At 39.5% G+C, this 576,716-nt stretch overlaps 8 protein-coding genes, 1 long non-coding RNA gene, 1 other non-coding gene and 3 pseudogenes across 32 annotated transcripts; 7 read left to right on the top strand and 6 right to left on the bottom strand.

Annotated features, from left to right (window-relative positions):
- The first annotated feature begins 58,068 nt into the window (after positions 1-58,068).
- On the top strand, positions 58,069-59,057 carry LOC101701116 (uncharacterized; annotated as a pseudogene).
- A 125,219-nt stretch (positions 59,058-184,276) lies between these two features.
- LOC147826217 (U6 spliceosomal RNA) lies at positions 184,277-184,379 on the top strand. The gene has a single exon (XR_015439669.1). It is a non-coding gene; the product is annotated as a U6 spliceosomal RNA (small nuclear RNA).
- Positions 184,380-228,012: 43,633 nt separating this feature from the next.
- On the bottom strand, positions 228,013-419,815 carry Rnf144b (ring finger protein 144B). 11 transcript variants are annotated; one of them, XM_021260583.2, is made up of 10 exons: positions 419,689-419,808; positions 416,176-416,252; positions 298,086-298,283; positions 274,501-274,605; positions 268,945-268,977; positions 256,863-256,923; positions 238,400-238,604; positions 236,549-236,693; positions 233,179-233,268; positions 228,013-231,643 (listed from the first exon to the last, which is right to left on the bottom strand). In XM_021260583.2, the coding sequence occupies exons 3-10, from the start codon at positions 298,248-298,250 to the stop codon at positions 231,503-231,505; spliced, it is 945 nt and encodes a 314-aa protein (XP_021116242.1). In that variant the 5' UTR covers positions 298,251-298,283; positions 416,176-416,252; positions 419,689-419,808; the 3' UTR covers positions 228,013-231,502. The 11 variants fall into 11 exon arrangements, with proteins under 11 accessions (XP_021116242.1, XP_021116243.1, XP_021116241.1 ...); XM_021260584.2 differs by lacking the exon at positions 416,176-416,252 and having other exon boundaries at positions 419,689-419,815; XM_021260582.2 differs by lacking the exons at positions 416,176-416,252; positions 419,689-419,808 and adding an exon at positions 313,250-313,949.
- Positions 351,231-351,420, top strand: LOC110349761 (translation machinery-associated protein 7 pseudogene; annotated as a pseudogene).
- Positions 352,433-363,237, bottom strand: LOC147826216 (uncharacterized; annotated as a pseudogene). Its single transcript, XR_015439329.1, has one exon. The product of XR_015439329.1 is annotated as an uncharacterized LOC147826216 (transcript).
- On the bottom strand, positions 367,741-373,638 carry LOC101710923 (uncharacterized). The gene has a single exon (XM_087181797.1). It carries the CDS (start codon positions 369,810-369,812, stop codon positions 368,544-368,546), a length of 1,269 nt encoding a protein of 422 aa, XP_087037923.1. The 5' UTR covers positions 369,813-373,638; the 3' UTR covers positions 367,741-368,543.
- A 9,118-nt stretch (positions 419,816-428,933) lies between the features above and the next one.
- Positions 428,934-457,753, top strand: Dek (DEK proto-oncogene). 2 transcript variants are annotated; one of them, XM_021260469.2, is made up of 11 exons: positions 428,934-432,226; positions 432,549-432,699; positions 436,257-436,358; positions 436,645-436,754; positions 438,131-438,225; positions 438,963-439,083; positions 442,151-442,339; positions 450,752-450,887; positions 451,098-451,246; positions 455,806-455,874; positions 456,213-457,739. In XM_021260469.2, the coding sequence occupies exons 2-11, from the start codon at positions 432,558-432,560 to the stop codon at positions 456,222-456,224; spliced, it is 1,125 nt and encodes a 374-aa protein (XP_021116128.1). In that variant the 5' UTR covers positions 428,934-432,226; positions 432,549-432,557; the 3' UTR covers positions 456,225-457,739.
- Positions 457,754-458,080: 327 nt separating this feature from the next.
- Positions 458,081-521,002, bottom strand: Kdm1b (lysine demethylase 1B). 6 transcript variants are annotated; one of them, XM_087181799.1, is made up of 22 exons: positions 520,859-521,002; positions 516,668-516,766; positions 515,502-515,629; positions 514,088-514,177; positions 512,928-513,027; positions 512,737-512,848; positions 509,494-509,607; positions 498,352-498,390; positions 495,658-495,886; positions 493,636-493,820; positions 489,970-490,146; positions 489,428-489,502; positions 486,034-486,171; positions 484,776-484,947; positions 481,601-481,728; positions 480,390-480,521; positions 473,844-473,918; positions 470,665-470,781; positions 469,803-469,928; positions 464,039-464,161; positions 462,318-462,470; positions 458,081-459,969 (listed from the first exon to the last, which is right to left on the bottom strand). In XM_087181799.1, exons 3-22 carry the CDS (start codon positions 515,593-515,595, stop codon positions 459,886-459,888), a joined length of 2,463 nt encoding a protein of 820 aa, XP_087037925.1. In that variant the 5' UTR covers positions 515,596-515,629; positions 516,668-516,766; positions 520,859-521,002; the 3' UTR covers positions 458,081-459,885. The 6 variants fall into 6 exon arrangements, 4 of the variants coding, with proteins under 4 accessions (XP_087037925.1, XP_087037927.1, XP_087037928.1 ...); XM_087181801.1 differs by lacking the exon at positions 512,928-513,027 and having other exon boundaries at positions 520,859-520,997; XR_015439330.1 differs by lacking the exon at positions 512,928-513,027 and having other exon boundaries at positions 459,941-459,969; positions 462,318-462,889; positions 520,859-520,996.
- Positions 521,003-521,184: 182 nt separating this feature from the next.
- Tpmt (thiopurine S-methyltransferase) lies at positions 521,185-542,010 on the top strand. 5 transcript variants are annotated; one of them, XM_087181809.1, is made up of 10 exons: positions 521,274-521,322; positions 522,692-522,770; positions 524,489-524,672; positions 525,884-525,976; positions 529,196-529,328; positions 534,767-534,819; positions 535,401-535,475; positions 539,176-539,261; positions 540,733-540,777; positions 541,190-542,010. In XM_087181809.1, exons 3-10 carry the CDS (start codon positions 524,533-524,535, stop codon positions 541,297-541,299), a joined length of 735 nt encoding a protein of 244 aa, XP_087037935.1. In that variant the 5' UTR covers positions 521,274-521,322; positions 522,692-522,770; positions 524,489-524,532; the 3' UTR covers positions 541,300-542,010. The 5 variants fall into 5 exon arrangements, with proteins under 5 accessions (XP_021116245.1, XP_087037935.1, XP_087037934.1 ...); XM_021260586.2 differs by lacking the exon at positions 522,692-522,770 and having other exon boundaries at positions 521,185-521,322; XM_087181808.1 differs by lacking the exon at positions 521,274-521,322 and having other exon boundaries at positions 522,770-522,939.
- A 132-nt stretch (positions 542,011-542,142) lies between these two features.
- LOC101709098 (Golgi-associated RAB2 interactor protein 4) lies at positions 542,143-545,424 on the top strand. The gene is made up of 2 exons (XM_087181803.1): positions 542,143-543,228; positions 543,382-545,424. Exon 2 carries the CDS (start codon positions 543,438-543,440, stop codon positions 545,316-545,318), a length of 1,881 nt encoding a protein of 626 aa, XP_087037929.1. The 5' UTR covers positions 542,143-543,228; positions 543,382-543,437; the 3' UTR covers positions 545,319-545,424.
- Positions 545,425-555,056: 9,632 nt separating this feature from the next.
- On the bottom strand, positions 555,057-563,735 carry LOC147826214 (uncharacterized). Its single transcript, XR_015439332.1, has 2 exons — positions 563,092-563,735; positions 555,057-557,944 (listed from the first exon to the last, which is right to left on the bottom strand). It is a non-coding gene; the product is annotated as an uncharacterized LOC147826214 (long non-coding RNA).
- LOC147826215 (uncharacterized) lies at positions 558,419-563,085 on the bottom strand. Its single transcript, XM_087181798.1, has 2 exons — positions 561,819-563,085; positions 558,419-560,318 (listed from the first exon to the last, which is right to left on the bottom strand). Exons 1-2 carry the CDS (start codon positions 562,774-562,776, stop codon positions 558,724-558,726), a joined length of 2,553 nt encoding a protein of 850 aa, XP_087037924.1. The 5' UTR covers positions 562,777-563,085; the 3' UTR covers positions 558,419-558,723.
- A 4,073-nt stretch (positions 563,736-567,808) lies between the features above and the next one.
- Nhlrc1 (NHL repeat containing E3 ubiquitin protein ligase 1) lies at positions 567,809-576,142 on the top strand. Of its 2 annotated transcripts, XM_087181796.1 has the most exons (3): positions 567,809-569,003; positions 569,906-569,955; positions 574,972-576,142. In XM_087181796.1, the coding sequence occupies exons 1-2, from the start codon at positions 567,837-567,839 to the stop codon at positions 569,936-569,938; spliced, it is 1,200 nt and encodes a 399-aa protein (XP_087037922.1). In that variant the 5' UTR covers positions 567,809-567,836; the 3' UTR covers positions 569,939-569,955; positions 574,972-576,142. The 2 variants fall into 2 exon arrangements, with proteins under 2 accessions (XP_087037922.1, XP_004847687.1); XM_004847630.4 differs by lacking the exons at positions 569,906-569,955; positions 574,972-576,142 and having other exon boundaries at positions 567,809-569,904.
- The last annotated feature ends 574 nt before the right edge of the window (positions 576,143-576,716 follow it).

Genomic DNA, 576,716 nt, shown 5'->3' with positions numbered 1-576,716 from the left:
GCCTCAAAAATAAATTCATTCATTCATTCATTTCATTTCATTCCCAGGTGAGCTGCTATCTGTCTTTCTTTTCAAGATTAGGGATTTAGTGGGGGAAAAAATGGGCTTTTGCCAGGCATAGTGGTGCACATCTGTAATCCCTGCACTTGGGAGGCTGAGGCAGGAGGAATGCCACAAGTTCAAAGCCAGCCTGGGCTATGTACTGAGTTCAAGACCAGCCTGGACCACATAGCATGAAATCGTCTCAAAAAAAACAACAACAACAACAAAAAATGGGCTTTGAAGTCAACAACTCTGGTTTCAAACCTAGCTCACCATTAATTATCTGCATAATCTTGAGCAAATTTATTAAATTCTCCAAGCCTCACTTCCTTACCTATAAAATGTGAGCATTAGTTCTTCTTTTTGTGGTTTTTAAGAACTAAAGATTAGAATTTAAAGTGCAAGATACCTCTAAAGGTTATGCATCAACAGACCCTCAGTAGGAAAGCACTATTGTTTTTATTGACAGTTTTGCTTAAATTACTACATTAGCCCCTTCTCTAATCTCCCTACTTTTCGTTCTGCTCCTCCCTGCAAATGCTTGTCAGCACTTTCACACCACTGCCAAGCACTCTGCAAGTTTGGCTTCCCTGTAGCATCATCCCATTTCACTTCCTCCCCTGCCAGGTGATTCAGTGGCTCACTGACACTTTGTCCCAAACATATCCCTACTTGCAGCTTCCTGCATGGAAGGAACTTCCTATTGCTGCTGTGACAAATAACAACAAACTCCGTGACTTAGTGGCTTTAGAACACAAACGTATTACCCCACAGTTCTGGAAGTTAGAAGCCTGATCCAAATGTCAGCAGCGTTGTGTGCCTTCTGGAGACTCCAGAAGAAAATCCATTACCCTGCTTTCTCCTGCTCCTAGAGGCCACTTGTGTCTCTTGGCTCCTGGACCTTAGTACCACCTTCAAACCCAGCAGTGTGGCATTTTCTTATCCCTAATGCCTCTAATCAATCTCTTCCCCCACACACACACTTTAAAGAACAATGTGTTTACACTGGGCCCATCCAGGAAATCCAGGAGACTCTCTTTATGGTGAGCTGAGAGGTAAGCTCAACTCCATCAGAAACCTCGACTCCCGCTGCCATGTGGTACAGCATATTCACAGGGTGTCAAAGAAGAGAACATGGACATCTCAGTGTGAAGGGCATCATCCTGCCCACCACAGGGGCCACATTTTTTTGCTCCTTCATGTGTGCTATTCCTCCAGGCTCTATTCCTCTTCCACTCATCTTCATCATAGTCAACCTCCTTTCTTTTGAGAATTAAACCAATTATCAACTCATTCAATAAGTTTTTGTACAACTGACTCAATTAGCTTTCATATACTCCATAGCCTTATCCAAATTAAAATCCTCTGCTCTATACTTACCTAACACTTTATATATTATGCTATAATATTTCTATTATTAAGTTATATTTATTGATGTATCTATATCAGTCATCTGGTTAAAAAAACTCTAATGGTCAGAACCCAGGTCATTGTTCTAACTATCAGCCCTTAAGAGAGTGTCTAAATTAAAGTGTTTAGCAAGTGTCTGAAGAAAGAACAAATGCACATTTTGGGGGCAGGAAACAAAGTTTGTAGTTGCTGCTGTTCTGTTCTTATGGTTTTATGGGGGGGGTGCATATGTGTGTGTGCTTAAATTTATTTCCTAATTTTTGTGAACACAGAAAAAGTGTTAATCTAAAATATCAGTGGAAGTCCACCTAGGGCACTTTAAAAATTTCTGATGATTTCAACGTAATTCTGGGCTGGGGATTTAGTTTAGTGGTTCTGCCACCTGCCTTGCAAGCCTAAGGTCCTGAGTTCAATCCCAGTACCAAAAAAAAAACAAAAAAATCATAATTCCAAACTCCGACCTGGCATACAGATATTTAAAGCCCTCTGGAGATTCTGATATGTAGCTAAGGCTGAGAATCACTTATTCATACCTAGTACTCAAAGATTTCCTGTGGCAATGCTGAGAGTAATATTCCATTTTATAAGATCAACGATATTTAAATAACATCGATATTAGTTATTGATCTACTATACCATGGCTACTGACCAATGGTTATATTCATCAATACAGTCTTAGAAAAGAAAACACACTCTGAGTTTGAATACATATTTCTCTTTTTATAAATTGATTCCAGTTCTCTAGAAGAGAAGGTAAGTATTATATATTCTTATTAAATGTCTTTGTTCTGTGAATTAGAAATTGTCTCAGCCTCTGAAGAGCAGATTACATTGCTGCATGACTGGCTCATTAAGCACTAGTGCATAGGCCCCACATCCTCTCTGGGGCTCAGCCTGGGAAGTTGCTGTGGTTCACCAGGAAGAGACAAGTTTGTGCTTGTAGAAGCTCTGTGAGGCTAGACCAGGACAATGCCTAATCCATGAGGCCTCCGCAGCTAGTTTTGCCAAGCCATTTGTTTTTTGTTGTTGTTGGGGTTTTTTTTTTGGTTTTTGGTTTTTTTGTAGAACTGTTATCAAAGCTTCAGTATAAGGAAAAAATAAAGATCCAAATGTCTGAATGCACAATACTTTGCTGAAAGGAAGTTGTCGTGCAATCAATGTGATAGTCGTAAATGAACAATTAATATCTCATTTCACTCTAACCCCAAATGTTAGTGTATCAGGCTACATGTACACGGGGGAAGAAAACAGATTTATCAAAGTTTCCAACTGGTTCAACCCTTACAGGAGTAGAACAGATTTAGGAGCATCGTACTTTAGGTCTGGCAACTTGCTAAGATACCACTTCTTTTTTGCTTCCTATATTGAAGAGAAAGCAACTTGAAAATATTGAAAAATATACTGCAAATTATCTTTCTGATTATAGCTAAATAGTGAATTACATTAAATGGACTGCTTTCCAGTGTTAGTTATTTATTCCTGAGTAACAAGTTACCACAAATTTAGAGACTTAGGGAAATACATATTTATTATCTCACAATTGCTGTGGGTCGAGTTAGGAACAGCTTAGCAGGTCCTCTGCACTCAGCCTTACAAGGCTATAATCAAAGCATCAGCTGAGTCTGAGGTCTCTGGAGGTTCATGTGGGAAAGAATCCACTGTCAAATGCAGCCAGTGGGCAGAATTCATTTTCTTACAGTGGTACTGAGGGTTCCTGCCACTCAGCAAGTAGAAGCTGCCCTCAGCTTCTTGCCATGTGAAACTCCCAATGTGCTGATTACTTCTTCAACTCCAGGTAGGCGAGAGTTTCTATAACAATAGTGCTAACAAGACAGTCTTAAGCAGATGGTCCTCATGATGGCTCCACTTAAAATCTTCTGACCTTACGGTGCAAAAGCATTCACTAGAAACGGTGCTTTGAAGTTTGGATTTATTTGGTTTGTGGGAACAGACCCCAGAGCCTTCCAATGAGCTATATCCTCAACCCTTTTGTTACTTTCTATTTTGAGGCTGGGCCTCCGTAAGTCACTGAGTTGCGAAGGCTGAGCTCAAACTTGGCGAGCCTCGTGCCACAGCCTTCCAGCATGTTGAAGTTTCAATTTTGATTTTTTTCTGAGCCAGCAATAAACAGCCCAATCTTCTGTGGTGCAGCTTTCCATTAGCTACACAATCACAAGGGTAAACAACTCCCACTGTACACAGTACTGGATTGCTAAGCTGTGTTCCATGGGTTAGGTGCATCGAACATATTTTCAATTTAAACTTATGATAGGTTTATTGGCGTGCAACCCCATGGTAAGTATCTTCATAATAAAATCACAGAAGTGACATCCATTATCTTCAATATTTTATTGGTCAGAAAAAACTCACAGCTTCCACTACACACAAGGAAGAAGAGAGCCCAAAGACATAAACATCAACAGGGAAAGGCACAAGGAGGCGGCACTGTGAGTCTAGCTCATGTCGTCCTTCTGCCATACCACGGGTTAGGGTAATATGAGATGGAGACTGAGCTCAGCCATTCCACCTGTCCAAGATAACTGGGTCTGAATGGAGCTGCTTAGGCCATGGCTTCCCCAAATTGGAAATATTTACATGACTTTTATGAAAATCAAGGAGATCTAACTAAAGGACATAGAGCCCCTGTAGCCCTTTGCTAAGAAAGGTAAGAAAATAAATTAAAAATGACCTGGATATGCTTAACTATTCTTGCACAGTCACAATCCAAATGAAATATTCTGTTTTTCAAGAGTTCAGTGGAAGCATTGGCATGTGTACAAGATGGCTGATTAATGCAAAAGACCACATGGTTGTGTAAAGTTGTGGCATGATGTAAAGATTCTGTTTCACCTAAGTGACTTCAATGCTGAGACTTTGTAATCTCAGAGTCTGAGAGACTGAAGCAGGAGGATCACTGCAAGTTTGAGGCCAGCCTGGACTATACAGTGAGTTCAAGGCAAGCCTGAACAACAGAGTGAGACCCTGTCTCAAAAAAAATTTTTTTTTTTGGAAATAACAAAACTACCTGGAAAGATTTTAAAGGGAAGGGGGGAGGTTGAGTAGGATTTTGAACAAAGAAAGAATATGGTTGAGCAGAGAGAACATCTATCTTGGGGGTGATTAGACCACAGCCCCAGCAAGTTTGTATGAAAATGATACTGGTCTAATGTCTCATCAGAAGGGATTCTAGTAAAGGGATCACTTGCAGAGGGATGGAAAGGACTAAGGAAACCAGTAAGAAGCCATCCCATACCTAGACTGATTAGGCAGAAGAAATAGCATCAGGACCCTTATCTGGAGTCATGAATATGGAAGAAATGACTGATGCCAATACCAAAACACCAAAGAAGACAGTGAGTCCTCTCTGTCCTTCTACCTTCTGACCTGCCAGCACCTCCCACTGGCCAACCGCCCACCGAAAGCCAGTCCAGACGGAGCAGCCTCCTGGGGAATGGGGCTCAGAGAGGACTGCACAGACCTGGTCTGGGGTGTGTTGGGGAAAGCCAGCACAGCCAGTGGGCTTATCCCTTCTTCTTTACATGCTAAGGACGGTTAGGAGACTTTAAAAGTATACATCAAAAAGGAATTAAGGTTTCCCAACCTGACAAATTAAAGGAAAGTCTAAAAGAGGACCATGCAAAATGGAAAATAGGAAAGCAACATTACTTGGGATTCCAGCTAGTGGCAACTATCATCCATTTTCAAATCAAGGCAGACTTCATTTAAAGGCACAGCTTGCTCTTTCGAATTTCTAATACATCAGTATCAAGATAATTAGACCATCGTTGCTCTAATTCTTAAACCCCTCGTGTGAGCAGATGATGAAGACCCTCTTTTTGACCAAACTTCAGTCACACTTCCCTGAGCCCTCTTCTGAAGAAACTATGACTTTGGCCTATTGAGCTCAGTTTCAGCAAAGATTCCTGCCAAAGTCAGTTTAATGAGAACTGCCCCGTCCTTATCAAGTTCTTCTTAGTAAAGTTCTATCCACAGATCCCTTGCTCTTCTCGTTAGCTACTGAGCCCCTGTCCCGGCTGTATTCATAGTAGACTCCACTCCACACTGAAGTCTCTCTCTCCTACTGCAATAGCTCAGTGAAAATCTATCTTGCCACTTTTAACAACCATTCAGTGAATTTTTTTTTTCCTGCCCTGCACAGATGCTAAGACAAGCTCAGAAAAGTCATCAGAAAGCACAGCCTCCTGCTACTGCAGATGGAACCTGTCCCTGATCCCTCGCAGCCAAGACACAGGCCCTCGGTTTAGGCTTGGCTCAGAACATTCACAATGGTAGAGGAAGGCCCACAGAGTTATCTCAGGTTCATGGGCAGTCGGAGGGAATGTGCTGTGACGATAAGATAGACCAGCCACAGTGATAAGGCATGTCCTGTAGGCACAATGTCCCCAGACTGACCCAGCAGCACCACTACAAATGTCTCTGTGTCCAGGTCTCCAGCCCAATTCTCTAGCTTTCCTGTGGGTTCCATAGGCTGCTTCTACCATCCACATTAGATTTATTTCCATTTAATGTAGACAATATCTCTGTCTATTGTTTTCAACCTAGAAGCCTATTACGCTTTACCATTACCTAGTTTTGATTTTATTTTTAAGATTAATAATTACTATTATTTATTATTATTATTTCATTATCACATGTTTGCGGTGCATGCATTTTATAATCATCTTGGAGAGTTGACACATGTAAATAATACAGCTTCTTTTTTTTAATCCCCTTTCCTCCTCCTCACCCCCCACCCCCAGGTTGGCTGCTTCTGAAGGCTCCGGGGAGAATCTATTCCATGGTTCTCTCCTAGCTTCTAGTGTTTACAGACATCCTTGGCATTTCTTGGCTTCTGAGAGCATCCTTCTGATCTCTGTTTTAAATTCACATAGAATTCTCCCTGGGTGACTGTTCAAATTCCCTCTTCTTGCCAAGAGATGGAGGGAGAGGAGAGGGAGTGGATAAAAAAAGAATTAAGATGTGTTAGGTACATGTACCAACTCCCCACGAGGAATATGATCGTTTTGTACTACAAATATGTACTACTAAAAAATAAAAATAGAAAAAGCAAAACAAAATAAAATTCACTTTTCTTATAAGGACACCAGTTACTGGAGTAGGGCCCACTCTAGTTCACTGTGATGACTTCATCTTAAAGCACTTGTTATCGACATTCTCTTTATACATTTACAGGTTCTTTTCTTGTGTGTGAATTTCCTCAAATAAAGTTCAAATGGGTAGAGAAATTAAAATATTAGTGATCTATATACAGTAAAAAATGAAATAAATTAGCCAACTCCATGGACATTTCCAGTCCTGAGAAACCTCAGAGAAAAACCCATTATATTTTGATGTTAGGCTTTCTCTTTATGAAGAACAGAGTCATTAGAGTTAACCAAATATGTACAACTATGGTGGTGTAATTTTTCAGGCTGGCAGCTTGCACAACCCAGTTGATTTTCCTTATTGGCTATGTCACAGCCCCCACTTTTAGGAGACTGTTTTTTTCTGTAACAAGGGTTTGAAAAGGGACAATTAACTTTCTTTCTGCGATAGATCACTTTATACAGTACATCTGGGCTTTTCGCAGCTTGTCCAACTATTCTATTTATATAAGCAGTCAACTGTTTTGGAGATCTCTTAACGTCCTCCATATTCTTATTAGTGAAATTAGAGGTCCTTTTTCTAGGAGGATCAATGAAATGATCCTCAATATTACTACAAAAGTTCTGGGTTTTAGCATTGTGGTTTTCAGATGCCATAATCCATAAATACCAGTGCCCCATAGAAACTGGGTGCCTCAGCCCAGCCCGGAGGACTAACAAAATCGCACCTGGCAGCCTAGAGTATCCCCACCTTCATGGGTTTAAACATACCTTTTCAGGGGCCACAGTTCAGCCCATATGAGAGAGAAACTACTTATCTTGTACTCTCAGAACAGTCAAAGAGAATGAGTCAGGTGGAAGTTAGCATAAGAAGAGACATTAGGAATATAGGGCAGTGAGGATGCCATGTAAGGGGAGGACAGGTCAGCTCAGGGAATCATGAAAGCCCGCACACCATGCTTTATAAGGCTGTCTTTAATTTCAGATAGACTTAGTTTCCTGAAAGAGGAATATATGTTCCCAAGGGAAGGGTAGGGAACTAATGTTATAGGAAAAGAGAGAAAGAGGTAGAAGAAAGGGGCTGTATGAAGGTAACAAAAGTTAGTTATATTGAAAATTTAGAAGAAAGAGGCCAAAGCTGCAAAGAATTGAATATAAATATCCCAAACAAATATGCTGAACAGTTCACAGATGAGACCAAAATTGTACAGCTTGGTAAAAATGTGAACATAGTTTTAATGCATCACAGAATAAATACATTCTCATGAATTACTCTCATGTTGAGCACACCATTTGCTGGAAAACCAGTCTCAAGATAATTGTACACCAACAGAAGGGGCCAAGGAAAAACCTCAGGCACTTTCTAAAATTGTGGAAATTATAAATGAGTAAAATTTTGTTCTTGAGATTACTTATACTTGAAATGACTGCTTCATTCCATCTCTGGTCTCCATTTCCCCTTGATTTCTCCACAAATCAGTGACAGACGCATTTCTGCTCAGCCAGCATTTTTCTCATAATGTCTGAAAGACTGGCTGGAACTTCAGATACTTCACACTATGCAAAAGAGGACCTTGTTTGCAAGTGTCATTAACCAAGGCAACAACTGCATAAATCATGTGGCACAAAATAGGATGAAAAAGAAAATATTCCAAAAGGTTAAAGATTATCCCCCAAAAGAATAGCCACTCATCTTTGGAATCTTGGGACCAAACATTTAATCACACATTTATTTGAGGTTCTGATATTGCACTCCTAACACCAAGGAAAGACAACATAAACAATGGAGGAATAAAATGAAAGGCAGAGGGGGAAGTGGGCATCTGTTCTGTTCCTGGTGAAAGCAGAAAACAAGGGTCATCACATGGAATTGGAATGTACATTTATTCTGTTCCATTCAGTTCATTTCTTTATTGTTTTTCTTCTCTCCAACTATTCTTCCTATTAAAGTGTTACTCAAATTTTATACTGTCTTCATACATGGTTCTTGAAGGAAATGGACCTAAGAAATGCAAAATTTGAGGCAAGGTATTCCACTGAACAGAAAGGAAACTTATAACAAAGACTCCAGGGAGAGGACAGGGTATTTGAAAATCTGTCTTTAGCTAACTGGCTCATTTTCTCTCTGTGGTGCATGAAGGCACATCTGCCTGTCTATATAGCCCATAGTTATATAAATTCTCATAGTCCAGAATCATGGGCCCCCAACTTTGCCAATGGTAATAGCCATTTTTTATTCCACAAAATCATGGCAAGAAGGCAAAGTGTTGATGTGACGATGAAGTTCTTGGATATAAGTGAGATGTTTATAATCAGAATAAGAGTTTCCCCACCAAGGAACGACCTCCCTACTATGAGGATACCCTAGTGAATGATGGGAAATCAGTGGAGGGATGAAGTTCATGCTCAGGGGAGCCAGGGGTTTCTGTGAAAATGGGCTGGAAAATTGATCAGGAAAGGCACAAAGATCTACACCCAATCTTTTGGCTGGAGCAGATAACACTGCGCAGAGCAGCCCAGAAGGTGGGCCTGGCTGTTTGGGGTAAGAAAAGGGGCAAAGGGGAAGGAAGTGGGAGGGCTAGGGGAAAGGATAGAAGGGAATGGGATTAATATGAGAAAATGGAAAAATAAGATCAAAATCTTTGTAAATAGGGAGGGATGGAGGGGTTGAAGGGAGGGCTGGGCAAGGATGAAAAATAAGAACCAAGAGAGATTATGTAAAGGTGCAAATTTCCAATGATGAATGTCATTATATTGTATACCTAAAATGTACCAATGATTAGAATGAATAATCGATAATGTAAAATAGGAAGAAAAGGTCCAAAGGGGTAGGGGTAGTGGGAGGGGCAGGGGAAAGGAAAGAAGGGAAAGGAAAAATGCTGAGAAATGGAAATAAAGTCTTTGTAAATAGGGAAGGGAGGGCTAGGAATGGGGGAAAAATAAGAACCAAGATGCATTATGTAAAGGTACAATTCCCAATGAGAAATGTAATTGTGTTGTATACCTACAATGTACCAATAAAAGAACTTAACAAAAAAAAAAAATCACTTCTTGTGAAAAAGCAGCTCCCTCTCCCCCACAGCTCTGCCTCCTCCTTCCAGTCTGTTGCTAAGCAGCTTATGCAGATGCTACTCCATTTATGATGGGGTTACTTCCCCCACAAATCCAACGTAAATTGAAAATATCATAGGTTGAAAATGCATTAAATATGCTTGACCTTCCAAAAATCGTAGCTTAGCAGTGCAGCACACTGCGGAGGGATGGCTGTTCTTCCTCATGATCACAGGGCTGACTGGGACTTGTGTCACAGCTGCAGGCCAGCATCATGAGAGAGGAATGGACTACATATCACTAGGCTGGCAAAAGACGAAAAGTTAAAATTTGAAGTGTAGCTTCAAGTAAAGGTGTCACTTTCACACCATCAAAGTCCTAAATCAAACCACAAGTAGGTTAGTGACCACACCTTTTCCGTCTCTATTACTGTAATGAAGGGGCCATGACCTTTTGAAAACCAAATTCAGTAGTCTTCCCTCTGTCCTGTTCTTCATCACCCACTCTACTTTGCCTGACTATCTGATCCTTCTTGAAACTTCTCCTTATGCCTTGCTGAATTTAAATCATCTTCATGGGCTCCTGTATCTCTGATTACTCCCTTTTGCCCTTCCATTTCTTCTTCTTGCCTTGAGGAATCTCCTTCCAGAGTCATTGAATTTTGCATTTCTTTTACTCTCTGTTTTTCACTGAGCAATGCTGTCCACTCCTATGGTTTCCATGATTATCATTCTTAAGGTAGTTCTAACCTGAATTTCTAGCTGACTCCTATTCAATTTTCGCAAAATGCTACAGAAGTACTTCAAGACTCTTAAGTATAAAACTGAATTTAACTCCCCACAACCATTAGTGATTCCTTTTCAATTTTTTTGTTAAAGGAACCACCATGAATCTCTTCTCCTTTCCCTTTAACCAGAACCCAACCAGTCAAGCCTGCAAATTCTTCTCACAGTCTCCTTGTTGTCACTCTGACTGGCATCTCCCTAGTTTGACTGCAACTTGCCTGAGCAGTTGCCTTCATCTCCTAAGACCTCCAGGCCTCCAAAGTATCCCTGTTTTCGTGCACCCATCAGACAGCACCCACCTGCTTACAAGTTTTCAATGTCTCTTCCTTCTGGCTGAGTGCAATAAAAATGTCTGAACCTAGCCTTCAAATTCCCTATGGTTTTATCCCAATCTACCTTTCCAGAAGTATCCTTCATTATGCCTAACAAGACCCTGTGCCTCAGTCTCTTGCTCAACTGCAAGTAATATGCCTCATGCCCCACTCTCCAACCTGAATCTCTGTCTCCTCTGCCTGTTAGCAAGGTCCACACCTTCCTTGAAGATCAACATCTAAGGTCATTTCCATCATGAAGGCTTTCCTTACCCCATGCCAATTAGATTTGAATATTTCTATGTGAATCTCTTTATCATCATTTGAACCATCTTCCAGCCTGTGGAAGAGTTTATTAGCTATTGGCATGCATCTTGTTTTTCCTTCAATCTGCTAGAGTCAAGCAGTCGGGAGGGTAGCAGCCATGTCTTATCTTTGTATCTCCACAACTCACTCTAGTGAGAATTTTTTTGATTGCATTTGTTTTTCTCTTACAGAAGTGAAACTTCAAGCAAAGGAGGGACACAGGCTTTTGTGAATACCTGCCTACAAATGGGATTTAGATTCAAAATTGTTCTCATCTGTATACACAGAAATATAACCAACCTTTATCTTGAAAGATAAACTATTACCCCACTGATCACAAAATGGAAACTACTTACCACTTTTACACTCTCTAAATTGGGATGAAATAAGATAGAAAGCAATGTTTCAATATTTAGATCTTTAATCCACTTCGATCTTAGTTTAGCTCATGGTAATAGATATGGGTCGACTTTTAATCTTTGGCAAGTTGAAATCCAGTTTTTCAAACACCATTTATTAAAGCGGCTATCTTTTCTCCAGTTAGGATGATTGGCTCTTTCATCAAAGATGAGGTGGCTGAGTATGTCTGGAGTTGTTCCTGGATCTTCTAATGTATTCCACTGACCCTCAGGTCTGTTTCTTTGCCAGTACCATGCCTTTTCTATCACAGTAGCTTTGTAGTACAGTTTCAAGTTGGAGAACTTGCTGGAAGATAAGCTAGGTAGAACTCTTGAAGACATTGGCATAGGAAAAGACTTTATAAACAAAACCTCAGTAGCACAGGAACTAGCACAAAGAATCAACAACTGGGATCTCATCTTATTAAAAAGCTTCTGCACTGCAAGAGAAACCACCAACAGAGCTAAGAGACAACCTACAATGTGGGGAAAAGTTTTTAGCAGCAGTACCTCAAAGGACTAGTATCCAGAATATACAAAGAACTTTTAAAAATCAGACCCCCAAATTTAAAGACCCAATTCAAAAATGGGCATCTGAAATGAAGAGCCATTTCTCAGACAAAGAAGTAAAAGCAGCAAATAAATATATGAAAAAATGTTCAACATCACTGGTCATTCGACAGATGCAGACGAAAACAACACTGAGATTCCACCTCACCCTAGAAAGAGTGGCTGCTATCAAGAAATCAACAAATAACAAATGCTGGCAGGGGTGTGGGGAGAAAGGAACCCTTCTCCATTGTTGGTGGGAGTGCAGACTGGTGCAACCACTGTGGAAGTCAGTATGGAGATACCTCCAAGAAATAGGACTAGAGGTCCCATTTGACTCAGCTATTCCTCCGCTGGTTATCTTCCCAAAGAATTAAAAGAATCATACCACAGTGATATATGTGCACCCTTGTTTATTGCAGCACAGTTTGTAATAGTGAAAGCTTGGAAACAGCCCAAGTGCCCATCAACTGGAAACTGGATAAAGAAGATGTGTTTTTTTTATAAAATGGAGTACTACTCAGCCATAAAGAATGAGAAACTAGTGACATTTATAGCTAAATGGATGCATATTGAGGCCATATTCTTAAGTGAAATAAATATGACACACGTGTAAATACCGAATAGTTTCTCTGGTATGAGAAACTGAAAGTGTAAGTAATGATTAGAATGAATAATTGATAATGGAAAATAGGAAGAAAAAGTCCGAAGGGGTAGGGGAAGTGGGAAAGGTAGGGGAAAGGAAAGAAGGGAAAGGAAAAATAATGAGAAAAGGAAAAAATTGAAACAAAGTCTTTGTAAATAAGGAGAGGTGGAGGGGGTGAAGGGAGGACAGGAAATGGGGAAAAAATAAGAACCAAGATACATCAAGTAAAGGTACATGTACCCAGTGATAAATGTAAATGTATTATATACCTAAAATGTACCAATAAAAGAATCTAAGGGGAAAAAAAGATATAAAGCAATGAGATTGCACTTTCTATGACATCATACTGCATATATTTATTTCTGCACTAGAAAATCTTAGTGACTCATTTTTCTCTCCTTAATTTAAACAAAGCCTCTTTTTTGTCTTCTTGAGACAATACACAGAATGTATTTCACATGTAAAATCTTTAAGCCCCTAAAAATATCACCCACCATAGCATAATATTTTTCCCACCTACCAATAGTTTAGGCTCACATCATCAATAGAAAGCTATCATACGCTTTTACCTGGATATCTGAATAGTTCTAAGCAAAGGCATCTATCACACTTGTGCCTTTTTCCACCTAAAAAATTATTAGTGTGAAGAATATGGTTCAAAATCTCAATCAAGACTTCCTAAGACACATTGTTAAAATGGGCAACTTTCTACACTAACATGAATAATCTTTGCAGAAAAGTGGGGCAGGAAGCCTGGGGAGATGAGTGATCCTCTTCCTCCTGACCTAATTGCCTAGCTGCTATCTTATTTTCCATAACATTTTATTTAACTTTTCTCTACTTATAGCACATAAATTAATTTGGCATCCATGCAGAATAATTTTAGCTTCATTTGAATCTAAGTTAATGAGCATGATCACAAAGCCATGTGTACAATTTCAATGAAGATACACTATAATTATTCTATTGTATGGCTTAGCATTTCAGCCATGTATTAATGTGTTTTGAATACGTAATATATGATGCTTCTGTGCTTTTCTGCCATAACACCCCTCTGAAAAATAGTCTCCAGCTTTAAAAAGTGCTAAAGTAAATTATTAAACACAAAAGAAGAAAACAAGGAGAGAGGAACCAAGAATAAAAAGAAATGACAAAAGGAGAGGTACACTCCTATGAACTCATTTCCTCATATAAATTTTATTTCTAAATCACTTCATTAAGTAATGCATTAAGTAGTTCAACAATAGATCATTTTTCTTAGCATTGAAGTGAGAGGTTTCTCAGATAGGGAACTCTGGCCATTTGAGCATATGTAAAGAACAGAGAGGCAAAAATCACAAAAGAATGGAGAAACTTGTGTATACAGTCAATTCTGAGTTTTTCTAGTATCAGCTTGAGATCATCAATTATTTCCGCCCAGGCCATACAATGCATGGAGTCCTGTTCAGGAAACATTACCCTCTTAGGGCAGGCAATTATATGTCTTTAGGGTTAAGCCCAAACAAGATAATGATTTAGAAATAGACACATTCTCTTCTGAGGAGCTTTTAGTAATAAAAGTAATTTTTTTCTTCCTTACCCTTAAGGCTTTCTAACCCTCTCTTTCTCCTCTCATCTATTAAAGGTATAAAGCAGCACTTCCACCTGCTAGCACTCACAGGCCAATAACTTTAATTTTTGGCACTTATTTACAGGCTGAATAGACCCTTCCACACCTGCTTTCCCCCCAATTAGCTGGCTACCTAAAGGCTGCAGATTGGAAGCTGCCAGCTTCCTGAACTAAAAGGAAAATCATTTAGTTGCTGATGTTAGCAAACTAGGAATAGGGGAAGGAAGAAAGAAGAAAAAATATTTTTTCTTTTAGAGAAATGAAAGGAAAACATGAGCACAAAAAGAATAATCATTCATGAAGAGTAAAGTAAGAAAAAATGTAAGGCAACTTGAAGCCAGTAAAACGAACAGCAGCTCTGAAAGTAATCCATAGTCATTGCTATTTAACAGCATCTAAAATCCTTCGTTACCTGAAATGTCACCCTATGTACACTGTCAGAAGTGAGAAGTGTGGTTCCCCCTAGAGCAAAAGAGAATTGGTTGGGTATGAGAAGTGCCCAGGCTCCTTGATGCACTCTGCCCAGCCCACTGGTATTTGGTTAAGTCATGCAATGAAGGAACCTCAGGGTCCTCATGAGTGACGTGGAAATGAATGAGCCAGTGTCTCTATTTCTCTGTAGCTTTACTGCCCTGCTGTCATTTCATTCCCTGTCTACAACACAAACCACCACTAAAACTACCCAGGAGTGGAAAAGAAAAACATAATAATAAGAAAGAGTATTGTAAAACTTAGTCCCTTCCCACATGGCTGGAAGGTTTTAAAAGTTTCAAACCACAATAGGCGGATTTTACAACTCAGAGGAAATTTAAATGATCATCGATTTCAACTTTCTTACATTAAAGAGAAGAAAATGAAGCCCTCAGATGGTTAACTGATTTGTCCCAACTTCACAGAGAACAATCAAGACTAGAAATCAAGCTCATCTCCAACAATAACTCACAGTTTTGTAGTGAAGCAATCTGACCGGGCACATTAGTCCTTTGGTTTGCACCAGAATGAAATAGCACTGATTAGAAAAGACCTGCTGTATGCTCAAGTTCAGGTGCAGTTTTCTTTTTCATTTGTAGAGTTTGCATGATCTTTACATTTGCTGTGGCTGCTCAGTGCACTTGTAAGCTTGGTATAAATAATGATTCCCCAACGGCCCTTCAAGATTAGTATTACACAGCATGTCCATATATTGGACTTACTACTGAATTATACATTAATAATCCCATTATAAATTGAGAATATCATAAGTCAAGTTTAAGTTGGGCAAGGTGGCATATATCCATAATTCCAGCATTCTGGAAGGCTGAAGCAGGAAGATTGCAATTTAAAGCCAAGCCTGGGCAGCATAACAGCTTAGCAAGACCCTGCCTTAACATAAAAAGTTAAAAGCAGTGCTAGGCATATAGGTCAGTGAAAAGTCCCTGTGTTCAATCCCCTAATACCACAAAAAAAGCAATTAATAGTTCTGAGAATCAAAATGGGATTGTATTAAATTAAAAAGCTTCTGCACACCAAAAGAAACAATCAACAGAGTAAAAAGACAGCCTGTAGAATGGAAAAAAGGTTTTCCAGTGATTCTTCAGACAGAGGACTCATACCTAAAATATATAAAGAACTCAAAAAATTTAGACCCTCCACAAATAAAAGACTAAATCAAAAAGTGGGCAAGCAAAATACATAGACACTTCTCAGAAGTACAATTGGCCGATATATACATGAAGACATGCTCAACATCACTGACCATTAGAGAAATGCAAATTAAAACAACAATAACATTCCATTTCACCCCAGAAAGAATGGCTATTATCAAAAAATCAAATAATAACAAATATTACTGAGGCTGACAGGGAAAAGGAACTCTTCTATACTGCTGGTGGAAATATAAACTAGCACAACCTCTATGGAAACCAGCATGGAGATTCCGCAAAAAACTAAAACTAGAAATTCCACTGGGCCCAGATATTCCCCTTCTAGGTAGCTTTCTAAATGAGTTAAAGACATCACATTAGAAATACATGCATACCCATGTTTATAGCAGTACAATTTATAATAAGTAGCTAAATCTTGGAAGTGGCTCACATATCTACTAACAGATAAATGGATGAAGAAAATGTGGTAATTATACACAGTGGAGTACTATTCTGCCATAAAGAAAGACAAGCTTGAGTCATTTGAAGGAAAAATCGATGCATCTTGAAACCATAATATTAAGTGAAATAAATCAGATACACAGCTTAAATATCACACTGTTTCTGTTATATAAGAAACCCAGATTAAAATAAAGAGCAAAACAAAAGATAGATAATAGGAAGTAGGGAGAGAGATTGTTCTCAGAGGGGAAGGGGATCGAGAGATAGAGGGGGAGGGATAGGGGATGAAAAAAAGGAACTGGATGCATTACGTACCTGCACCAACTCCACACAAGGGATGTAAACATTAGGTATGCACACGTATACTAATAAATCCTTTAAAAAGTATTTAATACTCACAGCCTACTAAATGTTATAGCTTAACCTAGCCTAAACACTTCAATTAGCCCATAATTGGACAAAATCACCTAACACAAGGCCTGCTTAACAATAAACTATTAAATATCATGGGTTTTTTACTCAATCCATACTGAAAAGGAAAAACAGAATGGTTATAGAGGCATACTTTTACACCTTCGTAAAGGTGAAACACCGTAAGTGGAGCCACTCTATGTCAGGAGACATTTGATTGCAAGATACTAGACCACAGCACCTCTCTATTTATTCCCATCAGCAGTTTCCATTGCCCTCAAGATAGATTTCAAACTTTTCACCATGCCTAAGATTTCCATGTTCTCACACTCATCTATTCTCCAGCTTTCTCTCATGCTTCTCTTCAACAAATTGTGTCCTTTGATCTTATTGAACCATTTGTAGTCTTGCAAGGACAACATGTTCTGTCTTCTCTGGTCCCCTTCTCACTTTGTTTGCACTCATCTTTTATTCATCTGTTGGGTGGTAGACTTTGCATTTGACCCTCCTATGACCCAGTTAGTTGAATCCTACCTACCTCCACCTACACATTTCATCACTGTATTGTACTAGAATTTCATCCACTTGTCTCTCCCACTGCACATTAAGCTCATCAAGAGAAGGGATTTGCTTTTTCACTAAAATGTCTCATAGTGCTCAGCACTGTGGTTGGTGCCTAAAATATTTGTCAAATAAATCAGTATCAAGAGAGCAAAAATTATGGTTATACTATGGGGAACATCTTTGTTCACGGGTATTTTAAAGAATTGACTACTTGTCTTTACAAACTTACATAACCAAGTTGAAATGACTCCCCTGATCCTCAAGACCCATGCAGCACCTTCACATTCCTGAGTTTTAATAAATGAGCTATGGATAATGGATGCAGTGGTCATAGATGTGATCACTCAATAAGCAAAAATCTCTCTCTCTCTCTGTCTTGCTGTCTGTCTCTCTCTTTCTCTCCCTCCCTGTCTCTTTCCCTCTCTCTGTCTTTCTCTGTCTGTCTTGCTGTCTGTCTTTCTCCTTCTCTCTCTGTCTCTCTATCTTTCTCTCTCTCTCTCTCTCTCTCTCTCTCTCTCTCTCTCTCTCTCTCTGTCTATCTATCTACCTATCTATCTCTCTCTATCTCTCCGAGTCTTACTAAGTTGCCAAGTTAAGTTCTCCAGGCTGGGCTCAAACTTGGAATCCTCCTACTTCAGCCTCCCCGAGTGCTAGAATTACAAGCATGTGTCACCAGGCCCAGTTTGAATTTCAATCTTACAGGTTCAAATAAATTGAAATTCTGTCCAGCTGTCTCTAAGAAAAAGTGATTAGGAGCTGAATTCTGGATTCTGACTACATAAATTGAGTCTGAGCACTGCTCCCTTAATATAACATCCAGCAATTTGATTCACCTTACATTGTGCTTCAATTCCCTTACTGGTAAAGTGAGGTCATATCAATACTACTCCATATGGTTATTGGAGAATTAGTTACTGTATGTAAAAATCTTATAGTAATATCTGTCACATAATAATTGTTCAATACTTGCTTATCACCTTTTGTCATCATGATGACCACAATCATTATCCATAAAACTTTACATATGTGATGTCATTTAATTCTGACAACTCAATGAGAGCGTTGCCTCCATTACAAATTAATACATGACACATGGCAGCATCATTATAGAAGACGCTGCAAAAGTTGTATCTACAATTGTCAAAATTCTATTTCATATCCTTGTCAAGATTCTATTTCATATCCCTTCCACACTCACCTCCGTCCTCTACAAACATCTTCATTCTATTAATTATATGTGATTTTCTTATATATCTACAAACACAAAGCCCTGGAATTAACTTTGGATTCTTTCTTCCCTCCCACCTTTTAGTTTTACTCCCACCTTCTTAACTCAGTTCTTCATCATATTAAAATTAGATGGATACACACTTCCTAGCTTTTATTTTTTAGTTTTTAAAACATGTACTTTTTTGGAGACAGAGATCTTGCCTTAAAGTATGAAATACAAAAATAAAAGCTTAAACTACAAACTTTTCCCAATGTTTTCATGTTCTCCTCAAATACAATCAGGAAAAGAAAAATGAACTGGAAAGAATTGAGATCTAATGACGCACACATTGACCATGTCACATGGAAAAAGCTTTTGAAATAACTCAACTGCTAGAATTAGGAAGATATATTCTACACCAATCCAAAGCCAGACTTTCTTAGGGAGTCACTTATCCTTTTTTTCTTTTTAACAATAGTAGGGAAGAAAGGGCTCACAGGTAATGGGGAAAAAATAAGAACCAAGATACATCATGTACAGGTACAAGCACCCAATGATAAATGTAAATGAATTGTATACCTAAAATGTACCAATAAAAGAATTTAAGCAAAAAACAAAAAAAACAATAGTAGGGAAGTGGAGATGCAAACTTAGTAAAATGCATTTCCTTTCTACAATTCGATTTTCATTGTACTGATAGATTTTATAAGACCCATTATGCTTTGAGATATCAATAAAACTTTTTTCTCTGCAGTCTTAGAAATAAGCAAATGAAGGGAAAGATTGATTGCAATTCTCCCTGGAGATTTTTCAGTCTCTGTTTGGGTAAGACAAACATCCAATTAAATTTTTCTGATTTTTGTGACCTCTCAATTATATTAAAATGAGAAAGGCTGGAGAGCAATCTGGGAATAATTCTGTGTACTCATAACACCAAGGCAGCCCCAAAGATTAAATCATGATTACAGCCTGATTGAATGAATGCCCAACTTAGGAGACTAAATCCTATTTTATCTTCTTGGAAAGTATCTCAGACTCAATGCTTGTCCATACTGTTTCCCTGTATCAGACAATGCATCATACACAAGGTTTCCCAATGGATGCAGGCATCCCACCTGCAGCTTAGGAAGTGCCTCACTTACTTTGTCAATTGTAAAACAACCTTCTGGTTGTGAAAAATGTCGCAGGGACCTGCCTATGTCACACCTACTACCTGAACTCAGAGACTAGTGACTCCATTGGTTAATAATGACATCTGGAATATCTAGAGCTCCACTCTACTCAAAACTGAAAATACTTTTACAGGAACAATTTCATTTATTCTCCAAATTGTTTGGGGTCCAAGAGTAAATTGTAAATTCATTGAAACCATGAGATGAACCAGAACCATTCTTCCCAGATTTGAGATTTAAATAAACAGACGATGAACAATGAAAATGTGAAAGTAAACAAAAGTTGAATGTAGCTTTGTATTGAAGGCCTTTTAAAATGGATATTTTAGTTGAAGATATACATTACTCTTAAAATTATTATGATGGGTATATTAAAATTTTAAGATAATATAAAAAGACAATAACCATAAAATGACTATTTTAATATTTAGACTTTCTGAGGTAAGCCAATATTTAAGAAATAAAGAAAACCGAGTCCCGCGGAACACGCCGAGTCAGCCCGCTGCAGACAGGCAGCCACCTGATTCCACATTACCAAGGTGCAGAGGACACCAGACCACCAGACCAAGGTACTGAGTCCCACTGTTCCCGGCCCAGAGGTAGGGCCTTCTGAGCCATCGTCCCACTGCTCCTGGTCCAGAGGAAGGGGCTTCCCAGTCACCATCCCTACCGCTGCTCCCAGCCCAGAGGAAAGGGCTTTTGGGCCACCTTCTGTCCCCCTGCTCCTGGCCCAGAGGAAGGGGCTTCTGGGCCACCATCCTACTGCTCCTGGTTCAGAGGAAGGGATTTCCCGGCCAACATCCCTCTGGCTGCTCCCAGCCCACAGGAAAGGGCTTTTGGGTCACCATACCTACCGCTGCTCCGGGCCCCTGTCCCACCTCACCCAGCTCAGAGGAGGTAATCTGTGCAGGCGCTAACAGCCCCCTGCCCCAGTCAAAATGAGAAAACACATAAATAAGTCTCAAACCAGACTTCCAGATCACCTACAGCAACCCCAAAGGGAAATGAGATGGAACACTCTCATACTCAACCACCTGGACCCACTGAACTGGCAACAAAAGGGGATCTGGACAAAATGAAATCAGAAAGAATTTCTCAGATAACAGGAGAATTTGGGCCCCTAGTGCAAGACATGATTAATAAATCTAGAGAGGCACTCAGGAACATGATGGAATCCCAACATAAGAAACAAATGGAATCCATAAAACAGATGCAAATAGATTTCCAGGACATGAAAAACGCCATTGAAAGTCTACCCAGCAGAATGAGCCAGTGTGAGGACAGAATTTCAGATATAGAAGATAAGATTGCAGTTAGTGATGAGGAAAAGAAAAATTGCTTCAAAATTATAAGGGAACATGAGAAATCAATCCAGCAGCTGCTAGATTATGCAAAGAAGAATAACATAAGTCTGATTGGAGTCAATGAAGAAACAGGAGAGAGTGCAGATGACATAAAAAATCTCTTCACAGAAATAATGGCAGAAAACTTCCCAAGCAGGGCAAAAGAGCTTGACATACAGATAAGTGAGGCATATAGGACTCCAAATAGCCTTGATCAAAAAAAATCTACACATAGGCATATAATTGTTAAGATTCCAGAAACTCAACAGAAGAACAAAGTTCTCCAAGCAGTGAGAGAAAAGAAACAAATCACATACAAAGGAAAGCCCATCAGAATCACAGCAGACTTCTCAACGCAAACCATCAAGGCAAGAAGAGCCTGGAGTGACATATTCCAAGCCCTAAAAGAAAACAGTCTCCAACCCAGATTGATGTACCCTGCAAAACTATCTTTCAAAATGGATGGAGAAATAAGATACTTTCATGACAAAGAGTACCTTAGGAACTTCGTGAATACCAGACCAGCACTCCAAAGAATTTTACACAATAGCCAAGGAACAGACATTGAGGATCACAACCCCAGGAAGCAAAGCAGAATGAACCCATCTGGCATGACAAGAAATTAAATGTAAAGGGGGAGAACCCAACAAAAAGAAAAAGTCATGGCAATGACAAGTCAATACGTTTCAGTTATAACCAGCAACGTTAATGGTCTCAATTCACCAATCAAAAGAAATAGACTGGCAGAATGGGTCAAGAGGCAAAATCCAACAATATGCTGCATACAAGAAACACAATTAATTCAAAAGGAAACTCATAGGCTGAAAGTTAAAGGGTGGAAAACAATACTGCATGTGACAGGAACCCAAAAAAAAGCAGGAGTAGCTATCCTCTTTGCAGATCAAGTAGATTTCAAACCAACACTGATTAAGAGAGATGAAGAAGGACACTACATCCTTGTAAAGGGAACAATCAAAGAGGAAGAAATGACAATCATAAATATCTATGCACCAAACACTAGTGCACCCAACTATATAAAACAAATGCTATCTGACATGAAAAGTCATATATGCACTACTACAATTGTAGTGGGGGACCTCAACACCCCACTGTCACAAATAGATAGATCAACTAGACTAAAAATAAGTAATGAAATACTAGAACTCAATCGAACTCTTGAACAAATGAACTTAACAGATGTTTACCGAGTCTTCCACCCCACAAAATCAGAATACACATTCTTCTCAGCTTCACATGGGTCATTCTCCAAAATAGACCACATATTCACACACAGAACATGTTTAAGTAAGTGCAAAGGAATTGAAGTTATCCCCTGTATATTATCAGACCACAGTGAGATGAAATTGGAGATCACTAGCAAAAGAATTCTCATGAATTTCATAAGCACATGGAAATTGAACAACACACTTCTGAATAACCAATGGATCACAGAGAAAATTAAAGAAGAAATCAGACAGTTCCTTCAATTAAATGACAATGACAATACAACATACTGGAATCTATGGGACACAATGAAAGCAGTCTTACAAGGGAAATTCATAGCAGTGAATATGCATATTAGGAAAACAGAACAAGCCCAATTAAACAACCTGATGCTGAACCTCAAGCTTCTAGAAAAAGAAGAGCAGGACAACCCCAAAGCTCATACAAGGAAAGAAATTATAAAGATCAGAGGAGAAATCAATGCAATGGAGACTAAGAGAATGATACAAAAGGTCAATGAAGCCAAGAGTTGGTTCTTTGAAAGAATCAACAAAATTGATAAACCGTTAGTCAACCTTATCAGAAAAAGGAAAGAAAAGGCCCAAATTCATGCAATTAGGAATGAAAAGGGTGAAACTACAACAGACCCAGCAGAAATCCAGAGGATCATCAATACCTACTTCCAGAACCTATACGCCAATAAGATGGACAACACAGAAGAAATGGACAGATTCCTAGATACATATGAATTACCGAAGTTAAATGAAGAAGACCTAAAAATTCTGAACAACCCAATATCAACCAATGAAATTGAAAATGTAATTAAAAACTTATGACCTAAGAAAAGCCCGGGCCCTGATGGCTTCACTGCTGAATTCTACAAGACATTTAGAGAGGAACTGCTGCCAATACTGTTTAAACTCTTCAATGAAATTGAAAGGGAAGCAGTACTCCCAAATTCATTCCTGGAAACAAGCATCACCTTGATCCCCAAAGCAGAGAAAGACCCAACTGAAAAAGAGAACTATAGGCCAATCTCACTAATGAACATAGATGCAAAAGTCCTTAATAAGATACTGGCAAACAGAATGCAGAAGATCCTCAAGAAGATCATACACCCTGATCAAGTGGGATTCATCCCAGGGATGCAGGGATGGTTCAATACATGCAAATCAATCAAGGTAATACACTATATCAATAGAGCCAAGGACAAAAACCATATGATTATCTCCATAGACACAGAAAAAGCATTTGACACAATCCAACATGCATTTATGATAAAAACCCTACAAAAAATTGGAATAGATGGTCTCTACCTCAAACTGAGAGAAGCCATCTATGAAAAACCAACAGCCAATATCAAACTAAATGGTCAAAAACTGAAATCCTTCACACTCAAATCAGGAACAAGACAAGGATGTCCACTATCACCACTCTTGTTCAATATAGTTCTGGAAACATTAGCCATAGCAATTAGACAAGAGAAAGAAATAAAAGGAATAAAGATAGGTAATGAAGAAGTCAAATTGTCATTATTTGCAGATGACATGACACTCTATAGAGAAGACCCCAAGAACTCCACCAAAAGTCTTCTGGACTTAATAACCAAATTCAGTAAAGTAGCTGGATACAAGGTAAACACACAAAAATCAATAGCTTTCCTCTACACGAACAATAGACTCACTGAGAGAGAAATAGGGCAAAAAATTCCTTTCACAATAGCATCCAAAAAACTGAAATACCTAGGAATCAACCTAACAGCAACAACAAAAAAATCAGAGACCTCTTTTCTGAAAACTATGGCACTCTGAAAAGAGAGATTGAAGATGATATCAGAAAATGGACATACATCCCCTGCTCCTGGGTAGAAAGGATCAATATAGTGAAAATGGCCATACTTCCAAAACTGCTGTATAGATTCAATGCAATCCCAATTGAGATCCCAGCTGCATACTTCATAGACCTCGAGAAAACAATCCAAAAATTCATTTGGAATAAGAAGAGACCCAGAATAGCAAAAGCAATTCTAGGTAACAGAGACATGGCAGGGGGTATCACAATCCCCAACTTGAAACTATGCTACAAAACTACTGTGATAAAAACAGCATGGTACTGGCAAAGAAACAGACCTGAGGACCAGTGGGATAGATTAGAAGATGCAGAAACAACTCCAGACACACTCAGCCATCTCATCTTTGATAAAGGAGCCAAACACCCTCACTGGAGGAGAGATAGGCTCTTTAATAAATGGTGCTGGAAAAATTGGGTTTTAACTTGCAAAATATTAGAACTAGACCTATATCTCTTGCCATGCACTAAACTAAAATTGAAATGGATTAAAGATCTAAATATTAAAATAGAAACACTGAACCAGCTGGAACAGAAGTTAGGTAGAACTCTTGAAGACATTGGTGTAGGAAAAGATTTTATGAACAAAACCTCAGTTGCCCGTGAACTAGCACAAACAATCAACAAGTGGGATCTCTTCTTATTAAAAAGCTTCTGCACAACAAGAGAAACCACCAGCAGTGTGAAGAGACAACCCACAATGTGAGAAAAAAATCTTCACCTGCTGTTCCTCAGACAAAGGCCTACTATCTCGAATCTATAAAGAACTTAAAAAGATCAGACCTCCCAAATTTAAAGACCCAATCTGAAAATGGGCATCTGAAATGAACAGACATTTCTCAGACAAAGAAGTAGAAATAGCAAATAAATACATGAAAAAATGTTCAACATCACTGGTCATTCGAGAGATGCAAATGAAAACAACACTGAGATTCCACTTCACTCCAGAAAGAATGGCTGCTATCATGAAATCAACCAATAACAAATGCTGGCGGGGCTGTGGGGAAAGAGGAACCCTGCTCCACTGCTGGTGGGAGTGTAGACTGGTGCAACCACTGTGCAAATCAGTATGGAGATACCTCAAAGAACTAGGACTGGAAATCCCATTTGACCCCCTCTATTCCACTGCTGAGGATCTTCCCCAAAGAATTAAAAGAATCATACCACAGTGATATATGTGCACCCATGTTCATAGCAGCACAGTTTGTAATAGCTAAAGCTTGGAAACAGCCCAAATGCCCATCAACTGGAGACTGGATAAAGAAAATGTGGTTTTTTTATAAAATGGAGTACTACTCAGCCATAAAAAATGAGAAATTAGAGACATTTATAGCTAAGTGGATGTACATTGAGGCAATACTCTTAAGTGAAATAAATAGGACATACGTGTAAATACCGAATAGTTTCTCTGGTGTGAGAAACTGAAAGTGTAAATAAGGACTGAATGTATAATAGGTCATGTGAAATAGGAAGAAAAGGGGCAAAGGGGAAGGAAGTGGGAGGGCTAAGGGAAAGGATAGAAGGGAATGGGATTAATATGAGAAAATGGAAAAATAGGAACAAAATCTTTGTAAATAGGGAGGACTGGAGGGGTTGAAGGGAGGGCTGGGCAAAGGTGAAAAACAAGAACCAAGAGAGACTATGTAAAGGTGCAAATTTCCAATGATGAATGTCATTATATTGTATACCTAAAATGTACCAATTATTAGAATGAATAATCGATAATGTAAAATAGGAATAAAAGGTCCAAAGGGGTAGGGGTAGTGGGAGGCACAGGGGAAAGGAAAGAAGGGAAAGGAAAAAATGATGAGAAATGGAAATAAAGTCTTTGTAAATAGGGAAGGATGGAGGGGGTGAAGGGAGGGCTAGGAATGGGGAAAAAATAAGAACCAAGATGCATTATATAAAGGTACAATTCCCAATGAGAAATGTAATTGTGTTGTATACCTACAATGTACCAATAAAAGAATTTAATACAAAAAAAAGAAATAAAGAAAACCTATTAACAGAAGAAATGAGCAACCTAATGCAAAATAGAGTGAAAAAGAATAGAATGGTTAGTTTTCTGGACTTAATGGCAACCTCTTTAAAATATTTCATTCTCATAGAATTTTCTGAAGGGATAAAGACTGGCAGCAAAAATCTCCCAGGATATGCTTTCTTGCCACATGTACCCTTTGAAAACTATGTCATCAACTGACTGTCCTTCGGGGGTCTCTCAGTCTTCTGATGTCCCTTGTTACTATCTACAAGGTCTTGATAGCTTGTCCACCCAGGTTTGATCGTTGGCCCAAACTAAAATAAATGCCTTTCGATGCTTCCTAAAAGGTGATATTTACAAATTCAAACAAATTCCCTTCGTGTTACCAAAGATAAGAATAAGAACAGTAAATAAATAAGCAAGTGTCCTCAAGCCTGGGTCATACACAGGGCTTGTTAAAGCAGGCCATGGCTTGTGCACTTCTTAGACTTTGTCCCTTAACTGAAAGCCTGAATATGTGTTTCATTCTGTAACAGAATGATGGAACTTTCCCATAGCCCCCTATAAGGTCTTATTTCAAACCTAGCCTTATATGATAACAGCATAATTATCCCTTTTCTGCTTTTAAAAAGTGTCTCCACAAGCCAGCTCTGTCCTGAGCCTGAAGGTCCCAGCTGTCGGTTAAGCAGCTTATCTCCTCGTAGTTCTCCCTCTTTCAGGACTATGGGAACTCCATATCTCAATCATTCTGGGTTGTATCTTATGGTTTCTCTGCAATCTGAACACATCGTTGTAAATTGCCCTTCAGTTAAATTCTGCTCCGATTATCCAGTTGCCTTCCAGAACATTAACGGACACAATCTGTATTTGACTGCCACTCTAAGAACAAATCAAGAAGAGTAGAACAAAGCTGCAGATCTAAAGTCAACTAAAGCAAACTACATAAATAGCACAGAGCTATAGATTGAGAAAATAGCATAACCTCTGGAAGTTAGAAGTATTCAACTCATCTTTGAAAGGTGAGCTTATACTGATTGTCTTTGGAGAGAATAGTATTTTTTTAATAAATGAAATGCAAAATAACTATAAATAAATGTCTGTTAAAGTAATTTTAATAGGAACAAATTCCAGGTAGCAAAACATAAGTTTATCCTGTTAATCATTTTTAGAATTCTAGAATATTTTTCTCCATCTAGTAATGTAGTAGTTTAAAATATTTGAAGAAAAAACATAAAAGAAATCTTGAAGTCCCACCCCAACACACACACACACACACACACACACACACTTGCCCATTAGTTTATTTTAGTTTAGTTTTCTCTAGTTTTATTTGGTTTTGTTCAAGCCTTTGTATTTCTAAATATAAAGAGACATTTTTATCACCACTTATTAACTTGGAATGCCAAGACTTAGAGAGATACTACAGCTTACCTTTCTTCAGAAGAGACTACCACCAAAGGTCATTCAAGTCCTCTTTGAGTTTATAACTCTTCACTCAAGTGGACACATGAATATCATGACTCAAGAAGAATATTTAACCAATTCCTGATGGAAGTGTTCCTTTGACCCATGATGCTGATACATTCATTTCACACTAACATTTTAATAGTCTACTTGGTCCTAATCCAAAACATGGCCCTGTTTTACAGCCCTAAATGAATTCCCCTACACTTTCCATTGCTTTGGTGGAATTGGACTAATTACAGTGACTACATTGGAGAGAACAATAGTTTGAGAACATTGCCTGAGGGACACAACAGTTGTTTTATTTCATAATTAGGCATTTCCATCTCAGGGGCATTTTATAGCCATGGTTTGAAATAACAGCCATTATTTGATTACAATTTTCTATTTTTTGCACATAAAAATATTTAGAACATGTTTTTTGCTGAGTTTTATTAGTCATAATACCAGGAAGTGCCTAGTATTATGGATGATGGAATTATCTTTGAGGGCTTCCCTTTAGTGTTATTTCTTTCTCGTAGTCTACATTCTCTCAGTGGTTGGTACTAGAACTAAAATATAAAGTGGAAATTGAATATTCTGTCTGCTTGTATAAGTAACCTATGCACAGGGATAAATTCAGTGAAATCCATCCATATATCTCTCTATTCCTCTTTCCCCTGATTAGAATTAAATTCTCTGTGCCACATGAAAAGCTTCTTATGTGGTGAGTAATGCTATATTAACAAGAACTAGGAATATGGAGTTAATTTAGCAACCACAGATGTAACAATTCAAAACCAACTGATATTAAATAATGCCCTTAATCAGCCAACTGGATTACATTTTTCTCTTAGGGGATCTAATCACAGCAAAGTTGTGGGTATGCACTGGTACACGTGTATGGAGAGGAAGAGAGAATGAATTCATAGAAACAGAAGGGATTTTCTAATGTATTGAGGTGATTCTTGAATACAAAAAAGAAATGACTTTTATAATATCCATCAATTTTATGCTTAAGTGCTTACAGGGATAGGGTATTGGCTACCTTATACAATAACTCACACCAGTAATTTATGAGAACATAACTCTTTAGAGAAAAAATCTTTTATCCATTGGTATTTGTTCTTTCCTTTGGAGGATACATAGAAATATCCCAGTCCTTCTCATATATTAGAATTCTATGTAGTGGGAGACCTCAATACCGCACTGTCACAAATAGATCAACTAGGCAAAAAATAAGTAATGAAATACTAGAACTCAATGGAACTCTTGAACAAATGAATTTAACAGATGTTTACAGAGTGTCCTACCCCACAAAATCAGAATGCATATTCTTTTCAGCTCCACAAAGGTCATTCTCCAAAACAGGCCACATACTCATTCAGAGAATACATTTAAGGAAGTGCAAAGGAATTGAAGTCATCTCCTGTAAATTATCAGACCATAGTGCGATGAAATTGGAGACCCATAGCAAAAGAAACTCAAAAAATTTCAGAAGCACTTGGAAATTGAACAACAAACTTCTGAATAACCAATGGGTCACAGAGAAAATTAAAGAAGAAATCAAACTGTTCCTTCAATTAAATGACAATGACAATGCAACATATCAGAATCTATGGGACACAATGAAAGTCTTATGAGGGAAATTCATAGCAATGAATGTACATATTAGGAAAACAGAGCGAGCTCAATTAAACAACCTGATGCTGAACCTTAGCCTTCTAGAAAAAGAAGAAGAGGACAAACCCAAAGCTCATACAAGGGAGAAAATTATAAAGATCAGAGGAGAAATCAATGCAATGGAGACTAAGAGAATGATACAAAAAATTAATGAAGCCAAGAGCTGGTTCTTCAAAAAAATAAACAAACGTCGCAAACCCTTAGCCAACCTTATCAGAAAAAGGAAAGAAAAGGCCCAAATCCATTCAATTAGAAATGAAAGAGGTGAAATTACAACAGACCAGCAGAAATCCAGAGGATCTTCAATACCTACTTCCAGAACCCATACACCAATAAGATGGAAAACAGAGAAGAAATGGACAGATTTCTAGATACATATGAATGAACAGAGTTGAATGAAAAAGACCTAAAAATATTAAACAACCTAATATCAATCAATGAAATTGAAAACATAATTAAAAACTCACCAACTAAGAAAACCCAGGTCGTGATGGATTCACTGCTGAAATCTATAAGGCATTTAGAGAGGAACTACTGCCACTACTGTTTAAACTCTTCAATGAAATTGAAAGGGAAGCAGTATTCCCAAATTCATTCCTAGAAGCAAGCATCACCTTGATCCTCAAAGCAGAGAAAGACCCAACAGAAAAAGAGAACTATAGGCCAATCTCACTAATGAACATAAAGGCAAAAATCCTTTTTTTTTTTTGTTAAATTCTTTTATTGGTACATTTTAGGTATACAACACAATTACATTTCTCATTAGAAATTGTACCTTTACATAATGCATCTTGATTCTTATTTTTTCCCATTCCTAGCCCTCCCTTCACCCCCTCCACCCTTCCCTATTTACAAAGACTTTATTTCCATTTTTTCCATTTCTCAGCATTTTTTCTTTCCCTTCTTTCCTTTCCCCTGCTCCTCCCACTACCCCTACCCCTTTGGACCTTTTCTTCCTATTTTGCATTATCGATTATTCATTCTAATCATTGGTACATTTTAGGTATACAATATAATGACACTCATCATTGGAAATTTGCACCTTTATATAATCTCTCTTGGTTCTTATTTTTCACCCTTGCCCAGCCCTCCCTTCAACCCCTCCATTCCTCCCTATTTACAAAGATTTTGTTCCTATTTTTCCATTTTCTCATATTAATCCCATTCCTTTCTATCCCTTCCCCTAGCCCTCCCACTTCCTTCCCCTTTGCCACTTTTCTTCCTTTTTCACATTACCTATTATAAATTTTACTCCTTCTTTACACTTTCAGTTTCTCACACCAGAGAAACTATTCAGTATTTATACATGTGTGTCCTATTTACTTCACTTAAGAGTATTGCCACAATGTGCATCCACTTAGCTATAAATGTCTCTAATTTCTCATTTTCGATGGCTAAGTAGTACTCCATTTTACAAAAAAAAACACACTTTCTTTATCCAGTCTCCAGTTGATGGGCATTTGGGCTGTTTCCAAGTTTTAGCTATCACAAACTGTACTGCTATGAACATGGGTGCACATATATCGCTGTGGTATGATTCTCTTAATTCTTTGGGGAAGATCCTCAGCAGTGGAATAGTGGGGTCAAATGGGACTTCGGGTCCTAGTTCTTTGAGGTATCTCCATACTGATTTCCACAGTGCTTGCACCAGTCTACACTCCCACCAGCAGTGGAGCAGGGTTCCTCTTTCCCCCACAGCCCCATCAGCATTTGTTATTGGTTGATTTCAGATAGCAGCCATTCTTTCTGGAGTAAGGCGAAATCTCAGCGTTGTTTTCATTTGCATCTCTCGAATGACTAGTGATGTTGGACATTTTTTCATGTATTTATTTTCTATTTGTACTTCTTTGTCTGAGAAATGTCTGTTCATTTCAGATGCCCATTTTTCGGTTGGGTCTTTAAATTTGGGAGGTCTGATCTTTTTAAGTTCTTTATAGATTTGAGATAGTAGACCTTTGTCTGAGGAAGAGCAGGTGAAGATTTTTTCCCACATTGTGGGTTGTCTCTTCACACTACTGGTGGTTTCTCTTGCTGTGCAGAAGCTTTTTAATAAGAACAGGTCCCACTTGTTCATTGTTTGTGCTAGTTTATGGGCAACTGAGGTTTTGTTCATAAAATCCTTTCCTAAACCGATGTCTTCAAGGGTTCTACCTAACCTCTGTTCCAACTGGTTCAGAGTTTCTATTTTAATATTTAGATCTTTAATCCATTTTGATTTTAAATTAGTGCATGGTGAGAGATATAGGTCTAGTTTTAATCTTTGGCAAGTTGAAACCCAATTTTTCCAGCACCATTTATTAAAGAGGCTATCTTTCCTCCAATAAGGGTGTTTGGCTCCTTTGTCGAAGATGAGATGGCTGAGTGTGTCTGGCATTGTTTCTGCATCTTCTAATCTGTTGCACTGGTACTCAAGCCTGTTCCTTTGACAGTACCATGCTGTTTTTATCACCATAGCTTTGTAGTGTATTTGCAGATTGGAGATTGTGATACCCCCTGCCATGTCTCTGTTACCTAGAATTGCTTTTGCTATTCTGGGTCTCTTCTTGTTCCAAATGAATTTTTGGATTGTTTTCTCAAGGTCCATGAAGTATGCTGCTGGGATTTCAATTGGAATTGCATTAAATCTATATAGTAGTTTTGGAAGTATGGCTATTTTCACTATATTAATCCTTCCTACCCAGGAGCAGAGGATGTCTTTCCTTTTTCTGATATCATCTTCAATCTCTCTTTTCAGAGTGCCATAGTTTCCAGAGAAGAGGTTTTTGATTTCTTTTGTTAGGTTGATTCCTAGGTATTTCAGTCTTTTGGATGCTATCATGAAAGGAATTGTTTGCCCTATTTCTCTCTCAGTGAGTCTGTTTTTAGTGTAGAGGAAAGCTATTGATTTTTGTGTGTTGACCTTGTAACCAGCTACTTGACTGAATTTGGTTATTAAGTCTAGGAAACTTTTGGTGGAGTTCTTGGGGTCTTCTATATAGAGTGTCATGTCATCTGCAAATAATGACAATTTGACTTCTTCATTTCCTGTCTTTATTCCTTTTATTTCTTTCTCTTGTCTAATTGCTATGGCTAATGTTTCCAGAGCTATATTGAACAAGAGTGGTGATAGTGGACATCCTTGTCTTGTTCCTGACTTGAATGTGAAGGATTTCAGTTTTTGACCATTTAGTATGATATTGGCTGTTGGTTTTTCATAGATGGCTTTTATCAGTTTGAGGTAGAGACCATCTATTCCAATTTTTTGTAGGGTTTTTATCATAAATGCATGTTGGATTGTGTCAAATGCTTTTTCTGTGTCTATGGAGATAATCATCTGGGTTTTTTCCTTGGCTCTGTTGATATAGTGTATTACCTTGATTGATTTACATATACTGAAAAATCCCTGCATCCCTGGGATGAATCCCATTTGATCAGGGTGTATGATCTCCTTGAGGATCTTCTGCATTCTGTTTGCCAGTATCTTATTAAGGATTTTTGCATCTATGTTCATTAGTGAGATTGGCCTATAGTTCTCCTTTTCGGTTGGGTCTTTCTCTGCTTTGGGGATCAAGGTGATGCTTGCTTCCAGGAATGAATTTGGGAATATTGCTTCCCTTTCAATTTCATTGAAGAGTTTAAACAGTAGTGGCAGTAGTTCCTCTCTAAATGTCTTGTAGAATTCAGCAGTGAAGCCATCAGGGCCCGGGCTTTTCTTAGTTGATAAGTTTTTAATTACATTTTCAATTTCATTGGTTGATATTGGGTTGTTCAGAAATTTTAGGTTTTCTTCATTCAACTTTGGTAATTCATATGTGTCTAGGAATCTGTCCATTTATTCTGTGTTTTCCATCTTATTGGCATATAGGTTCTGGAAGTAGGTATTGATGATCCTCTGGATTTCTGCTGGGTCTGTTGTAATTTCACCCTTTTCATTCCTAATTGCATGGATTTGGGCCTTTTCTTTCCTTTTTCTAATAAGGTTGGCTAAGGGTTTGTCAATTTTGTTGATTCTTTTGAAGAACCAACTCCTGGCTTCATTGATTTTTTGTATCATTCTCTTAGTCTCCACTGCATTGATTTCTCCTCTGATCTTTATAATTTCCTCCTTTGTACAAGCTTTGGGCTTGTCCTGCTCTTCTTTTTCTAGAAGCTTGAGGTTCAGCATCAGGTTGTTTAATTGGGCTTGTTCTGTTTTCCTAATATGCATATTCACTGCTATGAATTTCCCTCATAAGACTGCTTTCATTGTGTCCCATAGATTCTGATATGTTGTATTGTCATTGTCATTTAATTGAAGGAACTGTCTGATTTCTTCTTTAATTTCCTCTGTGACACATTGGTTATTCAGAAGTGTGTTGTTCAATTTCCACGTGTTTATGAAATTTTTTGAGTTTCTTTTGCTAAGGGTCTCCAATTTCATCACACTATGGTCTGATAATATACAGGGGATAACTTCAATTCCTTTGCACTTACTTAAACATGTTCTATGTGTGAGTATGTGGTCTATTTTGGAGAATGACCCATGTGCAGCTGAGAAGAATTTGCATTCTGATTTTGTGGGGTGGAAGACTCTGTAAACATCTGTTAAGTTCATCTGTTCAAGAGTTTGATTGAGTTCTAGTATTTCATTACTTATTTTTAGTCTAGTTGATCTATCTATTTGTGACAGTGGGGTGTTGAGGTTCCCCACTACAATTGTATTAGTGCCTATATGACTTTTCATGTCCATTAGTATTTGTTTCATATAGTTGGGAGCACTAGTGTTTGGTGCATAGATATTTATGATTGTCATCTCTTCCTCTTGGATTCTTCCCTTTACAAGGATGTAGTATCCTTCTTCATCTCTCTTAATCAGTGTTGGTTTGAAATCTACTTGATCTGCAAAGAGGATAGCTACTCCTGATTTTTTTCAGGTTCCCGTTACATGGAGTATTGTTTTCCACCCTTTAACTTTCAGTCTATGAGTTTCCTTTCGAATTAAGTGTGTTTCTTGTATGCAGCATATTGTTGGATTTTGCTTCTTGACCCATTCTGCCAGTCTATTTCTTTTGATTGGTGAATTGAGACCACTAACATTGATGGTGATAGCTGAAACGTATTGACTTGTCATTGCCATGACTTTTTCTTTTTGTTGGGTTCTCCCCCTTTACATTTAATTTCTTGTCATGCCAGATGGGTTCATTCTCTTTGCTTCCTGGGGTTGCGATCCTCAATGTCTGTTCCTAGGATATTGTGTAAAATTCTTTAGAGTGCTGGTTTGGTATTCACAAAGTTCCTAAGATGCTCTTTGTCATGAAAGTATCTTATTTCTCCATCAATTTTGAAAGATAATTTTGCAGGGTGCATCAATCCGGGTTGGAGGCTATTTTCTTTTAGGGCTTGGTATATGTCACTCCAAGCTCTTCTTGCCTTGATGGTTTGTGTTGAGAAGTCTGCTGTGATTCTGATGGGCTTTCCTGTGTATGTGATTTGTTTCTTTTCTCTAACTACTTGTAGAACTTTGTTCTTCTGCTGAGTTTCTGGAATCTTAACAATTATATGCCTATGTGTAGATGTTTTTTGATCAAGACTATTTGGAGTCCTGTATGCCTCACTTATCTGTATGTCAAGCTCTTTTGCCCTGCTTGGGAAGTTTTCTGCCATTATTTCTGTGAAGAGATTTTTTATGTCATCTGCACTCTCTCCTGTTTCTTCATTGACTCCAATCAGACTTATGTTATTCTTCTTTGCATCATCTAGCAGCTGCTGGATTGGTTTCTCATGTTCCCTTATAATTTTGAAGCAATTTTTCTTTTCCTAGTCATTAATTGCAATCTTATCTTCTATATCTGAAATTCTGTCCTCACATTGGCTCATTCTGCTGGGTAGACTTTCAATGGCGTTTTTCATGTCCTGGAAATCTATTTGCATCTGTTTTATGGATTCCATTTGTTTCCTATGTTGGGATTCCATCATGTTCCTCAGGTCCTCTCTAGATTTATTAATCATGTCTTGCACTAGGGGCACAATTTCTCCTGTTATCTGAGAAATTATTTCTGATTTCATTTTGTCCAGATCCCCTTTTGTTGCCAGTTCAGTGGGTCCAGGTGGTTGAGTATGAGAGTGTTCCATCTCATTTCCCTTTGGAGTTGCTGTAGGCGATCTGGAAGTCTGATTTTGAGACTTATTTACATGTTTTCTCATTTTGACTGGGGGTGCTGCTGTTGGTGCCTGCTCTGATTGCCTCCTGTTAGCTGGGAGAGGTGGGACAGGGGCCGGGAGCAGCGGTAGGGATGGTGGCCCAAAAGCCCTTTCTTCTGGGCTGGGAGAAGCAGGAGGGATGGTGGCTGGGAAGCCCCTTCCTCTGGACCAGAAGCAGTGGGATGGTGGCTCAGAAGCCCTTCCTCTGGGCTGGGGGCAGTGGGAGGGATGGTGGCCCAGAAGCCCCTTCCTCTGGGCCAGGAGCGGTGGGACTCAGTACCATGGCCTGGTGGTCTGGTGTCCTCTGCGTCTTTGTAGTGTGGAACCAGGTGGCTTCCTGTCTTCAGTGGGCTGATTTGGCATGTTCCGTGCAACTTGTGACCTCGGTAGGGTGTGCGCAGACCTGCCTGTCTGTAGCAGGCTGATTCCTAGCTCAAATTCATTTTACTATCTGGATCATGCAGTGCAAAGCTAAAGTTGTTGAGAAAAGAAACTGCTCTTGATTTTGTGGACTGCTAGCAACAAAGTTTGCTACATTTCCCTATCATGGTCATTGGGAAAGTGGCAGCTGCTGGGCAAGCAGGGGACTACGTGCTCACTGGCACCTGGCAGTGTTTCCCACCAGCGGTTCTCACGGGTTAAATTATCCAGCCAAAAATCCTTAATAAGATACTGGCAAATAGAATGCAGAAGATCATCAAGATCATAATACATCCTGACCAAGTGGGATTCATCCCATCGATGGAGGGATGGTTCAACATACACAAATCAATCAATGCAATACATTACATCAATAGAGCCAAGGACAAAAACCATATGATTATCTCCATAGACACAGAGAAAGCATTTGACACAATCCAACATGCATTTATGATAAAAACCCTACAAAAAATTGGAATAGATGGTCTCTACCTCAATCTGATAAAAGCCATGTATGAAAAACAACCAGCCAGTATCATACTAAATGGTCAAAAACTGAAATCCTTCACACTCAAATCAGGAACAAGACAAGGATGTCCACTATCACCACTCTTGTTCAATATAGTTTTGGAAACATTAGCCACAGCAATTAGACAAAAGAAAGGAATAAAAATAGGAAATGAAGAAGTCAAATTGTCATTATTTGCAGATGACATGATACTCTATATAGAAGACACCAAGAACACCACCTAAAGTCTTCTAGACTTAATAACAAAATTCAGTAAAGTAGCTGGATACAAGATCAACAGACAAAAATCAATAGCTTTCCTCTACATGTACAACAGACTCATTGAGACAGAAACAGGGCAAACAATTCCTTTCATGATAGCATCCAAAAGACTGAAATACCTAGGAATCAACCTAATGAAAGAAATCAAAAACCTCTTCTCTGGAAACTACAACACTCTGAAAAGAGAGATTGAAGATATCAGAAAATGGAAAGACATCACTTGCTCCTGGGTAGGAAGGATCAATATAGTGAAAATAGCCATACTTCCAAAACATTTTCTGATCATCCAAAACTGCTATATAGATTCAATGCAATTCCAATTGAAATCCCAGCAGTATACTTCACAGGACTTGAGAAAATAATCCAAAAATTCATTTGGAACAAGAAGAGACCCAGAATAGGAAAAGCAATTCTAGGTAACAGAGACACAGCATGGGATATCACAATCTCCAACCTGAAACTATACTACAAAGCTATGGTGATAAAAACAGCATGGTACTGGCAAAGAAACAGACCTGAGGACCAGTGGAACAGATTAGAAGATGCAGAAACAATGCCAGACACACTCAACCATCTCATCTTCGATAAAGGAGCCAAACACCCTCACTGGAGGAAAGATAGCCTCTTTAATAAATGGTGCTGGAAAAATCGGGTTTCAATTTTCCAAAGATTAAAACTAGACCTACATCTCTCTCCTTGCACTAAACTAAAATTGAAATCGATTAAAGATCTAAATATTAAAACAGAAATGCTGTATCGGCTGGAACAGAGGTTAGGTAGAACTCTTGAAGACATTGGTGTAGGAAAAGATTTTATGAATAAAACCTCAGTTGCCTGTGAGCTACCATAAATGATCAATAACTGGGATCTCTTCTTACTAAAAAGCTTCTGCACAGCAAGAGAAACCACCAGTAGTGAAAAGAGACAACCCACAATGTGGGAAAAAAGTCTTCACCTGCTCTTCCTCAGACAAAGGTCTACTATCTCAAATCTATAAAGAACTTAAAAAGATCAGATCTCCCAAATTTAAAGACCCAATTGAAAAATGGGCATCTGAAATGAACAGACATTTCTCAGACAAAGAAGTAGAAATAGCAAATAAATACATGAAAAAATGTCCAACATCACTAGTCATTCAAGAGATGCAAATGAAAACAACACTGAGATCCCACCTCACTCCAGAAAGAATGGCTGCTATCATGAAATCAACCAATAACAAATGCTGGCGGGGCTGTGGGGAAAGAGGAACCCCCTGCTCCACTGCTGGTGGGAGTGTAGACTGGTGCAAGCACTGTGGAAATCAGTATGGAGATACCTCAAAGAACTAGGACCGGAAGTCCCATTTGACCCAGCTATTCCCCTGCTGGGGATCTTCCCCAAAGAATTAAAAGAATCATACCACAGTGATATATGTGCACCCATGTTCATAGTAGCACAATTTGTAATAGCTAAACCTTGGAAGCAGCCCAATTGCCCATTAACTGGAGACTGGATAAAGAAGATGTGATTTTTTTATAAAATGGAGTACTACTCAGCCATAAAAAATGAGAAATTAGAGACATTTATTGCTAAATGGATCTACCCTGAGGTGATAGTCAAGTGAATTAAATAGCACACACATGTGTAAATATCAAATAGTTTCTCTAGTGTGAGAAACTGAAAGTGTAGATAAGGACTAAAAGGTATAATAGATAATGTGAAATAGGGAGAAAAGGGGCAAAGGGGAAGGGAAAGTGGGAGAGGTAAGGGAAAGGAAAGAAGGGAATGGGATTAATATGAGAAAATGGAAACAAAGTCTGTAAATAGGGAGGAATGGAGGGGTTGAAGGGAGGGCTGGGCAAGGGTGAAAAACAAGAACCAAGAGAGATTATGTAAAGGTGCAAATTTCCAATGATGAATGTCATTATATTGTATACCTAAAATTTACCAATGATTAAAATGAATAATTGATAATGTGAAATAGGAAGAAAAGGTCCAAAGCGGTAGGGGGAAGTGGGAGGGGTAGGGGAAAGGAAAGAAGGGAAAGGCAAAATTATGAGAAATGGAAAGAAAGTCTTTGTAAATAGGGAAGGGTGGAGGGTTGAAGGGAGTGCAGGGAATGGGGAAAAAATAAGAACCAAGATACATCATGTAAAGGTACAAGTCCCCAATGAGAAATGTAAATGTATTGTATACCTAAAATGTACCAATAAAAGAATTTTTTAAAAAAAGAATTCTATACACATTTGAAAAGTTCAAGGGCTGATCAAAAACTACACCAAATGTTTAATTTTTAAAAAAAGCTTAGTACAATATAAGACAATCCCAAGAATGATGATACATTTGCTCAAAGCAAGGAACATTTGGAGGGAAATTAAGGTAATATATCTTTTCATGTGAATTATAGCAATGTGTCCTTTAATGTAAAATTTTTAATTTATTCACCACATTTTATGATAATCCTTCATTCATCAAATGTTTATGGAAATTTCCATCAAATAAAAACATTATGGTGTGTCATCAGCCTTGTTCACTGGATCTTAGACTGTGTTACTTCGGGGTCTTTCCCAAAATTAAGCTGACCATGAAGGTAAACGTTTTTGAGTTGGTTCAGGACATTGAGGCAACCTTGACAATGCAACTAAAGACATTCACAAAGCAGGACTTCCAGAACTGCTTTTCAGACAACAGTAAGAACAACAGGGTCATGTGTTCAAAAGGAGGGGGAGTATTTTGAGGGGGATTAATGGCAGTGTGTCCTTGGTGGCAATAAATTATTTTAATGTATATATTCACCATATTCTTAGAACATACTTCTTCACTGTCAAGTCTACAGTGGTGAAAAATGTCAGATTTTCCATCCAGAACTCATCCATTGCCCTTCTTCTATAACAGTACCAAATTTTCCACTAATACCACCCTTTCTTCACTCTTAATTCATGTAGCTGTTTGTAGGGATTACAGGCTCTTAAAGTTGGAGTAGGCATATGGCCCAGGCCTGCTGAGAAACACAAATTTCCTGTCCCAGTACTTAGTTTTTAACTGGGCATTTGATGAAAGCTAAATCAATGAGACATGTTTCAGGTTATTTCTTTAACTGAAAAACAAAATTTATGTATATTTATGGGGTATAACATGACGTTCTGGTATATGCATACATGGTGAAGTGATTCAATCAAATTAATATATTCATTTCTTCACCTACTGAGGGGGGTTCTGTTGCACGGAATATTGTTTTCCATCCTTTGATTTTTAGTCTATGAGTTTCTTTTTGTGTTAAATGTGTTTCTTTTATACAGCAAACTGTTGGATTTTGTTTCTTGATCCATTCTTCTAGTCTGTGTCTTTTGATTAAGACCATTTACATTGAGAATTATTACTGATAGGTATTGACTTATTCTTATCATTGGCTTGCTTTCCTATTGTTGATTCCCTATCTTTCTCTTCTACTTAACTGCTCACCCTACCTGGTATATTCATTCTATTAGACTTTTTGTCACTTTTAGCTTCATTGTCTCTTTCTAGGATATCCATGAGAATTTTTTGGAGTGATAGTTTGGTGTTCTTTATCATGAAAATATCTCATTTCTCCATCAGTTTTAAAAGATAGTTTTGCAGGATATATCAGCCTTTCTTGGAAATTGTTTTCTTTAAAGACTTGAAACACTTCAGTTCAAGCTCTCTTGGCCTTTAATTTGCATTTCTTTGATGATTTATGATGTTGAGTATTTTTTCATAAACCATAAGCCATTTGTATATTTTCTTTTGAGAAAAGTCTATTCTGGTCATTTCTTCATTTTTTTAATGAAGAAATGCCTATTTGTTTCTTGCTATTGAATTTTTGTTTCCTACCACTTATTTTAGATATTGACCTTTATTAGATGTATATTTTCTCCTATTTTCTATGTCATCTCATAATTCTGTTGTTTCCTTTATTGTTCAGAAGCTTTTTAGTTTGAAACCATTTCATTTGATATTTTTGCTTTTGTTGCCTACGCTCTTGGAGTTATATCCCTCCCCAAAAAAAATCTTTGTCGAATTGGTGTCAAGAGGATTTGTTTCCCCTATGTTTTATTCTAATAGTTTTAAAAAATATTGTGATGGTTAATTTTATTTGTCGGTTTGGTTAGCCTACTGTACCTACTTATTTGGTCAAATGCCACCCTGGGTGCTGTTTTAGATGGTAGTCTTTAAATAGAGTAATTTACCCTTTATAATGGGGGCGGGGGACAGTCATATCCAATCTTTTGAAAGCCATAAGAGAAAAGGATGAATTCCCCATAAGAGGAAGGAATTCTGCCTCCAGACTTAGTTTAGATTCAAGATTGTAACATTATCTCCTGCCAGTATTTCAAGCCTGCCCGATTTCAACTCTCATAATAACCTAAGCCAATTCATATGTGTGTCTGAGTGTGTACATACTGCATATATGTGTGTCTTTTTGGTCCTGTTTTTCTCTAGACAACCCACTGATACAAAAAATTATACTCTTTCCTTGCTTGGAGCTATCAGGCAGTGGAGATACTTAGTTCTTTTACTTGATAAAGATTGTCCAACTTATTTCCTCAATTCATTGTCTTATACTGAACACATTATACTTTACACATATACCCACACCATGATTTTGATGAAATGGGATACTGTTTAAAAAGATTGCTTCATTTAGCATATTCATTAAGGGCCCCAGTTTGGGACTTATACACATTTGACAAGAAGGCTTTGATCTCTTTATCCTAGTAATTAGAAAATGTTCATTAAACTATAGCTTACATTGGAGCCCTGTTGAACACAACTTGAGCTCTCATCAATCAGCATCCTATTATGTGAGCTCTTGAACCAGTTGTTAATCCACCAAACTGGATTATCACCCACCCCATACTTCTCCAATTAAGCAAAAAGGCAAATTACCAGAAAAAAGTACTAGAAAAATAAAACATACAAAAGATTTATATCTTATTTCTATTAAAAGTACATAAAATCTGGTGCTCAAACCATCAAAACTTCTAAAGATAAATTAGTAAAGGTCATGAATAGATAATCTATGAAAGAAGTAATATATCTGGATCACAAATCATGAAATAGTTTGTAACTTCAAAATATTAAAATAAATAAAAGTTAACACAAATAAGCTTTACCTAACAAATTAGACTTTTAAAAAATATAAATGTACAGTGTTAATGCTAAAGTTACTGCCTACATATGCACATATCCACACATTGTATGATAATATGTCTTGATAATATAACCTATTCATACCTTTTGCAAAATATATATCAAGATTTGCAATGTTTTAATTAAATTTTTTGAAATTCAGGGACATGTATAATTACCAAGATTTTTATCACATAGTTATTAATAATTAAAGATATATCTATCACCTCTGTAAGCAAGAAAGGCATACTAAATGATTTTTATAGCTCATCACTATAATACTATGTAGCCATTAAAATGATAGTTACTAAAAATAAGCTATAGAAGATTCATACAATTTTTAGCTTAAAAATAGAAGGTATGTATGTTCTATAGTAACAACTATATAATAAAAAAGTCAACACAGCTGTTCATTGGAAAATAGTTGTAAGAAAATACACTAAAACTAATATAATTATGAGACACTAGGTATTAATTTTCTTGCCTCCTACATTTCTGTTTTCTAAATGTCCTATAAAGACTATGAATAATAGCCATTTACATAGTGTAGGAAAATTATGAAAGTGATTATACTTTCAGATACTCTATTCTAAATAGGACAGAGATAATGAATCACTGTATGATCTATGAGACCTAATAAAAGTCCCCCTCCTGTCTACTCCCTTGTGTCTGTTACAAGTTCTTTACATACACAAAGGCATTGTAACTACTCCTCAAAAGGCTATCACTCAAGATTTTCAGTCGTGAATTAATGACTAAATCACATCTAGCTGATTGCAGAGTTTTCAGCACAGAAGGCATCAGTTTTACTGAGAGAGAGGGTAGAAAAAAAAGAATGCTGTACATAAAGCATTCAACCTCTTCACTTCTGAGATACATCCCCAGGAATGCTTGTGCAGGATTTATGAAAACCCAGTCTATGTCAATACAAGCTTAACGCTTTGCGTTCCTTTTATGAAGGTCACACTCTCAGAAATAATACCATTCTGTCCTCACCGAGTATGAGCAAAGCCATCTCAACTTGAACTTTACACTATATTAGAGGTACCTTTGAGCATTCCTCCAGGTATCCAGGACCAGGTTGGTCCATATTTCAATGTGGTATGAAGTGAGAGTGAAAAGCAATTTTTGTATGGAAAAATGATAAAACCTTGGATTGGATTATAGTCCCAGTGTCTGACATTTATTACTTAATTGCACGAAGAAAGCTAGAAGCCATTTACCACACTTTGAGGAATGAAGGTAGTATTCCAGATGTACTCTGTAGAGTTAGGATAAGGGGCATAAAGGTTAAATACATGTGAAAGGAGAAGGCCAGAGGCAGAGGGAACTTCCCTCATAGTTATCTGAGAGAAGCACAAGCCAATGAATTAAAATGAGGTTGAAGGACCAGAGGGTTCAGTCACATTGAACTAGAAATCAGAGATAAAGTGATTGGAAAGCGGTGTGATCTACAAAATCAAGTGAGGATCCAGGCACAGAGGAGAAAAGGCAAAATCAACCTAGAAAGGAAGTTCATTGGTCCAAGCATATGGAAGGACTTCCTTTTTGTTCATTAAAAGCTCAATACTAGGATTAAGGAGAAATAACTAATACTTGTTATTGACACATGTTAAATAAAACCAATTCATTGTATTTCATCTCCCAGTGATGGAGTGGTAGGTAACTATTGACCTTTTCTTTTAATAAGGGAATTAAAACATAGAATGTAAACTTATGTATCATCTGAACCAATGTAAATAGCTCTAGAAACTTCTCTTCTCCAACACTGCCCATTTTCTTCTCTGGTAGAAACTGATCCCCTAACTCCATTCTGCTTCTAATAGTGGATGATACTGGCTTCTAATTAAGAAGTTAGCTAATGCCAGAACTGATACAACTGTGACTGTGGTTTCAATATAGTTCTGAAGTTTCTCCTAATTCAGAAAATGTTAGATGAATTAGTACCTTTGAACATAATTGACCACCCTTCGCAGGCTGCTATAATAAAATACCAGATCCACTTGTTTTGCTGCAAATAATACATCATTCTTTTTATGGCTGAATATATTCAATCATGTACATATACCATATTTTCTTTACCCATTCGTCTGTTAATGGGCAGCTCGTTGATTTTATATCTTAGCTATTGCGCATAGTACGGCAATAAACATGAGCTTGCTGAATGCCAATTTCATCTCCTTTGGATATATACCCAAAAGTAGGGTATCTAGATTATATGGTAGATCAGATCAATATTCTGTTTTTTTACAGACTCTCTATACTGTTTTCCATAGGAGGAAGTTGGAGAACAGGTAACCAAACAAAATTGGATAGACATAGTAAGTTCTAGTGTTCTATAGCACAATAAGGAAGAATGTTCTTTGCAATAACCGTATAAATAACTAGAAGAAGGAGCTCCAAGTCTCCAAATACAAAGTAATTATAAGAAAATAGAAACATTAACTGCCTTAATTTGATCAGCACAGATTGTCTACATGTATTGAAATTTACACTGTACCCATAAATATGTATAATTATTACATGTTAATAAATGTTTAATATTAAGGAGACTGAAATGTTAAATAGCCTGATTGATCATTACAGACTGTATACATGTACCAAACTATCAAACTATACCCAATAAATTTGTACAATTAAAATAATAATTTTTAAATGTGAAAATATTAACAAAATACCAGAAGCTGACTAGGTTATGAATAACATAGTTTGTGTTTCTCACAATTCTGGAGACTGAGAAGCGCAAGATTAAGGTGCCAGCAGGAGCAGTGTCTGGTAGGTGCTCATTTCTGGGTTCATAATGGCACATTCTCCCTGTGCCCTGTCCTCTCATAGTGGAAGAACTAATGGCTCCTCTGGACCTTTTTTATAAAGACACTAATCACTCACAAGGGTTTTGTCCTCATGGTTTAACTACCTCTCAAAATACCCAGCTCTCAATACCTATCATTATGGTGTTTAGAATTTCAACATATGAATTTTTGGAGACACACAAAACATTCAGACCATAGCACCAGGCATCAAATTTAAAAGCCCAGATACAAGGCCTCCCGCTTCAAATGACTCAACATTGGCTTCTAGGTCTATTTTGAGTGTGATTTTGGTTTTGCCCCAACTATGTAGGGCTCTCATGTTAAGATGGTTTCCTCTCATAGCGTTTTTCAGGGCCTTTCAATGTCTTCAAACATATAGATTTATTAGATTTATTAGAAAGAAATTGAAATGTTAGTCTCACAAATAATGGGGCAACCTGACAACATCTGTGCATAGATGCGATGTGATGAGAAGAACACCACATTGCCAGTATGGAGTTCTCACATTTAAAGAGGAAAAAACAAAAGAGAATACAAGGAAAATACGGAAAAAGAGCTTTTGTAAGCAAGAAGGGGAAGAAGGGTTGAAGGGAGGGGAGGGGAATACGAAAAAAAGAAGAATCAAGATATATTACATACAGTTACAAATTCCCTACAATGAATGTGATCATTATGTGTATCAAAAGAATACCAATAAAGTTAATTTTTAGAAAGACTTATCTTGAGTCTAATCATGGAGAAATACTCACACAAATTCAAATTCAACCACAAAAGTGGACTTGACTTTTCAAAAATGGACATGTAATAAAAGACCCTAAAAACTAGCAGAATTATTCCTAATTAAAGAAAACTAAATGGACATGTCAACTAAATTCAATGTGTGATCCTCACGCATACCACTAGATTGAAAAAATAAAAGTGCCCTGTAAGAAAAATTAAGAAATCTAAATACAGATAGAATATTTTACTTATGAATACTCTATCAATGTTAAATTTCTTGGTTAGGATAATTTATTGTTTTATGGATAAGAATACTTTTGTTCTTAGAAGACACATCTTGAACTACATATACATATATTTACATAGAATATATATGGGGAACCAATTAGGCAAAATATCATTAATTAATGAACAGCATATTAGAACATTGGTGGTCACAGTACCTATCATCCATTCTATTTATCTATAGGTTTTTAATTTTCAAAATTAAAAAAGACCTGCAAAATTAGTACATAATCCTGTGATACAATGGAGGCAGTTTATGAAGTCTAAAAACTGTTTCTTCTATACAAATCTCACGCATATATTTTGGCAACAGATAACGTAAATTCTCGGGACTTTGGTTTCTTCTGAAAAATGAGCTAGGTGGACTGGAAGATTGCCAAGACCTGCAGTATGAGTATGTGCCTGAGAATAAACAGTTACATATCTATACATGTGAATGTATCTTGACACATGCAGATAGCATGATAAAACTGCTGTTTCTCTTCATAAACTCATTCCCTGGTAATTTCCTAATTTATAAATTATTCCTTCACAGTACCTTGGCTAATTGTGTATGTTAAATGATACTAGGCTATTTGGCAATAGAATTATGTCTCTTGTTCCAAGAATCAGATCTCATTACCTTTGTAAAAATATAATTCTACAGAAAATGGCACAAAAGAAAAAAAAGAATCAAAAGATAGAAAATAAAAGAGAGGAAGGAGAGAGGATGGGAAAAAGAAAGAAGGAAGTGACAGAAGAAAAAAAGAGGAAGAAAAGAAAAGGAAGAAAGAGGAAGGGAGAGAGAATTTCAGCTGAGGATGCTTCAAAGAAGTGTATATTTTAACATCAAAGCCAGATTATCATGTAGGAACTGATGTTTGTGCTTACTTAATACTACAAATCTCCCAGTTGAATATCTCCAGTTAGGAGTTGGAATCCAGACCACCATCCACTCCATTAACCCATGAACAAACATACTTAACACATATATGTAAAGCTTTTTGATGTTTTCTAGGAACTAAGCCACAAATGAAAGCAAGAATTAATGGTTCTGAAAAAGTCAGCAGATGAGTTTTTAAAAATTGTCCATAACACTCTCCCATAGCTCCACCTGATAGACTATTAAGAAGCAAACCAATTTGACCAATAACTCTTGGACTTAAAAACAAAAACAAAGAAGCTTCCAAATTAAAAGCTTATACTTGAGATTTCTTTTCATTTAAAATACAAGAAATCAACACAAAAACTCTACTTTAAAAAGCTAAATTTAAAAAATCACTCTAGTAATGTTTATACTTACAATATGCTCTCACACATTCTGGTATTTTTTTAGCCAGGGACATGATTTATGATCTTTCTAATTTTTTAATCTTAAAAAGAAAAGGAAACCTCCATACAAAAATATTTATTATTTACCTTTGATATTTAAAAATATTACAGAATTCTCATAAACTGAATTAATAAACATATTGACCATCATAAAATGACTATATCTGAAAAGGTTTTGAAGTAGGAAAAACTCTGATAAATTATATTAAAGTGTTGTCATTCTTCCATGATTGGGGTGATTCTCTGTTTGCTTTTTATTATTCTTAGTGACTTGTGTAAACATTCCCAGGAATCTACTAAAATCTGGGGATTTTTTTTAATTTTAACATATGACTACTTGATTGACCTGATAAGAAAAACTGTTGTGGCAGAATGAAGTCATTCTATCCTGCTCTCCACCAAGGGGAGTGAAGCCTACCCTCCCTTCTAATTTCACCCACTTTATCCCCCATCTGTTTTCTTCACCTTTACAATCACCAACAAAAGCAAAAATAAAAAGCACAAAGAATATTGTTACCCAGCCACACTGACAGCATGGCCCTGGCAATAGTACAAATGCAGTAGAAATGAGGATTTACTTTTAAATGATGACAGTTCACTTAAAATGGAACTAAGCACACTTCCTAGGAAGAAAAGCATAATATGACAAAATTTTGTTTGAGTTTCTGCTTTTCCCTGTGGGGCAATGTGGACCCAAAATCTTGTCTAAAATAGTCAAAAAGAGTCCATCCAACCAGGTATTCAACATCACTGTTTCCTTTACTTGTTAACCAAAATGACTCCTTTCTGCTTCTCCCTCACTCACTTTTTGCATGTGCTATCTTAACTCATGCCTCCACTTTGGTCAATGTTCTGCGTGGTATAACAAAGGGTAGTTTAAACCACTTTATCTGGGAAACATAGTTTCTTGTTTGAGCTTCAATGAATAAAATCATGATGGTCTCTGGGTAACATTCCCCCAAGAGTAGCAGCAATCTGATAATACACTACCATGAGCCTTCCCCTCATGCATCTGCTTGAACCACACTGTTTTTTGTGATAAACAGGCTGACTGAGATTCACACATATGCATCCATCAGTGCAGGTCTAGAAGTTTGGATCTCAACAAAAGCAGAGGATTGATCCTTGCTTTAGAGATGTAACTAAACCACTAATGTGACTTTTTAAGACCACCAGGCCATTCAGCTCAAGTTCTTCCCTTCTTCTTAAACACATTGCTCCATCTTATGTAAGAGAATACTTGGGTACATCTTGTTTAAGTCATCATTATCCTATTCTGTAGAAAGACGAATTATAGAACATCTAACCCTACCCACCAAGATTCTCTGGTGGACCTTAAACACGAGTAGAACTGAATATTGAAAACAGACATTATGCAAGAAAGAACAAAACTGGTGACCCTGCCTACGGTGTGCAGCCAGTTCCAACAGTGATGGCAAAAAAATAATAATAATAGTAAAGATATGGACCAGGGGCAAGGAAGAAGTTAGAATTCACGAGAGAAATATTTTCTACCAGATGAGAGACATTAGCTTTGACAATCACAATATCCATGAAAACAAAATAGAGCATTTTGGAAAAATAAAGGGCAACTACAATCAATCGCCAAACCAATAGACACAGTTCTGAAAAACTGCCTGAGCATAATTCTTCAGCAAAGCCGAGGGGTAGTTGAAGAAAACCAGAGTAAAGTCCATTCCATTCTCTCAGTTGTAATAATATCATTATACCTCCAGGGTTTTCACATGATACCCTATGTGCTGATTTTTTTTCTTTTATATATCCAGAAACTTGAAAGAAGCTGCACACTTCTAATCAATGTTTTGATAAGCTGTATTAATCAATCTTGTTCAAAGGCTATAGCCAACTCTCATTAGCTGATGTGTTTTCCCTTCAATTTCTGTTCGCTTGTTGGACTGTTTGCCAATTTTCACTAAATTCGGATTAAGGAAAGAGAAATGGGCCTAACTTCTGGAATCAGATGAAAACCTTTTCTCCTTATTCCTGTAGGTATTTCTTTGTGCTACAGTTTTTCTGGCTTAAAATAAGGCCTCAAATGAATATACCTTTCATTATTTTTAAAATAATAACTGACATTGAAGAAGAAAAAGCACCAAGCAGGTGTATTTATTCTTTTACCTTTCCTTTCAACTCAATGGCTATTAAAGGGCAATGATAGCCCCATGGAAACAGTAGTGCTTATAACTGCATCAGAAAATGCATTTAGAAAGCTAAACAAGCTAGCTGCAGCCACATCTTTGTTTGGCAACCTGAGTATTGTGCTCACTTAGACCTTGTTCATAGCAACACACAAAGGACTACTCTGCAGGCAGGGATAATAGCTGATCCCCTAATCTGGCACTAACACTTAGAAAGATTAATTACCCTATTAAAATCTTAGACATTGTGAAGAAAATCTTTGTACAAACCTTTTAACTCACAACAAATTCAGCCTCCTCGGTGCCTTCAGCTTGTTACACAATGAAGGTTCTCACCCTCCCCTCCTTGTGTACCATTGTTCCCGGCATCTTCAGGAATATCCTGATACACTTACACAAAAGTGCACACACATGGGCACACACACACTGAGCAACAGAAAGCTGAAGCTGCTTCCTGATACAAAGGCATAAAGTCAGAGTGTGGCTGGAACAGATAAAGCAAAAACTCCACTCATCTATATATGGCTGCTCCAGAGATTAATCAGCAGGGGAAAACACTCGGTGATTTAGAGGCTGCCGCTCTGTCTGAAACCAGAGATACCTAAGAAGATTCAGGTGGTAATCCTCATGCAAATTATATGCCCAATACAGGAAATGATGAGGAAGGTTAAAGTCTTGATGCTCAGTATCAAAGTTTTCCTCTAGAGGTTAACATGAGTGATTAGGCTTTAGGGATACCTTGATGTTTGTTCATTTCCACACTCACTCTTAACCTATTATGGTTTCCTTTTATGGTTCCCCACATTCCTTTCTTCTCCAGATCTGCTTCCATCTCCAATTTTGATCACATCTTCAAGGAGAACCCATTGGTTTTATCCACTTTGAAGAGAAAGTATAGGATCAAAAGAGTTGCTTCCAGTTCACTTATGGTCCACACAGCAAAAATAGCCTTATCAATTACCTCCATTCCCCTCATCAAGTATGACATTTCGTTGACTGTATCATCATATAACTTTGATCAAATGTTATCTTTTTTTAAATGCTGTAATGCTGTTGATAGCACATTGGTTAAGAGAATGGTCCACAAAGTGAAAATCCCAGCATGAGCACTCACTGGCTGCAGACGCCTGAGATAGTTAAGTTATCCTATTTCCCTTACCTGTCCCACCTGGATAATGGGAATGATACTAATGCCAGATGCAGAAGGATGAAGAGAGTCTAGATGAGGAAAGGGCTGTAAAATGCCTGGCATAGTATCCAACATATAGTCAGTACCTAACACTTAGAACTCAAGAAAATGTCAACCATGAATATGATTGTTATGAGTTAGAGAATGATTTCAGAATAAGAAAACAGGCTGCTGTCTGAGCTAATCACTTGCCTGTTAGGCTAGTGAGTGGGTCAAGTTCCTTCTGAAGGAAAGCTCTTGCAAACTTAATGACAGGATGCTACCACTCAGGTTTGCTCACAAAACTGGCAGGATCTCCAAAACTGCACTTCACTTATTGTTATTCTACCATTTACACCACCCAATAGCTGAATAGTTTCATCTGTTTCTCCTGAAACCGTATTTTGGCTCTAGTTTTGCCTACTGTCTCAAAAAACAAAAGCAAGGCAAGATTTTTCTAAACACACATCATACACAAATTTAAATTTCCAGAAAGCCCCAAGCTACCTCAGCAGTATCAGCCCTTTCAATGAAAGGATTCTTTGCTTTTCCAGGTTAATATTAGGGAGGTTGTTTTATTCACAAAATTGGCAAAGAAAGTATGAACTCATAAACAGTATAAATAATATGAGCAGGAAGGCTTCTTTTGCAATGATATCATATCAAAACCTCAGAACAAAAAAATACTTTCACTCCCAGGTAACAAAGGCTTCCCATTAATTGCATTTACCCAGAGGGGTGAAAGGCATTTGAATCTTGACAGATGTTGAACTATAAGGGAATAATCTCCCAGACATGTCACTGTAGACCCAAGTCCCCCATAAAACCCTCTCTCTGGGTGCAGAGCTGAAATCAGGGCTTTCTGTTGCTCACAGAAAGCAAATTCAGTCTATTTCACCTTTATGTAGGAGTCTTACTCTTAAGACAAGGGCAGAAAATTTCCAAGTGATTAAAATAAGATCCAGTAAGGAAGTAGTTTAGATGTTCAAAATTTTTCCTGCACAACATTGTCAAAGCAATGACTCTATGTCTGAATATTTGTGACCCACTAAATTTTGTAGGTTGAAATCAAATCCTCAATGTGTTTATGTTTTGGTTGAACTTTTACAAGTTCACTAGGTCATAAAAGGCTGTGGTGAATGGGATTAGTGCCATTTACAAAGAGGCCAGGAGAGCTTTTTGTCCCTTCTAATACTACAAAGTGCTGCTTATGAAGCAGAGCATGACACCTCACCAGACACCAAATCTACTGGCATCTCGATTTCAGACATAACAGCTTCTAGGATTGTGAGTAATAAATGCCTGCTGTTTATAACACTCAGTCTTAGGTATTTTGTTATAGAAGACCAAATATGCAGTGACTTTCTCCAATACTGCAATGCTTTGTTTCTCAGGTATTTCTATCCAACAAGAGAGCTAGAAACTGCTAGCTACCAGTTCTGAGAACAGGAATTAGTGTTTCAGAATTGTCTAAAACTAGAGGATAACTGAAATACCTGAAACATGACAGTCAGGAGGAACTCAGCACCAAAGCCCTGAAAATGTACACCATTCTCTGAAAGACAGACACATCACCACCTTTTTTGAAATATATTTTTACAGATAGGCTTGTGTTCCAAACACAAGCCTATCTATTTTAAGTTTAATTGCAAACTTAAAATACAGAGCATGTTTCCACAAAGCCAGTACACCAAGGTGACCAGCTCCTGATCAAAAATGCCAGATTAAAACATCTATAAATGACACAAATAAAAATTAAAACATCTATAAATAACAGAAATGGAAGCCAGAAAAGATTGTTTGGATTTGATTATTCTCCTGAATAGATTTGCATTCAACTCACAGAACAGAACCCAGCCTTGTTCTTGGAAAGCTCTCCATTTTAATACCTCAAAGTCAATCACTAGTACCCTCAAAGGGTAAAATGCCTGTTCCATGCCTACCTGAGACCATATCAATCCTTCCTGAGATGCAAGTTCAGACAATTTCAGGAAGAAAGAATTCTGCACATCCAGATTTCCTCCTTATGACGTCTTCCTTTACCTCTCAAAGCTTCCCTTAGATATAATAATCGCAGTGATATTTTCTTATCCTGACATTTTTTCTGGTAGAAAGCAGTCTCTATCTGAAGTAAATTCCTGCCAGGAAAAGGAGAGTCCATTTTAGCCTTTTGCAAAACAGCTTATGTTCTTTATCAAGGAAATAAGAAGACTCCAAGTATACTTTTATTTAGACCATCAGCCAGTATGTAATGAAGAACTATACTGGACATTGTCCTAATCACAATGTAGCAAATCAAAGAAAATAAAGGTTGTAATTCTTGGATTTTAAAAATATACATTTGAGCCAGGTGTGATGGTGCATCTCTGTAATTCCAGCACTCAGGAGGCTGAAGCAGGAGGATCGCCAAGAGTTCAAGGCCAGCCTGGGCTACATAATGAGTTCAAGGCCAGCCTGCATTACAAAGCAAGACCCTGTCTCAAAAACATACATACATAAATAAATATATATATATTTGATGAAGAGCTATAATTTTTATGGTAGTAAGAAATTTGTTGAGAAACTTCAGTGCACAACTAATAATGTTAGAGAGGATTACGTGCAAACTCTTTCTCTGTGGAATTTTATTATCAATTCATTGATTTTATATTATTTATTAAACATCTATCATATATAAATCACTATATAAACTATCATATATAAACTTTATCACATATATAGATAATATTGCTTATCTTTGATATACGTTCAAGTTAAAACTTAGCTTCTGGGTTGGAATTTAAGACTAATTATGGCTATTGTACTGCCCTTCTCTATGGCCAGGTTACAAAGTAACAACAATAAAATGTGATAGAGGATTCCACCTCTTACGCACTTTTGTGTCATATTTCCCATATAAAGGCTAGATTTGGTCATCTGACCTACTTTGGCCAATGAGATCCCAGCATGGTTCATGACCAGAAGCTTCATAATTTATACATTTATAATATAACTTATACATGGCAACTTACTCTTTCAGAAAAATCCATCCTGAGACTGCAGTGCTATGAAGAAGCCCAGAAAGAAAGACTATGTAGAAACAGAGGCCCAACCACCCAGCCACCCTAGCAGGGTAATGCCTCCAGCTGGTCTTGTATTTATTTAACATTCATGTGAGTGAGCACAGCAGAGCCACTGAGCTTCCCAAAGGGCTGTGGGAAATAATAATTCACAATCATTTCAAGCCATTACACTGTGGGGTGATTTGTTTCACAGCAAGAGATAATAATGGATAGAATGATAAAATGGTGTTGGATGTACTGAAAATGGGGGTTAGAAACCCATATTTCAGAAGGTATGGATTCTAGCCTCCAATGACATGTCAAATTGGAATGTTTAATTACTTTCTCACATACTTTGACAAGATTTCATATCAATATTGAAATGATAGAACCCCAAGAAGAAGATCAAAGTATCTGAATTTGAAGAAAGCTCTCCAAGCTCCTTTGGCCTTCTAGAAAATTCCCAGGGTCAGCTATATTAAATCTACAAAAATGAACCTTGAACACATTCACTCACATCTGAGTTATTAAACCATGAAAGTGTGAAAAGGAACTTGGGAGAGCATACAATGCCACAAGTGGGAAATTAGTTTTATTTTATTTGCCAACACCAATCAACAGGTAATGGCTTCCTGGCCAGCAAGGCTGAGCCAAATTATTAGCCTCTTAATAGATATCATGCCTTCCATGGTCATAGTAAAGTGGATTAGCTTCTGGTTTACATTCACTCACCAACCCAGATCTAATTCTACACTTTCCTTTTAAAGAAAAGAAAATTGAGAGCAACTGATAAAGGAGTGTTCCAAGATTGTGCTCCTAGGAGTGGTAGGACTTTCAATTCTAAATCTAACAGAGTCTACAGAAGATTATCCACTCCCTCAAGGACTCAACTCTTTAGCAGCCATGAGCCCCAACTGTAAGACAAGCAGTGTATTGGACAGTAAGGACAAAGGGATTCCCTTGCACTGGAGGAGTTCACATACCAGAGCAAAAGACAGACACCTAAGAAGATAGGAAATAATGAGCCAAGCCCACAGCTAGGAACATTCACTGACTACAAAGTACTACATAGGGGTACACAAGAGTGTACACAACAGCACCTGTATCTGCACACTGTGAGGGAGGCAGTGGCCATGGCAAGTCAGGGGAGGCATCTCATGTCCCATATTCTGCTTCTCAATCAGACTATATGTTCCTACCCTGGGGCTTTGTCCAATCTGGATGCTAAGCAGGAGGGAAAGAAATATCTAAGAGCCACCTGAGCCCATCTAACCTCTGATTCTTTGAATGAGGTACTTTTAAGAGCACTCTCTTTACATTCACATCTAACTTTGAATCCCAACCCTAACCTAAGTGAGTTATTCAAATTTTCTCAGCCTTGGGTCCTTATTAAATAAGCAAAATGCTAATCTCAAGGGTTGTTTTGAAGATGAAATGAGGTAACAACTTTTTTAAATGATTAGTAGCTGATAAATAGCAGATGCTAAGAAAATGTAAGTTTCCTGAGTTTCTAATTCCTGGTCCTTACTCTTTTTTGGCTATTGGAGCTTCCATAGATCTGTGACAGCAGGGAGCAAGTTGTGGATTTGGCAGAAGCACACCTCCATCCTGCAGGGCCACACAAGCTCAAAGACGCCTGACTCTGTCCTCTTCCCTGAAAGTCTGTGGCACCAGCAAAGCTACCACCTTCATTACTTCCTGGATAGTGATCCCTTGGAGACTCATCATAGCTCATGGGCTCCAGAAGAGTTCACCAGTTGCTTCAACTTGACCCACCACTGTCCTCACTTTCACGTTAACAATGCACTAAGACAATACGATAGTGACAAGAAGTCATCCTGTTAAAGAATTTTCATTTTACCTGTACTCTTCCCACCCCCAAAGTGCAAGCACAAGTACACTTCAAAACTGAAATTACCAGAACACAGCATTTCTTAAGAAATGACAACAAACCTTTGTCATTGTAAGTCTTTTTGTGACACTGAATTTTTTCATTCTAGCTTGGAAAAGGTGAGTCCATGAGTTATAAAACCAGAAATCTGTAGTTAATAACTGACAATTGAGTTCAGATCCTGTGCTAATTCCTTTACATTGGTTATTTTATTTATTCTCATGACAACTTCAAATTTGTTACTATTATTGGGCCCATTTTACCCATGGCAAAAGATAAAGTTGAAGTTCTCCATGTTAATTAACTTTAAGTTGGAACAACTAGAAAAGGTGAAGCTAAGATTTGAACCACGGCATCTTGACTATAGAGTCTAATCACCAGGCTACCCCAGATTCTGATTTCAGTTTTATAACCCTAGATTTTGCAATTAAAAGTTGTCTTTCCAACAAATATTTATGGATCATACACTACATGCCAGTCACTGCCTTAGCACTGACAACAACAGAGAGCACTCCGCTTTTGCAGAGTTTATTTTCCATTTGGATATACAGGGCTATAAAGAAAAATAAAGTAGAGTAAGGAGCTGCAGAGGAAATGCTCTATAGATAAGAAAAGGAGGTGATCATTCAGCCCAATTCTGTTTCGTCAGGTAAGCCATACACTACCATTCCCATCTAGTAGACTAGATCAGAGAGGAGATGAAAAGCTAAGCAACTTGTCCAACATCCCATAGCTGGCAAGAAATAAAGTACAAACTAAAACCAAATCTCCTACTCTCTACTGCTTTTTTAGTATGCCTTATTTAGTTTGTCTAATAATACTTCAACCTGCAATTGCACTTCCATACAAGTGCACTTTTAAGCACAAATAATCCCTATTTCTTCTTGTTGGTCCCAATGAAAAATGAGATCATCTAATAAAATATAGTGCAAAAAAAGACAACTAAAAAAAGAAACCCTTCTTAACTCAGAAATAGGGCTGTCCAAAATAAGGTCTTTCTCCCACCATTACTTTTAAATATTTTAATTAATACTTGATAGTCAAAATGTCTTCCCTTGTCATATTCATGGATTTGGCTTTTACAGTGAGAAATATCCTGGATCCAACACTTCAATTACTAGGGGAAAATAAAGAGCCCAAAAATCACTATTAATAGCATTGACAATCTCTAATCCTGCTCTTCTACTTATTTGAGTAATAAGCAAATGAAATGTTGGTGATGAATTGATTGCTCTGTCCTATGACATAGACTATGGGCACTCTAATAGACTGAATTGCAATTATGTGCCTTTTGAATTGACAAATATTAATCAGTTTAAATTCTCTGAAGACTTTTTTGGAAAACATCACCCAGTGGGGAGAAATAAACTTCATTCTTGCGACTGATTAAGTTGTCTTTATGGTTGTTTTCTTCCCATGCCTATTTTTTTTAATATTGACAGAACATATAATTGAAATTTGCAAATCTCAACTACTTACAACAAGCAGGAAAAGATTAAACATATTTATATCTTATGGGAGTTCAAACTTTAGACTAAGTTTTTCTGGACTGGGCATTTGGTTAACTAAAAATCAATTAATCTGAAAATATTAGCTTTTAAATATGTGCCTGTAAAAGTGAAAATATTGGTACCACCGCTCCCAGTGCAGAGGAAGTGAGCAGTGCAGGCACCAACAGCACACACACTCCTTGCCCCCCACCCCTGGAGAGATGAGAAGACACATAAACCATACTTCCTGATCACCTACAGCAACCCCAAAGGGAAAAGAGATGGAACACTCTAATACTCAACCACCTGGACCCACTGAACTGGCAACAAAAGAGGATCTGGAAAAAATGAAATCAGAAAGAATTTCTCAGATAACAGCAGAGATTGTGCTCATAATGCAAGATACGATTAATAAATCTAGAGGGGAGCTGAGGAACATGATGGAATCCCAACATAGGAAACAAATGGAATCCATAACACAGATGCAAACAGATTTCCAGGAGATTAAAAATTCCAATGAAAGTCTACACAGGAGAAAGAGTCAATGTGAGGACAGAATTTCAGATATAGAAGATAAGATTGCAATTAATGACCAGGAAAAGAAAAATTGCTTCAAAATTATAAGGGAACATGAGAAATCAATCCAGCAGCTGCTAGACAATACAAACAAGAATAACATAAGACTGATTGGAGTCGATGAAGAAACAGGAGAGAGTGCAGATGACATTAAAAAACTCTTCACAGAAATAATGGCAGAAAACTTCCCAAGCAGGGGAAAAGAACTTGACATTCAGATAAGGGAGGCATACAGGACTCCAGCTAGCCTTAATCAAAAAAAAATCTACATATAGGCATATAATTGTTAAGATTCCAGAAACTCAACAGAAGAACAAAGTTCTACAAGCAGTTAGAGAAAAGAAACAAATCACATACAAAGGAAAGCCCGTCAGAATCACAGCAGACTTCTTAACACAAACCATCAAGGCAAGAAGAGCTTGGAATGACATATTCCAAGCCCTAAAAGAAAACAGCCTCCAACCCAGATTGATGTACCCTGCAAAACTACCTTTCAAAATTGATGGAGAAATAAGATACTTTCAGAGGCTAGTGGGGGGGGGGGCATCAGCTGTGGCAGGAAGATGTAAGTTGGGGGCTGAATCCAACCACATCCCAGTTTTGGGGCTGTCTTTCAACCCCGGGGAGGTACCTCGTGAACCCTGCTGGCTTAGCAATCCCGTGGTGTGGCAGTGGCCTGGCAACGTGGTGGAGAGCTGAGTTCAAGGAAAGATTGTGGCCCTGGGCTGGCTGAGTAGGAGGCGTGGAGGCCGTAGCCTGGAAGTGGTCGGGGCCTTTGCGGATGGAAGAGCAGCCCAGTCAGGCCACCAGGAATTGGGGGCCGCTGAAAGTGCAGCTTCAGCCTTCGGGACTCCACGCTGGGCAGAGACTCATGCCAGGCCCTGACTGGGAGCAGCTGCTCTTTGGTGTAAATTGCAATCGATTAGGGCTTGTTTCTCAAACTCAAGTTAGAAGTGAGATTTCAGATAAGTGAGGCCTCCATTGCTGCTTTGAACACCTCAGAAGGGGAGAATGGATTTATCAGGAGTGAAAAAGAAGAGCTTGCTAGGAGTCAAAGAAAATAATAAAAAGTACAGCACTAGGGCTCCTTCTACCAAATGCAAGGACTGCTCTGATGAGAAGTCTAAGGATCGCTCTAAAGACAAGGGGGCCACCAAGGAATCTAATAAGAAGGACCGCAGCAGGGATAAGACCCAGAAGAGGCGCAGCGCTTCCAATGGAAGCAGCAGCACCAGGTCTCGGTCCAGCTCAACTTCCAGTTCAGGCTGTGGCACCAGCTCAGGCTCAAGCAGTGGCTCCAGTTTTTCTTCAGCATCCAGCCATTCTGGAAGCTCCAGTACATCCCGCAGCTCCAGTTCCAGCAGCTCCTCTGGCTCTCCAAGCCCTTCACAGCACATACAGGACAACAGGCGGCGCTCCAACTCCAAATCCAAATCCAAACCACCTAAAAGAGATGAAAAGGAGAGGAAGAGGTGAAGCCCTTCCCCTAAACCCACCAAAGTGCACATTGGGAGGCTTACCAGGAGCGTGACTAAGGATCACATCATGGAGATATTTTCCACCTATGGGAAGATTAAAATGATTGACATGCCTGTAGAAAGGATGAATCCTCATCTATCCAAAGGCTATGCATATGTGGAGTTTGAGAGTCCAGATGAAGCTGAAAAAGGGCTGAAGCACATGGATGGAGGACAAATAGATGGTGAGAAGATAACTGCTACTGCTGTGCGGGCCCCCTGGCCTAGGCCACCACCCAGATGATTCAGCCTTCCCAGGAGAATGCTACCACCACCTCCCATGTGGCACAGGTCACGCCCACGGCTGAGGAGAAGGTCACGCTCCCCAAGATGCAGGTCCCCTGTACACAGGCAGCCTCGTTCTCCTGGCCGCCGCCACCATAGGAGCCGCTCTAGCTCCAATTCTTCCTGATAAGCAAGACTGCCAAAGCTCACTCTTGTAACTTAAGTCCCATTCAGCTCAGTTTTGTCACTTCTGTACCATAGAGAGGAGCAGTAGAAGAGGATCCCTCACTCAGGCAGACTTCAAAGGCAGCAATGGAGACACTTGTTCTTCAAGCAGGTTCTGGCTACAGAAGTGCTCTTAATTCAGGGCTGTGCCCATAAAGGCACCCTGCAGTTTTCTATCTAGGAAGCTCACCATTCACATCTCATGAGTCTGTTCAGTAGCAGAGCCTGTAGGAAAAAGCAAGCCTCCAGGTGGCAGGATGCCCCAGCCATTCCAGATGACTTGGGGGCAGTCTGGCAATCTGATCATATCTTGGGAACCAATCTGCCATTCTCATTAGACCTGGCCCTTTGATCCCTGCTTGAGTCCTCTTCCAGCCTCTAGGATCAAACACCTAGAAAGACTCCCCCGTGCCCTGTGTTAGTTATCATAATGGTTCTGTCTTTCTATGTTCTCACCTATACACACACTCCATTTGTCTTCTTGACTCTCAAATGTTCATGAGCAATTTGAGAACCAAATTTGCAGGTCGCCATTGAGATCTCCATTTCACCTGCCATTCATGGTGGTCTTGCAGGTTACTTTGGCAACATGTACATTGCTTTTTTGGCTTTTATTGTACAGGTAATGCTATAAAATTTGAGTTTTGTAACTTTGTAGAATTGTAGATAAGGTTGTGTTTGTACTTTGTTGTGTAAAGAAATTGTATTAATAAACCTAGGATTAGAATGCAAAAAATAAATAAATAAATAAGATATTTTCATGATGAAGAGCACCTTAGGAACTTCATGAATACCTACCCAGCACTCCAAAAAATTTTAGACAATATCCTAGGAAAAGACAAGGAGAATCACAACCCCAGGAAGCACAGTAGAATGAATCCATTGGGCATGACAAGAAATTAAATGTAAAGGGGGAGAATCCAACAAAAAGAAAAAGTCAATACATATCATATCAATCAATGTTAATGGTCTCAACTCACCAATCAAAAGAAATAGACTGGTAGAATGGATCAAGAACCAAGATCCAACAATATGCTGCATACAAGAAACACACTTAATTCAAAATGAAACTCATACACTGAAAGTTAAAGGGTGGAAAACCATACTCCATGCAACAGGAACCCGAAAAAAACCAGGAGTAGCTAACTTCTTTGCAGATCAAGTGGATTTCAAACCAACACTGATTAAGAGAGGCAAAGAATGACACTACATCTTTGTAAAGGGAACAATCCAAGAGGAAGAGATGACAATCATTAATATATATATACACCAAACACTACTGCACCCAACTATATAAAATAAATACTAACGGACATGAAAAGTCATATATGCACTAATACAATAGTAGTGGGAGACCTCAACACCCCACTGTCACAAATAGATACATCAGCTAGACAAAAAATAAGTAATGAAATACTAGAACTCAATTGATCTCTTGAATGAATGAACTTAACAGATGTTTACAGAGTGTTCCACCCCACAAAATCAGAATACACATTCTTTCCAGCCACACAGGGGTCGTTCTCCAAAATAGACCTCATACTCACTCATAGAACATACTTAGGTAAGTACAAAGGAATTGAAGTTATCCCCTGTATATTATCAGACCACAGTGCAATGAAATTGGAGATCAATAGCAAAAGAAACTGCAAAACTTTCATAAACACATGGAAATTGAACAACACACTTCTGAATAACCAAAGAGTCACAGACAAAATTACAGAAGAAATCAGTTCCTTAAATTAAATGACAATAACAATACAACATATTGGAATCCATGGGACACAAAGAAAGCAGTCTTATGAGGGAAATTCATAGCAGGGAATACCCACAGGAAAACAGAGCAAACTCTATTACACAACATGATGCTAAACCTCAAGCTTCTAGAAAAAGAAGAGCAGGATAAAACCAAAGCTCACAGAAGGGAGGAAATTATAAAGATCAGACAAGAAATAAGTGCAATGGGGACTAAGAAAACAATACAAAAAATCAATGAAGCCAAGAGATGGCTCTTCAAAAGAATAAACAAAATTGACAAACCCTTAGCCAACCTTATCAGGAAAAGAAAAAAAAAGGCCGAAATCCTTTCAATTAGGAATGAAGAGGGTGAAATTGCAATGGACCCAGCAGAAATCCAAAGGATCATCAATACCTACTTCCAGAACCTATATGCCAATAAGAGGGAAAACACAGAAGAAATGGGCAAATTCCTAGATATGCATGAATTACAAAAGTTGAACGAAGAAGACCTGAAAATTTTAAACAACCTAGTATCAATCAATGAAATTGAAAATGTAATTAAAAACTTATCAACTAAGAAAAGCCCAGGCCCTGATGGCTTCACTGCTGAATTCTACAAGACATTTAGAGACGCACTACTGCCACTACTGTTTAAACTCTTCAATGAAATTGAATGGGAAGCAATACTCCCAAATTCATTCCTGGAAACAAGCATCACCTTTATCCTCAAAGCAGAGAAAGGCCCAACAGAAAGAGAACTAGAGGCCAATCTCACTAATGAACATAGATGCAAAAATCCTTAATAAGATACTGGCAAACAGAATGCAGAAGATCATCAAGAAGATCAGACACCCTGATCAAGTGGGATTCATCCCAGGGATGCAGGGATGGTTCAATATACACAAATCAATCAATGTAATACACTGTATCAATAGAGCCAAGGACAAAAACCATATAATTATCTCCATAGATGCAGAAAAAGCATTTGACAAAATCCAAAATGCATTTATGATAAAAATCCTACAAAAAATTGGAATAGATGGTCTCTACCTCAAACTGATAGAAGCCATCTATGAAAAACCAACAGCCAATATCATACTAAATGGTCAAAAACTGAAATCCTTCACACTCAAATCAGGAACAAGACAAGGATGTCCACTATCACCACTCTTGTTCAATATATTTCTGGAAATATTAGCCATGGCAATTAGACAAGAGAAAGAAATAAAAGGAATAAAGATAGGAAAGGAAGAAGTCAAATTGTCATTATTTGCAGATGACATGACACTCTATATAGAAGACCCCAAGAACTCCACGAAAAGTCTTCTAGACTTAATAACCAAATTCAGTCAAGTAGCTGGTTGCAAGGTCAACAGACAAAACTCAATAGCTTTCCTCTACAACAATGACAGACTCACTGAGAGAGAAATAGGGCAAATAATTCCTTTCACAATAGCATCCAAAAAACTGAAATACCTAGGAATCAACCTAATGAAAGAAATCAAAGACCTCTTCTCTGAAAACTATGGCACTCTGAAAAGAGAGATTGAAGATGATATCAGAAAATGGACAGACATCCGCTGCTCCTGGGTAGGAAGGATTAATATAGTGAAAATGACCATACTTCCAAAATTGTTATTTAGATTCAATGCAATTCCAATTGAGATCCCAGAAGCATACTTCATGGACCTTGAGAAAACAATCCAAAACTTCATTTGGAACAAGAAGATTCCCAGAATAGCAAAAGCAATTCTAGGTAACAGAGACATGGCAGGGGGTATCACAACCTTCACCTTGAAACTATATTGCAAGGCTACTGTGATAAAAACAGTATGGTACTGGCAAAGAAACAGAACTGAGGACTAGTGGAACAGATTAGAAGATGCAGAAACAATCCCAGACACACTTAAACACCTCATCTTTGATAAAGGGGCCAAATGCCCTCACTGGAGGAAAGATAGCCTGTTTAGTAAATGGTGCTGGAAAAACTGGGTTTCAACTTGCCCAGGATTAAAACTAGACCTATATCTCTCACCATGCACTAAACTAAAATCAAAATGGATTAAAGATCTAAATATTAAAATAGAAACTCTGAATCAGCTGGAACAGAGGTTAGGTAGAACTCTTGAAGACATTGGTGTAGGAAAAGATTTTATGAACAAAACCTCAGCTGTCCATGAACTAGCAGGAACAATCAACAAATGGGATCTCTTCTTATTAAAAAGCTTCTGCACAGCAAGAGAAACCACCAGCAGTGTGAAGAGACAACCCACAATGTGGGAAAAAATCTTCACCTGCTCTTCCTCAGACAAAGGTCTACTCTCTAGAATCTATAAAGAACTTAAAAAATTCAGACCTCCCAAACTTAAAGACCCAATCCAAAAATGGGATCTGAAATGAACAGACATTTCTCACACAAAGAAGTAGATACAGCAAATAAACATATGAAAAAATGTTCAACATCATTGGTCATTCATGAGATGCAAATGAAAACAACGCTGAGATTCCACTTCACTCCAGAAAGAATGGCTGCTATCATGAAGTTAACCAATAACAAATGCTGGCAGGGCTGTGGGAAAAGAGGAACACTGCTGCCTTGCTGGTGGGAGTGTAGACTGGTGCAACCAGTGTGCAAATCAGAATGGAGATAGCTCAAAGAACTAGGACTTGAAGTCCCATTTGACCCAGCTATTCCCCTGCTGGGTATCTTCCCAAAAGAATTAAAAGAATCATACCACAGTGATATATGTGCACCAATGTTCATAGCAGCACAATTTGTAATAGCTAAAACTTGGAAACAGCCCAAATGCCCATCAACTGGAGACTGAATAAAGAAAAGGTGTTTTTTTATAAAATGGAGTACTACTCAGCCATAAAAAATGAGAAATTAGAGATTTATAGCTAAATGGATGCACATTGAGGTGATACCCTTAAGTGAAATAAATAGGACACACTTATGTAAATACCGAATAGTTTCTCTAGTGTAAGAAACTTAAAGTGTAAATAAGGACTAAAAGGTATAATAGATAATGTGAAATAGGAAGAATAGAGGCAAATGGGAAGGGGAATTGGGAGAGGTAGGGGAAAGAAAGAAGGAAATGGAATTAATATGAGAAAATGAAAAAGTGGAAGCAAAGTCTTTGTAAATAGGGAGTGATGGAGGGGTTGAAGGGAGGGCAGGGTGAAGGGGAAAAATGGTGTAAAGGTGCAAATTTCCAATGATGCATGTCATTATATTGTATACCTAAAATATATCAATAAAATAATATTTTTTTTAAAGTGCAGCTATTACCTGGCTGACATCTCCTTAGAGATCCTGATCAGATTGATTCAAGCCCCATTCTAACTGCAGTGAGTTGCCCACACATTTCTCAGGGTTATGGGAACTCTTGGGAAGCTTGTTTTATCTTGATGCCCTTGGCTCCAATTCTCTACTGAAACCCCAATGTCTGTCTTCTTTCCTCCTGTGGTCGTTCCACTCTCTCCTTCTTATGCCAACCTTTTCATAGAACACGGCCCCTATTGTCGGTTTCCCAAAGGACTGCTAACATATGGTATGTGGTAAACTGTCTACTGAAAATTCTAGGTAATCTTGGTGGAGAAGGTGGGATGGTTATGTACAATGTATCACAGAACAGTTTAAGAAATTGCTGTTCCTTGTCTTTTTTTCCCAGTACCGAGGATTGAACCCAGTGCCTTCACACTGAGCTACATGCCCAGCCCATTTTTAATTGTTTTTAATTTTGAGACTGGATCTCACTACCTCTGCATTCCAAACTGCTGGGATTGTGAAAGTCCTGCAACTGTTATCACCATCTCTCTACCGCTACGAATTTTACCTGCCTTCTATTGACTCCTGCCATTGCCAAACACATACACACACACACACACACACACACACACACAAACACACAACCTCCTTCTTTCTACTCAATGTACCCCTTCTCCAGCAGGACATTTTATAGGGGCTGCAGGTCTCCTCTTTATTCAATACATCCCTATACTTTAGATGTCCCATTCAATTCTTATTCAGGGTTGAGTGTGACTCTCCTCACTCAGATCACCTAGAGTAGGAGAGCTTGCTTTCTTGGTCAAAATGGCCAACCCAGACATTAAGCCAAACAGTGGATAGATTCTGTGGTCCATTTAAAAACCAAAACTTTTTTCTCTTCTATACATATGACCCCACTGATATTACCTATCTTCTCAAAGGTTGAAGAAAAAAATCATCACTTGCCTTTCACCTGAAGTTGAAGTCATGATGGCTCTCCCTTTGTATCCCCAGCAAATTTCCAAAGCTAATGGCTCCACTTTGCCAGGTGTGATACTTATGTCTCAGTAAGGAAATGCTACCAACTTGAATTTAAGAAAGGCTTATAAGCCTCATTTGTTAAGCTTCGTTGCCCGGCAGGTCTTCAATTTGTAGCAAATTATGTGCTTCCAAAAGGCACTGAAAGTCAGAATATTATAAGACAGATCTTATTTTTCTTTAGAAAGTATTTTATAATAGTGGGGTGTTCCTGATTGAGAGCCTGACTCACAAATTTTTTTTAAATAAAAGGAAGTCATACCAAATCTAACAACTTTCATTTCATGGCTGAGGTAAACTTTTCAATTTTTTTTACATCTCTGATGGGAAAAACAGATCATTTTAGAATTTTTGTAATAAAAAGTTTATTAGAATTAAATGCCTCTCTCAAAATAATTTAAATCCTTAGCCTGACATAATGAGTAATCTATACAGACAACCATCAACATGGGCTTGAGTTAAGCCAGATTTAAATCTGCATCTCCTTTAACACCACTGCTCCTTTGCTGGACTCACAAAGGCTATTGGGCATAGTCAGTTAACTTTTTGATCATGTGTGGTTGAGATATTTATATGCAATTCTATATACATATAAAATAACCATGCATGACTAATTTTGTTATTAAATGTTTTTCTAAAAATAAAAATTATGTTGACTATAGAAAGTGTCAGAAAAGAAAAATCACCTGAGATTTCACTACCAATAGAAAACCACTGCTTACTATTTGGCAACTTCTTCATAAAGTTTTTTTCTCTGCATATTTTTTCAGACATAGTTTTGCATTATTTTTGTACTTAATATATATTGATCATTTCCCATCATTTAGTTAGCAACGCCCGTATACTAATCTTTGTGTATGTACACTAGTTTACATAACATCACCTATTGTTCAGCACTTAGATTTTACAAATACCAACTTACTCTCATATCAAATCAACTTTTTGATCAACTCTGGTAGAAACATGCATATACATATGGAAAATATGCATAGAAAGATAACTAAAGTATAAAAGGACAACATAGGAAGTAATCACATAGTTTTGCATATATAGTCATGCATCAATAAATGACAGGAAAAGTTTAGCAGATGTCACAGGGCGTACTTACATGGACACTGATGGGTCAGTCATCATTCTTGATGCCATCAAGAAACATAGTAAACACAAGATGTACGAAGCTGCTGCCAGCCAAGCAAAGCAGATTGTTCTACAGCCAACCTATTTTTTTCCATCAGAAAGACATTCTAAAACAATGCTAAAAAACATAGCATAGCACAATAAGTAAACCAGTAACTGTCATTTATTATCATGACCAAGTTTTATGCACTGTACCTAATTGTAAGTCCTGTACTTTTATATATGACTGCCAGGTTTGTTGACCCCAGGATCAGCACAAATCCATCAGTAGTGGGTGTCCAAACACATCAGTACAATGGGATGACATCTATGACACCACTACGTCTTAGGAATTTTTCAGCTCCATTATAATCTTGTGGGACCCCTGTAATATATGCGGTCCATCGTATACTGAAACACTATCATGTGGCACATGCCTAGCTTACATAGCCTACATGGAAAACAAGAGTTCTGAAGTTTCAAGTAACTCAGCATCCTATATGTGAAGATGGGGAACAAGGAGACTTCTGCCTCTATCCTCCATCCCATCCCTACTACCCAATACTGGAATCATACAGGGTGGGGACAGAGGACTCTAAGACCAAGAGGAAGAAAGATAGCATACTTTCTAATGGTGTATGCCAACAGCAGATTGTCCAGCCTGTGTGGCTTCCACTCTGTCTACTAAAAGTGCCATAAATAATTGTACATGTGAACACAGAGCCATGGAGTCATGGTGCATCGGATTCAGCTGCAAGCTACATATATGTGAATGGTGTCATTTACTCCACAATCTCTGTCTCCCAAATATGTGATCCTAATAATCTTTTTCAGAACTATACTCATCAAAATGCCAAGACCCATTGCTTTTTTGTTTCCCAGATGTTTTTGGTTTGTTTATTTGGATTATCATGCAGGAGAAAAGCCAAGTTCCATGCACTCGAGCATGTTCCAGTTAAACAGTGCTCTACTCATCCAGCACAACATGACTCCAATGTTTGTGTGATTTTTTTAAAGCTGGCACATATATGAAATATTATGATGGTGATGGTGTCTTACAGTGGTCATTCTGCTGCTTTCTAAACTCCAGTCTGCTGCTTTCTAAACTCTGTGCAAATCTCAAACTCTCTTACAGACACTGGGAATGTTAATGAACATGGCCTACAACACTTCCAGAACTGTGGAAAGAAACTCAAGTCCTGTTTTATTCCAGATACTCTCCAAAGGTTTAACTAGAAGTTTATGATGAAAGGGGAATCTCGTGACAACATTTGAGAAATCTACATTTCAAGGGAGATGGCTATTAGAATTATTTTGGCCTCATAAACCAAGCTAAATCGGTTTGGAAAGACTAAGTAAAAGAGACTAGAGCACAAAAATTTGTTCCCAAAAAGTATAAAGTTGTCAACAAACCCAATTCTGTTCCACATAAAGTGGAATAAAAACCATTAACTAAGACTCCACAGGTTTCTTCCCCTGGAGCCCACTCTGAGTATCGACCCTGTGAGCCAGCTTTCCCAAAAAATCTCAACATGTTGTAAACCATTGCCTATCTTCCTCTGGCTGGCCAGAGGACCCAGGCACAGACCTGAGGGCTGGGGCAGTACATCTATGGAGATGAGGCAGAAGGGCTGATCCCTGTTGGTGGCAGCTGTTTCAACCTCAGCAGGCAGCTGGCAAGAGCCCCCTGTGTGAAGCCAGGGCAGAGAAGACTGATTCCTGCATCCTCTGCAGCGTCTCCCAGTTCCATTTCACGTCTCCTTCCGGCCCACGCTGCTCCTGCCACCCTGATTATGGAGGCAGCAGTTTGTATAGTAATTAACATCCTCCTGGGCCAACCAATCTCAGTGAGCACAGATGCCAGCTGCTCCATCGCCAGAACATCTCCTTGGCATGCCATCTCCTAGGCGTTCTTCCTCTCTCCAGGACTCTCTCCTGTCCTCCTGGCAGCTGGCGTCACTCACACCAGGTGAGACCAAGTAGAGGACTTCTGCTCTGTCCAGGTCCAAGGTTATTTCTTTTCTTGGCTCAGTGGGAGCAGTCCCAGTTCAAGGCCAAGTGGAAAAGCAGTGAGTAACCAGCCATCCTCAGTAACCCTTCTGTTAAAGATGAGTTTCAAAGATTGTCACAGCGGGCTTTGCTTCAATTTTCTATTTCCTGCCTTTTTTGATAATGTCATAGGTTTCTCTGGGCCACTGGACACTGTAAAGGTTTACATTTCTCCCAACAATCATGACTCTGGTCTTTTCAATACAGTAGTTTCTCCATTCAGGGTCCAGACTCTCGATAACCTCCCTGATGGGAGTAGGGCAGGCATCTTGAGTGGGAACCCCTGGGGGTACCCAGGTTCCCCTTCCCTTCAGACCTTACAATCATCACTCTTCTATTCCTAGAGCCTTGGAAGAACAGTAAGCAAGAGATGCCCATATTGCTCCTAAATCTGTTTCCTGCTGAAAATGAGGTAGCTCACCTAGCACGTGAGAAATTCTTCTTCTTGATCCCCTGATCCCAGAAACTAGAATAGACATGCATTGATCAGCTCTGACTTTCCTAAGGGAAACCAGGACAAAGCCTGGCAGCCATCTGCCCTGCCCAGGACCCAGGAAGGCTGTTGTCTTACTCCTCCCACGTCCATCCTCTCTTCTGCCCTGAGTCACACTGGCCTGAATGCCACATTTTCTACATTACCAGAGACAATGGATATTTTTAAACCCCATTCCCCTCCCTGTGACTCAAAAGAATGACCTTGTAGGAAAGTGGTTCCCCACCCTGGAATGCTTTCCAACTCCCTCAGGCCAACCCGCCCAACTCAGTGACTGCCTCACTCCAGCCAGAAAGCTAGACTGATGGAAGCGACAATCTAGCATCACTGGTGACTCTGGGTCAGCACCAGACTGGGCACAGTGGGAGGGGGTTCTAGAAGATTTTCATTTTTTGGTTTTTTGCTTGTTTGTTTATGAAGATCAAATTTTATTTTTTAACTTCTCATTAGTTCAGGTTTAAAATACACAATGAATACATTCATTGTGGGGAGTTAGAAAATATATAAATCCCATTTTAGTCCTTCCCCTTCCCTGTTCCTCCCCGCCCCCCTTTCTCCATCCCTGGAAGATATTCAAAGGTCTCCCAGCTCCTCCCTTGGATGGTCTTTAAGTCCCTGAGGGTCCACTTTAATCCTGGCTTGATACAGCAAAGGGGACCCAGAAGCCAGGAAACCACAAAGGGCCTGAAGGAAGAGCCTTCATTGTATTGCAGAAATGGTCCTCCTAATAGCCTTCTGCCTGCAGGTTCTGCAGCCCCAGCCTAACTAGGGCACATACCACCAGCCCTCTCCAGTAGCCCCTCGGCATCACACATCGGAGCCAACCAGAAATCATCCTGGCTCTGAGTCTGGGCAAACGGATGAGTAGCAAATTGGCCAAACTGGTGGGAAAGCCCAAGGAGTTACCAAGCCCAGGAAAGAGAAAGATGGCTGGTGACCTCGTGACCAATCAGCCTACGTGAGGGCAGCCTTGAGACCTGTCTGTGGGACCAGGAGAGTGAAGACATGGCTCAGATCTATGCAAGAGCCATGCTAGGGGAACCCAGCCCCGCCTAGGGTGATGAGAACGTCACATCTACAGAGGCTGAGCAAAGGAAAGTGACAGTGTGAGCCACAGAAGGCACTGTCACTGCAAGGAGAGGACACTTGTATCATATATTAAGACATTGGGAAAATGTTGGCCTCTATAGCTTCTTGTGAAATACATGAATCATTCTATTCAAGCATGAAAACCTAGAATATCTAAAAATATTGAAACAAAAGTACAGACTCAGGGACTTGGATGTAGTTCAGTGGTACAATGCTTTCCTATAATGTCCCAAGTTTGATTCCCAGCACACACACACACACACCAAAAACAAAAACATAAAATAAAACTAAAAGTGTGAAGTCTCAGGCTAAAGATAAGTCTGTCTTGAATAGTGTTGAACCCTAAGTAGGAGTATGCTGCCATGATAACTTCAGTGTTCAGACCTAAATTAATACTTATGCAGACCACTTGAGACTTTGCTACTATTTTTTTGTTATGGTTTTTACTCCTAAAAATTTTGGAGTGATTTTGGGGTGACCCTCACGGCAACCACCAGCATCACCTCCAACACCCAGGTCTTTCCACAAGACACATCTGACCTATCCTGCTGTCCAGATGGAGACTGAATGATCAGTTTATTAACAGTGGTACCCACAGGTTCCAAAAAGGTTCCAGTCTTACTCAGTCTCGCCAACTATCCCCGTCTTATTGAGGTCATCCTGGAAAAAAAGAAGCAGCAGCTGACGTTGGTGTGAGCTCAGACTTCCACTGGGCAGGTGGATAAGAACTGGATGTGTGATCCCCACCCCACTTCTACCCCTCACCCCTTTGCTCCCTCTCTTCCCAGCTGTTCCTTCTCCCGCATTCTGTTAACAGATGATCGTTTTGATGAAAGCAAGCCTACTCAAAGCTTCAAAAATCTTGCAAGGAACTGGTATTGTGATGCCATCTTTCAAACTTTGCCATGCTAATAATCCCTTTAGACTCTTAAAGAGCTTATTGGGACCAGCATTGGAATTAACTGAATTTGTAGCTTCACCAAACAGGGACAGCAGCTCTATTACTAGTATTAAGATTTCTATGGTAGGTTTTGATAATTTTATACTCTTTATGTTAAAGAGGAAGTATTAAATTGAACACACCACAGCCTTAACTCTGTATGCCCTCTTATCCAGTTCTTCCTGTGACTCAAAGGCAAGATATAAACCATCTGTTTACTTAATGTCTACGTATTTGTTATTGATGGCTCTACATTAGTAATAACAAAGTTTTCTCATTCCACAGTTGTTGTGTTGTTGTTGTTGTTGTTTTGGCATCTTTGGTTCCTATTACTATTTTTCTTTTTATAGGGGACATTTTTTGAGTTCTACTTCTTTTCCCTTTAGGAATATTTTCCAGATTCTGAGTATTTATATGGTTTGGCTTCAGAACGGGAGGGACAGCTTGCTGGCATTTATACTGTAAGATGTAACAGGACAGACTCAGAGCCACAAGGCCTGAGCCCTGTCCCAGCATTCATACTCCTCCACATCATCTTTTCCCTTCATTACAAAACTTTTTTAAAGTAAGAAAAAGAAAAGATGGGTGATTTGTAACATCTCTAAACCATTTCTAAGTCTCTGTCTTTTCCAATTGTACGGTGCTATTTTTAAAAGCCTATAAATATCCCTCTCAGTAACAAATCACAAATAGTTCTATTTTCCAATTCACTGTACTCCTTGTTATTGCTCTAGAGTCTAGGAGGATGAGAACAACTTTTTCCCACAAGAAGATATTGTCTGACATAGAGTATTTTGGTAAAGTTTTTCCCCTTAGAACTTCAGTGTGTGTGTGTGTGTGTGTGTGTGTGTGTGTGTGTGTGTGTGTGTGTATGCATTCATGAGCATTTGGGCTGTGGGATATATATGATGAGGGAGATGGTTATAGTGAGGAAGGAAGAAGTCGTATTTTAGACCTACTGTGTAGCTACTACTGTTCTAGAGTTTCAACAGTTTAAAATACATTGAGAAAATGAGGAAATATGATTATACACTTTGAGCAACATCAAAACTAGGCTCCATTCTTTTTTGTTCCAGTACTGGGGGTTGAATCCAGGAACTCCGCACTGAGCTACATCCTCAGCCAACACTCCACCCTTTTTTTTACTGTTTCATTTTGATACAGTGTCTTGCTAGGTCTCTAAGCCAGGCTCAAACTTGCAATCCTCCTGCCTCAGCTTTGCAGAGTATTGGGATTACAGGTATGCACCACCACGCCCCGCCATGCCCCATTCTGTATGGGTGCTCCCAAATGGTAAATGTTTAACGTGTATAACCCACCCAGTCTTAGCAAGCCTGGACTTGGGAGTGTGCATCTGCTGGCTTTGGCTTGGGCATCTGCTCCTCCATGAGAGGAGGTATTATAGCTAAGCCTGGGTTCTTTATGTGTTTTAAGTCCATACTCCATGTAAGAGAGACAGTAGAATGTTAGAGTCGGAAGAATTATCAAAGTTCTTCTAGTCTAACCTCTATTCCACGCGAAATCTTTGCAAAGATTCAGTGACTCAACCCAAAAGAGATCATCTTGTAATGAAAGATGCAGGCACTCAGCACAAAACTGGGCAAGTTAGAGGATATTATTTCCTGGCTCAATCATTCAACTGAATCGACACTTCCTCAATGAGGTTTGTAAAAATGGGAAAATAATGCCTACACCATAACCCCATCAAACTTAAAGAAGGGGGCTGATATGCACAGATGAAACACACACCTCGACATTTCCACTCCCCAGGAGCGCGTACCACGTAGGCGTTTATTGAGAAGACCACGGTGTGGCAGGCAGCTGGCTGGCTGGTGGCTCCATGGATGGAGACTCGATCCTGGCTAATTCCACGTAGTTGCCCGCCCTCTAGCGATAAAAGTGGAGATGGCAGGTCTCTAAGTCCCTCTCAGAGTTGGGCTGAAAGAAGGGTTACCCCACCCCCAAAGTTCTGCCTGTCTCTTTGAAACCTCAGTGCTAAGTTGTAGAACAAGTTGTCTTATAAAGACTCCTTAATTAGAACATCTTGCTTGTTTATAATGATCATGGCACTTACAAAAGACCATATGTCTTTGAGACGCTGCTTGGCGAGGCTTCTCCAATGTTTACCAAATCTATTTTGTATCCCATGCTAATAATAGTCCAGTGGGTCCCCTGGCAGAGCGATGGGGACTGAGGACTTCTTGTTTCTTCTATTACTCAGAATCCCGCCTTCAGAATGTGAAAAGCCTCTTAGTTCCTGTGAAAGGAATAAAACAGAGCTCAAAGTTTCCCAAATGCTGTTATTTTGAGAAACATTTATTTCAAAGGCTAAATTGTAATCTTTTGACAAATCAACATTGAGCCCTGCTCTGAACTTTTTGTTACACACAGACTTAACTATCCTTTTTAAAAAAAACAAAACAAAAAAAAAGCTCGCAAACGTTTGCCAAGCCATTTACTATACTATCTATAATATAATTATGCCCCATAGCATTGTAGCTATTTAGATCAGGAAGGAAGAGTAGAGGTGAACTCGAATTGTAGAGGATGAAATTGATGGGCAGGTGGAAGTAACTGGCCCAAGGTCACAAGGATTTTCCCTACTGTACCACCCTTTCTATACTGCATGATTAAAATCAGATGGAGATGGGCCAGGGATTTAGCTCAGTGATTTCGTCACCTGCTGCGCAAGCGCAAGGACCTGAGTTTGATCCCCAGTACCAAAAAAAAAAAATCAGATGGAGAGTGAATGGTATACCTACACTATCTACCACTAATACAAACTAAAGAAATATCAAGCAGTCATTTTGTTTTACTTCATTAACATGGCAGAGCAAACATGCTCGGGTAACCCCTTAGCTTTTTAGGTCTGATTTCAGTCATCCCTGTGGTCCAAGAACTATCAGTCATTTTTGTGGCAATTTATAAAGGTCTTCAGATTAACTGGTTAGGTTTGGTATTATGTATAATCTAAAAACTGTTTAATGTAAGTGAATAAGCATAAATATGTGAAGTTGGAAATCAACTGGATATTTTCATGAATGCAGAGTACAGGCTTAATAGTAAAAGTCTCTTTCTTTTGTTGAGTTGTCACAGGGAGGAAAACACCTTAAGGATTTGTCTTTTCTTAACAATGATGTCAGTAGTTCCAAGTGGCATAATTCTTCATTGCAACATGTTTTATACAGTGGGAATGACTATTACCAGATTCTCACTACTTGGGAAATGGTGGTGATATAGCAGCTATTTATAAAGAGTTTCACAGTAGCTCATGGCAATGGGGAGTGACCTGTTCCCAAGACAGGAAATGTAAACCACCCAAATCACAAGTATAAGGAAGCACCAGCATGTTTGTAGGAGCATGCCTGTACTTAGGGGAGAACATAAGTCAAACTAGTGTATTGCCTAGTATACATTGGCAGCTTAACATGTGTCCACCAGTAATCTAAATGCCTTCTCCCTGTTACTTCACTGATTCCACATAATAAGCTTGTGGTATAATTACCATAGATATCCCCACTGAACACAAATACAGCTCCACTTTCATCAAAGTATCTCCAAGTTTTCTAAACACATTATCGCATTAATCATAACAATGTTCCTGTGGGATTATCCAATGCTTTATTTTGTGTTTTCTCTGTTAATACTATGTTATACTATTTTTGACCCTGGGACTACATTCTTAATTTTTAATATCTGTCATTCTTGCTGCCTTGAATTCCTTGGGGGCAGGATCTATGCTTTAATTCTCTGAATTTTCTCATTATAAATAACTTAATTATGTACAGTGGGTTGTTTCTCTGAATTTGTTTCTTTATATCTAAATTTACTACTGACATTTTATTGATCAATAGGAAGGGTTTGTGCCATAAAGAGCCCTTATTTCCCAAAGAGGAAAGCTGAATTTCATTGAAAGTTTAAAAAACAACAATTAAATTTATCTCTGCAGATGTGGAACTGTTTTTTTCAGCTATAAAAGTATTTTGGAATCAGTGAATACTAAGGGAAAGACGTTAAAGAAAGTTTGCTGGTATGATTATGTACTCTTTAGAAACCAAAAAAAAAGTCATAGTACATGTGCCAATGCCAGAAATTTAACAAGAGTGAAGAGTGGTAAGTCAGCTCCTAAGAGGCAGAACTGCAACTCTAGGAAATCTGAATTGAAGCCAAGCTTACAGGGTTGATCTATCTCTTAGGTTTTGAAGAACACCAAGAGACATCCATTCCTTGGATGTAAAATACTTTACATAAAATAATTAGCCTCACACACTACAAGGCTGGTTTTTAATCAGCTTCCCAAAAGTTCAACTTAAGTCCCCGCCATGTACCTACAATCATGTTTCCTTACACTTGTGATTTGGGTGGTTTAGATTTCCTGGCTTGGGAGCAGGGGCAGATTATTTTTCATTATACAGTTGGCAGTACCTATGTACTTTCAAACTTAAGATGAAAAGTGGAAAAAATTACTACACATAATTCTATTCTAATGTGTATTTGTGTCTTCAAGTCAATAAGCCCATTTGAGTATCTCTTCCAGGAGAGTTCTTGTTTGGAAACCAACATTAAGAAAGCAAAGTCCTGCCTCTTAACTGCTTACAGCTTACATCTACTCAGAAATAAACAATCTGGGCACGTACCAGGATAGCAGGCTGCAGAATGTAGTGGTGGCTAAAGGAGAGTCATAGAATAGCTATGGGAGTACAAAGGAGAGAGCTAGTATATCTCCAGCTACAAGAATTCAGATGGACTTCATGGAAAGGGTAAAATAATATGGATTATTGAAGAATGTTTAGAAACTTAAATACATGGATCTAGAAGACTTTCTAGGGAGACTTGACCATGTGAACAAAAGTGCACAAAGGTCAAACATGGGGCATAGACAGGGGAAAATGGGATCCTCAAAAGGAAGGAATAGGAGATAAGACTGAAATAGCATTTTAGATTCACATGAATTATTTGAACTACTTTTATAAGTGTTCTGTAGCCATAACTTAAAACTAAAAGCAGAGTCACAAAAATGCTCCATCCAGGAGGGAGCCCGTACTGTACGTGCAAGAAAAGTTTAAATGATTCCTGGAGCAAGAGGCAGAACAAAGAAAAGGAACCTTTCCAACAAGTGAAAATGCAAGTTCTGGGGATGTGAAGACAAACAAGGTAATTAGGACAAATGCTGCCTAACAGCATGCCTCTGTCTCTTGAGAGGCAGCAGCTACTAATTCCAAACTGAACGCTGAAGAACTGGATGTGGGCATTGCACATGGGGCACTTTGACTCTGGCATTGTCTGTAAATGACTACAACTTTATTGGTCCTTAGGGCATGAGGTCAAGACCCAACTTTTTTATTTAGCTCTCTACAATTATAATGAGCATGCTATGCAGTAATGGTATAGATTAAAATTTCAAGTGAACACATCCAGTGGTTAGCAAGATAATGAGAGCACCTTCTACTAATCTAACAATGCAACATAACACTGGAATGAGGGGTTTATTCTTCCTCCTCTCAAAAAATAAATTAAGTTTGGTTTTCATTTGATTTTTAGATGACTTAGTCTAGAGAACAACAAAAGCCTAGTTGCTAATTGCAATGGGCAAACACAATAAGACAAATGGAAAATTGTGAGGATTCTTGCTTAATGTTTTAGTTCTAATGTTCTTTTTTTCCTGAAGAACATTATTTTTTCAACCTCAAGGATATAAAACATGTCATATAAAGAAAAAATACAGTGAATCCTTGAATTATGACTAGGCTGACATAAGAACAACTTGAGTTATGACCGCAAGTTTAGTTTTAACTTATGGATAAAGTCTTGAGTTGCAATCAAAATGTCGGCCGCCTGTGCTTCCAGATGGTCTCAGATACAGATTTAACCCTTAAAGAGCTCTGGGAGGAACATTACAGCATCCTTTCCTGTGTGGAATTAATTGAGAAATCCTGGGCCAATGTCTCTAAGGACACTGAGATCCGTCTATATGCAGGAGAGAGACTTTGAAGGCTGTGTAGAGGAGCCTGAGCCTTCAACTGACCAACTTGAGTTACAACCAGCCCAGGCAAACGAGTTGAGTTCTTAAGTCAAGGCTCCACTCTAAAAGCATCATCAAAAAATATGAATAAGACTTTGGGGCAAGTGCGGCACTTTTATGGCTCCAGCCATGGTCACTACTTAAAGTTGATATATTGATTCAGTTCTCTTGTGTTCTGGAAGATTCTCTCTGCGTTTCAGAAAGACAGACTGCATCAATTTGAGATCACTCCCTCCCCATGCTAATTTGTCATCCTTCTAAAGTCCTTCCCATCACAGAAGCACTCTAACTTGGCCTACACATACCATTCTCAGCTGCTACCTTTGTTTTTATTTTGCATTTTCACATCAATATTCATTTATAAAGCTCACAGCCATTGCATATCCACTGTACTAGTTCATTATTTTTCTGTTAGTCTCACAACCCAAAAGTCTGCAACTATTCCTATTGACATATGTTATGGCTTGTACCTAGATGTCCCACTAAAGCCTCATGTGGTCATAGGTGGGGCCTTTCAGAGGTGGCAGGCCCTGAGGTGTGTGATGCTGGGATCAAGGATGTGATGCTGGGATTGATTTGTGGTACAATGCTAGGATTAAGGCTGGCCCACCCTGGATCTGAGTGCTACTCACACTAAGGGTGGGTGGTCTGGATAGGACACAAGGGACAGAAAGAGGGTTGTTACTTGTTGGTTGCTGCTTGCTGCCTTCTGCCTGTCATGAACTATTTATCCCATGCAGTGCCCCTCTGCCATACTACACTGCCTTGGAGCCAGCCAACTATGAAATGAAGCCTCTATAAACTATAAAACAAATAAACCTTTCCTCCTTTAACTTTGGGTGTTGAGTATTTTGTCTTGACAATGAGAAAAGTAACTAAGACAATATAATTCACAATTTCATTTAAAAGTCACCCAGGAAAATGACACCATGTTTCACATTTTGCTGGAAATTGTACCTAACTGGAGAAAGACTGAAGAGAAAATGAGAAGGGGGGGACCCAAATAATAAAGATAAAGGGGGCTGTGCTTCCATTTCAAACACAAGCATATTAGCATTTAACTGAATTTTGCAAACACATTCACTTCTACCCCTCTCCAGCTTCAAGCAAACAATTTTTGAAAACGTCCATTATAGTACTCATTATTACTTTATATTTAGGTAATCATTATAGTATCAAGGATAATACTGAGTTAGCCTGAATTGTCTGCCACCAAGACAAGCAACAAAACACTGCTTTTTTATGTCTACACAGCATGATATAAAATAAAGATCTGGCAGAGAGGTGCTTTATTTGTGGATCAATGGAGAGGACAACATCAAAGTATCAAGATAAGCTGATTCTCAGCACAGATACAATAAACTAGTGATTCTGTCTTTTGCCTTTACAGTGTCAGAGCTGATATTCATCCCACTCATGTTTGATAGTACATACATACTCAGTTGGTATTGAATCTGCCCTTACAGTCTGATCTCATCACTGTGCTGGAAAAAAAATAATCAATTCCATTTTTATATTTGCTTCCAAAAGACAAAATCAAGAATTTGGTATAAACAAGAAAAAATAGGCAGGTTTCACATGGATTAAAAGGAGTGAAATTATAAACAGCTAAATTTTTAAACCTGTCATTAGAAACTGTTTATAAACACTTATTGAGTCCCTGCCATATATAACACTGGGGTCAAAAATCACATCTTCCTACTTGCTCAGCACAAATATATCAATAGCCAATTGTGTCCTGGACTCCATGCTGTGCAAGGTGCTGGGAGATAGGATATGATCTTTGCCTGTTAAAGGATGTCAAGTTGATTGGAGACTAGGATTCAAAAAACACAAAAAACACATAAAAAGTGCTATAGGGATCCTGGATGAGTATGCCAAGGCCGAAAAAGCTGAGAACAATTTCGTGCAGAGCAAGAGACTGGAGCTCAGTAGATGAGCAAAAGGAATTCATTCTATTTTGCCCCCTCCACTTGTTCCCCAGTCACCTGGAAATGACATATGCTCTCCCTGGAACTTTGTCTCACCATGTAATGACTTTCAAGGATCTTCTCTCCTTATGCTGAAACTCTCTGGCAGGAGTACCAGTCCCAACCAGAACCATGCTGAAGGAAGAGCAAGTTAGAAACTACTGAGTCCAAATTGGATGAGAAAGGCTCTGGGGAACTATCATCTGCTTAGCCAGCTGAACCCATGAGTGCTCTGATAAAAATGAAAGCAAATTTGGTAAAATGGCAAATATAAATAGTTGCTAAACCTCGATTCTGAAGGCTGAAATAGACATTTGCTATGGTTTGCTTGTATCCCCCAAAAGCTTATGTTGGAAGATTAATTCTCAGTGTCATATGCTAATGATAATTGGAGATGCAGCCCTGAGAAGATTCCAGGACTAGATGACAACATACGTCTGGGGCCCTGTAAAGGCATCACTGGCTTTGTAAGAAGAGGAAGAGAGACTTGAGCTAGCAGCTTGCTGTCTCACCATGTGATGCCCTCTTCCAGGTTATGATGCAGCAAGACCCACACCAGCTGCAAAGCAGATGCCAGCACCGAGCTCTGGGCCTTCCCAGTCTCCAGAGCATCTGTCAAGTCAACCTCTATTCTTTATAAATTTCTCAGTTTATGGCTTTTGGTTACAGCTACATGAAATGAACTAAGGTAGCAATTTGGGATTGCAACAAAATTTAAAATACAAATTGTGAAACATCAGGATAAGGGTGAAAAGTCCCAAAGCATGCTTTTCAACCATAGCAAAGCAAAAATAAATATTGTAAGTATGAAAGAGACCAAAAAAATAGACATAGACTGAGTAAATGATAAGATAATATAGACATGAAAATTTTTAAGAGGAAAGAGTAAAATTTGTGAGTCAATCTAAACTCTGACTCACATTGATCTTGATGAGAGAAAATGATGAGAAAACGATGAACATTTACCTACTCAGAGTCTAAGAAGTAACACTGCGGACCACCAAGAGGTAGAAAAAGGGAAGGGCCCAAATCCACATGAAAAATTTTAATTCAGAGCAGAATTCAAATCAAAAATTAAAGGGAGTGGCAAAATTCAGCTGTTCCTGTTGACCCAACTATACATTTTTAAAGTGTTAAAAATAGCACAGTAAAATTTTACCATCACAAAAATAATTATTTTAGATGAGGACAAGTTCATAGCCTTCTTATCCCGGATTTGCAAGTTCTGTGCTCATTCCCAAATAAATTTGTTATATTTAGGGAAGACAAAGGCAAATGATAACTGTATTCAAAATTTTTAAAAATTCAAACAAAAATGGAAAAATAGAATTCTTCCATTTAAAACTAACTGAAATAAAACAAAATAAGGTCGTTGAGAAGTAGAGCACTTTTGAAAATCCTTAGCAGTGGCAAAGACTATACAGATGGAAGACTCCTGGAAGGCAGTAATTTCTGATGGTTGTAAAAAGTGCAGGAACTTCAAGGTATATAGAGGCTTCTGTAATATATTCTCAGCCTTTTAACTTGTAACTCCAATTCATACAGAAAGATAGTTTCTTCATTTTGTAATTCTCTGTTTTTTCCCCTCCTCTCCCCTCTCCTTGTTGATCCTCATCATCCATCTCCTCCTCCTCCTCCCCTTGCCCTCTGATATACCCAAGTTCTGAGGTCCACACTCTTTCTGACCCATTCCTTTGAGCAAATTTAGTTGATCTTGCCCACTCCTGTTTCTATGCCAAATTTGTTCTGATAGTCACATTATATTTCAATTAGCCATGATATTCCTGAGATTTAATTGATGGGTTCCTTAATAAACCCCTAGATTCAGAGAGTATTGTACATGGGACAGGTATGCTTTGATAAGGTGAAAGAAAAAATAAGAAGGGGAATGTGCAGCGTTGCCAATGTATAGTATCAGCCCCTGCTGTTCTCAGCCCCATTCAGCTGAAGTTGCCAAAATCTGATAGCCCTGGCTTTGCCCCTGTGCAGGTCATAAGCAAGCTCTGAAAATGAGAGGAAGCCTGTTAGTTGGGACACACTGGCCAGCAGTGTAACCACTGGAAACAGTGAACCTGCTGAAGAGCATGTGCCTAAACAAGTGTCCGACCCAAGATTTGGCCGAAGATTGGAAAACAGTGATGCTTGTCTTTTAAAAATGTCATATTCTGAACCTAAGAACAGTGGCACAAAAACTTTCCAAGGCACAAACAGATCCTTGCTGTCACAGTGGCTCAAACCCTTGCCACATTAGGCTTTGATCTTTCTCCCTCACTCCCAGGGATCTTCATAGAATCTTTCCTGGGCTCCATGCTCATACCTCTCCCTGCAAGCCTCAGTTCTTCATAACCCCTCAGCTACACAGGCCCAGCTAGGTATCTGCCTCCTTTTCTTCTGCCTCTGGCATGATACTGCTGAGCTCAGGCACAGAACCTACTCTACAGGCATGTTGTTCTGTGACACAGGCACATGGACAGTGACCACACCATTTTATTTTCACTGCTATGAGCCCACTTGGCTCCTAGCATATCCAGCTTTTGAGCAGTGATTTGGTTGTGTTGGTTTCCTTTGGGATTTGTCTCCTGACTTATCAGGCATGCCCACAGAGTTCACATGGAGAGAATGTGCTCCTGTTTGTCTGGTATTGGAGATACCAAACATGTCCTTTCAGACTCAGATACCAAGTTCTTGCCCCAAGGAGAACTTACCCTTATGTGGACATACACTCGTTATCCTCTCCCTTAAACACATCTCTCTTGTGTGCTTTACAAAGCCTCAAATCCCTCGACCTACACTCTACACTCCTCCCTACACTCTACACTCCTCAATGAAAAGTGAGAGAAAGAATTCAGGTACTCACAGGAATGGAAACACACTGCCTGCAATTCAGACCAAGTCTGAGATTAGATCCTCTAGAAGCAGTGGTCAGGAAAGGAAGGTGAGATGATGAAAGCCCCACATGCCTAAAGGATGGGTGGGTAACTGGCATGGAATTTCAGGAACTACTGCACGCAATCACAGATGTTACAAAACAACAAGACACAGGGACACAAGCTCCAGACAGCCTGGGTTCTTGTCTCAACTCTGAAATGCTGTGTGACTTCAGCTGTGAGCCTGTTTCCCTATCTGTGAAATGAAGGCTTAGACAATGTTCTGGCTTGTGTCTAGATGTCACCTCAAACTTCATTCGGTCATAGATAGGGCTTTTCAGAGGTGGCTGGATCTAGTGTGTGATGCTGGGATTAAATGTGTGATGCAGGGATCAAGAGTATGATTACTAAATTAGTCCACTGATTGGTTTGGCAGAGTTCTGAGTGTGGATAATGGGAAGGCCTACCCTGGGTATGAGTGCTACCCGCCCTAAGGGTGTGTAGCCTGAATGGAATATAAGGGACAGAAAGAGGGCTGCTTTCATTGCTTGCTGCTTTACTACATTGCTGCTTGCTGCCTTCTGCCTGCCATGAACTGTTTCTCCTCTGGGATGCTTCCCTGCCATGCCACCCTGTCTTGGAGTCAGCCGACTATGAACTAAGACCTCTACAAACTGTGAGCTATAACAAACCTTTCCTTCTTTAACTTTGAGTGTCAGGTATTTTGTCTCAGCACAAGAAAAGTAAAATCTCTAAGGTCTTATTCTGTTACAAAAAGTCTGCAGTCCTGCTGATGTTTGAAGCAAAGAGATAGAATAATTGCACAGAGCCTCCACAGTCATTCTGGAAGTGGCAGGAATCATTTAGACATAAAAATAGTTGTGTGAGTCACTTTCCTGTCACTGGGAAAAAATATCCAACACTTGCACCTTAAGGAGGAGAGGCTTATTTTGACACGTGGTTCCAGTACGTTCAGTCCATGTTCAGTTGGCTCCCAAGCAAAAACAGCATGGAGGAAGGGCTTGACAGAGAAAAGCTACTTAGCCCATAGGTCCCAGAAAGTAGAAAGAGAGGGGAGGATCCAGAGACAAGAACACACCCTTTTAGGTCAAGACTCCAGTGACCAATCCTCCACTCAGCCCCCAACCCTAACAGCACATTCAGCTCTGAACTCATTAATGAATAAATCCACTAATGAATACAGCAATCCCTATGATTCAATTACCTTCCAAAAGCCCAAGCTCTGAACACCTGAGACTTGGCGTGGGGGGGGGGGGTTAGATCTAATTATAATAGCCATGTATCTTGTTTATGATTTATTTATAAATATACTCAATTTATTTTAATTCATACATTTTTATAAATTTATTAAAATATACTCTATAACTATTTTCTGGAAGACTTGAGACTCGTCTTCAAATATCTCACATGGGTGCTCACTTCTTCAAGTAGAATTATCCCAGATAAACCCATAAGGTAGAGCTGAAACCAAGGGGTAGAAGAGAGATTCAAGTTTAGAGGAAATACTGTATTCTTTGGGGGAATGGTCCAAGTCTAGAATCAACTGATTAATGAAGTAAAAGAATTGTTTGCCTGTATTTATGAGAAATATTTAATCATGGGTTAGGCAAGAAAATCACACTGATTTAGTTATGGTGGGTGGTAGGGATAGAGATGGAAGTGTAAACTACATCTGTGAGTTATGAGAATCTAGGATTTCATGAATATTCTGTTCCTATTAATGCACTGCTTTCTCCCAAAGAGATCTCTGAAAGTGAGAGTGTTTGACTCTGTATTATTTGACAGTCACTTTTGCATTTACTCTCTTGGATAAAGGATCCTTCCCAGTGCTTCTCATTGCTGCCTGCCTTGGCCAACAGCCTGTCCAACAGAGGGGCTTTTTAGTGCTCAGATCAAAGCCTCCAAAGTGCCCATTGTTCATTAGTGAAATGTGACTTGCACCTGCTCCACTGAGGTGTACTGCTTTCACTGTGTCCCTCTCCATTTCAGCAGGCTGAAGCAAGATCACAGGGACAGTCACTCTGGTGATGAAGGAAGCCACACTCTGCCAGTCAAAAGCTGGACCAGCTGTGCTGGTCCTGTGTGAACCAGGTGGCTACTGCTTCCCCAGGAGCCTTCTGCCAAGCCTTGGCAGCAGGCAGACCAGCAGCTGCTCCTCCTGCTTCAGTCTTCAGAACTTTGAAGAGGGAGACATGAGAGCTACAATTACAGAAAGTTGACCGAGGGCATGAAAAAGCAGGAAACATGGTCAACATGAGAACAAAGATTGCTTCTGTATCATAAATAGCATCAGCCTCAAGACAGGAGAAACTCAAAACAGAGTTTACAACAAGCAAATAAATTGTTTATTAAGCATATATCGACATTGTTATTATTGAAGATCCAGTCTCATAGATTTTAAATCCATGCCAGCATTGATCCAGATAACCCCATCATGATGAAAACAAACAGCTTCAACTTAGACAACCAGGCAGTGCCATCTGCCAGGCAAGATGTTGACTTCCATGACTTCTCATGAATTAATTTGGACAGCAGCTTCAGGGAATAAGATTAACATTGGTTCCTGTGAGCTTACTTCCTTTCAGGTTCACTCTACGTGATGACTCAAGAAGTGTTATTAGGCTACAACTGAATTGTATAGAATTGGATCTTGAACTGTATGTTGTGTCTGCTTTTTGCAGAACATATTTAAACACCACTAGGCCACTCAGCCAATTATCTGTGACCCTTAAGCCCCACCATCTCCTCCTTAGATCCAAATGATGCCACTCAACTAGGTGGACCAGGAATGAGCAACCAATTTGCCAAGGGACTTACTTCCTCCCCCAAAGGCTCTTCCTTGTTTATGGCCCTTGGGCATGTGGCAAAATGCTACTTCATAAGCAGTAACTCCCAGGCCAGAGGAGAGGGGGGAGTGCAAATGGCACTGCTGTGCTGTGACTCATCTGACTTCACTGACTTCATTCACTTCTGTGTTTTCAGCCACTTGGACAGCTGTGTTGGCCATGTGAAGTCAGAGATGTTTTTGTTCCAAAGACAGGAAGACAGGATGGAGGGGGTTGGAGGCGCTGCAGTAGAAGGAGACAGATAAAACTGTGTATATGTGTGTAGAGCCATAATTGCTGTATGACTTCAGCTTCTCAGCCCAGCTAGCAGTCACCACATTAGTCACCAGTCTTCCAAAGATGAGACAGGCCTGGGTGGATTCAATGATTGTGGCTCGGGCCTGGGAAGTGTTTCTCATTCTGCTGCACAAAGGTGAGGGGTAAACGTTTGCAGCTAAAGAATGTGGTCTTAGGTAGAAACTGGGGAAACTATTACAAAAATAAGTAAGACAAGGACCTTGCCCTCAAAAGTCCACAGAGCCATCTCTGAGAAGCCAGAGATATAGGCAGCACTCTGGGATCATAGAGGGAGGAGGGATCACTAATCAGAATCACTAGAGGCAAAACAGTGTAAGTGAACTACAGCCAACACATCTTTCCTAAAGTCCACCAGGCCCTGAGTTCCACCTTATCCTCTTCCTTGTCACCAATCCACGCTCATTCTCTCATTTCCACAATAGAGAATCTAAACATCTGACACTCACTCAAAACTTCAACTAAGCCTTAGCTGTCTAATACTGGCTCAGAAAAGTATGGCTAGCAAAGTAGTCTAAGCCCACTGCCTGCTTAAGTAAAGTGTTACTGGAACATAATTGTGGCTGTTTTCAACCTCAAATGAGAGTAGAGCAGTGGCCCTTAAGAAAAATAATTTTCAAACTCCTGCTCCAATGCATAATAGAGAACAATGCCTCTTACTTATGTGAAGAACTTCCTCACTGTGTTGACCCAACACCTATTAAACTGTCTACCTATTCCTGTTCCCATCCAGGCTTGTCCAGACTCAATGGATGAAAGTGCCTCCTCGCTCATCCCAGACCAACCCATCCACTGTGATCCCTAATCCCAACCCTGTCTTCCCTTTCTGCTATTTTCTCTTGTGTCTTTAAACTAAAATCAGAGACTTGTCTTCAGCCTATGCTTTCCTATTATGCCTATGTCAGAGCCACCTTTCTCTAATTATATCAGTATCTCTATGTTGTCCCTTTCTACAATTTCTGACATGTATTTCTAATGGATTATCAATTTCTGTACCTAGATGGTCTGTGAGAAGCACAAAAGAATGGCATCCACAACAAAATTCAACATCTTTCTCAAGAAAACTTTTTCCCCTTTGGACATCTCTGTTTCTGTTGCTGACACCACAAATCACCTAGAAATCCAGAAGTCAGTTTTTTCCTCACACTATGCATGTAACACGAGTCTTGTTGAAGGCTCACCATCCCATTTCCTGCCCTAAATGGGCTCCCTCATCTCTCACGTGAACAAATGCAGTGCCTCTTAACCAGGGGATGTTCTCACCCTCTGTCTCCTTCTCCTCTGGTCCAACTTCCACACTCTTGCTTGAAAGGCCCATCTGTGTATTGGTGACTATTCTTCATTCCTGTTTTAAATCCTTTACTCTATTTAAATAAATATATGTAATTATTCACTTAAAATTTTACTGCTAGCATCACTTGGGCAGCACATTTGTTTGTGTACTGACTGCCTGAGTATCCCTGGGGCAGGTGTCATTCCAACCACTTGATTCTTGTATTGAACAAATTTGATAAAATTGTCATTTTCATATTTTCTTTTCTATTATCTTACAAAAATTAATGAAAAAATTTTGGTCATCCTGTATTTACATAATTGGACTGGTAATATAAAGTAAGTTTTGATCTAACCATTTTTTTGATAAGCAAAGAAGTAGGAGTTTATTACCCCAGGGACCACTGTAAAGAAATCCTAAACAGTCTTTCAAATTGAAACAAAGGGATGCTGGACCACAGCACTAAAGTTGTATGAAGATAAAATCATAATTTGTGATATGAAAAACAGAAAGATTTCTAGCTGGAGAAGAGTTTACTTTTTATTTAGATAAAATAGAATTTTATAATTCTAAGATATTTTATATCAGCTGCATAGTAACCACAAAGAAAATAGCTACACAAGATACACATAAACAAATGGGAAAATAATCAAAGTCTGTCACTAAACAATATAGAAGAAACATAAAAGAAAACAGCAACAGAAAAACTAAGTAAACAAAATTCCTGTCTAACTGCCTACAAGATATCTAACTTAACTCTCTGCAATATTCCCCCCTGTGAAGAAGTACCCCTAACTGCTGTGAGGGGGCAAAGGGCAAAGGCCGTTCTGGCTGCTTCCAGCTGAAGAGGGTCATAGTTGTGATCAGCAGTTAGTTACTCTACAGAGAGTCTATCTAAAGGCCTTTGATAGGTGCCAGGCATTGTCATCTTGGGAGCCATATAGCCTTGAGTCTGGAGGAGACAAAGCCAAAGAAACAGTTAATACGTGGGCCAAATTATAAGATCAGTAGAATTGCTATGAATATAGCAAACAAGGGTTTCCACCAGGAGGCACTAGTAATAGCCTCCCAAAAAGAGGATAAGGAGAAGGTCCAGGGGACTTCAGAATCCAACATAGAAGTTGTATTGTATAGTTTAGCAGTTATGAGCTATTTACAAGGTTGTTCTGATGAATCCCAGTAAAAGAAGTCTAGCACATTTGTCAGTGGTTCCATTTGTATGACTGCTTGGAATTTGGCAGCCTCTAGGCAAGAATAAACAAAACTTTTAAGAAATTAGAGCATGTATAATCTAAGCATGAGCACACTAGAATAGAAGGGCAGGTTGGGGAGAAATTTGTACTTAGAAACTGAAATAGTGATTGTAACCTGCTGACTCAGATTCTTTCATTCATAAAGTTTATGTATAAGTCTGATACTTTGTTATAAATCTCTCTAGTTTTAGCTGTAAGAAGATAAGAGACAATTTGAAGAACAAATCTTGCTTAAGAAATTTAAAACTCTAGCTGAGCTCTTATAGATTTTACCATAGTTTTTTCCTGATGATCCATAACTGTGGTTGGCTACTGATGTAGCTAGAAATTGCCAGAAGGGGTCAGTGACTGGAGCCCCTTTTTAAATCTAGCTTTATTACTATGGCATTATTTTATACCTCTTTTGGTTATTCTTTTCTGCTGGGTGTTTAAGACCAAGTTAAGTGAGACCTGTGTCAATCAGTATGAACCTCTTGCTGTCTATCAAGGTCAGTTAAGTCACCTCAGGCTTTACTTTGGAACCATGCATAGAGCCTTTCAGTTCCTCTGTCAGTGTCAGCCGTCAGGATGGGTCACGGCCTTGCTTGACCATGTTGCTTTCTATGAAAGAGTGGGAGATTTTCCCCTCTTTGTGACCCTCCTTTGGCACATGGTACATTTGTCCTCTGGTGCCCAGCAATCTCCCTGCTCAGGAGGTTGAGTGACTTGCCAAAGATGTAGGATCCTGTAGGAAAGATTCCTTCATGTCCTGGATTCTTTGTTGACCTTGAGGGTCCAGGGCCAAAATATTGGCTGTCCTCATAGCCCAGTTACCTTTCTAGTTTTGATCTCCAAACTTTAGTTGTTGGACACCCAGAAGAGAAGATCAGTGACATAAGTATTTTAGTAGGAGCAGTGAGCTTAACTATTATAATTTTATCTGGACATTAAGCATTTTTAAAATATATTTTATCAACCATGGTCATTTTAGTAGTTGAATTGAATCCCTGCAGAATGTTAATAGACAACAGTTATACATTATATAGAAAAACTTAAGATCAAGAACATGACAATCATGATGACATCTTTGTAACACCTATATGTCCATCTTAGTATGGAATAGTCTTTTAGTTAAACACCTCCATCTGATCCCAAGACATTAAATGACATAAAGAAAATTCTCATTTGTTATCCTTTAGTAGGATACCATCTAAAGAGAATGTACATATTGGCCTATAAGTGCACCTTAGGAGTTCACAATGTTTAGCCTCTAATTTTAGTGTCTGACATTGTTTCAACTGTTTGGCAACTGAACATGCCTAAGTGTAGTGACACATATACACCCAAAAGGCATGAATGATATTTAGTACACCATGAAATAGCAATGAATATCAGTTACATGAAACCCCTTGTCATTTAATTTTGTTTTATACCAGTAACATTTTAAATAAAACCTTGTTTTCCCACAGAAAACTTAGACCATGACCAATGTATGCATGTCACAATATGTTTAGCAATGTATTTCCCACAAGGCTATGGAAATCATTGGGGTCCCCTTTGTGAACAAAGGCTGGAATAAATTATTTTCCAGGCAGGTGATCCTTTATTTACCAAGGGGAGTCCTGTCCCCTAGTTTTCCTAAGCCCAAGAGTCTGCTAAGGATATTTTATTGAGTTAAAGGGATCAACCCACTAGTTGATCTGTATGTTATATGTATAAAAATTATACATACAATAAAAGTTATATATACATATGCATGCAACAACAGAACACTCAAATATATGAAACAAACACTGACAGAACTAAAGAAAGAAACTAAGCAATGTAATAAGAATAGGATACTTTAAAACTCTACTTAAAATAGTTGGTAAAAAAACAGACAAAAGATCAACAAGAAAATACAGACTCTGAAAAATCTTCACCAAATGGACTTCACAGCCACACACAGGCCACTCCAGCCCACAAAAGTGTAAGAACACTCCTCTAAGTACTCATGGGACACCCTCCAGAAGAGATACCAGGCTATGAAACAAGTATCTGAGATAACGGAGAGAACTGAACTTACACCAGAATATCTTTCTCTTCTCATTTTTAGTGTATGTTTGTGATGCATCATAATTGTAATCATCTTGGTGAATTTGAACGTATACATATCACATCTAGGTCATTTTTGCTGCCCCTTTTCCTCCGCACCCTCCTTTCCTCAGAGCCCCTCCCTATCTCCAAAAAGCCTACCCTTGTTTCCTACCATCTCTCTATTCTTTTGCCCTTTAAATTATGTATATTTTGGGTTTGTCAACCTTCTTTGTCTGATTTATTTCACTTATAATTATGGTCTCATAATCCATCCATTTGTCTACAAATGACACAAATTTATCTTTGTTTATAGCCAAGTAGTACTCCACTCTGTGTATACATAGCACATTTTATCCATTCACCTAGTGATCCAACAATTCTTAACCAATAATTCTCCATGGCATATCTCTTAGCTCTCACCCCAAATTTACTTTCTATGTATTTGTCCTGCCCTACGTCTAGGACACAACCTGGTCTTACCACAGTCCCTTTTTTAATTCACCTGTTCACAAATACAAACTACAAACAAATACACCACTAAGTTCAGAGCTTGCACTCTGGATCCTAGCTCCACCCCACTTTGTTCCCACATGACTTTGCTCCCATTTCATCTTCTCCTGGATCTGCATTCTTCCCTGGGAATGACCTGACTTTAAGGACTGACTTTTAGGACAGACTGACCTTTAAGGACCTGACTTTTCAGGACTTCAAGTCTGGTATTTAGCGTTGATTTTTACAGTGAATCTAAACTTTCTTCTAATAGTCTTTGACTTAGTTTGAGCCTCCATTTCTTTGTTTGCTGTAGGCATGAATATCCTGTACTAATTTAAGAAATCAAATAATAACAAATGCTGGAGAGGCTGCAGGAAATAAAGCAACCCTTCTACTTTGTTGGTGGGAATATAAGTAGGTACAACCACTATGGAGATCAGCATGGGAATTCCTCAAAAAACTAAAACTGGAAATTCCATTTGGCCCAGCCATTTCCCTTCTACATATCTTCCCAAAGAGTTAAAAATCATCATATTACACTGACATATGCATACCTGTGTTTACAGCAGCACAATTCATAACAGCTAAATCTTGGAAACAGCTTATATACCCATTAAGCAGATGAATGAGAAAAATGTGTTATTTATATATAATGGAGTACTACACTGCCATAGAGAAGGATAAACCTGAGGCATTTGTAGGTAAATGGAAGCACGTCAAGATCATAATGTTAAATGAAATAAACCAGACATACACATTTAAATACCACATAGTTTCTTGCATGACAAACCCAAAATACAAATAAAGAGCAAAAAAAAAAGTAAGAGGAAGTAGACAGATCTCTTTAAAATGGGAAGGAGAGCAAGAGATGGGGGAAGCAGGCGGGAAAGGAAGGAAAAAGGGATTCAAAAGGAGAGAGAATTGAAGAAAAACAGAGAGAGCTTTTACAAATGGGAAGAAGAATGAGAGGTGAAGGGAACAGAGAGGGATGGGAGGAGAAGGGGACAAAAAAAATTAGGCTGTGTTATGTACGTGTACACAAACTCCCTACAAAAAAATCTAATCATTATGTACTGTAAACATATACTACTAAAAAGTTTAAATAAATAAAATTAAAAATAAATTCTTAGAATCAATTCTAAGTCATGACTCAACCTATACCCATAGAGACCACCCTAACACCAAGGAATGAGGTATTAAAACACTTCTGGTTTTAAAATAATACATGCTCCCTCTGTGTCAAATTACCTGTTGTTTCCCTTAATTCCACCATGGTGTTTCATATCCAGGCTCTGTCTGGAATGCATTTAACTCACCTGGATAAACACTAGATCTTCCACATTCACCTCTGTTCTCCCTTCCACTACATAACAGCTTAGTAGAAAATGCAGGAGCCATCCTGCACATAGGAAAAGTGGAAGGCACCACAGGAAAACTTTAAGACATCTAGACCTTGAGGCTAGAGAAAGAGAAAGAGAACAAACAGAAAACCTTGTAGCTGGAGTGTTCACATGCTTTAAACTTTAAAAACTGAAATAAAATACTGGAAGGACTTTGGCCAAATAGAATTTAGTTATAACGAAAGGTAAAGAATTCAGTATGATGAAATTAACATTTTCCCTGACAATGGGGTCCAAACCTTATAGTAATTGCATTGCAATGAGAAAAAAATCAACTATAAATGAATACATAATAACTGGAGGCAGCATATTTTCTGATTAGCTCTACCATAGGGGAAGATCTGGAAAGAAATTTGTGAGGTGTGAATAACACAAATCATGCAGAAATAAGTGAAAAGAATAAGATGTATGTAAAAGAGTTCATTCCAGATTGTGTATTCAAGAGAGCTTTCACATACAGCTGCACGTCACTGCTCTAGCTGACTTTTTTCTGAGCAGTGCTAAGGAGAAATAAAACCATGAAGCTGAGTATTCTCAGGGTCTTGTCTGGTCTCTTCAGTCCCTGTGACTTGGAAGAAAAACCCAGGTACCAAGAAGCTGCTCTGAGAACAAGTGGATCCTCCATCTTTGGTTTCTTGTCCACAGTAATCTAGGCAAACTACTACTCAATGTGGTCCTCTTTCCCCACTGCATCTATTCAAAGATGAATCCAGGGATGGAGGAGAAGAATGAGAAGAGATGGGTTAGAACCAGGCAATCATATTTTCCCTAAACATTCCCCACTTAGAATGACTCCGTGGCCTCTTCTCAAGGCTGCAAAACAGCTCCATTAGCAGTATCTGTTCATGTGCATGCACGCATTTCCTCTGAGTACTACACTGTATTGTGGCAATTTAGGTTGACATAGGGTAGAATAAGGTCCAGTAACAAACTGAATTCCCAGCAGTGTAACATAGCAATCATTCAAAATCTGATGCAAGTCAGTAGGACTTTCCTCCTCTAGCAATCATGGGCCAGGTTCCTCCACCTTGTGACACTGCCAATTCAACACACGGTTTCCTGAGTCATGACAGCCTGGGAATAGAACCAAGTGTAGGGGCAGTTGCGACCCTTAGGTAGGGTTAGATTAGGGAACCAGGCCCCTGTAAGAGGTAGAAAAGAGGGGGCCTCTGCATCTTAGCAATCAGCCGAGCTGACAGCCAGTAGTTTTGAGACCTACTTCTGTGTAGCTACACTGAGCTGACAGCCTGTGGTTTTGATAACCTCTTCCATGTAGCTACACTGTCCCACATAAGCCACCCTCTAAGTAGGTTACTTCTACCCTCAAAATTCCCCCGTTAGCCAAGCAAAGCTAGACCCCTAGAAAGAAGTTCAATAACCCATTAAGTAGTGATGCTCAGGGGTAGGAAGGTGAAGGCAGGGTCCTTACCCCATAAAACAGGACTGTAGCCCTGGATTCAGTGGTGTCCCAGCTCTGGGCCCCACCACTTCCTCTTGCAATACCTACAGTAAAATTACTTTCCCTTTGCACTGGTATTCTCTGATGACTCTTCCTCTTTCTATGTCAGGGGGTGGGGCAGATAGGGTGAGTCTGGGGACTCCGAGAGCCACCAGATGTAACACAAAGAAGTAGCATACTGGCTTTTAAATGCCTCAGCCTATGGTTCACATTCACACCATTTACCCTCACATGTCAGAGCTGGAACTAGTTACATGGCTTTTCTCCTGCAAAGGGCTGAAAGGCATAAGCTTTCAGTATGTTGGGAAGGAGAAGCAGAATGTGATATGGGTAAGCATAGGAAGTCCTCATTGTGCCAATCACGTTGTCATCATTCCTCTAATACCAAAAGAAAGGTAACAATGTACTAAGTACTGCATAAAGGTTTACTGAACCTTGTTGACTCTGCCTGGTGAACATAAAGCAAGTCTTCAGAGAAAATTAGATCAAGAAGTGGAGAAAAGTTTGTTTCAGAGTCTTGAACCCAAGGCAAGAAGACTGCAAGTTTGAGCCCAGTCTGGGCAATGTAGCAACATCGTGAGATCCTGTCTCAAAATAAAAGATGAAAGAGGACTTGGAATGCGGTTCATGCAAGGGCCCTGAATTCCATCCCTATTACTGAAAGGTATCTGAAATAAGAGGAAAAACCAGGAGAAAGCTGTGTTACATCATCCAAATGAAAGAAATGAGAATAATCAATAGTATCACATGCCACAGAGGGGACAAGAAGATGACTAAAAACAGGCCATTAGGTTTGACAACTGGATTATTAATGGCTTTTCTCTGGTGCAGGCCAAATCTCATTATAGTGAGTTTTTAAGAAGGTTCTAAATCATTTCAGTGAGTTCAAGTTTCATAGTATATTGCTCAAAACAGATGGCAACTTGTGGATGTTTGAATACTCTGATTTTTTTTTAACCCTACTAAAATTTCTTGCCATGAAGTATTAATAAGAAGAAGAACTATTATTCATCATACACCTGTTATGTGCTCAGCACTCTGCTGAGAACTTTATTCGCATTATTGGAAATATTTAATAACCAATCATAATGGTATTGTTATAATCTGGTCTCACAATTAGTACATAGTGCATTGAGGAATGGGAAGTTGTTATGTTTTATTCTGAAGTGTGTGCCCATTCAACTACATTACAGTTTTATTTTCTAAAATATCCAGTGGTTATTGCTGTAATAATTTGATCTAGGCCACTGCTTAAAGAGTGAGATAAAATGGATGAGGTGGTACATACCTGTAATCCCAGAACTCTAGGAGGATGAGGCAGGAGGATCACGAGTTCATGCCCAGATTGGGAAATTTAGCAACTTGGCCCAGTGTTCAATCCCTAGTAGTAAACGCATGCGCGCGCGCGCACACACACACACACACACACACACAAAGATAATCTGTCAAGACAGAAGAATCATCTCGTGTGAAATTAGATATTAAACTATCCTTTTCTCTGTAGCTTTAGAGTCATTCCACACCAAGACAGAGCTACTTTTAGATATTCTGAACAATCACTCTCCAACTGTCCTCACTGTGGAGATCAACTATACAGTGTACCCAGTATCCAAACTTTCTTCAGTTCTTTACTGTTTTTCTTCCTTTCCACCATCCTGGCCTGACTTTTACATCTGAAAGCAATAATTTAGTAGCCGTAAGTTATCTCTGCCAGTGCAGGTGTTTACTCCTTCACACAAAATTATGAACAAAGTGCCATATTTGGACAGTTCTAAGTAAATTAACAATAGAATGTACTGTTTAAATTTTGTAAGAAAAACAATGACTGATGCATTTGGTTTGATTGCAGTTGAAATGAGAGAATATCTTTTTAAAATTCTCTTTAGATCACTAGGAAATTGGTAAGAAAGACTCAGAAATGCTATTTTTGCCATACCATTAGGCAAACAATTTGACCATAGTTTATTTGTGGCTCCCAGAAAATAATACTTATTTTCACCCCTGGTTAGTATTTATAGTCCTAAATTGTTTAAGGGTCCTGAAGTTACTAGCCAAGTGACCTTTTTTCAAATTCAACCTTAATGAATCCTTAACTGGTATTGAGTTCTTAGCTGATTGGTCCATCTAAAGTATGACTTACACACACAGTGTTCCATACATTTTTTTTTATATGTAGCTTTTCATTTTATTGAAAAAATTCACTAGACTTTCTGGATGAGAGATACTGAAACATGTATTACACCTTGAGCTATTGTCAGAAACATATGCAATTTAACATTATAAATTTGATTGTGATTGTGATTTTCATTCTAAATGTAACCAGGAATTTCAAGTTTATATATGTTGTTTTCTCAGAGCCCTAAAATTAAATGCTTATTAAAAGGAAGATATGTGTCATGTGATTCTACAGAGATGGGGGTTAAATAATAGATATTAAGTACCATGGAATATTATAGGTATGTTTAATTTAGTTACTTATGAAATCTTTCTTGAATGAACACTTGAGATACACAAAGGACTAGACTGGGTGCTCTATTAAAGATACCTCTAGCCCTCAGTGCATCATAACATAGCAGAAAAATAAAACTAAGTGAATGAATTTGCATTAATAATGCAAAGAAATACATCCACAGGTGCGAAATAACATAAAAGTCTGTTATAAACTTCTGGATACTATTTGACATCAAATTTACAAAAGAAATCCAAGAACCCCATACGAGATTATTTGCTTTAACTAATAGACTCATTTCAATGGAAACTTCTTCTGTTGTGATTCTGCTGCTTATCTCCCCTTCTATCCCACACGTTTTTGTTAGGCTACTGACCCCCAACCAGCCTTACCCCACTATTTCCCATGAATAGACTCAACTTTTACTTCACAGAGAAAATAGAAATTTTGTGTCTAATCAGTTTTTCCTTCTTCCTTTTTTTCCAGTGAAAGGACCATCTTATCTTCAATTAAGTTCAACCCCTGAAGATATATTCTGGATCCATCCTATCTACCCTACTACTACTTTCAAACCTTGCTTCTTCAGTTATCCCATCCCTTGCTTTGGACTTAAATCTGCAGTTTCACATATTTAATGTTCATTGCTAATCCTTTCATGAAAGCTCCCCAGCTAGTGTTTGGTTGGTAGGAGTGCATCATCTCATCTCACACAATCTTCTTGGGTTGATTTGTATCTTTGTAAGTGTCTGGTGTCTGCCCAACTTCATTCCCATCATGAGTACTTGACATTCTTACCTGCTCACTCAATATGTTCTTTTGTCTAATTTCAGGATATGTCTTGATGTTAACTTTTCTAGATCAATTTTCCCTGGTACATGGCATGTCTTTTAAAAAGTAAATGCATGCTTTACTTTCTTGTTTTTAGAAATTTGAATTGTATTCTTAAATATGTGTTCTTTTCTCTTGAATTTCTTTTTGCAAGACTCCATTTGTGTGTGTCTGATCTGTGATGCCTGTGTTTCATTTCTATATGTTGTCTCTAATCCTGTTTCTCTGTATTTCTTATTTATAACATGCACTTTTCTCATGTCTAGCTCCTTTGTGTCTGATTCTGCTTTCAGTGGTAACTTCTCTTCCTTGGGCTCCATCTAATTTGGTCTTTGCTTTGGAAATAATTTTGACTTTTTCTTTTATTTCTTTCATAATCTCTGCCAAATCCCATTTTACCTCCTTTAATATGTTTGTTACCTTCTGTTGTTCAGTGCTGAGTCCCTGCAGTTCTGCTTTGTGTACGTTCATCATTATCCCACTCAGTTTTTCTATTATTATTTGTAGAAGATTTAGCTTTAATTTTTATCTGATCCTTGGTAAGAATTTTCCTGTGCATTTTATTCATGTATAGGAAAAATTTCCTACTCTTTCCAGTTTAATAGATTTCTGTGCAGATGTTGTGCCAACTCATTATTAGTTACTCTGTTTTTAAGTCAAAACAAAACTTTTGTTTTAAAAACTCTGGTTACCAGATGTATAAATGCACATTTAGAATATCTCATAACATTTTCCTCTTGGGTTCCTTTTGTTCTGTTTTCTACATCAAGTTCCTAATTGAGGAACCTGTTATGGCTTTTGTTTACATGTCCCACCAAAGTCTCATGTAGTCATAGCTGGGGCTTTTTCAGAGGTGGCTGGATCTAGAGTGTGTGATGCTGGAATTGATTCATGGTGTAGTGCTAGCTGCAAGCGTGCTAGAATTAAGGGTGTGAGTGCTTCCCGCCCTAAGTAGTCTGGATAAGACAAAAGGGGCAGAAAGACATTGTTAAGGTCCCTTGTTGCTTTGCTATCCTCTGCCCACCATGCACTGTTCTCAACTGTGATGCCATCCTGCCTAGGACCCAGCCGATTAAGGAATGAAACCTCTACAAACTGTGAGCTAAATAAACCTTTCCTCCTTTAACTTTGTGTTTTGAGTATTTTGTCTCAGTGACAAAAGAAAAGTAACTAAGACACTAGATGTGCCCCCAAAGTCTCATGCACTCTCATAGGTGTTGATTTGGGGAATGACTGGATCATGGGCATGTAATACTGGATCATGGATGTGTGATACTGGATTGGTCCATTGATTGGTTTAGTATAGTTCTGGGTGTGTGTGATAAATTTATTGAAGAAGGAAGCCCCAACCTGGGTGCCACAAAGGCTTGCACCTTTCAAGAAATAAAAAGAGAAAGAAGAAGGAACTCAGGCCGCTTCCTGCCTGCCATGCCATGAACTGTTTCTCCTCTCTCATGCTCTCCTGCCATGTCACCCCTCCTTGCAGCTAGCTGATTCTGGACTGAAACCTCTACAAATGGTGAGCCAAAATAAACCTTTTCTCTTTTAACTTGTGGGTATCGAGTATTTTATCCAAGACAGAGCCAAACTTTTGTGTAATTGAATTTCTTGACCAGATGAACTCTGAATTAAAGATTGTGGTTCTCGGAATAAGTTGACATTGTAAGCAATACCCCATTCAGAATGATGAATCAACTAGATACATTTCAAGCTATGTGTGCTACACAATACAAAAGCACATTAAAATACATATAAACAAAGGAGCACATTGTAAGTTTCAAGTATATATAAAACATATCTAAATGTACAAAATAATAGTATACACAATACAGAAAATCCTGATAACTAAGAAATCAGAACAAGAATTAAATAACAACATACATAAAGTATAGGTAGAATACAGAACTAGGTTTTGAGTAAACTCTATCCACTTTAAATAAAAACAATTGCTTTTCCTTGATTATGACCAAATTCATGCAGGCAAGTATTTAAAAAATAGACAGAATAAATGCTCTTATGTGCAAACTGTTGTAGCAGATGCTGTTACATGAGTTATTTTATTTCCTCCCCTCAATTCTTCAAGGTAAATATAATGAGATCAAGTGCCAGAAAAGTTTAATATCAAGATCATTCATCTGACAAATGCCAGAGCTAGGATGTAAACCTGGGCATCTCTGGAACCAACACCCATACTCTTCTGGCTACAGCACTGTGCTTCTTTTCAATCAAAGAATGGAATTGCTGCAGGTTCCATGCATGGAAGCAAAATCTTGAGGGAGAGAATAACTTAAAACACGGAGAGTGAGGCGAGCAGTCCTTGGGTTCTAACCAGCTGTGGCAAAAGCTTAAATGTGAACAGTACAACTGCAGCAGGGACACGGAGGGAGCAAGAAAGTCAGCAACCATATTTATTAACATTTCTAATGCAATTGCTTCAACAAGCTAGAGAGACATTTAAGACTTGAACAACTCGGTGCATCTGGTTTCATCCCCCGACAGTAGCCCATTTTGATGCAGTGGGAATTAAATTCACAAATGTAAGAAACTATAATAGTTTATCAAATTTCTTCCTGCTGCTATGAAAAATAATGTTGTGATAGGGAATGAGATTAAATCTTTCAAAAATCAAATTTAGGTTAAAAACAAGACAGAGAGTGGCAGGCTAACTGGCCTGCCACAGGGAACAGAAATATCAGGTCTAATTCTTGGGAAATGGTTTACAGAAAGAAAATCTGATTCTTCATGTTGCTGAAAAGTTATTAAAATTAGAGAAGTTCCAAACATTTGAAAAGTGGTAACCTATAGCCCTTCCCACATCACAGGTATAATGCACTCAAAAACTCACAGGCTCAGCATGGGATCAATGGAATTATCTTTATCTCCAGAAAACCCACACGGAGACCTCCAATGGTAGCAAAGCCCTGCACATGTTTAATTTTAGTTTCTGCAAAGTTCCCCCCCCCCCGCAAGTGGGAAGAAAGTGTAACTTACAAGCATTTGGTGTAAAGAAGGAAATTGTGCCATTAAGGAAGCTAAGTGTTTTGAGGGCCATATAGAGATTTGACCAAAATATATTTCCCTGCCCTGCCCTAAATCTACATTTCATTGATTTCCAACTATTCTAATGAGTTTTCCAATAGGAACTCAAGCACTATCCCTTTATATCCAGACACTGGCACATTTGGGCTCCATTAATCCTTCTCTAACTACTCTAGCCCATATCGACCTCCATTTTCTATGAAAAATTATTCCTGTGGGTGATATAATTTGATTCTTGCTTTTTGTGATTATTCATGCAAATAAACTGTAGCTCCAACCAATTAAGTTTTTTTAAATATTGAAGTCAACTTCTGTGACGAGCTAAAGCAGATATATATGTATTATCAATTCATTGTTCACAAGGGAAGGAAATTTTTAATGGAAAGCTTGAAAGAAAAGAGGATGAAATGCAAAGTATGGCCCACACAGGAGAAGGGAAAGGCTTCATGAAGCATCACAGCTCTGGACTTCAGGGAGCCAGAGGTTTACAAAAGGATACCAATGACCTGTGAGAAGTGAGGGCAGAAGCCACTAGAGGAAGGCATGAGAAATGTCAACTATTGTGAACACTGAACTCAAAGGCATCTTCTTCTATACAACATATTGCTTTGGGAGGTACCTGTGTGGACATAAGAGGAAAAAGCATATTCCCCTGTCCTGAAGGGTCAACCACAGGAACCAACGTGGTGACAACTGCTACAGAAAACTGAATCTTTTTCCCAGGAAGGAGTAAGAGAATACATCAAAGAAAAACACATTATATCCAAGAAAATAGAAATGAAGCCCTGGTTAAATATCTAGACCACAGAATTCAATGAATTATCTTTTCTCCATTCAATGTACTATATCTTCAACTTACTCTTCATTATCTGTAGTTACTAGGTTTAAGGAAGAAAATGAGCATTTACAACTGGTGTGAGATTTTCTATGATTGATATCTGTATCATTCCATTTTTATGCTTTCAAGTTCAAAACATTCATAATATTTTTGTTAAATGAGCAAAAATGCTAAAGAACAGACAAGTCAGAACATATGGAAAACAATTTTTATCCTTAAAAAGCTTAATCATCACAAGGACAAATTCTGAAGATGGATGCACTGTGAAATAGTCAGATGAAAGCAGACTTTAATTTTCCTCTTTACTGATTTTATTCTCTTATCCACCTCTCAGCTTTCAGGGTGGGCAGTGAATTCAAGACAAGGCTTTTAAAATCAAAATCACCCTGATTTCTGTTTGACAGCTTTACATCCAATACTAAGAACCTGAGGTGGTAGAAAAGACAGTGGGAAGGACTCACCCAAGTTAAGTAACAAGAAAGCTCTTTCTCTTTTATTCAGTTTCATCAACATCTTGAGATGTTGCTCTAATTTTTTTAAATTATATGTTTAACTGATTACAATGAAGCTGAGTAGAGGAAAAGAAAGAGCCCTGTGGTAGACTCTACTCAGAAAAATGAGAGTGTTCCTCTATAGTCTGCAAAGTAGTTTTTGTTTAATGTTCTCCTATTTGTTCAACCAACATAAAATTTATTGTCTATGTGGCAGAGATAAAGTAGTTTAGCTACATAGTGATAATTAAGACACTAACTTTGAACCTGAAGGAATTTATAATTTGTTAAAGGAGAGATTATATTCATAATATAATGGAAGGTGGTAAATACAGGAAGAACAAGACTATAGATGCAGTTTGAAAAAGTCTAATCCAAGACTCTAGAATCAAATTTCAACATTTGTTTCACTACATGGAGTGCATTCGTTGAATTCTTTGTCAACCAGTATCCAGTTTTTCTACTCAACCCAAATTCTGCTATCATTTTTTTTTCTGTACTTGGGGTTGAATTCAGGTCCTTAGACTGAGCTATATCCTCAAACCATTTTTAATTTTATTTCTTTTTAGACAGTCTTACCAAGTTGCTGCATTTGGGCTGGGCTTAAATTTGTAATCCTCTTGTCTCAGCCTCCCAGAATGCTTGGATTACAGGCTTATGCCACCACACCAGGCTTTCTTCCATCATCATGAGTGACTTTTCATTTTCATCAACAATCTAACTCCATAATTTCAGAAGCTTCTTAACTCTATTTTGACTACTTCTTCAGTCTCAGTCCATTTGCGCTGCTATCGTAAAACAGCATAAGCAAGTAGTTTATAATCAAGAGAAATGTATTTCTTCTTTTTGTAGGTAAAACTTTTATAGACCAAAGTGTGATATAAGTAGACTAATTTTCTAGAACTACTGAAAATTATCACCTCCATAAAACAAGACCATTGGAAAATCTGTCAAAATCAACTTTTTCAGAACCTTAGAAATTAACCAAAGGCTTTCAACAATGATTTCAGAAAAACAGGGAATGTTTATTTATTCAAGAAAATTTGTGTTATTATCTGTTTCTTTTTGTAAGAATCTTTTGGGTGTATGTCCTGTGCTGAGTAACTACTTTGAACAATACACAGTGAAATAACTATTATTCTTTTGCTATTAGGCTATTAAAATTTGTTTTAATTTTTCATAAAATAAAAAGAAGAAAACTAGAAAGCTTTGTAGCATTTTTAACCTGCTGTATTCCCACATGACCATAACAGCTTTGAAGAGAGTAAAAAGTTAGAGAAGCATGGACTAGATCATATAATAAAGATGGAAAACAGGCAAAGTAACACTGTAAACTCTTTATAGATACATAATAAATATGTGTAAAATATTCACAAGAATCAAAACTCCAAATTTAGGATAGTTGTTACCTCTGTGGATAATAGGGAAAAACTGGCACCAGATTAATTACAGGGGCTGTGACTCTACCTTTAAGGTTTTCTTTTCAAGGGTGCAGGTGTACATCCCATACCCAGCTCACCCTTTGTCTCTCTACATCATAGTTTTCCTCATGTCCAAAAAGGTCAGTCCCCGACTGACTCCCATGACTCCCTAGAGTTGGTAGTACTCATGAGATGCTCACCAAGGTCCACAGGTGCCCAAATACAGGGGGCAAATGAAAGCCCAACCACAGCACGGCAACGTAAAGGAGAAGCCCATCTGATGGAACCCAGTAAGAGTCGCTGTTTAGAATAAGAAGCAGGGATGCTTCTGGGTCCCGACACTGCTTCCAACTCAAGTCCAGTGATGATGCCACCTTGAGAAAAGTGTAAATTCCCCTGAAGGAAGAAGCCAAGTGCAGCAGCAACTGCCAGCAAGTGCCCAGCCTAGCAATCACTGCCCAGTGTCCACCTGTCCTAACTCTCTTTCCTAGAGCCCAGGGAGCGAGGTAAAACAACTGTCCATTAATATTAATATATCCTACAGAGTTATTATTCAAAATTGATGGAGAAATAGAAACCTTCCTTGACAAAAAGAATCTCAAGAAACTCATGACCACCAAACCAACACTGCAGAAAATACTGGAAGGAATTTTAAACAAAGTGAGGCCAACATCACCGAAGAAAAAAAAACATCTAACTGAGAGTTAAACCAAAGGAAAATAGAAAGGAATCAGCACTTAAAATATAATACCATGACAGGAGGCAGTCCTGATAATGTTCAGTGTAAATGATCTTAACTCCTCAATCAAAAGGCATATGCCAATGTCTTCAAGAGTTCTACCTAACCTCTGTTCCAGCCGATTCAGTGTTTCTGTTTTAATATTTAGATCTTTAATCCATTTTTATTTTAGTTTAGTGCATGGTGAGAGACATAGGCATAGTTTTAATCTTTGGAAAGTTGAAACCCAGTTTTTCCAGCACCGTTTATTAAAGAGGCTATCTTTCCTCCAGTGAGGGTATTTTCTCTGGTATGAGAAACTGAAAGTGTAAATAAGAATCAAAAGGCATAATAGATATTGTGAAACAGGGAGAAAAGGTCCAAAGGGGAAGGGGAAGTGGGAGGGACTGAGGAAAGGAAAGAAGGGAATGGAATTAATATGATAAAATGGAAACAAAGTCTTTGAAAATAGGGAGGGGTGGAGGGGTTGAAAGGAGGGCAGGGTAATGGGGAAAAAATAAGAACCAAGATAGATTATGTAAAGGTACAAATTTCCAATGATGAATGTCATTATCTTGTATACCTAAAATGTACCAATAAGCCTAATTATTTTAATTTTTTTTTCTTTCTTAAATTCTTTTCTTGGTACATTTTAGGTATCCAATACATTTAGATTTATCTTTGGGTGCTTGTACCTGTACAAGACATATCTTGGTTCTAATTTTTTCCGCATTACCTGTGCGCCCTTCACCCCTAAACCCTTCCCTATTTACATACTTCATTTCCATTTTTTTACTTTTCTCATAATTTTTCCTTTCCACCTTTCCATTCTTTCCTTTCCCCTTCCCCTCCCACCACCCCTACCCCTTGGACCTTTTCCTATTTCAAAGTATCAATTATTAGTTATTAATTCTTTTAGTCCTGATTTACACTATCAGTTTCTCACACTAGAGAAAATATTCAGTATTTACTCATGTGTGTCTTATTTATTTCACTGAAGAGTATGGCCTCAATATGCATCCATTTAGCTATGAATGACTCTAGTTTCTCGTTCTTTATGGCTGAGTAGTACTCCATTTTATTTTTTAAAAACCCACATCTTCTTTATCCAGTTTCCAGTTGATGAGCAGCACTTGGCCTGTTTCCAAGCTTTAGCTATTACAAACTGTGCTGCAATAAACATATCTCTGTGGTATGATTCTTTTAATTCTTTTCAGAAAATACCCAGCAGGGAAATAGCTGGGTCAAATGGGACCTCCAGCCCTAGTTCTTTGAGGTATCTCCACACTGATTTCCATAGTGATTTTTCACCCATCTACACTCCCACCAACAATGGAGAAGGGTTCCCTTCTCTCCACACTCCTGCCAGCATTTGTTATTGGTTGATTTCTTGAAAGCAGCCATTCTTTCTGGGGTAAGGTGGAATCTCAGTGTTGTTTTCATCTGCATCTCTCGAATGACCAGTGATGTTGAACTTTTTTTCATATGTTTATTTGCTACTTTCACTTCCTTGTCTGAGAAATGTCTGTTCATTTCAGATGCCCATTTTTGAATTGGGTCTTTGAATTTGGGGGGCTCTGATTTTTTTCAGTTCCTTATATATTCTAGATAGTAGCCCTTTGTCTGAGTTACAGCTGCTAAAAATTTTTTCCCACATTGTAGGTTGTCTGTTAGCTCTGTTGGTGATTTATGTTGCAGTGCAGAAGCTTTTCAATAAGATGAAATCCCAGTTGTTGATTCTTTCTGCTAGTTCCCATGCTACTGAAGATTTGTTCATAAAGTCTTTTCTTAAGCCAATATCTTCAAGAGTTCTACGTAACTTATCTTCCAGCAAGTTTAGTGTTTCGGTCTCAATATTTAGATCTTTAATCCACTTAGATCTTAGTTTAGTGCAGGGTGATAGATATGAGTCTAGTTTTAATCTCTGACAGGTTGAAATCCAGTTTTTCCAACACCATTTATTAAATAGGCTATATTTCCTCCAATGAGGGTGGTTGGCTCCTTTGTCAAAGATGAGGTGGCTGAGTATGTCTGAAGCTGTTTTTGCATCTTCTAATCTGTTCCACTGATCCACAGGTCTGTTTCTTTGCCAGTACCATGCTGTTTTTATCACAATAGCTTTGTAGTAGAGTTTCAAGTTGGAGATTGTGATACCCCATGCTATGTCTCTGTTACCTAGAATTACTTTTAATATCCTGGATCTCTTCTTGTTCCAAATGAATTTTTGGATTGTTTTCTCAAGGTCCATGAAGTATGCTCCTGGGATCTCAATTGGAATTGCATTAAATCTATATATCAGTTTTGGAAGTATGGCCATTTTCACTATATTAATCCTTCCTACCTAGGAGCAAGGGATGTCTGTCCATTTTCTGATATCATCTTCAATCTCTCTTTTCAGAGTGCTATAGTTTTCAGAGAAGAGGTCTTTGATTTCTTTCATTACATTGATTCCTAGGTATTTCAGTTTTTTGGATGCTATTATGAAAGGAATTATTTGCCCTATTTCTCTCTCAGTGAGTCTGTCATTGGTGTAGAGGAAAGCTATTGATTTTTGTGTGTTGACCTTGTAACCAGCTACTTGACTGAATTTGGTTATTAAGTCTAGAAGACTTTTCTTGGAGTTCTTGGGTCTTCTATATAGAGTATCATGTCATCTGCAAATAATGATAATTTGACTTCTTCATTTCCTATCTTTATTCCCTTTATTTCTTTCTCTTGTCTAATTACCATGGCTGTTTCCAGAAATATATTGAACAAGAGTGATGATAGTGGGCATCCTTGTCTTGTTCCTGATTTTAGTGTGAAGGATTTCAGTTTTTGATCATTTAGTATGATATTGGCTGTTGGTTTTTCATAGATGGCTTCTATCAGTTTGAGGTAGAGACCATCTATTCCAATTTTTTGTAGGGTTTTTATCATAAATACATTGTTGGATTTTGTCAAATGCTTTTTCTGTGTCTATGGAGATAGTCATATGGTTTTTGTCCTTGGCTCTATTGATATAGTGTATTACATTAATTCATTTTCGCATATTGAACCATCCCTGCATCCCTGGGATGAATCCCACTTGATCAGGGTGTATGATCTTCTTGATGATCTTCTGCATTCTGTTTGCCATTATCTTATTAGGGATTTTTGCATCTATGTTCATTAGTGAGATTGGCCTATAGTTCTCCTTTTCAGTTGGGTCTTTCTCTGTTTTGGGGATCAAGGTGATGCTTGCTTCCAGGAATGAATTTGGGAGTATTGCTTCCCTTTCAATTTCATTGAAGAGTTTAAACAGTAGTGGCAGTAGTTCCTCTCTAAATGTCTTGTAGAATTCAGCAGTGAAGCCATCAGGACTTGGGCTTTACTTAGTTGATAAGTTTTTAATTACATTTTCAATTTCATTGGTTGATATTGGGTTGTTCAGAATTTTTAGGTCTTCTTCGTTCAACTTTGGTAATTCATATGTATCTAGGAATCTGTCCATTTCTTCTGTGCTGTCCATCTTATTGGCGTATAGGTTCTGGAAGTAGGTATTGATGATCCTCTGGATTTCTACTGGGTCTGTTGTAATTTCACCCTTTTCCTTCCTAATTGCATGGATTTGGGCCTTTTCTTTCCTTTTTCTGACAAGGTTGGCTAAGGGTTTGTCAATTTTGTTGTTTCTTTTGAAGCAACACAATTATATTTCTCACTGGGAACTGTACCTTTACATAATGCATCTTGGTTCTTATTTTTTCCCCCATTCCTAGCCCTCCCTTCACGCCCTCCACCCTTCCCTATTTACAAAGACTTTATTTCCATTGTTTCCATTTCTCATCATTTTTCCTTTCCGTTCTTTCCTTTCCCCTGCCCTCCCACTACCCCTACCCCTTTGGACCTTTTCTTCCTATTTTACATTATTGATTATTCATTCTAATCATTGGTACATTTTAGGCATACAATATAATGACATTCATCATTGGAAATTTGCACCTTTACATATTCTCTCTTGTCGAAGAACCAACTCTTGGCTTCATTGATTTTTTGTATCATTCTCTTAGTCTCCATTGCATTGATTTCTCCTCTGATCTTTATAATTTCCTCCCTTGTATGAGCTCTGGGGTTGTCCTGTTCTTCTTTTTCTAGAAGGTTGAGGTTCAGCATCAGGTTGTTTAATTGGACTCGTTCTGTTTTCCTAATATGTGTATTCACTGCTATGAATTTCCCTCGTAAGACTGCTTTCATTGTGTCCCATAGATTCTGATGTGTTGTATTGTCATTGTCATTTAATTGAAGGAACTGTCTGATTTCTTCTTTAATTTCCTCTGTGACCCATTGGTTATTCAGAAGTGTATTGTTCAATTTCCACCTGTTTATTAAATTTTTTGAGTTTCTTTTGCTAGTGATCTCCAATTTCATCTCACTATGGTCTGATAATATACAGGGGATAACTTCAATTCCTTTGCTCTTACTTAAACGTGTTCTATGTGTGAGTATGTGGTCTATTTTTGAGAATGACCCATGTGCAGCTGAGAAGAATGTGTATTCTGATTTTGTGGGGTGGAAGACTCTGTAAACATCTGTTAAGTTCATTTTGTTCAAGAGTTCAATTGAGTTCTAGTATTTCCTTACTTATTTTTTGTCTAGTTGATCTATCTATTTGTGACAGTGGGGTGTTGAGGTCCCCCACTACAATTGTATTAGTGCCTATATGACTTTTCATGTCCATTAGTATTTGTTTTATATAGTTGGGCACACTAGTGTTTGGTGCATAGATATTTATGACCATCATCTCTTCCTCTTGGATTGTTCCCTTTACAAAGATGTAGTGACTTTCTTCATCTCTCTTAATCAGTGTTGGTTTGAAATCTACTTGACCTGCAAAGAGGATAGCTACTCCTGCTTTTGGGGGGATTCCTGTCACATGGAGTATGGTTTTCCACCCTTTAACTTTCAGTCTATGAGTTTCCTTTTGATTTAAGTGTCTTTCTTGTATGCAGCATATTGTTGAATTTTGCTTCTTGACCCATGCTGCCAGTCTATTTCTTTTGATTGGTGAATTGAGACCATTAACGTTGATGGTTATAACTGAAACATATTGACTTGTCATTGCCATGACTTTTTCTTCTTGTTGAGTTCTCCCCCTTTACATTTAATTTTTTTTCATGCCAGATGGGTTCATTCTGCTTTGCCTCCTGGGGTTGTGATCCTGAATGTCTGTTCCTAAGATATTGTGTAAAATTTTTTGGAGCGCTGGTTTGGTATTCACGAAGTTCCTACGGTGCTCTTTGTCATGAAAGTATCTTATTTCTCCATCCATTTTGAAAGATAGTTTTGCAGGGTACATCAACCTGGGTTGGAGGCTGTTTTCTTTTAGGACTTGGAATATGTCACTCCAAATTCTTCTTGCCTTGATGGTTTGTGTTGAGAAGTCTGCTGTAATTCTGATGGGCTTTCCTTTGTATGTGATTGTTTCTTTTCTCTAACTGCTTGTAGAACTTTGTTCTTCTGTTGAGTTTCTGGAATGTTAACAATTATATGCCTATGTGTAGATTTTTTTTGATCAAGACTAGTTGGAGTTCTATATGCCTCACTTATCTGTATGTCAAGCTCTTTTCCCCTGCTTGGGAAGTTTTCTGCCATTACTTCTGTGAAGAGTTTTTTAATGTCATCTGCACTCTCTCCTGTTTCTTCATTGACTCCAATCAGACTTATATTATTCTTCTTTGCATCGTCTAGCAGCTGCTGGATTGATTTCTCATGTTCCCTTATAATTTTGAAGCAATTTTTCTTTTCCTGGTCACTAATTGCAATCTTATCTTCTATATCTGAAATTCTGTCCTCACACTGGCTCATTCTTCTGTGTAGACTTTCAATGGAGTTTTTCATCTCCTGGAAATCTATTTGCATCTGTTTTATGGGTTCCTTTTGTTTCCTATGTTGGGATTCCATCATGTTCCTGAGCTCCTCTCTAGATTCATTAATCATGTCTTGCACTAGGAGCACAGTTTCTCCTGTTATCTGAGAAATTCTTTCTGATTTCCTTTTTTCCAGATCCCCTTTTGTTGCCAGTTCAGTGGGTCCAGGTGGTTGAGTATCAGAGTGTTCCATCTCATTTCCCTTTGGAGTTGCTGTAGGTGATCTGGAAGTCTGGTTTTGAGACTTATTTACATGTTTTCTCATTTTGACTAGGGGGGCAGGGTGAGTGCTGTTGGTGTCCACGTGGCTCACCTCCTCTGAGCTGGGAGAGGTGGGCCAGGGGCCGAGAGTGGCGGTAGGGTTGGTGGCCCAAAAGCCCCTTCATTTGGGCCAGGAGCAGCAGGATGTTTGGTGGCCCAGAAGCCCCTTCTTCTGGACCAGGAGCAGTGGGACGGCAGCTCAGAAACCCCTATCTCTGTGCCGGGAGTGGTGGGAGAGATGGCAGCCCAAAAGCCCTTTCCTCTGGGCTGGGAGTGGTGGGACGTTTGGCAGCCCAGAAGCCCCTTCCTCTGGACCAGGAGCAGTTGGATGGTGGCTCAGAAGCCCCTACATCTGGCCAAGAATTCTTTAAATGTTGAGAACTTGATTAACTCCAGTACAGTGGTCTGGTGGTCCAGTGTCCTCTACATCTTTGTAGTGTGGAACCAGGTGGCTGTACAGAGAAGAGGCCAAAGGAGCGGGGGGGGGGGGGTTCCAGTGGATTACTGCTGGGGCAAGGGCTGATTCAGTGCTTTCAGCACGACTGGCGACCTCAGGACAGCGTCTGCAGACCTACCTGTCTGCAGCAGGCTGATTCGGTATTTTCAGAGTGACTCAACCTATAGAATTTTTTTAAAAAATAATTTTTGCCAACTAATTTTCTAATAGAGGACTAGTATCTAGAATACATAAAAAGCTAAAAAAAAAAAATTAAACCTCAGAAAACAAAAACCTAATCAAAAATGGGAAATTGAAATGAATAGACACTTCTTAAAAGAAGTGGCCAATATGTACATAAAAGATGTTTAGTATTTTTGGCCATTAGGAAAATGAAACTCAAAACAGTGAGATTCCATTTTACCCCAGTCATGATGGCTATCATCAAGTACTCCAAACACAAGTACTGTTGAGGATGTGAGAAGAAAGGAACCCTTCTGCATTGCTGATGAGAATGGAAACTAGTACAACAACTATAAAAATCAGTATAAAGATTCCTCAAAGAACTAAAAATAGAACTTCCTTTTGATCCTCTTGGGTATCTTCCTGAAAGAGTTAAAATCATCATACTACAATAATACATACATGCATGCCCATGTTTATAGCAGTACAATTCACAATAGCTAAATTAGGGAAATAGTCTAGATGTCCATCAACAGATGAATGGGTAAAGAAAAAAACATATATATTAGTCAACCATACAGGTGGGTAAATTTGAGTGTTTGTAGGAAGATGGATAGATCTTGAGACTATAACACTAAATGGCATAAATCAGATACAGAAGGCTGAATATTGCATGATTTCTTTTATATGAGAAAATAATATAAAATATTATTTATATTTTAAATTAAAATATAAATAATTTAAAGAATAAAATTTTAAAAGATGTAGGAAACAAGGAGGTAGCCTTTGTGGAGATGAGGAAGGGAATGTAGAGAAGAGCACCTGGGGAAGGAAATCTCTGGAAGGGGGAAGAAGGAAAGGGGATCAAAAATTATCAACATATAAAATACATGAGTACTCATTTACCAAAACAAATATAATTATTAGGTCTCGCAAACATTGTTAGTCACTAGGACCCAATATCAGACACCCACTACTTAAGGAAGAGCTTGATTTTGGCTCACAGTTCCAAAATTTCAGTCCACATTCAGCAGGCTCAAACACAGGAATGGCATGGCAGAAGGGCCTGGGAAGAGGGAAGCTACTCAGGTTTGTGGCCTGGAAGCAAAGGGAAAAGGGGAGGGAGACATACCCTTCCAGCTCATGTCCCCAGCAGTCTACCGCTAACTCACCTCCTAAAGGCAAATCAGCTTTCATGCTCCACAATTCAATTACCTTCCAAAAGCCCTGCCCCTGAGCACATGAAGTTCTTGGGGAACATCTAGATAGAAACCATAATGAGCATGTACTCATAAAAAAAATTTTTAAAGATTTTCACTGCCAGGTGTGGTGGTGCATACTTGTAATCCCAGCCCTTGGGAGCCTGAGACAGGAGGATTGCTGCAAGTTCGAGGCCAGCCTGAACTACATAGCAAGACCTTGTCTCAAAAAAACAAACAAAAAAATGATTTTCACTTGGAAGGGGAAGAGAAAATAAGACAGATCTCAAGCACAGAAGCAAAACTGTACTGTATGACTGAGTGATAAATATGTAATCTTTTTTCATATTGGTGTCTACATTTGTATGTGCAAAATGTTCTATAATAAAATGAAAGATGTGCATATATGTGTGTATATATACATACATATGAGATCCGTGATATATACATGACTTTAACATATATGTATATATATAACTTCAACATACACATAAGTGGATCCTCGAGTTACAACTGGCCTGAAACACGAACAACTTGGATTACGACTGGAATTTTAGTTCTAACTTATAACCAAAGTCTTGAGATACAACTCGAATGCCTGCCACTTGTACTTCCAGATGGTCTCAGATACAGATTTAACCCTTAAAGAGTTCTGGAAGGAAGATTACAGCATCCTTTCCTGTGTGGGATTGAGAAATCCCAGGCCAATGTCTCTCTTAGGACACTGAGATCTGCCTGATACAGGAGAGAGACTTTGAAGGCTGTGTAGGGGAGCCTAAGCCTTCAATTAACCAACTTAAGTTACAACCACCCCTCATGAGCAAATTGAGTTTGTAAGTCAAGGGTACATACGCACACACATACACACGTCAAAATAGGCCTGACTATACTTTGGATATATCATTTTGACTTTTAATTTCTTCTCAGCTCCTCCAAGTGTCAAGAGCAGAGAAATTAGAGCTGAAAGTGGTCACTGATGTATTACTATGGCAACGGTTCTTGGATCTATCTTGTGTCTTTGCATAGCTTATTCTTGCGTCTCACTCAGATCCAAGCTTGTGTGCTGTCTCCTCTGCATCCCTTCCTAGCCCCTGTACTCTGCTTTGTATTTATCCATGGTATTGATCACAATACCTACATCATACAAGCATCTGTTTGCTTGTAGTCACAAAAATGTAATCTCTATTGCAGTGGAGATGTCATTTTGTTCACTGCAGTCTCCCAAATGCCTAGAAGGTTGTCTTGCCCAATACATGCTCAATAAATAACTCTTGATTTAGTAAGTAAGTGAATATTTGGGCCTCCTGATTTTTTAAGCTTTCCTTTTTAAAAACTGCATATTTCTTGACAAATAATAATTGTATATATTTATGGAGTACAAGGTAATGCTTTGATAAATGTTTACAATGTGGAATGATGAAATCAAGATAAAGAAAAATAGAACTACCTATGTATAAGACCAGAAACTTTGAAACTGCTAGAAGAAAACAGAGGAAACATTGGAAGCCAAAGACTGTCCAGTGGAAGCCCAGGCCTGCTTGACCTAATTCCAGTTGTGTTTTGGCCCTGGTGCCCACTCTCAATGGTCAAATTCCAGACTGAGAGAATCTGAGTGGCCTCATCTGGTTCGCATGCCCCTCACCCCAAGTAGGCCAAATAGGCTTTGATTACAGACAGGGTGGTGAAAATGTAAGTCATACTGCACTGTCCAGCAACAAGACAGAAGAAAGAAAAGGAAAATGGGAAGGAGAGAGAGGAGGACAGATAAGAAGTGAAAGAAAAATTAGAGTAGAGAAAAGAAGGGAAGGAAAGAAGGAGGGAGAAAGGAATTCTTGAAAAGTGCTGAGTTCTCCATCTGTCCCTTTAGTAGGCTAGCAAAAATAATAGCCATTCATAATACTATACAACAACTTCCTCTGCTTTTTTATAACATATTTAGAAAGAAGAGATTCCATTAGACTCAGAATCTTAAATAAATTTCCCAGGGTAAGTTGTCACTGCTTTTATTGAAGTATTCTCAGGAGAGCCAGCCCATGAAACAGGCTGACCATATCTGAATGCTGAATGGGTCAAGCATTTGAAGCTGACATTTTAGAAGGTCTGATACTTCAAAGCCTAAATCAAAAGTCTGGAGTTCCAAGTTTTCAAATTTATAGACTTCTAAAGATGGAAAAATCCTACAAAGATATTGATCCTTGGAAGTGACTTACCTCTCCAAGTCTTAATTTCCTGTCTCATAAAATGGGTTTAATGGTACTGTATATATTACTTTGTGGTTATTGTGAAGATTAAAATAAGGTTAAAATTTAAAATAAGGTTAAGCACCTTAGAGTGAAACTCTGTATTTCCCAATCTCTTTTCCCTTAGAGCCAGTGGGAAGCACTATGAAAACTTTCTCTGACTGGTTATATAGATAAATGTGTGTGTGTTCCAACATGAATATCTATATATCCATGCATATGGGTACAAAAATATATACTTATACATATATATTATGATATATTTATATATATTATGCACAATCAAATTCCACACAGCACACTGCATTTTATGATACTGATCCTATAAGGCTATAAAGGAGCTGAAAAATTCCTATCACATCATGACATCGTAGATATCACAATATCATAGTGCAATGCATTGCTCGTGTTTGGTAATAAATAGGTGTAAACTTATTCTGTTTCCAGTTACATAAAAGTATAGCACTTGCAATTATATACATTACTTAATGAAAATAAATGACTGTTACTGGTTTACACATTTACTATACTATACTTTTACCATTATTTTAGAGTGTATTCATACTTGTTTTGTTTTTTTTTTTAAAAAGTGAGTCTGCAGCAACTTCATACATCTCGTGCTTCCCGCTCACTGACCTCCTCTAAGGTTTGTGTAAGTGTGCTCTGTGATGTTCACACAACAATGAAACCATCAAATGCATTGCTCAAACATATCACTATTGTTTAATGACACTGACTATATTTAATATATAAAAGTCAGTCAAAAGAACTTATATATAACAAGTTTATATATGTGTGTACGTATATAGATATGTATATATAATAAGCCTTAAGACTTCAACTGTTTCAAGAAAATCTCACTCTCTTAGTTACAAATGGAAAATTAACCCTTTTCCTGAAGTTGCAGAGTAATGAATGCTAGTGAAAAGGTATTTCACTTTTCCTGACAACCTCAACATATCTTGAAGAGAAGCAGGTCTTCTTTGTATTAAAACAACCAGATGTCCCAATTTGACTGGAACTGAGGAGGTCTTGGGATGCAGGACTATTAGTGCAAAAAACAGAAAAATCCTGAATAAATTGGGGCAAGTTGATCACCCTCCATCTATCCCCTAAATCCCTTGAAAAAAGGTGAATCAAGGAAAGCATGTTGTTAACAAGGCCCTAACTCTAGACCTTGTCTGTTTTAGATAAAATGAGGTTAAACTTCTGAGGCATCTTTAGGCTAAATATCTCCAAAATTGTGTACTCCATTGCTTTTCGGAAATAGGTTGATAATTCAATTCATAAATGCAATTTGATCCAACATACATATTGAGCATCTCTTATGAGTAAAACAATATGTCTGTCATTGAGGATAACAAGTGTCTTTAGATACGGTAAAATATTCTAGCACTTCATCATAGTCTAGGAAACATCATCTGAGTTAGAATTGTGCAATAATATAGTATTACATATCTATATTTCTATATTAAATAACTAGACCATATTATACTCTAATACAACACAAACAGTGATAAATATTGTCATCACATTCTCTCAATCAAAAAATCAGTATACAAGCCTGAAGAATTTTGTTTTTCCTATTTATTTGCTTATGTATCAAACAATTTTTATATAATACTCTAACAAATTATCATTACAAAAGTATTGTAATAAAATTGTAATAGTTGTAAAAAAAAATCCAGAATCAATAGGGAGTTAATAATAAAGGCCAAAATTATAGTATTAAGAAGGCCGACAGGGTGTACTTACACAGCCTGCCGGAATCCCAACAGAATGGTATTCCTCAGGGAGAACTGGCAAGCTCCGTTTTACAGATAATAAAAGTAAAGCTCAGAACATTTCAGAGAGGGCAAACATCACAATTCAACTTAACTCTGATTCCTAAGCCCATGCTGTTTCTGGTAAACCATGTTACTGCCCAAGAAGATAAGGTGACCCACTAAGGTATCACTACAGACCCAACAGCAGGGCCATCAGGTACTCAGGTGTGACTGATTCAGTCAGTGCTTGGAAAGAGCAAGAAGAAGTCAATGAGTGCTATGTACCTAACCTCAGCATGCAGCTGAGTTCACAGGAAATGCTCAATATAGGCACGTGGAATGATGGAATGAATCACATCTGCAGTTTTATGGAAAAGGTGAGCTGCCAAATGCCATCAAACACCTCTAGAAAAGGGTCTGAGAAACTGTGAAATTTCCTCATCCAGCATCTCAGACTGTTAATTTTGTGTTAAAGAGGTAAAGAGAAAAGAGGGAGGTAAAAAGGAAAACAAGAAAGACAGGGAAAAAGAAGTAGGAAAAAAAAGGACAGGAAGTAGGAGGAGAAAGAAAGACCTAACAATCTCCCCAAATCTATTCTAGATAGTTCCATGAAAGCTACCTTGTGAGCTCTGATTTTTTTCTTCTGATGGCTCACAGTATTTGAAGTTAACCTTTCAAGAAACTTGATGTTTCAAAGACAAATATGAAAGTTCAGGATGCCAAATTTTAAAGTGTTATGGACATCTGCTTATTTGTATGATATAAATACTCAGGAAAATACTCCAAAGATATTGATCCTAGAGTATATCTGATTTGGATAAAGTCATAGAACGAAAATACATTTCCTCAAGTTCTCCTTATTAGAGCTGAAATCTGTATTCCACAGATGTAACTTCTCTTTTTCTAATATTATATAGATGATTATTTTCAACTGAAGTTAGAAAATAGAATTGATCAGATTCTTATAGCAAAATACCAAGAAGGTTTCGTTATGTACAAAGCGGCCCTCTTTCCTTTCCAAGGCACACCATCCTGTTAGATTCTAAATGAGGCAGCACTCCAGCAGGATTGGCACCAACCCTACACCCCTGGAGGAGTCCAGTTATTAAATTATTTTTTAAAGGTTCATCTTCCCCAAGTCTTTGGAGGCAGTACAGCTGGGAGTCATTAGCTGTAATCAGGGGGCAGCCGACAAACGGAGGAAGCTGTGGGTGAATGCTCAGTCTTTCAGTAGCAGCCATCTGGGCAGAGGGAATTTGGTTTTCAACTCCAGTGGGTGGGGGGAGTTATTGGGATCTTGTTATATTTGGACTTGACTTCAGACCCTAAACAAAAGCTCTCTTTTTTTTCTGAGGTTTGCCTTCTGGAAATGGTAGTAAAAGAGATAGCAAGAATAAACTAGTGGACATTTCAAGGGAGGTTATGGTCAGAAGAGACAGGCAGCTGGAATAGAAAAGGCAGACACTAGCTGGTTGGGGGCTTTCCTATTTCTGGCTTAAAGTTTTTGAAAAGTGGGAGCTCATCCCTCTGCAAGACATCTCTATTTCTTTATCCTTCCTCTGCCTTTCCCAAAGATAAGCACATCTCTGCCATTCCAGAAAAGAGAACCATGCTTGCCTTTCATGTTTTTATAGAAAATGACCATGTTAGACATGTAAAATAGAGAAAGCACTCCATTTTTAATTTTATCCTTTCTCTTTCTTCTCTGAGGATATTGATAATATGATTTAATAAATCACATTGAGTCCAGAAACTTGAATTCTATCATGCTTTTGCTACATTCTGACTGTGTGGCCTCAGGAAACTCAGTCAATTTGAGACCTGAGCTCTCTCATCTGTAAAATAAGAACAGTGACAGGTAGCTTGTAACATTGCTAGAATTTGTGACGATGTGAGTTAGGCACCTTTGGAACACAGCAGGCATCTAATAATTGATAACTATTTTTATAAGTGCTACTTATATGAAACTGTTAATAAATGTAGAAAAACTTACCAACTCACTTCACAGACTATTTGAGCAGGAAACTCATGGTGACTTAAACATAAGTCAGACCTCCAAAGCCATGCTTCCTAAGTTACCTATCTACCAGACCAAACACCACCTACAGATGTGTGCATTCGGACCTTGTAGGATTTTAATTCTTTTTACAACTACTTTGAACATCTTAAAATGCGTATTTCACATTAAAATATATTTTTGCTGCTTCCCTGGAACATTAAAAATGTGACAACCCTGTGCTAACATTCTTGAACAACAATACAGGAGTAGGGCTGAATGGGAATTATCCCTTTTAGATCAGGACATGGACCCTTGAATTTGCCACAGGCCCCTGCCTCTGTATTTTAAAACTCTGACCTTACTTCACTAACCTATCTTCCCTGACCCTTGTAATCATTTAAATCTGTGATCCCTTCTCTTGCTCTTTGCTTCCAAGGACAGATGAGAATAAAAGAAATACCAAGGTGCTTCATGAAAGGTGCTGGGTTATCTACTGGTTGTAGGATACAAAGGTAAAAGCAACACTGGCCTCTTGATTAGACAGTGAATAGACAAGAGACACCAATCACAGATCCTCTTCCTTGCCAGCCAACATCAACAATTCTCAAGTCCCTACCATGTCAAAGGCAGCTAATATCTACTCTGCCATTTCACAAGTTGCATCTGAGGATCAAATAAGCAATACCAGTGAGCAAGTTCGAAAATGCTATGTATAAATGTAAGGCAAATTAGCAAACAGTATGGACACAGTATTTACAGAAGAAAATCACTTGGTAGCCCATCTCTAATACAACACCTTCCTTGGAAATCACACAACTAGAAAAGATTTTTACAATAATTTAATCTAGCTTTCAATTTTACAGATGAAAAATCTGAAAACTAAGGAGCAACTCTCAAGAATCTTATGACATAGTGAAGTAAGACAAAATATATGAGAAGGGTGCTCACTAAGGGTTGTCTAAGACCCATGTGGGCCTCCATAAGTCAGGGGTGGAAATATCAAGTTATCTGGAGTAAACTCTTGCTTGGGAAGAGGTCGATTGTTAAAAATAAAAAAATAAGCTTCCCCTGCCTTGAATCTCAACATGTATGGGTAGCAGGAACCCCTTGCTGTGAGGAAAGGACATAAAAGGACATGCGTTCCAAGAGTGGACACAGAAGACATTTCTTTCCTTGGGCTCTGTGGATGAGGTGGGATCATGTGCAGAAGGAAACCACACATCTCTTGAGGAGTTCTTGGAAAAACTCAACCCAAGCTCTTTGAGAGTCACAACCAAGAACATCTGTCAAGAGAGATCAAAATGACCCTACCAGGTCCACAGGCAAGAAAGGGAATCTCAAAAGGTATTCTCTGGGAAATGAAAGAAACGAGGTGAAAACAAAGGTCTAAAGGTTCTGGTAAGTCTGAGTCATTTGGATCTTCCTAAAAGCAGACACCAAGACAGGATTAGATGTGAAGGAGGCTTATCAGGGGAATGCCCCTACAAAATACAAAGGGAATAAAAAAAGGTATGGGGCATTTTCTGACCATGATGCAAAGTAGGCACTGTGAAAGGCAAGCCAGATGAAAGTAAATCAGGTTAAGTGGAAACAGCCCAGAGCACCCAGTATTTCTGAGGATGTCTCAGCCAGGCTGGTAGAGAGACCAGGTTGCCTCTTACCAACTGTGTTGGGCAGCATCTCCTGGTTCTAGCACCCTCTCCCCAACCCCACCGTCACCAGTCCATAGGAGAGAGAGTAGAGGTTATCAGACTGCTATATTGCCTTCAGGATGTGCTCTTGAAGAGACATCTGAGCAGTTCCCTCTATGACCACCACAGACACCAGCAGAACACTAACCTGCTTGGGGACCACAGCTTCCATTGTCTACACAGGCATTTAGACCTGCAGGAGAATTATTCCTAAGTGCCAACATGTCCACCAAGCAGGAGAAACCAAGGTTCCACAGTGGACTCCTGAAATTCTCAGATCTCACTCACTTGCTCTCTCTGCCTTTCTTTTAAAACCAAGATTTGTGTTTGGGAAACCTTTGGCCTTTAAACAATTAGAGAATGAGGGTATTGGGAAATTCTGAAACAAAGATAACAGATATCTTGCATTAGCAAGAGGGAGAGGTGGAGGTGGGAAAAAGGTGAAGTTCTGAATTAGAAAAAGAGTCTGTGATGTCATTATATACCCTTGCTGGTGAAATGAGTTGTAGTGATTTGACATACATGTAGCCTATGTTATACAACAAAAAAGATGTTAATAGTAAGTCAATGCAAAAACAGATCACTAAACAAACTCATTTGTACAGGAACTTTATAGATGATGAGGAGTTTTATATATGTGTTATATTTATTAACCTCCATGCCAACCAGGTGAACTAGAAAGAATAATTATTTCTATTTTAGCAATAAGAAAACGGGGCTCAATGAAGATTAATAAACTTACCAAATGCCTATGCCTGTAAGTAACAGAGTTCTTCCTGGAATGCTCCTCCCACTCAAGGCCTCCTTTCTCAGTTAGACTTCAGTTTTTATTGGTACATATATGCCATACATAGTGATCACATTCATCATAGGGAGTTTGTGCCTGTATATAATATATCTTAATTCTTTTTCTCCCATCCTCCCCCCTTCAACCCTTCTTCCCCTCTCCATTTACAGAAGCTTTGTTTCAATTTTTCTCCTCCCATTCTCTTTTCTTAAATCACTTTTCCTTTCTTTCCTTTCCCTAGAAATTTCAGAGATGGTTTTCAGAAAGAGAGACTCAAAAGACAGGATCAAAATACAGATAAGAAACCACTTTAAACAGCTTTTATCTTAAGGATTCTATATTTGGACCAATCCAGAAGCAAATGAGGTTAAGAATGTTTGTGTTACAAGATTTGCATGTAGAACACTGTTTTCCTCTTCTTGGTTTCAGGGCAGCCAGACAGAAGAAATTAAGTGTAATTAAATATAAAAAGTATCAATTAACGCTGATTCTCCCATCCACGGAGAGAAATGGCCAGTTGGGAATGAGTGATCCAATCATCTCCCAGGCTGCAGAAGATGTCAGAAACCCAGACATCAATCTAACCACATGGGAAGACATCATAGTAAACATTTTCCTGTACACAAATGGGTCATTTTCCCCAAAAATATCCCTTGTTTGGCACATCATTATACTCTCCAAAGTAATAACATTTGGTGTCCTGTTCATTTATACTCACTCAAATCTGACAACTTTATATGAAATAGAAGGTCAGTCTTGAGTGATATCTATCATTCCCACCTATCACCGGATATTTAAGACCTTTATATATAAAAAGAATAAGTATGATAATATGGCAGATGGAATGCACTTAGCACTAATTCCCCTTTGATTAGTTTTTACCAAGTAGATTCATTTTCCTATTCTCAAAATGACATCATGTCTCAGTGATGAATGGATCATAACTTTCTGCAATCATCTTCCACGGGTCCCCCCTGACGTCTTTGTCATCCTGCCTGTCCCACTTCCCTCTGTTCCTTGTTCACTAACAGTCACATTTCTGCAACACCAGTATCGGTGTCCTTGCAGGGTTTTGCCAGGGCACTGGATTCATGGCATTTCCTAGTTGGTATGATTTCTTTCCACCTTCCTCAGTCTGAATTTCCAACTGCACTTCCAAACATATGCTTATACACAAACTTTTGGGAATAGTCTTAATGTAGGATAGATACATTTCCAAAGAGTTACATTAAGTTTAACAACGTAAACAAAGAATTCAGTGATTATATAAGCTGACAACTCTCTCAATTAGGCACTTCAAAATTCTGCCCACTCACACTACAGCTAAGCATATCTCCTTTACTCATGTGCCCAGAGCCCAGACACCCTCAGTCTGAATAGCCTTCATTCTTCTGAGACAAACCTTCCTTTAATATCTAGGTGAAGCTCCAGTCCACTGGAGGTTCTGCCAATCATGTCCCAACCATGTGACACCATGGCTTTCTGAATTTCCTGAAACATCTCTAGCACAGAATTGTGTGTGCAGAACTGCCTGGAGGGAGATAGAGAATAATTACAAAGCAGAGCTGGAAATAACTTTTTTCAATATCAGTTAAAGGCAGAAATGTATTGGCCATTCTTGACTACAAGAAATTTCTTAGGGAATTTCTTACTTCTCCATCAGTTACACATAGCCTCCCCCTATCCTCTGCTGACCTCTTCCTCTTACTGTCCCTCCTCACATCCCTCCTTCCCTTTCCTCTACAGAAATTAGCCCCTTCTGTTTATTTTCCTTTATTATACAGAGCAATAAAGCAACATCTTTATCTCATCCTGATTCATCCTCAGTATTCCCAGGAAGTCTTCTTGTTCTCAATCAAAAGGGCTATTCCAGAGAAGTGGAATCGTTCCCTTGGAAATGAATGGTATATTATGCCATTTCACTAGAAGAAAGAAATAGTACCAAATTTTTCTTTTGTTAGTAACTTTTTCTGCTTCATTTGTGATGGCTTGAACATATGAAGTCTTCTCATTGGAGCACATCCTCTCAGAACCCATACTGCAATGTCCTAGGACTCCTGGACAGTCCTGCAAGATGTAACCCAGCATATCAGGGACTGTGGGCTAACCTCACACAAAACCTATTCTCAGGACAAGATTTCTCCAAGGCAAGAGAATTTTATTTCCTGGCCATGAGCTTGATGGTACAAATCTTCCCAGCTGAGGAAGAACATAGCAACACGCTGCCTTCTAATTTTAGCTCTAATAACTGTAACAAGTATCCATTTTGTAGTCTGTTTATTGTCATAAGTTTTAACTTTTGTATTTTTTGGTGGTATTTAATATTTCTAAGCCCCCCCCCCCGCCCCGCCACCAAGCATGGCACTGAAGTCCTGTCTGGGATTCCTAAATACAAGAAGCTTGTGATGTGCCTTAAGGAGAAAATACACAGGTTAGATAAGCATCATTCAGGGCTGATACTGCTGTGAGTTTGATGTTAATAAATCAACCTTGCACATTAAATAAGATGCCTTTAAACAGAAACACACATCAAACAAGGTTATAAATTAGTCAGTTGATGAGGATATTGTAAACAGAGAATCTGAGGAACCTAACCCTTTATTTATTCCAAGACCAATAATTCAGTATTCACTATTTGCTACATGTTTCTATTTACTTTATAAAACATAGACCTAGTTATGTTCTACAAACTTGTACAAAGAAGTTCTGATGCTTAAATGAGAAAATATTTCATTCAGCAATATTTAACAATTGAGTGTCTACTACACACAAGGTTCAATGGATACTACTCTGAGATAAACCAATCAGAGTCCCTGCCCTCACAGAGGGTAAGATAGACAAGCACTTGGAAAATGTTAAAGCTTTATACAATATGCTATTATGTTCATTTTCTTTTCTAATTTTCACTATGATGAAATACATATAAAATTTATTACTTTAATAATTTTAACTGTACATTTCAGAGATATGAGTACATATATATTGTTGAAAAATTACCACACTCATCCATCTCTAGATCTTGTAATACTGAATGTTTGTACCCATTAAGTATAAACTTCCCATTCTGTTGTCTACCCAATCCTGGGGTACCCACCATTCTATCCATCTCTATGATTCTGACTATTCTAAATATCCCATATAAATTGAATCACACAGTATTTTACTTTTTGTGACTGACTTATTCACTTTAAATAATGTCTTTAAGATTCATCCATGTTCATCTACATCAGAATTCCCTTCCTTTTTAAAGCAGACTAAAAAAGAGGGACTTATCTCATTCACCTATTTGTTGTCTATACATCTTTGAACTTTTTGTCCTTCATTTACTGCATTATTGTCTTCTTTTGTGTTGTTGATTGCTTATAGTGAAATGATTGAATTTCTTTATCATTTTTTATGTATATAGTTTATATCTAGTTTCTTTGTAGTTACAATAGGGATTGCATTTACTCACCTAAAGTTATATATTCTAATTTGGATTTGTAGAAATTTAACTTCAATAACATACAAACATGCTGCTGATTTATTTCTCCATCCCCATGTTGTGTATTTAAAAACATAAACTAATAACTTTTAAATTTGTTAATCTCACAGATTATGTAGAAAACAAAGTGTAGTTACCAACCCAACTTAAAATAATATTAGCCTTAAGACTAATAATTGCATCTTTAAATATGTATTATCATATCATGTAGCAAACAAAAAATACAGTTATAAACTATTGTTTTAACACTACCTTTTATAATTTCCCATTTAGTGAGATATTTACTTAATTATACCACTTAAGTTATTGCCTATTGTCCTTTTATTTTAACCTCCAGGACTCCCTGCAACATTTACTACAGTGAAGATCTAGTGGTAACACATTCCTTCAGCTCTTATTTATCTGGAAATATCTTCACTTTTTCCTCACTTTTAAAGAACATTTTTGCAACATAAAGTTTTCCTGACTGATGAGATCCTTTTTCCGTTCTTTGAATACACACACCGTCTGGCCTCTGAAACTTCTGAAGAAAAATATATTGACAATCTTATTCAGGAACCCTTGTATGTGACGAGTTACTTCTCTATTACCATTTTCGAGAGTCTCTCTTTGACTTTGGCTTTCAAAACTTTGATTACAATGTGAAACTCTTTAAGTTCATTTTATTGGAAATTTGTTGAGCCTCTTGGATATCAGAGATACTTTCTGTTGGTTTTCTTCCTGCTTTGAATAGCCCACACTTTCTTGTTTCTCTATGTGCCTTATGATTGTATTTTTGTCATTGTTGAAAACTGGACGCATGATCTAATGATATGATACTTCTGGAAATCCTATTTTCCCTTTCCCCCAGGTTTGTTGATTTTTGTGAGGTTTTTTGGGTTTGTTCTTTTTTTGTTTTGTTTTGTTTTTGCTTATGTTTTGGATTATTGTAAGCTACCTGTGGTACAGACCAGCCTGAAGTCTAAATCTAAGATCTTTTCAGGTCTTTTCTAAGGCTTAGCTCTTCCCTGGGTATGTATGTGATTTTCTCATTTTTCCTGCATATCTGACTGCTTTTAAAGAGAAAAGGGAAAGGAGGGCTCTGGCCCTTTTAAATCACCTGGAGTCACTTCAGTGGGGATTAGAGACTTGCAGCCATGCAAGGATGTACAACAATACTGGCAGTGTCACATTAGCAGCTATGGCTCTAATCAGCTACATACAGGCTGCCCCATACACTCTTGCACGGCTGCCTGCCATAGGGTTAAGGGTAGGGAATGGTAGCTGCCACTGCACTAAGAACTGAGGATGAACAAAAATGACCACAATGTGCCACCCAAGTCTTCCTCCAGAAGTTGCATGCCTCCAGTAGACACCACTGCCCCGGAACAGACATATCAGACAGATGCTGCTGGAGCAATTACTGTCTGGGTGGGAAGACAGACCCCTGGTGCTTCCTACTCTGCCTCTTGCCAAAATCCTCTGTCAAGTTATATTTTATGTTAATGTTTAAATTTTTTCTAATATTAAGACTTTTAAAAAATCCTTTGCCTTTAAAATGTAGTCTTTTATAAGATTAGAAATGGATTTTTAAAATTATCAGTTTTGCAAAATTCCCAAATTCAAGCCATAATGATGAAAACAAAGCAAAAGAAATTCAAGAAAACTTCAGTATGATACTTGGGTCTATTACAATTATATTACAATGTTAGCCACAATAAACATAGAGATTTGATAAAGAGAAGGAGATCAAAATTCCTACCCAGGGCGAGGGATTTAGCTCAGTGGGGCCACATCTGCCTTGCAAGCTCAAGGTTCTGAGTTCGATCCCCAGTACCAAGGAGTGGAAAAATTCCTACCCTGTCCTTAGAAAATTGAATTTCCTTCAGAGAAAAAAAATGCATAACAAATGGATACTAGGTTACCAAGGGGTCACTTAGTTATGGGTGCTCAGAAGACTAATCAAATACAAGGTATAGGTAAAATCAAGACATAGCAAAAGTAAACTAAGTTTACCTGAATATCAGTGCCTTTCTCCCCACGACTCAAATTATAATCACTAGAGTGTTAGAAAAATAGCAGTAATCAAAAAAGGCCAAAGGATGCAGAGAATATTTTAATCATCGCACCATTTTAACTGATGAAACCATCACTTCCATTTTGGAGAATTTGGCTAAAATATTTCAGGTGTTGAAGTGTCGTGTTGAATGATGATGCAGCCTCTCCCAATCTATTTCCTCCTAACTTCACTACCAGCTGATTGAAAGGACTTACGATTTTGAAAATCTAATGTGCCTTACTCTCCTGGATGGGTATGTTGCTATGTAACAAAGAACATTCCAGTTCATCTTCCCCTAGCACTAGGCACAGCTGGAGGGAAAGAAAAGGAAACCCATTTTAAAGCACTTTAAAGCTACTCTCTATTCCAGACTATGAGGCTGCTCTGTTTAGGATCTGAAATATGCTTACTGTTAACCCATCTTTGTTGACACAGCCACAAACTTCAGCAAGCACAGAAACCAGACTCAACTAGATTTCTTACAAACTTTTATATGTGAGCAAAATCCCCCCTTGATTTTGCCTAATGTTCATCTGCTATAATTTTTACCAAGTTCTAAAAAGGAAATCTTCGAGCATTTTCTATTCTATATTTTACAGTTTTAAAAAGCCAATTGGACAGCACTTATCCATTTCAAGCTATAGTAAATTTTGCCTCTTCATTCTCTCAAAAGTTTTTTTTTCTGGTAGTCATCATTTGTATTTATATTTCACAAGCAGTCCTTCCAGCCCATGGAACTCTGACTACCAAAGGATTACTGGACTTGCACTCACAGAAGAAAAACAACAAAACTAAAACAGAAGCCAAGGCTTCAGGTTGTGGGAGTGGGGAGGACCATCTTTTTATTTTTTCTTTTGTTTCATTTTTTTAAAGGAGGGTTCAGCTTTAAAGAAGAAAGAAAAACACTAAATGTGTCCAAACTTGGCTGAGAGAAATGTGCTGTCCTTAAACAGAGCCAAAGGACCTATTTCCTCAGACATTCTCCCTGACATGGTGTCACAAACCCTGCTAAGGTATATCTGAGTCTCTTCTTCCCAGGCAGTAACTGGTCTCATTGGTCCAGTCTCTGGAAATTTCTCTGAGCTTCAAGATCCTTGTCAATAAATCTTCCTGAAAGCTTGAGAGTAGACTGTTCCCAGCAAAGATTCACGCTCCCAGGCCACATATCCAAGACCCTACTCAACCTGATCCCAGTGATCATTCCTGAGACCTCTACTTTCTCCCCCACCCTGCCCTGTTCTAGCTTCTATTCCAGATTAACTTCCTTCCCTCTTTCCTTCCTTCCTTGTTACAAAATTCAGACCCAGTTCCCATAGCACCCACTCCATTAAGATTTCCCTGATCTCCTCCACTAACAAATTTTTTCTCCTTCCTGTCTACTCCTTTGTTATAGAATTTCTCATATTCTTTGTGGTATCAGAGCTCTTTATGCACAGCTATACCTTCTCCTTTAGATATGGACAAAAACCTTGGCTTAACCTATATTTTACCTCCCTCTAATCTCCACTTCAAGTCCCAGATAGTATTGAGTTTTAATAGATATAAATTAAATATTTCCTAGGCTAATAAATTACATCTATGAATTTACTTTCCTATGCTGGTCTCCATATAAAAATGAGCATAGATGGGTGTGATGGCACACCCCTCTAATCCCAGCCCTCTGGGAGGCAGAGGTAGGAGGATCACAAGTCTGAACGCAGCCTGAGCAATTTAGTGACTCAGGAAGACCTTGTCTCAAAATTTAAAAAATTTTAAAAGGGCTTGGAAACATAGCTCAATGAGAAAGCCCTGAATTCAATCCCTTACACTGCAAAAAAAAAAAAAAAAAAAAGTGAACACAGGAAGGAGTCATCTTGTTTGCTAACTAGTTCAAGGTCATCTAAAGAAAAAGGAAAACAAATACTCATTGTGCAAGTAACAATGTCGTAGATAAGCATAAACCATGGATACGGGCACATCCCCACCTTGAGATTGCTTCTCCCTTCCTGATTCTGTTACTTAAACTTTTGGGGAAGCAATGTGTATGCCTTACAAATGGCCTTTCAAGTTCATGTTCCAGTGACATAGCTCTTGGCATATCTCGTAGGCCAAGATTAATCAGAATACTCCACGGATTTCTCCACCTGTAACAGTTGAGATAACCTCAGCCTCTTTTGTACTTATAACTCCAAACTCTCTTTGATATCATAACAAAAGAAAAGGGACCTTTAAAATGTGATGAAATCACAGCCTTGAAGTCAGATGATAAGATTAGTTCATTTTAATGTGACTCTTTTGTAAGATGACACATTCCCAACCAGGAAATACCAAGATACTAAAAATATATTCTACTTTCTTAGAAACCAAACACCTTTCATCTTAAAAAGTCACACATGACTTCTCAAGTTTTACACATATCAGTTTTCTTCCATGTATATAATGAAATGTGCAAGAAAAGAGTGCGATTTGAAGAGCTTCATTGAACACATAACATAAACATCCCCAGTCTAGTTCTTACACAGGCCACAGCCCACAAATCCACTCTAATCTGGTCCTAATCTCCCCCACATTCTTGGGGATCTGACACATGATGCAGCAGGGCCATACTGGACATACTGGAAGTCATCTCACCTCCACATTTCTGCCCAGGTCTGACCCTCTGTCCTTTCTCTTCTCTGCCCAGTGAAGCCCCATAAGGCTTTAATTCATCACTTCTCCTCTGAGTCCATCCCAAACTGAGCTATTTGTCCCGGCATCTGCCCCACATATGATTCCACTTAGTAAATGGATATCACGTTTGGTCAGTAGGGTATCCACATAGCTATCACCATCCTAAAGGACAATAATTTACCCACTTATATCTCCAGAAATTGGCATGGTACATAACACATAATTATCTTTCTGCTTCCATTGATTCCACCTTGAAGTGTTTGTTCAGCCAAAGGCTAAGAAGTTCTCAAGCCTGCTTTCATCCCGGTAGGGCCACTGAGGCAATTCATCCTATAACACATGAGCAGAAGTAATATTTGCCTCTTTCAGGCCAAGTTACCTAAGAAATGGATTCGCCTCCTCCACCCTTTGTTTCCTTTGTGTGTGCTAGAAGCAGAGGATACTGAGATCTGGCAGAGCCAGATAAGGAAAAAGCCTGAGTCCTTGAGTCACTGCATGGATGAAAGCTTCCCACCAACTAAGAACATCCTCACTAGGCTGCTACATGAGCAAGAAATAAACTTTCATGTACTAAGTCACTAAAATGCAGGGCTTTATTTGTTTCAAGACCTTTATCCTAACTAATACAGATTAATTTTCTATGAATACATGTTTTGTACAATCCTATATATCCAACATGTTGCCCTTGCCCCTCTAAGGTCTAAATCATAAAGTACATACAAAGGAGAAAGTAGGAAGAAAAATGGGACAAGAGGGAAAGAAGATATACACAATGAAGAATTATAGTGAACTGCCACCTCAGATGTAATATGCTTAAATCCTCATGGTCAGTTGAGTACATTATAAATAGGTCATTTGTTAATTTTGCTGTGACATCCATAGTGCCTAAAACACCCCCTGAGACAGGGTAGACATTAGTAAATATGTTTAGACTTAATTAGTAAATAAAATTATGAATTAATAATGTGTCTTTGCTTCATTATAAAATGATACTAAGGAAGAAAATCTCCCTAAACCTATAGACTATGGCAAATAGCTAAGTATAAAATCATCTCTCCTTAGAAAGCTAAATAAACAAGACATGTACCTGGACATCTGTAAGGTGACAGCTGCCCCACAGAATCCATGTTCTCTGGAAGCGTTCTTCTAAAATAGCAGAATATTACTTGTTATTAAAGAACTAATATTTAGTGGTTGGCTCTGCACTAGATAAAAGGCAGCATTTTCCCCATTTCTTATCCTAATCTCCAAAACAAGTTAGTTATTATAATTATTAAGACTGTCTAGAAAAACACTCAGAAGATATTTTTGAGGAGGCCAAGAGAAGAAGAAATTACTACGACCAAAAAAAAGTAATTCAACCTTCATATCAAGGAAAGAAGAGACCACATGTGGTGATGAGAGCAATTTAAGCTACATCCTATGGTCCAATGGTCCAATTATTGCAATATATATATGTTGCTAAATTTTGCCCAGTCCTGCTAATCAGACAGCATCTCACTGTGTCTGTTTATCTCGAAGACATTACCCAGTTGTACAGTAAATCTGCATTTCCAGAGATGGTCTAAAATAGAAACCCATGCTGGCTAAATTTGTTTTGGGACATATCAGGCAACAGCTAGAAATTTTTAAATGACCAACTTGCATTCCACTGAGGCACTGAATGAATTGATTAGGAAAAAAGCTAAAAATTGAATAGTATTTTTTGGAGTAGGCTGAGGTTAGTGCTGCCAATGAAAATATGTAACTACCCAAAGAACAGCTATCAATCACAGCTGATTTTCAAATAGAATTGTGGGGGGTAGGGGTGAGATAAAAGGGAAAGAGGAAACATTTTATTTTCCCTTCTACATGCCCCTTTCCAACCAAGTCATTAATACAATGAAGTCATCAGAAGTACAATGAAACTCCTACCCATAAAAATTACGATAGAGGATGTCAGAGGTTTCTACCAGCTAAAGGTAGTTTCTCAGTACAGACAACCTTTGATCAGAAGATCAGCCCGGTACTTGTACTATGCAAAGGCTAATGTTCAATGGACCGATATCGTATGATTGATTGGTTTATGACAGGAGTGTGCGGAGCCGCCTGTAAGAAGAGGGCCCTCTCGAGAGACAAGCCCGACTATTGTTTGGCTGCTGTCATGTTAGCGAGTGCCCTGCGGTAACCCTCATGCTCTGAAATACTCATATTGGTTATTTCAAAGTTGGGTGCAGAATTGTGCTTTCCCGTGTCTGTCACTAATGACTTGCAGCTGTTGCTAATCTGTGCCTCTGATTTCCTTTGATTACTATGTGTATTGATGCCTGTGGTAAATAGGCATCTGCCAGGTGCCAGCACAATCAGGGGAAAAATATAAAAAGTTCCCTGTTTCAAATTCAATGTGACATTGTGCAAGTTGAGAGGCAGCCATTTAACTATTCAGAGGAAGCAGCTTCCTGGGGCACCTCCGGCCTCCTGGCCAGGGACATTCCTCCCATCCTCCCCCTCATCTTCTTCCCTGGATGGTGCTTCCTTTAGAATTGCTTTCAGCCATGAGAAGAGGGTTTCCATACCATGTGACCATGGCGGGGGCAAATCTAAGATGGGTGGTTATGACCCAAGTTTCTAGAGAGCGAGTGTCTCACTCCTTGGTGATTTATGCTTTAAAGAACCTCACCTGTCCCACCAAGTTTCCAACACTTTTGCACAATGGCCATCCTGTGTGTTTCTCCCTGAGAAACACATCTTACTCAGGAAGGGCACTGGGCAGTATCACCTTCTCCTTCTGCAGAAGATCATCAGGAAGGAAACAGCAAGAAAGAGGCCTGACCAAGAAAGATGCCAAAGAGATCAACCAAAACCCAACACTTGTAGGTACAATGGCAGGTATTATCCCTGGAATATCTTCCCTTTGTGGGGGAGGAAATTCTTAGGAAAGCTACAGACAGGGGAAGTTTAATTCTTTCTTGCTCTTAACAGCAATCTGAGAGCTCCACATAGAAGAAAAGAGCTTCTGCCTTCCCTAGGTGGGGTTTTCCCAAATGGCTTCCTCCACCTTTGTTACTGCAGCAGCAAGTGTGAGGATGGACAGCAGCAGGAGCTAGCTCTTCTCGCTCAGCTGGAGGATTGCTCTGCTTTCACCAGCATCTTTCTTCCATATCACAAAGACATCAACACTTAAGCCACCCTTGGTCAGGTTCACTGAGAAAAAAAAATTTTTTTTAAAGAGAAAAGAAATTTTCAGTCATTGAAGTGCACTGATGATAGTATTATCACTGCTAATAAATAGAAGAGGAGGCTGATCTACTCAGGCATTAGTTATGGGGCTGCAAACCTTAGCACCTCAAGGCTGAGACCAAAGTGTAAAATCTGATTAAAATGATACCTAGAAAACTGGAACAAAGTGCATGAGATCTCAAGATTGGTGGACATTAAATAAATCATTTGGACCCTACAAAAATGTGAAATGAAAATGAGACACAGATGGATTTTTCTTCCTCGCCTACTCAATCTTAAAACTCATACTGTGGCTGTGATGTTCATCTATACTCATCTCAAAAATATTTGGTCATTTTGCATCAAACATCAATCACTCCACACATTTAACCCCTGTATATCAAAAATTAATCCATAAAACAGAGGTAAAAGCAGTTAGAACACAAAGGAAAGAGGACTTCATCTCTAAATCAAGAGAAATAATAACAAGGCTTTAGAGAATGCTCCTTAGCTCAATAACTAAGGCAAATGAACCCAACACTGTAGCTTTCTGGACATTTGGACAAAGAAAACCTGGGAGTCCAACAAAACACAAAATTAAGAATAAATATATAGGGCCAGGGATTTAACTCAGTGGTTCTGGCGCCTGACGTGCAAGTGCAAGGTCCCGAGTTCGATCTCCGGTACCAAAAAAAAAAAAGAATATGTATAAATATTATGAATCAACAGTTTTTAGAAAGAGGTAGTACAAATTGCCTATTCTTTATTTAAAATGCTTGGAGCTAGAAGTTTTTTGGATTTTCGATTCTTTTTAGATTTGGGAATATTTGCTTACACCTGATGAGATATCTTGGAGATGGAATCCAAGACTGAACACAAATTTGTTTGTTTTATAACCTGAAGATTTTTTTGTACATACTCCTAGTGCAACTGTATTCTGACTGCAACCTGTCACATGAGGTCTGATCTGGAACCTTCCACTCATCGCATCCTGTTGGCACTCAAAAAAATCTTAAGCTTTAAAGCACTTTAGATTTTAAATTTTCAGATTAGGGATGCTCAACCTGTATATTATTCCTGAGTACCCAGACAACAAATGGTTCAAAAATATTTCACTGGATAGTATTTAAACTTAAGTGTAACATAAATCCCCAGGCCCAATCTAGAAGCAAGTTAACATCTAAGATGATTCTGGAAGATTAAAAGGTGAGAAGAGATAATTCTGCCAAGGTAATGGTTGGAGGAATAGACATCAAAGAGACTTTGCTCTGCCTTTTTAATCAAAGGCTCACAATAAATCCAAAAGCATCACCCTACTCATAGGTAGTCAGAAAAGAGATAGAATGATATGAGGTATAGAGTTGATAATGATCCAGAAAACACACAGAAAAAGACAAGCAAGAGACACACATTACTCTATTAGTATCAATCCACATAGCCACCCCCTACCACCTCTGCAAATAAATGCATGTAATAATATCAGGAACAACATACTGTCAGGGCCTCACCAGGAAACTACAGGGCAGAGAAATCTTAGTTTCCAATTCTTGATGCAACCTCATAATAACCAGTAATCTTAGCATCTGGCTTTAAATTACTATAAATAAATATAACAGGATATTGCAGAAAGATTTGTAAACGAAGACATCTTGCTGGAGCTCTGTCCAGCGTCTGGATCCCGCTCAGGCAATGAGGTTGAGTAGAATGCAGCAGTGGCAACATGAGCTAATGGAAGGCAAATGAAGTAACCAGCTGGGTTTTTTGTCTAGCAACCTCCACAGCTTGGCCTCAACAAAGCTCTTGGTCAGTGACTTGGAGGCACAAGAGAAAATTGCAAATGCAGTCCACCAAATGGGTTCTCAGAGGTGTGACACTGGGCCTCACTTTCATCATTGAGTGAAGGTGTACACATAGCTAATACTTGCTGAGTCCACTTGGGAATGTACTTCCAGTCATGGCAAACTGCAACTGCAAACACACACAGTTTCTGACCTAGCTAGCTGCCCAAAGTGTGATGCAAAGGAGGTTAACACGGTGCACTGGTCTGCAAAATTTGAAAAAATAAAAGCCAGACATGGGAGTACCCGGCTGTTATCTCAGCACTCTGACAAGTTCAAGCCTAGCCTAGACAACGTGAAGAGCAAGCCTAGCAACTTGGAGAGATTCTGTCTCAAAGGTAAAAGTAAAAAGGGCGGAAGATGTAAACGAACAAACTGTTGAAAGAAGTGTTAAATACTATATGCCCTCTTTTAAAGATTCCTAAAATACACTGGCACAGATGGATCTGAAAATTCCTACAGTTCAATAAGATTTAACATAGATTAGTCTAAAATTTTCTAAATATATTTGATAGAACATTCTTTTATCCAATCAGCATCTATTAATAATATAAGAAGGTTTTTAGCCAATTTTATTCATTTTTATATAAAAATACATCATATTATTATTTATAAATTGGCAAATGTAGGGTGTACTTCAGTGACAGATTGTCATCTATGTAATTTGGTCCATAAATTGGTCATAATATTTAATTAATAAACCTCGGTAATAATCAAAAGGAAAGAAAAATTGCTGTTCAATTGAAATCCTGTGGTATGATGAGATCACTTGGAGTTTTTGTGTTTTAATAGCTTATTTTATGTTTTGTGAAATATTTCATTTGTATTAATGAAGTTGATCAATGTTGCGATTTTTACCAAAAAGAATGTGATCTCAGGAAAATTCTACTAGTGTTTCATTACAATATTCAAACTTCCTATTCCCAACCCCAAAATCTCTACATAATAGCTAGTAAAATGAATTAAAGAATGTTTTCCATGTGAAATACAAATGGTAAACCCTGAGGTTCTTGCTCCTCAGTTTGGAGTTTTCAGTAGAAAAAGACAAAAATAACATGCTAACTACTAAAAGCATCGTGTTATAAATCTTGTAAGAGGTGCTCGCTTCGGCAGCACATATACTAAAATCTTGTAAGAGAATTTAAAAGGGCATGCTCTGCCTTAGCAGCTAGGAAAATCAATCAGGCAAGTCTCCCAAAGTGGGTGTCATTTGAATAGAGCCCTGGACAACAAGCTGATCATTGATACGTAGAGATGAGAGTGCTTGCTTAGACAGCACATATACTAAAATACAGATGAGAGAAGGAAGAGAAAAGTATTACTGGGAAGAAATATCACAAAATGAAAGAGCCAGTTGCCTTTACATTATTCAACATCTTGAATAGTAGCCAGAGCATTTGAAAGGTAAAATCAAAGTCAATGAGTAATGAAGGATCAATGAAGACCTTTGAGAAAAGAATCACCTCCTCAAAGAGCTGTACCCTGGGAATGGGCATAGCTGGATGAGGGAAGAAGTCGAGATCAGTGGTTCTCAAAATGTGTCCCCCAGACCAGCAACAGCAGCAACAGTATGGGGGAACATGTCAGAAATGCACATTCTCAGGCCACACCTCAGACTTACTGAGTCAGAAACTTTGGCAGTGGGACCCAGAAATCTGTGTTGCCATGTGCTCCAGGGAAAGTTCATGCAAGATCAAGTTTCAGAATCTCAGATCTAAAGACAAGGAAATGATCTGCATGATCATTTTAATCATCAGATGAGTGATAATGAAAAGTTAATCCAGGTAAAATGATCATAGTAAGAAAGTAAAGGATAGAACAGATGGGGGATAAAAGTACCTGATTTTATCAAAAGATCAGTAATCTGAGGGCTGCAGGGTCTCTTCAGATTCTGTCCCCAAATCCTTCAGACAGCTGACATTTTCCCCCTATTCTTTCCCAGTTTGTAAGAGATATAATCGATGTACAATTTCTGAGGACTATCTAGATGCAGGGAATGAGGGATAGAGAGTTTTAAAGTAACTCCAACTTTTCAGCCTCAGAGGTAGACAATTTAAATATCATTTAGCAAAGGGATGAATAAGCAAAGCAGGAGGAGACACAGTTGGAAAAGCAGGACGGACCTACACTCTAGCTTTTATACATTTATACTACTATGTAATTTAAAAAGGATTTATAGAAGCTTCCAAAAATGCAATACTACAGTAAGGTAAAATAATAAGATGAAACTTCAAAAACAAGGGAGTGAGGGAAAACAACAATGAGGTGAAGGAAAAAAACAAGGGTAGAAAAATAAGATAAAGTCATGGGTGAGCCAGAGTGCTCCATGATTTTAGCTTGAACCTTTTTTATGATCACAACCCCCACTCCCAAATTCAAGGGGTCCATGAAAGCAGAGCTAATCCGTGACTTGGGAAAAGCTTGCTTCTTTGCACTGCAACCAAGGAGAAACTGCCACCTTAGACCGACTATCAAAGAGAAGATTTGATGTACCAAGAAATACTCTCAATACTGCCCTTTGAGACAAGTAATTTGGTTTGATAATGTCACATCAAATTATACCCTTAGAACAATACAGTATTTCCTGTAGAAAGCTGAGAATGTAAATTTGAAACTCAGAAAGTCATGAATGAAATTAAGAATGAATATGAAATTTTATGACATAAAAAGACTCCCAGTGTGCACATGAGAACACAGTAAAAGAAACAGAATTGATAAAATTAATTTGCTCTGAGGGTTTAGGCTTATGGTATAGAAAACACTGCCTAAATTAAGTATATACTATTGCCAGTAAAATTGTATATTAATAGATTTCAAAATGCATTAATATTTAATTGAAAACATGAAAATATTTCTTTTGAAAAAAATTAAATTCACTCAATTTTAAATGCATAAAAAAATAAATGATTTGCATTTTAAAAAGTCAACATTGAATGTCAACATTGATTTTTATTGACTAGCAATTTCCCTTAGTGAAGTCAATTTACAAAATTTTTCTCATCACTAGATTTTCAAAACACATTTCTTGCATTAGTTGTGGCAAGCATATTTTTAAAACTGTAGTCTTAAAAATGTGTCAGAAAACAGATACCAAGATACAACATGTAAAGGTACAAGTTCCCAATGATAAATGTAGATGTATTGTATACCTACAATGTACCAATAAAAGAATTTAAGGAAAAAAGAAAACAGGTTCTACAAAAGATATGAAATTAGACTGACAGACTCTGTTGGACAGATAAGCTATTCTCTTGCATCACAAAACAGAATTTTCTGATATAGCTGTTTCAAAAATAATAAATATATTCCAAAGGTCAATGTATGAGTGAGAATTGTTTCAGTTGTAATTATCAGAAATTGATTCTGATTTTAAAAGTTACAAACACACACACACACAAACAGACACACACAATTGGCACTCTGCATCTGCAGGTTCTGCATCCATTAATTCAACTAACCACAGATCAAACATCTTTGGGGAAAAAACATGTCTGTATTAAACATTTATAGATTTTTTTCTTCTCATTATTCCCTAGACAAAATAATATAACAACCATTTATATAGCATTTACATTGTACTAGGTATTATACATAATCTAGAGATGATTTTAAGCATACAGAAGGTTATGTGTGGCTTATATGCAAATGCTATACCATTTTATATGAGGCACTTGAGCATCTGTGGATTTAGATGTTCAAATCTTCCATGGATATGAAGGAATGACTATATACATATACAGGTCTGTTATTGGACTGACGTGGCAACAGATCACAGATCAAAGGAAACACTGAAGTCCTGAAGTTCTGAAGATTCAGTCCACAAGAGGATCCAATGGACAGACTGCTTGGGGAACTAGAGTCATCAGGATGAATAGCCTCTATTGTTGTCGCTCTTGTGACAGGAATCTGGATCTCCAGTCCTGCCACAGTGAGCACCACTTCACCTGCCCATCCAGGCTAGAGAAGGGAGGACCCCTTAGTCAATGGCCCTTCCTGGGCTGTGTGCAGCATTCCTTAAAGGGATGTCAAGGTCATGCTATGAAAAATGGAAGAAAATGGTGATAAATGTCCACTGCACACCAGAAGCAAGCATTTAAGATAGAAAGCAAAAACAAACATGGAAACTGACCATTGACTTATAACATAAATCCACATCATTCCAGAAACTCTAATATTTTCACATTTATGTCCATAAATATCTTGAGAGGCCAGTTTGCCTTTGTCTGTCCAGGAAGTCTCCTCACCCAATCAGGAGGATTTTCCTTTTAATCATAAAACCATAACAGGTCTTTTTCTTACTTTTTCTATAAATTAAAATTAGAAGGAACAGGAGTAATGTTGATGTTATGCTTGAAAGAGCCAACGTTATATTAAAATATTAATCCAACCTTAGACAATATTAATGGAAAATCAAGTACCGACAGAAAGCACAATCTCAGTCTTCTCTGACCTGTTCAGACAGAGCTCTGTCTTGACTTCTGAGGATTATAATTTATAAAGCACACTACAGACTAAAAGCATGCTCAGAGAACATGACAAGATAGGAAGAAAACCATTGGAATAACAATGGAGGGCAATGGGAACATTTAATGTATGGAAAAGAGGAATTTGGGAAGTTAGTGACAGCGATGCTGAAGGGCACTATGCTGCACCAGAGAGAACACTGAATATGTTCACTCAAGTTCTAAAACCCAGATCCCCTCTTTTTCTATTCAGCTATGTGAAGTTGTTTACCTTCTCTGAGTCTCAAGTCTTCCCAGCTATGCAAAGAGGTGTTGTGTTGCAGACAATAGCAGGGAGTTTTAATCAAACAGACCTATGTTCAAACCCCTGTACTATGTCCTAGATATGTGGTTTTGGTCTGAGCCTCAGGAAAACTCAAATAAATAAAGAGGAAATCTCCCCCCTAGTTTATTGAAAAGAATAAATGCAGTAACATAAGTAAGACAACCTGGTAGAGTACCTGACACATAGTTGGCACTCAATAAATGTAGAGTCTCTGATTACCAACTGTCAACAAATGGAAAGTACAGTCATTCAGTGGTTCAAGGCTAGAAAATGTTTGGAGTGCCATCGCAAGAAAGCAAATACAGTTTCCTGTGGTGCTGCAGAATCAGTGAGTAAAAGTCATCCAAGCACATTCTTCTTTCATTGAAAAGAGAACTTTCTACTAACTAAAACTAACAAGAATCAAGGCTACTTTGTGAAGCAGCAAAGTTCCCAATGGAAATATTCAAAAAGGACACGATGAGTGCCAATGGGAGTACTGGAGAGCAGCCTCCTGTATTTCAAGGAAGTGACCATAAAGTCCCTTCCTAATCCAAATGCCTATGACTTTCTGCAGAATGCAGTACCCGTACTTTCCTAGTTTATTTACTAAGGCACCACTGCCCTCTAGTGTAAGACCTAAGAAGATAAAATCACTGATACCAGAAAAGAACATTGTACAACAGCAGGCAAAATTATTTTTATGGCAAAAAGTTACATCACCAATAATTCAGTGGTGCCTTCTTATGGTCAGGGGAGGAAACGGAGCAACAGAAAGAACTGACTACCCCGAAGTCACACAGAGCTACAGAGCTGGGACAAGAATCTCAGATCCCAGACTGCTACCCTAGAGGGCAGGCTCCTTCTGCCGCATCATATCCTTATACTGCAGCATGAGTGCAGATCAGCCCTGGACAGCATCACTTGCCTGAGCCAAGGGTCCTTGAATTTGACCATAGAAATGACTGCCCAAGTTTTCCTTAGCCCCATGAGCCAGGGCATCCTCAATCACAAGTTCAAACCCTTGCAACAATTCAGCTGAAAAAAAAAAAACAATGGTTAATGAGGAAGGCCTTGTCTTGTTGACGAGAACAGGCCGTTATCAGCAAGCTAATGACCACTTAGGCCACAGCAGGGACACCAGCCTACAATTAGGTCTGCAATGATGTACAAACAGAAAGAGACACTCTTTATAATTAAACTTGATCTTTTAGTCCATTTGTTCAATAGGAAAGAAAATAAACCACAGATTCCACCCAAGAAGGCCTAAAACTAATACACTGGCCCAAGGACAAAACGCTGGGCCATGGACCTACTAGTACATCTCCCAGCATTTGTCTCTGAATAAGCATGTGTGTATTCTTGCTTAAAATACTTTATATTGAAAGGAGATTCTTTTTCATCTTAGTGAATTTTAAAGTCATAGCACATAGGATGATGCATAAACTTTCATTTTCTTCATTTTGCTTGTCGCTACTTTCAGTTTTTCCTCCAAACATGTATTAATTGTATAATTAAACATATTAAAATGTCCTAAAACTTAGAAAAGTCTCTTTAAATATTGAAAAGTTGGGGGCCGAGCGGTTGCGGGCTAACTGGGACCTGCTTGCTCCAGCTTGCTCCACCAGCTTTCCACCAGCCACCAGGACAGGGTGAGGAGGACCCCCCCCCAGGCAGGCCCACCAGCTCACTGCTGGGCTGCGCAGGTGCCTCCAACAACACCCCCGAACCCAACCCCCAACCCCAACCCCACCCCCGGGCCTCTGACCTTTTGGCTGTGCAGCTACTTGGTTACACACTGCAGAGGCACAAGGGGACAAAAGCCATTGTCCTGAGCTCAAGAAGTGAACAACAGAGAGAGTCCCTGTCTCAGGCTCCCTGATGAAAACAAGCCCACTGGAAAAGTGAAGGGAATCTCTGCAATAAAGGCACACCAGACCACCATGATTGGTAAGTTGGAGGGATCATCACCTCCCATTGGAAACTGGACTTTCTTCAGGGAAAAAGCAGCTGAAACCTGCAGTAGAAACTTGCAGAGTGCAACCCTGCAGGAGGACAGGGAGCTCAGCTTGGGACTTGCAACCAGAAATCTGCCTGAACCTCATGGGTCTGGGACCAGCTTACTGAGACTCATTGACTTATATCTGCACAATGCTGCCCACATTGTCTATTGTGACAGCAGGGACACATCGTAAAGGAGGCCCTTTATTTTTTAAAGGTGATAGATTAATAACTACCATAAATTGTCATTCTTTAAGAGGTACTTGATGCTATGGTGTTGCTGATTGTATGACTTAGGCTAAGGTGTTCTGGTTGATTTAAATAGTTTTCCTTCGTGGTATAATGAAAATGAGATAGCCTCAGAGTCATCAGAGACTCAAAACCTAAAGACCAGCTATATCTGGAAGACACCTCTGAAAAGCAATCATTCCATAAGGGTTTTAAATAGACCAACAAAGATACTTACAATAAACAACTTCATAATATCAACCCAGGAACTAAACCAGGGACAGTACCAAAAACAAAAATGAGAAGGCATTTAAGCAAGTCACAAACCCAGACTTTCACCCCCCCAAAAGGCAATTTCTGAGGGAAATGAGGTGTGAAAGTCTGATAATCAACCACCTGGACACCCTGAACTGATAGCACAGGAAGGAACAAAACAGATGAATGAGGCTCTAGAAAAATTCAAAGCAGAAATAATCTCCCAGATAACACAGAGATGGTGAGCAGAGTGAAAGACATGATTAGAGGCTCTAGAGCAGAAACAGATAAAAAAATAGATGAGCTCAGAAACATGCTAGAAGCCAGGAATGCCCAGCATAAGAAAGAAATGGAATCCATGAAACAGATTCAAACAGATATTCAGGAGATCAAAAACTCCATTGAAAGTATCCACAGCACATTAAGGGAATCTGAAGATAGAATATCAGATATGGAAGACAGGATTGCGGTGAAGGACCATGAAAACCAAGATTTCTTAAAAATACTAAAGGACCATGAGAAATCAATTCAACAGCTGCTAGATGATGCAAAGAAGAATAACATAAGACTGATAAGAGAGGGTTGAGTTTACACAAATTGGGGTCTGTGGGTCATTGTGCATATTTGGGGAGGGTTGAGAGTATTTTTCTTTATAAATTATCTTCATTCACAGATCCTTTAGGATTGGAAGAAAAGAACAGATGTACAAATTCGTACTATGCTTATTATTGATTATGCCCACAAATAGTTGCACATTAAGAGGGCTACAGAGAAAGGACAGTAATTAGGCCCAGAGGAGGGACCCCTCTACTAGTCGTTGACCACTTCTGAGTCTAGGCACCAGGTTAGTCAATGTCACTGGCCTTACAAATGCCTGCCACATAGGGGACAGCAATAATACGTATTCATCCATCACCAATGGTACAATTCTAGGTGTGGTGACACCTGAGGGGAAAAATGTGCACCTCCTGGCTTTCAAAGCTTCTCAGTTACGGGATTCTTACTTCCACGGATGCAGGTACCCTGAGCATGGGGAGAGGGGTCTTTAAGAGTCAAATATAAATCTGGTCCTTCCCTAGAGACAAGGTTAGATTTTGTTTCTAAAAGATAGTTAAGTAATATGAAAAGGTGGGAGCATTTATAGCATAAAATGGACAGCATGCTAACAAATCCATTTATTGATCCCAACTATGAGAGACAGGAACTTGTTGAGGGATGGGCAGGAATAGATCCTAATTTTAGAGCTACTCTCATGGGGCAGATTCTTGCGTTCCATCTCTTGTCTCTGAGGGGGTGCTTGAAAATGATAGTTTGCTTAACAGACAGTGTAGTGATTTCTCTGGGTAACTCTATGTGTAAAGCATCTCCAAATCTCTCTAGCTGTGAATTTCACCTGGTTGCTTGGTGTTGGCTGTAGTTAGGGTGTGTAACCACGTCTACCTATGTTCTGTCTCATAATCACACAGAAAGCCATGAGCTTTGATCCTTTCTTTTGGGAATCAGGATTCAGTCTAATGAGGGAGAATCTACAAGCTAAAAATAAAAGTATGATAGTTGTGTTTCTTTTCTATTTTATTTTTACACTTTTAGCAACAGATATGTGCATGAAAATGTATGTGAGTCAAAATACTTTTACATGTGACTATTTAAAGGAAACTGTACTTAATTCTTTGGAAAAGCAAAAAAATCTTTGAAAAATAAATAATCACCAGAGTTCAACTGATAACCTGGGAGGTAGCTGTGAGCTAGCTGATGATCTGTGCTCATTAAAGGTATCTGGTGTTAAATATATGTTATATGCTTAAGGAAATACAGAAGTACATTTAGTGCTTGACAGAAATAGACTGTCTGTGCTAGGATGTAGTTCAGTTGGTACATTGTGTGCTTAGTTTGCCCGAGGCCCTGGGTTCAATACACACATTCTCTCTCTCTCTCTCTCTCTCTCTCTCTCTCTCTCTCTCTCTCTCTCTGTCTGTCTCTCTTTGTCTGTGTCTGTATGTCTCTCTCACATACACCCAAATTTACTGGTAAATCTTTATTGATGGAAAAAAATGCATATTCTTTATTTGCAAAATTATAAATCACAAATAAGCTTCCAGATCAGCCCTCTAAAATCCATTGAATTCATGATGTAGATGAAATAATACAATCTGTAACTGAAGTGAATAAGAGTGCTGATAGAGGGCCGGGGGTTTAGCTCAGTGGTGCCACCACCTGCCTTGCAAGCACAAGGTCCTGAGATCAATGCCCAGTACCCCCGACAAAAAGAAACAAAAAGAGTGCTGACAGAATATTCAAAATTATAAATGAGACAAAAACATTCAATAGAAATGTACTTTTACTTAGCATAAGATGTTTGAGGAAATACAGTGTTAGGGAAATACAAAGAGACAACTTTTCTAAACCTTGGAGGACTCCAAGAATTCGAGTTGATGGTTGCACTGGCTCTTAAGTCTGTTCAACATCACAATGCATAGCTTTTCTCTGTCTGAGTAGATCTACAGGGTTTTATTTACCAATCAGGCCATTTCTCCTGTTTGAATTGAAACAAACATAGAAAGCATAAGAAAAGAATTTTCTGGGCTTAGTGGGTTAAGATATAGAAGATAAAGATGGAGTAATAGAGTAGGGAAAAATATTATATGGGTGAAAAGGGATAACCTGGGCTGTAAGTAGATTACTGGCTTGTAAGTAGAGGAGTTAAGAGAATCAACACATGAGAGTTTATACAACTTTCCTGATTCCCAAAGGAAGAGAATCTGCATCCACCAGGGTCTCCCTTTTGACTGACAGTTACATATGGTAAAAGGAGAATAGTGTTTGTATATGTAATGACTTTTGAAAAATCATTCCCAAAGTTTTTTGTTGTTGTTGTTTGTTTCTTCCATACACAGCAAAATGATCTGAGGTGTGATAAAAACCTGGTGAATGTTTGGATTAAAAAGGTTATAGTCAAAAATACATTGTCAGCAGATGCCCTACCGAGGTCGCGAGTCGCGTGGAACACTCCCAATCAGCCTGCACCCTGGCAGCAATCCACCGGAGCCGCCCCACCACCACCCCCCGCCGCGACCGCTCCTCTGGCCTCTTCTCTGTACAGCCACCTGGTTCCACACTACAAAGATGCAGAGGACATCGGACCACCAGACCACTGTACTGGGTAAGTTGGAGTCATCTTCACCTCCCATCAGGACCGGGACTATCTTCAGGGGAAGGGCAGCTGGAACCTGCAATACAGCTCTGCAGAGTTCAACCCTACAGGAGGACAGGGAGCTCAACTTGGGACTTGCAGCCAGAAATCTGCCTGAATCTCATGGGTCTGTGACTAGCTTGCTGAGACTCATTGACTTATATCTGCACACTGCTACCCATGTTGTCTATGTGAAAGCAGAGACATACCCTGAGAGAGGCCCTACATCTTCATTGTTTTTCTTTATTCCCAAAATTAGTATTATTAGGTTTTTTTTCTCGTTTTTTTCTTTTGCTCCTCTTGTCTTTAATTTTTTTCCTATTTGCAAATATTTGTTTTTCTCTCCTTCTTTTTTCTTTTCTTTTCTTCTTTCTTTTCTCCTTCCTTTCTCTCTCCCTTACACTCACTCTCTTGCTCTCCCACATTGCTCATCTTCCCTTTATGTCCCTGTTTTGGTCCTCATTCAGAGTTCTTCTTTATTTTCCTAGTATTCTCTTTTACATTCTCACCTGTGTCCTCTGGCCACACTGCTAACCTTCCCCTATCCTTCTTCCCATCTGTTTCTCCCTCCCCAACCCCTTCTAACTCCCCATCCCAGAGGGTAAAGTTGTTATTTTGAAGAGTTTATTCATCATATGTTGGATTGGTCCTCGATCTTCATTTAATTCACACAGCTAAAGGTGATAGATTAATAACTACCACAAAATGCCATTTTCAAAGATGTACTTGATGCATTGGCATTGCTGATTGTATCACTTGGGCTAAGGTGTTGTTATTGATCTAGTCAATGAACCTTCCTAGTATCAGGAAAATGAGATAGCCTTAGAGTCATTAGAGACTCAAAACTTAAAGACCAGCTATATCTGGAAGACACCTCTGAGAAGCAATCATTCCATAAGGGTTCTAATTACAAGCAACAAAGATACCTACAATAAGCAATTTCAAATTATCAACCCAGGAGTCAAACCAAGGACAGTACCAAAAGCAAAAATGAGAAGACATTTAAGCAAGGCACAAACTCAGACTTCCACTCCACCAAAGGTAAATCCTGGGGGAAATGAGATGGAAAAGTCCCATAACCAACCACCTGGATACCCTGAACTGATAGCACAGGAAGTAACAAAAGAGATGAATAAAGCTCTAGAAAAATTCAAAGCAGGAATAATCTCTCAGACATCTACAAAGATGGTGAGCACAGTGAAAGACATGATTAGAGGATCTAGGACAGAAACAGATAAAAAAATAGATGAGCTCAGAAACATGCTGGAAGCCATGAATGCCCAGCATAAGAAAGAAATGGAAACCATGATTGCCCAACATAAGAAAGAAATGGAATCTATGAAACATGGAATCCAGGAGACCAAAAACTCCATTGAAAGTATCCACAGCAGATTAAGGGAATCTGAAGATAGAATATCAGATATAGAAGACAGAATCACGGTTAGAGACCATGAAAATAGAGATTTCTTAAAAATAGTAAGGGACCATGAGAAATCAATCCAACAGCTGCTAGACGATGCAAAGAAGAATAGCATAAGTCTGATAGGAGTCCATGAAAAAACAGGAGAACGCACAATTGACATAAAAAACTGTTCACAGAAGTAATAGTGGAAAACTTACCAGACAGAGGGGGAGAATTGGACATACAGATAAGCAAGGCATATAGAACTCCACCCAGCCATGATCAGAAAAAATCTACACCTGGACATATAATAGTCAAGATCCCAGAAACCCAACAGAAGAACAAAATCCTACAGGCAGTTAGAGAAAAGAAACAAATCACCTATAAAGGAAAGCCCATCAGAATCACGGCAGACTTCTCAACACAAACCCTCAAATCAAGGACAGCCTGGAGTGAAGTAGTTCAAGCCCTAAAAGAAAATAACTTCCAACCTAGACTGTTCTATCCTGCAAAATTATCTTTCAAAATTGATGGGGAAATTAGATACTTCCATGACAAAGAACACCTGAGAAATTTCATGAACACGAAACCAGCACTCCAAACAATTCTAAACAATATCCTAGAAAAAGGCAACGAAGGTCATAACTCCATGAGGCTCAACAGAGGGAAGCCACCAGACAAGGTAAGAAACTAAAGGGAAAGGGGGGAAAAGAAATAAGAGCCAACAATAGTAAAACATCATGACAAGGATGAGTCAATATCTCTCAATTATAACTCTCAATGTTAATGGCCTCGATTCAACAATCGAAAGAAGCACACTGACAGAAGGGATTAAGAAGCAAAATCCAGCAATATGCTGTATACAAGAAACACACCTAACTCAAAAAGAAACTCATAGACTGAAAGTAAAAGGATGGAAAATGGCTCTCCATGTGACAGGAACCCAGAAGAAAGCAGGGGTAGCAATCTTACTTGCAGAAAAAGTAGATTTCAAACCAAAACTAATTAAGAGAGACAAAGATGGTCACTACATCCTTGTGAAGGGAACAATCCAAGAGGAAGATATATATATCCTAAATATCCTAAATATATATCCACCAAATACGAATGCCCCCAACTATACAAAACAAATATTAATGGACATGAAAAACCAAATAAGCACTAATACAGTTGTAGTGGGGGACCTCAATACCATACTATCACAAATAGACAGATCATCTACACAAATTATTAACAACAAAAATTCTAGAACTGAAGCAAGCTATTGAACAAATGGACTTAATAGATATTTACAGAGTGTTCCACCCCACAAAATCGGAACACACATTCTTTTCAGCTGCACACAGGCCATTCTCCAAAATAGACCACATGCTAGCTCACAGGGCATGTCTAAGTCAATGTAAAAGAAATGAAATTACCCCCTGCATATTATCAGACCATAGTGCAATAAAATTGGAGCTCAATAACATGAGAAACTACAAAACTCCCACAAACACCTGGAAATTGAATAACACCCTCCTGAACAACCAATGGGTCACAGAGGAAATTAAAGAAGAAATTACACAGTTTCTACAAGTAAATGATGATGCCAGTACAACATTTAGGAATCTATGGGACACAATGAAAGCAGTTCTACATGGGAAATTCATAGCAGTGAATGCCCATATTAGGAAAACAGAAAGAACTCAGATAAATAACCTAATGCAGAACCTCAAGCTCCTAGAAAAAGAAGAGAATAACAAACCCAAAGCCTGCACAAGAGAGGAAATTATAAAGATCAGAGCATAAATCAATGCAATGGAGACTAAGAGAACGATACAAAAAATTAATGAATCAAACAGCTGGTTTTTTGAAAGAATAAATAAAACCGATTAACCTTTAGCCAACCTTATCAAAAAAAGGAAAGAAAAGACTCAAATCCACACAATTAAGAATGAAAAAGGGGGGCCGGGGATTTAGCTCAGTGGTTTCGCTGCCTGCTGCTCAAGTGCAAGGACCTGAGTTTGATCCCTGGTACCAAAAAAAAAAAAAAAAAGAATGAAAAAGGGGAAGTCACAACAGAACCAGCAAAAATCCAGAGGATCATCAATACCTACTTCGAGAACCTCTATTCCAATAAAATGGAAAACACAGAAGAAATGGACAGATTCCTAGATATATATGAATTGCCAAAGTTAAATAAAGAAGATATAGAAATTCTAAACACCCCAATTACAATGAGTGAAATTGAAAATGTAATAAAATATTTACCAACAAAGAAAAGCCCAGGTCCAGATGGCTTCACTGCTGAATTCTACAAGACATTTAAAGAAGAACTATCACCATTACTCTTTAAATTCATCAAGGAAATTGAAAGGGAACCAAGCCTTCCAAACTCATTCCTGGAAGCAAGTGTGACTTTGATTCCAAAACCAGCGAAAGAACCAACCCAAAAAGAGAACTACAGGCCAATCTCCCTAATGAACATAGATGCAAAAATTCTCAACAAGATACTGGCAAACAGAATACAGTGGTTCATCAAGAAGATCACACACCCCAACCAAGTCGGATTTATCCCAGGGATGCAAGGATGGTTCAACATACATAAATCAATAAATGTAATACACTATATCAACAGAGTCAAGGACAAAAACCATATGATCATCTCAATAGACGCAGAAAAGGCATTTGACAAAATCCAACACCCATTCATGACAAAAGCCCTACAGAAAATTGGAATAGAAGGTCTTTATCTCAACCTGATTAAGGCTATCTATGAAAAACCAACAGCCAACATCATACTAAATGGTCAAAAACTGAAAACTTTCACACTAAAATCAGGAACAAGACAAGGATTCCCACTGTCACCACTCCTGTTCAATATAGTTCTGGAAACATTAGCCACAACAATTAGAAAACAGAAAGAAATAAAAGGAATAAAGATAGGAAAGGAAGAAGTGAAACTGTCATTATTTGCTGACGATATCATACTTTACATAGAAGACCCAAAAAACTCGGGCAAAAGCCTTCTAGACCTAATTGACAGATTCAGTAGAGTAGCTGGATATAAGGTCAACACCCAAAAAACAATAGCCTTGTTATACACAAATAGCAGACCCATTGAGAGAGAAAGTCGGGAAATAATTCCTTTTACATAGCATCTTAAAAAATGGAATATCTAGGAATCAACCTAACAAACGAAGCAAAAGACCTCTACACTGAAAACTACAACACCCTGAAAAAGGAGATCGAAGAGGATATAAGAAAATGGAAAGATATTCCTTGATCCTGGGTAGGAAGAATCAATATAGTGAAAATGGCCATACTTCCAAAACTACTACATATATTTAATGCAATCCCAATTGAAATTCCAACAATATACTTCACAGAACTAGAGAAAACAATCTAAAAATTCATTTGGAACCAGAAGACACCTAAATAGCAAAAACAATTCTAGGCAACAGAGGCATGGCTGGGGGTATCACCATCCCCAATTTGAAACTATACTACAAAGCTACTGTGATAAAAACAGCATAGTACTGGCAAAGAAACAGACCCAAAGATCAGTGGAATAGATTAGAAGATGCAGAAACAACTCCAGACATACTCAGCCACCTCATATTTGACAAAGGAGACAACCACCCTCATTGGAGAAAAGATAGCCTGTTCAATAAATGGTGTTGGAAAAACTGGATTTCAACCTGTCAAAGATTAAAACTAGACCCATACCTATCACCATGCACTAAACTAAGATCAAAGTGGATTAAAGAGCTAAATATCAAGACAGAAACACTAAACTTGCTGGAAAATAAATTAGGTAGAACTCTCAATGACATTGGCATAGGAAAAGACTTTATGAACAAATCTTCAGTAGCATGGGAGCTAACACAAAGAATCAACAACTGGGATCTCATCTTATTAAAAAGCTTCTGCACTGCAAGAGAAACCACCAACAGAGCTAAGAGACAACCTACAATATGGGAAGAAAATTTTAGCAGCTGTACCTCAGACAAAGGTCTACTATCTAGAATATATAAGGAACTGAAAAAAATCAGAGCCCCCCAAATTCAAAGACCCAATTCAAAAATGGACATCTGAAATGAACAGACATTTCTCAGACAAGGAAGTGAAAGCAGCAAATAAACATATGAAAAAATGTTCAACATCACTGGTCATTCAAGAGATGCAGATGAAAACAACCCTGAGATTCCACCTCACCCCAGAAAGAGTGGCTTCTATCAAGAAATCAATAACAAATGCTGGCAGGAGTGTGGAGAGAAAAGAACCCTTCTCCATTGTTGATAGGAATGCAGATTGGTGAAACCACTATGGAAGTCAGTGTGGAGATACCTCAAAGAACTAGGGCTGGAGGTCCCATTTGACCCAGCTATTTCCCTGCTGGGTATTTTCTGAAAAGAATTAAAAGAATCATACCACAGCGATATATGTGCACCCATGTTTATTGCGGCACAGTTTATAATAGCTAAAGCTTGGAGACAGCCCAAGTGCCCATCAATTGGAAACTGGATAAAGAAGATGTGGGGTTTTTAATAAAATGGAGTACTACTCAGCCATAAAGAATGAGAAACTAGAGTCATTTATAGCTAAATGGATGCATATTGAGGCCATACTCTTAAGTGAAATAAATAAGACACACATGTGTAAATACTGAATAGTTTCTCTAGTGTGAGAAACTGATAGTGTAAATAAGGACTAAAAGGATTAATAACTAATAATTGATACTTTGAAATAGTAAAACGTCCCAAAGGGTAGGGGTGGTGGGAGGAGATGGGGAAAGGAAAGAATGGAAAGGAAAAATTATGAGAAAAGAAAAAATGGAAACGAAGTATGTAAATATGAAAGGGTGGAGGGGTGAAGGGAGCACAGGTAATGGGGTAAAAATAAGTACCAAGATACATCATGTACAGGTACAAGCACCCAAAGATAAATGTAAATGTATTGTATACCTAAAATGTACCAATAAAATAATTTAATTAAAAAATAAAAATTGAAAAGTGTTAGATATTAAGTATAGCAATACACAAAAGCTTGAACTTTTCATAACTAGAAGGGAATATACTCTACTGAAAGGCAATGTGATATAAAAAGTAAGACTGGGTTAGGGTTTTTGAATACAGACAGATCCAAGTTTGCATGACAACTGTACTAGTTTGTGCCTTCGCGACTATTCACAAGTATCTAAAATCTTTAAGGAAGGTAACTGTGGCTAAATGAAAGGTCTTCTGTAAAGACCCTAGCAGATACAAAAAGAAATGATCTATAAGTTACAGGCTCCTTCTTTGCTACATTACCAGTTCTGTTTCCTCATAGCGCCAAGAATATGATCAAATCAAGAAAGAGAGATGTCTTACTAAGAAAAACCCACCTGTCAAAAGCCTGGAGAGCTAAGGGAAGAAGATAGGAGTAGATACGAGAAGGCAAAATAGCAAGAAGAGGTGAAGAAGGAGAGACGGGACTGACCTCTTCCTGTCCGTTTACCCTAGATCTGGACTTTTTCCTTGCCCCTTAGAAGCTTTTTCCCTGTTGCTGGGCTGTAGAAACTGACTCACCCATACCCTCTGGAACCATGTGTCATCCTTTACCTTTTCAGTACATCACCCTTTCTCACACAGTTTTTCAATCCTTTCATCTTTGCTGGTCTCTTACCCATCTGTATGAAAGCATTCTTACATTTTCTCTATACTTAATATTCAACTCTTCAAGGCCTTCAATTTCCAGGTTCTCTTTTCTGAATAATGAAAACAGAGAACATTAGGAAAAATACATAATTTTTTAAAAGATGGTTCCTGTGCTTAAAGGGTTCATAATATAGTGGTGGAGAGAAGACTTCTGCTTTACTAAAAACAATGGTAATCAAACAAAGGAAGTACATAATTAAGTTCTAAACTGCAGTGTCAGGCTCTAAATTTCTACAGATTGGGGGATGAGTTTCCCAAGAGGTATGGTCATGGACAGCCATACTAGTTGGAATTGGCTTTTTCCCCCTGACCTCATACAGGAGTTTAATCCCCAGTGGTGTTAAGAGGGTGGGAAATCTAACCTGACTATGGTGTTTAGGAATGGAGACTGTGAGAAGTGATGTGATTAAATCATGTTAGTGTGGAACCCCTGAATCCTCGTGGCTTTATAAGAAGATGCAGAAAGCCCACATACAAATCCACAGATGCTCCCACCCCACCATGAAGTGTTACAGCCAAGAAGATCTTTGCCCTTAGTGTTTGGGCTCCCAACACCCAAAACTCTTAGCTAAATAAGTATCTTTTCTTCATAAAGTAGCCTGCCTGGGATAGTTCACTACAGTAACGAAAAGATGACTAATACCCAACCAGAACATGACGTATAGTATCTACTCAATAACTCTGTGTGAATTGATTTAAAATCAACTCTTAGCTAAGTTTTGAAAAATCACTGCTATTGGATCATCAGTTCTCCTGCTCGCCTGACACTGAGCCTTTCCAGTGGTTTGAAAGTTTGTATAGCTTAACATTTTAACAATTGAAATAAGAATTCATCTTTTAATAAACAATATCTCATCATGTGTTATCCATTAATTGGCAGTGCTTTTAATTTCTTATTGGCATATAAAATAATGATACAACTTACAACTGATGGGGGTTTTTTTCCATTAAGTTTATTGATATATTTTAGGTATAAAATACATTTGCATTCATCGGGGCTGGGGATCATTAGGATCTTGTACCTTTACATGATGTATCTTGGTTCTTATTTTTTCTCCTTCATCTGCCCTCCCTTCACCCCCTCTACCCTTCCCTATTTGCAAAGACTTTGCTTCTATTTTTTTCCTTTCCTCATATTTTCTCTTTTCCCTTCTTTCCTTTCCCCTGCCCCACCCACTTCCCCTACTCCTTTAGACCTTTTCTTCCTATTACACAATATAAATTATACATTTTTAAAATTATACTATCAAGATCTAGGAGAAATTACCACAGATTTTACAGAATTTAAAAGGATATAGAAAGCATATTACAAAAATCATTTTTGAAATAAATTTGACAACTTCTAAGAAGTACCTTGGAAGACAAATTAATGAAACTGACTCTGGGAGGAAATATAAAACTTGAATAGTGCCTATTAAAGAAAGTATATTTCTAACTTGAAAACCTACCTATATGACAACAACAGGCTCATATACATTTCAACTGATGAATTATCTAAAACATTTTTTCCCCATTACCTTTATTGGTACATTTTAGGTATAAAATACAGTTACATTCATCATTGGGATCTTGTAACATTACATGAGTCTCTTGGTTCTTATTTTTTCCCCTTCCCTTGCCCTCCCTTCACCCCCTCCACCCTTCCCTATTTGCAATGACTTTGTTTCCATTTTTTTCCTCTTCTCATATTTTTTCCTTACCCTTTTTTCCGTTCCCCTACCCCTCCCAATTCCCCTGCTCTTTTAGACCTTTTCTTCCTGTTACACAGTATCAGTTATACATTTTTTAAATTGCAATATTAAGATCTAGGAGACATTACCACAGATTTTACAGAATTTAAAAGGATATAGAAAGCATATTACAAAAATCTTTTTTGAAATAAATTTGACAACTTCTAAGAAGTACCTTGGAAGACAAATTAATGAAACTGACTCTGGAGGAAATATAAAATTTGAATAGCACCTATTAAAGAAAGTATATTCCTAGCTTGAACATCTACCTATATGACAACAACAGGCTCATAAACATTTTAACTGATAAATTATATCAAACCATTAAAGCAGTAAAAAGAAGGAACACTTCTCACCTCAGTTTAGGAACTCAACATTGTGCTAATCCTAAAACTGGATAAAGATAATAGAAGAAAAAAGTATGAACATAGATAGAAATTTGTTGAACAAAACAAACTATTAGAAGTCAGATCTGGCAGGATGTAGAAAGTGGTTTTGTTATAGGGATAGCAGTGTTGGTTCATCATTGGAAGATCCACCCCCAAAAGTCATCATTTTAACAGAGGAAAGGAAAAAGCCATATGATCCTGTCACTAGTTGGAGAAAAAGTATTGGACCAAATTCTACAGCTGTTCATGGTAAAAGCTATCAGGAGATTAGAAGTAGAACAGAAACTTCTCAACAGATTAAAGATATGTACTCCATACTTCCAGCGAGAACAGCTTATATGAATGGAGAAGATACAATGCTTTCTCCTTAAGGTGGAGAACAAGGGCAGATAGGCTTACTCTTTATCTGTCCATTAAACTTTGAAACCTAGGCCCAACCAAAATAGTCTGGAAATAAAATAACACAATTAGGATAGGATTGGCAAGGTAGAAGTAAAACCTTTATATGTAGATGAAATGATCATCTACAGAGAAAATACTAAGAAATCTCTAGGAGCCCCTAGAACTTGTACTTGAATTTAGCAGGATTAGAAAACACAAGGTAGATATAAAAATTCAGGTCTGTGTATACTTGCTATAAATGAAGAATTGGATATTGAAATTTAAAAGTTATGTAGGAGTACAAAGGACCTTGAAAAGTTAAAAACAAAAACAAAAACAGTGTTGGAAGATGTTTAGCTCCCAATTGTAAGATTTCTTCTAAAGCTACAGTAATCAAGGCAGTGTTGGTGTAAGGAAAGACATATAGATCATTGGAATAAAACAGAGCATCTAGAAATAGAACCACACATATATGGTCCAATGAGTTTTGAAAGATTATTTAACATTAGCATTTTATAAAATATAAACTCGATTCAAGAGCCAAGGAAGAGATAGTGCTTTCAGCAAACAGCACTAGAACACCTGGAATCTGTATATAAAAAATTAACCTCAATCCTTTTTTTCCATACATGAAAATAACTTGAAGGAATCTATGGACCTAAATAAGAAAGCCTAAAAGTATAAAACTTTAAGAAGAAATTATAAGGGAAAATATTTATGAATTCAGCATAGGCAAGAACTACCTAGGATACAAAAAACATGATGTATAAAAAGAAAAAATTGACAAATGAGATTCCATCAAAATTTAGAACTTTAAATGACATCATTAAAATGAAAAGTAGTCCTTAAACAGCCCATACTTACAATGCACATAACTTATGACCAGAATATATAAAGAATTCTTAGGGCTCATTAATAGACAATCCAATTAAAATGTGGACATAAGAAGATGATAAATAGCCAGTACAGCACAAGAAATGGTGTGCAACTCTAGAATCAGAAAAATACTAATCAGTACAATAATAAGATTGAGTTGTACACTCATTAAGGAGATGAAATTAAAAGTTTTAAAAGCCTTGTCATGACTTTTTCTTTTTGTTGGATTCTCCCCCTTTGCATTTAATTTGTCATGCCCAATGGATTCATTCTGCTGGGTTTCCTGGGGTTGTGATCCTCATTGTCTTTTCCTAGGGTATTATCTAAAATTTTTTGGAGTGCCAGTTTGGTATTCATGAAGTTCCTGAGGTGCTCTTTGTCATGAAAGTATCTTATTTCTCCATCAATTTTGAAAGATAGTTTTGCAATGTACATCAATCTGGATTGGAGGCTGTTTTCCTTTAGGGCTTGAAATACATCACTCCAAGCTCTTCTTGCCTTGAGTGTTTGCATTGAGAAGTCTGCTGTGATTCTGATGGGCTTTCCTTTGTATGTGATTTGTTTCTTTTCTCTCGCTGCTTGTTGAATTTTGTTCTTCTGTTGGATTTCTGGAATCCTAACTATTATATGCCTATGTGTAGATTTTTTTTGATTAAGGCTAGCTGGAGTCCTATATGCCTCACTTATCTGTATGTCAAGTTCTTTTCACACCAGAGAAACTATTCAGAATTTATTCACGTGTGTCCTATTTATTTCACTTAAGAGTATTGCCTCAGTGTGCATCCACTTAGCTATAAATGTCTCTAATTTCTTGTTTTTGATGGCTGAGTAGTACTCCATTTTATAAAAAAACCACATTTTCTTGATCCAGTGTCCAGTTGATGGGCATTTGGGCTGTTTAGAGTTTGGGCATGACAAATTAAATGCAAAGGGGGAGAATCCAACAAAAAGAAAAAGTCATGACAAGGCTTTTAAAACTTTTAATTTCATCTCCTTAATGAGTGTACAACTCAAGTTGTACTTGTTTGTGCTTTTTTTTTTTCAAAATGGAGTACTACTTAGCCATAAAAAATGAGAAACTAGAGACATTTATAGCTAAATGGATGCACATTGAGGTGATACTCTTAAGTGAAATAAACAGGACACACATGTGTAAATACCGAATAGTTTCTCTAGTGTGAGAAACTGAATGTGTAAATAAGGATTAAAAGGTATAATAGATAATGTGAAATAGGAAGAAAAGGGGCAAAGGTGAGGGGGAAGTGGGAGGGGTAGGGGAAAGGAAAGAAGGGAATGGAATTAATATGAGAAAATGAAAAAATGCAAACAAAGTCTTTGTAAATAGGGAGGGGTGGAGAGGTTGAAGGGAGGGCAGGGGAAGGGTTAAAAAAATAAGAACCAAGAGAGTATGTAAATGTGCATGCCTCCAGTGATAAATGTCATTATATTGTACACCTAAAATGCACCAATAAAAGGATAAAAAAAATTTAAACTAAATAAATGAATGGTGCTGGAAAATTTGTGTAGTCACATGCAGAATATTGAGTCTAGACCCATATATCTCATCATGGATCAAAGATTTAAATGTTAAACCAGAAACATTTCATCTCCTAGAAGATAAAATAGGTAAAACTCTTGAAGACCTAGGCATATGCAAGGACTTTCTGAATGGAACTCAAATAGCACAAGAAATAATATGGAAAACCAACAAATGGGATCATATCAAATTAAAAAGCTTCTGCACAGCAAAGGAAACAACCAACAGAGTGAAGAGACAACCTATACAATGGGGAAAAGCTTTGCCAAGTATTCCATGGACAGAGGTCTAACATCTAGAATATAAAAAGAACTCAAAAATTAGACTCCCCAAATAAAGACCCAATCAAAAATTGGGCAATCAAAATGAAGAGACACTTCTCAGAAAAAGTACAAATAACTAATAAATACATGAAAAAAAGTTCAACATCTCTGGCCATTAGTGAAATGCAAATTAAAATTAGACTAAGGTACTATCTCACTCCAGAAAGAATGGGTATCATAAGAAAATCAAATAATAACAAATGCTGATGAGGATGTGGTGAAAAAGAAACCCTTCTAAACTTTCAGTGGGAATGTAAACTACTACCACTATGGAAATCAGTGTGGAGATTACTCAAAAACCTAAAAATAGAAATTCCATTTGACCTAAGCTATCCTCCTTTTAGGTATCTTTCCAAGACAGTTAAAGTCATCATACTAAAAGGATACAGGTATACCCATGTTTATAGTAGCACAATTTATAATAGCTAGATCTCGGATACAGAATGTATATCCATTAAGAGGTGAATGGAAAGAAAATTTGGCACCTATACACAATGTAGTACTACTCTGACATAAAGAAAGATAAATGAGGCATTCATAGGCAAATGTATGCAACTTGAGAACATAATGTTAAGTGAAATAAGTCAGACACATAAGATTAAATATCACATAATTTCTCTTACATGAGAAAAAAAATATAGAGACAGACCAAACTAGGAAATAAATAGGAAGTAGGAAAAAGTCCAAATAATTCCCCAAATTATCTGTTCCATGGTTTCAAAATTATTTTAATACTTGTTTCATTTATACTGCTAGTTTCTCTTAGTTCCTTGAAAAGAAAAAAGAAAAGAAAGTTGTGTGCTAATATCTATTTGTTTCTTCTTTGTAAAAGAGTCTTTTTTGCCTATGGCTTGTATTCTGGGTAACATTCTGGCCATTCTTTTAAGATTATGATACACAGTATATTAACTATTGTTATTCTCTAATTATTTTGTTATTAAATTTTGTTTTATTTTTTCATAACATAGGAAGTAAGAAAAGTACTCTACAGATTGTGTTTGTGACATTGGCTCCTAATCTACCAATTGGGCTGTTTTCCATGAAGTAGAAATTGAGGGCTCCTTTTACCTATTTGTCTGTGTGTTAGAGAAAATCTGAAGGTATTAATCAAAAATAATCTTAGCCTTACCTGGACTTCCCCACTTCCAAATGCAAATGGGGGAGCTTTCCATGGACACATGTCTGATTAGGGCCCTCAGCTTTCACAAACCATCAAAGCTACATGCTGTTTAGCTAACTGCTAAGCATGTGCATCTGCACTTAGCCCGCAACATGAGCCGTATGTTTTCCAGCTAGTGTGGAAAGGGTAGTCTTGAAGTCACTGATGCTCAGTTTTATCAAAGCCTAGTAGTTAAGAAGTTTATTTGCAAAGACTAGTGAGGCAACCTCTTTTTTCCTCTACATACAAGATATACATTCAGGCCTATCTATTTCGTCAGTGTACTGCTGACCTCATCTAGACAGCATTGCTTCCCCTGTCCTATAGAACTATTTGCACCACACTGCATTTTTGTTTTGTTTTTATTTTTGCAGTACTGGGGATTGAACCCCTGGCCTTCACACTGGAACTATATCCCCAGCTCTTATGTTTTTATTTTGAGACAGGTTCCTACTAAGTAGTTAATTTTTCCACTCTGAGTTTGAACTTGAGGTCCTCCTGCCTTGGGCTCCCAAGTGTCATCACACCCTTCTCTCCACACTGCATTATAAGTTGACATCACTGGCTGATGTGTTGTGGAATGTAGAAAGTGACTTTGAGGATATTGTAGAGGACATTTTTCACTGCAGTTCACAGTGCTCTGTCTACCAAAGCCAAGGGAGCAGTTTATCTTAATACCAGAAGTTTCACTTCTAAATACAGTAAAATCTTGGTTTGCAAGTATAATTCATTCCAGAAACATGCTTGTAATTCAAAGCACTTGTATATCAAAGCTAATTTCCCCATAAGAAATAATAGAAACTCAGATGATTCATTTCATAACCCAAAAATATTCATACAAAATGATTGGAATACTATAATATTATACAGAATAATAAACAAAATGTAAAGTCAAATAAACAAATTAACCTGCACTTACCAATGAAAACCTTCATGGCTGATGTGAAAGAGGAGGGTTACTGTATAGATGACTTTCCCTATCACTAGCAGAATCATTGCTATCTTTTGGCTCAATAGAAACTTTTTCCTTTCATACAACTTTAACAGGAAAGTAACAATTATCCCATGATACTTGCTTTTACCTCCTTTGGAAGATTTTCCAGAAATGTAGCATTGCATTGTCATTAAACAGATTCATCCTTTGCACTGCTGCAGCCTTATTCAGGTGGTGCTCTTCCCCAAAAATTTTGCACTATTTTCCACATCTCCCTAATCTCATTTGAAGTGTGGGATTCCCCCACCTTTTTCTCCTCCTCTGCAGATGAGATCTCCCCCATAACCTCTTCTTGTTGGAAGACAATCACCCATAATCCCATAGAGAGAAAGAGCAAGAGAGAGAGAAAGACAGAGAGAGAGAGAGAGAGAGAGGCCATTGGTTCAATTGTGGTCATATGATGGCATCATATTCTACTCATATTGCAAGATATTTCTCTTTTATTAAGCTAAGTTTATTAGAGACATTTACACATCTTGTGGAACACTTACAGAATAAGTTACAATCCAAAGTTTTACTGTAATTGATTCATTTTCTTCTTTATATATTCACTAATAAAATTTCTGTAAGTGAAGATATTTTCATACTGATTTAAGAACTCTTACAACTTTGTAAATCTGATGTATCTCCCATAATTTCAAATAAGCAATCGCATACATTGTGTGTACTCAATGCTCCCTTGCTTCCCTTTTTTCTAATCTTTTCTATTAGCTCCCATTTCTAACGACGTTAGGTGCTACAAATAACAAAACTGTTATTCAGACATGCAACTGAGGACAAATCCCTAAACAGACCACATTCAGAGCTTAGAGGCTCAGTAGCTATTGCAGTCAGCCACCTTGATAAAATTTTCTGAAAGAGACCAATCAGTAGGAGCAGCATTATCACCTTTACCCAGCACTCAGTGTCCCTCCTACTCCTGCTTCACATCCTAAGAAGACTGCAAAGGATCTTTGGTAAGAACTCAGTGTTTGTCTTAAAACAATAATGTGGTATTCCTTCCATAAGATGAGGAAGATGTGGTCATTCACTCCAAAGCCAAGGGAAGAATCTGAGGTCCCTGGAAGAGTCCATACCGGAGGATTCACAGCAGAGCATCAGGTACCAAGAAGGAGAGACAAGTGTTTAAGAACAAACACATTCTCTTTCTGGGAGCTTCTCAAAGAATCAAGAGTCAAGACTGCTGGGAAACAGATGGGACAGAGTCTGAGGGAAGCATGGCAAAGAAGGCAAGCTTGAATAGAATGTGAAATGTAGAAAGGAACAGGAGTGAGTCTTAGGACATCCACAAGTGGTTGTTTTAGTAACAAATAGCTAAAGATTTATGGAACCTGAATGAGATGCAGTGTCTGCGAGCCTGCAGCCAGCAGGAAAAGATTTTTGTATAGCAAGTCTGAAAGCATGAAAACATTGCACATGTAATTCCAATCCCAATAATTAGTTCATATTTCTTTCTTTAGTTGTATGGAATCTGTTACATTTTTGTAAGACACTTCTTAATAACAAGAAATAAAAATCAGAAGTATTTCCCTTGAACTTAACTTACTGTACACTAACTTGAGCGGGGAAAGAAACATGGCACAGATGCGAGAACCATGACCTGGAAATTTCATAGCGATCCTTGATTCATGGTTCCTCCATACCTGGCTCTTGGTGGCATTTTCTATTTTTTACACACCAATTCCAAGCATGGCTTGGAGTGCAGATACTTCAGGAGCCATGATGGGCTCAAATCTGATTCCAGAAAGTGTGTATTATCAATACCATTTCACCCAGCCATTTTCTTTCTAGAATTAAATCATGAGCGATAATCAAATATGTGACCCAGAGATTTTTAATACCATGTCCAAGTCCCCTTATCTCTTTGATCTTCCTCCTTCTTCTCCCTTAGGATAGCCTGGCTCTGCCCAGAGAGGACAGCAAATACTTGAAATATTATTGATTTCTATAAGAAGCTTTTTGGCCCATCAGAATTTTCACAGTAAAACATCCTCAAGAAAAGATAAGAGCTTCTTTTTGCTATTATCAGTAATAATATGATTCTTCTATTTTTAGCAAAGATCTAAGAAATTTGTATTCAATCCTTATAACCATACAATTCATATTTTATGGGCGGAACAACTCAATTATATAAAGATGAAACCATGTTCCAGGATTCTATCTTTTAACCATAACATCACTCTTTGCTACTCAATAAATTTTGGGGGGATAAGTTTGATGCCTTTATGTTATCAAACTTGTCACTGTTCTCCAGTTTACTAAAAGATCTCTTCCCACTAAGGTTGGAGAAAGAAGAATGAGTGGAATGGGGGGGAAATTCCAACCAATATCACCCAAGAATATTCATCATGGCACCCAAGTTCACATATGAATTTCATTTATACTTCATATGCAGCTTATAGCCACAGTTTGGTGGTAATTTTATAGAACAGTTTTAGTGTGTCTGTATTTTGACTGAAAACCCATCTCATGAGGTTAAGTGTGAAATTTTCCACTGTGGTGTCATGTTGGCACTCCAAAATGTTTCAGATTTTGAGTATTTTAGATTTTAGGTTTTCAGATTAGGGATGCCCAACCTGTATATTTATCACATGCATATTTATAGAAGTATATGTTTCAAACTATTTTAAGTGGCTATCTCTGCTGAGAAACTTGTGATTTTTGCTTTGTGCTTTTCTGGATTATTGAAATTTTTACAACAAGTCATACATTTATACTCAAAGGGAAGCGTTCATCTGAAAAAAATCTTGAAGTGACATCATGAAACCATACAATCCCATGACTCAGCCTGAGCTTCACTAGCTACTAAAACTGTTTGATGACTCTCATAGTACAGTAACTAAGTGAACATACACTACTACATAATGAGATATATTTTAATACTACAATGACATAATACAGCACATGCAAAAATTGATAGTGAAAACAGTCTAGAAAAAAAGCCTAATATATACCTATCCAGAAAGAACAAATGTAGTAAATGATAAATGTAGCTTTCCTAAGAGGAGGCATTATTTAATAAGTGGTACTAAAATAAGACATTAACTATTTTCGAGGGAAGATAAATCACTACATTATAATATATAATATTATGGATAGATTAAATTAGTAATTTTTAAACTGTACTCAAAAGACCTAGAAGAAATAAGAAATACAAATTAATTTGTGATATAGGATTTAGAATACCTTTCTAATCAAAATGCTAAGAGAATAAAGGGAGAGAAACTAATTTTCTTACATTTCTGTATATCACCGATTCATATTAAAAATTGCCATGAATAAAACTTAAAGGTAAAAAATGACCTAAGGGAAAATCTTCAAGATATACCCAAGTGCAGTCATTGTATTATGTCCAAGTAATTCGATAAATATTGTATTCTACAAAAAAGAGTTAATATTCTTAATACAATGCTATCTTTTAAATTAACAAAAGAAAATTGTCATTCTGATATTTTATAATATTGGAAAGACATAACCATATTCTCCATTCCATTAGGACAAGGAACTGTTTGTCTCTTGTTTGCTACTAATCCACAGTGCTCCATACATTAATGAGTAATCAATGAATATTGATTGAATAAAAGAGTGACAACTTACAAAAGATTAAATAGAAGCAGCCATTTAAATGTTCTTATTTAAGAACTCAAAATCCCTGGTAATCAAAGACTGCAAGATGAAATGGAGATAAATTATATTTTATTAATTTAGCAAATAATGTGTTTTAAATTATATTTACTGCTGTCAAGGGCTCACTTTGGCAGCACATATACTATTTACTGCTGATTAGGATATGTGAAAGGTGTACCCTCACCTTCTGCTGCTAAGAGTCTAAATTGGCTCAAATTTCCATTCAGGTAGAACTACCGTCTTCCAGAAATTCACCAAAATGATGACCACAAGGAAAAAGAGGAGAGGCACCCAATGTAGGCCTTTTATACAACATGCAGTTGTTCCTTTGGCTACATACATGCAAATCTACAAGACTATATCTGAGCCACCAAGGGAAATGATGTTCAAGAAAGGAACACCCCACAAACACCACTACAGCAAGACTGGAGGTCTACAGCATTCCCCAGCATGCCATTGGCTTGCTGTAAACAAACAAGTTAAGGGCAAGATTCTTGCCAAGAGAATTAATGTCAGTATTGAGCACATTAAGCACTTTATGAGCTGACAGAGCCTCCTAAAACACAAGAATGAAAATGATCAGGAAAAGAAAGAAGTCAAAAGAAAGAAGCACCAGGGTTTCTCTAAGTGCCAGCCTGCACCTCCTAAAGAAGTGCACTATGGGAATTAGTGGGGAGGAGCCTGCCTTGCCGGCACCTGTTCCCTATGGAGTCACATAAGCAGTGCAAAAAGAAATAAATAAAAAGCCTCTGGACTGTGAAGAAGTAAGTTCAGATTTTCCAAAGAGCAATTTGTCAATACATACAAAAGTCCCAAAACCTTTCATCAGTATTTTCATTTCTGGGAATTTATTCTAAGAAAATAATCCAAATAAATACACACACAAAATAAACCAATCACACAATAGTGATAGAAATTGGAGATGACTTGATTGATAAATATAGAGAATTGGTTAAATATATACATATAATGTTATTAAGAAAATAATTGTGATGGAGTATTTAGGTATATGGAAAATTGTGTATTATAAAGCAAATCTAAAAGGACAAATATACATATACCTTTAGTTGTGCTGTCCTGGCTCCCCTGATGTTCTCAATCAATTCAAAACTTCACCTTTCATGGTCATTTTGACTTTGGGGGAGAGCCAGAAGTCACACAGAACCAGATCTGGAATACAATGGATGAGGACACACCATGATGTTTTTACCGTCTGTCTTTCCACTGGATGGCACTCAGCAACAGCATTCACTGTATTTTTGATCACACCTTGTAAAGACACAAAAGAAAACCTCTATAATTGCCTTGGAAAGTGACACTTCACAGAAAAAGTACAAAGGGCCAATAAATTAATGAAGAAATGCTCACTGCTGCTCATTAGAGAAATGCAAATTAAAGCAATACTGAGATTCAATCTTACCCTAGAAAGAATGGCCATCATCAAAAAATCAAATAATAACAAATGCTGGCAAGGCTGGGCACAGGGGGAAGGAACCCTTCTTCGTTTGGATGTTTGCTTTTGCTTTTGTTTTTGTTTATTGAGACAGGGTCTTGCTATGTAGTTCAGACTGGCCTTGAACTTACTATATACCCAAAGACTGGCCTTGAACTCACTGCAATCCTCCTGCCTCAGCCACCTGAGTGCTAGGATTACAGATGTGCGCCCCCACCTCCCTTCTACATTGTTGGTGGGAATGCAAACACAAACAGCTATTACGGAAACCATTATGGAGATTCCCCAATCAACTAAAACTAAAGACTGCATTTGATCCAGCTATTCCCTTCTAGGTATCTTCTTGAAAGAGTTAATGACAGCATATTATAGTGATACACACATACCCATGTTTATAGAAGCACAATTCATAATAGCTAAATCCCAGAAACAGCCTATATGTCCATCAATCCATGAATAGATAAAGAAAATGTGGTGCTTCATACAATGGAATACTAATTTGGCATAAAGAAAGATAAACTTGAATTATTTGTAAGAAAATGGAAGCACCTTGAGACCATAATGTTAAATGAAATAAATCAGACACACAAGCTTAAATGTTTCTCTTCTAAGAGAACCCAAATTATCAATAAAGAGCAAAATAAAAGATAGATAATAGAAAGTAGGGAAATCTTTCTCAAATGGGGAGGAGATCAAGAGATGAAGGGAGGAAAAAGAGATGAAAAAAGGAATTTAAATGTGTTGTGTACGTGTACCAACTCCACACAAGGAATGGAAACATGTACTACAAACACATACTAATCATAAAAGAAACAAAAAATAAAATAAAAAGAAACAATGAAAGTGGCAAGAATGATGGGAGAGATGTGTTTGAAGGCAAGGAGGAAACATTTTGAGGGGGATTAATGGCAATGTATCTTTTACTGTAATAATTTTTTAAAATTTAAATATTAAGCATATATTTTAATCACCTCTTTATATGGATTTCCATTTTCTTTAAAATATATAAATATCTCTTTGTTAAAAAATAATGTGCATATATTTAGATTTACTCAGATAAGTATGTTTTTTAATTGGCATCTAAAAGAACTCATAGAGACAAAATATTTTTAAGGCCATTCCTCTGTAAGGTTGACAAGCTCTTTTATACAGTTTGCAAAGATATCATTTAAATGCATTCCACTGATCACAAAAAGCCCAAGAGGGCCATAGGTGCTCTAAATTGAAACTCTCACTCTACCGTTCTCAGGCAACCCTATCAGCATGGATCCAGGGTGCCATCCTGCAGCCAGCGCCCCCCCACCCGGGCTCACTCCATCCTCCACTGCCACAGGCACCCTTGTTAGCTACATCACTGACACCTGAAAATGCTCTCGCTTAGCCTAGAATATTTTACCATTAAGATGAACATGTTTTTCACCAACTTTCCATTTCATTTTTTTCCAACAGAAATATGAACTAAAAAGTAAACTTAGAGAAATATTGCTGCCATCTGCCTCACAAGCGCAAAGTCCTGAGTTCGATTCCCGGTACCAAAAAAAAAAAAAACAGAAAGAAAGAATGAAATATTGCTGAAAAAGTATTTTGCTTTCCAATGTTTTCAGAGATTTAAAGGGGAAAAAAAAATCTTGAGAAATTTTACCTGCACAAAAGGCTAAATTTATCCCAGAGTCCTATTTTCCTAAATGTTCATATCTTTTATTAACTTCACTGAAGAGGAGAGTTCCACTTGTGAAATTTTAGTATGGCTCTGTGCACATTTACTACTACATGGAAATACATGTCCACAAGTTATTTTTCAGGATTGTGTTTTATCAAAATCTTGAGGCCTACTGGCATTTGAAAACATGTGCCCAACCTATGTATGTGCAGAGGTGATGTGGATGTGAGCGTGCATGAAGGACAAAGCTGCTACTTTCAGTAGGCCAAAAGCTCAGGTTAAATAACTGATGAGTGTTACTGTAGGGGTTTTTTTTCCTGTCAAGTTGCTACTTCTATTATGGAAGACAAAAGCATTTCCATTTCAACAGTTTGTCAGCTTTATAAATGTTGGACAAAAACTGATGTTATAAAAATGAAACAGATCTATAGTTTTGAGGCAAAATTATAAAATTAAACGTGTAGGTAACCTATTTATATACTGCTATAAAGTATTTTTTGAAGAGAGATATGCAAAGAAGCTATTGCCTCCATGAGATATATATTTAAAGATTTTTTTCATCCTGGCTGCCAGGAATATTAAAAAGTGGATATATTTAACCATAACATACTGTGATTCATCAAATAGCACAAACTTTCATTTCATGGAGTTTATCTGTTGACGCTGATTTAAACTATCACTTGTTTTATCATATGGGAACATAAGTTATATGGTCAAAAAAAAAAGGATTTTGAACTAATGTTGATTCAAGTTGTGTTGTCTTATCATATTCTTTTCAAAGTGCTGCCAGTTGAAAAGGGAAGCATTATGTTTACAAATCTGTTTTGAAATGTTTGCCAAAATTTTGGTAGTATCTTTAATAAAGATGTCTGTCTCCAGCATCCAAGAAAATAAATTTAAAAAAAAAAATCTTGAGGCCTGTGAATTTAAGAAGAAATTCAGATACCTGGTTTTCCAATAAAATATCTGGAAATAGCTAATCATCCTTCAAAAACAATGTGTTGAGAGAACCGGATATGGCAGTGCACGCCTGTAATCATCCTTCAGGAGGCTGAGGCAGGAGGTTTAAGGTTTCAGGCCAACCTCAGTAACCTAGCAAGACTGTCTCAATAAAATAAAAAGGGCTGGGGACTGTAATGGCACAGAGCTTCCTCGAATGCTCAAGGGCCTGGAATAAATCCCCAGCAATGAAAAAAAGAAAGACAGAAATGATGTGTTCAGAAGCTCTCACAACTTATTCTTCATAGCCTGTCATCATCATTTACCACCACTCTTCTCTAAGACTGCAGATATTCAAAGGACATTGCCCTGAGAATAATTAGGGAGCAGATCCCATCCTTCTAACTGCTGGATTTCCCTCTTAGACTCTGATATCCACATAAGGTTGGATGCCTGCCCAAAAGGAAATGTCTAGTGTTGACAAAGGCAATCCCAAGAAAGACAATCTCACTCCGTAACTGCCATCTAAAATACCATTGACCCAGAGCTATCCCATGAGTCCTTCTGAGAATTACAACCCTCTTTACGAGAGAAAATATGCATATCCAGTGTTAGATAAAGAACTATACAATTTGCTATAGTAGCCCAGGATTGGGGAAGGGACTTGGGGAAACTTTTGCAAGTGATAGTGACAATTGTTAACTTAATTTTGGCCCTGAATTCCATGCTCCTAGGGCAGAGAAGGTGAGCCAGTCCCAGCACCCAGAAGGAAGCTCCCCCACTGCCATTCCAAGCTCCCAGGGCAGAAAAGGTAAGCCAGTCCCAGCACCCAGAAGGAGACCGCCCCCCCTGCCATTCCACACTCCTAGGGCAGCGAAGGTGAGCCAGTCCCAGCACCCGGAGGGAGGCTCTCCCACCACCATTCCATGCTCCTAGGGCAGAGAAGGTGAGCCAAATGGGCACCAGAAGCACCCGCCCCCCCAGCCTGTGGAAATAAGAAGACACATAAACAAGCCTCAAAAACAGACTTCCAGATCACCTACAGCAACCCCAAAGGGTAACGAGATGGAACAATCTGATACCCAACTACCTGGACTCTCTGAACTGGCAACAAAAGAGGATCTGGGAAAAATGAAATCAGAAATAATTATTCATATAACAGCAAAGATTGTGCTCATAGTGCAAGACATGATTAATTTTGGCCCTGGTTTCATGGAAATTAGATATAAATATCAAGCTCATCAAAATGTGTACCTTAATTGTGTGTAGTTTAATGTTCACTCATAGCTCAAGAAACTAGCAAAAAGTATTGAAGATTAAAGAAAATCTGTGAAGAAAATGAATAAGTAAGTGTTCCTGTCCTCAAGTGAGACTACAGGTAATGGCTTTATTGTTTCACAGTGTGATAGATGTGATAATGGTGCTGTGCATTAAATAAAATGCCTATTGGTCCCAACAGTTGATGCAGGGATTGAGGCCTGAACTGGGCTACAGCAATTCCATGACTGTCCATAACTGGATATTATTTGGGTTTTAATTTTTATTCCTTATCTCCAAATTTTCTGTAATCATTACCTGATCCCTTCATAATAAAAGCCCTATTTTGGAAATAAATGTGTGATAAAAAGACTCATTTAAAAGATCTTATAAATACTATAAACATTGGAAGTATTGCATGTTTAACAATAGTTGAATATGGACAGGACATTTATGCTTGAATATTGGTGTGGCTAGAGAGAAAGATTGCAAAAGAAACCATGCTAGTCTAGAGAAAAAGGAATAAAAAAGAGGCTAGACATTAATTTCTTTAATAGTGGTCTCAATTCAACTTTGATTTCATCTACCACAAATCCTTGTGCCAGGGAAAGCTAATGCAGCCATTTGCAGTTTACCCACTAAAATTCAGGGTGCAACAGGGAGGGCCAATCAAGCTGCTAGAATCTTTGTCATTCACTTAACTATTTTGATGTCACCAAGGGAAGGAAAGCACAGTCCAATCTGGACAGCAGCCATGGGCATACTCTGACACCAATCTCAGTGCTCAGCTCTGGAATCAATCCAATCCACAGCTCTGGAATGCATGACAAAATCTTTTACCTGTTGGAATAATATCACTTTTAGAAGCCATTGCTGTTTGCAACAAACGTAGTAACTCTGGATCAATCTATCTTGAACTGAGTTCTGCTACCAAGAAATGCCACAAACCCTTCAAGGGAAGAAAGACAGCTTTTAGACAGAGGGAAATGTATGCTTTCTTATTCTCACATTCAGACATACAGAGCTTCAGACCCTGTAACATGAAGAGAGGCCCCTCAGATCCAGGGAGTGCTCTTATTCCCCCTGTGTATTTCCACACACCATCACTATCCTGATGTGTGTAGGAGAGCTAGGGCAACACCACTGACCTCAAGGGAACTAAAATTGAAATTATGAAGACAGGAATTTCTTTTTCAAAGAAACACCCATGTTAAAATTCAGCCTCACCGCTCGACAAATCACTTCACAACCCTGTGTTTGTCTTACCGGTTCTAAAACAGGAAAGTTAAAAAACTGCACACCTCAAAGTGCTAGAGATTAGGGGATCGTATCCTTCCCTACCTCCCTTCCACGCCCCACAATTCTAACCCTACCAAACTATTTACAAAGCTCACTAGCCAGAGCGGCGATCAGATCATAACCTTCATTAATGGCTGCTATTTAATCTTCTTTAAAATATAAAACCCTAGTTCTAAAACCAAGTGTAGATGTCCTTCCTTCTCCTTAAAATGTGGGCAGCCAACCTGCAGTCAAGGTCTCCCGTCAGGCACTGGTGAAGAAGCTGGTCCCAGTGAGGGATCTTCTGAAGCAAGTTCTGTTCTGCTTACCTCAAAGACAAAGGCAGTGCTTACTCCCTCTCCCTTTGTACAGATTTGTAAAACATGAGGAAAAAGAATTAGTTGAGTTAGAAACATCATAACTACCCACCGGATTATGCCCAGTCAATGTACACTCACCAATTAGCTCTTTGTCTCCCCCGCGAGGAAGGGGAATTAAAGGCAGTCTGATACAAAATGTTGACTCCAGAGCTGCCCAGAACTAAAGTGACTTCATGAATGACTAGGTTGGAGGCCTTGTCAGGTTGAGTGTCCTGACAGGTAAACTCTAAGGGCCACAATTTACTGCTGAGTTCACAGAATACACTTTCAGCAAGTGTTAGTAGACCACAGCAGGCTGAGGAGATGGTTGAGGAGAGGAAATTCTGAAGTCTCCTCAGTTTCTGATGGGAAGCAGGCTCAGTGTGGTGGCCTCTGAGGCTGCCTGTCCCAGGAGAGAGCTTTCCTGGCTTCAGGAAGGCCTGTCATGTACAGCTCTAATTGCTTTATATCTCTGCAAAAACTAACATTAGTTGCATCAGCTGGCTTCATCATTCAATCTTAGCACACTTATTTCCAATCTATTGATGTCATCTTGCTTTACTGACCACAGACATTACAACAATAGATGGGCAGTCATGTGACAATTGTGACATGACCATCCATATGCTTGTCCAAACAGGTGTCCCTTATAGTAAGGATTTAATCTGGTTTTATCTTTCAGTCAACAACACTTAATGAGCACCCAATATGAGCCAGAGCCTCACGTAGGGAATGTGGATAAAATAAACAAAATAGAAATTCTTCCTCTTACAGAGCTAATATGCTGAGGGCAAGAGGTGTGTGTGTGTGTGTCTGTGTGTGTGTGTGTGTGTGTGTGTGTAATAGAGACAGCTATATCTAAATCTCTGTCAATGGAGATAGATGATAGAGACAAAGATTTAAAGATAGAGATGATAGAGATTTAGACATAAATATGGAGAAAGAAAGATAAAGACATTTTTAGGGAGAGATTTAAAGATATTAAGACACATAGACTGATGATAGATAGATAGATAGATAGATAGATAAGAAAAATGGATAAACAAACACAAAAGGAGAAGAAGAGGAAGAGATTCGGTGGTGGTATGATAAGAAAATAAAGCAGAGTAAGAGGAATTGAGAGAGACTGAATATAGTGAGGGGAATAAAATTTTGTATCAGTTACTATGAAAAGCTATGCTAATAGAATAACCTTTAAGCTAACAGAATGGTCTTTAAACTGTTATTCCATGTACTTTGGGTCTTTGTATCAAAGAAGATGTGGGTTCAATGTGTGCCATTTTAACATCCCCTGAGAAGTGCCTACCTATCTTCATCTATTTGTCTTGGAGTAAATGTAATTTCATTATGCAAGACCTTGTGGAAGAGACAACAAATGTCTTAAGCTTCCTGAGACTAAGATTTGTGGGCATGAAAGGGCTTTACTGAGGAGCAACACTGGAACACTTGAATGTTCAAGATCAAGGGGAGCCGCCCTCAGCGGAGGGAAATACCGACCTGCGCCTCATAGGAAGCTCTGGAGCTAAGATGGCACCACAGGGCACAGCAGGACAGACCTTCAAACCTTGTCATCATCCAGGACCCAGATCCAGGCTGTCCCTAAGCATGGTGCAAACCCCAGGCAGGCTGCTCCCTTCAGCACAAGAAAATTGGAAGAGAGGAACTCAGATGTAAACTTGTAACAGCCAATACTAGCAGCAACTTCATACATAAGTGCATTGATTCAGAAGGAGCAGCCACTACACTAACTTTGCCAGGGCCTTATCATAAGGTTGTTAAGAATATTTTGGTCAGAATCACTTAGGTTCAAACCTTGTTTCCACCAATTATCAATTGTATGACTCTAAGCAAATTACCTATCTGCTCTATTTGCAGGGTCCTTTGTCTATAAAATAAGGTAATAATGTTATACCTTTCGATGGTTCTCAATATCAGATGTATTGGCACAGGTAAAATGCCAATGGTTTACCATGGTGAGCACTGAACAAATTTTAAGTAGAAAATAAATGCTCTATTTTTGTTCTCACAACACCCCTAACATATCACTATTTTGATCTTAGCAAGTGAGCTCTAATAACTCACTAAGGTCACCATAAAGGTGCCTGCCTACTCAGCCTCTCTTTCCTTTCTCTGTTCTTCAGAGATGAGGCTCACCTCACACCTCTGCTTCAGGACAGACATGCGACTCAGGCCCAGTCAATCAGCAGCACATCCTATGCCACCGATCTTGGAAGAACTGCTGGAACTGAACTGAGCCTACAAAACCCTGCCTTGGGTCTTCTGCTGGACTTTTGTGAAAATGTGCCATTTCCCTGAAAATCTTAGCTCTAAGGAGTAAATACAGATTCTGAAGTGCCTAGGTTATCATCTTTTCTAAAATTTTGAGTGAGCCAATCTAAACCTGAAGTTAACACAAAAGAAACAAAGCTAAGCTGGGTGTGGTGGCACATGCCTATAATCCCAGCACTTGGGAGGCTGAGGGAGGAGGATCACTGTGAGTTCAAGGCCAGCCTGGGCTACATAGTGAGTTCAAAACCACTCTGGCTACAGAACAATACTCTGCCTCAAAAAAAGCAAGGAAGGAAGGGAGGGAGGGAGGGGAAGGAAAAGGGGAAAAGGAAGAGAAGGGAAGGAAGGAAAGAGAGAGAGAGAGAAAGAAAGAAAGAAAGAAAGAAAGAAAGAAAGAAAGAAAGAAAGAAAGAAAGAAAGAAAGAAAGAAAGAAAGAAAGAAAGAAAGAAAGAAAGAAAAAGGTCAATATATGAACCACAGATCCCAAATGACTATGATTGAGTTCTTGGATCCTGCCTTGCCTGGTTTTTGTGGTAACATGAATCAAGAAATTCTTTTTTTGAGTAGGGTTTGAGTTGGGCTTTTGTCACTGCAAAACTTGCTTAAACCAACACACCCAAGCCAACCAAGACTCAACTCCAAATTCTGTGGATATGACGATAACCTTCCAGAATCAGGTGGCGATCCTGATGTAAAGAGACTGGAGAGAGAACAAGCCATCACATCCTCAGGCTAGGACAAGCTGACCGTGATAACGCCTAATACCATATGATAAAAGTGTACTTCACCACTGTGGTCTTTCCCTCAATAACCTATAATCCCAGTCTAACCCTGAGTAAAACATCAAATTTCAATAGAGAGGAATTCTACAAGAACAGCTAACAGGTTCTCTTCAAAACCATCAAGGTCATCACAAACAAGCACAGGGTGGGGAGCTGTCCCAGCCAAGAGGAGCCTAAGGAGACAGGACGCTTACTGGGACAGTCATGCATGGCTTTGGGTGGGGATAATGCATTGTGAGTGTGGCTGTGCACTTTACAGAGTGTGCTTACACAAACTAAGATGCCTACATCACCAGGAGGTACACAAAACATTGTTAGGTGCCACATGATCTTACTACAGAAAAACTAATAAAATTCAAATAAAAAGAGGAGGAGGAGAAGGATAGTGTCTACATTCACTTCCAGTTAGTCTTTGCTCTGAGAGTTCAGTAGTAGCCCGATGATGGCAGGAAGCTACCTTCCCCATAATAGAGACTGGAGCCAGCTGCAACCTCTTTGGTTACACCACTTCATCTCAATGCTTTTCGCATTAGTAAGCACTGAGGACTCTGTAAAGTGCTGGGGCTCAAAGAAGTTCAAGTTATGCCCTTGCATTCAAGGAATCTGCAATCAAGGAAGGAGTGGGCAGAGAAGGTGAAACTCTCTGCTCTGATAGTGGCTCTTGAAAACATCATCTCCCCATCCTTAGGGCTAAGTCAGTGCTTGGCTTAAGGATCTTGAACATCATGGAGCTGGATCCTTACAGGCAGGAACAAGAGGGGAGAGTGGGGAGTTGGCTCCAGTTGGTTAGCTCTGAGTCATGACCAGAAGCTCTTAAATACAGCCAAGTCCATAGTCAGTTATCTTAAATCATTGAGCCAGATATGCTTCAGAACTTAGAATTTTTCAGAATTTTAGAAAGCAAAAATTGTGCATTACTAAGAGCTCCAGACAATCCAGAACCATATCCCATAAACAAATATATTCATAGTATCAAAACAAAACTTGAATAATCATTCTAAGTGGAATAAATATAATGAGTAAAAACACCCTCATGTGAATTATAATCAAGTTTTGCCACAAATAAGTTTTGGTGCCAAACTTATAATAAAACTCTTGGTTTTGCAAGCTTTTGTGATATGGAGTATTTTGGATAAGGGACTCTAGACTTGATTAACACTTTTAGCTTCAACCCTTCAAAGATATCAATATACTTTGAGCATCTCTAATTTGAAAATCCAAAGTTTAAAAAGTCCCAAAATGTGAAACTGTTTCAGTGCTGACACACCTGACCTCAAGCAACAGGTCACAGTCAAAGCATTCATGCACTCAAAATATGCTGTATAAAATTACCTTCAGGCCACGTGTGTAAGGTGTATGAGGAACAAAAATGAATTGTATGTGTAGAATTTCATGTTTAGATCCCCAAGCTATCTCATCATGTCTATACAAATATTCCAAAATCTGGGAAAAAATCCAAAATTGGAAATACCACTCCTCTCAAGCATTGCAGATAAGGAATAGTCAACCCGCAGTAATTTCTCCATTCTTTCCCACTCTCCTTCAGGCTGTGTCAGGGTTATTTCCTAACCCTGAGGAAGATTATGCTTAATGTTCCCTTCAAGCTTCCTTCAGCCACACAATAACATGGGTGCATGGGAGCCACTGGCCTGAACTGTCTTCTCTCCCCAGCCTACTTCTGTTGTTCTCCTGACCTTACCCACATGTTACCCAGTGGTTCTCAAACTTAAGCTCATATCAGTCACCTGGAAGGTTTAGTAAAGCCCTGATTACTAAATTCTGTTCCAGGAGTCTGGGGTGGGACCCAGGAAACACACTTACAATCAGTTCCCAAGTAACGCTGACTGTGTTCTCCCCAGGACCACACTTTAAGGGCCCATTGCCTAACCTGCCAAAGCTTCTTTATCCCACATTGAAATAAATCGATAAAAACTTAGACTCGTTTTTCATCTCAATAATCTCTCAAATGACACCCCAATGTGTATTTGATGACTCACAGCTGCCTGGTGGCTCAACACATAGAGAACCAAAGCCATCCTAGCTAATTATCACAAAAAACTTGGTTGCCATGGAATTATATAGGATTACACTCTCAGAAGCCCAGGTTAGATGCTTCCATGGCATAAAATTCAAAAATGGCAACCCTAAAGGGGACTAAGCAGGGAGATTAAATTTTGATTTTAAAAAATTCCTGAATTGAAATTTCTTTCCCAAATCTACAGTATGAAATGTGATTTAAAAAAATACGGTGAATGTTTATTTTTTTAATATTTATTACACAAAAAAACATAATGGCATAACTCACCTCAAAATACACCCCCTCACTTCAAACACATTTATCCCATTATTATTGTCACTTTATGAAGCAGGTCTGAAGTTCTCTTTCATGTCTTTTCGTGGCTACCTCAATGTCCTGAATGGATTCAAAATGTTTGCAGCAATTTATGTCAAATAAAAATATGACAGAGTGTTCTCATCCACCTTATTCATTGGATCAGGCACCAGGCAACTTCTGGCTCTTCCTTAAAGTCAAAATGAGCATGAAAGGTAAATGTTTTGAACTGATCTAGGACATCAAGACAGCCATAATAGAGCAGCTAAAAACATTCATGAGAGAGAACTTCCAGAACTGCTTCAAAAAGTGCCAAGAACAATGGGATAAGTGTTTGAAGTAGGGGGATTACTTTGAGGAGGATTACTGACAATGTATTTTTATTAATTTTTACATTAATTTTATTGGTACATTTTATTGGTACATTTTAGGTATACAATTCATTTACATTTATCATTGGGTGTTTGTACCTGTACATGATATATCTTGGTTCTTATTTTTTTCCCCATTACCTGTGCGCCCTTCACCCCCTCCACCGTTCCCTATTTACATAGATTTCATTTCCATTTTTTTTTCTTTTCTCATAGTTTTTCCTTTCCCTCTTTTCCTTTCCCCTTCCCCTCCCTTCACTCCTTCGTCTTTGGACCTTTTTTCCTATTTCAAATTATCAATTATTCATTCTAATCATTTTAACTCTAGGTTACACTACCAATTACTCACACTAGAGAAACTATTTGGTATTTACACATGGGTGTCCTATTTATTTCACTTAAGAGTATGGCCTCAATATGCATCCATTTAGCTATAAATGACTCTACTTTTTCGTTCTTTATGGTTGAGTAGTACTCCATTTTATTTTAAAAAACCACATCTTCTTTATCCAGTTTCCAGTCGGGCGCTTGGGCTGCTTCCAAGCTTTAGCTATTATAAACTGTGGCGCTATGAACATGGGTGCACATATACCCCTGTGGTATGATTCTTTTAATTCTTTTGGGAAGATACCCAGCAGGGGAATAGCTGGGTCAAATGAGACCTCTAGTCCTAGTTCTTTGAGCTATCTCCATAATAACTTCCACAGTGGTTGCACCAGTCTGCACTTGCACCAACAATGGAGAAGGGTTCCTTTCTCCCCACAACCACACCAGCACTTGTTATTTGTTGATTTCTTGATAGCAGCCATTCTTTCTGGGATGAGGTGGAATCTCAGGGTTGTTTTCATCTGCATCTCTCGAATGACCAGTGATGTTGAACATTTTTTCATATATTTATTTGCTGCTTTTACTTCTTTGTCTGAGAAATGTTTGTTCATTTCAGATGCCCATTTTTGAACTGGGTCTTTGAATTTGGGGGGTCTGATTTTTGTCAATTCTTTATGTATTCTAGATAGTAGTCCTTTGTCTGAGGTACAGCTGCTAAAAAATTTTTCCCATATTGTAGGTTGTCTGTTAGCTCTGTTGGTAGTTTCTTTTGCAGTACAGAAGCTTTTCAATAAGATAAGATCCCAATTATTGATTCTTTCTGCTAGTTTCTGTGCTGCTTAGGTTTTGTTCATGAAGTCCTTTCCTATGCCAATGTCTTCAAGAGTTCTACCTAACTTATCTTCCAGCAAGTTTAGTGTTTCTGTCTTAATATTTATATCTTTAATCCACTTCAATTTTAGTTTAGTGCATGGTGATAACTATGGGTCTAGTTTTAATCTTTGCCAGGTTGAAATCCAGTTTTTCCAAGACCATTTATTAAATAGGCTATCTTTCCTCCAATGAGGGTGGTTGGCTCCTTTGTCAAAGATGAAGTGGTTGAGCATGTCTGGAGTTGTTTCTGCATCTTCTAATCTATTCCACTGATCCTCAGTGGAATAGCTATTGATTTTATCACAGTAGCTTTGTAGTATAGTTTCAAGTTGGGAATTGTGATACCCCCAGCCATGTCTCTGTTGCTTAGAATTGCTTTAGCTATTCTAGGTCTCTTCTGGTTCCAAATGAATTTTTAGATTGTTTTCTCTAGTTCTGTGAAGTATGTTGTTGGAATTTCAATTGGCACTTCATTGAATCTATATAGCAATTTTGGAAGTATGGCCATTTTCACTATATTCGTTCTTCCTACCCAGGAGCAAGGGATGTCTTTCCATTTTCTTTTATCCTCTTTGATCTCTTTTTTCAGAGTGCTATAGTTTTTAGTGTAGAGGTCTTTTGCTTCCTTTGTTAGATTGATTCCTAAATATTTCATTTTTTGGATGCTATTGTAAAAGGAATTGTTTCCCTAATTTCTCTCTCAGTGGGTCTGTTATTTGTGTACAAGAAGGCTATTGTTTTTTGAGTGTTGACCTTGTATCCAGCTACTCTACTGAATCTGTCAATTAAGTCCAGAAGTCTTCTGGTGGAGTTTTTTGGGTCTTCTATGTAAACTATCATATCATCAGCAAATAATGACAGTTTCACTTCTTCCTTTCCTATCTTTATTCCTTTTATTTCTTTCTCTTTTTTAATTCCTGTGGCTAATGTTTCCAGAACTATATTGAACAGGAGTGGGGATAGTGGGCATCCTTGTCTTGTTCCTGATTTTAGTGTGAAAGTTTTCAGTTTTTGACCATTTAGTATGAGGTTGGCTGCTGGTTTTTCATAGACAGCCTTAATCAGGTTAAGATAAAGACCTTCTATTCCAATTTTCTGTAGGGCTTTTATCATGAATGGGTGCTGGATTTTGTCAAATGCTTTTTCTGTATCTATTGAGATGATCATATGGTTTTTGTCCTTGACTCTGTTAACATGGTGTATTACATTTATTGATATATGAGTGTTGAACCATCCTTGCATCCCTGGGATAAATCTGACTTGGTCAGGGGGTATGATCTTCTTGATGACCCTCTGTAGTCTGTGTGCCAGTATCTTGGTGAGGATTTTTGCATCTATGTTCATTAGGGAGATTGGCCTGTAGTTCTCTTTTTGGGTTGGGTCTTGCCCTGGTTTTGGAATCAAAGTCACACTTGCTTCCAGGAATGAATTTGGAAGTATTGCTTCCCTTTCATGTTCCTTGATGAGTTTAAAGAGTAATGGCATTAGTTCTTCTTTAAATGTCTTGTAAAATTCAGCAGTGAAGCCATCCAGACCTGGGCTTTTCTTTGTTGGTAAATATTTTATTACATTTTCAATTTCACTCATTGTAATTGGGGTGTTCAGAATTTCTATATCTTCTTCATTTAACTTTAGCAATTCGTATGTATCTAGGAATCTGTCCATTTCTTCTATGTTTTCCATTTTATTGGAATAGAGGTTCTTGTAGTAGGTATTGATGATCCTCAATTTCTGTCGGATCTGTTGTGACTTCACCTTTTCCATTTTTAATTGCATGTATTTGTGTCTTTTCTTTCCTTTTTTTGATAAGGTTGGCTAAAGGTTTATTGATTTTATTTATTCTTTCAAAAAACCAACTCTTTGATTCATTGATTTTTTTGTATTCTTCTCTTAGTCTCCATTGCATTGATTTCTGCCCTAATCTTTATAATTTCCTCTCTTGTACGAGCTTTGGATTCGTTATGCTCTTCTTTTTCTAGGAGCTTGAGGTTTTTGCATTAGGTTATTTATCTGAGTTTTCTCTGTTTTCCTAATATAGGCATTCACTGCTATGAATTTCCCACATAGAACTGCTTTCATTGAGTCCCGTAGATTCCTGTATGTTGTACTGACATTTTCATTTACTTATAGAAACTGTTCAATTTCTTCTTTAATTACTTCTGTGACCCATTGGTTGTTCAAGAGGGTGTTATTCAGTTTCCATGTGTTTGTTGGGGTTTTGTGGTTTCTTATGTTATTGATCTCCAATTTTATTGCATTATGGTCTGATATTATACAGGGGGTAACTTTTATTCTTTTACTTTTACTTAGACATGTCCTATGAGCTAGTATGTGGTCTATTTTGGAGAATGACCCATGTGCAGCCTAAAAGAATGCATATTCCGATTTTGTGGCATGGGACACTCTGTAAACATCTATTAAGTCCATTTGTTCAATAGCTTGGTTCAGTTCTTGAATTTCCTTATTAACTTTTTGTCTAGATAATCTGTCTATTTGTGATAGTGGGGTATTGAGGTCCCCACTACAATTATGTTAGTGTTTATTTACTTTTTCATGTCTATTAATATTTGTTTTGTCTAGTTGGGGGCATTTGTATTTGGTGCATATATATTTAGGATTGTCATCTCTTCCCCTTGGATTGTTCCCTTCACAAGGATGTAGTGACCATCTTTGTCTCTCTTAATTAGTTTTGGTTTGAAATCTACTTTTTCTGCAAATAAGATTGCTACCCCTGCTTTCTTCTGGGTTCTGTGGTGTGGAAAACTCTTTTCCATCCTTTTACTTTCAGTCTATGAGTTTCTTTTTGAGTTAGGTGTGTTTCTTGTATAGAGCATATTGTTGCATTTTCCTTTTTAATCCATTCTGCCAGTTTATTTCTTTTGATTGGTGAATTGAGGCCATTAACATTGAGGGTTATAATTGATAGATATTGATTTATCCTTGTCATGATGTTTTACTTTTGTTGGCTCTTTTATTTCTTATTTTTCCCCGTTTCCTGTTAGTGTCTTACCTTGCCTGGTGGCTTCCCTCTGGTGGGCCTCATGGAGTCATGACCTTCACTGCTTTTTTTCTAGGATATTGTTTAGAATTGCTTGTAGTGCTGGTTGGGTGTTCATGAAATTTATCAGGTGATCTTTGTCATGGAAATATCTAATTTCACCATCAATTTTGAAAGATAATTTTGCAGAATACAACAGTCTAGTTTGGAAGTTATTTTCTTTTAGGGCTTGAAATACTTCACTCCAGGTTCTCCTTGATCTGAGGGTTTGTGTTGAGAAGTCTGCCGTGATTCTGATGGGCTTTCCTTTGTAGGTGATTTGTTTCTTTTCTCTAACTGCTTGTAGTATTTTGTTTTTCTGTTGGGTTTCTGGGATCTTGACTATTATATGTCCAGGTGTAGATTTTTTTTCATCATGGGTAGTTGGAGTTCTATATGCCTCACTTATCTGTATGTCCAATTCTCTATCTCTGTCTGGGAAGTTTTCCACTATTACTTCTGTGAACAGTTTTTTATGTCAATTGTGCGTTCTCCTGTTTTTTCATGGACTCCTATCAGACTTATGCTATTCTTCTTTGCATCGTCTAGCAGCTGTTGGATTGATTTCTCATGGTCCCTTACTATTTTTAAGAAATCTCTATTTTCATGGTCTCTAACCGTGATTCTGTCTTCTATATCTGATATTCTATCTTCAGATTCCCTTAATCTGCTGTGGATACTTTCAATGCAGTTTTTGGTCTCCTGGATTCCATGTTTCATAGATTCCATTTCTTTCTTATGTTGGGCAATCATGGTTTCCATTTCTTTCTTATGCTGGGTATTCATGGCTTCCAGCATGTTTCTGAGCTCATCTATTTTTTTTATCTGTTTCTGTCCTAGATCCTCTAATCATGTCTTTCACTGTGCTCACCATCTTCGTAGATGTCTGAGAGATTATTTCTGCTTTGAATTTTTCTAGAGCTTTATTCATCTCTTTTGTTACTTCCTGTGCTATCAGTTCAGGGTATCCAGGTGGTTGGTTATGGGACTTTTCCATCTCATTTCCCCCAGGATTTACCTTTGGTGGGGTGGAAGTCTGAGTTTGTGCCTTGCTTAAATGTCTTCTCATTTTTGCTTTTGGTACTGTCCTTGGTTTGACTCCTGGGTTGATAATTTGAAATTGCTTGTTGTAGGTATCTTTGTTGCTTGTAATTAGAACCCTTATGGAATGATTGCTTCTCAGAGGTGTCTTCCAGATATAGCTGGTCTTTAAGTTTTGAGTCTCTAATGACTCTAAGGCTATCTCATTTTCCTGATACTAGGAAGGTTCATTGACTAGATCAATAACAACACCTTAGCCCAAGTGATACAATCAGCAATGCCAATGCATCAAGTACATCTTTGAAAATGACATTTTGTGGTAGTTATTAATCTATCACCTTTAGCTGTGTGAATTAAATGAAGATCGAGGACCAATCCAACATATGATGAATAAACTCTTCAAAATAACAACTTTACCCTCTGGGATGGGGAGTTAGAAGGGGTTGGGGAGGGAGAAACAGATGGGAAGAAGGATAGGGGAAGGTTAGCAGTGTGGCCAGAGGACCCAAGTGAGAAGGTAAAAGAGAATACTAGGAAAATAAAGAAGAACTCTGAATGAGGACCAAAACAGGGACATAAAGGGAAGATGAGCAATGTGGGAGAGCAAGAGAGTGAGTGTAAGGGAGAGAGAAAGGAAGGAGAAAAGAAAGAAGAAAAGAAAAGAAAAAAAAGGAGAGAAAAACAAATATTTGCAAATAGGAAAAAAATTAAAGATAAGAGGAGCAAAAGAAAAAAACGAGAAAAAAAACCTAATAATACTAATTTTGGGAATAAAAAAAAACAATGAAGATGTAGGGCCTCTCTCAGGGTATGTCTCTGCTTTCACATAGACAACATGGGTAGCAGTGTGCAGATATAAGTCAATGAGTCTCAGCAAGCTAGTCACAGACCCATGAGATTCAGGCAGATTTCTGGCTGCAAGTCCCAAGTTGAGCTCCCTGTCCTCCTGTAGGGTTGAACTCTGCAGAGCTGTATTGCAGGTTCCAGCTGCCCTTCCCCTGAAGATAGTCCCGGTCCTGATGGGAGGTGAAGATGACTCCAACTTACCCAGTACAGTGGTCTGGTGGTCCGATGTCCTCTGCATCTTTGTAGTGTGGAACCAGGTGGCTGTACAGAGAAGAGGCCAGAGGAGCGGTCGCGGGGGGGGGGGGGGGGGGGCTCCGGTGGATTGCTGCCAGGGTGCAGGCTGATTGGGAGTGTTCCACGCGACTCGCGACCTCGGTAGGGCATCTGCTGACAATGTATTTTTGACTATAACCTTTTTAATCCAAACATTCACCAGGTTTTTATCACACCTCAGATCATTTTGCTGTGTATGGAAGAAACAAACAACAACAACAAAAAACTTTGGGAATGATTTTTCAAAAGTCATTACATATACAAACACTATTCTCCTTTTACCATATGTAACTGTCAGTCAAAAGGGAGACCCTGGTGGATGCAGATTCTCTTCCTTTGGGAATCAGGAAAGTTGTATAAACTCTCATGTGTTGATTCTCTTAACTCCTCTACTTACAAGCCAGTAATCTACTTACAGCCCAGGTTATCCCTTTTCACCCATATAATATTTTTCCCTACTCTATTACTCCATCTTTATCTTCTATGTCTTAACCCACTAAGCCCAGAAAATTCTTTTCTTATGCTTTCTATGTTTGTTTCAATTCAAACAGGAGAAATGGCCTGATTGGTAAATAAAACCCTGTAGATCTACTCAGACAGAGAAAAGCTATGCATTGTGATGTTGAACAGACTTAAGAGCCAGTGCAACCATCAACTCGAATTCTTGGAGTCCTCCAAGGTTTAGAAAAGTTGTCTCTTTGTATTTCCCTAACACTGTATTTCCTCAAACATCTTATGCTAAGTAAAAGTACATTTCTATTGAATGTTTTTGTCTCATTTATAATTTTGAATATTCTGTCAGTACTCTTTTTGTTTCTTTTTGTGGGGGGTACTGGGCATTGATCTCAGGACCTTGTGCTTGCAAGGCAGGTGGTGGCACCACTGAGCTAAACCCCCGGCCCTCTATCAGCACTCTTATTCACTTCAGTTACAGATTGTATTATTTCATCTACATCATGAATTCAATGGATTTTAGAGGGCTGATCTGGAAGCTTATTTGTGATTTATAATTTTGCAAATAAAGAATATGCATTTTTTTCCATCAATAAAGATTTACCAGTAAATTTGGGTGTATGTGAGAGAGACATACAGACACAGACAAAGAGAGACAGACAGAGAGAGAGAGAGAGAGAGAGAGAGAGAGAGAATGTGTGTAGAGTATTGAACCCAGGGCCTCGGGCAAACTAAGCACACAATGTACCAACTGAACTACATCCTAGCACAGACAGTCTATTTCTGTCAAGCACTAAATGTACTTCTGTATTTCCTTAAGCATATAACATATATTTAACACCAGATACCTTTAATGAGCACAGATCATCAGCTAGCTCACAGCTACCTCCCAGGTTATCAGTTGAACTCTGGTGATTATTTATTTTTCAAAGATTTTTTGCTTTTCCAAAGAATTAAGTACAGTTTCCTTTAAATAGTCACATGTAAAAGTATTTTGACTCACATACATTTTCATGCACATATCTGTTGCTAAAAGTGTAAAAATAAAATAGAAAAGAAACACAACTATCATACTTTTATTTTTAGCTTGTAGATTCTCCCTCATTAGACTGAATCCTGATTCCCAAAAGAAAGGATCAAAGCTCATGGCTTTCTGTGTGATTATGAGACAGAACATAGGTAGACGTGGTTACACACCCTAACTACAGCCAACACCAAGCAACCAGGTGAAATTCACAGCTAGAGAGATTTGGAGATGCTTTACACATAGAGTTACCCAGAGAAATCACTACACTGTCTGTTAAGCAAACTATCATTTTCAAGCACCCCCTCAGAGACAAGAGATGGAACGCAAGAATCTGCCCCATGAGAGTAGCTCTAAAATTAGGATCTATTCCTGCCCATCCCTCAACAAGTTCCTGTCTCTCATAGTTGGGATCAATAAATGGATTTGTTAGCATGCTGTCCATTTTATGCTATAAATGCTCCCACCTTTTCATATTACTTAACTATCTTTTAGAAACAAAATCTAACCTTGTCTCTAGGGAAGGACCAGATTTATATTTGACTCTTAAAGACCCCTCTCCCCATGCTCAGGGTACCTGCATCCGTGGAAGTAAGAATCCCGTAACTGAGAAGCTTTGAAAGCCAGGAGGTGCACATTTTTCCCCTCAGGTGTCACCACACCTAGAATTGTACCATTGGTGATGGATGAATACGTATTATTGCTGTCCCCTATGTGGCAGGCATTTGTAAGGCCAGTGACATTGACTAACCTGGTGCCTAGACTCAGAAGTGGTCAACGACTAGTAGAGGGGTCCCTCCTCTGGGCCTAATTACTGTCCTTTCTCTGTAGCCCTCTTAATGTGCAACTATTTGTGGGCATAATCAATAATAAGCATAGTACGAATTTGTACATCTGTTCTTTTCTTCCAATCCTAAAGGATCTGTGAATGAAGATAATTTATAAAGAAAAATACTCTCAACCCTCCCCAAATATGCACAATGACCCACAGACCCCAATTTGTGTAAACTCAACCCTCTCTCTCGAAGAACTCACTCTGCTACAACCATCACCTTTCTATGCCCAAGAGCCAATCATCTGCCCTACTCCAAGGAAGCAGTAGATGGCACCAGACACTGTGGCATTAGCATAACAGCCCATGCACTCTTGGTGAACAATATCTTCTTTTTGCTCAGGAGTCAGTATTTCACATACACTGCCTCAGATTTGCCCTCATAGGTGTCATTTTCTCAGAGAAGGGTGGGAGAAATGAAAATGAACTAATACTCTGGTAAGATCAGCACCCACATTATCCCTGTCAATAGTCTGACCCAGTGTCAGGGGTGTGCCAAGCAGCTGGGAGGCAGCTTCCTGCCTCCCCAGGTAGGTAACCTTAAGCAACTTTGAATCCTCATTTCCTCATCTACTAATTGCAATCAGAATGGCAGCGTGCTCCCTGAGAGGAATGCATGAGAGGCAAAAGCCAGCCTGGATTTCAAAAGCTTTTGTAAACCGAGACAGGTTATTTATTAATTACCATTAGCACACAGTTCCCCCTGAGATCAGAGCGCCTAACACTCTGGGAAGGGAATAGCCTCTTCCCTGCCGAAGCCCGCTGTGCTCTGCCAGAAGATGAGGTATTTCCAGTGTGTTCAGCCAACATGCTGCCCAGCATTCAGTGAGGGAACAGACGTGATATTCAGCTCTGGATCCTGGGGATTTGCCCTTTCAGCTCCCTTTCCCTGACTCAATTCCACTCTGAGGCAGACGCCCTGAAGCACCTATTCCCTCTCCTCTCAGCAAGCTCCCAGTGAAAATAAAACCTAAGCAAAAATGGTGGTGTGAAAAGAGTTTCTGAAGCCCCTCTTCTTCCAAATCCTGGTTTCATCTCTCTTCGCGCATAATCCTATGCCATCACCCGCACCCAAGCTATCCCTGTCAGGAAATGAACCGGAAAAGGAAAAGATGGCTTACCTTACTACCCCTTCCAGAAACTTCTGTATTTTAAGTGAGAATTGTGACGAGAGAACAGCATTTCTTCCAATGGAAATAATCTCTAATGGTCAAATTTGAACAACTGTGGGGAGGATGAGTTTAAGTTACTATCTCTTCTCACCAGAGAAGTCATCTCTCCTAAGTTTTAGCATCGGGCCCAGCCAGTTTTTCCACTTCCTGTTCCCTGCCTTCCCTCTGGTCTATGCCAGCTGACCACACTACGTGATGATACCCTCTGTGTGCTTTCCTTCCCTCCATGCCCCTCAGCATCTACACTTTTTTTTAAGGCTCGTAACTTTTTATTGAACATCTATAATATTTTGGAAACTTGCGGGGTTTTTACCAGTTCTATGCAATCTCAATTTTAAAAGTGAAACCTATGCAAACAAAAAAAAAAGGAAAGAAAGAAAAAAAAATCCAAAAAGACCAGTTGTCCTGCACTTGTTTTTATGCATCCACACTTTTAAATTTCCTAAGCCTTTACTCAACGTTGGAGTTGATCTACCTCCTTTCAGCCACGTGCATACTCAGCAAAAATCAAGCTACTTCCCACTCAGAATATGTGTGGTATTAGAATATGTACTGTATTAGTCAGCTTTTGTCCTGCTGCTGAACAAAATACCCAACACTTTTGACTTAAAGAAGGAAAAGTTTAATTTAGTTCATAGTTTCATAGGATTCGGTCCACAGCCAGCTATCCCCAAGCCAGAAACATCATGGCTGAAGGGCCCAGCAGAGTAAAGATGCTTAGTTCATGGCAACCAGGAAACAGAGCAGGGCAACAATGCCAGAGAGGAAAGGGTGAGGGAACGGATATAGACACCAAGGTCAAGCCTCAGTGACCCACTCAGACACAGTCAGAAGTGTGCTTTGTTAATCCTCTCAAACCAATCAACTTGACAAGCTGAAATATCACAGCTACCTACCTACTATATAGAATTAAATGATAGTGCTCATTGGAAGGGACATATACTAAAATTGGAGCAATACAGGGATTAGCCCAGCCCCTCCACAAGGATAACACTCAAATTTGTAAAGTGTTCCATATTTTCAGATAAATAAGATTGGTAAACCTTTTGCCAAACTTATCAAGAGAGAAAGCCCACATCAATATAAATAGAAAGGAAAAAGGCCAAATTACAAGACATCACTAAAAGCCAGAGAACTATGAGAAAGTATTCTGAAAATTTATATTCCAATATATTAGACAGCAGGGCAATCTGGAAAAGAGAATCTGGAAAAATTGGATACATTTCTAGGCACATATGATTTACCAAGATTGAACCAAGAAAACATAAAAACCTTGAGCAGACTAATAGCACACAATGAGATTGAAGCAATAATAAAAATTCTACCAACTAAAAAAAGCCCAGGAACTATTGGATTTACCACTGAATTTTGCCAGAACTTGAGAGATTAACATCAGTACTCTTCAAAAATCCCCAATAAGGGCTGGATATTTAGTTCAGTGGCACCCTACCTTCCTAGCAAACACAAGGTCCTGAGTTTGATCCCCAGTACCAGAAAAAAAGTCCCCAACAAGACACTTGCAAATAGAATTCAACAAATCACTGAAAAGGTCATACATAATGACCAAGTTGGCTACATCCCAGTGATGCAAGGATGGTACAACATACATAAATCAACTGTGTGTAATGCACTACATAAACAGAACCAAGGATTAAAAAACATCACATGATCATCTCAATAAAAGCAGAAAAACACTTTGACAAAATTCAATACCCATTCACCATAAAAACCCAGATGGAAATAGATATGGAAAGAACTTACCTCAATCTGATAAAAAGCCCTTTATGATAAACTCACTACCAATATCATACTGAATCAGGGAAAACTGAAAGAATTTCTTCTAAAATATGGTATTAGACAGGAATATCTACTCTTACATTCCTGTTCAATATAGAACTCAAAACTGCAATCAGGCAAGAGAAAGAAATAAAAGGGATAAGTATTGGAAAGGAAGAAGTTAAATTATCTCTATTTACAGGTGACATGATCCTGTATAAAGTAAACCCAAAAACTTCCACTAGAAGACTCTTAGAGCTGGTAAACAAATTCCGCAAAGTGGTAGGAAACAAGATCAATATGCACACACACAAAAATCAATAGTGTTCCTGTACAACAATAACGAACCCACAGAGAAAGAAATCAGGAAAACATTTTATTCACAATAGCTTCAAAAAAAGATTTTCGATACCAAGAAATCCACCTAACCAACAAAAACTATAAAACCCTGAAGAGATCGGAGAAGACATTAGAAAATGGAAAGACATCTTCTATCCCTGCATATGTAGAATTAATATCAAAATGGCCACATTACCAAAAGCAATCTATAGACTTAAGGACAACCCTATTAAAATACCAACAACAATCTCCACAGAACTAGAAAAAAATCCTAAAATTAATATGGTACAATCCTACATTTACATGGAACTAGAAGAGACCCAGAATATCCAAAACAATCCTGAGCAAAAGTGGGGGGCATTATAATTCCTGATTTCAACTTATACTGCAATGCTACCATATGGTACTGACACAAAAATAGAAATGTAGACCAAAGAATAGAATGGAATAGAACAGAATAGAATAGAATAGTACAGAATAGAATAGAATGGAACAACCCCATACACTTTCAGCCATCTGATTTTTTGACAAAAGGACCAAAAATATGCTAGAGAAAAGATAGCCTTTTTAATAAGTGGTGCTGGGAAAACTGAATATCTGCATGTGGAAAAATGAAACTAGATCCATATCTCTCACCCTGTACTCAAATCAAATCAAAAGTGGATCAAAGACCCATACATAGAAACAAAAATTTTGAAACTGCTGAAAAATAACATAGGGGAAACACTTGAAGCCATAGGCACAAGCAAGGACTTCCTGAACAGAACTCCAGTAGTATAAGAAATAATACCAAGAGATGGTGGAAGACAGGAGAGAGGGAGAATTAAGATGTGTTATGTACATGTACCAACTCCCCATAGGGAATGTAATCATTATGTACTGCAAACATGTATTAATAAAAAATGGGGCTACATCAAAGTAAAATGCTTCTGCACAGCAAAGGAAACTTTCAACAGAGTGAAGAGACAACTCACAAAATGGAAAAAAAAATTGCCAACTCCTCTTCTGATAAAGGACTAATATTTAAAATATATAAAGAACTCAAAAATCTCCCCAAAATGATGCAATCAAAATGGGCAAATACATGAATAAACAGTAGAAAAGATAAAAGAAGTACAAATGACCTATAAGTACAAGAAAAAAATATTCAGCATGTTTAGTCATTAGGGAAATATGAATCAAAACAACTCAGATTCTATCTTACTCCAATCAGAATCGCTCTCATCAAGAACACACACACACCAAAAAACAAATGGTAGCAAGACTGTGGGACAAAAGAAACCTTCCTACACTGTTTGTGGGAATCTAAACTAGTACAACCATTATGAAAATCAATGTAGAGATTCCTCAAAAAACTAAAAACAGAAATTGCATTTGACCCAGCTAGACCTCTCCTGAGTATACTTTTGAAAAAGTTAAAGACATCATACCATATATATATATATATATATATATATATATATATATATATACACCTATATTTACAGTACTGCAATTTACAATATCTAAGCTCTGGAATCAGCCTAGAAGCCCATCAACAGATGAATGGATAAAGATGTGGTGTACATACACAATCAAAAATAAGAATGAATTCATGTCATTTGCAGGAAAATGGATGGATTCTTAGCCCATAATATTAGGTAAAATAAATCAGACACAAAAAGTTAAATATTGCATGGTTTCTCTTACATGAGAACCCCAAAATATAAATTAATCAAAGAGTAAAATAAAGGAGATGTGGTAGAAAAACAGGAGGCAGACTTTTTGGAGATAGGGATGGCAAAAAGAGATTGCGGCACAGTTAAAGGAATTGAAAATGATCATGAAGAGTGTGTGTGTGTGTGTGTGTGTGTGTGTGTGTATAGATGTATACCAATTCCCCAAAGCAAAAATAACTATTATGTATTGCAAATACATACTAATAAAAAAAGAACTTAACAGCAATACTTTAACCCTTGCAACTACTTTATAGCTGACAACATGTCTCCACCCAACAGGTCAAAGGAGGAAAATGGCCCTTGTCCCTAGCTTCTGGAGAACAGAGTTCAGGCCTAAACCAGATTCCTGTCTCCCAGTAGTCCAAGGACAAACGGTGCATTCTGGGAGCTGGGGGAGAAGATCTTGAAGGACAGAATGACATTCCCACAGAAAAGGCCTCATGTCCTACACCTCATGTCCAGGCCCTTAGGCTCCCCTGGGAGACCACAGGCAAATCATATCTGCAGCCAACATTGGTGACCTGATCGCTGAGGAGAGGAAGGAGGATGGAGACTAAAGGTCTGGCTTAGACCCTGCACTTGCTCCCTGACAGGTGCCTTTAAATACTTAATATAAACTACACCTTGAGCTGAGCAAGACCCAGAGTAACATGCCATATCCCAGGTTCAACTTTGGACCTTGAATACTTTGAAATATCCTGAAATAGGGAAGGAAAGGAGAGGCCCAGGGAGCAAAGGAACCAGGGCTATAATATCATGTTCTTGACCACAGAATTGCTAATCCTTATAAGGCTCTGTGGGGAAGGTGTATTCTAGGATGTTGTGTAAAATGAAGCTGCCACATGCCTTTGGGTTTTTAATGAAATCCTCTATGATGACTTAATGTTCCTCCTTCAAACTCCTCTTACAGGGCTTCCGGCCTGGGGGAACACAGAGCAGCTGTGCCATCACCCCTGGGGTCAGCCCCTCCTAACACACACATACACTAAAGCCTGGATAGACCCAACACCTTCCCTGGGGAGAGCCAAGACCACAAGAGAGATCATCTCCCAAAAACAGGAATGAAGAACCCACACCTCTCTCTGTCCTGAGGGTCTCAACATGGCGGAATAGGTTGAAATAGTCTGAAAAGAGCTCCCAAAATACTCTTCCATCTTCTCATGAGGCAGTCCTGGTCAAGCCCCTCTTAAAAAAAAGAAGAAAAGAAAGAAACTCTCTTCAACATCCACTATGCAATGGTTTAATCTGAGAACTGGGAAAATTGTCATGGCTCCTTAAGGCACTCCAAACTGCTCTCCATTTTGTATCCCTTAGCTATCAGTGACTTCCCCAGAGATCATCTAAGGGCAGAAAGCTTCTTAGGTCACTTCTTAGGAATACATTAGGAAGTTTTGACTGCCCAAAGGTGAGGCTGCAGATCACTGCTGTTCTAGTTGAGAGGCTGCTCTGTATCAGACAGTGCTCCTAAAGCACACTGCTGTTCCCACAGACCCAGGGACTACCAAAGTTACATATGAGGTGTGATAAAAGTACATGGCGAATGTTGAAATCTAAAAGTTTTATTACACCAAAAGATGCATTGCCATTAAACCCCCTCAAAATATTCCCCTTTGCTTTGAACACACTTATGCCATCATTCTTTCCATTTTTTGAAGCAGTTCTAGAAGTCATCTTTCATGAGCATCTTTAGTTGTGTGTTATGATTGCCTCAATGTCCTGAATTGGTTCAAAACATTTAACCTTCATGTTCATTTTGACTTTGAGGAAGAGGAAGAAGTTGCAAAGTGATCTGGTGATTAAGGTGGATGAGGACACACCATGTTTTTACAAGCTTGCCATTCTATTGGATGGCACTTGACAGCAGCATTCACCACATTTTTTATCACACCTTGTAAAGATATTCAAGAAAGAGGATCTCCAGAACTTCTCCAGAAAGTTGCAAGAAGGATGAGATAAGTGTATTTGAAGCAAGGAAGATTAATGGCAATCTGCTTTTTACTGTAATGAATTTTTAAATGTAAATATTCACCACATATTTTTATCACATTTCCTATATATGAATGTGACTGAACTGGGCTGCTGCAAACAAAAACAGTTCCCCAGCTCTCTATAAAACTTTCTAACTCTATCAAGTATATTTCCATCCAATACTATATTATTTAATTCCAAAACTGGGAGATAGACTACACAGATATTATGATTAGCCCAACTTAGTGGATGAGGAGATATGACTTTCAATACATTGTATTGGTCTGAGCCAAATCAGACTCCTGAGTTAATGTCTTACTCCCCATCACCATCCCTATTTTTGTCCACTGCTTAAATAGCTGCAGTTGGAGTAAAACTTTCAACGTTTTCTTAAACTGTCTTGGGAATTTGTTTTTCTCATAATACTTCCCACATCACCTATCTCTAAAAGTAAAATAAAATACAAATGAATAAAAACCATTTGGATGCAACTCACCTTAAACTCATTATTTGGTCTATTTTTCTCAAATCTACACGCACATTGGGAATCATGTGCAGATCTTGTCTAAACAGCCATGTGTCTGGGGGTGGACAGAACAAAGTGTGTGTGTGTATATATATATATATATATTTAAAGCTCAGCAGCATGGGATTTTAGTGTGCAAACCTGGACTGAGATGGTTTGGAAGAATGCAACTTCATCCAGTATACCGCATGATGCTACATCATTTCACACATAGTTGTATGTGTATATGTTCCATTTACATAATCCATATGTCCCCACATCTTCCAGGAATCACTTTTCTTGTAATTTACCACTATACTGTGACCTGTGCCCTTTCCAGTATTTGAGCTGCGCAGAGGGCGTGGCTTCTGGGTGGCGCTGAGCTTTCAACCCTTCTTCCCATTGCTGACCTGTCTCTTCACCTCATCCCCACCATTTGGCCAGCACCTGCCCACCTCCTTTCAACACCCAAAGTATCAGTCACCACACCTCATGGGACAAGCTTTTACTAAACTCTTGGGTTTGAGAGGAGTACCGCTCCTACAGAAAAACTTACCGTAGAGTTTTAAGCAGCCTTGCCACAGAGGGTTCACACAGTATCCAGCTAGACTTTTCTTTCATGTATGTGTGTCTGTGTGCAGTGCTGGGAATGGAGCCCAGGACCTTGCACACATTCAGCAAGCATTCTACCACAGAGCTACTTCCCCACTCTTCAATCAGATACTTCTACCAGGTTTCCTCCTTATAGTCTTGGTCCTTGCCATCGTATTACCAAGCTAAAACCCAAGAAAATTGACATTCCTTCCATGACACTTCCAAAGCAAGCTGGCACTTTCTCTCTACCTCCTCCCCTGAACCATTCCAGGAAGTATAACTTTTTTTTTAAGCAAAATGGCCAATTCAGTATTTTCCTAAACAACAACAAATCCAGCACTTTTATAATCTAATAGGAAGATGTGAAGTTAATCTTCTTTGACTTGTCACAGACTGAATTTGTACACTGTGATCAGAGAGACAGAGAGAGAGAGAGGAAGGAGGAGGAGGAGGAAGAAGAAGCAGCAGGGGAGGGGGAGGGGAGAAAAGAAGAGAAGAGAGGAGAGGAGGAGAGGAGAAGAGGACAGGGAGAGGAGGGGAGGGGAGGGCAGGATTCATTTCCTGACATCAGTAGTGTCGTTTCCTTTCCGGCTACACTGCCCACCTCTCTCCTGCCGCACACTCCCTTCTCCCACAGTGCACATCACAATGCCTGAAGACACTTCTTCATACTACCCTAGAAACAGCTAATGTTTCAGTTTGACCCCAGAATGAGTTCATAACACAGTTCAGAGCCCTGAACAAAACACAGCGTTAGTTTTGTTGACTTAAGAGATTTTATCCCAGCACATTTTCTAAGCTTGATTTATCACCTCTCAATCTGCTACCAGCTCTGCTAAAGATGTGAAATCAATGTCAACCCAGCCTACTAAATTAGGAGCTTATCACATTCCCAGCATTTTACTATAATGCCAGACAATTCTCAAAGGAAGCCTATCTCAACCCCCCAAAAAATAGACTTTCCAAGCTGGGGCAGTCAACAAAACCATGAATTGTATAGGAGTCAGGTGTGAAGAGACAAACCCAGGATGTGGAAAAAGAGGGGCTTCAGAAACTCTTTTCACACCACCATTTTTGCCCTCTCTGCAATGACATCATGAGTTGTATGAGATCCTTTTTCTAAATTAAAACTTCAGTATTCAGGTTTAATTCCAGTGTTGGCACTTTGCGACAAATAAGTGGGTTTGGGGTTGCAGTTTGGGCATTCATCTCTAAAAAGTTGGCCATCACTGAACTAGGTAATCCCTAAGGTCCCTCCATCCACAATTTCTGTGATCCCCTATAATCATATGAATGTCCTTAGTACTATTTAGAGTGACAGAACCTAAGTTGGTTCATCCAGACAGACCTACATGCTTTCACCATCTACCTTAGCAATCTAGTTTAAGAAATTCAGTGTTGCTAAAAGAAGTAATGTTTTAAAAAATGGGGTTATCCCAACTGGAATTTTCCCAGTAGCCTGCTTTACTTGGAGGAAGAGCCTCAGAAGCCCAGTTGCTGTGGGCTATTATTGAGGTTGTAGGATTCTTTCTCCACAGCCCAAGTACCACCATGCCAGCACTACAACAGAGGCCTCTCCTAAGGCTGACTCAGAAGGTGTGTGCCCTGTCCAAACCCCCACACTGTTTCCCTTGGAACATTGTCTATCAACTTTTAACTGCAGCCCAGCCCAGCTTATCTTAAATGAGCACACCAAGTCTCATTCTGCCTGGTAGAAAGGCAGAAAAATAAACAAACAACTGACTGCCACCTCACTTATGTCTTCTCCAGCAAGGAAGAAAAAGGCAGAGGTGAAAGATCAAATTGGAGGAAGATAATAGGCCGTCAGTCAGCCCTCCATCTTATATCAAATACCTGAGATAACCAACTTACACAGCGAAGAGGCTTATTTCAGGTCCCAGATTTGGAGGGCCAGTGTGTTACACTGGTTGGCCCTGTTGCTTCTGGGCCTATGGTGAGGCAGCACATCATGGCGGAAGGGTCACAGGCAGGAAGAAGAGAGAGGAGACTAGTAATCCATGAAATCCTTTGAACACACACTTTCTATGACCGACAGATCTTCTCCTAGGCCCTACCTGTTAAAGTTACCACCACTTCCAAACTGTACCACATGAAAAATATTAAATGAAAGAACCAAAGAGGGGAGAGAGTATGATTAAAGTAGTCTGTTGGGAAGGAACTAAGCAGGGCCCTCTCTATTCCTCTTATGTTATGTTAGTTATGGAAGCTGATGGATAAATTATATGATTTGCATAATAGGAAATATATGCCTCTCGAATATATGCATCCAAGAGACTTTAATCCTTCACACAAATTGGTACATGACACTATGGCAGCCTTGTGGTTTAAAGTTTTGAGACTTAAATTTCAAACACAAAAAAGATGTTGAAATCAGTGTGTCACTGGGAGAATGAGCAGGTCAAATGATGGGATAGAGTATCTTGGATGCCTTCTCTCTAGAGCAAGACTCAAGGGGGGCTGAGGTAGTGGATGTTCTGGAATGCTTAGCCCTATCTCCCTTTTATTGCAGCAGACCAACTGTCATGGGCTGACTGTACCACCCAAAAGCCCAAGCCCCCAGTGTGACTGTGTTTGGAAGTGGGGTCCTCCAGAAGGTTTAGAAGTGGTCATAAGGCTGGGGAGCCCATGATGGAGCGAATGCTATTATAAGAAAAGAGACCAGAGCTCTCTCAAAGAGGCCACATGAGCACACAGTGAGATGGCAGCAGTCCACAAGCCAAGATAAGAGGCCTCAGAGTAAAACCTAGCTCAATGACCCCTTGATCTTGGACTTCCCAGCCTCCAGAACTGGGAAAAATAAAATTTCTGTTGTTTCAGCTTTAGTGTTATGGCATCCTGAGCAGACTATGACGTCAAGACACAGAAGTCTCATTCCTCCAGTTAAGTTCCTCATCAAGCCCTGAAGAAGGCGCTATAGGTCACAGGATGTCCTGAGCCCTGAGTCTAGCCATATTGTGAAGAAATGCAAATAAATCCTAAGGGTCACAAGTTAAGACTTGGGTTTTCCTGCTAAGCAGATCTCTGCTGCCTCCTCACTCCTCTAATTTTCAACTCAGACTTTTTCCCAGATCATGAGTTGGGTCTGTGTTTCTCTGTCCAGTGCAGCTGTATAGCTTTTCTCTCATGGTCAATAACCTGTCATTGAACACTAAACTGCATGCCATTGTGGAGTCTCCACATTGTTTTTTCATTTCCTTTTTCCCTGAAGAGCAGTTATAAGCACCTGAGGTACAGAGAACCATCTTATTTGTTTTCAGCCTCCACAAAAGCCAAGCATAGCACTTGCATATAATAGAGAATCAATAAGTATTTGATTTATTGGTCAAATAAAGAGCAACAATTTCCATAGGCAGGTAAAGTGCAACAATTTGTTACGGATGCCCTTGTGTCTAGAAGAGGCCTGCCATCTTTTGCAGTCAGATAAACAGCTTTGTTCTCGCACATCTTCACAGCTATAGCAGTGATTGTTCACGTCTGCCTAGTGCGTCACAGCACCCACAGTGCCTCCAAAAAGATTGCCCCTGTCTGAAAGCGCAGGAAGCGTATTCTGCAGATGAGAGCCTCTAAGCATAGATGGAACCATAACATTCATGTCCTCAAATACCACCTGTCCCTCTCCAACCCCTTGAACAACGGGTGGATGCCACCAGAGACCACCAACTAGAGCAGGAATTTCAGTGATTGCAATACAAGAAGTATGTTTTAAAATTTTGTTTATTTACAGGAGGAGTCATAAAGGAAAATCTGAATACCTGACCTCGCCCAAGAGAATGATCAGCTTCCTTATATTCCAATCTGATCCTTCCCACCCCTGCCTCATGAGCTTAGGCTAAGCTAGAGTCCTTTGCCCGTGGGAAGGTATAGAATATGCTCTAGCATGGGGTGTCATCCCACACACAAGTTGGGTCCAAGCCTCTTGGAAAATCATCTAGTACTATCCTTTTCTTTTATGGAACTAGATGGCCTTTATGGGGAAAATGGGTCATAAAAAGGTAATTTTGGATGCTTAGCCAGAGGGATATATGCAACAGAGCTTATCAAAATTCCTTTGTTCAGAGCTACAGACAATCAATTTGTTACACCCAGTGAGCCCTTTCACTCTGCAGACCACCCCAATTTGAGAGGTTGGGACCAGCCCTTTTAAAAATGAGTAATAAATTACTTCAGTAGATGTCTAGCGCACTTACTGCTTAGTCAGTGTAAAAATTGCTTGATGAAACTCTTGAGGTTTTATACAAATCTGTACTAGAAAATGTATTCTTACTACAGTGGTGGTCAAAATAGTTTACATAGATTTGCTCTCCCAGCAGCAGCAAGGGAGCTGGTAGAGTAGAACTGTTTGCACTTTCTCCCTTCCTGGTATCAGCACACTGAAAGAACAGCATTGTTTGTTTTCTGATAGAGTGGCACTCACTTGCCAGGAGCAGCTGAAGAGGGTGAACAAGCCCTGGATTCAGGCCAGTGAATCATGGCTACATCATTGCTGAGTATGTGAGCCTGGAGGGAGGTACTTAACCTCTCAGTCTTGGTTTCTTCATTATTGGTAGGAATACCACCTATTTCACCCAGGACATCTTTTTTTTTTTCCTTGCAATACTGGGGATTGAATCCAGAACTTCCCACTAAGCTACATCCCCAAACTTTTTTTTATTTTGTATTTTGAGACAGGGTCTTCGTAAATTGCCCAGGTTGAACTCAAACCTGTGACCCTACTGCCTGAGCCTTCCAGAGTGCTAGGATTATAAGTGTGCACTCTTCAGGACATCTTTACAACTGCTAGGATCGCGCCTAAAAATATCAAGCAGAACCTGGTACGCAGTGGATAAAGTTATTCAATAAATGAGTCAAGCATGGTGGTGCACACTGGGTAATCCCAGCACTTGGGAGGCTCAGGCAAAAGGATTGCTTTGAGTTCTAGGCCATCCTGGACTATACAGTGAGTTCAAGCCAGAGTGAACTACATAGCGAGACCCTGTGTCAGATAGGTAAACAAGCAAACAAATAAATAAATAAATGTAACTTTCTCATCCACACTCCCTGCCCAATGCAGGGTTTCCCCACTCTTTTTAGAATGAGCTTTGTTGACTCTAAAAATGCTTTGTAACACTCTGAGTCATCTCCAAAACCAGTCACTGAGCCAAAATGAGGTAGGTGAGTGTATAATTTACTCAAAATTTCAGAAAGGCAAGTTTCCAAAAATACATGAAACAAGGACCAGTGAAGATCCATTCTTTACCATGGCTTGCACAGAGTAGTAGCCAAAGAAAAATGCTTTGATAGATGGGTGATTTCAACAACTTCAGGGTCTTAAAAAAACAACAATTTCATATTTTAGGCAAACAAAACAACATCAGTATCTCCCCCATCTGACTACACATTCCTGTGATCAGGGGGTTTCCACGATGCTCAAGGAAGGATCCAATAAATACTAACCCAGAAGAGGCCGACTAGGAAAACTCCACTCCTCCTTTCCTGGCTTAGCCTCGTGAGTTCAGGAACTCAGAGGCCTCTGTGTTCTGTCTGTTCCTGTGGAAACTTCCCCTATCCCCGGCACCTTCCCACTGGGGAACCACCAGGACCACCAATGCCTGTACAACAGACAAAGGGGATGTGGGAGACAGCAGGGAACAACCCCTTGTCATGCCCGCCTCAGACTCAGGGAGGTGTTGAGCTGGCATTAAACTACTAAGAAAGAGCAACCGTCCGGTGTCCCAATACCCTGAGGAAGCCAGCTAATCCTCCATGGCTGTCCACTGAGTCACCCTTTGAGGCTGAGCTTCTGGGGGTCATTTCCTCTAAGACATTCTAGACCCTCACCTACCTCACCATTGCCATCTTCAATGGCTCTCTCTCCTTCTATGTCTCTGTTAGTCCTTTCCTGATACGTCCCCTGTGTTTCCAGTCAGAATACTTCTACTTGTCTATCTCACTTACACCTTTCCTAGAACAGGGGCCTAGTCTGATTTATATAATAAACATTACTTTAAAAGAAACTTTTCCCTACAGACCTGGAGTACCTTGGGCACATATATGGATTGCATCTGGTTTGGTAATATACTTTCCTTGACCTGCATCCGAAACACAGTGCCCAGTGCACCGTGAACACTCAACAGAGGCTGTGGAATCGGGTTGGCTGGACTTCTCCTTACTGATTCATTTGTTCGTTTTTGTCTAAAACCAAGTCCCAGGGATCTCGGGAGAGAGCATTTGAACAGACAGGAAAGATGGAAAAGGATCCGGAGAAGAAAGACTGAAAAGATGCCCTCCTCTGCCATGCACAGCTATGTTGTCAGGTTCCCTTGGTGCCAAAAGCTGCATTACCAACTCACCTACAATTTGGGGACTAGCTTTACCTGAAAAACAACTCACTCATGCTGAAGCTTTCAAAACCTTCCTGGGTCTCTTATGAGAACTACATGGTGATGCATCCCAGCTTAGAACCCTTGTAACCATAATCTCTAAGCATTTTCTAAAGAAAGAACCAATCAAAAGGACAAGAACCCAGACACAGCTAAATTGAAGGAATAAGTTCTAGAGTTCTCCAGAACCCTGGGGGACTGACTACAGGGCACAGTAACCTGAGTATTTCACGAGTAACTAGAAGACTGAATGACAAGAAATGACAAGAAGATGTGAATGTTCATTGACCTTTTTTGATCAGTACATGTTGTATTCATGCATTGAAACACTATGCCCCATAAATATGTACAATTATTATGTGTTGATAAAATTTTTTTAAATATATTTAAGGCGATCGAAATGTTAACTACCCTGATTTATCATTACATACTGTCTTTATGTATCAAATTTTCACATAGCACCCCATAAATTTGTACAATTACAATAACATACATGAACCACTCTTTATTAAACTATGTGTTCAATTCCCCGCCCATCTACAATTCCTTCCACCCAGGCTTTTGAAGGCATGCTGAGCTGAGACCCTGAAGAGGGGGACAGAGTCCTATAAATAACCACCCACATTGTTATTTCTGAGCATCCATCAACTTTCCCATGGCCACTGGCAGGCTGGCCATTGGCTGCTACCGTCACCAATTTCATGCTGCCCAGAAAGCAATGCTGGGAGCCCTGCACAGTGGCTGCAACAATATTCCTGATATATGTTCCCACGGCCAGCACAATACTGAAGCCCCTTCCAGGCCCCCCCTCCCCTGTGCAGGTTTGGCAAATGCTCTTTGTGAGGCCTGGCTGAGACACCGAAGGAGTGCTCTGTGCCCTCAACCCCAGGATGCTCAAGGCATTTGCATATGGTGACTCCCTCTGACAGGATCTTTGCAACAGCAAAAGAGAAGCATTTTTTCCCCTTCAGGGCTCTCTGTGGCTTTGATGCTTTGGAATAAGTTCCATGAGTGAGAGAAGCCAAAGGGGAATAGATGGAGAGGCCCATTTCCCTCCAACAGGGTTCCACCCAGTGGGTTTGAAGAGGATCGGCAGTCCTTGGGCTCTGCGGGCACATCTGAATTCCATCCGGTCATGGGCTCTTCCCTTCTCCCCAAAGACTGTCAGATTCCGGATGCAAATTGGTTGCAAACCGTTGTGTAAGCTCCACCTTGACTTGAGTGACCGGGATACTGAGTGGGGACTGTCACCTCGATTTGAGTTCACCTCATCCACCTATCTGGAAAAATACACATGACACTCCAGACTCCCACACATATGCCCTCAAAAACAAACACAGGAATATGTTTATTTACCTACAAGAGTTTAAGGACCCAACATGCTCCCAGCGGCTGAGACCCACGAGCCATTCTGGTTCCTTCACTTTTGCCTGTGTCCAGTTCTATTTAGGTGGCTCTCTTCTTCTTTTACTCTTTTCCATACCAGCCGTCATTATCCTACCTTCAGCTGATTGCATCAAATTCATTGCTCTCTTCCCTGAACCTCCTCCCACAAAGTTGTCCATGTAATTTTTTTCTAATATTTAAATCTGATCTCATTACAACCTTGCTGAAAATTCTCCAGCAGTGCTGCATGCATAAAGAGAAATGACTTCAGGGTTTGGTGCTTCTCTACCCACCTATCCGCCTTTATTTCCTTCCTCCTTCCTTCTCCAGTGATGCTAAAAGACTTCGCAAAACTAAGCAGAATTGCTAGATTTTTGCACCCTTTCAGAGAAGCTCCTGTCCCTAGAAAGCATCTACTCTGCATTGTTTCCAGTTTTCAACACTGCCCAGTGTTCAATTGACTTGTCTATTCCATATTCCGTGCTGACCCCACATCTCCACCAGGAGAGATGTTAAGCCATTCTCATCTGTGCTCTACTTTTTCATCAGCCAAGGCCAGCAGAAATTTGAAGAAGAGCTCAGTTTACTCACTCCACCATCTCTAAGGAAGAAAACCTAGGGGACATCACTCAGGGTGGAGTCTGATAATAAGGAAGATCAAATGGCAGGCAGAACAAGAGGAACTGGGTCCTTGGCAACTTTGAGCAACTAACTGGAGCCTGCCTGGAGGTGTAGCTTTATCTAGACTTTTCCCTTTCACCACCCAACAAAGGCCCTGATTGTTTAAGCCTGTTAGAGTTGGGTTTTCTGATGCAACAGAGAACCTTATCTGATGCCACAGAAATTAATATTCCTCTCTTTGCAAGAAGCAGCTTCCCTTAGAATAAATAATAAAATAGTATCAACTTGTGTAGAACAAGAAAGCCCAGTGTATGCAGTATGGAATAGAGTCAGGAAGCTTGAATTGTATAAGAATATTTGCCAGCCACTTCATGGGGCTCAGGTTTCTTGTGTTTTATTCTTCTGCCTATAAATTGAGTCTATTTCTACCAACTCCTTTTTTGTTTTGCACTGGGGATTGAACTCAGGACCTTGCACTTACCAGGCAGGAGTGGCACCACTGAGCTGCATCCCCTACCCTGACTACATCCCCAGCCCAACTTCATTCTCAACTTGTATCACAGTTAATAGTAATATTCTGGAAAGAGTTTTGCTGTTCTTTTATGTATGAAGTTATTTTTAAAAATTATTACGCATTTACTATGTGCTTAGCTATGGGTGCCATATACATAAAAAAGGAGACATTTTCTGGCCCTATTTCTGTCTTTTATAAACAAAGATTTATTGGAACACAGCTACATCCATTCATTTACATATTTCCTATGTCTGCTTTACTCTTCAACAATCAAGTCCAACGGTTCCCACACAACCAGGTGGTCCACTTCGCCTAAAGTATTTATTCTCTGACATTTAACAAAAAAAGTTTACCAACCTTTATACTGGTCTATTTGCCACAGATTAGAGTTCTGGTTGCAATAAACCTCCCTTCCCTGGCGTGTGGTATTGAAACATATATATACATATACTTCACAGAATTCTGTGCCATGCCTTCCCAAATACCAAATTACATTTCCAGAAAATAAGTACCAGAGGAGAAAAACTTTCAACATAAATTCAAATGAATGCATTTTGAGTTTCTAGAGTTAATTGGTACCACAAGTGAGTCTCGGGCCCCATGAATCATTGTTAGAATCCTCCTCGAGAGATGGTCAAGAGCCATCCCAGCTGGCGTCCATGAAAACCCAACTGCAGACAGTATGAGTCACTACAAAGAAGAGAGGTCTGCTTTGCATCTTTTTCTTCAATTCCCCTGGTGCAATATTTTTCTCAGAACACAGCTCTGATTTCCAGAAACTACAGCCCAGAAATAGGATAAACAAAACATGAGCCCGTATCTTCTATATGTTAACGTAAGGGTTGAAATATAGAGATTAGGTCCCTGGTCTTATCTTTTCTATGTTGATCTATGATGACTCACAGGTAAGTTTCTAGTCTGAATAAAATAGTTTATTCAATTCCCATTCCCATTATGTAGTTAAGATTTTCATAAATCTCTTTTATGGCAGTAGCGGATATAACACCATAAACACGTTATTGCCCAAGGTGGAGGAAATACCATAGGCTTTTGAATCCAAAGGATGCCTGTTTGAATTTGCATGCTCACAATGTGCAGTATGCAGAAGCATATATTTTTCTTCCCAGAACTATAGTTTCTTTGTCAGTATTTTAAATACGAATCTGTTTAGTGCAGTTGTTAGAGAATCAGATTGGATCGCATGTGAAGACATCTAACACAATTGCAGGCACAGAGCTCTTTTTCCATAAATCTGCCTCTCTTTCCATTTCCCTCCTTTCTTATATACCTGAGAAAATGAAATGCATGTCCTAGTCTGAACGAGACAATCACAACCTCCTAATACTTTTAGTCTTTACTAGTTAAAAAGAAAACAAAAAACTGAGATACAAAAGGATTTAATCGTGTTCTGAGATGTCCCTCTCCCCATCACCTCAACTCCCAGCCCCAAGATCAGAGATGAGAATAGGTTTCTATTTCTAAATGAACAGGATGATGCAGGCATCAATTGGTAGCAACCACTAATGGAAACTTGGCCAGTAGTACCTTCTCTGAGCCTGTCTGACACATTTGGATCTAATTGGCAGTATGCTTTAGAACAGCCAAAAAATACAGTGTCATACATAGCACATATCAAAGCAAAGGCAAGCTTGCTAACAGCCATAGGGCTTGGATTGCCAAAATTAGGCAGGCAGGTCTGGGAGAATTTTTTAGACACAGGTAAATGCCTGCTAGCTTATTTAGAGAAAATCTCTAACAGACCTGATTTAGCTAGTTTGGATGCAAAACATGAAGTAATAAGAAAAAGCATTCAGGCCAGCTGGCAGTTTGGGTGGTCAGAGAAGAGACCACTTACATCCATCCCCCTTCTGAGTAAATTGGAAATTAATTAATATTCATTTTGAAGTTTGACATAATGAGTAGCTGGGACTTTTCAGTAAGACACGTATCCCAGGGTTAAGCTCAGGTCTGTCAACCATACTTGAAAACGCATTGAAGTTCATTTGTTTTAGGAGAAAATGAAATTTCTCTTTTTAATAAAAGCCAACGAAAAAGAATGCTTCTTCCTAATTCTACATTATACAGAAATAACTACCTTAATTTAATGATCACATTGAAGGTTGTTAGTCTTCTTAGTGTTACAGCTTCCTAAAAATTGTGGACTTTCTTCCCAGAGAAATATATATGTAAACAATTTTGCATGCAGTTTCACCATGGACAGACTTCCTGAGGGTTTTCCAGGAACCCCTGTGGGCTCTATACTTCCTAAATCAAAATTTTCTTTATTAAATCTATTAAATTAAAGGACAATGGTATTAACTAAATAACAATGTACTTCATAGGCCTGTGATTATGTTGGCCATAAAACCAGAAATTATGTCCACCATAGTCAAATGGCCATTCCTACAAGGACCACCAGCTCACTAAAAATTACTACTTTTACATAATACCTTCCTATTCTCAGGATCCTTTGAAATATTTACGGCACTGGGAAGGTCGTGGCCCAAACTCTTAAATAACCCTAATATCAAATAATTTTTAAAAGATAGTAGAAAACACACAGATATGACAATCATTTGTTTATTTGAATATTTATTGAGCATCTATTATATAAAGTATTATATGAAGTATTCAAGCCACCAGAGGTACCAAGAAAGCAAAGCACTTGTGATACCCACCTTCACTGAGTCTATGCCCAACTTCAAAACTTGGTGTTGTATTTACTATATAAAGTCTATTAAAATTATATAATATTTCATTTTCTGAGTAAAAATCACTACAACTTGCATCTTTTTTTATTTTCAGTACTGGGGATCAAACTCGGGACCTTGCACTTATGAGGCAGGTGGGTGCCACTGAGCTAAATCCCCAGCCCAGATAACTTGTATCTTTTCAGTAATAGTAAGCACCACAGTAGACATCCAAATATGTTATCTTATTATCTCTCATCCCCTATTATAGCTACTGTGGAAAAAAAAATAAGATTATGTGGTAAGCAGTGATATCACTGCTAAAAGTTCTTACAAAATCCCCTTTCTTACTGGATACATACACATTACCAAAGAAGTCCACAAGGACTGGAAAGAATGAAAAGAAGAGGTTTGGGCTTATTTCTCTGGTTCTGACAGCCTTGGTTGAGTAACTGTTTCTAGAATGTACCTTCATTATTAATAGTCATTAACCATTTTTAAGTTGCTCTTTGGTTCTGATGGCTCTTCCAACATGTATGTCACTGCTTCACTATAAGAGCTGCCATCTTACTTCTCCTACAACATCAATGTCTTGGCCCCTATAGTTGTTGAAAGAAAGTCCCTTTGTGTCAACTTGCCATCTACAGATTCTGGGCTTCCATCTTTCAATCACTGAAATCTCTCATTACAACATAGCATATAAGAGACTCCACCTCACCTTACCTGTTAAGCTTTCTGAAACCAAGAAACAGAAAGTCAGGAAGCCTGACATCCATCTGCCTGGAAATAAAAAATATCTCGATGATAGGAAGTAAGTGTGCGTGACATCAATATAATGGCTCCAAGATATCACATGAAGAATGTGTTCCATTCTTTGCTATAGTTCTAGAGTATTACAACCAATCTTCACAGGTTATAAAATTAATTCCAATTCACACATAGAAAAAATCCTGGTATTCTTAGACTGTTGAAAAGACTAAGGCTATAGCATTTAACCAGAATGAGAGCGACTAGAGGAAGATAATGAGGACCAGGATTACCATGGAGAGATTCAGTGAGAGGCTGAATTGACTAACAAAGAAACCACAATTCTAGGATTTTGTAAATAAAAAACCCACAAAATCCCATTGTTCTATCAAGGCAGAAAAACAGGACCTTGAAGCCAGACATGTTACTGAATTTTAGTCCTCAAGAGAAATGTTGAAATTAATATGTCAAAGGTTTTCTAAGCAAACACTGAAGGAAAGAAAACCATTAGACTACCAGCAGAATTTAGGGATGAAGAATGAAATATCATGTGAATTTTTGAAAATCTGATCCATTTTAGAAAAAGCCACATGAACAGAGGACTAAAGTCTTCGACAGCTGAATGATGCAGAGCCAGGAAGGTAGACAGTATATAAATGAATGGAGAAAGGCATTATGTGATGAAGGGAATTAACTTGACAGACCCAAATAGGATTTGGACTCAGAAGTAGCATATACAACAGAGAGAGAGAGATGAGAATCAGATCTAAAAACAGGGGAGATGGTTGAAGGTCTATATAAGGCACAGCTAGTCACAGATCCCTCTCTGCCCCCTTTCTTTTGTGAGCAGAATCTGAAATAAAGCACTTATAGTTAGGCTAAAATAAATCAATGGCCTTCAAAGGAAAGACAGTAAAGTGTCTTAGGAGAACTAAGACAATTAGTATTGGTGTTGACACCTGAGAGAATTGTGGCACTTGGAAGGTCACAGTGTAAGAACCACTCCTTGAGCACTCAGCTGAAAGAGAAAACTACTAGTTAATAAAGCTCTACTATGTACACAGAGTTCCTGATCATTCAATTCCCTCATTCTAAAAATAGGCAATCAAAGAAAAACATTTTGGAGAAGCCTACAATATAAAAGAAGTAAATGGTGGAGAAAATTCTAGTCAATGTTCTCAGAGTGATTAGAATAGAGATTGTATCTTTAGCAGGATGCTCTGGAAAAGGAAAATATGGAAATAAGAATGTGCTTCTGGAGATTAAACACATCATTGCTAGGATACACAATAAAATAGAAAGGTTGAATGATAACAATACAGGATGTCTCATAAAAAGAACACAAAAGATGGGAATACAAGAGATGAGAGAAAAGGTGTGGCATGTAGGATAACTCAAAGGATCCAATAGTTAAGCAAAGTTTTAGAAAGAGAAGAGACAGGCAAAAAAAAAAAATAATTGAAAGTAATTTTCCAGGGCTTAAAAAGAAGACGTGTCTTCAAATTGAAATTTTTATCAACCGATCAAAAAGATGAAGGAAATGGACTCATGGCTGTGTCACAGCACAAAGTAAGAACAGAGAAAAACAAATCCCCAGCAGACTGACTAGATACTGAAATATAGGCCATTATTATTTTTATATTTCTGAGGGAAAATAACTTACAACCTGAAATTCAATACTCAGCTAAATTCTCAATTAAATGTGAAAAAAGACCCAAAAAATGGGTAAGCGAAAACTCAGAGAATGTGCCTCCCACATACATTTTAGTTGGTTTACTCCACCAGGGGATCAAACAAGAAAAAACAAACACTGGACATGGGATATAACTGATCAGTACCAGGAGACTGAAAAAAGGAGATCTGAGCATGGCAGCTATGAAGCTGATCTAGAAGTACAGGAAGAAGAGGGACTCAGGCAGGTAGTCATTTGGGATGGGAAAACACCACTGAACAGATGGAACTGAAAAGAGGAAGTATTTGATTATGTCATAAAAATCACAAGTGTGATAAAAATGATATGCAAAATACCTAGTGTAAAGCAAAATCTTGTACAAGGAAATCATAGTACCAGTATTAAGGAATCTAACCAATTAGAATAACACTTCCATCAATTTTGAAGCAAAGAATAAAATAAGTTTCAAGCAAAGTGTAGAATAATTATTGTGACAGTTAAGCTGGATTGGCTTGAGAGTAGCTTAGGAGATTAATAAAGAGCACTTCTGGGTAAGTGAGGGTGGATCATGGAGGTGTAACTTTGGAGACTATATCTGGTCCCTGGCCCTTTCCTCTCTGGTCTTTCCAAGCAACTCTGTTTCCCCGCCATCATGAGTTGAGCAGTTTGCCTCCATCAAGCTCTTCTGCTGTGATGTTTCTGCCATAGAGTCAGCCAACCATGGACTGAAACTCTGAAACCATGAGCCAAAATAAATCTCTCTTCCTTGAAGTTGTGAGTGTCAAATATTTTGTTCCGGCCAACCCGACTAATATATAAAATTGGGGCCAAGAACTGGGGTCATTGCTGTGACTATCCCTGATCATGTGACACAAAAGACTTTGAAACTGTCTTGCTGGAGGATTTTGGAAAGGTTTATAGATGCAGGCTACAGAAGCCCAAAAATTCTGTAAGCAGAGCTTAATGAGTGATTCTGGTGGGAGTTCAGAAGGCCAGAATGCTGATAAGAATGTAGATAATAGAGACTGTGATAATGAGGTTTCAGATAGGAATAAGGACTAAACTGGAAATTGGACTACAGGCCATATATGTTACATTTTATAGACAAATTCTACATTTGCCCTAATACTTTATGTGATCTTAAGAGGTATAGACTAATTGATCTGGCAGAGGAAACCTTAAGGCAGCCCAACATTTAGCTTCTGGCATGAGTACTGCTAGCATCTTTTAGCTATATTTATAGTATCAGAAAAACTTGAAAAATTTAAATTTGGGCCCAAAAGGAACCATGTGTAAAGTTGGGGCTAAAGGACAGAGGGTTGCTGAAGAGATCAGTGCCATTAAAAAGAAACAAAGTATTTTTCACTGATACAGAAAGAAAGATGTCATGAGGGGATCTCAGGAATCAGCAAGACCCCACTCATTGCAAGTTCAAGTGCATACAAGGGCAAACTCCTTTGAAAGATTTTGCTTTGAGGAAAAAGTCCCAGGGCACCCTATTCACTCATGGCCATTTAGGAAAAATTTTTCCCATGTTCAATCATCCAGATACTCAAATGCCACTACAGCCAAAGTCTTAAGGGTCCCAGCTACTGCTAGCACTAGTAGCAGCAGACCCTGGTATCATCCACATGATTCTGGTTTTGCAGGCATGTAGAGTGGAAGAGTTGGGGAGTCATGGAAGCTTCCTCCCAGGTTCCAGAAGAAGGCCTAGAAATCCAGGCAATATGTTGCTGGATTGGAGTTCCTGCCAGGAGCCCCTAAGAGGTTGATGAATGAAGTTACGAGAGTGGAGCTAAAGCTGCAATGGAGCCCTCAGGAAGTTGAAAATACCAGGAGTGTGGATTGCCTGAGGAAGGCCACAGGCAATGAGCAAAGCCAGCCCATGGGAGAAGTCACATGGTGGGCAAACTGCAAGGCCATAGAGATGGGGCCACCCATACCCTTTGGAACTCACATCTCAGCACCATGTGCCCTGGATACCAGACACGGAGCTACAGAACTGAGCTAGTCATTTTCCCATCACTGTGACAAAATACTCAACACCCACAACTTAAAAGAAGGGAAGTTTATTTTGGCTCACAGTTTCCAGTGGGCTCAGTCCACTGTCAGCTGGCTCCAAGGCTGACAGCATAATAGAAGTGCAAGGTGGAGGAAAGTTATTCACATAGTGTGCAGGAAGTGAAAGCAAGAAGAACACAAAGCCAAGAATACACCCTTGCAAGTCACATTCCCAGTGATCTGCTCCCTCTGACCAGGACCCACCTCTAAATAGGAGACTTTTGAGGGACAATTTAGAACTAAATCATAAGAAGGACTTTGTGTTTTCCCTGCAGGATATTGGTCTAATTTTGGCCCTGTTATTTTGTATCTCTTTAGGCCTCCTGTTTTGAATGGAAATGTTTTATTCAGTGTATCTCAGAAGCATGTAATGTTTTTTAAAAATCTTACATGGTTCAAAGCTAAGAGTTTGCTTTAAGTCTGAAAAGGGACTTTTGACTTGGATTTTTGAGCAATGCTGGAGCCATTGAAACTTCGGGGCAAGCATAGACTTGATTTTAGTTGTACACAGGATAGTTACATCATCTTAGGTGAAATTATGATCTTATTGTCTTTATTTGGAGATGAAGTATGGTTTAAAGAGATGTATTTCAGAGTCAAGTTGGCTCAGGGTGGAATGTGACAGGTAAGCTTGATTGTGAACTTGATTGGCTTGAGAAATGTCTAGATTAATAAAGCATATTTTGGGTGGATAATGGAGTGTGACCTTGGATACTATATCTGACGCCTGACTCCTTTCTCTCATGCTCTTCCTCTACTCTCTGTTTGCCAGAGTCCATGAAGTAAGCAGCTTTCCTCTGCCATGCCCTGCCACCATGGTGTTCTGCCTTGGAGCCAGTAAACCGTGGACTAAAATCTCTGAAACTAAGAGCTAAAATAAACCTCTCATCCTTTAATTTGTGGACATAAGGTATTTTGTCCCAGCAATGGAATAGCTGAACAATACAGAAAAACAGTTACAAAAGTGAAGTCATGGCTTTGTTACGCTGTGGAAGGCTCTGAAACTGGTTTGTGGGAGGCCTTTCTTAGAAACAACCTCTCTTTTCACTTCACAGATAGACACAAGGTACGATGAAGTTACCTAACTTGTTCAAGGTTACACAGGTAGTAACCACTGGTCAAACCTAGCAATGATCTGTCTGTAGAGGGACAGTTCCTAGTTGCCATGCTATACTTTTTCCTCTACCACCTTTTTGTTAAGATTTTTCTTTTCCCAAGCAGTTTTAGATTAATAGCAAAATCAAAAGGAAGGTACAAAGATTTTCTAGATACTGTCTGTTCCCAAACATGCATAGACCATACCATCATTAATATTGCTTACCAGAGAAGTGCTGCATTCATTACAACTGAAGAACCTTCACTGGCACGTTATGATCTCCCAAAGTCTATAGTTTACATTACAGTTCATTTCTGATGTGCATTCTACAAGTCTGAACAAATGTATCATGATATGAATCCATCATTATAGTACCCTACAATGTATTTCCACTGCCAGAGTGGTAATAACAAAAATAACATTAAAAACAATGAATGTATATAACATCTAATAAATATTTAGTATGTATTAGACATTGATACATCCTCTTCTTTTTTAACTAAAAAAATTAAATTACAGCTGGTAGATGTTATGAACTAAAATAAGGAAGGGATGGAAAGAGAGATAGAAGGATAGAGATGCTAATAGCTATATTTTGGAGGAATCAAGAGATACACTATTATAGTTGATGGAAAAAGTAATGGAAATTTTAATTATGAAGACTGGAAATGTGGCCCCCCAAAAAGAATTTAAAATAATGATAGACACTCATCTAGACCTACGGGTCGAGGCCATGGCTAGCCAGTCGCAGGGGACCCAGCACCTGTGATAGCCCAAGAAGCAAGAGAAGGTGTAAAAGGCCCACAAACAAATGAACCAGAGGCTGAAGCAGAGCATATAAGCTCAAGCTGAGATTGAACAGTACCACCTGCAGAGGGAGAGAGTTCAAGGCCAAGAAGTGAAGTGGAGGAGACCCAGGAGAAGGGGCCATGCTCCAGAAATACTTGCGGTAGAACAAGGAAGAAGTCCTGGATAACTTCTTGTCCTTCGTCTGTGACATCTGGCCAGAAATCCATGAAGACTACTGCCTAAATGGACAGAAGAAAGAAGCACCTGTTGTGTGGGTTGACATTGTAGATGCTCTCATGGAATATGAAGCTTTAGCAAAGTCGATTTCTATTCTTACGAAATGCATTGAATTATTTCTTGTGTTATATAATAGGTCCCTTCACTTTTTAGAGAGTAGCATATCTAGCTTCTTTGGACAAACTTCTTTCTCCAAAGGTTTCATCTTTTTAACTCATTGTTTTAGAAATGTAATGAACATATGTTGTCTGTTTTCCTGTACCTTTTAGTTCAAGCAAAATGTGTCAGTGCTGACTTTTTCTTTCTTAGATTTAGTAGGAAAAAACCAATGCTTTAATAAGAAAGGAAGGGATTACATAATTTTTTTCCCTCACACTTTCTTGAAGATCAGGGGCTTTATCCATGAAAATGTAATTAATTAACTTGTATGAGGCAGCAGCCAGTCTTAAAGTAGTATATTCCATGGAAGGATTGAAACAGTGAATACTAGTATATTCATTATATACATTATATATATATAAATATATATATATTCATTTATGTATTTATTTGCTGTACTGGAGACTGAATGCAGGGCCTCATGTATGCCAGGCAAGAACCCTCCCACTGAGCTACATGCCCAGCTCCCCACCCCTTTTTAATTTTATTTTGAGACACAGTCTTGCTAAGTTTCCAGGCTGTTCTTGAACCTGTGATACTCCTGCCTCAGCCTCCTAAGTAATTGGGATTATAGGTGTGTGTTACCATGCTGGGGGTGTACATACTATTTAGACATATGGAGGCACCACCAGATGAACTCAAAACTGAAATTGATAAGATGATTATCAACTAAAAACAGAGAGAAGAGGTTAGAAGTTTCTATTTTATTTCTGTAACTATTTTCTTTGAAGGGTATAAAGTGTGAGATATAAAAACAAAATCTTGCTTATTAATTCTATCATATAACTATTTTGCCTTCAATTTTTATATTAATGAAATATACTATTTAAAAATTGATATTAAAATATACTAACAATATGCTACAATGTGGATGTTATTTTCATTAAAATAACTTAAAAGCACATATTAAGACACTAAAAATATAAATAAATTGATAAAATAGAGTATAAATTATCTCTACCCCATGTAAATAAAGTAGTAAACAATGATAAAATAGAATTAATGAGTAAAATTTGATTATTGTGTATCAAATATTATATCTCTCAAAGAAAGATACTAATGGAATATTTTCTAATTTTTTTCCAAGAAGAAGTTCTCAGGGCTGGGGATTTAGCTCAGTGCCACCATACCTGCCTTGCAAGCACAAAGTCCTGAGTTCGATCTTCAGTACCAGAAAAAAAATGTTCTCAGTAAATTTCAAAAAGTAAAGTTTATATAAGCAATGTGACTCTAATAAAAAATAAACAAAATTAGAGATTTGCCTTTTTTTTTTTTTGGTACCAGGGATTGAACTTGGAACCTTGTGCTTGCGAGACAGGCAGGATTTGTCACATCTTTAAGGAAAAATCAAAATATGCTTGGCAATTAAAGCCAAACCAAAACCATTATAGATTGAGAGTGAAAATCAGTATGGTGATTGTCTATTTAGTAAAAAAAAAAAAAGCCAACAATGACATTATTAAAATTTATAGAATTCCAAAGTTATATTGGAAGGAAATGTCATGGTTTTTAAATGATTTTATAATTAAACAAGAAAGAATGAAAATAAGTGATGCATTCAACTCAAGAAGAAAACAGGTAACAAAAGAAACTTTAAAAAACAGAAGTTATCCCAGAAGGAAGCTCCCCCACCACCATCCCAGGCTCCTAGGGCAGTGAAGCTCAACCGGTCCCAGCACCCAGAATGAAGCTCCCTGCCTCCATCCCAGGATCCTAGGGCAGAGAAGCTGAGCTGGTCCCAGCACCTGGAAGGAAGATCCCCAACCGCCATCCCAAGCTCCTAGGGCAGAGAAACTGAGCCGGTCCCAGCACCCAGAAGGAAGCTCCCTCACTGCCATCCCAAGCTCCTAGGGCAGAGAAGGTGAGCCACGTGGGTGCCAGAAGCAGCCCCCCCGCCCCCGTGGAAATGAAAAGACACATAAACAAGCTTCAAAAACAGACTTCTGGATCATCTACAGCAACCCCAAAGGGAAATGGGATGGAACACTCTGATACTCAACCACCTGGACTCTCTGAACTGGCAACAAAAGAGGAAGGATCTGGGAAAAATGAAATCAGAAATAATTACTCGGATAACAGCAAAGATTTTGCACATGGTGCAAGACATGATTAATAAATCTAGAGAGGACACAGATAAAAAATTGAGGATCTGAGGAATATGATGGAATCCCAACATAGGAAACAAATGGAATCCATAAAACAGATGCAAACAGATTTCCAAGAGATTAAAAACTCCATTGAAAGTCTATGCAGCAGAATGAGCCAATGTGAGGACAGAATTTCAGATATAGAAGATAAGATTGCAATTAGTGACCAGGAAAAGAAAAAATCTCTTTAAAATACTAAGGCACTATGAGAAATCAATCCAGCAGCTGCTAGACGATGCAAAGAAGAATAACATAAGACTGATTGGAGTCAATGAAGAAAGAAGAGAGAGTCCAGATGACATAAAAAAACTGTTCACAGAAGTGATGGCAGAAAACTTCCCAAGAAGGGGGAAAGAACTTGACATACAGATAAGTGAGGCATATAGGACTCCAGCTAGCCTTGATCAAAAACATCTACACATAGGCATATAACAGTTAAGATTCCAGAAATCCAACAGAAGAATAAAATTCTACAAGCAGTGAGAGAAAAGAAACAAATCACATACAAAGGAAAGCCCATCAGAATCACAGCAGACTTCCCAACGCAAACCCTCAAGGCAAGAAGAGCTTGGAGTGACATATTCCAAGCCCTAAAGGAAAACAGCCTCCAACCCACATTGATGTACCCTGCAAAACTATCTTTCAAAATTGATGGAGAAATAAGATACTTTCATGATAAAGAGCACCTCAGGAACTTCATAAATACCAACCCGGCACTCCAAAAAATTTTAGTCAATACCCTAGGAAAAGACAGGGAGGATCTCAACCCTAGGAAACCCAGCAGAATGAATCCATTGGACGTGACAAATTAAACACAAAGGGGGAGAATCCAACAAAAAGAAAAAGTCATGACAAGCCTTTTAAAACTTTTGACTTCATCTACCTTATGAATGTATAATTCAATCTTATTATTGTACTGATTAGTATTTTTCTGATTCTAGAGTTGCACACCATTCCTTGTGCTATACTGGCTATTTATCATCTTCTTATGCTTACATTTTAATTGGGTTGTCTATTAATGAGCTCTAAGAATTCTTTATATATTCTGGTCATAAGTTATGTGCATTGTAAATACAGTCTGTATAAGGACTACTTTTCATTTTAATGATGTCATTTAAAGTTCTAAATTTTGATGGAATCTCATTTATCAATTTTTTTCTTTTATATATCATGTTTTTTGTATCCTAGGTAGTTCTTGCCTACACTGAATTCAGAAATATTTTCCCTTATAATTTCTTCTTAAAGTTTTATACTTTTAGGCTTTCTTATTTAGGTTCATAGATCCCTTCAAGTTATTTTCATGTATGGAAAAAAAGGGTTGAGGTTAATTTTTTATATATGGATACCAGGTGTTCTAGTGCCGTTTGCTGAAGACACTATCTCTTCCTCGGCTCTTGAATTGAGTTTATATTCTATAAAATGTTAATGCTAAATAATCTTTCAAAACTCAGTGGACCATATATGTGTGGTTCTATTTCTACATTCTCTGTTTTATTCCAATGATCTATATGTCTTTCCTTACACCAACACCTCCTTGATTACTGTAGCTTTAGAAGAAGTCTTAAAATTGGATGCTAAACGTCTTCCAACACTGTTTTTGGTTTTGGTTTTCGTTTTTCTGGGTCCTTTGTACTCCTACATAACTTTTAAATGTCAATATCAAGTTCTTCATTTATAGCAAGTATACTCAGACCTGAATTTTTATATATACCTTATGTTTTCTAATCCTGCTAAATTCAAGTACAAGTTCTAGGAGCTTCTAGAGATTTCTTAGCATTTTCTCTGTAGATGATCATTTCATCTACATATAAAGATTTTGCTTCTGCCGTGCCAATCCTATCCTAGTTGTGTCATTTTATTGCCAGACTATTTTGGTGGGGCCTAGGTTTCAAAGTTTAATGGACAGATAAAGAGTAAGCATATCTGCCCTTACTCCCCACCTTAAGGAGAAAACATTGTATCTTCTCCATTCATATAAGGCGTTCTCGCTGGAAGTATGGAGTGCATGTCTTTAATTTGTTGAGAAGTTTCTGTTCTACTTCTAGTCTCCTGATAGCTTTTACCATGAACAGCTGTAGAATTTGGTTCAATACTTTTTCTCCAACTAGTGACAGGATCATATGGCTTTTTTCTTTCCTCTGTTAAAATGATGACTTTTGGGGGTGGATCTTCCAACGCTGAAAAAACACTGCCATCCCTATCACAAAACCACTTTCTACATCCTGCCAGATCTGACTTCTAATAGTTCGTTTTGTTAAACAAATTTCTATCTATGCTCATACTTTTTTCTTCTATTATCTTTATCCAATTTTAGGAGTAGCACAATGTTGAGTTCCTAAAATGAGGGGAGAAGTGTTCCTTCTTTTTTCTGCTTTGTTTGATATAATTTATCAGTTAAAATGTTTATGAGCCTGTTGTTGTCATATAGGTAGGTTTTCAAGCTAGGAATATACTTTCTTTAATAGGTGCTATTCAAATTTTATATTTCCACCAGAGTTAGTTTCATTAATTTGTCTTCTAAGTTACTTCTTAGAAGTTGTCAAATTTATTTCAAAAAAGATTTTTGTAATATGCTTTCTATATCATTTTAAATTCTGTAAAATCTGTGGTAATGTCTCCTAGATCTTAATATTGTAATTTAAAAAATGTATAACTGATATTGTGTAACAGGAAGAAAAGGTCTAAAAGAGCAGGGAAATTGGGAGGGGTAGGGGAATGGAAAAAAGGGAAAGGAAAAAATATGAAAAGAGGAAAAAAATGGAAACAAGGTCTTTGCAAATAGGGAAGGGTGGAGGGGGTGAAGGGAGGGCAAGGGAAGGGGGAAAAAAATAAGAACCAAGAGACTCATGTAATGGTACAAGATCCCAATAATGAATGTAACTGTATTTTATACCTAAAATGTACCAATAAAGTTAATGGGGGGGAAAAAAAGCAGAAGTTAAAATCAATAATGATTAAAATCAAATTAACAAATTAAAAATCCAAGAGCTCATTATTTGAAAGGGCTAAGAAATAGACAAATATCTATTAAACAACTGCAGGGAAATCAGATAAAAACATCATTCTGAGCCTCAGAGATTGATTTCATTATGACTTCTCTATATAACTCGATTCTTAATATTTTCACCCAATTAGTACTATAAATATATTAACAAAACTGACAGAGGAATATTTGCATATATTAACAACTATGAAAGACTTAGGAATGCGGGGGGTCCAAGCATTTCTGCAAGTTTCATTTTCTTCCCTGATCATTAACTGATCAGGACACAGGATCCTCAGGGAGGCTGTGATTTTCTTGTGCTGTTTGTTACTTTGAAGGCCATGCTGGTTTCTGGTCATTATAAGCAGCTTTTCCTTTTTCTTTCTGTTTTCCCCTCCTCTTAAAGTAGTGGGTATTGATTATTAGAAAGCCAATTTGGCCAGAGTACAATGTTCCTATACTTTCATCCCTGACATTGTTAGCAGGGCTCCACCAGCTACTCCATTAAACATACAAATGGGTTCCATAAGCATAGGGCAAAAGAATATGCAAATAAGGATGAGCTAATCATCATTTATAACAGAATTGTTGCACAAAGTTCTTTTTTGCATGCTAAATGAAAGTCCATAACATCAGACGACATCAGTGTATCTCATGAGCAGACAGAGTGGCAGCTAAGGGGAAAGACACATCTCATACATTTCAAAGGGAATTCCTTTCCAAGTAAATCAAAACAACATGGTCAATTAACTTCCTCAACGTGTTTTCAGAACTCCGCTCCATTTCCAGGATTTGTTCAGCTAGTTCTCTATTTCAGTAAACCCTAGCTTTCTCCAACAGAAGAGAAAGTAGTTGGATGGATATGATTTCTTAAACACGAATGCATTCATTAATAAAGAAATTTTCTTCTGTCCCCACTTTCATAACTAGAATTATAAAACCAAGTAGAAATACTTAGATTTTTTTTTCTTTCCTTAAATATTTTTATTGGTACATTTTAGCTATACAATACGTTTACATTTATCATTGGGTGCTTGGACCTGTACATGATGTATCTTGGTCCTTATTTTGTTCCCCATTATCTGTGTGCCCTTCACACCCTCCACCCTTCCATATTTACATAGATTTCATTTCCACTTTTTTTCTTTTCAAATAATTTTTCCTTTCCCTTCTTTCCTTTCCCCTTCCTCTCCCACCACCCCTACACCTTTGGACCTTTTCTTATTTGAAATTATCAATTATTCATTTTAATCACTTTAATCCTTATTTACACTTTCAGTTTCTCACACCAGAGAAACTATTTGGTATTTACACTTGTGTGTCCCATTTATTTCACTTAAGAGTATGGCCTCAATATGCATCCATTTAGCTATAAATGTCTCTAGTTTCTCTTTCTTTATGGCTGAGTAGTACTCCATTTTATTAAAAAAATACCACATCTTCTTTATCCAGTTTCCAGTTGATGGGCAATTGGGCTGTTTCCAAACTTGCGCTACTACGAACTGTGCTGCTATGAACATGGGTGCACTTATATCACTGTGGTATGATGCTTTTAATTCTTTGGAGAAGACACCAAGCAGGGGAACAGCTGGATCAAATGGGACCTCTAGTCCTAGTTCTTTGAGGTATCTCCATATTGATTTCCACAGTGGTTGCAGCAGTCTGCACTCCCACCAACAATGGAGAAGGGTTCCTTTCTCCCCACAGCCCCGCCAGCATTTGTTATTGGTTGATTTCTTGATAGCAGCCATTCTTTCTGGGGTGAGGTGGAATTTCAGGGTTGTTTTCATCTGCATCTCTCAAATGACCAGTGATGTGGAACACTTTTTCATATATTTATTTGCTGCTTTTACTTCCTTGTCTGAGAAATGTCTGCTCATTTCAGATGCCCATTTTTGAATTGGGTCTTTGAATTTAGGGGGTCTGATTTTTTTCAATTCTTTATATGTTCTAGATAGTAGTCCTTTGTCTGAGGTACCGCTGCTAAAATTTTTTTCCCATATTGTAGGTTGTCTGTTAGCTCTGTTGGTGGTTTCTTTTGCAGTGCAGAAGCTTTTTAATAAGATGAGATCCCAGTTGTTGATTCTTTGTGCTTGTTCCCAGGCTACTGAGGTTTTGTGCATAAAGTCATTTCCTATGCCAATGTCTTCAAGAGTTCCACCTAACTTATCTTCCAGTAAGTTTAGTTTTTCTGTCTTAATATTTAGATATTTAATCCACTTCGATCTTAGTTTAGTGCATGGTGATAACTATGGGTCTAGTTTCAATCTTTGGCAGGTTGAAATCCAGTTTATCCAACACCATTTATTAAATAGGCTATCTTTCCTCCAATGACAATGGTTGGCTTTTTTGTCAAAGATGAGGTGACTGAGTATGTCTGAAGTTGTTTCTGCATATTCTAATCTATTCCACTGATCCTCAGTCTGTTTCTTTGCCAGGACCATGCTGTTTTTATCACAGTAGCTTTGTAGTATAGTTTCAAGTTGGGGATTGTGATACCCCCAGCCATGTCTCTGTTGCTTAGAATTGCTTTAGCTATTCTAGGTCTCTTCTGGTTCCAAATGAATTTTTAGATTGTTTTCTCTAGTTCTGTGAAGTATATTGTTGGAATTTCAATCACCGTTGCATTAAAACTATATAGTAGTTTTGGAAGTATGGCCATTTTCACTATATTGGTTCTTCCTACTCAGAAACAGGGAATGTCTTTCCATATTCTTATATCCTCCTCAATCTCCTTTTTCAGAGTGCTGTAGTTTTCAGTGTAGAGGTCTTTTGCTTCCTTTGTTAGGTTGATTCCTAGATATTTCACTTTTTTGGATGCTATTGTAAAAGGAATTGTTTCCCTAATTTCTCTCTCAGTGAGTCTGTTATTTGTGTATAAAAAGGCTACTGTTTTTTGAGTGTTGACCTTATATCCAGCTACTCTTCTGAATCTGTCAATTAAGTCTAGAAGTCTTTTGGCGGAGTTTTTTGAGTCTTCTATGTAAAGTATATCATCAGCAAATAATGACAGTTTAACTTCTTCTTTTCCTGTCTTTATTCCTTTTATTTCTTTCTCTTTTCTAATTGCTGTGGCTAATGTTTCCAGAACTATGTTGAACAGGAGTGGTGATACTGGGCATTCTTGTCTTGTTCCTGATTTTAGTGTGAAAGTTTTCAGTTTTTGACCATTTAGTATGATGTTGGCTGTGGGTTTTTCATAGATAGCCTTAATCAGGTTGAGATAAAAGCCTTCTATTCCAATTTTCTGTATGGTTTTTATCATAAATGGGTGCTGGATTTTGTCAAATGCCTTTTCTACATCTATTGAGATGATCATACGGTTTTTGTCCTTGACTCTGTTAATATAGTGTATTACATTTATTGATTTACAAATGTTGAACCATCCTTGAATCCCTGGAATAAATACGACTTGGTCAGGGTGTATGATCTTCTTGATGACCCTCTGTATTCCATGTGCCAGTATCTTGTTGAGGATTTTTGCATCTCTATTCATTAGGGAGATTGGTCTATAGTTCTTTCTTTTGGTTGGGTCTTTCCCTGGTATTGGAATCAAAGTGGCACTTGCTTCCAGGAATGAATTTGGAAGCCTTGCTTCCTTTTCAATTTCCTTGATAAGTTTAAAGAGTAATGGCTTTAATTCTTCTTTAAATGTCTTGTAGAGGGACGCCCTAGCAACGTCCAGAGTCATGTGGAATGCGCCGAATCAACCCACTGCAGACAGGCAGGTCTGCGGATGCCATAGCAATCTCATGAATCACACGGAATGCCCCAAATCAGCCCATACCCCGGCAGCAATCCACTGGACACCCCCGACCCCACTCCTCTGTACCGCCACCTGGTTCCACACTACAAAGATGCAGAGAACACCAGACCACCAGATCACTATACTGGGTAAGTTGGAATCATCTTCCATCCCATCAGGATGGGGACCATCTTCAGGGGAAGGGCAGCTGGAACCTGCAATACAGCTCTGCAGAGTTCAACCCTACAGGAGGACAGGGAGCTCAACTTGGGACTTGCAGCCAGAAATCTGCCTGAATCCTATGGGTCTGTGACCTGCTTGCTGAGACTCATTGACTTATATCTGCACACTGCAACCCATGTTGTCTATTGTGACAGCAGAGACATGCCCTGAAAGAGGCCCTTCATCTTCATGGTTATTTTTTTATTCCCAAAATTGGTTTTATTATTTTGGTTTTTTTCTCTTTTCTTTTCTTTTGTTCCTCTTATCTTTATTTTTTTTTTCCTATTTGCAAATATTTGTTTTTTTCTCCTTTTTTTCTTTTCTTTTCTTCTTTCTTTTCTCTTTCCTTTCTCTCTCTCTTACACTCACTCTGTTGCTCTCCCACATTGTTCATCTTCCCTTTATGTCTCTGTTTTGGTCCTCATTCAGAGTTCTTCTTTATTTTCCTAGTATTCTCTTTTTCCTTCTCACCTGAGTCCTCTGACCACACTGCTAACCTTCCCTGATCCATCTTCCCATCTATCCCTCCCTCCCCAACCCCTTCTAACTCCCTATCCCAAAGGGTAAAGTTGTTATATTGAAGAGTTTATTCACCATATGTTGGGTTGGTCCTCAAACTTGATTTAATTCACACAGCTAAAGGTGATGGATTAATAACTACCACAAAATGTCATTTTCAAAGATGTACTTGATGCAATGGCATTGCTGATTGTATCACTTGGGCTAAGGTGTTGTTATTGATCTAGTCAATGAACTTTCCTAGTATCAGGAAAATGAGATAGCCTTAGAGTCAATAGAGACTCAAAATTTAAAGACCAGCTATATCTGGAAGACACCTCTGAGAAGCAATCATTCCGTAAGGGTTCTAATTACAAACAACAAAGATACCTATAATAACCAATTTCAAACTATCAACCCAGGAGTTAAATCAAGGACAGTACCAAAAGCAAAAATGAGAAGACATTTAAGCAAGGCACAAACTCAGACTTCCACCCCACCAAGAATAAATCCTGGGGGAAATGAGATGGAAAAGTCCCATAACCAACCATCTGGATACCCTGAACTGATAGCACAGGAAGTAACAAAAGAGATGAATAAAGCTCTAGAAAAATTCAAAACAGAAATAATCTCCCAGATATCTGCAGAGATGGAGAACAGAATGAAAGACATGATTAGAGGATCAAGAACAGAAACAGATAAAAAAATAGATGAGCTCGGAAACTTGCCAGAAGTCATGAATACCCAGCATAAGAAAGAAATGGAAACCATGATTGCCCAACATAAGAAAGAAACGGAATCTATGAAACAGATTCAAACATATATTCAGGAGATCAAAAATTCCATTGAAAATATTCACAACAGATTAAGGGAAGTTAAAGATAGAATATCAGATATAGAAGACAGGATCACGGTTAGAGACCATGAAAATAGAGACTTCTTAAAAATAGTAAGGGACCATGAGAAATTAATCTAACAACTGCTAGATGATGCAAAGAAGAATAACATAAGACTGATAGGAGTCCATGAAAATACAGGAGAAAGCATAACTGACAAAAAAAAAAAACTGTTCACAGAAGTAATAGTGGAAAACTTCCCAGACAGAGGTAGATAATTGGACATACAGATAAGTGTGCCATATAGAACTCCAAATAGCCATGATCAAAAAAAATCTACATCTAGACATATAATAGTCAAGATCCCAGAAACCCAACAGAAAAACAAAGTCCTACAAGCAGTTAGAGAAAAAAAACAAATCACCTACAAAGGAAAGCCCATCAGAATCACGGCAGACTTCTCAACACAAACCCTCAAATCAAGGAGAGCCTGGAGTGGAGTATTTCAAGCCCTAAAAGAAAATAGCTTCCAAACTAGACTGCTGTATCCTGCAAAATTATCTTTCAAAATCGATGGGAAAACTAGATACTTCCACAACAAAGAACACCTGATAAATTTCATGAACACCCAACCAGCACTACAAGCAATTCTAAACAATATCCTAGAAAAAAAGCAATGAAGGTCACAACTCCATGAGGCCCAACAGAGGGAAGCCACCAGGCAAGGTAAGACACTAACGGGAAAGGGGGAAAAAATAAGAAAAGAGCCAACAAAACCAAAACATCATGACAAGGATAAATCAATATCTATCAATTATAACCCTCAATGTTAATGGCCTCAATGCACCAATCAAAAGAAACAGACTGAAAGAATGGATTAAAAAGGGAAATGCAACAATATGCTCTATACAAGAAACACACCTAACTCAAAAAGAAACTCATAGACTGAAAGTAAAAGGATGGAAAAGAGTTTTCCATGCCACAGGAACCCAGAAGAAAGCAGGGGTAGCAATCTTATTTGCAGAAAAAGTAGATTTCAAACCAAAACTAATTAAGAGAGACAAAGATGGTCACTACATCTTTGTGAAGGGAACAATCCAAGAGGAAGAGATGACAATCCTAAATATATATGCACCAAATACAAATGCCCCCAACTATACAAAACAAATATTAATAGACATGAAAAACCAAATAAACACTAACACAATTGTAGTGGGGACCTCAGTACCTCACTATTGCAAATAGACAGATTATCTAGACAAACAGTTAACAAGGAAATTCTAGAACTGAACCAAGCTATTGAACAAATGGACTTAATAGATGTTTACAGAGTGTTCCATGCCACAAAATCGGAATATGCATTCTTTTCGGCTGCACACGGGTCATTCTCCAAAACAGACCACATACTAGCTCATAGGACATATCTAAGTAAATGTAAAAGAACTGAAGTTACCCCCCGCCCGGATATTATCAGACCATAATGCAATAAAATTGGAGATCAATAACATAAGAAATCACAAAACCCCAACGAACACATGGAAACTGAGTAACACCCTCTTGAAAAACCAATGGGTCACAGAACCAATTAAAGAAGAAATCAAACAGTTTCTACAAGCAAATGAAAATGCCAGTACAACATACAGGAATCTACGGGACTCAAGGAAAGCAGTTCTATGTGGGAAATTCATAGCAGTGAATGCCTATATTAGGAAAACAGAGAAAACTCAGATAAATAACCTAATGCAAAACCTCAAGCTCCTAGAAAAAGAAGAGCATAACGAATCCAAAGCTCGTACAAAAGAGGAAATTACAAAGATTAGGGCAGAAATCAATGCAATGGAGACTAAGAGAAGAATACAAAAAAATCAATGAATCAAAAGTTGGTTTTTTGAATGAATAAATAAAATCGATAAACCTTTAGCCAACCTTATCAAAAAAAGGAAAGAAAAGACACAAATACATGCAATTAAGAATGAAAAAGGTGAAGTCACAACAGATCCGACAGAAATTGAGGATCATCAATACCTACTTCGAGAACCTCTACTCCAATAAAATGGAAAACATAGAAGAAATGGACAGATTCCTAGATACATATGAATTGCCAAAATTAAATGAAGAAGATATAAAAGTTCTGAACACCCCAATTACAATGAGTGAAATTGAAAATGTAATAAAATATTTACCAACAAAGAAAAGCCCAGGTCAGGGTGGCTTCACTTCTGAATTTTACAAGACATTTAAAGAAGAACTAACGGCATTACTCTTTAATCTCATCAAGGAACATGAAAGGGAAGCAATACTTCCAAATTCATTCCTGGAAGCAAGTGTGACTTTGATTCCAAAACCAGGGCAAGACCCAACCCAAAAAGAGAACTACAGGCCAATCTCCCTAATGAACATAGATGCAAAAATCCTCACCAAGATACTGGCACACAGACTACAGAGGGTCATCAAGAAGATCATACCCCCTGACCAAGTCAGATTTATCCCAGGGATGCAAGGATGGTTCAACACTCATATATCAATAAATGTAATACACCATGTTAACAGAGTCAAGGACAAAAACCATATGATCATCTCAATAGATACAGAAAAAGCATTTGACAAAATCCAGCACCCATTCATGATAAAAGCCCTACAGAAAATTGGAATAGAAGGTCTTTATCTTAACCTGATTAAGGCTATCTATGAAAAACCAGCAGCCAACCTCATACTAAATGGTCAAAAACTGAAAACTTTCACACTAAAATCAGGAACAAGACAAGGATGCCCACTGTCACCACTCCTGTTCAATATAGTTCTGGAAACATTAGCCACAGGAATTAAAAAAGAGAAAGAAATAAAAGGAATAAAGATAGGAAAGGAAGAAGTTAAACTGTCATTATTTGCTGATGATATGATAGTTTACATAGAAGACCCAAAAAACTCCACCAGAAGACTTCTGGACTTAATTGACAGATTCAGCAAAGTAGCTGGATACAAGGTCAACACTCAAAAAACAATAGCCTTCTTGTACACAAATAACAGACCCACTGAGAGAGAAATTAGGGAAACAATTCCTTTTACAATAGCATCCAAAAAAATGAAATATCTAGGAATCAATCTAACAAAGGAAGCAAAAGACCTCTACACTAAAAACTATAGCACTCTGAAAAAAGAGATCAAAGAGGATAAAAGAAAATGGAAAGACATCCCTTGCTCCTGGGTAGGAAGAACGAATATAGTGAAAATGGCCATACTTCCAAAACTACTATATAGATTCAATGCAGTGCCAATTGAAATTCCAACAACATACTTCACAGAACTAGAGAAAACAATCTAAAAATTCATTTGGAACCAGAAGAGACCTAGAATAGCTAAAGCAATTCTAAGCAACAGAGACATGGCTGGGGGTATCACAATTCCCAACTTGAAACTATACTACAAATCTACTGTGATAAAATCAGCATTGTACTGGCAAGGGAACAGACCTGAGGATCAGTGGAATAGATTAAAATATGCAGAAACAACTCCAGACATGCTCAGCCACCTCATCTTTGACAAAGGAGCCAACCACCATCATTGGAGGAAAGATAGCCTATTTAATAAATGGTGTTGGAGAAACTGGATTTCAACCTGCCAAAGATTGAAACTAGACCCATAGTTATCACCATGCACTAAACTAAGATCGAAGTGGATTAAAGATATAAATATTAAGACAGAAACACTGAACTTGCTGGAAGATAAGTTAGGTAGAACTCTTGAAGTCATTGGCATAGGAAAAGACTTTATGAACAAAACCTCACCAGCACGGGAACTAGCAGAAAGAATCAATAACTGGGATCTCATTTAAAAGCTTCTGCACTGCAAAAGAAACCACCAACAGAGCTAACAGACAACCTACAATATGGGAAAAAATTTTTAGCAGCTGTACCTCAGACAAAGGACTACTATCTAGAATATAAAAAGAATTGAAAAAAATCAGACCCCCAAATTTAAAAACCCAATTCAAAAATGGGCATCTGAAATGAACAGACATTTCTCAGACAAGGAAGTAAAAGCAGCAAACACATATATGAAAAAATGTTCCACATCCCTGGTCATTTGAGAGATGCAGATGAAAACAACACTGAGATTCCACCTCATCCCAGAAAGAATGGCTGCTATCAAGAAATCAACAAATAACAAGTGCTGGTGTGGTTGTGGGGAGAAAGGAACCCTTCTCCATTGTTGGTGGGGGTGCAGACTGGTGCAACCACTGTGGAAGTCAGTATGGAGATACCTCAAAGAACTAGGACTAGAGTTCTCATTTGACCCAGCTATTCCCCTGCTGGTTATCTTCCCAAAAGAATTAAAAGAATCATACCACAGTGATATATGTGCACTCATGTTCATAGTGGCACAGTTTATAATAGCTAAAGCTTGGAAGCAGCCCAAGTGCCCATCGACTGGAAACTGGACAAAGAAGATGTGGTTTTTTAATAAAATGGAGTACTACTCAGCCATAAAGAACAAAAAAGTAGAGTCATTTATAGCTAAATGGATGCATATCGAGGCCATACTCTTAAGTGAAATAAATAGGGCACACGTGTAAATACTGAATAGTTTCACTAGTGTGAGAACTGATAGTGTAAACAAGGGCTAAAATGATTAAAATGAATAATTGATAATTTGAAATAGGAAAAAATGTCCAAAGATGAAAGAGTGAAAGGAGGGGAAGGGGAAAGGAAAAGAGGGAAAGGAAAAACTATGAGAAAAGAAAAAAAATGGAAATGAAATCTATGTAAATAGATAGATGTAAATAGAGGGGATGAAGGGTGCACAGATAATGGGGAAAAAAATCAGAACCAAGATACATCATGTACAGGTACAAACACCCAATGATAAATGTAAATGAACTGTATACCTAAAATGTACCAATAAAAGAACTAAAAAAAAAAACTACACTGAGATACTATTTACCCCAGAAACAATAGCTATCTTCAACAAAATGTAGTAATAGTAAATGTTGGCAAGGATGTGGGGAAAAAAGAAGCCTTCTACATTTTTGGTGGGAATGTAAACTAGTGCAATCACTATGGAAACCAGTATGGAGATTCCTCAAAAAACTAAAACTAAAAATTCCATTGATCCAGCTACCCCTCTTCTAAGTATCTTCCCAAAAGAGTTAAAATCATATTACAGGGATACACACATACCCATGTTTATAGCAGCACAATTTATAATAGCTAGATCTTGGAAACAGTACATCTCCATCAACAGATGAATGGCTAAGGAAAATGTGGTATTTATACACAATGGCATTCGTACAGGCATTTGTAGGTAAATGGATGCAATTTGAGAACATAATATTAAGTGAAATAAGTCAGATACACAACTTCAAATATCACATGGTTTTTCTTATATGAGAAACACAAAATATATATAAACATACACATAAAGAGCAAAATAGAAGAGAGATAAATAGGAATTAGGGAGAAATTCAAATACTACCCCAAATTAAGTATTCTGTTGTTTCAAAAATATTTTAATATAGGGCCGAGATTTAGCTCAGTGGTTTCACCACCTGCTGCGCAAGCGCAAGGACTGGAGTTCGATCCCCGATACCAAAAAAAAAAAAAAACCACAAAAATATTTTAATATATATGCTCTTTTGTTTCATTTATACTACTAGTTTATTTTAGATGGTTGAAAAGAAAGTTTTGTGCTGTTATCTGTTTGTTTCTTTTTTGTAAGAATCTTTTTGGTTTATATCATCTACTCTGAATAACTACTTTGAAGATAACAATACACAGTGTATTAACTATTGTTATTCTCTTATTTTATTATGAAATTCTAGCTTTGCTACTAGCCTTTTATATGAACTTGTCTCATTTCCCGTCTATATTTTAGGGACAAAGTTAGCACATTAATATCTGCTTTCTAGGGTAATATGAAGAGCCAAAGGAAATATGCCCCAAAGTCCTTAGCCTACCATAAGGCATTGTGTTAATGCAAGTTTTTACAATAAACTTCCCCTCTAAAACTCATGTTGATATCAGTTCCATATTCTTCCCTCCACACATGCCCCCCATTTTAACTGAGCATAAAATTCAATAGCTTCATTTTGTGAAATATCTCATTGTGAAAAAGTGGCTTGAAGGAATTTTTTAACTACCAAGATAAAACATTTACTTGAAGGAGTATCTCCCTCAAGAAACATTCAAAAGCTTGAAATATATTCCAATATTGATACTCAACTTTTCCCCCTCAGCTCAGCTCAGGACAGTGCCTGGCTAACATTCACTACTCACTCAGCCACAAGAACAAATAACACAGCGGCTCCGTCTCCTCTCTCACTTCCCTAGCTAACCATGTTTAGCAGCATTTTGACACTTGGGATTTCATCCAATCCGCCTCACCCATCCTGAGGTAGGAATGAAATGATACTGTATGATACATGTTTGGCCTGGACCACACCACCAGGCAAGAGCAGAGCCAGATGCGAAACTGAAGCCACCTTATTGCAAATTGGGTGTCTGTCCCAATCCCATTCCACCTGGATAGAAAGGACATAAGATATCACACACATTCCTGTGCCCAGGCTGATATCAGATTTACCATTCTCTCTCCAAACACATGTTCACGTGCCCAGGTGGTGCCAAAGTCCCATCCAGGTTGGAATTCAGGACATGCCCTGCAGTGTATGTGTGGATTTTTAGATTTGTTTACTTTTTGTTAAACAAATGGACTTGGGTTCAAAACAAAAGTTAGGCCAATCAGTAGTCAGAAGTCTTGGGCCAGGGATGTAGCTCAGTGGCACAATGCCTTCCTGGCAAGCGCAAGGTCCTGAGTTTGATCCCCAGTACTGCAAAAAAAAAAAAAAAGAAGAAGAAGTCTCATAGCTTACCCCCAACAAAACCTGCATGTTCATTTTATTTGAATGTGTCCAACAGCATTATCATCCCATGCTCCCTCCAGAAGAAAATATACTCTCTGGAATCATGTCAGGTCGTTAAGGAACTACAAGATAAAATTTCTTACATTAGGCCTAATTTCCTTCTCATCAAAAGCTTGAATTCAGGCTTTAGTGTATAAAAAAGCAAAACTATGAACAAATACATCACTAATAAAATTGAGAGTTATAAAGGCAGAAAATGAAATCCAAAGCACAACTTTTTGTACACATCAGAGATTTATTCAGGAAATTTCATTATTTAAAGCCTCATTTCAATCTTTTGAAATTGCCAGTCGGTTCATTTAATGACAGGCCACAAATGTGCATTCAAGTATAAATTGGTAATGTGAATAGGAGAAGATCTGGATCTGGGTTAACAATGGCTTTGACTCTGGATTGTAAACATCAAAAGGCACCTGTGGGAACACATTACACTGGGGAGAGAAAGCACTTTGGCTTATGAAGTAGGTGGACTCAGCCATCATCATGGAACCGATATTAGCAAGTCAGATGCATGCATGCAGCCTTGTTATTTCTCTAATGAATTACATTCCTCCTTCTGACCTACTGTAGCTGAGCCCCAGGGATGGATGTGGCTGATCTCAGGGATCCTTCATCTACCCTGGGCATGCTGTCACACCAGAACATGACTCAAAATGATGATTTGAAATATAAATTACTCTTTTGCCTATACCTTGGCTGATGCAGATAATTGAGCGGGAACTATGTTCTCTTGGGATTCACAGATTTGGGAGTGAATACAGGTGTGGAATTATCGACGGATAAAAGGGCAGTAAAGTCCTTTCAAGGAGGCCTGCATTCTTTTTCTGGCTGCCACTCATCAATTGTCTGACTCTGGCAAGACCAGAACACTAAACCATTGCTTTCACTAAGAAATGGATCTGATATCTTCTCCATTTATCTCACAGGATTATTCTCAAAAGTTCTTTAAGTAGTCTATATAAAAATACACAAATAAAAATACTATAATTGCTGTTAAAGTATTTGAAGAAATTCATTTATTTTTCAAATATAGAGTTGGACATGATCTTTACGATACAAAGAAAAACTAGATTTGCTATCTAACAAATGAAAATGACTGAATTACAGAAAAATTTAATTATAATTCTCTTCCAAATTCACTACATTTATAATTTACACTGCAATGAGTGTGCTGGGTAGGGCACTGATTAAAATCACTGCTACAAAAAATGGTTCATTCAGTATTTCTTTGGGAATGCAAATTAAGCTTAGCAAACAGTAAGCACACTTTGAAAATGAAATAATGTTGACATTCTAGGAAATGATTAAGAAAATTAAGAAACCACAACTCAAAAATGTTATGACATGATCATATTGATTTCCCCAAAAGTGAATGATTAGAAAATAAAATTTGATTTGTAAGTCAATTATAAACTTTCGAATTCAGAAATCATGTCAGAAGGAATGCAACATTCAATAAAAAGGCAACAACACAAGTAAAGTGAGCTTTCAGTTTTGGAGAAACACAAGTTCTAGCTAGCTGTTAGCCAACTTCTGGCGCTCAACTTAGGCAAGTCCTGCCTTGAATACTAATCAAATGGAAATAACCTTAAGTTAACACTCTAACATAAATCCTTTCTTTAAAAACCTAACAAGGAAACACATTTTTCTAACAAACTTCTGGAAGGTTAGAACTGATCTTAAAGAGCACTTAGCCCAGCCCTCACTTTAGAGGATGAATGACATCTAGCAATGTTGTTTATCAGAATGATGAAAGAAAGACCTATATTATTGGCTATTTCTCTGGACAATGATCAAGTCTTGAGCACTAGCAGGAAGGAATACCACACACAGAATAAGAATGTCTTCAACAAGTAAAGCCATTATACTTGCCTGTTTCTTTTAAGAAACAAATATCAAGAGTTATTTCCATACTGCAAATGCTGGTATTTTTTGTAAATTCTAGTACTTTTTGTAAATTTTGCATCTAGTTTTTAACAGTAACTTGGGTGGCTCTTATTAGGATAAGACTGAATGTGTCTTTAATTGTGTGGCACAACAAAGGTAAACACACTTGATTTCCTGCTCACATTTATTGGGGCCAGAGAAACTAAAACAGTTATTTTCTTCCCAAAGACCTGGAAAAATATAGTACAACAGCAATTTCAGAAGTACATCACAAAACATCCTGGGTCATGAGTCAACATAAGATGTAAAAGCTTAGAGATATTAATTCTGACAGCTTTATAAAATGTCACTCATCTAAGGCATTTCTGAAATAGTCCTTAAAACTGCACACATATACACAATTCTATACACATAAAGGCGGCTATTCATAAACAGAAAGAAAAGTCCTTTAGAAGCACTGAGTACAAAAAGCTAAAGAAATACATACATAGATCCTGAATACTTTTAAGAGAAAATTTAGGTTCCAAGCAACAGTGATTTACATTCAAATAAACATGTAGATTTTTCAAACCTGAATAGATAACAGTTCTGTGATGCAGATGACAAGAAAAATTCACGCTGTGAATTATTTGTTTTTCAAAGGCCACTTTCAAAGTACAGATTTCAAGTCCAAAGCAAATACCCGTGGCATGAACAAATAAGATGCCTAAGATTCTAACATCTGCTTCCATATGGCTTTCCCCTCACTTCCCTGTCTAATAGCAAGAGAAAAATCCCTAGAAAAGGCAACGGCCAGATTTGTACCATTATATCTGACCACGTCTGGATGTTGTGTTTTTATACCAGATCACAGCTTAGCCAATTTAAACATTCTATTTCAAACAGACTATGCTACTCCAAACACAAGGAGATTTTGTTATAACAGCCAGTCTTATGTCGACTTGTGCTTGTTCTGGGACAGAAAGAGGATCTCTAGGAAAGGATAAAGCCTAAAGGGAAGGAAACAAAGCTAAACTCTTGTCACTGGCCAATTATCCAAGATGAAAATATCAGGCTCCAACATTAACGCTGTCAGCTCTCTCCTTTGTGGAGAAGTCTAGTGTGGCTTGCATCATCTCCTTTGATGCACCAGAGATATGTCTGGATTCAGCCTACCAACCTGTTCTTGTTAGTTCTGACAACTCACGCACATTTCATTATTTAAGGTAGAAGTCACCATGTTTCAGGCACTTTACATCATTAAGTCCAGTTACTTTAAATTGTTTGACAAACATTCCTTACTCCCTAGCCCTGTCCCCCCTTCCAAAGGTAGCTAATCCTGTTACAAATTCTCTGTGAGAAGACAGTTTCTTTTGGTTTTGCCACGGATATAGCATAGAACTTTTCTACACTTTTACTCCAAATTCATGAGCTCTTCCTCTCAGATCAGAGCATTTCAGTTACTGAAATCTGCCCCTGTTTAAAGAGCCTTTGCGAAGCCACGTTCAGAGTTTACTAATGGAAGAGTCCATTGCCATCTCTGACATTCTTGGTACAAAAATTCAGTGTCAGCTGAGTTTCTGTGACCCCCTGAGCAGTGATGAATGCCCTTTAAGATGAAGGAGAAGGCTATGGGTAAAACAAAGCAAATTAACTATTCAAATATATGTACATTTACGTTTATACTAATATGAAACACAGTGATGGGAGAGGGGATTTTTTCTGAAGTGTTTAGAGAGCTGAAGGAAAACAAAGTCATTGTTGAGAAATTTCTAATAAATGATTAAAAAATGGTTTTGGATGGTCGCCATTGGAAAGTTTTCCCACAGTTCTCATCTATGTTCTATACAAATGGTAAATTAAAAAGTACATGACCAACAAATGCACTATACATGTATCAGATAACAATATATACATGTGAATTAAAATTCCTTAAATATATACATCCCCACTTAGGATACATTCCATTACACAGGCAAATCTTCACCCTTTAATAATAGGTCCAGATAGCAGCAATTTAATAGTCTAGTTACTCAGTTACCTCAGAAGGTATGCTAAATCCTGAATATTTCCTGATATAGTATCCCTGGCTTCCAGGAGAGGTCTCCATTAACATTTGTGTAGTTCTCATGAAGCACCAGGCTGCAATGCTAATGGCAACTATATAATCCTGTCATTGGAGAAGCATCTGACTAACAGTACAGTGGGAAACATAAGTCACCATAGGATTGATAACAATCCAAACTATTTGAAAATATATAAAATATTTCCATTTTTTGTTATATATCTTTTTATTGTCTTATCAGTGCCTTGTATACACAGAAAGTATTCAGACTGTCCTACTAGATGCAGAAAAAATGATGCTAAATTTTATTAAGAAACCCACTTTGAATTGTTTGAAATATGCAAATATCTTGATTATTAATTAGTGTTTTTACAGAGATAGTGTAATATCATACAAAGTATCATTTTAAATGAGTTGTTTCTGAGTCTATGCCCTTGGGGAAGTTATGAGCTTGCAACCAAAACCAAAAAGTCACATATATACTATGCAAAAGTTTTTAGGTTGATTGATGATAAATCATTTTAGTCACTGAAAGAAAGAATGACTTTTATGTAAAAATTTATTTTGTGTCTACTATTAGGTGTATCCACGCAGGCCCAATGGGTAGAAATTCTAGGTAGGCTGCGAGTCGTATGGATTCTAGTTGTACATATGGACTTTAATGTTTACCCTTGATGTATACTTCTAGATCCAGTTCCAGATCTGCTGGCTGTATGAACACAGAGCCCGAGAAAGGTCCCTGTGATCTATGATGAAGGTTTTGAACATCTCCTACTCTAACCTTATTTCACATACAATAATTTTGTAGCACATAGCTACTGGTTGTATGAGAAGAGCTGGTCACCTTAGAAAAATGGCATTTGTCAAAGGACAGACACTAAATTAGACCATGTTGATTTACACGCTGCAACCCTTTCACTGGGAAGGGACAACTCCCTCTGCACAGCAGTTTCTCCCGCTTGAAGCTGAGATCAACAAGGAGAAACCTATTGTGTTGCTGCCAAGTCACTGTGGGAAAGTTGGGAACAGCACGCCCAGTAATTGGCAGAGCCACAACCAACACATCGACTCCTCAGATAAGCGGCCTGCATTAGAGTATAACTCTTAGGAGAATTTCTCATTATGCAGTCTTATCCTTCCCTCCCACAGTGGGCTCCCCCCTCCCCTATGTTTCTCACTGTGGCAAATCAACACAGAACACGCCTTCTTCTCAGCGTGTATGTTGTCAACCATAAAAGCACATTTATTATACTGAATGTTCACTTAGGCTCCTTGAATTTGGCTGGAAGACTAACAATCCAGTGAGATCCTTTGAATGATAAAATGATGATGAACTAATTCCTCCTAAGCAACCGCAAAGCTCCCGACATGCTCCATAGACACAGTCTAGACTCCAGAGCCCAGCTCTTGTCACATGGGAACACTTGCACCCAGGACTTGCCCTTTCCCAATCCAGCATGGACAAAGGCTTGCAGGCAACCCCAAGGTCTGGACACAGAGGCACTTCCCGAGTTTGGCAAGGAAAAGGAGGCAGCGTCACTAAGTGGGGCTTTGTCATGTGCTGTCTCACAGAATCCAGACATCTGTGGCACGGGGATCCAAACAGAGTACTTTATGTTGTGGATGGGTCATGCTTCTTCTTCTTGCCCCGACAGGACTTGCAGACACAACAGATGATACACGGGGAGGCCAGGAGTAACAAGGGCGAAGTCACCAAGGCAATGATACCTAGTCCCACAAGGATCCCCACCACCTGGAATTGAAAAGAAAAACATGCTGCAGCAGTTATACCTTCCTACAGGTATACTTGTTCCAGTATACCCTACATGGGAACCCTAACCCCCAAAGGGACAGAGGTGATGGGGCCTTTGGGAGTTAACTAGGCCGTGGAGATGGGACCTTCAGGATAAGATTAGTGCCCTTGAATAAAGGACAGACAATAGGAAAAAAGTGTTAGTGTAATCCAGAACGTGCAATGGATCTAAAAGTAGACCTTGATTTGGCATAATTATCTTATGTGTTTTTAATGTTTTGGATGGGTTATTAATCTATATTTATAATTAACTTGATAAGAAGTTATAAAATAAATAAATGAATCTGATGCTGGCAAAAAAAAATTGTTTTAAAGGGTGGGGGGAGGGGAACAATAAAGAATTGAGAAGTGTGAAATACATGTGCCCGTTCCCACAGTGAATGTAAATCATTTTGGACTGCAAATATGTACTAATAGAAAATTTTAAAAATATTTTAAAGAATTAGTGCCCTTAAGAAAAGAGATATTAGAGAGTTTCCTTCCCTTCCTTTGGCTTTCTTCTCTTTAGGACACAGCAAGGATATGGCCATCTGTGAACCAGAAGAGAGCCCTCATCAGACCCTGACCATGCTACCACCAGAACTCTCAGGCTCCAGAACTGTGAGAAGTAAGTGTTTATCGTTGAAGCCAGTCAGTCTATGATCATCTGTAATAGCAGTCCAATGACTAAGACATGGTCTTGGGCATATATGACAGCTACCTTTACAGAGTATTTTAGCCAGTGTTGTGCCATGATGTGAACTGGACACAAACAAAAAAGTTAAAAAAGACTAAAGCAAAAGTGAGAACAAACCAAATGCTAATTCAAGCTTGGCAGCACCTCAGTAGAACTGTACTATTGGTGTTGGCTCATTCTCTACCTGAGTTTCCCCAACGGTCTCATAGGGATATTAATGAATACTAGGATATCAGCATTGATTTCCTCAAAAGGAACATAGTCTTTGATAGCTATGAAACACTATTAAAAATAAACCATGAATCCCTCTGAACCTATCACATAAAAACACAATGACATATACAGAGGATCTAAGCCCCAGCATGGGCTCATAGTATTTTAGAGCTCTGCCCTTGATAGCTAATATGCCTAAAAGAGGTTTTAAAAAGTTCTTCCAGGGCCAGGGATTTAGCTCAATGGTACGATGCCTGCCTCACAAGCCCAAGGTCCTGAGTTTGATCCCCAGAACCACAAAAAAAAAAAAAAAAAAAGTTCTTCCATATTCTTCAAGAGGAAAGAACATCTGCATCCATTCTGCAGGTCACTGTCAATTGCTCAGCTCTCCAGTGCTCCTGTCCTTCCACTCGTCCTCAAGGAGACCGTGCTCATGAACTGTCTTTCTCCTAGTCCCAATCCAGAACTCCTAGAGCCTTCCAGGCTGGCATAGGTAGATAGGGAATAAAGTGGGGAAAATGAAGAGGTTGGCCCTTTAAGCATCTCATCACAAGTCTGGTTTATCTCATGTCCCCTTTAAGGTCACCTGTGTTCGGTTCCACATCACCGATGCTCTCGAATGGCCAAGTTTATTCCTGCATGGTCCTTTGTCATAATGTCTGAGGAAAATGTCATTCTGAAAAACAAAGGGAGGTCTCAGTAAACATGCAGCTTCAAATTGAAAGATGAATATAAATCACATCAATCACCTAGTGATATTAATAATTTCCTCTGGGATTCCAAGCCAGCAATCTTTAGCATATTTTGGAAATTCTGTGAATCACCAAGTGAAAACAGATCACACTCAGTGAGATTTTTGATTGACTGTACAAACAATATAATGCCTGATGAATTATCTTAGAAAGGTGATTATAAGCTCTTGCAGAGGCACAAGATGAATGAGATGACCTTGAGTGAGATCTAAAAGGCTGCTCTTGCAAATTAGGTGAGAGAAATGCCGGAGAAAGGACCGAGGGCAGGATGGAGAGGTCCTGAGATATTAAGACAGTAACTATAGTAGTGGGTGGAGGAACAGGGAGGCAAAATCAGACATAAAGGGAAAGTTGCTGAGTAGAAAGAAGGCAGTAGCTCTGTCAAGAGAAGGACAACATAGAGATGAATGGGGGGGGGCTGGTAATCAAGGCTTGGACATGTTAAACTTCACAAACAGTGGAGACATTCAAGCAAGTACTATTCGCAAGGAAGTTCATTACATAGATCTGGGTTTGACAAAAAGGTTTGGGGATCAGCGTATATGGTGCAGAAGAAATCATACAAGTGCATGAATATCTGGGAAGAGGTGTAGACTGAGAATCCCAGAGGCTGCTGAACACACTTAAGAACGGGTCAAGAAAGAACCTGAAACATGGCCAGAAAGGTTGATGGAAAACCAGCAGAGATGGTAACTGGAAAGTAGGCAGCCAGGATGTCACACAAAGTGGAGAATCTGAGACAAATAAGGAATGAAGTCGCCATTGGATTTTATCAATAAGAAGTCACTCAAAACTTTGGAAAGAATATAGTCAGGGTATGAGTACCTGGCAATCTGAATGCACTGAGATGACTAGGGGTAAGTGAGTTCACCAGGAAGAGGTATTCAGGCTTTTGTGAAGCTAAAGGACAGAGAGAAGTAGGGGAAGATATGAGAAAAGACTCACTTAATTTAAATGGCCAACAACAAAATGCATGGATATCATGAAGAATAGCGAACGGAAGCTAAAGTTATGGGACTTTAGAGATAACTGAGGGGGACAAAACTCTAAGGAATCATATTTCCAAGCAGACTATTAAGATGACCTTGGCCTCTGAAACTGTAAGGCTGAAGGCCAATGCAGCAACAAACTCAGTCCCCCAGCAATACTCACAATCTGTTTGGTGTCTGTCTCAGACCGGGGTTTTAGAAAATCACCCTATCCTGGCCCCATGCTTTCAAGTTAACCACAAACAGAAATCAGCAGCATCACATGACATCTCCACACTTGCCTGGAGAAAAGCATCATTACTGACAAGCCAAAGCTTTTGGCTAAAACAGTGAAAATGAAATCCCAAAAAAACAAGTAACCAGAAAAAGAAGCTTCAACATTTGAAATCTGTATATTCAGCCATTTAACATTGTATCATTTCATCTCAAGTACCAGCAGGGGACAAGTGACAGAACAGAGTGTTCTCTGCGACACCATCCCCCAAACATACTTTCACCAAAGGATGGAGCTCTGCTGCACATATTTAGCTCTCTGCACTCTTGCCTCCTAAAGAGAACCTCATGGGCCCAGCTGCCTTGAGGATACGAGCCCAGTTAATAATCTGGCTAAACCAGAAGGAAAACAAAATGATTTAGTTTTCATTCATAAAGCACTTGGGATGTACAGTCAATGGAATCCTCATCCAGAATATCACTCATTTAAAATTATGATAGGTCTTAAATATCACACATAATTTAAGAGGCTATGGTAAATTGAAAAAAAATTAAAGTAAAAAACATTTCTTTCAACCTGAACTTTTGAGATTCTAGAATCTAAAATGTCCATTTTTATCTCTTCGATTTATAGCCTTTCTTAAAACATTGAGACCAAGATGATTGAGATTTTACTCACAGATGTCCTCCTAAACAACATATCTAATTTTTCCGTTAATAATGCCAGGCCTGCAGTGGCCAGCAAGTAGCCCATGTCAGCAAACCCTTTCTCACTGAGTATGTTAGATGCTAGACCACTAAACACACTGCTTGTTGAATTAAAGCAAAACAAGCAACAAAAACAAAGAGCCAACCATGATTTAGGGATGGCACTGATGTGGACACATAAGACCAAACTGCCAAGACAGGGAATATCTATAACCAACGGGCACTATCCTAAACTCAGAAAAACTAGAATTGAAATAAGGCTTCTCCTCAATCCTTACCACCACCTTTTAACTCTGAGGTTAACACCTGGCCTTGGCATAGGGCTAGATGAAACTACCTGAATTTGTGAAGACTTGCTACATGAATAGAAAGGAAAAGCAATAATTGGGCAAGTTCTTTGATTTAGGAAAGAGACATTCAGTAGCAATGCTGCTGTCATGCCAATGAGTCAGTTAAGAGACACTACTGAGTTTTTTCTTTAAATTAAAAAAGAACTAAACAACATAACTGTGGTTAGCAGGATGACTTGCCCCCCAAAGATATTCATGGCCTAAGAACCTGTGAATGCAGTACCTTAAATGGCAAAGGAGACTTCGCAAGAGTGACTAAATTAAGGGCCTTGAAATAAGGGAGATTATTCTATATATTATCCAAATGGACCCAATCTAATCACATGTGTCTGAAGGCAGAGAACTTTTCTGAGCTGTGATTAAAGGAATGCAACTAAGGAAGAAAGGTTAGAGAGATGCGATACTGCTGACTTTGCAGATGGAGAAAGGGGGCCACCAACCCAGCAACACAGGTGGCATCTAGAAGTGAGAAGAACAAGGAAATGGATTCTCCTCTAGAGTCTACAGAAAGGAAAGCAGCCCTGTCAACACTGTGATTTTAACCCAGCGAGACCTATGAGAGACTTCTAATGTATAGAAATATAAGATAATAAACTTGTGTTGAGCCATGAAGTTTGCAATGCTTTGCTACAGCAGCAATATAAAACTAATATAATAAGAGGTCTTTACATAATAAAGCAAGAAAATGCCCTCAAAGCATGAAATGCCCCTAAAGCAGAAGCTTGTATTTAAAACTAAAGTGACAGGCCTAAAGCAACCAAAAAGAGGATTTATAGTTATCTGAAGTAGCAGGCTCAGGAAGTCTCATTAAGAAAAATAAATTAGTTTTGCAAGACAAAGATAGGCTCAGTATTAGAAAAAGCGGAACTGTAAGACTCTAGCTCTGGTGCAGACAAGGTACAGGAAAGGCCATATGATGATACACCTCTTCCAGGGGCACTCACATCCAGGTTCTGGAGGCAGTACCAGCAAAACGTGTGCTTGCAGTTCTTGCACATCATCTGGGCGCAGCCTTCGTTGCGTTCAATATAAACCCGGCAAACCGGGCATTGCTTAATGGGGGCTTCTGGACCTGTCCCAAAGAGGGCCCTAGAAACAAAACAAATGGGACACTGTATTCAACCCACTGTCATCAACTGAATTCCCAGGGCTCTAGAAAGTTTGGTAATGAATGCTGTAATCTGTACCTAACTCACTTCCCCAAGAAAAGGGTGGAGGTAAAAACAGTAGAGACACAGATTGTTAGTAGTTCAGAAAACTCAAAACAAGAAAGAATCTTTAACTATTTATTTTGGCTTTCAGTGTATTATATAATTACACTTTCCACAGATGATTTAACTCATTGTTTTGCCAAATTAATACTTCACTCCCTGAGCAAATGTTGTCTGAATAAGAAATACAAAGAGCCAGTCATGCTGCAGGCAGACTAGTTCAGGATACAAACGTGGTATGCTCTATCATGTCACTATTAAATAACTGGGAGAATGGGACTCCATGATCAATACTTTAAGATAAATGCCATTATTGAAAAGACCTGCTCCTAAGAGACGAATGGGCCAGTAGAACTGCACAGCGAAAGGGACACAGAAATAAAGAGTGGTGCAAACTGGGGTGGGCAGGAGCCACAGCTCTAGGCTACACTTCAGTTATTGGGCATCAGAACTACCACCGGCACACAGTAACATCTAACTCTCCAAGTGCTTCTAAAGATGTGACCAGATTTCCTACCGGGGATGATGTTACACAGTGCGGGGATGGGTTCTATTTTAATCCCCCCTTTTGATAAGGAAACAGACTCACTCACAGAGCCTAAGCGTCTTGTATGAGGACACGCAGACTTCAAGTGACAAGGTCAGAACTCAAATCTTCCTCTTCTCTTGAGTTCTTTACACTGCCCTGTGATACCTAGGGTGCCTACTGCTGCGGCAGTTAGAATGTGGAATGCACTGGTTTATATCTGGCCATCTGGTTCTGAAGGCACATGTATTAAATCTTTTTTTGCCTATTTGTTTTGTTTGAGACTTAAGCACAACACAGCCAGGTCTGCACCTCTATTCCTGAAGACTGGCTTTACACACTCCCAGGGCACTGGATGATTAAGCCAACTAGACTATAACACTGGTATTTTGTTCTTGAGATGCAGAACAGCCATAGCCCCAGGCAAGACAAGGGATCAAACACAAAGGTCCCTTACTCTAGCCCTGCTGCCACCATAAAAACCCTCAGTACAAAAAGGGAGAGATTGAATTGCTTCTCATCATAGCAAAATCTCAACATTGGCATCATCTTTTCAGAACGTAAGGTATTAAAGAATCTCTCTTCCTACATTTCCTAAGGATGTGGGACCTTTTTTGTATTGCTGTGTTCTCTCTCCTATGATTGGCATACCCCATCCGGTGGTAACTTAATTAAGTAAAAAAACATCATTTTGTTTGTTTCATTTTGCAAGCAGGAAGAATGAGATATATCAATAAAAGGCAGACTTGGTAGCTAAGCAAATAGCTGTTGACAAAGCCAAGACTTCCTACTGAGAACACGGGATGTCTCTACCTAAAGACAAAGCAAAACTCATACAAACCCTAATTTCAGCAATACCTGAAAGATTCTGCTGAGACAAATAAATAAATTCCCTTTTAGAATTCCTTTTTCACCTTATCAATTCTGGGATACTTCTCTGGAAAGTTCTGCAGGAAAATAATGTCTAAACATCACCATGAGATAACTCTTCCAAAGCAACATATGTTGAGTTTCTAAGAACACTATTGAGTACTTTCAAAGACACTTTCCTTTCTTACCCATGTTCTGTGGGCAGGACAATAGGCTGACTGTCTCTACAGGAGACCTCTGCATGCCAAGCGTCTTTGCAACATGAGCAGAATTTCAGGTGGCAAGAAGGGCACTCCACCAACACAGGCTGGCCTGGGTCACTCGAGGCAACAGGACACACTGTCTGACAGTCTGCAACAGGACACCATGTTCGGTGGGGGTCCAGGTGAACTTCTAAAACATAAAGAGAGAAAATATGATGATCTATCTGCCTCAAATTTAAGCTTGAAGTTTTCTCCCCTTGGCTTACCTTTTTTATGGACTATTATTTATGGAAGTATAATACAACAGAGGTGACAATTGCTACAATTAGTCTTCATAATGGATTCAAACCTACCATCCACAAGGTTACTCAGCCCTACTACATTTCTCAAAGTACTAATGGAGTAGGTTGTCATTGTCTATGAGCAGATAAGGAAGAGCTCTCCAAACAAAAACTGCAAGACTAGGTAGGGTATTTCTTGCCTTTGAGCACTCAAAATAGGCAGAAATCTTAAGAGCCTTATACAATTTTTCAGGTACAATCTTGGAAGAAAAATGGACATGAAGAAATAGGAAGTGAGATAGGTTTCTTCTGTTGCAGGAAACTAAAGAACAAGGAAGGATCAAAATTTAAAGACCAAAGATCATCTGGTATGACTTAGCCAAAAATCAGATTACTTGTCAATGTGGGTATTCTGTTGTCCTACCAATGTGCTAATTAGGAACAATTTGTAAAGAACTCATATGCTCTAAAACAAGAGGTACAGACTTTCAAACATCGTATAATAATAGCCACTCATGTAAAATTGGCCAGATCCATACGGCAGACAAGGAAGAAGACAGGATTGGAGGGTGGACAACCATATACTTGTGTCTACAAATCTTGCTTAGTTTTCCCTTTCCTGTTCAATTATTGATCTCATGTTCTCTTTGTATGCTATGACCTTTCAGGAAACATACTATATAAAAAAATGAAGTTATCTAAGAAATTGTCACAGTCTTCTTTTCTCTGAACCAAAGTATTTTGCAAATTTCAAACTCATGAGATTCTAGTTTTAAACTTCCTAGGGCTTATGATTTCTACAAATTTATTCATAAGAGTCAAATAAATCCAATGAATCACACCAAAAAATAAGGTGGTAAGTATGAATTCAGTTTTAAAGTTCATTATTTTATACATTCAATGTCAGGGAGGAAAAAGATGAAATGCACAAATAAACACTATCTCCACTGATGTCTTACCTAGACAGAGAAATCAATAGGTCTATCCATATCACAACTTTTCATCTAAAATAGCATCCTTAAATATATCATCTTATCTAATAATTCTGGGGAATAGGGTTAGAGAATGGTGGCCCTTGACATGATTACAATCAAGAGTTATCCTACGATTCACAGGTCCTCAGACCTCAAGAGAGATGGACCCTCTAAGATCTTTAGAAGTTTGAAAAGTTAATGGGACAGTGACCCATATAAGACCCATTTTCTTGGCCTTTTATTTCTATATCATTTATTATTTTCTTCCAAATTGTTATAACTGCTTCATAAATTCTAAGCCCAAAGAAATAAAAGCTGGTAGTAACTGCTAAGAATCCCAACATCAAATATCTACTTACCACATATTCTAAGTCAGAGATCTTTTAAAAGTTTGATGAAAAAGAGAAAGGAAAGTTAAGACAGATATTATTGTGAAAATTGATAGCATGCCCAGTGATCACCTTAAACAGACAGAAGGACAAAACTTGTCCTCATAACTGTGATCAGTTAAAATTACTTAGTTGAAGGTCTGACTTGTTTCTCTCAGCTTATTATTTAAGATATCTGGAGTGGTACATTGGAAATAGAAACAAATAAAGAAGCAACTATAGAAACTGATGAATAGCTATACAGAAGGGACATTAGTTGGAGTGCAGCTGTGGTGCACAAGCCAATGCTAGCTCAAGGGAGGACTCTGAGCCACACAAACAGTGATCTTCTGTATTTACCTTATAACAGTAACATAAAGGGCCATGCAAAGGAGTGTAGAAGGGAAAAAGGAAAGACGTTACAGTTTTATGCATAGCCATGTGGCACTTATTTACAGGGATGCATTCTGAAATGTACTTGTTAGGTGATTTCTTTGTTGCAAAAATATCACAGAGTACATTTACGTTAACTAAAATGGCTATGATGTTACTAGGCAATAGAATCTTAAGGTATCACTATTGTGTATATGGTGCATCACTGGCCAAAATGCCATCGTGTGGTGTGTCTATTTCCTTCATTAAAAGTCTTGTTCCACAAGGATGGCTTATACATCTTCTATGATCAAAAACGGTCTTAAAGGGAGACAGATTTTGACTCTCCCAAAATAAAATTGGCTAATCCTACTAATTTTGTGGAATATCTGTTGAACATCTCTCCAAACTCCTTTCAACTTTCCTTGCTGAACACCTATCAGTACAGTCTGAGTATTCCAGACATATGTTTTCCCACACTTCCATGAAGTGAAAGCTTGGGCACTTGACCCAATTCTGACCAATGCCAGGTAAGGGAGGGTCCACTGAGGGATTTCTGGGACAATACCTCCTCCCTGATATGCAAGAAGAACTACTATTCTGTCTGCCTTTGAACACAGCTGTGTGAAGTCATGATTTTCAGGCCACCACAACAGTCTGGGAACTCAGGGAAAGCTAAATAACTTACAGAAACTGAGCTTCTAAAGTAGCCAAGGCCAGGACAACCTTCCTACGGACTTCATGCATACCCTTTCTGCTCAAGCCATTTCTAGTCAGACATACTGTTTCATACAACTGAAAGCATCATAACTAATAAGGCTACCTCTAGTAATAGTGATCAAGTACTCAGTTCAATAAGGATTATGCCTTCCATGTGGCCTATATTTTATCAAAAGCATTAAAAGTATTATGTCAGAGATAACCTAAAAAGACCTTTCCAAACCAATGGTCTTATCATTTTACATATGAGGGACATGGAAATATGTGCATTTAAATAGAAACAAAATAAACATCCACATACATTATTCTGTAGAAGACCTTGTGCATCATTATAAAAACTTACACACTTTTTTAAAAAGTTAATGGGTTATTCTAGATCTGTAAGGTTTTCATATAGATGAGGAAACATATAAAGCTGAATACTTTGTAGATTTTGAAAAATAAGATAAATCAATGTAACAATGTGGAAAGACTTCTAAGATGTATTAAGTAAAAAAAGGAGAAGGCAAGAGTATTAATGAGCCCTTTTTATAAAAATACATATATATTGAAATATTTTTAACAGAACAGCAGTTAGCCTTGAGTAAAGGTCAGAGGCTGAGGAAAAAGACAGGATTTCCTTTTATCATTAATATCAGTTTAATAAAAGGTGTGTTACATAAATAATTTTTAAAACTGATTTTTAAAAGCTATTTTCAATCTGGCAAATGAACAACAACTAATATAATAATGCTGGAACTAAGTTGTTCCCTGAAAATTTGTTTACCTTTTATAACACTGAAACATTTGAATTTCCCTTGTTTCACATCATTTTTTTCATTCTCTGTTGATCCTTTTCAGTAAAAATTCCCTCTTCTTTAGCAAGTTGTAGCTTTTCTATGTTTAAAGCCTCTACTTCTACGGTGTGCTTGCCTTAATCTGGGGCGGGGGGCGGTGATCACAAAAATCAGCTTTTTGTTATTGTCTATCCAGTTCATAGAAATGGCCTTTCTCTTTTTATATACTAGACATGGATATTTCTTATTTTATTTGTAAGCTCCAAATTACTGGGATGAAATGCTCCCTATTGATTTAAAGCAGTAAGTTCTAGATTTTTTAAAAGCATAAGACACACTGCTGTGCAAACAAATGATTTGTAATACACACACTAACAGTAACACCTTAAATTGCCTTGCACTGGAATTGATTTTCCACGCCCTTTTAGTAGTGTATAGCAAAGTAAAACCAACCAAAATCATCCTGGCGTTAGATGTATGTTATAAAGTATATTAGACCATAGATCTCCACCCACTTCAATTAGGGCTCTCAAATTTAGAAAGACATCAACTTGGCAAAACATGAAATCTTCCATAGAGCACTTCAACATTAAACTTTCTTTATTAAGTATCATTTATAACAACAACAATGAAAACTTCTTCCAACATTAAAACAGAAATAATAGTTATCCCTCCCAGAACTCCACTGTCTCTCTAGAACTGACATCTATCTTACTTTCTGTGTTATTTCAGTCTTTGGAAGAGCAATCCACATTCACTGATTCTTATTTCTTACCACCACACCTCCTTCAAGTTTCTGAAATAAAGCTTTCACTATAATAAACTGCTCCTAAGAGTTATAAGTGACATCCCTCTAGGCACATCCGGGTAATGTATCTCAATCCATCTTATATGAAATATTCTTCCTGTAGCTCTGCTTTCCATGTGTCAGGTCCTGCCCTCTTCTCTTCTCCTCTCCTCTTCTTCTCTTCTCTTCTCATCTCATAACCCTCCTTTCTCCTTTACCATCAATGCTGCTTCCTTTGTTCCTATGACTTAATCCTAGACTTCTCAATGTATCTTATTACAGGACTTAAGTCATAACTAAGCCTCAGATCTCAGATTAATCTGGATTATTACAAATGTGTTCTCCCTCTTGTGATCATAAGATGGAAAGTTAAGCACATGTCTAGTTTTCATTGTTCATTCAACAAATGACTAATTTCAAGGAGATCTGGGTATACGAAATTGAAAAATAGAGATTTCCTTCCTCAGAAATCTCACAGTATGAAAGGGGAAGGAATGTTTAAAACAAATCCAGTGTCGAAAACACACACAAACAAACATATACACACACGAAACTAAGCAATGCAAATAAAAGTGCATCCCACAATATAACAGAAATAAAATTGTTAATAAATGTCTATGAGCAGCCCTTGGGGCAAAGATAAGGAACATTTAATAGTTATTTAGAGAAAGTTTTTCATGCTTTTTTATCCAAGTATCCACAATGAAATTTCCCCTTAATCAACTTTAAAATCAGAAGATAAAAACTAGCTCCTCATAATCACAGAATAAAGCAGATAACACATGCTGAGATGAAACACAAAGAGATTAAGTTAGAAAGAAAAAAAGCACACATAAACACAGATTTAAAAAGAAAAGGTCCCCATACTGATTTCCACAGTGGTTGCACCAGTCTACACTCCCACCTGCAGTGGAGCAGGCAGGGTTCCTCTTTCCCCACAGCCCCGCCAGCATTTGTTATTGGTTGATTTCATGATAGCAGCCATTCTTTCTGGAGTGAGGTGGAATCTCAGCATTGTTTTCATTTGCATCTCTCGAAAGACCAATGATGTTGAACATTTTATCATACGGTTATTTGCTATTTCTACTTCTTTGTCTGAGAAATGTCTATTCATTTCAGATGCCCATTTTCGGACTGGGTCTTTAAATTTGGGAGATCTGATTTTTTTAAGTTCTTTATAGATTCTAGATAGTAGACCTTTGTCTGAGGAACAGCAGGTGAAACTTTTTTAAGTGAAATAAATAGGACACACGCATAAATACCGAACAGTTTCTCTGGTGTGAGAAACTGAAAGTGTAAATAAGGACTAAAAGGTATAATAGATAATGTGAAACAGGAAGAAAAGGTGCAAAGGGGAAGGGGAAGTGGGAAGGGTAGGGGAAAGGAAAGAAGGGAATGGAATTAATATGAGAAAATGGAAAAATGGAAACAAAGTCTTTGTAAATAGGGAGCGATGGAGGGGTTGAAGGGAGGGCAGGGGAATGGGGAAAAAATAAGATCCAAGAGAGATTATGTAAAGGTGCAAATTTCCAATAATGAATGTCACTATATTGTATACCTAAAATGTACCGATAAAATTAATAAAAAAAAGAAAAGAAAAGGTCCCTGAGGTAGCAACTCTGCAGGCAGCCAGCATGGGGAAGGAATAAAAGGGAGAGAACAGCCTCTTTCCTGATGTTTGAATTAAGATTCTGTACTTGAAGGAAACGCAGAGCAAGGCCATGGGCAGGGATGTCCTGAAGTAGGCACATGATAGCTCAAATGCCAATGCATTTCTTCCCAACTCCAAGTTCAGTGACATCACACTGGCACTTTGAACTGAACCACAGGGAAAGTATTTACACCTTAGAATTTGGCAAATACTACAAATCAGCTGCTTTTTCTCTCCTAGAAAAACTGTTTACCAACACAACATGGAACACAGGCCAAATTGAGAGTAAATATATCAACACAAAATCTACATCCACACAGAGTTTGAGGCCAGCCTGGGCTACACAATGAGACCCTGTCTCAAAAATACAAAACAAAACAAAAATCTACATCTACCACAGACAAGTGAGGAACACAGAGTGAGACAGTGAAGACTAGACCTTGCATAGCACAAAAGGAAGAGAAATCAAACAGGAACAGTGACAGTTCTGTTAGCCATATTTGTCGACCAATCCTTTGTACTTCCTGATCACCCTACATACAGACAGGTACACAAACCTGAAGTAAAGCCCAGATGTACACACGTTTTTCTACAGAGTAGATGGTGTTTGGTAATAAACACTAATTTCCTGTTCATTAATTGCTTGCTACACATCTCTCTGGGCTTTTCAATTCCAGTGATGTACCATGTCCTCGCTTGGTGTTTCCTTCATCAGAATCTTAATTCCAGTGATGTAGAGTGGAGCGCAGGTTGTTTCTCTTGTACAGAATCACAGTACATAAAAGTAGATGCTTCTGGATCTTCCTAGCAGAATTTCAAGCATCTCTCACACCACCAACCAGGCAGGACACACTGTATATTCCTGTGGACCCCAGCAGATCAAGAGCTTTCCTTTCCCCAGAGTGCAGGGGAAAAAACAAAACCTGGTATCCATGAATTCAAACCAATTACTGCTTTCAGAGTCCTCCTCCTACCATCAAGTCCTCTTTTTAAATAAAGTAAATTAAGAAAGAAAGCACTGCTAGTTAGAATCTGACTAAACTTAAAGAAATGATTAAACTTAAAGAAATGACCATCTCCACAGGAGAGTATCCACAGCAGCAATAGAGCAATATGGTTAGCTTTTGTCTCTGGAAGATTTTCTTCGAGGCACAACTTTTTTTTAACCTGAGTACCTGAATTTGTCCTACTGCTCCTAAATATGGCTCTGGTTATGTAGAACATACTTGCCAAAGGAGTTGTGACATATTTTCTTGATAACCCACTAAAAGAGTAAATAGCAATTCTGGTGGAAATAGACCAGTCAGCCAAGTTCCTGAGAATGAGGAGCTACTCAGAGTAAGTTATGGAAAGTTTAAGAGAGGGACATTCAAAGGGGTAAAGGACCCAATTTCTCTTCCTGAGAAAGAGGGACTGGACTGAAGAGATCTATCCCCTCCAATCAGTCATACACAGGTCTTTCGCAGACATTCATGAAGGGTATATTTTAATGAGAGGCAAAGGTGTATCAATGCCTCTGGGTCTGAAGACAAAGAATATGACATACTTTGCTTTTCTTTCTACCCTCCCTATTTTTGATTCACTGCAGTGACCCCTCAGCTCAAATGTTTTTTCAACTGGGTAACTAATAATTTGGTTAGAACTGTGAGAGATAAACCTTTGAAATTTTACATTTGTGAGAACTAGATGACACTGAGCAAATATGAGTCTTGCTTTCTAAGGTTATTTACAACTATATATTTTTTAAAATCACACTGAAGCCTATAAATTAGAAGCATGAATAAATAGCCAATTTATACAGTTTTTTTATGTGAGTACTACGTATCACTCCCTAATATTACTTCTTCATCTATATTAGCCTGCTCTCTTGCTCAGTACACCAAAATCATTTAGGGAGGAATTTGTCTTGATAATTACTATATCCTCATGATCTAGGACAGAGCTCCTGAACAGCAGCACTACTGACCATCTAGATAATTCTTAGTGCTGAAGGCTTTTTGTGCATTACATGTTTGGTCTTGTCCCTGGGCTTTCCCCACCAGCACCAGATGCCAATAGCATCTTTCTCCCTAGGCATAAAAATCAAAATGTCCTACGGGAGAAAAATTCACCCCTAGTTAACCCCTGACTTAGTCAGATGCGCAGACTATTGTATTTGTTGAATAAATGATGGAGCACTATAAGAGAAGGATAGGAAATAGTATTGGTACAGCAATTCCCCACAGGAATAAAAGATAATGGTAGCACATATGGCAAGGTTCTATATGGCTCAATGCTGCACTCAGATATTTCTGGAAAACAGAAACAAGCACCTGGAGAGATAATTGTATGGGTCAGTCTGGGAACAGAGACCTAGATATAGCAGCCTGGCCAGGTTCCACTGAAAAGGTATCTGAGTGCTGCCCATCAGCCTTGCTCTCAGAACAGCAACTACAAGCAAAAGTCAATGGAAAGTTAAAGAGCTGTTTTTTTAAAAAACAAAAAAATGATTTCACTATGTTAAAAGCACACTTTTGCTTTATAGTCAGTCTTCCTTCTGAATTTGTGGGGGAATGGTTCCAGGACCCTGAGGATACTAAAATCTACAAATGCTCAACTCCCTTATATAAAATAGTATAGAACATTCATATAACCTATGCATATCCTTCCCTTACTTCATCTCTAGATTACTTGTAGTACCTAATACAATGTACATGCTATGCAAATAGTTGTTATATGGTACTGTTAAGGGAATAACAATGAGAAAATTTCTGTACATGTTCAGAATGACGCAATTAAAAATATTTTCAACTCACGGTTGGTTGAATCCATGCATGTGGAACCCATAAATACAGAGGCTTAATTGTACATAATGTAACAAAGTGTACCACAAGTGGGGCCTAGAAGCCAGATTAGTAGAAAAGGAGAAATTTTGGAAGAGACACCAGACTAGCCACCCTGGGATCTGACAGGACTGCCTGGATCTCAGGCCAAAAAGGAGCAAACTGACAGACAAAAGATGGTGGTCAAATCATGGTCATGAAGAAGAGCTGTCACTTCCTCATTCTCTTCACTGATGATCTGAGAGGGATCTGAGATGAAGCAGAGGCCCCCCAGGGTCAATGAGGTATCTATAAAACCACTTTTCATCACTACTGTTGTGACTTCAATTCTATCACTTGGTGTTTGGCCAAGGAAACACAGTTATTATATAATCAAAATGTACCACTGTCCGAAAAGTTTAAGCCTTAGTTGTTTCCTTCCCAAAACTAGAAGAAAGTGAACTGATGTCGATTCAGCTAACTTCTTCTGCATCCCAAGTAATAAAAGCATCATGTAGCATTGAGATAGGGAAAAGTTCAACAATCTAAAACGTGAGCATCTAGAGACTGAGAAAGCAGCCCCCTCGACATGACCCTGAAACTTGAATGTGAAGATGACTTAGCAGTGAATAACTGACACACTACACCACAGACAGCTTCACGGGCACGTACTGCAACGTACTCAGGAAAAGGAGAATTGATACTGAACTTGACCTTAAGGCTGTGCTTGTTCATGTAAATTACGAAAGGCAGGAAATGCTATTTCAAACAGTTTTATACTTCTACACTCTGACAATCACAGAAAATAATTTCTATTTAAAACTGCTATGAGATCGAAAGGCTACATCTGACTCAAATAATCATTTGATTAGCTTTTAATTTTCAAAAATGGAGTCCAAGACCCTTGATTTTCCTACCTGGCACCAATAGCATTTGATATTGCAGTTTGCTTCTTAGTCTGTTGTAGGTTCTTTCAACAAACAAGAGTGGTTTTTCTGCCATTCTCTACCATTGTGAGTCCATGCGAAAAAAGACATCACATGAGTTTTTATTATTGTGGAAAACACCATGCACCCAAGCTAATTTAATTATCAACTAAAATAAATCAAACTCTTTTAACTTTTATGACCCGCTGCATTTTTAATTATGCCAAAGTTAATTTGCTTTCTGATTATCTCAAAGAACAAAGGTCTTCTGCAGATAGTTAAAATGCAATTAAACTAAACTAATCAGAATTAACATCTGCTACAGTAAATAGACCCAAACAGAGGTGGCCACCATCAGAGGGATTGCAGTCCAGATATTTGAAGAGAAGCACAGATCAACAAACCTGGAAACAACCTTTGAAGTTACTCTTGTTATACTGTTATATTAAGATACACAGAAATTAGGAGTTTGCAAAATTCAGGTTTAGTGCACGAGTACATAATGAAAGCATGCTTTTTTTTAAACTCCCAGAATACCACTCTCTGTGCAAAATATTGTATTATTAAAGAAATTTTAATTTCTATTATCACTGTGGGAATCTGTTCTCTTTAAAGGGACAGCATTGGATGTCCCTATCTCAGAAAGTCATGACTTCCTCGGAGAGGGTTAGAGAAGGGAGGATTCGTGCTTAGACAGAATGTAAGCTGTATTAAAGGGGACGAATGCAATGCTTGCTTTAAGGAATCAGGACTGACCATCAAGCTCCAATAAAACTGTCTAGAGTGTGGGACACTAAGGAAGGGAACGTGCTGAAAAAAGATGTAGACTAAGTTGAAAAGGAAAGAGAAGTAATGTTATTGTGCTACATCCTCAGTCCAAGGTATGATGTGGATTCAGGAAGATGCTCTTTTTAGTTCACTTTAGGTAATTTGAAAGAAGGTAAGATTTGGTGGCAGTAGTGATGAATAATAGTAACAACCTTAATGGCACTACTAACTTACTGAATGTATGCTGTGACTGACACATTATATTAACTCACTTGTTCTCCACAACCCAGGGATAATCACTATCCTCATCCAGAAGACAAGGACATGGAGGTCCACACAAGAAGAAGCAAACACTTTACACTATCCCTCTGATTCAGGTCCACTTTGGAGATCTCATCCTACCTGCTGGTGAGTATAAGTCTTATCTGGAAAATACTTTAGGTGAAACAAGGAGAGGATGCTGTTTTAGATTTAAACCTGATCAACAAGAAGGAACTGGCTGGTAAAGTAGAGGAGGCATGAAGCTGAGGAGAAAGTGTTATCATCCAACAGCACAGAATGGTTTAGGAAGGAAACTGTGGACTCAGTCACTCATTTATCACAAAACAACAGACATGTAGGATTAAACACACACACACATCACATGAAAGGAATGGGCTTGTGATCAGAATGTGAAAAGAAAGATGACTAAAGAGAGATGGGAGATGTGAAAAAATGAAATGGGTAGCTGATAAAGTCATTATCATAGTTTTAAAAAGAGGGAAAAAGAAGTCAAATAACTACATATGGAGCTCTGATGAGATAAAACCATAATGATCAGATACAAAAGATGGGGTAGGAACAAGGACAAATAAAACAATATGATGAAACTTGAAGAGCAATATTATAAACACAAAGACTCAAAATGTAGTCTTGTGCAGAACACAGAGAACAAATGGGCTTTCAAAAATGATGCAACCAGCAAAGCACAGTCATAGCTACTAGAAGGCTGAGGCAGGAGGATCGCTTAAACCCAGTAATTCAAAACCAGCCTAGGCAACATAGTGAGACCCTACCTCAGAAAGAGAGAGAGAGAGAGAGAGAGAGAGAGAGAGAGAGAGAGAGAGAGAGAATACATCTAGAGCTGCACATGGCAAGAGGGCTCAGTACCTAAATAAGCACAAAGTGAAAGCATAAGTGCATACAGTGGGATTAATATACAACAAGGAAAGCACATTCCTATTTTACTTCATTTCTTAAGAAGGAGAACAATATGACATTCCATTTGTAAGAGCCCCTAACCACTATATGATAACAAATACCCAAGAACAGACACATTAACTTATCAAGGAACTGATGCATCTTGCAGTTATATAAAGTAAAACAGGGTGTCAAAAACCCTGTGTTTAAGAAGTTGTGATGGGGCCAAGTGTGGTGGCGCATGCCTGTAATCCCAGCATTTGAGAAGCTGAGGCAGGAGGATTGTCACAAGTTCGAGGCCAGCCTGGGCTACATAGTGAGTTCAAGGCCAGTCTGAACTACAGAGGGAGACCCTATCTCGAGAGAGAGAGAGAAAGAGAAATTGTGATAGATACTCTTAATCCAATTTTTAAAAGACTTTTGATTTTCTTAAATTTTTTACATATTTTAACATTTTTATTAGTACATGTTTTAGTACATATGATCACATTCATCACAGGAAGTCGGTACATGTACATAACACATCTTAATTCTTTTTTTCATCCCTTTCCCTCCTTCCTCCTTCCATCTCTAGGTTCCTTTCCCTTTTGCAAAATATAAAAAGTACTTTCTAGAAAAAAGAGATGAGCCAAAGTCTAGTATTAATCATCAGATGTGTACTTTGAGAACCAGAAGAGGAAAAGCAGTCATTGCTAACATACACCAAACGTAGTATTCCCTTTTCTTTGTTAATATTGGAAGACTGACACAGAAAGGGAAATCCACAAACATGGTAGTGGCCAGTGGAAAAGTTGCAGAAGGGTAGAAAGTGAATAGAACAACCAACCAATGACTAACGGTGTTTCTCTGCTTTATATAAGCAGAGATGTTTCTTCCTGACCCTGTTCAAAGTACATTTTTACCAAAAAGACTTAAAGACAGACATAGAAGGCAAACTAATCAAATATATAACATAAAGCAGAGGACACTGCACACATGGAACAAGAGACTAAAGGCTGAAGAAAAGACTTGGTAGGAAACTAAGTTTCCTTTTTTTTTTTTTTTGCCATACTGAAGATTGAACCCACACTGAACTGCATCCCAGCCTTTTCGTTTTTTATTTTTGAGACAGGGTCTCATTAAATTACTAAGTTACCTAGTCTGGGCTAGAACTTGTGATCCTTCTGACTCATCCTCCCAGAGTCCTGGGATTACAGGTGTGAGCCAAAACACCTGGCTAAGAATTATTTTTATAACAAAGAAACGGGACTTTAACTGATTCTACATTTCTTCAGAGCAACAATAGTATCTACAATTCTGTCTCCCAGCCCAGCAATGGGACTGTAACACATTAACGATATCAGTGAGTATGTAATACATTCAAAGATCCCCTTATAAACAGTTTGTATAAGATATTTTCATGACATAGACTTCAAAATCACACAGCTGGTAAAGGTCTTGAGTTTGAGGTAGACTGGAAGTCTATTATGTAAAAATGAAGTATACAGTATGGATAGATTATCTCAATCAAGTAAATTCCATTATGTAGTACTTTGTTAACTTAAGAATTTCTATTTTATAATAATTATTATTTATAATGGATGATAATGAATGATAACATGATTACAAATTGCCTTCCAGGATTATCAAAGATCAAAAGGTTTCTGAGCCTCAGTTTCTTTTTTTTATAAAATCAGGGATTGAACCAAATGGTTACCAAATTTAACATTATACTTCAATACTTTACAATAGTAAAATGTCTAATTAAATATATCTAAATTATAGGGTTTTACATTTTGGCAGTTCCTCAAAAACTAAACAGAACTTCCAAATGACTCAGCAATTCCACTCGTAGGTAATACCCAAAAGAATTAAAGGCAAGAACTTGAACAGATACTTATACACCAATTTTCATAGCAGCATGATTCACAACAGTCAAAAGGTGAAAATAATTCAACTTTCCATCAATGGATGAAAGGATAAACAAAATGCAGTGTGAAAAAACAATAGAACATTGTTCAGCCATAAAAATGAATGAAGTCTTGTAAACAATGTATTAAGTAAAATAAGGATAAATACAAAGGAACAAATACCGTGATTCCACTTACATGAAATATCTAGAATAGGTAAATTCAGAGGCAGAAGGTGGATCACAGATTGCCAGGACTAAGGAAAGTAAAAGTGGGAAGTTACTGCCTGATGACTACAGTTTCTGTTGAGGCAATGAAATGGTTTTAGAAGCAGAGGGGTACCAGTGGCACACCTGTATGAATCCAATTAGTGTCACTGAACTGAACACTTAAAAAGGATTGAGATGGCAACTTTTATGTTATATATTTTAACACAGTAAAAATTATATAATTTCAAAACTTTTATAGATGAAAGGTTTAGTTTGTGTGATGCTAGGTAAATCTCAGCCTGTCCAAGCTTCCATTTCTTCTTCATCTCTAAAAAAGAACAAACTCAATTGTCAAAGCATGGGACCTAGAGTAAGTAGGGCACCTGACTAGAACTTCTAATGGGAAAAAATAGATCTTCTGTATAAATAAAACTATTTGACCTTTCATTTCCTTGGTTATATTAATTCCTAAATATTTATTTTTTATTGATGCTATTGTGAATATTATTGACTTCCTAAATTCTTTCTTAGTGAATTTATTGTTGGCATACAGGAATGCTGTTGATTTTTGTGTGTTGATTTTGTATCCAGCTATGCTACTAAATTGGATTATTAATTCTATGAGTCTTTTGGTGTTATTTTTGGATCTTCTGTGTAACGGATCTATGTAAATAATGATAATCTGACTTCTTCCCTTCCTATACATATCTCTTTTATTTCTTTCTCTTGCCTAAATGCTCTGGCTGACGTTTTGAGAACTATATTGAACAGGAGGGTGATAGTGGACATCCTTGACTTGTTCCTGATTTTAAAGGGACATCTTTCAGTTTTCCCCAATTTAATATGACATTGGCAGCATGACTGTCATAGATGGCTTTTATCAGATTTAGATATGGTCCTGGTATATCTATTTTCTTCAGGTTTTTAAAGTTGTGAGTGGATGCTGAATTTTGTGAAAGGCTTTTTCTGCATCTATTGAGTTGATCAAGTGATTTTTGTCCTTGTTTTTCTTTATGTGATGGGTTACATTTATTGATTTGTGTATGTTGAACCATCCCTGGATCCCTGGGATGAAGCCTACTTGGTCATGATGTATGATCTTTTCTATTTATTTTTTTTTCTTCCATTAAGTTTATTGGTACGTTTTAGGTATAAATACAGTTACATTCACCATTGGGAACTTGTACCTTTACATAATGTATCTTGGTTCTTTTTTTTTTTCCTCATTCCCCTGCCCTCCCTTTATCCTCTCCACCCCTCCCTATTTACAAAGACTTTGTTTACATTTTTTCATTTTCTCGTATTAATTCCATTCCCCTCTTTTCTTTCCCCTACCCCTCCCACTTTCCGTTCCCCTTTCCACCTTTTCTTCCTATTTCACATTATCTATTATACATTTGGATCCTTATTTACCCTTTCAGTTTCTCACACCAGAGAAACTATTCGGTATTTACACATGTGTGGCCCATTTATTTCACTTAAAAGTATCGCCTCAATGTGCATCCATTTAGCTATAAATGTCTCTAGTTTCTCATTGTTTATGGCTGAGTAGTACTCCATTTTATTTTTTTAAAAAAACAACACATCTTCTTTAACCAGGCTCCAGTTGATGGGCACTTGGGCTGTTTCCAAGCTTTAGCTATTACAAACTGTGCCACTATAAACATGGGTGCACATATATCGCAGTGGTATGATTCTTTCTGATCTTTTTTATTATTTTTTGCATTCTGTTTGCCAGTATCTTGTTGAGGATTTTTGCATCTACATTCATTAAAGACATTGGCCCGTGCTTTCTCTTTTGATTGGGTCGTTTTCTGGTTTTGAAATCAGGGTAATGCTGTCTTCCAGGAATGACTTTGGGAGTAATCCTTCCCTTCCAATTTCATTAAAGAATCTGAGGGGTATTAACATTAGATCTTCCATAAAGTTCTTCTAGAATTTGGCACTGAATCCATCAGAATCTGGACTTTTCTTAGTTGGTAGAGGTTTTTTTTTAATTACTTCTTCAATTTCATTTCCTGTTATTGGATTGTTTTGAGTTTTTATATCTTCTTGATTCAGTTTTTATAGTTCATATCTAGCTAACAATCTATCCATTTCTTCTGAATTTTCTAATTTATTAGAGTACCAGTTCTCAAAGTAGTTAATAATAATCTTCTGGATTTTGGAGGTGTCCATTGTGACTTTGCCTTTTTCATTTCTAATTGCACATATTCAGGTCTTTTCTTTTGTTTTGGGGGTTAAGACTGGCTATTGGATCTCTCTACTTTGTTGTTTTTTTCAAAAGACCAGTTCTTCAACACATTGATTCTATTGTTTTTTGAGTCTCGATTTCATTAATTTCTGCTCTGATATTTATAATTTCTTTCCTTGTACTAGCTTTGAATTTGAATTGTCATTGTTTTTCTAGGACCATTAGCCACTCTTTTAAAAATCAACCAAAATTTTATGTTTATCAATGAGAACCATCCCACAGTAAGTTTTAATTCCTAATAGTATTAGAAGTTGTCAATTACCAAACGGCATTTGAGTGAATAAATAGCCCCCTAAAATGTAAACAATTAAGAATAAGACATAATGGGCAGTGAAATTGTTGGGGAGGAGGTAGTGGTCATGAGAGAGGGGAGAAACACTATAAACAAATTGAGCAGTGGTTGCTAGTAAGTCTTATGAAGTTGATAGATCACGTCCCAGCAATTAAGGAGCAGCCTGAGAATCCAACCCAACTCTTTAGATGCTCTTCATGATGGAATCCTGAAATCCTGTGACTTGCTGTAAGACACAGTCATCCACAGAGCAAAGATTTGGAGTATCTGTGTTTCAATTTTAATTGATTTTTATAAAGGAGGATATTGGATAAAATGAGAGAATGGTGAATGGCAGAGCAAAGGTCCATATCTTCATCTATCATATGCAATAAATAAATATATGGATTAAAACAAATAATTGATAATTTGAAATAGGAAGAAAAGGTCCAAAGGGGTAAGGGAAGTGGGAGGGGAAGGGGAAAGGAAAGAAGGGAAAGGAAAAATTATAAGAAAAGAAAAAAATGGAAACAAAGTCTATGTAAATAGGGAAGGGTGGAGAGGGTGAAGGGTGTACAGGTAATGGGGAAAAAATAAGAACCAAGATATATCATGTACAGGTACAAGCACCCAACGATAAATGAAAATGTATTGTATACATAAAATGTACCAATAAAAGAATTTAAGCAAAAAAAAATATATATATATATATATATGGGCAGGGCTATAGTGCTCAATCCAATCAGCCCATGTGGATGGATTATGAAGGGCCAATATAAACAACCCTCATCATTAATTTCTCAAGAATTCACACAGGACAGATGCATCAAGCTATCTTTTCATCCTATAAGCCCACAATTCATCTGACTCTCATGGTTCTGATTCCATGTTCAACAATATTCTATTTCCTGGCTTCTCATCTAGATCTTTAGAGTAAAAATGTACCTGCTGGGGATTTATCTCAGTGGTTCTGCCACCTGCCTCACAAATGCAAGGTCCCAAGTTCAATCCCCAGTACCAAAAAAAAAGTACCTCTCATTTATCTGTAGGAATAAAAAATTTTAAATTCAAAGTTCAATATCTTTTTGGAAGTTCAGCTGAATGAGTCTACCTTATGAGTTTAACTGATCTATCCATGAGAGGTGCATCTGCTGTTGATTTGCTAAAGAATAAACATTAGTCTTCTTAGTCCATAAGACTGAGCCAAGTCTTAAACCAAGGTAGCAAATGTTTTCCAGTGATTTTTTTTTGCAAGCATTTCTTTGATGCCCCTCTCAATACTCTTTATCACGTTTTTTTCTCTTTTTTCTGAAAAAAAATTTCTATCAGAGGAGTTCCAAAAATTAAGTGAGATAAAGGCAATTATGCTTACTAAACCTACTGTACATGATAAATGTTTATTTCCCTCATCTCTGGACTTCATTGAGATTAAAAAGTTAGCAATCAGAAAACTGTATGCTCATGCTAGATTAGGGATTTTACATGCTCAGTGAGACTTATATCAGTCCTATGAGTGCTGAGAGAAACAATTTTTTTCTAACTTCGCAGATACAAAAAATACACCATTTAGTAATAGACTATTTTAGGGTTTGGCAAAAGGGAATAGGCTCCTTTAAAAAAAATACCTAGCAGATGCCAAAAGAGTAAAAAAAATAAATACATAATTCTTACAGATAAGTAGTGAGTATAAGTAGAAAAGCTACCCCAAACCGAAAGTCCCAAAGCAAATTAGACCAAAACATTGTAAATCACATTAGAATGATAACACAGACAAACTCAGCCATCACTATGATGACAAAAATAGCATCAAAGAATAATTAGTGAATGTTATAAGGACCACTAAAAATGTTTGGGATGGTTAACGTTTTGAATGATCTTTAACAGTGGGAAAACTAGTGATAAAATCCATTTTAAGAGTTATTTTCTTTTCTATTATGGTAATGAAACCATTTAACTTTTGCAGTACCTTTTTCACATAAGCTAAATTAAAAACACAAAGCAACCAACATGAGGAAAGTTCTATTTCCTTCTAGTCTGCATTTTTTTTCCCCTGACGGTGGCCAAGAGTTGAACTTTTATGTTGCAATTACAGTTTTTCCCTTCGGAGTCACCTTGCAGCCTTGCCAACAGCCCACAGCTGCCTTAATCCTCCATGCCGGTTAGCATAAAGATGACATATGTAAAACCACATCCACCACCAAGATAAAAAGAAGAATGCATACCTCGCTCAAATTTTAACCGCTGATAAAGCTGAAACTGATCCACTGGTACCAAACAGGCAATCTGAAACCAGAGATATTAGAGAGATGAGATTTCAGTCATCACAAGGCCCTGAGTTACCAGCCCTTTATGATTTCTCTCTCTGGCTTTGCTAATTATATTTCCCTTCTACCAGTCATTTGTAAACTTCTTAGACTGTACACTGTCCATTGCAACAATTCTCAAACCTTTCCCATTCTTAATTCTGATTGCCTTCCATTCCTTGAGCAGCAGCTACCAAAACCAGATAACCAAATTTTATTATTTAGATATCCCAAGTTGTGTACATACATGAAAGATGCTCTTTTTTTTCTTCCTATATTCATTAAAAAATTTAAAGACCATAGTTCTAGCTTTGGACCCTTAAAAGCTAAAGTCAAGTAGACAGTGCCTTGGGAATCATGAAAATTTCATTTCTTACTTAGAAAATAGTAACTTCTAAACAATATAAAATATCTTCTGACAAATCACCTCATGGAGGTCTCAGCTATCACACATTGACATTTTGAGACCCTGACAAAAAAGAAAAGTCTAAGACATTTCCAATGGCTAGACTCTCATTATTCCATTTTACATGGTAAAATGAACCAAAGGTTTACGAGTAAACAAAACTAATTCATACTTGAGTGACATTTTAGATTAATCATTCTAAATTATATTTCAAGGTCAGATGCAGGAAAAGCTAACTGATCTTCCACTGGTATTCTAAAAATATTAATTCCATTGACATCAAGATATAAGTGCGTTGACATTGCTTAAAGGATTTATAACTGAGAAAATAAATAGATTTGACATTAGCCTTCCAGACATTAAAAAGGTTAACACAAGGGCCGGGGATTTAGCTCAGTGGTTCCACCACCTGCCTTGCAAACGCAAGGTCCTGAGTTCCATCCCCGGTACCAAAAAATTAAAAATTAAAAAATTTTAAAAATTTTAAAAAAAGGTTAACACAAGACATAGTTTTAGCCTTGAAAATTTCAATTCTAAACTATTATATGTAATATATATCATACACACATATGTAATATATAATATATATGTACATATGTAATATATAAACAAAAAAGATTTTTGGAATAAAATACTTCTAGATAAAAGATTTTTCAAGAAACAAAAGGAAGTCTGAATTGAGGAAACCAAACCAACATTATGATTAAATAAAATTGTATTTTAACAAATATAATACATTTTTAAATGCATGAAAAATATAATTTAAAAAAATATATCCCCCTCACAAAATAATCTCAATTTATTTATTGTGCAAATGAATCAAACTAAGTTAGCTAAAATGTATGAAGGACCATAAGAAAAGCAAGTGAATCTTCTTCATTCCAAGTGTGGTTAAAAAACTTCAACTTCATTATAAAAATTTTTCAAAATTTTCTTTCTCCAATAAGAAAGAAGATAGTGCATTTCCATCCAGTACCTTGAGTAAAACTCCTTAGCAATCTTTGCCAAAAATTAAGGGTTAGCCTCATGCTATGTGTATTTTGCCATGCTTCTTTTTTTTTCTCCCCATTAAGTTTATTGGTACATTTCAGGTATAAAATACAGTTACATTCATCATTGGGATCTTGTACCTTTACATGAGTATCTTGGTTCTTATTTTCTTTCCCCTTCCCCTGTCCTCCCTTCATCCCCTCCACATTTCCCTATTTGCAAAGACTTTGTTTCCAGGGATGGGGATTTAGCTCAGTGGTGCCACTGCCTGACTCGCAAGTACAAGGTCCCAAGTTCAATCCTGGTACCAAAAAAAAAAAGAAAAGATTTTGTTTCTGTTTTTTTCTTTTCTCGTATTTTTCTTTTCCCTTCTTTCCTTTCCACTACACTTGCCACTTCCCCTGCTCCTTTAGATCTTTTCTTCCTATTACACAGTATCAATTATACATTTTTAAAATTGCAATAACAAGATCTAGGAGACATTACTACAGATTTTACAGAATTTAAAAGGATATAGAAAGCATATTACAAAGATCTGTTTGGAAATAAATTTGACAACTTCTAAGTTCCTTGGAAGACAAATTGATGAAACTGACTCTGGAGAAAATATAAAATTTGAATAGCACCTATAAAAGAAAGTATATTCCTAGCTTGAAAACCTACCAATATGAAAACAACAGGCTCACATACATTTTAACTGATGAATTATATCAAACATTTAAACCAGAAAAAAGAAGGAACACTTCCCACATTTTAGGAAATCAACATTGTGCTAATACTGAAACTGGATGAAGATAATAGAAGAAAAAAATTATGAACTTAGATAGAAATTTGTTGAACAAAACAAACTATTAGAAGTCAGATCTGGCAGTATGTAGAAAGTGGTTTTGTTAGAGGGATGGCAGTGTTGGTTCAGCATTGGAAGATCCACCCCCAAAAGTCATCATTTTAACAGAGGAAAGAAAAAAGCCATATGATCCTGTCACTAGTTGGAGAAAAAGTATTGGACTAAATTCTACAGCTGTTCATGGTAAAAGCTATCAGGAGACTAGAAGTAGAACAGAACCTGCTCAACAAATCAAAGACATGTACCCCATGCTTGCAGCAAAAACGCCTTATATGAATGGAGAAGATACAATGCTTTCTCCCTAAGGTGGGGAACAAGGGCAGATATGCCTACTCTTCATCTGCCATTAAACTTTGAATCATAGGCCTAAACTGAAACAGTCTGGCAATAAAATGAAACAATTAGGATTGGACTGGCAAGGCAGAAGCAAAATCTTTATATGTAGATGAAATGATCATCTACAGAGAAAATACTAAGAAATCTGTAGGAGCCCCTAGAACTTGTATTTGAATTTAGCAGGATTAGAAAACACAAGATAGATATAAAAAATCAGGTCTATGTATACTTGCTATAAATGAAGAACTGGATATTGAAATTTAAAAGTTATGTAGGAGTACAAAGCACCTAGAAAAGTTAAAAAAAAAAGTGTTGGAAGACGTTTAGTACCTAATTTTAAGACTTTTTCTAAAGCTACAGTAATCAAGGCAGTGTTGGCATAAGGAAAGATATATAGATCATTGGAATAAAACAGAGAATCTAGAAATAGAACCACACATATATGGTCCACTGAGTTTTGAAAGATTATTTAACATTAACATTTTATAGAATATAAACTCAATTCAAGAGCAGAGGAAAAGGTAGTGTTTTCAGCAAATGGCAATAGAACACCTGGTATCTATATATAAAAAATTAACCTCAACCCTTTATTTCCATACATAAAAATAACTTGAAAAGATCTATGAACCTAAATATGAGACTAAAAATATAAAAATTTAAGAAGAAATTATAAGGGAAAATGTTTATGAATTTAGGGTAGGCAAGAACTTTCTAGGATACAAAACACATTTTGTATAAAATGAAAAAAATTGATAAATGAGATTCCATAAAAATTTAGAACTTACGCCGCCATCCCACACTCCTAAGGCAGAGAAGGGCAGAGAAGGTGAGCCAGTCCCAGCACCCGGAAGGAAGCTCCCTCACCACCATCCCATGCTCCTAGGACAGAGAAGGTAAGCCGTGCAAGAGCCAGAAGCAACCCCCCCCCACCATGAAAATGAGAAGACACATAAACAAGCCTCAAAAACAGACTTCCAGATCACCTACAGCAACCCCAAAGGGAAACAAGATGGAACAATCTGAAACTCAACCACGTGGACTCTCTGAACTGACAACAAAAGAGGATCCAGAAAAAATGAAATCAGCAATAATTTCCCAGATAACAGCAGAGATTGTGCCCATAGTGCAAGACATGATTAATAAATCTAGAGAGGACACAGATTTAAAAAAATAGAGGAGCTGAGGAACATGATGGAATCCCAACGTAGGAAACAAATGGAATCCATAAAACAGATGCAAACAGATTTCCAAGAGATTAAAAACTCCATCGAAAGTCTGTGCAGCAGAATGAACCAATGTGAGGATAGAATTTCACATATAGAAGATAAGATTGCAGTTAAGTGACCAGGAAAAGAAAAATTGCTTTAAAATTGTAACAGAACACAAGAAATCAATCCAGCAGCTGCTAGACAATGCAAAGAAGAATAACATGAGACTGATTAGAGTCAATGAAGAAAGAGGAGAGAGTACAGATGACATAAAAAAACTGTTCACAGAAGTGATGGCAGAAAACTTCCCAAGGAGGGGAAAGGAACTTCACATACAGATAAGTAAGGCATATAGGACTCCAACTAGCCTTGATCAAAAAAAAAATCTACACATAGGGATGTAATAGTTAGGATTCCAGAAATCCAAGAGAAGAACAAAATTCTACAAGCAGTGAGAGAAAAGAAACAAATCACATACAAAGGAAAGCCCATCAGAATCACAGCAGACTTCTCAGTGCAAACCCTCAAGGTAATGTATTTCAAGCCCTGAAGGAAAACAACCTCCAACCCAGATTGATGTACCCTACAAAACTATCTTTCAAAATTGATGGAGAAATAAGATACTTTCATGATAAAGAGCACCTCAGGAACTTCATGAATACCAAACCGGCACTCCAAATTTTAGACAATATCCTAGGAAAAGACAATGAGGATCACAACTCCAGGAACCCCAGCAGAAAGAATCCATTGGGCGTGACAAATTAAATGCAAAGGGGAAAAATCCAACAAAAAGAGAAAGTCATGACAAGGCTTTTAAAACTTTTAACTTCATCTCCCTAATGAGTGTATAATTCAATCTTGTTACTGTACTGATTAGTATTTTCCTGAGTCTAGTGTTGCACACCTTTCCTTGTGCTGAACTGGCTATTTATCATCTTCTTATGTCTACTTTTTAATTGGGTTGTCTATTAATGAGCTGTAAGAGTTCTTTATATATTCTAGTCATAGGTTTTATGCATTGTAAATATGGTCTGTTTAAGGACTACTTTTCATTTTAATGATGTCATTTAAAGTTCTAAATTTTTTTTTCCCATTCAGTTTATTTTAGGTATAAAATGCAGTTACATTCATCACTGGGATCTTGTACCATTACATGAGTATCTTGGTTCTTATTTTTTTCCCCTTCCCTTGCCCTCCCTTCACCCCCTCCACCCTTCCCTATTTGCAAAGACCTTGTTTCCATTTTTTTCTTTTGTCATAGTTTTTTGTTTCCCTTCTTTCCTTTCCCCAACCCTTCCCACTTCCCTTGCTCCTTTAGACCTTTATTTCCTATTACACAATATCAATTATACATTTTTAAAATTAAAATACTAAGACCAAGGAGACATCATCACAGATTTTACAGAATTTAAAAGGATATAGAAAGCATATCACAAAAATCTGTTTTGCAATAAATTTGACAACTTCTAAGAAGTACCTTGGAAGACAAATTAATAAAACTAACTCTGGAGGAAATACAAAATTTGAATAGCACCTATTAGAGAAAGTATATTCCTAGCTTGAAAACCTACCGATATGACAACAACAGGCTCATATACATTTTAACTGAAGAATTATATCAAACATTTAAAGCAGAGAAAAAAAGGAACACTTCTCCCCTCATTTTAGGAACTCAACATTGTGCTACTCCTAAAACTGGATAAAGATAATAGAAGAAAAAAGTATGAACATAGATAGAAATTTGTTTAACCAAACAAACTATTAGAACTCAGACCTGGCAGGATGTAGAAAGTGGTTTTGTTAGAGGGATGGCAGTGTTGGTTCAGCATTGGAAGATCCACCCCCAAAAGTCATTATTTTAACAGAGAAAAGGAAAAAGCCATATGATCCTATCACTAGTTGGAGAAAAAGTATTGGACCAAATTCTACAGCTGTTCATGGTAAAAGCTATCAGGAGACTAGAAGTAGAAAAGAACCTTCTCAACAGATTAAAGACATGTACTCCCTTCTTCCAGTGAGAACGCCTTATATGAATGGAGAAGATGCAGTGCTTTCTCCTTAAGGTGGGGAGTAAGGGCAGATATGCTTACTCTTTATCTGTCCATTAAACTTTGAAACCCAGGCCCAACCAAAATAGTCTGTCAATAAAATGAAACAATTAAGATAGGACTGCCAAGGTAGAAGCAAAATCTTTATATGTAGATGAAATGATCATCTACAGAGAAAATACTAAGAAATCTGTAGGAGCCCCTAGAACTTGTATTTGAATTTAGCAGGATTAGAAAACACAAGGTAGATATAAAAATTCAGGTCTGTGTATACTTGCTATAAATGAAGAACTGGATATTGAAATTTAAAAGTTATGTAGGAGTACAAAGCACCTAGAAAAGTTAAAGCAAAAACAAAAACAGTGTTGGAAGTTGTTTAGTACCTAATTTTAAGAATTCTTCTAAAGCTACAGTAATCAAGGCAGTGTTGGCATAAGGAAAGACATATAGATCATTTGAATAAAACAGAGAACCTAGAAATAGAACCACACATATATGGTCCACTGAGTTTTGAAAGATTATTTAACATTAGCATTTTATAGAATATAAACTCAATTCAAGAGCCCAGGAAGAGACAGTGTTTTCAGCAAACGGCACTAGAACACCTGCTATCCGTATATAAAAAATTAACCGCAACCATTTATTTCCATAAATGAAAATAACGTGAAGGGATCTATGAACCTAAATATGAAAACTTTAAGAAGAAATTATAAGAAAATGTTTATGAATTCAGGGTAGGCAAGAACTACCTAGGATATAAAAAACATGATATATAAAAGAAAAAAATTGATAAATGAGATTCCATCAAAATTTAGAATTTTAAATGACATCATTAAAATGAAAAGTAGTCCTTAAACAGACCGTATTTACAATGCATAAAACCTATGACCAGAATATATAAAGAACTCTTACAGCTCATTAATAGACAACCCAATTAAAAAGTAGACATAAGAAGATGATAGCCAGTATAGCACAAGGAAAGGTGTGCAACTCTACAATCAGAAAAATACTAATCAGTACAGTAACAAGCCTGAATTATACACTCATTAGGGAGATGAAGTTAAAAGTTTTAAAAGCCTTGTCATGACTTTTTCTTTTTGTTGGATTCTCCCCCATGCATTTAATTTGTCACACCCAATGGATTCATTCTGCTGGATTTCCTGGAGTTGTGATCCTCATTGTCTTTTGCTATGGTATTGTCTAAAATTTTTTGGAGTGCCGGTTTGGTATTCATGAAGTTCCTGAGGTGCTCTTTATCATGAAAGTATCTTATTTCTCCATCAATTTTGAAAGATAGTTTTGTAGGGTACATCAATCTGGGTTGGAGGTTGTTTTCCTTCAGGGCTTGAAATACATTACCTTGAGGGTTTGCACTGAGAAGTCTGCTGTGATTCTGATGGGCTTTCCTTTGTATGTGATTTGTTTCTTTTCTCTCACTGCCTGTAGAATTTTGTTCTTCTCTTGGATTTCTGGAATCCTAACTATTACATCCCTATGTGTAGATTTTTTTTTTTTGATCAAGGCTAGCTGGAGTCCTATATGCCTTATTTATCTATATGTGAAGTTCCTTTCCCCTCCTTGGGAAGTTTTCTGCCATCACTTCTGTGAACAGTTTTTTTATGTCATCTGTACTCTCTCCTCTTTCTTCATTGACTCTAATCAGTCTCATGTTATTCTTCTTTGCATTGTCTAGCAGCTGCTGGATTGATTTCTTGTGTTCTGTTACAATTTTAAAGCAATTTTTCTTTTCCTGGTCACTTAACTGCAATCTTATCTTCTATATGTGAAATTCTATCCTCACATTGGTTCATTCTGCTGCACAGACTTTCGATGGAGTTTTTAATCTCTTGGAAATCTGTTTGCATCTGTTTTATGGATTCCATTTGTTTCCTACGTTGGGATTCCATCATGTTCCTCAGCTCCTCTATTTTTTTTATCTGTGTCCTCTCTAGATTTATTAATCATGTCTTGCACTATGGGCACAATCTCTGCTGTTATCTGGGAAATTATTGCTGATTTCATTTTTTCTGGATCCTCTTTTGTTGTCAGTTCAGAGTCCAGGTGGTTGAGTATCAGATTGTTCCATCTTGTTTCCCTTTGGGGTTGCTGTAGGTGATCTGGAAGTCTGTTTTTGAGGCTTGTTTATGTGTCTTCTCATTTCCATGGCGGGGGGGTGCTGCTGGTGCCCATGTGGCTCACCTCCTTTGCTGTGGAAGCAGTGGAATGGCAGCCAGGGAGTCTCCTCCTGGGTGCTGGGATTGTTTCACCTCCTCTGCCCTGGGAGTGGTGGAGCCATGCTTCTTTTTAAAAGTCTGACTGGACTTTTATTGTATTGAAAGCCAGTTTTGTTTGTTTGCTATAATACCACCCAAAACTCTTTCTTAAAAGTTAAAGGTATCGCAAATAAAATTCTAAATTGGAGACAGAAGGTACAGGCAAATGACATGATAGGTGCATAAAGGAATCAGAGTATATTTCCTGACTGCCACAGGTCATTGTGTATGAAGGACAATAACCTAATACTATTTCTACTTTTGGATCAAGCTGACCTATGCTAGGCCCCGGATACTCAGTGATACTCCGTGAATCTATTTTTAACCAGCCCCCCAAGCTATTTGAAGTCATTGATTCTATGGGACAATCCTGTATCCCATCTAAAATAGTTGGTGGACTCATGCAAATAATTTTCAAATCTATCCAGATCACCTAAAACTTCTGATTAGTGAATCAGCAACTTGCATAACAGTTAACCTAAGGCAAATAGGAGAAAAGACGTTTCAAATATAGAAAAAAATGCTAATAAGAAAAATGACAGCAATTACTGTGATTACAAAGTCATCAATGATAGCAGTGGATGTTTACTTCAAATTAAAAAGATAAATTACACTACAGTATCCATTTCTGCCAACAAGGAAGTCATGGGTCTCTTAATTTTTTTCTGTGTCTTACTCTACATTGAATCTCCTACTTATTATTTCCCAGGTCAAAAGTTTATGTGCAATTAGGCCTTAAAAAGATAGATCAATTTTTCCGTTGACATTTGTAATCATAAAAGGTTAATTCCCTCACTGCTCATTCTAGTTGGTCCTTTTGGAATAAAGATGACATGCAGAGCATACCCGTCTCTTCTCCAGGCCTGCTCTTTAGACCTTGCTTCTTCTCCATCCACTCATCATCTGTCTGCTTGGGCAAAGTGCTGGGCTGGATGCCTGGGCTATGTGGAAGGAGACTCAGAAGCTGTGCCCAAGGGAATGAAATCACTTGGAAGGCAGTTCATGCACGCAAGATTTAGAAAGGATCTACTCCTTGATCTTGTCATCTGTTAGATTTTGTATATTAGGACTCATTTTCAGAAATACTTCTATCATACTTCTGGCTCTAGATTAAAGCAGGTTAGCTGGATCTGTTTGTAAAAAGTAATAGCAAATGATGCAAGTATTAAATTCCTGGTTCCACTGCCAATAAGAGGTAAGTCACTATTGCTCAAGGCCTCGACTTCTACAATGATAACACTGAAATAACTGTGCTAGGATGACTAATAGAAGACTCAATAGGGAGCAGGTAAAAGGGGTATAACCAATTTTTTATGATACTCACAAGTATACTGAAATTGTCAGACTGCTAGACTAACAATCCTAGAGAATAATAAATGAGATTATAAAGAGGTATTACGCAGTATACGTTATCCTCTTTCTGCCAACAGAGAAATTCCAAATCATCCCAAGTCACCCTAGAACATTCCTGTTTAACTTTTTATTTCAGAATAATTTTAGATTTACAAAAAGTTGGAAAATTCACAGAGTGCTCCCAAATGCCATTCTCCCAATTTCTGAAGATAACGCCTTATATAACCAAAATTATTAAGATAATAAAATTTACATTTATATAATATAAATAATTGGAAGCCTTATTCATATTTGGCAAATTGTCTCACTAATGTCTTTTTTTCAGTTCAGGATCCAATCCAGGCTACCATCTTAATCTAGTTATGGTGTCTCCATGACCCTCTGTGATAGTTGTTCAGTTTATCTTTTCCTTTAGTGATCTTGACACATTTGAAGAGTTCAGGCCAGTTATGTGTATAATGTACTTCTACTGGATTTGTCTGATGTTTTCTCATGATCAGACTGGGGTGGTACATTCTTGGCAAGAGCTTCAGAAGTGATCTTGGGGCCATCAGCAGGTACGGGCAGATAGCATGTCTCATAAGCAGTGAGGTTAACTTCTTGGCTTATTTAAGGTGGTATCTTCTAGGTTTTTCTGTGCTTATTAATTAACAAGTATCATGTAATGAGTGTTTTAATTTAGGATATTTAAGATAGAGAGCACCCCTTCAATAATTAAGTGAGATACAAGATGGAAGTAAAATTGTTTTAATTAAAGGTCGTGGAGGGTACACAGCACACTTAGAGGACACACTCCAGGATGTCAGAAAGTACAGAGAGGAAGAGAGAGGGACCCATGGGCCAACACCTCTTTGGATCCAGGGCATTATCCAACAGGTTTCAAATGAGGAATTTTAATTGGTGGTTTAAAGAAAGCAGGATACAAACAGTCATGCTATGACTGAGAGGTGGTTACTGTGGCATATATGGTTCATGTGGAAGGTGAGGGTCAGTAAAGTCATTTAGGTAGACTATATCTAGCTGTCCCATAGGAAAATAGTCATCAGGAAGAAGTCGTATAAAGCAGATCTCTAGATTGACCACATTGAGGAACTGAGTGGAGGTGTAGAACTAGAAACTATGTCAAGGGTGACTGAGCCCTGTTTCTGGTATGACAAGGCCCAACTTGTATTCAAAATAAATGCTGAGGCAACATAAAATGATAATAATTCACTACAGGGGGATACATTAAAAGTATGAAAATTTGGTTTCTCATTATATATCATGCGTTTGCCCCTAATTTTAGTTCCTGTTGACAATTCTTCCCCAAATATTACTGTGGTATTTGCTTAATGATGATTTCCTATTTCAATCATTCATTGTCTGTTTGGTGATCAGAGTTCTGCTAAGTTAGACCAGAGAAAGAAATTCTAGTGTGATATTGCACAGTAGTGTGATTACAGAAAACAATAACAATATTACAGAAAATAATAACATATCATACAATTTTAAAAGCTACAAGAAAGGCATATGCATGCTTTCATTATAAAGAAATGATTAATGTTTGAGGAAATAGATATGTTTAACTCAATGTAAACAGCACACAATATATACATGTATATACATGTATTGATGCATCATATGGTACTCCATTAACATCTAGAATTTTAAAAAACATGTAGAATTTTGTTCTTATGTATCAATTAAAATTAAACTTAAAATTAAATATAAATAAGTAAGAATTCTACTGTAGGAAAGAGCTGTCCCTTCTACATTTATTTGCTTATTCATTTTATAGCTTAAGCAAGTATACAGACTTTATAGCTTAAGCAAGTATACAGAAGCAAGTATATGCTTCTTTTATTCAGCAAATTGTAGTCTTTTGGTAACCAGGTCCATATCTAAGCAGCGGTAATAAATCTGCTACTTTCTACTTATTAATTATCTTCTGAGCTCTGAGACCATTTCTCTCAGATAAATTACTAAAAACTCCATAATTTAAGACCTTTTGCTATTTTTTCTTTGAAATTTGTGCTAGTTTACCTGTTAAACAGAAATTTCTCTCCTAGTTCTATTCAAGCACCAAAGACTACTTTTCTTCCTCATCACTCTAGGAATTCTTTTCAAGAAGAAAAAACCTTTAATTCAAAGAAAATGACCTCAGATTCATTTAATAGAACAAAACCAATAATATCAGAAGGGAAATAACAAAAAACTACTAATTGTCTATAGTCTTTGTTACTGCTCTTTTCTGGTAAAAACGAACCTGAGAATACTTTGAAACACCCAGTTTCTACTCTGCAGAAAGTCTTTGTTTTTTCATTCCACTCGCAGCCAAGCATAACTGGCAAAGAGAATTTGCCTACATGTGGAGGTATGTAAGAATTAGATATAATGGTTAATTGGGAATCTCTAATACCCATAACTGAGAAGAAATAAACATGAGCCACACCTTTCTTTAGCAATGTTAACCATGAACATAATATTTGAATAAATACACCAACTACATTAATATTAACACATGAAAAGGAGAGATAGAGAGAACAGTAGATATTACTTACCTCAAAAGCAATTGTTGAAAGTGGTATGTGATCCTATAAGAAATGTTGATAAATACAATGTATTTTGCTTTTTACTTAGGACACTAATTCTCAATTAAGAAAATGAAATTGTGAAAATAGAGCTAGGGATAGGCCTCAGGGTAGTATTGCCCATCAGAGTTAGGACAGAAGGGAAAAGAAGCCAAGATTTTACTTAGGATTAGTCCTTTTAAATCATGCTTTTGTTATGGTTCTTTTAAAAATTAAAGAAATAGATTGAACATAGACTATAACAGATGAGAGATAATTTACCACTAGAAGACATTATGACCTGCCAAGGTTTGGCCAATGTTTGAGGTGATATAACTTGTAAAAATAAAGGCAGAATAAACAGTACTTTACTTTTTTTTTTTTTTTTTTTTTTGGTACCAGCGATCGAACTCGGGTCCTTGAGCTTGCACAGCAGGCGGCAAAACCACTGAGCTAAATCCCCGGCCCCAGTACTTTACTTATTAATCAATGTCTAATCACACTATTTCAGAAACTAAGAATGTTTTCTATCTCAACCCAGAAAATAAAAACTATTCCTCCCCCAAAAAGAAGAAAAACGATATATTTACCAATTCATCTGAGTGAAACAATCAAGCCCAAGTCTCCTTATCTAAATATTAGGGATCAAATCCAGATTGGAGAAAATAAGAGGGCACCATGGAGAGGCAGAAGGCAGGACCTACAGGGAAAGTGAAAGACAGGAGGAAGGAGATTCCAGCCCAAGGACCTTCACAGTCCCCAGCAGGGCTCCACTGCCTCATTTTGGTCCATGTGTCTCTAGAGACCCCACATACGCAAGATCACCTTTCCAAGGCTTTCTGACTTCCACCCATCTATGGACAGCAAGGACACTGTAGTATGTACATCCCTGTGACACTCAACCAATCGCTACTTAATTTTCTTACACAGTATTTGCCATTAGTTATAGAATAGCCTTAGAAACTTTATTTTCCACTTATATGTAGTTTCATATACATCTCAAAATGAAGTTTTAGATCAGTGATAAAACAAAATTCAGTCCGAACCTTAAATTATCTATTAACTTTAGTTTGGCAGGCTCCTCCATCTCTTGCCATCCCCAAAGTTTAATTTTGCTCTAACCAATGCCCATCACAGCACATCGTAAAGGTTATTATAGATATACTGCATCCTTTCCTGTAGTCAGACTTTAAGCCACAGTGACAGAAACAGTCTCACTTGCTGAGCCATCCTCACCTCTTTCTGCCCCAGCTTCCCACCATGATCATGAGAAGGAAGAATATTAAGAGAAAAGATGGCAAGTGCAGGCAGTGCTAAGGGGTGATTTGTAGAGAACACTTGGATCCTGTAACTCTAGCAGCCTTTCCCAAAGCCATCCTAAGTAAATAAAACTTTTTAAAAGAAAAACTGTACTTATTTTGCCAATACAGCTTCAAATCCCTTAACACTCCACTCCCACCTCTCCCCTAGGCTTCCAGAATGTCATACTCTTAAACCCTTTCCTATGGAAACCCTGAGCCCCCATTCTTGGCAAGAGCAGCTGCACCAACCTTTTCCGATGCATGCTGTGGCATTGGAATTAAAAGGCAGGCTGTTTGTTTCAGTGCCCCAGGACTTGGAAGGAAGACTGGTGGGTGAGAACTCTTCCCTGCCCTTGGCTACCAGCTGGCATTTGGAAGAAGTTCAATTTCTCGGGTGGTGTAATGGCAGGTACTATTCATATGGTTATGCATGCGCCACTCTCATTTGACATAGCCTGGGCATATGGTTGATGACTGCCAGCAAGTGACAGACGATAGTTCCAGAGCACTAGAAGGAAACTGCTTACATTAGATAGTGCCTTTTTTTAGAGGGCTACTAACTTCAAGCAAGGGATTTGCTTGAAGTAATGCTATCAGAACAACAATCTGTGTCCTGCTTCAGAACTGCATGTTGGACAAGATTCCTGGATCAAGTATATTGGAAAAGCCCTAGAGCAACATCTGAAAGTACAGGATGATGCAATGAAGGAAAAGTCTGGCTTCCCCTGGCTCTCAGCAGGTTCACCTCTAGCCCCAAATCCTCCCCAAGTCACTGCCTCTCAACAGCTTCCAGGTCACTGAAAGCAAGGCTGCCATTTTGTACTATTTCCTGCATAAGCAAATAGGGCTTGAACTGGGCACTAAATGCTTCGATAGTGAGGCTATTCCTGATAGACAAATGTGACACACCAGCGCCACAACTGAGCAAATTTGGAGGAACCGAGAAGGTGGACACAGAAAGAGCCAACTGTTTGAGCTAGATCTCCACAGAAGAGCATGCAGAGGAAAAAGGCTAAACTCCTAGTGTCTTTTGAACATGAAGAAATGCTTACTTACATGCATTTTATAAGACAATGAATGATTTTTTAAAATCATATACCATAACAGAAATAGAGCAGGACAAAAGAAACTAGCTTTAACCAGAATTATCTTTAACAAGCGAATGATATTTATGAGTTACCTATATAATTAAATGTTTTATTTTTAAGGGGAAAGGAGTAGTCATAGAAGTGGAATCCAGTCAAGCATCCTATGAATGAATGAGTCCCACTGTGACATACTCAAAAATACACGGAGGATGAGCCACATATTATCATAATAACTGTGTATGATGAAATCCTAATGCAAAGCAAGTGAATCGCTTCTTGGCCTTTTGGCTAAGATCAAGTGTAGAAAGGAAGGTGGTAGCACCCTAGTTCACCTGTGTGGTATTGTCATGTGTGTGGTATTTACTTTCAGAGGAGATGGGCCATATAAACTGATAGAGCTATTCAGATCTCCACTATCCTCTATTCAGTGCTCAAGTCAGAATGAAAACAACCCCTATTACCACCACACTCTGTTGCTGTTCTGAAAAAAAAAAGTAGCAAGTTGGTGAAGAACACTGGAGTATTGTGCATTAATGCCCATCCCTGGCTAGGCTCTTAGCAAGGCCAATGCCCTGGAGTGTCTTATTCTCATCTAATGAGAAAGACTTTAGAAAATTTAAATTAGTTTAGTTTGGAATACAATTTTGTTCTATGTTTTTCAAGTATGCTTTTATAATTATTTGAGCCATTATGGGTTTGTTAGGTTTTAATGTAGCCTAAAAGTGAAATTGCTTTCAGAGAAAAACTGAATCAACAGAACTAGAAGCAGGAAAGCGCGAATGTGAATGAAGACAGTGGGAAAAGGATAAGGAGAACAAAGAGAAAATGTCTATACAAAGAAAGTCAGAATAGTTAAGCCGTGTTCTAGAGAACTGTGAGAAACTATGGTGTGGCTCTACCCACTTGTCTGAACACGTTAGCACTAACACTCAACATTCAAAGCCCTGGTAGTTTATGGTTACCATTTACTGAAAAGTCCAGGACACAGCATCTTGCAACTGAGCTTTCTGCAATGATCAGACTACGGTATTCTCTGCTGTCCAATCAGGGAGCCATTAATCATACATGGCTCTTCAGCATTTAAAAACCATTACTGACTGGCACAACTGAAAAACTGAATTTTTTTCCTTGGCACTGGGGATTGAACCCAGGGCCTTCACACTGAGCTACGTATTCAGCCTTTTAAAAAAAATGTTTTTTAAATTTTGAAACAGTGCCTCATTTAGTAGCTAAGGCTGGACTTAAACTTGTGATCCTCCTGACCAGAAGGCTGGAAATTACAGGCATGGGGCACCACACCCAACTTTAAATTTTATTAAATTTTAATTAATCTAAAATTAAATACCCAAATGTGGTTGGTGACTACTGGAATGGAAAGCACAGGGCTACAAGACAAAACTCCAATTAATTTCATAGGCTTATTTCAAAGCATCATCAATCAAACTACTCATTTACATTTAGTAGATTACGCATCCGGATTTAAATAAGATCTTATACCAGACCCAGCCCTTTTGCCTGCCCCTTCTCTTGAGTTTCACTTTTACAATGATCTGAGTCATTGCTCATTGTCTGCCTGCTAAATCAGAAACTCTACCAGGATAGCGCTGCGACCGCCTTATCCTCTGCTCAATCTCAGCCTGGAACAGGGCCTCACACCACACACGCTCTTTTAACACTTGTGTGAGCAGTCAAAAACCAAAGAAGCAAGTCAAAAAGGAAGCTTCTGTCTTTGGAAGAGATCAGGCATAAAAAGATGCTCCCAAGCACTTGAGTCTCTTTTTAAAAACAATTCTAAGTTATACTGTTCAACCGTGTTCCTGGTAGCTAGCCTTAATCCCCCCCGCTTTAATTTCCTTCTACCCATCCTCCACATGAAAGTAAATAGCAAGATTTACATATTCCATATTACTTTTTTATTTAAAAAACTAATTTCTTTATTTCCTTAGATAATTTCTAAATCATTATGTATTCTAAATTTTATGCTTCCTTAAAAAAAACACTTTGAATTCATATAGCCTTAAGCTGAAATTCCATAAACTAAACACAGATAATCACTGTGTTAGGTTAGAAACCATCTATAATTATCTTTCTGACTGTTCTGCTTATAAAGGATGTACACATAAAAACACATAAATTCATAAGCAAAATATGTATATATACACATGCATACACACATGCACATGTATCTATATGCATTTATTGCTACAGACCCACACACTATTGGGCTTTTGATGACCAACTCTTTTGTTACACATTCTATCTATATATCTAGTTCTACACTTAAAGCCATATAAATATGGTGGTCAGAAAGAACTGGATTAGAATTCTGGCTTCTCTTCTACTTTCTAGACATACGTGTCTAAGAAAGTTACTTAAGATTCTCTGGCCCTCAGTTTCCCTATCTGAACATAACACTCAACTCCATGAGGTTTGTTGAGAAGATTAGATTGAATACTGTCCATGAAAGCAACCAAAGAGTACTTGGTTCAAAGCAGGTGCTCTTTGTTTACTGAATAGATAACTTATTTCATCTGTTTCTTGGAACTCCTTTCAGAATTAGACAAGAATTCATTATATTCTGATTTAAAGTGATCAAGGACTAATGATTAAAAAGCAGATTTAAGAGCATACCAATGATCAGAGATTGAACAAACAAAAGAATGAGATAAATCACAGTCTTAAGTAAGTGGAAGAACTCACTCAAAAAAGAAAGACATTTTTGGTGTTTGATCAATTGAAAGGCCTCTTTCTATTTGGAAATGGCTCAAATCAGACTATCACTATAGAATCACAGTAGATTATACATTCCATAACTGTAGGTAATAAATGATCTATTTATCTTTAAAGTTTTCAAGATCACAGGAGCATTTATTTTCAGCCTTAAAACCTCACATTTGCTCAATATGATTTCTAGTGTCTCTGCCTATTTTAGAGCTTCTGCATCTTGCAAGATGGCATATATAAATAGAACTGAGGTAAACGACAGCTTTAAGAATTTGTATAAAGAACCCAGTGGTACGCAGCAACGCAGTGCTCCTTTAAAAAGTTAACCTCATAAATTGTCGCTAGATTCTCTAGTAGGGAGGTATATAAAGGGTCAAGATCCTAATAAACAATGTCAACAGGAAGGAAGGGAAGGTGGTGACACACATCCATACCTCAGCTTCCTGCAAGGTCCCATGGTTTAGGCACACCATGTCAGGACAGGTAATGGGAGCCCCACATCCTTCTCGGATTGCCAGCTGCATATACTGCTTCAGGCACTAGAAATTGAGAAGAAAAAAGACAGACAATTACCCACCCCATCATCACAGCACAAAATTTACATAACAGAGCCACCACTGCCTCTTCCTTAATTGGATGTTCTGGGGTTCTTGTACGTAGGAAATGTAAGTTATCACAAGTACGAAGACTAAGAGCTATCACTTTGGAAAGAATGCAGAGACTGGCAATTAATTATGCATGACTTCATCCTAAGAGTTTATTCAACTCATATTCCCATTTGCTCACACCATTTATCCACCACAGACTGAGAAAGAAGAAACTCTTTTTACAGTCATGGTAGAGGCCTTGTTTGAATATTTTAACTCATATGACTTCCTAATTTCATTTTTAAGGAGCAGTCCTCTCCCTCAAAGTTTGCCCAAAAGTAAAATGGAATTCTGTGAAACTGGCACTGAACTACCCCACCAGAATAAACATAAGATTAAGGCGGTGACTTATCCAGGGACATGTTAAAAGCTAAAGATAGTGTCACACTTGGGACAGTCAAGTGCCTTCCTGCTGACCAGGACAACGAAGGCAATTTAGGAGAATGAGACCTCCAAAAACAGAGGCTTTGGTCAATGACATGTTGAAGAGGTTTGAGTAAAAAGAAGGCTCTGATCACTGGGAAAAAACAGAAATTGAGTTTTAAAAAAGGAACCCAAGGAGAGAAAGAAGGGAACACCAAGCAAAACCTTGGTCTACTCACTGGTTGCTGTGCGGTCCAGACCTTGGGCAGTGAGTGGGACATGAGTCTGGCTAAGGATGTAAGACAAGGAATGCTAGAGTCAAGGAGGCCTCTGACTCTTCCTCTTGCCCACAAATCCAACCTCACATGCCCACAGGAAGTTAACAGACACACAGTAGACCCCTGTAGCTCCAAGTTCCACATCTGCAGACAGAACCAAGCTCTGATTGAGAACATTGGGAAAAAAACGCTGTGTTGCTCCTGACATGGATTATACAATTAGGCCTATGACGGCTGGGTCTGTACCAAACATGTATAGCCTTTTTTCTTGTCATTATTCCTTAAAAACATTATAACAGCTAGTGATATAACATTTTAAATTTTATTAGGTATAAAAAGAAGAGTTGATTTCAAGCACACAAGAGGATGTGTGTAGGTTATATGCAAATACTATCACATTTTATAGAAAGTACTTGAGCATCAACAGATTTTGGTATCTGTGGGGAGTCCTGGAATCAATCCCTACAGATACTGAGGGACCATTCTAGTTCCAGCAAATAAAACTAAGAAACCCATAAATTGGCTCCTCAATTTCTACTAATTTGCTCATCATTAGTGAGCCCTTTTCTACATGACAAAAAGATGTCAAGCTCAAATGTTTAAGGAGTACACTACTCCAAAAGCTAGTCAATGAAGCAATGACTTCTACAGAGGAATGATTATTTATACTGAGTTTAGATTTTTAAATGTACACATTCATGTATCAACTTACACTAAAAATATTGCCAAGTACCACTGCATAAATCATTATATAAGTCTATGGCCAGAATATTTATGACAATTGTGAAACTAAAGTCTTTCACGGACCTTTTTTTAAATTCATTTTCCCCATTTGAAAAGAAAACTAATCTTCATTACTTAAAAACGTGTATTTATCTGATTAAAATGACTACTATATGTGCTGACAAATCAATGACCAAGGTCAACCATTTAAACCATATTTGTATCTCTTCAAGGAGTTAACAGTTCCCTTCTCCGCATTTTTTTTCTATCTCAACTAAAACTAGAAAATAACCTAAATATCCAACACTTAAATTTACTGAATTCATGCAATGGGATGCTGCAGAATCATGAAAAACATTTTCAAATGTTATTTATATGCATGAAGAAATGCTTGTGATTTGGTATAATCTGGAGGATAAAGGAAACCTGGGAGCAGGGGGCCCTCTTAAGTCGCTGTTCTGCTGTGACCAACCTCAATACAGAAAGTAGATTTCTGACATTCACTTTCTTGTCTAAGAGAAAAGTAAACAATTACTTGCTCCAAGATTACTGAACCAAATACTGTATGGTCTTAATATCAGGACCAGTGGTGTGCAGAAGAGAGTCGCAGGAAGGCCATGGGGGGAAGAACTTCAGGGGGCAGGCAAAAACCCCAAGGGAACAATAAAGTGGCTCACACAAGGGAGAGTCACCAAGGGACAAAGAAGTCACTGGTGTGCTTCCGAGGACCTCAGCCTTCCATGAGTCACACCACTTCCAGTATTATTGCCTTCATCCCACAATGGGTGCCGTGTGATGACACTGAGGTAATCAGACTCTAAAAAGAAATGTCTTCAGGCTTCTGAGGATAACAAAGTGAATGGCACAATGAACTACAGAACCTAGTAACTGGGTCTAGACCTAGCTCTGCTCTGCCAGGGGTGACAGTGGGAAAATGACTCTGCCTAGAACCCAGACTTATTTCTCTCAACTTTGAAAATGGAGACAATGATATCTGTTACGGTTATTTCATAGGGTTCAAAACACACGCACCTTCGCAAGCACAAGGTCCTGAGTTCAATCCCCGGTACCAAAAAAACCGAAAAAAACACATGCACCTGCACACGCTTGTACACACACACACCTCTGAAATTTTATTTTTAAAACTCCCTTATACCGGTACTGCAAAAAAAAAAAAAAAAAAGGCCCTTATAAATTTATAAATTGCAGACCATTAGGTCATGTGTTTACTCTCTTTATTTGGACTTTAAGAGTGTACAGTCATTTCAATCAAATAAATGCAAGTTTGTAAAGTAATACAACAGTGATATTTGTTTTATTAATCCAAGTGAATATAATTTTTCTATTAAAAACTTTGTGGGGAACTGCTACAGCTTTGGCCTTCTGAGATAATCCCTTCATTGCTCCCTGCAGAGACCAGTTAAGGATGAAGAAGTTGTGTAGGCAGAGCAGATATCTTTAACAGAAGATTCCATGTGCTTCTAGCCAAGATTCTCCTCAGAACTTATTGTTAAATATGAACCAGAGACACTGTGTGAGTTTCTCTAGGCAAAAAAAAAAAAAAAAATCATTTAGACTTACACAGCAAATTTGGAAGTTGAAATATAAGTTTCCCCAAGAGCTTACAATGGAGGTTCCATTTGCTAATGCAATGTTCTTGGGTACACGAGCAAATCAAGATACATCAACCTAATGAATTTTAAGGCTTCCCACAAGTACTCTCTTAGCTGCAAATAATACTGTGTGACCTATGATTTCAGAAGAGAAACTGGAGCGCTCTACACATTGACTACAGGCTTTAGATACATATACCCTCTGTTCTTATTCTACAAAACACTTGGTGAAAATAAAGATTTGCAAGTGCATGTTGCTAAGTAATCTTAAAGCACAGGCATTTGACATGCCATTACTGTGTACATGCATTTCAGCAAAGGGTGACAACAGTCCTAGCTATTGCTTTGTAGTGAATTCTTAATTTTTAAGTACCTTGAGTTCATTACATGGCTTCCATTTGCTTTCACCAAAGAACTTAACCTCCAAATCTCCCTCTCTTCTTCAATACCTCTAGCTAATAAAGCACAAAAGGACTGAAAACATTCACATGAACTCTTGCGTGTTTTATACAAACTAAACATAGGTAAGCTGTTAACAATTCTGGAGGAAGAAAACTGGCCTCAAGCTTATTAATTATAGAGAAGCATAGAAAAAATCACATTTCAGTATTTCATTACATTTCATTAAGTAATGTTACACAGAAACCTAAATATGCAAGTTTCTCAACAGCTAACCAATTCTAAGAAGAATGTTTTGAGTAGAACATTTCAAAAACCCAGATGACCCATGAAGGAAGGAACAATTTTTATTTTGAATAGTCAATATTGTATTTAATTTTATTTAATTAGTTTGGTAAAACACAGAAGTGCTTTTAAGGCCATAAAGGCCATGTATAATAACAAGGATTATTTGTCAAAGTTACTTGGCAACCCTCAAGGTTTCAGATGGGATCTAACCAAGGATTTAACCACCTTACACAACTAGTACAGGAAATGCTTTATATTGCCTCTTCCAACTCAGAGCCCATGAATTATATCAATGGAATTTTTCAAGAAAGGGATTTTTCCTGGACCACTTTTCAAGGGGGCATTCCTCCTAAGGTATTCTCATCTGTTATGGTAGACATGGAAAAAAGGGTCCCCATATTAGGACAAAGCACCTATGTACCCCACCCAAGAACAAGCCATGGGAGGGGCACTATATTATTTTTAAAATTCACTATACTGTTCCTTATTCTCTGTCACTAAACTGTGCCTCCCTTAAGGTTTTTTCCTAAGACAAAAAACATTCCAAGGAATAACGAATAGAACTGGATGCCAACAATTGCCTCAAATGTTGGGTAAGTTAGCCTCTCTAGCTACAATACTCTTGTTTATAAAGTGGGACACCACCTGTTTTGCCTACTCTCAGGGAAATATTGAGCCCCTATTAGAGCGGAAATATGAAAATATCTGAAAAGTTAAAAAGGTCTGCAAATATAAAGTATAATCAGAGAATGGAATAGATGTTTCTAAATGACAGATAAGCAGACATGTGGAAGTATAAGTCCCCAAACAGATGTGACCTGTGGAGATCAGCCTCACAAGGGTAGGTAGGGGAGGAAAGAAGAAAACGGGTAGTGCTGAGGGGAAGGAGATAAGAAGTGCCAATAGTTCAAAGTTTAAATTGCCTCCCACCCCCAGGGTCTTGTCTGCTTCTGAATGCAGGTTTGGGGATGCTCAGGTCCAAGAACTAGCAGCCCTCCTGGCTTGAAGGTGAGTTAGTGAACTAACTTAGGGTGTCTCATCCCTAACTCAACCATTGCGGGTAGGAGGTGGCTAACAGCCAAAACCTAGACAGATTCTGAGTGTGCTCTTTCTCACTCTTGGTACAACATGTGAATTAAAATGGATAATCCATAAAATGCAGAGGGAAATTTCTCTGCCTCCATACATAATTTCCTCACAAGATCTCCAGGGCGTTCTAAATAGTATCTCATATTAAGGCCAATATTGTGTTCATTCCAGTTTGGACTACGATCTTTGTACATAATCCAAGACCAAGCCTCTTTTGTGGGCTCCTGGTAGGTCCAATTATCAGTACAATTCATGTTGCTATTGCTCCCTATTCTAAAGTCTACTAACAAAAGTATCCCAGTTTGATTACAAAAATTCAAACAAATCAACAATCTATATCTAGGGAGGAAACTGTGTCTTGGAAGAATCAGATCCTAAAACTTTTTCTTACAAAACCTCTTTCAGGGACCTTGATTTTTACCAATAGGATATTACTGATGGGGATCAGCTTCCCCACCACAGTGGTTGGACAGCCACACAGGACATCAGAGGGCTGATAGGAAAACCTGGTAGCAAATAATTACAAATGAGAAGTTCTAAGTCAATCAACAAGCCATAAGTAGAGTTAAAAAGGGACCTATTTCACAGTTCTCATCCTTTAGTTTCTCTCATTTCAGAAGTCTTCCCTGCCTCACCCCTAGTCTGATGGACACCCAGCCCATCTGCTCTTACAGCATGCTGAGGCCAGCTAGCATTGTACTTTTCAGACTGGGGGCAAGAGTGCATCCTTAGAAGCACAGGAGTGCATTACAGGTTTCTCCCATTTCCTGTTTTCTCAATACTCTTAGTAAAAGTAGCCTCTGGGTCATGTCAAGAAACTCCCTATTCCCACTCAATCTCAATGATCTCATTTGTGCTCCTGGTGTCACGTGTTGCACTCCTGCTCTGGACAAGCAGAACTTGTGGTTTATCACAAGCAGATGAAAAAATGATGGAAGAATCTAGACCCAATGAAAGCTATACAAGTCAAAATTTTTAGTGAGGGAGAAAGAGAAAAGTGATAGTCACCAATAGCCACTTGCTCATGGGTCACTCCAAACTCAGGGCCTACTGTAAACAGCAATTTCGCTGAAGCCAAACATCACCCTTCACATTAATGTTCTCTTAAATTTTATGCTCTGTGATTTTAGCCAATATTCAGCCTGCACATTTATTCTTATGCTCTTGTTTAAAAGACATAACCCTAAATACACTTAATACCCCGTATTATGTTTGCATAAGTTTAAATAAGACTCTAATAAAAATAATTTTAAAATAGCTCATCACTGAAGTTCTAATTACTTTTCCCTTCAAAAAAAAAAAGCCAAATAAATTGCTCAAAAGAACACAGTAATTCTCAATGCCAGTGGGCCTGGGGCCATTGTATTTCCCATGAGAACATATCAGAATATCATACTATTTATAAGAATTTTACAAACTATACAATTCCCCTGCCCTCCCCTAGTTCTGCAGAACATTGGCATCTCCCCCTCCCCTACTTACTGACTTTCCTACACCACCTTAGGTAACAAGAGATGCTAACAATTGAAGCCTGCCTAGCACCCTACATTGTAGGAGACTATGAACTTGCCTGTCTTTGTAGTAGCCCAGGAGTATCTTTAGGGTCTGGATCACGCCTATTCTTCTTCATGTCCCCTAGAAGCGCCTGTCACCAGAGATAATACATGGTAGATAACTCGGGCTTTTATAGGAACGGGAAGCCTAAATCTAGCACCATTTTGGAGCCACACTCCTTGAGTTACAATCACTAAAAAATATAAGCTCACCCTCACATGCATTGTCCCTTTTTCTTTCCTTGGAAATATAGAAGCTAATTTTTTTCTAATTCCATCCCTTCCTGCCTTTCAGGAAATGCACCTATTGCTTATCCATTCTCTTTCCTATGCCTTAATTTTTTCATATCTACTAGGTCCTTATTCATAAGTTAAGCATGTTCAAAATATCTAATCAATGAAAAATAATAATAAAAACACAAAGGAAAACAGCCTGTCCTCGCTGCTCGGGCTGGGTGCACATGGACTTTTTCATTCCTCTCTCATTCACAGTCAAATGGTAAACAGAACTGTCAGCCCTCACTGGTTCACCAACCCCATCCCAGTTCCAACTTACGAGTTATTACAATGGCTGTTGAAAGTCACTGGGGACCCACATGTCACTAAATCCAGTACATGAATGTCTTCTTTCCCAACCTCCACAGTATCAGGTGAACTTGCCCGTTAACCATGAGCACCTTCTGAAAACCTCCTTTCCCGCTGTCTTCGGGACTCTACACTCTTCAGATGGTCACTCTCCCCCTCTAGCTGTTCCTTCTCCATCTCTCCCATTTTCCTCCACTCAGTTTTTAAATGCTCAAATTTTCACTTATCCTAGATGGATCACAGAAACCTCAAACTCACCAAATACACAACTGAATTCATGATTTTCCCCCTAAATCTAGTCTTCTTTTTGTGTTCTGTCTCTATCAATAGCATCTCCATCCACACAGTAGAACAATCCACAAGACTCAATGATGACTCTTCTTTAGCTCTTAACATATTCCCAATAAATGTCTGCTAGACACCCCTCACCAGCTATCTAGTAACCACCCCAAACTTAACCTGACTGAGCAGTTTATTTTTTTCTTTTGTTGCTCATGTTTTTGGTGTCATATGACTGACCAAAGTCATAGGACTTTTTCTATTTTCCTTTATTTTTTCTAAGAGTTTTATCATTTCAACTCCTATGTATAGGTCCATAGTTCTTTGTGGGTTAACATTTGTGAGGGAGTAGTTTACATTCTTTTGCAAACAAATATCCAGCTATCCAGGCATCATTTGTTTAAAAAACAAACAAACAAAAAACAAACAAAACGCCTTTCCTCCTTGAATTGTCTTAGCACCCCTGTTGAAAACAAACTAAAAATAACTATGAGGGGACTGGGGATTTAGCTCAGTGGTTCTGCCGCCTGCCGCACAAGCGCAAGGTCCCGAGTTCAGTCCCCGGTACCAAAAAAAAAAAGTATGATGATTTCTATTTCATTGATCTGTGTATCGATCCTCATGATGGTATCAACTTATTTTGATTACTGTAGCTCTATAGCAAGTTTTGAAATCAGGGAGTGAGTTCTCCGACTTCGTTCTTCTTTTTCAAGATGGTTTTTACTTGCTAGGTCCCTCAAATTTCCATATGAGTTAAGGATGAGCTTGTCAATTCTGTAAAGACAGTCGAAATTTTTATAGGGAGTCTGTTGGATATGTAGATACATTTGGGGAATAATAATATTCATTCTCCCAAACTATAAACATGGAGTGTCTTTCCATTTATTCAATCTTTTTATTATTTTTTATTAATCTTTTTACTTCCTTTTAATAATGTCTTACAGTTTTCAGAAATAAGTTTTACACTTTTGTCAAGTTTATTCCTAAGTATATTATTCTTTTTGATGCTATTATAAAAGGAAATGTTTAAATTCCATTATCATATTATTCCTAGAAATACTATTGATTTTTGCATATTGATCTTGTATTCTGCAACCTTAATAACCCAGTACAGTGGACCCTGAAGTTATGACTGGCCTGACCTAAAAACAACTTGGGTTAATTAGGTTAATGGACAATGTATCTGCCTCTTGTTGTCTATAGCGTGTACCCAGGTAAACATCCAGATCTCAGCTGTATTGACTTACAACCAACTTGAGTCACAATCAGCCCTCAGGAACCGATCGAGTTTGTAAGTCAAGGATCCACTACATCAATGTTTTTAAACTCTTAAAGTGATTCCAATGTGACACCAAGTCTGAGAAATAATAGCACAGCATCATCCATATCTTCACTTCCAGTCAGAGAAGATACTACTGTATTATTCCCATCACTACTGATTATAGTCATTTAGTAAGTTGACCAACGTGAACTCCAGAGGAAGGAATGAGTCCTTTGTAACCAAAACCTTCACAGAAATTGCATGCATTCAGCTGGCTGCAGAAAAAAATAGTAAAGAAAATTATATATGCAAAATTTAAAACTCTGATTGGGAGTCTTCAAATACTTTAACTCAAAATAGTGCTGTTACTTTTGCTGGAAAAGGGGTTCAAAGATCCACCTCATAAGCTTGAGAACAGTCATTCAATAGGGGAGATTAAATCTGGGCTCCAAGCAAAAGTACCTCCAGTTCCCACCAAGCAAGAGTGATCAAACAATTCTATCTTTATCTCAAGTGATCATGAAACACCAAAATTGGAAACTTGGTGACAGAAATAGCTCTAGGAGAAATTCACTGGAAATGCTGTAGCCTGCTACATCCCTCACAACGAAGCAATTAAATCTGCTAAACTGGAAGAATATTTCAACAAGAAGAGCGAACAGATACTAGGAGTGGAAAGGAAGATCTGCTTCCAACATAAGTAATTTAATAACTCTTCTATTGACCTTTCAGAGGCTTTTCCTTCTGTCCCACCTGGGCCGCCTTTCTTAACAGAGGGAGCCAACAATGCTTACATTAGTCCCAAAAAGATCCATCTGGGCCAGGTGCTACTTTATGACACAGTATACCCAGAAAAGCAACTGAGGGCTCCAAGGGAAAGAAAACAAGAAGGCTCGCCAAGTTTACACCCTTCCATTTCCTCCAAAGAAATATGACCCCACAGAACTGTAAGCCTTCAGCTGGCATCACAGCTCCAGCAGACAAGCCCAACTCCAGCAGTGAGAATAAGCACACCCCACATTCAGCACAGGAAGATTGCACATAATTCATTTGTCTCTTCTTCCTCCTCCTGTGAAAGTCCCTACTTGAACTCTTGCGCAGTACTCTGCAGCACTCAGAGTGCGCATACCATAAGATCTTACCGACACAGAAAGAGACACAGCCCAAAATAATAGAGTCAAGAAATTCCTTCAGTAAAGATACAGGGCTATGGAAGTTATTTGAATAAAATGTAAGCAAAGCAATCTAAGTAAATAAAATTAAGTATATTCTACTAAAGAATTCAGAATAAGTATACATACCATACCATCCAAAGGCCAGCATGGTAAGTGGAAAGACAGGTATGTGATAAAGCAAATAAAAAGTTAATGTCAGAATATGCTGTGGTCTGAATGATGGCATCCCCTCCAAAACTCATGCTGAAACTCAATCACCAAGGTGACAGTCTTCGGCGGGGTTGCTTTGGGATGTGATTAACTCTGAGGCCTGTGCCCTCATCCATGGCCTTCGCACTCTTACAGAAGGGGCTGAGTTTGAAGAAATCACTCTCTTGCCCTCCTTTCCCTTGTGCTTTCCAAAGGTGCAGTGTCCCTCCTCTCTGGGGAATGCAGCAACAAGGTGTCATCTTGGAAACACGGAGCTGCCCTCCCCAACCCTGACTCTAAGAGCGCCTTGCCCTTGACCTTCCCAGTCTCCAGGACAGTGAAAAACACTTCTATCTTTCATATTTGACCAGTCTCAAGTATCTTGTTATAGCAGCACAAATGCACTAAGACAGGGTTTTAACAGGAAGTGGGTATATAGCCATTCATTGTAAATTTTTTTGACCTTTTTGTGTGTTTGAAAAGTTTTTTAACAAGCCATTTCACCATTTTTGAAATTGAAAAGCAAAATTTTAAAATGATACCATTTATTAAATCTCAAATTTTAATGTTCTTTAAAGCACAAACCATCTCTCTTATATCTTATACCAAAGTAACTTTTTTTTTTGGTACTAGAAATTGAACTTGGGACCCTATGCTTTCGAGGCAGGCAGCGGAACCACTGAGCTAAATCCCCGGCCCTCTCTGTTATATCTTAAATAAAACTCTAATACCTGCTTTATTTACATTTATTATTTAATTTATATATTTATTAGTAAATTTATGTAATAGTTCAAGAGTTTGAAGAAATTATAGTTAAATATTAAAGCTAATGATATCAATATTAATAATTAAATTTTTGAAATTTAAAAAATATAGATGAGACAATGAAGCTAACTCATTATTGGCTACTTCTTTTTCCCCAGAATATATCTAAGAAGCTAGCATGCAAAATAGCTCACATTGATGAGCCAGAAATGATGCTGTCACAGTTTCATGAGAATATTATCTCTACACGGAGTGATGGTTAGGGACTGAGCATATCAGTGTAGGGCAGATATGAGCCTCCATGGCTGCATTACAAAAGAAAATCTATTAGATCTAAGAAATAAGACTTCTAAAAATGAAGGAAAAGGTTAGACAATGACTAGATTGGCTATTAGGAAACATTTTATTCAAAATTAATCTGCAGTAATTTTATTCAATTCTATGTAGCAAAATCAGAATATTTTTCTAATTATAACTTAGAGTTTACCAAAACTACAACTACCCTCACCTCATAATATCCCTCCAAGAGTATTCTGAGAAAGCATAATTTTTTAAACTTTTTATTAAAAGCAAGTAAGTTCCTAGAAATCAGGGAGTTTTATGTCTGGAGTTTTTTGTTTTCACTTTAATTGCTCTAATTTGAACCACTCATTCTTTTCTTTTTAGCAAAATCATATGCTTACATTCCTGAGACAACTTTTGATTCTTGTATAGAATCTAACCTAGTTACTACCCTTGAACTGCCACTTTCAAAATGTCCTGAGTTTCTGCCACATTCTAGCAAATCACACTGTACTATCAAAGCAGAGCTCATATATCAAAGCCATATGACCAGATGTTTCAGAAATATGAATCAGTGGTCACAGCCTACCTACTTCCAAGCACATGATAATGAGCAACTTATATGTTTCACCTCCACAGTGCCCTCAATACTGTACCAGTATAAACCAGTATATCAGCATCACCTAGAAGAACTGAGACACAGATCATTGGGGCTCATCCCCAAAGTTTCTCTTTCACTATATCTGAGGTGGGCCCTACGAATTTGTATTTCTAACATGTTCGTAGATGCTACTAGTTTGAGGGCTACACTTTAAAAAATAAAGTAATGGCCTAAAACTAAACTATGCATTCTATGAGAGGTGGGGGAAAGAGATATATGATGGGAATGAAAGTATTTGTCAAACTCCAGTGATGACTGTTGCATGCACTATAATTTGGATGTTGAATCTTCCCCCAGAGACTTGGGTGTTAAAGGCTTGATCCCAGCCTGGCATTATTGGAAGACTGGAAAGTGTAAAAGGAGGAGCACAGTGGGAGGTCTTCAGGTCATGGGAGGCATGGCTTTGAATGGGGCTCTGGGACCACATTCTCTTCCTCTTTCTTTTTGTCTTGTAAGTGGTTTTGCTCCTGCCATAAAGGGATACCTTACCACAGGCCAGCCAATCATGGATGGAATCCTCCACAACCGTGCGCCAAAACAAACTTTTTCTAAGTTGCTATTCTTAGGTACTTGTTATAGTAAAGAAAGCTAACACAGTATGTACCTGAAAATTACCTCACTTAACCTTCACAGCAACTCAGGAGACTGATGTTATCCCCACCTATATAAAGCAACTGAGTAACTTACCCTCAATTCCCATGACTAAAAATATAGCTGTTGAGATTTAAACCAAGATCTAATTGAAACACAGATATCATTTGTTCCCCATTATATCATGATGGTTTCCATGTTGTCAGAACTAAAAATGAGAAAATACTGGAATGTTTACAACTTTAAAATGCTACTGTTTTCTTTCTAAAGGTGATCAATACCATAAATCATAGATAATCAAAGAGAAGGCAAGATTACATATTAAAACACCCTGTAACTAACACATTATGTGGGGAAAGCAGATGTTCCAGGTGTAAAGTACTTTTCCAGCTGCAGTAATAATCTGTGAGCTGTAGAATCACCCATGCACCAATTACCTTCAGCAAGTAAGGATCACTTGGGAGCAACCACCAGACTGAGATCTTCTCGGGAAGCCAGTAACTTCTACAAAGCCAGTGCATGTAAGGAGCAGAACACCAGTGTGTGACAGAAGGACTGGAACTGAACTTTAACTTGAGTTCAATACCTGAAAATTGCTGGCTGCACTAAGAGCTTCTGGTTGTGTAAACCAGACCTCATGATCTCTCGGACAGCGTCCTCAAATAACTTGCCCAGAGTCACACAGATGAAAGTTTACAGCACACGACTCAGTCCCCTTCACTGGAGGTCACAGTCACCTCTGCAATGACACTGCATATTCTCTGCTCTCTGGACAAAGCCTTGGACTTGTTTTTAAACAGTTACTCTTCACATCTGCTTTGTACAGACTAAAATTGCCTGTACATAAAATCAATAGCCAGCTGTCAGCTTTGCATTATATAGGCCATCCTCAAGCTTTAGAAACTCAGGGAGGATCATAAAAACCAAATACGGATCTTCACCCTTTCTTATGCTAACAAATAAAATCTAGGGAACATGTACTATGTGCCAGACCATACGCTATGTATCTTACAGAGGTGGTTATTATTTCATCCAAACAACACTGTGATCCAGGAATTAACAGCAAGGATCTTGGACAAGTTACTTAATTCTGTCTGCATTGGTTTTCTTATCTGTAAACTAAGAGTAAGAGTAATTGAAAACAAAAAAAAGGAGTAGGCTCACATGACATAAATTACATGGTAGATACTCAAACGCCCTTGCTTTTCCTCCCTCCTTGATTTCATTTTTACAGATGAATGAACTGAAGTTCAAAGAGATTAACTAAACACCCTAGGTTCACAGCAAATAACCCACACTTTCCAGAAGAGTCCAGCCAACTGGGGGCTGGGAAGCGATTCAGACCACTGAGGCTTTCATTTAACACAGGTATTTATTATTTATTATTTAATGAATGTATTATTCCATTTAACACAGCTATTTCCATGGAAAAGAGGCACCAACTGTTGTCTGTCCTAATTCCAAGAGCTCAAGTGCTTATTTGGAATCCACAACATAGGCCTTGCATAACCAATCTTTGATGAACTGAAATGTTCAGAAAACAGGATTTTAGAATTAACTGAATTTTCTAGCTAACTCACAACCTTTTTTGGCTCCAACTCACGTAAATTTTTTAAATTTCCTTTTCTACTTGGTAACATCTTGTCATCAAACATAAACTTTTTTGTGATAAAGCCCCTCCCACTGCCTTAGGACTGCTTATAAATACTATTTTCTCATTACTTATGCCACCCTCATAAAATAGATGCAGATCATTTTCTTCTGACTTGACAATACTGTGAATCCTAATGTAAAAATTACCCAAAACTACTAGCCCTGAACATAATGTATATTTTGTAAAGACAGATGCATGACATGCACTTCTTTTGCAACAAACTGCTTCCTCTTTAAAAGAGGAAGAATGGCTTAAACAGTGAGATGTGTTCTTTCCACACATAAGATCAGAGAAAGTGAAAAGTTTGAAAATACCCAGAGAGTCAAAAGAAGGAGTTTTCCCTCTATGGGGTGGGGCTGCTAAGCTGATATAAAAATCGGGAAGGTCATTACAGAGGTGGCTATTATTTCATCTAATACAACTACACATATTTATTTAAAAGGAACGTATCTTTTATTAGGCAAATCTACCTTCTAAAACATTATCCTAGGAAGAGATAACTTTATGTTGCTATAAGAACAAAGATTTTCATTTGTAATAGCAGAAACTGAAAACTACCTTAAAATCCATTATTAGGAGGAACTTCTTTAAATAAATTTTGACACAGCCATAGCATAGAAAGCTATATAACATCTTAAAAGAAGGTAGACTTATGTATTATTACACAGAAACATATCTACACTATACCAGGTTAAACTCATAAAATCAAGTTAAATTAAAGTATCTACAGATAGAAATCTCATTGCTCTATTGAGTGGTGTGTATAAGTACATATTCCTAAATGTGTTTATGTTTTTATTTACAAAGAAAGAAAGAGCCTGGAAGGGAGTATAGGTGACATAATCATACACTCAATATTTTTTGAAGTTTCTGTTTAATTTTGTTTTAAAACCAGCATTATTAAATTTACAATTAAAAGTCTCTAGTTTAAAAACAAGAGAGCAAGGAAAGATGGATAGGAGAGAGGGGAAGAGGGAACAGAGGTTTTGCTATATTTCTAATTAAATTCCCGACAGCAATCAGTGTACATGAAATTGGTCACCAAAAGCTTTGCATTTAGCTGAAGTCCCAGTCTGAAACTGACAAGCATTCTGAGTGGTGGGTGAGGGGGAAAGATAAGCAGCCACGTCCATCCTGTGCCTGTTGGCTCCATAGCTCTACAAAGAGATGAACAGAGGAACTAAAGTCCTATATGCCCACACCTAAATTACTGCCAACTATGTCAAAATAGGTGGAGTTACCTGGAATAGCTATCTGGTGATGGCACAAGTACCCTGCCTACCTCAAACATATTTATAAATTGGCAAGTCAGTCAGTGATTTGTTTGTGATGGCTGAGTGGGCTTCAAAACATGGAGACGCCTAATTCCAAAAAACTGTTATATGAGGAACAAGTATCAGCTCCATGATCTTGAGAACAAGGATATATCGGGGGGGGGGGGTAATAGGGATCAAATTCATCGGCACTCTGCCATTAATCTACATCCCAGCCTTCTTTCTTTTTTCTTTTCTTTTCTCTTCTCTTCTTTCTGTCTTTCTTTCCTTTCTTTCTTTCTTTCTTTCTTTCCTTCCTTCCTTCCTTTCTTTCTTTCTTTCATTTTTGAGACAAGATCTCGCTAAGTTGCCCAAGCAGGACTTAAATTTCTGATCCTCCTGCCTCCGCCTCCCAAAGTGCTGGGATTATAGGCATGAGCCATTGTGCCTGGTTGAAAATAGGGATATCTCTTAATGCTCAATTTGGATCATTAAATAGACAAAATGTATCAAAGTAGTTAGAACAATGTCCTGTAGAGATTAAGTGTTCAATAAATACTAGCTGCTATTATTGTGAAAACAGTGATGGCCAGCAGTGTCTGTCTTCCTAGATATTTTCCCTCAGTAAGTTTGGATTCTAGGTAAAAAGATAAACTGGATCTACCCCAAGTGAAATAAGATCACTAGGTTATGAGACCCAACCGTACAAAATGAATGTATATTAATACAGGAATTAATAAGTTTAATCATATATATGATTAAACAAACTGAAGTCTGCCATAGGAAAATGACCTGGCTGGTAGAAGTAATTGAGGACTCTCATAAGGGAGAACTATGAGGGGAAAAACAAATCTCATGAATTGTTTTAGCAATGTTCCAAGCCAAGCCATCATTTGAGGAAAGTATGGAGACATGATTTCCTCAGAGTCACACAGTTATAGACAGAACTGGAACCAGACCCACACCTGACTTCTTGGCTCGACTAACCTGGGACACCTCACTCACTTCCTCCCGCCCTGGACTGGGCCCTCAAGCCTTAACAAAAGATAACCTTCATTCAAATAATACAGAGCCAATGAGTGGAATTAGACTTCAACCAGTAACAGGAAAATTAGCTTTCAACCAATTTTATTCTAGCAGAACATTAACAGCTAGAATTTATATAGAAATAGGTTTCAAATGAATACAGGAGATCATTTTGAATTAGCTTGAAATTATTCAATAAATGAATAGCCAATATCATAGTATGTCCCAATCTTGGAGGTTTTTCCAGTCAAGAAAACTCTTCAGATGATCACACTAAAACTAGTAGAGCTACATAGTCTAGCTATAGTCCAGGATCTGTACTGAGTGCATTATCTAGATTATCTACGACAATGCTCTCTATAATTGTGCGAGATGATTTATTATTTTCCTTAAATAAAAGAAAATGAAGATTTAGAATGCCCAAAGACATCAACAGCTACCATCTGCTGGTCCAGGTCACTTGCATTTCTAGCCTGGATTATCAGATTTGTCTTCTAACTAGTGTTGTTTTTGTCCTGGCCTCTGAAGTTCATTGGTGAGAGGCAACTGTGATATTAATGTCCTATGTTAATGTGACCGAATGAGGGGGGCTCCCAGATATTTGGTTAAACATTATTTCTGGTGTTTCTGGATGAAGTTAGATTTGAATCAGGAGTCTGAGAAAAGCAGATGGCCCTCTTGAATGTGGCTGGGGATCATCCAATCCACTGAAGCCCCAAATAGAACAAAAAAGGAGAAGAAGGGAGAATTTACTCTCTCACCTGAAGGTTTGTGCTATGGGGCACTGGGCTTCTGCCATCCTCACACTGGGGCATACACCATCAGCTCTCCTGGTTCTGAGGCCTTTGCACTCAAATTGGAACTTCCATTTCCAGTTCTCCTGGGTTTAAGCTTTCAGCCTGCAAATCAAGGAACTTAGCCTCCATAACTGCAGGAGCCAATTCCTTGACAGCTCATTTGGAGGTTCCAGAGAGGAGCACAAGTACTAGCATACCCCTGACCAAAGAGACAGTCCTCTTCTAAAAGGGGTGGTCGTCTTCCTCCCCCAAGCACGAAGCTTCAGGAGGGACACACATGGAGCTGTGAGGGAGAAAGGGGACACCTGCCCAGCCAGCCAGATCAGCCAAACCAACGGGCAGTCATTAGGGTGAGAAATGTCACAGCCAGATCTCCCTCACATCCACAGGAGCCAATTCCTAACAATAAATCTGTACCTATATGTGTTTTGGCTACTGCTTCCTGTTCTCTGGAAAACTCTTACTAACGCAGTGATCCATTTAAAACACTGCCAGGTCATGTCACTCTGTGGGTCAAAGTCTCCAAGGGCTTCTATTCTCTCCTTCTGCCTTCCTACATACACACAGACATACATGTGTGCAGGCAAACACACCCCGCCAGCCACACTGGCCTCCTCACTGTGCCACTAAACACCAAGCACAATTTTGTTTTGTTTTGTTTTGGTACCAGGGATCAAACTCGGGTCTTTTCGCTTGCTCAGCGGGTGGCGAAGCCACTGAGCTAAATCCCCGGACCCACACCAAACACAATTTATAACTTCCATACTGCTTCCCCTTGTCTAAAAGTCTCCTTCTCCCAAATATTTATGTGGCTTGGTCCTCTTTTCCTTCAGGTCCCTGCTCAAATGCTGCCTGATGAGTGAGACTTCCCTGCCTATCTGACACAGAGTTGAAACCCCACCCCTAACAGCACTTATGACCTCCCCATCCTGCTTTGTGTTTTGAGAGGTCTTATTACAATCCAACTTCTGCTTTTACTTGCTAGCATCTGCATCATGCACTAAAAGTTGAGATCTCTGAAACCAGGCCTTGACCCGACTATTTGCCATTACATTCTAGCCATCAGAATTATGCGTGACACAGTAAATATTTGTTGAATAAATGAGGCCTGGACTACCAGACATGAGACCCATTCTCTTAAATGCCAAACCATACAGGCATCCAGGACAAGAACTTCTTTCATTAGGTGAGAGAGGGAGGGACCTAGAAGACCTAAGGTCCCTTCCGATTCAAGGACCGCAACGCTGTGACAAAGTCACTAAGGCCTTGATGGTATGGTTTTCTTTTGCCGCTCTTTCCTATTTGCCACACTTTACTACTTTCCATGAATAAGTAAGCAGTGAGCACGAGGTGTAGATGAGATCATAGGTCCAGGAAGCCAGCTCCTCCTTGAATCATGTCTAATCCATCTCTCATGCTGTTATTATTTGCTCTTATTCCTCAGATGCCATCTGACCCAGCTGTGGCTCAGTCGTCAAGGGAAAAACAAACCACTGAAATTGGCATTTTAAACCAGTGACTTAGCTGATAAATATAAAAGCCATTATGCAGTTATCATTAAAACTTTAACTGATACAACAATGAGTACTTAGAAGTCATTTTACAAAGACAAAGTTATTGACTTACCTGTTGATCACCTAAAAAACAATTAGGGAAAACCACAAAACTAATCTTGCAAGCTAGTATATTTTAGATCAAAAACTTACAAAATAATAGAATGTTTCCTTCCACCTATTAATAATAGAAGACATGGAAAACTGGAAAGCTAGAGAATTTCAAAATTTGGCAGATCACATGACCAGAAAAAGGGACAGAAAACAGTTCTGTGACATTAGTCTGGAATAAGATGCCTAAGTTTTTCTTCCAGTTCAGAGAGTTCTCAATAAAAGATACTTAAAATGATGCTCCTACATGAGAAACTCAAAATATTAATAATTTAAAGGGCAAAATAAAGGAGAGATGATAGGAAGCAAGAAATTATATATACATATTTCCCAAATCAAATATAAACTAGTATGGGTCACAAATATACACTAACAAAAAATAATACTAGACTAACTTATCAAGCTAACAAATTATTATTATATTCTAACTAGGGGTAAGGAACTCTTAAACAAATGGCAACTTGAAATACTTTTTCATCTGAACCTTTTACATCCATCAAAAATGTGCTCACTGATTTACTTTTAAAGTCATATTATTTTGTTTTTCCTGACCTACTTTTGGAACTGCAGTTTAAAAGTCCAGCTGTAATCCACAGTTTGGAGGAATCCAGTACAGAAATATTCTCTCTCTCTCCCTCCCTCCCTCTCTCCTTCTAAATTGTTAGTCTATGGTGTCTCCACATATAGAACCACCTTTTCATAAAAGGTTAATGAGAAAGCCAGTCAAATAAAGTCAAATCTCTATAAGCTTTCCTTGATCTAAAACATTTTTGAAAGGCAGAACAACTCAGTATAAAATGAAACCTAGGAAGGAAGTGAATAATGATAATACCGTCTTACTATGGGCTTGGTGCTACACCAGATGCTTTATTGAAGTTCTCATTTGATGCTTCTTATAACACCCCAAGAGCATTATGAACTTCTCTTTCCCCCATCTTACACCTGAGAAAACTAAAGGTTGGAGAAGCCAAAGAATTTGCCCAAAATCATATACCATTAAATGGCAAACTTGAGCCCGGGTCTTCTTGTATAGTATCTGCATGGGGGCTCTTTACCACTATGCTATATTGTGAGGGATGAATGGAGCTGGGAGGAGGCAAATGGCAATTCTTTCTCTAATACAGAGACCAGGTAGAAGCCAGGAAAGAAGCATTGCAGGTTCCTTCCTTCCAGGCTTACCAGCAGCCCATGTGCATATATACATGTGCGCGTGTGTGTATGCACACACACAGCAGATCATTCCAAACTGTTAATGTCTCCCAGCTATCTATGGGTTTTTCTTAAAGGTCACCCAACAGGCCCGTAGGGAAAGCAGGGCTTGGTCTAAAATTTTTTATATTTTCTCTCACTTTTTAAACAGTGGAAAATCCATTTGGCCCAGAGAAATGAATAGTAAAAGGAGTTCTAACAACCTCAAACCAATAACATGTAATGGAAAAAAGGCAAGAATATGGCTGGAATTTATTTTCTTTTCACTCAGCACATCCTGTCTTTAATCTGAAAGGTAAATAGGCCATGCCCAACATACCGACTCTTTTCAGGTGAAATTATCTAGGTTATAGAAACATACCACAACTATTTTTTCAATATTCCTTAGGTCATGGCTGTCAAAAATAGTGTCCAAAATAAATCACAGGCAAATATTGCTCACAAGAGAGCAAATCCACAAATTTCACTACTTTGATAACTGACTTTTGTGAACTTTCTTCTTTCACATGAATACAAATTGTTCAGCATTATCTGAAAGAGTCACAAAAAGAAAAGGAAAGTCTGAATGTTTATATTTAGATTATTTGAAGGAGAGAGAGTAAGAGAGAGAGAGAGGCAGACTGAGACTCTTTGCCATCCCTGAGATGTTTTAACCTTCACAACACAAACAATCATGCGCCACCTCTTTCTGAACCCCAAAGTACCAGCTTCTTTGGCTCTATAATATATCGCGTGATCTATGATTCTGCTCGTGATAGTAAGAGCTTTGTTCATTTTTGTCTTGTACACTCAACTTCCCTTGCTTTTATACATTTTTTCTGTATATTCAAGCTGAGATGATAGTCTAACAAAAACCATCTTTACAAATAAAACAGCCTTTAACTAGAAACTAGGTAGATTAATGGTTTGTTTGAAGCAATATTCATTATTTTTTTTTCTGGACATTATTTAAGTAAAGAGTTACCACTGTGAAATAATTTAAAGCAGACTTTCAGAACACCAGATGTGGGCAAATCAGTAGTTATTCCACTTAAAAAGGTAGCAATGTCAAATGGAAATGCTCCATCAGAAGTGAAGAAAGGTCCTCCAGATTTCCTCTTAACCACAAGATTGCTTAGTTTCTAAAAGGCAAGTTTGTATTACATCTCTCTAAGAACAAGAGGACATGGTAGGTTCCAGCCAATGTGACTATAGATCATTTCATTCAACAATCATCAAGGCTGTGGTCCATAGCATATGCTTGGAATGTGATGCACCTATTTAAAGGCTAAGTCTCCCTAAAGATAGGAAATGGGCTGGCTAACATTCAGTAGTCAAGTTGATCTCCTCATCTGGCTGTTCTGCACTCCCAGCATATACTGCACTTCATATCTGAGGGGCTGTGAAGGGTTCCAACACCTTTGTTTTGCAAAAGATAAATCAGAGGCCTGGAGATTGATCATTTGCCCCATCACACAGCTGAGCTGAGAAGAACTAGAACTGGGAGCACAGTGACCTTGGAAACCAGAAGAAGTAAAGCTCCCAGCAAAATGGCCAGGATACCCCAGAAAGGATTGGACAAAGGCAGGATGTACTAAACACTTCATCAAGTCCATAAAAATATACCAGCAAAGCACCAAACCCAGCAGAGGGGCCATTACATTTGGGCAATGGACAAGAGCAGGGATAAGGGTTGGGGAGTTCTTAACAATGCCAGTAAAACCATCTTCAAAACATGCTATTCAGGAGGAGTCTTTCTCAGTCAGTATTTGGGAGAAGTCATCCAATCCTACTTAAAAGTGGAAATTAGCTGTAGTGGCATATCAAAAAATATTACAAATTTCTTTTCCACCTTGAAAACACAAAAGATATTTGATATCTTTAATTTGAATGCAAATTAAAGCCTGGTGGTATTAGATATATTTTACAGCTTTTTTAAAAAGAAGAAATCAATCTCTGATTAAACAAAAAAAGAAAGTAACATTTCAGATGAGTTTTATTCTAATTGCAAATGTACAGACACAAGTATAATCATACACTCACAGCTTATCATTTCAGTAAATCACAGGTAGTAGAGTAATAGGAGTCTAGGGAATGTTAATGTTTATAGGAACAAAACGTTCCAAAATTGGAGTGGTACCAAAAATTTCAAGCCATGTGACTTTCTGCTTTTGATTGTTCCCTAACAATGAGGAAGTACAAATCCAGATGACAGAATAATCTCATTGTACTAACTCCTACCCTCAGATTGCTAAAGGAGAAATGAGAAGCAGTTGTGTTGTTTGTAATAAAGAACTGAAATCTACTGAAACGGTAATGCATCAGTGTTAACTCCTTATGCATATGAAATAAACCTTTGCTTGGGTGTTCTTTTCTCAACACTGATGCACAAACATGAATTCTGCACTATGAAATCTCAGAGGAAAAAAAACTGAATTCCATAACTTCCTTCTAAACACTTGTACCATCAGAGAAAATTTTCCATCCCAGTTTTCACCAAATGTTGCTTCTGACTCATTTGTTTCAAGGATTAGCAAAGGTCAGAAACATGTATGAGAAAGACAGAGAAACAATCATTTTTTGAAGGACAGTATTCGGAAACAGAGCAAGACCAAAGGAAACCAAAATTGCTTTGAAATGACAAGGCCATTTCCTCACTTCCTATAAAGCAATACTCACTGGCAAGATGAGGAAGAAGAAGAAACATAAACATGCCTCTCAGTGAATCTCATTCTTGACCACCCTATGAAAACCGTCACATCCTCTGAGACCCCTCGATTCCCTTTACCCAGCTCTCCTTTCTCCCTAAAAACTCATCACCCAATACTTTATAACTTACCTCTTTGCTACAATTTTGTCCTCTGTGGAACTTTCTTTGACAGACTATAAGCTCCGTAGAGCAAAGATATTTTGTGGGTTTTGTTTCTTTAGCTGATAAATCCTCGTGCCAAGAACAGCTCCTGGGACATGGTGGTTGCTCAACAAGTATATGTTGCAGGAGCAAATAATACTATTCTCTGCCATTTGAATCCTATAGCAATTCATCAGCCTGCCTTCTATCTTTATACCTTGATCAATCAACCTTCAAAGAAACTCATAATAAAGGTCACAGGCTGGATATCAGGCATTACACCTAAAGAGACAGGTTTGCCCCAGGAGATCCATGGAGTTCTTTTTTTTTTTTTTTTTAGTTTCTATTTTTTATTAGTACATGCGGTTCTCTTTTATCATGTGGAACAAAAAGCATTCACCATATTGTGGAAATATAGCAAAGAGATACGACAAAGCAAAGCAACTGTCTACTGTGTGCTTCATAGGAATGGGTAGGAATATGGAAGAAAGGTCAGTAAACAAAGTAAATTCTCCACCATTCAAAAATAGTGAGCTTCTTAGAGATGATAGTTAACTAAAACACATTAAATGTTCTGTATTTTGTTCCTTTGCTAGAACTTTAAGAATAGAGAAGTGCTACTTAACCCCTCAATAATAAATTTCATATACATATTATACTTACCAGCTATACTGGATTTACCATACAAGATGCTGCTCAAAAGAGATCCCGAAGTAGGATTGCTTTCGAAGCAGGATCACACTGCACCAAACCTTGGCCTCTCAGTAAGCCACAGACAAGTATCCTGTCCTTTTATGACTTTCCCTTTGTACTTTTCCATAATGAAAGCATCAAGGAAAACTTACAGCTGTGCAAAAGATGCACCGGCATTCCTGGAGTATGGTCATCTTGTCCAGAGACTGTTCACACAAGCAGAGTTTGCAAGTGACAAGGCGGGCAGGAACCAGGTCTCCGGGCGTCGGGTTTTCAGCAGTCATGGTGAGACAATGGAACCCACCAACAGAGCCCATCAGCCTGTCTTCAGTCTTCCTCAGACCCGAACCCTACAGAAAAGTTCAGAGCAGAAAACATATCCATTGATACAGCCATTGTTTGACCAACACATTTGGGGACCAGCTGAGCAAATCATCACCATCAATGATCTTACAGCTGATGCATTTCTGAGAACCATGAGCTGGACAGTTTATTATCTTGCCAAGGTATTCCTGGAGCTGACCTCACCTCACGGTCCTGATTCATATCAGGTAAGCTGTGGGAATTTTAAAAGCACTACAGGCAGGGGATGGGAGATATTGGTCAAACGTACAAACTTTTAGTTGGACAGGAAGAATGAATTTGGGAGAGCTATACAGCATGACGACTACAACTAATAATAGCATATAGTTGAAAACGGCTGAGGGTAGATTTTAAATATTCTCACTACAAAAAAAAATGAGTATGTGAGGTGATAGGTTAGTTAGCTTTACTCATTTCACATGTATACACAGAACATAAAAATATCACATAGTATGCTGAAGGGTATGCAATTTTATTTATCAATTATATCTCAGGAAAGCTGGCAGGGAGGGGAAGGAATCACTCTATAAACAAACATGACATTTACAAATTGTATCACTGCCAACCAATTCAAGAGGTCCAAAAATACTTAAAAGTATGGTGTCACTCAAAAAAGTTGCAAAGAATTACCATATAATCCTGCAACTCTACCCCTGGATATGTGCCCAAAACCAAAAAGCAAGAACTGAAAAGTGAGATCTCAAGGCGATATTTGTATATCTGTGTTCACAGCAGCATTATTTACAACAGCTGAAAGGTAAAACCAACCCAAGTAGGTGAATAAATAAAATGTAGTATTTACATCCCATGAAATGTTATTCAGCCTTGAAAAGAAACCAAATTCTGACACGTTATAACCTGGATGCACCTTGAAGACACTGTGTTAACCAAAATAAGCCAGACAGAAAATGACAATTGTTAGGTCAGACCTGACAGCGCATGCCTGTAATCCCAGGACTCAGGAGGCTGAGCCAGGAGGACTACCACGAGTTCAAGGCTAGCCTGGACTACATAGTGAGACCTGTCTCAAAAAAAAAAAAAATGGGGAAAGAAATGAAAAGGACAACTGCTAAATTATTCTGCTCATATGAGGTACCTAGAGTTCTCAAAGTTATAGAGCCAAGAAGTAGATCAAAGGTTACCAGGGTCAGCAGGAGGACATGGGGAGTTATTGTTTAACGGGTACAAAGTTTCTGCTTGAGAAAGGTCTGTAAATGAACATGCCTGATGGTCACGCAGCACTGTGAATGTACAGAATGTCACTGAAGTGCACAGGTAAAGTGGCTGAAATGTTGAAATGGAGCCTGGCATGGTGGTACACATCTATAATCCCAGCACTCTGGGAGGCTGAGGCAGGAGGATCACAAGTGAAGCCCAACATGGACAACTCAAGAAGATTCTCACAGAATTTTTTTAAATGAATGAATGGTTGGATGAATGGGTGGGGGCCGGGGCTGTAGCTGAATGTAAAGGCCCTGTGTTCAATCCCCAGAACCACACACACACACACACACACACACACAAATTTGAAATGATAAATTCTGTTCTCTATTTTACCCCAATTTTTAAAATGAGAATGTAGAATGTAATTATTCATCGTGTGCCTTCACATACATTATTTCACTTAATCTTTTGCAATTGTAATCATTTTCTTAATTTTATAGATGAAGTGAGGTATTGGTTAAGTCATCTGCCAAAGTTCCCGGAGCTTGTACAAGGCGGAGCATGACACAAATGTGCATCTTCCGAGGCCAAGCCCAGTGCTGGATCTGTTACCCCAGAGCTGTCTCCTAAGAGGATGCTCTAAGGAGGTCTGGAGTGGGGAAAGGGAGAAGGAAAGGATGAAATCCCTGACTACAGCTATCCTAAGGCCTTTGTACTCATACAGAAATGAAATTTGTCTCTACACATGGTACAACTGTAGGAAAAGATATCTTTGTAGTGTAAACTTAAAATTACAACCAAAGTCCTCCACTAGATGGTTTTTAATTCAAAATCTTTAAAAGAGGTAAAATGACTATGGAAATGGTCTTCTTGCATATTCACGTTTTATGTTTGTGTTTTATATCACATCAGGAAATGTCATGTTCTGATTAAATAAAAATAAAATCCAGAGGTTCTTACTATTTTAAAAGAATGTGGTCAAATTAATAAATTCTGCTATTGAAATAATTACAGATACCTCTCCCCTTACAAGAACTAGTCTGTTTTCCTATTTTTGGCAAAAGAAATTACTTAAATGTATGGCCATTGCTACCGAGCTCCACAGTGGCTTAAATCTCAATACAGTTATGCATGCTTAATAACAGTTGTGTGTTCTGAAAAATGTGTTTTCAGGTGATTTCATTGTGTGAACATCATGGAGCACACTTCAACAAACCTAGACGGTATGGTCTAGTTCACATCTAGCCTACATGGTGTACATATTGTATGACCTATTGCTCCAGGGCTATGATGAATGAACCACAAGATTAAATCAAGAACAAAAGAAAATAACTCAATCAAGAGACGTGCTAAACACAAGATGTATAAAGTTGCTAACACAGCAGACTTTCTTAGAATAAACTTTTTAATCAGTAGAAAGAGTATAACCTAAGAGGGCAATAAATAATAAACCATTATCATGGTTGCTTGTCATCATCTATTATGCACTGTAAATAACTGTGTATGCTATGTTTTTGTATGACTAGTAGTATGGTAGGTTTGTTTACACCAACATCACACAGCACGTGATAATGTGGCGAGCCACATTCTGAAAGCTGTGACATCACTAAGCAATAGAGATTTTTCAGCTCCATTATAATCTTATAGGACCACCATCCTCTATGTGGTCCCTCATTGATCAAGATCAATGAGATGGATAACATATATAGATACAGAAGTACTAAAACGAGGGGAAAATAAATTGGATTAGATAAAAAAAAGGTCAATGAAATTTTTCCTTGTCAATTTGCCAGCATCAACCAGAAAGAATTAATGGTTACTAACTCTAGTAACCTGATGTGTCTGAGGTTTTTCACCTATTTCCTGAGTAGGAATTAAAGACTTTTGTTTGAAAAGTCAATGAAATAGAAAGCTAACCAATGACTAGGTTCCAATATGAAAAACATGTTTCCTAGCAAATGCTCAACGTCTCTCAACTGCCGTAGTCTCATCTCTACCCTCAACACTGCCTCTCCTAGTCATTCTGGATTATCTTTATCCCAAAAAGTGAAATCCCCAGTGAATAAAAAAAGAAATGTAGCCAGCAAATGCTTTGTGGGTATGGAAAATGAGAAATGACACACGCCAGACCACTCCACACCCTAAATGTGCATTACAAAAGAGCCACTGAAGGAAGCTGCTGGAAAGACCCAATCCTATATACTGCCAATCTGGGTATTCTTCAGGACATTCAAGTTTCTCATGGTCTCACCTCATATTATTTTTTAGGAGACATTAAAAAGGATAAATTTTTGGGCTTGGGATTTAGCTTAGTGGTTCCACCACCTGTCTCACAAGTGTAAGGACCCGTGTTCGATCCCCGGTACCAAAAACAAACAAAAAAAAGGATAAATTTTTAACATAGTCTTGAAAAAACAAAGACATCACTGGATACTTCTTACAAGGTATCTCTTAGAAGTACTGTGGTCTTCTTTCAATTTTTTTTTATTTTGGTACCGGGGATCAAACTTGGGACCTTGTGCTTACAAGGCAGGCAGCAGCTATGGTCTTCTTTTGAAGAACTAGCAATTGTGTTCATCAAAACTGCCTGAAATGTAACCATGTCTCGTGTCATATACGTAAGTTTTCAATCCTTGGCTTTTGAGTTACATGCTTATAGGCTGTGAAATAAAAATTATAAAAATATAAAAATTAAAATATTTTTAATTGGCTTTTTTTTTTGGTCCTTGGAACTGGACCCAAGGTTTCATGTATGTTAAGCACATACTCTACCAGTGACCTACACCCCTAGCCTCTAAATTTTTATGACATAAAAAGTAGCAGATCCATTTTGTTTTTGTCTTTGTTTAAAAAAATAAGAATTCCAATCATTCCAATAAGTGATACTTGTGACTCAGTGAAATACAGGAAAGGAGTAACATATTTCATCCCTTTGAGAAATGAACAATCTGAAATGATTCTTCACAAAGTAACTAATTTTCCTGTGCACAGTAATACCAATTCCCTACAATGATGGCTTCCAAATGTTTCTCAAGCCATGGAATTTTATAAAAACAAAACTCTTTGGGCTGGGGATTTAGCTCAGTGGTTCTGCCACCTGCCTCGAAAGGGCAGGTCCTGAGTTTGATCCCCGGTACCAAAAACAAAACAAAACAAAAATCTTTACTAAACTGTCACTATATATGAGTGAATAAGGCAGATTAGTGCTGGTTCCTAGGATGAGTCCTCCTGGGCCCTCTCCAACCTCCCAGACACCGGCACACAACCCAAGTCTGCTCCATGCACCACACAAACCAGCACTCTTGAGTTTTCACTTTAGGCAAAAATCCACAATCAATATTTAAAAAACTGAATCACACACAGACAGCATTTAATTTTTTAAAAGGAGTATCAAACAAGAAATCATCTCCCCATGGATTCATTGAAAATAGACCTCTTCAACCACTAAATAAGAGAATCCTGAAGTCCTCTCCTGAAACTCCCACACTTGAGATACTATAATTGGTTCCAGAGTTTCCGAGTAGTTACTGGTGTGTGCTTCAAGACTCACCGGTCTCAAACACATGAAACCACCAATAGCACACCCTCCCAGCAAACTAGCTAGTAAATGGCATGAAGCTCAGAAAGCATACCCACTCTGAGCGTGCGCTCCAAGCTCCTCCTGTCCTTCTCATCGGCCACTCCGTCACAAGTACCTGAGCAATTCATCCCCCTTCCTCTCCAGCTTTCAAGAAAAGTCTTCCTTCCAAAGAGATGCCAACTCACTCTTCCTGGCTTCCTGGCTTGCTCAACTTGTTATACCTCATACCTCATGTTTTTACCTAAGATAAAAAAGCAACTTGAATGATCCGCCCTACCCCTTGGTTTTTAAAGATAAAAGTTAAAATTACTTTTATTCAGTTATTGCAGATGTAACTGTGCCTCTCATTGGATGTCAAGAACCCTTTGAGAAAAGAATTTTGGCAAAGAATAGTAGGGGCACATTGGGAAAGGAGAGAAATCTGGCAGCTGCCTTCAGGTTTAAACGCTTTAAGGTTGGTGGCAGGTTTCACTTGCTTACGTGTAACTAGCCATAAAGCAAGAATAACTGGCTAGGCCAGGTAAGGCAAAAAAACTACTCTATACCATCTGATTTTGCACTAAATAACCAGGAAAGGCAAACCAGCAGTTCCACCTGCTTCAGGTATGTCTCTTACGTGATAAAGTGTTCATTTTATGAGAAGCAAGTACTATCTGATAGGAAAAAACAGGAAAGTCACTTTTTCCCTCATGTGTTTTCATTAGAATTGCCAAAAAAGGAAGACCTCAGAAGCTGTGCTAGAAGCACAGGATGCATAAGGAATTTTCATATTCTGCTGGTGGCCCAAAAAAGCAATCTGCTCCAAAAATGCAGAGGGTCAGACAACCACAGTGTTTTTAACCAATGTAGTTTATGCGTATTTGACCAAAGTCAAAACAGTCATCCCTCTGCACAACGATAATTATGATGACGATGATATGATGATGATGACAATGATGATGAATGATATAATTAGAAAGGATAGCGTTTTATTAGGATACTTAGTTATTTATGAATTTTTATACCATTCTGCAAAAACCTGAAAACTGAGACAAATTGATGAAGCACAACTAAAGAAACTAAGAGAAACAGAAAGCTAGCAAAATGAATCAACTGGACATTGCTAATGTAACAGAATGAAAGTATAAATCCAGTTGACCTAGGCTGACAGCTTAATTCTAGGCTCTGCTGTGAAAGCCTAAGCACAAAGGGAAAAACAGAACCGGAGACACATGAACACTCTCAAAATGTTTACATGCCCGTGTAAAGTACTGAGCCATCCTATGAAGTAGCTGGAGTAACAGACATGAATGCAGGATTGTGAGAGGGAACCAACAAAGAAAGGGGCTCCCAGAATGGGGAGGCAGTGAGGAGGTGGGGCTGATGAGCTGCCTCATGTAGTGCAGTGAGATTCACAGGAGTTCGGTGGATCTAAAGGCCACATTTCTGCGTAGTTAGGAAAGCTCTCCCAATAGCAGGTAAGAATGACATGACAGCCGGGGATTTAGCTGAATGGTTTCACTGCCTGTTGTGCAAGCACAAGGACCCGAGTTTGATCCCCGGTACAAAAAAAAAAAAAAAAAAGAATGACCTGACAGACAACCAGCTTTCACTCAGTGGGATCAGAAAAGTAGTACATTGGTTCCAGGTTCCCCTCAAATGCCAAAATCCACACATGCTCAAGGCCCTTACAGAAAACTGTTGCTAAGGCAGGAAGACTGCAAATTCTAGCCCAGCCTGGGCAACTTAGGGACTTAGCAAGAGTCAGTTCCAGAATGAAAAAAATTTTTAAAGGGTTGGGATGTAGCTCAGGGCTAAGATCCTGGTTCAGTCCACAGCAACATCACCATCGAAACAAAAAAAAGGTGTGATATTGCACATAACCAACACACATCTCCCATACACTATTCTTTATATCACCTCTAGATTACTATAATCCAATATAATATCAAATACAATATGAATGCTATATAAACTGCTGCTATACTATATTGTATAGGAAATAATGACAAGAACAAGTCATAATGTAGAAAAAGTCTACATTTTCAGTATAGACTCTTTTTTTTTCTGAATATTTTCAATCCAGACTTGGTTGGACCCATGAATGTGGAACTCACAGACACAGGGAGCTGACTGTTTTGTGTTGACCTTTGCACTTCCACCCAATAGGGTGGTTTAGTTAGCTACTGGTTCACGTTCTTAACAGAAGCTACTGACAACTCAAACGGTACTGGCTGGGGCTAATGAAGTGCTGACCATCAGCAGCCATTAGTCGCTTGCTGAAGTTCCACCCTAAATACAAACAGGAATGGCAGGCAGACCAGCTGCCTGGGAGCAGTGCAACAGCAAGGGAAATGAGTGTGGTGCTGGGGGCAGAGAGAGGACTTACAGTAGCCCTCTGAACTGGCCAGCACCACGGTCCTTCTCCTTTCTTGCACGTCTGACCAGTGCTCTGGGCCTTCAGGGACAAGATGAACCGGTGCATATCAGTAACATCAGAAAAATAGCTCTAGTTCACAACCAAGGAAGGCAAGAACAAATGGGACACAGGTAGCCTCATTAGTAGTCAGAGAAATGCAACAATTTAATTACTTTTTAAAAGAGTAATCCTCAAGGGCATTGAACACATAGTATCACCCATACTTTAACTTGTCATTATTTTAATAACAAAATATCTCTGACATAAGCAAATCCAAGTAATACTCAGTTCTTAGATGTGATGCAAGTAAATATTCACCTACTCAGGCTCTGTGAAATGGCAGTGTTGTAAAACCAGGCTTGTCACTGTGCCTTGCATGACACGATAGGGAACTTCTGTCTTCCCTATTTCATGGCTTTATTCAGAAGAAATGAAGACATGAAAAAGCACTTCTGCCCACAATTCCTTAGCCTTAACGTTTTCAATTCAACAATTCCAACTTCGTAACCTATATACCACTTTCTTCTAAAGATGGAACTGATATGCAGGTACAGTCGCTCATTGTCTGGTGACAGGGATGCATTCTGAAACATGTCTTGTTGGGCGAATTCCCTGTGGAAACATTAGCATGTACTGCAGTGATGCCTAAAAGGAAATCACTGTCATGGCCTCTTGGAGCAGTAAACACAAGTATATGTGGCTACTGCCTATGTAACACAGTGTACTGCTTTACAGTAAACTTCTTTGTAATAAGGACTATACAGTCCTCTCAAGTAATGATAACAGCATACTATAGCAAATATAGTGCATGATCATTATTAGGCACAGCATATAACTGTACTTATTATACTATTATACAACTGTCAGTGGAGTATGTTGTTCACACACATAAGAAATGCACTGAAATACCACCCACAACGTCCCTAGGTAATCATTTTTTAGCTCCATTATAATCTATCGATTGCATATATGTGATCCACCATTGAACAAAATATCACAAGGCAGTGCATCGCTATGACCCATTTTTTAAATGTTATCTTATTAATACATGCTGCACATGACATTTACATTCATCTAAGGAAGGAGCTACATTACTAACACATCTTGATTCTTTTTTATTCTCCTTGCCCTCCCTACCCAACTACCTGCCTCCACCTCTGAATCTCCTGTCCTTATTTTCATTATTGTTGTTATTATTATGCTAGTTTATGTTTATGACATATAATATTTACATTCATTGTGAATATTTGGTACATGTACATAACCCATCTTAACCTGTGACCCACTTTTGTGGATGAGAGGGACAGATACTCCATTAGGAAGAAGAAGCATCTTAAATATTAGCAAGAACTGTTTTCTTTGCTATTTAAAATTAGGTTATGGGCCAGGGATTTAGCTCAGTGGTTCCACCGCCTGCCTCACAAACGCAAGGACCTGAGTTCAACCCCTGGTACCAAAAAATAAATAAATAAAATAAAATAAAATTAGGCTATGATTAAAGTCCATGCCAACTATTTTAATGACATCTAATTTAAAATTTGTTTTCTATAACATATTGGAAGGGAGTCCATGACATTGTGAGAAGCTCAGCCTGACCCTACAGAGTACAGGGCATCTGGGACATCAAGTTTTAACATTGGCAAAATGCTGTTTGTTTTTCTAAGGAGCACAATTCTCTTCTCTTATCTTCTTTCCATATTCTCATTACAAGCAAAGGCCCAAGAGGTAGAAATCCATTTGCAGCTTTCCTAACAATATAAACTTACCAAGAAACATAGGAGTGAATAAGAGACTACAGTCAATATTTGGGGCCCTGTAACTTTACATTCATCATGGTACACCCTCCTCAGCACCACCACTGTGCCCTGCCACTCTTTTTTAATGAGTGGTTCACCCACCTCCTACGATTATTCATACAGGCATGCTGAATAATTTTCTTCCCTTTGGCTGGCAGAACAACAAAGCTCAGAAGCAGAAAGGAACACCATTTACAGGCAGGTGAGACGATGATGTAATTAACAGATCCAGAAGTGGTATTTCAGAAATCCCCGTACAGCAAGATTCATTCTGACTTCCTGGGCCAGGAATATCAGGAAATTATAGTCCTTAATGCATCAATATCTAAATCAAAAAATTTTCTCCAAATGAATAGAAGCATATGTAAATACTACCCCCTCCTGCAAAGTTTAAAAGCTTCATATAGAACTTTTAATTAGAACCAAATTTCAAACCAGTTTAGAAGAGGATTCTCCTTCCTCCCACACTGAGCAAGGTTCAGGATGTGTGTTTTTCTACGTTTTGTGCCAAATAAGTTTCTTATAACAGGAATCCATAATGCAGGAAACAGAGTCAACCCACAAAGAACCAAATTCCACAACAAAAGGTGATTAAACTTAGCTCCTGCTTATAAAAGGAAAACTAGTTGAGGAGGTTGTCAACAGATGATTTCATACAATCATAAACAAGAGAATTTACCGAGTTTATGAGTTTCAACCACAAGTCCATCAAAGAGAGAAATGAGTTATCTTATCCTGTCTTCCCAAGAAAAACAAAGAGCAAGTTGACTAAGGGATAAGACTTCAGCTCATGACTTCAGGTGAACTAGAAAACAAGGAGGTAGGGCTTTCTAAATATGTTTTTAATTGCCACTACAAGCCATGTGATCAGAAGGCTCTCCGGCTATGAACAAGAGAAGTGTATTTCACTTAGGTTGTGTTTTCAATTCATTCTTGTTGAGAAATTCCTCACTTCATGCTGCAAAAGCATTAGCCACTTTAGCTGTCTGCAGTGCATAGTTTTCCATTTCTAACAATGTACAGTACGATGCACTGGATTGAGAAATACTCATAGACCAAGCAAATATCAAATATTAAAGTTAATAAAAATAAAATGTTAGTCCAAGACCTTCCACATATACCTGAAAGTGAAAAAATAAAATTTAGTAAATTTAGAACATTTAAAATAAATTAACTTAGAAGCTATTGCACCTTTTCAGGTTACCTAAGACTCGAATGATATCAGAGAAACATTATACACACATACACACACACACACACACACATACACACACACGACACACATTATCAAGATGAAAACATCAAAGGAGTTTTCATACTCTAGTAAAACAACATGAATTAAGATTTGCCATCCCTAGTCCAAAGTCACTTCTAAAATTTCTTCTTTGGGACAGAGGCCAAGTCTTATTATTACATCTTTGTATTCCAAACATCTATCATAGTGCCCAGCAAACAGTAGTTACTCAACAGTATAAAGGATAACTTTTCTCATTGCACATGGGGCAGAGAAAATATTAAAGGCTGGGTCATGCTCATCTGTATTCACTTCCAACAATTCAAAAGCTGAAAATATTGAGAGTTTGATATAGCAAAGAAGCTTCTATATATTAAGGCAGAAATCCCTGAAAGAAATATCTCAGTACTCCAGAGCCTTTGCTGCAGATATCTCCTTCCTAAAGTGGAATGCATGACTTTTGTGGCAGCTTGGCCCCGATCCCACATGCAAAATAATCAGTTGCACAAAGTAGGTTTAGTCCCAAAGCTGTCCAGATTTTGTTCATCCACCAATATCTGGGTTCAGCATGATTTATGACCTCTATCTCAAACTGGAGATACCAAATACTAAGAACCTCACTCAACAAGGAAGTAATGTCAAAATCCACAATGTGGGAAAAAATCTTCACCTGCTCTCCCTCAGGCAAAGGTCTACTATCTCCAATCTATAAAGAACTTAAAAAGATCAGACCTCCCAAATTTAAAGACCCAATGCTAAAATGGGCATCTGAAATGAACAGACATTTCTCAGACAAAGAAGTAGAAATGAACAGACATTTCTCAGACAAAGAAGTAGAAATAGCAAATAAATACATGAAAAAATGTTCAACATCACTGGTCATTCGAGAGATGCAAATGAAAACAAAGGTGAGATTCTACCTCACTTCAGAAAGAATGGCTGCTATCATGAAATCAACCAATAACAAATGCTGGCGGGGCTGTGGGGAAAGAGGAACCCTGCTCCACTGCTGGTGGGAGTGTAGACTGGTGCAACCACTGTGGAAATCAGTATGGAGATACCTCAAAGAACTAGGGCTGGAAATCCCATTTGACCCCGCTATTCCACTGCTGGGGATCTTCCCCAAAGAATTAAAAGGATCATACCACAGTGATATATGTGCACCCATGTTCATAGCAGCACAGTTTGTAATAGTTAAAACTTGGAAACAGCCCAAATGCCCATCAACTGGAGACTGGATAAAGAAAATGTGGCTTTTTTTACAAAATGGAGTACTACTCAGCCATCAAAAATGAGAAATTAGAGACACTTATAGCTAAGTGGATGCACATTGAGGTGATACTCTTAAGTGAAATAAATAGGACACAGATGTGTAAATACCGAATAGTTTCTCTGGTGTGAGAAACTGAAAGTATAAATAAGGACTAAATGTATAATAGGTAATGTGAAATAGGAAGAGAAGGGGCAAAGGGGAAGGAAGTGGGAGGGCTAAGGGAAAGGATAGAACGGAATGGGATTAATATGAGAAAATGGAAAAATAGGAACAAAATATTTGTAAATAGGGAGGAATGGAGGGGTTGAAGGGAGGGCTGGGCAAGGGTGAAAACCAAGAACCAAGAGAGATTATGTAAAGGTGCAAATTTCCAATGATGAATGTCATTATATTGTATACCTAAAATGTACCAATTATTAGAATGAATAATCGGTAATGTAAAATAGGAATAAAAGGTCCAAAGGGGTAGGGGTAGTGGGAGGCACAGGGGAAAGGAAAGAAGGGAAAGGAAAAAAATGATGAAAAATGGAAAAAATGGAAATAAGGTCTTTGTAAATAGGGAAGGGTGGAGGGCGTGAAGGGAGGGCTAGGAATGGGGAAAAAATAAGAACCAAGATGCATTATATAAAGGTACAATTCCCAATGAAAAAAAAAAAAAGAAAGTAATGTCAAGGCCAGGAACACCAGAAGCCACAATTAGCAGAAACACTTTAGAGAAATGATTTTGACATTCATACAGATGCTTCTAAACATCTAAAATGCTGTTACAACTTTTCCCAAAGGGAATTCTAAAGACACTTTTCAGATTAAAAGAATTCACACCTTTGAAGAGAAAGGCATTTTCCAGGAAGCTGGTTTTACTAAGCAGATAAAATAAAATTTTTCTTTCTAGAGAGAGCATACTTTTCTCTTTGCTGTGGAGTTTGGCTTGCAAAAATCTAGTTCATAATCTGAGATGCAACAACTGATTATTTTAAACAGACATGTCTTAAACTGACCTAGTTTGGAAACCTGGATGCCTTTAAGTTGCCACTGAACTGAAACCATTCATGAGAACGGGGCTTTTGAATGCCCAGAATGTTCTTCAGGGCTCAGCACAAAGATATTTGGCACAGATGACTGTAAATATTTGTAAAACTCTGGGTAAATGGATGGTGTTTAACCATACTCAAGTCTTCCTTCCAGCACAGTAGTGCAAGAGCAAGTTATCTAGGGTGATAGGTCTGGGGGATTCTTTGGTTGAGTTTGCTTTTTCCATTTGTTTTAAATAAAAAGCCAAGCAACTCAATTCTGCTACTTGACATCCTTTTCACATTCACTATAAATGTTCACCTTATACTTTTTAAAAACCCTTTCAGACATTCAGTTAATTAAACGCTACTTTTGAAACAGAAGAATTTTTTTCTTTTCCCATTTTATGAAGATACCTCAAAAAACTAAAAGTAGAGGTCCCATATGACCCAGCTATTCCCCTGTTGGGTATTTTCCCAAAAGAATAAAAGACATCATATCACAATGATATAGGCACACCCATGTTTATAGCGGCACAGTTTGTAATAGCTAAATCTTGGAAACAGCTGAAATCCCCACCAACTGGTGACTGGATAAAGAAGATATGTTATTGTTTTTTAATGGAGTACTACTCAGCCATAAAGAATGAAAAACTAGAGACATTTATAGCTAAATGGATGCACATTGAGGCCATACTCTTAAGTGAAATAAATAGGACACATGTGTAAATACCAAATAGTTTCTCTGGTGTGAGAGATTGAAAATGTAAATAAGGATCAAAATGTATAATAGATAATGTGAAACAGGAAGAAAAGGTCTAAAGGGGAGGGGGAAGTGGGAGGGGTAGGGGAAAGGGAAGAAGAGAAAGGAATAAATATGAGGAAATGAAAAAAATGGAAATAAATAGGGAGGGGTGGAGGCGTTGAAGGGAGGACAGGGAAATGGGGGGAAAAAAAGAACCAAGCTATATCATGTAAAGGTACAAATCCCCAATGATGAATGTCAGCACATTGTATACCAAAAATGTACCAATAAACTTAATGTAAAAAAAAGAGTAAAATGCCAGCCAAAGGTATGAAAGTACAGGACAAGAGTTGGGTAAAATCATAGCTTTGGACTTCACAATACAATTATCTAAGTAGCCTTGTGAGTCAGCTGCAGATTTTTTTCTCTCCCTCTTCTCCTCAAGGTAGTTTTAAAAATACTTAAAGTACCAGGCATGGTGCTGCACTCCTATAATTCCAGCAATCTGGGAGGCTGAAACAGGAGGATCACAAGTTCAAGCCCACCCTGAGCAATGTAGGAACTTGGCAAGACCCTTTGTAAAATTTTGAAAAAAAAAGAGGGAGCTGGGATGTAGCTCAGTGTGAAGGCCTTGGGTTCAATTCCCAGTACCAAGAGGGACAAAAAGAAAGAAAGAAATAGTACTTAAGAGATGCTGCCGTGAAAAGCACAAGGTTCAGAAGGAAGGGCAGAGGTGGGAGCCAGAGAGGACTAAGATATGACCAGGACTAGAGACCAGGACTTTCGTCTCAGTGAAAGCTGCAACAGATACTTGAATCAGCCAGCAACTCGATTAAGACTGGCTGGGTTCCTTTTGCTCTGATCCACACCCTAAAAACTGAGTCATCCCAAAGTGCATTTATTTTGTTTCTGGGCATAGACACCTCTCATCCACTGCTTCAGAAATGTTAAATATGTTGCCCTTTAGTTCATACCTCTCAATGTTCAAATAAACACCCAGAAGTGCCCGATCAGAAGAACACTGATGCTCCTATTAGGATCCGCAGCTCATGTTTTGATAAGATACATGGGGCAGAAAGCAGTAAAACACTGACAGTCTACAATAGAAACCCGAAGAGAGAACATGGGCTTGGAGAGGAGAATTCATTGAGAAATCTGAATGTCAGCAGAGCGTCAGGCGTGGATTTACAACAGAAGCCCTAAAACTAATGAGACCAAAAGGTGCCCTGGAACGGGTAAGCAAAAGATACCTTTCCCCTGCTGAAACAAGAATCAGTTTCATTTTAACTCAAACCTGAGAACAGGATCAGAATTTCACTCTATTTTATCAGAATAACGTGACAAAATAATCAGCCTAACACACAGCCAAGATTCCCGGGTTACCGTAACATCTTATTCATAGCTATGTGTGTCAACATCTCGCTATGCATTTCCAAACGACACAAGGTAGACATCCAGGATTATGCCAACTTTCGGTCTCGTCTTCAATGTTATAATACATTCTGCAGAGACCATTGTATGAGAAATGAAACTAATTTCTTGTTTACCTTTACAAAGGCATCTATTTTTAAAAGTTAACAGGTGTTTAAGCAATTCAGGATGCATGCGATTCTGTCCGGTTTCAGCCCTGGAAGCAGAAAATAAAGCTCAGATCCATGGTGTCACAGTGAGCCTCTGGCTTCTTCTGGTTCTTAGACTGGCACAGTCCCGGGCTTGCACCGCCTGCAGCTGGTGAAAAGCTCGCTGAACCTACCTGGCTGGAGAGCTGGGTCGCTCGGCTTCTCCAGAGCCTGCCGCGGGCACCGGGCGCGGGAGGAGCTCTTTCATTCTCCGCCCTGCCCTCCGAGCTCTGCGGCTGACAGCTCCGCACTTTGCAGGACTGCACCAGCCCCGGCGCCCAGATCTACGGGCCGGCCGGGAAGGGGAGGAGTCCCTGCCGCCTCCCCGCCTCGCCGGGCAGCCGCGACGCCCCGGAACAGCGCACGGTGAGCGTGGGGCGCAGCTCGCCCGCGGCCGCCGCCGCAGCTCTGGAAGCCGCGCGTTTATTTATACAGGAAGCTCGGGCGCCACACTTCCTACTTCCCATCTGGGTCGCACTTCGACTGCAGGTGGTGGCCTTAAACCCGTCCGAACCTCGCCGCCTGCAGCCGCTGCACCGTCAGGACCAATCGCCAGCTCCCCGGGCGCTGCCGCAGAAATCCTGAGCAAAAGCGGGGCGTCGGACAGCGGCCCGGTGCCCTTCAGCCCGCTCTTTGCCCGCACGGTGCAACCACCCCGGGCCTTCAGCGCTTGCCATAGGCCCCCGTCTTCTCCCTCATTCCCAGCTCTTGAAATCTTTTTCTACCTCCAGCAGCCCAGACCTGCCTTCCCACCCATCAGAAAACCGTGTACAGAAACACTATCGTCATAAACACCTGATTTGTCCCCTAGCGTCTAACGATAAAATTAGAATATAGGCAAACCAAGCCAGGAACAGTCCGTTTGCCTCATAAAATACAGGCACGGGTCTTTACGAAACCAGTATTTCACTAGACCTGTTTTGTTAACAGATTATGCAAGAAACACATGATAACTTCATTAGTTATACTCTCAGTTAACAAAAGTGCAACAAGACAATCCAGAAGCTGTGGGGTACTGTGACGTGCCTTCCTCGCTCCAAAACTGCAGACACTGCATTTGTGTGATGTTTTTGACAGATGACATAGCTGCTTGCTCTGCATACCGCCCTCAGTCAGGGTCACCATCACAGGCCCAAATCTGTTGAACATTGTAATCTTACAAGGTCCTTCTTCTGACACCAAAATCTTTGGACTCTCACTCAGCAACTTCCCTCTGCTCTTGAAATCACTGGCAGGAATGTGTTTGTTAAAAGGGACTCACAAGCTCTTCATAGAGTTGGTCATGTGCATGCAGTAGGGTCACAGTACAGGCGCTGCTCCAAACATAAGCAGTCGGCTTGAAGTTCATATGCAAGCTGACTTCTAAATCAAAGCCCAGTGCTGAAGGACACAGTGTATCTATGTGTGGGCCGCCAGGACAGGGGGGAGGCCAGTCCACTAGTGGAAAGGAAGAACAGGAGGGCAGGAGAGAGAAAACAGTAAGAAAATACACAGCTGAGACTCAGAGTAATATAATCAAAGGATACTATTTAGGTTTGCAAAGACTTCCTATCTATTTTAATCCAAACATCTAATTTTAAAGATGAGGAAACTGATGTCTGTGAGATTTAAATGGTTAGCCCAAACCTGACCAGAGCTGGAACAAGACCTAAATAGATGTCACATGAGAAAGGTACATGTTAGGGAAAACCACACTAACAGAAGTTAGTTTCAGATTTAGTAGTGGTTTAGATTCTGAGATAATCTACTTCAAGGAATTTTTTTGTTATAGTAACCACTGTTGATGGCCAGGAAACAGGAAAGATAAAGTACTTTCTAAGAGGTTAGTTTACTTATGAGCGTTGATGGAAATCTTCAGAGCCTTAAACCAAAGCTCAACACACAGTCCACTTTTTAAATTACCATGCAATTAAATCATCATCTTTAATCAGCAGGATAAGAGAAGACGCTGCCATCATTATAAATGAAAATACAGGTTACACAGCAATCACACTGACTCTTGTCACAAATATTTTGTATAACTGAATAACATCACCATGGATTATTTTCAACCAGGCAGATCTTCAAAAAATGGCAGTCAAAATGAATTAAAACTAAATAAACATGTTGAATGCTATAGTGCTACGGAAATAAGTCTTTGAGATCTGCTTATGGAGTCTGTGACGTGAATGAACATTCATCCCCTGGAGTATATATTGATCTCCCAGTCAAGCTATCATGTGCTAGGAAGACAAAGATATGGTCCCTGTCCCCAAAGACCTCTCAGTTCAGGATAGGAGTCAGACAAGCAAATCAATTATCAGGACACTATGAGGAGTGATATGATAGACCTAAGCATGATATGCTATGGGAGCACAAAGAATAATAATTTAACTAAAGGAAGAGGGCTGATGAGAATAATCAAAGGAGATATTTCTGAAGTGATTTAAATCTGAATCTTCATGATTATTTATTATAAAAGTATCACAGCAATGTATAAAAGTGCTGACATAAGAAAAGACTTAATAAGTAGAATTTCTTCTCTGGAAAATTCTTTCATTAAAATAAACTCAACAGAGTATCACTCATCCATAAAGATGATTGAAATCCTTTGCAGCAAAATAGATGGAACTGGGGAACATTAAGTGAAATGTACCAGAAACAGAAAGACAAGAATTTCACGTTCTCCCTCACATATAGAAGCTAAAAAGTGTTTATCTGAAAATAAAATAGTGATTACTAGAGATGTGAACGGCGTGTGGTGGGAGGGTGGGTAGATTTGATCAGTGTATGCTGTATGCATATATGGGAATATCACACTGAACCCCATTGATGTTTATAGGTCATATGTGCTAATAAAAGATTTTTTTAAAGGAAGTACTCTAAAATTTAAATTTAAAAATCTAGATTAATACTTGAAATTATTCTTCTACTCTGCCTTAGTAAGTTAGTGATATATCCCTGACGCTTGGATCTGTTACATCTTACAGTACAAAAAAATACCGTTTAAAGGCTCATTCCAAAGAAAGAATACAAGCATTGGGAAACCAATTTCTGCAATAGATTCAGTTCTTCCACCACAGGAAAAGATCTCAGACAAAGGTCATGGTGCTTTACATAGACACTTTGGTCTTTTCTGCACAGCTACTATTTCATTTGCATTTTTTCTCCTGGATCTAATGAGATTCTTTCAAAGTTTACTGAGTGCAATGAATCTAGACCTAAGAGTAAAACACAATACAAAATAAGACTTGTAAAATGATGATAGATATTATGCCAGCAAACTACATAGGAAGCCCAATGTGAGCCAAAAGTCATAATCTACCTTGATAACCTAAGTTTGGCAAGACTGGAGACATGGAGTTTTAATTGCTTCATAGCGAAGCAGCTTAACACCCCACACAGCAAGTTGTAACCAATGGGGCCCCAGTAACAAAAGCCTGACCCGGTAATCTCTCACTGCCACTGTCATGCCACACAAGAAGCCCTCTTGATGAACAGCTAAACGAGACAAGATTCCACAAGATTCAGTTGTCCAAGGCTCTAAAATCCTTCAAAAGACCACTGACAAGCTGGGCTTAAGGGCCACTGAGAAAATGGAGCTCAGAACCCAACTCCCTAGACAAAAATGACTCTGCACTAGCCCTGAATTAAGATTCTCCAGCAGAAAATCAGACGAAATCATCTTGAGATTCCTTATGTTGGTAAAATTTGTATTGATTCTTCTCTTAATATGAGCTTCTCCTCCGAATTCATGAAAATCCCAATGTTCCCGCAGTTGTCATCCTGGCCAAGGTACAAACTGATTCACAGGAAATGAGCCACTCGGTACCATGCATTGCTGTCCAACATAGATACAGAGGACTCTGCTAAAATGGAAGTCAAAAGAAGGCTGGGAGCGTAGCTCAGTGATACAGAGCATGTGCACTCCTGGGCTCAAGACCTCAGCACCAAAAGAAATATTTTTAAATATATATTACCTTAATGGATGGGGAACTTTGTTCTTAGATGTAAGACCTACAAGCATCATATTACTGATAAAGAAGAATATGGAGATATTAGTTTGCTAGGAAAACATTATTTTGAAAAGTCCCCTAAAAACTTGAGTTTTCTCTTTGATGTAGACAGCGCATGTCCTTTATTTTCTACCTTCTCCTCCTCCTACCTTTCTCTTCCTACAAGAGTGAATTACCAAGTCCTAAATGATACCAGAGGCCAGATGGAGCTAGTGGATACCACCATCTACAACAGATCTAAGAAACAGAGCTAAAGGCAAAGAGGTCAGGGCTGGAGGAAGAGTACAGAGAGGACCAGAGAATATTTCATGGGGGATACAGGTCTCTCGAGGAGGAAAGGGCCAAGAAAGAAATCTATCCTGGCAAAGTCTTTTTCTCTTCCACATTTACCACTGGTCACCTGAAGTCCTCCATATCCTCCACAGAGTATGCCTCAGAAGGGCTGGCTGTTGTTTTAGTACGTCTCCCCACAGCACATAACACTGCGTGAACCTCACGGGGAGCACCTCAGGGTCTCTGATAGCGTAGCAACAAGCTGAGGCTCTGTAACGACGTTCACAACTCCAACAAAGTGGACCTTAAAAGAGAGGGCCGCTTACAAGTCGGCGCTCTGTACATAGATTCTTTTTATTCCCCAGGAGATGAATCCTATTCAGATTAAACACATGATGATCCATTTAAATAAGCAATTAATCACTGCATGCATGGAGTGTCTCTTTTTCCCGGGGTCCTCACAATAACTTTTAAACTCCTGTTATGACTAACCACCATCTCATGAAAGTCACGACGTCACTAGTTGCATGGCCTCACAAGGCCAGTAACAAAATAATTCACTGTCCAGGACCCTTCTTATCAAACGCATGGTCCTCACCGAGCTCTGTCTTTATTCCTCAACTGTAGCACTCATGAAACATTCTACTTACTCATATGTCTATCTCCCTCCGTCATCTGCAACAAGAGTATTGTAATTTGCTTGGCACGGCAGGCGAGGCCGCAGCTGGGAAAATGGCGGATAGAAAGGCGGGAGCGGAGAAGCCTGAGAAGCCGAAGTAAGCTGGAGCCGCCGGAGTAATGGAGGGGAAAGTTCCAGTCGCACCACTGAGAAGGGATCAGCTGAAGAAGCTGAAGAACTCCCCACAAAGCCTACAAAGATCTCCAAGTTTGGATTTGCCATAGGTAGTCAGACAACAAAGAAAGCATCAGCTACATCCGTCAAACTTGGATCAATTAAGCCTAAAGAAACTGTTCCAACTCTTGCTCCAAAAACCCTTTCAGTAGCAGCAGCTTTTAATGAAGATGAAGATAGTGACCCAGAAGCAAAGAGGTGGATGAAGACTATTGGAAGGGATACACCAACATCAGCCAGACCAAACTCTTTCAATAAAGAAAAGCATGGGTTTTCTGATAACCAGAAGCTATGGGAACGAAATATAAAATCTCATCTTGGAAATGTCCATGACCAAGACAATTAAATAATGTGTTTTGAATTAGGGTGTAAGGTGGGTGTAAAGTTAAAAGGAACAGTTTCCTTTTTTAAAGAATGGTATAAGACTATCTCTGGAGCCGCTTTTTCTTTTTCTTTTTTTTTTTTAAGATTGAGTGGTACACTAATAAGTGAGAGTCTGAAATTGGAGGTAATTTATGTTTTATATACAGATTTCAAGACATTTGCTAATTTTGTAATTTCATGTGATTTTCCAATGGTTACAGATAATAAAGAAATCAGAAATTGTACCTTTTTAAGAATTGCATATTTTTTAGACACAACTATTAGTACATTAAGAAAGAAGCAAAAATTACTGTCTATTTAAAACTGTAAGCAGTGACTCCTAAATTAACTCCCTCATTACCTAAACTGTCTGGCTCCCAGGAACAGCCTCATAGAGAAAGGGGGAGTATTGTATTGAAAGGAAAATGTTGCTGGACTATTGACTGAAAGTAAATTTAGATAAAATTAAAATAGAGTTTTTCCTTATGAGCATTTGTTTTGTTATCATATTATTAGGTATTGCATTGCTATCAGTGGATACAGATGCTCCGCTCTTTTACTAAAAATAATTTTTTAAAAAATTTCTATGTGAAGTATCGTATTTGAAATAGCCCATTTCACTTTAATGGTCTTGTCTACCTTCATTAGTCTTCAAAGAACAGCCATTTGCCACCAAAGTAAATCAGTATTTTGAATGTGCTTCTCTTGGTTTTTGTTTATTAGCTACTTCTGGTAAGCATTTCCACCAGAACTTGAGGTAAATCATAAGGAAGCTGTTTCTTTTAAAATACAAACCACCACCAAAAATTTAAATGTACACACTCCTTAAGTATTTGCCTCGTTTTTATTTTTTTAAAGGTATAAACACCAAAAAAAAATATTTTAACATTGTAGAAGACAGAAGACAACAAGATGCATTTTCTGTAACTTTGTCTACAAATTTACATTACTAAGTTGTTAAATCTAATTTGAATTGAACTCACTACAGGATTTCTTATTAGAACAATTGTATGGTTTATTTTAAGTGTACACATACTGCCCAGTGGCCTTGGGCATACTGTAGGTACTGAAAATGAAAGAAAATGCAACTTCAAACACATTTTAGGGAATTTTTCATCACATATACTATTAGATTTGTGTACTGTAGGGTGTTTTGTTTTGTATTTTTGTATTGTATATGGACTTTTTTAATGTGACAGTTAAACACATCTTTGAAAGCACAGTCACAGACAAAAGAAAAATGATACAGTGATTTCCTTCAGAATTCCTACAGTGTTAAATTTGGAGGCAGCTTCAGACTATTTTATTGGTGGTAGTTACTTGCTGATCTTTTTAAATAGTAACTCCAGAGAAGAAACCTGAGCATATGCCTTAATATGTTGTTCTTTTACATTAAAGTTTAGATGAAGCCCCAAGTAAAACAACAGAAATGTACATAGAACTATTAGTTCTTACATGATTTAATTATATCAAGATACATGAATTTAACTTTAACTTTACTTTTACGTAGGCAAACTATTCATTTTTGTCCATTTTACTGTTTGTTAAAATAACATCCCTCTCCTACATACTCTTTTCTTGACCCAAATGAAATATTAATCTAAGGTCAAAATGAGAGAAACGACTGAGGTGAATGTCTTTACTAAAATAACCAATAAATTTTGTCAAACTCAAAAAAAAGAGTATTTTAATTTTTCAATTTCCATCAGCCTCTCACTCAACCATGTACCAAAGCTAACAGTCCATGGTATCTTCTAAACATTGTTCTCTGTGCTCATCATATGTGCATACATTGTACACACATACAGCAACTTTCTTAGCTCTGTGAATCATCTATTCATTTATTTTCTATTTTGCTTTAGCATAGTTTATACTGTCTTATCAATTCATAAGAACTCTTTGTAAATTATAGTTAACACTTTTCCTGCAACATATTTACAAATGTTTTTTCCAGGGGCCAAGGATTTAGCTCAGTGGTTCCAGTGCCTGCCTCGCAAGTGCAAGGTCCCAAGTTCGATCCCTGGTACCAAAAACAAAAACAAACAAATGTTTTTTCCAGATATAGTTGACGTCTGAGTCACTATTTCCATGCCTTTTTTTTTTGGCAGTACTGGGATATTGAATCCAGAGTCTTATGCATGCTGGGCTCTAAACACACAGCTACACACCCAGGCCTTTACGTATAATGTTTCTTGATTGTGTAATGAAGGATGTAATTACGCATGGTGATGCACGTCTGTAATCCAGCACTCACAAGGCTGAGGCAGGAGGATCATCGTGAGTTAGAGCCCTGCGTGGGCTCCACAGTGAGTTCAAGGCCAGCATAAACTACCAAATGAGAACCTGCCTTAAACACACACACACAGACACACACACACACACACATAATGAAGGATGTATCATTTTCAATATGATATTACTTTTAATGTTTTAATAACAAGTCTCAATCTTCTTCAAAGGTACATTTCATTATTAATAAATTTGAAATTGGTAACACTTTCGCTGAACTCTTCTCAGTAGATCATAATAATTTTAATTGAGAAAATTCTCAATATTCTGGTATCTGCTAAATTGCAGAAAAATTCTACAAAAAAAGGAGTACATTCTTATTTTTCGTACTTTTATATTGAAATATGTAAGCACTTGAGCCAAAGTATTTAAGAAACTTTCTTTTTTACTTTTAATATCGTTCTTGGGGAAAAATTACATAAGCAAAATTCATTAAATAAATCATATCTGTTTATGATTGCTTTTACTGTTTAAACAAATTTAGATACCTTGAAATCATAAGCTTCTAAAATTCAGCATATTTTGAATTCTGGTAAAAATAAATAAATAAATGTAACCTGTTTAAAACAGCACAATCAAAAGAGTCTTTCCACAGCTCCAGGTATTTCAAGTGTAACTTAAAATTTTGAAAATTAAGTCCTGTGTACTGTCCATGTTTGACTTATCATTTAATTTGCACAAGTCGTACGTTCTATTTATAAAGATAAATTCTAGTGCCTTCCTATTTGCAAGCTTTGTTCTTTATAATTATAATTTGTAAAGTTTCAAAAGCTTAGTATTTTCCCTACTTATCTTGAGTGCAAATTTCCAACATATTTAAAACAAAATAGAACCAAAAGTTAGCAGACCCTTTTACAAAAGAAAAGAAAAGCCAATACTACTAGCTGGCACTGACTTTTACACAGTAGTTCTTCAAAGAATCAAAACACTTCTATAATCTGACAGTGGTCTGCAAAAAGAAAACATATACTGCATGCTGAGTTTTTATATTCAACATCAGCTTCATTGCAAAAAAAAAAAGCCAGTGGTTCAACCACTTAGTCCATATACATAAATACAGTAAAATCTTGGTTTGTGCATATAATTTGTTCCAGAAACATGCTTGTAATCCAAAGTACTTGTATATCAAAGCTAATTTCCCCGTAAGAAATGGGGATAATGAAAATACATAATGGAAACTCAGATGATTCATTCCACAACCCCCCAAAAATCATATAAAAATGATTACTATACTGTAATACAATATAAAATAATAAATACAAAATATAAAGAAAAATAAACAAATTAACCTGAATTTGCCTTTGAAAACCTTTGTGACTGGTATGAAGAGACAAGAGAGGAGGGTTATTGTGCAGATGACTTTCACTACCACTAATGAGATCACTGCTATCTATTGGCTCAATGGAATCTTTTTCTTTTCGTGCAGCTTTAACAAGGAATCTATCAAGGACATTTGCTTTTGCCTCCTTTTGAGGATTTCCCAGAAATGTGACGCTGGTTTAGGAAACGCCCTAAAGAATTAGGTATAAACGCCGGGATTTAGCTCAGTGGTTTCACTGCCTGTTGCACAAGCCCAGGGACCTGAGTTTGATCCCCCATACCAAATTAAAAAAAGAAAAGAAAAAATTAGGTATAAAGTATATTTTTTGGTGCTCTCTAAAGACTATCACTTCTCTTTGATAATCTCTTTGATCAATGTATTATCTGGGAGAGTGTTTCTTAATTTCCAAGTAGTTATTTCTTTGATCATATATTTAGCATCAATTTCTAATTTAATTGAAATATGACCTACACAATTTCTACTTCTCATATTTATTATAATTTTACTCTGTTTAAGACAACTATGTTAGTAACTCTTTTTTTTTTTAAAGTTACTAGACTTTGGAAAATCGCACATTTCCAAAGAAATATTCCCTGAGATGTCTCATAGTGATATGACCAGGTAACTTGCCCTACCTTTCTAAAAAATAAGTCACAGTAACAAGTGCTCATGTTTCATTGTCCTATTGCAAAATGGAGTGCCCGCTTCGGCAGCACATATACTATTGCAAAATGGATTCTAACTTGCATCTGTGGAGCCATTATACCTCTAAGTAGAAAACAAAGCAATTAATTACTTATAATAGTCAGATGATTGTATCACCTTGGAATTTAATCAAAATAAAGCAAAGGCCATGTAATTCTCTGGAACTGTACCTGGCAAGAACCTCATCTACGTTTTCATTTTTAATATAACATCTTGATTCCTCCTTAATATTAGTAACTCAGCCAAACCTGCTAACCACCCACAAATGCAAGAAGAGAAAAAAAAAAGCATTTGTCTCACATGTCAAGAAGTCCTCAGCATAATTCACTGAAACTTTCAGGTGAAAGACACCAGAGTTATTTTAAACACAAGTAACTGATGAACTATGTAGTCCCACTGAGGCTTGAAGATTTTGTACTCAGATCAGCCTCGATGATCTGCAACTCATACTCATACAATGAGAACATTTAAGAAAAGAAGTCTTGTTTAAAATCACCAACGAAATTCCAAACTCTTACGAAAGAATTTGTGGATATTTCAGCCAGGGTACAGGTGGAGGCAGGGAGTTGTTTCCTTAAAGTTTCTTCTGAAAGTTCATAATGATGAAATAGAAGCTTCCTCAATCTAGGAAGTTTAAGGAAGAAATGGATTCTATTTTTGAGCACCTACTGTGCACAAGGCTTGGTACTGAGTATTTTTCATATATTATCTCCTTGAATCTTCAACAAGCATCATTAGAAAAAGTGATTTAAACTTATCTACTTACAAACTATAAGTATCATATTTTGAAGGGTTAGTAATTGATATAAGCAGAAAGCTTCATGAAAACTAGTTTCAGCTATAAAGTTGTTCCATGATATAGGACATATTTAATCATTTAGTGTTAAATTGAGACTGCAGTATTTTTACCACTAAGTCAAGAATGTTCTTGAAGGTTTCAATTTGTGATTTCAGTAAACATCTGTTTCAAACAAAGACTGGCATACCCATGCATCTACTTTGAAGTAACTATTACAAAAGGAAAATATTTAAGTTCTCCTAATCAAATGCCCTCATGAAATCCATTCCCATACCAATTTTTTAAACTATTGATCAGTGCATAACAGAGGTCATTCTACCTTATAATCTAAATAATTATTTTAACTGGCAGAAAATTCATAGTAACATATAACCTGCCTTCCATTTTACACTATCTTCTTTTCATCCTTTTTGATTTTGCATTTAAGTTCAAATCATACCACATTATTTTTAAGTATCCCAAATCTCTCATTCACAAATTCCTCCAGTTTACCATTCACTAAGGCCATTCTTCCCCACCTTTTTTCACCTTAGAGCTTCTCCTCCTACAAAATGACACTTAAGCTACATATTTTCTGAGATCCTCCCACCATCTACCTTCCCTACTCCCCATATAGTTAGATACTTCTCCTGGGCTTTCTCCCTTATGCTCTTATACTCATTGTTTCATTCAAAAAACATTTCTTAAGCTCCTATTATTTACTGGGTTCTTCATGAAGTGCTGGGAATGTAATGATTTAAAAAGCAAAGATTTCAAATGGTACAGGAAAAGGAAGGTTATATGTTACTATAGACATATTAGCTGGTCAGAGCAGTGCCAAGACACTGAGATCCAGGAAGGCAGACAGTTTTTTGAGTTCAGCCTTGCATGACCTGGAGAATTTAATGGGTAGAAGTGTGGGATGAGAGGAGGAAGGAGGAGGAACAAAGCTTCCTGGGCAAAAGAAATTGCATGCAAAGTCAGAGAGATGGGTAAGAGATAAGCGTTTTTGATGTAAGAAAACAAAATTTCTCCAACCAAGGCATTCATCTTAAAATACAACAAAACTTTGGAACTACTCATCAGTAAACATTTTCAAGCTATATCAGCAAAAGACAATCATGGAAAGCCAACTCTGGTTTTATTCCTAATTGTATATTAATATCCTGTGCATTCTCAAGAAGGCTTATTAGTGATGAGTTACAACATATAAAACTTAAACATTTTATCTGAAGACAAAAGGGGTATTTTATGTCTCCTCTGATAAGCATTATGAAATACCAACATAGCAAAATGAGAAATAGCTTGAAGAGGAAATATTCATTCACTATCCCATGTAAGGAAAAGAACAAATCCAAACCATAGGAACTTTGGTACAAGGCTCCCAGACTGTTCTATCAGAATTAGATGCCCTTGCAGTACCTATGAAAATTGGAGATTTATAAGGAAATAGAAATCAGATTCCACATCCTCAAAAGAATGCTGTAAACCTAAGTGGCCACTTGCCTCGTTCATGCAGTTTCAGTTCAATGGTTCAGATTGTTTTTGATGTTCCTGTGATATCACATCAGCCTATGTCTCTTACCAGGAAACATAACAGCAGTAAATAGCTTTAAGTGAGCAGGATGAAGTATTGTGATCAGCACCATTTAGACCATACTGCATCTAACAAATGGAGGGATTTTTAATTCCTTAATTTATGAATTAATGGTAGAGCATGTGCTTAGTATTCACAAGAACCTGGGTTCAGTCTCCAGCACCCCCACCCAAGAAATGGAGGATGAAATCACAAAGAAGTGAAAATTGTTACTTTTTCCAGCAAGATGAAATACAAGGGACTGAGCAGAATACACATGGTTTGGAATAAATAAATAGTTAAGTGGATTAATTAAGCCTTGCTCATAAGGTATTTTGCTATAGGATAGCTCTTACCTCTGAAAATTAATCAAAATCTATGTTAATACAGCAATATATGTTGAAGTTTATCATTCTCATTTTACAGATGAGGGAAGTGAGCACCAAAAAATGAACTAACTTCCTCGAGGCCACACAGACGGCTGCTGGGCAGGACTGAGCAGTAGAATCCAAGAACCCAGTCAACTCAAGTTTCAACTACAGCACCCTCACTTTCCAAAAGTTAAGTTGGAGGTGAAATCAAACTCCTCCTTTTCTCACATCAAAACCTTCTTTGGAAGGAGAGCAAAAATAGAAGGTTGATGTAAAACTTTTAATTCTATTTTTAAACATCTACTTAGGGCAAAAGGCCAAGAATTCTGCCAAAATAAATTAGACAGTATTCTTACACTAGCAGAATTCCAACCTTGATCAAGAGGAAAAATATATAACATACACTGAGAAGAGAGGCCAATAACTCAGAGCACCTTGAATTCTCATCATTAGCCTTCTGCAAGAAGAAAGAGGCAAGTTTCCTATATGAGTGAACTGTCACAAAGACTGACTCAAAGACTATTTCAGTACAAGATCTTATTTCAACCTTGCTGTCCATCTGTTTGCTGAGAATGTAAAGTTGTCTGGTTCCAAGATAGAAAAGAGGATGAAATCATCTGCTAAAGCCAAACACATATAAGCAAGAGCCCCACAAAGACATGCTGCAATTACATAACACAGCAGTGCAATGAGAGGCTGGCTCATACTTTCTGGTTACTTGGCTGGACTTCTATGTGGTCACTATGCCTCACCCCAGGGAGCTGAGTTCAGGGATTCAGCTAAACAAATGAGAAATGCTGTAAAATTCATTCTCCATTTACTGCAGGCTAATGGAGAGGAAAGAACAACTCAAAGAACTGCATACAAGAAAGAACAGTTAATAAATATTTTAAGTGTAACCACTAATGACAATGGCTATTTATCAAGCACTATAGGTAGTCATTCTTTCCTCCCTACTCTACCAGCCTCCCCTATCTTTCCTATGGGAGTCAGTAAGGACATAAAACTCATTTCTCTCTACTCTGACCTACCCTTCCTTTTGTACTATTACCCCTGCATCTTTGAATACCTGAAGCTCACATCACATCATCCACTTGCATACCTCCATGGCTTCTCCCTACCTCTTTAAAAGTAAGAGAAAAATAGAGGCTACAAGGAGGATCAAACCTTAGAAGCTCAGAGTAATGAGTATTCAGGAAGCCAATGAATTCAGGACCATCGACAAGAAGAGTTCAGACTGCAGTTTTAAGGGTGAGGAAAACTCCAAGGTCATAATTACCATGCTATCTTATGGGGCAAATGATAATTTACAGTTTGGCTAGAAACTAAACAAGCAATGACAGCATCATTTCCATAGTAAAATGAATTCCAAGTTCTACACAACTGACATGCAAATAAACTTTTAGAACACTAACCATTCATGAGTGTGGGCCAATTATAAAAAAGTAACAACATACTCTTTCCCCTTGAGTTTCTTCTTCACAGCTGCAGAAGAAAAGAGAACACATACACATATATAACTGCACATATATGGTACTGAGATTTAACCTCCTTCTTTAAGTGCTGCTTCAACTAAGAAAGGAGTCAGTGAATATCATTTGTTTCTGAAGGCTCCAGGTGAATTGATTGTTCGCCATGTGCCCAATGAGATAGGTGATTTCTTCTGAGCAGATTTCTTCTGTACAGCACTTGTGTGTGTCGACAATTGGGCTATATGGGTTCGGGGAATGATGCTGCAAAAGAGGAAAATTATTGGCACAACATATTGGCCAAGTCTGTCCTAGTACTGTTTTCTTTTCTTTCTTTTTATTTTTTTATAATCCCTTGACTAAATTTATTTATTTCTTTATTTTTAAATTCTTTTATTGGTACATTGTAGGTATACAACACAATTACATTTCTCATTGGGAATTGTACCTTTACATAATGCATCTTGGTTCTTATTTTTTCCCCATTCCTAGCCCTCCCTTTACACCCTCCACCCTTCCCTATTTACAAAGACTTTATTTCCATTTTTCTCATTTCTCAGCATTTTTTCTTTCCCTTCTTTCCTTTCCCCTGCCCGTTCCACTACCCCTACCCCTTTGGACCTTTTATTCCTATTTTGCATTTTCAATTATTCATTCTAATCATTGGTACATTTGAGGTATACAATATAATGACATTCATCATTGGAAATTTGCACCTTTACATAGTCTCTCTTGGTTCTTATTTTTCACCCTTGCCCGGCCCTCCCTTCAACCCCTCCAGTCCTCCCTATTTACAAAGATTTTGTTCCTATTTTTCCATTTTCTCATATTAATCCCATTCCCTTCTATCCTTTCCCCTAGCCCTCCCACTTCCTTCCCCTTTACCCCTTTTCTTCCTATTTCCCATTACCTATTATACATTTAGTCCTTATTTACATTTTCAGTTTCTCACACCAGAGAAACTATTCGGAATTTATTCATGTGTGTCCTATTTATTTCACTTAAGAGTATCGCCTCAATGTGCATCCACTTAGCTATAAATGTCTCTAATTTCTCACTTTTTATGGCTGAGTAGTACTCCATTTTATAAAAAAACCACATTTTCTTTATCCAGTCTCCAGTTGATGGGCATTTGGGCTATTTCCAAGTTTTAGCTATTACAAACTGTGCTGCTATGAACATGTGTGCACATATATCACTGTGGTATGATTCTTTTAATTTTGGGGGGAAGATCCCCAGCAGTGGAATAGCGGGGTCAAATGGGACTTCCAGTCCTAGTTCTTTGAGGTATCTCCATACTGATTTCCACAGTGGTTGCACCAGTCTACACTCCCACCAGCAGTGGAGCAGGGTTCCTCTTTCCCCACAGCTCTGGCAGGATTTGTTATTGGTTGATTTCATGATAGCAGCCATTCTTTCTGGAGTGAAGTGAAATCTCAGCGTTGTTTTCATTTGCATCTCTCGAATGACCAGTGATGTTGAACATTTTTTCATGTATTTATTTGCTATTTCTACTTCTTTGTCTGAGAAATGTCTGTTCATTTCAGATGCCCATTTATGGATTGGGTCTTTAAATTTGGGAGGTCTGATCTTTTTAAGTTCTTTATAGATTCGAGATAGTAGACCTTTGTCTGAGGAAGAGCAGGTGAAGATTTTTTCCCACATTTGTCTCTTCACACTGCTGGTGGTTTCTCTTGCTGTGCAGAAGCTTTTTGATAAGAAGACATCCCACTTGTTGATTGTTTGTGCTAGTTCACGGGCAACTGAGGTTTTGTTCATAAAATCTTTTCCTACACCGATGTCTTCAAGGGTTCTACCTAACCTCTGTTCCAACTGGTTCAGAGTTTCTACTTTAATATTTAGATCTTTAATCCATTTTGATTTTAGTTTAGTGCATGGTGAGAGATACAGGTCTGGTTTTAATCTTTGGCAAGTTGAAGCCCAATTTTTCCAGCACCATTTATTAAAGAGGCTATCTTTCCTCCAGTGAGGGTGTTTGGCTCCTTTACCAAAGATGAGATGGCTGAGTGTGTCTGGTGTTGTTTCTGCATCTTCTAATCTGTTCCACTGGTCCTCAAGTCTGTTTCTTTGCCAGTACCATGCTGTTTTTATCACAGTAGCTTTGTAGTACAGTTGCAGGTTGGGGGATTGTGATACCCCCTGCCATGTCTCTGTTACCTAGAATTCCTTTTGCTATTCTGGGTCTCTTCTTGTTCCAAATGAATTTTTGGATTGTTTTCTCCAGGTCCATGAAGTATGCTGCTGGGATCTCAATTGGAATTGCATTGAATCTATATAGCAGTTTTGGAAGTATGGTCATTTTCACTCTATTAATCCTTCCTACCCAGGACCAGGAGATGTCTGTCCATTTTCTGATATCATCTTCAATCTCTCTTTTCAGAGTGCCATAGTTTTCAGAGAAGAGGTCTTTGATTTCTTTTGTTAGGATGATTCCTAGGTTTTTCAGTTTTTTGGATGATATTGTGAAAGGAATTATTTGTCCTATTTCTCTCTCAGTGAGTCTGTCATTCGTGTAGAGGAAAGCTATTGATTTTTGAGTGTTAACCTTGTAACCAGCTACTTGACTGAATTTGGTTATTAAGTCTAGAAGACTTTTGGTGGAGTTCTTGGGGTCTTCTATATAGAGTATCATGTCATCTGCAAATAATGACAATTTGACTTCTTCATTTCCTCTCTTTATTCCTTTTATTTCTTTCTCTTGTCTAATTGCTGTGGCTAATGTTTCCAGAACTATATTGAACAAGAGTGGTGATAGTGGACATCCTTGTCTTGTTTTTGATTTGAGTGTGAAGGATTTCAGTTTTTGATCATTTAGTATGATATTGGCTGTTGGTTTTTCATAGATGGCTTCTATCAGTTTGAGGTAGAGACCATCTATTCCAATATTTTGTAGAGTATTTTATCATAAATCCATGTTGGATTTTGTCAAATGCTTTTTCTGTGTCTATGGAGATAATCATATGGTTTTTGTCCTTGGCTCTATTGATATAGTGTATTACATTGATTGATTTGCGTATATTGAACCATCCCTCCATCCCTGGGATGAATCCCACTTGATCAGTGTGTATGATCTTCTTGATGATCTTCTGCATTCTGTTTGCCAGTATCTTATTAAGGATTTTTGCATCTATGTTCATTAGTGAGATTGGCCTATAGTTCTCTTTTTCAGTTGGGTCTTTCTCCGCTTTGGGGATCAAGGTGATGCTTGCTTCCAGGAATGAATTTGGGAGTACTGCCTCCCTTTCAATTTCATTGAAGAGTTTAAACAGTAGTGGCAGTAGTTCCTCTCTAAATGTCTTGTAGAATTCAGCAGTGAAGCCATCAGGGCTTCAGAATTTTTAGGTCTTCTTCGTTCAACTTTGGTAATTCATATATATCTAGGAATCTGTCCATTTTTCTGTGTTGTCCATCTTATTGGCGTATAGGTTCTGGAAGTAGGTATTGATGATCCTCTGGACTTCTGCTGGGTCTGTTGTAGTTTCACCCTTTTCACTCCTAATTACATGGATTTGGGCCCTTTCTTTCCTTTTTCTCATAAGGTTGGCTAAAGGTTTGTCAATTTTGTTGATTCTTTCGAAGAACCAACTCTTGGCTTCATTGATTTTTTGTACCATTCTCTTAGTTTCGATTGCATTGATTTCTCCTCTGATCTTTATAATTTCCTCCCTTGTATAAGCTTTGAGGTTGTCCTGCTCTTCTTCTTCTAGAAGCTTGAGGTGCAGCATCAGGTTAATTGGGCTTGTTCTGTTTTCCTAATATGCGTATTCACTGCTATGAATTACCCTTGTAAGACTGCTTTCATTGTGTCCCATAGATTCTGATATGTTGTATTGTCATTGTCATTTAATTGAAGGAACTGTCTGATTTCTTCTTTAAGTTCCTCTATGACCCATTGGTTATTCAGAAGTGTGTTGTTCAACTTCCATGTGTTTACGAAATTTTTTGAGTTTCTTTTGCTATGGATCTCCAATTTCATCACACTATGGTCTGATAATATACAGGGGATAACTTCAATTCCTTTGCACTTAAACATGTTCTATGTGTGAGTATGTGGTCTATTTTGGAGAATGACCCATGTGCAGCTGAGAAGAATGTGTATTCTGATTTTGTGGGGTGGAAGACTCTGTAAACATCTGTTAAGTTCATTTGTTCAAGAGTTCCATTGAGTTCTAGTATTTCCTTACTTATTTTTTGTCTAGTTGATCTATTTATGACAGTGGGGTGTTGAGGTCCCCCACTACAATTGTAGTAGTGCATATATGACTTTTCATGTCTGTTAGTATTTGTTTTATATAGTTGGGTGCACTAGTGTTTGGTGCATAGATATTTATGATTGTCATCTCTTCCTCTTGGATTGTTCCCTTTACAAGGATGTAGTGTCCTTCTTCATCTCTCTTAATTAGTGTTGGTTTGAAATCTACTTGATCTGCAAAGAGGATAGCTACTCCTGCTTTTTTTCAGGTTCCTGTCGCATGGAGTATTGTTTTCCACCCTTTAACTTTCAGTCTATGAGTTTCCTTTTGAATTAAGTGTGTTTCTTGTATGCTGCATGTTGTTGGATTTTGCTTCTTGACCCATTCTGCCAGTCTATTTCTTTTGATTGGTGAATTGAGACCACTAACATTGATGGTTATAATTGAAACGTGTTGACTTGTCATTGCCATGACTTTTTCTTTTTGTTGGGTTCTCCCCTTTCCATTTAATTTCTTGTCATGCCAGATGGGTTCATTCTGCTTTGCTTCCTGGGGTTGTGATCCTCAGTGTCTGTTCCTAGGATACTGTGTAAAATTTTTTGGAGTGCTGGTTTGGTACTCATGAAGTTCCTAAGGTGCTCTTTGTCATGAAAGTATCTTATTTCTCCATCAATTTTGAAAGATAGTTTTGCAGGGTACATCAATCTGGGTTGGAGGTTGTTTTCTTTTAGGGCTTGAAATACATCACTCCAAGCTCTTCTTACCTTGATGGTTTGTGTTGAGAAGTCTGCTGTGATTCTGATGGGCTTTCCTTTGTATGTGATTTGTTTCTTTTCTCTGACTGCTTGGAGAACTTTGTTCTTCTGTTTTATTTCTGGAATCTTAACAATTATATGTCTATGTGTAGATTTTTTTTGATCAAGGCTATTTGGAGTCCTTTATGCCTCACTTATCTATATGTCAATCTCTTTTCCCCTGTTTGGGAAGTTTTCTGCCATTATTTCTGTGAAGAGATTTTTTATGTCATCTGCACTCTCTCCTGTTTCTTCATTGAGCCCAATCAGTCTTATGTTATTCTTCTTTGCATCATCTAGCAGCTGCTGGATTGATTTCTCATGTTCCCTTATAATTTTGAAGAAATTTTTCTTTTCCTGGTCACTAATTGCAATCTTATCTTCTATATCTGAAATTCTATAATCACATTGGCTCCTTCTGCTGTGTAGACTTTCAATAGAGTTTTTCATGTCCTGGAAATCTATTTGCATCTGTTTTATGGATTCCATTTGTTTCTTATGTTGGGATTCCATCATGTTCCTCAGCTCCTCTCTAGATTTATTAATCATGTCTTGCACTAGGGGCACAATTTCTCCTGTTATCTGAGAAATTATTTCCGATTTCATTTTTTCCAGATCCCCTTTTGTTGCCAGTTCAGTGGATCCAGGTGATTGAGTATGAGAGTGTTCCATCTCATTTCCCTTTGGGGTTGCTGTAGGTGATCTGGAAGTCTGGTTTTGAGACTTATTTACATGTTTTCTCATTTTGACTAGGGCAGGGCGCTGTTAGCGCCTGCACAGATTACCTCCTCTGCGCTGGGTGAGGTGAGACAGGGGCCGGGAGCAGTGGTAGGGATGGTAACCCAAAAGCCCTTTCCTTTGGGCTGGGAGCAGCAGGAGGGATGGTGGCCAGGAAGCCCCTTCCTCTGGACCAGGAGCAGTGGGACGGCGGTTCAGAAGCCCCTACCTCTGAGCCAGGAGCAGCAGGACTCAGTACCTTGGTCTGGTGGTCTGGTGTCCTCTGCTTTTTTGTAGTGTGGAACCAGGTGGCTGCCTGTCTGCAGCGGGGTGATTCGGTGTCTTCCGCGCAACTCGGGACCTTGGTAGGGCATGCACAGACCTGCCTGTCTGCAGTGGGCTGATTCAGAGTATTCCGCACGACTGGGGACCTCTGTAGGGCATGGGCAGACCTGTCTGTCTGCAGTGGGCTGATTCGGCGTCTTCCACGAGACTCAGGACCTCGGTAGGGCGTGCCAGTACTGTTTTCTTTTCAAAGAACTATAATGGGTTATCCTGAAGGAAAACCCTTAGGTTCTCCCATGTACCAGTGAACCCAGAGTCCTTGGCAAGCCAAACCAGGTAAGTGACAAAAGATGAAAGTCAGACCTTCCTACTAGAAAAGGATGATGTCGGGCCGGGGATTTAGCTCAGTGGTTCCGGTGCCTGCCTTGCAAGCGCAAGGTCACAAGTTCGATCCCCGGTACCCAAAAAAAAAAAAAAAGGAAAGGATGATGTCTTCCAATCCCATGGCCTCCATGGTTTGGATGATGCAATTCTGCCTCCTTGAATAAAGCTCACTGGATGCAGGATGGATGCCTGTATGAAACAGGGCCAATTGCATTTTTCTCTACTAGGAATTTGGATTTAGCTAATCTCTGTGCCTGGTTGAAGCTCTGCAGCAGCTACATTCCATCATCTATATAAGAAATGGAGAAATCCAGAGAAAGAGTAATAAAACAGAAATGCAAAAGACGAGAGTCAGAGAAAGAGAATCAATGGCTTTCTGGTTCTCAGTTAGAGTTCTTTCTGGGAGCCATGTGCATTCCTATCATATGGTTCCTTAAGATACTCCCTGTCCTAACAATAAATTTTCCTTTTTCCTTAAAACTTGTTCAAGTTTATTTTCATTATTTGAAACAAGAAACACCTTAATTAAACTATATTATCATAAAGTAAATCAGGATTATGCAGTAGACTTTTGGATCTGCCGATTCTAGGTTCAAATTGTGTTCTTTTTTCATGTGAGGGATGTACTGATCATGGGTTAGACAACTAGGCATTAGGCTATCTACTAGGTAAAAGTAGTATCCTGTGTGTGAGTTGGCTTTCCCAACACTGGGACACAATACCCAGAACCCACAACTTAAAGGAGAGAAGTCTACTTGGCTCTCCATTTCAGGAGAGCCAATCCATGACTGCCAGGCTCCATGGCAGAAATATTGTGCCAGAAGGGCATGGCCGAGCAAAGCTGCTTTGTTCATGGCAGCAGGGAAGCAGAGCAAGGGAACAGTGCCAGAGACGGAGGGAAAAGGAGTCAGATACAGTACCCGGGTCATATCCCCACCCACCCACACACCCAGAAGTGTGCTTTACTAATCCTCTGGGCAGGGCTGGGGATTTAGCTCAGTGGTTCCGGCACCTGCTGTGCAAGTGCAGGGTCCCGAGTTTGATCCCCAGTACCACCCCCCGACACACAAAAAAAGAAAAGACTACTAATCCTTTAGGCAGCTCCCACGTCAGTTAGATTGACCTAGCTCAACTGTCACACCTGTGAAAGGCACTCTGCGAACACCCAAGTCCAGCTCCCCTGCATGTCCTGTTAGACCAAGATTGCTAGCTGTTCTAGTACTGGAACCTCAATTTAGCTGAGGAAGCTCAAAACATATCACTAGAGACATTTTGTGTAGCAGGCAAAAAAGCATAACTTGGGCCGGGGATTTAGCTCAGTGGTTCCGCCATCTGCCTCGCATGTGGAAGGACCCGAGTTCGATCCCCGGTTCTAAAAAAAAAAGCAGAACTTATGAATACATAAGGATTTTTTCTTTTTTTTGGTACCAGGGATTGAACTCAGGACCGTGAGCTTGCAAGGCAGGTGGCAGAACCACTGAGCTAAATCCCTGAGCCCATAAGGATTTTTTTATGAATTCTTTATTTCACAACTCAACCCAAGTTTCTTTACTGAGTTGACCTCTGACTTTAAAATGTGTTTTGAAGTACTATCTACCACCAATTATGTATGTATTTGTGGGGAAAGTCCTAAGGAAGTCCCTTACAACTCTAGCCATAGGATCACTTCTTTATCAATTCATCTCCTTCCTGTATCAATTTATATATCAGAACAATGACTTTAATTCTTGTACAAATCATAGATCCCTTTGAGAACATGTTAAAATATGAGCTTTCAGTTCAGAAGATTCAAATACATACCTAATATGAAATTTTGCAAATTTCCTTGCATGCATTGTCCTGCTGAACCTCATCCATGAATCCCCAAGGGCTGGACAGTCTAGTAACCTTCTTTATTTGGCCTTTATTCAAATTCTCTGTACAGAATGCGCACAGACAAGAAATATAACCTGCGTTAATGTCTCCACTCTAGCCAATGCCCTGTGCTGCTGAATGAAATACGGCACAGCGTCTCCTCTCTTTGGGAAGGGAGACTTGCATATTCCCAAGGTAGTTTTAACAGTCCACTACAGCACTGTCTTAGTCCATTTCCTGTTGCTGTACCAGAATGCCCAAGACTGGGTAATTTATAAAGAAAAGAAGTTTATTTTGACTCCTGGAATTCTAGAGGCTGGGAAGTCCAAGATTAGGCATCTGCATCTGATGAAAGCCTCATGCTGCTTTAATTCATGGCAGAAAGCAGAAGGGTTGCACAGGAACATGTAGGAGAAACAAAACATGAGGAGTGAATTGCTTCATAACCACCTGCTCTCATGATAACTAATCCAGTCTCTCCAGAGTGTGAACTCATTCATTTGATCAAAACATTAATCTTCCTCAAGATCTAACCTTAAAGTCCCTCTCTTAATGTCCCCCCCTCCCAACACTGCCACAGGGGCAATCAAAGTTCAACATAAGACTTACAGGAGACAAACTACAAACTACACTTACAGGAGACAAACCCATACCAAACACTTACTCAACTGTAATTTCATGGCTGACTTACTTGCACATCTCCCTCAGTAACTGTGAAGGAGGGCAGCAAATGTCCTGTTAGGACTACTAGGCTTTGTATGGAAAGCATTTAATAAATGGCAAATAAATAAGTATATAATGCTTTGTAAATATAAAGTATAATTTATGTTGGTCTTTCACTCAAAAAATAAACACTTCAATATAATGTGCAGGCAATAAAAGGGTTTTAATCTACTTTAGAATATTTCCCCTGAAAATATAATTCAATTCACAACAACCCCAACAGAGGTGAAGGAAGTTTTTGTTTGGTCAAATCTAAAGAATAGAATTTTTTGAAAATGAGCACCGTATAATACACAACTTCTGGTCTTCTTCTATTCTAAGATATTTCTAAAATATATGCCACCATACACACAAACACAGAAGCACTCATGTGCTCCCAACAAGTAAGTGCCAGATTTCATGGGACTGTCTTACACTACAATCACCCAAAATACAGTTCCATGTTGCTGTATGAATATTGAAGATACAGATGGAGAAGAGAGGGAGAATTAGGGTCAAGTCACCTCAACGCATACATGAGGTATGGTCAAAATATACAGGGAATGATTAAATAGAAATTTTTAAAAATTACTACAGTAAAAGACATGCCACCATTAATCTCCTCAGGATTCTCCCACTAATTTCAAACATGCCACCCTTCTTGCCACTTTCTGAAGCAGTTCTGGAAGTCTTCTTTCATGAGTATCTTTTTGAGGCTGCCCTGATCTTCTTAATCCATTTAAAACACTTAGAGCAACTTCTGTCAAATGAAAATATTGTGGTGCGTCCTCACCCACCTTATTCACTAGGTCTGGTGCAGTGCAACTTCTGGCTCTTTTGCAAAGTCAAAATGACCGTGAAAGGTAAACAGTTTAAATTGATTCAGGACCTCAAGACAGCCATAATGGCACAACTAAAGACACTCAAGGAAGAGAATTTGAAGAACTGCTTCAGAAAATGCCAAGAACAGTGGGATACATGTATTAAAAGTGAGAGGGAGTATTTTTGAGGGAAATTAGAGGCAATGTCTCTTACTATAATTTCTTTAATTTTAGACATTCATAGTATTTTTCTATTGCACCTTAGTACACTGCCTTCAGTAAGATTTTGAATGAGTAATAAACCAAAATCAAACAAGAATAGACACACAGAGCAAACTCTAGTCTTGCATTCTTACTGCCTTAACTGATTCACAGATAATGTAAACACTACTTTCTTACCCATACTTAGCTTTTTATTAATTTATCTGGCAAATGTTAAATAAATCCTTATGTGCCAGGCAAAAAATGCCAGACCCAGGGATATGAAGGTAAAGAAAGCCTGACCAGACAACAACAACAAAAGGATCATCCTTCCTTCCTAGCAGAAAAGATGATTTTTTTAAAATAAATAATAATAAAGTGTGGTAAGTGCTATGCTAAGGGAGGCACTTTCACCATGGAAGCTGCTCACTGGGGCCTAGACTTGCCCAATCTGATTTCTAAGTGTGGTCTCCTGACCAGTAGCACTGATGGGCACTGACAGGTTTTTTTTTGGTGGTTTTTTTTTAGTTCTTTTATTGGTACATTTTAGGTATACAATTTGTTTACATTTATCATTGGTTGTTTGTACCTGTACATGATATATCTTGGTTCTTATTTTTTTCCCGATTACCTGTGCACCCTTCACCCCCTCCACCCTAAATGGATGCATATCAAGGCCATACTCTTAAGTGAAATAAGTAGGACACATATGTGTAAATACCGAATAGTTTCACTAGTGTGAGAAACTGATAGTGTAAACAATGGTTAAAATGATTAAAATGAATAATGGATAATTTGAAATAGGAAAAAAGGTGACAGGTTTTAACTAACGGTCCCTCCAAGTGATTCTGAGTCACACCCCATCCAGAGCTGTTAACTTAGATCTTGGAGTTTTTGTTTTGTTTTGGTTTTACTAACTTTGCCCAGCTGATTCTAATGTGAAATCAAGAGTTAAGTATTGCTGGCCTATGGCTTCTCAGCCTTTTGGCTAAGATTAAGTGGAGAACTGCTGGGTGTCAGAGAAGGAGGAAAGACCTCCCTTGGAACTGACATCTAAACTGAGACATGGATTAGTAGAAGTTAGAAAATAAACAGGAAAAAGGGATTCAAAGAAGAGAAAACTCACATCTAAAGAGCAGAGGGCAAAAAGGTTGAGGGAGAGTTCTGGGATCAGGGTGAAGGGGTCAGCCAGACAATAGTGAAGAAGCTTGTAAATTTAACAGGTGAGCTGGGAAATCTTTTAAAAACAACCTAAGTAATCATGTTGGCTGCGGTGTAGAAAGAGGTTGAAGGGAAGCAAAATTTAAGGCAGATTCTTCTACGTAAGAGACTCTTGTGATATAGGTTTAGGGATGATGAAGTGAACTGCCTCGGACATTACCTAGAATTGCTAAGACAGGGGGATTCGTGGGATGTTGAAGACCCAGGAGCCCAACAGTTCAATGCTGATTTCCATGTTTCTAAAAAATCAACTGGATTGGCGATTTTGGAGAGAAAACACAAGTCCGAACTTAAGCATGCTGGTTTCAAAATGAAATATACAAGTGAAAATGTCTAGTAAGCTCTATGACAACAGCCCTGTAAAAATACTGATGGAGGAGTAGTCAGTTTACTTACGGTTATTGGATGAAAGCCATAGAATGATTTATTTGCAGAGTAATACAAGTTTGAGGTAAAATCAGCTTCAAACCTAACCTCGTAGGAACAGTGAATAGAGGTAGCCAAGGATTAAAAACAGGAGTGGCCAGGAAAGTAGGAAGAAAACCAAGAAAAGCAAGGGAAGGAAAAGTTCTGAGAAGCAAAGAGAGGATCACAGACCAGAAAGGTGGTGAAAGTTCAGGCAAGGTAAACATCAAAATGGCCCACGGGACAGATGACCTTGGAGGTCAATACTGATGTCCACAAAAGAAGATCTGGAAAGTAGAAGAGAAGAAATGTGAACTGGAAGCAAGCAAACAATAGCAAAATACCTGGCCCTTTATATTTTTTATTTTGAGACAGGGTCTCACTAAATTGTCAAGGCTGGACCTGATTATACATTCCTCCTGCCTCAGCTTCCCAGAGCGCTGGAATTACAGATGTATTCCATGGTGCCCAGATTACTATAGGACTTAATAGGAGAAACTATTATGTACAAAAGGTAATGCTTTTCAGAAGTCACATTAAAACTTTTTAGAAATAGTTGTAAATGTAAAATTTTCATGAGGTAAGTTTTCCTCCATTCCTTCTCCATACCCATAGACATACATAGTTCCACAAATTCATACATACACATCAACAGTCATCTGAAATTATTTCTGGTAGTTTTAAATGGAAACCATGCCACCAACATATCAACGATGCTGACGCACAGGCTGAGTATCCACACTGCTGGGAACACTCAGCAAGGCTTCAGAGGCTGGGCCAATTCCCAAGTTCTGCAGGCCCCTACCACAGGCCCGTCCTCAGGCTCCCTGTCATGTCCTCTGCCTTTCCCTGTTTATATGTGTGCTACTACCTAGTGTGCACAATTACACCTGGTGCATGTAGTGTAATACTACACAATACTACTGTATTATGCTTAATCGTTCATACTCTTATTATCCTCATGAATATTCCTTATCAGTGGCAGTGACCATTGACCAACAGAAGGCTATTAGAGATCTCCAACATAATGGGCTTCAGGGAGACCAATCCCTCTCTAGTATGGGGAATGAAGAGAGGGGAGATGCCCACTGTACAAGTCTTTCAGAGTATTTTGACCCTCTCCAGGGCATCACCTAGGAAAAAGATGACATAGTTTTGACCAACGTACCTCGGGGGACAACCAGTTGGAGAACTCAATGGAAAGTCCTGTTCTTAACAGGGCACCTAAGTAAAAAGCATGTGACCACTTTCATTTTTCTTCCTCTGGCCATTGCTAAATGCAGATATGCTTGAGAACACTGCAGCCTGTCAGCCAACTCCTAGACACAAGCTGCCAAGCTGAGGATGGCAGCAGAAACAACAGGGTCCTTAGTAACATTGTTGAGCTCTTAAAGTAATCGCTCCTGAAACACTTTACACCTGTACCTCTCATTATATGGACTTGTAAATTTTCCTTTTTGCATAAACCAATTTTACCCATGTTTCTGTTACTCACAGCCAACAGTTGTTCATTATTTCCAACAGTGATATTTCTAAAACACATTTCTAACATTATTTCTAATGGAACAATACATCGGTATCACTTGATCTAAACCAGTAGGCTGAGAAACTAATTGTGGTAATTATTTTTAAACTAAAATGCTTAGATGGATATGCTAGTGAAGGAATAAAACACAATATGTTAACATTCTTCAACATTCACAATCAAATTGATTAGATGCTTTTTGGTTATTCTCCCACTACCACCACCATGACTTCTCTCAGAAAATTTTGCAGCAAACAATCCAGAAGAAACTGGAGAAAGGAGAGTTTTGACACCAATTCACATCTCACTTCTATCACCATATGACAAGTGCTGCTCTTGCTACTGACAAACACAAGGTTGTGAATATTAGACACTGATCTATAAATCACAACCTTTAGAGTATGCATGTTAAAATAAAAATAGGGCTTAGCACTCTAAGACTTTGAAAAAGAACTGAAGCTAAAGAACACTGTAGGAGAAAGGGAAATCATTCTCAAATTGGTATAACAGATAGCCTGAGAAATTAAATTAGGTTTTGACATCCCATCAATTCTTCAGATGCCCAAGCATTAGTTGTGTTCATGGAAATAAAACCCCAAAGCTGCCTTTGTTTCCCTCTATGAAGCTCAGCTTTACTGCACACTTACTTATTCCCAGCCATCTGCTGCTAAGCACTTTGTAAACTCCAAAAATGAACTTGGCGAACAGAAGGGAAGTATGCAAGACTGGGGCTTTACTTATTTCCTCAAAAGTCAAAGCTACATTGTGTAGTTTCCATCACTATTTTGAGTTTCATAATCTACTGATAACCACATTAACATTCAAATCCTCAAAATTATTTTCAAGAGTGACAACACACATCGTTTCAAATTAGTTTCCCTTCTGGGTGATACTTCGTACCATTCCCTTGCCTAGCAGTACAGAAAGATAACATGTGCCCACTGTGGAATCAGAAACTACAATTCTTCAGAGCAGTTACTTGAAGGAGACAATGTCAGTTATGACAGTGGCTCTCAACCTGACTCACACATTAGAATCACTTGAGGAACTTTTTAAGAATGACACTTGACTAGTTTCTATGACAAACCAATGAAATCAGAATCTCTGGAGATGAGGTCCAGGCAGTAGTATTTTTAAATAGATTCCCCTGATGATTTAATGTGTACTCGGGGTTCATTAAGAATAACATTTGGGGGCCGGGATTTAGCTCAGTGGTGCCGCCACCTGCCTCACAAGCACAAGATTCCTAGTTCAATCCCCGATAACCAAAAAAAAAAAAAAAAAAAAAAAAAAAAATTACATTTGGTTGCATATAACAAAAAAGAAAATAAATGCCTTAAAATAAAAGATTTTTTTCCCTTTCCACATTAAGAAAAAAATTATTTGGGCATGGTGGTACACATCTGTAATCCCAGCACTGAGGTATGAAATTCATAAATATGAGCCCAGCTTAGGCAACTTAGTGACCTAGTGAGAACCTCTCTCAAAATAAAACAAACAAAAATAAAACAAAAAGTTGCTGGGGATGTAGCTCAATGCAAAGGTCCTGAGTTCAATCTCCCCAACCATAAAAAAAAAAATTTTAATTAAAGTCCATACATAATTGTACATGTATTGCAGGTTCTTGAGTCTTTCAGAACCTAAGTTTGTTCTGTCTTCCTGTTCTACAGTCCTCACTCTGGCTTCTATTTTCACATTTCATGGTCCAAGATGCATGCTGAAACTCCAGCCATCACATCCAAAAGCAAAAGAAAGAGGAAAGAAAAAGGAGGAAAACAATGTGTACCCCTTCTGGAAGGACCCACTTCAACAGCCTTAAGAATTTCCCACAATACTTCTGCTTACATCACATTGGCTGAAACTTAATCATGAGGCCACATTTGGTTGCAAGGGGGCTGGGAAGTATGATCTTTAAGTGGGCCAAAGTTCTGTTGCTAAAGCAAAATGTGAAAGTGGAATGTGGGAAGGCAACTAGGATTCTACCTCACATGAAGAAATCAGCAACACAGATCAGGCTTTCTACATTCATAATTGCTCTTTTTTGCTCAAATCAACCTCATTTTTAAAAACATATTTCATTTTTTAAGTAAGACATACCTATTAATAGAGCCAGTGTAATATTCAATACATTCATACAGAACACATGGATCAAATCAAGGGAAACAGCATTTCCTTGTCCTGACTGTATCAGGTCGATTTTCCCAAGTTGTTACTGGCCTCAGCAGACACTTGTATGACATAAAACATGAAATACTCAAACTCAACATCATCACCTTCTGCCACAGCTGAATGAGCTAAGAGCACTGAACCACATTCAACCAGCAAGATCTGTAGTCTAAAAAGGTCACAATGAACTTAGTTAGCTTCAGAGCTGGGGCTTAGGATCCAGGGACATGTGTGCATTGCACAATGCCCATACCCATTCTGGGCAAGGTACACATTGAGCCAGTTCTTGCATAACAAAATTCTAAGCTAAGACTAGAGACAGAGGCTCTGCTATACCACGCTGAGTAGCAGGTATTCAAAGATGTAATCACCCCGAGATGTAAATCACGCCAAGAATTCATTCTTAGAGATTCTGTGTGTGATCAGGCAGCTAACGTAAGATATTTTTCAATTACAGACAGAACCATCTTGCACAGAAAGTGCAGCTTGCATCTTAATGCCCTACTATCTCACTCACACAGCCTACTGTGAAGTTCCTCTCACTCCCTACACACCTGTTTGGGGCCCTGGGGTTCATGTTGGCAGCTGTCCAAAGCACCTTTAAGGAATGTTACAGGCTGAATGGCATTCCATCAACACCTGTAAGTCCTAACCCCCAGTACTTCAGAATAAGACTGTATATTTGAAGATGTGGCCTTTAAAGAGGTAACCGGGTTAAAATAAAGTCATTGGAGGATGCATCCGTACCCAATCTGACTGATGTCCTTATAAGGCGAACATAGACCATCTACAAACCCAAGGAAAAAGACCCAAAAGACACCAAGCCTGCTGACACTTTGATCTTGGACCTGTAGCCACCAGAACTATAAGAAAATAAATTTCTGTTGTTTAAACCACTCAGTCTGTGGTTCTTTGTTATGGGATCTTTAGTAAACTAATACAAGAAGTAAGTGCTTCAAGCAGCACTGATTTTAGGATTGGTAGTAATGCCACTGAATCATAGCAGTTAAGTACTTACTTTCTTTTCCTACAGGTAAGTTTTGGACCCAGCCAGAGACAAAAGTCCTACAGTTCTATAGGACAGCAGAAAAACAAAAACAGAAATACCTAAAATTTGAGAAACAAAATAAGGTAGTATTAAATTTCAGCATGAAGCATAAAATAAACATCAGTACATCCATAATGATATAAATAAACAACGAATAAATAAATGGTGGAGAATAGACCAATCTCCCATGTAGAAAACTTCCAAATAATTTATACCTGTAGATACTCTACCCTGAAAAAAGCAGACCATGACAACCTACTCCTTAAATGTACATGACATATAGTGACTCCCTTCTGATGATTATGGTAGGTAGAGGGGGAAAAAAGAAGAGATTTACAATAGAAAAACCCAACCGACACCACCCTAGCTGAGTGGCAAGGCTAATACCAACAGTGATAAGCCATGCTGATGGTGCACACCCCTGCTGTAGATGATATGAGAGCGGCACTCCACTTCTGTGGTCTTCCTCCTAAGAAGCCATAACCCCAGTCTAATCAGAAGGGAAACACCACACAAATCACAAATCCCAACAGAGGGATAGCCTAAAAATGCTCCTCAAATCTGCCAAGGTCATCAAAAACAAGGAAAGTCTGAGAAACTTAGCCAAGAGCAGCCTAAGGAGAGATGATGACTAAATTACTGTAATGTGGTATCCTGGATGGCATGCTGGAACCAGAAAAGGATAATAAGTAAAAACTAAGGAAGTCTGAGTAAAGTATGGACCTTAGTTAATTAGAAAAATGATAAATGTTCTACTCCAGTAGGGGAGGATGATAACGTAGGAGGCTATGCACGCATGGTGGTAGGAGGTATATAGGATATCTCTGTATCTTCCTCTCAGTTTTGCTGTGAACCCAAAACTACTCCAAGTAATTAGTCTTTAAAAATGGGGAAAGTGTTAATAAGGCTTCACAGACAGACAGATATACTCTAGAATTTCAAGAAGGCTCTTTTCTTCACCATCTATATGCTCCTGCAGCTAGAAAGGAGGGGAGTTCATTATAACACACAGGCTGCCAGAGTGAAAATAGGACCTGTGCAGTTATCTGCAGCAACCGGGAGTGGGTTCTCAACTCTGAAACTAAATGGTACCACAACATAAGAAGAAAGGTCACCTGAAGAAGGCCAACTGGCCACCAGCTCAGTGACATTCTCTTGATGAATTCACCTCTGCCCAAAATCAGCTCTCAGCTTCACAGGCTCAGCAATTACTTCATCAGTATCTTGAAGTTAATCTCATGGAGGCTGATTCATAATAATAGAAACCAGGGAGTGTGATATTAAAAAACAGGATGTCAGACAGAAAAACCCAACAAATTGGGTGTGGTGGGGTGGGGCATGAGAATGTACATTTCTAATGAGCTCCTAATCATGCCAGAACTGCTCATCCATGGACCACACTTTACATAGCAAGGGTCTGGATGAGCTGCTTGGGAAACCAAAATATCAGTTTATTAGGAGGCGAAAGTTGAATCTGATCACAGGAAAGGTTGACCACATAACTATTAACACCACCAGGCTTTGGCTACCTGATGCATCCATCTCTCTCCATAAACCCACAACTAGCACTCCATGGTTTCAGACACTTGATTTAACAGCCTTGAGAACATAGCCACCCTACCTTGATGCACAGCCTGCTTAACCAGTCCGCTGTGTTCCCCAGCATGTGTACCCAATTCCATCATCTGACCTGCTACATTTATATGGCTGTGCAAAAGTCAAAGAAGTACTCCCATAAATTTCTACCAGGGAAAATCAAAGCATATTAAAAATCAGGCAATTATCTAGAAACCCTATTCCAGTGGTGGCGAACCTATAGCACATGTGCTGCAGTGGGATATTTGTTATCATTGAAAGTTGTAAAAGGTTCAAATTCACCGCACTATACCAATCAAAAGACAGTAAGTAGTAAATTTACCGATAGTACATGAATGAACATATTTCCAATAGACTGATCTAGAAGGAAATAATAATTCAGTGTCATTCATTTAGGCACTTTCACACATGCCTACTAAGGGGAAACACTGTTCAGTAGGTAGCTCTCCAATGCCAGCATGCAGAGTTATATGGAAAGTACGTTTTAATGTAAATTCTAGGGTCTTACATCCCTACTCCCAACCTTACCCCAACCCTATAACCATACAGTCCAATTCAGCAGGCTGGGGGTGGGGTTTATAAATCTGTATTTTCAATATGCACCCTGATACTTCTGAGAAGTATCTGAGAAGAATTGACCTAAGTCTGATTCTCTATCTTAGTTATTTTCAATCTTGTCTTACATTAGAAATATCAGGAGGGAAGTCCTTAAACATATATGCCAAACAAATCAGCACATACGTGTGTGAGACTCGGACAGAAGTGGTTCTTAAAGCTACCCGGGTGTTTCGGTGGTTAGTGTCTCTGGGTGGTATTTTTGTCTGGGTTGTTATACAGCAGACTCCACAGCCCCTCCCTGAAGACTCTGATTCAGGTCTGGGCCAAAGCTCCTTAGTCCACTGCTCACCAGTGCCCCAGGTGATTCTCAGGATGGGGTTTAAGAAGTACATTTATCTTACTGAGCAGAAACTCTGGAACCGAAAAAGGATAGTAAGTAAAAACTGAGAAATTTTAGTTTCTTGCTGGGGATGTTTTTACCCCAGTTTTGGAACCCCCCAAGCTCAAACTTGAACTAGAAAAAGAGGGTTCACCTTACTTAATGCTGCATAGCAATGAAAGCCCAAGTCTTTATACAGCTGAGACTTCTACAGCCTTATTTTTATTACTAATATAACGCAATATTTATTTCATATTTAAATACTATAGGTAATTAACACATAGCACTGGGCCGGGGATTTAGCTCAGTGGTTCCACTGCCTGCTTCACAAGCACAAGGACCGAAGTTTGATCCCCGATACAAAAAAAACAAAAAAAAGAAAATACTTAGCACTATATGCCAGGCACATGGTTTCATAAGCACTTAATATATTAACTAACTTAATATTCACAATATTATGAATAAAAACTCTTCTAAGTGGTAACTCTACAGATGAGGGAACCCAGGCAGGAAGGTTAAATAAATTGCCTAAGACAGCCAAAGTTGCCTAGAAAATGAATTTGAACCCAAACAATAGAGGATCAAGATCTGCTATCCTAACAAGAATATCTTAACAGTAATACTGCTCAGCAAACAAAAGTGGAAAAGCCTTTTCACACATTACTTCCTGCCAGGAAAAACACAAAAAATGCACAGAAAGAATGGAGCAAGCTAATGTTTACTGCTTCCCTACCATGTGTATCAAGCCCTGTGCTTCAGGCTATATGCATATTATTTCACTTACTCGGAGAGTTAGAACTATCCTTGTTGTCATGGTCACATCATACTGCCTTACCCAGTGATAGAATCAAACAGTTGTACAGCACTATGCAAACCACAAAGCAGCAAGAGAAAGATTCCCAGTGTATCTGACAGGCTGGACACTGAAGGACAAGCCAGCTGGGAAAGGAGTCTTGCAGAATGGGAGCTGTGGAGAACTTTCACTCCAAGAAAAGACGCAGCTTCCTGAGGTCTGTGAAGGGGACAGGACTTGCATTCAGACTTGCTGCTTCTCAGGGCATATCACAGCAAGCCGGGACAAATGGCTGAGGTTCACCCACTTTGAAGAATGACAAGACATGATGCTGTCTTGAAAGAACACCCAAAGCCTCCGACACTTGCAAGGAAACCCAACAGCAGTCCCTTTGTCCTGCCTTAGGTTGCTTCTCGAGTATTGGGACAGGAGAAAGAGATTATAAATCCATCTGCTTAATTCCAAGGACTTTAAGTATTCCAGCCAGTGATCTGGAGAGAATACCTGTGCATTTATGAAAACAATGGAGAGTGGCTACTACCTTTTGCCTTTTCTGTGACCAAGACACACGCCAACAGGCACATGCCGAGGCCTCAGCAATCCTGGGACTTTGTGCCCAAGAGCTAAACAGAAAGGGTCTCAAAAACCCAGGGCAAGATGCACAAAGACAAGTTGCAGAGAGGTGAAGTAGGGGTGGTCAGTGTATATGGGCTGCTATAATGGAATACCATAAATTGGGTGGCTTCTAAACAGCAGAAATGGACCTCTCACAGCTTTGGAGGCTGGGAAATCCAAGATCAAGGGAGGTTTGGTGTTGGGTGAGTCCTACTTCCTAGTTTATAGACCATCTTCTCACTAGAACCTCGCAAGGTGGGAGTGACAAAGAGTCTCCTTCAAGTCCCTTTTATAAGGGTACTAACCCCACTCGTGAGGGCGTGGCACCCATGACTAATCACCTCCTTAAGGACGCACCTCCTACTACCATCACTCTAGGGCTTAAGATTTCAACAGTATAAATTTGGGGGCATGCAAACCTCTAGACCACACCAGGGAGGTCTAAACAGGCTGGTGAAGAACCTGCAGCAGCTGCATGAGGATGCACCGTCCAGGTGGTATAGCTCTGATCCCAGAATATGAACCATTGGGTCTCTTCCTGTGGGCTACAAGGCAGCTCTAGGCCAAAAGGCATGGGCTGGAACTGGACAGCAGGTGGAAACCTGGAGGGGAGTCCCAGCCATCACTGAAGCACTGGCCAAGGTGCTTCAGTTTCCGCCAGTCACGAATTCCCTTCGAAGGCCAGGGGCAAGTGGAGTGGGTTAGAGTGAGGAAGCAGATGTGACAATGTGGAGTCCTACCTAAAAGAAGGTCCATGAAAACATATCCCTGATAAAAGAAATAAAATAATACCTAAGTAAATAAAATTATACACAATGAAAATAAATAAAAGAAAAGAAGGTCCAATGAACAAGTGGAGACACGGGCAGTGATTTCCACTGATGGCAATAAATAATAAGTAAATATTTAAAATTATTTTATGCTTCAATCTTTTTTATTGCACTCCTACTGTGATTTATCTACAAATTTGCAAAACAAACATGACTAAAAAGGAGAAAATAAGCCTGACTGAAACTGACTGAAGAGTTTATTATTTTTCAAACCTTCTACTGTGAATTTTACTTCCCTTGGGCATGAAGGGCTGAACAGACTGTATTATATCAGACAAATTACAATTAATGGTTCAAGGTTTCATTCGTGGCTTTTTTTCTTTCCTTCATCCGAGAAATCATAGCTGACAGTATCTATAATTTAACGTTGCTTCAACACAAACTGCACTCACCTTTCCCACCCTTAGCCCAATCCACTTGAAATCTGTACCTACTGTTTTTCCTTCATACATTACAAACTCACAATCTCCTTTGTGTGCTACACTGATAATGACTTCTCTGTTGGTAAACGACCCACTGAACCTTCAAAGCAAGCAACAATACCCAATGTTTAATACATTCCAGGCAACAAATGAAAAGGAAGCCTATTGTACCCAGGAATTATTTGATGTACATCCATGAGCAATAAACCTGGTAAATTCTCAAAAGAAAATGTTTTAGAAAAATATATTTTAGTTTGAGGATCATCCTTTCCCCCATTTGGACAAAGCTCCATGGGAGCACATATTATGTGGTATTTTAAATATCTGTTTGTCTACGTCTCTCATTTAACTGTTACTCTCATACGAGTGGTGTGGAGGGACTTTGTTTAGTTTGTCATCACTGGGAAAAAGTACTTCAAGGAACATAACAAATGCTCAAGAAGCACCTGTAAAGAAAGGGGAAAAAAAAAAGGAAACTGCCTGAGGTGGAAATAAAATATATATACAGCCGGCCATGTAGCATACACCTGTAATCCCAACACTGCAGATTTAAATTTTAAATTTAAGGAGCCAGGATTTATACCCTTGTCTTCCTAATGCCAAAGCCAGAATTCTCTCTCCAAAAACACTGTTGACATTCCCCCCACTAGCCTGAATCCACACCATGATTTGCTCTGTCTAAGCATCTTCAGGAAATATCTTTGTTTTATGTGAGGTGGCTAATGCACTCTTTGGCTAATGCATCGCTCAGGTGGTCATCTCAGAGTAGCTCTGACTCTCATCTAGCAGAAAGTGGGCCCTGTGGGAAGAGGCCAAGGACTAGGATGTTTCATCTTGTGCCAAACAAACAGGGGACATTAAAGAATTGCAGACAGGAGGATCACTGTAAGTTTGAGGCCAGCCTGGGCTAGCGAGTTCAAGGCCAGCCTGAACTACACAGCAAGACTTTATCTCAAAAAAAAAAAACTAAAATAAGTAAAATAAAATAGCCAGGCATGATGGCACCTGCCTGCAATCCGAGCATTCTAGGAGACTGAAGCAAGAGGATTGCAAGTTTGAGCCTAGCCTAGGCAATTTTTGACTCAACAACATCCTGTCTTAAAATAATGAAAGAAAGAAAAAAAAAGAAAAGATCTAGGAATGTAAGCTCAATGAAAAGGCCCTGGGTTAAACCCCCAGTACAATCAATCAATTGATAAGCAAATAAATATTACCATTTGTAAAAGGAGGAAAGGTAATGCATCAATACTTTTAATTTCTTTTATGTATTTTTGGAATAAAGAGAAGAAAAACTTAGACCTATATATTGGTCCATATGAATAATGAATATAAATTTTCATATATATACATAACAAATATTATAATAAGATATGTTTCAATGTTTTAATTTTAATAAAAACGAAATAGAAAGATTACAATTTAGGTAACTATTAATCATACTGATATAACATATATTCTTGTTCCTTCTTTTGTTTTAAAACAAGAATTCGAAAAGAAAATTAAATTTTCATCTTCAAGATGTTGCACAAATTCAACAAAATGTCATATGTGAACTAAAATCAGCACTTCCAAGTCTTTATGGTTGTCTTACTTTTCTCGTTGCTGAGATAATAAAATACCCAACACCTACAAGTTAAGGAGGAAAGCTTTATTTCAGCTCACAGTTGGTAGAGATTTCAATCCATAGTCAGCTGGCTTCGAGGCAGGGTGGCATGGCAGAGAGGCATCGTGGAGGAGAAACAGTCCATTGCAGGGCAGGAAGAAAGAAGCAACAAAGAAGAAACAGCAGATCTGCCTTCCCTCTCTCCCTTTATAGTCCATGGAGGGTACAAACCAGGGTGACGCTTCCATTATTCACATCTTTAATCTCAGCATCACACCCTCAATCCACATCCACACACCCTAATCCAGCCACCTTTGAAACTCCCCACCTATGACCACATGAGGCTTTGGGAGGACATCTAGATAACAAGCCACAACAACAGTCTGTACTGTTTCACATTTTAAATACAAATTTAAAATTGAAATAGTCACAAAGATAGACAGAATTGAAGCAAAGAAAAGTGGTCACTTCACCTGTCCAATCACTGGGCCATCACTGTTTATCTCAAATTATGGCTTAATCACAGACCTGCATAGGACTGGAGGGATCGGAGACTCCAGCTACCCTGAAATGAGTTCCAACAGCGCTGACTCTCAAAATGAGCGCATGTGGAGAAGTCTCTTTGCGGGGAGCCAGACGCCATGATGAACAGTCCTGGGGGACCCTCAACTGGAGAGGAACCAAGGTCTCCCCACCCCACACAGCCAGCCAGTAACTCTGGGCAATAACAGGGGATGCGGCCTGTGGCCTTCAAATGACTGGAAGCCCAGTCCCTGAGGACTGAGCCTGAGCCAAACCCTAAGCTATCCCCATATTACCAGCCACAGAAACTGCATGAGATACTAAATCTCCACTTTGTGTGTGTGTGTGTGTGTGTGTGCACATGTGTGTGTACTGTTCACTCCATGTGTGTCATGAGCCAACTGTTTCAGCAGGAGTCCTCTGTTTTGAGTTTAGGAGCAGAATCTGGGGAAGAAGTAGCAGGCGTCATGTCTGGCCAGGAAGGTGGCAAAAACAAGTCCCTGAAACAGCCCGAGAAACTGTCAAGGAGGTGGATAAGGAAGAGAAAGCTTTCAACACAAACAAAAAGAAGGCGTGAAACTCTGGGAGCTACAAGCAACGGCAGCAGGGAAGGGTCCCCTAGCCACAGGTGGCATTAAGAAATCTGACAAAAAGTGAGTTGTTTTTGTGCCTGAGATGATAATGACCCTTGATTCCAATCCTACTAAACATCTGGAATCTTCCCTGCCATAACATCTTTTTCCCCCTATAGGTACAATCCAGTATTGTCTTGGTGCTAGTTGTATATTTTAAAAGAAACTTTAAAAAAAAAAAAAACAACTTTTAGTAAGTGGGAGTTCTGTGAATGAACTTCTACATAAAAATAACATTTATCAAAGAATAAGTAATACAAATTTGCCCATTTGTAGGTTACATGTACATCTTTAAAATTCAACAGTAACCATAGCATTGGTTTAGAATTTAAGCCAACAAAAGAGGTTTTCAGAAATTTGTTTAGAATAATCAGTGCATAGTGATACTGGAAAACTTGTAGTTGGCTTTATTATTGTTTTAAAATTATACAATACAATTCTTATTGTGTTCATCCAGGGAAATCCCCTCATCATCTTACCTTTAGGGGTTTGTGGCCAATAAACAAAGGTGAATCAATTCTGGAATTAGAAATATAGACTTACTAAAAGAATAGCAAAAAATTGAGGGAGATACAGGGCATAGATTTAAATTATATCTTCCTCTCAAGAACATAAAAGTTCTGCAAAGAAATCTACACTTCAACAGCAACTTAAATAAAAAATAACTTTGTACATAAAAATAGTAGGGTTTTTTTTCATAAAGCTGTCCCTATAATTTTTGACTGCCAACATAAGTGGAATAATGTATTCCTATTTTATTAAAGAGATATTGAAGGACACAAACCTGTTCGTGAATAGAGGCTACAAATAGACATGCCCCTATTTCCAGGTAAAAGACAGAAAGTGTAACCCATTGGAATACTCTCACCAGGAAACTCAGGACACCCGAGCATAATTCCTGAGCTGATACCTGACCTCATACTCCCTGGGGTCACATTGGCTATCTTTTCTTAACTCCAGAAGGCTGAACTGCGCAGCCACTTATGCCCCAGAAAACAAACAGCAAATCCAACTACAAAGCCACAAGAAACCTGACATTTGCTGGCAGCCGAATAACATCACATTGTAGGCCGTGACTGACGGTCACCTTCCTGAATGACATCAAAGGTGATGTGCAATCTGTTACTACACCAACACTGGGGCCCAGATCAAAAAACAAGGGCTGTAAAGGGAACCAGCAGTCTTTTGAGGCCCAGCTATTTTACATGGCCCTGTTTTCTGTGTAGGTAGTTGCTTCAGTTAAGTTAAATTCAGTCCGACTAATGGTTATTTCTACGTCAGGTCCTATGCTGCACAGTAGAAGGGAAGAAGAGGGAAAAATGAATAAAATATTCTCTGCCTCAAAATGCTCACAGTCAAGAAGGGAAGATTGTAGGAATCTTGAGGTAAAGGTAGTAACACAATAATGGCCAGGGTACAAAAGAACACAGATGAGAGTGAAGACCAATTGCTATCTGGAGGGTGAGGCAAGGTGTGAAAGAGCGGGGCTTAAAGGACAAATAGGAGCTCACCAGGCAAGAGGCAGCGGAATTGTCTCCAGTAATATCAATACTATTAAATAGCGTGTCAAGTTACCTGATCCATGAGCACATTTGGTACAATATCTGCCATTCTTTATTCAACTAGTCAGTCACAAAGAAATTGGCATATACACAACAAAATCTTTATAAATGAATACTTTTAAGAAGAAATGAGCCATTCACTGAGGAATTACTTTGTCCTAGACATCACAATATGTGTATCACTCCTACATACTACCTAAACATTATGTATTGTCTTTATGGATGAAAAGATCTCAGATCAAGGTTGACTGGCTAGTCGTTTAGAAAGCTGCTAAAGCAGGTTGAGTTAATGCCAACCTGGTTCTAGTCTTACTCACCATCCCAAATTTCCTTTTATAAATCACCTGTCTCAGTCAATCCCTTGGTTGTCAGTTTAATAAGAATTTGCAAGTTGACACAATTATGTTCTATCTGTTTGGCTGTGGAACTGGAGCTGAGTTTACTTTTCACAGTTGCTTAGGCCAGAGCTCTCCTTGCAGCATCTGCCAATCGTAAAGCAAAAGTTGGAGTTCTATGGGGAAGCACAAGCGGTTTGGCTTGCATGACCCTCAAGTAGACCTTTTGTGGTTTGGGGATTCCTTGCTTCCAAAGGCCTCTGTTTTCTACATAGCAAATGGAAGAGAAACTACAGTTGAAATGACTCAAGAAGGAACGTAAGAAAACTTAATACTTCTGCATGCCTTATTCTGCTGAACGTACAGCAGAACTAAATGCCCTCAGAGACTGAACCCAAAGAAAGTGCCTTTCAAAGCTCAGGGGGCATCCAAATATTAGTACATTTTAGGAAATGTTTGTATGAGAAAAAATGGAAAGGAAATGAGGGGCAGGAAAAAGCCCATATGAAAACAAAGACCCCACTGAAACACTGAGGTCAAAGATGGGGAATCCCAAACTTGCCACTTCTTCCTGCTGAGCTGATGAAGACTAATCTCTAGTTTCCAAGCCCTGCTTTCTCTCCACTACTCAGAAGAATATCCCGCATGGTGGTCCACCTAATTTCTCCTCATCATAAGGTACACTCTCTAAACAACTAACTCTAGGATCACTGAATGTGGCACAATTTTCATGCTTTTTAAGAAAATTATATCAAATTGTGGTTGGAGAAAAGAAACCAGCTAAACTTCCTTTTGAAAGTTCAGAACAGCCTAAATTATGGGTTTGGACACACAAAGAGAAGAAACTTTTGTTTGTTTTAATCTGATTCTAAACCAAATTAGTTAAGGCTGCTACAAAGATGAACTACGTGAATAGAGCAACCTGCTCAGCTAACACAGCTATGCTAAAGCAGCATAGTGAAGGGCAGAGACCAAAGTTTTGTTTCGTTTTGTTTTGTTTTTTGGTACCGGGCATCGAACTCAGGACCTTGCACTTCTGCTTTTTTCCACTAAAGTTATTTTTCCCTTTAGTAACAAGAAAAAGAAGCAGAACTATATTTGCATATTTAATGTGCAAAACATGCAGCTAAATTTTTAAATTATATTTCTTGCAAAATGTTTATTGTATCACTTCTTATAAAAGAAATTTATCCTTGGGGATGGAGTTGAGAGAGTAATTATTCCTTAAAAAATTACTAAATGTACTTGGTGACATTTGACATAATTTTCACCCAAACTAGTCACACCCACAATACCTGCAACAAGGAGGGCTTTATACTGCCATGGAAATCATTTTTTTTCCAAATATCTTCATTATTTACATTAATGCTCAAGCATTGATGTCTTGCTCATTGGGCACTTCTAAAAGCCTTGCTTAATCTAGTGACTAATCTCACCTAATTTCTGGAGCTGAAAAGAATCTCAAAGTTTACTGAAAAGCAGAGAGCTGATACAAAGTCAGATTTACACAAGACAAAAGAGTCTTTTTAGTATGTTAGACCAGCCTGAAATCCGGCATAATTGGGCAAGTTTAAAAAACAAACAAACCGCAATGTCCATGAACTGGAATTTGGAATGTCTCTCAAATACTCAGGCTAACCACAACACAACAGGATCAGCCCAGTTTTGAAATGTAAAGATAACATATTTTTTAAAGTGATTTTTAAAAATAAAATTGAAGGTCAAAAAAAATGAGTGATCATAGTATGTGGTAAATGTAACTTACTTGTTTAACAAGGAAATAGTTTTCAGAGTCAGTGGAAAAAAAAAGCCGGATCTGGTGACACATATTTAATCACCCAAAGAAGGCGATTAAAGTAAAAAGATTCCATTGGTTCATAAAACATTAAAATGTGACACCAAAACCCTAGTCCCTTTAAAGCTGTAACAACAAATATTAATTTATCCCCCTACAAATTATGCACAAGACCAGTGTTTACAATACCAGCCACAAAATTGCTGTTCAAAACGAAGGATATTGCTCCTATTGAGTTAAAAGAATAGCTTAAGGAGTGAATTTTCAAGTTCATGTAAAACGTGGTAAGGAAGTAGAAGTTGGGACATGGAAAAAATGAAAGTAGTGAAGGTAATTCACTTACCAGAAAAGGCTATAAAAATAATCAACCCATTCAATGAAAACATAATGCAGAATTAGGTCAGCAACACTGACCTAGAAACCTCCTTCCTGTCAGACTCCACACACTCTACTTTCTCACTGAGTAATCCTCTGTTACAAAGCTAGAGAAGAACAACTCCGAGTAAAAGGAAGCTTTCCTTCTACTAGGGGGTTAAGTTATATAAATCTACCCTGCAGCCTTTTCTGAGTCCTGGCCATAGGAATTTACAGCTGAATCAAGCATAAACTGTTCCCACAAAGAAATTCTGTCTCCAAGTGCTTAACCCCAAGTCCCCCTTGGAAACTTCTCCCAGGTCTCCTTCACCAGAGAATCTGCAAAGGAGGAAAAGAAGCTATGAAATCTAACTCTGCTCGTTCCTTTCAAAATTCCCAGTGGGCTAGGGACCTCACACACATTAAATGACACCGGCTGGCCAGGTGACGGAGCGCCTGGTTGCATAAGACTGGAAAGAACAGGCTGGCCCCTCTGCCCTTCTCTCTTTTCCAGGTGCTGTTTTAGGCACCCTCTGTTTTCCCCAGGTGCCTGAGGCTCCTGTGATGAGTGTATATGTGCTCCACATCTCATCTTTACTCTCTTCCAACTCCATAATTCCTATTTAGTTCAGCTGGAACATGGCCAGAAGCTGGAAAATGATCTGATTATTCTATTTCACATTAAAGTGCAGATAATTGGCAACATCTCTCCTACCTCAACTCCCCATGCCCTTATAGTTAAAGAAACCAACCTCCAAATTCCTGTATTTTGGGCGGTAGGGAGAAGGGATTAAGGGATAATCCTGAGGGTGAAAGATTGTCTTTCTGCTGCCTGATCCATCTTACCTCTTGCAAATCAAACATGTAACTTTCATTCCATAAAAGTGGAATGGGATGCAAACAAACCTTTAATTTTTATTTTTCTCTTACTTTTTATTTTAGTTTTATCATCACTTCTAATATGTGTTCAAAGGACCCCACCAGGCAGCCATCTGGCACATGCTAATCCAAAGTTCTCCATTTCACTAGAATTCTCAAATACTTACCCAAAAAGAGGAAGCAGGATGGGGGATCTGAAACTCTAAGCACAGCTGGGGAGTTGAGGAATAGAGCTGAGAGCTGTAGAAGTAGAGTACTTTAGCATCATTTGAACCTGTGCTCCAGCTATTCCTATCTCTACTCTCAATGACTTCCTGGTTATCTGAGTCACACATTCCCCATTTTTGCCTGCCCATAGCCTGAACTCTTGCAGACTTGTTGGCAATCCTCTTAATATTTATGACTTTCTTTTTTTTCCGTTAAGTTTATTGGTACATTTTAGGTATACAATAAAGTTACATTCATCATTGGGATCTTGTACCTTTATGTGACGTATCTTGGTTCTTATTTTTTCCCTATTCCCCTGCCCTCCCTTCACCCCTTCCACCCTTCCCTATTTACAAGGCTTTGTTTTCATTTTTTTCCTTTTCTCATATTTTTCTTTTCCCTTCTTTTCTTTGCCCTAACCCTCCCACTTCCCCTACTCCTTTAGATCTTTTCTTCCTATTACACAACATCAGTTATACATTTTGATCCTTATTACACTTTTAGTTTTTGACACCAGAGAAACTATTTGGTATTTACACATGTGTGTCCTATTTATTTCATTTAAAGAGTATGGCCTCAATGTACATCCATTTAGCTATAAATGTCTCTAGTTTCTTGTTCTTTATAGCTGAGTAGTACTCCATTCTATAAAAAGAAACCACATCTGCCAGGGATTTAGCTCAGTGGTTTCGTCACCTGCTGTGCAAGCGCAAGGACCCAAGTTCGATCCCTGGTACCAAAAAAAAAAAAAAAAAAATTGGGCCAGGGATTTAGCTCAGTGATTCCACCGCCTGCCTCGCAAGCGCAAGGGCCCAAGTTCGATCCCTGGTACCAAAAAAACAAACAAAAAGAAACCACATCTTCTTTATCCAGTCTCCAGTTGACGGACAATTGGGCTGTTTCCAAGTTTTAGCTATTACAAACTGTGCTGCTATAAACATGAGTGAGCATGTATCACTGTAGTATGATTCTTTTATTTCTTTTGGGAAGATACCCAGTAGAGGAATAGCTGGGTCAAATGGGACTTCTAATCCTAGATGTTTGAGGTATCTCCATATTTATTTCCATGGTGGTTGCACCAGTCGACACTCCCACCAGCAGTGGAGCAGTGTTCTTCTTTCCCCATAGCCCCACCAGCATTTGTTATTGGTTGATTTCTTGATAGCAGCCATTCTTTCTGGGGTGAGGTGGAATCTCAGTGTTGTCTTCATCTGCATTTCTCAAATGACCAGTGATGTTGAACATTTTTTCATATGTTTATTTGCTTATTTTACTTGTTTGTCTGAGAAATGTCTGTTCATTTCACATGCCCAATTTTGAATTGGGTCTTTATATTTAGGGGGTCTGATTTTTTTTAGTACTTTATATATTCTAGATAGTAGGCCTTTGTCTGAGGAACAGCTGATAAAAATTTTTTCCTACATTGTAGATTATCTCTTAGCTCTGCTGGTAGTTTCTCTTGCAGAGCAGAAGCCTTTTAAAAAGATGAGATCTCAGTTGTTGATTCTTATGCTAGTTCCTGTGCTACTGAAGATTTGTTCATAAAGTCTTTTCCTATGCCAATGTCTTCAAGAGTTCTACCTAACTTATCTTCCAGCAAGTTTAGTGTTTCTGCTGTAATATTTAGCTCTTTAATCCACTTTGATCTTAGTTTAGTGCATGGTGATAGGTATGGGTCTAGTTTTAATCTTTGACAGGTTGAAATCCAGTTTTTCCAACACCATTTATTAAAGAGGCTAACAGAGCTGGGGATCTAGCTCAGTGGTTCTGCCGCTTGCCTTGCAAGCACAAGGACCTGAGTTCGATCCCTGGTACCAAAATAAAAGAAGAAGAAGAAGAGTAAAGAGGCTATCTTTCCTCCAGTGAGGATGGTTAGCTCCTTTGTCAAAGATGAGGTGGCTGAGTATGTCTGGAGTTGTTGCTGCATCTTCTAATCTATTCCACTGATCCTTGGGTCTGCTTCTTTGCCAGTACCATGCTGTTTTTATTGCAGTGGCTTTGTAGTATAGCCTCTGGTGCCTAGAATTATTTTTGCTATTCTAAGTCTCTTGTGGTTCCAAATGAATTTTTGGATTGTTTTCTCTAGATCTGTAAAATATACTGTTGGGATTTCAATTGGGATTGCATTGAATCTGTATATCAGCTTTGGAAGTACAGCCATTTTCACTATATTGGTTCTTCCTACCCAGGAACAAGGGATGTCTTTCTATTTTCTTATATCCTCTTCGATCTCTTTTTTCAGTGTTGTAGTTCTCAACGTAGAGGTCTTTTGCTTCCTTCATTAGACTGATTCCCAGATATTTCATTTTTTTGGATGCTACTGTGAAAGGGATTGTTTCCCTAATTTCTCTTGCAGTGAGACTGTTATTTGTGTACAAGAAGGCTATTGATTTTTGAGTGTTTACCTTGTATCCAGCTACTTTACTGTATCTATCAATTAAGTCTAGAAGTCTTTTGGCAGAGTTTTTTGGGTCTTCATTGTAGAGTATCATATCATCAGCAAATAATGACGGTTTAACTTCTTCCTTTCCTATCTTTATTCCTTTTATTTCTTCCTCTTGTCAAATTGCTGAGGCTAATGTTTCCAAAACTATATTGAACAAGAGTGGTGATAGTGGACATCCTTGTCTTGTACCTGATATTAGCATGAAGGTTTTCAGTTTTTAACCATTGAGTATGATGTTCACTTTTGGTTTTTAATAGATAGCCTTTATCAAGATGAGATAAAATTTTCTGCAGGGTTTTTATCATGAATGGGTGTTGAATTTTGTGAAATGCTTTTTCTGCATCTATTGAGATGATCATATGGTTTTTGTCCTTAACTCTGTTAATATAGTGTGCTACATTTATTGATTTACATGTTGAACCATCCTTGCATCCCTGGGATAAATCCGACTTGGTCAGGGTGTATGATCTTCTTGATGACCCTCTGTATTGTTTGCCAGTATCTTATTGAAGATTTTTGCATCTATGTTCATTAGGGAGATTAGCCTGTAGTTCTCTTTTCTTGTTGGGTATTTCCCTGGTTTTGGAATCAAAGTTACACTTGCTTCCAGGAATTAATTTGGAAGTATTGCTTCCCTTTCAATTTCATTGAAAAGTTTAAAGAGTAGTGGCAATAGTTCTTCTCTAAATGTCTTGTAAAATTCAGCAGGGAAGCCATCAGGACCTGGGCTTTTCTTTGTTGGTAAATTTTTAATTACGTTTTCAATTTCACTGATTGTAATTGAGGTGTTTAGAATTTTTATATCTTCTTTGTTCAACTTTGGTAATTGATATGTATCTAGAAATCTGTCCGTTTCTTCTGTGTTTTCCATTTTATTAGGGTACATATTGATGAACCTCTGAATTGCTGCTGGATCTGTTGTGACTTCACCTTTTTCATTCCTAAATCCATGGATTTGAGCCTTTTCTTTCCTTTTTTTGATAAGGTTGGCTAAGGGTTTATTGATTTTATTTATTCTTTCAAAAAACCAATTCTTGGCTTCATTGATTTTTTTGTATTGTTCTCTTAGTCTTCATTGCACTGATTTCTGCTCTGATCTTTAAAATTTCCTCCCTTGTACAAGTTTTTAGTTTGTTTTGCTCTTCTTGTTCTAGGAGCTTAAGATTCAGCATTAGGTTGTTTATTTGAGCTCACTCTGTTTTCCTAGTGTGGGCATTTACTGCTATGAATTTCCCTTGTAGAACTGCTTTCATTGTGTCCCATAGATTCTGACATGTTGTACTGGCATTACCATTTAATTGTAAAAACTGTCTGATTTCTTCTTTAATTTCCTCTGTGACCCATTGGTTGTTCCGAAGAGTGTTACTCAATTTCCACATGTTTGTGATGTTCTTGCAGTTTCTTATGCTATTGATCTCCAGTTTAATTGCACTATGGTCTGATAATATACACGGGATAACTTCAATTTCTTTGCATTTACTTAAACATGTTCTATGAATTAGTATATGGTCTATTTTGTTTTTGTTTTTGTTTTTTCTTTACTGATCACATAGGAAATTTCTTTACAGCAGGAACTGTCCAATATTGTAAAGACTTTACACTGATTGAAGTCTTCTGCCTCATTCAGCCATCAGCTCTCTCTAGGATGAAATTTCTAATGAATTCCAAGTTAGGAACTGTCACAGAAAACTAAGCCATATTTTTTCCAGTATGGATTATATGCTTACTTAGGCTTACACACACACTAACAGCTTTGCTACAGATACTGAATTTGTAAGATTTCACTCCCCTTTGAGTGCTCTGGGACATAAGATGTCAAATTTGACTAAAGATATGCAACACATTTATTACATTTCTAAGGTTTCCCTCAAGTATGAATTCTCCAATGATATGCTAGGGATTTTAGACTGAACACTTTGTCACATTTTGAAGGTCACTCTGGAGTATGAATTCTCTTATGTGCTAGAAATGAGTTTAGACGGAATACTTTGCCACATTCTTTACATTTGTAAGTTTTCTCCCCAGTATGAATCCTATGGCAATGTGCAGTGTGGGATCTGCAAAAGAACACCTTGCCATATTCATTACATTTGAAAGTTTTCTATCCATTGTCAATTATCCAATGTTCTCCAAGGTATAAATTACAACTGAACACTTTACCACATTCATTACATTTGTGAGATTTTTCTCCAGTATGGATTGATACTTTACTAGGGATGATGTATAACTGAACACCTTACCACAGTCATGTCATTTGTAAGATTTCTCTCCAATTCTGACTCTCTGATGATTTACTAGATGGGTTTAAAGTGAAGACCTTCCTGCATTCATTACAATTCTGAAGTTTTTCTCCAGTATGAATAATCAGATGTTTTCCAATGTAGGATTTGTGACTAAAGACTTTTCCCTTTCATTACATTGTGAAAGGTTTCTCTCCAGTATGAACTGTTTAATAATGTAGATGGGAAATTGGACAAAATACTTTTCCCCACTTGTTACATTTTTATGGTTTCTTGGCAGTGGGAATTCTATAATTCACAAGGTGTGAAATTTAAAGATCTTGCCAAATTCATTACATTTGTAAGGTTTCTCTCTAGTATGAATCCTACGATGACTTGCAAGGTGGGACTTCCGAAGGAACACCTTACCACATTCATTACATTTGACAGGTTTCTCTCCAGTGTGAGTTATGAGATGTTGTACAAGATATGAACTACAACTGAACACTTTACCACATTCATTACATTTGTAAGGCTTCTCTCTACTGTGAATGTTTTGATGCATTGTTAGGGATGACTTACAACAGAAAACATTACCACATTCATTACATTTGTAAGGTTTCTCTCCAGTATGAATTCTGCGATGCTTTGCTAGAGATGAGTGAACACTGAACACCTTGCCACAATCATTGCATTTGTAAGGTTTCTATCCAGTATGAATTCTGCGATGCTTTGCTAGAGATGAGTGAACACTGAACACCTTGCCACAATCATTGCATTTGTAAGGTTTCTCTCCAGTATGAATTCTGCGATGCTTTGCTAGAGATGAGTGAACACTGAACACCTTGCCACAATCATTGCATTTGTAAGGTTTCTCTCCAGTAAAAATTCTTTGATGACTTGCAAGATCTGACTTTTGTCTGAAGGCCTTTCCACATTCATTACATTTGTAAGGTTTCTCTCCAGTATGACTCCTAAGATGACAGGTAAGGCAGGAATTGTGACTGAATGCCTTCCCACAGTCCTAACATTTGAAAGGTTTCTCTCCAGTATGAATTATCAGATGTTCTGCAAGGTTTGAATCACCACTGAACACTTTACCACATTTATTACATTTGTAAGGTTTCTCTCCAGTATGGATGCTTTGATAGAGATGACCTATACCTGAAAACATTGCCACATTCATTACATTTATAAGGTTTCTCTCCAGTATGGATTCTTTGATGCTCTGCTAAATATGACTTTTTACTGAAGACTTTTCCACATTCATGACATTTATAAGGTTTCTCTCCAGTATACATTCTCCGATGGCTTATAAGATTTGATTTCTGATTGAAGACTTTGCTACATATATCACATATAAAGTGTTCCTCCCCAGCATGGACTATCTGATGCATAGTAAACTGTGAACCTTGGGTAAAAATTTTTCCACACTCATTCCATTATTAAGGTTTTGTACTAATGTGCATCACCAGTTCTTGGGTGAAAGATAAAGACTGAGGAAAATCATTTTCATATTCATGAGAAATGTTTTTTTTTCACACTAGAAGGATTTCTTTGGTTGGATGAAATGGAAGAATCACTGTTGATAGACTGCTCAATATAATTCCACTCATAAGTGTTCCTTTCCCTTTCAAACGGTTGCAGTTCAGGCAGATGTGACTGAAAGGTTAATCGAAGCCAATTTTTACAATGTTTCTCTCCTGCATTCCTTTGACCATGTTCATCTCTTCTGTCAGTGAGATTTTCATTTTGATTCACACAGAATCCTGTGTCAAGTCTTCCATCCTCTCTGCAATGACACTCAGAGTCATGTATATTTGTCTGGATTTCTTTGAACCACAATTCTTTTTTGTTGTTGCTGTTAAATTCTTTTATTGGTACATTTTAGGTATACAACACAATTACAATTCTCATTGGGAATTGTCCCTTTACATAATGCATCTTGGTTCTTATTTTTTCCCCATTCCTAGCCCTCCCTTCACCCCCGCCACCCTTCCCTATTTACAAAGACCTTATTTCCATTTTTTTCATTTCTCATCATTTTTTCTTTCCCTTCTTTCCTTTCCCCTGCCCCTCCCATACCCCACCCCTTTGGACCTTTTCTTCCTATTTTACATTATCGATTATTCATTCTAATCATTGGTACATTTTAGGTATACAATATGATGACATTCATCATTGAAAATTTGCACCTATACATAGTCTCTCTTGGTTCTTATGTTTCACCCTTGCCCAGCCCTCACTTCAACCCCTCCAGTCCTCCCTATTTACAAAGATTTTGTTCCTATCTTTCCATTTTCTCATATTAATCCCATTCCCTTCTATCCTTTCCCCTATCCCTCCCACTTCCTTCCCCTTTGCCCCTTTTCTTCCTATTTCACATGACCTATTATACATTTAAGTCCATATTTACACTTTTAGTTTCTCACACCAGAGAAACTATTCGGTATTTACACATCTGTGTCCTATTTATTTCACTTAAGAGTATCGCCTCAATGTGCATCCACTTAGCTATAAATGTCTCTAATTTCTCATTTTTTATGGCTGAGTAGTACTCCATTTTATAAAAAAACCACAATTTCTTTATCCAGTCTCCAGTTGATGGGGATGTGGGTTGCCCCCAAGTTTTAGCTATCACAAACTGTGCTGCAATGAACACAGGTGCACATATATCACTGTGGTATGATTCTTTTAATTCTTTGGGGAAGATCCCCAGCAGTGGAATAGCTAGGTTAAATGGGACTTCCAGTCCTAGTTCTTTGAGCTATCTCCATACTGATTTCCACAGTGGTTGCACCAGTCTACACTCCCACCAGCAGTGGAGCAAGATTCCTCTTTCCCCACAGCCCTGCCAGCATTTGTTATTGGTTGATTTCATGATAGCAGCCATTCTTTCTGAGGTGAGGTGGAATCTCAGTGTTGTTTTCATTTGCATCTCTCAAGTGACCAGTGATGTTGAACATTTTTTCATGTATTTATATGCTATTTCTACTTCTTTGTCTGAGAAATGCCTGTTCATTTCAGATGCCCATTTATGGATTGGGTCTTCAAATTTGGGAGATCTGATCTTTTTAAGTTCTTTATAGATTCGAGATAGTAGACCTGTGTCTGAGGAAAAGCAGGTGAAGATTTTTTCCCACATTGTGGGCTGTCTCTTCACACTGCTGGGGGTTTCTCTTGCTGAGCAGAAGCTTTTTAATAAGAAGAGATCCCACTTATTGTTTGTGCTAGTTCATGGGCAACTGAGGTTTTGTTCAGAAAATCTTTTCCTACACCGATGTCTTCATGAGTTCTGCCTAACCTCTGTTCCAACTGGTTCAGAGTTTCTATTTTAATATTTAGACCTTTAATCCATTTTGATTTTAGTTTAGTGCATGGTGAGAGATACAGGTCTAGTTTTAATCTTTGGCAAGTTGAAGCCCAATTTTCCAGCACCATTTATTAAAGAGGCTATCTTTCCTCCAGTGAGGGTGTTTGGCTCCTTTACCAAAGATGAGATGGCTGAGTGTGTCTGGTGTTGTTTCTGCATCTTCTAATCTGTTCCACTGGTCCTCAGGTCTGTTTCTTTGCCAGTACCATGTTGTTTTTATCACCGTAGCTTTGTAGTATATTTGCAGATTGGGGATTGTGATACCTCCTGCCATGTCTTTGTTACCTAGAATTGTTTTTGCCATTCTGGGTCTTTTCTTGTTCCAAATGAATTTTTGGATTGTTTTCTCAAGGTCCATGAAGTATGCTGCTGGGATCTCAATTGGAATTTGCATTGAATCTATATAGCAGTTTTGGAAGTATGGCCATTTTCACTCTATTAATCGTTCCTACCCAGGACCAGGAGATGTCTGTCCATTTTCTGACATCATCTTCAATCTCTCTTTTCAGAGTGCCATAGTTTTCAGAGAAGAGGTCTTTGATTTCTTTCGTTAGGATGATTCCTAGGTATTTCAGTTTTTTGGATGATATGGTGAAAGGAATTATTTGCACTATTTCTCTCTCAGTGAGTCTGTCATTCGTGTAGAGGAAAGCTATTGATTTTTGAGTGTTGACCTTGTAACCAGCTACTTGACTGAATTTGGTTATTAAGTCTAGAAGACTTTTGGTGGAGTTCTTGGGGTCTTCTATATAGAGTATCATGTCATCTGCAAATAATGACAATTTGACTTCTTCATTTCCTATCTTTATTCCTTTTATTTCTTTCTCTTGTCTGATTGCCGTCGCTAATGTTTCCAGAACTATATTGAACAAGAGTGGTGATAGTGGACATCCTTGTCTTGTTCCTGATTTGAGTGTGAAGGATTTCAGTTTTTGACCATTTAGTATGATATTGGCTGTTGGTTTTTCCTAGATGGCTTTTATCAGTTTGAGATAGAGACCATCTATTTCAATTTTTTGTAGGGTTTTTATCATAAATGCATGTTGGATTTTGTCAAATGCTTTTTCTGCGTCTATGGAAATAATCATATGGTTTTTGTCCTTGGCTCTATTGATATAGTGTATTACATTGATTGATTTTCGTATATTGAACCATCCCTCCATCCCTGGGATGAATCCCACTTGATCAGGGTGTATGATATTCTTGATGATCTTCTGAATTCTGTTTGCCAGTATCTTATTAAGGATTTTTGCATCTATGTTCATTAGTGAGATTGGCCTATAGTTCTCTTTTTCAGTTGGGTCTTTCTCTGCTTTGGGGATCAAGGTGATGCTTGCTTCCAGGAATAAATTTGGGAGTACTGCTTCCCTTTCAATTTCATTGAAGAGTTTAAACAGTAGTGGCAGCAGTTCCTCTCTAAATGTCTTGTAGAATTCAGCAGTGAAGCCATCAGGGCCCGGGCTTTTCTTAGGTCATAAGTTTTTAATTACGTTTTCAATTTCATTGGTTGATATTGGGTTGTTCAGAATTTTTAGGTCTTCTTCATTTAACTTTGGTAATTCATACACATCTAGGAATCTGTCCATTTCTTCTGTGTTGTCCATCTTATTGGCGTATAGGTTCTGGAAGTAGGTATTGATGATCATCTGGATTTCTGCTGGGTCTGTTGTAGTTTCACCCTTTTCATTCCTAATTGCATGGATTTGGGCCTTTTCTTTCCTTTTTCTGATAAGGTTGGCTAAGGGTTTGTCAATTTTGTTGATTCTTTCAAAGAACCAACTCTTGGCTTCATTGATTTTTTGTATCATTCTCTTAGTTTCCATTGCATTGATTTCTCCTCTGATCTTTATAATTTCCTCCCTTGTATGAGCTTTGAGGTTGTCCTGCTCTTCTTTTTCTAGAAGCTTGAGGTTCAACATCAGGTTGTTTAATTGGGCTCGTTCTGTTTTCCTAATATGCATATTCACTGCTATGAATTACCCTTGTAAGACTGCTTTCATTGTGTCCCATAGATTCTGATATGTTGTATTGTTATTGTCATTTAATTGAAGGAACTGTCTGATTTCTTCTTTAAGTTCCTCTATGATCCATTGGTTATTCAGAAGTGTGTTGTTCAATTTCCATCTGTTTATTAAATTTTTCCAGTTTCTTTTTCTATGGATCTCCAATTTCATCGCACTATGGTCTGATAATATACAAGGGATAACTTCAATTCCTTTGCACTTACTTAAACATGTTCTATGTGTGAGTATGTGGTCTATTTTGGAGAATGACCCATGTGAAGCTGAGAAGAATGTGTATTCTGATTTTGTGGGGTGGAAGACTCGGTAAACATCTGTTAAGTTCATTTGTTCAAGAGTTCCACTGAGTTCTAGTATTTCCTTACTTATTTTTTGTCTAGTTGATCTATCTATTTGTGACAGTGGGGGTGTTGAGGTCCCCCACTACAATTGTAGTAGTGCATATATGACTTTTCATGTCCATTAGTAGTTGTTTTATATAGTTGGGCACACTAGTGTCTGGTGCATAGATATTTATGATTGTCATCTCTTCTTCTTGGATTGTTCCCTTTACAAGGATGTAGTGTCCTTCTTTGTCTCTCTTAATCAGTGTTGGTTTGAAATCTACTTGATCTGCAAAGAGGATAGCTACTCCTGCTTTTTTTTGGGTTCCTGTCACATGGAGTATTGTTTTCCGCCCTTTAACTTTCAATCTGTGAGTTTCCTTTTGAATTAAGTGTGTTTCTTGTATGCAGCATCTTGTTGGATTTTGCTTCTTGACCCATTCCACCAGTCCATTTCTTTTGATTGGCAAATTGAGACCATTAACATTGATGGTTATAACTGAAATGTACTGACTTGTCATTGCCATGACTTTTTCTTTTTATTGGGTTCTCCCCTTTACATTTAATTTCTTGTTGTGCCAGATAGGTTCATTCTGCTTTGCTTCCTGGGGTTGTGATCCTCAATGTCTGTTCCTAGGATATTGTGCAAAATTCTTTGGCGTGCTGGTTTGGTATTCACCAAGTTCCAAAGGTGCTCTTTGTCATGAAAGTATCTTATTTCTCCATCCATTTTGAAAGATAGTTTTGCAGGGTACATCAACCTGGGTTGGAGGCTGTTTTCTTTTAGGGCTTGGAATATGTCATTCCAAGCTCTTCTTGCCTTGATGGTTTGTGTTGAGAAGTCTGCTGTGATTCTGATGGGCTTTCCTTTGTATGTGATTTGTTTCTTTTCTCTAACTACTTGTAGAACTTTGTTCTTCTGTTGAGTTTCTGGAATCTTAACAATTATATGCCTATGTGTAGATTTTTTTTGATCAAAACTAGTTGGAGTCCTATACGCCTCACTTATCTGTATGTCAAGTTCTTTTCCCCTGCTTGGGAAGTTTTCTGCCATTACTTCTGTGAAGTTTTTTTATGTCATCTGCACTCTCTCCTGTTTCTTCATTGACTCCAATCAGTATTATGTTATTCTTCTTTGCATCATCTAGCAGCTGCTAGATTGATTTCTCATGTTCCCTTATAATTTTGAAGCAATTTTTCTTTTCCTACTCATTAATTGCAATCTTATCTTCTATATCTGAAATTCTGTCCTCACATTGGCTCATTCTGCTGTGTAGACTTTCAATGGAGTTTTTCATCTCCTAGTAATCTATTTCCATCTGTTTTCTGGATTCCATTTGTTTCTTATGTTGAGATTCCATCATGTTCCTCAGCTCCTCTCTAGATTTATTAATCATGTCTTGCACTAGGAGCACAATTTCTCCTGTTATCTGAGAAATTCTTTCTGATTTCCTTTTTTCCAGATCCCTTTTTGTTGCCAGTTCAGTGAGTCCAGGTGGTTGAGTATGAGAGTGTTCCATCTCATTTCCCTTTGGGGTTGCTGTAGGTGATCTGGAAGTCTGGTTTTGAGACTTATTTACGTGTTTTCTCATTTCGACTGTGGGGGCCATGGGTGCTGTTGGCACCCATGCGGATTACCTCCTCTGAGCTGGGAGAGGTGGGACAGGGGCCAGGAGCAGTGGTAGGGACGGTGCCCCAAAAGCCCTTTCCTTTGGGCTGGGAGCAGCTGGAGGGATGGTGGCCGGGAAGCCCCTTCCTCTGGACCAGGAGCAGTGGGACGGCGGCTCAGAAGCCCTACCTCCTGGCCAGGAGCAGCAGGACCCAGTACCGTGGTCTGGTGGTCTGGTGTCCTCTGCATCTTTGTAGTGTGGAACCAGGTGGCTGTACAGAGGAGTGGGGGAGGGAGTGTCCAGTGGATTGCTGCCGGGGCCCGAGCTGATTCCGCATGTTCCGTACGACTCATGATCTCGGTAGGGCATCTGCAGACCTGCCTGTCTGCAGCGGGCTGATTCGGCATGTTCCACGTGACTCACGACCTTGGTAGGGGGTCCACAGACCTGCCTGTCTCTGAAGCACAATTCTTGAATGTCATGGATTTTATGTTTCTGCAACATTGCTGTCTGGAACATTTCTGTGGTACCACTTCTTCTCCTGGGGGGAAATCCCTTGATGACACATTCAGGAGAGGTATCTGTGTTCACACCTTTGACACTTTTCCACTTGACTGGGTTTCTGGATACTTTCACTTGGCCATCCACACTCCAGGGCTCTCCTCCTTGCTCCAACAAGGAGACAACACTCAGGTCAAAAGGAGAGAGTCCCAGGGAGACCAGGTTCCTGTAGTTCTCCAACATCACATCCCTGTATAAAGTCCTCTGAGCAGGGGCCAGGTCTTCCCACTCCTCTTGGGAGAATTCTATGGCCACATCCCTGAATGTCAACAGACCCTGAATAACACCCATTCTTGACTCCTTTTCTTTCCTCTTGTTGGCTTCTTCCTTATGTAACATTGAGTCTTTAAAAGTTAATCCTGTTGGATGTTCCAGCAGAGTTGAGCTGATACATGGACACAGGATTCTAGGGTTCCTGGGAGAGGTGTGCAGTGCTGTGACCTCCACTCCACAGGATGCACTTCCGGGTCTGCAGGCCAATGCACGCGCAGCCAAGAGGCAGGCTATATGGTCCATTTTGGAGAATGACCCGTGTGCAGCCGAGAAGACTATATATTCTGATTTTGTGGGGTGGAACACTCTGTAGACATCTATTAAGTCCATTTGTTCAAAAGCTTGGTTCAGTTCTAGTATTTTATTGTTGATTTTTTGTCTAGATGATCTGTCTATTTGTGATAGTGGGTTATTGAGGTCCCCCACTACAATTCTATTACTGCTTATTTGGTTTTTCATGTCCCTTAATATTTGTTTTGTATAGTTGGGGGCATTAGTATTTGGTGTATATATATTTATGACATATATATTTATTGTTATCACTCCCTCTTGGATTGTTCCCTTTACAAGGATGTAATGACCTTCTTTGTTTCTCTTAATTAGTTTTGGTTTGAAATCTACTTTGTCTGCAAATAAGATAGCTACCTCTCCCTTTTTTTTTTTTTTTTTTTTAAGGTACCGGGGATCGAACTTGGATCCTTGCACTTGCGCAGCAGGTGGAGAAACCACTGACTAAATCCCCAGCCCCAGCCTCTGCTTTTTTCTGGGTTCCTGTCACATAGAGAACTGTTTTCCATCCTTTTACTTTCAGTCTATGAGTTTCTTTTTGAACTAGGTGCATTTCCTGTATACAGCAAATTGTTGGATTTTGCTTCTTAATCCATTCTTCCAGTCTGTTTCTTTTGATTAGTGAATGGAGGTCATTAACATTGATGGTTATAACTGTTAAGTATTGACTTATCATTGTCATGTTATTTTCCTGTTGTTGGCTCTTTTTTATTTTTCCCCTTCTTCCTTTAATTTCTTGCCTTGCCTGATGAAATATTTTGGATTTGCTCTGTTGGGCCTCATGGAGTTGTAACTTTCATTGTCTTTTTCTAGGATATTTTTTTAAATTGTTTGGAGTGCTGATTTGGTATTCATGAAGTTTCTCGGGTGTTCTTTGTCATGGAAGTATGTTATTTCCCCATCAATTTTGGAAGATAGTTTTGTAGGATACATCAATCTAGGTTGGAGGTTGTTTTCTTTTAGGGCTTGAAATACCTCACTCTAGGCTCTCCTTGACTTGAGGGTTTGTGTTGAAAAGTCTGCTGTGATTCTGATGGGCTTTCCTTTGCATGTAATTTGTTTCTTTTCTCTAACTGCTTGTAGTATTTTGTTCTTCTGTTGGGTTTCTGGTATCTTGACTATTATATGTCTAGGTATAGCTTTTTTTTAATCACAGCTAGTTGGAGTCCTACCTGCCTCACTTATCTGTATGTCAAATTCTTTTGCTCTGTTTGAGAAGTTTTCTATCATTAATTCTGTGAAGTTTTTTTATATCATTTGTACTTTCTCCTGCTTTTTTGTGGACTCCTATCAATCTTATATTATTCTTCTTTGCATCATCTAGGAGCTGTTGGCTTCATTTCTCATAGTCCCTTACTAATTTTAAGAGATCTCTCTTTTCATGGTCACTGACTGCCATCCTATCTTCTATATCTGATATTCTGTCTTCAGACTGGCTCAGTCTGCTGTGTATGCTTTCAACAGAGTTTTTAATTTCCTGGACATCTGTTTGAATCTGTTTCATAGATTCCACTTCTTTCCTATGTTATGTATTCATGGTTTCCATTTCTTTCCTATGCTGAGCATTCATGGCTTCCATCATGGTCCTGAACTCATCTATTTTTTTTTAATCTGTTTCTCTTCTAGAGTCTCTAATCGTGTTTTTTATTCTGCTCACCATCTCTGTAGTTATCTGGGAAATTATTTCTGTTTTGAATTTTTCTAGAGCCTCATTCATCTGTTTTGTTACTTCCTGTGCTATCAGTTCAGGGTGTCCAGTGGTTGATTATCAGACTTTTCCATCTCAGTTCCCCCAGAATTTGCCTTTGGTAAGCTGGAAGACAGGGTTTGTACCTTGCTTAAATGTCTTCCCATTTCTATTTTTGTTGGTGGTACAGTCCTTGGTTTAATTCCTGGGCTGATACTTCAGTATTGCTTAATGTAAGTATCTTTGTTGCTTGTATTTAGAACCCTATGGAATGACTGCTTCTCAGAGGTGTCTTCCAGATATAGCTGGTCTTTAGGTTTTGAGTCTCTAATGACTCTAAGGCTATCTCATTTTCATTATACCAGGAAGGATAACTAATTAGATCAATCACAACACCTTAGCCCAAATGATACTATCAGCCACAACAATAGACTCAAGCACAGCTTAGAAAATGACAATTTGTGGTAGTTATTAATCTATCACCTTGAACCATGTGAATTAAATCAAAATCGAGGACTAGCCCAAAATAAGTTTATAGTGAATAAACTCTTCAATATAGCAACTTTACCCTTCAGGATGAGGACTTAGAAGGAATAAGGCCCTCTTTCTGTTGTTCACTTCTGCTCTATCTTCTGGAGCTCAGGACAATAGCCTTTATGACCCCCTGTGCCTCTGCAGTATGGATCCAGGTACAGGTGCAGCCAGGAGGCCGGGGGTGGGGGGTGGGGGGGTGCATGCTGGGGTGATGCTGCAGGTGCCCACGTGGCTCCACTGCTCACCAGTCCACTGGTGGCTGGAAGGCCCGGATCAATATTTATGACTTTCTATCAGTTTATTTACACATCTGTCTGACCCACTTGTTCTTAGAATGCTCAAGGAAAGAAACTTTTACACTCTCTTCACCAATTGCAACACCTGGTTGCAAACTAGGTACCACTACAGAGAGGATGGATGGATGGATGGATGGACTCTTCCTCCCACTGACCTCCTTGGGCTTCTACTGCACTCACCTTGTACTTAGAACCAGTTGTTCACTCACCTGCCCAAATTCTCTAGAGTGAGACCATCAGAATACCCCAGTCCACTGGTCTAGCCTGTGTCCTTTCCTCCCTCCTCTGCCTTTTTCTGTTTCTCTCAAAGCTCAGTTCTGACACTATGAGTCCTGAAGAAATGGTCAAAAGATGGAAGCTCCCTGCATGATCTCCTCAACTCTGGTTTCACCTTCACAGATTACAAACTGTAGAGTGTGAAGAAACTTTCAAAATATAAACTGTTATAATTCAAGAATTGCTGTCAATCACTGTACACCTGAAACACAAACACACTTCAAGACCCCAGACACACAAACCCGTGTACACAGATGCACACACAAACATGTACACACAGAGATATAAAGATCTGCAAAGGGTTATTGAAAATTTTACAAATTTCAAAACGTGCTAAGAATCTCTTCTTTATGTCTACATAATATAAGAGTTATACAGCTCCACAGACCAAACCATTTCCTCCCAACAGACATGAATGTTGCCAAGTTGCCTTTTCCCATGTCGAGAGCACCCCATACAACAAGATTTTTCATTCAGAAGTGGAATTCAGCCAAGAATGACAGCATATTCTTCAGGAATTATAAAAATATACAGCAATAAATTTCAATCAAATACCAGACCACTGAAGTTTGGCCTCCATTATACGAGGGCAGATAGGGCTTCTATTTATCTGCCAAATGCTTGTCTCAGATGTTTTGGTAACATCAAGACAGACTAATGAGTCTTAATTTAAAATTTCAAATAATTTTGGTCTCTAAGTTTTTATCTAACCTGAACCTCATCAAGAAAGTCAGTGAAGTGGTCCAGGGATTTAGCTCAGGGTTCTGCCACCTGCTGAGCAAGCACAAAGACCTGAGTTCCATCCCCGGTACCAAAAAAGAAAAATAAGAGTCAGTGAAAGGGCCGGGGATTTAGCTCAGTGGTTCTACCACCTGCTTTACAAGCGCAAGGTCCCGAGTTCAATCTCCGGTACAAGAAAGGAAGGAAAGAAAGACAGAAAGACAGAAAGAAAGAAAGAAAGAAAGAAAGAAAGAAAGAAAGAAAGAAAGAAAGAAAGAAAGAAAGAAAGAGAAATACAAACACTTGACCATCATTTTTGCTTCAAGGAAAGGTTAAAACTAGGCAGCAGTGCTTCGATGAACATTTCCTAGCATCTGACAAAGAGGTAGGTAGCTCTGTACACTTCTAATATAAAATGAGCCATTATAAAGAAACTGATCAGGGCTCCAAATGGAACAAACCACCTCCCCACTTTCTCCTGAACTAAGTTTTCAGAGCTCCCCCCCACCAGGCCCCACAAGTTAAGCTAAAGGTATTTTCTAGATAATCTATACACAAAGGTACATTCAAGACTAATCAAATTAAGTGTAAGGGTCAAAATTAGAGAATGTTAGACTGGAGGAAGGCTGAGGAGTCATTTAGTTAAACTGCCATACTTTATGAAGAAATAGGCCCCAAAAGATGAAAGTTTGTCCAGAATCAGAGAGGTTGGGACAGAAACACAAGCTCCGAACCAGACATCCAGTCTAAGGACATTCTTCCCCCAGTGTCACAATGCCTTTCTCTAACCTTCAAGTACTTTTGAAGATTAAAAATAAAACTACTAAAGAAAGCAAAAATAGAATTATAAGCAGGAGGGAGAGGACATAAAAACATCTGTTTTGAATTTGTTCTTGTGCTAGATATATCAGAATTACTTGATATTGATTTACTGTTTTTAAACCGTTCACTACTGAAATTTATATCAATCTGAGATAGTGTTTATGTAAAACAAAAGAATTTTTTACTATAGTCTAAAGCGCCCTCTAGTGTCCTTATAAGAAACTTCCTTTAAAATATGTGTATTCCTTGTAACTGGTCTCTTTTTGGCCTGGACAGTCCTGGTTCAGGCATAGTGTCCTGCCTTCCTGTCTGATTTAACATTTCCTGCTTTTTTACATATAAAAAGTTATTAACAGTTTCTCTAAAATAAGCTGGGATTGTTTTAGTAACCCTCTATATTTTCAGCTTTCTCCATGGTCTTACCAAGTATTCTGAGACACATGAGCAGACAGCAAAGACATCACATTATCTTACATCTGAAAGATGAAGGACAATCTTTCCCCAATCCTTTCTACACCCAGTGGAACTAGCACTTGTCCATTACAAGGACACTGTCTCAGTTACTTTTCTGTCATTGCTGAGACAAAATACACGACGCTCAAAATTAAAGGAGGAAGGGTTTATTTAGCTCACAGTTTGTAGAGGGTTCAGTTCATAGCTGGCTCCAAGGCAGAGTGGCACAAGGTAGAGGAGCATCGCAGAGGAGAAACAGTTCGTGGCACCCACACAGTAGCAAAAGCAACGAGGGACCTTAATAGCATCTTCCTGCCCCTTTTATCTTATCCGGACTACCAGGATTAGGGCGGTGCCAAACCACTCAGTGCACTGATTTAGTAACCACACACCCTTAATTCCAGCATCACACACTCTAGATTCAGCCGCCTCTGAAAAAGCTACCAACGGTGGCACGAGCCTTTGGGGGAACATCTAAACCCAAGCCACAACAGACAGCAAGGTACTTGACTACAATTTGAAAATAAAAACAAACAATCCCTCAAATAAAGGCTTCCAAGTACAGTTTTGTGCCCAAAACTGTGCTACTGGAGGTGAGAGAACTTGTCCACAGCCGCTGCCCTGTATTATTTGGGTTTACCAGCTAGTTGTGCTATGTCCTGGGCTACAAGACGACAGAACAGCCAAGGTGCAGCTGGGGGCAAATGGGAAAATGGGAGAAATTTTAGGCTAGGGCATGTGAGATATGTGCAGGAAAACAGGCTGAGAGTACAGAACTGCCTTAAAGAATAGAGATACCAGGGCCGGGGATTTAGCTCAGTGGTTTTCCCGCCTGCTGCGCCAGCGCAAGGACCTGAGTTTGATCCCTGGTACCAAAAAACAAAAGAATAGAGAGATACCAGTCTAGGAACCTGCTACAGTTTGGATTTCAAATGTCCCCAAAGGCCTATGTGTTAAGTTAAGTTACCAATGTCATGCCCTTTCTCTCTGTCTCTATCTGTAATTCTGACATGAGGCAAGTGTTTTCCTCTCCCATGCCCTCCCACTATGAGTATGAGCTCATCACAGGCCGGAAGACAAAGGGCCAAGCATCCACAAACTAAAACATACAAAATTGAACCAAAGTAAGCCTTTCCTCTTTATAAGTTGATTTATTTCAGACATTTGTTGCAATTAAAGAAAAGTGACTAAAAATAATTAAAAATAAAGAAAAGTGACTAACACAATGATTTGGCTCTTGCTTTGTTTTTGTTTTTGTTTTTTTGGGGGGGTTGCCTGTTTATTTGAAACAGGTCTCACTATGTACTCCAGGCTGGTCTGGAGCTTACTGTTTAGCCCAGGCTGGCCTCCAAATCAAGATCCTCCAGCCTCAGCCTCCCAAGTGCTGGGATTATAGGTTTGAGCCACCTCACCTGGCTCCTGCTCGTGTCTTCTATAATGTGCTTCTACAAATGCTGGTAATGCTTTTTTATTGTGATTAATCCTTTCAACAATAACAAACTCTACAGCAGAAGTATAGCCCGGTGTGCTGTTACATACCTGTAATCCCAGCTATTTGGGAGGTTGAGACAAGAGGCTCACGAGTTAAAGGTCAGTCTGAGCAACTTAGCAAGACCCTGTCTCAGTGAATTACTGGGGATGTCAGTCAGTGCTCCCTGGGTTCAATCCCCAGTACTATTTCTAAAAAACAGAACTAAATTTGACTCTCAAATAAATTGATGCTGAATGTAAGATTGCAGAAGATGTCATCGTTTGCCACCTACCCCACCATCATACCCATGATGGAGGAGCAACGTGATATTAATACCGAGTGAAAATCTCAAAACACAAATCAGCTGAAGAAGTACTATAGCTCACATCAAAAATTAGCCACTATTTTGAGAACCCTGTCCTTGTAGCTTATGATTTATCATATGCAGCTGTAGAAGGTGCTTACACAACATTTAGATCCAGTAATGCCCCTTTGGAATTGACTTTGCCAATTTTTTATTTAAAGTTTGTGTTCACTGTGCAAAAAGTGAAGCAAAACTATGATGTGTTAATAATGAAGGCAGGAAGGATTTCATAAACAGTACGCTGTTGTTCATTTTGTTCAGGATCATGGCTTTGCCTAGAAAGATCAATTAATTCATTCTAGTCATGGCTTGATATTTTTAATCTACTTCATAAAATCAAAGTAATGGTTTTGGAAACTGAGTCCGTTGAAGATGAAACATGTGTTGTTATTGTGATTCTTACTGGAAATTTCATTTAAAAGTTCATCATTTAGCCAGGGACGGTAGCATTTCCTGCAATCTCACCTGCTCAGGAGGCTAGGACAGGAGGATCACAGTTCTGGGAAACTTAGTGAGATCCTATCTCAAAATTTAAAAATAAAAAAGAGCTGAGGATGTAGCTCAGCATGCTCCTTGGTTTCAACATTCAGTGCTGGGGAAAAAAGAAGTTCAATATTTTGGCGGGGAGGGGCGGGTTACTGGGGATTGAATTTGGGTCCTTGCGCTTGCACAGCACACGGCGAAGCCACTGAGCTAAACCCCCGGCCCAAGAAGTTTAATATTTAAAAGTAATTTTGGGGGCCAGGGATTTAGCTCAGTGGTTCCATCGCCTGCCTTGCAAGCGGGAGGATCCAAGTTCGATCCCCGGTACCAAAAATAAAAACAAAATAAAAGTAATTTTTTGCAGTGATAATATAAATAAAAATTTTGGTGTAACATGGTATCTACCAAAAGATACTGTAAAAACACTCTCTTACTAAACTAAGGTATCTAATTTTAAAATTAAGATGTTGGTCAGAAATATAATTGGTCACAGTGTAAAAGCCCTAGTTCTAATTTCTCCAAAGAAGTGGTAATATTGTGCCAATTGCAATAGAAACTATATTTGATAAATTTAGAAATTTTGTATATGCTAATTTAACTATACATTTTTTTGATGAAGCTGATGCTGATCTTTAAAAAATGAGAAACTTCACCCTGATAGGGCTCTTTCTCTGCTGCCCACCAGCTGGGAACCACTTAGTAAACCAACCTGTGTCCTACCAATGATACTGAACATTTTTCTCAATGAGTCCCTAGTTTTGAAGTGTGTTGTGTTCAGTATCAATTAGAAATTTTAATCAAAGAATTCAAGGAGCATGTAAAGCTACTTTTTGATGCTTTTAGAGAATTATAATTTTTGGAAAGCAAACTTGCCAAGATACTGAACCATGCCAACTACAGCAAAGGAAGAAGTGAATAAGTAGAATAATGAGCACTCATCTGTCCAAGATTTAATTTGTTTTGCTTTGTTTTTTGAGACAGGGTCTCGCTACGTAGTTCAGACTGCCCTTGACCTCACTATGTGGTCCAGGCTGGCCTCGAACTCACAGCAATCCCTCTTGTCACACCCTCCTCCCCAGTGCTGGATTACAGGTAAGTGCCACCACACCTGGCTTCCACAATTCAATTGTGAAATTCCATAATTGATCTGTCTGGAATATATCCACTTGTAGGGAGAAATTTTTATATTGTTTACTGGCTTGGAACAAAATTAAATCTATGATTTTTTTTAGCATCTCAGTTTGGAGAAAAAAATCATAAATAGAGATAATTTATTTAATGATAACCCTTTGTCATCTACAAATAGTTGTCAAAGGAAGTTATTCTGAATGGAAGAAAAACCTACCATTAATCAAGGATCATATTTCAGTCAAGCATTTATAGTTTGTCTTCTTTTTTTTTGGTACCGGGGATCAAACTCGGGTCCTTGAGCTTCCGAAGCAGGTGGCGGAACCACTGAGCTAAATCCCCGGCCCCAAGCATTTATATTTTAATATAAACAAAATTAGAGTTTAAAATCTCTACATTATTAGAATTCACTTTGTTTTTTCCAGATTACTCAGTTCTTATAGAGAGATCACTCCCAAGTGAAAATACTAAGGTTTACAGAAAAGGATCAATTTCAGGGTCAAGGATTTAGCTCAGCCTGCCTGGCAAGTGTAACAGCCTGAGTTCGATCTCTGGTACCAAAAAGAAGAAAAGAATCAATTTCAATTTTATTCACATAAAATATAACTTCAAAAAAGATTCCAAGCATTATGAAAAATTAAAAATAAATCAATATTAGAAAGAAAGCATCCTTCAGCAAAATGACATATTAGAGAAAGATACGGCTAAAAATTGGATTAGTCCAGGTGTGGTGGCGCATGCCTGGAATCCCAGCACTTGGGAGGATAAGGCGGGGGGGGGGGGGGGGGGGGTCACTGCAAGCTCAAGGCCAGCCTGGGCTGCACAGTGAGTTCAAGGCCAATCCAAATTATGTAGCAAGATCTTGTCTCAAAAAACTAAAAAAAAAAATAAAAATTTAAAAATAAAAATTGGATTAAGCCTGTGATTACGTAACAAAAATAATCATTCTAGGGCTGGGGATTTAGCTCAGTGGTTCTGGTGCCTGCCTTGCAAGCGCAAGGTCCCGAGTTCAATCCCCGGTACCAAAAAAAAAAAAAAAAATCATTCTACTTTATGTGATTTTTATTGTTCAAATAAGACAATGTAAAGGGTTTAATTTTTTATTTTACTTTAATATGTCAATATTTTCTATTTTGAACGAAGAATTTCATTTTCAAAAGTCTTTAAATAGAACTATTTTTAGGCCTAGCTATATAATAAAACCAATTTATGCATCAAAGTATAATTTAGAAATCATATAAATTATATGGGTTTTTTGCATGTGTGTTTTTGTAGCACTGCTAAGCATTAAATTACTCTCCGAGACCCTATATATATTATTATAACACCCTCTTTCATTTCTCAAAGTGTACTTGTTTGGGCAATAAATTACTCTAATAACAGTTACCATTTACCAAGTGTGATAGTGTGATAGTTAACTGTGGACTTGAGTACGAAACACCCAACTCAATTGGATCAGCATAGTTCTGAGTGTGGCAGAGGGGATTAACTGAAGACAGAAGACCCACCCTAGGGCAGCTCGTCACCTGACTGGTATGAAGGGGAAACGAAGAAGAAAGGATCTTTTCTCCTGGAAGGAAGGACGCGGTCTCCTGGCTTCCAGCAGGGACTCTTCAGGCTCCTGATATGAACTCACACAGGACGCTACAGTGGGCTCCAAGCCTTCCACTGGATCCTTTGGATCTCCAGCACAGACAGATCTTTTGCACTCTTCCACATCTGACTCGGTGGCAGCCGTTGTAAACCAATCTTGTAAATTCTTATATCTTTGTATATTTTGCATTAAATCTGTTTCTCTAGTAAGTGACTGATACAGCAAGAGCTCACTATTTATCAGTCACTGTGCTCAAATTGCGTTATCAATTTGCTTTTTACAGCTTCCTAAAGGGTAGGTGCTATCTTTACTTTTCAGAGGACTCCAGCTGGCAATAGCAAGCACAGAACAAGGCTTTGCTCCCAGGCTCTAGTCTTAGCCAATACTCCCCAGCCACCACATTCTGCTACCTCTCTCCTACATTAACACACTACCAGCCCACCACAGATGGAATGTGCCTCTGATTCATGATCATGAATTAGGTTCATCATGATCTCTGACCCATCACCCAGGTGGCCAAGCTGTGCATTTTCAGGAGAACTTGCACATTTTAGATGCTAGACTGAAGCTAAAAACCCATGTAATTAATTGCCTCCACAGAACCTACAAGAATCGCACTTAACCTCCACAGTTTTCAAAATGTATATGACTTCCACGTGAGTAATCTTCAGTCCTGCAAAATCTTATTTCGCATTAAATGGGAGCCTAGACACTTAATGAGCAAACTGTAACTAACATATAGCTCTTAATGTAAATTAAATGGCATTTAACCATGACCCAAGCATCACTAAAATTATAAATTCTAGGGCTGGGGATTTAGCACAGTGGCATTGCGCCTGCCGCGCAAGCACAAGGTCCTGAGTTCAATTCCCAGTACCGCAAAATAAATAAATAAATAAATTCTTTATAAACTTTAGTGTCCTATAATATAGAAGATGCTATGAAAAAAGCAACAATAAAAGTGTAATTTTTAGTTCAATCATTAAATTTAACATTGGGCACATATATATTTTGCTCTGTCTTTAAATATCGCTATTCAGACTGGCAGCTCTTAAAATATGATTATGCTTAATCTATGTATTTATTTTTCTGACTCATTGTATTTTATTTGTTTCAGGTATGTTTTAGATGTACAAAGGATTTGCCTTTAAAAAGAAAAGTAACAATGAAGATATTTAATAGACAATCAGCAATTTGTGCTACTAGATAGCAAAAATATATAAAGTAACTGTTGAGCAGTAGATTAAGCCCAAAAAATTTATCCACCTACTATAACCAATCAAAATATTGCCTGAAATTCAGAAATACCCCCAATGCAGGGATTTGGTTTGATCTGAGACCAAGTTTGATTGCAAATAATTTATTAGGGAGTCCAAGGATTATTAGTAAAGGAGCAAGATAGCAAAAATTGCTAGTTAAGATTGTGTGTTATTGGGCCAATAACTAGAACTTACATCCATCCGGAATCTGAAGACAAACAAAGGCCTTACCCTCATCCCATCCAAGGAGAAGGATCCTGGGTAATCATACCCCAACTCCCATTGGCCACTGATTAAGGACTTACAGAAGTTGGTGTTAATTCCCCAGTGTTTCCAGATGCTTGCAGTTGGAAGTGTGAAGGAGGACAAAATGATGAGGTCTTGAAGGAAGTGGATAGAGCAATGATAGGATTTGTTACATTCTTCCAAGCCTAAAATATACTCTTATATCGAGTAATTATGCAAATGCTAACTGCATGGCCTCTACCATACACCAGAGTAAACAATGTCTCAAGTCTACAAGTGATGGTGATTTAAGTAATTACAACTAAAGACAATATTTCTAATTTTAAACATCCTTTCCCAAAAAATTCCTAGAACATAAAATAATTTAATACTATTATATGAAAATAACAGAAATGAAGGTTTCAATTTCAATTAAGCTTTGGGATTTTGAAAAAAATCCATGAGATTGGCCTTTTTAAAACAGGAAACATACTGATCCTACTTGAACATCCAAAGCGCCTTCCATCTGTGGCTACCCCCAAGTTCAGGAAAATGAATATTCTGAGAGCTACTCAAAGGAATTCAGCATTCTCTACACATCAGACACAAGCCTACAATCTGTTTTAAGAATTTCTCACCTAGTTTTCACCTCTGTACATCACTCACTAATGTTACAGCTATCTCCCCCTCTCCCCAAGAAAAAATGACAAGCATTCCCATGGTCACGTCCTGCATGGATTTGAGAGTATTGGAAATAGCACAAGCAGCTGTTAGCCTCTCCAAACACAATCTGAGGCATTTAAATGCCCAGTCTGCAACCCTACCAGTGAAAGACAAGAATAACAGTTACTTTTTATACCAAAGATAAATGTTGGATCATATCTGAAAAAGCCATGGTGGGTCTCACTCATAGGCAGAGGAGAAAAGTACTGATGTCAATGGGAGACAAATCTTTCTGGGAAGGATGCACAGACCCTATGTATTTGAAGGTCTTTTAAGGGAAACACAACTTGGTTTTGTTAAATTTTGGAAAGAAAAATATTGCTCTCAATGCTTCTTAAAATTAAGAACCAGATTTTAAAACTCTTCAGCGAATGCAATGATTAATAAAGCAATTTAGTTTCATGTTATGAGCTGCTATGGAAAGGAAATGTGGGTGATAAAGGAAAAAATCAAGATACATATATATTATAAATGGAAAAAAGAAACTCCAAAGAAGCATGCATATCATGAGCACATCTTGTGTGTGTGTGTATGTATGTGTGTCTATACACTTTTCATCTGCACTGAAAAACTTTAGAGATGAAGGACCCTAGTTAGCAAAACAGACTCCATATTGCTGCTGGAAGACCCACCTGCCTGCCCTTTAGATGAACTTAGAAGGAGGAAGTTTAGGAACCTCCTCCCTTTAGAAGTTCTCTTAGAAACAACAATTAATCAACTATTGTTTTACAAATGTTCTAACGGCAGGACGTTCCGCTTCTGTACCTTTTGCTTGCTTTGCTAGTTCTATCCCATAGGGGGGCCTGGAAACCGTTGGCCCCAAAGGTGTATAAAGCATGTTTGTCAACCCCCAGTCGGGGCTCAAGTCCGATGCTCGGGTCACAGCCAGTAATAAACTCCTGTGTGGATTTAATATCGGTCTCTGGTTGGTTCTTTCTTGCTGGGTGTAACAAGAAACATATACGGTGTTAATGGGTCCAAAGTCACAGATAGGAGTAAGAAGTTCTGGTGTGCTGAATCACAGTAGTGTGACTATGCTCTATACATACCAAAAAGCTAGATAAAGGATATATTGAATGTTTTCACCATCAACAAATCATAAATGATTGAGGAGATAGATATGCTCTAAACATCACGTACATATTTTGAAACTTCCCATGGGATCCCTATTGCTAGAAACAATTTTTATGCTTTTAGGTATCAGTTAAATTTTTTTAATGTCAGTTCTGATTTTTTCTGGGTGATGGAATTTTGGTGATTTTCATTTTTATCCTTACACACTTCAGTATTGCTTAATCTTTGACATAGATATGTATGAATTTTATAGTTAGAAAAGTTATGTAAGTTATATCGACTTTGGAAAGATGAAGGAAAGACAGAATAAGAAGTAGAGAAAAGATATAGGAAGAGAAGAGAGAAGGGCAAGAAGAATATCAACTCTTCAATCAATGACAAAGGATTCTTTGATCAGATATTGTGTGCGAGTGTAATAATTATTATTAACTATGCTGGTTCTTAAAGAAACAAAGTAAGATGCACTATAAGCATGGTCAGGGCCGGGGATGTAGCTCAGTGGCACCACCTGCCTTGAAAGCGCAAGGTCCTGAGTTCGATCCCCAGTACCAAAAAAGAAAAAAAGAAACAATCATAAGTAGTATGGTCAGAGAAAGCCTAATTGAAGAAATATTAAGCTAAATTCCTGAAGAATCAAAACTAACTCTATGAAGGATGGTGGAGAGAGAATGCATGGGCACCATTAGCACATATACCTTAGTCACTTCAAGCTGCCCATTGTGGCTGGAATTTGGAAAGAAGCAGAATGGAAGAGAAGGGCAGCGGAATTAGAAAGATAAGCAAGTGCCAATTCCTTCTCGGATCTGAAAGCCAGTGATAAGGAATTTGTAGTTTAATCTCAATGCAAAGAAAGCCATTAAAGAATGTAATGCAGGGGCTGGGGATTTAGCTCAGTGGTTCTGCCGCCTGCCTGGCAAGCGCAAGGTCCCAAGTTCGATCCCTGGTACCAAAAAAAAAAAAAAGAATTGAATGGGAAGACTAGAAGACAGAAGAATCTGATTTACACTTTAAAGTGGCCACTCTCACAACCCAAGGGATTCAAGGGAAAGAAAAGTAAGGAGGTTGTCTTTGTTTTCGTTGTCCTTGTCTAATTCTCCTCCTCCCACTTTCACAACTGAAATTACTGACCACTAAAATCCCTGCAGCTGCGGATCCCACCCACCTGACAACCTCCACAGCCTAATGATCCCTGTTCACTCAACTCCAAATATCCCTGCAACCTTCACTCCAAAGCTGTGACCGCATCCAAACTCAAGTCTCCACTTTCTAGGGAACTGCTGACAGCCGCCGCTTCCCTCATGTCCTATAGCGTCTGTCATCACCCCTCTGGAAGATTAACCACCATCTCCTTCCTTCCTCCACTTTTAGTTCAAACGCATACACCTTTTGTGTTCATACACCGGATCTCATGCTTTCTTTGCAAATGCTTTTAATTCATGGACTGGTGAAATGCTTCACATTAAAGCGCTTTTAGAGATATTCTGGTTAACTTGTCGGTTTTTATGATGTAGACACTGATCTGGCAAGGTTAGATGACTTTTCTGAAGTCAAGCAGGACATCACACTTCCTATTTAGAGTTCTTTACCTGACTAAAGCAATTTTTAAAAACACTTGCAGAGTTAGAGGACTCCGTGTTTTACAAAACACTTCGATGCATGTTTTCTCACAGAACAATGACAGGCCCCAACTATTAGATACAAATTAAAGCTGAGAAAGACGGAAAGCTAAGAGAGTGACTGAGCCAGGACTTAGACTCAAGTTTCATGGCTCTACATCCTGCAGAAATTACAGAAACTTCCCTATTGTCAGCTGAAGTTAGGCCAGCACTATCGAAGTTAAAGGTCCCTATTTCTGCTCATTACTAGATATTGGATAATTAGACTTTTCTGTGTGTTAGTTTTCATTCCTTCTAAAGATTGGATTTTTTTTTTTAGGTGGTTAAGGAGGGGCTTTGTCCAATACTGGGAGTTTATTGGCGTGATGGCTCTGAGCAGGAGAGAAAACTTTAAAGAACAAAGAAAATGATGAAGGAAAGAGATACAAATTTTACTGAGCTTACAATTTTGCCAAGGGTCAGATGTGGATGCAGACAAGATGACATTATGACAAATACCATTGTTGGATGATGCTTTCTAAAACTAGTTTTCTTATTTTAAGTATAAGTTAATGCACCTCAATTGCACTCTAATAAAAAAAAGAATGTGAATGGTCTCTTGGAGTTCATTATTGAAATAGTTGAATCATATACAAATTGAGTTATTTGAATTCTATTTTTTAGCACATTTGAGGTTCAGAGTTTCAAATCCAACATCAAAAATATTCTAAGCAACAAAAATCATGTCCTTGGTTGCTTTGCAGGATGTGGAAGAGATTACTGCTTCAGAGTAAATATATTTTGGAATGCATTGCACCCTGATGCTACCGTTAGTTCTATTCTTGTTCTGAAAATGGAGAGGAGTCATGGGCCCCACAAAACTGACACTTAGCAGCAGCAGCTGGTGCAAGTTGGCATCCAACACTCCATCAGAAGAAGTGGCTCACTCTTGCCTTGGAGCCCAGCATAGAGAAATTAACAGAACAGAACACTTGCACAAGAATAATCGTTTCCTTACTTTTTAATTTGCTTTTATTTTGACCAGTTCAAACAATTTTCCCCTCAAACATCAGACCTACTATTGTCAACATTCCCTTAGGGCATGTTAGGTATGATTACTTAACTATGTTATAAAACTTCCCAAGTGTGAATGAAAAAAAGTCTTCACTTAACTCAAATGCTAAGTACTGTAAGAACGGAACTCATTCTCTCTGTGAATAACTGCTGAGCTAAGAGAAATCTTATAGGTATATTAACTGGAAGGCTAAAGTAATTATTAGGATTTTCTTAATATTATTATGCACTGGACTTGGAGAAATGGCTATGATAACAAATCAAACCAGCTGGGGGATTTAGCTCACTGGCACCGCGCCTGCCTGGCAAGCCCAAGGTCGTAAGTTTGATTCCTGGTACCAAAAAAAAACCATCAAGCCAACAACACTACATGTTTTTTATTTATTTATTTATTTATTTGCTTTTTTTTTTTTTTTGGTACTGGGGATCCAACTCGGGACCTTGTGCTTGCGAGGCAGGCGGCGGCACCACTGAGCTAAATCCCCGGCCCTATTTATTTTTAATTCATTAAATTTATTGGTACATTTTAGGTATACAATATGATGACATTTATCATCGGGAATTTGTACCTTTGCATGATACATCTTGGTTCTTATTGTTTTCCCCATTCTCCTGCCCTCCCTTCAACCCCTCCACCCCTCCCTATTTACAAAGACTTTGTTTCTGTTTTTTTCCTTTTTTCATATTTATTCCTCTCCCATAGGACTCCCACTTCCCCTTTGGACCTTTACTTCCTATTTCACATTATGTGTAAATACTGAATTGTTTCTCTAGTGTGAGAAACTGAAAGTATAAATAAGGATCAAAACACTACTTGTTTTTAGAAGGCTGCGAATCTCTAGAATAGCAATTGTTCTACTAAAAATAGTCACACAAAATGCACATTTCTCTCATACCATCAAATCTGAACATTTCTATTACTGCATTCCACCCCATTCACACTCCTTGGCAATTAAGCCACCCAAGTCACGACTTTTAGATTCTGGCTTAGCTCAGTTGAGTGCTGTAAGTCTGGTGGCATAGAGGAGTCAGTAAAATACCTCACCCCACATACTTCCCATGCCTATCCAGAGACCCCAAGATTGTGGATCAGAAGTAGACACAAGGCTTACTGTACATCACCTTGGGCTTGAGGCTTACTGCATTCCTCAGAGTCAACTGAAATCTGGAGACATTGAATCTCCTTTTCCAACACTGGATGACATTATACTAGGTCAATATTTGAGGTCAAGTAGGACAAGTAGTCAAAAATGATATGGTTGTTAGCTCTATGATTACCATTTCCAGCTTTTTAAGGCACTGAAAGGTGCTTTTGTACATGGGACTTTAAGCTCAGTGAAAATTCTTATAACTAAGTAATGTTTGTATTCATGTTAGGTTATTTTTGCTTCTTGAGGTAAGTACACTGAAACTGTCTATATTTAAGATTCAGTTGAAGGCAAAAAAAAACAAAAATAATTTTTTTAGGAATGCAAAATAAGTAATACCAGTCAAAATGTCATTACTTCTGCTTTTTTAAAAATTAGTTTTATTATATAAAGAGCATTTTATTTGACATGGAATTAAAACAAGATGCAAGAGCTCAGTATAGTTGAGTACAGTTGTATTTTCAGTCAGTTTCTGATTCTATAAAAGTATGTTTTACAACCAAGGAGAATGGTAATCATTGTGGGTAACTTTCTCCATCATCTAATATTTAAGATAAAAAGTACTATGCTCTCTGTGTTCATGAACTATAGTATATAAAAAATTAATAGCAAAAAATTGAAGAGTCCAGCAAAGAACTGGTTTGACTTTTACAAATCAGTCAGTCTCTTCACCCTTACATTATGATTGTAGTGAAATTAATATAATTAGATGGGCACCTCCCAGCAGAGGCAATGGCTTTGAGGCTCTGTAGTGGTTTACATTTGGCTCTGAGAAAGCATAATTTAAAAGGCCAAGCATGAAACTAGTGACATCACTTTCACCATTAGGGTACATTTAATTCTAAGTAGGTTTGTCCCTTGAGCCTTCCTTTCAAAGTTGACTGAAAAAAGACCTAAAAGATTTGATAGCTAAACCATAAATATAACCTTCATTTCACTTCCATCAAAAAGAGACTAACCCTAGGGCCCGGGATTTAGCTCAGTGGTTCTGCCGCCTGCCCTGCAAGCGAAAGGACCTGAGTTCAATCCCCGGTACCAAAAAAAAAAGAGACTAATCCTGAACCTGTCAATATTTTTCCAAAGTCTTAGAACCCAGGAAGTGATAAAGTTGACAAATGTCATGAAAAACTGGTAAGGTGTTCAAATTCACATTTCTATAAGAAATGAGGGAGAGATTTAAAAACAAGTTAAACACAACAGAAGCCCAGTTCCACTACATCCTTGAGAAACTTTCTCTTAAGGTCAGAGAAGAAAAGAGTTCTTAAGTATAAAATAAATACATTCAAATTCCAGAAAATCCTGGAAAATATACTTTAACAATCACACACACACAAAAAGGACTCTTGCAGTAAAATGTATCCTGTTGTGGGTAAATTCAAGTTTTGGATGACTAAAGCATCAACAATTTCTTGAATGTGTATACTTAGACCTTACATCTTTAAATTGTGTTTAAGATTGCTAACTCAGGTTCTTACATCTTTAAATTGTGTTTAAGATCGCTAACTCAGGGACTCAGGGTGTAGCTCGTGGTAGAGTGGGTGCTTAGAATGCCCAAGTCCCTGGTTTCAATCCCCAGCACTGCTTAAAAAAAAATCCCTAACTCAAAATAGCTAGCAGCATGTTACCCTGATTTCCTGGAATTACAGATTAACAGAGCTAGAAAGGTATTCAGGATGATTTGTTTCAACATCTATTTATAGATGAGTGAATGTTCTGAGACCCAGACAGGTTGATGGTCACGCACAGGCAAAATGAAAACTACAACCCAGATTCTCTGAGTCTTAATTTTATTTACAGAATCCTGGTTGTTATTTCAAATGATAAAAGTTCAAAAGATTTTGAGATTGACTGGAAAAAAATCATTCCCTGCATAGTTTACTATTATAGAAGTTATCTTTTAAGGTGAAAAATCAAGATAGTGATACAAAAACATATTAACCCTTCAAAAAATATAACCACAACAAGCAAAAAGAAAAAAAAATCACTCTTTTGTCCTTAAATGTCGAATGTATTGCCTACATTCTTCATTTCTAAATTAGAATCATTTTCTTCCTTTCAAGAAAACACTATTTTGGCAGGTTTTAACCAGGGGTTACAAAAACCCCAGAGATAGACTCCCAGACAGTATCATTCCATGGATTAAAACTCCTACGCAGACCATGTTATTAGCCCAATTCAGCCTTTCCACAATGGACACATTTATAAGATCAGCAGTGGGGCACAATGGCACATGCCAGTAGTCTCAGAAGTCTGGGGCAGGAGGAGCACCCACACAGGACTTAGGGGCCAGCTGGGGTAACATAATGAGACCCTGCCTCATAGGAAAAAAAAAAAAACCTATTGTACACTGTAAGTATATATAATTTTTGTCGATTTAAAAATTAATAAAACACTCATTTTGAAATGACACACAACTCTACTTTCAAATCCTTGGACACATTGGCCAAAAGAACGCACTCAATCACATGGGGGTCAGGAAATGCAGTCTCAGAAGGCAAATTGCCACGGGCCGGGGATTTAGCTCAGTGGGGCCATGCCTGCCTGGCAAGCGCAAGGTCCTGAGTTCAATTACTAGTACCAAAAGAAAACAAAAGGGCCGGGGGATTTAGCTCAGTGGTTTCACTGCCTGCTGCGCAAGGAGCCGAGTTCAATCCCCGGTACCAAAAAAAAAAAAGGCAGAATGCCAGAAGTATTTGGAGAACAGCACAAATAACTACCACACTTTATATTTATGAAACATGAAAAATCAGACAGTGACCTCTCATTAAATATATGTCACTTAATTAAGTACCTAAATTTCTAATTTTAAAGCAAAAGAACTAGAAGAAACTGGCAGAAAAATCAAGAGCCTGTAAATCGGGAGTGGTGGCTCACACCTCTGACCCCAGTACTGGAGAGGCTAAAGCAGGAGGATCACCAGAAGTTTAAGGCCAGGTTAGGCTACATAGTGAGTTCAAAGCCAGCCTGAACTACATAGCAAGACTGTCTAAAAAAAGAAAGAAATCAAGAGCTTTTGTTCAACCCAACCACCAGCTAACTGACGATCCCAGCAAGTCTCATTTTATGAAAAAATAAAACAAAATCTTATAATCAAATCCATTGTTTCCTCATTTGTAAAATAACAGACTAGATGACTTTTGAGGTCCCTTCCAGCCTTGTAAGAGTTACAACCTGGGGGGAGACAAGATGATGGAGCAGTGAGTGCCAGCAACTCAGCTTCTCCAGGACAAAGTATCTAGAGTCTGGAACATGGTAGCTTAGAGAGGAACCAAAGTGAGAGGAGAGTACATGGGACCTACACGGGAACTGACAAAAGAGAAGAAAATAGGATTAGGTGATACAGAAGAGGTGGACCATGACGCAGAGGAGACACTGAGGCACTGCCAACAGCTGCAAAGTAAACTAACAACTTTTCTGCTCACAGAGAACTGCCTTGGGACAAGGAGAATTTTATGCAGTTGGAAGCAGCAGGAAGAAGGAAAGACACTGCCTCCCGAGCAGCCCTCCAGAGTCAAGAGCTGGTGAGTGACTGTGGCACAAGTGCCTGAGGACATGTTAGAAAGAGCGGGAGCTGGCAGGGCCACTGCTGGAGGGAAGGGCTGAGTGTTTGAACCTGGGCCTGTAAGCAGCCCCGTGGTTGCTTCACACTGCCAAGTTCCCAGAGTGGATGAGGGAAAGAAAGGTAGTCAAGGGAGACCGCCGCAGTTGGAGAGCAGACTAGGGAGAGTCCCTCTGAGAGGCAGGGGCTGGGGATCACAGACTCAGTTCCTGCGGTCAGGTGCCAGTTTCAGCCTGAGTTACACAGGATTAGAAGCTCACTGGCCAGATTTACATACTTCCCCCAGAGATGAATAGAAATTTGACATTGTGGTATGGTTGGTGCCGCCCTTCGGGGATTTCCTGCAGAAAGAGACCACTATCTCATTAGGGGTGGACCATCCTCTCTCACCCACTAAGATACAACTAAGATGACTAAAACCAAGACTAAAGACAAGATTAAGACTATAGATTATTGAATTCCACAGATTTCTGCCTCCCAAAAGACATAAGCGATTTCCAGTTCCCAACTGTGTGTGCCTCACTCCTTTGAGCACACATGCTTCCCTCTTGGGTGTGTCCCATGCCTCTCTCAATAAATCTTTCCTATTCTTAAAAGGGGGGGGGGGTGAACCAAAAGTTTATAGCAATTACACTCACTATGTCCATGGAGAATTTCAGGGAAATAGGTTAAAAAAAACTGGATGAGCTAAGCAAAACACTTCAAAATTTGAATGATAGATTCAATAAGGATATGGAATCTTAAAAAAAAAAAAGAGAGATACCTGCAATAAAAAACAGTATAGAATTCATACAGGGCAGAAATGACCAATGTGAAGACAGAGTGTCTGATATTGAGGACAAAATAGTGAATTATGATAAAGAGCTCAAAGAAAAAAAAAGGAAAATAAGAGAACAAGGGAAAACTATTCAGCAGCTACTAGGTGACAACAAGAAGGGCAATGTAAGGCTAATCAGAGTTAGAGAAAAACTTAGAGGATAGTACAAATGGATTCACTAACTTGCTTTCAGATATTATAGAAGAAAATATCCCAAATATAAGAAAAAAGTTTAAAATACAAGTAAGTGATGCTTATAGAACACCAAACAGTTATGATGAAAAGTTCACCAAGGCATATCCTCATTAAATTCACAGATATCCAGGAAAAAAAATAGAATTTTAAAGGCAGACAGAGAAAAACAAAAAAAATCACATATAAAGGTAAACCAATTAGAATCACAACAGACTTCTCAGCACAAACCCTGAAGGCCAGAAGAACATTTCAAGCCCTAAGAGCAAATAACTTCCAACCCAGATTAACTTATTTGGCAAAGCTATCCTTCAAAATAGATGGAGAAATAAGGTATTTCCATGAAAGAAGACCACCTCAGAAGATATATGAGTGCTAAACAAGCTCTAGAGAAAATACTCAAGAATATGCTTGACAGAAACAACAAATTGGACACAGCTAAAAACACAGAGGAAACTAGTAAGATCAACAGATAATCAGCAACAAGAACATCAAGAAAAGAAAAACAAATGATACACCAACAGATAAAGAAGGCAATGAGAGTAAATAACCAACGCATCTCAGAAATATCTCACAATGTTAACAGCCTCAACTCTCCAATTAAAAGACACAGACTGGCAGACTAGATCAAAAAACAGAATCCAACAATCTATTGCATTCAAGCAACTCATCTAATCCAAAATGATATTCATAGACTAAAAATTAAAGGATGGGAAAACAACATTTCATGCACCAGAACCCCAAAAATAAGCAGTGGAAGCAATTCTCATACCAGATAAACACAAGTTAAAACCGATTAGAAGAGACAAAGACAGTCACTATATACTAGTTAAAGGAACAATCTAACAAGAAGAGAAAACACTGATAATTTTTTTTTTGGTACTGGAGATCAAACTCAGGACCTTGTGCTTCGGAGTCGGGCACAGTGCCACTGAGCTAAATCACTGATAAATATATGTGCACCAAATACTTGAGCACCTATTTTCATAAAACAAAATCTGCTGAAATTAAAAGATCAAATAAACATTAATACAATCATAGCAGGGGATTTTAACACCCCACTTTTGCAAAGAGATGGATCAACTAAACAAAGAAATTTCAGAGCTGAACCAAACCCTTGAACATATGGACTTAATGAATGTATACAGAGTATTACACCCCTGTACAACAGGGTATACATTCTTTTAAGCAGCACATGGTACCTCTTCCAAAATAGATCACATACTAGTCCATAAAGCCTGCTTAAGTAAATATACAAGAATTGAAATCACTCTATACTCTCAGACCACTGAGAAAACAATGATAGAAGAAACTTTGGAAAAGGCAAAAGCTCCTGGAAAATTAACAAAATACTCCTAAACAACAAATGGGTCACAGAAGAAATCAAAGAAGAAATTTAAAATTTTCTGAAAGTTAACAATAATGACTGTAGAACTCAACAAAATCTCTGGGCCACTATGAAAGCAGTCCTAAGAGGAAAATTCATTGCAATCAATGCTCACATTAGAGAAACAGTGCAAGCCCAAATAAATAACCTTATGAGAAATCTTAAAATACTTGAGAAACAACAACATACCAGCCCCAAACTGAAATTAAGGAGGGAAATTATAAAGATGAGTGCAGAAGTCAATGAAATTGAGACTTTGAAAACTGTAAAAAATAAATCAATGAATTGAAGAGCTGGTTCTTCAAAAGAATAAATAAAATAGATAAGCCCTTAGCCAGAAGCACCAAGAGAGAAAAAAGACTCACATCAGTGCAATTAGAAATGAAAAAGGTGAAATCACAACAGACACTGTCGAAATCTAGATGATAGTAGCTACTTCAAAAAATTATATTCCTGGGCCTGGGATTTAGCTCAGTGGTTCCGTCACTTGCCTTGCAAGCACAAGGACCTGAGTTTGATCCCTGGTACCAAAAAAAAAAAAAAAATTATATTCCAAAAAACTAGCAAATTTTGAAGAAATAGACAGATTCCTAGACACATACAAGCTACCAAAATTAACCCAAGAAGACATAAATATACTTAACAACCCAATAACAAACAATGAAATTGACTCAGTAATAAAAAATCTACCAACTAAAAAAAGCCCAGGACCTGATGGATTCAATGCTGAATTCTACAAAATCATTAAGGATGTTATATCACCAATACTCCTCAGGCTCTTCAAAGAAATTGAAAGGGATGGTATGCTCCCAATTTCATTTATGAAAGCCAGTATTACCCTAACCCCAAACCAGATAAAGACTCAACTAAAAAACAGAACTATAAGCCAATTTTTTTAATGAACATACATGCAAAAATCCTAAGCAAGATATTACCAAATAGAATGCAGCACATTATCAAAAAGATGATACACCATGAAAAGTAAGTTTCATCCCAGAGATGCAAGGATGGTTTGACATATGTTAAGTCAATAATTGTAATACATCTCTTAAATAGGAGCAAGGTCAAAAACCACATGATCATATCAATAGATGTAGAAAAAGTGTTTGACAAAATCCAACACCCTGTCATGTTAAAAAAAACCTTGAAGAAAATAGGTATAGAAGGACCATACCTGAATATGATAAAGGCTATTTATGACAAATCAATAGACAGCATCATATAAATTGGGAAAAACTAAAAGCATCCCCCCCCCCTAAAATCAGGACCAAGACAAGGATGTCCACAATCACCACTTCCATTCAACATAGTACTTGAAATGCTAGCCAAAGTAATTAGGCAAGAGAAAGAAATAAAAGGGACACATATAGGAAAGTAAGAACTCAAATTGTCATTACTTGTGGATGACATGATTCTCTATATAGAAGACCCAAAGAAATCCACCAAAAAAGACTTCAAATTAATAATCAACTTCAGCAAAGCAGCAAGATAGAAGATCAACATGTAAAAATCATTAGTATTTGTGTACACCAACAATGAACAGGATGAGAAGAAAATTATAAAAACAAAAATAATATTCACAGTAGCTCCAAGTGTTCTGGAAATCTCAGAAAGAAATACACAGACACAGAATTCAGGTAAAATAATAAAATTTCTACTCACGAGCAGGCAGGACCACCAGAAACCCGTCTGGTTAGTATCCACATGCCCCTTTGTTCAGCTTTCCTTTTTATATCCTTTTTAGCCATTATCTCATCCCTAGTTGTCTTTGATGTGTAAATACAATTTCAGTTCCTATTTACAAGTCACAGACACAAGATAGGCATATATACATTGTAAATTCACCCTGGCATTGCAACTTTGTTAGGTTAATGAAGTTACTGGTTAAAGAGTCAGATTACCATCACCTTAAACAATGAGAGTTACAGGAAAAGCAAATCTTAAAGGAACACATTACTTATTTTGCTTCTACAAAATATTCTTAATATTCAACCTACTAAGTTATCTAAAACTTTTCCCTATCACAAAAAAAATGAAATATCTAGGAACAAACCTAACCAAGGAAGTGAAAGATCTCTACAGAGAAAACTATAGTACTCTGAAGAAGAAGATTGAAGAGGACATCAGAAAATGGAAAGATGTTCCCTGCTCCTGGATATAGCCAGAATCAATACTGTCAAAATGGTCATACTTCTAAAACTGTTATACAGATTCGATGCAATACCAATCAAAAAAACAACAGCATACTTTACAGATCTAGAGGAAACAATCCTACAATTCACATAGAACCATAAGAGACCCAGAATACCAAAAGTAATTTTGGGAATAAGAGTAAAGCAAGCTGCACAGCAATTCCTGACTCCAAGCTATAGTACAAAGCAATAGTGATAAAAATGGCATGGTACTGGAATGAAAATAGACACTTGGATCAATAGAGCAGAACTGAAGATACAGAAACCTCACAGAGATATTCAATTATTTGGTTTTTGACAAAAGGGCCAAAAGTATATGTTGTAGGAATGATAGCAAATTAACAAGTGGTGTTAGGAAAACTAGCTATGTTTGTGGAAGAATGAAACTGAACCCTTATATTTCACCATTCATTTAATTTAGTTTACTAAATTAAACTCAAAATAGATCAAAGAACTAAATATTAAAACAAATATTAAAACCCAAAAGGTATAACATTGGGTTATAACAACCCATGACTTTTCTACTGCAAATTTGTACTTTAGCATAATAGTAGTCAGTTGTGCCTCTCAGTAGCTGTGCCTGGGGTATACAGGAAGCAATCTTTGTATTTACCCACTTGGTATAATGAACAGCAAGATGTGTGCACCTGTACAAAGTGTCAAACTGGAATTTTTATCCACATAATGCGCTAACAGTTTTTAGGTATTTTTTGTTGTTGTTTTGTTTTGTTTTGTTTTTGGTACCCAGGGATCAAACTCGGGTCCTTGCGCTTGCGCTTGCCAGGCAGGCGACAGAACCCCTGAGCTAAATCCCCAGCCCTGTTTCTATGTATGTTTACCTGAGCATTACGGGGGGGGGGGGGGGTAAAATACACCCACATCATTCTTCTGTTAAGTAAACATATACTTTAGCATAAAGGAGTATGACTGTGACTCACAGCAGCTGGGTGTGGGGACTGAAGGAACCTATCTGTACATTTACCCACCTGGCAGATGAATGGCAAGATGTGTATAGGAGCTCAAAAGCAGGTACAAGTGTGCATTTAGAATTTAGGGGTTCTTCTAAGTATTCTTTTGATTTTTCTGGTAGAAGTAGCCCAATTCAGGACAATGGCACATGAAAAGCCAGATTTGCAAGTTTCAGAAGAGGTTGAAAGCGAATCATCAGGTGACTCATGCACAGATGATGACACTAGCCATGTGAGCCAAAGTTCCTGTGACAGTGAAATAAAGCAAGAACTGACCAATATAGACACGTGGGATGAAGACCTCCCTGATTCACATGATGAAGAAAACAGCAATGTTAGTCAAATATACATATTTGACTAGTCAAAATGGTACAAAATGGTCATGCAACCAAATGGACAAATCCACTATTAGAGCTGCATCTGAAAATATAGTGAAACCTTCCCAGCACTACCATTCAATGTTGAAAATTGTGTGTAATAGATGAAATGCCACAAGATGTAAAATACAAAATGATGAAATACAAGTAAAACATTCTGTCTGCACCAAGAGCCATACTCAAAAATGTGTTTATTATGACAACTCACTAGCTGATCTGAAAGCATTCATAGGTCCACTGTACTTAGCAGGGCTTTCTTGTGGTAATTGCAGGAATGTAAAGACTTAGGGATGTAAAAGACTTATGGATGTGGGCCTGAGGTTTGTAGAATACCAATGATACTGAGGACTTTTGGTTTCCTTCAAAATTCCCTGAGGTTTGTTGATAAAACCACCCACCAAGAAAGAAAAAGAACTGATAATGTGGCTGCTATCCACTCATTGTTTAAGTTTTGTTTCAAAAGGTCAAGCAATTTATGGTACCATCTGAATATATAACTACTAATGAACATATTGCAGCATTTCATGGTCACTGTAGCTTTAGGTAGTATTTTAGGGTGGTGTGTTTACAGTTGAATGAAGAGAAGGGAAGGGCATGATTTAGCTCCTTTGTAACCTTGACAAAACTGAAGGCTGAGATGGTAACTTTTTACAACAAAACCAAAGGCACAGTAGATGTTGTTGATGAATTATGTATCAACTATGATGTCACTTGAAACACAAGGCTTTGGCCAATGGTTGTATTTCACTCAATTCTAAACATGTCAGATATAAATAGTTTGATAGTTTACACAGAAAATAACACGCAAAATATCACAGAGAAATTTTCTTAGAGGATTGGGACTGAAACTCGTAAGAGATCATTTACAACAGAGGAAAAACAAAATGTTTCTGCCCAGGGTACTACTCAAAAAAATTGTGGAGTACCCTAGTGAGCTGGCAAGTGAACAGGCAGGTGCAACATCACAAAGATCTACTACAACAACAGAAAAACAAAAAAAGATATCAACTATACCCTACAGAAAAGGACAGGGAAACAAAACATACATGCTATCAGTGTAAGCAATACTTGTGCATGAAACATGCAGTTGTCATGTGTGATGACTGCTTTAGGTGTGACAATTGAATCAAAGATTATTACTGTGGTAGATTTCTGTTTATATTAAATTGTAGTTCACATCGGTTTTTATTTCTGATGTTATCTTTTAGGTTTTGCAAGCAAGTAAACAGCTGATGTGAAAATGCTGATAACTATTCTAAACACTCATTACATATTTGATATTTTTCTTTACTGATATTTTCCTGCTAAGTTCACACTGTACAACATAGTAAGAAGCTATTGACAAAAAAGGGAGACAAAAGAGAGGTAACAAGATTGGCCTGCCACACAGGAAAGAAAAGCTAAGGACACGGGCTCAGTGTAACCAAGATGTGTGCATGGAACATGAAGTTGTCATGCATGAAGACTGCCTTGAGAGTGATAATTGAAGCAAAGATTATATTTGTTGTAGATTCTATTGGTATTTTCATTTTCATTGTAGTTCATATAGGAACTTATTTCTGTTGGGTTTTTTTTGGTACCAGGGATCCAACTCGGGTCCTTGAGCTTATGCAGCAGGCGGCGAAACCACTGAGCTAAATCTCCGGCCCTCTGTTGTTATTTTTTAGACTTTGCACATCAAAAACAATCAATGTTAAAAACTTTGATTTTTTAATAAAAACTCAATAAATATTAAAAATTCAATACTTTATTTTTTGATTTTTTTTTCCTGTTAAGTGCTAATAATAAAAGTCATAAAATTAATACTTCATCAATAGAAATATTCTAAAGAATAAACATGGGTATTATATACCCACAACAATGCACCTTTATGACAAAATTGTCATTATGCCTTCTGGAAGATAAATACAAAAAACACTTGATGACATAGGTGTAGGAAAGGATTTTCTAAACAGAATCTCAGTCGCTCAAGAAATAGAAGCAAGAATCAACAAATGGGATTATATCAGATCGAAAAGCTTCTGTACAGCAAAAGAATCAAGCAGTAGAGTGAAGAGACACTTATAGAATGGGAAAAAATGTTGCCAACTATGTCTCAGACAGAGGACTAATATCTAGAATATACAAAGAACTCAAAAAAGTCAAACAACCTAAAATTAAAGGTCCAGCCAAGAACTGTGAAAGAGAAATGAACAGAAACTTCACAGATGAAGAAATACAAATTTTCATCAAATACATGAAAAAATGTTTACCAGGAAGATGGCAGAGTGGTGAGCAGCAGCAAATCAGCCTCTCTGTGATTTGGAGTCCAGATGCTGGAATATAGCAATGTGGGGAAGAGAAGAAGGAGAGAAGTGGGTCCCCAGGCCCCAGCAAGGCTCTGAAGCAAGAATTGGAGCCCATGAGGAGTGTGAAGAGAGGGACCTCAAGATCATCAATACCTACTTCTGGAATCTGTATTCTTTTTTTTTAATGTATAACTTTATTATCATTCACTAAGCACACACATATACAAAAATTAAAATTGTTCAAAGAAAAGCAATGCAAGGGAAAAAAACTATAATAATATTAAAATATAATAGAACTCAACCAAAGCAAAACTGAAAAGTACTTAAACAGTTTTCCATATAATTTTTTAAAAATCTCAAGCATTAACAAGACATCAAAGGATGTGATTTGTTTTAGAAAGATTTTCAAAACTAATATTGAACAAATAGTGGTCTGGAAAACAGATTCTAATTAGCTAGTAGACTCCACACAGGCCAAATTTTTTTTCTAATATTTTTAATTTAAATTTCAATACAGTCATGTGACATGTGATGGAAATATAATCTGAGAAATATGTTATTAGGCAATTTCATCCGTGTGTATCGCAAAGTACCACACAGAGTGCCAACTTCTAAGTGCAAACTGAGAAGGTATATGTCAATCACCTGTGATGGCCCCTTGATATTATCCAAATACACAGTTTGGAATCTGTATTCTCATAAGACAGAAAACAGAAGAAATGGACAGATTCCTAGGTACACACAAACTATCAAAGCTGAATCAAGAAGATATAAAGATTCTAAATAACCCAATATCAGTCAGTGAAATTGAAGATATAATTAAAAATCTACCAACAAAGAAAAGCCCAGGTCCTGACAGATTCACTGTTAAATTCTACAAGAAATTTAGAGATTACCTAATGCCACTATTCCTCAAATGCTTTAATGAAACTGAAAGAGAAGCAACTCTCCTGGAAGCAACCATCACCCTAATACCAAAACCAAAGAAGGATCCAACCCAAAAAGAGAACTAAAGGCCAATTTCCTTAATTAAATGTCTGCAAAAATCCCCAATAAAATACTGGCAAACAGAACACAGCAAATCATGGAGGTGATATACCACACCCAAGTAGAATTCATCCCAGGGATGCAAGGATGGTTCAACATACACAAATCAATAAATGTAATACACCACATTAACAGAACCAAGGACAAAAACCACATGATCATCTCAATAGATGCAGAAAAAGCAACGGACAAAGTCCAGCATCCATTCATGGTAAAAACCCTACAGAAAACTGAAATAGATGGTCTTTATCTCAACCTGATAAAAGCCATCTATCACAAATCAACAGCCACCATCCCAAAAAATGGTCAGAAACTGAAAGCTTTCACTCTGAAATCAGGAACAAGATAAAGATGTCCACTCTCATGACTTTTATTCAATATAGTTCTGGAAACATTAGCCAGAGAAATTAGATAAGAGAAAGAAATAAAATTCATAAGGATAGGAAAGGAAGTAGTTAAATTATCATTATTTGCATTTGACATGATACTCTACATAGCAGACACCAAAAGACTTCTAGATTTAATAACCAAATTAAGTAGCATAGCTGGATACAAAGTCAACACTCAAAACTTAAAGGCATTCCTGTACACAAATAACAAACTCACTGACAGAGAAATTAGCGAAACCACACCTTTCACAATAACATCAAAAATATATGAAATACTTAAAAATCAATCTAATGAAAGAAGTAAAAGACCTTTACATTGAGCTGGGGATTTAGCTCAGTGGTTCCATTGCCTGCCTCACAAGTGCAAAGTCCCGAGTTCGATCCCTGATACCAAAAAACAAACAAACAAACAAAAAAATTCTGAGGGCCGGGGATTTAGCTCAGTGGTTCCATCGCCTGCCTAGCAAGTGCAAGGACCCGAGTTCAATCCCTGGTACCAAAAAAAAAGACCTTTACTTTGAAAACTACAGTACTCTGAAAAAGGAGATCGAATAGGATATCAAAAAATGGGAAAATATCCCTTGTTCTTGAGTAGGAAGAATCAATATAGTGAAAATGTCCATACTTCCATAATTATTACACAGATTTAATGCAATCCTAATCAAAATACCAATAACATACCTTACAAAATTAGAGAAAACAATCCTAAAATTCATTTGGAACCAGAAGAGACCTAGAATAGCAAAAACAACTCTGGGCAACAAAGGCAAGGCAGGGAACATCACACTTCCTGACTTGAAATTATACTACAAAGTTACCATGGTAAAAACAGCATGGTGCTGGCCAAAAAAAAAAAAAAAAGACCCAAGTATCAATGGAACAGATTAGAAGAAGCAGAAACAACTCCTGACACATTCAGCCACCTTATCTTCCAAAAAGGGGCCAAACACCCTCACTGGAAGAAAGACAGCCTCTTTAATAAATGGTGCTGGAAAAACTGGCTTTCCACATGCTGAAGAGTAAACTAAACCCATATCTATCAACATGCATAAAACTAAAATCAAAATGGATAAAAGATCTAACTATTAAAACAGAAATACTGAATCTGCTGGAAAATATAATAGGTAGAACTCTTGCAGACATAGGTACAGGCAAGACCTTATGAACAAAACCCTGATCACAAGGAAATATTACAAAAAATCAATAACTGGGATCTCATCTTATTAAAAAGCTTTTGCACAGCAAAAGAAACCACCAATACAGTGGCAAAAAATTTTGCCAGCTGTTCTTCAGATAAAGAACTAACATCTAGAATACATAAAGGACTTAAAAAAATCAGACACCCCCCCCAAATTTAAAGACCCAATCTAAAAATGGGCATCTGAAATGAGTAGACATTTCTCAGATGAAGACGTACGAATGGAAAATAAATATATGAAAAAATGTTCAACATCATTGGTCATTTGAGAGATGCAAATTAAAACAACACTGAGATTCCATCTCACCCAGAAAAAATGGCTATTATTAAGAACTCAACCAACAACAAATGCTGGCGGGGTTGTGGGGGAAAAGGAACCCTTTTCCACTGTTGATGGAAGTGTAAACTGGTGCAACTACTGTGGAAATCAGTGTGGAGATTCCTCAAAAAACTAAAACTAGAGCCACCATTTGACCCAGCTATTCCCTTCTTAGTATCTTCCCAGAAGAATTAGAAGCATCAGGGCTGGGGATTTAGCTCAGTGGTTCCACCTGCCTTGCAAGCACAGGCTGCCATGTTCGAATCCTGGTATCAAAAAAAAAAAAAAAGAAAGAATTGCATACTTGAGATATTTGTAGGAAAATGGATGTACCTGAAAAATATAATATTGGGTGAAATAAAGCAGACACACAAGCTTAAATACCATATGGTATCTCTCATTTGAGTGAGGCAAAGTACAAAGAAAATTATAAAGGATGGATACAAAGGGTCAAGGGGATGGATCTCTTGCAATAGGGAAGTGGTCCATGGCTAACGGTGAGGAGGAGGGGAAGGGGAAATGAGAGGAACAAAGAAGTGCCAGGTACAGGAACCTAATAACCTCAATTAACATAAATACTATATGCCACAACACAAGCTAAGAAAAATAATATCAACAAGTATTAAAAAGGGGATGGAAGGGCCGGGGATTTAGCTCAGTGGTTCCGCCACCTGCCTCACAAGTGCAAGGTCCCAAGTTCAATCCCTGGTACCAAAAAATAAATTAAAAAATAAATTAAAAAAAAAAAAGGCGGGGATGGGGAACCAGAGGAGAGGGAAGGGGAGGGAAAAGGAAGAGAATTTTGAAAAAATAAACAAGCTTTAATATGTACATGTAACCACTCTCCAAGATGATTGTAAACTGCATGAATTGCAAACATGTACCAATAAAATTTTTAAAAATTATTTTTAAAAGTTACAACCCTAACTTACATGAATTTATAAGTGTGCACAAGAGGACTCTTCCTGGTTACATTATAAATATTAAAACCAAGATACTTTCTCTTAAAAAGCAACATTCAAATACAGAAGTCTTAATTTCAAAAAATCCTACAGAAAATAGTGATTATCCATTAGTTGTGAGGATTTTGTTTTGCTTTGTTTTATTGTTTATTAGTCATAGAAGCAGAAAAATGTCACTTTGTTCAAAAAATTATAGCATGTGGCATGCACACAAAGGATCTTATACCAACATCTAGGAGTAGTTTCTCCAGTTAAAGCAAAAGTTTTGTGATCATTCTGGACCTGACTATGCATTACTATATTTAGATGAATAACCTGTTATTTATTCATTGTTCTGTACTATTATTGTCCCTTTTCTTATAAGGTTGAAAGAATTCTAAATTCCACAGGCAAAACTGTAACACTACATCTTTTCCTTATAAGAATCAGCCTAATGCATCTTACTTAAACTAAGGTCATTCTGTCCAATTGGCTGAAAGAAGGGCACTCACATTTACTCCTGATCATTTAGATTCACCTTTTTTTTTCCTTTGGTTTTTTTTTTTTTGGTTTTTTTTTGAGACTGGGTCTTACCATGCAGTTCAGGCTGGCCTTGAACTCATTACATAGCCCAGGCTAGCCTCAAACTCACAGCAATCCTCCTGCCTCAGCCTCCAGAGTGCTGGGATTTCAGGCATGCTCCACTATGTACAGCATTAGGTTCATCTTAATAGAAAAAATTTGTTTCATATAATATGGAACGAGAATAGTATAAGCTCCTCTTTGAGAAAGGAAAATATAAAATTAGAAATACGACTCCCTTTAATAGAAGTCTCTCCTTGCCTTCTAATAAAAAATTATGAAGCAAGTTACTTAAACTCAAAATACTTTAATCAAATCCTATATTTTTAAATATCTTGATGTAAGCTGTTAAAGAGGCTGAATTTGGGGTCTAATGGATGAAAAGAGTATCAGTTAATTACTACTCAACTAAGGTGGATGACCTGAACTAAGATGAAAAGCAAATATGTTTTCTTCTCTTCCACAAATGACAAAATTCTCTGTGGGGTTTCTTCCTACTTTCCACTGGGAGGAAAAATACACTCTTGCTCTTTCCAGTTGTCTACAGGAGCCTGCTTTACTCATCTGAAAAAACAAACCCTTTTTGCAAATATCTTATTTGAAATGTCATCAAATATGTCCAGGGCAGGAGATAATACCAGGTCATAAATTATATACCCTGGGGTCAGGGATTTAGCTCAGTGGTTTCGCCGCCTGCTGCGCAAGTGCAAGGACCCGAGTTCGATCCCTGGTATCAAAAAAAAAAAATTATATATCCTATTCATAATTTCTAATATATATGAACGTAAAATAAACTGAATAGGTCTTTTAAAATTATGTTCCTGCCCAGGGACAAATCTTTGTCCCACAGAAACTGTACAAGTTCCAGTGTAGTTTCCAGCACTGGACCCACCAGCTCTGCCTGCCATCTCCGGTCTGCAGCTGTTTACAACTAACTTGGATCATTACAATTAGAGCTTCTCACAATTTCTGAACCCAAAACACAGTGTGCAGCATTGTTCATTCATCAAAAGTATAGAAAAATGGAGTTTGTTTTAAAAGTAGAGGTCAACCTAAAGCCCCAAATCATTAAGTCAGAAACTAAACTACTACTTGACGGTGATGAAATATGAGCTCAGAAAGAACTGAAGAAATGGAATCATTAAGGCTTTAAATTCCTAACTACCTATGTTAACCAAGGCAATCTTAAATTAGGAGCACTTTTCTTCCTTCAAAGGAAGCTCTCTCATTTATACAATCAAAGGGTTAGATTACAGAAATGATTCCTAACCAGAAGAGTTATGTCAGAGAACCTAAGGAACTGCCAAACACACATATCTTTCCACACCCCGGAACTACTAAATCAGAATCACAAAAGGATTCTGATACACACTTTTAGTTTGTAAATTCTGAATCTCTGAAGCTCCTTCCAACCCTATATGTCTACATTAGGGAAAGGAACCAATAAGAAAAACTCAAGTCAACAAGACTCTGCTAGCAACAATTTATTGACTGATTACATAGCAGCATTTCTGTGAAAGAATAAGTGGTCTCCATCTCCTTGGATAGCTGCTGAGAAGGATTTAATATTAGACTTGTATTTCAGTCTTGTCTAGAAAGGGGAATGGGCTCGGGCTAGAGTTTCCACTGATGTCACTATGAGACCCCTTTGCAAACTTATATTTCTGTTGTGTCTGAGTTGATACCATACCCCAGGGACAAAGCCCACTCAGCTCACTATAAAGCTGAGCTACCCAGTCTAATAATGCATCCATGTCTGCTCAGAGTTCCGCCATGTCTATCTTTCAACAATGACTTTTAAAATTCTCAATCTAGCATATGTCAAGTAATAAAAACAGATATATTAGTTTAGTTTACTAGTCTATTAGCCTTTTCTATTTTTTTACTAATTTTATTGGTACATTTAAGGTATACAATATAATGACATTCATCATTGGAAATTTGCACCTTTACATAATCCATCTTGGTTCTTATTTTTTCCCCTTTCCTCTGCCCTCCCTTCAACCCCTCCACCCTTCCCTATCTACAAAGACTTGGTTTCCATTTTTTCATTTTCTCATATTAATTCCATTCTCTTCTTTCTTTTTCCCTACCCCTGCCATTTCCCCTTCTCCTTTGCATCTTTTCTTCCTATTTCACATTATCTATTATACCTTCTAGTCCTTATTTATACTTTCAGTTTCTCACATTAGAGAAACTATTTGGTATTTACACGTGTGTCCTATTTATTTCACTTAAGAGTATCGCCTCAGGGCCGGGGATTTAGCTCAGTGGTTTCGCCGCCTGCTGCGCAAGCACAAGGACCCAAGTTCGATCCCCCGTACCAAAAGAACAAAACAAAACAAAACAAAAAAGAGTATCACCTCAATGTGCATCCATTTAGCTATAAATATCTCTAGTTTCTCGTTCTTTATGGCTGAGTAATACTCCATTTTATTAAAAAAAAACACATTTCCTTTATCCAGTCTCCAGTTGATGGGCAATTGGGTTGCTTCCAAGTTTTAGCTATCACAAATTGTGCTGCTATGAACATGGGTGTACATATATCACTGTGGTATGACTCTTTTAATTCTTTGGGAAAGATATCCAGCAGGGGAATAGCTAGGTCAAATGGGACTTACAGTCCTAGTTCTTTGAGGTATCTCCATACTGATTTCCACAGTGCTTCCACCAGTCTACACTCCCACCAGCAGTGGAGCAGGGTTCCTCTTTCCCCACAGCCCCACCAGCACTTGTTATTGGTTGATTTCATGATAGCAGCCATTCTTTCTGCGGTGAGATGGAATCTCTGCTGTTGTTTTCATTTGCATGTCTCAACCAGTGATGTTGAACATTTTTTCATACATTTATTTGCTATTTCTACTTCTTTGTCTGAGAAATGTTGTTCATTTCAGATGCCCATTTTTGGATTGGGTCTTTAAATTTGGGAGGTCTGATTTTAAGTTCTTCGTATATTCTAGATAGTAGACCTTTGTCTGAGGGACAACAGGTGAAAATTTTTTCCCACATTGTGGGTTGTCTCTTCATACTGCTGGTGGTTTCTTACCGTGCAGAAGCTTTTTAGTAAGAAGAGATCCCACTTGTTTTTTTGTTTGTTTGTTTGTTTCCCACTTGTTGATTGTTTTGCTAGTTCACAGGCAACTGAGGTTTTGTTCATAAAATCTTTTCCTACACCAATGTCTTCAAGAGTTCTACCTAACCTCTCTTCCAGCCAGTTTAGTGTTTCTGTTCTAATATTTAGATCTTTAATCCATTTGCATTTTAGTTTAGTGCATGGTGAGAGATACAGGTCTAGTTTTAATCTTTGGCAAGCTGAAACCCAATTTTTCCAGCACCATTTATTAAAGAGGCTATCTTTTCTCCAGCGAGGGTGTTTGGCTCCTTTGTCGAAGATGAGGTAGTTGAGTGTGTCTGAGGTTGTTTCTGCATCTTCTAATCTATTCCACTGGTCCTCAGGTCTGTTTCTTTGCCAGTACCATGCTGTTTTTATCACAATACCTTCATAGTATAGTTTCAAGTTGGGGATTGTGATAGTCCCTACTTTGTCTTTATTGCCTAGAATTGCTTTTGCTATTCTATAGCCTGCTCTATTTTGACTTGTTCCACAAAGTTTTGCCTTATAGCATTTTGGATAATTTTAGTAAATATGTTTTAAGGTTTTGAGCTATATTTTGAGGCTAATAAAGAAAAATGCTAAACAACTGAATTATCCAATGAGTTTGTTACTTTACTCTCACTAAGAAATTGAGTTAGGAGCCAGGGATTTATCTCAGTGGTTCTGCTGCCTGCCTCACAAGTGCAAGGTCCTGAGTTCGATGTACAGTACCAAGAAAAAAAAGAAATTGAGTTAAATAATAGTAATTAAATAGTTCAAATTAAAATTATAATTAGATCATTTTCTCATGCTTATTCAACAAGCCAGGAATAACACCTAGAAATAAGGTATAAAACCTGGAGCTAAATTTACCAATAATTATAAAATAACTATCTTTTTTTTTTTTTTGTATCTGGGATTGAACTCAGGACCTCGCACTTGCCAGGCAGGCACAGTGCCACTGAGCTAAATCCCCAGACCAAAATACCTATCTTTTAAATGCATTTTTTTGGGGGGGTACCAGGGATCAAACTCGGGTCCTTGTACTTGCGCAGCAGGCGGCAAAACCACTGAGCTAAATCCCCAGCCTAAATGCATACTTTTAATGAGACATTAAAAGGTATTAAGCTAAACAGTGAAATATACACTACATTTATAAATAGGACTTGATATTTTAAATATGCAAATTCACTCTGAATTAATCGATAGATTCAATGAAATTTCAACAAAAATTAAAATAAGATTTTGGTGGAAGAGGTCACAAAATGAATTTAAGGTCTTCTAGTCAGTAAAGAATGCTGAGCTGATCTAGGAAGCCCATTTTTTCCCCACACTATTCCACACATTTTCCTGCTAATATATATATAATTATATAATATATTATATATAAGTATATAATATATTGATATATTATATATTAATAATAATATATAATATAAATAACAATATATAATATATAAATAATATATAATTATACTGTATATAATAATATATGATAGTTATAATATTTTATATTTATATATATATATATATATAGTCTTAGTTACTCTCTTATTTCTGTGACAAAATACCCCAAACCCACAAGTTAAAGAAGGAGAGGTTTATTTTACCTCACAGTTGTAGAAGTCCATAGTCACCTTATTCCAAGGAAGGGAGGCATGGCAGAGGAGCATGGGAGGGGAGAAACAGTCCGTGGCATGGCAGGTAGGAGGAAAGAGCCAGAAGCAGTCTTCCTTCTGCTTTCCCTTCTATTCTATCCAGGCTACGAGCCTATTAGTGGTGCCACACACACACAGAGTGGGCCTTCCCATTATCCACACCAAGAACTGTGCTAAACCAACCAGCAGACTAACCCAGGATCACACCCTCCTGATCCAGCCACTCCCAAAAGTCTCACCTATGAACACATGAAGCTTTGTGGGGACACCTAATACAAGCCGTAACATTCTACCCCTGGCCCCTAAAAGACTTATGCACATCCCTTTATGCAAAATGCTTTTAGTCCATCTCTAAGAGTTGCCAAAGTCCTAACAATTGGCATTGCTGAAAAGCCCAAGTCCAAATTCTCTTCTGAGATCTAAGGCAAATTCTTAGCTGCAAGCCCCCATAAAAACTTTTTAGAAGTTAAACACTTTCAATATATTATGACACAAGATAAACATTCCCATTCCAAAAGGTAGAAATAAGGGGATAGAAAAGAATGGGACTACAGCAAAACAAAAATCTATCATGGCAAACATTAAGTCCTGCAGTTCCATGTCCAGAACCTGGGGCAATATGTGGCATGACATGAACTCCAAAGGGCTTGGGTGGCTCTGCCCCCATGGCACTGCTGGTCATTGCAGCCCTCATGGCTTTTCTCTTGGGCTGGCTTTGCTCACTCCTTGAAGCTTTCTTCAGACAATTTTCGCTCCTGGTTTCTCCAATCTCCTGGGGTCTCCATTGCACTTTCAGCTCCACACTCTTCCCTCTCAGGGACACACTGCTTGGCCCCCAGGCCTTCTGAAATCTGGGTGGAAGCCTTCCTGACTCCACAACTCTTGCATTCTGTGTGTACCTAAAACCAGCACCATAGATGACCCCAAAATCTGTCACCAGCTGGAACAGTAGCCAGGGTTCCTTCTTTCTTGGATGTAGTGCCTTGGATTAAGTGCCTGGATTGCAGAGTACTATGAACCCAGTCCTGAGGTACAAATTCCCTAGGAGACAGTCATTCTGGGTTGTAGTGCCCTGGGGCTCTCTTCTCAAAGCAGTCTTTTACCTTTGCATTTTGGGGGCTGCAAAGAGTGGAGTCCTGATGATTCTTATGATGCCCTCCCGCTATTTTTTTCTAGTCCAGTTCCAAAGTACTTGGTTTTTAAATGCCAATCATTTCAGCAACCAAGTTCTCCTCTGCTCCATCTTTTCTGTCTGCAACTTTACTGAAGTTTCCTTTCTGGCCAAACTCAAAACTTTTTAAATCTTTTTGGGGCTGTTTGTTATTGATTCTCAAGGTATATAAGGCTAAAAAACCCCAACAGCAGCCATGCCACCACCTCAATATTAGACTGTCTTGAAATTTCTTCCACCAGATCCATTAGTCCACTGCCATTAATTTCAGTCTCATATAAAGTCTCAGGGCATGTGAGAAATGCAGACAAAATTTTCTGCCAAAGCATAACACACATGGCTGGGAGTCCAACTGCCAATGTAATCTTTTTTCCCAACTGAAACCTCTTGAGCCTGGTCTTTATCAGCTGTATCTCTACCAGCGTTCTTGTCTTCTGAGTTCTGATCAAAATCTCCCATCAAGCTCAGTTTGTAGCATTCCAGGGCTGCTTCAGCCAGCATCTCCAAATCTTTCCAAACTCTTCCTACAAACCAATTCCAAAAGCTCCTGAACCACATAGTCAGGTAGTGTCACAGCAATGACCTCACTTCTCTGGTACCAAAATCTGTCTTAGTTACTTTTTTGTTGCTGGGACAAAATGCCCAACCCCGACAAGTTAGAGGAGGAAAGGTTTATTTTACTTCACAGTTTGTAGATCTTTCAGTCCATAGTCAGCCAGTTCCAAGGCAGGGAGTCATGGCAGAGGAGAAACAGTCCACAGCATGACAGGCAGGAGGAAGCAGCCAACAGCAGCCTACTTTCTACTTTCCCTTTTATTCTATCCAGGTTACAAGCCTATTTCATGGTGCCACCTGCAGGCAACATGGGCCTTCCCATTATTCACACCTAGAACTATGTTAACCAATCAGGAGACTAATCCGGTATCACACACCCTTAATCGAGTATTACATATCCATGATTCACCTTCTCCCAAAAGCCCCTCCTATGAGTCCATGAGGCTTTGGGGGGACATCTAAATACAAGCCATAACAATGCTCTGGATAAAATATGACTACATATTTTTTAAAATATAGTTGGAGGAAAAACTAGAAAAGAAAAACCCAAGAAACAAAAAAGTAACCCAAAACCTACAGAGGTGATTAGCAATTGAAGATTTACCAGAAAATAATAACAGGATATGCATCTTGGTCTGTAGGGCTTATCTACCATATGGAGCTGGAATTAGGCAACTTATATAAAGTCAGGAGGAAGGAAGAACTAGAAAAACTCCTTCCTTTCAAAAGAAAAGCAGTAGAAAAGCTTCTTGCCCCACTATAAATGGAAAAAGAATCACTCATGAGAAATTAGAGATTTAAGCTTGTTGAAATTACAAGGAAGTAGATCAAATGGCCTCTACACAGGATTGGAAACTGGATCTGAAAACTAAGAAACCAAATAGGCCTTGACAAATAAAATGTAAAACTGCCTCACAAGAACACCTTCACAACTCAAGATACATGAAACTCACATGCTGATGAACTTGTAGTCAACAGTGATGAGGCATATAGGCAAACAAATCATCCTGGAAAAGAGGTAATTAGGAGGTGAAACAAAAGGTGCACCTGAAATATAGATGACACAGCTCTAAAAATTTTAATGTGCTTTAAATGTTTGACAAAAAATAGAATAGAACATTATAAAATAAAAGAATGGGGAGATTTCAAAAACTACCAAATAGAGTTCTAGAATTGAAAATATATTTAAGGGGGGAAAGTAGGTCAGTATAGTCTGAAGGTTATATTGTTGTTCAAAAGTATTTCTCTCTTCTTCCTTCAGGCAGGAGTGAGCCTGCTTTGGTAGAACTTACATGGCATAACATAACCTAACCTAACACAATACAACATAACATGAGAGTAACAAACCCATCACCTTCACAGATATCACTCACACTCAAGAGGGATACTTCCTTCTTATGGTGTATACACCTGCATGTGGGAATCCTGGGAGACTGGACTTTGCAACAGGGGAAAAAACAGTAGTAGGAGATATTTAATACTCAACATCACACAACTTATTAGCAGAGCACTTTTAGCACTCTTACTTACACTAAAGGAAGTGCATATGGCATCCAAAAGAGCATTAGAGCAACCCAGAATTACCCTCAAGATCCTAAGGCACAGTGTGAGCTTCCCTAAAATAACAAAAGATTGGGTCACTTTTCCATGCAAAGGCACTGCCCTTGCTCTATTCTCTCAGGCCAATTTAAATTCTACTTCTGGGTCCAAGATTCCCTTCTACAGAATAAACTATACTTGTTTTCTGTCATTGCAAATACTTCATATATAACTCATATGTGTTTTTCAAGTTATCTTTTCAACATTTAGGAACACATTAATAGAACATGTTATTTGGATTTTTCTTTTGTCACTTCACTATTAAATGATTTTGATTGAATAACATTGAAAGATCTGGGAACATAATCTGGAAACTAATAGTTTAAAGCCCTTTTTAAAAAATGCTAAACAGAGAAATCCATTAGCATTCTTGTTTGTTTTAGAGTTTACTGGCTTATGGGCATCATCTTTATTGTTTTACAGGAACATAGTTTTTTTTTTAATTGGTCAGTGGCAGAATACAAATGGAGAACAATTAATCTTAGCTGTTTATTGCTTCTGTGATTCTCTGGAAACAGAAAGAGTAAAATGTCCTATGTGCTTATTACACACAGGCACTATCTCAGCTCATTTCTCCAGCTGTGGAACAGATTGCAAATCTCATTTTAAAATTACCTAATGTATGTTTAAATTGATTAAAATGCTCCTAGCATCATTTTTAAGAAATGAAAATAGTTATGACATTTCTGTGAATAAGTTTAATTCACATAATAATCATTTCTGCCCTTTCCTTTTACCCTCTTTCTATGTATCATTGAAAAACCATAGATGACCATTATAAAGAGCAAGCAAGGGCTGGGGATTTAGCTCAGTGGTTCCACCGCTTGCCTAGCAAGCTCAAGGTCCAGAGTTCAATCCCTGGTACCAAAAAAAAAAAAAAAAACGAGCAAGCAAGACTTGGATGATATGAGAAAGTTACTTTATCTATTTTGTCCATTGCCTCTTCATGATGGTTAATTTCATATGTCAACATGACTGGACTAAGGGATACCCAGATTGCTGGGAAAACATTTTTCTGGGTGGATCTGTGATGGTATTTCTAGAAGATATTGACATTTGACTCCAAAGAGTAAGTTAAGATCACCCCTTGCCAAAGGAAGAAGGCATTACTCAACCCACTGAAGGATTCAATAGAAGAAAAATGCAGAGGGAGGGCAAATTCTCCTCCTTGAGTTGAGACATTTGCCTTCACCTGCCCTCAAACATCACACCTCCTGGCTATCGGGCCTTCAGACTTAAACTGAATTATACCACTGGTGTTCCTGGATCTCCAACTTGTAGTCAGCAGTCCAAGGGACTTTTCAGCACCCATAATTGTGAGAGCCACATCTCATTTATAAATCCCTTTGTATATAGTTATATAGCTCCTATTGAATCTATTTTTCTGGAAAATCTTGACTGAGATGGAGTCTTTCTTTGTCCTTGAACTAAATTCAAGATAGTTGTCATAACTTTTCTGGTCACTGAAGACTCTCCAAGTCACTCCAAGTCCAAAATATCATCACAGTTTTGTTATTAATATATTTGTTATTAATATATCCAGTCTAATGTAGCACTCAAACTGTTCCAACTTCAACTAAAGGTATGGTCTGCTGAACATTGCACCAGGAAAGGTGGACATGGAAAGGTTGCTTTCTCCTGATTGTTAATTTAGGCAACTCCAGTTTTTGATACCAATCTCTCATTCTGAAGATGAGATGAGGGAAGACGAGGCAGTAAGAAAGTTCTCCTTTAAGATAGATGAATGACCTAAGGAAGGATAGTGATCTGCAGGCTTGGTGAATATTTACAGCTGACTTTTTCTCCTGAACCACAGGTAGGATGTTGGTGGTAGGAATGAGAAGTTGGGAAGTGGAGAATCTAGTATACCACTCCTATCACTGAAGATGCATTTTTGCAGATGGCTAATTATGGCTCTGTTTACCCTAGCGGGATCCAGAAGGCCCCCTTACACATCACCTGAGATAACCCCAAGCCAGGTTATGCTTCAGCATGGTCTACCTTTTGTCCCTGGGAATAGCCCTGCATGCTGTGCTCTGTCAAATCATGGGACAACATGCTACATCTTTATTGCTCCACCATCAGAAGAGATACCAGATACTTTCTTCTTCTTTAAACTTCTCAGGCATGAATCACTGATCCTCTCCATGGGGAGATACATATAAAACACTCCAAATAATCTCCATTAAACTCTTTATCTCTAGCCTTGAAGGGTTAAGTACCTAACAGCTATTTCTTCTCATGGTAACCAAGAAAGGATTCAAACCCACCATCAACTCTAAAAAATCATCTCCTAGTCATTATTTTCTTGGCCTTTCCAACCTCTTGTATCAGCTGGAGATGGCCAGTGAGTTAAGTTGTTTTCCAAACAATGCTAAATGGATTTTCCTGTGCTTCCTTTTCCAAAACTATATTCTGTTCTTACCTGACTTTGGAATGCAACCTCTATTGTCATGAGCCACATTTAACACTGAAACAAGGGCCGGGGATTTAGCTCAGTGGTTCCAGCGCCTGCCTTGCAAGTGCAAGGTCCCGAGTTCAGAGTTCAATCCCCGATACCAAAAAAAAAACCAAAAAACACCACTGAAACTAAAAAAGTTCCATTCTAACACCCTGAAACTTGTATAGTCATATTTCTATCAAATGGTTCATTTTTGTCTTTCCAGCTCACAAAATATACACACTTCGATGGTTCAAAAACTACCAGAAGCAATTCCCAAAAGTTAAATATAGGTTGATCCATAATCCAAAAATCCAAAATGCTCCAAAATCTGAAAATTTTTGAGCAGCAACATGATATCTCAAGTGGAAAGTTCCATGCCTGATCTCATATGAAATATTGTAGTAAAAACACAGGTGCACTAAAAATGGTGTATAAAAATACCTTCAGGCTATGTGTCTAAGGTGAATATGAGACATAATCTCATGTTTAGACTTAGTCCCGTTCCTAAGAGAGTGTATATATATATGCAAATATTCCAAAATCTGAAACATTTCTTTCTGGTTCCAAGCATTTCAAATAAGGGACACTTGATTTGTAACTCCAAAAACAAGGTTTGAATGACAACTCTGAAGAAGAGGAATGCCAGTGGGTTAGGAGTAAGATGCAGTGGGAGCCCAGTGAGAAGCACACAAACACAGGGGCTCACGGAGTCAGAGACTCTTACCTCTACACCCTGCAGCATACTGGACTGAAGGCAAGAGCCTGCATTCTCCCACCAGGTTTCTCCTTTTCTATGACTGCACTATGTACAAAATAACCAACCAAACTGAATCCCCAGGAGTTACCTTGGATTCCTCCCTTAACCTGCTGCATCCAACCCGTCTCCAAGTCCTATTAATGCTATTTATACATTTCTCCCACTAGGTTCCTCCTCCCATCCCCTCTGCCTCTGCTTTCTTTAGTGCCCTCATTGATTCTGTCCCATACTTTTTAAGATAGGAGAGTGGAGTATGTTTATATGTTAATAAAGAATCAACAGAGAAGAAGAGCTTGGAAATACTTGAAAGAAAAGACAACTGATGAAGCCAGATTCCAGAAGAATGAGAAATAGAAACTTGAACCCAGAGGAGAAATATAATTCTTAAGGAGGAAAAAAAAAAATCACCGAGACACTATTTTTCTCATAACGTTAGCGTGTTCAACTTTTTAATGTTATTTTACTCCCATGCAGGGGAGGGCCTTGTGCATGCCAGACGGGTGCTCTATCCCCATGCAATACCCCAGCTCTAATGTTAATATTACCTGAAGTAAGGTAATGTGAAACAGTGATGCTTTTATTTTTATTGGCTTTTTGAAACAGGATCTTTCTATGTAGTTCAGGCTAGCCTTGAACTCACTATGTAGCCCAAGCTGGCCTCAAACTTGCAGTGATCCTGCTGCCTCAGCCTCCCAAGTGCTGGGATTATATATGTGCACCACCATGCCTAGCTTATTTTTAATATCTCTAACTGAAAACAATATAAATGATCAACTTTTCAATCTCTAAATTTGTTTTTAATTTGTTATGCCTTCAAATCCAAATCTGATTCCCCAATCTGAGTTACTGACCTCTTTCTGTTCCCTATTAATTCTCTTTCTCCTAATGTATAAACGTATTTTTACTGGCTTTTCACTTTTCCTATCTTCCATGTACTCACTAATCATTCCACTGTTTCATCTTTCTACCTGCACCTCTCTACTCAAATTGCTGTGGCTGAAGTCGCACTAAGCTCCTAATTGCCAAACCCAGTGGTAACTTCTTAGTTCTCATATGACTGCTGTTTTGTTAAATTTCTATACTCCCTGTGATTCCCTGGCTTGACTCTCTTCTGGTCTTTCTCCTATGCTCTGGCCACTCCATCTCAACCTCCCTCTACTGACTTCTCTCCTGGGTCTTCAGAGTTTCATTGCTGAAGGTCTCTTCTGGCTCCACACGCCCACTGGGCCATTCTCCTGCCTTCTTGCTGTCATAAATCTGTATTCCAACAATCTATCCAACTATCTAGGGTAATCTTCATAGCTCTGTCTGGCAAATATTACCTTCCCCAGGAGTTTAAACCCGCTTTTTAGGTGAAGAAAATGAGACTAAGATAACTAACCTGAAAAAGATTCCAGGTAGTGTTGGGAAAGTATTCAACTGACAGATCTTCCAAACCCACAGGTCAAGTTCCCTCAGCTTGAAAGCAATTGTTTTAAGGATAAAATAATTACAAAGGTGTTTGAAAACTGGGTGCCATGGTTTGAATATGATTTGTGTCCCCCAAGATTCCACTGTAACTAATGGCTGGTGAGAGGTCCTTAGGTCATTAGGGGTTCAACCCTTGGGTTCTTTTGAGAAGAAAAGGAAGAAGCCTGGCCCTGGCTGTGCTCTCTCTTTCTGTTTCTGGTTCTATATGTGCTCAGGTGCATGCTCCCACACGTGTTTAAAATGGTATATATCCTTGGCCAATGTGCCAACCTCTTAGAGTCACAAATCTATATAGAGGGGATAATAATTGCTGCTCCTGAGGACTGTAAAGATATTTTATTTATGTGAAATGGTAGGTAACAAATTGTGGTACTAATAAAATCACTTCTTGTTATCCCATATGATCACTCAAGGTCGAATTCAATCTTCCCAGGGACTATATGTCAGGATAAAGGGTTTTGTAACTACTGAGAAAAGAAAAACATTCAACACTACCATCTCAGGAAGTAGATCTTCAAGATGGAAGGTAGTTCTTTAAGACAGACGATCTTGAAAGACACAAGCATCAAGAAGTGAGGCTTCTAGCCAGGCATGGTGTTGCATACCTGCAATCCCAGCAACTGAAGAGGCTGAGTCCGAAAGACTGCAAGTTGGAATGTAGCCTGGGCAACTTAGCAAGAGCCTGTCCCAAAATAAAAAAGGATGGAGATGTAGTCAGCGCTCCTTAGGTTCAATCCCCAATATGGGGGGGGGGGGGACTATGAAAGGGTTTTGAGGATTAGAACTTCTAATGATTATTTCCGTTATGTCAGAGTAAATCTCTGGGGAAGAGTGTGAAGGCTAACTATTCTGGAATGATTGGCTCATGTAGTAAGTCCTGGGCCTCACACACCATGAACTCACTCCATCTGTCTTGGGAACCACTTTTCTTCTGTCAGCCAGGTTAAGCAGTCCCCGCCCAGTGTAGCAAAAGCCCTGGAGCCTGGCATGGTGACTCATGCCTGTGATCCTGTAATCCCAGCACTTGGGAGGCAGAGGCAGGAGGATCACTGCCAGATTGAGGCTAGCCTGGGCTGCATAGTGAGTTTAGGGCCAGTCTGAACTACAAAGTGAGACCCTGTGTCAAAAAACCAAAAAAATAAAAAATAAAATAAATAAAGCCCTGGTAACTTTGTAAGGTACCTACATTGCCTTTAATGCTACTTTTAAGTTTCACTGGAAATCTAGTTGAGATTTGCAACCTATTTTGCTCCCATTGTCACATTACCAAACTCATATAAATTCACTCCAACTGAACAAAATCCTCATTTCTACAAGAACTGGAGAGATACAAAATTTAATGTCTATTCTCAAAGTTTGGATTAGTACTTCAATATTCATCTCATCTGTAGAAAGAAATGATTAAAATCTAGATGACTTCTAAAGTGTCTTCCAATTTTAACACTACATGGCTCTATCTCGAAATTGCTGAATCACTGGGAAATTAACATAGTACAGTGAAATAAGGCAATTTGTGATGCAAGCTGACTAACAATACTCTCTGCCTGGGCAAAGGAATTTCTTAGAATACTGAGCTAAAAATGTAACTGCACTCTGCAACTTATGCAAACATGTTCTAATGGATGGGAGGAAAAAATACTCAACCCAAAGTGCCAGCAATTCCTCTGTGAGCAAGCCTGGCAGGGAGAGTGTGGGGTCAGTGAGGCATCAAGTTACAGACTAAATTAAAGGTCTGTAAAAGAGTAGAAGAGAGGCAGGGTCTAATCATCCACTGTCCAAGGCTGCCAGCACTGGATATACCACCCTTACTCACCCACAAAGGACTGTTCTGCGTAGGCCAAGCAGGCAGCAAACTAAGGGCTTCAAATACCTTTTTTTAAAAAGGACTTCTAACTCCAAACAGATCTTTATAGAACTGTTTCCATGAAGCTTAGTTCTGTCATATTAAAATTTCCATGAAAAAGTAATCAAAACCTAATGCTTATAATATTCCAGTGCAGAAAAATATTGTGTTTTTGTTCCTATTAAAAACATGTGTAACATATATATATATATATATATATATATATATATATATATATAATGTAAGCCCCAGATCAAGTGTACACCCATATACACAAAAACCTTAGGAAAATAATAACATTTTTGGCTAAACCAATAAAATTGTACTCTGGCAATTACTACTCTCATTAAGCCAAAGTTCTGCAAAGGTCAGCAAGCAATAAATATGTCTGCTTATTTTGTGGCATGGGTTGCAAATACTAGATCTATAAGGATGAATTAAGGTCACTTTAAAAATTCAAACACAGTAATTCCTAGGCTTGGTTGGGCTGAATCATGTGCATCTGCACTTTTTTTCGTGGGGGAAAGTTAATTTTAGAAAGGAGAAAAAGGTTGCCAGGAAAACAATCACATTGGCACAATAACTAGACAGTGAGTCTTTTCTTAAAAGTTCAAAAGGCTTTAGTCTCCAGCTTGTCCTTAATATTCTTGAAAGCAGGTACTGAATATCACTTCTGTTCCATAGCAGGTATCTCATTTTATAAAAAAAAATACATCCTTTAAACATTTTACCTATGTTACAATTTTTTTTCTTCAAAATTAGTCCTTCACCTCAATTTTCCAAGACAGACAAATAACAATCATTGTTTTCCTTGGCAGCTGCCCTCTGATGGTGAGGTTCTTACAATGTGTCAAGCACGTATATGGACATACACGAAAAGGGAAAAGCAGCAGATGTCCATCTATGACAAACCCCAAGATGGAAAGACATTTAGTATTTATGCAAATACAAGATAATTTACAGGCTCTCTTAACCAATTCAAGGTAGAAGATTTTGGTCTAAATAATTAGAAGCATAAACAAGATCTAAATTAATTTAGATGATCATTCTTCCTCCTGGTCCCTGGAGATAGATAATATCCCATTGGAGTCAGTTGCCTTAAAAGAAGCAACAGGTTTAAAATACCAACGGCTTGCATTCCATCACTGACAAAAAGCCCGTCAAGGCCAGTAGGGAAGAAATATTTTCTGATTGCCTGGAGAATAGGCCTCAGCCCCTTCTAACCCCCAGCGTGCTGCTGATCGAATTCTTACATTTTAAAAATTGATATTGAAAAGCTAACTCTTTAACCAACTCTCTGAGAAGTATACTGTTTCTCCCCATCCTGTGTCTGAGTTTCAAACGAATGTTAACCCTTACCAAAATTGTCATCTCAGAATTAAGGATGCTGAAACGATTTCAAGTTGAGGGAAACTGGCTTCACTCAGTCGCCCCATTCCTGTTTTCTGTTCACACTTAGCTTTCCAGGTGCTGTCCCACGCAGACCTTACAGATGCTTTCGTGGACTATTGGGAGAGGGGATCGCAATCCCTGGAGGGGCTTAAACTGTAACACTAACTGTAACACTCGAGCGCAGGCTCACACACACGGGCCCACCCCCACGTCTGAATCAGGATCTTAAGGTGAGGCCCGGTTTTTTTATTTTTTGCTTTTTTTTTTTCTGCCTCCGTCGCCTGAGTAAGAGCTACTGCGCTCTAGGCTGTGATAAAGTTCTAGCACTGTTATTAACCAGAAAACCTTGTCAATTTATGTATTTAACAAGAAAATAAAAAAAGAACCCTAACCTATTGTTTGGTGTAAATACAAAAGGTGGAACGTTTACCACGATGGAATCAATATTTTTCCCAGAGTTAGCATAGTAACGGGGTGGGGGGTCCTGGAGGAAGAGGAGCTACGGTGTTTCAAATTGGATAATATTTCAGACCTGGGGGAAATCAGTGCGCGGGTGTTTGCGCCACACACCTGGAGCGGAAGGAAGACCTCTGCCTCCCGCACCCACCCAACAGCCCAGGGCGCAGGGCTTCTGGAGCTGCCCGGGGAAAAGGGCGAAAGTGAAGGGTGGAACCTGGAGAGGAGGCGGGGGTCCTCTGGCCGCGGGGAAGAAGCGCGGATCGCTCAGGATCTGAGCCCCCTTCGGACCGCCTGCCAGCACCTCAGCCCGGCGCCCATGGGATCCGGGGAAGGAGAAGGTGACAGCGCGGGGGAGGCCGAACGGGTACCTGGCACTGCGGGTCCAGGAGGAGCACGGGCGCAGGCGGCAGCCGGTTCTGCTTACCTGGAGTCCGGGTCCAAGTGCGCAGCTGGGAGACCCGGGGTGCGGCCAGGCTCCCTCCCGGGGCGCTCACCCGCTCGGGCTGCGCGTTGCGCGTCTTCAGCAGCAGCGGGTTCGGGCATCAAAGGTGTCCGGACCCCTCCTCCTCCTCCGGCCTCCCCAACCCCTGACGGGCCCCTTCCCTCCTCCGCGGACGCGGCCGAGCCTCCCCCGCCTCTTCCCCGAGAGCGCTGCCCTCGCCGCCGCCTCCTCCTCCTCCCCGGCGCGCGCGCGCCTCCTTCAGAAACGCGCTCTCCGGGAAGGAGGTAGCGCAAGTGGTCCTGGAAACTGGGGCGCTGGACGACTTCTAAAACCCCTTTTAAAATCTTAGATCTGCCCAGTGAGGTCCAAGGCACCCTCTACATTCAGCCCTGCCTCCGCTCTTGTCTGCCACGTCACTGAACGTTTGATGTTCACGTGAAGATCGTGTGGAGGCTCCCCCGCCAGTCATTTAAAATTTTCCAAAACAAACCTTCCATTTTATTGTTCTTAAAATGTAGACATTCCTGCTATTTAAACTTAGGTCGAGTTGGCCCGAGGAAGAATTTGTTCCAGGCTCCTTGGCCAAGCCCTGAGTCGGGAAGGAGCCGTCAGCTACACCCTGGGTTCGATTACCGAGCCGCCTGGAGGCTCTGCTCACCTAGGAGAGACCCAGTTCTGAGGCTCGAGTTCCAGACCGGAGCAGGTGGATGTGTGCAAAGAGCTCTGATGGAGAACCAGCTCGCAAAGGGCAGAGCTCTCTGAATAATATAGAAGCTAAGGAACAATGGGAAGGGACCGGGAAACATCACCTAATCCCCGCTGGGAACATGGAGGTAGAATTGTCAGATGACACTACCTATGCATTCATCCACCTGTTAGTATATTGATGGAGTAGGTAAAGGCAGTGTAACGTTCGTAGTCATAACAAAGGCTGATAGGATTAACTTCTTCCCCAGTGTATTTTTTGTGGGGTTTTTTTGTTTGTTTTCTGGGGTTTTTTGTACCAGAGATCGAACTCAGGACCTTGAGCTTGAGGGGCAGGGAGCAGAACCACTGAGCTAAATCCCCGGCCCCTTCCCCAGTTTTTAACAGAGCCCTGGAAGAGATTCCATATAAATCCTTTATCTTTTCTAAAAGTATCAAATAACTTTCTCATTTGAAGGTTTAAAAACATGGGCATGTATTAATAAAACAGTCAGGTTTCTCTAGTAGGCATAGTAGATACTGAAAGATAAATATTCACCAAAGGGCAAATGAAACTTGGGGCTGGGTCTAGAAGAGCGAACTAGAAAGATAACTTCCTTGTCCTCAGGAAGCTGAAGTGGGGAACAGACAAACAGGGTGTTCGGAGTAGATGCTCTCATGGAAGATGCACCCACGGGGGGCCAGTGTGCATGAGAGTGAGGCCGAGAGTAATTTGGCCTGGAGCAGAAGAGGAGGAGGAGAAAGTTTACCAGCAGGAGGAACAACAGGAAGAGAAAGCCAAAAGTAAAAAAAGAATTTAGCAATTCAGAGAATTTAAAGAAATCCATTACTGCTGTGCGACCACCTCCTGGAGGTAGGAGTGGAGATGACTGGCAAGAATGAAGACACAGGCTAGCGAGGTAAGCGGAGGCCAGATCATGTAACATTTTCTAGGCCATGTTTTAAAACTGCACTTTATTCCACAGACAACAGGGAGGCATTGAGATGTTCTTGGCAAAGTAATGTGAAATCAGAGTTTTATTTGAGAAACACTACTGGCTATAGGCAGAGAACAGAAAAGGATAGGAGGTAGGATAAACGTAAAGAGGATGAATTCAGAAGAGCTCAAAAGGACACTTAAATCAGTGCATATGAGGATATAGCTTCTCGTATCTCTGTGGAATCTAACTGCGCTCCCAGACAAGTTCCCAGAAGCACAACTTTCCTGAAAGGGAGAGATGTGAGGAGGAGGAGGAGGAGGAGGAGGACCAGCGGTGGGAAACAACTGAAAGACAACAGAGATAAACAGAAAGTAGAGATGGAGAGAAAATGGCTTTTTATTTTTTTTAAAAAGAGATCAGAAAGAAATTTTAATATTTGTAAATTATTAGGCAGGAGACTGAAGGCCTAAGAATTTAAGTGACATTTTTACAAGCTGTCTACATGGGTTTTTGTCCCACACTAACAATTACTTCTTCAACTCTCCAAACTCCAATTGAGTATCTGTTAGTTACTTTTCTCTCATTCTTGAGACAAAATACCTGACATCCAAATTCAGAGGGGAAAGGGTTTATCTGGCTTCAGTTCTAGAGGTTTCAGTCCATAATCAGCTGGCAAACAAGCATCAAAGAGGAGAACAACAGAGCATGCATTAGGCAGCAAAGGGAACAAGGGGAACCTAACAGCATCTTCTGACCTTTTATCTAATTCAGGCTACTTAGGGCGGGTAGCACTCACACTCTTAATCCTAGTGCCCTTGAATCAGTTCCAGCTTCACACACTCTAGATCAAGCCTATGACCACGTGAGGCTTTGGGGGGACATTCAGACCCATAACATTCCACCCCTGCCCCACCCCAGAGACTCATATACATTCCTTTACACAGAAGGCCTTTAGTCCATCTCTAAGAGTTGCTGGAGTCCTAACAGTTTCAGCATTGCTGAAAAGCCCAAGTCCAAAGTCTCCTCTGAGGGGCTGGGGATTTAGCTCAGTGGAGCCCGGCCTTCTTGCACACAAAAGGTCCTAAATTCGATCAGTTTGCAGAGGTTTCAGTCCGTAACCGGCTGACTCCAAGGCAGAGATGACAAACAGGCATGGCAGAGCAGAAACAACATGGCATGCACCAGGCAGCAAAGGCAACAAGGGGTGAAAATGGCTTTTTAAAATGAAATATTTTATATATATAGTGACTCTACCTTACACAGCTTAAGGATAAGAGAATGTTGATTTGTAACTGAGCAGTAAGATAAAGGGAAATATGAGACACAGGAACCGTGTTGACATATACAGTTGCTCCTCAGTGTCCATAAGGTCATTGGTCCTCTGACCCCTAGACACCAAAATCTGTGGATGCTGAAGTTCTTTATGTAAACTGGTGTAGTATATATGCAAATAACCCACATGCAACCCCCCCATACTTTAAATAATTCCTAGATGATTTATAATACCTGATATAAAATAAATGCTATGTAAATAGTTGTTATACTGCATTATTTAGTGAATAATGACAGGAAAACAGTCTGTACATGTTCAGGACAGACACAACCATCATAGATTTAAGGACATTTTTGATCCAGGGTTGGTAGAAGAGTTGAATGCAGAATCCGTAGATGTCGAGGGCTGACTATGTGCATGTGTATATTGTGTTAGTTACTTTTCTCTTGTTGCTGAGACAAAATCCCAGGCACCAAAAGTTAAAGTGGGAAAGGTTTATTTGGCTTACAGTTCGTGGAGATTTTAGTCCATAATCAGCTGGCTCCAAGGCAGGGTGGCAAGGGGTTACATTCATGGGAACAGAAGACAGCAACAGCAACAAGGGACCCTAACAACGTCTTTCTGCCCCTTTTATCTTATTCAGACTACTTAGGGCAGGTAGCACTCAGGCCTTTAATCCTAGTGCCCTCAGGCCTAGTCCCACCATGAATCAATCACACACTCTGGATTCAGCCACCTCTGAAAAAGCAAGAGGCTTTGGGGGACATCTAAACACAACCCATCATATATATACAGGAAAAGGTGTTTATTATCAAGTATTAGTTCATGTGATTATGGAGCCTGAGAAGTCCTACCATCTGCTATCAACAAGTTGAAGACCCAAGAAAGCTGGGTGTAATTCAGTTACTTTAGTTCCACAATGCTGGTATAGATTTTGAGTTTCAAGGCCTGAGAACCAGGAACAATGAAGGTTGGAGAAGATCAGTGTCTCAGCTCACACAGTCATAGAGAGTGAATTTAGCCTTCCTCTCCCTCTTTATTCTGTTTGGTCCCTGATGATTGGATGGTGTCTACCCACATTAGGGAGGGCTATCTGCTTTACCCAGTCCTCTAACTGAAATACTAACCTCTTCTGGAAACACCCTCAAGAACTCTCCTAGAAATCAATTTCAACCAGATATGTAGATATCCTGTGGTCCAGTCAAGTCCATACATAAAATTAACCATCACATTGTCTTAGCTTGATTCTCTTTCATCTTCATTGTTTTCTCTGTCCCTGTAACTTCATTCTTTTTTTCTTCTTCTGTCCCTGTCAGCTCTTTATTGCTAGGATAAAATATTTGACATAATTAACTTAAAGAAAGATTTATCTTGGTTGTGGCAGAGATTTCAGTCCAAGCAGAAACATCATGGCAGAAGGGCATGGTGGAGGAAAGCTGCTCACCTCATGGAAGCCAGGAAGCAGAGAGAAAATGAAACAACTTGAGAAAAGTTACACTCTTCAAAATGCCCTTTTCCTCCAAAGACCCACACCCTCTAACAGTGCATTTGCCGTGAGCTCATCCATCAATAGGTTAGTCTATTGATAAAGTTATCACTCACAATCCAATCGCTTCTCTATACATCTCTTAATACAATCAAGTTAATTAACTATCAAGATTAACTATCACGGGTTTCTCCAGTTAAAATGGCAGAAATCTCATCCCTATAGTTTCTAACTTTATATTTTGCGGATCTAATTACCAAATGGAATCAAAATTTCTCTCCTCAATTTCAAATTCTCAAGGAAAGGAGAAACTGGACTGACTGAAGTCAGACATGATTTTTTTAAAATGCCTATAAAAATTCTTCACCTACTGTACAGTTCAAGGATATTGGATGCGGAATGAGGACTAAAGGTGCTATGCTTTGAATAAGCATCCTCCAAAAGTCCTAACTGCTAGCTCACCAAACTGTGGATCCAATGAGGGGAAGGAGTAGAACCTTCAGGAAGGTCTGATGGAAGGAAGTTAGGTCATTGACGATGTGCTCTTAAAGGGGATATTGGGAACCCAGGCCCTTCTTCTCTCTGCTTCTATGAGGTGAGCAGCTTCCTCTGCCACGTGTTCCCCCCATGATATGCTGCCCCACCACAGACCTAAAAACAACACTCCAACTGCCCCTGGACTGAAATTTCCAAAACTGTGAGCCAAAATAAATCTCTTTTCTTTTAAAATTAATTTATTTGTAATATTTCTTATAGCAACAGAAAGCTAACTACAACAGAAGGGTATCTCAGGAGATTAAAAGAGCATCTCTTCAAAAGGGTACTTTAGGAAGATGACTCAGTACATGATTGTTATAAAGGCAGAAATGTAATTAAGTAACTATGATACAATTTCATGTGCACCATAGTAAAGGTTTGAACAAAGTACTAAGAGAACATACAATGCAGGGAGGAAAACAAGGATTTTCAACCTCAGAGACATGAGGGATATTTCATTGTGAAGACATTGTTTTGAGTCTTAATGGCCTGATCAGTTTGCCAGGCACACTAGCTAGTTTGTGGGATTTGCAAGGTGGTTCCTTGTTTGGTGGACTAGTTTTTTGGTGAAGGAAAGGATGAAGCTTCTGGGAGAGAGATGGGTAAAATTGTTATAACAAGTGAGCACTGATATGGCCTAAAAGACAAATAGGTGGATATGAGAGACAGAGGTTAGAATCCAGAATATTTTATGTGAGGGGTTGAAAAGAAAGGCCAAAGATAATGTGGACAATGAGATTAAATGAATCAGTAAAAAGAGGAGGGATTTGTTAGAGAATAGCTCTTTTAACATTGAATTTCAAATATTGATGAGATATTGAGTGAAGATATCAAGTAGATAATTGATACCAGTATGATATTCAGAGAAAGTCAGTTGCCGAATATATTGATATGGACTTTGTTAATCTAGAGTTCACAGATATCACAGATATGGATAAGATCACCCATTGCAATCAGGAAAAAGGAAAGAACAAAGCGCCTTTGGTGATTTGCTGTCCAACAACATTTGAATGGCTACTAGACACAAGATAGCTAACCAAGGAAGAGAATCAAGAGAAAGCAACATCATGGAAGTCCAAGAGGAAAATAAGTTTTGTTTTGTTTTTTTTTAAAGGATGGTGAACTGTCAAATGCTACATAGAAACTAAGTAATATTACAGAATTTAAAAGAGGCCTTTCAGCTTTTGACTATTTGGAGGTTGTCTATCTTTCTGAAACCAGTTTTAGTAGAGTAGTAAGAAAAGAAAGTACACTGCATTAGATCAGAGTTTCCTACTCTCAGCACTATTGACATTTTATATCACACAATTCCTTGTTGTGTGGGGCCATCCTATGCCTTTTAGGATGTTTACCAGCATCCTTGGCTAAACAGATCCCAATAGCACTCCCTCCCCCTAGTTTTGAAAACCCAAAATGTCTCCAGATATTATCAGATGTCCCCTGGGGGCAAAATGCCCTACACACTTCAGAACCACTGCACTATACTGTATTGTGAATGTTTCCCAAAGGCCAATGTTAAGAGGCTTTCCACACCTTGATGCAATGAGTATGTGGTAGAAACTTGAAGAGTTGGAACCTAGTGGGAGGTCTTTAGGTCATTGCGGTTTTGCCTTTGAAGAGGACTGTGGGACCCTGGTCTCTTCCTCTCTTTCTCTTTCCCTTCTAGGCCATGACGTGAGTGGTGTGGCTCTGCTACATGTTTCTGCCAAGATGTGCTGCCTCACCAGTAACCCAAAAGCAACACGACCAATTGATCATGGACTGAAAACTACAAAATGGTGAGCCAAAATAAAGCTTTTTACTTTATAAGTTGATTAGCTCATGTATTTGTCATAGAGACAGAAAGCTGGTTAACACAGCTATAGATGGAAGAGACCAGCCAAATGTATTAAAAAAAATATTAAGACATAACATCATCTTTAAAATTTTTCTTTTCTCTTCCTCATTTAAAAAAATGTTTACTGTAAATTCAATTTTTTAAATCCACCCCTGCCTGGGACAGGTACTCACTCAAACCTTCTCTAGTTCCCTTAAGAATAAATTACATCAAGAAACATTTTATTTATAAAAATCTAGACTCAAAATTAGATTTATAGGACTATCTTAGAGTTAGACATATCTCCTTGCTAAGATAACACCTCATTCAAGACCCGGGATTTAGCTCAGTGGTTCTGCTGCCTGCCTCTCAAGCCCAAGGTCCCGAGTTCGATCTCCAGTACCAAAAAAAAAGGATAACACCTCATCTTGACAGTCTTGGGACTATTGAAGTTACCTTGCCAATTTGTAGTGGAAAACATTTTTCTTACTTTGATGTTATAACTTGGTCAACAGTGATGACAGTAAATACAACCTTAGCACTGAATGCTAATGCACAAGCAGTAAAGATCCTAAAGAGATGGTCTTGTTTTTCAGCAAACAAAAATATCAAAATTCTATGCTTCTCTATTTCTTTGATTTCATTCCTTGGAACAGTTGATAAGGTGCATTAATGTAATACATTACAAATGATACTTTTTTAAATTTAGAGAAAAACTAGTTATCAGGGGCAAAAGCCTTGTAACCATTCATTGTCTTCCAAGTCTCTCTACCATTTCTTTACCTTCTCTGACTGCTTACTTTGCTTGGACATTGCCAAGCTAGAACATCCTGTTTATCAAGCAACTGGATATTGTTACATTTAGATACTCTCAAACTCAATCTCAAATCACTAAACTGTGTAGTTTGGCTAACTCTTTCTACCAAAATAGAGTATGATGTCTTGCTTTTGGAACCAAATGTGTCACTATATTTATATTTATGACTAGGTTTAGAAAAAGAATCTGGTCATCAGCTTATTCAAACCATGTTAATTTACTAAGTCAATATCACTGGACAGACTTTAAGTAGCATCCAGACAACAGATTAATGCCACTGTCTAAGAACCCAATTGGGGTACATTTCAATTAAAAAATTTTACAAGTATTCACTATGTGTCAAGCCCTGTGCCAAGCACTGGGAATGAATAATAAAAGCATGAACATCGTCCCTTCCCATGATGCTTACAGTCTGGGAAAGATACCTATGTATATGCAAGAGCTAGGTAAGTGTATGAGAAAGACTGATATGAGCATGCAGTGGATTAAAAAAAAAACTTCTCAAAGACAATATGAGAGAAATTTTAAGAACCAAGTTTTTAATAATGCCAAAATAAGGCCAATACGTATTTTCAGGCACATCCTCTGTTCCTCCTAATTGTAACATATTGCAATTATTGGCCCCTTCCATGGTACTCATCCACTATTCCCTATGTGCCCCCATATCAACTAGGTCCTTTGCTGTTGGGTAGAATCCTATGACCCATCTGGCCACCGACTACTGAATAGACTCAGAGGATAGGAGTAAGGATAAGTTCTTTTCCTGCTCTCTTCCCCTACCACTAAGAACATGAAAGACTTGTGTGAGATGGTAGATCCTCAAGACCAAAGAACCCTAAAGTAATGAGTAAGGAGCATGAATGGAAGCCCTGGAGAGTTGTCTGAACTCACTGGAGAGCTTTATTGGGACATTGAAAGAGCCTGTTCTAAAACACCTTCTCATCACTTTAATTTTAAAAATTCTAGATCTTTATAAAAAGTTTACTTTGGCTTGCATTAACTCAACAAATACTTATTGACCACCAACTATGGGTTAGGAATTGCCTTTGGTTCTAAGAATACAGTAACAAAGGAAGTTTACAGCCTCAGGGAGCTTACCTTTCAGTGGGGAAAACAATAATTTCAGGTAGTGATAAATAAAACAAAAAAAGATTTCACTAATTCTGTTCTTTTCTCATGTCTCTTCTCCTCACTTCCCTCTTTATTCAGCAGACTCTATCATCCATCACTGTATTCACATCCTCGACCCATTACCCTTTTCTCCTTTCTGTCTGCTTGCATGGCAAAATTGCAACATGGTTAATTTCTTTTCTTTTTTTCCATCTCTGAATACAAAAATGCTGACTATTGTGACCTCAACTTCCTGGCCATTTATCACAACAGGTTCTTGCAGGAGCTTGGCAAGCGTCCTATCTTGCCTAACCCAGTCACCTCCCATTCTTCTACATGACTGGTCTACACTTCCTTCATCCTAAAACTGCCAGCAGTCTTCTCCCATTCATTCACTATCAATGGTTTTGTCCCTGATTTCACTGAGAAACTCAAGAGTAGTAAGATCTTCTGAAACCTCCACTACATCTGCCAGTCCTCACCCAGAGTCTGTACATGTATCTATCTTCCCTTCTGTTATTGTCTTATTTTATTTTATTTTATTTTTGTTATTGTTTTAAATGTGTCCCCAAATTTCATGTGCTGTAAACTTAATCCCCTAATTAATTCATATGTTGATGGCATTGGGAGCTGGGGCCTTTGGGAGGTAATAAAATGAAGTTATGAGGGTAGGGTCCCAATGTTGGCATTACAGTAGTGGCTTTATGACCTAGCACACTTGCTCTGTCACTCCATGTAATGCCTTTGCCACATTATGACACAGCATAAGACCTTCCCTAGATACTGCCACCTTGTTTTTGGATTTCTCAGCCTCTATAACCATTAGCTAAATACATTCTATTCTTTATCAATTACTTGGTCTCAAGTATTTTGCTCTAAAAGCAGAAAACAAACTTAAGATTCTGTAGAAACTGTCCATTGTCCTACCTAAGGCCAACTTCCACTTGTGCACTACATATTGTCTCCTCTCATCTCCTGTGGCAGACACAGACATGTACCGCCCAGATCCCTTCTCAAGAAAGGATCTGCTACCCAGCTGTAGGCCTGTGGTCACCAGACACCATCTGTTAGCTCCTGCAGGATGTGCCAACACTGTAGAGTCATTTTACCTGCAGTCATGCCCTTCTAGGGGCAGCCTGCAGGCAAAGACTGGGCAACTCCAAGGCCAGTTATCAGGATATGCTGAAGAGTAGTATTCACTCCAGAGTTGCTCACAGGGTTGACTGAAGTTTGATCTCTTCCTCTGCCCAATCTTGCTTCCCTCCCCTCCTTTCACAGGTCTTGACCCACTAATAAACTCTGGTGCCCCAAACTGTTTTACCATCTGTTTACAGACACCCAACCTGACTTACCTACTATAGATGAGCTTCAGCTACTGCCTCCTCCCTCTCTTGCATCAATTTTCCCTCTCTAATTCTCATCATCATATAAACATATGATGACATCTCCTTTCTTAAGAAAATGGTCTTTGAATTACAGCTCCATCACTTTGCTCCCTTGTATAGAAAAATTTCTGGAAAGAGTATCTGAATCTATTTCTTGCCTACTCATCTCTCTATATCCCCACTCCTGGTACTTTCATATTCACCCCCTCCTCGAACATACACCTAGAGAAATAGCTCTTGAGTGTCACTGATAACACAACATTATTTGATCCATGGTCAATTCTCACATCTTACCTGACCTGTTACTGTGTCTGACTCACTCTTTCCCTGGAACACTCCTTTGTCGCTTGGCTTCTGAGACACAGCTTTCATCTGACTCTTCCCCTCACTTCATTGGCCACAGTTGCTCCTTCTCATCTCTTTTGCTGGCTGTTCTTCCTGTCTGAACCTATAAACCCTGGAGCAATCATGGATATAACCTTGAAGTTTCCACATCACTACCTATATTCACTGTAAGTGATCTCATCCAATGCCAGAGCTTTAAATACCATCTACATGTTGATAACTGCCAAATTTGTATCTTGAGCTACAGCTTCTTTCCCTGAATATTAGACTATCATATCCAACTGACTATTCTGCTTTTCCATTTTGATGCACACAAGAATATCAAAGCTAATTGTGTCTAAAACTGATTCTCACGTCCTACATGCCTCCCAGAAAGAAAAAAAAAGGCCCTGCCCCCTAACCTTCCTCATCTAAATAAATAGCTACTCTGTTCTTAACAGTTGAATCAAAAACCCATAGTTATCCCTGGATTCTTGCTCTCATCACCCACATCTGATACTTTTATTCTTTAGATTATATCTAACCTCTTTCTACTGCTAAATTCTCTTTTCAAATGTCATCTTAAGGATCTTAACCATCAAACGTGCAAAATAAAATCCCATCCACCCTACTGGTACTTCCTATCTCCTTTAAGCTGCTGTACAAGTATTTGCCACTCAATATACTCACTTGTTTTTTCATTGTGTCATCTAGATAGTAAGCTTCAAGATGGCAGACATGTGGTCTTGCTCTAGCTTCTAGAAGATTCAATTAGTATTTTGGAATGAACTAATGAAAAAGAATGGTGTACAAACAACAATAGTCTTGGGGGAGAAGCATTTGACCAGAAAGCTAAATGATATGAAGGAGCAAAGATTCAGAATGAAAAGTAGTACTGGCAAAAAACCCCAATTAATGTAAAGCCCAAAAGTGTGAATGAACTTGGCCTTATGGAAGTACAGCAAAGGTTTGTGGGGCTGAAACAGCTAACCTTGTTAGAGAGGTATTAGAGATGCTGTCAGCAGCTGGATTATCTAGGAAGTCATAATCCCGATAAGGATTTTATTTGAAGTATGATGGGAGCTAATGGAGGTTTTAAGCAAAGCAATATCCAGTGTGGTCATTTTTCAAAACATCAGCTTGGCTGCTCTGCGCAGTGGGGGGGGTGGGAGCGGCAGTGTGGAAAGAACAGAGCAGGGACAGGGTATAGCAAAGAGCAAAGAAGAGAGTTAGATTTCCGACGGACCAGAGGGGAGGCCAGGGAAGAAAATTTGAGAGTATCCATGACAGCAATTACTTGTCTCGGCCAGAGGCGCAAAAGGAAAAGAGGATCCAACGCAAACGTCTAATTTCCATCCAGTGGTTGAGGACTTGAGAGAAAATAAGGGAGTGTTTGAGGGAGAGGAAAAGTGCGTTGTTTTTGAAATGTGGACTTTAAATGAGAAGGAGAGAGACAGACAGACCGAGACTTCCCCCGGACTTAGTGCGCAGACCTAGTGCGGCTCGCGCGGTGATGCGAACCCTACTCGGGCGGGCCGCCTCTGCTCACAGCACCTCGAGAGCGGAGGTCCGCGGAAAGGCGCGGACCCCGGGGGCCTCCCGTAGGCATCTCTGGGGCTTAAGTGAAACCGCTCCTTTACGAAATTCCCCGCCTCCGTGAATGCGGCCGACTGCGACTCGGGATTTCTGAACTTCCTCACCACGTCGCCGCGCCCTCCCAGCCCCGGACAGCGCGGCGTCTTTTCCGGAACGACCCGGGGAGACAATAAACACGCAGGCCCCCTGGCGTCCCGCCGCTTCGCGTGGCCTACCCCGCCGCCCTTCGGCGCACAGCGCCCTCCAGACGCGGACTGCACCGCCTCCGGCGCGCAAACCCGAGCGCGCACCCCTCCGCCCGCGGTCGGGAGACCCCCCTCGGCCCCGCGCCCGCCAACTCCCAGCTCGAGGCCCTGATTGGCTGCCGCATTCCCGCTTTCCTTCCCGAACCGCCATTTTGAAAATCTTGTTGATTCCGTGGAGCGGAGCGCGCGGCGCGAGCGTCACGCCAGACAGCGGCCCGGGCGCCTACTTTCCGGCGTCAGCCTCCGCCGCCTCCCGGAGCCCCCTCGAGCTCTCGAACGCCAAGCCCGCGGCGGCCGGGACCCGCGGTGAGGGCTGCGTCCGCGGGCACGGCCCGGCCCAGCTGCCCCAGCTGCGGCCGACGGGGAAGGGACGCGGCCATTTGGACGGTGGCCTGGCGCGGGGGAGGGGACGCGGGCGGCGGGAGGCTCGGCCGGGCCGGAGGCGGTGCAAGGCCCCGCGGCGGACGGGAAGGGTGACGCGGTTTCCCGCCTCACGCAGCGCTGGACTGGGGGCGGGAGCCGCCCCCGGGCACCGTCCAGCCGCGGGAGGAGGCAACTTTGAGGTTGGGGCCCCGCGCTCCCCCGGCAGGGACCGAGGGTGACGGCGGCCGCCCTGTCCTGCCCTCAGGTCCCCAGCATGTCCTCCTCGGCCCCCGCTGCGGAGGAAGAGGGAACCCCCGCCCAGTCCGCTTCCGAGAAGGAGCCCGACGTGCCAGACCCCCGCGAGGAGAGTGAGGAGGAGGAGGACGACGACGAGGAGGACGAGGAGGAGGAGAAAGGTGAGGAGGAAGTCACATCCTTCAGTGCTGAATATTTTCAGACCCAAGTTGTGGTGTGTTTTTTTTAAGGGAAGCAGCTTTCTTTTTGGCGCCTACAGGCATGTAATCGGAGTGATTTTTTGCAACAGTGTATGCGAAATCTGTTTTAAGGTTGAACAATGGCAGAGAATCGGCTTTGTGCATTCTAATTTTTAAGAAATATTTGTTAGCGTTGATACGATTCGAGAATGCAGCTGACCTCCCGCCTCGCAATACGCGTTCCTAACATTTCATCTTTGACAGGAAGTTTGTAAATCTGAGATCTGTGTTTGATTTTAAAGTGTTGCGTGTGCAGTTTTCAAGTTGCGAAGTGAATGTTTTGATTTTGCTAACTTCATTACGCAATTTTCTTGCCTTTTGAAGTCTTTGTAAGGTTTTTATTTTTTTTTATATTTGCTGAGTTTCAGCAGAGGTCTTTTCTCAGTTTCTTTGACCAGAAAACACCGGAGAAAGCTGTTGCTATCTGAGAAAGTAGTTCAAAATGAAAGAGGTGAACTATGAAAGAAAGTTAGGAACCCACAGCTGTCTCGGTTTTGAACTGAGTCTGCCCTGCAGGAAGGTAGTAGTAACTGTTGATGGACTGGAGGCATAAAACAAGAAACTTAGTGCCTTATGGAGTGGCCCTGTGTCATTTGTTCAAGATGTGAGCCCCAGTGCTTTTTTGAGTTATGCTAGCTTCCAGAGATGTTTCCGCAGTTTATAAATGGATACTACAAGTCTTACCATTTTTTGATGGAATCAGACCAGTCTAGGTTTATCTTGTATATGGATACAACTCAGCTGAATTGGGAAGAGGTTGTAATTTTTTTTCCAAACCCAGGTTTACACTTTAGTTTAAGTTTAAATCAGTCCATGATCAGCTCTGTAAATACTGCCTGGGTTAAGATGGATTACAAGATGGGTCTTTTGCCTGAAATGGCATGTCTCCTAGTAAGGAACTATTTATTTCCGTATTTAAGTGCAGCTTTGCTTTTAATTGAAAACCTTAATATGAGTTATTGCTTAATATGAATATTTGCATTAACGTAACTGAAAGTTTGGCTGTCATACTTCACTCCTAGCCAAGACATTGTCAGCATTTTCCTCCCAATTATTTGTTTATCTTTTAGTCTTTCAAGGGCATGGGGGGCTGGGTTGAGATACTACAAAATTTGTGAATTTTCTTGGTCAGGAAAAAATTGCATAGTTTATGTAAATATACTATAAATGGTGAAAACACTGACTCTTGGAGGGCTATCAGTAGCTCAGAGAGTACCAGGTTTGGTTCTAGACAAACAATTTGTGAATTTTGATTTAACACCCCACCACCAACTCTACCACACACACATTCCAGTGCTGGGGATCAAAACTAGGCCTTATGCCTGCTCTGCAGACACTAACATTGACCTGCACCTCCAGCCCTTGTGATTTTTTAAAAACCTGACTTTATAAATAGTATACCTAAGTTTTGTAGTTGTTTGATTTATTACACATTAATTTTTTTTATTCTTTTTTACTCGTTTGAGATGTTTGTGGGACAACTAGCACTGAGAACATTCGTATTCTATTATAGCTCTGGATATTTAACTTGTAGAGAAGCATTTTGGAAGCAAGGCAGGAAAATTAATGAAGTCTGACAAATAAAGGTTCAGATTAGCCCAAATTGGCATTGATTTTGGAGTAAGAAGAGAGAAAGGACTGGAGGAAAATGCCTCGTAGCTTTTTGTCTTTTACATCTGAGTGGGTGGTATTAGTGGGGGTTTTTTCCCTTGAATTTTGTTTTGGGTTTTTGGGGGGATGGCTTTTTTGAGACAGTCTCACTGTGCAGTTCAGACTGGGCTTGAACTCACAGCAATCCTCTGGCCTCAGCCTCCCAAGTGCTGGGATTATAGGCATGCTGCTGCCATTCCCAGTTGGTGTTGTTTTCTGAAATTTTTTGTGGTGGGTACTGGGGATCAAATTCGAGACCTTGCGTTTTCGAGGCAGACAGTGGCACCACTGAGCTAAATCCCCAGCCATTTTCTGAAAAATATTAACAGTGATGATAAAGTTTGGGGATGATTATACAGTAACTTACGTTTTTGATGGGTGTTGAGTGTAGGTACCTATAGGATGTGAAGTGGAACTGTCCAGGTGGCTGCCAGATGTGTATTAATCTGAATCTCAGAAAAATGCTCTGGCAAGTTACTTACGGAGATACTCAGAAGGGAGTGAACAGTAAATCACTGCAGGAAGAATGTTGAGTGATCATATGGATTGCTCTACAGTGCTTGATCTTTATTGTATACATCCCTTTTTCTTGTACATCCCTAAATCTTATCTGCCTTCCAGAGTCAATGCCCATGTTTTGTTCCCTTTTCCCTAATAGTCCTTCCTTAGCACACAAAAATTTATTTGTATTTTAAGGTGTTTTGTCATCATTAAGTTAGAGTATGATATCTGTGCCTCATTTTCCTATTAGAGATGGTCATTTCCAAAAAATATTCAATGTCTTAGACATCTGTTCATTTCTTCTGTCAAGTGCAGCTTTCTATAAAATAAGCGTTCATTCAGATGAATGAAAGGATTGCCAGCAATATCTAATGTTATTGTAACAATTTATTTGACTTTATTTCAATTAGTAGGTTTATTTCTTTTTTCTAGACAGGGTCTCACTATGTTGTTCAGACTGGCCTTGAACTCACTATGTAGACCAGGCTGGCCTCAGACTCATGGTGATCCTCCTGCCTCAGCTTCCCAAGTGCTGGGATTGATGCTCGCCATCATGCACGGTGGTAAATGATTTTAGATAAAGAAATATCATAAACTTTATAAAGCATACACTCATTTTCTGAGTCATTTTTTGTTTTAGGCAGTTAGGGCTAAACAGAATTTTAACTTTCAGAATGATTGATTTTCATCATTATGAACTTGTAGAATTTTTTTAGCTGGTAATAGATAAATTGTACCAAGATACAGTTAGATATGACTTGCTGTAGTATTCTTCAGCACAATAGGAGGACTGTAATTTACAACAATGTATATATTTAAGGCACTGGGGGTGTAGCTAAGTTGTAGAGCACTTTCCTAGCATGGACAAGGCCCTGGGTTCAGTTCCCAGCTAGGGAAGAATGTATATGCTTGATGAAGAACTAAAAGAAAGTTCAAAAGCTGCCAAAACAAATGAGGAGATGGGAAAAGTAAGTTCATTTGATCATTACACATTATATATATATATTGAATTATCACACTGAGCCTTGTAAATATGTACAAAATAAAACAAACTTAGAACCTGGATGATTATAAAATACCTGGATTTTAACAGCAATAATTATAGTTGGTTTCTGATTGTTTTTTGTTTTCTGATTGTTTTTAAGTGGGTCCCTTTGAGTTTGCCAGGTCAACAAAATGTTACGCTAAAAGCTTTCATATTCTTCTGACAACCATGGTCAGGGGAATGAGATCTTGAGTTTGGGAATTTTCTTTCCTACGTGTTTACCAAATAGAGTTAATACGTTCTTTAGTTTTTTGTTGTTAAGAAATATTAAATTAATTTCTAGAAAAGAGTCTCATCGTGGAAGGCAAGAGGGAAAAGAAGAAAGTAGAGAGGTTGACAATGCAAGTGTCTTCTTTACAAAGAGAACCATTTACAATTGCACAAGGTAAAGTGTAGCCTGTATTTCTTTCATTTTATGGTGAAAATGTCCAAATATGGAAGAATGATGCTTACCAGTGCTTAGTGTGAACAGAGTATTTAGTGCTTGGGAAGTGGTAATAAACTTTTGGTATAGTAATTTTATTTAATTTTCCCCCATTAAAGCAGAGATATATAAATTATTCTATGCAATTTTTTTTGTTTTATTTTAAAATTACACTAAAATCATTCTCATAAAATTAACTTTGTACATGTTTAATCAATAGGTATTTAATTGTGGGTTTTTTTTCTAGGAAAGGGACAGAAACTTTGTGAAATTGAAAGGATACATTTCTTTCTGAGTAAGAAAAAAACAGATGAACTAAGAAATTTACACAAACTGCTTTACAACAGACCAGGCACAGTAAGACCTTTTCTTATATACTTTTAGATTATTTATATGTTTATATATTAAAGTACTTCACAATAGAACCATAATTTTAGTTCTGTAGAAGACTTTTAATGAGCTAGGCACAGTGCCACAAGCCTGTAATCCCAGCTACACAGGAGGCTGAGGTAAGAGAATTGAAAAAAGGCTAGCCAGGAAAACTGAAACCCTGACTCAGTAGAGGGCTAGGGTGATGTAGCTCAGTGGTAGAGAGCATACCCAGCATGTGGAAGCTCCAGGGTTCAGTCCCCTTTACCACAAAACACAAAAAAGATAGATGAATTCAATTTCTGTATTGTACAAGTAAGCAAACTGGACCCTTTTTTGTAGGGGCGGGGGGCTACCGGGGATTGAACTCAGGTACTTGCGCTTGTGCAGCAGGCGGCAAAACCAAACCACTGAGCTAAATCCCTGGCCCTGGACATTTTAAGGCTTACCGCAGAAGGGCTGGGGATTTAGCTCAGTGGTTCCGCCGCCTGCCTTGTAAACGCAAGGTCCCTAGTTCAATCCCCAGTTACCGCGCCCCGGCCCCTGGCCCCAACCAAATAAAAAAGGACTACCACAGATCACATAAGTGATATTAGCAGCTAGGACTGTAATGCCCAGGGCTTCTAGTGCCATTCTTTTTATTTCAAATTATGAAATCCAAACTAATACTTTTTTTTTTGTATTGGAAATTGAACTGAGGACCTTAGCACCACTGAGCTGAATCTCTGGCCCCAAACTGATAATTCTTATCTTTATATTAGAAGAAATTTATATTAGGTGTATTCTGGCCATTCAGACCAAATGATTCAGTGTAATTATATATCATTTTGAGCAAATACCTGGTAAAAGTGGCTGATAATTCTTTATCAAAGGATGATTTTTTATTATGCTGTATGTATATAGTATTTTATATAATTAAAATTGCTTTGCATTGTGTGGGGGGAAAGTTAAATTTTGATCTTAGAATGTCTAAAGCATGGTATAATTTATTTTCATGTATTAGTTTCATTCAATTCTCACTATCCAAATTCCACAAGTCTCAACTAGTAGATGGTATTGACTAAGATTTTTACTTCCCAACTGGGAAAATAAATATTATTAATAACTTCCCATATCTCCTGGTACTGTCAGATAACTTGTGGTAAAAGTTCCTAGGTGGGAATTCACTCAAATTCATACTCTTTATTTTTATGGAATTAAGCTTGTAGGATTTTTATAATGTTGATATTAGTAACATTTTTCAGTTTTGAACAGTAAACATTGAATAAATCAATATTGTGACTTGGAGACATGAAAATAAAGACATTGGCTTTGATTTCTCTATTGTACATTACTAAATAGCATTAATAAGAGAAATATTTCAGGTGTCCTCGTTAAAGAAGAATGTGGGTCAGTTCAGTGGCTTTCCATTTGAAAAAGGGAGTATCCAATATAAAAAGAAGGAAGAAATGTTGAAAAAGTAAGTTATATCTGTAAATACCATTTTTTTTTATTTAAAAGTAATTACCTATTCCTTATTAATAGGTTGCTGATTTTTTTTTTACATTAGGTGCCAAGATTTGACTTGTTTGTGGTATTAACTTGGGATATTCGTTACTATCCAATAAGTGATGACTATCAGGATTATTGAAAACTCTTAAATTTTTGTACCCTAAAAGAGTTATATGTAGAGATTAATTATTCACAAAGTCCAGAATTCCAAAGGTCTAAAGAGAAAGTCTTTCCTCTTCCTATCCCATCAGCCCTCTATTCCTTTTTTATACCATTTAAGCTGTTTTGAACATTATCAGTTTGATAGAAACAGTATCTTTCACCATAATGCAAAAAAGGTCATAACTCTTAGAGCTTTTATTAAATGACTATAGTTTAAGAATTTAAATGATTATCTAGTTCTTCAGAAACATCATATTTCTAAATGCTGAGGAAAAAGTAATATGTTATCGCTAGCCAGAAGAATTATAGGTTCTATGAATCCTGTAATATTGAGAATTTTTTACATAAATTTCTAGTGAGTTTACTTAAAGTCTGTTATTCTTACACTGCCTTTAAAACCTAATTTTCCCATTCCTGATAATCACATCTGGTTGTACACTAGCCAAGATTAAAGTTCAGCAAAAACAGGTTGTTTCTGGCTCTTGTCTTTATATTGTGGGGAATGTTTATAAACTTGGTTTTTCTCTCATTTTCTGTTTTCAGGTTTAGAAATGCTATGTTAAAGAGCATATGTGAAGTTCTTGATTTGGAGAGATCCGGTGTAAATAGTGAACTGGTGAAGAGGATCTTGAATTTTTTAATGCATCCAAAACCTTCAGGCAAAGTGAGGATCAATTTGTACTGTTTCAATAACAAATCAGTGATTGATAGTCTTTTCTTTTTTCTATGAAATAGAAATTTAAGCAGCATTGCACTTGACATTCAGTAATGTCTACATTCAAAGAATATGCCTTCCATTGATATAACTACAACACTTTCATAGTAGAAGTAATACCGAAAGTATAGGGATATGAGAAGTAGAAAGAAAAGAAAAGTAACTGAATTAATGTCAGATGAGACAAGATATAAGCTAGGGTTCTATGACTAAAGGCACTGAAACAATGGAAACAGATTGAGTTGAGGATGAGTTGTTAGGCTGAGGAATAAGAACAATTTGTAATCAAGAGCAGGAAAGACAGGATGGAGGAGGTATGTTGGAACTGGATGTTGTTTAGATCCTGAAATGAAGTTTTAGAAAAGTAACAAAGAAGATCCCTACATTGAGTTTCCAGAATCCTTAGCAGGGGCTTAGGAGCTTGAACAGGGAAAGCAAATAGTCTAATTTTCCCACTCTTCCTAAAATTTAGTTGTACCCCTAATTATGTAACAGCAGATGGTGTGGGTTACTAAAAACATTGGTTGAAATGTTACTTAGATGACCTTGCATTTTTACTTTAAGACTGGGCCAGTGTTTCATAGTCCTTAATTTTGCTAGATACTGAAAGAGGTCCTGTTAGCCTAGGAGTTTAGGACAGTGCCATTTGGCAAGGGAAAGAGAAAGGCATGAAGATTTAAAAACCCAGAAAATAATAGCTTTGTGACTTGATTTGTCTGTCCTTGATCTTGCTCACTGTTGGCTGGACTAGGATAGAGAAAGATAGTCATGGTGCTACTTCGGTTATACAGCTATAAACTCAAGGAATATGATAATTTTGATGTCTCAGATTGGCTTATTTGAAGATAAGAGATTATCTTTTTATTTTCTAATTTAACTATAGCTACCTATCCTTGGGCTGTTTTAGGATTTCATGTGGCAAGTTGATGCTGTTTCCTCAAGTAATTACTAAGTTGCCTAAGTTACAAAGGATACAGTTATACTCATTTTTTCAGTGATTTTCAAATTTACTGGTTTTAGGGCTCCATTGCTCTTTTTGAAAAACACAAATCAATGAGGATCCCAAGAGTTGGTTTATGAACAGTTGTATTCTAAAATAACATGCTAACAGAATATATTTTATGCAAAAAGTATGCTTTTAAAAGAGTGAGAAGAGTGGCATTTTTCTGGTCATCGGTTTAATGTTTGGTTTAAAAGAAAAGTTTGCCAGGCATTGTGGCATATACTTGTAGTCCCAGCACTTGGGAAGCTGAGGCAGAAGGATCAACATCAACATGAGTTCAAGGCCAGCCTGGGCTACATAGTACGTTCAAGACCAGTCTGAAGTAAATAGTGAGACCCTGTCTCAAGAAAAAAAAAAAAGCTCAATCCTCTTCTGCTTCTCTTACAATGTACTGTTTTGCTTGAAGTGTAAGGAGAAAGTTCAACCGCTCACAGATATGTAGTTAGAAAAAGGAATATTTTAAAAATCCTTTCCGATAACTGGCTAATCTCTTTTGATGTAACAACTCATTCACAATTGATAGTTTCTTAAAGATAAGTTGTAATGTTTAATGTAAATTTGAAGGCATATTAATCTTGGATTTTTTGCCTACGTATGGTTTTGCAACCTGAGTTTACTTTTGGAGAGGCAGGTTGTTTGGACAAGTGAGAGACATAGCCTAAGAACACTATATTGCACAAAATACTTTTTCTCAGTTTTTGTGTAGGTGACAAGTTACTCCCCCAAAAGATTGGATATTCCTGGGAGAGAGACCTGTGGTTCTGCTAATTTCATGAAAAATATTTTCTAAAGTTATCACAAATGTTTATATGATTGAAAATATAAGTATATTGAGTACTCCTTATCTGAAATGCTTATGAACAGAAGTGTTTCAGATTTTGAATTTTCTGAAGTGTTTCAGAGGTTTTTTTTTTTGCGGGGAATGCAAGTACATAATGACATGTCCTAGGAATGGTATCTAGCCCTAAACACAAAACTCAATAGTGTTTCATATGCATCTTGTACATGTATTCTGAAGCTAATTTTATATATGGTATATTTAGTGCCCCTGCGGTGTGACTGCAGCTTCTATCACATGAGGTCAGGGGTGGAATTTCCCACTTACGGAATCATGTCAACATTTACAGAGGTTTGGATTTTGAAGCACTTTGTATTTGTATTTTCTTCATATCGTAGAGTTTTTCTGCCTGTTGTAGAAAATAAAGCAACAGGCAAAATACTCATAACCTCAGAAATAATAATTCCTTAGTGTACATATTTTCAGATGCTTTATGTTAGGCTATTTTATAGTTTTTAATTCCAGAATTTAGCAAATACTCCCTGAAGAAAACATTTAAAAATTAAACTTGTTGATCAATATAAAATTCTTTTTCTCATGTGATTTTTCTCTGCTTTTAAAATATGTGTGGTTTAATTGAATATCAGAGAAATAGCAATGCACCTATATTATGTGGTTCTTAATTAAAGTCATTGGTAATTAACATACCCAACATCTATTGCTTATTCAGAAGCATCAGTGAGAATGTGATCTTGCATTATTGAAAGAACAACACAGAGGTAATATGGTACTTCATTCACAAATGTGGATATGTAATTGGTGATCATGTTTTATTTTCCTTATAGATAGTTGATTCATGGGCCCTCTGAAACAAGGAGCTCCTCTGAATGACAGTTTTAATGCTTATAAAAAATGAAATAAATTATCTCAATTAAAATACTGCCTTGATAAACTGTCTAAGCTGAATATATAGTATGCACTTAGGCTTCTAGTCCAGAGTCAGAACCTAGAATACATACTTCTCTCAGCCTTTGCAAAGACTTTTGCTAGATTCTTAGACCACAAATGACAGTATTAGTAGATAATATAATTTTAGATTAACCTGACATATTGTTAAACATGAATTCTTTATAAAGCTGCTAATCTTATAAATATTCTTGAGCGTTGAGACATGGTTATCAGAAAGTCAGTTGACTTAGAAATATACTTCACTGGTGTTAAATTTTTTTATGCAGCCATTGCCAAAATCTAAAAAAATTTCTAGCAAAGGCAGTAAAAAGGAACGGAACAGTTCTGGAATGGCAAGGAAGGCAAAGCAAAACAAATGTCTTGAAATTCTGTCAGATGAATCTAGCAGTGATGAAGATGAAAAGAAAAACAAGGAAGAGTCTTCAGATGATGAAGATAAAGAAAGTGAAGAAGAGGTAAAATATTTCTTTTTATGGAGAGTTATATAATGGTATATAATCAGTACAGCCAGAAAACAACTCCATATTGGTTGTTTTTGATTGTGAAGATGCAGAAATAATTAAGTGCAAACCCATTTCTCTTCCTTAAGGAACATTTAGTTTTATTCCCAAGCCATAGCGCAACAGTTGGAATACAGTGAAGTTGGTGTGAACTGGATTTGAAGTACTGTAGGCTTTGAGCTAGACTTGAAGTCTAGAGTAGGTAAATGTAAGAGAAGTGAGTGAGACATATCCTGGACAGGAACACATAGGAGCAAATTCTTACAGAATTTTTTTCACAGTGTATTAGTATTTTATATTTGAACTGATTTGTTTTTCATGCGAAAACAAGAGTTTAAGGGGGCCGGGGATTTATTTAGCTCAGTGATGCCGCCGCCTGCCTCACAAGCAGAAGGTCCGGAGTCGGAGTTCGATCTCCGGTACCAAACAAAAAACAAAAGTTTAAGGGCTTTTTTTTTTTTATTACTGAGGGCTATTTAATGAAAATTATATTTGGAGTTTATTTGATCAATGGGAATTCCTGTTTTCTGTTTGGGAGTATTTGTAAAATGTTGAGAAGACTTAGCTTCCAACATGAAATATTAAGAGAACTGATGAAGCAACTAAAAGATTAACTTTTGTTGTGTGTCCTCAGGTAGATTAGGGAGAGTTGGTACTGAAGATGAGTTCCTGTTGTTAATGATGGATTGATAGACAGTATTGTAATCTTGTTTTGAGGTCTTCCTTCAGAGTTCAGAACTGCTCTGTAAATGGTGTAATCTTCCTTACATTTTTTAGGGACTTGATTAATGCTGGCTTGACATTTTGGGCTAAATAATTCTTTGCTGTGAGGGCTACCTTCATTCTCCAGTTGTGACAATCCAGGATGTCTCTATAGACAATTCCCACACCCCCATGGGAGGCACCATTTCTCGTTAAGCACCATAGTTATAGAAGGATTGAAGATGTCCTGTTTTGTATGTGTGTGTACTGTGTATATTTGTCTTGAGGTATTTAAATTGTACACATTTTAATGTGAGATTTTATAAAGACATCTATAAAACTAAGTATGAGATACTTCATAATTTGAAAAGACAGCTATAAATCTAGGAGGGTGCTTCATAAATATCCTAATATATTTTTGGCATGAAAGAAAATGAGTAATTTGATGACTTAAGGCTTTTGGGGATTGGATATTGGAAGGAAAACATGTTCGTCTGTATTTGTAGCAATTTAAAAGTAATTGGGTCGTGTTCAAATTTTATGTTATGTATCATTTGCCATTTAAAGATTGTTAAAGCATGAGAAGTTGTCAGAGAATGTGTGCGTTACATTTTTTCAGAAACAAAGCATGAGCCGTAGCAACTGAGTTCAAATCCTAGCACTTGCTTGGGATTGTCATTGTATGTCTTTGGGCAAAATTATTTAAACTCTACCTCTATTTCCCATCCGTAAAATGGAGATAATAGTAGTACCAGCCTATTAAATTCTTAGAAGTATTTAATACTACCCGTGTATCAGATGACTTTATTTAAAATAGCACAGTGCTGGCACATGTACTATGTAAATATTAGTTGCTGCTGTTACTGTTAGAGTTAAGATTGCTTTTTATGGCAGGTTAAATTTCCACATCTAATCTTCCTATCATTGCCAAGGTGCAGGTTTAAAGTGAGGATATTTTATACTCATTCTTACATTTTCCAGATTGTTGTCCCATTGTTCTGAGTTAAGTTTTGTCCTCTGATTTATAACCATATTGGTTTTGGATGATTACGTGTGGAACTGTTCCACTACAGAAGTTTAGTGCCATAAACTCTAAAGTGTGTTAGAAATCCAGGTCAAATGATAGAAATTCATGGGGGAAACATAATGCATTTACATACATTAAGTCACAATATAAATCCTATCTCAGTGTTCTGTTAGAGGTATTTTTTCCTGCATGGGCTTGTTCTGATAGGCTTCATAAGACATAATTCCAGTGTAGTTTAGACTGAGGGATATACCACCATAAATTTCCCTCTGATATGACTAGGCGTTCTTGGGCCAGGGATTTAGCTCAGTGACATGCGCCTGCCTCGCAAGCACAAGGTCCTGAGTTCAATCCCCAATACCAAAAAAAACCCCACTAAGAATTATTACTGTAAAAGACCTTTAGATTTAGGACTGTCCTCAAAAACTATTGCTGATCTCATTTCTGTAAAAGGCTCTGATTGCTTTTGAAAGGTTAAGTTCTGGCAGGAGAAATAGTATTATCTATGGCAAGTTTGTTTTTCTTTATTCTTCCATTTTATGAAGAATCAGTTCATGGCAACCATGTTAGGGATGTCATAAGTGGAGGTATTTTTGATTCTTATTATGAGAGGACCCCTTTTCTAAAAGGCCATAAAGAAAAACTGTAGGTTAATTGGAAAAGTTATGTATTGCCTATAGATTTTTTATATAGTTTTTCTGTTGATTGCTTGAAAATTTTCTTTATTAAATAAATACTCTGCATTAGTATGAGCTTCTTGTTTTATTTTAGATCTTAAAATCTAAACTGAAGATTAACATTTACCAGTTTCCTCTGTAAATTGAGAGATTTGAACTACTTGGAAGTCCAAGTGTAGTCTGCATTACGTTGTTACAGTGAAAAGTTTTACACAGTGAAAAGTTTTGTAGTTATCTTTTGTCAGGTTATATGAGGTTGAATATTACTGATTGCCATGCTAGTTTTTGTATTTAACTTTAACTGTGTAGAAGAGTAGGATGCTTAATTCATAAGTAATTTCAGTATTTTCAAAATGAAGTCACTGTAATTCTGTTAACAGAACTGACAAGTTTCTAAAAAGTTTTTTAAAACTAGATGCTAGAATTGAGCATATTAGCTGATAATTGCTAAAGCCTTTGAGGTTTTGTGTTTCTTAACCTTAGGGTTAGGGTTATTTGTTTCTGTGATATGCAGTGAGTACTTCACAATAGTTTTGTAATCTTATTTACTAGGAATAAACTCAAATTAGGAGGTGGTTTTTTGAGAACTTTGGTAATTCCTTTATTTAAAAAAAACCATTCTGAATTTCCTCACTGGCTCTTGGACATAGGCTTTTTAGGACAAAAGGAAGGAGAACAGTTGGAAACCAGGAAGGAACTGGTAGATAAAGTTTCTTTAAACAGACTGAAAATCAAACTCATTTCCAGATTGGATTAGCATCTTGAGCAAGTGAAATTAAACAATGGTTTCTCATAACCTTTCACAGGTGTTAACCTGGAGCATAGGGAAATTATTAGTACAGGAAAAAAAGAGGGGAAACAGTGCCCTTTGGGGAAAGAACTGAATATTGTAGACCCTTAAAAGCATACTTTTGGTTTTTCAAATTTTATCCTAATTCCTCTTTTTCTTCAGTTTTTATTTTTTTAGTATTTCTGTAGTACAGTCTTATCTCCAGAGAAGTATAAAATAAACTTTCTGGGGTTTTTTTGCTTTTTATTTAGAATTTATTTGAATGTTCCCTTATGTATCAGCAGTTTTCAGCTGAAAAAATTCACAATCTTTCTGATGTCCAAAATGAGTTCATTTGCATTTCACAATAAGACATCCACAGACGGGTAGTTCTGGAAAGGTATCCAGGATGTGGGTGCCATCCCTTCCTGAGCTACACATGGCATTTAGCCGTTAGTGATGTTTGACTGTTTTTCTTGCCTTTTACCAGAGAGCTTGATGGCCAGAACTTTGTCATCTGGTAGTTTAGCTGCAAGGGAAGCTATCTGAGATCCAAGTGTTAGTTTTCCTGTCTTCACAGAAAGAAGGTAAATTAAAAGTGGGTTAGAAGAAAGCCATCCTACAAATCAGAGAAACTTTCATTTATAAATTTTGGTAGTGGTAGAGCTGGGCGTTGTGGCATACACTTGTAATCCCAGCACGCAGGAGGGTTGCCATGAGTTCCAGGCCAGCCTGAACTACATAATGAGCTCAAAGCTAGCCTGAACTACATAGTGAGACCCTGACTCAAAATAAAAAAAATTGATTGTGGTAGAAAGGTGAATATGAAAATTCTGGTAGTCCTTAATTATGTTTAAAAAAAACAATCATAATTTCACCAGAAAAATTATAAAACTGAATAAACCTTTTGTTGGAAGGCAAACTTGAATAATCACTATAAATAAAGTCCATTTACACTTAAACTTGATTTCATAATCTTGTGAAATATAGCTACATTTGCACATTCTTTTCTCTTGGCATTTTGAGTTTTCTCAGCCAAGTTGTTAAAAGAATAGTGTGTTTTAAGCTAATTTTTATTTTGTTCATCTGTTCACCCAGTACAACCTTTCTGCTGTGAGGACAGAATTCTGGCTCTGTGACAGGCATCTTTTTTGGTGACCCTCCTTCAAGAGCCCAGCTGCCTATAAAAGATAGGTAAGCCTTAATCTCCCAAGAATTTTTTTTTCTTTTCTTTTTTTTTTTTTTTTTGCCTTCCTTCAAAAAGTGCTAGTATCATTTCCTTGATCCTATAATCAAACATGGAAAATGGCTCTTCCAACCTTTGAAAATTTGCATTGCTAATCTTTTAAGAATTTAAATTATAGTACTATCAGAAATTGATGGCAATAATCAGTTTTTATCTGTTCCCCTTTAGCACAGCAAAAAAACTCTAAAATAGCTGATGGTCCCACTTGCAGCATATTTAGAAATAGCAAAGCACAATCTTTAGAAATAAATCCTCTGAGTTTGCACACTAACTTCTTTATTCTTTTCCTCCCCAAACTTGTTACCTATCTTTTCCTGGTGTATTTTATTAAAGACTTAGTCTTGGCTCCTACTTGATTACATGACAGAGATATTAACTATGATTGTACCTCCAACATTTTCCCTTTATTATAGCATGTTTTTAATATAATTACCAACATTTTTTAATATTAAAGAAACTTAAAACAAGGTGCCAGCACTTGATTTCTTAAGGTTACTACTTCTTTGTTGTTTTTCTGAGACAGGATCTCCCTTTGTAGTTCAGGATGGCCCTGAACTTGCTGTGTAGCCCAGGCTGGCCTCAGACTCGGCGATCTTCCTGCCTCAGCTTCTCAAGTGCTGGGATTGCAGGTGTTTGCTGCCACACCCGGCTTGTGACTGCTTTTTAATTGCTCTATTTGATACACTGGCAGAATGCTAAGTTCTGTTGGGGATGCAGAAGATTTTTTTCCCCAAAATACCATTTAATACTTAATATTTCAGAGAATATATCTGTTGAGGGAGGGCTTAAAGGAGAAATAGAAGAAGTACCAATTCAGGTTGACCTTGGAAATAGAGAGGAAAGTTAGATGTGTGAATCACGATAGGGAGCAGGAAAGGCAGAGTTGCTCTAAATAGACACACTTGTTAATGGTTAGACTCGTGTGTCACAGAAGTAGAGCAATGAGAGGTGCAGTGAGAGTAATGGACAGTGAAGTCAGCCTGTAGCAAACCTGGGAGGCTGGGCATTGTGTGACTAGTACAGGCTTTAGGGATGGAGTTAGCATTCTCAATCTGAAAACAGTTGTCTCACCTATACCTGACATTTTGATGAGGAAGAAACAATGAGACATGTCCTCTGTACCACAAGCTGACAATCCACCTGGGGAGAGCTCTTTCATTGGGCATTTAGTGGTACAGACATGGAAGCAGCTATTGAGAATCTTCTGTGTATCATGTACTTTCATCTCTTTTGGGGGGGGTGGTAACCAAGGATCAAACTCAGTGCCTTGCCCTTGCCAGGCAGGCGTGGTGCCACTGTGCTACACCCCCAGCTGTACTTTCATACTTTACATCTAGCTTATTCCTGATGTTCATTTATCTCTTTTTGAAAGACGAAAGAATATAGCCTCATTTTTAAAATTTGAGGCATTGATAGACATAATGATCATTTTGGCACTTTGAAACAGGGTCTCACTGTGTAGTCCACACTGGCCTTAAATTCGCGATCTTACTACCTCAACTTCCAGAGTGCTGGGGTTCCGAGTGTGTGCCACCTTGGCCAGTATGTAATGATCCTTCTAAGTGCTCTTTCTGAGTAACTATCTAGAGCTTACAGTTCATATACTTCTGCCTTTAGAGACCTGTTGTACTAGGGATTTGATCTGACTTTAAGTAATAACTAAAATTAATGAGTATAAATCCACTGCTTATTCAAACCTAAAAGTTATTAACATAAACTATAACTTGAAAAATTGTCCTTTTGAATGCTTTATATGGTTCCTGCCTTTTCTGCATATATTTGGTGGGGTTTTTTTTAGTTGTTTTTCTTTATCCAACTCATAAGATAGTATATTAAAGCAGTGTTATATAAGTTCTTTTCCCTTTTAATCACATTTTTCACAACTTCCTGGGCTCACAGTACAAGTAAACCAAGTCCTACAAATATTACAGAGATGAACATGACAAGAAAATTAATGGCCACTGTAAACCACTCTTCTATTTGCCTGGGAACTGATAGAGCTAAATAAAGGTAATTGGTGTGTGTTCTTGTGGAGATCATCAGATCTGCCCTTAGGCTTACAGTGTAATTAGTAAACAACCAGTTTTATATACATGCCTGTCTATCTATATCTGTCTATATATATGTATCTGTTTGCTTTCTTTGCTGCCTTATGTGGATTAACCTTTTTATCTTCACTTCAGCTCCGTAGTTGTGGCCATAGTTAACTGATCAGATTATATGATTCCTATAAAGCATCATTTTTATGTACACTGAAAAGTCCACTGCATGTTAAAGATGAAAATGATGGGACACATGTTAAAATCAGCAAAGTGCCATTAGTACCTTCATATTTACAGATAAGTACAAAAGCATAGAGAGGGGTCATTTATTTGCCTGAGAATGCAAAATTAGTGGTAGAGTCAATTTTAACCAGAAGGTCTCACCACTTCCACTAAGTAGGGATTAATAAATTACAGGCCAAGTCTTGCGGAAGTATGTAGTAGTCAGACTGATGGCATAGTGAAAGGGTTAGGAACAGTCACCCTTCCCAGCCCTTTGAGGAATAACTTAGTTTCTTGTACCTACATGTTGTGGTTATTCTGCGTATTAAGTGGATCAATGGAATTTAGGAACTTTTTGGTATTCCTTTAAACTAATTTAAAACTTATTTTAAGTTAGTCATAGAAAACTGATCAACCAGTGATGCCTTTCCTGTGGTCTCACTGTCTGGAACATCTCAGAATAATGAAATAGGTAAAAATACACTCTAAATTAAAAAATCCCTGGTAAAGCTCACATCATTTAATTTTAGAAGCATGTCCGCCCTTTGCTACCTCTTAAATGTATTTTTTGTAGCAGTCAAACTGGACAGGTTAGCTAGTTCCCAGACAACAGTACAATTACCAAGATAGTGCAGTGATACTAGGGTTATCTAGATAAATACAATGATAACATTTTAGCAAATCCAATAAAATGTACCTAGAAGTAATACGAGACCTCTTTTAGAACAAATTGGACTGTGTACTTTAATCTGAAGGACAAGTTCGACCCAGTGTTTATCTTAGGACATTTTTTGTATAGAATGCTTTGCCTTTGGAAATGTTAAGTCAAGAATTAATACTTGTGGGTTTTTTTGGTACCAGGGATCGAACTCAGGTCCTTGCACTTGCGCAGGAGGTGGTGAAACCACTGAGCTAAATCCCTAGCCCCAATACTTGCTATTTTTAAGACCTAGCTTATAAACTATAATTTTGTCATATTAATCTGTCCACATGTATGCAGTTTGCTTTTAACAGTTGTGGGTTAGTGGTTAAAAACACATGTTCTGGTGGAGCCCGATCTATATAGGTGTGACTGTGGACAAGATAATCTCATTGAGCTTAGTTTGCTCATATATTCATAAACATTGAGCAATTCCTGAGTACCAGACAGCATCTTAGGAGTTAAGGATATATTAGTAAACACAAAAGGGGGGAAACCCTGTCTTCGTGGAACTTAGTTTCTAGTTGGTGCAAAAAGATGATAATAATTATCTGTATTTTAGGGTTTTCCCCTAAGATTAAATGGAATAGTACATTCAAAGCTTTCTATCCTTACAACAGAATAAATGTGGCGTCTGTTCTATTTTTCTTCTTTTCTTTTCTTTTCTTTTTTTTTTTTTTCTTTCTGTTACCTGGTACCGGGGATCAACTCTGGTCCTTGCGATTGCACAGCAGGCAGCAAAACCACTGAGCTAAATCCCTGGCAACGTCTGTTTTATTTTTGTAATTATTTCTTGACATGTTTAGACTTATGTTGGGATAAAATTTTGTTAAGTGTATTAGTCATTTCTCACAAATTGATAATTAGTACTCATTTAATTTTTGATAATTTAATGTTCATTTTCTCCAATTTTGAAAGGTATGGGGGGGAAGGGTTGCAGTGAATCTCATTAATATATGTACTTTGCTTTCCTTTCCAGCAGCCACCAAAAAAGACATCTAAAAAAGAAAAAACTAAACAGAAAACTACTTCTAAAAGTAAAAAGTCTGTAAAAAGTGCTAATGTTAAGAAGGCAGATAGCAGCACCACGAAGAAAAATCAGAACAGTTCAAAAAAAGGTGTGTAAAAATTAATTATCAGCAGATTTAAAGGTATAAAAATATGTATGTCGTGGGTAGTAATTAAAATGTGTAAAGAAGACAGGTAAACATCAAGGAACATTGGGGGAAAAGTAGCATACCGGTTTTAAGAGTTTTTCAAAACTGACATGAAATTTTTCAGTGCATATTTATCGACTGCAATTAAACTAAAATTTTAAAATCTTTTAGAAAGTGAATCTGAGGATAGTTCAGATGATGAACCTTTAATTAAAAAACTGAAGAAACCACCTACAGATGAAGAATTAAAGGAAACAGTAAAGAAATTACTGGCCAGTGCTAATTTGGAGGAAGTCACAATGAAGCAGATTTGCAAAGAGGTAATTAGATAAAGTTTAGATCATTGCGTTTTGACTTGAATACTCATTTCACCCATTCCTGAATTTGAAGCTACATCTTTTTGTGCATTCATCACTGAACAAATACTTATTAAACTATATGCCAAGTAGTCTTACAAATACTGGGATACCATATTAAATAGTCATAAAATAGTCAAAAGTCCTAATATAGTTTATTTTATAAAATTTCACGGACTGCCTTATTTTCGTTAGCTATTCTAGATTAATTTCTTAATTCAAATTTCTGTGAAGTGCTTCTCAGGAAATTAAATGTTCTAGTCTTCAGTATGATTTCATAGGGATTCCATACCCTAGATCCAGATTCAAAGATTTAAAAATTTAGTTTCTTACGGCAAAATAAAATTAAGTTTTGACATGTACCAAAGGTAAAATATTCCATACTTTTTAAAAGAAGATAGATTATTGTTTATTCACTGAACCCCTACTACATATCAGGGACGTGGCTAGATGTTACAGATTGTGCAGAGAAACCATTACTTGGCTTTAAACAGGGCTTATGTTCCAGTGAACAAGAAAGGGACAAATATTCCAGTGTCGGGCCCTGTTAAAACAGCATGGAAGAAGCTGCAGCACCACATAATGTACCCACTTGGGATTGGAGTCTGGAAAAGCTTGCCGAAGACTTATTAGCTGAGTTATTAATAGATAATAGAACATCAGCTTTTCCGTAGTTGAGGAACAGTTTCACTAGTTTTGCAGAACTTTAGGTAAGTTTTGTTTCTTCTTAAAACAATGGGGACTTGGGAGGCTGTGAGATATTTGGCAGGGATATAACACAATCATATTTTTAGTTTTAAGTTCTCAAAATACCAAGAAGGATCAGGCAAAGGATAAGACAGGCAGGAACCAGTTTATATCATAAAGCAACAGGGTTAGGCTGGAGCTGCAGCGCAAAGGCAGACTGCTTGCCTTGTATGTGCGAGGCCCTTGGACTGATCCATAGTACCACCAAAAAAAGAGTTGCCATAATCCAAGTCAGAAATAAGACTCTGATCAAATGTTGCTTTTTTGTGAATGTGACAGTAGAGTTTGGGTGAAATAAATCATAATAGAAAACAATTTTAGAAGAAAACATGAATTTTATTTTGGACATTTTGAAAAAACCAAGAGAATGAAAGTGGGAACATTGTGATTCTACAATTTAGGAGAGAAATCTAAGCCAGAATATTGCTGGGAATTAAACTAGGAATAGATAAGATGACCCAGGCAAGCAGATAAAGTATGAGATATACCAAAATGATCCTGGAGACTACTAACATAAGAGTTGAGAAGAAATTTCTACAAATATAAGAAATTATAGTTGGGCTGGGGATGTAGCTCAGTGGTGCTATACCTGCCTCGCAAGCACAAGGTCCTGAGTTTGATCCCTAGTACCAAAAACAAAGAAAGTATAGTCAGTACAAGCAAGGCCAGAGTGGTGCTGTGAAAGCCAAGAGAAGATGGTGTCAAAAAGAGGGTAGCACCAATGGGCAACAGATATAGAAAGGAAATGCTCAGAAAAAATATATGAGACTTTTAAACATAAAATACATTCACCCTTGTCTACTGATAGAAATAAAATCAAACACTTTAGGGAAAAAACAAAGTTTTTGCCAAGAATGTAGGGGGCCAGGTAGTCACACCTTAAGTCATAAAAGCTTCCTGGGAGGGTATTTAAGTAGGATCTTTACATTGCAAATACCCTTTAAACTAGCAGTTCCATTTTTAGGTCTATCCTAAAAACACAGTCACAGGTGTATATAGGTGATTATAATAATAGCCTGTCCATAATACTGAAAAATCAGAAACAACCTATATGGCCATTAATGGGAAAGTGGTTTACTGTGGTACACCCATAATTTTTGGAATACTGTACTATGTAACATGTAGTTCTGTGTACTAATAGAACATGGAAAACCTTCCTAAGACAGAATATAGAAAGAAACCATTGCCGTTTATACGTGTATGTGACTTTTTTTTTTTAAAGGTCTGGAAGATAACACAAAAAACTGATCACTGATCGCCTCTGAGGGGAGAGAGGGACGGGGACAGAGTGAAGAAATTAAAGGAGGAGTAGTTTTTTCCATTTAAAGGATCTCTGAATACATGTATGGAATTTTTTTTTTGGTACTGGGGATCGAACTCAGGTCCTTGCGCTTGCGCAGCAGGCAGCAGAACCACTGAGCTAAATCCCTGGCCCTGGATTTTTTTAAGGGGCTTGAGTAATGAAGTGATTGTGTAATGGCAGTGCTGAGGGGTGATAAATACAATTTTCTCAAATGGGGAATTAATGAATAATGAGGAACATGAATCAATTAAATCTTGTTTTAAGCAGCTTGAATTTGATGAGAAAATATTTGTAAAAGGGCCAGGAGAGAGTGAGCATGTTTTACGCCAAGAAGCAAGTACTGGGAAAGTAGGAGACTGTAGACCTACAGGGGCATTGAGGGATAGGTAGGTCTTGGTGAACCATTGGTGAATGGAGGTAGAATTGGAGGGGAAAGTGGTACAGCAGAAAGTTGAAAGACTTCAAAACAATGACTTCTTGGCCAAGTGTGGTGATGCACGCCTGTAATCCCAGAATTTGGGAGGCTGAGGCAGGAGGATTGCCATGAGTTCGAGTCCAGCCTGGGCTACATAGTGAGTTCAAGGTCAGCCTGAACTACACAGTGAGACCCTGTCTCAAAAAAAAAAAAAAAAAGACATTAGGTGTACTTGAATGTGAAGATGAAACAGCTGATGACCAGAGTGAAAGGAGAATGTGGCCAGAGACTAGGGATTTGCTGGGAGACTTTGGAGTGGAGTATCATGAATTAAAAATGAGACCAGGCTGGGGATTTAGCTCCATGGTTCTGCCACCTGCCTCGCAAGTGCATCATCCCAGGTTCGATCCCCAGTAGCAAAAAAAGATCAGTCTTTTCAAAGCTTTTCAAAGTTATATTTTCTCACAGCAACCTATGGCCTTAATGTCCCTCCTCCCCCGTATGAGGAATCGAACTCAGGACTTTGCGCTCATCTGGCAGGCATGGCACTGCTGAGCTAAATCCCCAGGCCTGTGGCATACCTATGGCATGCTTGTTACTGTGTTGTTTTTTGAAGATAAAAAGATGTTTACGTTGAGTTGCGTTTTCTAAACTAAAAGCTCAGTATTCAGGTTTAATTACAGTGTTGGCTCTTTGTGATATGTGAGTTTTGGGTTATAGTTTGGCTCTTGGTCTCTAAAAGGAATAAAAGGTTTGCCACTGCTGGCCTTTGGGTTACTGATAGAAAAATTTGTATTTAGAACAATTCACAGCTGGGGCTTTACAGGGGGAAGAACAAGGGGCAAACAACTAGAGTAATTTACTTTTTTTTTTTTTTAATGGTACCACGGATCGAACTCAGGACCTTGCGCTTGTGAGGCAGGCGGTGGAACCACTTAGCTAAATCCCTGGCCCAATTAGACTAATTTAAATGATGGACTGTCTCCATGAGGGTGGCCAACTATAATCTGAATCCAGTCCATCCTACCACCTGGTTTTGTGAACAAAGTTTTATTATAATACAGACACACCTATTCTAAATTCAAGCTTGTCTATAGCAGCTCTTGCACTACAACAACATAGTTGAGTAGTTTTAACAGAAACCATGATTGGGCACAACTATTTACTGCATGGCCTTTTTACAAAAGGATTTTTGCTGATCCTAAAGTATGGTAGGATTTAAGCGAGCAAGGTGCTTATAGGCTCTGAGCATACACAGTTGGGACTTAAGTACAATGAGTTCTAATCCGGGAGAACATGCATAAGTGGGATTCATTCATATCCGACAGTGAGTCTTACACAGTATACCTGTGAAAGTTTACAACTTGAATGTTTTTAACTTGGGGACTTACTGTACCAGCTGCAGTGGGATTGAGAAAGTTACAAAGTTGACAAAAGAGGGAAATTCAGAGTCAAATTTTAGGAGTAAAGACTGCAGAGACCACTTAGATCTTACTGATTTAACTGATGAAATTTGAGTAGTGTGGACTAGAGGCCAGAGTTCAAATTGGGATTATAAGTAGAATGTTTGGTGATGATACAGAGAAGAAAGTAAGAGGTTATCCTTTTTTGGGGCGGGGGGGTCTCACTTTGTAGTGCAGACTGGCCCTGAGCTCACTATGAAGCCCAGGCTGGCCTCAAACTTGTGGTGATCCTCCTGCCTCAGCCTCCTGAGTGCTGGGATTATAGTCATGCACCACCACTCCTAGCAGTAAGAGGATATCTTTAAAAGATACTTCACAGATAACCTGTTGGTACTGAGAGCTTAACTACGTCTATTTTAGATGCTTTCCTCACCTGTATTAATGTAGCTCATATTCCCAGTTTATAAAGCACTGAAACATCCATACATGTTAGTTGATTTTCTGCTTTGTATATGGTATTATTATTAAAATAATTTGCGATATATTTCTATATGGTAAACCAGAGTATTTTTAGAATGTGCTTACAGCTCTTTGTATATGAAGACAGAATATTGTTGGATTTTAAAATCTGCTTTTTTTGCCCTTTTCATCATAGGTATATGAAAATTATCCAGCTTATGATTTAACTGAGAGAAAAGATTTCATAAAAACAACTGTAAAAGAGGTAACTATTTCATTCTTTTCCTGCTTTGATCATTTTGGACACAAGACTACAGAAATTATATGGAAATATATGTTTCAAAGTATTCATGCCTCTAAGTTATATTAATAGTTTGAATAGCTAATGGCAGTCTAAACTCAGTCGTAAGATGAGAATCATCGAGAACATGTTCCCGCTGCCAACCCGAGCCAAGAGAAGATCCATATTTAGCAGCTAATTTATATGGATCCCAGTGACTGTCCAGCATTACAGTCACAAAACCAGTGTGAAAAACAATAGTTTTATTTATGTATGCCTAATTATCTGTTGGGTATGGTAAAAATGTTTCTCTTTCATTACAGCTGATTTCTTGAGATAGAAGACAAAGATGACTTGTTCCCATAGTTTGGAAGATCTGATTTATACATTATACCAGCAAAGAGAATGTATTTCCTTTTCTAAATCCTTGTGTTGGTAGAACTTACTGCTGACCTTTTAATCTTGGGTGTTAATGTAAATTTGAGTTTGTCGTTTTAAATTGCATTTTTGTGCTGTTTTTAGTTTAAAATCTTGCATGGCAGTAATTGTTACTTGCTCTTATAGTTGTATTTTGTACATTTTGAATTTCTTTATATAAGGTTAGATTCCTGAACAGTGGGTTTTAGTGCACTTAATATTAGCTTGCTTAAGACATACTTTTAATCAAGTAGGACAAAAACTTATAAGTGGCATTTATACATGCAGAGACTATTGCAGTATTTAGTATATGAAATATTTTGAATACACATCTCTTCTATCAGTGAACTCAGTGGTCCATCATGTTAAATTACACAAGCTGTCTGGATGACTAAATCAGAACTTTCTTCTGCATGTGTATATATGCCAAATTGTCAGCATGACAGAAGTGACAGATATTATTTTTGTATTTTTAAAAAAACAATTTGTTGTATATAAAGTTTTTTATTTCTTTTGTGCAGATCAATTTTTAAACTCATGTAGGTAGGTACTTTACACTCATTAGCTATGAAGCGTCAGTGTTAGCCAGGCAGTGTGACGGAGCAGTGGAAGTCAGAACTCAGTGATGAGAACACTGCAGGGACTGTCTAGTTCTGCTTTGCCCTGAAAGTGTCATCAGTTTAGTTTTAGTGTTAATTCTGCGAAAGCATAATGTTTCATATTAAGCACAGACCAAAATCAACACATCAAAGCTTCAAAAACTTTGGGACAGGGTTAAGATTAAGTACAGTACATTTGCCCTACATTAAATGACTGACTTTTTTTTTTTAACTGCTTTTGACCATATAAAATGCTGATATTTACAGGAAACCCAGCACCCTTCATAATTAGGATAAAAGTACTAGGTGTAATGCCAGAAGAGAATATGTAGGCAGTAGCAGGTATCTCTGACAAAGTATTTCTCACAAGTGATTGTATACTTATTTTTAGCTTTGAAGAAATATTAATGTATTGGAGTTTTACGTTTTGGCCAATCAGGATTCTAGGTGATCAATATATGGACCACTTCTGAATTTAAGAGACCAGACCTGTGTCTTTTAAATTGACTGTCTTAATTAGTTTACTAAATAAACTTTCTCTGAATTTTAAAATGAAACATGCTGCTTATGACAAAATGAGGTATTTGAGGTACCAAATGAGTGTTAAAATCTTTGCATCATAGAACAGAAACAGGCAAGAATGATAGATGTTGAATGTTATACCATATTTTCACAGGTCTGACTTGTTCCTTCACAAAGTTAGGACATTAGGGAAAGGTACACTTAATACAAATGAATGGGATAAGCAACTGAGACCTAAAATTTGGCCTTTGATTTTAAATATTTAATTTGTTCCTATAAACTTTGTCAATAAAAAAATCATTGGTGTTTTAAGTCTCTTGCATTTGATGTTTTAACTCATTCCAGGTTTAAATATCATTTACCCCTAGGGTCAGGAATTTTTAAATGGCATTAACCCCATAACCTGATGATTTAGAATGCTCTTCTCTTCCGTGATAACTGACCATTTTGATGTGATTTCTCAAAACTACAGATCAAGGTTAACATTTATTTTATGACATTTACTATAAGGGGGATAAGGAATAAATGCCTATGACTTAAATGTATAAAGAGGGTTTGGAGGTAAGGGACAGATTTTGTGTGTATAAAAGTTCTTGATGATCGCATGCCCATTTAATGAGTATTCCGTTTTCATCACTGCAGTACACAAAGGATATTTGAAAAACAAGTCTAGTTTTTATTAAGCAGTTTTGCACAACCAGCTACTCATGATCTGAAGTTAAGTCACTGTAAATGTTTGTATTCACTGCTATTCAATTACAAAATCTTCAGACAACATTAAAAACATTCAAAGTAACTGGAAAGTACCATAGTTCCTCAACAAAATGTCAAATGAAGTATGTCACTTGAAAAATGAAAAGCAATTTTTTAAATACATGTACCATACTTAAAGTAGTTTTTTCCCTGCTTGTAGGTAGCACAGTACAAATTTAAGTGCCCAGGAGAAGCTGAAGTAATAATTTACTGTGAACCACTTCAAACAACATATTTTGCATTTATCCCTTAACACATGCTATTAAACATATTACGTAACACTTCTAAGCAGAATACTTCCTAATCAGTACCAATGAGTCTCAACCTAAATATCACCATTTCCCTGTGTTCACGTTGAAGTATACAGCTATTAACTTTCTTTTGTATCATACTTTGATGGGAGGGTTTATCTAAACTAAAGTTCACTGTATATTCTTTGCATAAGAGATCATTCTTACAAGCTGATTTATTTTAAATTTCAAAAATATCAAATATTTTGAAAAGTGGCTTTAAAGTTATTTTAGCCCCTTTATTAAAACAGACCAATATAATTCAAAGAATTGTTCAAAGACTTTTTAAAACAAAAGCACATTTCTAACCTGTAAACTGAAGTTTCTTAGCAAAATAGGCATCCTGAAGACCCTGAAACCAATGTTTATTGAACATTTTTTTGTCAAAAGTGAAAAAGGAAAAAGATTTGGCCCTGTCAGGCTCATAAGATATGGCTTATAAAATATATTTACCACAATAACTCACATTTTTATGCAGTTTTCCAGTGGACCTGCCTATGGAAAACTAAACATAATTATGCAAAAAATACTCCTAGAGAGTGAATCAATTTTAAAAAATGAGAAGGGGTTTTTATTCTAACATCCTTTTGCTAGCGGTTGCCAAAATTTAGGGATATTAAAAGTTAGCTACCCACTCAAATTTGGCTTTTAAGAAAAACAGCTGTATTTTGTAGCATACAGACCACACTCTACACCCCATTCTCAATTATAAGACCCCTATGCTGTTTAAGGATTGAGAGTTTTGCTGTTTTGCCAACGAGTGGACAAATACATCACAAAAACACCTGAATTTAGTTTCTTTTTGAATACCCAATGGGAAAAAATATGTACAGTATAAAATAGTCTTCTAGAAACTTCATTTTGCCTTCAGCCAGAGAGTTTATGGTGTATCAAAAAAGAAAGTTCTTATCTAAATTTTTAAGTACTGGTTAATTCTGGAGCTATATAAAAATATTAAGGCTCATTGGTAAAGATACTGGTAAGTTCACAGAACAAAAACACATGGCTTTATCTAGTTTGTTAGTCATTCCTGCTCAATTTACTCGGTTCTGTAATGTATGAAAAATTCATCAGCCCAACAAAATGTCGAGTCTCAAGGGAACCTTCAGCCATGGAAGAATCTTACCCAAGTCTCAACTTTAGGCTGTATTCTGCCCTACTCCGAAATCCAGAGGACTTCAGTGCTAGCTGGCCTTGTGGAAAATGCAATTAAATATAAGTGCTCATAAGGACTTTGGGGGCGGTGCTTCCAGAGTGGGTTTACATTTTCAGAATACTTTAGAAACCTTTCAGGTTTGCTATCCAGAGCAGGCGTACACACAGACACACACACACACACAAAATTGAGGTTTAACCTGTGTTTCAAACTTTCCCATTTGGGGTACAGAAGAAAGCTAGCTCCAGACAAATTCTATTCAGAAGGCTGCGATCTTGCTTGCTTCTCGAACACCACTCAAATAAGCTCCTGTAACAGTTTGTGGAAAATGCCTGTTTGTTGCCTGTAAAAACAAAAAATTGCATCATTTGAGATAACCCATAAAAAATGTATATCAAAAAGTAATACTTTCGGAAGCTTACACTCTATAGTCTTTCTAAAATAAAGATTGGTGCCACTCCTCTAACCTCATAATGACACTCAAACTACTCTGGTTATTTTGCTGGGCTTTGCCAAATTCATCGATTCTGTAACACACTCAACTGCAAAGTACTGTGACATTCACTAAAATGCCAAGTATCTGTGCCATGTCCTTAGTTAAGAACAAAGAGTAACAGAGAAAGTGGCAATGACAAACCTTGCAGAAACAGGCTTCAGAAGGTGAGGTAATAAACCAAAAAAAAGCAAGAAAGGTTCTAAATCTGCACAAGACCCTAAGGCAGCTCAGCTCAGTCTAAAACAGTCATCCTCTGGGAGTGGCTGACAGCTGGGCCTGGTGTGCAGCCATTCTGCACCTGCTGAGTTCTCTCTTCAGCAAATTTATCTAGCTTTAAGATGGCATCGTGTTATCACTCAAATCACTGGCAAGACAAAACATTAACTTACTAGCTAAAACTATGAGACCTGTGATTTCAAACTAAAACAATATATGACTGCAGATGAAAGTGCTTAACAATTCACATTATGTTTAGGGTAAGGAAGAAAGAGGTAATAACAAAAAGCAAAACAATTCTGCAAAGAATCCTTTCAGTCAGCCATGAGGGGCACTAGGAACCACAGAGGCACAGGGCAGCATGGGGTCAAAACAGAACTGTTTTTGGGGGAATTTTTTTGGTACCGGGGATCAAACTCGGGTCCTTGCACTTGTGGGGCAGGTGGTGGAACTACTGAGCTAAATCCCCGGCCCAAAACAACTGGTTTTAAAGACTGCATGAACAATTGGGTCACCACATTCTAAATATCTCTGCTGCAACTCCTCAAGAGATTTCACTTCAAGAGCAGGGTTGAGGCACCAACAGTGAGGATTGAAGTCTTCACAACTAATAGGCCTCTGGCATCCAGCTATGCCAGCTATGACCACACAGGCTTAATGTTCCTGGATAGTGATGTCTGGGCTCTTTTAACCATCAGTTGAGCTTGGTGGACCTTTTAAGTGGCTTTTCAAAAAGTACCTTGCTCAACTCTATAAGGAGTCAAGTCAAGATGGGATATATAACATGTAGACTAAAGCACACAAAACAGGAAATCTAAGGAAGCCAGGTAGGGTGGCAACAGGAAATAAAACAACCAGAAGCCTTAATCCTGGTTTAAGAAACAAGTAATGAACTTGGAAGACTGCAAAATCTCCCCAAAAGTAGAATAAAAAAGATTTAAGTAGAAAAGTAGAAGAGAAAAATCAGTCAAATCTAAGAGCTCCAAGGCAGGGAACAGACAATTTAGGAAGGAAAAAACAGGAGAAAGTGATCAGAAGCAAGAAAACTAGGACTAAAGGCCATGAGTCTAGATTACAAGGAATGAAGGGAGACAAAGGGTCAGAGATGAGAAGAGCAACACTTTCCAACAGAAGTAGATCAGGAAAGGAGAGCGGGATCTTGGAGCGTGGGACAGCATGTGATGATCTTAGATCAGCTGGAGCAGGTGAGAGCCGAGGAAAGAGAACTGCAAGAAGGTTCCTATGCTGGAACCAACAGCCAGCTCACATTCAGCTGGATTACAGCTGACTGAAGGGGGGGAGGTGCTGGAGGAGCGGTACTAAGATAAGTAAGCTAATGACCAAGGGGCCAGTAGGACTGCCAAGAAAACGAGGCTGAAGAGCTGAATCTATGACTACCTTGGCACAGCAGTAAACATTTACAGGGCCACGTGACAGAACAGATACCAATCTAATTAACTGAAATAAGAGAATGGTACAGAGAGACTAACTGGACTACACTTTTATTCTGATAGGAAGTCAGTAGATAATTCTGCCTAATGTTTTCTTTTTTTGGTACCGGGGATCGAACTCAGGACCTTGCACTTTCAAGACAGGTGGCGGAACCACTGAGCTAAATCCCCGGCCCAATTCTACCTAATATTAAATCAGATGATGAAATACAAACATGATTTTAGGATATGAAGGAATCCACGAGAAACAGCTGGAAGAGTTAAAACTGGCAGTCTCTTCAGAGTATGAATGAGGCTGGCTCCCACTATTGAAAAGGCTTCTGCTATCTGTCGTAAGACTTTTGAGATTATCTGACTTGGGTTTTTTTTGGTACCAGGGATCGAACTCCGGACCTTGTGCTTGTGAGGTAGCCAGCAGAACCACTGAGCTAAATCCCCAGCCCTGACTTGTTTTTAAACTCTAGGCAGACAGCACTTTAGAAGAAAGGAATCAATAAAAATAATTGGGTTTGGAATCAAGATACAAACCTCGCCAGCAAAAAAGACAGTTCCTTGTATTTCTTCAGCAATGATATCATAGGCCTCTCCGCTCCCAAATGTCTTCACAAAACTGTATGCCATCTGGATCCATGGTTCTGTGCTCCATCGAGTGACAAAATACTTCGAGGGATCTGGGACCTCCTGTGTCCAATGGAAGCAATTATAAAAGATCAAGAAGGAACTCAAGACACACAGTGCAACCCTAAATTAGAAATGTACATTCCTGGGCTGGGGATTTAGCTCAGTGGTTCCGCCGCCTGCCTCGAAAGCAGAAGGACCGGAGTTCGATCCCCGGTACCAAAAAAAAAAAGAAATGTACATTCCTGCCTCCTTGCAGGACCTGAGTTTATTGTGGTTGTACCCCAAACACCAGTTCTCAGTATGTTCCTCCCATGCCTGTAAACTCTTCCTCTGCTCCAAACCATACACAACGCCCTCACCTCACCCCCATCCATCAGAAACACACTCTGCCCACCTTCTGGGGCCATCATCAGTGGCTGAGTTCAGCCGTTCCCTTTCCCATCACCTGGCACGTTCTGGAGAGACAGCGGAAGAGGAGTCTGGCCCGGGAGGAAAGGGATGCAGAGTCCTGTGATCACAGGCTGAAATTCCCAACAGGCTTCTCAACAAATACAAGGATATATTTCACAATCCTTAAACACAGAATGTTGTCTGTTGTCCTCTGACAACCATCAATATAGAAAATACTCTAGAAACTGCTACATTCCAAATAACTAATTTTAAAACAGATTTTAGAGGAAAAATCTCCAAGATAGGAACTATTGTGTGATATATTGTATCACTGTTAGATCCACTCACATAAAACTGGCCACACAACTGGATACCCCCCCCTTCCTCAAATTTATGTAATTTTTTAAGTCATTTTACTTCTCTTTCTGCTCCTTAATTTGAAAAAGGCATAAGGTACAGCCATCTACAAATCTCCACAGATTGTGAGATTTGGAAAATCTGTAAATATAAGGTACCTTGAGCACCTCAGAGAAAAGAGACTGCCTATGTGAGGTACAGAAAATTCTCGACAATGGCCTTTACAAGGAAGCTGCAGTCAAAGCTAGGGCTTGGGTAAATACACACTAGCAAATGCCAAACTTTTTCTTTCCTTAGGAAAGAAAAGAGGTTGTGTATGATGTAAGGAGAAGAAGGAAAGGAAGACTACTTCGTAAAAAGGAGGGGTTGGGGCATTGTTAGAGGCTGCACTATCCCAAACCCCGATTCCTATGTTGAAGTCCCCAGTACCCAAAATGGGAATGTATTTGAAGATTGAGTCTTTAATAGGTAATTAAATTAAAATGGGGTCTGTAGGGTGGGCCTAAACCAATCTGGCTGTGTCTCCTCATAAGAGGAGATGACAGGCACACATGAAGGGATGACAGTCATCTGTAAGTCATGGAGAATCCTTTAACAAGACCAACCCTCTGCCACCTGGATCTTGGACTTCCATCCAGCCTCTAGCCTGAGAAAGAATGCAACATCTGCTGTCTGAGCCACTTGTATGTACTGAGGCATTCTGTTATGGCAGCCCTAGCACACTAACTGGGCAACCAGGTGGAAAGGGGATTCTGGGAGGAATCAAACAGCCCACTGCCTTAACACCCTCCACACGGGCGACATGGATGGCTCTGGCTCCCTCCTACTCGGAAGAGCGAGGAGCACACCGAACATAGCCTCCTCCTGAGGAGGGCTCTGACCTGCTCCTTGAACAGCTCCCGCAGGGTGGCCATGCACTGCTGCAGCACCTGCTTGTCATCCAGGGTCCGAACTGACGCCACTGCCTCCCCAGCAATCACCGACATCAACACGCTCTGCTGCTTCTGGAGGGACAGAGAAAAGCAGTTCATTTTTGCTTTTGGTAGAAAGTCTCTAAATGCTCAGCTCCAAACAAAGTTCTTGTTCTCACAAGCTGAATTTCATTACAGTACTCCTTTCAGTCACCCCTTTTTCCTCAAAAGCACACTTTGCTCCTCTACCCACCGTACTGTCTCTGCTAGGGAAAACCACCACCACTCAGCAAGTAATAATGCCAAGCTCAGGGTTCTCTGGGCTGTTCACATATCAAACCTTATTTCAAAAGTAATAGAGACTGAGAAGGGAAATCTGCACAGAAAGTAATGGGGAAAAAACCTCAAGTAGCAAAGAAACACTGCAGCTGGCTCCCACATGAAGCCTTCTTAAAGCTAAGCTTGGAAGCAAGAACGTGGGAATTAGCTTCTGTGTGGCAGCAACACAGCTGCACGAAAGTCACCGCAGCCCCCAAGGGCCAGGGGTGCTCTCCTTCCTGCCCTCATCATGCCCCTCCCTCCTCAGCACCAAACGCATCCCACCTTTCCAGTTCTGGAGAAGACTGCCAAAGAGGAAGGTTCAAATCCACTCACTGTTACGCCTATGTCTAGAGACCCCCCAAAGCCGCATGAGGTCTTAGGTAGGGCTTTTTCAAAGGTGGCTGAATCTAGTGTGTGACTGATTCCTGGTGCAATGCTAGGCTGGAGGGCACTGGGATTAAGGGTGTGAGTGCTACTCGCCCTAAGTAGCCTGAATAAGATAAAGGGGGCAGAAGACACTGTTGAGGTCTCTTCTTGCTTTTGCTGTCTTCCGGTGCCAGGAACTGTTGCCCCTCTGCCATGTGCCACCCTGCCTTGGGGCCAGCCAATTATGGACTGAAACCTCTACAGACTGTGAGCCAAGTAAACCTTTCCTCTTTTAACTTTGGGTGCCGGATATTTTGTCTCTGCAATGAGAGAAACATAACTAAGACACTCATTTACAGCACCATGGGTAACTTTACCTAAGAGGGATTCCCCTCTCAGCCTAAAATAACACTTTTCACAGGCATCAACTAATGTCCCAGAAAGCACCATTCTCACTTCAAGAAAATATGGCAAACATTAGGGTTCCTTTCCTACAGGAAAATGTCCCAGCGTAAGTGTCCTCCCTGAATAAACACACACCAACAATTCACAGGGATTAAAAATGGCAGAATAAAGACTGGAAGCAGAATACAGCCTCCACAGGACCTGGAATCAAGACACCTGGAGGGGCCAGGGATTTAGCTCAGTGGTTCCACCCCCTGCCTCCCAAGCGCAAGGATCTGAGTTCGATCCCCGGTACCAAAAAAAAAAAAAAAAGACACCTGGAAAGCAATGATTTAATGAAGAAAAAAAGAAGTGTATCTGCAGGAATCAAGAATGAGGCAACATAGCTGGGCCTGATGGCACATTCCTGTAATCCTAGCACTTCAGAGGCTGAGGCAGGAGGATCACTCCAAGTTTGAGGCTACATAGTGAGTTCAAGGCCAGCCTGAGCTACACAGTGAAACCCTGTCTCAAACTCCCCCAGAAGGAAAAGAAAGAGGAACAGGAAAACTAGAAACTACAGAGAAACTGAAGAAACTAAAGACAACCCAGAAAAAAGAATGAAGAAGTCTGGAACAGTAATTCCAGTTCTGGAGGTAGGGACCTGTGTCGGAAAACATAACATTGCCCAGAAAGGGTCAGCGGCCCCAGGAAGAAACGCTATACCAGGCCAGTAGCACTAGCCCAAAGAAAAGCCCAGGGTTATTGTAAACTGAAAAATCAGCATGGGGTTTTTCTCAGAAAGAAACTCCTTTCTCAAGACAGGATAGTTTGTAAAAGAAATCCAGTGCAGTGCCTGCCATATTTGAAAGAGTTTAATCAGGAGCCATTCTGGGAAAGGCTCAATTGTTTAAGGCTGAGGTACTCCAGGAATCAGAAGCCACAAACAACTACACTTCAGGATTTCTGGAGTCACCCTACTACAGTGACTGGGGATGGGGGGGGGCAGCCATAAGAGACAGTTGTGGAGAGGGTGATGGTTAGACATAGACCCTTACTCCCAGAAGTTTTAAACTCAGGCCAGGAAGCACACAATGGTCCCATCCTCATTGGTAAGAAGCCAGGGCAGTTAGTTGCATGTGGTTTTCAGAGGGCACTGGGTCTCAAAGCACTTGCCATAAGTTCAGCAAACTGCTTAACCCCTTTCCAATGCCTACACCCAGGAGTGCTCACCCAGTGGTCTGTTTACTTTTCCCATCTGCCAATATGGTCAAGAACACACCTAGCCATGGTCAGGTGCCACCTCCTATGGTGTGTGAAGCAGAGAGGGTGGGGGGCACCTGACAAATTCACAAGCACTAAAGCTAGACAGAGAAAGCCGTGACTCGAGGTGCACAGAGGGACAGGAAAACTGGGAGCAGCTGCAGTGGATGGAGCCCTACAGCAGACACCACTGACCAACTCTACCCAGCAGGCAAGTGGGCCGGGACTTAGCATTCACATACAATATGTGCACAAAGTAGGCCTTAGTAGTGACTCATACTCCTCCCCCGTATCTCACGGATTCCAAAACTGCAGACCCCGGAAAAAAACTACTCACTCAAACACACAGCAAGTTTTTGACTCATTTTTCTTTCCCTTCATTGGTTTTTTGGGGGCTTTGGGGTTTTTATTTTACCTCTTTTCTTTTTAAAAACTTTTTACATTTATTAGTATATGTTGGCAGTACGTATGATTACATTCATTGTGAGACGTTAGTACACGTACATAACACATCTTAACTTTTTATGCCCCCTTCTTCCCTCCTTCCCCTACCTCTTCCTTTCTTTTGATCTTTTTTCTTTGTTCTATTACTTTTATATAATTCAATTAGTTTCTCTTTATTTCTTTTTTTTACGGTACGGGGGATCGAACTTGGGTCCCTGTGCTTGCGGGGCAGGGGGTGGAACCACTGAGCTAAATCCCCAGCCCCTCCCTTTATTTCTTAATTCCATCTTTTATCTCACTTTTCTCTCCTTCCTCATCTTATTTTTCAAATTTTACTTTGTTCATTTCCTTCTTCCTCACCCCCTCCATTTTTTATTAGTATTACTATCAAGCTTTATTAATCTTTATAATATTTAGTTGACTATGCTATAATTGTTGAATTCTTTTGTACTGTTAATGGTGGTAGAGTTGTTGAATTTAGAAGGTATTTACTGTATTGATGTATTTGGTTTGTCTTTGTGTCTATATTATTATTGCAGACCTCTTTTCTATTGTTAAGGGCATTAGTGGTGGCTTTTATTGGTTCTTATGGCATGCCACTATCAGTTTGTCTTTGACTTTGTTATTGTGGCAGATTTCTTTGCTATTGTCAGTGGTGGCATAGTTGCTGCTATGAGTTAGTTTTTACTATATGCTGTATCTGCTTTGCCTTTGTGTCACCAACATTACTGCAGTTCATTTCTGAAGAAATGGGTGTTGGGCCAATGACACTGTACTCTCCCTCTTCAAATTAACAAAGGTGATCAGATCTTGGGACTGACACAAAGGCCTATTAATAGGAATAAATCAATGTGAATTGAATTAGTGAAAGGTAAACTTTCACTAGTAACTCCCAATGTGAATGTCTCAATCCAAAGACATAAATTGGCAGATTGGATCAAAAATAAACCCAATGGTATGCTGTATATAAGAAACACATTTAATCCAAAAAGAAATTCACAGACTAAGAATCAAAGGATGGAAAACAATAGTCTATACAATTGGAGCTCCAAAACAAGCAGGAATAGCTATCCTATTTTCAGACAAAGTGGACTTCAAGCCAAAACTGATCAGAAGCAAAGAAGGTCACTACATACTGGTTAAGGGAACAATTGAACAGAAAGAGACAACAATTATAAATACATTTCATCAAACACTGGTGCACCCAACTTCATAAAACAAACATTAGTGAACATAAAAGATCAATACAATTAATAGTAGGGGACCTCAATGCTCCACTATCACAAATAAACAGATAAATTAGGCAAAAAAAAAGAAATATCAAAGTTGAACATACCTTCAAACTCAGTAGATACCTATCTGCAGAATGTTCCACTCAACACCAACAGGATATACATCCTTCTCAGCAGCACACAGAACTTTCTCCAAAAAGCCTGTAATCCCAGCTCTTGGGAGGGTGAGGCAGGAGCATCACCTTGAATTTAAGGCCAGCCTCGGCTACACAGTGAGCTCAAGGATAGCCTGAACTACATAGCAAGACTTTAATCGAAAACCAACCAACCACAGGGTACAGTAAATGCAAAAAAATAAAATTACCCCATCCATATTATCAGATCATAGTGCTATGAAATCAGAATTCAATGGGAAAAGAAATGACAGAAATTATGCAAACACATGGACATTCGATAATACACTCCTGAATAATCAAGGTGTCACAGAAGGAATCAAGGAAGAAATTATACAGTTCTTATAATCAAATGATAATGCCAGTACTACATATCAGAACCTACAGGACACAATGAAAGCAATCCAAAGAGGGAAGTTTATAGCGGTGCATGTCCATATCAGAAAAACAGAGTCAGCCCAAGTAAATAACCTAATGATGTACCTCAAGGTTCTAGAAAAACAACAACAATCCAAATACAAAGCTAATACAAGGCAAGAATTCATAAAGATCACAGCAAAAATTAATGAAATTGAGACTATAAAAAATACATAGAATCGATGCATCAGTTGGTTCTTTGAAAAACTAATAAACCTTTAGCAAATCTTACCAAAAAAGAAAACGTCCAAATCAATGCAATTAGAAATGAAAAGACTAAATCAGAACAGACACTAATGAAATCCAGATCATTAGTAATTCAAAAGTGTGTAATCTAATAACTGGAGAATCCAGAAGAAATGGATAGATTCTTAGATACATAAGAATTACTATAACTAGGGCCGGGGATTTAGCTCAGTGGCACTGCACCTGCCTCCCAAGCACATGGTCCTGAGTTCGATCCCTGGTACCAAGAAAAAAGAATTTCTAAAACTGAACCAAGAAGATAAAAAAAACCCACGATCCAGTAATAGCTAATGAAATTGAGGCAGTAATAAAAATCTACCAACCAAGAAAAGCCCAAGATTCACCACTGAATTCTACAAGAACTTCAGGGAAGATCTAACACCAATATTCCTCAAACTCTAATGAAATTGAAAGGGAAGAAATACTCCCAAAGTGATTCCAAAACCAGACAAGGACCTGATTAAAAAAGAAAACTATAGGTCAATCTCTTTAATGAACATAGAATTAAGATGTATTATATATCTGTACCAATCCCCTACAGTGAATGTAATCATTATGTCTGGAACTTTTTTTTTTGGTACCGGGGATTGAACTTGGGTCCTTGCACTTGAATGTAATCATTATGTACTGCAAACACGTACCAATAAAAAAGAAAAGAAAAGAAAAGAATTCACACAAAAATGGCTTAGATGTAGCTCAGCCAAACATCATGTGCAAGGCCCCGGGTTCAAGGCCCAGCACCACCCACAAGTTCGTACGCCTGCACATGCACACATACACACAACGAATCTCTACAATATTCATTTGTTGCTGAGCTTGACACGAGTAATTACTAAATTCTATACTTTTAAGAAGAGGATTCAAAGCATGCTTTACAGGCGATTTTACCTGGGGATCCATGTCATAGTATACAGCAAAGAGCCCGCGCTGGCTGGCACTGGGAGGAACATGACCAAAAAAGTCAGCTCCTTGAACTTTGCTGTCCCAAAATCTGTACGGAAATTGCAAGGCAATCTGGAAAACAAGCAAGAGAAAGGCAAGTAAGTGCTTCCTGTTTCAAAATTGCAGACTATGTCTAAGAAGCAACCTGTAGCTCTGCTCTAAAGCAAATCCACGTTTACAATCTCCCCTTTCCCATTTCTCATCTCCTTGGTACTCTCTGTGTGATCTTACTCTGGGGGTGCGCAGTAGAGGGGATCAAGCCCAGGGTCGTGCACATGATAGGTCAGAGCTCTACCACTGACCTACAACCAAGCCTTTGCAAATGTACTTTGACACAGGGTCTTGCTAAATTGCCCAGGCTGGGAACAAACTTAACGATGCTCCTGTCTCAGCCTCCCCTCAGCTCACCCAAACTAGCGGGGATTATAGACGGGCACTGCCATGTCTGGCTTCATGCTTTTTACACCACCAGTTACCTCAGATAAAGCTGGGACCCACTGACAACCCCCAGGCCAGTGTGGCGAAGCCAAGCCAGTGCAGCCCTGGCCCCGGAGCATGGTCTCCTTGTGTCTTGTGTCACTACTCCCAGATCTGCTCACCGCAAATCCTAATTTTAAATAACAAGATGCATTTTCCTGAAAGTTAAAACTCTGACTTCAGCCAGACTTTGGTTTGGGTAATACCCTTTTGTATTCTTTATGAACAATTATTCAAATGAAATCCTTGAATTTTATTTGGGTTTTCAAAAATGACCCAGTACTTCTCTGTAGCACAGGTCCTACCACCTGACATTAATCTCACTTGTCACCTTCTCGATGATGCCAGCGCCCAAGCTGTTGATAGCTTTCATCTTCTTCTCTGACAGTGGTGGATTAAACTGAATGACACCTTTCTGTAGTATGGCCAGTGGAACAGCAACTAATACCTGCAGAAAACAAATAATAGTTAACACAAGGGCTGGGGATTTAGCTCAGAGGCACTGTGTCTGCCTCAAAAATGCAAGGTCCTGAGTTCGATCCCCTGGTACCAAAAAAAAAAAAAAAAAAAAAAGTTAACACACACACAGAACAGCTAAACTTAAAACCATAACTACCCAGTGGGTTCATTTCCAGGAAAATCAACACTTGAGGAACATTCCTCTCTATTTCCAGCCACAAGATGGTCAACATTCCATGTGGTTATCTTGTAAGAACAAGGGATGCCCTGAGCAGCTGTGTAGGTTTGTTCACTGCTCAAGGGTGCCTGGCTGAGAAGTAGCATCCACAAGGAGAAATTTCCATAAAGGCTCTGTGGTTAACAATAATCCTGGATGTGAAGAGACAGCAGACGCCAAGCCAAGCAGGGCTATAAAAGGAAACAGCCCAAAACAGGGGATTGGGTGAACTTCCTGTATTGTTCCTGATACTAGCACATGGCAAGCCCCATGGCAGAACCCGCTCTAATAACCAAGTAATGTTTAAAATTAAAACAGATATATCAATGTGCTTCATATATGATGAAGCACACTACAACATGAGGATTATAATCCTATAAGGGCACACAGTTTTTTAAAAGAAGAAAGTAACTGCAAGGTCTCATTTAGAAGGGCTGAAGAAACAGACACTAAGTTTCAGGTCAAGAATGATTCTCAAAGCCACATCACAAAACCAGGCCATGGAAGAACTATTGTGGCTACAATCAGGAAGCCACTAACTGCTGCTACCAGCTCCTGAATCTCGCCACCTAGAGCCACCTCCACCAGCCAACAAGGCGCCTCCTGGCCTCTTCTTGACTCCCTGTGGCTGACAGCTGGATCCTGGTGCCTCTTCTGTCCCTGCTCCTCAAGAACCGAGACCCTGTGTCTGTCAGCCAAGGCACATGAGGGAGCCCAAGCCCACACACACCTGCCCAGGCTCAGGCAAGAAGGGTGTGGGACTGCCAGGAGGCTGGGGAGAGTGTGTGCATGTGCATGTGTGAGGGCATGTGTGGATGTGTGTGTGTGTTCATTTTTCAGTATCTGCAGGACGAGAGTGGAATGGAGCTGAACCAAGCATCCTGTCCACCTCAGCCCTCACCCAAGACATCACGTATTTGACTGCACCCTAATTCCAGGATCTCAGAAAGCAGAGCATCCTTTCTCCTTTGTCACTATTTTCTGCCACATGAGAACTTTGTAAGGTAGAAACCATGCTCTCTATCCTCAAAACTTCAACAATCTGTTCACAGATAACAGCCTCTCTATGACCAAAACCACCACCACAAAAATAACAAGAATTAACCATTTGAATGATGTATGAGAACTGCAAGAAAATAAACAGTTGTCTTCTTCATAAGACAAAAAGCTTCCAAGAGCACAAGGGCCTGAGTAAACAAAGAGGCAAAGGATACAAACACATTCTAGCAGGGGACGGACGTTGGGTCCCAGGGGAAACCATGAAGCTGGAGCTAGGTACAAGTCTACCATGCAGGTTGGAAAGCATCCATGCACATTTGGGGAGATTCCCAACCCAAACTGCTGAGTGCTAGCTACATAAACATACAAATGTCTGCTTTAAACATTTCCAAGTGCATCCCGCAGCCATGCCTTCGTTTCTCTGGAAGGTTAGAATATAAAGACAGACGGGAGGGCCAGAGATTTAGCTCAGTGGTTCCACCGCCTGCCCCGCAAGTGCAAGGACCCGAGTTCAATCCCCGGTACCAAAAAAAAAAAAAAAAACCCACAACAATAAAGGCAGATGGGCGCATGAGCTGTGCCGGGCAGGGCCAGCAGAGGGTAACCAGGCGGCAGAGGAAGCACAACCAGGGTGCTGAGACTAGAAGCAGAGGTTCAACTGCCAGCTGACCTGCAATTCACAAAGGCAGGCCTTTAGGGAAGGCTCCCCGCTGGGAAGAACCTTGAGATATGCCGGGCATACAGATGAGGACTGGACCAGCGTCCCAACCACGCTGCACACTGGAGTCAGGACAAGTAAAAACACGACCAGCCAGACCCAGGGAGAACCTCCATGGGTCCCATCTCCCAGCCAGCAAGCAGCATGAATACCATCAGGACACACCCCACACCTAACTCATCCCGGTCCTCCGTCCTCGGGCCTGTCCGTCCCAGGAGGCCACAATTCTGCACTTCTGCATACGTAGCAAGGACCAGAAAGAGCAGAAAGCGCTGCTAGTCTGGGAACTAGTAACGGCTTCCAAGGGTTATCAGATATCTCCACCCCAAGCTAATGCCTTTCTTCTCCACTACTGCAAAAATCTCTTGTGATTTCAGGTATAAGATTCAGATGCAGGGTTTACTACTACCCACCTCATAAAACTGTCTCCAAAAAGCTCAAGGTACACAAGAGTACTTCAGACACCCAAAAGCACAGCTTCAAGATGAAAACATAGATTTTTTTTTTTTTTTTTGATCTGGAAAGAGTTCCATGGTAAAAAGGACAGAATTAAAGGAAAATAAATTTCTTGAATGCAGGACTTCCTGGAGCCTTTAATGTACTCTTTTTAACCCTAAAAAGTGGAGTAGCACATAAGCCCTTCACTAACTTATTTGGCTACGGAATTTTTGAACCCAAGGCCTTCACACTAAGCTATGGCCCCAGCCCTTTTTAATTTTTTATTTTGAGACAAGGTCTCACTAAATCCCTAAATTGCCCAGGCTGGGCTTAAGTTTGTAATCCTCCTGCCTCAGCCTCTCAGAGTGCTAGGATTATAGGACAGATTGGCCAAGGACTTCCTTTTTTTGCATAACTCTCAGGACCAATGCACAATAGAAGCCACTTTGAGGAACATCAGTTAAATTCCACCTGCCATGAATCCAGATGGAGTTAGGTCAATGCACTCAGATCTGCACACCTACACACAATTAAGTGGACATAGCTAACCTGTCAGAAGTCCAACAAAACTCCAGGGAGACTGCCACAGGCAAACTACACCATGGGAAAAGACTCTTTTCCTTCCCTGCAGCCCCAGGCAGGCAGCAAGGAGCTCAACCCCGTGAATGCCAGCGCTTACCTTTTGGGAAGAATACCCCATGCCATCTGTTGTGGTGACCCGCACTTCATCTCCGGTGTAATCAATGCTCTGGACCTGACCAAGACAGACAATTATGAATAAAAAGAGGGCTGAATCACACAATGCAGGGTCTTTTCCAATTCCCACATTATGTAAGGCTATGGGAACTTACTCCCTGGCATTCAGCGATCTAAGAAATTCTTACAGCCGAACTCAGAGAATAAAGATTTATAAACATCATGTCAGAATAGTGGAGGCTTTTGGGCCGCCTTCTGTCCCGCTGCTCCCGGCCCAGAGGAAGGGGCTTCCGGGCCACCATCTTTCCCGCCGCTCCCGGCCCAGAGGTAGGGACATCTGAGGCACTGTCCCACTGCTCCTGGTCAAGAGGAAGGGGTTTCCCAGCCACTATCCCTCCCGTTGCTCCCAGCCCAGAGGAAAGGGCTTTTGGGCCACCTTCTGTCCCGCCGCTCCGGCCCAGAGGAAGGGGCTTCTGGGCCACCATACCTACAGCTGCTCCCGGCCCCTGTCCCACCTCTCCCAGCTCTGAGGAAGTGAGCCGCACAGGTGCCAACAGCATGCCCCGGCCCCCCAGTCAAATGAGAAAACACCTAAATAAGTCTCAAAACCAGACTTCCAGATCACCTACAGCAACCCCAAAAGGAAATGAGATGGAACACTCTCATACTCAACCACCTGGACTCCCTGAACTGGCAACAAAAGGGGATCTGGGAAAAAAGGAAATCAGAAAGAATTTCTCAGATAACAGGAGAAATTGTGCCCCTAGTGCAAGACATGATTAATAAATCTAGAGAGGAGCTGAGGAACATGATGGAATCTCAACATAAGAAACAAATGGAATCCAGAAAACAGATGGAAATAGATTTCTAGGAGATGAAAAACTCCACTGAAAGTCTACACAGCAGAATGAGCCAATGTGAGGACAGAATTTCAGATATAGAAGATAAGATTGCAATTAATGAGTAGGAAAAGAAAAACTGCTTCAAAATTATACGGGAACATGAGAAATCAATCTAGCAGCTGCTAGACGATGCAAAGAATAACATAAGACTGATTGGAGTCAATGAAGAAACAGGAGAGAGTGCAGATGACATAAAAAAACTTCACAGAAGTAATGGCAGAAAACTTCCCAAGCAGGGGAAAAGAACTTGACATACAGATAAGTGAGGCATATAGGACTCCACTAGTTTTGATCAAAAAAAATCTACACATAGGCATATAATTGTTAACATTCCAGAAACTCAACAGAAGAACAAAGTTCTACAAGTAGAGAAAAGAAACAAATCACATACAAAGGAAAGCCCATCAGAATCACAGCAGACTTCTCAACACAAACCATCAAGGCAAGAAGAGCTTGGAGTGACATATTCCAAACCCTGAAAGAAAACAGCCTCCAACCCAGATTGATGCACCCTGCAAAATTATCTTTCAAAATTGATGGAGAAATAAGATACTTTCATGACAAACAGCACCTTAGGAACTTCGTGAATACCAAACCAGCACTTCAAAAAATTTTACACAATATCCTAGGAACAGACATTGAGGATCACAACCCCAGGTAGCAAAGCAGAGTGAACCCATCTGGCATGACAAGAAATTAAATGTAAAGGGGGACAACCTAACAAAAAGAAAAAGTCACGGCAATGACAAGTCAATACATTTCAGTTATAACCATCAACGTTAATGGTCTCAATTCACCAATCAAAAGAAATAGACTAGGGGCCAGGGATTTAGCTCAGTGGTTTTGCTGCCGGCTGCGCAAGCACAATGACCCAAGTTCGATCCCCGGTACCAAAAAAGAAAAAAAAAGAAATAGACTGGCAGAATGGGTCAAGAAGCAAAATCCAACAATATGCTGCATACAAGAAACACACTTAATCCAAAAGGAAACTCATAGACTGAAAGTTAAAGGGTGGGAAACAATACTCCATGCGACAGGAACCCAAAAAAAAGCAGGAGTAGCTATCCTCTTTGCAGATCAAGTAGATTTCAAACCAACACTGATTAAGAGAGACAAAGAAGGACACACATCCTTGTAAAGGGAAGAATCCAAGAGGAAGAGATGACAATCATAAATATCTATGCACCAAACACTAGTGTGCCCAACTATATAAAACAAATACTAACGGACATGAAAAGTCATATATGCACTAATACAATTGTAGTGGGGGACCTCAACACCCCACTGTCACAAATAGATAGATCAACTAGACTAAAAATAAGTAATGAAATACTAGAACTCAATCTCTTGAACAAATGAGCTTAGATGTTTACAGAGTCTTCCACCCCATAAAATCAGAATACACATTCTTCTCAGCTGCACATGGGTCATTCTCAAAAATAGACCACATACTCACACATAGAACATGTTTAAGTAAGTGCAAAGGGATTGAAGTTATCCCCTGTATATTATCAGACCATAGTGCGATGAAATTGGAGATCCATAGTAAAAGAAATTCGAAAAATTTCATAAACACGTGGAAGTTGAACAACACACTTCTGAATAACCAATGGGTCACAGAGGAAATTAAAGAAGAAATCAGACAGCTTCTTCAATTAAAAGACAATGACAATACAACATATCGGAATCTATGGGACACAATGAAAGCAGTCTTACGAGGGAAATTCATAGCAGTGAATACGCATATTAGGAAAACAGAAAGAGCCCAATTAAACAACCTGATGCTGCACCTCAAGCTTCTAGAAAAAGAAGAGCAGGACAACCTCAAAGCTCATACAAGGGAGGAAATTATAAAGATCAGAAGAGAAATCAATGCAATGGAGACTAAGAGAATGATACAAAAAAAAAAAAAACAATGAAGCCAAGAGTTAGTTCTTCAAAAGAAACAACAAAATTGACAAACCCTTAGCCAACCTTATCAGAAAAAGGAAAGAAAAGGCCCAAATCCATGCAATTAGGAATGAAAAGGGTGAAACTGCAACAGACCCAGCAGAAATCCAGAGGATCACCAACACCTACTTCCAGAACCTATACGCCAATAAGATGGACAACACAGAAGGAATGGACAGATTCCTAGATACATATGAATTACCAAAGTTGAACGAAGAAGACCTAAAAATTCTGAACAACCCAATATCAACCAATGAAATTGAAAATGTAATTAAAAACTTAGCAACTAAGAAAAGGCCGGGCCCTGATGGCTTCACTGCTGAAACAATGTAGAAACAAGACATTTAGAGAGGAACTGCTGCCACTACTGTTTAAACTCTTCAGTGAGATTGAAAGGGAAGCAATACTCCCAAATTCATTCCTGGAAGCAAGCATCACCTTGATCCCCAAAACAGAGAAAGACCCAACTGAAAAGGAGATCTATACGCCAATCTTACTAATGAACACAGATGCAAAACTCCTTAATAAGATTCTGGCAAATAGAATGCAGAAGATCATCAAGAAGATCATAAACCCTGATCCAGTGGGATTCATCCCAGGGATGCAGGGATGGTTCAACATAGGCAAATCAATCAATGTAATACACTATATCGATAGAGCCGAGGACAAAAACCATATGATTATCTCCATAGACGCAGAAAAAGCATTTGACAAAATCCAACATGCATTTATGATAAAAACCCTACAAAAAATTGGAATAAGGGGCCGGGGATTTAGCTCAGTGGTTCTGGTGCCTGCCTCAAAAGCACAATGTCCAGAGTTCGATCCCTGGTACCAAAAAAAAAAAAAAAAAAAAAAAAACAGCAAAAAGAATTGGAATAGATGGTTTCTACCTCAAACTGATAGAAGGCATCTATGAAAAACCAACAGCCAATATCATACTGAATGGTCAAAAACTGAAATCCTTCACACTCAAATCAGGAACAAGACAAGGATGTCCAGAATCACCACTCTTGTTCAATATAGTTCTGGAAACATTAGCCATGGCAATTAGACAAGAGAAAGAAATAAAAGGAATAAAGATAGGAAATGAAGAAGTCAATTTGTCATTATTTGCAGATGACATGATACTCTATATAGAAGACCCCAAGAACTCCACCGAAAGTCTTCTAGACTTAATAACCAAATTCAGTCAAGTAGCTGGTTACAAGGTCAACACACAAAAATCAATAGCTTTCCTCTACAGAAACAACAGACTCACTGAGAGAAAAATAGGGCAATCAATTCCTTTCACAATAGCATCCAAAAAACTGAAATACCTAGGAATCAACCTAACAAAAGAAATCAAAGACCTCTTCTCTGAAAACTATAGCACTCTGAAAAGAGATTGAAGGTGATATCAGAAAATGGACAGACATCTCCTGCTCCTGGGTAGGAAGGATTAATATAGTGAAAATGGCCATACTTCCAAAACTGCTATATAGATTCAATGCAATTCCAATTGAGATCTCAGCAGCATACTTCATGGACCTTGAGAAAACACCATGGTACTAGTGCTAACTTCAACAGCACATATACTAAAAACAGCATGGTACTGGCAAAGAATCAGACCTGAGGACCAGTGGAACAGATTAGGAGATGCAGAAACAACGCCAGACACACTCAGCCAACTCATCTTCGATTAAGTAGCCAAACAACCTCACTGGAGGAAAGATAGCCTATTGGGTTTCAACTTGCCAAAGATTAAAACTACACCTATATCTGTCACCATGCACCAAACTAAAATCAAAATGGATTAAAGATCTAAATATTAAAATAGGAACTCTGAACCAGGTGGAACAGAGGTTAGGTAGAACTCTTGAAGACATCGGTGTAGGAAAAGATTTTATGAACAAAACCTCAGTTGCCTATGAACTAGCACAAACAATCAACAAGTGGGATCTCTTCTTATCAAAAAGCTTCTGCATAGCAAGAGAAACCACCAGCAGTGTGAAGAGACAACCCACAATGTGGGAAAAAATCTTCACCTGCTCTTCCTCAGACAAAGGTCTACTATCTCGAATCTAAAAAGAACTTAAAAAGATCAGACCTCCCAAATTTAAAGACCCAATCGAAAAATGGGCATCTGAAATGGACAGACATTTCTCAGACAAAGAAGTACAAATAGCAAATAAATACATGAAAAAATGTTCAACATCACTGGTCATTCGAGAGATGCAAATGAAAACAATGCTGAGGTTCCACCTCACTCCAGAAAGAATGGCTGCTATCATGAAATCAACCAATAACAAATGCTGGCAGGGCTGTGGGGAAAAAGGAACCCTGCTCCACTGCTGGTGGGAGTGTAGACTGGTGCAACCACTGTGGAAATCAGTATGGAGATACCTCAAAGAACTAGGACGGGAAGTCCCATTTGACCCTGCTGTTCCACTGCTGGGGATCTTCCCCAAAGAATTAAAGAAATCATACCACAGTGATATATGTGTGCCCATGTTCATAGCAGCACAGTTTGTGATAACTAAAACTTGGAAACAGCCCATCCACTGGAGACTGGATAAAGAAAATGTGGTTTTTTTTATAAAATGGACTACTACTCAGCCATCAAAAAAGAGAAATTAGAGACATTTATAGCTAAGTGGATGCACATTGAGGCGAAACTCTTAAGTGAAATAAATAGGACACACATGTATAAATACTGAATAGTTTCTCTGGTGTCAGAAACTGAAAGTGTAAATAAGGACTAAAATGTATAATACGTAATGTGAAATAGGAAGAAAAGGGCCAAAGGGGAAGGAAGTGGGAGGGGTAGGGGAAAGGAAAGAAGGATATGAGAAAATGGAAAAATAGGAACAAAATCTTTGTAAATAGGGAGGAATGGAGGGGTTGAAGGGAGGCCTGGGCAAGGGTGAAAAATAAGAACCAAGAGAGAATATGTAAAGGTGCAAATTTCCAGTGATGAATGTCATGATATTGTATACCTAAATGTACCATTGATTAGAATGAATAATCGATAATGCAAAATAGGAAGAAAAGGTCCAAAGGGGTAGGGGTAGTGGGAGGGGTGGGGGAAAGGAAAGAAGGGAAAGGAAAAATGATGAGAAATGGAAAAAATGGAAATAAACTCTTTGTAAATAGGGAAGGGTGGAGGGCATGAAGGGAGGGCTAGGAATGGGGCAAAAATAAGAAGCAAGATGCATTATGTAAAGGTACAATTCCCAATGAGAAATGTAACTGTGCTGTATACCTAAAATGTACCAATAAAAGAATTTTAAAAAATAAATAAATAAAAGAATAGTGGAAACCTTTATGATATAGTGGAGGGTGAAATATACATAATCATCTCTATTTGTGCAACAATGCATTACATCAATCCACTGAGATAAAGATTTGAAAGGAAAATTTAAAAGTGAAAATGAGCTGTGTTGGGTTCGAGAGGCTGTGAGCAACTTAAACATTGTATTCAAGAACATGCACATGGGCCACTATCGTTTCCAAAGAGCAGCAGTGACCTGACAGGGACAGTGCTGTGAGCACAGGCTATGACTGTGCCAGGAAAGAACTGGGGACACTGGCAAGGCCCTCGAACAACTGCCTGTCTGCCAAGAATCACTCGCCTCGGACGTCCATCCTCTAAGACAAGGCAAACCCAGAGTCTCTCAGCCCTACCCAATGCTCACCGGAGACTGGAGCCGAATGTCAAGCCCTTCGGCCAGTTTCTCAATGATTACAGAGTACCCAGGAGTCAGGAGAGTGTGGTCACCAGCAAACTGAGCGAAGAATTCATTGTGATCCCAGGAGCGAGCCGAAACCTGAGAAACAACAGGAGACATTGGGGACCTGCAGTGTAGGTCTGCAAGCCTGTACCCTACGGTCACCAAAAGCAGCTCCAGGAAGGAGCAGCCACCCACAGCACGATGGCAGGGCCACCAACCCCAAGGCAGACACCAAGGAAGGGGAGGAGGAACAGGCCAGCCCAAGCAGACACCACTGTCAGGCTGAAGGGAATCTCTCCATAATGCAGCGGAGAGTATATCTTACAACAAAAATTCTGTATGACTTTGGCATGGATAACATTCACTGATTTTAAAATATAAAAGTTGATTCTAGGGCCGGGGATTTAGCTCAGTGATGCCACTGCCTGCCTCACAAGCGCAAGGTCTCGAGTTCGATACCTGGTACCCCAAAAAAAGAGTTCATTCTGTATATTCACATCTCTGGCAAAGGGGAATTCTATGGGGTGAAACTGCATTTGGTCAACTCCATAGTACATACGCCACCTAGCTGCCCTCCACATGGAAAGTCCCCAGAAGGTGAAACCCAGCATGATTTTGGAAAACGGAGCAATTCCAATTGTAATGCAGAATCGAGTGGAAATACATTTAATCATCTATGGAGTTTCTAGTCAAAATACAGAATGCTGGAGTGCTAGGTTCACAGTTGGTTAAACAGTAGAACAAGTTTAAATTTATTTTTTACAAGATAAACAGGTCAGAAGTGCAAGGATGTTGCATTTTGGTTTCTTGAAGACAGTGTTTTTAGACTCCATGGTTCCATGGAACTGACCCCAGGGACCTCTGTGGAGGACAAAGAAAGGGAAGCAGTCTCAGGAAGAGGCTCATGGCCCTGTCCTGCTTCACCAGCAGCCCTCCTCTCTTCAGTTTTATAGATGGAGCATCTTCACAGGCAGGACTTGAAGGAGGATTTCACTGGCTTAAAAAAAGTTAAAACCAGTGTGGAATTAACAGCTTGGTCTTAGTGATCAAACTTCTGGGCAACCATCATTCCTGCCTGTTTATCCACACCACCACCAGTTCAATATTTAGATCTGCAAGCAGCACATACACAAAAGCAGGTATTTTCCAAGCATGTTGCACAAACCCAAGTTCACCTGGTGGAGGTTGCTGCCACAGGCGTATTCCAGGTTACTGAGATGGAACTGGAGCACCTGCCCCTCCAGCTCGCTGAACTGGATGCCGGATTCCTTAATGAAAGCTTTGTAGATCTCCTCTATCTTTTCTGTAATGGAATGGACCAAAGCAGAGAAAAATAGCTTTAACATGATTCTGTCCAAAATCTTTCACCTGGCAACACCCAAAACATCCAAAGTCTTTCTCCAAGTAAACTCAGGGGAAAGGGATCTCTTTAAAAGGTCGATCTATCTCAGGACATGAAGGCTTGTCTTACTGAAAACCTGGTTCTGGGGGTTCTGTGTCTGCAAAAATGTTTCATTTATGCTTACTTGAAAAACTTGCAGCTTCTGTTGCTGCTGCTGCTTGCTGTTACTTCACCACTTTGCTGCCTTCTGCCTGCCCTGCTTTGCCATGGACTGTTTCTCCTCTGCAAAGCCCTTCTGCCCTGCCACCTTGCCTTAGAGCCAGCTGACTATGAACTGAAACCTTTACAAACTGGAGAAGCTCACAAATCTAAATGCACAAACAACCAAAGACTTTGGAACATCTGCATCAGGAAATCTACACCAAATGTAAAACAAATCAAAGACACTTGGACTGCTGAATGATGTGCAGTGCAGAAGCTCTGTTGAATGTTTTGAGGATTGAAAACTCTGGCTCAGCACTGATGATCATCAAAAAAGCAATATAAAGCCATCTACATGCAACAACTGAAACAAACTGGGAGTTTTTGTGCATTTTAAAATAAAATGTTCTTTTTTAAAAAAAAAAGAAAAACTTGCTTCTTTTGCTCAAGACATAGAAACCCCCCCCCCCGCCCCCGCCCAAAGATACCAATACACAAAGAGGTCTACCACTCCCTTTCTGGTCCTACTGCCATCTCCTCAAAGTCAAGTTCTTTTTTTTTTTGTTACCGGGGATCAAACTCAGGACCTTGCGCTTGTGAAGCAGGCAGCAGAACCACTGAGATAAATCTCCGGCCCAAAGTCAAGTTCTTGTAATATCTTGCCTCAACTAGGAGACCTACGATAAACTACTGGCTATAGTCTCTCCCGGTCAGGAATATTTCCCTATGGACTGTCACCATGTTGGCCCTCTGCCTCAATACCTTTAATAACTGCTTCCTGTGGACTGGGTAATAGATTTTAAAAGCTGTGACCCAGCAGGCGCAGCACATACTAGTCTTTTCCAAGGTGGTGACTGCTACCTGTGCTGAGCAGCTGCTTAATCTTCCTGGTAAAGTCCAGCCCTGCAGGGCCTGCTCCTCCCATGCCCCTCTCCCACCCCATCCCCTTCCACCCTGCCCTATAGGCCCCTACGGTGATTCCTGTCACCAGCCCCAGCACTTACCTATCCCACCTAACTAGAACTTTACATAAGCACAGCACTGGGAAATCATTTCAGCTGTTTTCATAACTGGGGACCTGGTAGGTGGCAGGAGGGTTCAGGCTTCAGGTCTAATTCCAAGCATCTTAGTACAGGTGACTTCTCTCTGAATTTTCTAGTAATGATAACCACCCAATGCATGCGTGGCAAACTCCAAGTTCCTGCAGAGCATCATGCCAACTAGAAACAGAGCTGAGTACATTAACGTTTTTTCTGTTGTATTTTTCTACAACTAAAGCTTCCTGTTAAATTTCCAATTCTTATACTCCATTGCAACATGGAGATGCCCAAGAGACCTCTAGATGTGAGCCAGGCTTTTGCCCTAGATGTCAAGGCTCTTGTAGCAGCCCTATTCCTGCCTCTTGTTATGTCTTCCACCTGTCACTTTGGAGGAGGGCAAAGAATCAAGACTGTTAAAACAGAATACAAAATTATGTATAAACAGAATGGGAAAGGTCTTAATACAATTTTTATGTGAGTAACATTTAAAAGGCTTAGGACACATGCTTTGTGAAGTGAACTCTGGATGACTCTTAGTACTTATATTTTGTGTTTTTTTCGGCTACATGGTACTAAAGTGAGATCTTAGTGGCCAAGATGCTGACAGGTAGAATGTAACTATAACCTTTATACAGAGAAGTATACTACCATGAACACTTTGTCACAAACAATTAAGATGAAAAATTACTTATACAATATTGCCGGACCTCCCTTAGTAACTTTTTAAAGGGCCAAGGCAAAGCATATCATCAATTTTTTACATTTTTAACTCAAAAATGTGAAAAAAATCCCAGCTAGCAGCTACCAGACAGGGGCAACACAAATTCTGAAAGCATCCTGCAAATCAGCCTAGTAACTGTTGTCAACTCCAGAAAACTTAACAAGTGACCCCTTGGTCTGGACACCACAGCATTTGATTCAGAGTTGTCTGTGGACTGGAGTTTATTTCTGAAAACGTTTCGTTAAGATCTGTCTTTTGACACTTTCCCAGAGTGACCAGCCTAGCGGTCAGTCTCTCAGAGGGAAGTTGAAAAAGGAGCGACAAACTATGCCCACTACTGAGATGTTTACCCCAAATGAAATGAAACATGTATCAGTCTAAAGAAGTTAAGATTCCCCCTTTGCAAAAGAACATAGAATCGAAGCAAATAAACATTTTACAAATTGAGGTTAAATGGTCCCACCTCAATAAATACCATCCCTCCAAGAACTACAAATGAACACATTCAGGTCACCAAATTGTAGGTTACATAAATATCAACTTAAGCATATTAAACCTCAGCTGGCACCCTCAGGGAAATGAGTCACTGTGGGCACTCAAGCGTCACTGAACTGTGGTTAATGCTGTACATTTAACCACCAAAACCAAAAGATTCTGAATTTAAATTCTTACATTATAATACCCTCTCTTAAGCAAAATATATGGAAAAAACTCATAACCTACTGCCTCAGGAAAAGAAAAATCCTGGTCCACTGAAACCTTTATCTAGAAAACACGTCACAAGGTGACAATTATTCACACAGGGCTTACCATGTTTCCTTAAAAGTAAGCTCCTCTGAGCGATTTAAAATTAAACATTTAGATGACTGTGTAAAATGCCAGCTATTGGGCAAAGTAAGGGTCAGGTGTGGAGGCACAGGGAGGAGCATCCGAGGCCACCAGCGTATTCTTGTAAGGATCTGCCCTACTGCAGAGGGCCAGTGCTGCTACTCAACCAGCTTAGAGCGACACTGAGACACACAACCAGAACACGGTTCTCCCCATACCTCCTAAAGGGACATCTTGGAGCTGAGTCTTATCCTTCCTCCACTCAGAGACAACATCCAAGAGAGCATTAAAATGAAAATCCATGCGCTTGTCAATGGTGGGGTCAGTTATTCTTCCACCTTCCTGAATTAAGTCACATCTTTCTCCAAATTTATGCATGCTGATGCCAAGCTTCAAAATAATAAGAATAAGAAGGTGAACATTTTCCCAAGGAAAAAATATTCACAGGTTCTAAGCTGCAATTAGAGCTGTCATGGAAAAAACTCAGAAGTAAAGCTGAATGTGCTTCATGGGGAATGGCCACAAAGGGCGGCAGCGAGGAAACAGCACGGAACCTGAAGGTGACAGCCAGAGCTTCCATGCCATGTGCCCTAAGCTGCCAGGTACTGCCCTCATCAGACGCTCTGCCTCCTCTGTGGACTCTCAAGGAAACAAACACACAAACACCCAAACCTTCACAGAAGCTGGAATTGGTTTACTATCAATAAATATCTAAGAAAAAACCTTGGTCCAACCAGGCTGCTTGCCAGGTAACAGACAGAATGCCCAGTTAATTCACTTTCAGATAATACTTTTTTTAAGTACTACGTAGGCCCCAAACACTGCATGCAAAATATCCCATGTAATTTTTTTTCAGTAAGGGGACTGAAGCCAGGGCCTTCCCACTGACCTATATCCCAGCCCCACTGCCATTTTTTTCTTTTTCTTTTTTTTGGGGGGGGAAGGTCTTGCTAATTCACTAAGTTGCCCAGGCTGGGCTTGAACTTGTGATCCTCCTGTCTCATCCTCTCCCAGTGGAGGGATTACAGGTGTATGCCACCAGGCCCTGGTTCCAATGAAATACTTAGGATAAATTTGCACCAAAAACCTAAGAGCCCTATTGTTCTATCTGCTGAATCTGGCAACCTAAAATTACTAACTAATCAAGTGGCCTGCAAATAACACATAAATAAAATTAAAGCTCTGGGAAAAAAATTTCTTCACATGTTTTCCCAGAAAAGGAGAATTTTCCTTGTTCCTATTTACTGTGCAGAGAGGATGAAAGCCTGCCATATGTCGCCTAGGCTGGAAGGACACTAACACTGTGCATCTTTTTTTGCGGCTGCTGAGGATGGAATCTGGGTCCTCACACCTGCCAGACAAGAGCTCTTACCAATGAGCTACATCCCCAGATGCATACTAATATTGTACTATATACAAGCAAACAAGACAAATTTTCTTTTCTTTGTCCACAATATAAATCTTAAAGAAACTCACTTGCTCACACATTAGTGCTACTGGGTTATTAACACAGCCATTGACAATCTGGGGTCCTCTTCCCACCGTGACACCTTTAAAAGATTTATCATCCCACACTCGGCCTCCGATTCTGTCTTTGGCTTCCAGGACAGTCACCTAAAAAGACAAGCAGGACATCTAAGTAGGACAGAACGAAAGTGTAAATAAGGACTAAAAGCGGTAATAAATAATGTGAAATGGGAAGAAACGGGGCTAAGGGGGAGGGAAAGTGGGAGAGGTAGGGGAAAGGAAAGAAGGGAATGGAATTAATATGAGAAAATGAATAAAAATGGAAACAAAGTCTTTGTAAATAGGGAGGGCAGGGGAATGGGAAAAAAATAAGAACCAGGAGAGACTACGTAAAGGTGCAAATTCCCAATGATGAATGTCATTATACTGTATACCTAAAATGTACCAATTAAATAAATAAATAAGTAGGACAGAAGGGTCATACCAGGTAGAGTATCACAAAATGCAGAATGATGGTGTTAAATTGCTTCCATAATCTATTATATTTCTCAAGATGTAACTTTAGTTGTTTGAACAGAACCCAAAGCAGATGCTCAGAACAATTCTGGTTCTGGTGAGGAGAACCTGACTGCTGGAGGAATCCCTCCCACTGTGTCCTCCCCAACCAGGCAATGACCAGATTTCACCAGCTAATACACAAAATGAACTTTGAAAGCGTTCAGTAAGTAACATTTTCATAAGTGAAATGAACGACTTGGTTAAGGAGCTCATCTTCCTATGAAATATTTATGCATACAGGAAAATTCCTTTAGTGCTGCAAACAGACCCTAAGTACCTATGGCATGACTATTCTTTTTTTTAAAACACTGCCCCACTGTGTCTAAGGGTGACCTCAGGAGTCAGCCCAACCAAGTGAGCCTGACTGCCAGGCTATTTATCTTCACAATTCTATTGCGTGGGGACAATAAGCTGCTCACATCTCACCTCAGCCCTGGAATTCTACGTGCCTCAGTCCCTGGGTTGCATATGCTGAAAATGTGAGCCTTATTTATTCCAAGACCAGCCCTTTTGTTTCTGGATCCCTAAAAGCACTACTTTGAACTGCTCAAGAAGGGTCAGCCATCTCTTGGGTTACTCACAGGAATTGATTTCTATTTCCCAACCTTTAGGGGAACGGATGGTCCCCCAGCTGTCTCCCTCATCGCTTGAGGAGAGTAGCAAGGCCTAAACAATTCCTCTAACTAGGAAGGCTAAGCTCGTGGTTCCTCGCTCCCCAACCCCCTACTCTGACTTAAGCCGAACACCATACCATGTTTCTCACTTCTTTCCCTCGAAGAGGAAGGCTAAATGTTAAAGATAGCCTCTGTAGACTCTGAGAATTAATAACCCTACCTGCAGTATATTCTGTAGGTTTCCCAAGTAAAACACAACAAAAAGTGTTGGCCCTATTATCTAATGTTGAAATAAATAATCACTTAAAATACTTCCTGTCAGGAGCCATTCTACGAAATTTTGGGGAAAAATCATTTCGCAATTAAATTATGATTAGGCCTAGTCTTCTTGCCTATAGGCCAGTTATGACATGCCAAAACATAACTCCATTTTTGACTCTGGTCACAGCAGAGACCTCAATGGTCCCGTGATGCTATGACCCTCAAGGGCAAGATTACATCAGCTACAGACACCCTGGTTCTTTGAGGACCCAGTAGTAAGAGAAAGGTTTCACCTGAAGAGGGACAAACTCCTTATTAGCTTAACTCATCCCCACCTACCATTTTAAGAACATCATTGCTCTTTTTACCGTCCTAAATCAACTTAAACTCCTCATTCACCTAAGATCCTCGTGGTCATAGGATTACCATTACCCTCTGAGACATCTGATAGTTCTTCTGACCATAAGATTCTTGTTAATTTAGGATTATCACTGCTCGCGGAGTCCTCTGTTACTTCCTATGAACCCAATAAATAGTGGCAAGCTCAGGGTGCCCGTGTCTTTGCTGCCCAGAGCAGCACTGATCAGGTCCAGAACCCAGCCTCTTCTCTAAGTCTCATTTCCTGTCTTTATTCTTTTTTTTTTTGGTACCAGGGATCGAACTCAGGACCTTGTGCTTGAAAGGTGGCACCACTGAGCTAAATCCCCGCCCCTGTCTTTATTCTTTAATTTGCCTTGTGCTGTCATGGCTCACAGGAGACCAGGACCCACTGCAGGGGTTCTGGTAACATCCCCTTTCCCTGTTCCCTACAACTTCCTAGTTTAATACCACAAAGAAAATATTTCAAAAGCAAACACACTTCCTATAAATCAAACTCAGACTCCTGCTTTGCCAGCAGCATAATGCAATCTTCACATGGGATTTTCAGTCCAATGAGAGAAAAATTTCTCTTAGCCACAGCTATGGTAAACTATTCTCAGAAACTTGTCTCAAAAACCTTCTGGTGGGGGCCAGGGATTTAGCTCAGTGGCACCGCTCCTGCCTTGCAAGCAAAAGGTCCTGAGTTATATTCCTGATACCAAAAAAAAAAACCTTCCAGTGGAGGTGGAGAAGATGTTGTAAAAAACAAAGCATCACTTCTTTTAGCCAGAGAGAGAACAGTGAAAACACAAATGAAATTCTACCAAAGTGCTTGCAACTTAAATTTGAACAAGGAGAAATACCTCAGAAGTAGCAAATCAAAGTATCCAGCAGGTGGGCTGGGGATTTAGCTCAGTGGTTTCACCACCTGCTGCGCAAGCGCAAGAACCCAAGTTTGATCCCCAGTACCAAAAAAAAAAAAAAAAAAAAAAAGTATCTAGCAGGTGACTGAATAGATTTAACAGAAATTAGATATTGAATCACACAATTTTTTGTGTCATGGGCTCTATTTTGGCCACTTGTGAACAACTGGAATTAAAAAATTGGCAACGGCAAGCTGCCCTTAAATACCTATTATACCACAAAAGCCATATAATTCTATCTCATCCAATGAATCGCTTCCCAAAGCAAAGATCTTTTCTTTTCCAGACTAAGATTCAAAGCATATCCTTGGTTTGCATCAGAAAAACTGAGTATTTCAGAAACTTTTATCTAAGAACTAGTGAATTTCCATGCTATATTTGTCTCAAACTATCTCCTCTACTGTGTTAATGATGATCTAATTCTGCTTTAAAATCAAGTTAGTATTTCTTCTGACTTGCTCATGAGTGTCTAAAACTCTATCTGAAGCTGTGAGAATTTCTATCTTTTTTTACTTTTCTTTTGTTAAATCAATTTCAAATCCTGTAACTTTTTTAGGGCCTGTTGTAAAGACATAATGCATTTAATATTCTTCATTAAAATTAGGATCTGGTTTCTAAGTCTTAGAAAATTTGGACCAAAGGAGCAATTAACCATCTATTTCCACCGACACATCTCCAAAATCTTACCTTAATTCCAAAGTTATGCAGTTGCCTAGCAGCAGCTAACCCTGCTGGACCAGCCCCAACAATGATGACTGATTTCTGGAAAAAACAACCAAAACTCCAATTAGAGCAAGGATGACAATGTATTGTTACAGTCATTCTGGAAGGTACTAACTACCAAGCAACATTAGCTCATCTATATTTTTTTGAAGTCCTTAGAAAGTTATATTCCTAAAGAACATGAAGTACCTATGGTAGTACTATTTTTTTTTTTTTTTGGTACCAGGGATTGAACTAGGGTCCTTGCACTTGCGCAGCAGATGGCGAAACTACTGAGCTAAATGCCCAGCCCTGATAGTACTATTTAACCCTCACCACCACTTTGTTTTTTCTGCAGTCTGGAGAAACTATACTCGATAGTCTCCTCTTTGGAGAAACATATTCTATAAAATTCTTGCTTGTATAAGTCTTATGATGATGTGGTTTTTACTAGTATTACTAACAGCAAACACCCTAGTATTTTATCATGATGAACGGCAGTAATATTACCGAAGCCAGTCACCTACATTGTGATAGTCTTTGGGAAGAAGATAATGGTCGGCTCCCACGGTAAGAACTCCTGTATTGATGAGGCCTTTCCTCGTCATAAAATAAAGTATCCTCTCCACTTCCTGAACACACCGAATGCGCACAAGACCCCGGACGATGATGTGAGGAATGCATTTCTGAGGAGTAAGAGCTTCCTGTGTTTGGAAATGAAACCAAACTGTTAAAAAAAAAAAAACAAAAAAACTCAAGGTACTCAAAATCAATAGCAAGAAAACAAATATCCCAACTAAAGAATGGAAAAAGTAGGAGCTGGGACGAGAGATGAGGCCCTAAACTGGATCCCCAGAACCACAAGAAGAAGGCAGGGGGCAAAGAACCTAAATAGACATTTCTCAAAAGACATATATGTGGCCAACAAGTGTATGAAAAAAGTTTTCAACATCACTGATGACCAGGGAAATGGAAAGTCAAACTACAGCGATGCATCATCTCACTAAATGGCTATTATCCAAAAAGCTAAAGAAGACTGGGGATGCAGATCAGCACCAAAGCAACTGCCTCACATGCACAGGGGTCTGGCTTGATCCCCAGCATGGGGGCGGGTGTGCCAAGGGCTGGGAAGATATGGAAAAAGGGCACGTTTGCACACCGATGGTGGGAATGCAAATCAGTATACCTGTTGTGCAAACAGAATGGAAGCTCTGCAAAAAAATTATACTACTACCACAGGATCTGGGAATCTCACTACAGTGCATATACCCAAAGGAAACAAAATCAGTACGTCACTGCGATGGCTGTACCCCTATGTTCCTTGTGGCACTACAGTAGCCAAGACATGAAATCAACTAAATGCCCATCAACTGATGAATGAAGAGTGAAAAAAAATAGTATATCTATACAATGTAATGTTATTTGGCCTTAACAAGGAAGGAACTCTTGTCCTGTGCCATAACATGGATAAACCTAGAGGACCTTATGTCAAATGAAACAAACCAGAGAAAGAAAGGCAAATCCTCCATGATCTCACTTACATGCAGAATCTAAAAAATGAATTCATAGAAGTTTAGAGCACAGTGGGAGCTCACAGGGCGGCAAGTGAGAAAGTATAAGTCAAAGAGTAAAAATTTCAGTTAAGTTCAGCAGATCTATTGTATAACAGTGACAATAGTAACACGTATTACGTACCTGAAAATTACTGAGAGTGGATTTTTTAATGTTCTCACAACAAAAAAATATGTAAGCACATATTAAACAGCTTGACTTAGCCATTCCATAATATATACACATTTCAAAATGGTCATGTAATATACCATACACAGATATAATTTTTATTTGTCAACTTAACAATAAATTGTTTTTTAAAAAATCTTGGTTCCTCATAAAATTATTATGATCTAGCCATTCCACTCCTAGGCAAATACCCCAAAGAAAATGCTCATAGCAGAAATATTCAAATAGCCAAACAGTGGAAACAATGCAATATGCATGAGAGGATGACCAAAATGTGATATATCTACACAATGGAATATTATTCTATCATAAAACGGAATGACATTCTGATACATGCCTCAGTATGGACGAGCCTTGAAAACACTATACTAAGTGGAAGAGCTACACAAAAGGCCAAATATTATATGATTCCATTTACATGAAATATCCAGAATGGGCCAACTGACAGAGAGAAAAAGTAGATTAGTGGTTACCAAAGACTGGGCCTGGGTGGGGATGGGAAGTGACTAGGTACGAGGTTTCCTCTTGGGATAATGAAATGCTCTGAATCTAGACAGTTGTGATGGCTGTACCACACTGTCTATATATGTAATACTCCTGGATTGTATGTTTCACAATGGTTAAAGCAGTAAAGTGTGCTGTATATTTTACTACAATAATAATAATAATAATAACAATAATACTCTCGGAATAACTCACATTTAATATTTATCACTAAGACAGGAAAAAGAAAGGAAGGTTTTTCTGGTCAAGAATAAAAAAAGAAAAAAGGGACAAATGAATGATGCAGTAATTTACACTGCAACCTAAGTTTCCTCTCAGAGAATGACTGCTACAAGGGACATGGGGGTAGACCATGTCACCTTCCCAGCTCAAAGGTCACTAGAAATCCAGGCTGCTATAGAAATCCAGGTTATGGTAGCAGGTAAAGGTGGGTGTCACCACTAGGAGCAGATGGGTGTACCAGTTTAGAACTTATACCTTCCTTGGTTGCCCCAGCTTTCGAAAGATACTGGTCCATTTCAAACTCAGTGAAGAATCTTCAGCCTCAGCTCAGAATGTGTCATTTAGAACAGACACCAAGGGGGTGTCCCCAATCCCAGGCTTATCCTCTACTTGTCAACAACCCCCTGCTCCACCAGACTGATTAAACACAGAAAGGTGACTACGCACTTGAAGGATTCAAGAAATAACATGCACAATGTCAGCATGGACTGCTGCAAAAGGCAAATGTTTGTATTCATGAAGTTTAAACAAAATCATTGCAAGTCTTCAATTATTTTACAGCAAATATGTTTTTTCACTAGGTTATCAATATATACAATAAATATTATCTTCCTATTAAAAACCAAAACAGATCCAAACTAATTAGGACCTTTTCTTTTAGATTCTATTAGAAATGAGTAGTCCTACAACATTAGAAATTAGCAGTCACTTTCGTGGGTATAATTCACATGAATTGCATTAACAGACACAACTTAATCATCATCTCATACTGCATTCTAACCTAGTAAAGTATCAGGGTAGAGCTGGACGATCTTTCTTTAATCAAGACTACTTTTGTAGTCCTCCACAATCTTCTATATTCAATTCAAAGCTAAATAAATCAATCAGAAAAATACTAGGGCTGGGAATCCATTTTTATTTAAAAACAAACAAATAAAAACTGTATTCCTGCGCCCTCCCAAGTCCATTATCTTCACCCTTTCAAGGTGAGAGCTGTGTGGGGCCCTAACATTTACTCAGGCCCCGCAGAGAGAAAAGCAATGATCTTGGTTCACTCAGGACTGAGATGAATTAAACTTATTCCCTGTGCTCAAGGACTTATAATCTAATCTTTGATGTGTGTTGCCCCTGTCACTGGCACCAGAAGTCTCTGGACCAAACCTTGAGCCTTACCCTCACTCCCTAGAGTGAGCATTCTGATTGCCTTTGGTCTAAGGTGATGGTTCTCAACAGGGGTGATTGTATCCCCCTTTGGAAGCATCTGGAAACATACTACTTGGGCATCCCTAATCCAAGAATCTAAAATCTGAAATGCTCTAAAGTCTGTGTGTTGACACAGTGCTCAAAAAGTTTCAGATTTTGGAGAATTTCAGAGATATTTTCAATCAGGGATGCTCAACTGTCAAAGACTAGGCAAATACTCCAAATCTGGGGGGAAAACACTCAAAATCTGCAACATTTCTGGCCTAGAGCATTTTGGATAAGGGCTACTCAACATGTATTTGGTTGTCCCAACTGGCAGGTGTTACTGGCATCTAGTGGTAGAGGGCAGGGTTGTTGCTAAATGTCCTACAGTGCATAGGACAGCATCTCCTGCTCCACAAAAGAGTTATCTGCCCCAAATGGTAAGAGTGTCAAGACTGCAGTAAAGGTTCCATCCCTGTGGCAAAGCCTCTCCTTCAGTGAAGTGCTCCACCCACATTCACAGCCAGCACAGCCTCACTTACTTTGCAATTCGTATACCACAGGGCGAGGATGAGGTTTCGCAGAGCCAAGTACATGGTGGGGTCTCGGGAGTACTCAGGAAACTCATAGAGCTCATCCAGCTCCATCACATCGGGCCGCACACACAGGGCCTTGCCACACTCATTGGGCTGGTAGAAAGGCTGGAAGTACCGATTCATGCCTGGAACTGAGAGCAGACACAACCGGACCTCCTGCAAGCTGCAACTCCAAATTCCAGAGAATTGAAGAGCAAAAGCAAGCCAAGAAGGTCAGCACGGACAAGCTCCACTTCTATCCTACATGAAGACTCGCTTCTTCCACCCAAGTGGGCAATTCACACATGGCCGAAACAACTTCCCCGATCTCTCTCAAGTAATCCACACCCTTAATTTCCATGGTGGGGAAATTTTAAAACCATTTCTTAATTGTGCTGAAAATGTACATCACAAAGCTTACCATGTTAACCATTTAAACTGTAAGTATATTCACCCTGCTGTGCAAAAGGTCTCTAGAACTTTTTCATCCTCTGAGACTAAAACTATACCCAATAAACAGCTGCTCCTCATGGAAATGTACTTCCAAAGTATTTTTCTTTGGCATTTTCCGATTATAAAACGGAATAATCACTGTGTTCCAAGGATGGGCTTACAGGCAGGGGGACACTCTGTCCCTCTAGTTAGAGAATATAACAGACATTTGCCTTTACGAAGCTGGGGGAAATGCTATAAAAGTGCTCTTTTCTAACCTGCTTTTTTTTTTTTTTTGGTACCAGGGATTGAACTTAGGACCTTGCGCTTGTGAGGCAGCCAAGGTGCCACTGAGCTAAATCCCTGGCCCTCTAACCTGCTTTTTAAAATTTACAATACCATGAACATTTTCCCCACATCAATAAACAAGACTTCAATAGCTACATAGTATAATGCTGCTATTATAAACAATGCCAAAGCGAATTTCTTTACACGTAAGATTCTTCACTCATTCAATTATTTAGGATACCTTCCTACAGGGCCAATAGGGATACCTACTGAGTCAAAGGGAATCTATATTAAGGTTTTTGACGCACACTGCCAAATTGTCCTTCGTAAATGCACTTTCACTAATGGAATTTCAGGGCTATCACATCACACCTTCCTTAACCGTAGGAATTACCACCTTAACTTTGATCTTCACATGCACTTTTTAAGAGGGTCCAGTGTTATTATTTAGAGATAGGGCTACAATGTAAAAATCTATTTGCACCATCAAAAATGCAGTTTGTTCATGTACAGATGGTAGAAGATACAGGATCTTAAAGCTTCCTTCCTTTACAGTCAACAGTCAGCAACATGCCTACCCTTATCTGATGTTCTGAATTCTGAGTTGGGTCATCAGTGGCATCATTAGAGGCAGAGAGAAAAAAGCACTGCTCATACAGTTCAAAACTTTCTTCTGGTAAGTCAGAGTTCCTGTACTCATTAACTTACATAGCTATCCAACTTTCAATTCAACACTCATTAAATCCTGTAGGTAATTAATCGATTAATGTTATGCGTTGCCCAAGTTTCTGAGGGAAAACCTAACTGCACACTGCCAGTGATTGGACTGATGTACAGCACAGTCATCGTGCCTCAGTGTCCTTGGAGAACTGATTAAGGACCTCCCAGGGATAAAAATCCCTGGCTGCTCAAGTGCCCTATATAAAGTGGCCCGGTATTTACATATAACCTAGACACAGCCTCCTGCATACTTGAAATCATCTCTCAATTACTTCTAATACCTAACAATATAAATGTCATGTAAACAGTTGTGCTGTATTGTTTAGGGAATGGTGACAACAGAAAGCCTGTTTATGTTTAGTACAAACAATTTTTCTGCCAGACATTTTCTATCCAGCAGATTGGTTGAATCAGTGATGTGATGTGGATGTAAACAAGCACATGAAATAATGAGGTGCTTGTACAATGACTGGAATTTTTTTTTTAATCTTTTGCCTTTTGCTTTTCCCTACATTTGTGGTTGGGGGGGGAGACCAGGACAGCTCTCACCAAGCACAGAAGGGGCCACCTTGGAGGGCTCCAGCCTCCCCGGGCTGGCATCACCGGTGGTGGCTGTGGTGGCAGAGGCGGCGGCGCGGTTTGTGCTGGTACAGGAGGGGCTCATGCCCACGCAGTCAGGGTAGTAGGCGGAGAGCAGAGGCGCTGCCACACTGTCTTTCAGCAAAGGAGGCAGGATGAGCATGGAGTACCACCAGTGGTTGGAAACTTCTGACACTCTCTGAAATTCACCGGCAAGAGGCAGAGAGACAAGGGCAGACAGGAAATCCATGTGCAGATTATGCCAAGGACAGATGGTTATCCTCATTTCATTCATCCTTAACCCTAATACTCTGCCTCTTTCCCCCACTTACTTAATTCTGTATGAGTTCTGCACATGCAGGTTTAAAAACAAAAATGGCTTGGGATACCTGGAGACAATGTTTCCCAGGCAAAATTCTTCCCAATATTCAGCCTCTCCTCCCAAATTATCGCACCAGGTTAAGTCTTCCAAAATGCATCCATTTATTACATGGTTAGCCTGTTTGCAAGTCTGAGTGGAAAATGTATCCCTGTGCAATAATCCTTTATCATCCAGCTCTCCTTTTCACTTGGGATCGCAAGAGAACTGCAACTGAAAAAGTGAGCCTTATCCTAAGCAGCAGTCAAGCATGACTGACTGCTTTTTTAAAACATTATTGCTTTTTGCCAAAAGCTACTGAAAAGAGTTGGAGGAAAAAGCACACTACCACCAGTTAACTGCAGAAAGAAACAAAAGCAGCTATAGTTGGTCTTCAAATGTGTGATCACATTCCAGGGGTGACTTATATATGGATCAAAGCACACCATAGTGACTACTGCAATGAAAATAAAACACATGCGGCTTCTAAAGCAACACTCCCCCAAATGCTTATGTTAGTCAGTCTTTGCTAACTAAATGCACTCTTAAATGTATGTGCCAAGAATACTCAGACTCTGATACGGAAGAGCCTTGAGCCCAGGGACTCTCTATTGCTAGTACTCCAGGCTCCAAGCAAATGCCATTTGCCATCATGCAAGTCTGTGAACTTGTAATCTAAGCATGAATCCAGTTTGGAGATGCCTTGTGTTTGCTTTCCAGAGTCCAAATCGGGAACATATTTCAGTTTACCACAGGCCCCTTCTAACATACATCCAGCTGCTTCACACATTCATCTCACTTGTCCAGCCCAATGGCATCTGTGTCTGCAAAATGTCTGCCCTCGGTGCTTGTTTTACAGTGGCCTACCCCTGACCAGCCCACGCTGCACCCAAAGAATGGGTGCACCAACCTCTTCCCCAGCACACCAAGCCCGACTCTACCCACCTGCCTTCCTAGCTCAGACCCAAGGAAACAGCAACTGAGTATTCAGCTCCTGACATGTGGACCACACTGGGTAGAGGGCAGGTCCCTGGCAAACCATGAATCCAGTCTGTTCCTATTCGTTTCCATTTCCTGGGTCATGTGGCTCAGTAGGGAAACTGAGTCAGAACCGACCGAAGTCCTGCTGTCTTGCTGTGAGCCCCAGTTTCTTCTCTAGCGCTTACTCAAGGATGCTCCAACCCAACTCCTGCATGGTGTAGGAGAAACTAGGAATGACTATTAAACTAACACTTCCTCTTGCTAGTTAGTCGCCAATCCCAGATTCTTGGTTACCATAGTGTCAATATACCAACAAAAATCTCCCTCTCACATATACAACTGAAGAAACTGTAATCAATATATTTGATTTATTAGCATATTTAATCAAATACCCATTGTATTAGCTTACTGTTCCCCCAAAAGTTCAGTCCACCATGAACTTCAGAATGTGATGTAGGCCAGGCATGGTGGTGCACACACACCTATAATCCCAGCACTGGGGAGGCTGAGGTAGGAGGATCACCATGAGTTCAAGGCCAGCCTACACTGCACAGTGAGAGTCTCAAAACAAACAAACAAAAAAAAGAAATAGGGTCTTTGCAGATGTTAGTAGTTATGACCAGGTCACACCGGATTAGAGGGAGCCCTAAACTCACTATGACTAGAGTCCTTGGTGAGAAGAGATACAGACAAGGGGAGACACACAGGGGAAGAGGCCAAGACTCTACAATGCTTGCAGAGCCTGGAGCAGTGCATCTGCCATCCAACAAATGCCAACCACTGCTGGCAACCACAAGGAGCCAGGAGAGGCAAGGGAAGATCTCCATGGCCCATTAGCCCCCGGATTTCAGACTCTAGTCTCCAGAACTGTGAGCAAATACACTGCTGTTGTCTCAGCTTCCCAGTTTGTGTTAAGTTGTTAAGGAGGCCCATGCACTTACTGATAATCTAGAAATTGCCTCGACTCTAGAATTCACAGGAAGAAAAGAGGGGAAGGGCGACAGTTATGACTGTAAGCCTCAACTTGACTCTCTCTTAACTAAATGTAAAATTAAGTGACAGATGAGCATCCAAGGACTCTGCCAATATTTTCTTAAGCTCTTCTATCTCAGGAATACAGCCTCTCCCCTAAACTTCAGATTCTTCTGGGTGCAAAATTGTCTCCGTAATACTACTACTGCCGGTATCTGTTACCATGCTCAATTGAAAAGTCTTTTAATCAGCAACCAAATAAACAGAAATTCACAAAGTGTTACTCTCATTTGCTTAGAGTACTTAACATCAAAGACAATTAACTTCAATCCAGAATATGCAGAAGTACTCACCAGGTCCTCGGGCAGGGAACAATGGTCTGAGCTCTCGGGCTGCAAAAGAAAACCAAGCATTAATTAGGTTTGCTTATATGATAGAGTCTTAAGTATCAACTCACCTCCAATACGATACCTCTTTGTACCTATTACATGGGCAAAGAAAAAAACCTGATAAATCACTATATGAGTGAGGGGTTGGGAAGACAGGTACAGTGGACCCTTCACTTATGAACTTAATTTGTTCCCAGGGCCGGTTGTAATTCAAGTTGGTCAACTGAAAGCTCAGGCTCCTCTACACAGCCTTCAAAGTCTCTCTCCTGTATCAGGCAGATCTCTGTATCCTTAGAGACACTGGCCCAGGATTTCTCAATGAACCCCACCCAGGAAAGGATGGTGTAATGTTCCCTCCAGAGCTCTTTAAGGGTTAAATCTGTATCTGAGACCATCTGGAAGCACAAACAGCCAGAATATGGGTTGTAACTCAAGACTTTGGCTGTAAGTTAAAACTAAAATTCCAGTCGTAACCCAAGTTGTTTGTATGTCAGGCCAGTTGTAACTCAAGGGTCCACTGTAGTTTGTGTGTTTGTTTTTTAAGACAGGCAATTTCATTAGGATGTTCCTAATTTTAAAAAAAAAAAAAAAAGAAAGAAACATATATATATATATATATATATATATATATATATATATATATATATATATGAATGAAGGAATATAGCCACTATGGAGAGGAATTTGACAAAATGTCATCATTTTAAATGCACAGTATTTGGCACTATCTTGAATAACTGAAGATGTATGTATACAGGCCATGCTCAGCAATTCTAACCTTGATATATTTTCCACAAAGAACTTGTAACATGGGCACCACTAGATGTATTATAAAAATGTTTAAAGGACCATTGTTTATGGTAGGAAAAAGCTAAAGACAATTGAAATGTCCAATAGTAGACTAGGAAAATAAACTGTATTATATGCCAACAATGGCACGCTACCCAGCAATGTGAACAAGTTACAGGCTGCAACCTGGATGTGGCTCACAAACATTTTCTTCTCGCACTTATCGTGCTGCAAAAGCACCTAGACCCATCATGCGTTTGATTCCATTTATATAAAGTGCAGAAACAGGCCAAGTCTAAGTCCACAGTTAGATCTGAAATCAGAATAGCACGCAGGCTGTTATTCCAAGGGAGCAAGGTTGGAAACTGTGACAGGACACAACACAACTGGAGGGGCTGGTGGGTCTTTTGGCTTCTATACTGGGGGCAAGATAAATGGAGGCTTTGTGAAAACTCACTGAGCTATGACTTTGACTTGTGCATTTTTCTGTTTGAATGTTGTTTCAATTTTTTTTTTTCCCAGTACCGGGGATCGAACTCAGGACCTTGCACTTGCAAAAAAGGTATGGCACCACTGAGCTAAATACCCTGCCCTTATGTTTCAATTTTAAGAAGCTGCCTAACTAAAACTGGCATGCTACGTAGCCTACCAGTTCTAGTCTTTGGAATACTTTCCCAAGAAACTTACATGTATGCGCTAAAAGAAACCTAGCAAGACTGGGAATGAATGCTCTGAAAGTACTGAATGTTAACAGCCAAATATCAGAAACAACCCTCATATCCATGTTCCAGGAAGAGATTCACTATGGTAGATTCATACAATGTAATATTATTCAGCAGGGAAAACTAATAAACTAGAGCTTTAGGCATCAATATGCAGGCGCATCAGAAACTTCAATGTTAAAAGCGCAAGTTGCACAGAAACACAAAAATTGATACAATTGATAAACAGGTGAGAAATAAAACTGTGATGCATGCCTGTAATTCTAGCACTCTGGGAGGCTAAAGCAGGGAGATCACAAGTTTGAGCCCAGCCTGGACAACTCTATGACTTAGTGAGACCTCGTCTCACTGAAAATTTTAAAAATGGGCTTGGAATGTAGGTCAGTGTAAAGGTCCTGGGTCCAATCCCCAGTACTACAGAAAAACAAACAACAAAAAGTACAAATCTTAACATGTTAACATTTCAGAAATATATATTAACTCTAACAAAAAAACAAGAGAGTAACAAATATGGAATTCGGAACACATTTCCTGCACAGGGGAAAGAGAAGGAGATGTACTAGGACAGGCAAAGGCCCTGGCAGTGCTCGGGTGTAAACGCCAGGTACACGAGTGTGCACTTTAACTCTCCATTCATTACATGCATGGTGCAAATGCCTTCTGAGTCTATACAGTATTTCACATTGAAACAATGTATGCTCTGACACCAAAATTTCATTCTAGGAATTGATGCTGTAAAAATAGCATCCATTTTTTGAGTTCTTTATATATTCCAGATAGTAGTCTTCAGTCTGAGGAATAAATGGAAAAAAATGTTTTCCTATTCCCATTCTGTAGGCCACCTCTTCGCTGTTAGTTATTCCCTTTGCTGTGCAGAACATTTTCCATTTGATAGGATTCCATGTGTTGATTCTTGGTGCTCTTTCTTGTGCCATTGGGGTTCTGTTCAGAAGGTCCTTGCCCACACCCATGTCTTCAAGAGTTTTACCTATTTTATCTTCCAGAGGTTAAGGGCTTCTGTTTTAACATTCAGATCCTTGATCCATTTTGATTTTAATTTAGCACATGGTGAGAGATATGGGTCTAGATTTAAACTTCTGCATGTAGATAGCCTCTTTAGTAAATGGTGCTGGGAAAATCTGCTCTCTTTCCTCCTCTGGTGCATGTTTTTGGCCCCTCTGTCAGAGACTGAATAGCTGAATGTGTCCAGGGTTATTTCTGCATCCTCTATTCTGTTCCACGGATCCACTGGTCTGTTTTTGTGCCAGTACCGTGCTGGTTTTATCACTGTAGCTTTAAAATACAACTTCAAATTCCGGATTACAATGCCTCCTGCTTTGCTCTTCTGGGACTCTTCTGGTTCCATATCAATCTTAGGATTATATTCTCCATTCTGTGAAGAATGCTGCTGATATTTTGATTGGGATTAAATCTGTGTGTCAGTTTTAGAAATATGGCCATTTTGAATATTTAGGTTCTGCCTATCCAAGAACAGGCAATATCTCTGCATTTTTTGACACCCTCTTTGATCCCCTTTTTCAGAGTACTGTAGTTTTCATTATAGAGGTGCTTCACTTTTTTGGTTAATTCCTAATAATTTTTCTGGCTGCTATTGTGAATGGTATTGTTTCCCTAATTTCTTTCTTAGTGAGTTCATTGTTGGTGTACAGGAGCACTACTGATTTTTATTTGTTGATTTTGTATCGGGCTACATTGCTGAATTTAGTTATTAATTCTAGGAGCCTTTTGTGGAAATTTTTGGATCGTGTGTATCATTTAACTTCTTCCTTTCCTAGACACATCTCTTTTATTTCTTTCTCTTTCCTGACTGCCCTGGCTAATGTTAAGAGGACTATGTTAAACAGGAGCAGTCATAGTAGATATCCTTGTCATGATCCTAATTTTAGAGAGAAAGCATTCCATAATGTTAAATGAAAAAAACTAGACAAACAAGCTTAAATATCACATAGTTTCTCTTATATGAGAAACCCAAAATATAAATAATGAGCAAAATAAAAACTAGATAATAGGATGTAGGGAGCTACATCTTTTTCATATGGGAAGATTAAGAGATGGGAAGGGGATGAAAGAAAGAGTTGAGATGTGTCGCGCACACGGCCACTCCCCAGGAGGAATGTAATCGTTATGTACCGCAAACATGCACTACAAAAAATAAACACTGAAAAAAATGGCACTGACAGAAAGCTCTTTACTGCAGCTCAGTTACTAATGATAAAATGTCTAGAAATGACCTAAATGCCTTTGACAGTGCCAAATTAGACATGGTACATCTGTTCAGTGCACCATACATTAGAGGCATGGAAGAAGAAAGAAGAGACCTTTACGTGTGATATGGAAGTTTACGACAGATGAGATGACAGAAAGCAAGATCACAGTGAGAAAGAAGCACAAGTGTGTTCCCGATTTCTTTAATGCTCTTCAACTAATAACCCTTCCTCAACTTCGTTCTTAACAGAAAACCAGGATGGACACCGAAATGACTCTGGGTCAATGAACATCATTTAAATAAATATGTCACACTGCACCTGCATTGCAAGCGCAAGGTCCTGAGTTCGATCCCCAGTTCAGGGAAATAAATAAGTAAATAAGTCAAAAGTTCAGCTTATAGCGGGTGATCATTCAGATGGGAAGAACGGGATAAAGAAGTCTCAAAGGAGATGATCGGGGGAGGAGATGGGGGGGTAGAGGAAAGAGATTTCCTCCTTAGGAGCTGGAACTGAAGGAGACCACACAGGTTTCAACTGCAAGGTGGCATGAGAATTCAGAAGGCAATTCAGTTTTCAAAAACTTAAGAAAGCTGACACCCCTGAGGTCCTCCTGCAAAAAAGCACTTGCTGTTAAAACACATCCAACCAGGTAACAAAACAAAATAACAAACTCAGGACAGAAGGACCATGGTAAGAGGCAGTGAGTCTATTAGCTGTAGCAGTGAGTGGAAACAATGGAAGGAATATGGATATAGGATGAGAATAATAAAAGCTCTGATCATCTAAAAAAAAAAAAGAAAAACACCTAAAAGAAACTTGGGAGAAGGGAAAACAAGGAAATAGGCTGAAGGATGACAATTTACTTTTGATTTCATGGCAGGGTGTCAATCAAAATCATCTAAAATAGAAATTTTTTTTTTAAAGTTAAGAGTGATTCCAACTTCTTAATACTCTCTTATTTTCTAGGGAGATTTTAGCAACTGCTTTTTGGGGTGAAGAAATAATTATTCTATGTTCAGCAATTCTTATGTCACCTCAGCTTCTTCTTATTATTTTAAGTTCACATTACAGTCAACCATTTTACAGGAAACCACAGGTACTGTACTGTTCCTTAACAGGAAGTTATTTGCCAACCACTCCTCCCTGCAGACCTACAGGAATACTCCTGAATGAATCTCATGCGATAGTGGTTATTTCAAGATAATGACTGCATGAATTTTTGGCAATTATTTTTATTCTTCTCTATATTTCTTGAATTGTTCAATGATGAACCCATATCATTTATCTAAAAACAGAATTATTCGAAAGAAAATCTTAGTTTTCAAAAACTACTTAGACCGGAGAAACAGAAAGGTCAACTGCCACCAAAGGGGAACAAAAATAAACCATGTGGATAGTCTGGACATTAGTAGAGATGAAGTCAAAGTTGTATATTAAATTATTAGAAGGCAAAGGAGAGGAGAGATTACAGATAACTCCAAATGAGAGTTTAGTCAAGGCAGAGAACAAAATGTAAAACCATACCTAGTAATTTAATAACCTTATACCACATAAGTCACCCAAAATCTGTTGTAATAAACTGTTTAGAACTGAAACACCACACAAATAGGTTGTGTGGAAATAGATCAAAGCCTAGACTATTAAAGTAGCCTGCTATTTTTGACTATTGCTTAGCTGAAGTCTCCTTTAAATATAATGAAATGCCACTGAATGCACTTTTCACTTGAGAAGGAGTCTGGGAAGAAAAAGAAAACAGGCAAAACAAAACATAAAAGAGAAAGCGGTAATGTGGGGCACAGGTGATGCTGAAGTGCAAGCAACCATGACACGGTTTCCGCTGGCTGGACCTGGTCCCTGTGCCACAGGAGCCCCAGTGCCTCTACCACTCAGGCACCTTCCCTTCAATACACAGCCTCGGCCCCTTCCAGGCCCCTCCCATATTTTTCTCTTCTAACCCCCAGAAAGCTTTCTACTCTGAAGGGTTCACCAGTTCAATCAAATTCTTGAAAGTCACTAAGAATCAATGTTAACTGCTCTCATCACAGAACAGAAGTATATGGGGCAATACATACGTTAATTAGCTCAATTTGGCCATTCCACAACATGCACCTATTTCAAATCAGCATGTCCATTATACATAATTTTCTTTTTTTGGGGGGGGGTTGGCACCAGAGATCGAACTTGGGTCCTTGTGCTTGCACAGCAGGCAGCAAAACCACTGAGCTAAATCCCTGGCCCAATTATATATAATTTTCATTGTCAATTAAAATCAATAAACTTATTTTTTTAAAAAGAATCAAGGGTTCAACTGAAAGAATTTACAAGTCTTAACCAGTTCCAGGAACTTGGTCTCAGGTTCAGATCTGAGCTTTCTATCCTTCACTGCCAAATTACCAACATCAAGAATCAAAGAGGGCCACGGGGGATGGTGATACACACCTGGAATCCCAGCCCTTTGGGAGAATTCCAAGTTCAAGTGCCATCTGGGCAACTTAGACTTTGTCTCAAAATAAAAAAATAAAAGGGACTGGGACACAGCTCAGAGGCAGAACATTGATGGGTTTGATCCCAAGTACCGTGAAAGTAAACAAATTGAAAAGGGAAGTTAAGGGTACTGCTCGCCCTGGGTTTAATCCTCAGTACTCAAAACAAAAAGAAATAAAAGAAGAGATACAATTCAATCCCTGGTACCAAAAAAAAAAACAAACAAACCCCAAAAAACAAAGAGATACAAGTATACCACTACAAAGTCCACCGGCATTGAAAGGAGAGCAAGGGAATAGTACAAATAACTTCAATAAATTTGACAATGCAGATGAAAATCATAAGCTCCTAGAAAAACCTTCCAAAATGGACAGAACTCAAACTACCTAAACCACCGTTAAGTCTGTTAAAGAAACTGAATCTGGAATTTCTAAACTTCTTATAAAGAAATCTACTGGCCCAAAATGCTTGACTAGTAAAGTAAAAAAACAAAACAAAACAAAACACTAAAAGAAGAACTAACATCAACTTTATATAACAAATTACCCGACAAAATAGAAAGGAGAATACATTTCCCCATTCATTTTTATGAAGCCAGCACAGGTTTGATACCAGAATCTGACAATACTTTAAGAAAATGCCAGGTAATATCCATCATGAACATAGATGCAAGAAAGCATAACAAAATGTCATAAAATCCAGCAGTGTGTGTAAAAAGACAGCACAATGGGAAAAAGTGGGATATTTTTCTGGGAGTGCAATGTTTCCAGAATCAGTGTAACCCAGCACATTAAAAGATTAAAAGAATAAAACCTCATGACTATTGTAAAAGAGGAGGAAAACATTTGATAAAATTCAATAAGCATTCACGATAAAAGCATTCCTGATAAAAGTTTTCAGCAGAGTAGGAAAACAAAGAAAGTTCCACAACCAGAGAAAGGTCATCTATGAGAACCTACAGGCAACATTACACATAATAAGCACAGGACTGAACAAGTTCTCAAGGTCAGCAGCAAGACAACATCTGCCTTCACCATATGGTCAGTGGTCCTGCCCAAGGCAGTAAGGGAAAAAAAGAAATAAAAAAGACCAAGGGGAAAAAAAGATAGTCTTTACTCATAGTTGATATGTCTGGTTTGCAGACAACCCAAAGGAAACTAACTACAAGATCTGTGAAATTTAATAAGTGAAGTCAAAATAGCCCCTGGATATAAGGTCAGTAGAGAAGTTAAGTGTATTTCTCTATAACTGCAACAAACAACTTGATGTTAAATAAAATTCTACTTACAATTACAGAAAAAATACAATAAAATACAAAAATAACATCCTCAGTGAAAACTAGAAAACACTGTTACAAGATATTAAAGAATCCTGGGACACTTTTTCTGAAAAGGGCTAAGTAAATATCTCACACTCTGTGTACCATATGGTCTCGGTCACAACTCTGCCAATGTCGCATAAAAGCTGCTAGGGACACTGCATAATGAGCACAGCTGTGTTCCAATACAACTTTATTTACAAAAACAGGAACAGGGCCAGATTTGGCCCTTCAGATGTCATTTGGTGACACCAGGTTAGAAGACTAAAAAATACAAAGATGTCAAGTCTTCTGCAAATGATCTATAAACTCAATACCTTCCAACCAACATCCCAGAAGTTTTTAAGTAGATCCTGGCAAGTTGATAATAAAATGGATATGGAAACACAGAATAGTTAAAACAAATTTGAAAAGAAAAACAGCACTGGAAGAACTTATACTACCTGATTTTAGGATTAAATAATAATACAACAGCAGGACAACATAGGCTCGGGTAAGGCTAAAGAAAGAGGTCAGTGTAATAAAGTCCAGAAACAGACATATATATGTATATATATACATACATATATATGTGTATATATATATATATATAGTCAACTGATTTTTTTATAATAGTAAAAGATTAGTTAAGAGGAAAAAAATAATCTTTTCAACAGACAAAATTGAAAAAATAAATGTCTACATGGAAAAAAAAATTGAGATTTTTCCTATCCTTCACATCAAAAGCCAAAAATTAACTTAAGATATGATTACTGACCTAAATATAATGGCTAAAACTATACCATGTCTCAAAGAAAACACACAATATTATTTGCAAGGTGAAAAGTAGTCAATGGCTTCTAAGAAAAGGTTGTAAACATAAATGAAACACTGGATAATTTGGCTTTCAAAACTAAAAATTCTTGGGATGAGGATTTAGCTCAGTGGCACCACACCTGCCTTGCAAGCACAAGGTCCTGAGTTTGATCCCCGGTACCAGAAAAAAAATTAAAACTTCTTCCTCATCAAAAGACCAACTAAGAAAATGGAAAAGCTATATATATAATATATATATTATATATATAGACTGAGAAAACATTCAAAATACACATACACATTCATATCTGTATAAAGAACTCCTACATATCAATAAGATAGAGTTAATTTTTTTAAAATGGACAGATTTTTTCCAAAAAGGAACTATGAATGGTCAATAAACAGGAAAAGACGCTCAACATATCACTAGTTATCAGGGAAGTGGAAACTAATACCACAGGTGTCAGACATACCCACTATACCAACAACAAAAACAGCCACAAAACATACCATGACCAAAGGTTGCAATATGATGCAGCAATCACAGGACACCATCTGGCAGTTTCTTAAACATCAAATAGACATTTACTATATGACTCAGCAATTCCACTCCTATATATTTACTGCTAAAAAATTAAAACACAGGTCCACAAAAAACGTGAACAGAATGTGTACTATGGTTTCATTCATGTACCAAAGTAAAACAACACAAATGTCCTGTAAGATGAGAATGGCTAAATACACATGTCCTTTAACGTGAGAATGGTTAAACAATTTGTCACATATGTGTGCACGCACACACGTGTGTAGGAAGGTACAATGTCACAGATGAATCTGAAATACAATTTTACTCAGTAAAGAAATCAAACATTAAAGACCATTTATCAGCTGATTCCACTTTCATGAAGTACAGGAGCCTGAAAAATGGATCTACAGGGACAGAAATCAGAAGAGCAGTTGCCTCTGGGGGGAGAAGAAAGAATTGGTACTTGTCAGGGATGGAAATATTGTATACACACTGTGGACATTTCCTACAACTCAAGGAAATTCATGTAAGATCCCTGCATGTACCTGCAGTACCACACCTCAAAAATAAAAAAGCGATGCAATTTTTCATCTATGAAAAATACTATCATTTAATGCAAGTGAGGTGTTGATAATGATCACCCTCCATCATAGGTCTTAACATGTTTAAAAGTGGTCTGGTTGTATCAACAACCTTAAAAATGTGCCTACCGCAAACATGTAATTAAATGCACTTCTAGAAGGGGACAGGGATGTATTTCAGTGATAAACTTCTTTCCTAGTATGAGAAAGGCCATGGGTTCAGTCCCCAGCACTAGAAAATAAAAAAAAGTTTTGTAGAACAAATGAATCATTGAGAATTTCCTTATTAAAACAAGGAGGAAAGGGCTGGGAATTTGGTTCAGTGGTTCCACCGCCTGCCTTGCAAGCGCAGGGTCCTGAGTTTGATCCCTGGCACCAAAAAAATAAAACAAGGAAGAAAAGGTTAAGAAGAATTTCGAATTTTTATCGTATATTGTACATGTTTGTATACTTATACACACATATGTTCAATTTACTTTTTTAAAATCTTAAGATCGTATTAGTGTAACAATATAAAATTTACTTATGTTCAAACTCTTACCCTCATTCTGCAAATTTTCTTTTTTTTTCCAGTGTTGGGGACTGAACTCCGGGCCCTAAGCATGCTCGGCAAGGGATCTATCACTGAGCTGTACCCTCAGGCGTACATATTATTTATTTATTTATTATTTTGGTACTGGGGATCAAACTCGGGTCCCTGTGCTTGTGCAGCAGGTGGTGGAACCACTAAGCTAAATCCCCGGGCCTGCCTCCATGTTTTTTAAATAATTATGTGTTGCTTTATTTAAAACCTCAAGTTTTAAAAAAATTTGATCATATACTTTATAAAACTTTCATCCATTCCATAAAAGGGAAATATCTGAACTAAGTATTTTTCTGGTAATGATTATATATCTGTGTAAATATACTACAAACCACTGAATCGTATAATTTAAAAAGGTAAATTTTATGGTATGTACATTATTCCTAAATTTGTTTTTGTTTTTTTTGGTACCAGGGATCGAACTCGGGACCTTGAGCTTGCAAGGCAGGCGGCAGAACCACTGAGCTGAATCCCCAGCCCCAGTTCCTAAATTTTTAAAAAAAGAAAGTACTTCTCTTCTGGGATTTGATTTCTAATTTTTTTAATGAGTGACATTTGTATAGATTAATGCCTCTAACATATAGCTTAATTACATATTTTTAAACACTGATTCCCAAATTTCAAAAGTGGCACATTATACCCACTATGGCTAATTCCTAACTGCCTAATGCATCCGTTCATTGCTTCTTCCTTACTAACAAGATCTGCTTTTGTTAGGTATTGCAACGTGCTCACTTATAAAATACTTCCTTCCTTTGTTCTGCCTCCTGTCCAGAGTAGCTGTAGGATTCTGTTCCACTTAAGGAAATATAAACAGAAATCTGAACTTCTAAGAAAGCTCCTCTTTTTGCAATAAAAGAGGGACAGACTAGCTGGCACACCTCTTTGACCCTCTACCTTTTCACTCTCTTCTAAGAGAAAAGTAAACCATCAAGTGGTTCACCCACTGTAGCTGGGGTTTTGTTCCACACAACACCGATACAGTGATTAATACACTGAAATGAAAAAAGACACCGTTACTATATACTGACAACTAAATCAACATATCGATGAGTTCTAAAGGAATGCCAGACAACATACCTTCATAGTATTTGGTTTCATACCACACCGGTAAGTCTTTGCTATCTGTGGAGTAAGCTGGATTTCCTTGGTAAGCTGCCTCCATTTCCTACACTCGGGTTTTGTACACTGCACCTAGAAGGGAAATAGCCAAGATCAGTAAATTGGCTAATCCTGAGCTACCATTTCTAGCCTCCATCACTCACTCTGCCATCTGTTAATTTCTCAGTTTGACACGTAAACATGGTATGTGTGATAATGAATTAGGGGACAATGGGTAAAGGAAATATATGACCTCTCTGTGCTATCTTTGCAACTTTCTGTAAATGTTACACTATTCAAAAATTTAAAAGCGTGTGGATATCCATATGCAGAAGAATGAAGTCACATCAACTTCACACAAGTACAAAAATTAACTCAAAATGTAAAAGCTAAAATGATAACACTTTTAGAAGGAAAACAGGGATAAGTTTTTATGACTTTGGGTTCAGCGGAGGATTCTTAGTTGTTATTCCCAAAGCACAAACAAGGGGAAAAAAACAGCTAAATTTAACTTAAAATTTAAAATGTTCATGCATCAAAGGGCACTAGCAAAGTGAAAAGACAACCTGCAGGAAAAATATTTGCAAATCACAGATCTGATAAGGGGTTAGTGCCCAGAATGTGTTGAGAATTCTTACAACTCAACAACAAAAAGACAAACAACTCAAACTACAAATGAGCAAAGGACCTAACTAGACATTTCTCCAAAAAGGATATACACCACCTCACCCCAGAAAGAATGGCTGCTATCAAGAAATCAACAAATAACAAATGCTGGTGGGGGTGTGGGGCGAAAGGAACCCTTCTCCATTGTTGGCGGGCGTGCAGGCTGGTGCAACCACTGTGGAAATCAGTATGGAGATACCTCAAAGAACTAGGGCTAGAGGTCCCATTTGACCCAGCTACTCCCCTGCTGGGGATCTTCCCCAGAGAATTAAAAGAATCATACCACAGCGATATATGTGCACCCATGTTTATAGCGGCACAGTCTGTAGTAGCTAAAGCTTGGAAACAGCCCAAGTGCCCAGCAACTGGAAACTGGATAAAGAAGATGTGGTTTTTTTTATAAAATGGAGTACTACTCAGCCACAAAGAATGAGAAACTAGAGTCATTTATAGCTAAATGGATGCATATTGAGGCCATACTCTTTTAAGTGAAATAAATAGGACACACATGTGTAAACACCGAATAGTTTCACTAGTTTGAGAAACTCAAAGTGTAAATAAGGATAAAAATTATTAAAATGGATAACTGATAATTTGAAATGGGAAAAGGTCCAAAGGTGGAGGGGTGGGGGGAGGGGAAGGGGAAAGGGAAGAAGGGAAAGCAAAAACTATGAGAAAAGAAAAAAAAAAAAATGGAAATGAAATCTATGTAAATAGGGAAGGGTGGAGGGGGTGAAGGGCGCATAGGTAATGGGGAAAACAATAAGAACTAAGATATACCATGTTCAGGTACAAACACCCGATGATAAATGTAAATGTACTGTATACCTAAAATGTACCAATTAATATATAAATAAAGAAAAAAAAAGGAAAAAAAAAAGAGGATATACAAAAGCCAAAAGGCACAGCAAAAGATGCATTTACCAGTTATCAGGGAAATGCAAACCAAAGCCCAAGGGAGGCGCCACTTCGCACCCACTCTGACGGCCAGCATAAAAAACAAAACAAGAACTGGGGGGGAAGTAGAGCAATCCGAACCTGCTCACACTGCAGATGGGAAAGAAAATGATGCGGTGACTACAGAAAAAGAGTACGGAGGTTCTTCAAAAGTTAAACACAATTATCATGGGAGCCGCCATTCCATTCCTACATATATAGAACTGAAAGGATTATAAACAGTTGTTCAAACAAATATGCATACATGAATGTTCACAACAATACTATTCACAGTAGCTAAAAGGTTGAATGAAGTAACTCAAATGTCTATCAAAAGATGAATGGGGGTGGGGATTTAGCTCATTGATTCTGCTGCCGGCCTTGTAAGCGCAAGGTCCCGAGTTTGATCCCCGGTACCAAAAAAAAAAAAAAAAAAAAATGAATGGATAAACAAAATGAGGCCTGTCATTCCAGTGAAATATTACTTACCTGTAAAAAACAGTGAAATAGTGATGTAAGCTACAATGTGAATGAACCACAAAACACATCACACTAAGTGGAGAAAAGACACAAAGCCAGGCAGCATGACTTCATGTATTTTGGGGTTTATGTTTTTGAGGGTTTTTTGAAACAGGGTCTCGCTGCATAGTTCAGGCTGGCCTTGAACCCACTATGTAGCCCAGGATGGCCTCAAACGCGTGGTGATCCTCCTGCCTCAGCCTCCCAAGTGCTGGGATTACAGGCATGCGCCACCAGGCCTGGATCATGATTCTATTTATATGAAACATCCACAATACGTAAATCCACACAAACAGAAAGTAGATCAGCAGTCACTGTGGACTGGAGGGTGAGGGACCCTGCATGGGTAAACGGATTCCTCTGTGGGTGACAAAAATACTGTGGAATTAAACACAGGCAGTGGCTGAGTAGCACTGTGAATACAGTAAATGCCACTGGACTGTACATTCTAAAATGGTTAATTTTAGGTGTCAGGGTATGCCCAATAATAGCTCTTGTGCTACATACATAAATATACGATAAAATGGTTAATTTTATGTTATGTGAATTTTATTTCAATTTAAAAAGTTTAAGTGTGCAAAGCAGCTCAGAATTAGTTATATTTAAAAAAAGGAACTACTTATATTTAAAAAGTTAGCAATTCATTTCATTGGTGGTGTATGTAAATGACACATGCAACCACTAAAATACAGTTTCAAAGAATGCCTAGATGAAAAAGCAATATGAAATTACATCGAAAAACAAAATTAAATATTATATTCTAAGTATGATTTTTAAACCTAATAAAGATTTGTATATAAAACACAAAATTATGTTTCAATCAACACAAAAATATGAACAGAAAAAAAGTGTGGTCTAGCAGTGTCTGTTACCACACTCAGCAACAGCGATCACCAGCTGGCGCTGTGTGTTCTTCCTTCCTACATGGTGTTGAACTAAGCTTTCTAAAAAAACCTTTTTTTTAATGTTATTTCCTTTAACAATTATCAAAAGAACAGTAAATGTAAAAAAGAAAGACTTCCCCCAAACCAATATCTTCCCCCATCCTCCTTTCTGTTAGCTTCACGGATACATCACAGAAGAATGCAGCATTTTTCTTACCCAGTAAGGGAGCTGCTGGTCGGCCATGAATGCTTTGGGGCTGGGTTCTGTTTTGCCGTTGCTGGTCCAAATTTTTTTCCATGTAGTATATTTGTCATATCCATCTTTATGGCTAAAAACAATAAAAACAAGTGTACCAAGCTGTAAGTTAATCCAGTTTTCAAAACACGAAGCAAGCTGGTAAGTCTTACATGAAGGATTTCGTTAGCCTTGTTACAAGAAGGGAAGTTACTATGAGCTCCATACAGCAGCCTGTCAGAGGGTTGCTCTTGTCAGTCCCGGTACCTGAAACTAACGGGAAGGTTAGAGTATGATTAGAAGGAAGAGTTAAGAGTATTTTCGAATGCATACTGTAAATCCTCAGGCAGCCATTAAAATACTACATCAATAGATGAAATAAATACAACCATAAAATGCTCAATTAAAATCAGAGGAGACAAAAAAAGAGGGGACAAAGAAAAAAAAAGCTGTACCATACAGAAAATAGCAAGATGATATATTTTAATCCAACTATAAAAATAATCACTTCAAATATAAATAATAGCAACACATAAAAGGCAGTTACAAATTAACTTACTTTTAAATGATCTTGGGACAAAGAGAAAGACTTAAGGGAGATTAAAAAATATTACGAACAAAAAGAATGAGAATAAAATTATCAAAATTTATGGAATATTGGGCCAGGGATTTAGCTCGGTGATTCCGCCACTTGCCTTGCAAGCGCAAGGACCTGAGTATTATGGAATACTGTACAGCTAAATCAGTACTTGGGGGGAAATTTACAGTACTGAATATATTTAAAGACAATCAAAAATCAATGAATTTAAACTTCCAACTTCAAGAACTAAAGGAGAAATCTGATACAAGCAGAAGAAAATAAGTAATAAAAATCAGAGTACAATGAAATTGAAAATAAAACTAAAACCAAAATCTGATTCTTTGAAAAGATCAATAAAGCTTCTTTGCCACCAATCAGGACAACTGCGAAGAAAGGGAACAAACGGAACTGGTAAGAAAGGACTGCTACCTGACTGTCAGCACCCCCGTGCCCTATTTCTGCACCCCAGCCCTAGGCACTGTCATAGCAGCTCCAGGATCTCCCAGGACTTGCAGATTACAGAAAGTAAACTGTCCCATGAGAGACATCTCTCCAACGCCGAGTGTGTGCACACACAGCCATGCATAGCCACAGACCACAGTATCAAAGTCCTGCTCAGAGGTACGGGAACCGTAGCCTTGGCTGGAATAACACAGTCATTCAGAAAGCCCAGGAACAAGCCTTAGCCATCTGCTCCCCTCCTGTGCAGCCATCCCTGCCACCAAGCACACCGCCAGCAATTCGCAAACAAACCTCCTGTAGTAATGGTCGAAACACTCGTTGCAGAAATGTTCCCCGCAGGAAAGGTGATACCATCGGGATGTGTAACCATTTTTGGCACATCTGAAAACGGCAAAAACACATAGCTTTGGTAATGAATAAACATTCTTTTCACTCAAAAAATTTAACAGCGTGTCCTATGAGCACATTTTCCATTATCTCCACCTAAGACTCCCAACAGCCATGAGCCCACAACGGGCAAACTGGGATGAGGTTTGTATCTCTCAGGTTGAGGATCTCTCATCTGAAATGCTTGAAATCAGAAGTGTTCTGGAGTTCGGACCCTTGGATTTTGGAATATCTGCGTGTATACAATGGGTTATTTGGGGGATGGGACTGAAGTCTAAATACAAACTTAATTTGTTTCATGTACACCTTACATACATAACCAAAGGTCACATTAAACAAAACTTTTATGGCACCTGCACTTTCACTGGGCCCATCACATGAGGGCAGGTGTGGAAGTTACCACTTGTGGCATCATGCTAACATGCAAAACATTTTGGATTTCAGATTGGAGGAGCTCTACACGTAATATACATTGAACACAGAGATGCAGACCAGTGGTACCTAACCTAGCTGGCTCCCTGGGTCTTGGGAGTCTTGCCACTGAGGCTTTGATGGTGTTTCGAGACATGAAACAACGTCACTGCATTTGCCCCAAGTCTGCATGTGTAAAGGACAGAAGATTCTAGGCATAACACTGGCCCAGGACTGGAAAGTCATGGGTCTCCCCACCCGCACTCTGAGCACCAAGCAGGCAGTCTAGCAACATAACCTGCCAAATAGCTGGTAATACCAAAAGAGAACGAAAAATCACACCAGTTGGAACATCACCACACCCCCTCTCTGAGCATAAAAAACAGGACTTGTTTCCTAGGTTTACTGAATCTTAAGCCTGTGTTGATGATTCTTCTCTCCAAGTTAAAAAAGTCACATCTGCCCCACCCCAACAAAAATGGCAAGACTGCAATTAATGACACGGTTTCTCTGAGACCTGTGTATGGATATAGGCAGAAGGCTCATGTTACATGAAGGAGAAAAGAATTACAGTAAAAAGTGAAAAGTAAACAGTTGCTGGTCCCCACTGGAGCGAGAGAGTCCTTCCCGTCCCCGTCAACGCCAGACGGGTGCAGCTAAGGTTGGTTGCGCTGGAGGATGCTGTATTGCAGAATTGATACAGGTGTGGTCTCTCACTGCAGAACAGGTGCAACGAGGTGTGTCAGGGGCTGTGGGGAGCAGCGGATGTCTGAGCAGTGTCTTGGTTACCAGACGCCTTACAGTATTTACCTCTACCTTTAGGAAAACTCTCCTCATGAATGGTTTTCCCGCGTAACATGGGCTCACGGATGGAATGCAAGGCCAGGCCTCGCCCTGCTGAACAGACCTTTCTGAAGCACTTGCGAAGCACACAGGACACGCTGCTGTACAGCCTGCCTTTTCACATTTGCGGTATTTCTTCTCAGACACACCATCTTCATCCTCCTCTATCGTCTCTGTTACTTTCTTCTTTGCCTGTGGGAGAAGCGGCTGAGGTTAAGATTTCACGGGACTGACAAGGGGTGACGGCACTGGGAGGTTTCCTAAACTCACGTGTGTGTTAGAAGTTTTCTCGTTTTGTGCTGGGTATTCGACCTAGGGCCTTTTCATTAAGCTACATTCCCAGCCCTATCGATCTAGCCAGCTAGCAGGCTCTAGCTAGCTATTTATTGTTTGAGACAAGGTCATGCTCAGTCGCCCAGGCTGAGTTCCAACTTGCACTCTTCCTGCCTCAGCCTCCCAGAGTACCCGGATTACAGCGTGCACCATTACACCAGGCTGTGTCAGAAGCTCTAAATGTGCGTGTCAACAACATTCTGGCAGCAGCATTCTGGCAGCAGAACAGGCGCTGACTGACCCAGCAAGTTCCTCACAACTGCACTGTGCAAATAATCCACTACCTTGTAAGAGATGGAGAAACCGCTCTTTAACCAAAGGAATCTAACAAAGCAAATCCATACCAGCCTTTCTTAGGAAAGAGGGACATCGGAATAAACAAAAGTTACTCTCATATTAAGAATTCTTTCTTTCCTTAGAATCCTTTCAGTATTATAAATTTTAAAAACTAGAAAAAGAATTTTCATTCAATTTTTCTCTTAAGTACACAAACGCTGTACCTACGGAAAAGAAAGACCAAAGCCCTACAGCTAAACCGCTAACCGGACCCAGCAACTCTGCACTGAGGTCCAAGTCGCTCTGAATGACATCCAAGCCCAGCAGGATCTGACCCAGCCTCCTACTCGGGAAGCAACCGCACGCCACAATTCCGGGGTCACCCTGTGCTCATCCACACTAGGCCTATACCCTCACAGAAGTCCTCTTGGCCAGACCGGCAACTGTTTTCTCCAGGCTATTGCTCTATCATGCAGTGTTATGAAATAGTGTGAATTTCTTCACCAGGTGCAATCGATTTGAGCCTGGCATTGACATCTTTCCAGCTCTTATTCTTTGGTCCCGATTGTAATATTTCTGTGTACTCAAAGAAGGTTTGTTGAGTGAACAAATGAATACTACCTGTCTACCGGAGCTCCTCAAAGGAAGGCTATCTGGAGTTAGATCAAACGCAGTTCTTTTCTTTGACCTTCCCCGAGGGGCTGCCATTGCATTAAAGATCTGAAAGAAAACAAAAATCACACCATTAAGAATCAGCATCTGCTAATGTTTTCAAAAGACCAAAGCAAAGCTGTTAGGTAATTTAGTAGGAGTGAGTGCACACTCTGAAGTTAGAACACCTGAGTATAAAATCACCACTTCCACGTTACATTAGGTAACCACACCAAGTCTCGGCACTCTCCTGTGTAAAATGGGCACAGAAAGACAGTGCTACAGCAGTGGTAAGAAAACTAAACCAAATAACCCCCGCCAAGCACCAGTCCTGGCAGAAATATGCACTGAATACTATCCATTAGTCCTACACAACGTTTAAAACTGAGAAGCCACATAAATAACCAATAAACACATTACCCGACTGTAAAATTCACTGAGGGAAAACATACAGCTTTCGTTATGTCCCTTTCCATTTACTGTGTCTTGTTAGCAATTCCTGAATTCTGATGCCTAGCATACCTTGAAAAAAAAACCAACTCATTCATTCCCTTTTGGGGCAGGCAGCGGAACCACTGAGCTAAATCCCCAGCTGCTTCTTTTTTTTTTTTGGTACCGGGGATCGAACTCAGGACCTTGCACTTTCGAGGCAGCATTCATTACTTTTTGGTAAAACTCAAAACATAAATATCAGATACACTGATCACTGCTGAATACAGAAATCTGGATTAGACAAAAGCACTGGTGCCTTCTACTAAAAAAATCTTTTGTGCTCTCAAGCAAGTCTAATAACATGGTTAAACAAACATTAAGAATCAAAGTGTACATGAGAAATAATTCGTAGTAACATGAAAGATTGACAGTGACTAGAAGTTTTCAGTTAAATAAGGAAAAACATTTTGTGTTAAGTAATCAATAATATATAGATTCCATGATGATTCATCTGCTTCCCTCATCCGCTATGTTTACAACACACACATACGCACAAAGTGGTAGAACCAAAAATAAACAGGACACACCTATGGGTACAGAATCTGAAAGCAGAAAAGTGGTACTATCAAACTATCAACTACAATTTCCACATACATAATCTTAATCTTGAAGAAAAGCTCTGAGGGCTGGGGATTTAGCTCAGTGGCACTGTGCCTCCCTTCCAAGCACAAGGTCCTGAGTTCAATCCCCGGTATCAAAAAAAAAAAAAAAAAAAAGAAAGAAAGAAAAGCTCTGAGAGTTTGTAATTCCTTTTTCATATTTGTGAGTCACACAAACATCTTTCAGAGTATTCTTCATGGCTTATTAATCTCCTATGGAAAAACTCTGCCATCTCCACTACCTGAGAAACCTTGGTATCAGTGGAATGGATCATTCTCCTCTGACTTCACCTTGCCTTCATTTTCTTAGCTATGAACACATAAAGCCTATGAGTTCTAAAATCCGTTATAGTTCTTCAAGCATTAAGTTACCAGTTAAGATGTCTGGAGATGTAGCTCAGCGGTAAAAAATGAGATTAGCATGCATGAGGCCCTGGGTTCAATCCTCAGCAACAAAATAAATAAATACATTGCTGTTAGTTCTACAGTTTCTGTTATACTGCTAGATACAATGCTAAAAATGTTAAAAACACTATCTACCTATATAGTCACTGATATACTCAAAGAAGGCTTTCCGGATCCCATTTTGTATTTTCAAAAAGTTGTCTAACCTAACTTCGTTTCCTATATGTAAATATCAATTCTTACACATATAAGAATGTATCTCTCCATTTACATATGAAAACATATCCCCATCACTTCTCGGCCTTTTGGCTAAGATCAAGTGTAAAAACATATCCCTCACATTATCCATAAAATGAACCGCAAATATTGAACATGTATACAGTGTATGTAAATACACAGTATATATAAATACACAGCAAAAATACTTGAAGTTCAAGGTGGAATTTAGGCACAAAAATTAAACCAGCCTAGGTTCATGCAACATTAGACCCTGTGAGCTAGGAATGCTCATGTTTCTAAAAGAAAACATAATTTCCAGAAATTTCACATAATGCTTTAATCTAACGGTACACTAAAAAGCATCTGCTTTAATGCAAAAAAAGAATAATATAATTCAAGAAGTGGTTGCAGGGCATGGTGGTGTGTGCATGCCCCTAATCCCAGCACTTGGCAGGCTAAGACAGGAGGATTACCCTGAGTTCCAGGCCAGCCTGGGCCACATAGTGAACTCAAGATTAGGCTGAACTACATAGCGAGACACTGTCTCAAAAGAAAAAAAATTAAAAGTGGTTAAAGAGGAAATGAAAGCATAAGCTATAAAAGCCACTATTAAATTGGAAGTTTTTTGAAGACACACATTTTTCACCTTAATAATATCACTGAGTTATGTGCTGCCATTTTTTGGCACTTAATTTAATCTCTCCATTTCCACTGTTGCTGGGTATTTATACCTTGAAGCAAAGAAAAAATTTAAGTGAAGTTGGAAGGACCCAAGGATTTAGCTCAGTGGTTCCGTCGCCTGCCTCGCAAGCGCAAGGTCCCGAGTTCGATCCCCGGTACCAAAAAAAAAACACCAAAAACATATAAGTGAAGTTGGAAGGACTAAAATAGTTGTGCTTTTAAATTCAACCTTAGAAATATTAACTGAACTGTAATTAAACCACTATACTGAAAGTTTCCCCACTCAATTCTTCAAATAAAACAATTAAATATAATCATTTTATTTCATGTCCAATTTTTATATGCATATTTATAATTTTCAATACACAGCTTTGATTTTAATGTAATAAAAAATGGGGTGTGCTTTTGTAAATATGTAAGTAGAAATATCAATATGTACATCTGTACTTAAATAATCCTGGGTTTTGGTTTTGGTTTTTTTTCAGTACTGTGGGGATAGAAGTGGGTCCTTCACACTGAGTTACATCCCCAGCCCTTTTTTTTATTTTGAGGCAGAGTCTAAATTGCCAAGTTGCCCATACTGGGCTGGAACTTGAGACCCTCCAGCTTCAGCCTCCCAGAGTGCTGGGATTTACAGACATGTGCCACCACACTTGGCTTCAAGAAGAGTTTTTTAAAACATAAAATTCATGAAAACATGAATCAAAAGGGCTCCAGATTAGAATAAATATATAAAGTACAATCAGCATAATTTCTAAAAATTGGACAAACTACCAGAAACTTCTTCAGAGACATTTTTCATAGCACCCTTTAAGACAAGGCAAAACTAGCTTCCTATCATTCCCACACTAATCAATTTTTCAGAAATATGGACCCAGAACAATAATTCAATATTGGATTATTCAATCTTCAATATCCAGTTCAATAATTCAGTACTGAATCAAGTGCTTAGATGTCTCCTGCTGACGACTTTCTCTGCCTGGAAGACGATTAATTATTGATGGCGACTGTCTTAAGCACCTCCCGGAAGAAAACCTCCCCCTCCTCACCTGCCTGCCTTCTGCTAAAATGATTTTTAAAACAAAATAAAAACTGGCAACAAAAGGGCGGAGCCGTGTTACATTTGGGGGAACCCCACTCCCCAGAGTGGCCCACGGAGCCCAGCAAACTCAACCAGGAGAAGACTGGGCCTCTACCTGGCTGGGTTCCAGATCGCTGAACCCCAACTTTGTCCGGCGGGGCCTGCCCCTGCCTTCCCTCTCACCCTCCAGCTGCAGGGTGCGGGCCGGAGCTCCCCTAACCGGCAGCCCACCTCGCTGCTGCACCAGCGGCGCGCCGCGGGCTCCCGCTCTCGGGACTGGGGGCCGCGAGGGAAAGGGCTGTGACAACCCCCACACAGCGGCCCCTATGCCCCCCGGGCGGGAGCAGCAGCCGCCCCAGGCTCGCCCCTGCGCGGAGGGATGCGGGTGTCTCGGGGAGCAGGCACCGCCGAGCAAAAGGAAACCCGCAGGAGGTCGGGGAGCCCGGTACCCCAAAGCCTGGCCCGGGATCCCCCTCCTCCCAGGGGATCCACACCCCGCACCCCTTCCCATCGCGGGCAGGGGGACGGATCCGCTCCCGGGACCCCAGCCGCCTCCCGCCGGGACGAGGGGCGCTCCTGGGGCAGGAGCAGGGCTCGCACCCCAGCCCCGCCGCTTTGTGCGGCGCTGTCACCCCGAAGCCGCCGCCGCCACCGCGCCCGCCCACTGAGCCGCGCGCCGCTCACCTCGGAGCACCAGGAGCCGGGGTGAGCGCTGGACCGCGGGACCCGCCGCGCGGCTCGCCAAAGCCTCGCGCCGCCGCCGCCGCCGCCGCCGCCGCCGCCGCCGCCGCCGCCGCCGCCGCCGCCGCCGCCGCCGCCGCCGCCGCCGCCGCCGCCGCCGCCGCCGCCGCCGCCGCCGCTTCCGCCCCTCTAGCAGCGTGACCCAGGGTGGGAGGAGCCTCGGGGCTGGCGAGCTTGGGACCCGGGCCCGACCCCGCCTGCTCGCGCTCCGCCCCGGCCACTTCCGCCGTTGCGCAAACCTGGCCTGGGAGGGGCGTGGCATTGGGTGCGAGAGGGCGGGGCTTTGCGGCTCCCGAGGAGCCGTGCCCTGCGCTCCCTGGAAGGGGCGGGGCCTGAGCGTCCTCGGTTGGACTGGGAGCTGAAAACAGCTGCGACGTGACCGTGGCTGCCGGCCGGCGACTGGCGAGGTGGGTTCCCGGGTGCCGGGGAGGGTGGGGACGGGAGTGCTTTGATGGAGTGTGTGAGCCGGTGCTAGCTCTACCGGGATGGGGCGTCCGCACGCAAAATGGGATGAAGGGAACGGAAGGAGCGATGAGGTCGACAGTGAAGGCTTTGAGTGCGTGAGCCGAAGTGACTGCAAAGCACCGGAGCCTTGTGATTTTAGGGAGGGAGGAGTCCGGGCCGGGGCCAGTGGTGCCTGGCGCCGCAGAGGGTCGGAAGGAGCGCTGTGCGAACTCCATTCGCGTGTCAGAGTTCACCGAGCCGTAGGCGAGATCTGTGTGCCTTGGAGAAATTACTCTTCAATTTAAGGAAATTTAAAAATAAAGCAGAAATAGGGGGTTTTTTTCAAGGTAGAGGAGGACTTGGGGAACAAAGAACTCATTTTAAATTAAAGATTATGAGTAGGAATAATTGTGAAATTTACTTTTTCTGATTCATATACTTTGCACTCTGTGTTTAAAAAGACTATTTTTTGTATATCCTTTTATTGGTACATTTTAGGTGTCTAAGATAATGACATTAGTCATTGGAGATATGCACCTTTACATACTCTTAAAGACTTTTTATGCTCCAGAAATGACGTAGACAAATGTACACACTGAGAAGTCGTTAACACAGCTGAGAAGTGATTGTATTCATGATGGTGTTATCAGTCAAGTTTATGTGGAGTTAGTTGTGCGATTCTAGGTTGCTCCGGCTGTGTGATAAAGATTGTGACTCCCTTTTATGACAGAAACATAAAAAGACGTAGGGAAAGTGGGATTCACTTGCTTTTCTCAACATTAGTAGATACTTCCCACTGACTTCTTAGAAAATTCTAGCATTTGTTAACAAATAATTTGCTGAGAAGGGAATCTGGTTTCCCGTAATGATGGAGGTCCCGTCTCATTTAACCCTGGATGCTTTGAAGCCAAACTAGATCAAAAGGGAACTTTTCCTCAAGTTCCTGCTTTTTTGTGGTGTTTGATCTGTCATGGATAAATCATAAAGTTGGAAAAACCAGTTATAGCATGCCATCATAATGCAAGCTAACTCAGTTTTTACTAACGACTTGAATGGGATGTTGAAATTGTAGTGTTACATTGCCCTAATACTGCAAAGTTGACGGTGAAATGTATTTTCCTTGTACAGTATATTCTGATGGACTTGCAATTATGTTTGTTTGTTCTTTTTTCTCAGTTCCCTGTATGTGCATTTTCCCATGCAAAAAAGAAGCTATGAGAAAATTATCAAAAATACAAACTGAGAGTATAGAAATAAAGCTACTGAACCCATGCATCTATTTTTGCCTCTTCCTGAAACTCTACCAATAACAAGATTTTTTTTTTGTACCAGGGATCGAACTCTGGTCCTTGCACTTGCGCAGCAGGCAACGAAACCACTGAGCTAAATCAAATATCAGGATTTTTTGAAGGTATAAACAGTTGTGATGACACTGTCAGAGACCACCATAAGAAAGGACAAATACACTTTTGGCCTCTCCGCCTGTTACTCATTAAAAACATGATTTGTGTTCTCTTCTGAGGCAGAACAGCTTTTGCTAAAACTCATGACTTTTCCTTGGGCTTACAGATGCCTAACAGGTAACTAAAAGCTAAACAAAACTTGACCACTACGAATCCCTTATTACCTGAAAGCTGAAGATACAAGTATGTTGATCATTTAAGAAAAGTTGGCAAAACAAGTTTTCTTAGCCCTGAATTTAGCCAGCCTACCTCATCCTCCTTCAAGATTGATGACATCAAGATAAGAATAACTAAAGTCATTTTTCAGGATTTATAGGGACATTCGGTAAGCTCAGAAGTCTCCGCTGCCTTACATCTTGAATTCTAGTACAACCTCACAAGACTGAGACAATTGAATTTCCCCTGAAGCCGTAAGGATTCCTCTGGAGCTATAAAATCAGGACTGAGATAGTGATTAGCCAGACCCTGGCCCACCACAGCATCCCATGAAACTGGTCTCCGTTCTTTTGCGAACAGGCCACCACATCAGACCTGTGTCCCTTTCCGTCAAATGGAAGCCCTTTTCTTATCTTCTCTTACTCTCCTTTGTTAGGGGACCAGCTTGATCTTTGTCAGAGCTGTACTTCCCTTTATTTTCCTCTTATTTTTTAATGAAAGCTTTTTCCTGTAAATTCATGCTGAATGCCTTGATTTTAACATCCCTTATCGCTGAACCAAGCACCTAGACTAGCTGGTGACTGTCACATCTGATGACAATTGGCAGAGCTTGAAGTCAAATTACTAACAAGTATGGGAAAACTCCATAAATGAGTAAGGAAGACAGTTATTAACTATAGAATTAAAACATTGTATGGAAAAGTAATCATAGAACACCATTTGGCTTGTCTATGAATAGTATTTACTTGTTACAATAAGGTACACCCAAAATATCTCATCAAAAATATGCTATGAGGGTGTAAGACAGATAAAAAGATGGTGTGTGTGTGTGTGTCTTAGGAAGTTGGAAGAGAATGAGCTGCATATCTTCTCGAGATGCTGCCTGGAAGTGAAAAAGTAGAGAAGGTACAAAACCAGCATGCTAATTTGAAATAGCATGACTCAGCAAAAGATTTAGACGTTGTTGCCTCTTTCATTGGGAAGGAAGTTGCTATTTCCATGACAAATCTGTTGAACTCTTCAAATTGTGCATAACACTGATAAAAGTAGCAAGTAAATACTAATATGTTAAAACGAATAAAATAATAGAAAAATTCTAAGCTTACAAAAACCATAAACTGTGGAATGCCTGGTTGTTTTTGTCCCCTTCCCCCTTTTAAAAATTGAAATCGAACCAGGGATTTAGCTCAATGGCGCCCTGTGCCTGCCTTGCAAGCGCAAGGTCCTGAATTCAATCCCTGGTACCAAAAAAAAAAAAAAAAAAAAAATTGAAATCAAACCCTTTCACTGTGTTAAGATATGATTCAATTTATTTAAACATCTTTCCTAACATGTAATATAAGTTATGTCTCTGTTGCCAGACTCACTGAAAAGTAATTTTTTGTATGGGTTTTCTATTGGATGATTAAATATTTTTTAAAAGCTGTCTTCTGAGGATAATAGGTTTTCATTTAGTTCAACAGAATTTCAGTGACCTTAAATGACAATATTGATAATCTTTTCCATTTAGACATTGGAGTTGTCTGCCTGTGAGACAGTGATATCTACCAAACTATGAATGATACAAGAACTTCACTTGATATTAAAGAGTACCCTGATAGTGAGGTACAGAAAAACCGAATAATAACCCAGGAAGAATGGCAAGACAATTGGGTGAATCACAAAATCGGATTTCATCAAGCAGAAGGGCATCAGTAAGACATGTTTGGTCTATGAGAGAGACATGCTTTATCAGAAACTGACTTTGAAGTAGAAATAATAATGCAAGTGTATTTTATTTGATTTTTAAGATGCATGTTTTTTATTTTTTCATATTGTAGCATCTTGGAGATCAGAACGCATCCGTGCCATGTCAGAGTTTCACTGGCAGTGTGTTTTCTTCCCTCAGTGTATAAATAATTATGCGATTTCCAGTTTATAGATGTAAGACTTAGGAAATAGGTCTTTTTTTATTCATTTATTAATTTATTTATTTTTGGTACTGGGAATCGAACTCAGGACCTTACACTCACCAGGCAGGCTCGGTGCCACTGAGCTACATCCCTGGCCTGGAAATGCATCTCTTTAAAAAATCACCTGTAGCATCTGTATGTCAGTCATGCCTGTTTATATTGTATATACTGCAGATGCTAAAGCAACACTTCCGCTTCTTTGTTCTCAAAAGCAGTGGCATTCTGATGTTAAAGTGTCATCCAATAGTGAAGAAGAGGTAATGAGAGAAGTTCGCAAGTGAGCCAAGGTGCTGAGCAACATTTTAGTAGCATTGTTGTCTTTGTGGCAGCAGTGATAGGTCGTGTGGCCATGCTGAGTAATGTGGTCATTATATATGGTCCTTGTTCCAGGCAGACCCCGGACCGACCGCCCAGGAGACGCCATTATCATTGTCATTACCATCCTCACCGTCATTAGTGCATTTGCACATTGAGGGAAAGCTTAAAGCATCATTCCCAGTCATTGTTACAGATATCTGTCACTGGGAAGGCCCTAGAGGAGCCTCATCTCTAGAGAAGAAATTAACTACAAACGTTAAACTTATTTAATTTTCCATAAAGTAAATGAAAAATTCACGGCTCTAGAGGTTCCCTCTCCATAGCACGTAAAAAAATGTATAAAGTTGAAGATTAATATAGAATTTTTTAAACATATCAGACAAGGAAAAAGCAATTTTAAAAAGTTTTAATCACTAATCAGGGAAGCCCAGGACATGTCAGATTTGTCACTAGCTGCGTGACTGAGCCAGTTACTTAACTGTCCTATTTGTTTATATGTAAACTGGAGAGTATAATCATTACTTTATCTCCTAATTAAGGTTGGGAATATTGAGATAATGGATGAAAATCAGTGTTGTACTTTTGAATTGTACTCCTGTGCACCAGGCACCAACAACTTTTATTTTTCTCCCTAGGCTGTTAAAGAAGCATTTGGATAATTTTCTTAAAGGCGAGAGTGGACTGAGAGTGTTTTTTCCTCTTTGTGGAAAAGCAGTGGAGATGAAATGGTATGAACAAATAAGCATCGACACATTTGTCTTTGGTGATACATCCATTTGGGACAATATTTAAAAGGATGTAGGTTATAATTTCCATTGTCAAGAAATGGACAAGGATTCTTTAAGTAGATCCTTTTTTTTTTTTTTTGTACCAGGGATCGAACTTGGGTCCTTGCACTTGCAGGGCAGGTAGTGAAACCACTGAACTAAATCCCCAGCCAAGTAGATCCTTATTGATAGTTAATATTAAGTGGGCTGGGGATTTAGCTCAGTGGTTCCACTGCCTGCCTCACAAGGTCCCAAGTTCAATCCCCAGTACCAAAAAAAAAGATAACCCTAACCCTAAGTAATCAGAGATAATATTTTCAAACAATAAGGAAAAGAGCAGATACAAGTATGACTTTGTTTCTTTTCTCCTGTGTTTTGAAAGAAAAGAACTAGTTTGGAATCAAATGGAAGAGAAAAGCCAGCCACCCTTCTTACATCTCCTGAATCTTTGTGCATGGTTTAATTATTGTAGATGGTTTAAGAATTTAGCAAAATATTTGAAATGGAGATAGACTGTGTAATTCAAAACACATTATAACTGGCCGGGAATTTAGCTCAGTGATTCTGCAGCCTGCCTCGCAAGCTCAAGGTCCCGAGTTCCATTCCCCACCCACCCCCACCCCCATACCCCCCCCCCCAGAAAAAACCACGCAAATCACATTACAAATTTTTAGCAGGACAGTGTTTATTATAATCCTCTCAAGCTCAACTTTCCTTCCTCCTATGAAAAAATAGGAGTTTTTGTTACTATGAATAAATGTTATAAAATCAATAATGAAAAATATCCCTTTAAGTTATTCTCTGTAAAGAAAATTCATATTAATTAACAAGCCACTGTTACGATGGGTTACACTAAAGTCACAAACCTGGACATCATTTTCTATACTGAGCTGTGTAATGATAAGATAGAGACACAAACATACCTGCCAAGACACGCATTCATTTATAAGCCCAAATGTTGAGAATGTTGATCATTAAGCAGGAAAGAAAAAAAAGATGTATGAAAAAGATTAATAACTGCAAAAGATAATACAGTGACTTAAAAATGCTCTGTCCCTGCATAAATGTTAGTGATCTCCCCACAGAACATACATGCATTTGGAGTTGATTTTCCAGTGGATATGGTGAAATTGTTGTAGCCCACAGTCTCGCAACTTGTAGGTAAAAAACATGTTAAATAGCTGCTAATGGCTGATTCAGTTGAGGCCTTTACATTAAGAACACTGCAACTTTAGACCTATGTCTTAACCAAATTTCTAAACCAAAAGAGTTACTTTGGGAACTGCCTACAAGACAAAATATCATCTCCATAAACAGTTTCAATAATGGTACTGTCATAAGTGCTAACAGTGTAGCTCTAGGATTTAGGCAACACTGAGAAAAGAATATAAGGAAATAACCAGTGAAATGTGATTGTTGAATATTTTGTTTCTAAAATGTTAAAATATCAAAACAGCTACAGTAATTGCACATAAGTTACCAGGGAATTTTTCATTTATGTAATTAATTTATGGTCTATAGGGACATCATATGTGAATAGATAACTGATCATAAGCTAAGGCCAAAAGGCATTAAACTGAAATGATTTAGGTTTGGGTTTTTCCTTTTTTTTTTTTTTTGACTCCAGACTATCTTAGGCTATGCTTCATTTTTCTGTATGTTGAATAGGAAGTAAAAACTCATGTGACCAATTCAAGTTTGTTTATATTTTGTAATTTCAGAAAAATGTATGGAGAATTTTAGAAATTCCCTGTATTTTATAAATTTTTAGAAAATATGAAAAACAAGTTAACACATTTCATTTTAGAACTATAAACAGTTCATGCTCTGCCCACAATAAAAGCATTTGCTCGGTGGATAATAGGTACAGCCAGTCTTTTCTTCAGAAAATGTGAATTTTGTTCGAACTAGATTGATATATTCGGAAACAATTTGAGTATCATACGAGTTTCAGATTTGCTAATTTGTGATTTCATTGGCAGGAAACATTAGGAAAGAGAAAACTGCCCAGCTGAACTAAGTTGTATATAAATACGAAACACACACACACACACATGCATGCAAACGCGTGTGCTCTGTGCTGAGCTTACCCGGGTACTGTGAGCCTCTCCCCCTACGGCTGGTGTCACACCTGTCCCTTTGACCTCCTATAACCTCCTTCCATCCCTTCACAATAATTCACAAACTGCAGCTCTCCCACCACCCACTTGCGCAAGTCAACTTTAGGTCTTTTTTCAAGAAAAAAGGCCATGTGGGAGTATTTATCTATTCCTTAGCCATTTTGTATGTGGGAAAACATTCCCATTAGGTTCTTGTCTTTATTCTTTGTGTCACTGACAAAATTTTGTATTGTTCCCTAACCCCTAGCTCCCCTGTCAGCCTTTGATTTCTTTGCACAATTTTGTCTAGCATAGTGATTTTTAGGGAAGCCTGTGTTGCATTATGGCAGAGCTATGTTTTCATGTACAGTAATTCAACATAAACTCATTATTATAACTAGGTATTTCTGCTGTTAATACTGTTTTCTCCTAAGTCTAAGATGGCAAAACTGTGATTTCTGTGATAACAGAGCTCACCAGAAAAATATTAATTATTTGCATGTGGTAACCAAATAAGTTTTTGGATAATGTGTATTGTAAGTAAATAGAAATTATGAGATTATTATTATAGAAATGGATGCTAATTTTTCTAGAGCTGTGTGTTCTGATACAGTGGCTACTAGCCACATGGTGCTATGTAAACTTAAACCAAATAAAGTTTAAAATTCAGTTCCTCAGTCAGATTAGCCACATCTCAAGTGCCCAGTAGCCAGAATGAGTAGTGGCTGTTGAATTGGACAACACAGACATAGGCCTTCCTGTCATCCCTGAAAATGTTATGGGCAGTGACAAATTAGGGAATTTGAAATGCATTTCCTCTAGTCAAGTACATTTATATTAAATCGGTATTTTAAGATGGAATTTTTCAAATTTTAAGTTCTTATAAATCACTCTTTCAGAATCACATATAACAAGAGGTTCAAGAATATATAGGCCCACTACCTACACTACCTGTGAAAAACCTCATGAATCTGAAATCATATGAATCCTTAAAGAAACTATGTACGTATTGAGGCACACTCCTTTATTTAGTACTATATTTGAAATAAACACTAAAGTGTAAATATATGATTTTATGCAGGTTTGCTGATCTAGGACACAGTGTAATTGGTGTAGAAATCAGTGAACTTGGGATACGAGAATTTTTTATGGAGCAGAATCTTTCTTACTCAGAAGAACCAATCACTGAACTTCCTGGTGCAAAAGTATTTAAGGTTAGTTTTGATTTTGGTTAAAAAAAGAACATGTTCGTACCGTCTCAAAGAAGGTTTTTCTGAACACAAGTAAATGAGGACGCAAGCATTAAGTGGTTCCTCTTCCACCCATAGGTATGTTCAGACATGTACTATAAAGAGCTGGGGTTTAAAATATAGGTGACAAGCAAAGCCTAGCCAGTCAAAGCCTCTCTGTATTCCAGTTTGAGGGCTTTTTTTCCTTCTTGGTGGGGTCTTTGTTTGTGGGATTATTTTTTGCAATACTAGGGATCCAACCCGCAGCCTCATGCCTGCTAGGCAAGTGCACTGCCACTGAGCTACGTCCCCAGTGCCCTCTCCTCCTTTTTTTAAGCTGCTTGATCAGTAAATTTACTGACTTTCTCTGGAAGTTATTGTTCACTTTAGCTCTTAGCAGGCTGTTTCTGAGCCTTGAGGAAGCTGGTCTCCTTTGGAGCTACCTGTTCTTTCTCCTACGCAAGGGATGTTTTGAGATAGTTCTGTTTCTTCTTTTTAACTTCTCTCTTGGACAGACTGGACTTCCTCGTATAGCAGCATGCACTGTCTTACACATTTCCTTCACACCTAAAGTGACATTGGGATTTATGCACCAAGAGAACGGTTTCTTGTGACCATCACCGTCTTCTCACTTCAGGTACCACGTACAGTCTGCAGTGTTCTGACCCACAATGTGCTTCCAGTGGACTTCTGCACTGAACTTGCTTTCGGAATGACAGCCAGGGAATTCCCTGATGCTCTGAGCAGTAGACGAGCCTCCGTCCACAGCTCGCCGCAGGGCCCCAAAACTTACTGCCAGTTGTAGTCCTGACAAGGCCTGCATCCACCTAGCAGGTGAAGCCACTGGGTTGACTATCAATGCTTTCTACATTGTATTCATGTCTGGTCACCTCCACTCGGCCTTCAGAGTTGTTGTCCATGCCATGCCATTGAGCCTGCGGGTGAGCAGTGGGCCATAGCATAATTTTCAGGCCAACTTTCTTAACATATTTTGGTAGTGCCTCGGCATATGCTGTGTGGACTATCATATCCCTTCTACACAGGCATAAGCAATCTGACAGGTACTGTCTGTTACACGAACTCTCATCCTGTATTTGGGCATGTTGTACTTATGTTTGTCCTAAATTGCCATGCGTTTCTGAGCGCAGTAATCACTTTTCCCCTTGTCTCCTGCAAAATTTCACTTGGTATCTCCTAAAGTAGGCCCTGTTCTGAAAACTAACAAATCCCATTCTGCAGAGCAGAGACCCATGTCTGACTCAACATAGACTTTCGGGCCCAGCAACACTACTGTTTTTCCTTAACAAGCATTTTCTGAGAACCTATTAGGTGCCAGATCCAGTGGAAGATATTGAAGAAATAAAAGATAATACAGTCCCACCGGGGATTTAGCTCAGTGGCACTGCGCCTGCCCAGCAATCGCAAGGGCCGAAGTTCGATCCCAGGTACCAAAAAAGAAAAAAAAAGATAATAAACTCCCTACCCTACAGAATCTCTTAACTTAGCGGGAAAGAAGAACAGGGACAAAGTCATTATAATACATGGAGCAGTATAATGACAGAAAGGATTAAGCAATGGCGCGGAGTGACTCAGCCCGGCCCGGACTGACGCATGGTAACTGACGATGCGGGGCGGGGGGCACCAGCAGGGCTCCAAGCTGTGCTAGGAGCTGCCCTGGGAAAATAGTGCATCATTCTTTACAGGAGGATTTTAAGGAGGAGCATGACACGGCTGGATTTTCTTTGGAGATAAATCACCTTATGACTTCATAGGAAGTTACTTGAAGGGAAGTAGCTTCCTGGCAGAGAGATGAAATAGAAGGGTGTGGACCATGGTCCCGGAATAAAACCATGAAGACCTGAATGGGGAGAGAGAGTGGTGGGGCACAGAGAGCACGAAGGCCGGGTTACAGTTGTGCTCACAGTGCCCAGCTGGCAGGGTCTGGTAATTAAGCAGGGACGAAGCGGGTGAGGAGTTCCCATGTCCAGCTCACATAACTGGCCCCCAGTGGGACCGCTTATGAGAAAAAGAAGCACGTTGAAGCTGAGCATGATGGTGCACGCTGGTAAACCCAACACTTGGGAGGCCAAAGCCAGAAGAACGTGAGTTCAAGGCCAGCCTGGGCTACGTAGTGAATTAGTGAGACTCTCTCTCAAAACACCCCCTCAAAAAAAAAAAAAAGAAAAGAAAAGAGAAGAAAAAACTTTTGTTCTGGAGCTGATGAATTTAAGAACCTAAGAAATTTCAAAGGAAGGTGGTGTTTGGGCTGGAAATGACAGTTTTGGGAGTTATCTTCGTCCCGTGACCACTGTGATCCAGAAAAATTCCTTCGCTAGCTTGGGGTAATAATACGGAGGCAGATACTTCCCAGGAGAGAACACGCGGAGGCTGTGTGTCAGCCAGCCACTTTGGTTTGGCAGAGACAGAGGCAGGGAGAGCAACTAGAAAGCTTTATCATGGAGAAAGGGGCAGGGTGTGCTGCAGGTGTGCTGACCAGGCTGGGAGCAGCTGGAAGGGGGCCTCTCGGTGTGGGGAGCGGACTTGGCTTTCTCTGGTTGGTCTGAGTTGGAAAGCAGGCGGGGATGGTAGATTTCAGGGAACTGACCGGGTGGCTGCAGAGCTGTGGTTGTTTCTAGGCTGGTTGCTACAGAGGTGGTAGGTCAGTGTTCTCTTGTCCTAAATGGCCTGTCTGTGCATTTAGTCCCTCACAAAGACTCCTTTCTAAGCATTGAAACTAATAGTTTAGATCAGTAGGAGGCTTGATCGAACTTTATTTATAGCTTCCCCCCATCCCGTTCTCAAATCGTGTGAGAATAATTCTAGTTGATTCAGTCCAAAGAGGCCAGGCCTGCTTCCAAACTCCTCTGGGGGCAGTGGTTCCCAGCCCTAGATTCACATTTAAAATCATCCATGGTTCTTTTCAAACTCCCCAGAGACAGGGTCTCACCCAGGTCAGTTAAATCGGAATCTTCTAGGAGTGGGGTTCCTGAAAGCTGCCCAGGGATTCCAGGCTTCTCAAGTCTGCGCCATGTCACACACCGCCCCCCCAGCTCACCCCATCTTGAGCTCTTTGGTTCCTGAGTTGGTGCTTATAAATTGCTTATGGCGATTAGCTTTATTGCTAGTATTCAGAACCCTTAGGAAATGACTTTCTCAGAAGCGCCTTCCAGGTATAGCCTAGCTCTTGATTGAGTCTGTTGCAGGATCCTACCCCTTCGATTTAATGGGGGTGAGAGGTTTCTGCCTACTTGGCCCAGCTGCCACTTCTTTGGCACTGGCCTGTAGGTTTGTTTTCTGTTTTTTGTTTTTTTTAAGACCCTTAGGCACTCTCAGTCTTGGTATACCAGGAGGAACAGCTGACTAGCACAACTAAGTCACATGGGCTAAAGCGGTACAATCAACAATAACAGTAGCATCAAATACAGCCTAGAAAATGACAAATTGTCACTTTGACCTACAACCTTAATATGGCTTTTTTACCCTTAGGGGAGAAGATTTAAAAGGGACTGGGGGTACAAAGCAGAAATAGAAGAAGAGGAAGAGATCAGAAGCAAGGCTGGAGGACAAACTTTAGGAAACTGGTGAGGAAGACAGATGGGCAAAAATAAAAACAGGAACAGAACAGAAGAACCAGAAGAAACTAGAAACAATCAAGAAAAAGTAAACAAGACAAAACAAGAACTAGAAAGGAGGAAAAACAGAAAAAACAGAGAAAAAAGAGTTTTTAAAAAACCCCAAACATCCAACTCAAGGTATGTCTCTGCTGTCAGTTAGGCAGTGTGGACAAACAGAGTCCAGAGCCAGATCCATCAGTCCCAGCAAGCTAGCTGCAGCTTCATGGTGGGGCAGTGGATAATCCCAGCCAGCCTGCCCCTTTAGTTCCTCTGAAGGTCAGGCCAGTTTCTGGCTATGAAGTGGATTCTTTGAGCCTACAACACCCTTATTTCTCTTGCCGGCTTGAACTCAGCAACCGAACAGACGAGGCACAGGAAGCCACTAGATGGAGTCGGCCCACAGCTGTTCTGAGTTCCGAGCTCAGTTGGCCCCCCTCCAAGATGGCTACCAGCCAGTCACCCTCTCCTGGGTGAGGTCTGAACCCAGATGACTCACCAGCCGCTGCAGTCTGGTGCATCTACTGCCCTGTTCCACTGGTGCGATTCTCCTCGGAGGCCTCTGGGGCCATCAGTAGTCACTGTGGGTCTTCAGGTTTGGCCCAGATTCCCTCGTGGAGAGTCTGGGCTCTGGGAGAGAGCACTGCTTGGTACCTCTGTCTTCTTCATTAAAGTCTCTCTTCACTCTCCCTGTAGACTTCATTTCTCGCTTCAGATCCTTGCTGAGACCCACTTCCCTCTTCCTTCTGCTCCTCATGCTGCTATATTCCCCCATCTTGAGTTCTAGCAGATGAACCACAAGACATCAGAGGCCACTTCTGTCCACCTTTCCCGGCACTCCCAGGCCGTCCTCTGCTCCGTCTTCTGCATTCAGCTGTAACAGGACAAGCCGTTCTGCATGGACCCGGGCTGCTGCTCCACTGGGCTGTCCTCGCTGCTGTCAGAGACTTTGTGTCAAATTCATATCCATGATCTCAGACCCAGGCTCGCTGTCCTGTCCACTGTGTAGTGATGAGAGAAAAGGAAAGAATCAGCACAGTGGTGCTATTCCTAAATAACTTTTAGTGGGGGGAGGGGGGGTACAGGGATTGAACCCAGGGCCTTTGCACGGAGCTGCGTCCCCAGCCCTTTTCTTTGAGACAAGTTCTCTCTAAGTTTCTGAGTCACCCGGGCTGGGCTTAAACTTACCATCCTGCCTGAGCCTCGAAGAGTGCTGGGATTAAGGCTATGCACCACCACACCCAGCTTTCTCGGGTAACTTCAAAAATATCTGACCATCTATATTAACACAACTGGTAATTGATTACCTGTGGATTTATCTTCAGCAAAGTGAAAATATCATGACTCTGCTCAAGTAAAGATTGCTAGAATTTGAATAAGCTTCAAAACAAGTAATGGCTCATTGATCTTCAGAAATGCCCTCTCTGAATTTACGCTTTGCCTTGACCCTAAAGAACCTCATACAAGTTTTTTGTTTTGTTTTGATTTTGTAGTTTTGTTTTGTGGTACTGGGGCCGAACCGAGGGTCTTCACACTGAGCTACATCCCTAGCCCATTTTTGTTTGGAGACAAGGTTTCATTAAGTCACTAAATTACCCGAGCTGGGCTCAAACTTGCAATCCTCCTGCCTCAGCCTCCCTGAGTGCTTTAGAACCCCACACAAGCTTTAAAAGAAAAAGCAAAGTACTGTTAAACTGCAGTAAAATTCTTGTGTTCAATATGCACTCCATTCTCTCTACCACCTTTGCTTTCCTTGGCCATGCAAGTATCTCCTAATGAAGTGGAAACAGCCTTTTCATTGTCTCATTACAGAGTTCTTCAGGGAATATTTCACTGTACTGCTGCAGCATTTTCGATCTTCCCAGGTAGGACCAAGTCATGTATCCGCACTTTTAAAACTGTGGGTGCTTGTTAAGCGGGGCGAGGTGGGGGCCCTTCTGCATAGCGGCCAGGAAGCCCCGGTCAGAGTCTGTTCTGCAGGTCTTTTTCTTACAGCGGTGTTCCCAGTACACTTCACATGTTTGTCCATGGACAGCTCCAAAACCATGAGAAACATTGTTACAGCACAAGGAAAGAAGGGAAAGAGGGGGAGAGAAAGATGTGTCTCCTGCCATCACCGGGGCTATCACTAGATGAATCACAAGAGGTCGAGGGAGGCCTGACCTCCCCTCGCGAGAGTCCCTGCCGCTGAGCCACATCTTGTCCTTGTTTCTCCTTTCTGCTCCCAAATCCCAATAGAGTGTGAGGCAGCTGCTGCAGAGCCTAACCCTTGGAGCGGACAGGTCCGCCAGGCAGGCCAGTGCATCCCTGCGGCAGACATTGGATCCTCATTCCTGAGAACTGGTGAAGTGCCCGCGTGTGCCATGGGGAGCACTGCTCAGCTCGTTCAAGATCTTATTTTTTGGTACATGAGATGTTGCAATTTTTTCTCTTTTTTTTCTTGTAGAGCAAATATCGGTAAATTTGACAGGATTTGGGATAGAGGAGCGTTAGTCGCTGTTAATCCAAGTGACCGTGGACGGTAAGTAATATGGTTTCTTTAATTGTGGTGATGGTGGTGTTTTTAGCTGAATTCGAGGAACGTATAGGACTTCTCTGTAGTGACCTGGGAATAAATCCTTGGCTCTGTCACTTCCGAGCTTTGCTGCCTCAGTCACATTATTTGACTTCTCTGAGCCTCAGTTTATTCTAACAGGCATGATTTGGATACCCAGTGTGGGTCAGCATTTTCAATCTGCCAAATAGTCCCGAGAGGCCTATGCTGTTGCCATCCCATTAGACAGATGCGGGAATGGGAATGAAGGTCAGAGGTTTCGTTCCTCATCCCGACAGAGTTAGGCAGCAGGTCTGTGACAGCCTGACTCAGACTCTGCACTCCCTCAGACCATCAAAGTGTTGGTGGGGGAATGAAAAGAAGAACTGAAAGGTGGCTTGTTAACGCCAGAGAACTATAAAACATGAGTCCCTATTACTACTAGAGCGTTTATTATTTGATGTTTTGAGTAGCTGTTCTTCTTAGATGTAATCTGACTAGAAAATAAAATTTGCTAAAGCATATGAGGAAAATGTGATCACAACTGTACCCAGCACCTTGCAATGCAAATAATCACACACACGTACTTGGATAAAGCACGCAAATGTCGAATTTCTTAGTGGTTTGGAGACACTTGATACATGGCCCAAAAGTTCAGGCTCCATGCCCATGAAATAAAATTTTCATTTTTAAAAATTAATTACTTCATGAGTAAGGTTTATTTTGAAATTGAATATTAATTAGAACAGGTGATACCATAGGGACTGGGGATTTAGCTCAGTGGTTTCATCACCTGCTGTGCAAGCGCAAAGACCCGAGTTCAATCCCCGGTACCAAAAAAAAAAAAAAAGAAGAAGAGGTGATACCAGAAAGGGATGCATTTTCCTCCAAAGATGATTTTTGCTCCCGTTTTCCCTTCTCTTTCTGCCATCACTCTTCATCTGTTTTCAGTCACCTTCCACAAATCCCAGGAGGTCTTCATTCCCTACCAGGTAAACTGTCCTCTACCTCCCATGCTGGGGATCAAACCCAGGTCCTTGCACCTGCTCGGCAAGCACTCTACCACTGAGCCATGCCCCAGCCCTGCTTTTCTCTCTTATATTTGCTCCTTAATGATCACTCTGTTACTCTCATTCAGTTATTCAACAAATATTTATTAAGTTCCTACTATGTTTATGTTCCAAATATATACTGTTTCAGGTGTTGGGGAAATAATTGAAGAAATTGTATACGAGTTTGCCCTTTTTAATTTTTATATTTCCAGCTCTGTTCTTGCTCCCAGCCGTTCTTACCATACGTGCTGTGTCTGCATCTCCCATGTGTCACCAGTGTCCTTTATCAGCCCCCAGACCTCTTCATCTCTGTAAACACCGCATTTCTAAACACACTTGGGGACGGAACCAGAGCCTCACGCGTGCTAAGCAGGTGTCTTCCTGAGCCGCTCCCCAGCCCAGGGAAGCGCCGTGTTTGTATACAGAACTGTTTCGCTCCATGTCTACAGCTGTAGGTCTTCCTCTCTTGTGGAGAATGTGTCTGCTCTCTGAGGCTGGTCCTTCTGAGGACCTTGGTTTACCTGATAAAATCCCCAAGGCAGCATGGACCAGACTGGACGCCATCAAGGGCAGACCAAGGGTGACCGTTACACCACGTGCCACTGTGTCCCCAGTATTTAGCGTGGCCCGTGTTTAGCAGAGGAAGAGCTTAGTAAATATTTTTTGAATAAGTGAGAACAAACCCTACACAGAGCGTGGGAAATACACTGTTTCCTGCCAGGCACCCCCACCGTTATCTGTCCTTCGATCTAAAGTCCATCCGAGTGGACTTTGAGTGCTTCAAGCCTGGTCAGCAAGGAGCCAGAGGCCCCACCTGGCGATCTAATTGGGAAACCAGCTCTGCGTGGTCAGAGTCTGTGACCCCTGAGTGCACCCAGCCAGGTATGTGTGTGTGTGGTCATAGGTGTGAGTATTCCTGGGATCATGCTGGTCTTTGTTACCTGAATAATTACTGACTTTGAACCAGTAGAAAGAAAAAATTACTTTATCTTTGCGCTGACACTTGGTAGGTTCCTGGTTTGTCTCAGTGCTGTCATCGGTACTGCCTCAGTATCCAGCATCTTGGGCTAGTGTTGTCCACTGTCAGGGGCTGATGTATTCTCAGCTGTGACTCACGTCTCTCTCCTAAAGGAAATCAGTGGTACACACCTTTCTCACTCTTCTGAATTGTGTGTGTGTGTATGTGTGGAAATTGAGCCCAGGGATCCCTAAGCTACATCCCCAGCCCTTTTTGCCTCGAGGCTGGGCCCAGGCTGACCTCAAACTTGCTATCCTCCAGCTTCACCCTCCTTTCGAAGCTGGGATTACAGGTGAGCACCACCGCACTTGGCAGTTTTTCTGAATTTCTGATGGATTGCAAGGCCCCATTTCGAGAGGAATGAAGCATTTCAACTGGGGAAACACGACCAAGGCAATCTGACTGTTCCCTTCCTCAGAGACAAGTTTCTTCCTTCCTCCTCTTAAGAGCAAGAAGCAGAAAGTTAAAATATGAAGGATTCATCTTGCAAGTTTGCATTGGTCTGGCTCTTTTGCTTCCCAGGAAAAGAGATCCACTTGAATTCACTCTGAATTTGAGGAGTTTATGTAGAAGATGCGAAAGGGGATAACAACAGCGAAACCCTGAGTGCTTGCCCTGAACCAAGCAGTGTTCTAAGCGCTTTGTGTGTCAAGTCACTGAATGCTCACAGCAGCCTGTGAGCTGGTGACTGGCCTCACCCACCTCACGGTCCTGGGCTGGCAGGGCCTGTTAGGGTCAAGTCCCTCCCGTGAACCACGACATGGCCGGGAAGTAGTGTCCCCTGCTGCCTGAGACTGCCGTGAAGAATTACTCCAACAAGTCACGGTTTATGCCATGCCTGGAGAACTTTAATCTCAGACCACCTTGAACTTTGACCCGCATGGTAGTCTTGTCTCTCCAGCTAACTGGAGGAGAGAGTTGTGCTCCATACCTTATGCCTTGGACCCCGGAGAGCTTCCAGCACTGTGAGACTAAGACATTCCAGGCCCCAGCAGACCTACCGAGCCAGTGTGGAGGTTGGAGCTCAAGCCTCTTCCTCCAGCGAGTGCCTGGTGATTCTTGTACCCAGCCATGCCTCGGAGCCACTGCCCCCAAGCACACAGATGCACGGTGGTGCCCCAGGAAGTACAAGTCTGAGGTCGGCGGCCCCTGACTACCGCAGCCAGCTGGAAAGAGCCTGTCTTCCTGTGATGTCTTCAAGTCCTACGAGCCCCGGGAACAGGCTTCCGCTCGGCTCCCCCTTTACCAAATTGCCAGCCTTGGCTTTTAAAACAGGAATCAACTTCATGCGATTGTTAGCATTAAACTCAGTACAGTAGTGCTTCGGTTCACAAACTTAATTTGGTCCACAATTCTGGGAAAGAGGCTGCATTTGTGTTCACGCGGGAAAGATGGCCGCAGTCGTGTTCCTCTCCTGCTACGGAGTTTGCAAACGAAAACAAAATTTTCCCAAATGCTTCTGCTTGTGAACCACAGTGTTCACAAACAAAAGGGTTCGTGAACCAAGATACCACTTTAGTGCTGAAGAAAGGAAATGCTGGCTCCCTTGCCTTCTCAGCCCCTCCAGCCTCTGCCTATACAGAGAAATGTAATATATACCTTTCTGTGTTCTTTTTAGCTACACAGATATAATGCTGTCCCTACTGAGAAAAGGGTTTCTCTACCTTGTGTCCATTTTCTCTTACGATCCAACAAAATTTGAAGGTAAAGCTGCTTATTTTTCTTCCTGCTTTTTTCTGTTTTCCTCTGTCCTAATTTGATTCCCCAACATGGGTAAAAATTCTTTTATCCTGATTTATCTCATAGGAAACATAGTATTAATGTACTTGTACACCAAGATACTTCTATGGTGGGCAAATGGGAACTATAGACATTTTTATGCACACACAAAGATACCCTCGGAGGATGAAGGATGGAGGGAACTGGCAGGAACATCTCTACACTGCTGTTTTGTACTTTCTGAAATTTTATACTTTACTCATTGCATTCCATTTGGACTCTTTGCTCTGAATGTGAAAGGGATGTTTTCTTCTGGATTTGTTTGGTTGAATTTGGACAATGACCCCTTTTTTTTTTTTTTTTTTCACTTTGTCCAGGAGTGGAGCCCAGGGCCCTACACTGTACCATTGAGCTATGCCCCAAGATCTGGCCACTGAAACTTAGCATTTGTCATGGCTGGACTTTTATTTTCAGGGAGAAATAACAAACTAAATACTAGACTTTTAATTTGTAGAATCTCCTAATTTGATTTTAATTCAGCTTTTATAAAGTGCTTTAAAATTTACACGTTAGTCTTTTTTTTTTTTTTTTCCTGTTTGAATAAATCTAGTTTTAAAAAGCTCATTAAAAAATGAGACCTAGGGGCTGGGGATTTAGCTCAGTGGTGCCACACCTGCCTTGCAAGCACAAGGTCCTGAGTTTGATCCTCAGGACCGAAAAAAAGAAATAGATACAAATGAGACCTAGTGTCCCTAATTAATGGACATGGAGGCAGAAGTTAGCTCCACTGATCTGACTTAAATTCCATGCATGGACAGGAGGCCTGGGAAGGAAGATACAGCAGGCTGTGACTGGGGTGGAGACTCAGAACTCTGCTGTCTCCAAAGGCCAGAGGGAAGGTTCCTCCTAAGTCCAGGGCCCAGGGCAGAGTGGGAGGAGTGCACAGAATTGGGTAAGAAGTGCTAGAGGGAGAAAAGCAGGGCCCCTGAGAGAGGAAACCCCAGAGGAATTCGCTAGTGGACCCCACTGATTTCAATGTCCTAAGTCCCCGGGCTGGCTTAGCCAGTAGTTCCATCTGCAGATGGGTCTGCTACTGTCCCCTCAATAAGCCAGTTTACTTCTTTGGTGTGAGATATATGAGAGAGAGAGAGACTATCAAACCCCAGGCATGGTGCACACACCTGTAGTCCCAGCACTTGGGAGGCTGAGGCAAGGAGATTGCCACAAATTCAAGGCCAGCCTGAACTACATGGTGAGAGCCTGTCTCAAAAAACCAGTTCTCCCCACCAAAATCAGAAGAACATGCTCCATCCTCACCTGTTTGGATGATAAATTGTATATAGAATAAGTACACCTAGATCACTGGGGATTGTGGAAAGCCGGGCCCAAAGGGTTTATTTCTCTTTAGAACTAAAGTTGTAGAAATTAGTCTTAACTACATTTCTGTTATTCCTAGGCCCACCATTTTATGTTCCAGATTCTGAAGTCCAAACACTCTTTGGTAAGTTCTGCTCTGACTTCTCCAGTAAAGTCAACAGTGAAGTGTTCCGAGCTGTTAGTGGCTATTAGTGTAAATAATTAACGTGTATGCAGTTTAAAAGATAGAGCTATTTTATTGAAGACCACTTTTATCTAGAAAAGGGACCAGTCTCTGTAATAATGCCTTTTTGGGTGAACATTTTCTGATAAAGACATTTGGACTTTTCCAGAGAGGCAGTACATTCATTTTTGCACTTGGGAGTTAGAAGTGATAGTAATAATTAAGAGTTCAGAAAATTTGGGCTTAGCACTTCTTCGTTTTCATTGAAAAAAAGAGCAAAGTCTTTAGTGCATGCTGTTTTTAAAATCATCTGAAGTAGTTTTAGAACATTTGTCACAATGTTCTAACCTGTTGTCTTTTCCTTTTGTTTTAGGTACAAAGTGCAATATCCATTGCCTTGAAAAGGTCGATGCTATTGAAAAACGAAAGAATGCGGGAACTGACTACTTTTTTGAAAAATTATATCTACTTACAGAAAGGTAGATGACGTATCAATAACGTCAAGTAACATCAATATGTTTTTAAGCTTTTGAGCAATTGAAAATTATGCTAAGGGTTGAAAATACAATGGATGATTTTTTTTTGAAGAGGGAAAGGTTTATTTGGCTTATAGTTCATAGAGGCCTCGGTCCACAGTTGGCTTCCGCCAAAGCAGGGTGGCAGAGGGGCAACAGTTCATGGCAAGAGAAGACAGCAGGAGAGGATGATTTTTTTTTTTTTAAGTTCTTTCACATCATGAAAATCTTTGCTCAAAAATGTGTATAACTTTTTAGAAGAAAACACATACTAACATGTTAAAGTAGATCTTTGGAGAGAATTGTGTGGTTGTATCTTACAAATTGAAAGAAATTTTTATAGTTCCCATGTTTCTTATATAATTAAAATAAAAGAAAAATGAAATGCATATAACCTTAAAGACATAGACAAAACAAAAACTGATCTTTATATAAAATTTAGAATCATTGAAAATATATAACACTTTAATAGGTTCGAGGTAGCCCAAAAAATTATTTAAAGGATTAGCTTTTACTATAGACCTTCATCCTATACTCAAATCCTAGCACCTGTGTTCATGTTTTCTCCATATATAATTTTATATGTGACTAGATAAATAGATAAAAATTGTAATTAAACTAGCCTGTATAGCACAAAATATTTTTCCCAAACTGTAAGAATAAAGTTTTTCCAAGTTTAGCAGTTTTTCGGTTTCTTTTAATTTAATCTTGTTTTTGTTTTGTTTTGGTACCAGAGATCGAACTCGGGACCTTGGGCTTGCGAGGCAGGTGGCCGAACCACTGAGCTAAATCCCCGGCCCTACCTTGTTTTCATGAGCAACTGTTTTGAAGTATAATATGCTCGGGGCTGGATTCAAGTCTGTTCATTAAACAGTCAGATTTTGTGAAAAAAAGACATTCCTCTCTAACACTGCATTGCCTAAGATCTATGTGGATTATATTATTTAGCTCACATCATTAGGATGATGTGTATTTTAAAAATAAGTTCGTGCAAAAAACACAAAAAAACCTGTATAATGTTGTAGCATATATTTTAAGCAAGAGTACTGGTAGGACTGTGTAATGAATATTACCAATTTGTATTGTAAGATAATCCTTGGAAGTGCACGCATACATACAGTCGATATTTTACTTTATTATAAATCGTTTAAGTGTAGAATATATAGGATAAAGAATAAGTGTACTTTAAGTCATAATCTCACTCATTTGATTTATGCTTATTTTTAATAGTACAAATGGAGGGCCAGGGATTTCGCTCAGTGGTTTCGCCACCTGCTGCGTAAGCGCAAGGACCCGAGTTCGATCCCCGCTACCAAAAAAGCAAAACAAAACAAAAAAAATGGAACAAAATACATACTCATCTTCAAAATTTAAATGATAGTATAGAGCAGAAGTTGTCTTTGAATTTCCCTTCCTCACCCTGCTTCCAAGTCCAGTCTGGACTCAAACTTGTGATCCTCCTGCCTCAGCCTCCCAGAGTACCAGGATTACAGAAATGTGCTAATGTCCCTGGCCAGTTGGTGAATCTTTCGAATTTGGAGTGGACAGGGAAGCATTCATACAAAAATCCCCCCCCCCTTTTTTTTTTTAAAGTATTTTGGTGCCTGCCTGAGTCCCTGACAGGGTGGGTCCTGACCTTGTGGGGGTCACAGGGCGTGGAAACAAAGGGGTGACAGGGACAGGTCACAAAGGCAGGAGAGGATAAATACAGCTGTGCAGTGCCACAGACCAAGGTGTTTGCAGCTTTTTCTCCAACTCAAGACTGTAGCCTCCTGGAGAGAGAAACATTATCTCGACTGGAAATGAGGCATGCTGATCCAGAAGAAAACCTCCTGGAGGTATTTTTTCATCTCTGAAGAGAGTCCGTCAGAGGTCCAGACACCCTCCCCGGGCCCTGGTCAGTGCTCCCTGCTGTCACCCGCACCCCCCGCCTGCCCTCCCGGGGCTCTGACGCCGGGAGGGGCCTGGGGGCTGTGCTGGGCTGGGGAGGAGAGGCCTGCTGTAGTCACCTTCGGGACGCAGGATCACCAGGGACCCTTTATCTGCCCAGGACACTGAGGCAGAGGACGCAGGGCCCCCTGGCCGGCGCCCCTGCCGTGACAGGAGATGGCCACGAACGGTGAGTCTCCGTTACCCTGCTACGCAGCCAAGAGCGGCCCTGCGGCCAGCATCTTCGGTACCAGCATCGGGAAGCTGCAGCGGCAGCTGCACGAGGGCGAGTACTACATGTTCAGGTCCACCCCTATGTTCGAGAGCGACTTCGTCCAGATCACCAAGAGCGGGGAGCCCATAGATGTGCACAACCACAGGGACTTGGTGACCGTGGCCGTGGCCTGCACCAGCCCCATCCTCCCGATCCCGATCCCGATCCCCAGCGTCATGCTCCTGGCCCGGGAGGCCACCAGCTGTGAACAGTGCCACAGCCAGGCCCCCAAGAGGAAAAAATGCAAGGCGGAGGAGCCCCTGGAGCTCACCAGGCTCCTCCCCTTGAAGTTTGTTAAGATCTCCGTTCATGACCTCGAGAAACAGCAGCTTCGCCTGAAGTTCGCCACGGGCTGCTCTTTCTACCTGCAGCTGTGTCGCCCCCTGGATGCGTGTGAAGACCTCTTCACCTACTGGGAGAGCCTCATTGACCTCCTGCAGCCGCCCTTTGAAAGTATCAGTGGCACCTACGCCACCCCGGCCGAGGACATTCTCTGCCTGCCTGCGCTGGCCGACGCTGACAGGGCCAGCCTGGCCTCCTGGTACACCTACAGCAGAGACTCCTGGGACCAGGTCAGCATCCGGAGTGTCCATTCGGACCCCGAGCTGACCGGAACCACCTTGGACGACCAAGGCAGAGACTCCTGGGACCAGGTCAGCATCCGGAGTGTCCATTCGGACCCCAAGCTGACCGGAACCACCTTGGACAACCAAGGCAGAGACTCCTGGGACCACGTCAGCATCCCGTCTATCTACGAGGTCCCCAAGGTGCCCGGGGCCACCTCCCCTGCTTATGCCAGTGGGGAGGGAGACCAGCCCAGCTCTCGTACATCCACCGCCACTCCCAAAGTATGCACCCCAGAAACAAGATCCGCGGGGTCTGCCGAAGCGTCAGCACCAGGGACAAAAAGAGAGGCGGCGGCAGCTGGGGTGGCATCAGGCATGCCAAGTGTGGAAGCTGCCCAAGTGAACACAGCCCTGGCCGAGGCCGCCTTTATAGGGGAAGGAGGAAGCAAAAGCCCCGTGGCAGGCATTGGCAAGACATCCCCAAGGAGCATGAGTGTCGCCTTGGCCGGCGCTGGCCAGTTCTCGGAGCCCGTGTCCAGCACAGCCAGCTGCTTCTCCCCAGGGGACAAGGCGAGTGCCTCGTCTGAGGGAGGAGAAGCCAGCCCCAAGGAGGCCGGGGAAGCAGCCAACGCCCCGGCCGTGGGCGTGAGGGTGCGTGAAGGCCCCGGGGGTGCAGAGGCCGGACAGCAGGGCAGCCCCCGGGCCAGCAGGGCCTCCCGCAAAGAGCACAGGGAAAGACGCGAAGGTCGCCACAAGACAGAGCGGGACAAGATGGCCCAGAAGTCGTCCAGCCGGTCCTTATCGGGCCACAGGACGCACAGAGTCAATAAAAATGAAGAAGGCGGCCACCGCAGAGCCAAGAGCAGCAGGGACGGCCACAGCCCCAAGGGCATCAGCCACACCCGCCTTGAGAAGAAGCCCAGGAGCTCGAACAAATCCAGGAGGAACAAATCCAGGAGGAGGAGCTCATCTGCTGAGAGCTCGGAGTCCACGCCCAGGAGACTCAGCAGGTTCAGCTCTTTCCTAAGGAAGATCAGGGCCAAGCTCGGCGTGAAGGGGGTGGCCTCACTGCATGGTGGCGACGTGGACACGGTGCCCAGGAGGGTGGAAGAGACCGACCTGGAGGCCATGGTGGAGATGGCAGAGTGTGGCCAGGGAGTAGAAGTCGGTTCTGTGACATCTGAGGTCATGAAAACGATGACCTTAAGAAGCCCATGAAACAGCACCCAGAGCCAGAAGCCGCAAAGGGCCCCAGGAGCACCCCAACAGAGCCTACTCTACTCTTCTTACTTTGGGTGAAATAAAAAGCTATTCAACCCGAGAACGGTTTGCCAGGGTCTGTCTGAGCGTGAGTCCATCAGCTCAGTGGCGACCTCACAGAGGACTCTGTGACATCAACTGCACTGCAGGCTGAGGCCCCCAGAGCCAGTCAAGGGGACCCCTCACCCCTGTCAGCAGAGCTGAGGTGACTGCTCCTCTTGCCTGGAACCTTCCTGGCTTTGGTGACCCTGGGCTCTGGCTGGGAGGCACGGTTCTACCTCCCTGGTTTCCCACCCTTTTGATAAACTTTTCTGGAGAACAGGGCCACTCAGAGGTCAGGAAGGGGAGCAGCAGCAGCGCTGGCAAGCAGAACCGGGAGGTCACGGTCTGACTGAGCCACTCCACTCCTCGGCATACACCCCCCAGAGAAACACACGCATGTCCTAGGAGATGGGTGTGAGAATGTTTATAGCAAAACACTGGAGACAGACCAGGTCCTACCTCAGAGCCGACATGACATGACAGAGAGGTTGGGGAGGTGCTCACGGGGACGAGTGGGGGGCAGTGACACGCTCACAGAGATACAGGTGTGCATCATAATATATCACAGGATAGAATTCCACGAGGCCAAATACCAGATTGCATACATGTTTGGTAAACCTGGAGTCAAAAACCAAGGCGTGGCGAGTACTGGATTCGGACCAGTGGCTTTCTCTAAGGTGGAGAAGCCAGTGGTGGGAACGAGGAGGTGGAAGCAAAACACCTGGTGGCGTTGGGAATTCATTTCTTAAGCAAGGAGGCAGGCGGGGCCGAGCGTTTATTATTGTTTCACCGTTGCACACTCTCACATCTCTGAAATCAGCCTGGCCCTACAGCCACGGTGACAGATGTGAGGAAGTCGCTGTTGCCCCAGACAGGCCTTACCCGATCCCTTTCCCTTCTGTGTGTGCACAAAGTGACGCGGAAGCCTCCTCTGTTAAGGCTCAGATTTTAAATGACACGTCCACGAAGCCACAGTTGGCTACTAGGACAGGAAGGGATGGGCACCCTATTTTACAGATGAGGACACTGGGCTCAAGACGGTAGCTGCCCCTGGCCCTGTGGGGCCTTTCCAAAGCATTGTTACGCCGCTCACTTCTTACACAGAGTCTGGGGCTTGGGGCGAAGGCAAAGTGAACAGGTGCAGAGAGACAGCAGCGCCAGAAACTTCGATGTCTCCTTCCCTGGAGCTACAGGGGGTAGTGGGGGTGGGGCTGTCCTGTCATAAAGGGAACAAGAAGTGGGAACAGAAAGGAGGTGTTTTGTTGTAATGCAGATGGTTAAAACGAAGAGCAGAGCAAGAGAGGAAAGAAAGAGATGGGGCTTACTGACTGGGAGGTGTGAATACTGACTGGCTGCTCCCCACAAATCTCCTTTGCCTGGAGGGCTCCCCCACCCTCACCCCAGGTCAGCTTGGCCTCCTCCAGCTCTCACAAGCTAAGCAGGGAAAGGCAGGAGTTGGAGAACAGGCCCTTCGAGGAGCCCCGGAGACCTTCAGGCTTCCTGATGTGGCTGCTTCCGGGTTGTGTGACAGAGAGATGACGATCACTGAACCTGTCCCCACACTTTGCAGATGAGGGGTCACCTGCAGGGAGGGCCAGGGGCTTGCCCAAGGCTGCACATGGAGCGACCGGCAGGTCTGACTTTGGCTCAGGTGGAAGTCATGCAACACAGAGAGGAGTCTGGGGAGGGAACTGCTCAGCCGTCGTCTAACTGCAGCACGAGGCCGACCAGCTGCGCCTGGGAGAGTGCACTCAGAGCCCTGGCAGCGGCCTGCGTGGCAGATGTGCAGTGAGGCCTTGGGGATGTGGGCGTTTGGGTGCTGCTCTTTCAGCTCTGGCCCTTCCTGGCTGTGCAGGGGCTCTGGCTCTCAGCGCCGTCCTGCAGAACTGTGCCCTTGAGGTTCACAGACCCCAAGCTGACCTAAATTCCAGCTGTCCGCCCTGTCTGCTGTCCTCTGTCCCCACTGTCACTGCTGTTCTGCTGTGCCGCCCCCACACACTGCACAGCCAAGCCCATGTCCACGCCTGCTGGCCTCAAGGGTCTGATTTCCCTTCCGCCCTGAGCAGGTTGACCTCATAGAATCCCCTGGCCACCCATCATCATCCAGCGCCCATTTCCTTCCCTGTGCTCTGTGCCATCAAGGCCGTGGAGTCCCTGCAGGCGCTCTAGCTTGGCAGGCTAGGGTGGGGAGAATCTATGGGGGATGGAGTGAGGACTGTGCCCTGGAGGTGACAGGACCTGCCCCAGCCACTGGCTCAGTGCCGGGGCTGGGGAGGGAACTGGGTGTCAGTGACCGTCAGTCTCTGGCCTAAGATCTAGGCTTCACTGCCCCCGCCTTCCGGGAACTGCCCACCTGGAAGTGGTCAGTAAATTCCCCTCACTCAATCTAATGGGTGCATCTCCGGCTTTATCTCCTCTTACTTCCAGCAGCCTGTGACACTGGCTTGGGGGGGGTCTTCCTCTTTACCTCCTGCTTCTTGTCAGGGTAAAGGGGCACCTCTCCTTGCAGCCTTGGTCACTAGCCTTGTCTGGGACCCACCTGCCCCTCCACACACACACAACCCCACCTCTTCCTGAGGTCCACCCTCTAAGTCCGGACCGCGCAGCATTTCTGGGAGAGCACCTCACCGTGTGTCCACCCTTCTCCTGGCCTCAGCGTCTTACCTTCAAACAGGCATCTGTTTTCACCTGTTTCATACAGGGTGCAGCATCCAGCTGCTGAGAGACCGCCTTAATCATCAGTCTCCAAGATAATCTACGAGTCCCGTCAGCTGTCTGCTCAATATTCCCCAGAACCACCCACTTAGCAATTCCGATATGCGAATTGCTTTACCTGTCACCAAGAACTTTATTCAAAGCTGGGCATGGTGGTACATGCCTGTAATCCCAGCTACTCTGGAGGCAGAGGCCAGAGACTGCAATTTTGAGCCCAGTCTGGGCAATTTATTGAAAATTGTCTCAAAGTTTTGTTTTTAGGGGGTTTTTGGGGACCTGGGATCGAACTCAGGACCTTGAGCTTGCAAGGCAGGTGGTGAAACCACTGAGCTAAATCCCTGGCCCATCGAAATAAAGTTTTAAAGAAGGGCCGGGGGTATAGCTCAGGGGTAGACTGCTTGCCTAGCATGTTCAGGCCCTGAGTTCTACCTGCGGTGCCCCAAAATTATTCGAATTAGTTGGGGACTTTCTTCCTGGCTGTTGTGTTTTCATTTAGGTTGGGCTTGAAGTTCAGCAAGGCCAAACTGCCTCCACTCCGACAGTAAAGCAGTACAGTGGGAGGGTGGCCCAGGCTGCTGGGAGTCAAGGGCCCTTCAAGGTCACTGAAGAAGGGACAGGAGTTCTGAAAACCAAAGGCTCACCGAGCTGTCTCTACTCTGAATAGCTGTCTCTACTCTGAATTCTATATAAACCCAAGAGACAATTCTATTTGGCCGGGAGGGACGAGGGACACGGACAGGTCACTGAGGGCTGGATTTGCCTGGCTTGGAGTCGCTCTGCTGCTCCACGGGCCTTTGGCTGAAGCCTCAGAGAGTCATCCGTCTGTCTGTCTGCCCTGGCGGGAGGGCGGCCCTGTGAAGGGTCCCTTAGCATAGAAAGTGGCAGGGTGGGAGGAAGCCCTCCCCTCTCACCCACAGCCCCACACCACTTCCTGTCCAAAGTCCACCCTGTATTGCACCAGCCCAGCCCTGAAGCTTGGAGTTTCCGGCACTGAATCAGGGCGTTCGTTCAGAAGGATGACTCTAAGGGACAGGAAACTGAGAGACCCAAAAGCCCCTCTCTTCTTACCCAGCAGTGCTAGATTCGCCATTTACTGACAGGAGGCTGTGGGCTTTGACCCAGCACGAGCTAGCAGGAAAGGGGAAGCCCCAACTCTCCTTCCCTGAGATGCCGTCCCACCTGATAGACACCCAGGAAGTCCTTCAGGGTTGTGTCCACAGGAAGAGAGCCTAGCAGAGCTGGGGAGCAAAAAGAAAGGGGCGGAGGAGGGAGAAAAACAGGAGTGGGAGAAGGCATGGAGGAGGGTAACAATGACCCTGCACTTTGAACCTATACCATCCCTTCTGCTGGGGAGGTTATAATGGGTTACGGAGCCTTATGCCCTTGGAGGCTCTCGAATGGCACATGTATGATATGATCAGGAAATACCATGAATATTTTAAAAATTTTTAATTATTACAATGAGAAACACATTGCCATGAATCCCCCTCAGATGATTCCCCTAGCTTCAAACACATTTACCCCATCATTCTTGTAACGTTCTGGAGCAGTTCTGGAGGTCCTCTTTCATGTGTACTACTGTTGTGGGTGCCTTGATGTCGTGGCCTGAATTGATTCAAAAGATTTATAGCAATTTTTATCAGGATGTGCCCTCATTCTCCGGATCTGGCACCAGGTGACTTGTGGTTCTTCCTCAAAGTCAATATGACCATAAAAGGTCAACATTTTGGATTGATTCGGGACACTGAGGCAGCCACAACAGTGCAACTAAAGACACTCAGGGAGGAGGGCTCCAGAGCTGCTTCAGAGAGTTGCAAAAGCAATGGGATGGGTGTGTTTGAAGTGGGGGTGAGTAATTTGGGGAGGATTAATAGCAGTGTGCCAGGTACTGTAATACATTTTTTAAAATTTTAACATTCACTATAGAGTTGGAGGTGTGAAGGGATTGGCCAAAGCCAGAAAATCTGGAAACTATCTCATGCTTGGGGTCATGGGTTACCTTTATGGACCGCCCATCTGGAAATTGACCACTTTGATGAAACTGTCTCTATCGAATGAATCAAAGGAAATCAATGTGGTTACCACTGCCACTGGGGGCGTTAGCATCATTACCGTGACCCATGCCAAAAACCTGGACTTAGCAGGTGGTGGCACGCTTGGTGTGACATGCTGGACATGTGGGCTGTGTTCTCTGGCCCCAGAGACAGCTCTCCTGCACTTCTGGGTGTTCTGGCGTGACCTTTTCTGGTACAGTATTCTCAAGGAGACCAGAAATGTCACCACAGATCCGACCAAAGGCTACAAGCCCAGAATTTTGACCACAGTCCCAAGGGAGGATATGAGGGAGAGTCCAGTGTTTGCATCCTGAAAGGCAAGAGATACACTTGGAACTTCTCTGGTTTCCCTTAATAATCTACTGCTTATCAGTTCATCCATTAATCAAGATTCTTCTGGAACAAGTGTAAGTTCTCAGTTGTTCTGTGCAAGGTAGAACCTTCTGCTGTCCTCTGAGTTCATGCCCTGCTGTTTGAACAGGATTCTTGAACAGGGCAGTCACTGTGGCTCAGAAACCTGCAGGGCAACACCAACTTCCAAGAATCCTCAGCTTTCACAGAGCCTTCCGGAAGGTTTTCCTCCAGACCACCAGCAAGATCAGGAAGTACCTTGCAGAATGTCGCAAACCCGCAGAAGCCTCAATTCACCAGTCAGTTCTTTTAGAAATCGAGAAAGCAAGCAATTTTGAGAAACTGGTGGCTGCGTTTCCTGAGACCTGCAGGCGAGCACAAGCGAATGTGTCTCCCAGCACTTCTTGAATGGTTGCAGTGAATCTGTCACTTCATATTCCAAGATGGCTGCCAGAGATCCATCCATCAGATCCACATTCCAAGTCAATAGCAAGAGAAAGGAGAAAAGAAAAAGGATATGCGTGCCTTTTACAGAACCTTTTCCAGAAGGCCCACACTAACATATTTCACTGGGCATCATTTTATCATATGGCCACATATTGCTGCAGAGAAGGCTGGGAATATCATTTTTTAGCTCTCTGTAGTGTCTCGAAGTCAGTTACGAAAGAAGAAGGGGAGGATGGGTATAAACAAAATTATACTGAGCAAAACGAGCCAGGACACAAGAAGAATGTATACTGTATGGTTCCATTTATATGAAACTCCTGGAAAGGCAAATCTAATTTATAGCAGCAGCAAGCATTGCTGATTGTGGGTCAGAATTTACAGGGTGTGGAACAAGGAAGCTTTTTGGGATAATGGAAATGCTCTGTGTCCTGATTATGATGCTGCTTATACAGGAGTACAGATTGGTCTTCCAATCTGTACAAGTGTTGTCTTCCAAACATACACTTCCAAGGGATGCCATTTCATTTGAACTATATATTATACCTCAGTAAAGTTCAGTTTTATAATTATGAAAAACCCCAACACTATAACAAAATTACTCTTAAAGTTTATTCATTTTCCTTCTCTTTTATTTGCATATCTTGACACAGCTGAGAGTACAATGCTTATACTCACTTGGAGTCCTGCATTCTTCGCTTTACATCATAAGATTTTTCCATGTTGCTTCGTTGATCTTCATAATCGTAACTTGAAATGACTGTGTGATCCTTTGGGAGTTTGAAATGTAACGTGTACACATACAGTTAAAACAATTCACAAGCACCAAAGAACACACAATAGAATGGAGTCTCCCTCCCCCTGCAACTCTGTAAGACCCTTACTTAGAAGTAGTGGATTCCAGTTTCTAGCACATAGAACCAGAAACATCCTGTGCATATAAAGACACACGTGTGAAGACCTCCTCTCCTGTGAGACGTCTCGGTGGCAATCCTGAATACTCACTTGCTCACATGATACATCTTGGACACCCGCTCCTGTTCTTCATACGGTCTGAATGTCCTCTCATTTATTGAACCAATATTGTTAAGCACATAGTGTTTCCCCGGTTTCTTTTTTCCTATTAATCATGCCGTAAATGTCATATTACTGGTTTGACTCAGCTACTAAGTTTAAAATAAATGCTATGTTCCAAAGGAGCTGCTAGGCTGTCTACAGCATTTACCAGGCAAGATGCTTAAAGCCAGCTGTGCTGGTGCACACCTGCAGTCCCAGCTGCTTGGAGGGCTGACATGGAAGCGGCTCAAATTCAAGGGCAGCCTGGGCAATTTAGAGATCCTGTCTCAAATAAAAAGTTCTGGAGCGTAGCTCAGGTGTAGAGGGCTTGCCCAGCATGTCCTAGTCGCTGGGTTTAATCTTTGGTACTGGAAAAAAAAAGGGGTGGAGGAGAAAAAGAAGAAGCTTAAAGCTTGTTACGGGACTGTGGGACCTCAGTGACGCTAAGGAGGGTATAAAGGCTGGGCACAGAGGAGACCGAGGGAGTAGTGAGGGCTTCCGCTTTCCCCCAGCGTCAAGAAAGAGGAATTCAGAGTCACTCCGGACGCGCCCTCCTTGCTCCTCCCAATCCCAGGCCAGCGGCCCAGGTCGCGGGGCGTCACCAGCCCACGCCCGCCCGTCCTCGCAGCCCCAGGTTGTTCCCTCCCTGCCGCTGCCCTCAGGGCACTGCCCCACGTTCAGAGACTGCCCGGCCCTGGCAGCTTCACCAGGACCAGAGCCCAGCTGGGAAAATCCCTACCCACCCAGGAGGGCGACGTCCAGCGCGGGCTTCCCCGCCCGCTGCAGATCCTGGCCGGGGGGTGGGGGTGGGGTGCAGGCTCTGTGTTTCCATGGCCACCAGGGGACGCCAAGCTCTTTGGATGAGAGCCCAACCGAACGCAGAGGTCTCAGTACATTCCTTCAGGTCGTCTCATTAGTTTAGAATAACTGAAGCGGGGAGGGCAATCCCAGTTCTTCAAAAAAGTAAATTAAACATAAAGCGCTGGGGCTGTGGTTTCTTTCAAGGCTGTGCCTCATTCTGGCTCTAGGAGAGCCGCGTTTATCTAGCCACAGTGCGGAAACCGGAGCGTCTACCCACGGCCTGTCTGTTACCAGCTAGGGGGTCCCGCGGGATTCCCTCCGGATCCTCGGTGTCCTGAACACAGAAGTGGACGAGACAAGAGACACGGAAAAGGCGGCGCAAGCGTACATTTAGTGAAGGCGGAAAAGATCACGCTCTGCGGAGTAAGCGGGCGCGTGAGAAGGCGCAGAGCGCCCAAGGAGGCGGACAGGGGTTCTTTTGTATCCACAGTTCCGGAGTTGGCTTCTCCCAATGCAAAGAAGGCACCAGGACAGTTGTCAAAAACCCACTTGGCCCGGAACCAGGTGTAGACTGCGCTAGGCAAAAACTCACGGGACTTCCTGCCAGATAGCAACAGGACTGAAAAACAGCACTTTTCTGATTGGTCTTACGAACCGCACCTGGTTCCGAGGAAGGACTGAAAATACCGCCTTCTGATTGGGTCTGTGGACAGCGCTCGGGAGCCCTGGGGTCCTCCTGGATCCCGTGTCCTGTGCATGTCGCTGGATTTTATGACCCTCGACTCCTCCCCCTCCCGTAGTGGCCTCTTCGCCCAGCCCTGATCTTCCGTTGCGCACCTCACAGAGAACTCCGTTCGGCGCGCTTGCCATTGGAGCAGGACATGAGGAGAGCATGAAGCAGAAGCAGAGGAAGAGCCTGGGGAGCCCCAGGAAGGGATTTCCTTGCGAATGGGGTTCAGGGCACAAGGGCGCGGGGTGGGGGTTGAGTGGCTAGAGAGGCGCTTCGTCCTGGGGACAGCAGAAGGAACCGCAGAGCCTGTCCCTCCTCGTACACCGACCCTAGCGATCCCTACGGGGCTCAGCGAGATCATGAAGGTGGAACGAGTTAGAAAAGCGCCCTGCTTTAAGGAATTCTCACTGATCAGGAGATGAAATGGAGATGCCCTTCCACCGCGGCGAAGGCCTGCCCGAGCTCCCCAGCCCTCCAGCCTCGGCTTCTCCTTGGATCCTGCATGGCCTCAATGGCAGAACAGAGCCCAAGGTGCCCCTGCGGCCCCCAAACCGAGTCCGGTGTGGCCTCGCTTTTCCCCTGGGGATGTCTGGCCTTTCCCATCCTTATTTTTCATTCTCTGCATTTTCTGCTTTACTCTTTAAAAAGAAAATCTTGCTGCATCGTAAGATTTTTTTTGGTAACCCACACGGATCATAAATAAATAAACGAGTCCTGTTTCAAAAAAAAAAATAAGTTTGTGGCTGGGCATGGTGGCACACACTTGTAACTCCAGCTACTTGGGGGCTGAGACAAGAGGGTCACAAGTTCAAGGCCAGCTTGGGCAACTTAGCAAGACCCCCAAATAAAAAGTAAAAAGGGCTGGGTATGTAGTGCAGAATGAGGCCCCGGGTTCAAGCTCCAGTAGCACATACAAAAAAAAGTGTGCGCTCGTGCACAGGTGTGGGTCATAAGTTAAAGGTTGTTCATGGGGAGGTTTTTGGAACCCATGAATATTGAATCTGTGGGCATTCTCCCTAGAGATCAGCCTGAAACGTGACACTTTGTAATATTTCTTAAAGTTCAGAGGTGTTGACCTGGAGGTCCCCCGGCTGGCATTTAGGAGCCGCATAGATAGGTCTGTTCTATGTTATTCTGAGGCTGAGTTAGGAGAGTCTCCGTGCTCACCCCGGCTGCTGCTTTCCTTACCCCCCCCCCCCCGCAATGTGGCCAGGAGATCCTTGATCTCAGGTCTGGAAAGGCCAGTTGGCGGCTTCCCTTCTCATCCTCTGGAGCCGCTGCCCTGGCTGACAAAGGTCACCCCGCCTGGGCATGGAGGCCGCTTCTGCTCTGACTGGAGATGTTTTCTGTGACTTGTGCCCACGGGATCTTAGATGATACGAACGAGATAGTGGCATACTTCAATAAACAGAATATTCTTAAAATTGGGGACTATAAGAAAGCCTAAAGGACAAACAAGTGTTGTGCCCAGATCGCGATGTCCCAAAGACCACCAGGAGACCGTTTCCGATGTAAGCACACGAGGGTCGTTTATTCAAGCTTAAGCAGGGACTCTCAATTGTCACCGACGCAGCGGATCGAGATTGAGAGCCCCGAGCCTCGAAACTAGCAGGGTTTTTATTGAGTATACAACAAGCTTTGGTTGTTAGTAGCCAGGTGATTGGTTAATACTAAATACATATGAAGTGTAGGGTTTTGATTGGTTAGGCTTAGGGGGGGTTAAAGGGGTTACGTATAGATTTTTGCAAGGGAGAAGGGGGCAAAGGTTAGTGGTCGACTGTCATAAGCTGATGGTTAGCAGATCCACTGACTAATGGTCACATCTATCTTTTGTGGGCAGTTAGCCATTAACTGCTTACCTTATAGATAGTGTGTCCGGAATGTCCTTCCTGAGTACACAGATGGCTGGGTAATAAACTTAGGAATTTTGAGTGGATAAGCACAAATTTGAGAGAACAAAGGAGACAGCTCCAAAATGGAGTCACTCTGGCTCCACATTCCCCCCTTCTCATGGTGCTATAGAGGGCCAATCATGGGCCTCTGGGGGTTAATTCTGTCAAATCAATAGGTATTGGCTGGTATTGGGACCTGAGTACCATTAACTGAACAGCGTTAATTCGCTTTTTAATGAACGAAACTAGTCTATTAAGTATGCAAGGTCTAAAGGTTAATAGTAGCAACACGATAAGCAAGGGGCCCAACAGGGTAGAAATTAGGGTAGTGAGCCAAGGGGAAGAATTAAACCAAGATTCGAACCAGGTTTGAGATTGTTCTCTTTCTCGTTTACGTTTGGCGATGCCTTTTCTAACTTTAGCCATGGATTCTTTGACTACTCCTGAATGATCTATATAGAAACAGCATTTTTTACCTAGTGCAACACAGAGTCCTCCTTGTTGAAGGAAAATTAAGTCCAGCCCCCTTCGGTTTTGGAGGACTACCTCTGCTAGTGAAGTTAAAGACTCTTGGAGGTGGGAGATGGAGCTTTCTAGCCTTTCAATATCTATATCTATGGCTGTCCTTAAGTCATTATAATATTTATTGTGTATTAGTAGCGATGAAACTCCCGTTCCTGTCCCAGCCAGTCCTAATCTTAAGAGAACGGTCAAAGTAATGGCCGTTACAGGTTCTCGCTTAACTCTGACCTGGGTTTCAGCCAGGCGGCTGGGGATGTCTTTTTCTGAGTGATATAACAACCGGGGGACTAATTGTACAAGTACACAGAAATCTCTTGTTTGTTTTAACACTAGCCCATGTACACAAGGGATAAGTCCAGAGGAACAGGCCCACCACCCGTCATAAGGGGGAATGAGATATTTAGGCCTAGGTCTAAGGATGGTTTTGTTACAAAGGTGTTGGTGGGAGGCCGGGACACTGCCGACACAAGTTTCTTGTCCAGTTACCGATTGTAGGGTCAGCCTAGCTGTCTCTTTTTGTTGTCATCTACATTGAGTCGGGCTGTCTGACTTAGTGAAATTGTCTAGATAAGCTACTGCTTCATAGTATGGGGGCTTAGTATCATAACATAGCCAGCAGGACTGAGTGAGGTCTGGCCTAGATGCATTTAGGGCTTTAAAGGTGTGAACCATCAGTTCCCAAAGGGGGTCCTGGTCCCGGTTATGATCGACTTTATCAATCTGGGTGATCATTTGAATCAAGGGCGGGGATGTGGAAGCGGAGGTTAAGTCTGATGGCCGTACGGAGGCGTTTGGTTTTGGTGACATAGGCGAGCTTTTTGGGGGAGGGGGCTTAATAGGTCTGAAAGGGGCTATTGGAGCTAGCGCCAAGTTTGGCCCTATCAATTGGGGAGACCCTATGGTGAGCGGCTCTGCCTTCAGTTTTATAGTGAATAACAACCCGGTATCATAACCATCTTGATATAGACGGAGTCCCCAAGTCTGGCCTGTTTCCCATTTAGTGTATCTTTTACCTGAATCCGTGAATGAAAGTCTGACCGGGTTACAGAGGAACCCGGTACAGGGGCCACTAAGAACTAAGAAATTACCACCCTTTTGATTTGTCTGCAGGCCAGGGGGCCCAGGGACTCTTTTTAAAGAAATAAAATCGTCCTTGACAGGCGGGGCCCAGGAGACGGTGCCCGTGGACTCACATCCCCATTTGGCACAATAGAACTGGTCAGGTCCCCCGCACTTGTTTATCTGAGACTGTGTGCGCCTTTCTCCCGGACAAACATAAAAGGGGGTGCTTTGTAGGATGTTTCTATCAAGAGAATGGCTACACCCAGGGTCAAGTCTAGGAGGGGCCATGGGTACTGGAGCCATGGGCAGGGATGTTCTATTAGTATTACATTGGCCTATGCCTTTTTTACATATTGGCTCTCCTCTAGGCCCGATTTTCCAGTTTCCAGTGTTCCAAGTCCCTGTGGCGAGCGAACACAGGTCAAAGTCTAGGTCTGGCCACCAGGTAAGTGGTGGAGCCACTTCGGATGAACTGTTAACAATGTTGCCCGTAGACGTACTAATGATCATCCAGGTTAAATTTAAGGGAGCATATGGGTTTTGTCCTCCTAGTGTCGGTGTCAAAAGTACAGTTACCATAATCACGATCGTCGACGACGTAGCTTGAGTTTGAGGGGATTGTCTTGGTCTCTGGACACTTGCCATGATGGAACGAAGTCTTCTAGGACAGTGTGAGGATCTGCAGGGTGAACGTGGGTGTAGTGTACCCACGAAGCAATCCCGTCGACCTTGAGAGCAGTGGGCGTGGTCAGGACTGTGACGTAGGGTCCTTTCCAACGGGGCTCAAGGTCTTTCTGCCGGTGTCTCCGAACGAAGACCCAGTCTCCAGGTCGGTAGCGATGGGGCTCAGGAGGTGGTCCGGTCTGGTATAAGGCTTCTAACTTAGGCCAGATGTCTTCGTGTACACTTTGGAGGCTTTTTAAAGAAAGTAACAACTTTTGGTCATCAAATTCAACAAGTACATTTGAGTGAAGGTTGGGGATAATGGGAGGGGGAATTCTAAACATGATTTCAAAGGGGGTCAACCCCATTTTATAGGGTGAATTGCGCACCCTATAAAGGGCGAAGGGAAGGAGAGTCACCCAGTCACCGCCAGTCTCTAAGGTTAATTTAGTTAAGGTCTCTTTTAAGGTTCTATTTATCCTTTTTACCTGTCCTGAGCTTTGGGGTCTGTATGCACAATGTAATTTCCAATCTGTCCCCAACACCTGTGCTAAGGTTTGACTCACCTTGGAAATGAAGGCGGGTCCATTATCTGATCCTAGCATTACTGGAAAACCGTACCTTGGCAGGATGTCTTCTAGCAGCTTTTTAGTCACACTTTGCGCTGTCTCGTGTTTGGTAGGAAACGCTTCTGTCCATCCTGAAAAAGTATCTACGAAAACTAACAAGTATTTATAACCATACTTCCCAGGTTTTACCTCGGTGAAGTCCAATTCCCAATAGGCTCCAGGTCGGTTTCCCCTCAGCCTATTTCCTGGGTTGGCCCTATTGTGGGTGGCATTTGTCAATTGACAGGCTTTGCAGGTAGCAACAATATGTTCAATTGTAGAATTAGCATCACGGATCTTAATTTCAGCATGTCTCAGGAGATCTTGCATTTTCCGAGTGCCCATGTGGGTGGTCCGGTGTATCTTGGAGAGAACTTGTTCTCCCAGTGTTTTAGGCAGGATGACTTTACAATCAGAAGATTTTCACCACCCGTTGAGGCACTGGGGCGTAGGTAATTGTTTTATCCAATTTAAGTCCTTTTCAGTGTACTGGGGTTTTTCTGGTAGGGCTGCACTTCCCGGATCGGGCAGCTGAGTGGCCAGTGTCAGATCAACCTTTAAAGCTATTTTTCGGGCCGTCTGGTCAGCTAGATTATTTCCTCTGGCAATTGGAGTGTTGCCCTTCTGGTGTCCTGGGCAATGGATAATGGCTAATTTTTTCGGTAGCCAGAGGGCTGTTAAGAGGGCAAGGATCTCTTCTTTGTTTTTAATAGTCTTTTCTTCAGCTGTCAAGAGTCCCCTTTCTTTGTAGATGGCCCCATGGACGTGCGCAGTGGCAAAGGCATACCGGCTATCTGTGTATACATTTAACTTTAGGCCCCGTCCTAAAGTCAATGTCTTGGTCAGGGCTACGAGCTCTGCCCGTTGTGTTGAGGTCCCGGTGGGCAATGGTTCTGTCCAAATGACCTCAGTTTCTGTCACCACAGCTGCCCCAGCATACCTGTGGCCCTCACGAACAAAGCTGCTCCCATCAGTGTACCAGGTGTTGTCTGCGTCTGGCCATGGTTGGTCACTCAGATCTGCTCGAATTCCGTGTACCTGGGCCAGGATGTCTGTGCAGTCGTGAAGCGGAGCCTCTAAGTTCGGGTCTGGCAACAGTGTGGCTGGGTTTAAAGCAGCCGGGGCCTGAAAGACAACTCGGGTTGGATTTAGGAGTAAGCTCTGGTAGTGGGTCAAGCGAGCATTACTGAGCCATCGATCCGGAGGCTGTTTTAGGACTCCCTCAATGGCGTGAGGGGTGGTCACGCATAGTTCTTGGCCTAATGTCAACTTGTCAGCGTCTTTGACCATTAGAGCTACTGCTGCAATCATTCTTAGGCACGGGGGCCATCCTGACGCAACTGGATCAAGTCTTTTTGATAAGTACGCCACTGGGCGGCGCCATGGCCCTAGATACTGGATCAGGACGCCCTTAGCGACTCCTTTGTTTTCATCAATGTAAAGGTGGAATGGCTTAGTAATATCAGGCAAGCCCAAGGCTGGTGCCGTCAGCAAGGCTGTTTTAATTTGATCGAAAGATTTTTGTAGCTTTTCTGTCCATTGAAAAGCCTGACTGTCTCTAGTTGCCTCGTAGAGGGGCTTTGCGAGCTCTGCGAACCCTGGTATCCATAGGCGGCAGAAGCCCGCCGATCCCAAGAATTCTCTGACTTTTCGAGGGGAATCTGGTGTGGGTATCTTAAGAACTGTCTCTTTTCTAGCATCCGACAGCCATCTCTGCCCTTCTCTAAGCACGTACCCCAGGTAGCTTACCTCGGGTTTGCAGATCTGGGCCTTTTTAGCGGACACCCGATACCCCAGCTCTCCTATGACCATCAAGAGTCTCTTGGTTTCATTTAAGCAGTCTTCCTGTGTCTCAGCTGCCACAAGAAGGTCATCTACATATTGTAACAGAGTTAGTTGGGGGTTCTGGAGGCGAAACTCACCCAGGTCTTCATGTAAGGCCTCGTCGAAGATGGTGGGAGAGTTTTTGAATCCTTGAGGTAATCGGGTCCACGTCAGCTGTCCGTTGATGTCTTGCTCTGGATCAATCCATTCAAACGCAAAGATGTGTTGGCTTTTAGGTGCCAGTGGAAGGCTAAAAAAAGCATCTTTGAGATCTAAGACCGTGTACCAGCGATGGCTCGGGGGAAGAGAACTCAATAGGGTGTATGGATTAGGCACTGTGGGGTGGATGTCTATAACCCTCTTGTTTACCTCCCGGAGGTCCTGCACTGGCCGATAGTCATTAGAATGAGGTTTTCGTACTGGCAACAAGGGGGTGTTCCAGGCCGATTGGCAGGGTCTGAGAATCCCCTGAGCAAGCAACCGCCTGATGTGTGGAGTTATTCCTTTCTGGGCCTCCAGGGGCATAGGATATTGGCGAACTCGTACCGGATCTGCTCCAGGTTTTATTTTTATAAACACCGGTGCCCTGTGTATAGCTAGCCCCATGCCTCCAGTTTCCGCCCATGCTTGTGGGAACATGGAGAGCCATTGTTCCATATCAGGATCAGGAGGGGCCCTCTTTTGATGTAGTAGATATTCATCTTCCAGGTTTATGGTTAGTACCTGAATGGGCCTTCCCTCTTGATTAAGGACTTTTGTGCCCCCGGGTTGGAAATGAATTTGAGCCCCTAATTTAGTAAGTAAGTCCCTTCCCAATAAGGGGTAGGGGCAGTCTGGTATAACCATAAATGAGTGGGTTACTTGGCCCACTCCCAAGTCTACTGTTCTTTGGGTTGTCCATGAATACTTTTTCATGTCTGTAGCTCCCTGGACCCAGGATGTTTTATCAGAAATATGGCCACACGGTTTGAGTAGGACTGAATGTTGAGCCCCTGTATCCACCAGGAACTCAATAGGTCTCCCCTCCACTTTTAGGGTTACCCTGGGCTCGGGGAGGGGTGCCGAACCCCGTCCCCCCTAATCATTTGATTCATCCGCAGCCAGAATAGGGGTCTTGGGGCGTCCTTCTCGCTGTTTCTTTTTAGGACAGTCCCTGGCCCAGTGTCCGTATTCTTTGCAATAAGCACATTGATTTTTCCCCAACTGGGGGCGCTCTCTGCGTCTCTCTTTGTTTTCTCCTTCCATCACAATCTTTTTTAGTCTACGTTCACATTCTTTCTGCTCTCCCGCAGTGGCAGCCAGAAGGATCCGAGCTAAGTTTCGGGTCTGGCGGTCATCAGCTTTTTTTCGTTTCTCCTCTGCGGTTTCTCTATTGTTATACACTTTCTCTGCCACTGCCACTAAGTCCTGAATACTCTTTTCTCCTAACCTATCTACTTTCTGTAACTTTCTCTTAATGTCTGGCGCCGCCTGGTTGACAAAATGTATTATTACAGCTGCCTTTGTCTCAACTGCTTCTGGGTCCATAGGAGTGTACCTACGAAAAGCTTTCTGAATTCTTTCTAGGAAAGCAGCAGGGCTTTCATCTAACTTTTGTTGTACATCTCCTACCTTAGCCAAATTGGTGGGCTTTTTCGCCGCTGCTCTGAGACCTCTTAATAAAGTCTGGCGATAGACTCGAAGTCTCTCCTTACCTTCTGCCGTGTTGAAGTCCCAGTTAGGTCGGGACAGAGGAAAAGAAGTGTTGATGGTGTCTGCATTGGTGGTGGGCTGACCACTGTCACCAGGAACCAATTTTCTGGCCTCATTCTGGATTCTCTCTCGTTCCTCAGTGGTGAACAGGACCTGCAGAAGCTGTTGACAGTCATCCCAAGTGGGCTGATGGGTAAACAAAACGGTTTCTAACAGGTTAATTAAATCTCTAGGGTTATCAGAAAAATTGGCGTGTTGTCGGCGCCAATTATAAAGATCACTGGTAGCAAAGGGCCAGTAATGATGAGGCTGGTTTCCATGTTCATCAGGGGGCCCTATTGCTCGCAGCGGGCAGACAGTTGAGTCTGCAGGTCCTGCCGGCGAGGCGGCGCGCCGGTGACGAGTATTTTGGGCGGGACCATAACGGTTGTTGGCGGCGCCCGGGGCGGGCTCCCCAGCCCCGGCTGGGACTGGGTCACCTCCTCCAGCCTGCTGTGGCGGAAGAAAGGGGAGGGAATAGGGGGGAGGAAATATAAGATCTTCCTCGGTCCCTCCCTGGAGGACAGGGTAAAGTGGCGCGGTTGGCTTGGTTTCGGTTTGTTTTTCATCCGCGCGCTTTTTAGGAGCCTTTTCTTTGGCCGTCAGGATTAACTCCGGTTGCTGCTGCTGTGAAGGCAAAAAGAGCTTAACCCATGGGGGCGGGTTAGAAACCAGAAATTCCCAAACGGCGATGTAGGGTATCTGATCGGGGGGGAGGATGGCTTTACGAACTCTGCGAATTATCTGCAAATCAAAAGTTCCCTCGGGGGGCCATCCTACCCCGAGGGAGGGCCACTCTGAGCCACAGAGGGTGATGAACTTAGTCTTCTTAATTTCTAAACTTAAGTTATGAGCGCTCTCCCTAACTTCTTTGAAATGGTCTGTTACAAGGGAAAGAGGGGTAGTCACAGTCTGTCCCATCGTCTCGGTCCAAGTCAGCACAAACAGACACACAAACGCAACAGAGAAGCACAAGGTGAGACAAAACCGTCCTCCGCGCGATCGGAGGCAATGCAAATGGGACGACGGCCTCCTGCCGTGCCGCGGGAGCGACCCGCACCGTCCCTCCAGGAGTCTCACTGACCCGTACTCTTGGGGCACTCCGTCCCCACCAGTGGAATCCGGAACGTCTTCCAGGATCCCGGGTCGGCGGCCCTTGCAGCGCGTCCGCCTAGACCGTCTGCCGACCTTCCCAGAAAATAGGCCCAGACTTTACAAGCACAAAAAAACACTCACCAGCCGGCGTTGACCCTCCGGTACGGGAGTCCTGAAGGTCTTGGGATCCCGGACGAGCCCCCAAATGTTGTGCCCAGATCGCGATGTCCCAAAGACCACCAGGAGACCGTTTCCGATGTAAGCACACGAGGGTCGTTTATTCAAGCTTAAGCAGGGACTCTCAATTGTCACCGACGCAGCGGATCGAGATTGAGAGCCCCGAGCCTCGAAACTAGCAGGGTTTTTATTGAGTATACAACAAGCTTTGGTTGTTAGTAGCCAGGTGATTGGTTAATACTAAATACATATGAAGTGTAGGGTTTTGATTGGTTAGGCTTAGGGGGGGTTAAGGGGGTTACGTATAGATTTTTGCAAGGGAGAAGGGGGCAAAGGTTAGTGGTCGACTGTCATAAGCTGATGGTTAGCAGATCCACTGACTAATGGTCACATCTATCTTTTGTGGGCAGTTAGCCATTAACTGCTTACCTTATAGATAGTGTGTCCGGAATGTCCTTCCTGAGTACACAGATGGCTGGGTAATAAACTTAGGAATTTTGAGTGGATAAGCACAAATTTGAGAGAACAAAGGAGACAGCTCCAAAATGGAGTCACTCTGGCTCCACACAAGCAAGTCCTATCCCTAGAGACGGGCTCCCAAGACGGTGACTGCCTCTCTGCCTTCTTTTCCATCTGCTCGTACAAGCGCGCGCGCGGGTTCTCACGAGGCCGGGATCAAGTCACCGACTCCACTTGGTGTCTCTGCTACCTCCCTCCATTTCACCGGCCTTTTTCTCCCCTCACTAAGTATTTTCCCGAAACAGCGTTTCCTTTTTCTCTTGGTGGCGCGGGGATGAATGCAAGGCCCCGTGCGTGGGAAACATGGGTCCTGCCCCAGCCCCACCCTGCCGAGTATCCCCTTCCCCTCCCTTCCCCTTTCCCTCCTTCCCTCTTTTCCTCTTTTTTTCCCTTTTCCTCTTTTCCCGTGCTGGGCTCCAGGGTGCAGTGCGGAGCAAGATGTGGGCCCAGTCTATCCCTGCGGAGCCCCGGGAGAAGGCGGGACCGGCCCAGCGCTGCAGTGTGAAGGGCCAGGGCCGGGCTGCGCGTCTCCGGGTCAGAGAAAGAAGGACCCGGAAGGGAAGGTGCTGGGGCGACGCCCCCAGGAAGGCAGCAAACGCTGGGGACGACGACTGCTGGGAACGACCATCTAGGAAGCCAGGCTCAAACCTACAGGGCTTTAGTTCCGAATCTGCATGATTGGGAAAACTTCAGTTCTCCAAATTTAGGAATCAAATGCCACGGAAGTGGTATTGCCGCCTTCACGTTGTACAGTTGGATTTTTGACAGTGACACCTTCGGGCGGGTCATCTGTGTATATTTCCAGGACCTCCGGACAGTCCACCCACCGACCAACCGGTGGTCGCTACGAGCGTCCTTAGCAACGCCATGGGGCGGCCTTTTCTGGCCGACCCTGCCAACAAAGCCAATGGTGCACTACCACCGCTTGCCTCGCGGTGGCAGCAAAAGATAAAGAAGAAGAAAGGCTGAAGGCAGGAGGAGGGGAGGGGGAGGGGAGGGGGAGGGGAGGGGGAGGAGGCGGGAGCTCTCGGCAGGGAGCCTCCCGCCCCTCTGTCCAGTCCCGCAGTCGCTCCCGGGGCTGGCTGGCTAGCTCAAAAGGGCCGAAGCTCAGCTATGGTCCGCCTTGAGATGAGGGCGTGGAATACTTTTGAAACAGTGTTAGAGCACTGACAAATTAGCAGCAAGGCAGGGATAGCTGAGTGTAGTAGCTGCACAGGTCTATAATGCCAGCGGTCTGGGAGGCCGAGGCAGGAAGATCACAAATTCAAGCTCAGCCTAGGCAGTTTAAAGACTTAGCCAGACACTGTCTTACAAGGAAAAAATTAACTGAGGATGTAGCTCACAACGAAGGCCCTGGGTTCAATCTTCAGTACCTCTAAATAAATAAATAAATGGCGAAGATAGTATCTCATAGCACAGATTTGGTGTAGAATTGTGCTGCTCCGGGCAGTATCGCCACTGCGCTTGAAAAGGAGTTAATCTTCGATGCGCTGTGACTGCAATATACACAAACAGGAGTACAAAGTATCCCATTAATATTTCATAGTGAATAAAGAGAGAATGTCTTAAGGTATCTTGGGTTAAGTAAAATATACAATTAGTTTCACTACTTTCTTTTTAACTTTTAAAATGTGATTATAGTGTCAAAAGAATAATTTTTTGGGTTAAATAAAGTATACAGTTAAATTAACTTCACTAGTTTCTTTTTACTTTAAAATGTGTTACTAAAAAAATTTAATGCATGATGTGACCCATTATATTTCTATTAAAAACTAATGCTAAAAATTTTCCACTTTTGATGTTCTAAATGTGTTTCTTGAAGTTAAAAATAACTTCTGAAAGAAATTTCCATTGGATGTGCTTTTTGTTATTTGCCTACCGTGTATTCTGAGATGACAGTGTTACATTGGTAATTGTGTTGTACTGAGTAGACAGTCTTTGAATCATATAACACTTGATGATAAAATGTCCTTTCTTGTCTACATTAAAGCTTTCTTTAGGGTTTTTATTTTGTTTGTGGTACTAAGGAGTGAACCCAGGACCTTTGCCCTGGGCTACATCCCCAGCCCTTCTTATTTTTAGTTTGGAGGCAAGGTCTTGCTAAGTTACTAAGTTGCCTCGGTAGCTTGCTAAATTGCTTGAATTGATCCTCTTGCCTCAGCCTCCCATGGTGCTGGGATTACAGGTGTGAGCCACCATGCCTGGCTTCTCTAGGGTTTTTAACAGGGGGACAGAATTACCTGTTTTCTTAGAAGTCTCGTGAGTAAGAGGGAATTATCTAACGTGGTTTTGCCAAGGACGTTGCTCACATAAGACACTTGGAGAAAGAGGGATCCCAAGCACAGGGTTTGTAGTGGCACGGCGATCTTGATGAGCTCGTGCTCAGTCCTGCTCGAAGATTTCCCAACATACGATAGATTCTCTTTGCTTGAGGTCTTCACTGAGTTGGGGAGACTTGAACCCGGTGTCAATTTGAAGGACTCGGGTTCTCAAGCGTGGGTGTCTGTCACAATCCCTAGATGGATTCCCGCAGTCCGCAGCCTGCACCAGCCCAACTACACCCAGGCCAAGTTGTTTCCTTTGTGGGAATAAACCTGCTGCCCAGGGGAGTAGTTCAGAGAGTGGACTCTGCCGAGAAACTGCCTGGCCTGGAGGTGCAGCCCAGTAGCTTCCTAGCCTTTTGACCCTAGACAGGGTATTTAACCTCCATGAACTCTGTTGTAGGAGAAGTGCAGTGAAGATAACACACACGTGCAGGATTGCCATGAGGTTTGTGGAGAAAGACAGGAGCAAAGTAAATTCTATAGTTATGTGTAGTTCAGGCCTGTTTTGAACTCACTGTGTAACTCAGGCTGGTCTCAAACTCGTGGCAACTCTGCCTCGGCCTCCTGAGTGCTGGGATTACAGGGGTGTGCCACTACGCCTGGCTATAGCCACCATTACTAACTAATGGCTTTCTATTTCAGATTTTCTCCCCAAAGGACATTCCCATCTCAGACTCATTCTCCTAGTGGATCTCTTGTATTGTCCTCTAATATTCCTTCTTCCATACGCAAACTCATTCTACAGGCGTTCACTAAACAACTACTTTACTACAGTGTAACACAACACATCTGCCTCAGCCCCTCGCGGTGTAACTGTGTCTGTGTTTTCCCAGTCTGATCCTAAGTATCATGTTGGAAGGGCCCATGCGCTCTACCTGGCTAGCCCTGGATCCAGCACCCAGCACTGCAGACTGGAATCATTGCTGGGGCTCCAGCCTCCGAAGACTGGGTTCTAGTTTTCGCTTTGTCACTTACCAGACTGAAAAATAGGGAGCCACCAGCCAGGCATGGTGATTTAGGCCTGTAATCCCAACACTCTGGGAAGCCGAGGCAGAAGATTCTCAAGTTTAAGCTCTGCCCGGGCAATTTAGCGAGACCCTATCTCAAAATTTAACGGATGAATGCAGTTACCCTGGCATAAAGAAGGATAAACTTGAGTCATTTGTAGGAAAATGGATGCACCTTGAGACCATAATGTGAAATAAAATAAATCAGACACACAAGCTTAATTATCACGACTTCTCTCATATGAGAAATAGAAAGTATAAATAAAGAGCAAAATAAAAGGCAAGTGATAGGAAGTACAAATGCGAAGGGGTCCAAGAGCTAGAAGGACTAGCTAGGGAAGGAGGAAGGAGGGGAGGGGAAGGGGATGAATGAAAGCACTGAGATGTGTCGTGTACACGCGCCAACTCCCCACAAGGAATATAATCGTTATGTACTGCAAGTATGTACTAGTAAAAACTGAAAACAATTGAAAAGGGGTGGGGATGTATGTAGCTCAGTGTGAAGGACCAGGTTCAATGCTAGTACAGGGAGGGAAGGAAGGAAGAAAGGAAAAAAGAAACTGAGGGAAAGAGGACAGAAAAAGGAAGAAGCAAGCAACTCGCTTGCCCTCAGTGGGGGTTTTCTCGACTGTAGGTGGAGATGGTCCACCTGTTACTGCTGCCCGCCCAGGCGCAGGTGAATGAATTCTTTCTGCAAACGTTCACGACCAGGTCCTCGGGAAACAGCGCCGCGCCTGCCCGCCAGGGGGCAGCAGCTCGCGCCCGCGGCGGCGCCGACGTCAGGCGGACGCCCCGCCCCGCTCCGCCCCGAGTGCGCTGCGTGGCCTTGGCAGTGACCCGGCGGCAGGGCCCGGTCGTTATGGGCGACACGGCGGCGGGGTGCGGTTCGGCGCCGCCCGAGCTGTTGCTCGAGGCCGAGGTGCGCCTGCTCGAGTGCAAGGTGTGCTTCGAGCGGTTCGGCGCCCGCCAGCAGCGGCGCCCGCGCAACCTGCCGTGCGGCCACGTGCTGTGCCTGGCCTGCGTCGCCGCCCTGGCGCACCCGCGCTCTCTGGCGCTCGAGTGCCCGTTCTGCCGACGGGCTTGCCGCGCGTGCGACACCAGCGACTGCCTGCCCGTGCTGCACCTCCTAGAGCTGCTGGGCGCCCCCGGGCCTCCGGGCCTCGCCGCGCCCGCCGCCGCCCCCCGGGCCCTCGCCTGCCACCAGGCCTTCGGCGGCTGGGGGACCCTGGTGAACCCCACGGGGCTGGCGCTGTGCCCCGAGACCGGCCGGGTCGTGGTGGTGCACGACGGCCGGAGGCGGGTGAAGGTCTTCGACTCTGGAGGGGGCGTATGCGCGCACCAGTTCGGAGAGAAGGGGCACGCGGCGCAGGACGTTCGGTACGCGCTGGACGTCGCCGTCACCTCCGACTGCCACGTGGTTGTGACCGACGCCGGTGACCGCTCTGTCAAAGTGTTTGACTTTTTGGGCCAGGTCCGGCTCGTCATTGGAGGCCAGTTCTCCTTACCTTGGGGCGTGGAGGCCACACCTCAGAACGGGGTCCTGGTCACTGATGCCGAGGCGGGGTCCCTGCACCTCGTGGAAGCGGACTTCCCCGAAGGGGTCCTGCGGAGAAACGAAAGGCTGCACGCTCATCTGTGCAGCCCCCGGGGGGTGGCCGTGTCGTGGCTCAGCGGGGCCATCGCCGTCCTGGAGCACCCCCTGTCCCCGGGGACCCGGCCCTGCAGCACCAGGGTGAAAGTGTTCAGCGCGGACATGCAGCTTCTCAGCCAGGTGGACACCTTCGGGCTGAGCCTCTTCTTTCCCTCCCCAATAACTGTCTCCGCTGTGACCTTTGATCGGCTGGGGAACGTGATTGTGGCCGATACCTCCGGCCCAGCCATCCTCTGCTTAGGAAAACCCGAGGATTTCCCAGTGCTGAAGCCCGTGGTCACCCAGGGGCTGGCCCACCCTGTGGCACTGGCCTTCACCAAGGAGAATTCACTGCTTGTGCTGGACACTGCGTCCCATTCTGTAAAAGTCTACAAGGTCAATCAGGGGTGACGGAGTGCTGGGAACCCGGGCTGGAGTCAGAAGTCCTGGTGCTGTCACTAGTGAATTGTCACTTAACTTCTCCATGCAGGCAGAGATAATAGTGACCGCTTGGCAGCATTACAAAGGTTGGGGCAATTATTCAAGAGAAATCATTAAAGCCACCATTTATTGAAAATATTTTCCCCATGCTAAGAAATTTTCGAGTGTTAGCTCATTTAATTCTTAATAACAAGTGAGGTAATTATTATTTATCCCACTTTAGAGTTGAAAAACATCTAAAGAGCTTAAGTGACTTTCCCATGGTCACCTTTGCTTAGCGTGACAGTCACAATGTAAGTGCAATAACTCCAACTCCTTGCTGTTAAATGAGATAGATATGGGGGGGAATGTGTGAAGATAAATTGTTGCTGTGTGCACTCCCTTTACAAGTAGCTAGTTATTTTAGTTTGATGCACAAAGAACAGGGTCTTTATAGAGAGTTCATGGGGGTTTGTAGTGGGCGTCAGTTGAGTTGGGTTTACAACTCCTTAGATGATAGACTGGATGAAGTTACTATTGATCCTGATTACTTGAATAAGAAAACAATGGAACTGCTGATTGAAAGAGTGTTCGTATCCTTTTGGTTCAGTGTATGTGTCACCTCTTCTACAGACACTCAGGAAATAGGCCACTTGGGTTGGTTAAGGCGGGCAGAACACTACAAACTATTGTCCAGGCTGATGATGCTCCTGTTACATCTCTATGTTAATAAGGGCATAAGTTGCTACAATAGTAGAGTCCTGGCAGAAATGACTGCTTGCCATTCTATAATTGAAGGTGGAATTTTTCTCTGTACAATTTAAATTTGTCCCATGATGTAAACACTGTACTCAATAAACAGTTCTCTATCCTTTCAGGCCCCTGGGATGACCACAAACTTCTTGAATTGAAGGGTGACCTTACCCAGGTATGCCTCGTTAATGCTGCAATTAAGTAAATGGGTGGAAATCTCAGGTGAAGTGGTTGGTTCTTTGGAAGTTGTGTTTCTTAGCTAGTGTAGACAGCTTAGAGTTTATGGCTGTTGGAATAGTACCAAATAACTGGCCCCTCAGATATACTGGTAAAAACATTTTCTCAGGAAGAAAGTAGAGCTTTTGAAAGGTGAGAGTTTGCTTTAGATAATAATTGATGATTTATCAACAAAAAGTATTTTATATAGTTTTAATAGATATGATATACACACTAAAGACAGCCCCAAAACTATGAGTAAGTTCCCAAAGGTTGTAAATTGTCCTTGAGAACCAAAGACAGACCCTGGCTCCCATGCCAGGCCAGAAAAGGCCCATGAGTTCAGCACTCCTGGCATTTATCATTAAATTGTGAGAGTTTGGATACCCTGACCCACCATTAGTAAATGCATTCCAAATAAGGATCCCAGGAGAATACCCCAATCCCCTACCCTGCACCCCACCCCGAGGCTGGTGACTTCAGAGGTATTCTGAGTGTGCAGCAACAAAAGTCCTAGTGGGGATGTGAGTTTACCTCTAAGTACGGCAAATGTGGATTGATCCTAAAATGTTTTCCTTGGGAGTGATGACATTTTCATCTTGGTTGAGCTGATTCTAAACAGTTTTTCTAGAGTTGCAGTGGCATATTATTATTTTTTCCCTATAAAACTGTGTGCATGTCCTTTTTAGACAGCCCTCACAGTAAAGGCTCAAATGGGTGGCCCATAAGGAGGTCCAAGAGAGAGGTATCGCTGGGTAGATTACCCAGCTGGGAGGATCAGGTGTACATCTCTGAGATGATATAGGAGATTGATGACAAATGACCGCATTACCTGTTGCCTGTCCTTGGTGGATTGTCCAGTGTGGGAATGAGATGGGGCAGGACGTGTGACAGAGTGTCCAAGCAGCTCTTCCCAGGAATGGCACTGAACAGCAGCAGAGTCTCATCGGGGAGGTCACAAGCTTCTTTTCTTTTTCTTTTTTCTTTTGGTTCCGGGGATTGAACTCAGGTCCTTGCGCTTGCAAGGCAATCGGCAGAACCGCTGAGCTAAATCCCTGGCCCATGAGCTTCTTTTCTTGATCTCCAAGCACTCACAGGCTGAGGGAATAGTTTTGGTGGCCTTTGAGGCCAATGCAAAATTTGTCTTCCAGAGTTCATTAAAGCAAGCTGATTGAAGGTCTTGATGCATGTCATACTGGGCCTCCGGTCATTGAGGACGTTGGAGGGTTCTGAGATGGGTAGGAAGAAATAATCCCAGCAGAGAGTGAAAGGTGGTAAAGTGATGGAGGAGGGCTGGAATGACTCTCAGAATTGCAGACAAAACAATGTGACCAGGAGTTAAGGGAGAAGGAAAACTTGCAGAAGGTCCCCGTGCACTACCTGGGGAGTGCATGGAAAGCAAGCACAGATACTTTGGCTCCTGTCTCAGCAGTTCTGCTGCCATTCTCCATCTGTTCCAGTTTGGCCTGGTACTCGGATTGTATCCTGATTTTGACCTTGTTCAGTCCTCTGGCCTTACTGCCGGGACTTGACTTTCTCCGTTTTTTTCCTTGGAATTTTCTAAAGACATTGGTTCAGATTCATAAACCTCCCCTCCAACAAGTCTAGCTCTGGATCCCAAACTCTCACTATTCTCTAGTGCCTCATCTGGATTTCACATCAGTGGGACAAAATACCTGACACAACTTAAAAGAAGGTTTGTTTTGGCTCACAGTTTCAAGGGGTTCATTCCCTAGTTCCCTGGCTCTAAGACAGAAACAACATGGTATAAGGGCCTAGTGGAGAAAGCTGCTTACCTCGTGGTAGCCAAGAAGCAGATACAGAAGAGAAGAGCCAGGGATAAGAATATATCCTTCCAGGGCACACCCCCAGTGACCCACCTGCTTCAAGACCCGCCTCCCAACAGCACATTGCAGTAGGAACTCATCAGTAGATCTGCACCCACATAATCCAATCACCTTCCAGAAGTCCCACCTCGGAACATAGGAGACATTAGGCATCATTTTATTTATTTATGTATTTATTTTGGGGGTTTTGAGGCAGGGTCTCCCCTTGTAGTTCAGGCTGGCCCCAAACTCACTATGTAGCCCAGGCTAGCCTCAAACTTTTGGTGATCCTCCTGCCTCAGCCTCCTGAGTGCTGGGATTACAGGCGCCACGTGCGCCACCATGCCCAGCATAGGCATCATTTTAGATCTAGACCATAGCAGACCTTGTCAGGCCCCTGCTCAGAGGGGGATAGACCTCACTGAAAATGAGTTATGCACCTTTTGAAGAAGAAGCATTTTATACAACCCAAAAAAATGAGCCACTGATGATAGAAATTTAATAATTACACTTGCCACAGAAAGAAGAAATACATCCTAGTGATTCGTGTTCCACTAATAGTGATAGGCTGGGTGGTGGAGTATGGTTAATCAGATGAACTGGTTTCTTGAAGGATGTGTAGAAAATATAATAGGAAGGCTGACAAACCAACCACATCTACTGTCCCAGACCACCATAGTGTCTGCTGTGCCTGCAGGCCCTGTTGATGAGCCAACCCTCAGGTGCCATACCTTCTACAGCAGGATGGCTGTCCCTGACCTCAAGAACAGGCAGCCCATCCGTGATGCCCTGCCAAATGCTTTAATTCCACTGATTGGCCTGGAAGGAACAGGTTTTGTGAAAAATGTCCTTGAAAGTTTGAATTGAGATGATGGAGCCAATCAGGCGGATGGCAGCGAGGGGGCATGCTGAGAACATGTTCAGAGGGGCACAGAACCCCAAGTGCAAGCCCAGTCACGCATAGGAAGAAGGTGTAAGGCAGAGACAAGATAAGATTTGGAGGAACGTGGGTAAGAGCAGGGGGAGGAGATGCATCCAGGGAAATGGCGGCTTAGAGATGTGTCAACCTGGAACACCAATATGTGAGTCCTAGAGCTGCTGTGGCTCCACCAAGGCCCAGTGGCCCTCTGGTTTCAGTTCTGGAGTCCCAAGAGCTCTTTCTTAGGCAATAGGTATCCTCACGCATGTGCTTCTCGACTGCTCACCTTGCATCCCAATAAACCCGCTGTAAGTTGAGAGTACAATAAGCCAGATGCATCTCACCTACAGAGCATCCTGGCTTAGCAGACTGTAGAGCGTCAGTTGTTCCCTTTATGACTACTGCCCAGCGTCTTGAGAGAGTATCATTCTCTGTATCTCTCGCTTAGGAAAAGACCAAAATTCAAAACTCAAAGGAAGCTTTCCTCCAATGCTTATCACTTTCACACCATTGAAAAGTGGAAAAGTGGTAAGCTGAACCATCACGAGTCAGGGGCTGTCTACTAAAAGCTCTCATGCTTCAGCTAAACAAATTTCAGAGGGGGGGCATTTGCTGCAGAAAGTACCTCACCGAAGTTACACAATTTTGCTGATTTGTTTGTCGTCTCTATAGTCATTGAAGAGTGGCTCATATTTTATAAAATAATCAGAAAGATGATTATGCCAAAAAGTAGTAGTTTTGTTGCCATAAATAAGTAATTTTGTGGGGAGCAAGACTCTCTCATGAACACATCGACCCCAAACACTGGCGAGCAGTTGTGTACCATGGGTCTAAATATATACAAGTTATAAAGGAAACCAACAAACTGTTAAGCAGAACACATTGATCCCCCTACCATATTCAAGGTAAATATAAATGTTTAAAATGCACTTTTCTTATGATGTGGAAGTCTGGGTTGCACTTTAGAATGCTTAGGTGGGGTTTTTGTTCAATTTTGGAATGCCACATTTGCAGAAAATCGTGGCAAACTGGTGTATGTGTAAAGGGTATGAAGAAGAATCTGGAAAGTGTATTTTTTGTCAGCCACAATCCAACTGGAATGTAAATGCCACAAGAGATATTTGTATCATTCAAAGCCATATCTTTAGTGCCTAGAACGATTCCTGGAACACTAGGCACTGAAATATATTTATGAATTAATACACTTTTTTCCCAAGGAATGTTTCCAGGCTATATATTCCTTCTGCTGATAAAGGGAAGTGGTGTGGGTAGCTAAGTAGCTTGGGGAAGCTGGTCTACAATTAAAATGATTTGTGGGGAGTTTGCTAAGTGACTCAGTTACAAAGACATTATGGTGACTTTGTGGTCACCTGGGTTAGGATTATATGAAGGACTTCATGTTCTCAGTCACTACATTTTCTATTTTCTCCCAAGCACATGGGATGTTGGGGGTACTGGGGCTGCCTCAGTCTTTGTGAGTCACAAGTGTGGTTAAACCATTAAGAGCAGAAATAACACCACTACATTAGTTCTCCAGTCTCGGGCTGTGATTTCATCTCCACCTGCAGGGAGCAGGATGAGCTCGAGGTGTTGTTGGGCCACCATCTGGTGCTGGATTGAGGCGTTGAACTCATTTGGGGTTTAATTTTGGTTAATAACAGGTTTCTGCCCATAAAGAGGCTTCTGCCTTTCCCAGGAACAACCCACACAGGAAGCCTGACCACAGATATTTGTTGACTGACAAACTGCAAATGTAATAAATGCTGTGTCCCTTACAGTAGGTGAAGAACATCTCATGTTTTACAAGATTATGATGATGATGATATAATGGGTTAATTTCCAGACAGGATTCTAATAAAAAAAATTGGTTTGCCTAATAAAAGTAGCAACAGTGGAAATCCAAACTCACTTGTAATATGACCAGGTGAAATTGTGCTTCGAGCCGTGGAGTTTTAGGAATGGAAAGAAACAAATTTTCTATTAAAATGCTGTCATTACAGCTGAGGCCCACAGAAGTAAAAGGACCCAGTTTAGCTTACACAGTTAAGGGCAGAACAAACTAGGACAAGGAAATGGACCTTTCCATATTCCTCTTTGCTCGCTCTAGTGGGAAAAGATCTGAAAGTCAAAGACAGAACACACACACACACTTGCATGCACTAGCACTTGATTTTTTGCCTCAGTTCTTACAATTTTTACAAATAAACCTTTTTGTCCCAATGTTTTTTAGGTCAACTTTGTTCCATGGCCTCTGCTGGGATGTCTTCTTTCACAAATAACATGCAGGTTTGCACGCATGCTCACCCAGAGAACACAGTGATGTCCCCAAATTGACCAACTGACCCTAGCCAGGTGACCATTCTCTTCCATTGCTGGATAAGTAAGCCCTAATGGGTTCAGAGCCACATGGCTCAGTCATTAAAGGTGGCAGGCAACTCCATTCAGTTTCATGGTCGTCACATATGTGCCAGCAGTGCCCAGCCTTGTCATACAAAGAAGCCTTTGGATACAGGGAGCACAAAGAACATAGCTGACATTTTCATGATACTTATTTCAAACAGCTGTTTATATGACCTTTATAGCATCTCTTGAGGTAGATAAGGTTTTATTAAGATGATTTTCCAGGTAAAGCACTTAACACAGAAATGGAATGACTTGCCGCAGATGATATAGCTGATTCCTGGTATTTTGGGTTTCAGGAGAGTGGCGAGTCTATGGACAGTCAGAGTTGGGCATCACTGCTCTGGAGAACTAACAGATATACTAGACATCCCTCTGTGGTAAACTTACTGTTCAAACTGTTTTCTGACAACCCCCAGTAATGTTCAGGGGTGAGAAAAGGCTGCACCTTTCTCAGAGCTAAGTTCAACTCATGTACACCAGTCCTGTCCATTTCTGAGTGTCACATGATCTACACAACAGTCCCTTCTGTGAGGTGGGATGGGAAGAGATCTGTTTAAGGCAGGAGTTACGACTTGATTGTAGGGGAAGATGGAGTGATGGGTCAAGTTCTGCTATTTCCCTGAACCAAATGTCTTTGCTTATTTGTTTTCTTAAAGGAAATGAGCTTGTGTGAATATATGTAATTCTGGAGCTTTCTAGCTAACAGTGTTTTGTAGGTAGCTCTCTGATATAATTTCAGACTGTTGTGTAGGGCTTAACTCATAAGTTGGGGAGGGACTTTGAGAGCCAAGTGCCAAATTGTAGAAGCCTGCAGAGTAAGAGTCCCTTCTTTCCAAACACCATGGCCTCGAAGTTCTCTTTTCTTTCTCCCTATGTTATGTATCTGTTCCTTGATGGTTCTTTGGAGCTATTTCCCCCTCTGTATTGTAGAAGTAACACATGTTCATTGCAGAATTTGAAAAATGTAGATAGGCATAAAGATAATCAATTTTAATTAATGAAAACTACAGTTCACATTTTTGCATTGAGGTGACTTTTATCCCTATGGAATTAGTATTCTTGAAAATCACTTCATATATCCAAAGTTTATAAAACAGTGAATGTATCACATAAACTGCAGACTCTGCTGCCAAAAAGTAAATTTTAGTTGTATTTAACTGAAGTTCAATTTTGGAAATTCTACAATATGAGAAATGCAGAAAAAAAAAATATGAGAAACGTTCCATGGTTGGGAAAGGAAGACTAACTTGCCATCTGCCCTCCACATGCCCCCTGCAGTACAGCAGGACCACATGACCATTTCTGGCTGTGAACAGAACAGATGAGGCAAAAGAAAGAAGAAAAATGATGATACAGATAAATTTTGAGATTAAGCAGAGGCCTCAACTTTCATAATGAAAGTAATCTGCAAAGAAAATGTTCTATTTAGATTTTTGAATAAAATTAAAATGGACAACCTCCTAGTCTTCAGCCATATAAAATTTGTATTATCATCAGGAAATTTCAGTGTAGCTTACATATTCAGGATATATTTTCACTAATCATGAGTGCAATTTGTCCTCTCTGCTAGAC

This window comes from Heterocephalus glaber, unplaced genomic scaffold (genome assembly GCF_053883595.1).
Source record: "Heterocephalus glaber isolate CG9 unplaced genomic scaffold, H.glaber_assembly_v1.0 deba00001472, whole genome shotgun sequence".
NCBI lineage: Eukaryota > Metazoa > Chordata > Mammalia > Rodentia > Bathyergidae > Heterocephalus > Heterocephalus glaber.
This window is presented reverse-complemented; position numbering and strand designations above follow the sequence as displayed.

What these genes read in the sequence shown, in the direction of transcription:
- Rnf144b (XM_021260579.2), bottom strand. Translation starts at nt 303,168, where the DNA reads ATGAATTGCTCAGGTACTTGTGACGGAGTGGCCGATGAGAAGGACAGG. An exon ending in GGTGCATCTTTTGCACAGCT is followed by an intron (nt 274,606 to 298,085) that starts GTAAGTTTTCCT and finishes CTCAATTTCTAG; the next exon opens with TGCCTGAAGCAGTATATGCA. An exon ending in TTTCAACAATTGCTTTTGAG is followed by an intron (nt 256,924 to 268,944) that starts GTAAGTAATATC and finishes CTCTGGTTTCAG; the next exon opens with ATTGCCTGTTTGGTACCAGT.
- LOC101710923 (XM_087181797.1), bottom strand. Translation starts at nt 369,812, where the DNA reads ATGAAAAACCAAATAAGCAGTAATAGAATTGTAGTGGGGGACCTCAAT.
- Dek (XM_021260469.2), top strand. Translation starts at nt 432,558, where the DNA reads ATGTCCTCCTCGGCCCCCGCTGCGGAGGAAGAGGGAACCCCCGCCCAG. An exon ending in ACCATTTACAATTGCACAAG is followed by an intron (nt 436,359 to 436,644) that starts GTAAAGTGTAGC and finishes TTTTTTTTCTAG; the next exon opens with GAAAGGGACAGAAACTTTGT. An exon ending in ATAAAGAAAGTGAAGAAGAG is followed by an intron (nt 442,340 to 450,751) that starts GTAAAATATTTC and finishes CCTTTCCAGCAG; the next exon opens with CCACCAAAAAAGACATCTAA.
- Kdm1b (XM_087181801.1), bottom strand. Translation starts at nt 516,754, where the DNA reads ATGGCAGCCCCTCGGGGAAGGTCAAAGAAAAGAACTGCGTTTGATCTA. An exon ending in TGTGGTATACGAATTGCAAA is followed by an intron (nt 490,147 to 493,635) that starts GTAAGTGAGGCT and finishes TTCCAAACACAG; the next exon opens with GAAGCTCTTACTCCTCAGAA. An exon ending in GGGAGCTGTTCAAGGAGCAG is followed by an intron (nt 462,471 to 464,038) that starts GTCAGAGCCCTC and finishes CATTGGACACAG; the next exon opens with GAGGTCCCAGATCCCTCGAA.
- Tpmt (XM_021260586.2), top strand. Translation starts at nt 524,533, where the DNA reads ATGAATGATACAAGAACTTCACTTGATATTAAAGAGTACCCTGATAGT. An exon ending in CATCAAGCAGAAGGGCATCA is followed by an intron (nt 524,673 to 525,883) that starts GTAAGACATGTT and finishes TTTTCTCCCTAG; the next exon opens with GCTGTTAAAGAAGCATTTGG. An exon ending in AATCCAAGTGACCGTGGACG is followed by an intron (nt 535,476 to 539,175) that starts GTAAGTAATATG and finishes TGTTCTTTTTAG; the next exon opens with CTACACAGATATAATGCTGT.
- LOC101709098 (XM_087181803.1), top strand. Translation starts at nt 543,438, where the DNA reads ATGGCCACGAACGGTGAGTCTCCGTTACCCTGCTACGCAGCCAAGAGC.
- LOC147826215 (XM_087181798.1), bottom strand. Translation starts at nt 562,776, where the DNA reads ATGGGACAGACTGTGACTACCCCTCTTTCCCTTGTAACAGACCATTTC. An exon ending in GGACTTCAACACGGCAGAAG is followed by an intron (nt 560,319 to 561,818) that starts GTAAGGAGAGAC and finishes GGATTGATCCAG; the next exon opens with AGCAAGACATCAACGGACAG.
- Nhlrc1 (XM_087181796.1), top strand. Translation starts at nt 567,837, where the DNA reads ATGGGCGACACGGCGGCGGGGTGCGGTTCGGCGCCGCCCGAGCTGTTG. An exon ending in ATTCTGTAAAAGTCTACAAG is followed by an intron (nt 569,004 to 569,905) that starts GTCAATCAGGGG and finishes CTATCCTTTCAG; the next exon opens with GCCCCTGGGATGACCACAAA.